The 576716-nt window shown below is 37.3% G+C and overlaps 7 protein-coding genes, 1 long non-coding RNA gene, 1 other non-coding gene and 6 pseudogenes across 22 annotated transcripts; 6 read left to right on the forward strand and 9 right to left on the reverse strand.

Annotated features, from left to right (window-relative positions):
- Positions 1 to 312, reverse strand: part of LOC133084688 (small ribosomal subunit protein eS25-like) — a 366-nt pseudogene extending 54 nt beyond the window's left edge.
- A 61624-nt stretch (positions 313 to 61936) lies between these two features.
- On the forward strand, positions 61937 to 74980 carry COCH (cochlin). The gene is made up of 12 exons (XM_061182422.1): positions 61937 to 62013; positions 62317 to 62373; positions 62468 to 62518; positions 64915 to 65071; positions 65916 to 66049; positions 66567 to 66629; positions 67308 to 67352; positions 67451 to 67598; positions 70173 to 70276; positions 70992 to 71218; positions 71394 to 71910; positions 74805 to 74980. The coding sequence occupies exons 2-12, from the start codon at positions 62340 to 62342 to the stop codon at positions 74978 to 74980; spliced, it is 1656 nt and encodes a 551-aa protein (XP_061038405.1). The 5' UTR covers positions 61937 to 62013; positions 62317 to 62339.
- Positions 74981 to 78127: 3147 nt separating this feature from the next.
- On the reverse strand, positions 78128 to 190960 carry STRN3 (striatin 3). Of its 4 annotated transcripts, XM_061180753.1 has the most exons (18): positions 190104 to 190960; positions 131614 to 131717; positions 131060 to 131133; positions 126189 to 126270; positions 122716 to 122889; positions 115336 to 115465; positions 113959 to 114100; positions 108656 to 108766; positions 99792 to 99929; positions 95489 to 95622; positions 93984 to 94159; positions 93747 to 93794; positions 93330 to 93451; positions 89823 to 89990; positions 88343 to 88483; positions 85120 to 85227; positions 79892 to 79978; positions 78128 to 79809 (listed from the first exon to the last, which is right to left on the reverse strand). In XM_061180753.1, the coding sequence occupies exons 1-18, from the start codon at positions 190383 to 190385 to the stop codon at positions 79640 to 79642; spliced, it is 2391 nt and encodes a 796-aa protein (XP_061036736.1). In that variant the 5' UTR covers positions 190386 to 190960; the 3' UTR covers positions 78128 to 79639. The 4 variants fall into 4 exon arrangements, with proteins under 4 accessions (XP_061036736.1, XP_061036734.1, XP_061036733.1 ...); XM_061180751.1 differs by lacking the exon at positions 99792 to 99929 and having other exon boundaries at positions 78130 to 79809; positions 126189 to 126267; XM_061180750.1 differs by lacking the exon at positions 99792 to 99929 and having other exon boundaries at positions 78131 to 79809.
- Positions 138328 to 138432, forward strand: LOC133086112 (U6 spliceosomal RNA). Its single transcript, XR_009699887.1, has one exon. It is a non-coding gene; the product is annotated as a U6 spliceosomal RNA (small nuclear RNA).
- Positions 171651 to 172715, reverse strand: LOC133085391 (heparan sulfate 2-O-sulfotransferase 1-like; annotated as a pseudogene).
- AP4S1 (adaptor related protein complex 4 subunit sigma 1) lies at positions 189650 to 267521 on the forward strand. 3 transcript variants are annotated; one of them, XR_009699424.1, is made up of 7 exons: positions 189650 to 189977; positions 221323 to 221530; positions 224142 to 224228; positions 225931 to 225999; positions 231147 to 231228; positions 262672 to 262798; positions 266918 to 267521. XR_009699424.1 is itself a non-coding variant. In XM_061180754.1 (6 exons), the coding sequence occupies exons 2-6, from the start codon at positions 221393 to 221395 to the stop codon at positions 240597 to 240599; spliced, it is 435 nt and encodes a 144-aa protein (XP_061036737.1). In that variant the 5' UTR covers positions 189650 to 189977; positions 221323 to 221392; the 3' UTR covers positions 240600 to 241008. The 3 variants fall into 3 exon arrangements, 2 of the variants coding, with proteins under 2 accessions (XP_061036737.1, XP_061036738.1); XM_061180754.1 differs by lacking the exons at positions 262672 to 262798; positions 266918 to 267521 and adding an exon at positions 240471 to 241008 and having other exon boundaries at positions 231147 to 231158; XM_061180755.1 differs by lacking the exons at positions 189650 to 189977; positions 262672 to 262798; positions 266918 to 267521 and adding exons at positions 190766 to 190870; positions 240471 to 241008 and having other exon boundaries at positions 231147 to 231158.
- On the reverse strand, positions 196038 to 196253 carry LOC133085392 (small nuclear ribonucleoprotein G-like; annotated as a pseudogene).
- Positions 243619 to 339297, reverse strand: HECTD1 (HECT domain E3 ubiquitin protein ligase 1). 5 transcript variants are annotated; one of them, XM_061180748.1, is made up of 43 exons: positions 338647 to 339297; positions 337085 to 337345; positions 306993 to 307227; positions 303518 to 303745; positions 302225 to 302506; positions 301858 to 302128; positions 301037 to 301113; positions 300853 to 300951; positions 296862 to 296976; positions 296102 to 296276; positions 288743 to 288881; positions 288384 to 288554; positions 283727 to 283949; positions 282946 to 283209; positions 282763 to 282839; positions 279066 to 279200; positions 278360 to 278506; positions 277182 to 277276; positions 275143 to 275248; positions 273036 to 273170; positions 272336 to 272475; positions 271716 to 272039; positions 270601 to 270767; positions 270335 to 270511; positions 266508 to 267203; positions 265596 to 265817; positions 261793 to 261947; positions 260798 to 260920; positions 258303 to 258459; positions 255174 to 255396; positions 254008 to 254062; positions 253593 to 253775; positions 252987 to 253194; positions 252817 to 252902; positions 252531 to 252658; positions 250786 to 250987; positions 249434 to 249571; positions 248551 to 249158; positions 247474 to 247552; positions 247255 to 247348; positions 246406 to 246556; positions 244779 to 244923; positions 243619 to 244667 (listed from the first exon to the last, which is right to left on the reverse strand). In XM_061180748.1, the coding sequence occupies exons 2-43, from the start codon at positions 337222 to 337224 to the stop codon at positions 244530 to 244532; spliced, it is 7713 nt and encodes a 2570-aa protein (XP_061036731.1). In that variant the 5' UTR covers positions 337225 to 337345; positions 338647 to 339297; the 3' UTR covers positions 243619 to 244529. The 5 variants fall into 5 exon arrangements, with proteins under 5 accessions (XP_061036731.1, XP_061036728.1, XP_061036727.1 ...); XM_061180745.1 differs by having other exon boundaries at positions 261799 to 261947; positions 266508 to 267344; XM_061180744.1 differs by having other exon boundaries at positions 266508 to 267344.
- Positions 303865 to 304122, forward strand: LOC133085773 (translation machinery-associated protein 7-like; annotated as a pseudogene).
- Positions 339298 to 349008: 9711 nt separating the features above from the next.
- Positions 349009 to 349492, reverse strand: LOC133085393 (large ribosomal subunit protein eL21-like; annotated as a pseudogene).
- A 39374-nt stretch (positions 349493 to 388866) lies between these two features.
- On the reverse strand, positions 388867 to 499934 carry HEATR5A (HEAT repeat containing 5A). Of its 3 annotated transcripts, XM_061180758.1 has the most exons (37): positions 499632 to 499934; positions 486667 to 486749; positions 481012 to 481212; positions 479518 to 479729; positions 477857 to 477965; positions 474158 to 474307; positions 473302 to 473476; positions 467551 to 467711; positions 465888 to 466143; positions 465121 to 465276; positions 463442 to 463692; positions 460671 to 460782; positions 455793 to 455945; positions 454676 to 454775; positions 441864 to 441973; positions 436634 to 436797; positions 436236 to 436411; positions 429966 to 430071; positions 429012 to 429202; positions 427540 to 427699; positions 424774 to 424963; positions 423706 to 423875; positions 418925 to 419063; positions 416198 to 416377; positions 414163 to 414402; positions 412558 to 412739; positions 410767 to 410835; positions 409152 to 409331; positions 407201 to 407420; positions 403657 to 403905; positions 402012 to 402139; positions 400406 to 400553; positions 399276 to 399548; positions 397465 to 397689; positions 392003 to 392157; positions 390661 to 390874; positions 388867 to 390371 (listed from the first exon to the last, which is right to left on the reverse strand). In XM_061180758.1, exons 3-37 carry the CDS (start codon positions 481135 to 481137, stop codon positions 390064 to 390066), a joined length of 6138 nt encoding a protein of 2045 aa, XP_061036741.1. In that variant the 5' UTR covers positions 481138 to 481212; positions 486667 to 486749; positions 499632 to 499934; the 3' UTR covers positions 388867 to 390063. The 3 variants fall into 3 exon arrangements, with proteins under 3 accessions (XP_061036741.1, XP_061036742.1, XP_061036740.1); XM_061180759.1 differs by lacking the exon at positions 486667 to 486749 and having other exon boundaries at positions 392003 to 392154; XM_061180757.1 differs by lacking the exon at positions 486667 to 486749.
- LOC133084335 (uncharacterized) lies at positions 407238 to 455927 on the forward strand. Of its 2 annotated transcripts, XR_009699425.1 has the most exons (5): positions 407238 to 407364; positions 410784 to 410872; positions 410984 to 411298; positions 411476 to 411561; positions 455869 to 455927. It is a non-coding gene; the product is annotated as an uncharacterized LOC133084335 (long non-coding RNA). The 2 variants fall into 2 exon arrangements; XR_009699426.1 differs by lacking the exon at positions 410984 to 411298.
- A 3505-nt stretch (positions 499935 to 503439) lies between the features above and the next one.
- Positions 503440 to 531689, reverse strand: DTD2 (D-aminoacyl-tRNA deacylase 2). Of its 2 annotated transcripts, XR_009699553.1 has the most exons (5): positions 531500 to 531689; positions 527822 to 527891; positions 506479 to 506547; positions 503676 to 503761; positions 503440 to 503504 (listed from the first exon to the last, which is right to left on the reverse strand). XR_009699553.1 is itself a non-coding variant. In XM_061182425.1 (3 exons), exons 1-3 carry the CDS (start codon positions 531608 to 531610, stop codon positions 523834 to 523836), a joined length of 507 nt encoding a protein of 168 aa, XP_061038408.1. In that variant the 5' UTR covers positions 531611 to 531689; the 3' UTR covers positions 523593 to 523833. The 2 variants fall into 2 exon arrangements, 1 of the variants encoding a protein (XP_061038408.1); XM_061182425.1 differs by lacking the exons at positions 503440 to 503504; positions 503676 to 503761; positions 506479 to 506547 and adding an exon at positions 523593 to 524159.
- A 2872-nt stretch (positions 531690 to 534561) lies between these two features.
- On the forward strand, positions 534562 to 536699 carry LOC133085394 (ATM interactor-like; annotated as a pseudogene).
- A 27350-nt stretch (positions 536700 to 564049) lies between these two features.
- On the reverse strand, positions 564050 to 565072 carry GPR33 (G protein-coupled receptor 33). Its single transcript, XM_061182424.1, has one exon. It carries the CDS (start codon positions 565070 to 565072, stop codon positions 564050 to 564052), a length of 1023 nt encoding a protein of 340 aa, XP_061038407.1.
- Positions 565073 to 576716: the final 11644 nt, after the last annotated feature.

The following is a 576716-nucleotide window of genomic DNA, read 5'->3' on the forward strand; positions in this document are numbered from 1 at the left end:
AGTTACGTGAGCTCTGTGCTTTGAAACCAGCTTAATAAGTCCTTTACTAAGGAGCTCCTGAAAGGCTGCCCTGGCCAGAGAACTGCTAATCTTCAGTCTCTCAGAGATGACAGTGAGGCTATGAGCTTATAGTTGGAAACTGCCTTACAGAGTTTGTCATATATCTCTTTGTCAAACAAGACGAGGTTATTGAGCTTGTCCCAAACTGTCTTTGGACCACTTCTTCTTTCTGGCCTTGCCCCCAGATTTGTTCACCAAATCTTTGTTTTTCTTGGCCAACTTTCTGGCATCTTTCTTCTTTCTTCTAATCATCCTTGGGCAGCATAGCAAAGTTCAGAGAGCAGCTGCTACCATTTAGCCTCGCTACAATGTTGGACAAAAAGCCCATCACTTCTAACTGTTGACATATTTTTAGCAATCGGAGAAAGAATAATGTAATAATTAAGAGTATGGGCAGTCTTCTTCCTTCTGGTTGCATTATCTTGGACAAGTTAGTTAGCCTCTCTGTACTTCACTTTCTTGTCAGTAAAATAAGATAACAATAATTGTGATAATATTACCAACTGAATATTGAATTCTAATTTTGATAATTCTTGGGGTTGTCATAAAGATCCAATGAGATGATCCAATGAGATGATCCATGCCAAGCTTGGTCTATGTGCTTAATCACCGGTAGCTATTTATTGTCCTTACACTTGACCCATGGTGAGGTATGACTCTTCCTGACACCATTTATGCAGTTCTGGGCCACTCTAATCTTCTCTTGGCATATGTCCTTCTTTTTCGTCTTTTATTCATATCTTTTTAAAATCTGAGTTTAGGACTTCCCTGGTGGCGTAGTGGTTAAGAATCTGCCTGCCAATGCAGGGGACACAAGTTCAATCCCTGGTCCGGGAAGATCCCACACACCACGGAGCAACTAAGCCCACGAGCCACAACTATTGAGCCCACGTGCCACAACTACTGAAGCCCGTGCACCTAGAGCCTGTGCTCTGCAACAAGAGAAGCCACCACAATGAGAAGCCCGCACACGGCAACTAGAGTAGCCCCCACTCACCACAACTAGAGAAAGCCCACGCACAGCAACAAAGACCCAACACAGCCAAAAAATAAAATAAAATAAAATAAAACCTGAGTTTACCAGAGAGCTCTCTAGAAATGATACCTTCTTCTTTTCCTTGTTTTTTATCTGGATCATTTGTGACTACAACGTCAGAATTATATTATGTAAAGAATCCCGTTCCAGGGACTTCTCTGGTGGCTCAGTAGTTAAGAACCCTCCTGCCAATGCAGGGGACATGGTTCGAGCCCTGGTCTGGGAAGATCCCACATGCGCGGAGCAACTAAGCCAGTGCACCACAACTACTGAGCCTGCGCTCTAGAGTCCATGAGCCACAACTACTGAGACCACGTGCCACAACTACTGAAGCCCATGTGCCTAGAGCCCATGCTCTGCAACAAGAGAAGCCACCACAATGAAAAGCCCGTGCACCACAACGAAGAGTAGCCCCCACTCGCCGCAACTAGAGAAAGCCTGTGCACAGCAATGGAGATCCAACGCAGCCAAAAAATTAATTAATTAATGTTAAAAAAAGAAAAAAAAATTTTTTTAAATTGCTTTAAGAATCCTGTCTTGCTTGAACCGTATTTTCTTTGAAGAGTTTCATGTCACAGAATCATGCCCATCTTTTGTATGAACTTTTCCAAACCTGTATTCCTACATGCTCAGGTTCATATGGGATGATTCTGGCCTTCATCCTCTTTGGCTTTCCTTAATTGAGGTGAAACCATGCAGCTTTTTATTCTTCTAAATTAAAAAAAAAAAAAGACACACATGGTATACAAAGGAGTAGAAAAATAAAAAGCAAGTCACTCCCTCTTCTCCCAGAGACAAACATTATTATATGTTTTTTGTATTCTTTGGAAATACTCTATGCATTTTCATGCACATTTATATTTGCATACATATACATATGTGTACATATCACATTTTAAACCCCAACTGGATCAGACCATACACACTGCCCTACAAATCACTTTTTACTCAGCAATATACCTTGGAAATTGTTTCATATCAGCACAAATAACACTTCATTTTTGTTTACAGCTGTGTAATTTCCATTGTATGGATGAATCCTAATTTTTTCACCAGCCCCATATTGATGTTCATTTGGGATATTTCTATTCTTATGTTATTACAAACATTCTGGAATAAATGTCTTTAACCTATTATATACATATTTTATGTAGTATATAAATAACCATACTGCATAAATAATTTTGTGTTCTTCCTTTTCCACATATCATACATTTTGGAAGTTTTAGAAAGTTATTTTCAGTTTTTCTGTTATAGATACAGCAAAATGAATATCATCCTTAATAATTCAGATGTCATGAGAAATGTCATTTTGATTAATTGTGATTCTAACCTTTGAGGATACAGGATATATTAGAATTGTCCAAACAAAGCTTCTGGCAGATTACAGAACTCTGCAAAACCAATGAAATAAGAAAAAAATTGATATAAACATTTCTTCTCCTTAGCAAACTCTTCTATCAGAGACAAATAAGTTCCACACTTAGAGTTGTCAGACAAAGAAGCTTAAGGTCACTATCTCTATTACAGCAAATGTGCAAGTAATATTTGTTAGAGTCCTGGAAATTTAAAAGCTGATTCAAAGAGTACATGCATTCATTGAAAAGTACAGTCAAATTGTGCCCCAAACAGGTTGTACAAAGTACCTGACTCGCTCAAGTTTCTCATTACCCTGTTCATTACCAAAAAATTTTATCTTACAGTCAAAATTTGACCAACAGCATCAAGTTTTCTATTTGTATCCTTAACATTCTGAGAGGTAAGTCAAGAATTGTCCTCTGCACTGCTTTTAGCCAAACAGGTCTTTGGGAAAAGTGCAGTTCCATCAGTATCCTTCTCACCAACATTCTCTAAGAATTGACTGTCAGATCCTGGATGGCCACCAGTGAACAAATGGAAGACCTGGGAATTTAAAATAAGGGTGGCCCTGACTGTGCAGTGTCATTAGTTCATTCTTCTAATGATGAATCAGCTTAACCATTTGGATCTGATTTGTTTACTGTCTCTAGGCTGTAATGTAGTTAATAAAAATGAAAAGTGAATTTCCAGATTTGTTACCAGCTTAGCTACTCTTTAATGCCTTAAGACACAGACAGGGAGCCTCTAGGGCAGAAAATCAAAGACTTCTTTGGCTCTTTCTGGACTCCAGATCTTAAATTCTGTAGCACTTCAGAGATGATTGCTGCTGCCAACAGAACTTATCACAAACCAGAGGAGCATTTCTCAGTGTAAAGAGTCTCACTTTTCCTCTTTAAGTGTACAGTGTCACTGCACTGAATCATCCTGCACACAGAACCCAGTGTGAGAGACTATACAATTCATTCATTAACTCAACAAAAAAGTATAAGTATCCACTCTCTCAGACTCTGTCCCAGGTTCTGAGATAGTGATACGAACAAAACAGACAAAAATTACTACCCTCCTGGAGCTCACATTCTCGTGAGGTGGAGTAAGTCAATAAACAGAATAAGTAGAACATAAAATATACTGGATGGTAAGAAGTGCTACAGAAAATATAAATTATACTTTAAAAATTAAAATGGAAAATCCAAACAAGATCGGTAGATTGTGTCAATGTCAATATCCTGGTTGTGATACTGTACTATAGTTTAGCAAGATGTTACCTTCGGGGGAAACTGGATAAAAGGTATATGGGATCTCCTTGTTTTATTTCTTACCATTGCATGTGAGTCTACAATTGTCTCAGTAAAAATTTCCATTAAAATTTTTAAATGGAATGTACACTTTTAAAGAGCGAGTAGATAAGTGTTTACTGAACAGATAACGGAGAGTAAAGACCTAAAATTGGTGAAAGAGCAAGACATGGCAATATGGTGTAAGAGTGCTCCAAACAGAAGGACCAAAGGAACCAGACAGAGCTGGCTTGCAGGATTCAAGAAACTGCTGTCGATGAGGGGAATGGCTAGAAAGAAGTGAATGGAAAGAGTGGAATGAAGGGACAGGTCACTTTATAGACTGTGGCTTTTACTCTGAATGAGAGGAAAAGCCACTGGATGGTTCTGGGCAGAGGAGCAGCACAACCTCGCTTGGTTTTATTAGTGTCATTCTGGCCTCTGTGTTAATATTATATGTTAGAAACCAAAAGATGAATTACAGTATCAGAACATGCATGGCATCCTGCTAAATCACACAGATGTCAAGGTAAAATGCCTCTGTCCTTGCATTCTGAATTCACTGACTCAGGGAGTTTTCTCAGATTCATAAGAAATATTTTCATAGACATTTCCCCAGCCCAAAAAACTACAAAATAATTCAAAGTACCTGACCTCTGTGCATGAACTCCTTCCATGAAGCTTTGCTTAAAATTTTTATACCATCAATATTCAGATTCTATAAAAAGAGAGTAGCTCCAAGATGTTACAATGGGAAAATGTTCCTTTGAAAAACTAGTATGTTTCTTCTCTTTCCCAAAACACTTTTCATGAAAATTTTTTGTTTTTTGTGTTGTAATAGTACCTCCTGAATTTGACAATTGAAGAATCAGTAAGCATTTGATGGTATAGTGTAAAAAAAGTAATAAAGAGAAAACATAGTCTTTCCCTTTGAGGCTGATAAAAAACGTTTAAAAGAAAGTGGTAATTGATAATTTAGATAAAGATTCTGCAAGAGGTTGGTTTTCACCAGTAGTTGTTCTTCAAGATTGGTAGCATCTTGAAATTATTGAAAACAAAGAATGTAAAGGGTGGGTTATACAAGATTCTAGCAACTAGAAATTTCTATCAACTGGAACGTCTATAAACCCAAAGTACAATGATAATTCATGTCCATGATGGTTCATATGAGGAACTGTAATCCTGCAACATCTTCTGAGTCACCTAACAAAAATTGTGTTCAATATAGTATTTTGAATGTTATTAACTTTGAAGACTTTAGGTTTTCAAATTGTGTGTGGGATGTTTGATGACAAGCCATTAACCAGAATATTTTATTACTGAGAACTACATATTATTTCTCATCTGTGTTGGTTTACTGTATAAAATTTCATAGGTAGAATTTCTAGACTCAAGATGTAAAATCTAGTCATTGACTATTTGTAATGAAAATTTCTTAAGACTGATCATTCTAGAGGCAATCATTGACTCTCTGTAAGGAACTTTAGAGATTATCTAATCTAATTCAACAACCCCACATATCCCATATGAGAAAATTGATATCAAAAAAGGCTAATGCATGTAATTAGTGGTAGATGCCCAAACAGAGCAGTTTTGCCAAGCTGAGGAAAGAGATGGTAGAATTCAAAGCAACTAAGTCTCCTAAAAGCTGCACGGCAGGATCTCAGAGAAAAGGGGCCTGAATAGAGAAGGAACTCAGAAACTTAAATAGAATCCCTTGAGTTTGGGGCCAAATAATAAGCTGTGCATGCACAGGGTGAGACTTCATAAGGCTGGGCTGAGAGGAAACACCAAGAAAAGAACAACTACTGGGAAAAGAACAATTACTGAGAGCTGAACAAATGCTGGAGTTCACACAAGGCTGGGAGAGTCTCTAGATATGATCAGCCAGAGAGCTGAGCCCTCAAGATGGGATTAGTGCCCTTATAAGAAGAGGAAGAGACAGCATAGCTTCCTCTCTCTGCCATGTGAGGATACAGCAAGAAGGTGGTCATCTTCAAGCCAGAAAGAGGGCCCTCACCAAAAACTGAATATGCTGGTATCTTGATTTTGGACTCCTCAGTCTCTAGAACTGAAAATAAATTCTGTTGTTTAAGCCACCCAGTCTGTGGTAGTTTCTTATAGCAGCCCAAGCTGACTAAGATGCCTCTGCCCACTTTTTTCCATCTCCTCTGCAGCCTCAGCCTCCTTGACTTCATATTTAAATGTAGAGCTCCAATCATGATGGCTTTCCTCCTACCCCCTATATTCACCAGGCCCCTTCCATCTAACTCAGAGTCTTTGTACACATTGTTCTCTTTTTTAGGAAAGTTCCTTCCTCCTTCTCACTAGCCTAAATACATATACTTCTTTCACATCTTAGTTTAGTCATCACTTCTTCAGGGATCCCTTCTCCTACTTATCTGACTAGGTCAAATCCCCCTATTATATGCTTTCTTAATACTCTGTTATTCTCATGAGTACTAAACACTGTAGCAATTTATGTCTTAAACTTTTTTTATTTAGTGTTTGTCTTTTATACTAGCCTGTGAGCTCCTGGAGGACACATTGAAAGCCCTGAGTAAATATTTATAAAATGAATGAATGGATGAACACCCTCCAAAAATAATGATTTCATGAAATGTTTGCAACAAATTTTCCTAATGGTCAATAAGTATTTGTTGGAAGAATTAATGAATCTCCCTATTCCCCACTGTTTTACCTATAAAATAGGTGCCTACCCTGCTTACCACATAGGGGTTGTAAACATATAACAAATAATTGAAGTATTTGAGATTAAAATTTTAAATGGCATCTGTATTAGTTTGGGTAGGCTAAATAAACTGCTGAATCAAATAGATGCAAACACGTAGTGGCTTGAATACAACAGAAGTTTATTTCTTGTTTATATAACAGTTCAGAATAGGTGTTCGGGTCAGCAGGCAGCTTTTCTACATGCATTGATTCAGGAATCAAAGTTCCTTCCATCCTGTAGCTTCCCTATGGTCTTGTTATTATCTGCATTCAGCCAGTTGAAAAGAGAATGGAGGAAGAATTCCTACTTTCCAAAAAGCCCCATTCAGAAGTGGCACACATCACTTCTATTCATCAGGTAACTGACTATAATGCCATTACTATGGAAAAAGGAAAGAATGAATTTTGCAGGCAGCCAACAGTCTCTGCCACTACCACCTAAATTCAAGGTCTCTAATTGTTTTAGATTTGCTTTGCTTTTTGAACAGGTGGCGAATACAAGTAGTAACAACACTCTGGGCTAAAATCAGGTCAGACCAGAGGGCAATAAAAACCCTCTCTTATCATTTCCTATTGGCAATGGTACCCCAAGCTTGTTCCACAATAATTTGGTTGTGGAAGTTAAGTCTTTTCTCACTCTCTGTTCTCCAAAGTAAGAAAAGAAAAAGGAAACACTGAGGAAAACATACCTGGGGTACTATTTATTCACAAGTAATTCACATGATCTCTTCCAGTGACAGTTTAAATGTTATTAGGACTAAAAGCTGATTTACTCTTCCAACATAATCAGTTCTTAATTATTTATATGCTGGATATCATCCGTTTGCCCCTCCAGGTCTATCCTGCACCCTTTTCTGTGCCTCACGAAGCTGACTGTATGGACTAAATCAAGTGCCTCTTACCCTCTGGCACCCTTTTGGGTTTAGCCAAAGAAAGTCGTCAACAGGGGATCAAAGAAAGAAGGGTCGGGCTTCCCTGGTGGCGCAGTGGTTGGGAGTCCGCCTGCCAATGCAGGGGACACGGGTTCGAGCCCTGGTCCAGGAAGATCCCACATGCGACGAAGCAACAAAGCCCGTGCGCCACAACTACTGAGCCTGCGCTCTAGAGACTGCAAGCCACAACTACTGAGCCCATGTGCCACAGCTACTGAGGCCTGCACGCCTGGAGCCCATGCTCCGCAACAAGAGAAGCCACCATGGTGAGAGGCCCACACACCACAACAAGGAGTGGCCCCTGCTCGCTGCAACTAGAGAGAACCCGCGCGCAGCAACAAAGACCCAACGCAGCCAAAAATAAATAAATAAATAATAAAAATTTTTTTAAAAAAAGAAAGAAGGGTCACCATGGACTGGCTACATCCGTAGTTCATCCAAAGGCCACAGCCCCTATCAGGAGGTCCTCCCCATGCAGCTCTCCCTCTACAAGTGCTGCTAATCGCTTCCTGACCCTTTAGAACCAGAGGTGGTGTCTCCTTGTTGGTCAGTCCCAAGGTATTCCAATATTTCCTGTGATTTCTCTAGATTCTACCCACACTTTGTAAATCATTTCTTCATTAAAATCTCCTCAAGTTCCTCATCTGTGTTCTGCTGGGACCATGATTTCTCAAAGTGGTTCCACAGAATCCTAACTCTAATGTTAAAATATACATTAGGTAAAATAAATTTTTAATGCACCTATCAAAAAAACTTCGTAAACAGTAAATGAAACAAAAAATAGGCTATTTATATATTATATGCTGCATTTCTCAGACTTTTTAATATTTATTTTATTTATTTATTTAATTTATTTTTTTGGCTGCATCCCGTTTTGGTTGTGGCACGCGGGATCTTTGTTGAGGCACGCGGGATCTTTCATTGCGGTGCACAGTCTTCTCTCTAGCTGTGGCATGCGGGCTCCAGGGCATGTGGGCTCTGTAGCTGTGGTGTGCGGGCTCCAGAGCGCTTGGGCTCTGTAGTTTGCTGGCACGTGGGCTCTCTCGTTGAGGCGCGCAAGCTCAGTAGTTGTGGCGCGCAGGTTTAGCTGCCCCGCAGCATGTGGGATCTTAGTTCCCTGACCAGGGATCGAACCCACGTCCCCTGCATTTGAAGGTGGATTCTTTACCACTGGACCACCAGGGAAGTCCCCTCTCAGACCTTTTTGATCATGGAACTTCTCACTTATTTTGAGAGCATCTGAGGAAACTGGTATTCTAAAGAATACATCTAGACAATTCTGATTTATACCAATAGAAATGAGAGAAGAAACACACATATAACTCTATACAATTACTAAGAATGCTCAAATTGTTTACATTTTTGCTTTAAAATATGGTCAGTCACTCGCTGATGATGGCATGGCACACACACACACCCCCCCACAAACACACACACGCACACTCCCTGTGCACCTGGCCTGAGTCCACTGCTAAGACCCCAGGACCCACCTGTCTGACTTCAGAGTCATAATGCAGGTCACAGGAGAAAACCCACCAAGGAAGTTTGTCCTCAGAAATATGCAGTCTTGAACCACTACGACTTATGAGAGCCCCATTGGATTAGGGAAAAACAAACTGTAGACAAATTTTATCACAGAGGAAGAGCATGCAAGCTACAGAATTGTTGGAATCATTTCATTTCATGAACTGTACATGTGATACCTTTATAAAGAAATTACTAATTTTCAAATTGAGGATTTCAGAAACACTGACCTTGGAAAAACCCTGCAAGATAAGCTTTCTCACCTTCAGGACTACACTTGAGTCATCCCAGATCGTCAGTAATCTAATTTTTAAAACATATAAATCTCCAAGCAGATAGCGTTGCCCTTTGCTTTCTTTGTTCTCCCTGATTACATCCTTGATAGCACCTACTACCCTACATGATAATTGTTAGTTTAATCCTTTGTCTCTTGAAGCAATGTAGGCTCTCTGAGGGAAGAAAATGAGCCTTGTTGTTTTTAAAGCCTTCACATTTGACACAGTTTGTGCTTAATAAACATTTTTGAGCAGACGGAAAAATATTGGCTGAATGAATAAATGTTTCCTTGGTAACCTATTTCACTATCAACCCTGTCATAAAGTTTTGCTTAATACCAACTTAAATGCCATCTTGTGATTAGAAGAATTCCTAAAAGATACTAGAGGCTACCCACTCTGGACAGAAGTGCAATAAAAAAAAATAATAAGATTTTCTTGGCTTTTGTTCATTGTATTTCTTTTTAATCTTCAGAGAAGAAAACTACACAACCATTCTTGCCAATGTATTTCAATTTAAAAAACTATTAGAGTTAGAAAAATTCCTCCTCCTAGATACAGGACTGGACAAGCCAAGTAAACGAGTGAAGCATGGTATTTTGGTGTAAGGCCTAAAACTAAGGCCCAGCATTATGTGCCACCTTGATATCAGGTGAAATCAAGAGGGCCTCAAATGGCCTAACCAAAAGTTCTCCTCCCCACTCTGCCCCATGGATAAGGTCTCCTAGCCAAGCAACCTTCCTTATCAAGGCCACCTGGCAAAGGTCCTGCTCATCCCTGAGCAGCAAGATTCAGCTTCCCGCCAGCCTGTACGATTATTCAAACTAGTCAACCACACCTTCCCACAGGAACCAGGGGTTGCCTCACCCTTTTGACGTTTAAAAGCCTGCTTGTTCACTCTGTTCCTGAATGCATCCCTCATGTTACCTTGCATGGAGTGTGGGCTGACAGTATATGTGATTAATAAACTGCTGTAATCTCATCTGTCCAGTGTTGGGTGTTGCGTGTTCAGCCATCCCCATAACCCTAGGGCGAGAATCCCTTCCTCACCAGTGGCGTGAATAGGAGGCCATTAAAACAGATTATGGACCTGGTATGGGAAAAACAGCTGCCAGGGGAAGAAGTGTAACAATACCCTTAGTGCCTTAGAGCTAGGGAGTGGGGGAATGTGAAGGACAGTATGGGATATGCCCCAACTTAAATAGGCAGCTGCTAGTCAGCACTAGTCTACTGTTGACAGGCAGGAATGAGGACTCAGAATTGCCAGATTTTCCAGTTTTCAAGAGACACTGGAAATCTAGATTTTCATGTCCACATCTCCCACTTTTTAAAGGTCTTTCTTTCTTTCACTCAAACAAAACCTACCTAGAGGGGTTTTGTGATTTTGTGGGGCGCCAGTTTGTAACTTCTGCCCTAGAATTTAACTCCAGCCCCTAGCACACTACTCTGATCCCAACACTTACATAACATTCCGCCATTATGCCTTTTAGTATCCTGTGGTTTTCCTACTAACACATCCTACTAACATTGCTGATTCAAGTTAGGTTTACCACACCCTTAAAATTCAAAATTTTAGCCATATTTGTCTATAAGTCCCCGTTATATATTAGAGTATTCTGTTTTTCCTCCCAGCAATAATTAACTGCACTGAATTTTATTCTGGACGTATTTCACACTCCTTCAATACAAGGTCCATGTTGGATTCTAATAATTTCTTCCAGGTACTTCCCAACTGACTCAGCTTATGCTGTTCTCTCCATTATATCATTCCAAACATTAATAAAAGGATCCAGGATCAAAACTGTAAAATAAGACCCCTAAAACATTTGCTGTTATGTTCCTCCCAGATTGACATAACACAAATAATAACTTTCTTAATTACTTCCAGGAAATGTAATAGAGCATTTTTTTCCCAGGATATCACTTTTCAAAGACTGGTAAATAGTAGTTTAGAAGAATAAATAGAGTTACTGTGAGGAAAATGAACAGTACTCTTTACCGTGCCACAACATTTTAATGTGTTTGATGAATTTAAACACATATTTTAAAGAAACACTTTTGAAGCACAGTCATCCATTTATTCATTCAACAAATTTTTATTGTGCACCTACTATGTGCCAGTCACTATTTGAGACTCTAGGAACATATTAGTGAACAAAACAGAATAAAATTTCTCCTCCCATTGAGTTCACATTTCATAATATTAGGTAGAATATGAACTTAACTATACCTGTTAATTATAGTTAGGTAAAAATATGTAAGCCAATGGACAGAATCAGAAGAGAATATGCAAAAATTAAAATAATAGGTGGATACGTTAGAGAAGGTACAGACTATTTCTTTCTCTGTTCAACATAAAATCCATGAATTCATAATAAAACAAAATAAAAATTAAAAATAAACAACTCATTGGTCACTTACGAAGGTTGCTAGCATACCAACTCATTCTGAAAATTGATAAATAAGTAGAATGATCATTGTCTTAGTCTGTTCTGGCTGCTATAACAAAGTACCACAGACTGGGTAGCTTGTAAACAAGAGAAATTTATTTCTTATAATTCTGGAGGCTGGAAAACCAACAAGGAGTATAAATAAAACCAAATGAGACACATGCCTTCAACATCACTATGAAACAGAGAATACCATTAACTGCAAATCACCTGAAAGTAGAGAAATACAACAAATTCCACCATAGCTCCCACCACCAATGCAAGCCTATGGATGTAGAGAGCAGTGACACAGGATCCTTAAGACACTCCATAAAAAAGAGAAGACAGTGGAGAACTTAAGCAAAACACAAACAAAATTAGTCCCAGAAAGAGGAAGTCCAACGTAAGTGTCAAAATACTAAACACAGGTCTAAGACTTGGTTGTACAAAGCACCTGATAGAAGAAAGGGGCTTGAAAATGAATAGAACCAGAAGAGACAGAAGAGGAAATAATACTTCTGGGAGAAAAAGAGATAAATAAAGAAGAGGTGGGGACCATTGGAAGGTGACAGTAAAGGGAAATAGAAAGTAAAAGGTAAAAATTAAGGATTCTTCAGAAATAAAAGAAAAATAAAACATGCCAACCTCCCTTCCACCCACTACCAACACCAATACCATCATCTACTAGGGAAAAAAATGCATTTCACTAAAACAAGAGAAGAGGATGCTCATGAACCAGAAATTGTCTAGGAAATGTCTTGGAATATAAAACAAAATCAAACAAATTCCATACAAAGCTATTGTAAGGGAAAAAAATAGAACATATAAATCAAAACATTTCAACTGGTGAAGATTTTCCTTAAAATGCCAACCACAAAATGTAATGGACTCATTTTTACATTTTAAAATGTAAAACAAACATCTGGAAATATTAAAAAGTCTAGAAGCAGATATCTAAAACTAAATAATAGAAATAGACCCAGGATGACATATGCAAAAGAAGAAACGCAATGAGAGTAGATAGGACTGGAAAAAAAAAAAGACAAAATTATCTCAGAAATAAAGAATAAAGTACAAGATGTCCAAGGGAGAACATTGATAATGGAAATGTAATTTGAATGGAAATCTAATAAGAAACCATAAACATGAAAATAAGATGAAGAGGGACTTCCCTGGTGGTGCAGTGGTTAAAAATCCGCTTGCCAATGCAGGGGACACGGGTTCGAGCCCTGGTCCGGGAAGATCCCACATGCCGTGAAGCAACTAAGCCCGTGTGCCACAACTACTGAGCCTGTGCTCTAGAGCCCATAAGCCACAACTACTGAGCCCTTGTGCCACAACTACTGAAGCCTGCACGCCTAGAGCCCATGCTCCGCAACAAGAGAAGCCACTGCAAGGAGAAGCCTGTGCACTGCAACGAAGAGTAGCCCCTGCTTGCCACAACTAGAGAAAGCCCGCATGCAGCAATGAAGACCCAATGCAGCCAAAAATAAATAAATGTTTTAAAAAAAGAAGATGAAGAAAGAAACAGCATCAGAGAAAGTGGAAAGTGGTTGAAATGGAAGGCATGCAAAGAAGGTCTAACACATGTGTAATCAGAATTATACATAATTTGTGTCAGTTCCCTGACAGAGAAAAACAGTGAAGTATAACTAATATTTAATACTATAATTCAATAAAACTTTCTGGAAGTAAGAGAAAACTTAAGCATATTGACAGGGCCCTTCATTTACCTGAGCATATTGGCCTAGAATAAACTCTAAGATATATTCTAATAAAACTATTAAATTTTAAAGGCTAAGAATACTCCTCAAAGTTTCCAGGCCAAAAAAAGATCAAATTACTTATAGGAGTAAGAAACTTACACTGGCATTAGGCTTCACAAGAGCAACATACAAAGCAAGGGGCCAGGATTTTCAAGAAATTCAAGGAAAGAAATTATAAACCAAGAGTTTTATAGCATGATGTCCTTCAAGCATCAAATCTATTAAAAAACAGTTATGAATGTGCAAGAACTCAAGAAATACAATACTCAAAAGTCCTTTCTAAAGAGCCTACTAAAGCAGAAGTTGGGAGGTACAGACCATGGGCCAAATCAGGCCTGTGACCTATTTTTGTGTGGCCTATGAGCTAAGAATGTTTTATATTTTAAAGGGTTGTAGGAGATGGAGAAGGAAGAGAAGGAAGAGGAGGAGGAAAAGGAAGAGGAGGAGGGGAAGGGAGAGGGAGAAGGCAAATAGCAGCAGTAAAGAGTGTACATGCTATAAAAATACTGAATCACTGCGTTGTACACCTGAAACTAATATAATATTGTAAATCAACTATACTTCAATGTCTTAAAAGAGTGTATGTGGACCAAAGCCTAAAATATGTACTTTCTGGTCCTTTACAGAAAAAGTTTGTTTGACCCCTGACCTAGAGGGTAAGCTTTATCCAAGCAAAAGAGTAGTGGAGAAACAGCAGTAAACAGACATGGTGAGCATTTCTTGTAACTAATGGTAGAACTAAGAATAAAACAAAGGTAGGGACAGGGTCATAAGAACAGTATGTGAACATTATATGTTCTGACAAAGTAGAAAGAATGCAACTTCCAAAAAAGGGAAGTAGACAAGAGAAATGGGAATAGTAAAATAAGATCATTGAGTATTATAGAGGGACTAGGTAGGAGTCAAGGGACATCATTTAAAAGTGACAGACCAGCTAGTAAAAAGTAAGAAAAGGAGGATTAAGGGCACTCTTAAAGGGATAAATACAAAGATAACCACAAGAATAACAATACAAATCTTCCTAAATACCAAAAGAAAAATATATAAAAGCAAAGAAGACACACTACATAGTGAAACACAATGAATATAATTGTATCCAGTAATTATAACACAAAATAATATGACAAAGTTGAGACAAAACATACATAAGATACAGATATCAATTATGATATATCAGATATACATTTCAATATTAATAAACCATATCAATAAATTTTAATGGGCTTAGCTTGCCCATTAAAAGAAAAAGAATTTTAAATTGGCTCATAAATCAAAACTCACCTCTGTGCTGTATACAAGAGACACTACTAAAACACGATCATTCAAAAAGGCTAAAACAAAGGAATAGGCAAAAATATATTAGGCAAATGGAAACCGTAAGAAAGCGGGCATTGCCACCTTGATATCAAAGTAAAATTCAGGCTAATAGGCATTAAGTAAGACAAATGATGACACTTTATGATGTTAAAAGCCACAGTTCACAAAGAGATATAATAGTTACGAATACCCTTACCACCCCACTTACATCTAACATCCCGCAGGTCTCATGAGCACAGAATTCCAGGGGACTCCATGTGTGGGAGTTTGGTGAGACTCAGAACGAGGACAAGGTAAGCATGTTTTGTCCACAACTAAGTGGGGGCACTGATAGCCCTAAAAGGCCATGCTTTCTGTTTGAACCAGAACTTACTTCAAACACAGAAAGAAGGAAATGGCATTCAAAGAAACAAGAAGGACCTAGCAAATCTATCACATCCTTTTTTATTTGTGTTACTTCCTTGCGTTAGCCAACCACTTAAACTGAAAGTGGCGACAGAGAAGGAAAGGGAAAATAGAGCAATCCATGTTTTTGCTTTTGCTTTCAGTCTTACTCATCAGTAAGCCAAAAGTAAAGACTGTTGGTAGGGACCTCCCTGGTGGCGCAGTGGTTAAGAATCCGCCTGCCAATGCAGGGGACACTCGTTCGAGCCCTGGTCCAGGACTATCCCACATGCCTTGGAGCAACTAAGCCCGTGCTCCACAACTACTGAAGCCCGCGTGCCTAGAACCCATGCTCCGCAACAAGAGAAGCCACCGCAATGAGAAGCCCGCACACCGCAACAAAGAGTAGCCCCTGCTCACCGCAACTAGAGAAAGCCCGCGTGCAGCAACGAAGACCGAACGCGGCCAAAAATAAATAAAAATTTAAAAGGAAAAAAAGAGTGTTGGTAAAATGTGAGCATATTGAGAAGCAAAATAAAAATAGTTGTGTTCATTGTGTGCAATGTTTCCCATATTCTGTAAGAATGAAACATATATCCATATGAGCTATAAAGTACGAATTGTGTAATGTCAGGTGATTCCACATATGTGTTATATGCTCTTATATTTGTATTTTAAACTGACATTGCACTATATAAAGATGAACAGGAAATTTTATGCTAATAAAATTAAATTAAAATTTTTTCTTTAGAATGGTATTAAATAGTAAATAAAAATTAACAAGAAAGGAAGAGCTTTAGTAACTATACAGTGGCGAAACCACAGAATGCCCTAACCAGGTGATCAAAATTAACATCACCAATTAGAGGCAGGCAAATGTGATACCATGAGGAGGATGCTGCATTACTTATGTAGCATTCCAACTGGAAATAAGTAAACTGAGTCTAATCATGAGGAAAAAACAGACAAACCTAAGTGAAGAACATTTGTTAAAATAATTTGCCTGTTTTCTTCAAAACTGTCAATGTCATGAAAGACAAAGAAAGGCTGAGGAACCGTGCCATGAAGGAGATTAAAAAGACGTGACAAAAAAAAAAAGACATGACAACTAAATGCATTATGTCATCCTAGACTGGATTCTGTACCTAAGGGGGTGGGGTGGGGTGAGGTGGGGTGGAAATTTGCTATATAAAGGACACTATGGAACAACTGATAAAATTGGGATACAGACTGATAAAAAATATTGTATCAATGCTAAATTTCCTGAATTTGGTAACTGTACTGTAGCTATACAGTAGCTACACACTGGTATGTTAAGATTGGCATACATATTTATTTCATCTGCTATATATATATAGAGAGAGAGAGAGAGATTAAGAGAGAGAATGAGCCTGCAAATGTGGCAAAAGGTAAAAAATTGGTAAATGTGGATAAAGGTCTCAGGTACTTCTCTGTACTATTCTTGAAACTTTGAACTATTTCAAAATAAAAGCTTGAAAGTATATATCAAATCATACCTGCTCCCCTCTCATACCCTTCTAATGGTTTTCTACCACATTTTAAGGTGAATGCATAACCCTTACCCTGATCCTTGTGATCTAATTGCCCTGCCTCTATTTTCCACCATCTCCTCCAGGTCACTGGGATTCAGTTCCACTAGCCTTCCTGCTATTCTTCACCTACACAAGTTCCAACTTAGGGTCTTCGTAGCAGCTGCTCCTTCCCTATAACGCCTTGCCCTGATCTTCACAAGGCTGACTCCTTTGTCTTATTCAAGCATCAGTTCACCCATGTCCTTTTCTAAACAAATATAAAGTGCCTGACCCCCAACCCAACCACTTTCCATCGCTTCCCTCTATTTTATTTTTATTATGATATTTATCACTACCCCGTGTCTCATGTTTTTGTTTGATCATTGTCTGTTCTGCTAACATGTAAACTCCATGAGACCTTATTTGTCTATTCTTCACTGTATTTCCAGCGCCTGGAACAGTGGAACACAGCGGACACATTATAAAGTGTTTGCTGAATGAACAGATGTTGCAATAAACATCCTTGTGTATATGTATTTGTGTACGCTCTAGTGTAAATTTTGAGAAGTGAGATTCTTGGATCAAGGCACGTGTGTGAATTTTAAATTGCCGACGTCCCTCCAAAATTACCGCACCAATTTATCTTACCCCAACAACCCCTGAGAGGGTCTAATATTATTCACATTTTTTTAACAGATTATTTTTTATATTCATATTTTTATATTTTCAATATGGTTACAAGGGTATTCAGCTAATAATAATTCATTATGTTATATATTTGTTTCATGCAATTTTCTGTATCTGTATTATATATTACAATAAAAAAAGCTTTAAAATATTTCAATATTATAGTAATAGAGAATTTGCTTGTAGAAATTCAGCAAATAAAAGCCAGAGTGATTATTGGATACAAAAGGTATCCAGTGTTATTCTTACATAAGTGAATTATTTTTGCAATTTTTTTGATCATGTCAAGGAAAGGGTTGGATGGTTGAGGACCAGAAAATACATGAGGTAACCTAAAATTGCTTATATTTAATCCTAAACCAGCAAGATCTTAATGTACACTTTCTAACAAAAGCTTTAAAGGAAACTCTTTCAAAAATTTTTGTTTTAGTGTATCTTTCTCATGGATCTTAGGACTTTGTAATAACTCCTTCTGAAATAAAAAAAGTAAGAGTATATTTATTGGCAAATTAAAAATGCTTAATTTCTAAGGACTAAAGCACTATAACTTTGTTACAATGCCTTCAATAATATTAACAACTCAACAATATTACAACATAATTTTAAGAACCCTAAATATCAGTGAGGCTAAAACTCAGAAGAAGATACACTGACTTCAAGTGAAGGACAAAATGAGAATCTCAATACTTTGGGGTCTAATTACTCTTCAACGAGACAAAGAACATCTGTTTTCTTCCACAAGCGTAGTGAAGCTTGCCCTTCTTTTTGTTTTGTTTGTTTTAGGTTCTGTATTTGATTAATTTCATGGCCACAAATGATATATTTGCAAAAAAATTACAGTGGATATTTGAACTCAGCAAGCTCTCTTTAATTTTTTGCAGTTCTTATAAAATCTTCAAAAAGAAAGCAATAACCTGCTGCATAAAAAAATAAATAAAATTAAATTAAAAAATTTTATTAAAAAAAAAGAAAGCAATAATTAGACTGGCACCCCTATGAATGCTCAGTGAAATGAAAACTAAAACTTTTGCTAGAGGGAGACCCATGAGGGAAGCAAATTCAACTCAACCAAGACTTAGGCTGCAGGATTCAGTTCTAAAAGTCAGTCAGATCTGAGCCACAGAACCCACTGGTTCCATTCCGGAAGCACAAATCAGGAATTCAAGGATCATTTATCAGCACCATTTCTCAGTTTGCTGGCAGTACCAGAATTCTAATAAATTAGTTCAAAAGTTCTTTGAACATGTTCTTCAGGTAATGTATCTGAATGGTTCCCTCCCACAGCTGCTAACAATTGCTGATCATGCAAAACAACCCAAGTCCATTGAAAAAATATTTTTCCTTTATATATTTATATGTACCCAAACACATAAACATGTCATGTATAATGATTTAGGAAAGTTGTGCTTCTCTTGTTATAAACTATCAATTTTATTTATTGAGGGTTTACTATGTACCATGTTCTATATTGAGGTCTTTACATACTTCCTACTTAATCCACAGAAACTCTGCTAAGTAAGAATTATTTTCCCCCATTTTACAGTCAAGATATTGATGCTAAGAGAAAAATATGACTTGCTCAAGGTCACATGGATAGTAATCAGTGGCTCTAGATTCCTTACCCACTACTCTAGGTTAGCTGTTCCCCCCTCATTGAAGTAAACCTGAACAAATATAAAGAAGCTGTCAGGTCAGCAGAAAATGGCAGGGAAGTACTGCATACTTTCCCTTACAGCCATACTCTCATGGCCTAAAAAGGCCACATTCAGGTTTGTAATAGGGAGAGGTACTTCCACCATGATACTCTCTCCCATAAACCACCCATGCTCAACCTTGACCAGTGTGAACTAGGGCTGTGAGTCTCATAGAAAAGAGCAGATATCAAAAACCAATGAAGATACCTGTCTATTTTGGAAAAGTGCTCCAAGAGATTCTGATACCCTGGGGCCCTGACCTAAAGTTGAGAATTGTTGCACAAGGAATGTTAGAAGAGTTTAGAGAATTTCTTCCACCTATTTTCCGCATTTATCTCCTAAATAGGCAGTTCAGTATTGGCTCATGTGCTGCAAACGCTTGGGTCCAAACTCTATTTTATCTGGCTGAAATTCCCAAAACTGCTATGCTTAGCATTATTTCTTAGTTTCAGAGCCAATTCAGTTTTGTTCTTTTAACTTCTTTTTGACCATTTGTTCCATAATAAGCTTATTTTTAATGCCATCACTTTTCCATTGAAATATATATGCACATATATACATACACATCTATACATAATTCTTGACATATTCAAAAGAATATAAATAATGTGTATGTAAACTTTAAGCAAAATAAGATAAAGGTCACCCTGTATGACTGACAATCTAAAAAAACAGAACATTGTCAAAAACTTGTACCTACTTATGTGCCCTCCCCTTATGGTGGAGTGTGCCCTCGCCTTATAAGCAGAGGCTCACAGAATATACCTGGCAGTGTTTTCTGATTTCCATGCTAGTGAGTTCTGTTCCTTGTTTTTACTTCCTTTAGCCATTTCATTCAGCTTTGGGTCCTTTGGGTATTCATTATTGACTGATGGATTCAGTCTGTAAATATGTTAGTAAGTAAGATTGACCTGTAACTTCCTCTGTCATATTGAAATTTGGCTGAATTTGGTATCAAGGGAATAGGGGCCTCATAGAATAAGTTTTCTATTCTCTGAAATAAGTTGTGCAAGTTTACTCCTTGAAAATTTGGTAGAACTCACCTATAAAACAATCTGGGTCTGGAGTTTTCTTCATGGGAAAATATTAACTGCTAGTTGAATTTTTTAATAGTTTTAGAACTATTTGGGCTTTCTAATCTTTTTGAAACAGTTTGTTTCTAGGATCCGTGGAAGAGGTTAATTCTGGGAAACTTAAAGCCTACATCTCTTTAAATATTACCTAACCACTCTCAGTCTAATTGGGACTCCAATTAGATATATATTAGATTTCCTCATACATCTACTTATTTTCATATTTTCCAGTTCCTTTTCTCCCTCTGTTGTGGTGATTATGGCTGTACCAAATCTGCTGTTAAATCCACTTATTGAGTTTTAAAATTTTAAACAATTGTATTTTCCATTTCCAGAAATTCCCTTTTATTTTCAAGTCTACATATTCATTCCTGACAGTCTTTTGTTACTTACTTATTTTTTCAACTGCTTACATTATTTCTTTAAACATTTTTAACACAGCTGCCCTATATTCTATAACTGACAATTCTGACAACTTAAGTCTTTTTGGGGGGGGAGGTCTAAATCTGTTCATTTTTTCTGCCGATTCTCATTCATAATGGCTTACCTTCCAATGTGCAGAGTGACCTTTGATTGCGAATGATTGCTTAACCTGCAAACTGAATTGCTGAAGATTTCCTCCAGAGACAATTGCTTCCGCTTCTGCAGTTGCTCATGTTGGATATCCCAGGCTCAAATTCCTCACCTGCTCACCAGGCCAAGGCCCAATATCTTGGTAGCACTGTGGCTATTGACATCTGCCTCATGCTTTCATTGTCCCCTGATCTACTGGTTGCTGTATTTGTGGAAAGAGGGTCCTTGGAGACTTCTACTACTTCTTATGAGACCAGAGATGCCTCAAAGAGTGTGTCCTTGAGAGCCACACTACCAGAAGCAGAAATCTGACTGTGATGGTTTACACGATGTTGACTCAGTTAAGCTGGAACTGTTACCCCCAAATCGTCTCCTTCTGTGGTTGTGGGTTTGAGTTCACCAAGAGGAATTTATATGAGATTTACAAAGCAGAGTGAAGCAATGGCCATTACTCTCTGAAAGTTGTTGTAGTCAGACATGCTGACAGAAATACGCAAATGTGCCCTGCAGGATGGAGTTTTTCTTCCCATTACTCACCCTGTTGACTCACAGCAGCCCCACACCTATGACCAGATACATAAGTAGTATCAAACAGCTTCCCACAGACCTGCCCATGAGGCCCCCCATCACTGGACGTGCTTGGCTCCTCTGGTGCCTGACTGGTGACCCCTTCTCCAACCGTCACTCCCCTCCCAGACCTACACTTCCCCAGCCCCTTGTCAACTGTACAAGATCTAATTCTGATAAAAATCCTTTAACCCATAACACGCATAATGTCTCTTCTCTTCAGACTGAATGCTGCCTAATATACCCCCATGGCTTTTAAATTTAGCTTAATTGATTATTTGGGGGGGAAAAAAAGGCCAGAATGTCTATTTGAAGCTCTCATTCAACCAAAAAACCTTTACTGTGCCCCAGCTATATGCCAGGCACTGTCCCAGTCTCTGAAGACATTAAAAACTTGCTTTCAGAGAAAGACAGATACATAAGAAACACTATGTTCTGAAGTAAAGTAAATGATAGAACTCTGCACAGACTCAGAAGAGGGGCAGCCAATCCAGCTGGGTTTGTCAGAGAAGACTTTCAAATGAAGTAACCCTTGAATGGAGTCTTAAAATAAGTTCCTCAAGCTTGAGAAACATAAGGCCTCTTCTTTAAGAGTGTTTGGTCGGGGCTTCCCTGGTGGCGCAGCGGTTGAGAATCTGCCTGCCAATGCAGGGGACACGGGTTCGAGCCTTGGTCTGGGAAGATCCCACATGCCGCGGAGCAACTGGGCCCATGAGCCACAACTACTGAGCCTGTGCGTCTGGAGCCTATGCTCCGCAACAAGAGAGGCCGCGACAGTGAGAGGCCCGCGCACCGCGATGAAGAGTGGCCCCCGCTTGCCGCAACTGGAGAAAGCCCTCGCACAGAAACGAAGACCCAACACAGCCAAAAATAAAAATAAATAAATTAAAGAGTGTTTGCTCTGTTTGTGAGCTGTGTATTGACAATTCTTCACCACTTTTCCCTATCCTAACTCAAAATATCCTGTGCAGCAGCAGTCTGTGCTATATTTAGTTTGTGAGTAGTGATTTAGTTTTTTCAAAACAATATCATTTGTCATATAAAATTAAAGTTGTTAATTTTAAATTAACTGGTTTTATAGACCTTTATATTTAATTTGTAAATGTGTTTTGCTTTTATAAGACTAATGAAAGAAATTTATACCTAATTTATGTATATACATATTTAAGTAACATAATCATATAATTAATTCAAGTCAGCACTAGATGCTGTAAGAATTTTATTTTCTTTAGGACAAATCTCTATGTTGCTCAGGCTTAAGAAACATGAGGAATCATCCTTAAGTACTTCCTCCCCCTCACCATCCTAACCTTCCTCCCCCAAGAGACAAACAGTCGCCAAGTCATGATGATTTAACATCATGAACCTTTCTTCTTCCCCTCTCCATCTTCACTACCTCTACATTTTCTGAGTCCCTGTAGTGGTTTATCATCACAAGATCTACAGCATCAGATGCAAGCTCCTGCACATGGGGTCGCTGCACTGTGTTCTGATCTTCACTTGGTACAAGTGTCTCATTATATATCAACCTGCCACTGTTTTTTCTCATATATGTATGACAGTTTATCATAAATGCATGACCCCAACACAACCATCATAAGTACAGATGCATATGTGAGCACTGAAATATGACAGCAGAACTTAATTATAAGGTGATCAGCCTGATGACCTAGAATACATTTATATAACATTTAAAAAAATTATCATCAAAATAAAAAACAAAAAGCTTTTAAATTCTCACAGATAACTCATGAACAATACCCTCTGTCCTATTAAGTAAGGCCCGTGTAATACATGGCACAGTACCTCTCAACTCAGGCTATACCCATGAATAAGGAATCCTCAGTTAAAAGTTTAAAAGTTTTGATAGCCAATAATAGTGCCTACTGAGGCAATTATTAGACATGATTTAACCCCAAAATAAGAGAATTAACTCAAGAAACTGTATAGGGAAAAAATAATTATTTAAACAGGGTGAGATGTTGCATTAATTTTACAGAGTCTTGACAATAATTATAAGGGGTTCCAATAACTCAGACAAAGCATTCAAATGTTCTGCTTTTCCCCACTCTCTTCCAGAGCTCAAATGACCAGAGCACATGAGCTTCTGCATACCTACCTCTCCCAGCTAATCCCCCTCCCTCCTCACTCATGTACTCCAGCTGGACAAGTTCTCCGCTTCATTATGACGACTAACCTGCCTGTTCTTTTGCTTAGAAAACTCTTATTCCCACACTACCTTGATAGCTCTTACTCATCATCCAACCACCTGTTATTTAAAGAGAAGGAAACTCAAGGACACTTCTGTTTTATTCATTACTGAAAAGCATCTCATTATATCAGGCCTGTTATGCCGAGCAAATAAAACACGGTCTCACCTCTGGGACAACATTAAATGCACCAACATTTGAATTATAGGGGTCCCAGAAGAAGAAGAGAAAAAGAAAGGGACTGAGAAAATATTTGAAGAGATTATAGTTGAAAACTTCCCTAATATGGGAAAGGAAATAGTTAATCAAGTCCAGGAAGCACAGAGCCTCATACAGGATAAATCCAAGGAGAAACATGCCAAGACACATATTAATCAAACTATCAAAAATTAAATACAAAGAAAAAATATTAAAAGCAGCAAGGGAAAAACAACAAATGACACACAAGGGAATCCCCATAAGCTTAACAGCTGATCTTTCAGCAGAAACTCTGCAAGCCAGAAGGAAGTGGCAGGACATATTTAAAGTGATGAAGGAGAAAAACCTACAACCAAGATTACTCTACCCAGCAAGGATCTCATTCAGATTTGATGGAGCAATTAAAACCTTTACAGACAAGCAAAAGCTGAGAGAATTCACCACCACGAAACCAGCTTTACAACAAATGCTAAAGGAACTTCGCTAGGCAGGAAACACAAGAGAAGGAAAAGACCTACAATAACAAACCCCAAACAATTAAGAAAATGGTCATAGGAACATACATATCAATAATTACCTTAAATGTAAATGGATTAAATGCTCCAACCAGAAGACATAGAGTGGATGAATGGATACAAAAACAAGACCCATATATATGCTGTCTACAAGAGACCCACTTCAGACCTAGGGACACATACAGACTGAAAGTGAGGGGATGGAAAAAGATATTCCATGCAAATGGAAATCAAAAGATAGCTGGAGTAGCAATTCTCATATCAGACAAAATAGATTTTAAAATAAAGACTATTACAAGAGACAAAGAAGGACACTACATAATGATCAAGGGATCGATCCAAGAAGAAGACATAACAACTGTAAATATTTATGCAGCCAACATAGGAGCACCTCAATACATAAGGCAAATACTAACAGCCATAAAAGGGGAAATCGACAGTAACACAATCATAGTAGGGGACTTTAACACCCCACTTTCACCAATGGACAGATCATCCAAAATGAAAATAAATAAGGAAACACAAGCTTTAAATGATACATTAAACAAGATGGACTTAATTGATATTTATAGGACATTCCATCCCAAAACAACAGAATACACATTCTTCTCAAGTGCTCATGGAACATTCTCCAGGATAGATCATATCTTGGGTCACAAATCAAGCCTTGTTAAATTTAAGAAAATTGAAATCATATCAAGTAACTTTTCTGAACCACAACGCTATGAGACTAGATATCAATTACAGGAAAAAAATCTGTAAAAAACACAAACACATGGAGGCTAAACAATACACTACTTAATAACCAAGAGATCACTGAAGAAATCAAAGAGGAAATCAAAAAATACTTAGAAACAAATGACAATGAAAACACGATGACCCAAAACCTATGGGATGCAGCAAAAGCAGTTCTAAGAGGGAAGTTTATAGCAATACAAGCCTACCTTAAGAAACAAGAAACATCTCAAATAAACAACCTAACCTTACACCTAAAGCAATTAGAGAAAGAAGAACAAAAAACCCCAAAGTTAGCAGAAGGAAAGAAATCATAAAGATCAGATCAGAAATAAATGAAAAAGAAATGAAGGAAACGATAGCAAAGACCAATAAAACTAAAAGCTGGTTCTTTGGGAAGATAAACAAAATTGATAAACCATTAGCCAGACTCATCAAGAAAAAAAGGGAGAAGACTCAAATCAATAGAATTAGAAATGAAAAAGGAGAAGTAACAACTGACACTACAGAAATACAAAGGATCATGAGAGGTCACTACAAGCAACTCTATGCCAATAAAATGGACAACCTGGAAGAAATGGACAAATTCTTAGAAATGCACAACCTTCCGAGACTGAACCAGGAAGAAATAGAAAATATGAACAGACCAATCACAAGCATTGAAACTGAAACTGTGATTAAAAATCTTCCAACACACAAAATCCCAGGACCAGATGGCTTCACAGGTGAATTCTATCAAACATTTAGAGAAGAGCTAACACCTATCCTTCTCAAACTCTTCCAAAATATAGCAGAGGGAGGAACACTCCCAAACTCATTCTACGAGGCCACCATCACCCTGATACCAAAACCAGACAAAGATGTCACAAAGAAAGAAAACTACAGGCCAATATCACTGATGAACATAGATGCAAAAATCCTCAACAAAATACTAGCAAACAGAATCCATCAGCACATTAAAAGGATCATACACCATGATCGAGCGGGGTTTATCCCAGGTATGCAAGGATTCTTCAATATACACAAATCAATGTGATACACCATATTAACAAATTGAAGGAGAAAAACCATATGATCATCTCAATCGATGCAGAGAAAGCTTTTGGCAAAATTCAACACCCATTTATGATAAAAACCCTGCAGAAGGTAGGCATAGAGGGAACTTTCCTCAACACAATAAAGGCCATATATAACAAACCCACAGCCAACATCATCCTCAATGGTGAAAAACTGAAACCATTTCCACTAAGATCAGGAACAAGACAAGGTTGTCCACTCTCACCACAATTATTCAACATAGTTTTGGAAATTTTAGCCAAAGCAATCAGAGAAGAAAAAGAAATAAAAGGAATCCAAATTGGAAAAGAAGAAGTAAAGCTGTCACTGTTTGCAGATGACATGATACTATACGTAGAAAATCCTAAAGATGTTACCAGAAAACTACTAGAGCTAATCAATGAATTCGGTAAAGTAGCAGGATACAAAATTAATGCACAGAAATCTCTAGCATTCCTATACACTAATGATGAAAAATCTGAAAGTGAAATTAAGAAAACACTCCCATTTACCATTGCAACAAAAGAAGAAAATATCCAGGAATAAACCTACCTAAGGAGACAAAAGACCTGCATGCAGAAAACTATAAGACACTGATGAAAGAAATTAAAGATGATACAAACAGATGGAGAGATATACCATGTTCTTGGATTGGAAGAATCAACATTGTGAAAATGACTCTACTCCCTAAAGCAATCTACAGATTCAGTGCAATCCCTATCAAACTACCACTGGCATTTTTCACAGAACTAGAACAAAAAATTTCACAATTTGTATGGAAACACAAAAGACCCCGAATAGCCAAAGCAATCTTGAGAAAGAAAAACGGAGCTGGAGGAATCAGACTCCCTGACTTCACACTATACTACAAAGCTACAGTAATCAACACAGTATGGTACTGGCACAAAAACAGATATATAGATCAATGGAACAGGATAGAGAGCACAGAGATAAACCCACGCACATATGGTCACCTTATCTTTGATAAAGGAGGCAAGCATATACAGTGGAGAAAAGACAGCCTCTTCAATAAGTGGTGATGGGAAAATTGGACCGGTACATGTAAAAGTATGAAATTAGAACACTCCCTAACACCATACACAAAAATAAACTCAAAATGGATTAAAACCTAAATGTAAGGCCAAACACTAACAAACTCTTAGAGGAAAACATAGGCAGAACACTCTATGACATAAATCACAGCAAGATCCTTTCTGACCCACCTCCTAGAGAAATGGAAATCAAAACAAAAATAAACAAATTGGACCTAATGAAACTTAAAATCTTTTGCACAGCAAAGGAAACCATAAACAAGACGAAAAGACAACCCTCAGAATGGGAGAAAATATTTGCAAATAAAGCAACTGACAAAGGATTAATCTCCAAAATTTATAAGCAGCTCAATATCAAAAAAACAAACAACCCAATCCAAAAATGGGCAGAAGACCTAAATAGACATTTCTCCAAAGAACATATACAGATTGCCCACAAACACATGAAAGAATGCTCAACATCATTAATCATTAGATAAATGCAAATCAAAACTACAATGAGATATCATCTCACACCGGTCAGAATGGCCATCATCAAAAAATCTACAAACAATAAATGCTGGAGAGGGTGTGGAGAAAAGGGAAACCTCTTGCACTGTTGGTGGGAATGTAAATTGATACAGCCACTATGGAGAACAGTATGGAGGTTCCTTAAAAAACTAAAAATAGAACTACCCTATGACCCAGCAATCCCACTACTGGGCATATACCCTGAGAAAACCATAATTCAGAAAGAGTCATGTACCAAAATGTTCATTGCAGCTCTATTACAATAGCCAGGACATGGAAGCAACCTGAGTGTCCATCAACAGATGAATGCATAAAGAAGATGTGGCACATATATACAATGGAATATTACTCAGCCATAAGAAGAAATGAAATTGAGTTATTTGTAGTGAGGTGGATGGACCTAGAGTCTGTCATACAGAGTGACGTAAGTCAGAAAGAGAAAAACAAATACCGTATGCTAACACATATATATGGAATCTAAGAAAAAAAAAAAAGGTCGTGAAGAAACTAGGGGCAAGACGGGAATAAAAACACAGACCTACTAGAGAATGGACTTGAGGATATGGGGCAGGGGAAGGGTAAGCTGTGACAAAGTGAGAGAGTGGCATGGACATATATACACTACCAAATGTAAAATAGATAGCTAGTGGGAAGCAGCCACATAGCACAGGGAGATCAGCTCGGTGCTTTGTGACCACTTAGAGGGGTGGGATAGGGAGGGTGGGAGGGAGAGGCAAGAGGGAAGAGATGTGGAGATATATGTATATGTATAACTGATTCACTTTGTTATAAAGCAGAAACTAACACACCATTGTAAAGCAATTATACTCCAATAAAGATGTTAAATTAATTAATTAAAAAATTTTTTTAAAATAAACAAATTAATTAATTAAAATATGGTTTCAAATATTATTCAGCCATAAAAATTGAAATCTTGCCATTTGCAGCAACATGGATGGACCTTGAGGGCATTATGCTAAGTGAAATAAGGCAGAGAAAAATATCATTTGATCTCACTTGTATGTGGAATCTAAAAAACAAAAAAATCAAAAAACCGAAGTCATAGGTACAGAGGTGGGAGGTTGGGGGTAGAGAAAATGGGTGAAGGGGGTCAAAAGGCACAAACTTCCAGTTATAAACTAAATAAATTGTTATTGTTACAACTATATTCAATATCCTGTGATAAACCATAATGAGAAAGAATGTGAAAAAGAATATATATATGTAAAACTGAATCACTTTGCTGTATAGCAGAAATTAACACAACATTGTAAATCAACTATATTTCAATAAAATTTAAAAAAATTTTAATGGTATATATTGTCTTTTTAGACATAATTCTATTGCATACTTAATGGACTACAGTATAAACATAACTTTTATACGCACTAGGAAACCAAAAAATTGGCGTGACTTGCTTTATTGTGATATTCACTTTACTTGAGGGGCGTGGAACTGAACAAGCAATATCTCTGGCTATGCCTGTATGAGGTCTCACCTCACCAGTTTTAACAGTGGTTGAGATTTGGGGATCCAGTCTGTAGGATTAGTCAAAAGTTGTCTGGGTGTGATGATATATTCAAGTCTAACATCTCTGACCCTGGCAACTCCAGGTGTTTCTGGGACACTGACAAATTCCAAGGTATAGTAGATATCACATGGTCAACATAGGCTCCTAAAATTCTTCCATTGGAATGTTCCTAGGTTCTGGCAGCTTATGAACTGATAAGAGTTCCTCTAACTTTCAGTATTGTAAAGACTAGGGGCTAATCTCAGGGACCAATTAAGAAATCCAATTAGAAGACTGGGACTGATACCTATGAAACTTATATCTAAAGCAGTGTTTCTCAAAATGTGATCCCCAGTGGCATCAGCATCATCTGAGAACTTGTTAGAAATGTAAATTACAGGGTCCTGCCCTCCACACGATGAATCAGAAATTACAGGGGTGAGGCCCCAAAATCTGTATTTAACAAGACTTCCAGGTAATTCAGATGCACAATAAGGTTTAAGAACCACTGATCAAAGGCATCCTAAAAAGACATTGTCTTTTATGAAGAAGCAGCATAGTAGTAAACAACCTGATAGACCGCACATCTAAAAATTCCAAGAATATGGCATACTGATGGAAAAAGTAATCATTAGACCCTTCTTTGTTTGTTTCCTAAGAATTGGGTGCCAGGAACACACGGAACCACTTAGTTCTCTGGTCTAAGTAGCTGGCCAGAATCTGGGTCCAGAGCTGGACAGAAGACAGGGGTATTAAGAAGGTCAGAGAAGCGACTGCCAAAAAAAGTTCCAGAACGCCATCAGATTTTAATATTTTATGGTAGAATTGGCCAATCTCATGCTCCATCCCATACCGTGGCACATTGAAAACATATCCGTCTGCTTTAAGCACATTCCTATCCTGCCTGTAAAATTTTTTTTTTGCCCCCCAAATAAGGTACACATTTAAAAAGACGTCATTGAAGTTTATGGATCTGTGTATTCTGCAAATGCACGGCCATGAACTGCATTCACAGCTGTGGCCTTCCCCCTGATAGAACATATTAAGCTGCCAGTAATGCATTCTCTGTGAGAGCCAAGGGGAAAAGCCTCCTTTTGTCCCTCTTTATGTAGTGACTTCCATAAGTTCTGACTCCAGCAGCACAGGAAATCTGTTCCCTTGGAATTTTGTCAATAAAAATAGGAAACAGAAAACTACAAACAAAAATCAAGAAATTACATCCTCCAAGATAATCGTCATTACTAATCAAAAGAGAATGGATGATGCACACGGCAGAGAAATACAGAACTTACAGTCAAACACACCTGAGGCCCCCATTTCAGAACCCTTGGACTTAGCTACAAGAAAAGTCCCTTTCTAGGCTAATTCCAAAGAATCATGAAGAACTGGATTCTACAGCTTCGGGCAGCTGTGTACTTAACTGACGGGGAAAAATCAAAAAGGCAGTGAAATTCACCACTTCTTTCTATAACCCTCTTCCACCTCCACGTAAACCTTCTTCGCCACCCACATTCAGTCAGTCAAATAACTACTTTTGCAATGTCTCACCCATCACCTTGACCCAAATGTCTAAGGCTGTGTAAAAATAGCATCGTCAGATTTCATAAATGTGCAATGATGACTCACACTGAAGAGAGACATTCTATCACAAGGGAAACAGAGCTTGTCAAAGGAACTCATATTAAAATTGGGTAGAAAAAAAAAAATTGGGTAGGTCTCAAATTATAGGTTAGAGTGCTTTATTTTTAGAGATAAGTTTTATATTTTGTACTGTTTCTCAAAAACTAAATTTTAATAAATGGTGCTTCGTTTTTAAAACCAGGACTAGTATTTTACTATTATGAACCATTTGAATTTTATATTTGTCAATAATTAAGACAGTTTCTATTTTTAAAGAATTTTAGTATTTAGACTCTATTCAGCTTACTCTTGAAATTAAATAGCAGTTAATTTTTGGCCCCATAAAACCCTGCATTCTTTTGCCATGTGTGAAGTACACCAATTTATATGTCTTTTACCTTCAAATACCAGTCACTTAACAGTTGGTAAAACATACTGCCTTCAGTAAAGTCATCCTCAACATTGTTTAAGTATATATCTTTGAATCATCTACTTCTAGGAGTCAAGTTCCCAAGTTTTCTTTGAACGTTCATCTTCCTACATCTTTTCTCTTTTTTCTCCTTCTGTTTCTCCCTGACAATAAAAGATCTAAGGAAAATAACCTAAGGGTGCAAATGTTTACAGGGTGTGATTCAAAGACTCTCCATCCGGGACTCGTACTTGAAGACAAGTGTGAGACTTGGGACTTTCATTCACTAATTTCGTTTTCTCCCTTGCCGGGTGTGGAAGTCCCCTTGGCGCTCTCCTCTTTATCATCTTGGTGGTGGTGGCCACAGTGCTGTGTGGCAACCTCTGGGCTGCCCCAGGAGGAGAATGCTCAGCTCCTGAGAGCAGGCAGGAGCAGCATGGCCTCACAGTCCTGCCAGGAAAGGCAGACAGCAACCCAGGCCGCCTTAGCTCTCTCCTGTCCCTCCAAATTATACCCTCAGATAACGTTAAGAGGGAAGGAGTAAAGCCCCTTGGGTAGAAGTTTTTCCACTAAGACCTAATAAGGGGAAGGCCTCTCAGCAGTGAGGTACCCTAGCCTAGAGAGGGGTTAGGCCGGGTAGGCAGGGGGAACTGCCAGCCTCCAGCATTTTAAGTAACTGGTAGTTTTCCATCAGATAACATGAGGCCCTTCCCAAAGCGACCTAGCAGTTTTAGCCCGTTTTGCCAGAAAAGTAACAGATTACAATTCCTTGGTATAAAAGGAAATCAGCACAACCTTCTGGGAAGGAAAGACTCCTTTATAGAGAAAAGAGAGGAAGCTACAAAGACAATAAGAAAGAAAACAGACCTAGGAGGAAAAGTTCAGGAGGCTTGGAAGGAAACTATAAAACTTAGAACTTCAGAAGAATAGAAAACTGTATGCAAGGTGTAACTGTGACTAAAAAGAGAAGGCTAAAAAAAATGAATGACTGTGTTTAAGTCTTTGAAAACTATTTTACGATTCACTCAAAAAAGTAAGAAGGCATAGGGTAAAGAATGAAAGTCTTCGAGGGTTATACAGGGAAAAGAAGCTTCTGACAGTACAGGTTGATAAACGTCAAAATGAGTTATTGAGCAGTTGTGGATTTTAATTACTTAGAGAAGTATAAAAAGTGAATTTTAAAAATCTTTATCATATAGCACCTACTACTTGTCTAACCATAACTTTATGGTTATCTTTCCTGACTACTTTATAAGACTGTTGCAGGTACCAAATAAGATAGTAACACCTGGACCAGACTGGGAAAGAGCTCTCCAGTTCTTTCCATTCAGTCAGACTTGTTGAATGACTATTGCCCACTCTCACCTATATTATAAATGGCATCTAGTTTAACCCTCACAATACTCCTGTGAGGTTAGCAGGAAACATAACGGTGTTCTATTTTACCCTAAGGCCCGTGAAAGCCAGGGATGTAGTTCTAGGTCACAGAGGTAGCCACTAAGATGGTGTGAAGAATAAACTGCCTGTAACAGCATTTTCAAAAGATATTAGTGCTGGTTCCCACTTCAGAAAATTCATTCACAATATGCTTTGTTACAACAAGGGTGGGGAAGGAAAGAAACAGAAGAACTCTTTAATCTAGTTCGTTTACTCGGAAGAACAAGTATATCCTGTGACATCTTCCTAACGTTTGCGAATCTGGGGCATCTGTTTGGGAACAGCTTGCCCAAGTGTTTTCATATAACCACTCTGAACCAACAGTGCTGATAAACTAAGGCATACAGTGTTGTATTGATTTACACTGAAACAAAAAGCTGCCTTTTCACCATGACAGATAACTGAAATGAAATATTTTTTGAATAAATATTTTTGGTTTGTTAAGTCACAGTCAGCTTTCATATTATGCATCAAAACAGATAGTCTTTCCTGAGTTTAAAAAAAATCACAGATATTTTGTAATAAAACATTAAGCAAACATGAACCTGTACCTCTGAAGGGCCAACTTAAGACCAAGTTTTGACGACTGACTCTAAATTCGTCTGTTATCATCAATAAAGGTAATGCCAACGAGGCAACTGAAATTTCTTACATAAGAGTTAACTCTAGATTATTCAGCTTTTGATTATCCAGGTTGTAAGAAACTTCCACCTAAGATAATGGGAGAGGACAAAGAAAACCAATGTTAAATACCTGTTCAGGGTACTTCCCTGGTGGTCCAGTGGGTAAGACTCCATGCTCCCAATGCAGGGGGTCCGGGTTCGATCCCTGGTCGGGGAACTAGATCCCACACGCATGCCGCAACTAAGAGTTCACATGCCGCAACTAAGTCTGCATGCCACAACTAAAAATCCTGCGTGCTACAACTAAGAGCCAGTGCAGCCAAATAAATTAATTAATAATAAATAAATAAATATATTAAAAATAATACCCATTCAGGTAGACAGTATCAATAGCTCTGAATAAAAATGCCAGAAGAGAATAGAAAGCAGATAGTGGAGAGAAAGGAACAGACACTGCTGTGGGCCAGACAGATTCGCTTAATCTGCTTTAGTTTACACGATAGATAATTTTACCCTTACTTTAGTGCAATGGAAATGGATTCACAATGAAATGAAGTGACATATCCAAAATCATAACTAAGAGTAGAAGCCAAGATTTGAATCCAGATATCTCAAGATTCCAGAGCTCAAATGACCAGAGCACATGAGCTTGTGCCTACCTACCTCTCCCAGCTAATCCCCTTCCCTCCTCGCTCACGTACTCCAGCCTCAGTTACTCCAGCTGGACAAGTTCTTCCCTTCATCATGACAACTAACCTGCCTGTTCTTTTGCTTAGAACACTCTTATTCCCACTCTACCTCGCTGGCTCTTTCTCATCTTTCAGTTCTCATCTATTACTTTCTCAGAAAGTGGTGTCCTAACCCAAAATATGATCCCCTGATATATGTCTTCAGAGCTCCCAAGTCTTTTCCATTTCCTCCGTCATGATCTGTAATTACACATTTAATTGTGTTTCCTCTTTCCCCACTAAACTACAAGCGTCAGCAGTGCAGAGATCATATCTGTTTGCTCTTTACTCTCTATCCAGTGCCCAACACACAGAATGTATATAACAAATATTTTTGAATGAATGAGAAAGTGAGATACAGGAATTTTCTAAAGTTAGCCATTATCTAAGATGCCCCTAATTCTAGTCTATCTAATAAGGTTAAGTTAGCCAAGAGCATTTAGAATTTATGGTGGTAGAGGACTTCTCAGCCCATTACTGGTGTGCCACAATGGGATATTAGCAATGAGAAAAGAGACTATTATCCACTTCATCAAAAGCTCACTGATCAAAATACACATGAGAAAGCCATGGAAAATACCTCCTGGCCCTGCAGCCCTCACCATGCTGGGAAATCAGCATTGTCCTGGGAATTGATGGTCACTTCCTTGACCAAGAGGCCATGTTTCCCTCATTAGTAACACAGTCATCATAGCGTGGTTGATCTGGGTTCCCAAAAGACAGTCTGATTAAACCATGTGCCTAGTCTCATTACCAACTCTTCAACATTAATTACAGAAAACTAATCCACGCTTAGGCCTTTCATGTTTTATACTTAAAGGCACAAGTCTGGTCTTCCAATGACTTTCCTGATTTTTGTTCTAGGCTTCAGTTACAACAAAATTTGCTAAGGTAACTTCCTGTGATTGAAAAGCTAATGCATTCTAGTTAAGCAAAGACTGAACAGCAAAGCAAAATACTTCAGTTTTCATTCAGTTCTGTTACTACCTATGTGCACTTGGAGGCCAAATAGTTTTAACCCCTGTAATTTAACTATCTTAATTTTCCTATCTGTAAAATTATAATCATCACTCTGACAGACCTATAGCTAGTCTGAGTACTTGTAAGATTCTCAGAGACATCTGGGTGACTGAACTTTGCTCTAATTCTGCAGCTCCTCTAAGATCAGAAAAGATCCTAGACCAGACTGTGCTAGCCTGGGGAGAATGAACATGTAAAAGAGGGTGTGGTGCTCACTCCAGCAGCACATATATAATACTAAAATTGGAAATATACAGAGGACTTCCCTGGTGGCGCAGTGGTTGAGAATCTGCCTGCCAATGCAGGGAACACGGGTTCAATCCCTGGTCCAGGAAGATCCCACATGCCATGGAGCAACTAAGCCCGTGAGCCACAACTACTGAGCCTGTGCTCTAGAGCCCGCAAGTCACAACTACTGAGCCCACATGCCACAATTACTGAAGCCCGCGCGCCTACAGCCCATGCTCCACAACAAGAGAAGCCACCGCAATGAGAAGCCCGCACACTGCAACGAAGAGTAGCCCCTGCTCGTTGCAGCTAGAGAAAGCCTGTGCACAGCAATGAAGACCCAATGCACCCAACAAATAAATTTTAAAAAAAAAAAGGAAATATACAGAGAAGATTAGAAGATTCTTATCAAAGGAATGAGCATATGAAGCCTTCACCCTGATGGTTACCTAGACCACAATTATTTGGATTTGGGGGAAAAATCAATTTTTAAACTTTGAATTTCTTAAGCAAACTTCTTTTGTACCTTTCTTACTTATAATATCCATCCCTGGACATTCTGTATTCCAAATATTTGTGATGCTAAGAAGCGAAGCTCATTTTATGTGATCATCATGCATTGTAATCTACTTTTGGTAGATATTTAAGAATATTAAACCCTCATTTAAATGTCACGCGCACACACACACACACATCCTTGTGTGTCATTCTTGGTCCCTGAGCAAGGATGACCCACAAATTTGTGAAGCATTTCGTATTTTTAAAACTAGGGAAAAAAAGAGTGTGTGTTGATGCTCGTGTATGCTATATTATACCAGTCTCTATGGCCATATTGTATAACACCAAGGTGGATGATCTGATCATAAAGATCCAGCTAGGCTTGGGGTAGGGGAGGGTGGGTCTGTCCATTGCTCACATTACACTTCCCAGTGTAATCCTCACTCAGATTGAATCATATACAATGATGTTGAAGCCCTCTTTGGGAGACCCAGAGGCTTATACATTGTGTCTGTCATTGGAGAACATTGTTGACATCTCTACTGTGTATCCTGATAGCACTTTCTTCCATCAGTATCCTTTTTGTTTTGTTTTGTTTTGTTTTGTTTGTTTGTTTGTTTATACTGCAGGTTCTTATTAGTCATCAATTTTATACACATCAGTGTATACATGTCAATCCCAATCACCCAATTCAGCACACCACCATCCCCACCCCACCGCAGTTTTCCCCCCTTGGTGTCCATATGTCTGTTCTCTACATCTGTGCCTCAACTTCTGCCCTGCAAACCGGCTCATCCGTACCATTTTTCTAGGTTCCACATACATGCGTTAATATACGATATTTGTTTTTCTCTTTCTGACTTACTTCACTCTGTATGACAGTCTCTAGATCCATCCACATCTCAACAAATGACTCAATTTCGTTCCTTTTTATGGCTGAGTAATATTCCATTGTATATATGTACCACATCTTCTTTATCCATTCGTCTGTTGATGGGCATTTAGGTTGCTTCCATGAATTGGCTATTGTAAATAGTGCTGCAATGAACATTCGGGTGCATGTGTCTTTTTGAATTACGGTTTTCTCTGGGTGTATGCCCAGTAGTGGGATTGCTGGGTCATATGGTAATTCTATTTTTAGTTTTTTAAGGAACCTCCATATTGTTCTCCATAGTGGCTGTATCAATTTACATTCCCACTAACAGTGCAAGAGGGTTCCCTTTTCTCCACACCCTCTCCAGCATTTGTTGTTTGTAGATTTTCTGATGATGCCCATTCTAACTGGTGTGAGGTGATACCTCATTGTAGTTTTGATTTGCATTTCTCTAATAATTAGTGATGTTGAGCATCTTTTCATGTGCTTCGTGGCCGTCTGTATGTCTTCTTTGGAGAAATGTCTATTTAGGTCTTCTGCCCATTTTTGGATTGGGGTGTTTGTTTCTTTAATATTGAGCTGAATGAGCTGTTTATATATTTTGGAGATTAATCCTTTGTCCGTTGATTCGTTTGCAAATATTTTCTCCCATTCTGAGGGTTGTCTTTTCGTCTTGTTTATGGTTTCCTTTGCTGTGCAAAAGCTTTGAAGTTTCATTAGGTCCCATTTGTTTATTTTTGTTTTTATTTCCATTACTCTAGGAGGTGGATCAAAAAAGATCTTGCTGTGATTTATGTCAAAGAGTGTTCTTCCTATGTTTTCCTCTAAGAGTTTTATAGTGTCCAGTCTTACATTTAGGTCTCTAATCCATTTTGAGTTTATTTTTGTGTATGGTGTTAGGGAGTATTCTAATTTCATTCTTTTACATGTAGCTGTCCAGTTTTCCCAGCACCACTTATTGAAGAGACTGTCTTTTCTCCATTGTATATCTTTGCCTCCTTTGTCATAGATTAGTTGACCATAGGTGCGTGGGTTTATCTCTGGGCTTTCTATCTTGTTCCATTGATCTATGTTTCTGCTTTTGTGCCAGTACCATATTGTCTTGATTACTGTAGCTTTGTAGTATAGTCTGAAGTCAGGGAGTCTGATTCCTCCAGCTCCGTTTTTTTCCCTCAAGACTGCTTTGGCTATTCGGGGTCTTTTGTGTCTCCATACAAATTTTAAGATAATTTGTTCTAGCTCCGTAAAAAATGCCATTGGTAATTTGATAGGGATTGCATTGTATCTGTAGATTGCTTTGGGTAGCATAGTCATTTTCACAATGTTGATTCTTCCAATCCAAGAACATGGTATATCTCTCCATCTGTTGGTATCATCTTTAATTTCTTTCATCAGTGTCTTATAGTTTTCTGCATACAGGTCTTTTGTCTCCCTAGGTAGGTTTATTCCTAGGTATTTTATTCTTTTTGTTGCAATGGTAAATGGGAGTGTTTCCATAATTTCTCTTTCAGATTTTTCATCATTAGTGTATAGGAATGCAAGAGATTTCTGTGCATTAATTTTGTATCCTGCAACTTTACCATATTCATTAATTAGCTCTAGCAGTTTTCTGGTGGCAGTTTTAGGATTCTCTATGTATAGTATCATGTCATCTGCAAACAGTGACAGTTTTACTTCTTCTTTTCCAATTTGTATTCCTTTTATTTCTTTTTCTTCTCTGGTTGCTGTGGCTAGGACTTCCAGAACTATGTTGAATAATAGTGGTGAGAGTGGACATCCTTGTCTCGTTCCTGATCTTAGAGGAAATGCTTTCAGTTTTTCACCATTGAGAATGATGTTTGCTGTGGGTTTGTCATATATGGCCTTTATTATGTTGAGGTAGGTTCCCTCTATGCCCACTTTCTGGAGAGTTTTTATCGTAAATGGGTGTTGAATTTTGTCAAAAGCCTTTTCTGCATCTATTGAGATGATCATATGGTTTTTATTCTTCAATTTGTTAATATGGTGTATCACATTGATTGATTTGCGTATATTGAAGAATCCTTGCATCCCTGGGATAAATCCCACTTGATCGTGGTGTATGATCCTTTTAATGTGTTGTTGGATTCTGTTTGCTAGTATTTTGTTGAGGATTTTTGCATCTATATTCATCAGTGATATTGGTCTGTAATTTTCTTTTTTTGTAGTGTCTTTGTCTGGTTTTGGTATCAGGGTGATGGTGGCCTCATAGAATGAGTTTGGGAGTGTTCCTTCCTCTGCAATTTTTTGGAAGAGTTTGAGAAGGATAGGTGTTAGCTCTTCTCTAAATGTTTGGTAGAATTCACCTGTGAAGCCATCTGGTCCTGGACTTTTGTTTGTTGGAAGATTTTTAATCACAGTTTCAATTTCATTACTTGTGATTGGTCTGTTCATATTTTCTGCTTCTTCCTGGTTCAGTCTTGGAAGGTTATACCTTTCTAAGAATTTGTCCATTTCTTCCAGGTTGTCCATTTTATTGGCATAAAGTTGCTTGTAGTAGTCTCTTAGGATGCTTTGTATTTCTGCGGTGTCTGTTGTAACGTCTCCTTTTTCATTTCTGATTTTATTGATTTGAGTCCTCTCCCTCTTTTTCTTGATGAGTCTGGCTAATGGCTTATCAATTTTGTTTATCTTCTCAAAGAACCAGCTTTTAGTTTTATTGATCTTTGCTATTGTTTTCTTTGTTTCTATTTCATTTATTTCCACTCTGATCTTTATGATTTCTTTCCTTCTGCTAACTTTGGGTTTTGTTTGTTCTTCTTTCTCTAGTTTCTTTAGGTGTAAGGTTAGATTGTTTACTTGAGATTTTTCTTGTTTCTTTAGGTAGGCTTGTATAGCTATAAACTTCCCTCTTAGAACTGCTTTTGCTGCATCCCATAGGTTTTGGGTCGTTGTGTTTTCATTGTCATTTGTCTCTAGGTATTTTTTGATTTCCTCTTTGATTTCTTCAGTGATCTCTTGGTTATTTAGTAACGTATTGTTTAGCCTCCATGTGTTTGTGTTTTTTACGTTTTTTCCCCTGTAATTCATTTCTAATCTCATAGCGTTGTGGTCAGAAAAGATGCTTGATATGATTTCAATTTTCTTAAATTTACTGAGGCTTGATTTGTGACCCAAGATGTGATCTATCCTGGAGAATGTTCCATGCGCACTTGAGAAGAACGTGTAATCTGCTGTTTTTGGATGGAATGTCCTATAAATATCAATTAAATCTATCTGGTCTATTGTGTCATTTAAAGCTTCTGTTTCCTTGGGCTTCCCTGGTGGCGCAGTGGTTGAGAATCTGCCTGCCAATGCAGGGGACATGGGTTCGAGCCCTGGTCTGGGAAGATCCCACATGCCGCGGAGCGACTAGGCCCGTGAGCCACAACTACTGAGCCTGCGCGTCTGGAGCCTGTGCTCCGCAACAAGAGAGGCCACGATAGTGAGAGGCCCGCGCACCGCGATGAAGAGTGGTCCCCGCTCACCGCAACTAGAGAAAGCCCATGCACAGAAACAAAGACCCAACACAGCCAAAAATAAATAAATAAATAAAATAAATAAAGCTTCTGTTTCCTTATTTATTTTCATTTTAGATGATCTGTCCATTGGTGTGAGGTGTTAAAGTCCCCCACTATTATTGTGTTACTGTCGATTTCCTCTTTTATAGCTGTTAGCAGTTGCCTTATGTATTGAGGTGCTCCTATGTTGGGTGCATATATATTTATAATTGTTATATCTTCTTCTTGGATTGATCCCTTGATCATTATGTAGTGTCCTTCCTTGTCTCTTGTAACATTCTTTATTTTAAAGTCTATTTTATCTGATATGAGTATAGCTACTCCAGCTTTCTTTTGATTTACATGTGCATGGAATATCTTTTTCCATCCCCTAACTTTCAGTCTGTATGTGTCCCTAGGTCTAAAGTGGGTCTCTTGTAGACAGCATATATATGGGTCTTGTTTTTGTATCCATTCAGCAAGCCTGTGTGTTTTGGCTGGAGCATTTAATCCATTCACGTTTAAGGTAATTATCGATATGTATGTTCCTATTACCATTTTCTTAATTGTTTTGGGTTTGTTTTTGTAGGTCCTTTTCTTCTCTTGTGTTTCCCACTTAGAGAAGTTCCTTTAACATTTGTTGTAGAGCTGGTTTGGTGGTGCTGAATTCTCTTAGCTTTTGCTTGTCTGTAAAGCTTTTGATTTCTCCATCGAATCTAAATGAGATCCTTGCTGGGTAGAGTAATCTTGGTTGTACGTTCTTCCCTTTCATCACTTTAAGTATATCATGCCACTCCCTTCTGGCTTGTAGAGTTTCTGCTGAGAAATCAGTTGTTAATCTTATGGGAGTTCCCTTGTATGTTATTTGTCGTTTTTCCCTTGCTGCTTTCAATAATTTTTCTTTGTCTTTAATTTTTGCCACTTTGATTACTATGTGTCTCAGCGTGCTTCTCCTTGGGTTTATCCTGTATGGGACTCTCTGCGCTTCCTGGACTTGGGTGGCTATTTCCTTTCCCATGTTAGGGAAGTTTTCGACTATAATCTCTTCAAATGTTTTCTCTGGTCCTTTCTCTCTCTCTTCTCCTTCTGGGACCCCTATAATGCGAATGTTGTTGCGTTTAATGTTGTCCCAGAGGCCTCTTAGGCTGTCTTCATTTCTTTTCATTCTTTTTTCTTTAGTCTGTTCCGCAGCAGTGAATTCCACCATTCTGTCTTCCAGGTCACTTACCCGTTCTTCTGCCTCAGTTATTCTACTATTGATTCCTTCTAGTGTAGTTTTCATTTCAGTTATTGTATTGGTCATCTCTGTTTGTTTGTTCTTTAATTCTTCTAGGTCTTTGTTAATCATTTCTTGCATCTTCTCAATCTTTGCCTCCATTCTTATTCCAAGGTCCTGGATCATCTTCACTATCATTATTCTGAATTCTTTTTCTGGAAGGTTGCCTATCTCCACTTCATTTAGTTGTTTTTCTGGGGTTTTTTCTTGTTCCTTCATCTGGTATATAGCCCTCTGCCTTTTCATCTTGTCTATCTTTCTGTAAATGTGGTTTCTGTTCCACAGGCTGCAGGACTGTAGTTTTTCTTGCTTCTGCTGTCTGCCCTCTGGTGGTTGAGGCTATCTAAGAGGCTTGATGGGAGGCTCTGGAGGTGGGTAGAGCTGCCATCAGTATCCTTTAGATAAAAACACCTTGACTCATTTCTCAGGTAGTATTTGTTTCTGGCCTCTACCTCATTCAGAACCTACTGTTGATACTTGTCAACGTGGTGGTAGCATAGGTTCAAATGTGCTTTAGAAAAATAAAAAGTATTTCATAAATATGGGTGATTATTGCCAGCTGCCTACAAAGCTGCATTTTTTGAGCTCTAATTTCTTTTCTATAAGAAATAGATGCAATATGGTATTTGCAATAGGCTCCAATTCAGATTCTACTGCTGTTTATAGGCTTTGTATCTTTAGAGAAATCACAGGTTCTCCCAGAACCTATCTTCACCTGAAAAGTGGAAATTCCATAATAGCAGTCTCATAAGGTTGTTGTGAGTGCAAATGTTAATATGGGAAGTACCTAGTGTTATGTCAGCACATTGAAGGTGCTAATATTTGAATCTGAAATCAGAAATCCAAAATTTGAAAGAAGTAAATGAATTTAAAAGCTCTGTATCTATCAGAATATTTTTTGATGGAAATAACAGAAAATTGAACTCAAACTGGTTAAATAATAATGGGGATTTACTGGCACCTGTAACTGGAAGGTCTATAGGAAATGTCAGCAACAGGCATTGTTCACGTAAGGTCCGGCTCAGCTTCTCTGCAGTTCTCCTGGCTCTGCCGTACTCTATGAGTTGCCTCTCCCACAGGCCGGCTTCCCCCACTGTTGCAAGATGCCTGCTAACAGTTACCAGGGCAACACACTTTCTCCTTCACATCCAAGGAAGAGAGAACGTGACTTCTTACAATGAACAACAGTCCTCAGCTTTGGAGACCCTTGAACTAGCCCTGTGACCAGGTCAGTGCCATGCCCTGGTGTGTAGGACTGAGGAGGTTGAGTGGAGAGGTGTTACACAATGGGGAAAGGTGAAATGAATGCCACAGAGACAACCAGAATGTAGACTACAGTAGCACAATAAATGCTTAGTGGTTGACAATGTATTCCAAAGTGTTTTGTTTTTAAGGAAATAAAGTACCTATGAAGAAATGTTGAATTCTGAGCTTTCTAGGATCCTAATAAGCCCAGATGGCAGGCAGTAGGAGTGGGCAAGGCGCTGGCAGGGCCTCTGAAATGGCCAACAGAAATCCCAGGATGTAACCCTCCAATTCCTACAAATCTGAAATCAACTGGAGAAACAGAAGAAAAACTTCCCAATGCTGGGAAAGTTTTAAACAATGAAAGTTCCTCTCCGTGCTTTCCCACAGGAAATCCGCAAACACTCCATCAGTACCACTGGAAAGGCAGAAACCCTGACACAAATGTGGTCTCTACTTAGAAAGAAAGTTAAAGCCCCAGAACCAACCTCTTAAGATGATTTCCTTTTGCCTAAATAAAGCATTTGATTGGGTCTTGGGGTTCATTTGACTGTAGGTATTGAAATCCACTCAAGGTATTTAAGCAAAAAGGGAATTTATTGGATGAAAACCAAGTATTTCCCAGACAGGAATTAAAGCTGGCCTCAGAAGGGACTGGATTCACTCGGCCAGGAAGTGAACGTCCAATTGCTTTAGTCTTCTCGCTGTCACAGCCAGCTTTCCTGGGTCAACCTGTCCGTGGGTCAGCCCTGGTTTTATGTAGTCCTTGTTCAAGAGCCTCTACTACAATGCTGAGTAGTTCCTATAAGCCACTGTCAAATTTCTGGGAGAAAGCCCACAGTACACCTAGGATCAGATGTCTGTCCTTGGCCTATCAGCTATGGCTGGGGAGGGCATGGTCACCAGGTTAGGTCTGCTGTACACACGGGAGAGGCTGTATCAGCAGACTCTGAGAAGGGGAGTGAGCCGGAGAGTCAAAAATGACTGATATGCCCATGTTCGACATGTCAGCCCTTTCCTCCTCTATCACAGCACAGTCAGCATTACATGATTTCATAAAAACATCAGAGAAATAGAAACCAGTAGAGGAACATGGACAAAGTCTAGGTAACTAATCTCTCAGCATGGCCCCATTCTACCTTTTTATGTATCTTTCATATAGCACAATTTCTTAGTGCTGCATTTTTCTTACCTGCCAAGTACAGATACTCATACTTGTCCTTGTAATTCATAGGACTGGAGAAAGGATAAAGAAATAATAGATGTGAAAGTACTTTAAAACATTAAAATGATGTTATTTACACTCTGCACACTATAAAGCATCTCCTCCGAATTCTAACTCAAACCCCACTGTTTCCATGGAAATACTTATGAGTTCAAGGATCATTCGTCAAAACAGCCATTTTGGGTTAGTTCTCCTAGGTGGACACAGATCTTACGTCTACCACATAACTGTACAGCACAGTGTTTTACAAGTTACCCAGCACACACACAGCATGCAGTATACGCACAGCAGACATGAAAGAGGAGAGCTACAAAGATTACAGAAAGGCAGGAAAGTAAAAACAAACAACCCCCCCCCAAATAATAACAAAGTAAAAACAAGAAAGAAAACGTCACCCCTGAGAACACAAAAATAGATAAATTAATAACAGTCTGCAAAGATATGTATTCCCAGTCCACTAAGGACAAAAAGAATAGAAATAGGCTGCACTTGAGCAGATATAAGTGAGAAAGCCCTGGGAATGAGGGCTGCTAAGCATTCCCTACTAACAGAAGTATCCGGTTATTCCTTCCTTTGCAGTGGATGATGCATTCTTTGACGGCAGGATTTTGTTGCATTCCTCTTTGTTTCCCCAGCATCCAGCACGGCACCTGCCCCTGAAGGCACTCAGTTAACGTTGTTGACGACATGAGTGTTCAGAGACTGAGAAGGCAGCAACAGACAGTAGCCATTCTTGTCCCTGTGAGAAAGAAACCAGTTCCTTGGCACCATGCAGGAGAAGGGAGACATTTCATGTACTTTCTCTCTCCCAATACAAAATATACCAATCGTGAACATGTTCTTACTTTTGTGGACTGAGAGGTGGTCCCCAAGTAGCAAATGTCCCATTATGTTGTCATCTTTTTAGAGTACTATGGCACAAAAAATTCATCATCTACCAAAAGCCCCCTGCTTTATATTTTATGTCTCTTGATCTGCCCACAAAGCTTGCGCTCAGGTTTGTCAATCATCAGCAGTCTTTGGTGCTGTGTTCAGGACAGTGATGGAGCTTTAAGTTCTGTGGAAGGCAGTGTGGCACCCTGGAAAGTGCCCAGGAGACTTGGGATAGTTCTGATTTTACCAGTAACTGGTTATCTGGTCTTAGGCACCTCATTCAGCTTCTCCTGATCTGTTTCCTAATTTGTAAAATGAGGGAATTAAACTAGGTACTCTCTAATGCCTCAGTTCCATCAATCTATGCTTCCAAATGGGGCACCAGAGTCTTAAAGAGCTACTGTACCTAGAAAAACAGTTATTCCTCAAAGGGAAGATGACAGTAAGCACAATATTTCTCACATTTTTCACTTCCGTATTATCAGCATTCTGAGCACATTTAAAGTCTGAGTCTTATTTAATATCTGAGGCAACATGTTTTCCTCTCTGAGGGGATTGGGTCCATCTTCTTCATGCCCACTACAATGAGGGAGGCAAAAGTGGCAACACCAAAACAAATTTTAAAAATAAAAATAAAGCCAACTTTACTACCAAAATGACTGAAAGAAAGAAGTCAATGAAAAAAATTAAAACACAAACAAGCAAATGCCAAACAGAAAAATTCCAGCCTGTCAAATGTAGTAATGTGTGATCAACACACCACAGTTGAATTATTTAAATTCAGTCACTATCAAGTCCAAGCAAACAAACATCACTGAGTACAGAAATCATCATCCCAAGTATGCCACAATCCAAAACAAATTTTTAAACAGAAGGAAAAACTCGTTGCTCCAAAGAGCAAATAGGAACAGTAGAGAAATTTCTTTAGCCTTTGTAGGAATAAGTTGGGCTAACAAATGTCCCTTTAATCTTAAACAGCTTCTGCAAAAGGGATTCAAATTTTCTAGAATAATCTAAAGCAGCCCTTCCCAATCCATTCCCAAGCCCTAATTAACCTAAAGCATCCACTATGTAATGAACTGATTTCTCTCCTTTGCATCTAGACAGGAACTTGCTATATACCATCCTCGAGAGAACTGAGAAAACAGTCAAATCATTTTCTGAAACCCCAATTCAGAGAGCTGATTTAACAGACTTAATACTCAGCACTCCTTACACTTCACCTTTTTACAGTAGTTTGTGGTTCTCATAAGCCACAGAAATATGCCATGCTAGCATAAATGGAGTAGGTATCTGCTTCTATCAATTTATTAAAGTCTTATTGATCTCCTTTAAGCTTAACATTACACACAGATATACAGCTTTATTTGTCATATAGTTTTTTCTGGGTTTTTGTTTATCTGTTCACAACTTGTTCAAAACTAGTTGACTTCCATCATGCCTGAGATAATGATTGCACCAATCAAAAAAAAATCATAAATTGTATATTTAAAGTATAATTATTCTGAAATTGCTTTCAGGTACTGTGAGATAAATCAAATTAGTAATTCAAGTAGTGTCACTGAGAACTGAGATTTTAAATTGAAGTATAGTTGATTTACAATATTAGTTTCAGGTGTACAGCATAGTGATTCAGTATTTTTACAGATTATACTCCATTAAAAGTTATTACAAGATAATGGCTATAATTCCCTGTGCTATACAATATATCCTTGTTGCTTATCTTTTTTTTTTTTTCAATTTTTAAAATTTTTATTACATTTTGGCCGTGCCACGTGGCATGTGGGATCTTAGTTCCCTGACCAGGGATCAAACCCGTGCACCCTGTGGTGGAAGGGTGAAGTCTTAACCACTAGACTGCCAGGGAAGTCCCTGCTTATCTATTTTATACAGTAGCTGAAATAAAAACACGCTAGAAAGAATGAATAGCAGACAAAGTGATACAGAAGAACACATAAGTGATCTGGAAGATAGAATAATGGAAATCACCCAATCAGAACAGCAAAAAGAAAAACAAATTTTTAAAAATGAAAGCAATTAAGAGATCTCTGGAATAACATTAAGTTGTTCCAACATTCGCATTATAGGGGTTCCAGAAGGAGAAGAAAGAGAGAAAGGGATTGAAACTGTATTTGAAGAAATTATGGCTGAAAACTTCCAAACCTGAACAAGGGAACAGATATTCAGGTACAGGAAGCACAGAGGGTCCCAAACAAGATGAACCCAAACAGACCCACACCCAGACATATCATAATTAAAATGGCAAAATTTAAAGATAAAGAGAGATTTCTAAAGGCAGCAAGAGAAGAACAAAGACTCTTATATAAGGGAATCCTCATAACGCTATAGGCTGATTTCTCTGGAGAACTGAGATTTTTAAGTATGTTTGAAAAATAACAAAGAAGTAAAAATGAATGAGTTTAAGTAAACACCCTATGGTCCTGAGTTGGAATTGGAAGTACCCACGTGAAACCATGGGTACTTGGTTTACCAAGTAGTTTAGAAAGAAAATAATAATTATCCCTATCTCTGTCCACTAAAAAAGGCCTAGAAACAAGGACCAACTCAGTATCAATGAGCATGCTTAGCACCTAGATTATAATCTCTAAATACCATTTCCCATTAAAATGAACCAGAGTTCCTTGGTGAACTAGCTAATTCCTCGTCTTGGGCAGGAAATTTTCATGATGAGCCTGGAACATATTGTCATACAAGAGAGGAAGGAAGCTATCAAAGACTACTAGAGTCAATGTCAAAGGACACAGAAGCAAACTAGAAAAGGTGTCACAGATCAAAATGGACCAATTTGAGCATGAATGAGGATAATAACTATAATACAACAGACTGAAACACATTAAATATGCTAAAATCCATGAGTTCTTAATAACACTTAAAACAAAAAAGACAAGAGCAAACAAACTCAGTCACCTTTAGAAGGTGTACGGAAACCAAACAATGTTTAAAAAAAAATTATTACAGGGACTTCCCTGGTGTCATAGTGGATAAGATTCTGTGTTCCCAATGCAGGGGGCCCGGGTTTCATCCCTGGTCAGGTAACTAGATCCTACAGGCATGCCACAACTAAGAGTTCGCATGCCACAACCTAGGTGCTCAGGTGCCAAAATGAAGGAGCCAGTGAGACACAACTAAGGAGCCTGCCTTCTGCAACTAACGAGCAAGCGGGCCTCAACTAAAGAGCCCGCCTCTGGGGGGAGAGCTGGCAGCCCCCACTAGTTTGTCAGCCTGACAGGAACTGGAACAGCCCCCAATTTCATTTAAAACTTAAGCAAATAGTCCAGTTTGCGCATGTGGCTTTCAACCCAACTTATGTAACTTCTGAGTTATTTGTTGTTGTTGACACTATTATTTGGTTCTTTCAACATTCCCCCAAACCTGCTTCTGTTTCCTTGATACATGATAATTATATGATTGTAACATAGATGATCAGGTCTTTGTTATTATTAAAAATATTTTTCATCAGTGAAAAAAGAAAAAAAAAAGAGCCTGCCTGCCACAACTAAGACCAAGTGCAACCAAATAAATAAATAAATAAATATTAAAAAAAAATTTATTAAAATAGGGCTTCCCTGGTGACGCAGTGGTTAAGAATCCATCTGCCAATGCAGGAGACACGTGTTCGAGCCCTGGTCCGGGAAGATCCCACATGCCGCGGAGCAGCAAAGCCCATGTGCCACAACTACTGAGCCTGTGCTCTATAGCCCACGTGCCACAACTACTGAGCCCGTGTGCCACAACTACTGAAGCCCGCATGCCTAGAGCCCACGCACCACAACAAAGAGTCGCCCCTGCTCGCTACAACTACAGAAAGCCCACATGCAGCAATGAAGACCCAACACAGCCAAAAAGAAATATATAAACAAATAAATTTTTTAAAAAAATTATTAAAGTAAGACACACACAACATAAAATGCTCCCATTTTACCCATGGCATTAAGTACATTAACATTATTGAGCAACCATCACCACCATCGATTTCCAGAACTTTCTCATCTTCCCAAATTGAAACTCTATACCCATTAAACACTAACTCCCCTTTCCTCCTTCTCCCCAGTCTCTGTCAGTCTATTATTTTGAACTGGCAAATAAAGGTTAAAAATGAAGCATTTAGTGCAGAGAGTCCCATACAGGATAAATCCAAGGAGAAACATGCCAAGACACATATTAATCAAAATATCAAAAATTAAATACAAAGAAAACATATTAAAAGCAGCAAGGGAAAAACAACAAATAACACACAAGGGAATCCCCATAAGCTTAACAGCTGAACTTTCAGCAGAAATGCTGCAAACCAGAAGGGAGCGGCAGGACATATTTAAAGTGATGAAGGAGAAAAACCTACAACCAAGATTACTCTACCCAGCAAGGATCTCATTCAGATTTGATGGAGAAATTAAAACCTTTACAGACAAGCAAAAGCTAAGAGAATTCAGCACCACCAAACCAGCTTTACAACAAATACTAAAGGAACTTCTCTAGGCAGGAAACACAAGAGAAGGGAAAGACCTACAATAACAAACCCAAAACAATTAAGAAAATGGTAATAGGACCATACATATCCATAATTACCTTAAATGTAAATGGATTAAATGCTCCAACCAAAAGACATAGAGTGGATGAATAGATACAAAAACAAGACCCATATATATGCTGTCTACAAGAGACCCACTTCAGACCTAGGGACACATACAGACTGAAAGTGAGGGGATGGAAAAAGATATTCCATGCAAATGGAAATCAAAGGAAAGCTGGAGTAGCAATACTCATATCAGACAAAATAGACGTTAAAATAAAGACTATTACAAGAGACAAAGAAGGACACTACATAATGATCAAGGGATCAATCCAAGAAGAAGATATAACAATTGTAAATATTTATGCACCCAACACAGGAGCACCTCAGTACATAAGGCAAATGCTAACAGCCATAAAAGGGAAAATCGACAGTAACACAATCATAGTAGGGGACTTTAACACCCCACTTTCACCAATGGACAGATCATCCAAAATGAAAATAAATAAGGAAACACAAGCTTTAAATGATACATTAAACAAAATGGAATTCATTGTTATTTATAGGACATTCCATCCAAAAACAACAGAATACACTTTCTTCTCAAGTGCTCATGGAACATTCTCCAGGATAGATCATATCTTGGGTCACAAATCATAAATTTAAGAAAATTGAAATCATATCAAGTATCTTTTCCAACCACAATTCTATGAGACTAGATACCAATTACAGGAAAAAAATCTGTAAAAAATACAAACACATGGAGGCTAAACAATACACTACTTAATAACCATGAGATCACTGAAGAAACCAAAGAGGAAATCAAAAAATACTTAGAAACAAATGACAATGAAAACACGATGATCCAAAACCTATGGGATGCAGCAAAAGCAGTTCTAAGAGGGAAGTTTATGGCAATACAATCCTACCTCAAGAAACAAGAAAAATCTCAAATAAACAACCTAACCTTAAACCTAAAGCAATTAGAGAAAGAAGAAGAAATAAACCCCAAAGTTAGCATAAGGAAAGAAATCATAAAGATCAAATCAGAAATAAATGAAAAAGAAATGAAGGAAACGATAGCAAAGATCAATAAAACTAAAAGCTGGTTCTTTGAGAAGATAAACAAAATTGATAAACCATTAGCCAAACTCATCAAGAAAAAAAGGGAGAAGACTCAAATCAATAGAATTAGAAATGAAAAAGGAGAAGTAATAAATGACACTGCAGAAATACAAAGGATCATGAGAGACTACTACAATCAACTCTATGCCCATAAAATGGACAACCTGGAAGAAATGGACAAATTCTTAGAAAAGCACAACCTTCTGAGACTGAACCAGGAAGAAATAGAAAATATAAACAGACCAATCACAAGCACTGAAATTGAGACTGTGATTAAAACTCTTCCAACAAACAAAAGCCCAGGACCAGACGGCTTCACAGGTGAATTCTATCAAATATTTAGAGACGAGCTAACACCTATCCTTCTCAAACTCTTCCAAAACATAGCAGAGGGAGGAACACTCCCAAACTCATTCTACGAGGCCACCATCACCCTGATACCAAAACCAGACAAAGATGACACAAAGAAAGAAAACTACAGGCCAATATCACTGATGAACATAGATGCAAAAATCCTCAATAAAATACTAGCAAACAGAATCCAAGAGCACATTACAAGGATCATACACCATGATCAAGTGGGGTTTATCCCAGGAATGCAAAGGATTATTCAATATACACAAATCAATCAATGTGATACACCATATTAACAAACTGAAGGAGAAAAACCATATGATCATCTCAATAGATGCAGGAAAAGCTTTTGACAAAATTCAACACCCATTTATGATAAAACCCCCCAGAAAGTAGGCATAGAGGGAACTTACCTCAACATAATAAAGGCCATATATGACAAACCCACAGCCAACATCATTCTCAATGGTGACAAAGTGAAACCATTTCCACTAAGATCAGGAACAAGACAAGGTTGTCCACTCTCACCACCATTATTCAACATAGTTTTGGAAATTTTAGCCACAGCAATCAGAGAAGAAAAAGAAAGAGAAGGAATACAAATTGGAAAAGAAGAAGTAAAGCTGTCACTGTTTGCAGATGACATGATACTGTACATAGAGAATCCTAAAGATGCCACGAGAAAACTACTAGAGCTAATCAATGAATTTGGTAAAGTAGCAGGATACAAAATTAATGCACAGAAATCTCTTGCATTCCTATACACGAATGATGCAAAATCTGAAAGAGAAATTAAGGAAACACTCTCATTTACCATTGCAACAAAAAGAATAAAATACCTAGGAATAAACCTACCTAAGGAGACAAAAGACCTGCATGCAGAAAACTATAAGACACTGATGAAAGAAATTAAAGATGATACAAACAGAGGGAGAGATATGCCATGTTCTTGGATTGGAAGAATCAACATTGTGAAAATGACTATACTACCCAAAGCAATCTACAGATTCAATGCAATCCCTATCAAACTACCAATGGCATTTTTCACAGAACTAGAACAAATAATTTCACAGTTTATATGGAAGCACAAAAGACCGTGAATAGCCAAAGCAATCTTGAGAAAAAAAAATGGAGCTGGAGGAATCAGGCTCCCTGACTTCAGACTATACTACAAAGCTACAGTAATCAAGACAGTATGGTACGGGAACAAAAACAGAAATATAGATCAATGGAACAGGATAGAAAGCCCAGAGATAAACCCACGCACATATGGTCACCTTGTCTTTGATAAAGGATGCAAGAATATACAATGGAGAAAAGACAGCCTCTTCAATAAGTGATGCTGGGAAAACTGGACAGCTACATGTAAAAGAGGAAATTAGAACACTCCCTAACACCACACACAATAATAAAATCAAAATGGATTGAAGACCTAAATGTAAGGCCAGACACTATAAAATTCTTAGAGGAGAACATAGGCAGAACACTCTATGACATAAATCACAGCAAGATCCTTTTTGATCCACCTCCTAGAGAAATGGAAATAAAAACAAAAATAAACAAATGGGACTTAATGAAACTTAAAAGCTTTTGCACAGCAAAGGAAAACATAAGACGAAAAGACAACCCTCAGAATGGGAGAAAATATTTGCAGATGAAGCAACTGACAGAGGATTAATCTTCAAAATTTACAAGCAGCTCATGCAGCTCAATATCAAAAAAACAAACACCCCAATCCAAAAATGGGCAGAAGACCTAAATAGACATTTCTCCAAAGAACATATACAGATTGCCAACAAACTCATGAAAGGATGCTCAACATCACTAATCATTAGAGAAATGCAAATCAAAACTACAATGAGGTATCACCGCACAGCAGTCAAAATGGTCATCATCAAAAAATCTACAAACAATAAATGCTGAAGAGGGTGTGGAGAAAAGGGAACCCTCTTGCACTGTTGGTGGGAATGTCAATTGATACAGCCACTACGGAGAACAGTATGGAGGTTCCTTAAAAAAGTAAAAATAGAACTACCATACGACCCAGCAATCCCACTACTGGGCATATACCCTAAGAAAACCATAATTCAAAAAGAGTCATGTACCACAATGTTCAATGCAGTACTATTTACAATAGCCAGAACATGGAAGCAACCTAAGTGTCCATTGACAGATGAATGGATAAAGAAGATGTGGCATATATATGCAATGGAATATTACTCAGCCATAAAAAGAAACAAAATTGAGTTATTTGTAGCGAGGTGGTTGGACCTAGAGTCTGTCATATAGAGTGAAGTAAGTCAGAAAGAGAAAAACAAATATCGTATGCTATATGGAATCTAAAAAAAAAAAAGAAATGGTTCTGAAGAACCTAGGGGCAGGACAGGAATAAAGACACAGACATAGAGAATGGACTTGAGGACATGGGGAGGGGGAAGGGTAAGCTGGGACGAAGTGAGAGAGTGGCATGGACTTATATATACTACCAAATGTAAAATAGAATGCTAGTGGGAAGCAGCTGCATAGCACAGGGAGATCAGCTCGGTGCTTTGTGACCACCTAGAGGGGTGGGATAGGGAGGGTGGGAGGGAGATGCAAGAGGGAGGAGATATGGGGATATATGTATATGTATAGCTGATTCACTCTGTTATAAAGGAGAAACTAACACACCATTGTAAAGCAATTTTACTCCAATAAAGATGTTAAAAAAAAAAAATGAAGCATTCATCTTGCCTTTCCCATAAGATCTGTATCTCAGGATAAAAAAAAAAAAGAGAGGAGTCTCGTTTTAGAAGTACTCCACATTATAAATGAAGAAGGAATGCTAAAATTAAGAATATCACCACTTTGTAAGGTCCAATAAATTAATGGATCAAGACAATGCTTACTAATGGCTGATAACATCACAAAAGGAAATATTTTACCTCTGATGCTTTAAAGTACAAACTGCCTGTCCTACAGAATATAAATGATACTCTTACCCACTTGACGACTGTTTATTAAATATGATTAATGAAGTCCCAAGAGATTTTGTTATTTTTTAAAGAGTCCTATGGTTGGATAAGTTTGGCAGTTAAATAAATTTATTTATTATTTATAAATAATATTTATAAATTTATTATTATTATTATTATAAATTATTATTATAAATTATTATTTATTAAATAAATTTAATCTGATTTAATAAAATTTAATAAAATTTATTTATTATTTATAAATAATATTTATAAATTTATTATTATTATTATAAATATAATTATTATTATAAATTATTATTATAAATTATTATTTATTAAATAAATTTAATCTGATTCCCTTGGAGGGGAAAAAAAGTACAAAGTGCCATCTATAAAGTATTACACATACATACAGCAACAAGAACAACAACAAAATTACCTGATTTGATCAAGCCTCTATAGCTAATTCCCAAATTTATAAGAAATACAGGGGAGAGCAGAACATGTTTAATGACACCATGGAGATACAATCAGCAAAATACAAACCATGAGGAAAGCTACAGAAAATGATCTGGATTTTTCAATAAAAAGCAAACAGATAAAGAAAGAAAATTTTATAAGAAAGATGGAGAACCTAAATATCAAAAGAGACTTAAGAGACGCATCAAATAATTATAATGTATAAACCTTATTTTTATCTTCATTCAGCAAATGATCCATTTAAATATAAAATTTGTAAGGAAACTGAAGCAATATAAACCGTAAGTGGCTAATTATTAAAGAATTATTAATTTTTTAGGTATGATAATACTAATATTGTTATATTTAAAAAGAGAGTTCTTACAGAAAGATCTTTAGAAATTCAAGATCATAATGTCTGAGATTTCTTCAAAATAATCAGGGGTAAGGACATGGAAGAAACAAAACAGGGTCATAAATTGATCATTGTTCAAACTGGTTACTAGATGGATTCACTGAAATATTTTATCTACTTTTTGCATATGTTTGAAAATTTTCATAACAATTTTTTTTAAGGAAGAAAACTAAAACCTCAAATGCAACTCTTGGGCCTAATGCATAATAATTTAGCTTTAGTCATGTAACAGCTTTTATTACAATTAAAAAACTATTGATCTTAAATAACTCAATCTAAAAACAGCTGAAGGGACTTCTGTGGTGGTGCAGTGGTTAAGAATCTGCCTGCCAATGCAGGGGACACGGGTTCAATCCCTGGTCCGGGAAGATCCCATATGACACGGAGCAACTAAGCCGTGTGCCACAACTACTGAAGCTGGCACGCCTAGAGCCCGTGCTCCACAACAAGAGAAGCCACTGCAATGAGAAGCCCGCGCACCGCATCGAAGAGTAGCCCTCACTCGCCGCAACTAGAGAAGGCCCGCGCGCAGCAACGAAGCCCCAACGCAGCCAAAAGTAAATAAATAAATAAACAAATTTATTAAAAAAAGAAATTATTATTTGACTTGAATGTTAATAGTATGAGCAGAACCTGTTGTGTTGTGTTTGGAATGCATAATAATATTTTCTAATTATTTTGTTATGCTAACCTACCAATTATGCATTTCTCTGAGGATGTACTAATTTTAGAGCAGATTTCAAGGGCCACACATTCCTGGAAGATGTTACCAGGCACTTCCACTAAAGGATTTGTTTCTTCCTTTTCCATATTCTTATAGTCCTTGGCATTTCCCTCACTTTCTGGCATTTATTCAAACATTTCCATGTGGCTTTATTTGGCTATTATGAGGGAAAAGACGGTATAATCTGGTGGTTAAAGGTATGGGCTTTAGAGACCCCGATTTGGCTCTGCTTTCTACCTGTGTGACTTGGGACATGTCTTCTAATAAATCTGGGCATTAGTATCTTCATTTATGAAATTAGGATGATATCCACCTCCCAGGTGTGTTACAAAGATTCTATGATAACACGTATAAAGAGCTTGTTACAGTGTCAGGATCACCATTATTTTAGCATTTTGATTATACCTTTGCTGAGAACCAAATATGCAACTTTCTGGCCCAAATCTCACAGTGAGAAAGAAGGATAAGCCATCAGCAGAAAATTCCCAGGACTGGAAGCTATGGCCCATCCTTTACACTGTTGACTGAGCAGCTAGTCTGTACTCCAAAGCATCGTGCAAGTCGTTGGGAACATAGAGGAGCACATGGAATGGTCTCTGCCTTCAAGGAGCTTACAGCCTTTTGGAGAAGAAGTGCCATATATATAAAAAAAAAAAAGTATAGAAATAAACAGGAGAGAAGAGACAAATCTTCCTTGCAGGAGAATTCCCAATAATTTATGTAAGTTACTCTGGCCTCAAGGAGGTTGAATTTAACTCCCTACTGCTTAAGTGTGGGCTACACATAGTGACATCCTTCCAAAGAGGACAACATGGAAAGGGGGAACAAAAGAGCAACTTTACAGTAGAGAAACCTGACAAACACTCCTCAGCCAGGTGAGCAAGGTCAACATCAACAGTGATAAGTCATGTTGATAGTAGGTGCCCTTGATGTGATGTGTTACATTACCTCTGTGGCCCTCCTTCCCAAAACACATAACCCCAGTCTAATGATGAGAAAAACATCAGACAAATCCCAACTGGGGGACACTGTACAAAATACCTGACCAGTACTCTTCAAAACTGTCAAGGTGGGTTTCCCTGGTGGTGCAGTGGTTAAGAATCCGCCTGCCAACGCAGGGGACACGGGTTTGAGCTCTGGTCTGGGAAGATGCCACATGCCGTGGAGCAACTAAGCCCGTGTGCCACAACTACTGAGCCTATGCTCTAGAGCCTGCATGCCACAACTACTGAGCCCACGTGCCACAACTACTGAAGCCTGCATGCCTAGAGCCTGTGCTCTGCAACAAGAGAAGACACTGCAATGAGAGGCCCGCGCACCGCAATGAAGAGTAGTAGCCCCTGCTTGCCGCAACTAGAGAAAGCCCTTGCGCAGCAACCAAGACCCAATGCAGCCAAAAATAAATAAATAAAATAAATAAATTTTGTAAAAAACTGTCAAGGTCATCAAAATAAGGAACATTTGAGAAAGTGTCACAGTGCAAAGGAGTCTAAGAAAACACGCTGACTAAACGTAATGCGGTATCCTGGATAGGATCCTGGAAGAGAAAAAGGGTATTAGGTAAACACTAAGGAAATCTGCGGAAAATACGGACTTTAGTTAATGTGTCAGTATTGGGACTTCCCTGGTGGTGCAGTGGTTAAGAATCCGCCTGCCAGTGCAGGGGACACAGGTTCGATCCCTGGTCTGCGAAGATCCCACATGCCATGGAGCAACTAAGCCTGTGCGTCACAACTACTGAACTCACATGCCACAACTACTGAAGCCTGCATGTCTAGAGCCCGTGCTCCGCAACGAGAGAAGCCACCGCAATGAGAAGCCCGCGCACTGCAACAAAGACGCAATGCAGCCAAAAGTAAATAAATAAATTTATTTTAAAAAATGTGTCAGTATTGGTTCATGGATTGTGACAACTGTGCCATACTAACGTAAGATGTTAACAGGGAAAATTGGGTGTGGGGTATATGGGAACTCTACTATCTTATCGATGTTTCTATAAACCTAAAACTGTTCAAAAGTTAACTTTTTAGGGGGCTTCCCTGGTGGCGCAGTGGTTGGGAGTCTGCCTGCCAATGCAGGGGACACGGGTTCGAGCCCTGGTCTGGGAGGATCCCACATGCCGCGGAGCGACTGGGCCCGTGAGCCACGGTTACTGAGCCTGCGCGTCTGGAGCCTGTGCTCCACAACAAGAGAGGCCGCAATGGTGAGAGGCCCGCGCACCGCGATGAAGAGTGGCCCGCACTTGCCGCAACTGGAGAAAGCCCTCGCACAGAAACGAAGACCCAACACAGCCATAAATAAATAATTTTTTTTTAAAAGTTAACTTTTTAAAAAACAATATAGCAAATGACAAGACAGAATGGGATTGACTCATTCATTTAACAAATATTTCTTGAGTACCTATTATGTGCTAGACACTTCACTGGGGACTAGAGGTGCAGTGATGAACAAGAGAGAAAGATCCTTCACCTTCACGAGCTTGCATGGGATGTGTGCTGGGCCCATACAATGAATTTATGCTCCCTGTCACTGCTTTCCTCGCGTAGGAGGGCATTCCGGTGGCATTCTGGTGGCAATGTGATCTCCATTACTTCTTGGTAAGTAAGGGGCAAACATGATCCAGGCCACGGTTTAGCAGTGAGAGTTGAATAGCAAGAGACCTTCCATAAGAAGGGATGAGTGCTGGGAGGTAGTTGGCACAGTCAGTGTTTCCTAAGGTTTCCAAACCCCAGAAACAGCACAGCTCTTGAAGGCTATATGTGCCCAGGGAGCATCTGCCCAGCCACAGAATTCAGCCAGTCAGAGGTCCCTTCCAATCGCTTGGTCTAATCTCCTTCACTTTATAGGAAAGGCAACTAAGGCCCAGAAAAAGAAAGTGATTGCTCGTGGTCATAAGGCTATCTCTGAGTCAACTTTTTAATATTCACTCCTCAGAGGCTGTGAACATTTATTCTATTGCTAGAAATCATCAAAAACTGAAAGGCTAGATGTACATACTTGCTTAGTATCACATGTGAACAATGGAAAGGAATCAAGCAGTAAAAATGGATACAAAATAAACATCAATGTGGGTCAAATAACATAGGTGATAGGAGTTTCCAAACTGATTATGCTCTATAACTAATCATAGAGACTTATGGGATACTGCAGGATAAACATACACTTCCTAAAAGGGAACAAACTCACTTTAAGATCACCATAACCAAAATAAAATCAAATCACTATGCATTGCAATAGCTAAGTAACAGTCTGCAGGGGAGGTTAAAGGTATAGGGCGTGGGACAGCACTGATATTCCTTTAAAAAATAAAAACAAAATACCAACAACAAAAACATAAAAACTTCAGGGTAACACCAGATTCATACTTAGATAAAAACAGAAGAGAGGGGACCCATAAACTAGAGGTTATCTACATATAACCAATGAGCCAAGTCCACTCAGAGAACCCAGCTATACTTGAGAAACTCTTTTCAGCCTCATCCTAAAGCCTGAAGATGCCACCTAAGGTATCAGTTTGAGAGTCAGCCCACTCCATACCCAATGCCAGCCCATTCTGCACAAAGTTAGAAATGTGATCAGACACTACACTCAGGGAAAATTGCTTTTGAAAATGAGTTTCCAACCTTTCTGTTAAGGATCGTTTTCAAAGAACCATCAGGCCAGAAGATGCTTCCATGTTTTAACAGGGGAACGCAGTAGGCACATTTAAGGTGGAATTTTAATGAAAAGATAATGAAAGAAGAATGAAAAATTAGAATTATTCATTTAACCTCTAACATTGACCTAAGTATTAGGCCCTCTGGGCAGTACATTAGAATCACCTGGAGAGCTTTAAAAAATCCTAATGCCCTGGCCCTGACCCAGACCAATTACATTAGAATCTCTGGGGTGGGACTCAGGCTTCAGTACTTTTTAAAGCTCCCCAGGTGATTCCATTGTGCAGCCCAGTTAGGAATCCAACGCTCTACAGAGAGTTAGTCTAAAATTTGAATATCAAATACTCTTAATTAAAGCAGGATAAACTAACTAGGCATCCTAGAAGTACAATACCCTGAAATGTTATCCAATTGAATACAAAACTATAATTTTAACAATTTGTCTTTTTAAGTCAATCGTACCCAGATTTATTTGACTTCCCGTTCTCTTCTTCAGATGTTTCCACAGCAGAAGCAACTACCTCTTAAGTTCAGATATTTTTTTACTCAATATACTTATGGTGAGCCTGAGGTACAAACTAAGTGAGAATGAGAAATCTCATCCCCACTCTCCATGGTTGGCCTTTCAAAATAGAAAAATAAAGACTAACTTCTCTTAAATGTTTCAAAACAAAATAATTAAACTGCATCTTTGGGTAAACAACCAATGAAACTCAGTGAGGTATTTCCTTTATTTTTTAATAGTCACAGACTCAGGGTTGATGATGGAAATAGCTGCATAGTTCTGACTCTGCTAAAATGGCTCGGTGAAATTACATCACAGGAGGGCTGAGCCTTGCGGGAGTTCTGCAGAGCAGCACCTTTTAGCCATTTGGGTTGAGCTGTGGAGTGCTAGCCTTTTTCCAGGAGGTGAACTCTCCCTAATTAGATAGCATCACTACAATTTGCCCAGCCTAAATGGAGGAGGTTATCCAAACCTGACTGAGGACACGCAGCAAACAATAATGATAAAGACAGCTTTAATGGTCCTGAAGGCTTAACATTTCTCCCAAGGAAAATATCAGGGGTGGTGGCTAGATTGCTGGGTTTCTAAGAAAAGGGCAACTCTCTCTACCATGAGAGGGATTAAATCTTTAAGGCAGCCATGAAAATAAGAATCAAAAACCTCCTGGTCGGGCTTCCCTGGTGGCGCAGTGGTTAAGAAGCTGCCTGCCAATGCAGGGGACACGGGTTCGAGCCCTGGTCTGGGAAGATCCCACATGCCACGGAGCAACTAAGCCCGTGAGCCACAACTACTGAGCCTGCGCGTCTGGAGCTTGTGCTACCGCAACGGGAGAGGCCGCGACAGTAAGAGGCCCGCGCACCGCGATGAAGAGTGGCCCCCGCTTGCCGCAACTGGAGAAAGCCCTCGCACAGAAACGAAGACCCCCACACAGCCAAAAGTAAATAAATAAATAAATAAATTAATTAATTAAAAAAAAAAAAACTTCCTGGTCCACAAATGTTATTCAGTCTCTTTCTCTCCAAAACACATTCAGATAGTAAAGGGAATGAAATCAACACCGCCGCCCCCCCCCCCCCCTTCCCAGCTGCCTGGTGCAATACTGACTCATTCCAGATTGAAAGGATAGTTGTAAAACCACTACCATATTTGGCTTCCAGGTGGTGGTGGTGTGTTTCCTTCCTAACATAAAACGTATAGGAATACTATTCAGCAATAAAAAGGAAGGAAGAACTCATTCATGTTACAACATGAATGAAACTTAAAAACATTATGCTCAGTAAAAGAAGCCACATATTGTATCATTCCATTTATATGAAATATCCATAAAAAACAAATCTTTAGAGACGGGAAGTACATTGGTGTTGCCTAGGGCTGAGGGCGGGAAAAGGGATTGGCTGCCAATGGCCAGAAGGGATCCTTTTAGGGGTGCTGGAAGTGTCCTAAAATTGGATTGTGGTGATGGCTGCGTAACTCTGTATACTTACTAAAAATTGTGGAAATCACTGAAAAGGGATGGATTTTATGGTATATAAATTATTGGTTATTCTTTAGACCTAACTAAAATCCTATTCTTTGGACTAAATAAAACTTTTAAAAAACGAAATCGTGCCCCCTCTCCTGCGTCTGGGGGTGGTTCCTCAGCTGCCTTGCAGGTCCTGTGTCACTTTACACTCCCCGTGAATTCTGCTTTCTCTCGTTTCCTCATGTGAAAAGTTACCAGGATGAGAGAGAAAGAGAGGGGTGGAAGAGCACATTACCAAATCTGAGATCTGTGCAATCCCAACAGACACCAGGTCTGGGAGTTTGGAAAGGCAGACATAAATCCTTCCTGATCTAGAAAAGAAGAAAAGGCAAATGTAAGGAAGGGTCCGGGCCACCTCCCAAGCGTGGCCCTACCCAGGACAGTAAATGGAGCCCCCGGGGAAAATCCGACCGTGGCAGAAACAAAGTCGGAAGGCTGGATCCCTAAAATCCGAAGAAAAACCAGTCCGTTGATGGGGTTTCTAACAAATACAGGGCATGCGTTTATCCCAGGTTAAACGTGACTTCAGAAGTACGAACTTTGTTTCAACGAGAGCACAGATTTGGGAAGTTTGTTCTGAGGCCGCGTGTACCTGGTAGCTCTCCGGGGCCCCGCGTTCCCGGCGCCGCGGGGACTGTGCGCGGGGAACCACCACTCCCCAGCCCGGGTGAGGCCAGCTCCCTCAGGCAGCCCCGCCCGGTCGCCGCACGTCGGGCAACCTCCCCGCGCGCTCCCGCCGCCGCCCCACGCTCGTCCCTGCTCCCCCTGACGCCGGGGCCGGCGAGGTCCCCGGCCCTCCCCCGGGCCTTCGCGCCTCCCCCGGGGACGGACGCGGCATCCAGGTGGCCGAGTCCCGCGCCGCGGGGTGGCGCCTCGGCGCGGCCTCACCCCGGGACGGAGAGGGGGTGAGGGCGGAGCTGGACGGCCGCCGCCCGGTCCCGGGGGACCAGCTCCCAGACCCCTCTCCGCGCGCCCCCTCCCCGCGCGCCCCCTCCCCGCGCGCCCCCTCCCCGCGCGCCCCCTCCCCGCGCGCCCCCTCCCCGCGCGCCGCCTCCCCGCGCGCCCCCCGCACAGTGCTCATGCGCGCGGCCCAGCCTTTATAGCGGCCGTGGGAGCCGCGCCTTCAGCACTCGGGCGCAGCCGGGCGGATTCGACTCACGTGCAGAGCCCCAGGCGCCCGGCGCGGGCGTGCGGGTCCCTGACGCCTGCCTGTTCGTGTCTCCCCTTTGTCGCTCCCAGCTTGTCTGTCTGTCTTCAGAGTGCACCCTCCTCCTGGTCCGGGGTTGCACCTCGACTCTGGGTTTGGCTCGATTTGCAGCCGGAGCGTCGCCTCCAGATTGAGAGTGGCACGAGCTCCCGGGCAGCGGCCTCTTCGGTCTCCTCCTCTCCTCGGCCTCCCCTGGGTTTCCGAGGGGTGCGGGATCCCTGAGGGGGCGGGAGGCGGGCGCGGTGTGGTGAGGACGTAGGGGTCTCCGTTCTCGGGGAGCCTCCCTTGCATTCTCCCTCTCTCCCAGGTCTGAGCAGCCCCTAGACTACCATGTCTGCAGCCTGGATCCCGGTTCTCTGCCTTGGTGGGTACGCGGCCCTCACCGCCCTCTTCCCCTCGCACCAAGCAAGGTGGAGGTGGAGGCTGGAACCAGCCCTCGCGCTGTCCTCTCTTCGCAGGTGTCTGTCTGCTGCTGCTGCTGCCAGAGCCTGCGGGCAGCGAGGGAGCCGGTGAGTTGCGAGTTCCCGGGTCCGGGAGCGGGGCTCTCTCCGGGGGGTGCGAGGGGCTGCGGGCCAGCGCGTAGGAACGCACTCAGATGGAGCCCCTGGGCCTTGGCCGGGGGCCGGAGCTAGAAGGGTGCGAAGGTTGGAACTGCTGCCTGGCGCACCCCATTCATACCTACAGCCCATCTACTCCGGCTTACCCATTTCTCCCTCGGGAAGGGACTCCTGGGGTCCGATGGGGACGTTCTTCACAAGGTGCGGAGAAGGAAGCCTCCCCCCATCCACACCCACAACCCCGGAGCTTCCTCTCCCCCCAGCAAGCCGAAGCAGCGGCAGCAGAAGGTCAAGGCTGGGGGTGTTCGTTGAGCCCCACCGAGGAGCGCCGTAGTCCCGGGTGTTCCGCGGAGTTTGGGGTCAGGGAGAGGCCTTCAGACTGTCAGAGAGACAGAGAGAGGTTTCGGGAGTGAAAGAGGCTTACGTCGTTGTCCCATCTTGTTTGACCCCTATAAAAAAAAAAAAAAAAAGCAGCATTTACGGGCTCATTTCATATTCGAGAGAGTCTAAAAAAGAGTGTGTTCCACACGTAGAAGTCCGAGTCAGGGTGTGTGGTTCGGTGTGTTTTATACAACATAAAAAGCAAACTCTTTTTCAAAATCTATCCTTTATTTTTCTTGAAAGGAGAAAGGAAGGTAAGTATTGCAGAGGGCTGTATTCAGTGCCCCTTCACACAAACACTAAAGTCAGTGTTGGCAGCTAAAGGCAGAGCCTCTGGTGCCTCGAAAATGGGAGGAAAATTAAGGCTGTTTGCTAACAGGTATGAAACTCCTAGGTATGAGGTTACTGTTCTTGGTAAGGATTTTAACTTGCCCAGCAATCTAGAGTGTTTCAGAGCTAAGGAATCAGCACTGTACCTTCCATGGCGTCCTGCCTTCCTTTCCATGGAGGTGTACAGTCCAGGGCACAGCTGGGCACAGAGTGCTCTTAGAAGAGGGTCCTTGCTAGAGGCAGGCTTCTCAGTGGGGCAGTATGACCAGACAGCACTACTGTCTTGGAAAAAGAAAAAAAAATTTTTTTAATGATTAACATCTGTTTCAAAAACGTTTGGATAACATCTGTTTCAAAAAGGTTTGGATAACCATAATTTCCAGTGTTTGGAAAATAGTATTTAATAACATTATCCTCAATTTAATAGTCACAGTAAATTGATGAATTAATATGTTGTATTAAGTTATCTTGTTACATGTTGCCAAGGGCTTGTCTCTAACATCTTTTGTAGTAAAAACTATGATTATTAGTCGGGTTGACCATGTAAAACTTGAGAGTATTAACAGTGCTTTCTAAAACTGCATTCACTGCCTGATATATCTCTCTGGACAGATCTGGAGCAGAAATAAGCAGGTTCAATTCAGATTAAAATGATCCATTCTGAACGGACTAACTTCTCTGTTTCCTGTCCTGCAGGAGTTGCAGAATTTTCCTTGGGCTGTGTGACCTTGGGCAAAATAACCCCATGGCTTTAATTACTTCAGCTGAAAAATGAATGATTGAGCTAAATGACGTTCTGTAAAGTGAAGCATCTTTTTACTGGTTTGCTTAAATTAAAATATAATTTTTATGCACTGCATTTGAAGAAAACTGATATAAATGGCCCTCAGAAGCAACGGATGACTTAGATTTGTGCATGTGTCTATAAAATTGTTCCTCAGAGGTTCAACCCAGATTTAATATCTTCACCTCAGGCAACTATGTACACAGTTGTAATCAGAGTTGAGGTTCTTATATTTCTAGAATGAATTAATAAATGGTCAATGACTAATGTTATTTTCTAATTCTGATATATTTCCAATTATGTATCTCCAAACTGATAAGAACTAAAATTCTCCCATTAGACTTTACAGTGTCTGAGAACTAGATTAAATTGGAAAACTGATTTTTGGCTTGCTAAAATCTGGAATGGTGTGGAACAGTACCTACATCAATATTCTTAAAAAGAAGTGTAGAAATTAGGGAAGTAGGGCTTCCCTGGTGGCGCAGTGGTTGAGAATCTGCCTGCCAATGCAGGGGACACGGGTTCGAGCCCTGGTCTGGGAAGATCCCACATGCCGCGGAGCAACTGGGCCCGTGAGCCACAATTACTGAGCCTGCGCGTCTGGAGCCTGTGCTCCGCAACAAGAGAGGCCGCGATAGTGAGAGGCCCGTGCATTGCGATGAAGAGTGGCCCCCACTTGCCGCAACTAGAGAAACCCCTCACACAGAAACGAAGACCCAACACAGCCATAAATAAATAAATAAATAAATAAATAAATTAGGGAAGTAAAATTTCAATCTCATATTCTAGTTCCCCCACCACCACTTCCCTAAATGTCCTAAGAATGGTTTTTACTTCTCTCCTTTCTCTTCAGTTCCCATTGCTATCACATGCTTTACCAGAGGCCTGGACATCAGGAAAGAAAAAGCAGATGTGCTCTGTCCAGGGGGTTGCCCTCTGGAGGAATTCTCCGTGTTTGGGAACATAGTATATGCTTCTGTATCAAGCATCTGTGGTGCCGCCGTCCACAGGTAAGCTCCAACATGCCAAGGGGAGAGAAATGCAAGTGTGATTATTTCCCTTTCTCTTTAGCCATCTGGACACCCCCTCCCACCTTTTCTTTCTTTTGGTACCAATTTTGGCCATAGAAGATGGACACATTTTTAAGGTTTTCCTGGATATCCTTGAGTCACCAACTACATAGGGGAAGCTTTCTGACTAAAGGCAAATTGCATTATTTCTGGATAGCTAGAGTCCTGTGATTCTAAAAACATTCCTAATCATGTACTATATTACTGAGTTTTTACTGTATGACAGCCATTATTTTAACTTCCATGACAACTCTACAGCTGTACAAGGTAGGTACAATTTTACCCCATTTTACAGATGAGGAAACTGAATTCAGAGAGTTGTCAAGTATCTTGCCCAAGGCCACAACTGTTAGCAAGTGCCAGAGCTGGGACTGAAAGCCCAGGTCTGCCTCCAGAGCCCATATTCATCACCACTCTGCTGTCCTGTGAGAGAATGGCCAGTATGACACTTTTTTAAAAAAAATGAAGTTCAAGGACATGTAGTTAAGGTATTTTAGAAAACTGGCGCTCTTAACTCTGATCCTCTGAGCTGTAGGGAACAGGAAACTGCAAGTGTGTCCTTATTAACATTTAAGAAGTTTCACAGCACAAAACCATTTCCCTGGGCAGATTTTGTACCTATGTAAGCAAGTTTTTAAAAAGGTTGACAGCATCCTTAGATGGCTTCCCTGATGAACTATTTTCTTGATTAATCAGAATAATAGATGCAGTATGGCAATATAAGTCAGTCAAATGCCCCTGAAAAAGTGTGGATAGAGTCTCAGCTGTTATCCTTGTGTTGCAGGGGGGTAATCAGCAACTCAGGGGGACCCGTACGAATCTATAGCCTACCAGGTCGAGAAAACTATTCCTCAGTAGTTGCCAATGGCATCCAGTCTCAGACGCTTTCCAGATGGTCTGCTTCTTTCACAGTGACAAGTGGGTACAATTAAAGTGTTCTTAGTTTTGTGTAAATATTGTCTCCCCAACCCCCAAAAAAGTTTTCTGCTTTTCTCAGCTCAACCTCTTTGACTCTGATGGAAAAACTTGTGATCAAGACTGGAAGGGTCAACTGTGGGTTAGAGTCAGGGGATCCAAAGGGTTAAGGACACACTCAAGCCAAACTTGGGTAAATGGGGGAAAAATTATCTTGCTGTCAGAAGATGGCAATAGAAAACTGAATTGCCTGCAGTCAGAATGCCCTGACATTTACCAAATAACCCTAACTCAAAAAACCGGGTGAATGAATGTGAATTCATTTTATGGTGATCTTTTAAAAATACGATACAATACATGAGAATCCATTTTGGTTCTTTGAAACTAGCATGCAGCAATTACCCTTGCAATTGCCATCACTCTATTACATTTATCATCCTATAGAACCCTAAATTAGATTCATTATGCTTTGATGGTAAGGAAGGAAGAGGAAAAAATAGTCTTCTCTTTATTTTAACAGAAGGCAAAAGTGGTGCCCAGGAAGCCACAGGACAAGCAGTGTCCACAGCACGTCCAGCAATAGGTATGAAATATGGAACCTATCTCCTAGTTGCCTGGCACAGCATTAGGAAGTTATAAATAAGTGTTATTGATAAAAGCTTTCCTTTATTAAAATATTGAAACACAAAGCAAATATCTTTACTGGTATATTGTGTAGGGAAACTTTCAATTTTATATTTCAAATTCCTTATCCTTCTTTTATTTTCATTTATAAATTCTGCTACTAGACATTCTCTTGAAGTCCTACCATTTCTCCCTGATTTGATAAGCTATGCCTAGAAACTGGTCTAAGTACAAGTACCATGAACTTCTAGTTCCATTTGTCATATGAATAAAAGAAATGAGTGCGTGTCTATTTGAGAAATAGCCAGGGATCTCCCTTTCTAAAACTGTGGCAATTTTAAAGTCAAAGAAATTAAGAACATTAGCATCTAACTCTGAGTTTCCAATCCTACCTCAACTGTGGGTTTGGGATGTCAAAGTCCTGGATTGGAGGCCTATTAAATATGTAGGTCTACTACAGTCCTGACTTGTTTCTTTGTTGGGGTATTGCTTCCCTAGTCCAGAAAATCATGAGGAAATTAATTTTTTTAAAAAGTATTTTCAAGAATGACACTCCTTATCATGAGCTTTTCCCTTGTGGTCTCTTTCTATGGAACTGTCTTCCTTTTGCTAATGCCAGGTGCTTTTTTTGTTTCAGGTAAACGACTAAAGAAAACACCGGAGAAGAAAACTGGCAATAAGGGTAAGAGTTCGAATATCCATTTGGGAATATAACATTTTCTCTCTCTCCCTCCCTTCTCTTGAAACTGCTAATGGAAAGACTTGTTTGGGTGTTCACAGACTGTAAAGCAGACATTGCATTTCTGATTGATGGAAGTTTTAATATCGGGCAACGCCGATTTAATCTACAGAAGAATTTTGTTGGGAAAGTGGCTCTAATGTTGGGAATTGGAACAGAAGGACCGCACGTGGGCCTTGTTCAAGCCAGGTACCAACCTTGTTAAAATGGGAGGAGACTTGAATGATGTCTTGAATGATGACAAATGATCAATCCTTTTAGTAGGTACATTCATTTCAGTTCAATATAAACAAATTGAGGTGTGGACCGTCTGGATTCCCAAATTATAAAGTCAGAATTTAAGACTGCCTGAGCAGACTGGGCAGTATAAGTGCTTCCTTTTTGGAATAAAAGGATTTAGAGAATTATGTGCTATCTATTTGAGGACCAGAAGGTAGGCTAAAAGGCTTGTTGCTCGTACAGATTACTTCTGCACATCTGCTCTGCTCAATTCCTAATTTCTCTTCGCTGAAGGAGGAAGCAGTGATGTTTATTTCTCCTCCGTATTCGGTCGTTATTCTTTTTAGCTCTTTCCATATTCCCTTGATCGGAAATCTGAAGCTTAACCTTTTATTTATTGTATAGTAGTATTTATTGATGTCTTTTAGGATTATAACATGCTCATTAGAGAAAGCTTGAAAAACATATAGAACACAAAGAAAACAAATTTCCCAAATATACCCCTCTGAGATAATCAATGTAAAGTGTTGTATTTCCTTTCAGTATTTTAAGAAAATATTTGATGGTACATATGTGTGTATTTCTTTTTCAAAAGCTCAGATTATAAAAATGTCCTATAGCCTGCTTTCTTTTTTAATCCCTCATTATTTTGAGCATCAAAATACCGATGCTCACAATACTGAGCATTGTGAGCTCAGTATCACAAATATTCTTCAAAAAATGATGTTTCATAATGTTCCTTAGCATGATTTATTTAACTATTCTATTGTTTTTTCACAATTACACTGTGCTGAACATCCTTATGTCATTCTTGTGCCGTCACTGATAAATTCATTTGGCTAGATTCCCAGAAGTGAGATTGGGTCAAAGGGTTCTGACATTTTTAAGGCTTCTGAAATAAACAGTTAAATTGCTTTCTAGAAAGTTGATTCAGTTTAAACTACTATCAGCTGTGTGTAAGGGTGTCACAAGTAGTATTACAAATATTTATATTTCATTTGTTCTTATCTTGTTTTTTACAATTGGTTCTTAGAATTTTTTTTGGTGTAAGAATCTTTTTGTTGTTTTATACATAATTTAACCATTGTCCCATATCTTAAAAAAAATGAGCTTCTTATTCCATTCATTTGTGATATCAATTTATAACTTTAGACAAATATTTCTTTGATCCATATGCTAATTCTAACATCTTTTCTACAGTGCTTTGATTATTGAAGCTTTATTGTATATTTTAACATCTCATAGGGCAAATTCCCCTCAATATTTTTCTTCTAATATTTTTTCTTTGCTGTTTTTACCTAACTCTTTTTCAAGAGGAAAGCTACACTACTTTGTAGATGCATACAAAGACTAGCTTCTTTATAAACTTCCTGATTTATGATTTTTCTATTTTAGGAAGAACATTAGAATAGATAAACTATGTCAAGGGTTTATATTTAAGTAGAATAAGAGAATGTCTCATTAAGGATGCAAAGATAAGACTAAATCTCATAAATAATAATTTGGATAGTTGAAAAGTGACCATAAAAATGAAAAGGTTATCAACTCATGAAAACGGATTTTGTGACCCAACCATTACACCAAGTATACAGAAATCATGCCACCAGGTATGCAGAAATACAATGAGTGCTATTTCCTTCAGAAATCTTGACTTAATGGCAATTGATAATGCTAAGATCTTAAAATGTTGCACTGATGAAATTTTGACTTATCTAAAAATTTTAAACACAACAAATTGTGCTTTAACTAATTGTTTCCACTCAACATGGTCTCTAATGAACACAAAGTTATAAAAGCTGAAATTCTTTTACTATTAAATATGAAAAATCCCAAATCTATTAAAATACACATAATTGTAAGACTAGCAAATATCAATATCATTTATCATAAGAAAAATTCAATATTATACTACTTTATAATTTGTTTGCTTGTAAGTTTTCTCATTTTAAAAATGTTGGCCTTAGTGTCACTGAAATTGCCTCTTCTGACCATAGACCTGGGTTATTACACCCAGACTATTCAGGGCTTCCAAGGTCCCCCACTGGAGCAGACCTAGACTCACACCCAGCTATGTTCCAACTATCTGGTGCCCAACTCTGCAGATTTCCATTAAGCCCAGTGCCCTGAGCCACCTGGTTTCAGGTGCTTCATATAGTTTAGGAGCCAGACAAACCTGAGTTTAAAATGTGGTTATGTTTTGTTGGGTAAATTACCTAAGTGTTCTGGGCCTCCATTTATGTAATAGGGATAATAATTCCTACCTTGTACAGTTATGATGAAATGAGATTATACATGTAGTATGTATTTAGCATATTACCCAGAATACAATAAACCCTCAAGGTAGCAATTGTTTTTGTTACATTTTTTGAAAGAACCCTAAAAATTCAAGTAAGGATGCAATATACCCTAGTTGGCTGTATGCTGTGGAATTAAGAAACTTAGGCATTGTCCAATTTAAAGACTTTTTTTAACGTATATAATGTTGCTTGTTTGTTTTACATTTCCAATTCTCCCTGGATAACATTTTTTCCCTTTTTTGCCTAGTGAACATCCCCAAATAGAATTTTACTTGAAAAACTTTACATCAGCCAAAGATGTTTTGTTTGCCATAAAGGAAGTAGGTTTCAGAGGGGGTAATTCCAATACAGGTAAGTAGACTTTGGCATCTGGGATGTAACACAGAGAGGGTTATGAATGATCAGACATGTAAGACAGTATTATGCTATTTTATATAAGCAGAAGTGAAACTCTTCTTCCTGGTACTGATCTTGGTTAGGTCTGCACTTGATATCTGAGATATTTAATTTATAATGGAAAATGTACCAAAGGGTTTATTGGTATTGCTCATTTAAAAAAAATATAAGACATTGTGACTTATAATCCTCAGGTAGGGCAGATGTCACTTTAGAGAAGTACCTGTTTAGAATATTTAAAAGAAGCAGAGATCAACAGACTCATCTAATGAATGCAGATGTGACAGAAAGAACTAGAATAGAATGCTGGACCTTCTGAGGGGAGACTTCTTTTTCTGAGTCCGTAGAGGTACTCATCAGTCACTAAGGAGCTAGATAGAGAGCACAAGTACAGAAGTGGGAGTCAGGTTTCTGTTTCTGACTGGTGATTGATGTAAGGAAAGGAAATGTAACGCTCTGGGAGGTAGGTGATGGGGGAAGAAATGTGGGTTGTGAAAACAAAAAATAGGCATGATGGATAATTAAACTTTCCCATCTGATGCATATGTTAAAGAACTGAGTTCTATATAAGTTAAATTCTTAAACTTGGAGGCATCAAGTTCGTACAGGGAAATAGAAGTGTCATTTTGAGCAGTGGTGCCGTTCCAGTTTGCTTCTTTTTCAAACCTAGGAAAAGCCCTGAAGCACACCGCCCAGAAATTCTTCACAGAAGACACCGGAGTGAGAAAAGGGATTCCCAAAGTGGTGGTGGTATTTATTGATGGCTGGCCTTCTGATGACATCGAGGAAGCAGGCATTGTGGCCAGAGAGTTTGGTGTCAATGTATTTATAGTTTCTGTGGCTAAGCCTATCCCTGAGGAACTGGGAATGGTTCAGGATGTTGCATTTGTTGACAAGGTAAGGAGTTGAGAGGTGTCTTGTTATAGTAGTGATTCAGTTTTGGACCTCTAGGCGTAGTGCTGACTGGCCCATATCTGGATTAACTTTGAAGATTCAAGATTTAATGTTTTCTTAATTTTAAAGAAACAACTTTTGATTCCTTTGGTTATCTTTTATGTGTCTCTCCCATTAGGCTGTCTGTCGGAATAATGGCTTCTTCTCTTACCACATGCCCAATTGGTTTGGCACCACAAAATACGTAAAACCTCTGGTACAGAAGCTCTGCACTCATGAGCAAATGATGTGCAGCAAGACCTGTTATAACTCAGTGAACATCGCCTTTCTAGTTGATGGCTCCAGTAGTATTGGAGAAAGTAATTTCCGCCTCATGCTTGAATTTGTTTCCAACATAGCTAAGACTTTTGAAATCTCAGACATTGGTGCCAAGATAGCTGCCGTACAGTTCACCTATGATCAGCGAACAGAATTCAGTTTCACTGACTATAGCACCAAAGAGAATGTCCTAGCCGTTATCAGAAACATCCGCTATATGAGTGGTGGGACAGCTACTGGTGATGCCATTTCCTTCACTGTTAGAAATGTGTTTGGTCCCATGAGGGACAGTCCCAACAAGAACTTCCTGGTAGTTGTCACAGATGGGCAGTCCTATGATGATGTTCGAGGGCCTGCTGCTGCTGCACACGATGCAGGTAAGGTCCTTGTCCTTTGTCTGGGAAGGGAACTGGGGAGAGGTTCAGTGAATTTTAGGAGTAAATATAAACTTAAGTGTTTGATTGAACAAACATCTACAGGATGGCAGTCATTGTTCTAAGAGTTTTACCCAATATTAACTGATTTAATTGTCAAAGCAGCCCTACTAAATCTCATTCTACAGATAAGGAAACAAACTTCCCCAAATCACACACCTAGTAAGTGGTGAGGGGCCAGTATTAAAATCCAGGCAGGGACTTCCCTGGTAGGCCAGTGGTTAAGGCTCTGCGCTTCCACTGCAGGGGGAGTGGGTTCGATCCCTGGTCGGGGAGCTAAGATCCCCCATGCTGTGTGATGTGGCCAAAAAAGTAAAAAAATAAAGATTTTGTAATCCTCTAAAAAAACCCAAAACAAAACCCAGGCAAGTCTGGCTGAATCCTTACCTAACCACTGCATTTTGGGGAGAATTGCCATGAGAACTATGTCATAGGTCAAGGAAATATGTTACAGGTGTTCATGTTTGGCTCAAACTTGGAATATATAACCCCACAATTACAGTTTATCGTAACTTACTATGAATCTGCTATTTGATAATTTATACTTTTTTTTAGTAGTTTTCAGTCTGGCATGAGTTTTCTAAGATCACCAATTAAGACTTTAACCCTATTCCACTTAGATTTCCTTTTCAGTGTCTTTTTTCCCCCTTGAGATAATGAAACACTTATAAAAGGGTATAAAAAGGTTCTTTCTCTTACCCCAACCTTAATATTACCTTTGGCAAAGGCCACTAGTTCCTGAAGACATTAGCATGTGTGTTGCTGAGAGCAACAGGCCAAGAAAAAGCTGAGGTTCCCTTTCCTGGGATAAAAACGGAGTGATTGGGAGTCCAATAATATTTAAAAAACAAAAATGCTAACTTGGGAGGGGGGAATGAACAGCCTTACATTTTTCTATACTCCTCTGTACTTTCTTTTCCCTATTTAATTCCTAATGACTTTTCCTTTTATACATTTATTAGCACCTCTGCTAATGCACTTGTGTACTTTTATAGGTATTGATGGAATACTGTTTTTATTAAGTAGAATAGAGAATGGATACATGCAATTTAAGCTATATATACAATGGCTTATTTTTATACATCTGTCTTAATGTATTCTTCAACTAAGTTATGTTGAAGACCTTTTTGCTATCATACTCCTTAAAAGTGTAGCTTACTGCATTTATGGTTAACAGGATTGGATTCAGGCTACATAAGGTGAACTAAATAAATTCAAATATATTCTCCCTATGTGATTAATTGAACTTCAGGAGGTTGGGCCGCACTATTTTCATGAAAGTTATCCTTTAGTGATAGCAAAGTGAAAGTTAACAAAAGCCAGAAGATGGACAGGTGTTCAGGGCTAGGGCACAGCTGTTTTGGTTTTTTAACTGTAATTATATACTGGGCCTGAGCTAGACAATCTGAGCTTGAATGTAGAATTAAAAGTGAAGAAAACTGAAGGGGAGAAATTTTTTTGACTTCTTTCGCCAGGGAGAGGGGAGGATTAGCTGGTGATGATAAATCAGTAATTGTTTCAAGTAGCTTTTACATCATTGAAACCTGCTTTATGTCTTAAGTATTCACAGCTCTGATCACTGTATACCACTAGAAGGGTGATGAAGCTGTGGATAGAAGGGAGTAACTATTTCAGAAACTCTCAAAATTTTATGGGGGATTTCCTCCAGTAGATAGATGGTAGTCTACACTTCATAGACATTTCTTTTTGGCTATTTTTGTTACTTTATTTTGGCTGTGCTGTGCAGCATGCAGGATCTTAGTTCCCCAACCAGAAATCAAACCCGAGCCCCCTGCAGTGGAAGCATGGAGTCTTAACCACTAGACTGCCAGGAAAGTCCCTGGCTGTTTTCATCATCAGAAAACTTTTGCTTTGGGATTAAAGACTGTCAATTTTTTTATTTTTTAATAACTATTTTTGGCCACATTGGGTCTTCACTGCTGTGTGTGGGCTTTCTCTAGTTGCTGCGAGCAGGGGCTACTCTATGCTGCAGAGTGCGTGGGCTTCTCACTGCAGTGGCTTCTCTTGTTGCACAGCATGGGCTCTAGGCATGTGGGCCTCAGCAGTTGTGGCTCACGGGTTCTAGAGCACAGGCTCAGTAGTTGTGGCACACAGGCTTAGTTGCTCCGCAGCATGTGGGGTCTTCCCGGACCAGGGCTTGAACCCGTGTCCCTGCATTGGCAGGCAGATTCTTAACTACTGCGCCACCAGAGAAGTCCCTGTCAATTTCTTACTATTGGCCAATTTGCTAATGCAACACATATTGAAATGGGAGAAAGTTATCATTCACAGAGGACTCGTCACCATTCCCCAGACAAGGCAAGAACCTTAGAAAACTTTTATCATTTATATATCCCATCTTCTGTGTCATTCTTTCTTGCTTTATTATACTGGCTATGACTCCAGTATAACAATTAGTTGTGATGAGAACAGGCGGTCCTTTCTCATGCCAAACTCGGAGTTTTCACCATTTCACTAAGCATGTTTGCTGTAGGGTTTGTTCTTATTTGTCTTTAGATATTATCAGATTAAGAAAGCTTCCTTCTCTTTCTAGCTTACTGTGTACTATCATGAATGGATGTTGAACTTCATCAAATGTTAAGGTGGTAAATTGCAGTGATGGCAAAACCTGTGGTTTTGACCAAACTGTTTAGCCATTCTCATCACGATTACTGCTAAAACCTGCCCAACAATTTGGTACAGGGGATTTAGTTCTTCAGGCATTACAAGGCAGTTTTGTCTGCAACTATGTACTAATATGTGAAAAATATATACATGTAATTTTATACATAAGCTGGAACTTGGTTTTAATTGACTTAAAAATACTTCCATTGTAGGTATCACCATCTTCTCTGTTGGTGTGGCTTGGGCACCTCTGGATGACCTGAAAGATATGGCCTCTAAACCAAAGGAGTCGCATGCTTTCTTCACAAGAGAGTTCACAGGATTAGAACCAATTGTTTCTGATGTCATCAGAGGCATCTGTAGAGATTTCTTAGAATCCCAGCAATAATGGTGACATTTTGACAACTGAAAGAAAAAGTGCAAGGGGATATAATGTATAAGTTGTTTCTAGTAATACTGAAATAATACTATATAGCATACTAAGATCAGGCACAAAACTATTATACTAAAGATGGCAAAAATGTAAGCAAATAAGCATTCATTTAAAGCTACCTTCTAAATACAGTTCAGACTCGATAGTTCAAAACACTCTGCTGAGACTTCATAATCACGAACCTTAGAAACTCAGGAAAGAGGAGATATCGCAGATTAAAATTTTAAGAGTTCTATTTTAACATGCATATTAAATGTATACAATTGCAAATTCTATAGCTCAATAAAAGCAGCTGATATTTAGACCAAAAGCAACATTCCTTCTCTAATTCTGTATTACACATATAAGGAAAATGAAAGAGAAACACATATAAGGAAAATGAGAAATAGAAAACAGCTCAACTTAGTTCAAATATATATTGACCCAAGTAGCTGTTGTCTTAAAACCAGTCAACAATCTGGTTTTAAGATGTTACTTAACATACTAAAAGTTACTTAACATACTAAAAGTTGTAATTACAGATGAAATGGAAGCGATTTAGGTTATCAAGCCTCTTTTGTAGTGTACTTTCATGGTAACATAACAAATATCACACTGAACAAGACAGAAGAATTGCCTGGTATTTTTCTATTTATAGCCTTAATTTTATATGTGTATTGATGTATTTGGCTTATACTCTAAAAGTCAACCATGTATTGAAAAAAATATTAAGTTGGTAAATTTTTACTTACCACTTATAAACACTTAGCTTTAAAGAAAAGCACACCTTTCAAAGAGAACTGCAGGAAAGAATATTTTACTTTGATTATTTAAGCAATAGAACTGCTAGTGACTTATTCTAAGGTGCCTTACTTCTTATTATTCCAAGTGTCTCCCCCTAGGGCATGGTAAAAATTCTACTGATACATTAACCACTTCGTGTGGAAAGACCGAGTTTTTTTCTTAAAATCATGCAATAAGACTAAGTATATTTATTTTCTGTTCCAATTACTTATTGAATGCCTACTGTTCTAGGCATTATGCACAGCCAGTACCAGGTTAAACAGTTGATTACTTGGTTCAACAAAGTTGTTTTGTAATTAATAGTATTTTTACTTAAACATCCTTGTGAAGTTGGCTCCTAAGAAAAGTGATCAAAACTCCCTTTATGTAACTATCATTACCTCACCAAGAACTCTGCTCTCCGACGGAAGTGCTGTCATATCTTATCCTGCCTGTCTTCTCTAAGGACAGGATCTATCTTCTCTCTCATTCATCTGCACACTCTATTTCCCATCACACATACACTGATCCTATCTGAAATGGTTTACAACCAGTTGACCTGAAAAAGGTGTTAACTGGTTGGAAAATTTATACTCCAACAAATCTTTTAACAATTTTATAGCTTGTGTAAAAGCTTATGTATCAGAGAACAGAACTGAAATTGCCTTTGATACTACATAAAAATTTGACCAAAGAGAATATGGGAAGTCATGACTCCCCTGACCGCCACTGCCCCCACCCTTTATAAAGCTACAAATATGACCGATTCATGTAACGAAGAGAATTTTCATTTAACAACAAAAATGGGTTTACCATGTTGTTTTCCCAATAGACAACTTTCAGCTGAGAATACCACTCCTTTAAAAATTAAATGAAAACCCAGCCTCTAGTCATCAGCTCTTTTAAAAATTTTATAAAGAACAAAGTTTTGAGGTAACCAGGGAAGCTAATATTTTGACTTAAAGAGCAGCAAGAGAGTAGAAGTGAACACTTTATATTTAAGTTACTGTTAATTATTTTTTAGAACTAAACATAATCAAGATAAAGGGTTAACAACTAAAAATAGAGTAAAAGAGGATTTTTTAAAAGATATAATTCAGCTTTGCAAGCATGCCTAAATTTGTTACGCTAGCCTATTTATAAACCTTAATGCATTAAATGAGATGTTGGTCTTCAGTGGATAACTTGTACATGAATAAATATGAAAAGAGCAGAATATGATTAAATATTGGGAAAGTCGACATATTAAAGTTTGTATATAAAAATACTCTTAAACTTTACGTATAAAGCACCATTTAATAGTCAAATGAATCTACATAATTTCCCATTAAGTCACAAATGGAAGCACACAAATGATATTCTTTTTGCATCCTTTTAGTCTCTTCCAAATGTTTAATATTGTAGAGAAAATACAACCAAAGTAGATAAAAATAAACATATATACTATTTTTATTCATTTCAGTTTTAATACATTTCAAAAAAGATGAATGTTTATGCATTGCAATGATGATAATCACATTTCAGTTAAACAGTAATGCACTGGCTTGGAACAGCTGCCAGAAACAATACTAGCTTTGGAAAGCTCGTTCCTAAATTATTAAAAAAAAAAAGGAGAAGGAAGAGAAATGCCTCTTTAATTTGTTCATTAAGTTGAATGTTCAATTCAGAAAACCAAAAAACCAATATTTTAAGAAAATTTCTGAAAACTTTTAGTTTCACCAGCAATGACTAAAATTGACATTTCGATTTTTATGGTAGGTGACAAAATTTCTCAATGTACAATGTAATTTTTTTTTTTGAAGTAGGCATTCAAATAGAATTTTGCCACGTTAAGTTTTCTAATGTTACCTTCTAATTGCATTTGCAATTCCCTTCAAAGAAAAAGGATTATTACCTTGTTGAAGGAAAAGTTTGAAGATATTAACACTTAACATTTATGAGGATAACTTTTAATTAATGAACAATGCAGTTTATTCTCTGCTGAACCTTTCTGTGGGAAACAGGTTTGGCTAGATAGGCAAGACAACACTATTAATTGAAATTCAGATTTAATAAAGTAATAGGGTATCTTAAGGAAATGATTTAAAACTGCTTATGTTTTTTTTTTTTTTTTGGTTATTTTGAATTATCTAACTTACTTCAATAGAAGATTTTTAAATCCCCAAATGGGGTGAAATACTTAGAAAGGCATTCTTAACAGTATTAACTGATCTAATCTTATTAGAGTATCAATAAACAGTACAAAGTTTAAAAGAACAGCATAAAAATGAAGGACTCACTGAGAAATCATCTCCATTTCCTACTTTAATGGAGAGTAAAGTATTGCACTTTATTATTCAACACAAAATAATGTAGCCAACAGTAACATACAGGTACACAATTTAATATTTATTATATGCATTTTATATACATTATTTTTCAACAGCTGTACGTTCGCTATGTGGTACAATCTTAAAAATTTGCTGATTCATAGTTTGTAAAACAAAAACCTTACAAAACTCATCAAAACTCGCAAACTGATCAGAAAAGTTTTTTGGAAGACTAGAAAAAATACTTTATTGTCTTAATCATGCATTACACAAACAAAATCTTTAGTTACACCATAAAATTAAGCACATCTGAAAAAATGAAACAGGGATAACTAGTCCAAACACAGCAGATTTCTGTATCCTGATTCAACTATTTTTGTATCCTATTTGTAATGCAAATAAAATTTTACTCCAAATATTTTAAAACAAGATAGTTTTCTCTGGAATCATGGTAAACCAAGATATGTATCTGGGGGGGAGTCACCTTGGTTTGTAACTTAAACTATAAAATACTCCATTTTTAGTCTATTTTAGACTATTCAAAGAGTTCCAAAATAGATATACAGGTTCCTTTAGCACATTAATAAAAGGATATAAAGACCAACAAAAAGTGAAATAAATAATAGGCTATTAGCAAGATGGATAATCCTTGATAAATAAACTTGTAAATACAGTAAGATGTACAAAATATCACATAGTGATAGGATGCCAAGATTAGTTTTTTTTTTTTCTTTTTTAAGAGTTCATCTGGAGTACTAAACCCCACCGTTTCATTTTAATACACTTAATAGTCCTTGGTTTAAGAAGACAGTTATGTGATGTTGAAGGTGATTTAGCATCTTTATGGAAAGACTTAGCTGAGCTGTATTACGCAAAAGAAGGAAAGAGTGTGCTTACACGGCAGCGGGTCAGTGAGATCTCTGTGTTTCAGGGTTGTATAATGCAGAAAAACTTCAATACAATCTTGAGCACTGTTGTGACAGGCTAAATATATAAAAAGACTTATAAAAACTAGAATTTTATCCAAACATTTTGTGCAACTAATGCTAAAATATTTTAAGTTAAATTTTCTTTTTTATTTTTTTTAAAGCAAAATAAGTTTAAAAGGGAATCTGTGGCATTCAACTGATAAACAGAAGATCACTAAGAGATGAAAAAAAGCTACTCTTGGAGCTCACTTCCCCCCAACAAGAGCACCACATTCCTAACCCTAAGGCAGCACACAGAGTCCAAAATAAAAGTCTTTTTGTAAGATCAGACTCCACACTGGCTTAAAGATACCTAAAAGACAGACATACGCTCAGTTCATATCCAGTACAGGCCACAAACAATGGAGTCCTTTTTTGTCCCACGAAATACAGTAATTACAATTAAATTAATGAGCCTGATGTTAAGATGTGATTTCCACCAATTTATGCCTGCCCCAAATAGCCTTCATCAGGCAGATCACATGTAGTGTCATATCAGTAACATTTTTGATGGCAGTGATGCAGACCCTCTGTGTCCAAGCGAATCTGTTGTTATGATGAGAGTTTTTGTTGATTCACACAAATACTTTGGCAAGGGCATCAGCCCCTGCACTAGCAATATATGCTTTTGATGGATGGAAAGCAACATCATAAATTGATTCATCTAATTTTTTCCTATGTGCTGTTATTTCTTGCACACATGTCTTGCTGTCCAAATTCCACAATCTAATAGAACAGTCATGGCCTGTAAAAGAATAAATGAAAAATGTTACTGAGTAACAGTTCTATTATAAAATTTGTGGGCAGTACAGGTAGTTCAGACTTACTTCCAGACATCAAGTAGATTCCATTAGGATCTACTGCTAGACTTGTAACAGCATCCAAATGAGCTACCATAGAATGGATCATTTTACCTAAATGAAACATAACAGAGAAGATTAAGTTTTTAAATAGTTACTAACTTGAGCGATCAGAAACCAAAATACAATATCGACATAAAATAATATCACCACAGCAATATTTTTTTATTGTGATAAAATACACATAACACAAAATTTACCATTTTAAACATTTAAGAGGGTACAATTCAGTGGCTTTTAGAACATTCATAATGATGTGCAACCATCACCATTATCTAGTTCAGAACATTTTCATCTCTGCAAAAGGAAACCCTGTACCCACTAAGCAGTCAATCCCCATTCCTTCCCTCCAAGTCCCTGGTAACCACTAATCTGCTTTCTCTATGGACTGGCCTATTCTGAATGCTTCATACAAATGAAATCATACAATAACACGTGGCTTTTTGTGTCTGCCTTCTGTCACTTAGTATAATGTCTTCAAGGTTCATCCACTATAATAATATTCTAAAAACAATTTTAATTCTAATGCAGAAGTTTCCCAGTAACTCCTAAAGACATCTGTGTGACATCAATCTGACAGTATATGATAGTGGAAAACATAATGACTACAGGGTTGCATCAAAAGCTTAAGATCATGTAAAGGGGAATTAAAATGAAAATAGAATCCTTCTCATTCAGAGATGTAAAGATTATTTTATATACAGGGTTAATGATAAATCACCAGAGAATATATTTCTCTCTAAAGATTCTAGTAGCATCATTTATCTTCTGAAATGTCAATCATTTTATACATTAGAAACAAGAAAGGGGAGAAGGGTGGGAGTACATCACAGAAATTACTCTGGATTTCCCCAGATAGTAACAAAAGCACTATTCTGGAAAACATAATTTAGTGAATATCTTCATTAAGATTTGGCAAGCAAATGGATTCAATAGTGAGTTGAAATTAAAAAACAAGTTGTGAATACAAAGTTGCGTTGCACAAATACAAGGGCATCAGCCTCTGCATTGGCAATACATGTTCTGATGGTTGGAAAGCAAAATCATAAATTGCTTCATCCAAGAAAGGAATAAAACAGCAAGTACCGCTAAATTAAAAGATTTCCTCCCCTTTCATTCAGCAATGAATCTTTATTACTCAAATGCCTGGGCTGCTCCTAATGAGAGATGGAGGTCTTTCTCCAGAATTTTGTTTACAGTCATTTGCCATGCTCCTTGTCCCCTGATGACATTCCACACTGAGACTTGAAATAGACCTACTTTTGTTATTTGCCATGGGGCTATAGCCCTTGACCTGAATACAAAACCACAACATAATCAAATGTGCAAAAAGTTACTCTGAAAAACATAAGTCTGCCATTTTCTGACAATACTAAAGAATTATCAATTAAGGACAAAATTAGTGTCTTGTCATTTCAACCACATTTGTCTGTTTTTCATCAACACTAAGATTAACAGAGTAATTTTAACGATTTTTCTCTACTATCCTGAGAAACAGAAAAATCATTCAACATACTATTAGTCCAACATAATTCATCTATCAGTTCTAGAATCCATTCCTCTCAATATTCCTATTAAAAAAAAAATCCAGAGTATGAAATGGCTGGCCTCTAGCACAATAACCTCAAAACATTAGGGGGTTAACTACTAAGCATCATTAGCTTCCCTTAAAAATGTCAGCTCTGTGATGGTGACTCTTAATTCACAGATCTAGTTCTGACTTCTCTCCTGAGAATGATCCTACATCTCCTATATTTAACATGTCTTAAACCAAAGAATTCTTTCAACCAAATAGCAGATCTACCCATTTCTTTAAGGGTGCTATAATTTTCCAAGTTTAACTTCAGCTTTCCTGCCTGTGCACTAAACTAACCCTCACTATGATATGTAAAGTCAGTTTAGAATCAACCTTCCTCTACATAGTCACGAAGTCACTTCAGAATGTGAGTGACCTTCAGATTGGACCATTTACAGAGAGGTGCAATGCTGAACCAAGCTGGATGCTGGGTTTCTACTAGTGACCACAGAAGTCACAAAGCTTCTGAGCCCTCCCAACAACTAGGACCCCTCCTTCAGCAGCATATACATGCAGCTTCTCACATTTAACCAAATTTACCTTTGCCCCATGGCTCTGCTACCACCCTTCTTCCCCCACCAAGATTAATTCTTTCTTCCTATAACTGAGGAAACAGAGGACACATGCAGTCACCAGTTCTCTCTTCCCCGGCACCTTAAGCTCTTTGACTTGGATCATCTATGAAATGAAGAAGAAACAGACTAAAAAAAAAAGTGGACTCTGGAAGCAAACTGCATGGGTTTGAATCTCAAACCTGTAATTTTCTCTGTTTTGTAACACTGAACGAATAACTTCTTTTAAGTCCTTTATTTCAACTATAAAATGAAGATAATAGTGCTATATCTACCTTACAGAGCTATTAGAAGAGCAAACATGTTAGTATATGTAAATCAAATAGAACAGTGTTTCACTTACAGAAAGCAATATACCACTTGTCTATAAGATTCAAGAGGACAAGATATTTTATTTTTGTTCACCAAGCATGGAGAAGTGTGCTGAGGATATGGCAGATACTCATAAGCTTTGCTGAATGAATGAGTCCATAACCAATTCAGACCCTCTTCCTCCAACTCCTCCACATCCCTCACTTGTACTACACCTTCTCCCAGATTCACCCACTAGCTAAGTCTCTTGAGCACAGCACATATGCAATTCATATTTGTCCCTATACCAAAATTTTAAAAATCATGAGCCCTGAAGATCTCTCTGGAACAATTAGTACAAATTGAAAGTTTTAAATTCTCTAAAGTCAAGGGTCTACCATATAGTGTGACTTGAATACTCTTTCTAAACCAATATTGCAAACCCCTGCTCAAATATTCAAGTGGTTTTCATAGTGCATAGTGTAAACAAAGATCCATTATTCTTAGCCTGGCTCTGAAAAGTTCACCTCAATAGTTTCTGCTGTCCTTTTCCAAACTTACCTCTCTGGCTTTGCCTATAAGAAACTTCTGTTCCAGCCCAAGTTCCCACTGCTGTGCCTCTACTCAAAATATGCCCTTATCTGGAATTTCCTATTTTCTTCACTTAAGAACAATCAAACAAACAAACACCTTACCATTCTTTCAAGGAAACACTCAAACCTTCACTCTATGAAGACTCCTTTATCCTACTGCATTATGCATAAGTGTGTGCATGTATGAGCGTGTGCACACCCACACACACTATTTTCCCCAGACAATAAGCCCTCAGAAAGCAGAAACATGTTATACATGATAGTAGCCAGTGCAGTGCAAAATACTAAATATACTTTTATTGTTAAAATCTAAATACTTATTGAGTCCATTCATACTATCAATTTCTATGTTTCAGATAAAAAAAAATTCAAGGGCTTCCCTGGTGGTGCAGTGGTTAAGAATCCGCCTGCCAATGCAGGGGACACGGGTTCGAGCCCTGGTCCGGGAAGATCCCACATGCCGCGGAGCAACTAAGCCCGTGGCCACAACTACTGAGCCTGCACTCTAGAGTCCATGAGCCACAACTGCTGAGCCTGCATGCCACAACTACTGAAGCCCATGCGCTCTAGAGCCTGTGCTCTGCACAACAGAAGCCACCGCGATGAGAAGCCCATGCACCGCAACGAAGAGTAGCCGCCGCTCGCTGCAACTAGAAAAAGTCCGTGCAGCAACAAAGACCCAACACAGCCAAAAATAAATAAATAAATAAATAAATAAATTTATTAAAAAAAAAAAAAAATTCAAGAAACTTACTATTAATTTGATAGAATAATACCCTATTATTAACAACTTAGCTAACCATCAACACCAGTTATTGGGATATTCTAGTTTATCACATTTAAATAAATTACCACTTTTCAAAGAAGACTTTTTTAAAAAACAATACATCTCAACTCAATTTACAGTTTAATTTAACTCAAGTGTTGTATGTGTGTGTATCTGTGTGTATGAGAGAGAGAAAATGAGAGAGAGAAATTTTCCATTGTTTAGAGCCTGTTGCTTCAATTATCTTCACATTACAAATAAGGTACTAGCTGGTTAACACCAAGAATTAATTGGTAGAATTTGTAAACAATTTAAAAGGCTACAGGCTCCTTATTTCTGATTTCTGCCAGTAAAACAGCTCTAGAGACTCACTTTTTGCTTTTACTATAACTACTAAAATTCCTGAACCTCCCCTTACAAATGTAAATCTTCAATAATTAATGAAAGGAATCTTTTTAGAAATATAGTAAAGGAAATTATCTCTTTGCTCTTGCAGCAGTGGAAGATGTTTAGGCTTCATAAAAATGTTTAAAGAATTGATTTGATAAGGTGTTAACTGAGAACATTCACATGAATATGAATCTTCTTTCCTGTGCAATATATAGACCTGTAAATATCCATTCTCTTCTCAACTTGTTCTACTGAGTTAAAAGGAACCTCTGTTCATGAAAAGTGTTATTTGAACAAAGATATTTATGTAAGACTCTAAAGACTAAAAATTATGACCATGTCCTATACAACCTTCAAAGAGAAATCTGTAGTTCTAATTTGCTGTCTTGCTTGATAATTTGTTGCCCTGAAAAAATGTTGCAATTAACATTTAAGTTTCTTATTTGGAAGTCCTTCAATACCCCTCTAATCATTTTAGCTCCTCAAAGAAGCCTCTCTTAGCTATCAGACTTTTCCTGAAAGAGAGCAAACAGTACTTTATGTAGTATTCTAGGTAATGACAGATGATACAGAGGTCCTTAAACAAACAATTCTATGGCCAAATTAAAATTTGATTTGACTTCTATATAATTCGTATGTTTTCCTTACAACAAGAAATAGAGGAAAGATGACAACAAACAATTGTCACTGTATCATTTCATCCACTGTGAAATAATTTTAAGGACATATTTGAAATGCCAAATATTAGAAAGAGATCTTTTCTGCTATACTAATTCACAACAGAATATAAAGAAAAAATTTCAAATGAAAGGGTTTATAACTGTCATGAAATGAAGAAATCATAAGAGGTAATAAGCAAGGTATTATATATACTTAAGGATAAAAATTAACATATTATAAGTGTGCTACATTAAGTAAAGCAAAAATTTGAGTTAAATCAGTTTAACTTGGCAATTTTGAAGCCAAGAAGTCAATATCTTATATAGAAAATAAGATAACCTACTTACCCGTTTTATTGTCAAAAAATTTGATGTGTCTATCTTCATGAGCAGTTATTGTAACAGGAAGTGTGGGATGACTTACTACTCTGTTAATGTGATTACTGGATTGTAAACCTGAAAAATAAAGGAGAATAATACACCAAAATTCAAACTGTCAATGTAATGTGAAATCTAAAAAAAGTACAAACAAGACAAAATAAAATAAAAACAGATTCACAGACACAGAAAAGAAATAGGTGGTTACCAGAGGGGAGGGGAGGGAGTGGCAGGGGAAGAGGTGAAGGGGATTATGAGGTACAAACCTCCAGTTATAAAATAAATAAGCCATGGTGATGTAATATACAGCATAAGGAATATGGTCAGTAATATTTCAATACATTTGTACGAGGACAGATGGTTATTAGATTTATTGTGGTGATCATTTCATAATGTATGCAAATGTCAAATAATATGTAGTACACCTGACTTAATATTGTCCGTCAACCATATTTCAATTAAAAAAAAAACAAATACTTCAATCAGAAGTTAAATGATGGCCTTTTTAGTCTTACCAAAAAATAAGAATCACTAACAACTAAAGCTTTTATACATAAAACAAAAAATGTAAGAAATAAAACTAGAGCTCTAGAGAGATACAATTTCTTACAATATGTGTAAGCTAGCATGCCCTATAATATAAATGGATAGTACTAGGCTCAAGTTTAGAAAAAAGTTAGAAGTATTTTAATGCAGACTGTCAATATAGGTGGTTTAGAATTTTTAAAAGACTCACAAACCATTGCTTTTAATAAATAGCCCATAAAAGAATTAGAGGCAATTAATAAAGAAAAAATTCATAAGTGATAATTAGATGTTTGCAAGAACCACCCACATGCCACCCACAATGACAATAAAACAGAGAACTGGAATTAATGTTCTTAGGAATGAGACCTTTTCTTCACTATCAAGTTCTTAATTTTTGATTAGATTAGTGATGAGGGAGAAAAGAGAGAGATCAAAACAAATGGGAAGGGACTTCCCTGATGGTCCAGTGGTTAAGAATCCGCCTCCCAATGCAGGGGACATGGGTTCGATCCCTGGTCAGGGAACTAAGATCCCACATGCTGCGAGGCAACTAAGCCCGCGCGCTGCAAGGTAGAGCCTGTGTGCTGCAACGAAAGATCCCACGTGCCGCAACTAAGACCCGAGGCAGCCAAATAGATAAATTATTTTTTTAAAAAAAAGGGAAAATATTGTCAACATTTATTAGACTAAGTAAATCAATCATTCTACATGTATACAAGAACTCTTAACTGAACTTAAACACACTGAAAAAAATAATCTATGTAAGAGGAAGAAAGGGACTTGGGTTGAAAAGACACTTTGGGTATAATGTGGTTTGAGATTTGACCATGGAACCATTTAAATGTTTTCTATAATTATAAAATGACTTTTAAAAGAGTAGTCATGAAAAATCAAACAAATGAAACTTAACCATAAAATTAAACAAATGAACTTAACCATATATCCAATCGGCAGTATAAGCACAAAGAAATGAACTACTTCAAGTGACTTTTAAAAGCACAGTAATTAGACGGTCCAACACTAGTAGAATATACCCTATTATCAGTAATGATACTGTTGGTGGTGGTGTTGCTATTATTATTCTGAGATGACTGTATCTGTACTGTGAGATAAATCAAACAAGAAATTATGATGATTTTGCTGAGAACCAAGAGTTTCAACATTGTTAAAATGAGATAAAGATATAAAATCAATGAGATAAAGATATGAAATCAATGAGATAAATGTGAATTAGAATTGGAAGTATTTGTATAAATTTATCAGTCTTTTTCTGTATTAAAAATGTACTTCTAGCTCTGTCCACTGAAAAAGTCTAAACCAATGACCAACTCAAGAGACACGAAAGCCATGGGGACTGACTCAATAGCATAGCACCTATCTTGTAGTCTTTAAATGCCATTTTCCACTAAAAGAAACCATGGCTCCTTAGAGAAATGGCTGATTTCAGATCTGGGGTGCAAAGTGAACAAGATGAACCTAGAACACCTTGTCATCTCAGAAAGTAAGAAAACCATCAACAACTAACAGGGTCATGTCAAAAGGAGGACTCAGGAGCCAAGCTGAATAAGCTCCCACTGGCCAAAGATGAAATAATCTGAGTAGCAAATAAAGATAATACCTGCAACAGACTGAAATACATAAAATGCATTTATATCCAAGAAAGATTATAATGATAATAAAAGCAAACAATACCCAAAAGACTCACTGGTCACCTTTGGAGGATGCTAGGGAACTACCTCATCATTTTAAAGCAATCATTTATCTTGCTTTTCCTTTATAACTACTAACTCCAGGTAACCAAATTACTGATGAGAGGTGTTCCTTTTTATAGAAGCATTCTAGCTAATAATGGAGAAGAAGTGATAGAATTAGAAAATAATTTTTCAACAGTTAATGAATTAATGGACCCAAGCAATGACTGGAAACATAAAAGATAAACCAGACAATATTTACTTCTGAAAAAAATTCACAGATTACTATGAAATAATCTTGCCAAAAACACTTAAAAACTTTAAAATGAAGACAAATAAAAACATCAAACCTGAATTTGAATAAGCCTCCAGATCCACAAACAATTTACAGGAAATAAAATGAATAGAGGAGCGCATTAAATGATACCACAAGGACGTAACTGGCAAAATCCAAACTATGGGAAACTCTATACGACAAACTACCCTATTTCTTCAATTAAAAAATGCAAGGGAAATAAAAGAGATGGAGGGGGAACCTACAGATGAAAAGAGACCTGAGAGACTTACCAACCAATCACAATGCACGGGCCTTATTTGGATCCCTATTTGAATAAACTGTAAAATACATACCACATCCTATACTTACAACCTTGGCCATTTACACGTAATTATTGGAACTGGATGATGAGTTCATTTGGTTCATTATATTTTCTCTACTTTCACATGTATTTTCATTAAAAACTTTTAATTATTTCACTTGCTTTCTTTTACCTTTACATTGCTCTACTCACTTCTCTGTCCCCACATACTCACTCAAGCTTTTAAGCATAATTTGAGGAAACAGCAGAAATAATAAGTACACAGTGAAAGTAATTATTTTTCCATCCTAAACACAGTCAAAATATAAAAATTAAAAGGTTACCTCTATTGTGAAATAATCCTTTTTAAGGTTCCAACCTTACCAGAAAACTTACCAGAATCTATCTGTGATGAAAGCATCACCAATGACTGTGATGTTTCTAAATCATAAATTACTGTACTACCAGTGTTGAAAGAGGTCACCATATGAGCTGGATCACAGCCTATAAAGTCAACCGATGTAGGTATTCCATGCTCTGAAAGGAGCACAAAGAGACACAGTGTAAACACAGTAATTTAGAAATCTCTGATTTTCTAGTAAGAAAAAGGAATTTGAATATTCTTGAAATAATGTTAATAATGAAAAAGAAAGCAATTGTGTTAGGATGGTAAGATATAATAGGTAACTTTTCCTCAATTATTAGGAGTTTTTATAACATTGTAAGAAAAATATAGCTAGAAGGCTCTTAAAGTAAGAGTAGATATATACAAAAGTTATTGTTCTCCTATGCATTTTCTTCTAAGAGAGAAAAAAAACCCCTAGGTTAGTTTACTGGCCCACTTGCAATTTTATTTCTTACTGTAAAATGATAAAATAGCATTCTCACATCATTGTCTTGGGAGACTGTTCACCTGTCTGAGACTGGTAAGCCTTATCAAATAGCTAATACAAGTCAAATTTTTGGATCTGTGAAAATGAAGGTTTGGACTCTGGAATCCACTGATGCAGTACTATCCTAAAGTGGCCCAAGCAGCAATTTCACTCTTTAACATATTAAATTCAACTGTCCAGATCAATGCACAACTATGTGAAATCTGGAGTAAGCAATTAATTACCTAGATGAAGCAAGAAACAAATTATCTTAATGAATTTTCACCTCAAAAGCTTATTTAGGCAATTCAAAAATTAGTAGAATCACTAAGGTATCTAGAGACCCAACAAAATTAAGCATAAATGTTCATCTAAAATGTTTTAAAACAAAAAATTATTTTTAGTAAAAATAAAAGGTATGATTTTAAAAAATTACTTGAAAAATAATACCAACACAAATAATATAAACAGATGCACATAAATAAATACAGTCACAAGGTATATTAAAGCCTTCTTTGACAGGAAAAGACTTGAAATCATGTGTGTAACTCAATTTGCACTTCCCAGTTAAGGGTGCTATTTCAATGATTATGGCTAGATTTCTCAATCAGTGTGCTCATATGTGGTTTATAGGTATGCTTGAGACTGTGATCCCTTCAATCTTTGTAAGCAGCCACTTGGATGGAGCTGGTGGAGGGCCTCCTGCTGTTCCTATAAGTAGCCTTGTTTGTCTACTCTACTGTTACATACAAATAATTCTATTCTTCACATAGGACATGTCCTGAAAAAGGTCAAAAAAAGCATGGAGCTACAGGATATACTTGCAAAGCACCTTTCTTACTTATAAAAAAAATGACTAGGAATAAAAAGATTATCACAGCTTTATAAAATTCTTTCAATTATCTCTTTAAGCAGTCAGGAAATAATAAATCAACTACTTTGTCTTTTTTATCTTCCAAATTTTTAAAAAATTAGCTTTTTTCAAAGAGGCAAAATTTATTCACCCTTGTCTCCATTGTAAGTGCAAATACATGGCAATTTTTCTTGTGGATTCCATAATCTAACAGTGCCATCTGCTGAACATGACAGTAATTGATTTTTTATGCCACTATAAGCAAGACCCCAGACAGCATCTGTATGAGCAACTAAAGTGCCAGCTAGAACATTTGGCTCTGTAACAAAAGAAACAAACAAAAGTTAGCTGAAAGAAGTTTTAAAAAAATGCTTTTGTATATAAAGATAACTTATTAAGTATAAAGACTACACATACAGTCATAATAAGATAAACCAAAGTGCACATAGCCATCTCTATGTTGTGGAGTTATGGGTTATTTTTATTCCCCTTTCCAATACTTTCCTATATTTTTGCAATTTTCTAAAAGGAACGAACACACACTTAAAATAACCAAAAAAACAAAAACAGCTTTATGGAGATGTAATTCCCATGCCATAAACCCCACCAATTTAAAGTGTCAATTAAACGGTTTTTAGTATATTCAACAAGTTGTGCAATCATCACCACATCAACTTTAGGACACCTTCATTGCTTGTTAGCTATTTCCCCCCAATCTTCCTCTCTGCCTTTCTGCAGCCCTAGGCAACCATTATTCTACTTTGTTTCTATAAATTTGCCTATTCTGGACATTTTACACAAATAGCTTTTTGTGACTTCTTTCACTTAGCGTAATGTTTTCAAGGTTCATCCACATTGTAGCATGTATCAGTGCTTCATTTCCTTTTATTGCCAAATAATATTCCAGTGTATGGATATACTACATTTTATTTATCCATTCATTTGATGGACAATGGAGGCTAATAACATTGAACATCATTTGTCCTACAGTCCTGTTTCTCTACTAAATTCCCACTTCCCACAGATATTTCTCATCATCTCTGTAATACTCACAGTTCGTAACCTCCCTTACTCATGAATGATTCTCTCTCATACTTCACTGGGGAAATAGAGCGTTGAAATAGAAACTTTTCCCCTACCTTTCTGTCACCCAACCTATAAATCTACTAGTATCTAAAACCATCTTCTCCGTGTTTCCAGATACAACTAAGGAATTATCCTCCCTCCCTCAAAAGGCTAATTCCACCAGGTATTCTGGATTCCATTCAACACACTAACTTGCTTTCATGTTTAGTTTTTCTACTACACAGATTATCCTCCTCCCTGGGATCATTACCACAGCAAACGAATATGCTCCAAAATCTCTCAACCTAATAAACAAACCTTACACCACCCTCCCACCAAATAATAGAAAATCATCTTGAGTAAATGTGCTTTCTTACCTCCCATTTACTCTCTAAATTACTCCAATACCATCACCACACCAAAACAACCCTTGCTAAAATCACCAATGACGAAGTCTATTCTATCAAATTTAATAACATTTCCCTTCCTTCCTTCCTCCTTTCCCTCCTTCCCTTCTTCTCATCACAGTGCTTTTCATCCATAGAGTGTACCTTGAAAGGTCATCCAGAGGTCCCTTTACCTTCTGGTCTTAGCCCCAACATCCAACCTCTGTCTGGCCAAAACCTGGATGATCTACTTGTTACTTATAAAAAAGAACCTTCCTATCCTTATATTATTAGACCTCTAAGCAACATTTGAAAGTGCATACCATTTCTTCTCAAAATGGTATGCTTGCATGATTCCACATTTTCCTGGACATCCTCCTACCTCACAGGCCATGCCTTCTTAGTTTTTTTGGTTGGCTCTCTTGCTCTAGCCACCCCACCCACCATGTCAGAGTTCCTCAGGATTTTGCCTTCTCTTCCTACCCTATACAACACATTCTCCCTATGTAATACCACCCATTCTCACATCTTGACACTGATGGTACCTACTTGATATTCCCATCTCTTAACATGCATAAAAACCCAAACTCAGCATCCTTTATCTTCTCACACCTGTTCTGTTTCCATTCAATATGCTACCATCATATACTCAGTTGCTCATGTCAAAAATGCAGGTGTGGTAATGAAAAAGTTCTGAATTAGATCGTGGTAATGATTGCACAACCCTGTGAATATGGTAAAAACTACTGAACTGTATACTTCAAAAGGGTGAATCTTATCATATGTGAATTATACCTCAATAAAGCTGTTAAAAAATAAACAAGAGTCACTCATCCATCACTATATCCACTCAACCCAATTTATCAATAGATTCTGTCTGTTCTACCCTATCTCCCCAGTATGTCTTAAATCTATTTCTCTCCAACTGCTCTACTGTCCACTCTAATCTTGGCAACATCATCTCTCACCTAGTCTACCAGATCACTATGTTACAACTTTACAACTTCACACTGGTATTCCTTTCTCCACTCTTCCCACCCCCAATCTATTCTCCTTGCAACAGCCAGAGTTATCTTTTTAAACCTTACATTTCCACGTTGCTTCCTGGCTTAAAACTCTTTACTAAAAGTTAACTTTTGTTCTTTAGATTTTGGCTTGAATGTGATTATTTTAGACTATATCTAAAGAAGACTTTGGCTGCTACTCTCTCTCATAGTACTGTATCTTCATACCATTTACCACAATTTGTAACTATCCATCCCCTTGTTTGTGTTTAAAGTCTGTTTTTTCTATTAGACTAATTATTATTTCTTGATGTATGCTTGACATCTGGCAAATTCAGGCACCAAGTGTGTGTTAAATAAAAAGACCAAAGAGCTCTTAAATTCTTTTTTTTTAAATATTTACTTATTTATTTGGCTGTGCTGGTTGCGGCACATGGGATCTTCGCTGCAGCGAGTGGGATCTTTAGTTGTGGCATGTGAACTCTTAGTTGTGGCATGTGGGCTCTTAGTTGCGGCATGTGGGATCTAGTTCCCTGACCAGGGATCAAACCCGGGCCCCCAGCATTGGGAGTACAGAGTCTTAGACACTGGACCACCAGGGAAGTTCCTTAAATTCTTTTTAAATGAACCAACCATTAAGTAGACAACTATTTAACCATTCTCATACTTATAAACATTCATTTTAACTTAATTTTTTATGATTACAAACAATGCCCTTGTAAATATATTTGCATACATGTGCAGGTATTTGTTAGCCAGATTCTAAAAGTGACATTTGGGAATGAAAGTTTTTTTTTTAAGTTAAGGAATTTTTTGTCCCTCAAGTTGACTGATTTATACTCTTATGTCCCTAATTTGTTTCTATCGTCTCCCACTAAATATTTTTTGAACTACATAAAGTATTTAAGTTTTAAAAATTATTCCCTATATTAAAATTTATTCTTTCTGTAACTAGTACTGAAATTAATGTTTTAATTAATACAGTTTTTAATTTTTGAACACCATAGAGGAAGTACCAACTTGCAGGCTAAAACATTCATGACATGATATTTCTTAATTTTTCTCTTTAATAAAGCACATTACTAGTAAATGGAAGGACTAAATGAAGAGACTAATACATATTTAAATAATCTTATAATATTTGAGGTGATTATTTTTGCAGCCCCATTCACTTTAAAAAAACATCTTGAGCCTTTTACTTACCATATGTATCATATGGATCCACATTAGGACTAGGCATATTCCACCACTGGATAGTTGCATCAATACCACCACTAAAACACTGTTCTCCATTAGAACTAATAGCTAATGATAGAACAGGACCACTATTATAGGAAAAGAGGAAAGAAATTACTTATAAAGCCTAAGAAGAAACTCATATCTGCACCCCCCAACCTCTCTCTAAATTTATGTGGTATCTAAAACTGTTTAGGTAAACATGTACATTTGAACAGTACTGATTATATTCTAATACAATTATTAATCAAATGAAATATTGTTCAGTATGTCTTTCCTAATATAAAACAAATATTATGAGAAAATTATAAGGTTTTACAATTGATAAATAATGGTTAACAATAACTATGGTTGTTAATTAAGTCCTAATTCAATAAAACTTACATGTGGGCCCTAAATGTGTAGATAGGCTCTACATCTAAAGAGGCACTCCTAAAAGAGGGGGAAAAAAAGGGTGGGGGGGGGGAGAAGATAAATAATGGTAAATCATTGGTTGATATACAAGAGTCATTAGGAAAGATCAAATGAGTACATAAAAGATATGGGACCATAAAGAATAATAATTATTTACAATTAGCAAATTTGGAAGGAAAAAAAATAGGCTAACATTAAAATACTTGCTTTTTGGCAGGAACTGTTTTTTGCAAGTTCCAAAGTTTCAGAGTATGGTCCTCAGAGGCAGTAACCAGCACAGGTTCTACAGGATGAAAAGCTAATGCCCGTACTCCATCAAAATGGCTACGTAGTGTATACTTGGGATTCCATGTCTTTCGAAAGGCATCTTTATTGGCAGGCAACTAAAAAGAAAGAGTGCAATATTTAGTGGTAAAAGTAGTTAATTGATAGGCATGTGGAATTTTTGTTTGTTTTGGCGTGTTTAAAATATATATTCAAAACTGCTTTGCTAAAATAAAATGTCCAGTGGAAATTTAGTATACCTTAAAAACTTTATAACAAATCTTTATCATTTAATAAGAACTAAGAAGAATAATTTCATTAGCTTTCAAATACTTAGATCAAATGAGTCCCTTAATCTGTTTTACCTAATCATCAGGGTAAACCCAAAGTCCTATTAAACATCAAATGAGAACAAAAACAAAACAAAACAAAAAAACTACCATGCTGCAATACTTTACATGAAAACAATAAAAATTATATAAATTACTACTAAAAATCCAAGGGTACAACATTAACAATACAGCTGTCATTTAGAAAATCAGCATGTGATATTTTTCAAGGCAGCAAGTTAAAGTACTTTCCAAAAGTCTGAACTAAAGACACTTTATTGATATTGATAAGAGGTTAATCTTTTTACCTTCATTTCTCCATCTGTAAAGATAGGCTGTGAAACCACTTCTAAAGTAGTCAAAAGTTTATTGGAATTTAGTTGCTTATATACTTTAAAAGTATTAATGAGAATAATCCAGCCCACCAAGGCTGATGTCTCTAAAAAAGCATGCTAACATAAGTATAAAATGTGGAAAAAAGGACTTTGTTATAAAAGGAAAAAAATTAATTTGCTGAAAAACTGCAAATTCACTAATACAAAATCTAAACAAGTATAGTTAACTCTCAATTGAGTGTTTGTCTATAAAAAATTTAATCCAAGACTAGTTTCACCTCTAACACTGTCCTTCCCACGTCCTCTCCATCCTCTCCCCATCCCTCAAATGAAGGACTAAATGTTCAGGAAATGACAAACTAACTCTAACATTATCCTTTAAAAAAAAAGTTCAACAATAAAACGTGTTTTTTAAGAATTATCCTGAAGGCAAATAAGTGATTCGGGTTACCTATTTTTCTCTTGTTAACAGCAAAATATGGCTTAATTTAAGTAGGTAATTGAGAGTTGACTACTCAGGTAGATATTTATCAACCAATATTTTAAGGTAATCAATCACCCCAAACTCCTAACTAATCCACCACAATACCTAAGAAAAAATTTAAACACCACAAAGAAAGTAGTTATAAGAAAAAAACTACATGTCACTTCAAATAAACACAATGTCACACTTAAACTTATCTTTTCCATGCACCTTGACATTAATTCTGTTTTATAAGTGTTTCCAAAAAATAAGGAGCCTTCTATTAAATCATTAAAAAATTAAAAATAAAACTGCACTTACATCATAACTATAGTCTGCATCATTTGTTACCGTCAAGTCTGCAAGGTCTCCAAGGCCCAGTACACTTAACAAAACATCATCAGAACCCATAATAAATGACTTGCCTCCTCCAGATGGAAACGTTATTGGTTCAGCTATAAAGAACAAAACCGCTTCTTAAATGCTGAAAAATCATACAGTACAAGACAATATTGTGGGGGAAATGTAAGCACTTAACAGTTACAATATTCAGTAATATAATTAATTTTTTTCCCACTTCCCTCATTTCTTCCACTCAAAAAATCCTATTACTGTGTAGTAATAAACAAGTGTTTATTTTGGAACTGAGCATAATTTCCCACAAATCAAATGTGCACTAGATATATTATTTCAGGGTGGGAGGTGGGGCACAAAAGCTTTGTCTATTTACATCACGTATCACTTTGGTACAACTATAATTACAGTATTTTTAAAACATAATAGGTTGTTGCTAAGTCCTTTTGCTTTCTATCATATTTGCTTGAAAGTGCTAGGTATTCTAGTCCCTGGTAAAAATTAATATAAGTATTCACATGTAAATGGTTTCCAGTCTGCAATACAGTGTATCAGTTTACTGAAGTGAAGCCTTAAATTGCTCAGATTTCTTCAGTAACAGCAATGGTCTAGGAAAAGGGCAGTTCTATCATCACTGTCCGTTTCCTTTCCCTAGAAGGTTAATGTATGTGATCTTCAGAATGGCTTCCAGCTTTCAAACTTCGACTATGTTTTTTTATATTAACTTCCCTTTTATTTACCATTATACTTCTAAAATAAAATAACTAATCTATCCTGACTATGGATAGCACTTTAAACTTCTGATACTTGGACCAATTAAAATCAAACACTGCCATAATTAGAATAACTACACTACTATATATTTTGCTATTACAGTTATAGTATAAGCAATAATTCTCCGTATCATTTCAAACATGCTTTGAAAGCAAAATTTTAATCTTAAAATACAAGGGGAAAGTACATAAATCATTGTAATACAAAACAACTCAACATATCAATACATATTAAAATCCATGAGCAAATTTAAAAGGGAAACATAAAAATTCAAGCTATTTATCAATTTTGAAAAATTCCTATAAAAGATGATATAAATTTAATACACTATAGGAAACATAACAGATGTCATAAAATTTGTCAGTCATCACTAATACTACTGAAAATATTCTGAGAAGATACAAGTCAACTTCTCCTAGATAGATATATACCATGGCAAAAGTAAAATTCATCCTTATTTAGAATATCTTATTATTTATTAAAGTAATCTGTAATATCAAAGTAAGCTATATAATTTGATTCAAATAGGGTCCTGAATGACATTTCTAAAATGAAGCTGTGTGTCAGCAACTGATATAGGGTAAATCGGATAGAAAATACACACAGGGATAGTAGTATTTAATTAATTTTATAATTACTATACCTACTGAATCTAAATAACCTATAGCATTGATCCTTCCTACCAGTATCTAGTATGCAGTTATTGGTAATACCAGAAGCAGCTGAGAATTATAAAATCAATAGTTTAAAATTATGTTTAAGAACAATTATATAAAATTCATTAGGTATTACTTTCTCAAAGCATTTTTAGCCAGTACAAGGACATGTTTTTCTTTTAAGCTCAGAATTTGTTTCTAAGACAAGTTAGAACAAAATGCCACAATTCCTCCCACTCACAATTATACAAACACTCAATAACAGAACTTTTGATAAAAGCCCAATAAAGTATTGGTAACTTTAACATGGTAACTAATTATTCTGCATTATTACATATTCTTTTTGCAGAGATATTTCTTATCAGTTACTGACCAATTTAAGAGCATGTGAAGGGAAGTGTCTAAGCAATATTAGCTAGTTTTATTAGAGTTTTAGATTAATTGTATTAAATAAAAAGTATACCAATTTCTAATTAATCACATAACTACAATTCTCTATCTCTAGACACATATATCCATTTATATATAGCAAGCTATCCTGCTCACTCAGCATTTACTACATATACATCTTGGTGAAAAAAATCTTTTAAGCTGTATTTCTCCTTTCCACAATCACCCATTACTGTGGCATATAGCAATCATAATAAATACTCAATTTATCCGCCCTTGTTTCTTTGCAGAGGGAATTAATTTCTATTCTATAAATTCATTTTATTAATGTTAACATAATTACCTACAGCACATGATTACATAAGCATAAAAATGTTATTAGCAATTCAAAGAAAAATTATTAAAAGGAGCAGTTTTTAATGATATAAATTATGATACCTTTTATTAGATAGCCTAAAAGATTTCATCAAGCAATTTAAGAAAACTATTATCATATTACCATTTCCCTTTACAGAAATCTTAGGGTCTACAAAATGAGGTCTTACAACGAGGTCCTTTGTGTACTTTTAAAATTAATCCTCCTTTTTATGGACACTAATGACCAAGGAAACCTGTAGCTCACATATCAAACTCTTCCTATCTCCTTCAATTTTATCAAATCTAAAGAACACAGCTCAGTAACTGATTCCATCCATGCCAGTGGCAACATGGTATACTTAAGTCTTAACTAAAAATAGTCTGAAATGTTGTAATGTGTAAGTTTCTCTCCTTGAAAACAGACATTTTTTTCTTTATAAAATGAGGCATGGCACGGCCTTCAATAGGAATGCATAAAGTTGGAGATGGCCACTGAAAATAAGAGATTATGAACTCTAATGTTCCCTTCTTAGCTCTAAGTCAAAGCTGAACTTAAATCTTTTTTAGTAACAAATTCTAATAATATTTACCCTTTAAAAAGTGTAATAAGGTTATGCTTATCTTCCCACCTCCTAGACCTTCCACTATTAATAGTCAGATCACTGACTTACATTTTTTTCCTTAAAAAGCACAATTAGACACAAACACACATACAAGTTCTAAATTGGTTTTTGTGCAGCATGAGTCTTGACTGGTGTTTTTCTATAGGTCATTGGTTTGAAACATTTAAAAGGGTCCCTAATTCCTGCTAATATGGCCTTGCCTTAAGCTGTAAAATCTGCAGTTTATGTACAGTGTTAACTACAAAAATTTTAGCAAGTTTTCCTATGCACTGTTTGGTAAACCATTACTAAATGCATAAAATGAAGAATAATGGAGCTGGTATATGCATTTTAGAAAATACTTCCTAAAGTAAAACAGGAAAATAGCTTAACAGTGAGAAAGAGATCTAGGAAAAATCAATAGACTTCTACTTTTCCTGTTGCTTTTCATGCTTTAATATGTTTTGTTTTGGTTTTATTATTTTAGTGATTTTCTTTATCCTTCCTCAAATATTCCTAGATTATGGCGAGTGGTAAATGCATGTAGAGATAATTGACTGTAAAGGAAAAATGCAAAATTATTTAACTTTAAGGAAAATGTACTAGTAGAGAACCCTTAGAAGAGAATAAGATGTATTCAAAATTTTTTGACTGGGGTATCAAATTACCTTACAGAGCAAAAGCAGAAATACCAATGAAATTCAATCTATATGCCGAATTATTAGATAATGGATTATCCTTTATATATGTATTATATATCACAATAAACCTTTGGTAAGAATTCAGTCTCATTACTTAGAATTATAACTATCTAGACCTAATTTATAAATTACTCAAGTACATCTACGTATCTTCAGCTAAAATCAATTATGGAAAAAAATGCCTAAATAGTATTTTCATTTCCTGCACATTTCTAGTTTAGGCAAACTTTAGAAAATTCATTACAAGTAGTATATACTTGGTACCAGGTTAAAGAATAATGATGTTGCCTTATTCTAAAATGATTAAATTAGGCAATTGTTTTATATATATATATATATATATATATTTAGAAATAATACATGTAAAGTTCCAAGCACAATGTCTGTCACTTAGTTGTCTCCTAATCGGTGACAGTTATTATTAGTTACTAAATGTAAGCAATATGACAAAATAACTAAATAGTTCTTTTCCATATGTACTATTTCAAGTCTACTATTTCTCTGCTACTAGATCTGTAAGCTAAAGTCACAGTTCAGAAAGGTACTTGGAAATGATATATGAAACAACTCCACCTAACATCAAAAACAAACAAAAAAATCATAAAGACACAGAAGCCAAAAATTTCAAAATCTCTTAGGACAATTACACCAAGAGCTTGCCCAACACCTTCTCTGAAGGTCATATAAACTGATCATTTTAAAACAGCAGCAAGTTTATAATATTAAGGAGATGTGATTTGGAATTAATGTCTTCTGCAATGTAAATAAACATGATAGCTAAATTTTGTACCTTCCTCTGCTCTTGCACCTTCATGATCAGTTCTAGTAGAGGCTGACCTAGACTGATTTATGATTCCTGAAGGGATGAGGGGCAGCTCATCATCTCCCAGATCAGCTATCATGTCGTAGAGTTTTGTCCTGTTGACCCCTGTAAATTAATGTCAGCAGTAGAGGTTCATGTAACAGCTACCGCTTGACTTGCTAGCAGCCTTAAAAACCTACTTACTAACAAAACAGGCTATTTTTAAGAAGTTCCAGTTATAAAAATCTCCAATAATCAAAGATGTCTTCAATTTTCCATACCAACCCCCCCAAATAAATAATTTAAATATTTAAGATATTCACTATTTCTGTGGAGATACATATATACATAAAATTGAGTCTTCTGTCACACAACCAAAGTTCTAAGCTCACAGACACAGAAGGTACCATTAAAACAAAAAATTTTGGTGTTTAAGTTACCATTTAACAGTGTAAAGAATAAAACATGAGTTTTTCCAACTTAATCCATTATTTTAAAACATTAACAAAGAAATTAGTACAAATGATTTTTATGAGGGTGCAACAGTTAACTTTCCCTGTGTTTATGTGGCTATTTTCCTGCCATATTCACACAAACATGTCATTAACAAATCAACTCCAATTTTCCTCAAAATGTTTTTTCACTTTTCCCAAATTTGAAAAACCTGATTTACTCATGAGCTCTCTTAGTTTCTCATCACAGTATAAAAAGTCAACATTGTCATAGGCCATAACTTTAAGGAGAGAATTTCAGCTGTTGCATGGATAATTCAGGCCCAAATATGCAAAACTCAGTAGCATCTACAGTACTGTGGGATCTCTTTAACTGTGAAATTCAGAAATGACAGGAGAATCATTTCTCTTATGTATTTTGAAAGAAAACAGTTTTAAGAATGTCAGAAAAAATAATTTGAAAAGACAAAAGAAAATGCTTTATAGTCAATATAAAGTAAAAACAATTAAAATAGGCAAATCCAAGGCCACACTTTATGACCTTATTTACTAATGTCAACATTAATGGACTAATTAGACTACATAATTATTAAATTTCACTATGGCTATGAGAATATTAGTAATTCTATAGGAACTATCATTCATTTATGTATCCCTAACAGAATGCCAGATAGTGAGATTATAAGGCTTAATGGAAATAGGTGGAATCTTATACATTTATTAACTCTGTTTCACAGTAATCCCTAACTTCTTAGAAATGCTTAAGCAACTCTACTGTATGCAAAATGTCAAGTAGTCTGAATTTCCTAAAGTAATTATAATGGAGAAACTCATTTATTATCTGAGGATTTTCCCCCTGACAATGAAGTGACTGTAAACAAATTCTCTAATAAATGAAAAACTACCAACCGGAAGTCTAACCATCAGTGAAATTCAACATGAAAGAAGATGAATGCTATCCTTTCTCACAAAATAGCTCTCCTTTATAACTTTCCCACTTATGAGTACCAACATCATTGACTTGATTTCTGTTCTTAAAATTCTGCAACCACATCTTTTTTTTTTTTTTTTAATTTATATTTTTGGCTGTGTTGGGTCTTCATTGCTGCTCACGGGCTTTCTCTAGTTGCAGCGAGCAGGGCCTACTCTTTGTTGCAGTGTGCGAGCTTCTCATTGTGGTGGCTTCTCTTGTTGCAGAGCATGGGCTCTAGGCAAGTGGGCTTCAGTAGTTGTGGCACGCGGGCTTCGGTAGTTGTGACACGCAGGCTCAGTAATTGTGGCTCGCGGGCTCTATAGTGCAGGGAAGCCCTGCAACCACATCTTAAGAATTCCTTTTCAACTTATAAATGAGGAGAGGGGGGGAGATTTGTTTTTAAATAGAATCCTCCTTTAAAGTATTCTTCAGGGACTTCCCTGGTGGCACAGTGGTTAAGAATCCGCCTGCCAATGCAGGGGACACGGGTTCGATCCCTGGTCCGGGAAGATCCCACATGCTGCAGAGCAACTAAGCCTGCACGTCACAACTACTGAAGCCTGCGCACCCTAGAGCCCGCAAGCCACAACTACTGAGCCCACGCGTCGCAACTACTAAAGCCCGTGCGCTCTAGGACCCGTGTGCCACAACTACTGAGCCTGTGCTCTGCAGCAAGAGAAGCCACCGCAACGAGAAGCCCGTGCACTGCAACAAAGAGTAGCCCCTGCTCGCCGCAACTAGAGAAAGCCCGTGCACTGCAACAAAGAGTAGCCCCTGCTCGCCGCAACTAGAGAAAGCCCGCGCACAGCAACGAAGACCCAATGCCGCCAAAAGTAAATTTAAAAAATTAAAAATAAATAAAACATATTATAAAAAAAAGTATTCTTCAGATTAATCTCTTTCTTGCTATTGACTTTATTCTAGTCAAAGCTTTCATTCTTATGAATTACTGCAGAAGGTTCCTAATTGGTTTTCCTCTCTCCCAGCTCCATTTGTCTTTAATCAAATTTGAATACTACAGCTAGATTAGTTTTCCAAAATTATCACATTTATCATATCACTCCTTACTCTGAAACCACAAACAGCACTTCAACACTCTTTCAATCAAAGCTAACTAAAATCTTGTACTTAACCCTGTATGTGCTTCATATGTGCTGATCCTATTTTCCTACCCAATCTCATCTTTTAGTGCTCCACAATACAAATCTCCCTAATTTTCAAATCAGAGCAGTTTCCCTATAGTATCAATATTCACCAAGGTTCTTTCTACCATATTTTGTCATATCTGTCCTTACCTATCCCTTAGAAAGGTGAGAATACTTCCTGCACATACTTCCATCTCCTCTGTGAGCCTTTGGCAATCTTTCTCTGCTCACTCTTATCATACTTATGTATACCATAAATTTGACTTTATTAGATACTACTTATAAATAATTTCATCACATGATAGCTAAATATAATAAAGACAAGAAAAAGTTTTATCATTACAGGTAAGTCATATCTTCCTGAACACATGGACTGGGAAATATGGAAGAAAAGGAAAGCAGGAGACAACATGAAAGTTAATTAATGTTCAAACTGAGGATCCCAAATTATATAATTATTACTTTTTTTGGCTTGCATACTATAGCCAAACATTAGTTTCTGTTTGGCACAGTGGCAAGTTTAGGAAAGATGGAATGTCCCTGCTTTAATTCTAGTTTCTCAAAAACTGCTAAAAGATGAAGGCAGATTTCTTAACCAGATGTAACAGTCCTATCCAGCACCTACTTTGTAGAACATCTTTCAACTAACTACATTTAATGCTCCTTCATTCTCTTTCTAAATCTATCCTGTATTCTAAATACAGTAATTGTAATGAAATGCAATTTCAAATAAAAAATTTGAAATCTGATTAGCAATAATGAGAAAACTGTAATCATATTAGTGTAATAGAATGTTATACATAATATTATAAAAATATTCAAGGGCATAATTGAAGACTCATTAAGTATTAATTAAACAAAAGTTGATTCTCAATTATTACTCTAATCTATAGAAGAAATACTCTTTCTAATTATAACACCAAGAAAAACTGTTCTTTTACCACTATGAATAATAAAACAACCCATCTACCTCTTAACCACGGCCATCAAGTCTATACAAATGCACAATCATCTAAACAGAATCTAGGAAAACAAAAAACAGTATGCCATGTATACGCCAAACTATGGACTGACAACTGCTGTGTTAAGTGTTTTTAAATTCACACTCACAAACATACACACTCATGACATGAAATCTATCTTTCCATTACTCTATTATTGTAAGTAAAACAGTAATTTTTTTTTTTTAACTGAATCTACTGTTTTCCCTTTCTCAATCTACTGTTCTCCCTTTGTTAATCAGCCTTATATTCTAAAGTGAAACCAAATGTTTAGCAGGCAATCTGGAAAAGATAAGTTTATTTTAGAATAAGGTTTAGTTATGTCATGTTTGCTTGATCTGTTGTATTTTCTGACTATCATCTTAATTAAAAGAAAGCTCTGACATGACAAATGTCATCTTAAAAAAAAATGACATCACAATATTAAGGAAAAAATAGTTTAGCTGCAAAGTGATTCTGCAGTTTAAAAATGTGTCCTGAAAGAGCATCAAAATACTTTCTCCCCTTTGTCAAAATACCTAAATTATTTTTTGGGGGGAGAAAAAAGAGAAAGAAACCTGAGTTGAAGAGTAGTCTGTTTTAGAAGTGTGAAATTGAAGCCAGAAATATAAAACAACTGCATTTCTTAGCTGAAAATAATATCCCTTAACTATGAAACAACTGTTCGTCTTTGATTTGATGCAAGAAAGAGAATAGTGAACAGTTTTATGGACTCTCTCCAAAACAGAAGCAGGTTAATCATCACAGTCATTTTATAGTATGTGCCAAGGTGCTTTTATAGGCTTACTGAAAGTTATTGCTACAAAATAATAATTTCACCTTAAATGTTCTAAAATGCCTAATATATAGATGATTGGACTTAAATCACAATTTACAAAAATATTGCATTCCCTCTTGACAGTTTGTCATCCTGAATCTGGAATAGCAAACGACAAACACTAATATGAAACTTTTTTTAAAAAAGGAAAACTAGAAAATGATCCAGGGATGCTCATTTATATGTGAATCTTTGAAACAGAAATCTTTTGAAGAAAGGACATGAAATAATCTAATCTTCTTTATAAGCCTCAATTTTATAAGTATAAAATAGCATAGGAATAACAATAAGCAAGAATAAGACTATCTATTAAAGGAAAACATATTACAATCCACAATTTAAACTTTCCACGTTGAAAAACCGAAACAAATACCAAAGTCTTAAAAGATTTTTACCCTCCTCCTTCATACTCTAAATAAAGGTTCCAAATTTCAGATGCTTTACCCTTACTTCAGTTGCTATACACAGTGTGATTTTTGTTATTGATTTACATGTTTTTACTGAGACATAAAATACTGCAAAAAAGGAGACCATAGAAAGCTAGAAAAATCCTATCAGACCAAGATATTAACAAAAGATTAATTCAGAACCCTCCCACTCCCTTTCCCAATTACAGAAAGCTTAGAAATTATTTAAAGATTACAGAAAACAAGAGTTTTAGATTAGATAATAGTATTATATCACTCAAGTCCCCGATTTTCATCATTGTACTGTGGTCATATAGGAGAATGTGTATGCACTAAGGTATCTAAGGAGCAACATGTCTACGACTTACTCAGTTTTCTGAACTGTTCAAAATAATAAAGGTACATATTTAAAGAGAGAAGGGATAAAGCAAATGTAGTAAAATGTTAACATTTAAAGAAACTGTGAAAGTGCATGGAATTCTTTACACTATTTTCTTGCAACTTTTCCTTAAGTTTGAAGTTATGTCAAAATAAAAAGTTACAAGGAAAAGGAAGCTTAACCCTTCTGAAGCTTGAGACCAAAATAACTGTATCAAGTCTCTTTAGTTTCATGGTGTTGACTCTTAGAAATGCTAACAGAAAAAGTAAGAAAAAGAAAAAGAAAATTAATACTGAATTGTATCTACAGTCCAAGGCAAGGATGTCACTTTTATTTTCTTTTGCCTTAGGTGGGAAAAAAGAAGGGTGAAATGGAGTGAACAAACTGGAAGACAGATAAACATTAGCTTCCTGGCTCTTGATTTTAGAAGTCTTTCCATTTTTAAGAGTCAAATCATGGTTGAGTCTTTACAAAGTTAAAAAGTTGGCATTCTCACCACTTTTTTTCCCATTAAAAAAGAAAAAGGCATTTAGATTGGATTATATCTGATTTCATATGGTAAAGTTAGCAAATAATTTTCTTCCCTTTAAGAAGCTGGAAAAAACTCTGTAGAAACTTAGTGCTATGGTCCAACAGGTGTGATTCATTCACATTTTGGAATAAAGAAAAAAAAGAAAAGGCTAAAGTTTATGAATTATTCTAACTTATACAAAGCCACATCTGCGAAAATATCAGAAGAAAACCCAACAAAAATAGATAATAAGAATGCTAAGGAAATTCATGAATTATCTTTTCATGTAAAATTGTATCTTAGCATTAACATGATGTTCTACCTGGATTAAGACCTAAGTTTATTATCCATCAATTAAAAAAAAATTTATTTCCATGGCAGGGATTCAGAGCCAACATTTTCAAAGTGAACTCTATATTCAAGAGCAAAAAAGTTTTTATTTAACTAATTCACAAAGGAAGTGTAAAGAGAAACATAATTTATTATTTCCTAATTATTCACTCCTGAGACACTGTTGGAAACCTCATCTTTATATCTACATACATGGGTAAACTTAAAAGCACTGGTGTTTATAAAAACAGTAAAAATGAGAAACAATCTGAAGGATTAACTATTGGAGGCTAGGTTAAATCCACAAAATGCAATACTATGTAACCACTAAAATTATATTTTATTTAGATGACTATGAAAATTAAGAAAAAATGAGTTAAAAACAATATGATATTCTTGTTGGAAATTGTTAAAGGAGGTTTATGTATAAAGACATTTAGAAAAAGTTGGAAGAATATATGCCAAATATTAATCTCTGAGTTGTAGGACTGAAGGTGATTTTTACTTTTTTGTGTCTCTACATACTACTTGTATTGCTTGAATCATAAGCATGTGCTATTTTTATGGCTATATAAAGTTAGTTCTTTTTTTTTTTTTTTGAGAAAACAGATACAAAATCAAAATTAAAGGGGACTGGTTGAATAACACAGTACACATTTTGGTAATAAAATCGTATTGAGACATGAGAACCTCAGGGCATGGCTCTGAGGTCTCCAGCTCCTGATTTAATCAGAGTAGTTCTCTTTCACCCATTTCACATATTAGGTTCTGCAATATTCTGCTTGACAACAGGGTAGCTTGGTATAAAGAAATTGGAAAACGTTATACAGTGGAATATTTATTGACATGAAATGGTATTTTCTGTGAACTGTTAGCTAAGTAGGCAAATAACAAAACTGTGCATATTATGATCCTACTAAAGAAAATTAATTAAATTAAAATTTTATGGGGATTTTAGACTTTAGTTTTAGTTCATCTGTTTCTAATAGTTCTTAATTAAACAGGTATTTTTTTCAATAAAAAACATTTTTTAGAAAAATGTAAAACCTACAAATAAAAAACCTTAAGTTGACTTATATCTTCTTTCTAAACCTCAAAAAGGTACAGGCATATCTTGGATATATTGAGGGTTCAGTTCCAGACCATTGCAATAAAGCAAATATCACAATAAAGCGAGTCACATGAATATTCTGGTTTCCTGGTGCATATAAAAGCTATGTGTACACTATACTGTACTGTATTAAGTGTGCAACAGAATTATGTCTCTAAAAAATGTACATACTTTAATTTAAAATACTCTATTGCTAAAAAAAATGCAGGGTTGCCACAAATCTTCAATTTGCAAAAAAAAAAAAAAAAAAAATGTGTATAGATCTAAACACATTCTATCAGGAAAAAAATGGGGTATCTATATTTTAAATTAAAAGCAACACTACCTAGCATTTTCTTAAGAAATCTTCAGCAGGTAAGTCAGTTTATGAATAACATACAGAAAATAAGTGATGTAATATTCAAATAAACTACTTTATTTCTTTAAAAAAAGATCTAAACCCTAAAATTCTAATGTCATCGTGTCTATATTAAAATGGTCAATCATGCAAAAGTACTTTTATACTCAACATGCAATAATTATATAGGTAAGTGATGTTAGAGTTGAACACAGTCCCTGCCCAGCATTAAACATTTTTAAATACTGTAAGCAGTTCAACATAAAATATGAAACTTCTTAGAGAACAGTTTGTCTTTTTATTCACATGCAATAACATAAATAAGCATAAGGTTATAAAAGTGCACAACACGTAAAATCCCCCAAATTCCTTATTTACCTCCACAATAAATTAAACCATTCAAAAACTGCTTCACTGAAGGAAACTTACACCCTTTTCCACTGCAACTGCCATTTCATAAATTAATATATTTGTCACCAGAGAAAGGAATATGAAAGAATGCCTATATGGGTTTTTGCCATTGAAATCTACTGTTTTCTCCTACACACAGTCAAAAAATTTAGACTGGCAGGATTCAATGGCCAGTTCAAAATAAAGTTCCCCAAAAATAAACTTCAGTTTCTCCATTTAATACTCATAGGTCTGAAGATGATTTTCATACGGCTGTTCTTAAGCTTGATTCACAAAATGGAAATGAATTACTTCTTTGAGATGTGCTGTAGCCAAATTTATACTTTTACAATATATTGGTCAGGATATTAACAATGAAAAATACACTGAGGCACCCAAAGACACTCAGCTATTGACCAAACAAACCCTACTGCTACCACTACCCTCTCCCTCTGGCCTTACTCCATCAGAGTAGCCAAGAAAATACTACCTAGGAGAGCTTTTTTTTTTGCTACTGTTGTTGTTTGTGGTTGGATTAAGGCCAGAAAGCACAAACTATGGAAAGGGCTTTCCTATTCACTGTATTTTGGAATTCTCAAACTAAGAAATGTAACCTGGACATGAGCTGGTTATAGCAGTAATATCCTATGTATCAACAATACAGAAATTTATACTTTCTTCCTTTTGAACAGATTTCTATTATTTTTCATCCCAAGGCCAATATTCCTTACAGTTTGGTAAACTTTTTAAAGCTTAAAATACAGACAAAAACCTTGAAATCTTTCCTTCATCCTTACCCACATATTTAAAATGATTTCCCACTTGATCAATAACACAACCTAAATTATATTCAAATAAATTTCAATTATACAACAGACAAAGTTTAAAGTTAGTTGTCCCCTTTATGAAACAAAAAGAAGTAGACAAAAAATCAGAACTGAAGAATTTTTTTTTTCTCAAAGATTGGTATACAAAAATTATAATAGAATCTGCACTTACTCTTTACCCCTTTCTTCCCCTTTCGTTCCTTCTTGTACTGTTCCTTCAGTTTACTTATTAGTCCCTGGTCTACATCCCAAACCTCAGTAGTTGGGGAGAGGTCATCTTTATCTACATGCAGCATATTATTAAAAGAAAAAAAATCAGCAGTTGGCAATGCAAGCTGTTGGCAGTAAACTGTTATAGCTTTATAAAATAATAAAAATGTACTAATAGCATATATTCAAAGTACTTTAAAGGTGCAGTCTCAGTTTTGGTATTCACAACTCAAACTCTAAAAACTCACCTAATATGTTTCTAAACATTTAATACCACTAACAAAAGTTAAATGGTGCTTCATTTCTATGAATCACAAATTTGAAGGTTATTATTCTTTCAATAACTGATATTCTTACAATGGACTGACATTAGAAATCTAATGTTATACAAAAATAGATCACTGCATATTTATAAAAATGTTAATAAAAAATTATTCAGCCAGCATCATAAAAGCAAATGAATGAATTACATGCGAACTACTCATAAAAGTGCAAGCTAGAAAGGTCAGTGCCGTTTTATTGATGAAAATATTCATGCACCTTCTGTCACATTGATTCTGCATGCACAAAATAACTGTACTAATGGAGAGGCATTCTAGTCCAATATAATACATACATATATTCCAAACTACGATGTCTCGAATAATCCATACAAAGCATTCAGAGAATCCCACCTCTGCCCCCACCCCACCCAAACAGTTCAACATCTCATTACCTTCTTCCATTGGTCTACAACTAAGATTAGCAAAAAAACCCAAAAAAACAAAACTCAAATTCCACTGAAGAACTTTTTAAGAGTTGATATTTCTAGGGTAAGATAAAAGCAGTGACAAGTATGGAGAAGTGAAAACATACATTGCTGTTCATCTGCTAAGGATGATACTTCAGCTATTTTAGGTGAATAAACAAATCCGTATTTGTTTCAAGTAAATACTTGTGCCTAGAATAAATTTACCCTATAGTAAACTAAAGGAAAAACAGCATTAAAAAGAAGTAGAATAAAAATATGTCTATTCGAATTATTTTAGGCATTAAAGGCTTTTCCATCCTTTAAGTTTTAAACTTACTGTTTAAGTTGAAAGCTGTTATTAGGCAGTTTAACATTTTGTTACAGAACAACTAAGAGTTTATTTAACCCTACTATTAAATAAAAATTATACCAAAACACATAGGCTAAGTCAATCAAGAAGACTGACATAAGAGGAAGATTTTAGAGAAAACATACTTTAAAAATTTTTGTTAACTCATTATATTCTGGCTTACAAGCCTTATAAACTCCCTAGGACTCACTGATTGCATCTATACAGTGGACATAAAAAAAGCCTTTTTTCTTTATAGATAGTTGTATGTAGTAAACATAAAAAATTCTCATATTTAAATGGTACACAGGGAAATTCCCTGGCAGTCCACTGGTTAGGACTCGGTGCTTTCACTGCCGGGGCCCGGGTTCGATCCCTGGTTGAAGAACCACGATCCCGCAAGCCAAAGGTACATAGAAATTCAATTTACTGTACCTTGAGCTTTTCCTACTATAATTGTCATCACTTCCTCCCTTATGGTACTATGATCTTAGGTAGTCGATATGTAAAAAGCTAAATCCAAAAATTTGCTAACTTGAATTACCTGAAACTAGGTTGATCAAGCCTGAAATTTACACATGATTGTCAAATCTGCAAACTGTAATACTGTTTGTAATACAGTTGTAATAATGATTTAAAGAGAAAATCCACTTTTCATGTACTCTAATCATGAAAACAATGCTATATCAGGAATCCATTCTGTCACTTTATCAAATACTCTAAGAAAAAATGTGATCTAAAGAATTAATCACTTGTACTCATCTTAATAAAACTAACAATTCTTATTTTTAAAAGTGACAAATGGACACATTTTGAGCAAACTTTGTTAAACCTCATAGAAACAACAACAAAAAATTTAAGTGGTATATACTTTACACAGGAAGTTAGATAAAACAGTAAAGTTTAATAAGTTTTTTAAAAGACCTCTGTAGAAAAATAAAGCTGTGAATAGCTCTAACTGGAGTAGCAACGGGTAGTGAAGTGAAAAAGCAAAGGGAACAAAAAAGGGTAAGCTTAAGAAAAATACAAATACTACTTGCAAGGTAACCTCAAATCTAGAAAACAAAGGTAAACTTAAGGCAGTGCAAAGAAAAGGTTGGTGAATGTATATGTGCACAAACATCCTGAAACTTGCCTGGTAGGTAACAGCTGATTTGATATTACTTATAAGAAATAGTTAAGAGCTAAAGGGAAGAAGCAGCGTAATCTTCTACATATTAATTCTGTTTTTAAAAAATCTAGGGGAAAAAAAAAACACCAAGAAATGAGGTTGAATTTTGTTTAAAAGAAAACACAAATATGCACCAAAAAAATGACCCTTGACAACTCAAAACCACAAAGGCCTAAAATTTTGTCATGGTGATTCTAACTACCAAAGCAAAGGAATTATACAAATCTACTTAATATAGCATAAATTGGTAACTAACTTTATGCAAATATTCAGTACTTTATTCATTATATTTAAATACAAACATTTGGTATTTTGTAGTCCTATATATTCTACAGACCACAGTTTCAAAGTGTACGAGACAATAACTAAATAACCTTAAAATGCCTAGTCTCCATGAGAGAAATACCGAAATTAGAAATGCTCACTAATATTTCTGATTATGCCAAGAAGTAAAAACTACTAAAATTAAACCCAGACTACCTAATGTAGATGACAGAAGAAAAAGATTTAAAAGCTTTCTAAAAGCAGTGGTTTCATAGGATAAAAGGATTCAAAATTAGGTACCCGAGTAGACTGCTAGTATACAAAATAAAAAATAACATAGATTATCCAATGTGGGTGAATATTGGGATGTTTCATTATGACAAACTATTTACTTTAAAAAACAACAACTGTGTCCTTTACCCAGTAATTTAAATCTGAAAAGCATCACCTTCCCATTTGTAAGTAAATTCAAATTTTAAGTAAATGAATTAAATAAATATAAAGGGGTATTTGTATATCCAGCCCCTTTGTTTTGAAAAAAACTGAGTATGACACCTGTTGAGTAAAAATGATAAATTCAAAATCAATGCATAGATCCTTTGATAGTTTTCATTTCTTAAGGAAAGAAACTACTTGAACCATTTTGTTCTTAACAGAGTCCTTTCCTTCTCAAGAACTTAAAATGCTTTAAAGGTGTTTTAGACTTGTCCGGAAGGAAGAGACTTTGTCGGTTACTTCCAATTACACAAGAAGATTCAGGTCACTCTCAAATATTAACAGTAAAAGTAAATAAAGTATCGACACTTGTCATTCACACTAATTAGGTCCTCTCTTGAAACTCTGCTCTATAGTCAGAAGTCTCTGGACAGAAGGACCAATCAACTGCACATAATACAGTACTTTTATTATAGAAATAATGCCATTTTATACAAATTACATTCCTGAGATTTTTATATATTCCTCTGATGGACAGTTAAACTTCCAGCAATTTTAGGTGAAGAAAATAAGAAAATAAGAATGGATATGTGCCAAGATTTAGCTATACAGAAAACTGCTTTTGATCTCTTTTTTCTTTAATAAAAATAATCTAAATGTGCAACAGCACAGCAGAGTTAAAGAAATAGTGGAACATATTCCATCAAGAATACTATGCAGTTATTGAAAATGATGTTGCAGAAGAATAATATATTAAGTGGAAACTGTGGGTTATAAATCATCATGCAGCAAAATCCTTGTTAAATAAAGATAGATATAAATATTAACCATGATTCTCTCTATATAGCAGTGTTACAGGTGATTTTTAATTTTCTTCTTTACATGTATCTGCGGGTTCTAAACCTCCTAAAAAACACTTACGTATTTATACAATTTAAATATATTTATATAATTATTTTAAAATCCAGAAAAAAATAAACAGTATTTTAGAAATTTTGGAAAAAAAATAAGGTATTTCCAACTTTGAATGGGCTGCACAGAGAAGTTAGAAGAAAACATACTTTTACTTTTCTGGAGCAAGGTTAATTCTTGCTCTTGAGCAAGGCTAATTCTTAAGAAGGGAAAATTTCTATAACATAGCTATTTTCAAATAGTTAAGTACAAAAATGTATATTCAAAGTCTAGAAAGTAATTGTGGAATTTTTAAATATTTTCAATTAGTATGTCTCCTCTTTCCCCTTAGAAGACAGAAGTAAAGATCTGAAAACAATGCTTGAGAATCATAAACAATGAGAAAGCTGATAACAAAATTCAGATCTTTTAAGTACTCAATTTGTATCAGGATAGTCAATAAACATTATCTCTTAGGTCTTGTCTCTCCTGCTGTTAGCAATATTCAGCTCCAATACATAAATGAGGCATTTTAAAAAAAATCCAAGTGTGTTTCCTTATTACCAAAGTAGTTTTTAAAAATCTAGTGATAATTCCCCTTGCTAGTAACTAAGCAACTTTGGTATTCATGTGAAATATGCATTAAGGTACTTAGTAACCTTCTCCAATAAAGCTCTGTAAACACAATTTGAGTTCTCCCTACCAGGTAACATGTTGATGTTAAATGATGATTGAATGAACATTTTTAACAGGAATAACATACTGGACCTCAGCTATTATCTTAAAATACTTTGTACACTTCTATTTTACTTTCTAATGGGGTTTTTAAACCCTGTATAAATAGAACTGTTTTATCCCTTTTAGTTATGGCTGGATTATTAGCAGTAGGTATCACTTCCAAAGGCTAGGCTCTAATGCATTTGTACACTGAATATTACATGTAATGAAGTTTAATACTTTCAATAAATCTTGCTCAATATAGAGCTATACTTCAAGATTAGTAGCTTTATTACTTCCTAGCAATAAATCAGATAATACCATACAGGCATACTGAAAAGAGTTATCTTCTTGAAACCCAGATTCATTACCAAATTAAATCATAGGAATGTTTAAAACTGTATACATGCTTTTAAAAAAAATCTGCTAAGAAGAAAGGAATTGGATCTCTAAATTGACTAAATATTTCAACTTTAAATCAAGACAAATTTCAAAAACCAAAATCCACCAAAAGCCATATATTAAAGTTTAGTCACCAAATCTAAATAAATTGGTGCAAAATACTCTGAAATTATTCAATACCACTCTTCTTGCTCTCAGTTTAACTACCACCATACATTCAGATATACACATTCCACATATTATATTTAATAAAATACAACTTTAAGGGCTAGATGATTTTCCACCCCCATTTCTTTATCACCTTACCCCATTCTGTGCCATCCCCTGAACTCCGTGCTTCTCCAGCTCCTTCACCGTCTTCAGCAGTCACTAAAAAATCAAATTCTTTCAGTGCTTCCTCAGTATCAGGATCATCGGTTAGGTCAGCAGCTAAACCTTCATTACCTATCTGTAAATGGAACATAAGCCAAGAATTACCTTTATGCTAAATTGTAAAGGAGTCCTTTATGTTTTCACACAATTATCTTTACATTTGCACTCCCATTTTTAGATTACTTAGATACAAAATTTTAGATTTTCCACATAGTTCACCAATCCCAAATTATACCCTAGATAAATGGTTGTCAACAGTGCTGTGTGAACACTGTTATAAAATGTGATGCAAGCAATGTGGTAATAAGAATGGTTAAAATCTTAATCTTCAAGTATGATGATTCTTACAAAGAACTTCTCTAATTACAATAGATTCACAGGTACCAAAAGACCCATGCACTAACTTACATTCTAATATGTTGTGTTGAATTGACCTCATTCACTGAGAACTGCACAGGTAGTCCGTAACGTATAAGGATATGTCATAGTTAATAAGGACATTAATGCAAGTCAACAGCTGTGGTATTTATAGTAGTGCTTCCCAGAACAAAAAAATAGGGAAGGATCAAAATCTCTATTCACCTATGCTCCACATATGAGTGTGTTACACACATGAAATTTGGCAGAAAGGTTGAAAATTGCTTTTATAGACTGGAAGCTTCTGAGAAACACTGGCATTTTCCCCATATTACTGTAAAATCCCAAAGAACCACAACAGAACCCATCCACTTTTTTTTTTAAAAAACATACTTGAAATACTGTACACTACTATGACAATTCACACATGGATCATTTAATCTACTTTTGCTCTTATAGCTAACCCGCATCAACACTAAAATACATAAACCTGTTTCTTAGGTTATGAGCAAAAGCAAATTTTTATTAATCCTTAACAAACAATGAGAGTGTTGACACATACATTTACAATTCTTAGTTTACTCCCTCACCCAGGGTGGGGGTACCACCCCACTTCAGTTACAATTTATCACTTGTTTACTGTACAGGAAGAGAGAGACTTCAGCAGTGATTCTTAATTGTGACAGGAGTGGAAAGGATGTAACTTTTTAAAAAAGTTTCAAATCACTGGACTAGCCCTATAAAAACAGACCCTTTCTTGCCATTTATAATACAGCAAATAATTTCTACTATGTGTAGGTAATTCAATAAGAACTGACTATATAAAACTTTCAAGTGACATAATAAAAAATGATCAATCACTCCCAATGTAACAAAAGACATCTTGAAATTTTCTATTCCAAATACATGACTACATATATTTTAGCTAATAAGAATAGAAAATTGAATTCTTACTTTGTGTTTATTTATCCGATGTTTATCTTTTCCTTCTGGGATGCCTTCAATCATGTCATTTTCCTCTTCTTCATCGCTGTCATCAGCATTTTCTAAGAAATTGAATGTCTCAAGAACATCACCAGAAGGCCTGTAAGAGAGGAAAAATGATGAACCAAAATATTCCAATAATTCTAATATTTCTTTCTGTCTCCTATTTTAAAATATTACTTGAAGGTAGTAGAGAGATTCAAATGAAAACTTACTTATAATGTATTATCTAAATATTCTACACAAAAATGTTTGAAAGATCATTTACGTTCTACAGTTAATATATCAATAAAAGTAGTTAAGTTTCTACAATGAAAATACTTTAAGTAATTACTGCATCAAAATAAAAACCCTATAGTATTAGGCACTCAAATGTGCTATTATTTCTCAAAATAAAGCCATCATGAGCAAGCAACTTAAACTCAGCATTTCTTATAGCTCTACAACCTCTTACAGCTTGGTGCAAATGTTTAAGGACTAAAACTGAACTTTAATTTATCGGGCTGCTCAGATTTAAAGTTATGGTAAATCAGATATAGAACATTCCAATCCATTTTACAGATTTCCTTACCTAGAAAACAGGATTATTAATATACTAAAGAAATACTTCCAGGACTTACCTGGTGGTCCAGCGGTTAAGACTCGGTGGTCCCAATGCAGGGGGCCCGGGTTCGATCCCTGGCCAGGGAACTATTAGATCCCACATGCCACAACTAACAGCTTGCGTGCCACAAGTGAAAGATTCCACATGCCACAACTAAGACCCGGCACAGCCAAATAAATAAATAAATAAATACTTAAGGGGGAAAAAAAAAACTACTTTAAAAAAAAAAACTTTGAAGTGTTTCAGAACCACTCATATTAAAAGGTAACAGTGATAATCTATTTTTATCTACTTATGAAGTCATTTTAAAACTATAATCTGAATTCCTCCTCTATGTACAAAAAAGGTTTTCAAATAGTTGTTTAAATGTCTAAAAACAGAGGCTGCAACAGAATGGTGAAAGCTTCAGCTGAACACAGACTCTCACAATGAAAGTCTCAACTCTTCCACTGACTTAGCTGCCTGAATTTGGCCAAGTCACTTAAACCTTTTGGCCTCGACTTCTTTACCTGTAAACAGGGGGGGGTTAAACTAGATGATCTCAAATATCCTTACCAATACGAACAGTACATGGTAACAAAAAGAATAATAGTCTAAAAGTTAGGGTTTTTTCCCTCCCTGATTGGTTCTTAGTCCAAATTAAGGATATAATACAATTCAGACTATTTTTTTAAAAAACATCTTTATTGGAGTATAATTGCTTTACAATGGTGTGTTAGTTTCTGCTTTATAACAAAGTGAATCAGCTATACATATACACATACTCCCATGTCTCCTCCCTTTTGTGTCTCCCTCCCACCCACCCTCCCTATCCCACCCCTCTAGGTGGTCACAAAGCACCGAGCTGATCTCCCTTTGCTATGCAGCTGCTTCCCACTATCTATTTTACATTTGGTAGTGTATATATGTCCATGCCACTCTCTCACTTCATCCCAGACATAGGGTTTTAATAGGTCTATTATACTCTGCCTAATCCAGCACATTGTTCAAGGACCTGTATCAACACTGAATGTAGAAAGAGATGTGTTTTTCAAGTGCAAATTAGTAAGAACAAACAAAAAACTACCACAATAACAAAACACATACTTTTCCATTCAACATTAGTAATACGTCTCGATATCTGGGGATTAAATGAAAGGCAAAGAAAATATTTGACAAAATTGGCACATCAATGACAGAAAAATAAAAAATAGAAAATTTAAGACATGAGTTTTGTTTTGAACTTTGATAAATAAAGTATTATTGTTCCTTGGATAGAAGTTCCTGTCTCTAAAGTGAGAACTCACGTTTCAGGTTTTAAAAATTGTATTTGATCACAACAATACACGTACAAGGTTTTAAAAGTCAAACAGCACAATCAATAAAAGAAAGAACTGATGAATCAGACTTCCCAAAATTAAAAACTTTTGCTCTTTGAAAGACACTATAGAGAATTTTTTAAAAAGTCTACAGATTGGGACAAAATATTTGCAAGTCACACATTTAATGAAGGACTATATAAAGAACACTTAAATCTCAACAATAACAAATAAAACAATGAAAAAATGGGGAAATTATTCAAACAGATCCTGTATCAAAAGATATGTGGATGGCATACACAGATGCTCAACATCATTAGTCTTTAGGAAAATGGAAATTAAAGCAACCATGGACTGTGAAGGGTCTGAGACTTCGCCCTACTTGCAAGCTACCATGCTGTTTCTCTTGAGATGTTTTCTTTTTAGCATTCATGATGATGGCCTTTGTATGGATTTTTAAAAAATTAACTTTATAGTGTAACTGGGAGAAATCCTTTCAATGTGGAAACAAACATCCTTGGAAACACATTCTATAAATATATTCCAGAATTTTTTAAAAATTACTCTTTAAAAAATTTTTTCAACACCAGTTTACCTGTTCTTTCTGAAACTCCTATTCAGATGTTGTCCCTCTTGGACTGATCTTTAGATTTTCCTCTCTTTTCAGTCTTACTTTTTTTCCCCTTTTCTCTTTTCTGGGAGAGTCTTTTATCTCCCAAGTCTTACATGAAAATTATTTAAATCACACTTTTAAATTTCTATTACCTCTTTTCTGATCTCTTACTGAACCTTATACAATAACATCTTACTGTTTTATAGATGTATTATCTTCTCTCAGTCCTCTCAGAAGAGTAATTATAGTTTTGAAAGTCTTCTGCTCCCTCTTTTCTCTGAGTTCCTTTTTTATGTTTGGTTCCTTTGGTCTCCAATTTTCATATTAAAGTTAAAGTCTTTCCTTAACTGTTAATATTTAACAGTGAGGCACAGAAAAACTAATTGGATATATTGTGTACATGGGTGAGGCTTGTCAAAGTAGCTAGCTAGCTTCACTTCTGTATAACAACAGGGCAGAGTCCTACCCATTTCACTGGCAGATCCCAACTGTCGGATCATAAGGTCTTCTCTATTAATGTGATCATATTCCTGCCTGAAAGGGATTTAAGACCAGCTGCCAACATACCAGAAGCCAAGTAGAAGGAAACAGGGAATCTCACCGCTCAGCTAGAGATTTTCAGATAATCCTGTTTTCAGTATAGTAGCCCACCCTACAGTTGCTTGTTTTCTTAAGAAATGAGAAATCACTGGAATTCACCAGAAAATATACCACCATTCTTTGGGATAGGGGAGGGGTGTTCAAGCAGCTACACAGGATAAAAGAGGGGGTTTGAGATTCTAACTGCCTCTTACATAAACTTGAAACTAATTCTCTATTAATAGCCCCCTCTAAACCTGACTCCAGATGTACCTGATACCTCTAACTCCTTAGCTTTTGGAACTTTACTGGCATTTTGGGACTTGAATTGGCTTGTTCCTTTCCTTCTTTCCAGCTTCCAAAATTATTAAGTTCTCCCTATCTGATGGACAGTATATCCTCTCATTCTTTCTATATATTCAATTTTTTGTCCTTATGTGTTAATGTGTCTTAAAATGTCTTTAACTGATATTTTAACAGAGGTTCCAGAAGGCACACAAGTAAATCTGCCTTTAATCCACATGCTTAAGTGGACATCTACATCTATGGAATTTTATAATAACTTTTTTCTTTGCCAACTATTTATTTACTATCTTTTCTCGTTCAATAAAAAGCAATCAACAGAATTTTAAAAATTATATATCCAGATGAAGGGAAAATAGAATGAAGCCAAGAGTAAGGTTCGTAAGTAAAAGGGTAAAAAAGAGTCAGTGTGTTTTCTAGAGATAAGGGAAACCCACAAATATGGCAAGATTCCAAACAGTCAGAGTAAAAAGAAAGAGAGCAACTACTGGAGGTTCAAAGGTAAATCAGACCAATCACTAAGAAGCAGCACAGCTTTTCAGTTACAAGACCTATGAGAACTCTCTCCCCCAATGAATCCTTATAAGGTGGAGGTTGTGTGATATGATACACTATACACCCACAACATCCCCCTACAATAAACCAAAGAATAAACCAAGAAAGACAACAGTGACATTTACTCAGCAGAATCTAGTAAATATTACTCTTGATTGGGTCACATTTCAACTGGATAAGCAATATTTCATCATAGCTAACACTTATTATGTACCAAGCATTGTTCCAAATGCCTTACATTAATTCATTTCTTCTTCACATCAACCCTATCATTACCATTTTATAAATGAGGAACCGAGGCACAGGAAGGTAAAGTACCCTGCCCAAAGTCACAGCTAGTAAGCAGCAAACTCAAGATTCAAACCCAGTCAGTCTGTCTTCAGAGTTCCCATTCTAAACCATTAAGCATACTGTCTCTAATAATATGATCTACAATTTACCATTCTTCTACTGTTGAACATGGAGACTGCTTCAAATTTTTTATTGTTGTAAGAATACGATAAACATCTTTTTGTTGACACCTCTATCAACATGTTAGGTCATTTTCATATTTCTTAGGAATTTTCAAAGGCCCTGATCATAGCTGAACCATACACGCCTACATTAGTACAGACTCGCAATATACAGCTATACTCATTAAGAAGGATATCACCTTGATTAAAAACAATTATTACCTAAATGTCTGTGGATGGATAAATGGATAAAGAAAATGTGGTAAATACATTCAATAATTATTCAGCCATAAAAAAGAAGGAAATTTTGTCATATGCTGTGACACTGATGAACCTTGGGACATTATGCTAAGTGAAATAAGCCAGTCACACAAGGACAAATACTGTATTAATTCCACTTATATAAAGTATTTATATATTATATAAATATATATAAAGTATTTAAAGTAGTCACTCGTAGAAACAGAAAGTCAAATGGTGTTTGCCAGGGGCTGGGGGGAGGAGGAAATAGGGAGTTGCTATTCAATGGGTAAGGCGTTTCAGTCATGAAAGATGAAAATGTTCTAGAGAAGTACTCTACAATATTGTGCTTACAGTTAACAACACTGCACCGTACACTTAAAATTTATTAAGATAGATCTCATGTTACGTGTTTTTTACCACAATAGAAAAAAAACTATTAAACTCTTAATCTTGCAAAGGGAAGAAGCTTTACAAGGAGAAGATACAGTCTGTTGTGGATTTTTAATTCAGATTCAGGTGTGATATAGTAAACTGTGTTCCTCTAAAGTATTTATAAATCCTAAGAACTACTTAGCCTGGTTAGCTGACAAGTTTAGTTTAAAATAACATAGTAATATCCTTGCTTTTTCTCTAAAGCTATGAAAGCTCTATGATTCCTGAAATCCAGAGTAAAGAAAACAAGCGCTCTGTTAGATGTCAAATTGTTTTTATTGAAGAGACCTTATTTCTCAGAAATAAAACCCCTAAACTAAAGGCTTATGTTAACTTGAAAGTCATCAACATGTTTTAAATAACTGCATGATGTCATAAAATATATCTAAGGTATGAAACAATGCTAGTTTATAAACTATACATATTATTAACTTCTTAAGCTCTAACCAAACTAATGAACTCGTTTTGGTTTTTTCCACTCTCTTTTTCTTTTCTTTGTCCTTCCAACCTATGCAATTCAAGGTAATATCTAATGGTAAAAAATGAAAAAAAAGTTCCACCTGCTTGACAGCTTGCATTTATCAAATCTGTACTATAATCAAAAGTGTATCTGGTAGACAGAAAACAAGTGTTAATGAGGATGTAGAGAAATCAGAATTTTTATACATTTCTGGTGGTAATGTAAAATAGTCCAGCCACTTTGGAAATGAGTTTGGAAATTCCTCAAAAAGGTAAACACAGTTACTGTATGACATAGCAATTCCACTCCTAGGTATAAACCCAAGAAACTTGAAAACATATGTCCACACCTGCAGACCAATGTTCAATGTAGCATTATTCATTATTCCAAAATGTGGAACCAATCAACATGCCCATCAATTGGACAAGGAATGGATAAACAAAATGTGGTATAGCCATAGAAAAGAATATTATTTGGCAATAAGAAGAAATGAATTACTGACATATGCTATAACATGGATGAATCTTAAAAATATTACACTAAGTAAAAGAAGCTACTCACAAAATAACCATTTACATAAAATATCTAGAATAGGCAAATCTATAGATACAGAAAGTATATTAATGGTTGCCTAGGGTTGGTGAGTGGGAGGAGTATGGGAAAGAATGGGGAGTGGCAGCTAATGAGTACGAGGTTTCTTTATGGAGTAATGAAAATTTTCAAAACTTAGACTGTGGTGACGGCTGAACAACTCTGTGACTATCTTAAAAACTATTAAACTTATATACTTCAAGCGGGTGCACTTTATGGTATGTGAACTCTATCAATAAAGACATTAAAATTTTAAAGTATATCTGGTAGCTTTCTGAGCCCAAGCACAATGCAAAGCCTTGTTTCTTTAACACTAGTGTCTAAACAACCATTACTATTCTAATTATATAATATTATAATTTATTGAAAATATTCTAACAAAAATTTAAAAATCAAGACATTAAAATAACTCTGCACTATATGAAATCACCCTCAAATTTTAATTTTGCACCTATTTCAGAACTACAGTCATTCTCTTGGCATCAAAACTTAAGATAAATGAATCTTAAAAGAAAAATTTATTTATTTATTTGGCTGCACCGGGTCTTAGTTGGCGGCACGCGGGATCTTTGTTGCCGCGTGCGAGATCTTCGTTGTGGCATGTGGGATCTAGTTCCTTGACCAGGGATAGAACCTGGGCCCCCTGCATTGGGAGCGTGGAGTCTTAACCAATGGACCACCAGGGAAGTCCCAAGATAAATAAATTTAATATATATTTTTAATAAATTTATTTATTTTATTTTTGGCTGCGTTGGGTTTTCGTTGCTGTGCACAGGCTTTCTCTAGTTGTGGCGAGCGGGGGCTACTCTTCGTTACGGTGCGCGGGCTTCTCATTGCGGTGCCTTCTCTTGTTGCGGAGCATAGGCTCTAGGCATGCGGGCTTCAGTAGTTGTGGCACAGGGGCTCAGTAGTTGTGGCATACGGGCTTAGTTGCTCTGCGGCATGTGGGATCTTCCCAGAGCAAGGCTCGAACCCGGGTCCCCTGCACTGGGAGGTGGATTCTTAACCACCGTGCCACCAGTGAAGCCCCAAGATAAATAAATTTAAAAAGCACCTAAATAAAAAGTTTCTTTGTCCATGGTACCATTTGGGGGGCGGGGGGGAATCTTTAAATCTGAACTCTACATGCTTCAATAACTGTTAACAGCAATAACAGGAAGCTAAAGAAATTCACAATACCTGTTATATAAACAATGTTAACCTATAAGTATAGGTCATACCTTTTGATTTCTTGTCCTTTTTGCTTAGGAGATTCACCTCCATTCAGGATCTGTTCTAAGTTCTTTGTCTCTACTGATCCATTTCGTTCTGAATTAGATAGCCCAAGTAATGATCTTACCCGCTGAGACCGTACATCTAATATTGTATCTGTGTAACCTACTTCCTGAAGATATCTGTAAGAGAAAATTAAAAATATTAAATCCCACATATTGTTAATACACACAAACTTGTTAAATCAAAATCACGTCAAAGAATTTTACAAAAATCCATAATCCTATAAAATTTACTCTTCCTTTGCCTCAATAACTTTCTTCTCTCTAGACTAGTTCCAGTTCTTAAAAAAAAAAACAACAAAGGCCCATTACAAACCATAGTTTAATTAAAAAAGCATATAGATGGCTAACACTAATTAAGGGCCAATTATCCTGAAGCCTAAAAAGACCTAGAGCGTTAAAAAACTTTTAGGAGTTGATGATATATATTACTTAAAAAAAAAAAATTCCAGAAAGTGGTAAAGGATGAACAGAACTAAACCTCAGAACAATGACATGCTACGTTTAAAACCCCGGCTCTTAGCCAGAGGTTGATGGATAGATTCGTTCTCCTTCTAGGATCTAAGGTCTTATAGCAGTCCTATAGTCCTGTGGTTTTCAAACTTTCCTTGTTATCTAAACCAGGGTACCTAACCGAGGATCTAGGATGAAGACTGAAAAAGAAGAAAGGGACTGAATCATGACGTAAGTATAGATAATGGGTCATGAACGGCTTTGTGTGACAAATTTAAAAATTTCTTCCTAAAGTATCTGACAGGCTAAGATGTTAAAAAGAAGCCTTTTTTGTTTCTTTTTATATGTTGCTGACAAAATAACAAAGGATTTTTAAGTGAAAGCTAAAGACAGGGAGACTGGTTAGGACACTAACACAGCAAGAATTAAAACTAGAGAAGAGGAGAAATGTGAGAAAAATAAAATATCTTAGCAACTTGGTGCACAAGTAAACATGGCAGTAGAATAAAAGAAGATATAAGAATTTTGGGAATTTTTCAGGTTTCTAGCTGGGATGGTTGCATGGTGGTTCTACTGAATAAAATGAAGAATAAAGGGTCAGAATATGGTTTAGAGGGTACCTATCAAATAATCAAGTAGTATCTATGAAAGTGATAACATTTATTAGGCACAGTGGTAAGAAGGTCAAAAGCTCACAAGGGACTGGACTGGGTGTACAGATTTGGGAGTCATTAGTGTTTGGAGATATTTGAAGCCATGGATTTAAATGAAGTTATCCAGAGAAAAAGCGTAAGTAAAAACAAAACCTGGGGACACAAATATCTAAAGGGCTGGAAGAATAAGAAACTCAAAGGAAAATTGAGAAATGAGGGTAAAAAAAGCAGAGAGTAGTTTCATGAAAGTAAGAAAAACCGAGTTTCAAAAAGAAATGAAGAGTTAATGTCAAATATTTCCAAAAGATCAATATGAACAAAAAGGGTCTCATAAATATGTTTGTGATAGAAGCTTCAGGGGAATATCAAAATGGAAAACAAACTAGACAGTTGAGAAATGAATAAGGAAGACTATGGAGATAAACTACTGTTACAGAAAGATGAGAAGAGACACAATATAAAGCCAGGCAATGGGATTAGGCATTTATGAAAGAAATACTGTGCAACTGATTTCTCTATAGCCATCATACTCTTCTAAAAAACGCGATCCTCTTTTGAGGAAAAAACTCCCACCACACTCTAGCCATGTGGTCTAAAAGAACTGTCAAGATCTTAAACAACCCAGGTAAAAATAACTGACTCGTGGGCAGTTAATTGATCAAGTCAAGACAAATCCAATCCTCAGAGATCATTCTGACTAAAATAAGGGATCCCCTGCCACCTGGAGAAAAGTGGTTTTCAGTAGAAAAGAATAAAACTGATACAGAGGAGCAGAACACCAGAGAATAAGAACATATCCTGGATGTTTCCAGTTCCTGAGAAATCTTCAGTGATACACTAGCTCTTAAGTTTCCAACACTCAGTTAATCAGCACTCTCCTCAACTCTGCTAGCTATCCCAGCATCCTTCCAGACAATAATCTGTTTTTGAAATTTGTTTGAGTTTTAGTCACTAACTGTCCAGATTGATAAATACTTCTTTAAATGGAACATTAGAAACTGAGATGATGAATACGAGGTTTAAATACATTTTCAGAAAGGAAAGCAAAAACTGAAGACAGTTCTCGCCTGATAGCTTTCATGCTTTCAGTGAAGTAGAGCTTGAGGTGCTCTAATGAGAGTAAGGGAGAATGGGCTGAGATGTGGTAAAAGTTCAGAATATCCACTGAGGGCAATGGGAGCAGGAGATGACCAGGGATATGGAGAAAGGCTCTATGCAATGTTTGGACAGGAAACCATGAATGTGTAATGGCATTCACACAATTCTGTGATTTTTCTCTAAGAATTAATTAGAAACAAAAGCAATAGACAGTAAGACTGATTAGGGCTGGGATACTGCAGGTAAGTATAGTAAAATGACTGGTGAAGGAGGTAAGGAGTGGGCAGCAGGAAAGTTAAGGGTACCAGCAAAAGGGTAAAGGATCATGGGGTCTAAGTGGGAGCTAGGGAAACAACAAAAAAACCCCATTGCCAAAAAAAAAAAAAATTAAACCAACAATAGGTAAAGGAGGTAAGGAAAATGAAATAGTCAAGGATCTAAAGATCAAAGTAAGGTCAGAGGACAAATAACACGGGAACTGGAGTAAGAGAAGTGGAATATGAGACTGTCAGATCACGGAATATTCCAGAGGTAGGGCAGTTCTAGGTTATAACAAGATCAAGGGTCTGACCACACTTCACTGGGTTACTGAAGTGATGGTAAAGATGTCTAGAGTTGAGAAAGTTGAATTACCTACGATTTCAGTAGTACGCGAGTACCAAAGTTTTCAAAATACAAGGGAAAAGAACAAATAGATAAGACAATAATATTTGCCACATAAGTACTTCTAACATGGCAAAGAATTCAAACATCAAAAAGGTTCCTCAAAAAAAAAGCTTCCTCAAAAATTAAAGTAGAAGCAGGATTTAGCAAGCCACTTCTGAGAAGTTTCTGATAACCAGTTAAATTCCTTCTCTAAACCAGTCACAATCTCACTTAAAACCAAATATGTAAATTTTCCAGTGATGGAAATAAGAATGTCTGTAAGTATGAACTCCCTATTGTTTTTGTTCTGGCCTTCAAGACATCCAGTCTTTATGACATCCTACTCCACAAATAAGAAAACAACATCATTCTGAGAAATGTTTAGAGAAACATTCAGAGGAAACAAAACTTTAAAAAGATCCAAGCATCTAACAAAACAAAAAAAAAGCAATATGAAAACTATACACATTGTCCCATTATCATTAAATAATTTTCACTTGCAAAGTAACTGAATAGAAGCACTTTCATACCTAGAACCTTAAAGAAAGGTGAAAATGAACCATTACTCACTGTCTTAACAGCTGTCTGCCCTGCTTCCACGTTAACTGGCTATTCTGAGGTGCTGTGGGAGCCTCCGTGTCTTTGGTTTCTTCTAAAAATTAACAGTAACAACAACAACAACAACAAAAACAAGACAAGTTTCATACACATTATTTCAACTCCTGATAATACTGCCAAAGTTCTCTTAGGGATAAAGTCCCACAAGAATATACCAAAATATTTTATAAAGGATAGAAGAAAATTAACTTTTATTGAGTGTTTACTGTGGGTCACTCATTTTAAGTGTGTTTATCCTGACAGCCCAAACACTTAGGCACCACCCTCCTTGTTTTAAAATTGGGAAAACCCAAGTGTACATTAACTATTATTACAAGTGATTTAAAAATCAAAAGCCCAGGCTTTGAAATGAAATTTTATTAAAATCAATTTTTTAAACTACCAGAATTCTGCTGAGTTGAATGCTTTTGAAATTAAAAAGTGATATTTACTATTTATATAAACTTTTCAAAATCAACATTGTTTAGAAATTAGATATATATTTATAAAACTAGTGAATAACTTAGAGTCTGTGTCAGTAGACTCTCAGTCTACATACAAGACTCTATACAGTCAATTTCATTTTTAGAACTAAAAGTTAGACCAGAAAACAGTTTTTACTATATGTAAAAAGTCATATTTTACTCTCCGGTAACAAAGTATACGCATTAAAAAAGAGTTTAATAAACAGTATAACTTCAGATGAGTTAAGCTCTCAACAAGTATAGCCACAGTGATATTTAAAACTATTCATTGGCACTAATGATACAGAAATATTTTCCTATAATTTCCCATTATAAAAATTATGATAAAGCAAAGAATATAGGGCCATAGAAGATAAGCCCTCACATTGAATGTTGAGAACTCTTACCATGGCTTACAGTCATTAGGCTCCTAGACTCCTCAGAGTCACATGAACAAACAGTTATTGGTAGCAATTCAAATATTCTCTGCAGGCATTACTTCTCTAACCTTAACAATCCGTTATTAATATCTTCTCATTCTTCCCCTGCACGTAGAAACATCTATAATTTCCAGAAATAATTATCTCATTCTAATAGCCCCCATTTTTTATTTATAACTTTTTCTATTTATACCATTTTGCTTATTTTTAAATCACATATAACACATAATTAACCCGCCAAAAAAATATTTAAAGAAAAGAAGAAATACAAATTGCCCAAAATCCTATCACCAACAGTGTTAGTACTTGAGATTTTATCATTCCATATTTTCCATCTGAAAATAACATACATCAGCTTCTCCCCTCCTTAAATTAATAAAAAAAAAAAAAAAAAGGCCAAAGTGTGTGTACTGTACTATAAGCTGCTTTCAATACTTAATGTATCTTGAACATTCTATGACAATAAATATAGATTAACATCATATAAAATAATTATATAATCTACAGAAAGTATATACCTATTTAACCAGTTCCCTAATGTTGAAATTTGTTTCCATTCTTCACTATTATAAATAATGTTGCTAAGGATATTCTTGAAGTACATCCTAAGCATACAGCTCAATGAATTTTTTAACACACCCATGTAACCAGTACCTAGATGAAGAAATAAAATGTCATCAGCACCCCCAAAAACTTTCATCGTGCCCTTTCCCAAGTCTAACTAGATACTCCTAAAAGGATATTAACACTACCCTGATGTCTAAACACTAGGTTAATTTTTGAATTTGATATGTATGAAATCATTTCTATCAATTTTCAATTGTATGTGATCCACATAAAATTTAGTTATAGTTTATTCAATTTTAGTTATAGCTTAGTCTAGTTATATTCACTTTTCTTGCTAAACAGCATTTCCTTACACTAAAATATCACAATATATTTATCTATTCTATTGGTGAAGAACATGTGAATTGTTTCCAGTTTTTTGCTATTAAAAGTAATGACACTATGAACATTCTTATACAAGCCTTGTGATGAACACTTTAAGGAGTGGAATTACTGGGCCGCGGGGCATGCTATGTTCCCTTTAGCAATACAGTTATCCCCCGCTTTTCGAAAGCTCTCTTTAGGCCACCTCGCTTTTATGAAAGACCTACATTTAGTACCTGTTTTCGCTAGCCTAACTGAAAAAATTCAGAGAGAATTTTCACTCTTTATGAAAAAAGGCGAAAAGAAAAAATAGCCTTCAGCATTTGTTTTGCAGTGAACCGTTACAGTGGCAGCACGCACCCCCAAGCAGCGAGAGAGGCACCACCAAGCTCCGTAACAAGCCCATAGCTTTGAACTGTGTCTATTATCATCTGTGCTTTATCTTGATTTATCTTGTGCATCATTAGCAAGATGTGTCCAAAGGTAAATTGCATCTTTGTTTTATGTCATTTTGGCTTATGAACAGGAATGCTCTACTGTGGGATAGTGGGGGAAACTTGTACTGACAAATCACTTTCAGAGCAGTTTTATCAATTTAGAATTCCAACACCAGAAGGTGTGCAAATCTTGGTTGATCCACATCCTCAGCAATACATGATTTTTTCTCTTTTGCATTTTCACATTGTGGTAGGTGTCTAATTGTACTGTGCTGTGGTTTTAAGTTGTATTTCCTCAAATAAGTTGTATAAACTAATACATTTGAGCATCGTTTCATATGTTTATTGGCCATTTGGATATCCTCTTTTATTGGTGGCTTTTCAAGTTTTTTACCCATATGTCTACTGTTGTAGATTTTTTCCCCTAAATGTAGGGAAATAGGAGCTGTTTACAGATTTGGATACACCCCCTTTTATAGAGTTAAGTTTAGGATATATATACTGGTATTACTAGGACAAGGGTATAAAAACACACATACCTTGTACTTCTTTCCTAACAGTATTTCGTATGTTTTCTCTTTTTTAAATTTTGATTTATTTTAAGTATATAAAAGACAACACTGATTCATTTAGTGTTTATTTCTGTCTATACTTTGATGTAAATAATTTTATCCCATTGTTTGCATGGTGTATTTTTGCCCATTCCTTTGTTTGTTTTCCACTAAACATCCTGAGTAGTTTTTCTACATCAGTAAAAATAATCTACTTTATTATTATTGTTTCCTATAAATAAAATACTTGGTTGTTATTTTATTCTTCAATTTAAGGAAGTTTTAATAGTTAAGTTTATACAGATAAAAACAGACTTGTTTTTATCTCATTTCAGCTGTGGGCAGGAGAATTACGTGCTAATGATTTTCCTTTATACCAACTTGTACCAAGACCAGTTAGCCAATTCCGACTCTAGTTCCAGGAACAGTGGGGCTGTTCCTCACATTTATACAGACCAAGTTAGGGGGACAGCCCTCAAGTTATAGAAAGTGGGGAATTCCCTGGTGGTCCAGTGGTTAGGACTCAGCACTTCCACTGACGTAGCCCGGGTTCAATACCTGGTCTGGGAACTAAGATCCTGCAAGCCATGTGGAGCGGCCAAAAAAAAAAAAAAAGTGATTGATTATTTTCTGAATATTCTAGCCATATTAGAAAAAAATGAGTTAAAGAAAAGCTATGAAGCCATCAGGTTTTCTCTACGGTGAAACCACTGTACTCCCTCTAACTATAATGGGACTGCTGCAGTAAACATGACCCAAAATATACAGGCCTTCCACCTTTTTATCATTTATTGTAGCTTTTCCAAGGAGGAGACCATAATATTGTCCCCTGGCATCTGAGTCTTCGTAACCACTTAAAAGCTAGATCAAAGGAAACCTATACCACTCCTATCTTGGTCTCTTAATTTGATATATGACAACTAGGAAGATATGGTTGTGGTGCTAAAATTGGTAAGTGGAGAAGACCTAAGAATAAATCAACTGCAGGTTGTACATATAGGGTGTTTCTGCCAAGTTTTAAGTACTTGATATTAAACCAAAACCAATTAGCTAAATTCTAAAAATTTACTGTAACATTTAACTTAAAAAAAAAATCCCTATTTGTTTTATTTTCCCTACCATGTATGCTTTGACTTTATTAGGAATGGAAACAACTATACAAGGAGAAGAAAAACTGTATATCCAAATAAAGACACATTTTTTTCCTTATCTTAGTAACCAGCAGCCAAGAACAGTATAGAATTCAATTTGCCTGCACCATCAAACTGTGTATATAAGTGGGTTCTACATATACCTCAGAAATAGAAAATTGCAGTAATATTCCCAAATATTATATAATATAAATCAAAATATTCTTTCCTTATTAAACTTTTAGACTACTCAAATTGTAATCATATGGAACCCTAATATTAACACTAAACTGTTATAGCCCTTTCCTATATCCAGCCCTCTCTTCCTGCATAATTGTTCATCAGATACTACTCTCACACTCACTATTTTAGTAAAGAGCAAGGCCAACTGGAGATAATGTTTTCCTTCTCTTATCCTTATCTGGCTGCCTCTGTAGTTTCCAAATTCAAATTTGCAATTTCTTTAGGACTAAACTGAGTTAATCACAGCTTCTCTAGAAAAAAATAACTTTTTAATAATACAAAATTAAGCTTATATAGACTTGGATAAGAATTGCCTACAGGTGGTACAAAGAGTTACTCATTACCTTCCGCTTCTAATTACGACCAAAAATACACCCAGTTTTACATAGATTTCAAAACAAGAAAAATAAGACAACCTCGGGATTATGTAGATGAAACTACTGATACTTACTTTTATTCATTTATTATTTTCCCCCAAATTCTAGACAGTATTACAATAGGCAACCATCTAACTAACTGATGCTATCAAAGCAAAATGGGGGTATAAAGAGAACATGTTTGTTACATAAAAATGAGCTTAAACCAGTTTTTCTTGCATGGGGTGTGTGTGGGTGTGGGGCGGGGAGATTAACAGAAGAATCAAGTTTACCTGATTCAAAGGTTGGCATTTTCAAATCACCTTGGTTCAGTTCTGTGCCGTATTTTAATTTGTGATATTTTGCCCTGAAAATTTAATAATAAATTGTTGAAAGAAAAACAATTTTTGTTTCCTTTTCTACATAGGTAAGTAACTAACTACTGGTATATATTTCTCCAATGACAAATAAAGCATAATATGAATGTCTGTTTCTTTAAACTTTACTTGCAAAAGAAGTTGGGAGAAAAAAAAATATACTGGACGTAAAAGAAAAAAAATAAGATAAATTACCCAACTAAAATATACACCGAAGCAAAGATAAATTTTTCCTAATCTGTAAAAAAGAAAAAACTTGGACTCTATAATAAAAGATATTATTTCAATTTAAAGATTTTAATCTCTTTTTTTTCTTTCCCCATATAAGAATCAAATCAAAATATCATCCTGTATTTTGGGCAAACCTTTGTATCTTTCAAAAGGCTTTAAATACACTGTATAATAATACATAAAGAGAATAATATTGTTCTACTTTATTTTATTCATATAAGAAAATGAGGGACACATACCTTTCTTGTTTTAATGCATATTCTAACATCTTTATTCTTCTTACTAAATCCTTCTTCAAGTTTTCTTGACCTTTTCTTTCTCCTTGCAAAAATGCTATCCGGGCCTAAAAATACAAAAAGTTCATTTATTTTCATTTTTTTCTTAACTATACATAGGAAATTGAAAAAAGGAAAACAGTAAATGTAAAATTCTGCACTTTTATTCATGACAGCAAGATTTAAAATTCATAGAAGCAGTTGATCAAACTTTCTTTGTTAGATAATACAATCACTTTAAAATAAAGATAACTATAAATTAGCTATTTGCTTATAATCCTTTTGGTCTCTAATATTAAGTTTTACATACTTTTGAAAGGAAATTTTATATGTAAAAATTGCACCTAATTCCTAACAAACAAGTCACAAAGAACTAAAAAATATTATATTCACAAGTAGATAAATATTTTTCCTCAAATTAGATATTGCTTGTTTAAAAAACAGTAATACCACCTCAAAAGCATTTTTCATGAAATACTTAAAAACTTATAATCTTTTCCGTTCTACCCACCACACTCCAAATTGTTTTATCTCTTAAAACAATTATCCAGAGTATTGCAAACAGTTTAAGTTAAGCCACTTTATGTTCAATGACCTCATTACTTTCTGTTGTCATTTTCTACAGTGAGAGAATTTTTTTTCCTTTTAATTGCCTTATTTTCTCAGAGAGACAATTCTCCATCTTTTTCTGGCCCTTCCCAGCATGTCAGCCTCCTTTATACACCCCACACTAAAGAGTAATGTTTAAGGAGGCTGGCATCTACATGGCGATATTTGCTGTTATGAACATATTTACAATAAAATTAACTTTCATGCTCTTGCCGAGATGACCAATAGGTGTATTTGCCCATTAAGAGAAAGTAAGCTACTTTGTAAGCTAAATTATGGTTAATTTTTAAAATTTTAAAAAAATTTCAGTGAACATGGAATCAGAACAAATGAATTCATCTGAATAATTTAACACATTAAGTTCGGAAAAATTAAATGAAATCATTCACAACTCCGTAAGACCTGAGAAATTATACACAGCTATATAACACTTAGTCTACATACAAATTTCAAAACAAAAATAAAGATCTAGGAGCAATGGTAAAGATTCAGAACCTAATAATAGTCTAGATCCTAAAGAGAAAAGTAGCACTTCTGACTCTCTTAAGCTATGGAGCAAAGGTAGAATATATCAGTTTCATTACACAGCTTCAAGAAATTCTGATTGAGGGTTCTCTCCTGTATTGGCTTTAAAAAAAAACAAACATGAATCACATACTGTAGAACCCTTATGTGACTCTAACGTCCAGATCTCATAAGTATTTTACAATTAGCAACAGAAAAAAATGAAAGAAGCTCATTTTATTTTGCTTCTTAAGAAGTAGTGGACTTCCCAGGTGGTCTAGTGGTTAAGACTCTGCGCTCCCAATGCAGGGGGCCCGGGTTCCATCCCTGGTCAGGGAACTAGATCCCGCATGCATGCCACAACTAAAAAAAAAAATAGATCCCACATGCCGCAACTAAAAAGACCTGCGTGCCGCAACTAAAAAGATCTTCCATGCCACAGCGAGATCTTGTACGCAACAACGAAGATCCCACATGCCGCAACTAAGACCCAGCACAGCCAAATAAATAAATAATTAATTTTTAAAAAAGTAGTAGTAGTAGTAGTAGTAATTGGTGATTTTCTGGTTGAGAAAGGCACTGCAAACTAAGTGCAAGTCATACTGTCCTCTAAGGAATTTAAAAAAAAAAAAAAGACTACAATCCTTCCTATTAGAATCTTATACCGTTGTGAGAATTCATTTTCACTTCTTTCTTTGGCGTTTTGGTATTAAAAGTCATCCATACCTAGAGAATCCAGTAAATTAAACAAAGAAGCACAAATCCTGTAAAATAGCAAGAACCCCAAAGCAACTTCTGAACAGGAGCTGAAGGGAGATAACTCACAAAGACACAAGACAAGGAAATGGTAAGAATTCATTAAAATGAAACCTTAAAAGGACACAGTCTAACATAAAATACTGGAGAGGGGAGTAAAAAGCAGATAACAACAGAAAAGTCATGACTACTGGAACTGATCTTATGACCTGTACAGACTAAAAAGGTAAAGATTATGTCTGATAGTGATAATAAGGACCAATTAAATAACAGATTTGGCATTTAGTAAAGGCTCATGGACAGTGGACTTTTAGATTGCTTTTACACGTCATAATGCACCATTAACAGTATCATCTTTGCAAATAAACACTTTAAAAAGTAACTGCAAAAACCATATTTACAAAGACACTAACAATAAAGAAAAGGATGGATAAATCCACTATAATTAAAAAGCTTCTGTTCAAGATAAAGTGGGGATTGGCAACCTACCTGTTTTTGGACAGCCACAGAGTGAAAAATGGTTTTAAAAAAAACAATAAACAAAATTAGAATAGGCAACACAGACCCAATGTGACCTGCAAAGCTTAGTATATACTATTAAGGTTTGCAAACCTTCTATATTAATATTAGACAAAATAGACTTTATATGAAAAAAAGGTCATAAGAGACAAAGAACATTATATACTAATAAAAGGTTTAATACAGCAAAAAACAAAAAACAATTATAAATATTTACATACCTAATGAGACCATCAAAATATATGACACAAAAATTGACAGAATTAAAGGGAGAAATAGTTCAATAATAATAGCTGGAGACTTCGATATCCCACTCTCAATAACACATAGAAGAACCAGACCGAAAATAAGGAAACAGAGAACTTGAACAACTCAATAAACCAGCTAGATCTAACAGACATATATGGAACACTCTACCCAACAACAACAGAATACACATTCTTCTCAAATACACAAGAGATATTCTCAAAGACAGACCACATGTTAGGACACAAATCAACTCTAATCAATTTTAAAACATAAATATCATTTAAAATAATCTCCTGTGATCACAATGGATGAAGTTAGAAATCAGTAACAAAAAAACTTGAAAAAGCCACAAATTTGTGGATATTAAACAACATCCTCTTAAACAACTAATAAAACAAAAAAATCATAAGGAAAATTAAAAACTACTTAGAGAGGAATGAAAATGAAAACGCAGCTTACCAAAACTTATGGGACACAGCAAAAGCAGTGCTAAATGAATAATTTATAGCTATAAAGGCTTACATTAAAAAGCAAGAAAGAACTCAAATCAACAACCTAACTTTACAACTTAACGAATTTCAGAAAAAGAAGAACAAACTAAACCCAAAGCTAGCAGAAGGAAAGAAATAATAAAGATTAAAGCATAGAAATAAAATAGAGAAGAGAAAAACAATAGAAAAAAAATCAACAAAATCAAAACTTGGTTCTTCAAAAATATCAACAAAATTGACAAACCATTACCTGGATTGACTAAGAAAAAAAAAAAAAAAAGACACAAATAACTAAACTCAGAAATGAAAGTGGGGACGTTGCAACCAATTCTACAGAAATAAAAAGGATTATAAGAGTACTACAAACAATTGTACACCAACAAATTGGATAACCTAGAAACACAAAATCCACCAAGACTGAATAATGAAAAAAACAGAAAATCTGAAAAGGTCTATAACTAGTAAAGAGATTGAATTAGTAATCAAGAATCTCCCAACAAAGAAAACCTTTAGACTGATTGCTTTATTAGTGAATTCTACCAAACATTTAAAGAATTAACACCAATCTTTCTAAAACATTTCCAAAAATTTAAGAGGGACATTCCTTAACTCAATGAGTCCAGCACTGTGCCAAGAGCCAAAGCTAGATAAAGATACTCCAAGAAAACCAGTATCTCTTATAAACACTGATGCAAAAACTCTCAACAAAATACTAGTAAATCAAATTCAGTAGCATATTACAAAGATTACAAATCATGACCAAGTGAGATTTATTCCTGCAATGCAAGGATGGCTCAACATAAGAAAACCAATTAATATAATATGCTACATTAACAGAATAAAAAACACATGACCATTTCAACTGATGCAGAAAAAGAATTTGACAAAACTGAACACCCTTTTCTTGATTAAAAAACCTCAACAAACTAAGAATAAAAGGAAACTCTCATGACATAATAAAAGCCATTTATGAGAAAAAACAACAAACGTCGTACTCAATGGTGAAAGACTGAAAGCCTTCTCTCAAAAATCAGAACAAGGACGCCTGCTTCTAACACTCATGTTCAGCATAGTACTAGAAGTCATAGGCAGAGCAATGAGGCAAGAAAAATGAAAGCAATCTAAGTTAGAAAGGAAGAAGTAAAATTATCTCTTCACAGATGATATGTTATATGCAGTAAACCCAAACAATTCCACAAAAGTCTGTTACAACTACAAATTCAGCAAAATACCAGGACACAGTCAACACACAAAAATCAATAGCATTTCCATACACTATCAGTGAACAATCATGAAAGGAAATTATGAAAACAATTCCATTTACAAAAGCATCAAAAAGAACAAAATACTTAGTTAACATAATATTTAAATAAGGAGGTGAAAGACTGGTACAATGAAAACCAAAAAATATTGCTGAATGAAATTAAAGACAGAGGGACTTCCCTCGTGGTCCAGTCGTTAAAACTCCGGGCTCCCAATGCAGGGGGCCTGGGTTCGATCCCTGGTCAGGGAACTAGATCCTGCATGCCGCAACTAAAGATCCCACATGCCCCAACTAAAGATCCCACATGCTGCAACTGAACATCTCAGATGCTGTAACTAAAGATCCTGCACACGGCAAGGAAGAGTCCGTATGCGGCAACTAAGACCTGGCACAGCCAAATAAATAAAATAAATAAATAAATATTAAAAAAAAAAGAAAGAAAAGAAATTAAAGACAGAAATAAGTGTAAACACATTCCATGTTCATGGACTGGAAGACTTACTATTATTAAAATATCAATACTACCCAACTGATCTACAGATTCAGTGCAATCCCTATCAAAACCCCAGTGACATTTTTTCTTCCCTTTCTTTCTTTCTTTTTTTTTTGGCCACGTTGTGCCCCTGGCAGTGGAAGCATGGAGTCCTAACCACTGTACCACCAGGGAATTCCCCCCAGTGACATTTCTTAGAGAAATAGAAATACACACTCTTCTCAAGGTCACATGGAACATTCACCAAGACAGGCCACATTATGGACCAGAAAACATACTTTCAGCAAATATAAAGAATTAGAAATCATACAAACATGCTCTCCACTCTGACAGCTTTTTAAATTGGCTTTAAATTCACATTTAAAGTGATTATTAATATAGTAGGATTAATATCTACCATGTTTGTAACTGTTTTCTATTTGCTGCACTTGTTCTTTGTTTATCAGCCTCTCTTTTTCTGCCTTTTGTAATTTTATATTATTCCATTTGTATGTGCTCTTGGACCACAATGGAAATAAACTACTAATCAATAAAAGAAAGTTGCAAAATCTCAAAATTCATGGATATTAAACAACACACTGTTAATTAATACATGAATCATCAAACCATCAGGAGCAATTTGTAAGTATTTTTAACTAAATGAAAACAAAAATAAAACATCAAAATTTGTGGAATGTAGGAAAAGTAGTGCTTATGCGGAAATTTACACCAGTCAATGTATATATTAGAAAAGATCTAAAATCAACAATTTAGCTTCCATCTTAGGCAAATAGAGAAAGAATAGCATTGTAAACCTACAGGCAAGCAGAATAATAAAATTAGAGCAGAAACCAATAAAGCTGAAAATATACCAATAATCAATGAAATAAGATTCTTTGAAAAGACCGATAAAATTGATTAACTTCTTAGCCAAGCTAACCAAGAAAAGAGAGAAAAAACAAATTAATACCAGAAATGAAAGAAGGATCATCACTACTGATCCCAAGGACACTGAACAGATAATAAAGGAATATTATGAACTCTATGCCCACAAACTTGATAATTTACATGAAATGGAACAATTTCTTGAAAGACAATCTACCAAAACCACACAGGCGAAATAGATCATCTGAAGAGGACTGTATCTATTGATATTAAAGAAATTAAACCAATAGTTAATAACTTTCTATATCAGAAGGAACCAGGCCCAGGTGGGTTCAATGGTGAATTCTACCGAACACTTAGGGAAGAAATGATACCAATTCTCTATAATTATTCTAAGCAATAGAAGCAGAGGGTACACTTGCTAACTCATTCAATAAAGCCAGCATTACCCTACTATCAAAACCAGACAGATGTCACAAGAAAGGAAAACTACTGATCAATTATCTCTCATGAACACAGATGCAAAAACCCTCAACAAAATATTAGCAAATTGAATCCAACAATATATACAAAGAATTACGTAACAAGTGGGATTTATTTCAGGTATGTAAGGCTGGTTTAACATTTGAAAATCTATTTATGTAATCTATCATTAACTGGCTAAACAGGTTAAAGAAAAAAACCATATGACCATACTAATAGATGCAGAAAAAGCATCCAATAAAAATCAACACTGACTCATGACAAAAACTCTCAGAAAGCCACGAATAGAGGGGAACTTCTGCAGTTGGTAAGATCATCTACCAAAAACCTACAGCTCAATATCCTATTTAATGGTGAGAAACTAGATGCTTTGCCTCCTAAGACAGGGAACAAGGAAAGGCTATCCCCTTTCACCACTCTTATTCAACGTCATACTCAAAGTCCTAGCCAATGCAGTAGACAAGAACATTTTAATTGGAACCATACAAAGAAGATTAGCGTGGCCCCTGAGCAAGAAGGATATGCAAATTCATGAAATATTCCATGTTTTTAAAAAAGAAAATTTTAAAGTACACACATTGAGAAGACTCTGCAGATGACACGACTGTCTACGAAGAAAATTCTAAAGAATTAACAAAAAACTCCTGGATCCAATAAGCGATTATACGAAGGTTAGAGGATACAAAGGTAAGACAAAAATTAACTGCCTTCCTATATACTAGCAATGAATAATTGGAATTTGAAAACTGAAACTGAAAACACATGCTCCTCGGTATCTATCTAAATTAGCTGAAAACCTGTGTCTACACAAAAATATGAACATGAACGTCTGTAGCTGCTTTATTCATAATTGCCAAAACTTGGAATCAACCAAGATACCCCTCAATGGGTGAATGGATAAACACTCTGGTACATCCATACAGGGAATATTATTCATCAGTAAAGAGAAATGAGCTATCAAGCCAAGAAAAGACATGGAGGAACCTTAAATGCATATTCCTAAGTGAAAGAAGCCAGTCTAAAAGCCGACACACTGTATAATTCCAACTATATGACATTCCACAAAAGGCAAAACTAGAGAGACAGCAAAAAGAGCAGTAGTTGCCAAGCATTTGGGGGTAAGGAGAAAGATGAACAGGTGAAGCACAGGAAACTTTTAGGAATGGTGAAACTGTTCTACGTGGTACTATAATGGTAGATCCAGGACATTATGCAACTGTCAACACCCATAAACCAGTACAACACAGAATGAACTTTAATCTATGGACAAACATTAATAATAATAATGTATCAGAACTGGTTAATTGTAGCAAATGTGCCACACTATTGCCAAGATGTTAATAACAAAGGGAAACTGGAGGGGAGGCAGGCAGCAGTGCCACAGCACATATGGGAGCTCTGTCCTATCTGCTCAATTTTTCTGTGAATCTAAAATTGTTCAAAATAAAGTGTTCGTTAACAAGCATTGGTGAGGATGTGGAGAAACTGGGACTCTTGTTCACATTTGGTGGAATTATAATAAGATGCAACCATAATGTAAAACAGTATGGAAGTTGCTCTAAAAATTAAAAATGGAACTAACATATAATCTAGCAATTCCACTTCTAGGTATATATCCAAAAAAATTGAGAGCATGGTCTCAAAAAGATATTGCACACCCATATTCACAGCCAGCCTATTCACTACAGCCAAGAGGTGAAAGCAACACCACTGTCCATCAACTGATGAACAGACAAACAAAATGTGGTATATACAAAGAAATATTATTCAGCCTTAAAAAGGTAGGAAAACCTGTCACATGCTACATGAATGAACCTTCAGGACATGTATGTCAAATGAGGAAGTCACAAAAAGACTATATAATTCCACTTTTATGAGGTATCTAAAGTAGTCAAGTTGAACGAAACAGAGTGTAGAGGGGAATTCCCTGGCGGTCCAGTGGTTAGGACCCTGTGCTTTCACTGCCAAGAGCACTGGTTCGATCCCTGGTCGTGGAAGTAAGATCCCGGAAGCTACGCGGCAGGAAAAAAAAAAAAAAAGTAGAATGCTAGTTACAAGGTGGGGAGGAAGGGGAAAAGAGAAATTGTTGTTTAATGGGTTTAATGTTTCAGATTTGCAAGATGAAAAAATTCTGGAGATCTGTTTCACAACAGTGTGAATACACTTGACTAAACTGTACACTTAAAAACAGATAAGATGATAAATATTTTATTTTTAGCACAAATTTTAAAAAGTATTTTTTGAAAGTCTTTCTTTAAAAAGGCAAACCAGATAGAAGAAATTTGCAAAACATATACCTGAGAATAGGCTCATATATATAATTCCTATCTGCTCCCCCAAAAGGTATACAACTTAAAAAAAAACAAACAAAAAACAGCCTGATAGAAATATTGTAAAAAGACTGACAATACCAGGTCACAAGATACCAAAATGGCCAATCAAGATATGAAATAGTTCTCAACCTCATTAGTATTCAGAGAAATACAAATTAAAAATACAATAAACACAACACCAGGTTGGCTAAAAATTTTTTAATCTGACAATACTATTTGTTGAGGAAGATGTGAATCAAAAGAAACTCTCATAAATGACTAATGGGACCATAAAATGGTATAGCCTCTTTGGAAAGTTTTGTATTATCTATTAAAGTTGAAGATATAAATACATTAAAACCATATATTCCTAGCTACATACCCAACAGAAATGCATGTATGTATGTGCCTAATAGGAGACATGTAAAGTATTCCCACAACCATTTTTTACAACAGCCAAAAACTGCAAACAATCTAAATAACCATCAGATCAGAAAACAGACAAATTGTCGTATGTTAGTACAATGAAATACTACCAAGTAAAGTAAATGAACAAACTAAGGTTCCGAACAACAAAGATGAACCAATATAACACTGAGGAAAAGAGCAAGACACAAGAGACAACATCTTATACGATCCACTGATATATATAAACTTCACTTATCAGGCAAAACTAAACTAATACATGTAAGCAATGAACACTTAGATAGTAACATACTAAAAAAAAAGCAAGGAAATGATTACACAAAAAGTCAGGATAGTGGTTACCCCTATGAGGGAAGGAAGCAGTGGTGATTTGAAAGGGGCAAGTTTTAAGGCTTCTAGGGTGCTGGCAGTACTCTATTTTTTGACCCCTCCAAGAGTGATATCATGGTTGTCCTCTTTATAATAAACTGCTAACCTGTGCAATTATATTTTACACACTTCTGTAAGTTATATTTCACAATTTTTAAAAATTTAAAAAATTAATCTCACTCTTAAGAGTTAGATTTAAGAAGTATATTTTTATTATAAAGATGATGTCAAAGACCTAGGTCCTTTAGTTAAGAAGAGAAAAAGGTTCAAGAATGGAATATGTAGTAACTTCAATAAAGGATAAACTTTTTAAAGAACCATAAATTTTCATTTTTTTATCTGCCAGAATCAACTAATTTTAATGTTTTTAATTATTTGACTTCAAAAGTATAAAACTGAGTAGATAATTAACTTGAAATTCATTACTACATACACAGTGTAAGGCAGAAATGAGCTTTTTTATAAATTTGTTTCCATATCCAATCTCAGTTAATTCAGAGTAACAAAACTTTATTGTTAAGACAATTTTTCTTCCTCTGAATATAGATAAAGGTACCCATTAGGGCTATATTTTATCATCTGAGTTATTCAACAATCAGTAGGTGATTATCACATGAAAATCTAAAAAAAATTACTTGACACTGACAGCAGAACAACTTTTTTAACTGCAAGACCACTAGAGGTCACCAGTGCAAAACATCCAACATTGATTCAGCTAATACTATCAACCTAAAGTATTTTACCGGAGGGTGGGAGGGAGGGAGATGCAAGAGGGAAGAGATATGGGAACATATGTATATGTATAACTGATTCACTTTGTTATAAAGCAGAAGCTAACACACCATTGTAAAGCAATTATACTTCAATAAAGATGTTTAAAAAAAAAAAAGTATTTCACAATTACTGTAGTTTCCAATATTTCTAAATAAGAACATTTTGCTTAAAACAAATAAATTACTTAACAAAATATGTTTTATTGTAAGATTCTTCTTAAACAAAATTTAAACTGAATGCAAACACTGGATATAGGTGATTTTTTATCTAATTATTTTAAAACAGTCCTCAGAGCTTATTTTAAAAACAGAAATATTCAGAAACTACAACATCATTAAGGAGCAAACTAATATGCAAGGAAATTTAAAAAGGCAGTGTTAAACACTTCAGATTCGAAAGCAAATTAAAGACAAAATCAGGTTATAGCAACTACTAATAAATTCATATTATTACTATTTAAAATAGTAGGCTCTCAACAAATGTTAGGAACCTCTCCCCTTAGGATAAACTCAAATTATACAGGTGATTCTATTCTAAGCACTTAAATATTTTGGGCTAAGCAAGGTTCAGCTGTAAATAATTTAAGGTATAAATATAGACTCAGCTGACCCATGGAATTTTATTTGAAATGTAAAATACAAGAAAAATTCATAACATATAGAGGTTTCAAAAGCTGGTTAATTATCAGAAATACCAAGGAGGTTAGATTTTACACACACAAACACACTTAGCTTCATAATTCAGTGTGTTGAGGAACTGGAACTGCACAGAAATTTATGTATAACCATCTGGTAACACAAGCAGTCAGTTCCCCACTTAAGGTACACTCAAAAAGTATACTGCTGGGACTTCCCTGGTGGCGCAGTGGTTAAGAATCCGCCTGCCAATGCAGGGGACACGGGTTCAATCCCTGGTCCAGGAAGATCTCACATGCTGCAGAGCAACTAAGCCCGTGTGCCACAACTACTGAGCTTGTGCTCTAGAGCCCGTGCTCCACAAGAGAAGCCACTGCAATGAGAAGCCTGCACCACAACGAAGAGTAGCCCCCGCTCGCCACAACTAGAGAAAGCCCACGCACAGCAATGAAGACCCAACGTAGCCATAAATAAATAAATAAATAAATTTATTTAAATAAAAAAGTATACGGCTTTTCAAGAAGAATAAACAAAAAAGCATGCTTGCAATAGCCTGTAACATTTTTCATAAAAATAACATTTTCCAATTTTATATATCACTAACAATTACAGGGAAAAGAGAAACAAAAAATACTAAGATTTCCAGAGGCAAATAAAACCTTTATTTATTTTTATTTCTGCTCTTTATAATAGAGTCTAAAACAAAATTTAATAGAAATACCACAACCATCCTCTAAAATCTCAATGTAATTTTAGATGGTAGTAGTTGGCTTAAAGCATAAAAGATTTTCAATTTTTAACTATAAAACCTGTATTTCAGTAAGTTCTCATTTACCTGGCATTTGAAAGCATAAAGCTCCAGGTATAAGCCCATTTTATATAAATAGAAGAATTTACCCCTTCAAGGTATAAAACTATAAACCATTTTAATGGACTTTCTAAAAACATGTTTAGGGAATTCCCTGGCAGTCCAATGGTTAGGACTCGACATTTTCACTGCTGTGGCCTGGGTTCAATCCCTGGTCGGGGAACTAAGATCCTACAAGCCACACAGAGGCAAAAAAAAAAAAATTTTTTTTAACAGTAAAAAAAATTTTTTTAAATAGAAACACGTTTAGTGACATCTTGACCAATTTTAAAATTGGTTATAAATAACATCAATACAAATTAATAAAAATACTAAAATATTGCAAAAGCCAGTAACATGGTATTAGTAGCACTGATTTAGAACCTGCAGAGTAATAATAAATTGACACATCCCCTTAGCTGCACAGAACCACTTCTTACCAATATACTTAAAACTTCTACCAAAAAGAGTCTTTCCACTCACTCTCTTGGTCAAGCTTGTTTTCTATACTACTGAGGTACTGGCAACAAGCTTCCCTCTTTCCTCAATCATTCTATTTTGCACCAGGCTAGGAAGCCATAAGAATAAATGGACTCTACTCCTCTAACGTATTTTATTGCTATTTATGTATCTTTGAAAAGAGAATGAAATTCTTTTAAGAATATGGCTGGGTATAAACTTTTTAAAAACTAAGTGGGAAAAACTTCTATATAAGTGACTTTCACCTTTTATTATTTGCTTCATGGTTTTCTGCTGACAAGATTGATTCTTTGGGGAAGGCAGTAACAAAAGAACATTGACTTAAATGAAAGATTACAGTTCTATCATAAAATAGCAAAATGGCTTTCACATGACTACAATTAGAGGGAAAAAAACATTTTTTCTTGTTATTATTGGAGAGCAAACTTTTGTTCTCAAGACTGGTATGTTTCTTGAAACCATTTTTTTAAACCAAGAGATATTTCTAATTTTATAATGAAAATAAGTAATTACAAATAATAAAAAACAATTTTACAAGCAAGTTTTTAAGAACAGCTTAATTTATTATTCTTCCTCTTAAAATACTTTTAGTAATCAATTAAGGCAATACTGATCAGGTAAGTTATTTAAAATCATTACAAATCTTGAGATTGCTAATGTGAGAAAAAGAGAGATTTAGTTGTGTAGTATGATTTTCATTAGTAGGGGTCCACATTCCTTTACTAAAACCCTTTAGGCCAGATGTGTTCCGGAAATTATTACTAAAATGTATGTACCACAAATTACTTAACACCTTATCCAATGCAACTTGCAGCAATAACAAAATCAAACAAATACAACAAAGTATATGAGTGTTCAGTATGTGGGATAAAGACTATAAATAGCTGTTACCAAAACAAACTTGGGTCCACTTGCCCAACACACAGCAAAGCCAATTTACTGACAGTAGGTCGTGGTGAAGAAAAGTACAGAGTTTACTGCAGGGCACCAAACAAGGAGAACAGGCCAGCTCATGCTCAAAAGACCTGAACTCCCCAGTGGCTTTCAGGGAAGGGTTTTTAAAGGCAACATTAGAGGTGAGTGTTGCAGGTTGACAAGTTTGTAGACACTCTTCTAATTGGTTGGTGGTGAGGTAACAGGGTGATGTTTCAGGAATCTCAATCCTCAACCTTCTGGTTCCAACTAATCTGGGGTCTACTGCTTGAGTCCAGCATATAATCACCCCTCTCCACCAATGGATGCAGAACAACTCAAAGATATGCATCAGATTGTTATCTATATCCCTTCAGGAGGAACTAGGAGACTTGTGACTCTAATAACAGAGTCATATACTAGTCAGTCATTAACTACTTGAGTCTGCTCTTTAGAACTTGGGTAAGGCTAGGAGACTAAGGCCTTTTTTTTCTATAAACAAGGAACAAGGGACACAGAGGTGCTTTTGAATCTAGGAAGGCCCTGAAGGGTACTGCTCAGTTTCAACACCCCCCCCCCCTTTTCTTTGATTCTCCTCAATCCTGAGGGAAACAAGGGCAGGACAAGAAAGGAAATAAAGTTTTGGATACAAACGTTAATCATAAATTTTGGCAGGGGGACTCAGTTTCAATTCCCTACTCCTGTTTTAACTTTCCCCCAATCTTTAAGGGAATGGGGCAACAACCACTCTGGCTACTTCCTGCTGAAATGGGGGCATAGTCCTGCTTCAATTTGGGGAATGGACCATGAGTTAGAGATATTCCCGAGTTCCAAGTCTTGGATCTGAATCTTGCATGATTAAGATCTTAGTCCCTTGATCCATCATTGTGGTGCAACAGACCCAATTAGAATTAAGAGGAAGAGTGAAAACCCAAACTTTAAATAAATCTCGGAAAATACATCTCATTCCCTGAGGAATTCAGAAGAATAAGCCTGAAAATCAGTCTGGACCTGGCACTTCTGGGGAGAATTGTTGCCAGGTAGCCAGCTGCCTAATTTTATCTAAGTAGGTTTAACTTCTGATGTGGTATTAACATATACATAACAGGAGCTACTGGCCACTACACACACATCTCTTTTTCCTGCTAAAAATCTAAATCTAATAGAATCTAACAATTCTATTGTCATGTAATACTCTGGCTAAAGAACCTAGCGCCTCCTGCTAGGAAGCTAGGGCTTGAGCTGTCTCATCTGTTACTATTATAAAAGAAAAAATTTAATAATTACAAGAGTTCTTGAGACTATAAGGTTGCAGCTGGCAGGTGCCAGCAGACACTGCTTTGAGAACAGCTGGTGCCATCCCTGAGTCCAACACAGTTCAGAAAATGCAAGTTCCCAGCTAAACAGAAATGTGTCTAAAATCATGTCCACAATGGCCACCAAGTTCCACCTTGGATGCCTGAACCACAGTTACTCAGTTTTGATTTCTAAATGCATTTTTTTCCCCCTTAATGGTTAACGGAGATGTACAACATATGTCTGACAGGCCACAAAACAGGCTATTCTACTTTAAGTTAAATCATGATGTGTAAGGCAGAAAGATTTCCCCATACCTCAATGTGGGAATATTTCTTCTATCATTTCCCCTTTTGTTTGCAAATCTTTCCATAGATCAAAATATTTGTTCCTAGATGCTAGGATGGTTGTTGCTTCCTCTGGGTCCATCACGTCCTTTGGTGCTAGGCCTAATTCTGTGTGTGAGTGTGTGTGTATGTATGTATGTATTTACCTAGTTATCCACATTGGATGAAAACTAATCAGACAGAGTGAACAAGCTCAGAGCTATGATAATAGAGAAGCATTTTGTAGTCTATACATTTTATCAATTATACCAAATTGTAACACAAATGCTGTACATGTGCTTTTAGCAGTGGACTTAAAGCAAGCAGCAGTACATGTTATGAGTAGTTATACTCTGCGACAACTTCACTAGAGAATTTTCTTTTCATCCTAAACACTGGGACCACCAGTATGGTGTGAAGTAAAACAATAACTTTCAGTGTTGACAGGGAGACAAATATTTGGTAATCAATTCAATTGAATTAGTAGGATAGGTCTTACAGGCCTGGTCTGGATTCCTGGATCAGCTGCCTACCACTGCTGTCATCTTCTTCTCATCCTGGTGTGGGTGTCACTTGGGGTCAACAGTCCTTTCTATAGCCCAGCCCACTGCAGAAGCCTAATTTCTTAAGTGGGAAGTATGAATTAAAGAGTCAATGTCCTTCAGTTTCGTTCTGCATTAGCCAATTAAGAGTAATTAATAAGGATCCTTTTATCTAGATTGGAGACAGTCCTTTAAATTATGCCTTTCCCAGTATGCATAATCTCCTGGTTGCAGATCACGGGGTATTTGATCTTCATCCAATGATAGCTTGTTGTGATAAGCTTCAGAAACAAAGTTAAGAGTGTCCTTTTAATAATTCAACTAAACTTTACAATTACGTGACTTAACAAAGAGCTAACTGGGAAGTGGGTCTAAGGCAGTAAAAACAGACCTCAATTAACAAAACTAGAATATCCACTGAAACAATCTTTTTCTCCCTAAAATTGCCTTCATTTCTACCAAATATAGCCAAATTAAGACTAATTTAATCACAAAATAAGTCTGATTAATTGGTCACAGAGGCACTAACAGGCCATCCAGGAACTTTTCATAAGGAATCTCAGACTGAATTCTTTAAAAGCCTCTCACGGCCAGGAAAGCCACACCAAAGGCTTGCCACAGATTCTGCCTGTGATATCTATAGATCTGAGTGAATTCCTCTCTTCCAGAGGTCTCCAAAATATCTTGAGATTCCTGCACCTGCCAGGAGGTGTTCTTCCTTATTCACCTGTTAAGGCTGCTGGGAACCTAAGAGGTTTCAACTTCTGGAGGAATCAGATATAGGGAAAAGATAAATGTTTCAATTCTGCTTACAAAGGTATAATTTACCAAATTTTTCTAAGTTATAGCTGAAGGAGACAGGTTTCCTTATATGTGGAGAACACAAATTAAAAGTCAGTAACATTTCAGAAAAAACCCATAAAAATTATATAACTATACTAACCAATTCACTCAGTCCTGTGTAACTAATATTTTATCTTAGTCTTTTGTTAATGGTTTTATGAAGCCATCAGGTTTTCCATTAGAATTCTTTAATTTTTTTTTACCCAGTTCAGCAGTATGATTTTAAATTTATCAGAAACCTATACTTGTCAAAAAGTTCTTTCTATGAAACTTCTTGAAGGTGAAGCATTTGTGCAGAAGCATCAGGGTAAAACGTTACGAATGCAAAAGACTTTAAAAGGTATGGTTAAAGATCTGATTACAATGCAATTCACAAAGAAACCTGGTTATTGTTGTGACCTGCAACATTTTAAGATAATAACTAGAATTATGACTGATAATATTATACCAAGACACATCCAAATTTTAGAAGTTTTACATTATTTCTGGAACACTTACATTAATGACATTTACCCATAATAACCTAAGGTTTATCACCACTCATTTGACAACGTTTCCCATGTAACTTAACATATCAAGTAATCCTAATTAGTCTAATATCTCTCTGAGGTGCTTCAGGGGCCCTGTGGAGCATCCCAAAGTTAGCAAGAAATCAGGAGAGCATCAATCAAAATTTGATCTTTGGGAAGTTTGCTAAAAACATCAATAAGGCTTCAAAAAACACTCAGTCAAATAAGATTAAAGGTCACTATGAAATAATACTTAAGCAGAAGGGAAAATCCAATTAAAGTGGCATTCCACTCAAAACCAGATTACCAAGTCCTATGCCTTCCCCCTCCCCACAGAAGGAAATTTCCAATCAAGGCAACCCAGTAGGAAAGAATACCCTGGTGTCATCACACGGAGGTTCTGTCAATTACCAGAGATGACTTACAGACCAGGACCAAAGCCTTGTTTCCTTCACCACAGAAGCACCATGGACAGTGACGCCTGGTCGGCAGCAAGAGGCTGTCCTTAAGACAAAGGTGCTCAGGAAGCTGCTGGACAGGATCTGAGAGCTGCCACCAGCCAGGGGCTGATGTGCCACGGGCAAGATGCCCACTCTGGATGACAGTCCCTTTGTGGTTTCCAAAACTGTTACTGAACCAAACTTGGGTCCAGTCACCCAACACACAGCAAAGCCAATCTACTGACACTGGGTTGTGGTGAAGTAAAGCACAGCATTTATTGCAGGGCACCAAGCAAAGAGAAGGGGCATCTTGTCATCAAAAGACCCAAACTCCTTTATGGCTTTCATCAGAGGCAACATTAGAGGTAAGGGTTCCAGGGGGCCTGATCAGCTCATGAACATTCTTCTGACTGGCCAAACCCAAAGCCACACATCAATAACTTTGCCTTAGAAAAGAATTCTAAACATAACTTAGGCTCCAGGTGGCATAAGAAAACTATGAATTGGCAAGCAGGATGAAAACTATTTGTCAGCCCAAACAAACTTCATACTAAGAAAACTGGATTACTAAACCAAATCAACTGTCTTTGTTTTACCACCAATTAGACAAATACCACTAGAATATAAGCTCTATTAAAGTATGAATATTTGTCTTTTGTTCACTGATATATTCCTATTATCAAGAACATTATCTGGAATATGTAAAAACCCAATAAATATTTGTTGCTAAATAAATGAATAAAGTCATAATTACAGTTTCTCAGTTTACTCAACTGTAAAATATGGGAATGACCATATATATACAATCTCTTCCTGAATCTCAAATCTCAAGGTACGTAATTCATCTATGGTAGGTGATATTTCTTTAAAGAAAATGTAAAGTTTTTCACATGCATAAAGGAAAAATTTACTTTGGTTAAGTAACTGTGTTTGTGATTTGGTAATTTTAAAATCTAGTCTATGTTAATTCAGTATATTAATGATAAAAAATTAAGAAAATATTTAAGACATTTAAGAAACTAAGCATGAATAAGCTGAAATAATCCTAAATTTAGGAGTCTTATGTATCTATGCCCACATTTGTTGCTACAGTACTAAATCCAATCAACGTACAGTTTTTTAACCTAAAATTTTACATTTTCAAGGAGAAAAGCCCTGAACACAATCCCTAATATATACTTAACTAACCTTAAGAATGTCAACAAAGAAAACAATTTTTTTTTGGAAATCCCCTTTAACAGCTCAAGTAAGACACTATTACTTAATAAAAGTTTCCACAAAATAGGATGTCTCTGATGTGGCCCACAGCTACCACAGTTGTTGGTCTAAGAAGATACTTTGGGCTTTAGTTCTCTGGAATTCTGTGGAATACCCTGGGTTAAATTTAGTTCATCTTCCCACAAGGAAAGCTTATAAAAGGGTTAAATTTACTCTTCTTCCTGAAAAATCCTTGATAAGAATTAAAACTTAGTTGTTAGTAAGTCAGCTACCTTTTAAAAAGAAAGGTGCCTTTTAAATATCTAGGGGAAAAATTATTCATGTAACTTACTAGCTCATTAAAACCACTCATATAGTTAACAAAACGTAGTGCACTGCTCATGCAATTTTGGCACTAGGAATTCTAATAGCTTAATTTGCTGCACATCTTTAAAACTAATGGAAAAGTAATGATATGAATATATGACAGGTATATAGAAAGTCCTAGAATGTGCATGGCTTGCCATGGTTACATACCTCAAAGTGCAATTCTCTTCTGATCCCAAATAAACCCATCTTCGCTAAAGAAGTAACTGTCAATCTATTTGTTTTTTTAAACAAACTCAGGTTCTGCTGCTCACCGCTCAAAAAGCCAATACTCAACAGGGTGTTGGTTGGAAAGGAAAAGTTCCTTTATTCAGTAGGCCGGCAACCTGGGGAGAAGGTGGACTCGTGTCCAAAAACCAACTCTGAAGATTCTGCTTGACCATGAAAGTTTTTAAAAGGAGAACCATTTTGAGAGGGGGTCAGAGTCTTTGCTGTCTTCCACTGTGTGCAGACTTTCTTCTGATTGGTTGGTGGTGAGGTAATAGGGCAGTGTTCCAGGAATCTTGTGCTCAGCCTGAAGTTACCATCCTCCACCTGGGTGGGGGCCTTAGTTCCTACAGAAGAACTCAAAGGTATTGTTATATATATTCCTTGAGGAAGAACCAGGACCCTGCACTATTGTTCTTGACTGTTGCTCCTTTGTTTCTGCATTCCCTCCCTTCTCTGATAAGCAACTGCTTGAATCTGCCCTTTGGATGGAATTCAGGGAAGGTCAAGGAGGCTGAGCACAGTATAATCAGCTGCTTCAGGGTCAAGTTAGCAATACATAGTCCTAGGCTCTATTTTCATCAGCCTTTGACCAGATACGATCACATCATTTAGCCCTATTAAATTAAACAAGGAAGCCATTAGACTGAGTTGGTTTTAATGCCTTAGGAGCCTACATAGCCAAACCAAAACCTAAGCCTGTAATGCCTAAAGGTTAATAAATCAAACCTAGGACTTCTCTGGTGGTCCAGTGGTTAAGATTCCGTGCTTCTGGGACTTCCCTGGTGGCGCAGTGGTTAAGAATCCACCTGCCATTGCAGGGGACACAGGTTCGAGCCCTGGCCTGGGAAGATCCCACATGCCACGGAGCAACTAAGCCTGTGTACCAGAACTACTGAGCCTGCGCTCGAGAGTCCGCGAGCCACAACTACTGAGACTGCGTGCCACAACTACTGAAGCCCGCGCTCTGCAACAAGAGAAGTCACTGCAATGAGAGGCCCGCGCACCACAACAAAGAGTAGACCCCGCTCACTGCAACTAGAGAAAGCCCGTGTGGAGCAACAAAGACCCAATACAGCCAAAAATCAATCAATCAATCAATTTACATATAAAAAAAAGATTCCGGGCTTCCACTGCTGGGGGCGAGGGTTCCATCCCTGGTCGGGAAGTTCCACATGCCACACAGTACAGCCCAATAATAATAATAATATTAGTAGTAACAATAGTAATAATAATAAATCAAACCTAAGGACAACCAATCACGAACAGTCAACTAGGCTTTCCCAAATAAAGGAACTACTTAAGCTAATAACTTATTTGCTTTACTTTCACCTCCTCTCTATAAGTCTTCCCCTGGCTCCTGTCCAGAGTGCTCCTATGACTTCTGGTTTGTTTCTGTTCAATTTGAATAGACATTTGCTCAAATAAACTCTTAAAATTTTTAATGTGCTACAGTTTATCTTTTACCAGGCTGTAGTTCTCACTACTAAAAGGTGATGTAGAGTAGGACAAAGCAAGAGGAAACCTCACTCTCCTCCATTAGATTTTAAGCTGCCTGAACAAAAGAACTTGTGTTCTACTTTGTATTATTACCCAGCGTGCCCTACACATATTAGAAATCTATCGAAGTAATACTGGTACTGGTGTTCACTGCCACAATTGTTTACTGAGTGCCCCCTATGGCTCTAGGGATACAATGATGCACTACACCAATACAATTCCTACTCTCAGAGCTTATAGTGTACCGTGAAAGAGACAGTACAGTCGTTCCTTCAGTATCCCTCAGGGGATTGGTTCCAGGTCCCTTATATAAAATAACATAGTATTTGCATATAACCTACACACACTGTCCTTTATACTCTAAATCATCTGTAGATTACTTATAATACCTAATACCATGAAAATGCTATGTAAATAGTTGCAAATACAATGTAAATACTATATAAATAGTTTCCAGCATGTGCAAATTCAAGTTTTGCTTTTTGGAACTAACTGGAAACTTTTTTTCTGAACATTTTCCATCTGCAGTTGGTTGAATGCATGGATACAGAACCTGAGGACGTGGAGGGCCGACATTAAATAGACTAGGCATGTGCAATGCAGCTTAATGAACATTATGATAATGGAAATTCACCACATAGGAGGCCTTTGTACTTGCAAGCTCAAAGATAATTTCCCAGAGCAAATGACAGCTAAACTTTAGACTAAAAAGGAGAAGAGAGTTCAAACAGGAGAGGAAGTATTCCACATAGAACTGCATGTGTGAAGGCCTGGAGGGGAAAGAGGATACACTAACTTTACAAGTTTAGAGAAACAAAATATAACTGGAACATGTATGTCTGGGAGAACTGGGAGGTGGGGGGGAGGAGAAGAGGAAGGAGGAGAGATACAAGGGAGATAAAGCTGAAAGGTTAGCAGAAGCCATACTGTGAAAGGCCATATTAGAAAATACCACTAAAAAGCTGTATTTGAATATATCAATACATATAACATAATGTATAGACACTAAAAAAGTTTATGAAGACCTCTTCTGGATACTCCCCGACAAAACAGTGGAGACAATACATAGTACAGGGAAAGCTCAATAACAACAAATAACCCAATTAAAAAATGAGCAAAGGATGTGAATAGATACTTCTCCAAAGGCGATACAAAAAGGCCAATAAGGCCATGAAAAGATGATCAACACCACTAATCACTAAGGAAATGGAAATCAAAACCACAGTGAGATATCACCTCACATACATTAGGATGATGGCTATCAAAAAAACAGAAAATAACAAGTGGTGACAATGACACAGAGAAACTGAAACCCTTGTGTACTGTTGGTGGGACTGTAAAAGGGTGCAGGTGTGGGAAACAGTACACCAGTTCCTTAAAAAATTAAAAACAGAATTATCATGATCCAGCAATTTCACTTCTAGGTATACATCCAAAAGAATTGAAAGAAGGTTCTCATAGAGAGATTTGTGCACCCATATTCATAGCAGCACTATTCACAATAGCCGAAGAGGGGAAGCAACCCAAGTGTCCATTACAGACGGATGGATAAACAAACTGTGGTACATAAATACAATGGAATATTATTCATCTTTAAAAAGGAAGGAAATTCTGATGCTTGGATATACCTTGAGGACATTATAGTATATGAAATAAGCCAGTCACAAAGAGACAAGTAATGTATGATTCCACCTACAGGAGGTATCTAGAGTAGTCAAATTCACAGAAAAAGAAAGTAGAATAGTGGTGGCCAGGGGCTTGAGGAAGGGTAACTGGGTTGTTGTTTAATGGGTACAGAGTTTCAGTTTTACAACATGAAACAGTTCTGGAGATTGGCTCAACAACAACGTGAATACACTTAACACCACTGAACCGTATACTTAGAAAAATGATAAATTTTATGTTATAGGCTTCTAATACACACACACACACACACGTTGCTTGTATCCAATACCTACCTTTCCAAAGAGTATCAATGCATGATTGTCTTGTTTCACCTCCTCACCTGAAGTACAGTTGATTTACAATGTTTCAGGTATACAGCAAAGTGATTCACTTTATTTATGTGTATATATATATATATGCATATATATATTCATACACTTTTCAGATTCTTTTCCATTATAGGTTATAAGAAGATACTGAACACAGTTCCCTGTGCTACACAGTTGGCCCTTATTGTTTATTTTATATATATATTTATATTATATATATACATACATATGGGTGTGTGTGTGTGTGTGTGTGTGTGTGTGTGTGTGTGTGTGTACCTTAATCCCAAATTCCCAAGTTATCCCTTCGCCCTCCACCTTTCCCCTTTGGTAACCACAAGTTTGTTTTCTATGTCCGTGACCCCACTGGTATGTTTTAAAGCAATTCTCAGATACCTTATTTCACCCAAAAATACTTCACTATATTTTGCTAACAAATAAGAATATTTAGTTTACATGGAAAAAATGCCATTACCACACCTAACAAAATTAAATAATATTTTTATTGTATTTGTGGTGATCTGTAATCAATGATCTTTGATGTTACTACTACCACTGTTGAAGGCTCAGATGATGGTTAGCATTTTTTTAGCAGTGAAGTATTTTTAAAATAAAAAAAAGTCTACAGATAATAAATGCTGGAGAGGGTGTGGAGAAAAGGGAACCCTCACACACTGTTGGTGGGAATGTAAATTGGTGCAGCCACTATGGAGAACAGTATGGAGGTTCCTTAAAAACTAAAAAGAGTTACCATATGATCCAGCAATCCCACTCCCGGTAATATACCTGGAAAAGACGAAAACTCTGATACATGCACCCCAATGTTTACAGCAGCATTATTAACAATAACCAAGTGCTCATCACCACAAAACTGGTTTAAGAAGATGTGGGGGGTGTGTGTGTGTGTACACACACAATGGAATATTACACATATACGTATATATTCTATTTGTAGCAACATAGATGAACCTAGAGAATATCATACTAAGTGAAGTTAGAGAAAGACATATGACATCACTTATATGTGGAATCTAAAAAATGATACAAATGAACTTATTTACAAAATAGAAACAGACTCACAGACATGGAAAACAAACTTATGGTTATCAAAGGGGAAGGGGGGGGTATAAATTAGGAGTTTGGGATTAACAGATACACACTACTATATATAAAACAAATAAACAACAAGGACCCACTGTATAGCACAGGGAACTATATTCAATGTCTTGTAATACCCTATAATGGAAAAGAATTTGAAAAAGAATATACATGTATGTGTGTGTGTATATAGATTCAAAACAATCTTTTTGCTGTAACCTGACATTAACAACATTGTAAATCAACTATACCTCAAAAAAATATATACACATGTTTTTATAGGTTTTTTGGGTCAAATCAGGTCCACATGCTGCATTTGGTTATGTCTCTTAAGGGTGAGGAATCTTAATACCATGGAAAATTGTTTTTAAGTGAAAAAAGGAACACAGGAATAGAAAATACAATGTTGACATTGGTTCAAGGTGGCAAAGTAGAAGGACGTGCACTCACTCCCTCTTGCGAGAGCACCGGAATCACAACTAACTGCTGAACAATCATGGACAGGAAGACACTGGAACTCACCAAAAAAGATACCCCACATCCAAAGACAAAGGAGAAGCCGCAATGAGACGGTAGGAGGGGGGCAATCACAATAAAATCACATCCCATAACCGGCGGGTGACTCACAAACCCGAAAACAATTATACCACAGACGTCCACACACTGGAGTGAAGGTTCTGAGCACCACGTCAGGCTTCCCAACCTGTGGGTCCCGCAACGGGAGGAGGAATTCCTAGAGAATCAGACTTTGAAGGCTAGTGGGATTTGATTGCAGGACTTCGACAGGACTGGGGGAAACAGAGACTCCACTCCTGGAGGGCACACACAAAGTAGTGTACGCATCGGGACCCAGGGGAGATTGAACCACACCTACCTGCTAGTGTTGGAGGGTCTCCTGCAGAGGCAGGGGGTGGCTGTGGCTCACCGTGGGGACAAGGACACTGGCAGCAGAAGTTCTGGGAAGTACTCCTTGGCATGAGCCCTCCCAGAGTCTGCCATTAGCCCCAACAGAGCCCAGGTAGGCTCCAGTGTTGGGTTGCCTTAGGCCAAACAACCAACAGGGAGGGAACCCAGCCCCACCCATCTGCAGTCAAGCGGATTAAACTTTTACTGAGCTCTACCCACCAGAGCAACAGTCAGCTCTACCAACCACCAGTCCCTCCCATCAGAAGACTTACACAAGCCTCTTAGATAGCCTCATCCACCGGAAGGCAGACAGCAGAAGCAAAAAGAACTACAATCCTGCAGCCTGTGGAACAAAAACCACATTCACAGAAAGATGGACAAGATGAAAAGGCAGAGGGCTATGTACCAGATGAAGGAACAAGATAAAACCCCAGAAAAACAACTAAATGAAGTGGAGATAGGCAACCTTCCAGAAAAAGAATTCAGAATAATGACAGTGAAGATGATCCAGGACCTCGGAAAAAGAATGGAGGCAAAGATCGAGAAGATGCAAGAAATGTTTTACAAAGACCTAGACGAATTAAAGAACAAACAAACAGAGATGAACAATACAATAACTGAAATAAAAACTACACGAAAAGGAATCAATAGCAGAAAAACTGAGGCAGAAGAACGGATAAGTGACCTGGAAGACAGAATGGTGGGATTCACTGCTGCGGAACAGAATAAAGAAAAAAGAATGAAAAGAAATGAAGACAGCCTAAGAGGCCTCTGGGACAACATTAAATGCAACAACATTCGCATTATATGGGTCCCAGATGGAGAAGAGAGAGAGAAAGGACCAGAGAAAATATTTGAAGAGATTATAGTCGAAAACTTCCCTAACATGGGAAAGGAAATAGCCACCCAAGTCCAGGAAGTGCAGAGAGTCCCATACAGGATAAACCCAAGGAGAAGCACGCCGAGACACATAGTAATCAAAGTGGCAAAAATTAAACACAAAGAAAAACTATTGAAAGCAGAAAGGAAAAAACGACAAATAACATACAAGGGAACTCCCATAAGGTTAACAGCTGATTTCTCAGCAGAAACTCTATAAGTCAGAAGGGAGTGGCACGATATACTTAAAGTGATGAAAGGGAAGGACCTACAACCAAGACTGTGCTACCCGGCAAGGATCTCATTCAGATTCGATGCAGAAATCAAAAGCTTTACAGACAAGCAAAAGCTAAGAGAATTCAGCACCACCAAACCAGCTCTACAACAAATGCTAAAGGAACTTCTCTAAGTGGGAAACACAAGAGAAGAAAAGGACCTACAAAAACAAACCCAAAACAATTAAGGAAATGGTCATAGGAACATACATATTGATAATTACCTTAAACGTGAATGGATTAAATGCTCCAACCAAAAGACACAGGCTTGCTGAATGAATACAAAAACAAGACCCATCTATATGCTGTCTACAAGAGACCCACTCCAGACCTAGGGACACATACAGACTGAAAGTGAGGGGATGGAAAAAGATATTCCATGCAAATGGAAATGAAAAGAAAGCTGGAGTAGCAATACTCATATCAGATAAAATAGACTTTAAAATAAAGAATGTTACAAGAGACAAGGAAGGACACTACATAATGATCAAGGGGTCAATCCAAGAACATATAACAATTATAAATATATATGCACCCCACATAGGAGCACCTCAATACATAAAGCAACTACTAACGGCTCTAAAAGAGGAAATCGACAGTAACACAACAAATAGTGCGGGACTTTAACACCTCACTTACACCAATGGACAGATCACCCAAAATGAAAATAAATAAGAAACCACAAGCTTTAAATGACACAATAGACCAGATAGATTTCATTGATATTTATAGGACATTCCATCCAAAAACAGCAGATTACACTTTCTTCTCAAGTGCGCACAGAACATTCTCCAGGATAGATCACACCCTGGGTCACAAATCAAGCCTCAGTAAATTTAAGAAAATTGAAATGACATCAAGCATCTTTTCTGACCACAACGCTATGAGATTAGAAATCAATTACAGGGAAAAAAACGTAAAAAACACAAAACACATGGAGGCTAAACGTTACTAAATAACCAAGAGATCACTGAAGAAATCAAAGAGAAAATCAAAAAATACCTAGAGACAAATGACAGTGAAAACACGACGATCCAAAATCTATGGGATGCAGCAAAAGCAGTTCTAAGAGGGAAGTTTATAGCTATACAAGCTTACCTCAAGAAACAAGAAAAATCTCTAGTAAAAAATCTAACCTTACACCTAAAGGAACCAGAGAAAGAAGAACAAACAAAACCCAAAGTTAGCAGAATGAAAGAAATCATAAAGATCAGAGCAGAAATAAATGAAATAGAAACAAAGAAAACAATAGCAAAGATCAATAAAACTAAAAGCTGGTTCTCTGAGAAGATAAACAAAATTGATAAACCTTTAGCCAGACTCATCAAGAAAAAGAGGGAGGACTCAAATCAATAAAATTAAAAATGAAAAAAGAGAAGTTACAACAGACACTGCAGAAATACAAAGCATCCTAAAAGACTACTACAAGCAACTCTATGCCATTAAAACGGACAACCTGGAAGACATGGACAAATTCTTAGAAAGGTATAACCTCCCAAGACTGAACCAGGAAGAAATAGAAAATATGAGCAGACCGATCACAAGTAATGAAACTGAGACTGTGATTAAAAATCTTCCAACAAACAGAAGTCCAGGACCAGATGGCTTCACAGGTGAATTCTACCAAACATTTAGAGAAGAGCTAACACCTATCCTTCTCAAACTCTTCCAAAAAATTGCAGAGGAAGGAACACTCCCAAACTCATTCTATGAGGCCACCATCAACCTGATACCAAAACCAGACAAAGATACTACAAAAAAAGAAAATTACAGACCAATATCACTGATGAATATACATGCAGAAATCCTCAACAAAATACTACCAAACAGAATCCAACAACACATTAAAAGGATCATACACCATGATCACGTGGGATTTATCCCAGGGATGCAAGGATTCTTCAGTATACGCAAATCAATCAATGTGATACACCATATTAACAAATTGAAGGAGAAAAACCATATGATCATCTCAATAGATGCAGAAAGTTTTTGGCAAAATTCAACAACCATTTATGATAAAAAACTCTCCAGAAAGTAGGCACAGAGGGAACCTACCTCAACATAATAAAGGCCATATACAACAAACCCACAGCAAACACCATTCTCAATGGTGAAAAACTGAAAGCATTTCCTCTAAGATCAGGAACAAGACAAGGATGTCCACTCTCACCACTATTATTCAACATAGTTTTGGAAGTCCTAGCCATGGCAATCAGAGAAGAAAAAGAAATAAAAGAAATACAAATTGGAAAAGAAGTAGTAAAACTGTCACTGTTTGCAGATGACATGATACTATACATAGAGAATCCTAAAGATGCCACCAGAAAACTACTAGAGCTGATCAATGAATTTGGTAAAGTTGCAGGACACAAAATTAATGCACAGAAATCTCTTGCATTCCTATGCACTAATAACGAAAGATCAGAAAGAGAAATTAAGGAAACAATCTCATTTACCACTGCAACAAAAAGAATAAAATACCTAGGAATAAACCTACCTAAGGAGGTAAAAGACCTGTACTCAGAAAACCATAAGACACTGATGAGAGAAATCAAAGACGACACAAATAGATAGAGAGATATACCATGTTCTTGGATTGGAAGAATCAATACTGTGAGAATGACTATACTACCCAAAGCAATCTACAGATTCAATGCAATCCCTATCAAATTACCAGTGGCATTTCTTACAGAACTAGAAAAAAAAATCTTAAAATTTGTATGGAGACACAGAAGACCCCAAATAGACAAAGCAGTCTTGAGGGAAAAAAATGGAGCTGGAGAAATCAGACTCCCTGACTTCAGACTATACTACAAAGCTACAGTAATCAAGACAATATGGTACTGGCACAAAAACAGAAATATAGATCAATGGAACAGGATAGAAAGCCCAAAGATAAACCCACACACCTATGGTCAACTAATCTATGACAAAGGAGGCAAGGATATACAATGGAGAAAAGACAGTCTCTTCAATAAGCAGTGCTGGGAAAACTAGACAGCTACATGTAAAAGAATGAAATTAGAACACTCCATAACACCATACACAAAAATAAACTCAAAATGGATTAGAGACCTAAATGTAAGACCGGACACTATAAAACTCTTACAGGAAAACATAGGAAAAACACTCTTTGACATAATCACAGCAAGATCTTTTTTGATCCACCTCCTAGCTTAATAGAAATAAAAACAAAAATAAACAAATGGGATCTAATGAAACTTAAAAGTTTTTGCATAGCAAAGGAAACTACAAACAAGACGAAAAGACAACCCTCAGAATGGGAAAAAATATTTGCAAATGAATCAACGGACAAAGGATTAATCTCCAAAATATATAAACAGCTCATGCAGCTCCATATTAAAAAAAAAAAAAACCCAATCCAAAAATGGGCAGAAGATCTAAACAGACATTTCTCCAAAGAAGACATACAGATGGCCAAGAAGCACATGAAAAGCTGCTCAACATCACTAATTATTAGATAAATGCAAATCAAAACTACAATTAGGTATCAACCTCACACCAGTTAGAATGGGCATCATCAGAAAATCTACAAACAACAAGTGCTGGAGAGGGTGTGGAGAAAAGGGAACCCTCTTGCACTGTTGGTGGCAATGTAAATTGATACAGCCACTATAGAGAACAGTATGGAGGTTCCCTAAAAAACTAAAAATAGAATTACCATATGACCCAGCAATCCCACTACTGGGCACATACCCAGAGAAAACCATAATTCAAAAAGACACATGCACCCCAATGTTCACTGCAGCACTATTTACAATAGCCAGGTCATGGAAGCAACCTAAATGCCCATCGACAGATGAATGGATAAAGAAGATGTGGTACATATATAGAATGGAATATTACTCAGCCATGAAAAGGAATGAAATTGGATCATTTGTAGATACGTAGGTGGATCTAGAGACTGTCATACAGAGAGAAGTCAGAAAGAGAAAAACAAATATCGTATATTAACGCATATATGTAGAATCTAGAAAAATGGTACAGATGAACTGGTTTGCAGGGTAGAAATAGAGATACAGATGTCAAGAACAAACGTATGGACACCAAGGGGGGAAAGTGGTGGGGTGTTGGGGGGGTGGGGGTGGGATGAATTGGGAAATTGGGATTGACATATATACACTAATATGTATAAAACAGATAACTAATAAGAACCTGCTGTATAAAAAAATAAAATAAAACTCAAAAATTAAAAAAAATAAGTAAAAATAAAACCATTGCTTAAAAAAAAGAGAAAATACAATGTTGAGTGGAAAAGAAAATCTAGACATTTAGTGTAAAATTAGTGTTAAAATGTAAAAACAGACGAAATAATCTGTGATGTAGAAGTCAGAATAGTAGTTACTTCTAAGGGTTGGCGGGGGAGACTAAGTGAAAACGAGGTAGACACATATAGGGCACTGGCAATATTATCTTGATTTGAGTGGTATTTACATTGGTGTATAATCTGTAAAAATTCATCAAGTTGTATATTTAAAATTGGAGTACTTTACTAAATGGATGTTATACTTCAATTTACAAGTTCAGGCAAAAATACATTAAAAGTATCACTCACACATACATACCTGAATGCCAAAATATTAATAATGGTTATCTCTGGGTAGTGAGATAAGCAATTTTCGTTTTGTTTTCTAGGCTTTTCTATAGTCCTCCCAATTAAAAGAAAAATATTTTAAAATCAAGAATGTTGCTACTGAAAATTCCCTGGCCGTCCAGTGGTTAGGACTCGGCGCTTTCACTGCAGTGGCCTGGGTTCAATCCCTTTCCGAGAATTAAGATCCTGTAAGCCGCAGCATGGCCAAAAAACAAAAAAAAAGAATGTTGCTATCAATTTTAACATTCCCTCTAAACATTCATTAATCTTCCCTCTTCTCACACTGATAAAAATATGCATAATTTTTTTCTTCCACACAATTTGTCCTCCTGCTGGATTTCAGGTTTTGAACAGCCCTGTTACTAGTTAAATGAGTATTAAAATCCAACTTTTGATCCCTGGCTAAAGAAATATAGACCTTATATTTACACTCTGCATAATATATAGTTGTCTAAGTGCAATGCACTTGTGTAAGCATGGGAGATACATGCGTACACACACACACACCCACACACACACCTTATTCTCAACTCAGCAGCCAGTGCACTCCTCCCCCAAAAAAGCCAGACACATCACTTCTGCTCAAAACTCTGCAATGGCTACCCATCTTACCCAGAATAAAAGCCTAAGTCCTTATGATGGCCAACAAAGTCCTAATTGTCTGGTCCTTTTTACATCTCAGGTATCCTTTCCCACCACTCTTCCCCCCTGGACTTCACTCCACCTTAACCACATGGGTCATCTTGCTAGTTTCTGAACCCATCAAGCACGCACCTATTTGCCTCGGGGCCTTTTCCACTAACAGCAATGCCAGTGAGTTCTTCCTTCACACAAATAACTCCATTACCAAAACTTTGCTCAAATGTCCTCTTCTCAGTGAGACCTATCCTAACTATCCTTTTAAAAATTACAAACTGTTTCACATCTCCATATACTCTTGTTTAAAAAATAAATTTATTTATTTATTTTTGGCTGCATTGGGTCTTCGTTGCTGCGCATGGGCTTTCTCTAGTTGCAGTGAGTGGGGGCTATTCTTCGTTGCGGTGCAGAGGCTTCTCATTGCGGTGGCTTCTCTTGCTGTGGAGCACGGGCTCCAGGCACGCGGGCTTCAGTAGTTGTGGCACACGGGCTTAGCTGCTCCGCGGCTTGTGGGATCTTCCCGGACCAGGGCTCGAACCCGTGTTCCTTGCATTGGCAGGCGGATCCTTAACCACTGCACCACCAGGGAAGCCCTCCCCATATACTCTTAATTGCCCTAACCCTCCTCTACTTTTTTCTCTTACCACAACACTTAATCACTTTCTAACAAAAATTTCTTATTTATCTATTCATACAGTTTTTCAATAATTTATTTACATGTTACTGCTTGTTTCCTCCCACCCTCAAACCCCACAAGAATCTGTTTCATGAGAGCAGGAATATTTGATTGTTTAGTTCATGGTTATATCCCAAGCATTTAGAACAGTGTGTGGCAACTAGCAGGCCAGGAAGAAACCGGGGCGGGGGGGGGGGGGGGAGGAAGGAAGGAAAGGAGAAAAAGGCCTGTGGAAAGTTTAATGACATACATATAGATGAAAATTAGAAGGAAAATGGTGGTGACAAACGATATCTTATTAAGATTATAAATTAAAATTAGTGAAATATCTCAAGTACTCACTCAATAAAACTTCTATACTCAGCTGAATTCATCACAATTATTTTCATACACATTTATATTCCCTTATTATATAATAATGTGAGTAAACTACAAGTTGTGCCTGACCCCAAAACAGGTATTTATCTACAATTAGATTTATCGAGTATCTTACCAGGCAGATCATGATTAGTCCATCATAAATACTTAAACTCTACTAAATAGCAATCTGCCAAAATTTCAACTTACAAAACAAATTAGTAGGTTTTTCATTACAAGATTCACTACAGAATTTTTTTCAAGACTTAGAACATTCAAAAACTTCAATATAGCATGAGAAGTAGAGTGAATCTTTGAAGACTGAAATTATCATAACTTCCTCCCAGGAGTCAATGGCATCAAACCCTTTATTCAGAAGAAACCTAATTCCTATTATGATAATTTATAATATTTTTCTTCTACACAAGAAAATCTCCCCTTTCCTCCTTCCTTGCCTACACACACACATATATTAATATGACTGCACATTCATTAAAACTTTCATAAAGTTTAAGTATGTACTTTTAGGTAACCCAACATCAACTTAGAACTCTGAAGAAAGACATTCTCAAACTTCAATAACATACAGACCCCTTAAAAAGGAGAAACATTCCTGCAGTTTCCAGTTATTTACAAAAGTTGTATTCCTAACGTTATTTAAACCTATGCAAACATAAACCTTTTTTAAAAATTAATTTTTATCACAGTATAGTTGATAAACATAAACCTTTAAGTAAACTCTTTATGCATACAGATCTTACATAAATACAGAAAAGTCAGATAAACCAAAAACCAAACACAAAACTTATAAATAAAATTCAATTTAACACAAACACTTAAAAAAATAAATGGCATGGTTTTGCTGAATAAATCTCTGCTCACAACACAAAAATGGCACTAACTGAACCACCATAAGCTTCCTTTAAGATTGGAATGCCTGTACTACTAAATGGTAATAAGGCAGGTAAATTTTTCTCAGTTTCACATTATTATGAAACATTAATTCCTGATGCTAAAAAAGCACTTGGTCTTCACTTAACTCCAAAGCATCTTATTCATTGACTAGTACTTCTATTCTTTTCCTTAATATTAATCCCTAACAATCAAAACAGTAACACTTGGCACCACGAAAAACTAACACATATTCTAACCCCAGCATCAAGTGAAAGTATTCAATTATGACTCAGGTGATCCAGAACACATTTAAGATAATCTACCATTGAAAATAAAATACTAAATTTTAAAATTGTAGAGCACTTTCAGACCTCATTTGATAATCATATGTTCACTGTATGATCCTGCCAGCAAATAGTGAAGAGCTTCCATTATCTGATAACCCATAGTCATCAGGAAGACGTTTCCAAAGATAACTGTGGAATCATCTTCCAGAAAGGTTAAAAATAAATCAGATTCATCTGTCCGAAATGATTTCAGGACTGATGAAAATGATATACTCCAAAAGTTGGCTTTATTATTATTGCTGTTGTCATCACTGAAGCATTTGCATACTGTTTACCATGGTTCCCAGGAGCAACAAAATGACTTTAAAGGCCATAAAAAACTCTTGCTCAGTTTCAGAACCCTAATACTCTTTTCTTAGAAATTATTGTAAGAAACTAAGATAAGGAATACTGATAAAAGGATACTAGTCGGGAGTTTGGAGACCTACATTCTAAGCCTTACTTGTCACTAACTAGCTTTATATCCCCTTAGCTCACTCATTCTCAGCTTACTCATTTGTCAAATGAGAGGGCTGAATTAGATGTCTTAAGATCTGCTAGTTGTAAATTTCAACCACTAAGATTAGCATTTCAGAATTCTATGATGACACTTCTGATATTAAAATGACACAAATCAAAACTAAAATAGCTCAGTTTTTCAAAAATGCCTTAGGAAAAAATTGTCTATCTTATTATGAGTAAAAATGTATATAGTTCTTAAAAGAATTCTATTTTACAGCTTTCTCATGAGAAAAAACTTATTCATTAAAGTTACAATTTAAAAAAGTTTTAGAAGAAAATTATAATTAGAACTCACATAAAGCTATGTAGCAGACACTGATGTGCTATCCAGACCTCCCTTCAGAAATGAAGGATTTATTGTCCAGCTGCTGTCAAACAGCCTTCACCTGTCAGGCCTTTTCAGGAATTGCCTCAGCTAAAGACAGCTGCATGCCCTAGCAGCCTTCATGGAGGGACTGATCAAAACAGGCGTATAAGGGCCCAGCACCCTGTCACAATTTTGGACAACTCCACAGGTTATCCCAGCTTCAGAGTTTCTCAAGGGGGCAACAGTGGCTTTTGTTGATAATACATTACAGCCCAATTTACCCCTTCTGCTTCCTTTCCATTCCTTCTACAGATGTTGATCCTAAGAACATTTCTGCATGTTAATCATAGTCAGCCTACCCAGGGACCCAACTTGCAGCCACTGGTGTTGAGAATGGTCCAAGAAAATAAGCTCTAAAATGAAGTTTTGGAGTTGGATCACCATCCACGTAGCCACCCAGCTGGCAAAGGACACTATCACTGGTGATGACAGAACAGAAACCGAGCACAAACTGGCAGTGCAATGGCTAAAAGTTCCATTGTTGGCAAACTGGGTAGTTATCCAGTGGAAGAGAATGCAGGTGTTGGCAAACTTTTTTTTTTTTTTTTTTTTTACAGGACCAGATAGTATTTCATATTCTGCTTTGTTGTTTTTGTTTTACAATTCTTTAAAAATAGGGCATGACAAAAACAGGCAGACCCAAGAATGGGTTTGGCCAGCAAGCCATTGTTTGCCAAACCCTGCACTTAAAAGGTGCAGTGTGTCAGATATTTGAGAAATATAAGGAAAACAGTGATTATAAAGACCATGAAACTGGGTTGCTGTTGCTAAAGGCAATTGACTCTTTAGAAAAATATAACAAAAGATTAAAATGAGTGATAAGGAATTAAAAACTAAATGTGAAAAAGCCAGAAGTTTCTTTGGTAGCATAAAATCTTTAAAAGCAGGAGGCCACAAAAGGCTAAGGGCCAAGACTTAATTGTAAGAGTGGTAGGGCTCCAAAGAAAGTTAAAGTCTCAATCTGGATAAGTCTGCTATGCCAAGGTTAAGGCCTGCATAGGAAAAGAGAACACATTGGAACCCTGAAAAAATGGGATAGAGAGATGGGTTGATTAACCTGAAAATTCTCAAACCCCAGGCTCCTTGAGTCCTCTGAGCTTGGAGAAGGAATCCACACATCCTTATTAAGTGCAACTGTTATTCTCATCGGCAAGAATTACCAAGTAAAGACCTCTGAAATTCTCTCCTTCATAAAAGCAATGAGAACACTCGCAAAAGCTGGGAGAATCAACTTTTTCAGAACTCTGAAAATTACAAAGAATTGAAGCAATCTGGGGAATGTTTATTCACCAAATAATGGCTGAATCTTGGTAAGAACAGCAAGCTTTGTGGTGTTTAATTTACCCTATTTCCATTCTACCCCTTCCTCGTTCTGTGAAAACCAACAGCCTGCAGTCATAGTGAATGTCAACAGCCACTAGGGGGGGCAGAACAGGATTGGATCTTCTTAAAAGTCCCACTCCCAGAGAACTGTCATTATTTGACATGTCTGGTGGTTCCTTGGAAGACTCTACTACTACCAAAGTTGTCTTTATGTGGCCTGACTCTGAGCTCATCCAGAGCAAACAGCCTTCTTTCTGGTCAAAAACAGTCAGAGGCAACTGTCAAACACTGCAGCTGCCTGAGTTTATGGACAATATTTGGGGCAAACAATAGCATAATCGAAAAGCTTAAAAAGAAAAGTTGGGGAATGGGATGTCCATGGGGGCTTTGGAAAGCTCCAACATATTCCTGGGAATCCACACTCACACATAACCTGTGTACATTCTCAGGAAAGACCTGAGAAAGCCCTAAACTCTCACCTCTGGCTAACCTTCAGGCTCTGCACAAGCAAGAAAAGAAAGCTAAGACAGAGTTGTAAATTGCCTAGCTGAGTGTTGAAGGCATGTCTCAACATACACATAGAGCCCCTTAGCAAAGACTGGAAGATTTACATGTTTCAGGCATCCAAGGAAACCTATGTCTATTCATTACTTTAACCACTAAGCTAACTGAGCAGAGACTTTAGTGACCACATGAAACAACAGAAAAATAGAGTTTATAGTATTAGTACCAAAAAAGTCACATAAATAAATAAATAATCAATCAATCTTGGGAAGAGGAGAGAATCCGATTTGTACAGTTGCTACATTATTTAAAAATGTCCAGTTGGCAAAAAATTAAAAGCATGCAAAGAAAAAGAAAGTACAGTCTAAACACACACACACACACACACACACACAGAGGTGGTGGGCTCATGCAGCAATATCCCTGAGGAAGCCCAGACATTGAACTTACTAGACCAAGACTTTAAATCAGTTAATTTAAGTTTGTTAAAACAACTAAAGCAGGATATGAGAACAATGTCTCACCCAAATTGACAATCTCAATAAACAAAAATTATTTTCTAAAAAAGATCAAATACAAATTATAGATTTGAATAATATAGTAATAAAATAAAAAATTCAATAGAGGGGCTCAATAGTAGATACGAGCAGGCAGAAGAAAGAATCAGCAAACTTGAAAATAGGTCAACTGAGATCAGCCAGTCTCAGGAAAAGGCAGAATAAAGAATGAAAAAAAAAATGATCAGAGACTCAGAAATCTGTGGGATACCATTAAGCACACCAACATACACATAATTAAGAGGAGACAGAGAAAAGGATAGAATATTTGAAGAAATTAAGGCCAAAAATTTCCTAAATTTGAAGAACACATTAATCTACACATCCAAGAGGCTCAAAAAACTTCAGGAGGATAAACTCAAAGGCATCCACACCGACACACATTAACTGTTGAAAGCCAACTAAAAAGAGAAAAAAGCGACTCATCACAAAGGATCCTTTCAAGATCAACAGCTGATTTCTCATCAGAAACCACAGAGGCAATGGGATGATGTGTTCAAAGTGGTGTGGGAAAAAAAAGACCATCAACCAGTAATTCCATATCCAACAAGACTATCCTTCAGAATTGCAGGAGACATTCCTGATCAATAAAACTGAGTAAGCTGTTACTAGTAGACTTGCCCTAAATGAAATACTAAGAGGAGCACTTCAGCTGAAATGAAATAACACTAAACAGTACTTCAAATCCATATGAAAAATACAGAGCACCAGTACAAGTAACTTCATAGGTAACTATAAAAAACAGTATACATGTATTTTTTTCTTTTTTTTCCTATCTTATTTAAAACACAAAAACATCAAGCAATAATTAGAAAGATGGTTGATAAGTATACAATGGATAAAGATGTAACTTGCAGGATAACAACACAAAGGAGGGGGAAGGGAATGGAGCTTTATAGAAAGAAATTTTTATATACTATTGTAATTGAATTGGTATTCAAACTAGATAAAATGGTAATGACGACCCCCAGAACCATGACTAAGAAAATAACAACAACAAAAACACAGTAAAAGGGGACTTCCCTGGTGGTCCAGTGGTAAAGAATGTGCCTTGCAATGGCAGGGGATGTGGGCTGGATCCCTGGTCAGGGAACCAAGATCCCACATTCCAGGGGGCAACTAAGCCCATGAGCCACAACTACTGAGCTTGCGCACCTCAACTAGAGCCCAAGTGCCGCAAACCACAGAACCCACATGCTCTGGAACCCGTGTGCCACAACTACAGAGCCCACATGCCCTGGAGCCTGCAAGCCACAACTAGAGAAGAGAAAACCCGCACGCCACAATGAGAGAAGCCCGCGCACCACAACGAAAGATCCTGCGTGCCTCAACGAAGATCCCATGTGCCACAAGTAAGACCCAACGCAGCCAAAAATTTTAAAAAATAATAAATCTTTTTAAAAAATACAGTAAAAGAACAACAAGGAAGTTAAAATGGTTCGTTAAAAGATATCTGTTTAATACAAAAGAAGGCAGTTAAGAAGGAAGGGAGAAACAAAGGTATCTAATCTCAGCAGTGATGTCTTTCCCAAGGAACCCTTGAAATAGTAATCTCTTACACACAGATCCACTCCTTATCACTCTTCTCTTTTACTTTCCTCTATAGCACTTAACCCTACCTAACAAACTTTTCTTTCACTTATCTCCTTTCCTCTATAGCACTTATCCCTATCTGACAAACAAAATTTTCTTTCTCGACCCACTAGAATTTAACCTTAACGAGGGCAGGAGTTTTACTTTGTTTATAGCTTTATCCTCAGTGCCTCACACATACCTACTGAGTGTTCAATAAACACCCAATAAATGAACAACCAGTAGAGATAAGCCTTATATGAAATGTCTCCCATTTTAAGAGTGGCCCAAGAAAAACAATATATGTCTACATGTACAATTTGTAGATTTAGTAGCAGGAATATAAGGAACTCCCCATCTGATGGGTTTGCTATTTTCTCTGTTAAGTAGGAGGTAAAGACATCTGCTGAGTCAGAGGGGGAGGTGATAGTGTTGAAGATTTACAGAGTACCTAGCCTTGCACATTTCTGTTGAAATTAGTATCTAAATCAAATTCTGATAGGTATTATTGGACACTGTTGCCTTAAATCAGCAGTCATGTGATTTCATGTAAAACTGTACACCAAAATTTCATGTTCTTATAACTTAAAACAAAAAGTGCTCACACTTTAGAAGGATCAGTAAAAAGAAATGAATATGTAGAGCTCAGAGTTTGAAAAGAGTGCCATACCAGATGAAGAGTCTATAAAATGTATCAATTTTTTTTCCACTGAGAAGATATTTATTAAACACAAATTTATATCAAGATTAACTTTTTTCAACCAGCTTTTAAGTGGACCTTTTCTTTGTTAAAAAAACGAATGGTATGAAACTATATGTTAAAGATGTTTCCATAATACCTTACATTTATATAGCACATTAGTTTTCAAAGTGCTTTCACATGCCATCTCATTTAATCCTCACAACACCCCTGTGAGGTAGGTACAGCAGGTACTATCATCCTCATATCAGGATGAGGAAACTGAGGCAGAGAGAGGTTAAGTGACTTGCCCAAGATCACACAGCTGATAAGTGGCAGAGCCAGGACAAGAAATCAAGTTTTCTGACTCCTCATCCAGTACTCTTTCCACTATAACTACTGCCCCCAATTATGAATAATGTACTGCGTATCAAAATTGAAAGGTTATTGAAGTTCATTTCAGTGATATCTTAACAGTAAAGTTAAATGAGAAATAACGAGAACAGTAGGTCTGATGGTTTTACTTGACATAATAAAACTGGTGCAAAACCACTTTTGTCTAATTACTTATAACCTTTTGGTCCAAATACATAAAATATGCAATATTTATAGCATTTTCCTTCTTTTTTTTTTGTAAATGCAATGCTTTAAAACACATTATAAAGCACCTTAGTTAAAAGAGTCTACAAGTAAAAGTACAGAAGAAGTAGGAAAATCCTACCCATACCACAGCTCACTAACGGAGTTATAATATGGACTCACCAATACCTCAGTTTACACCTTTACAAATAACCCATTGAGAAACAAATACTAAACTTATTTTTTTGATATTCATGTGTGGAAGCCTTAACCAAAACTTCAGGCAATGTCAACATTCTTTGAAGTGTTTCCCCAATCTTAGATATTGGGGAGACAGGAAAGAGAAATACTGCTTTGATTCTTTTTACAGTATTAATAATGGTTTAAATTGATTTTTAACACTAATAATCATTTTTTTAAGAAAATTAAAATGACCTACATAAATAAGGGCAGTTCCAACTACAGCAGAAACATTCTTAGCAAACGGGATCAAACATTTCAATAAATTTCATGGGACGTGATTCACAAAAACAAAGTACACAATGCCAAACAGTTAATAACACTATCCAGTAGTGGTGTATAATGCAAACCTCCAGGTGAAGGTGGAAGTAGCAAATGGATTCATCTTCATTCATGGTTAGTTGAAAAAAATGCTTTATCAAAAACAGTATCAGAACTTTTTCTGAAACTGTATTTCAGTATTTAGCCTTCAATTAGACCTGCTATGTGTTTATTTTAGGTGATGTGTAGGTTTTGTCCAGGCAGGAGGTTGTAACTCCCACCAAAATTTAACCAAGAAAAAAAAAAAAAGGCTGAAACTTAAACTTCCTACACCACTGACATATCAGCCAGAATCTACTTCCTTGACATCACTGTCTGTATCCTAACTCGGTTCAATACAAACTGTCTTATATACCCATCAGCAATCCAAGTTGTGGAGCTGAGAACTAAGGTGAAGACAGGGTCAAAGTTGTAGTTCAAGAATCTAACGGCCACACCTTGTACTCAGTCCGATTTAGGGTAAATCTTTTCATAGAAAAAATTCTGTGCAAGGATGTAGAGGTCTCCATCTTTTTTTGGTACAGCATGGGCTCTGATGAATTGGAACTGCTCTAGTGCCAACTCATAGAACTCATTCTCCATTTTCCAAATGTCAGACTGCCGTAGCTTTGCAACGGTTTGTTTAGTAGGGAGTTTCTTCTCTGTGGTTTTCCTAAGGTGAAATTTCTTTCCTGTACAATAGCGTTCTGTAGCACCCCTGAAGAACCAGGGCGAAGCTGCCTCCAATAACGATAAAATCTTCAAGCTCTTCAGTAACTCCCACCAGAAACTATTCATTAACTAGGTTATATTTGGCTTGATCCATAGCCCACCTGCTTCCTACATTCCAAAATTCTGAGCTGTGGCCACAGAAGAATGGGATTTGAAGCCAGAGCTTCTCTGGAGCACAGTCTGAGCCGCCCTCAGCTACACATTCATCAAAGGTCTTTTTGTCCCCTTGTTTTTGTCTTCTTAACCCCGGTCTATAATCATCTCCAAATCTCAGAGAGAGTAAGAAACTAGCCTCTCAATAGGATCCCTTATGACATTAATGTAAATTGGCTTCTTCTTCACACCAAATTTTGCAAAATCCAAATAAGAAATGTGCCCATGATAAAACCCTGGTTTCACCTCTTTCCAGGAAGTTATATTCTTTACAAAGCACACCTGATCTTGCAGTGACATTACTGGATTATTTTTGGTAGTGTTGATGTGAAGAACATGGTATTTATTCTTTGCACATAGATCATAAGCAATATTGGTAAAAGAGGTGCTTGCAGTTCTGGGGACTCTGTTATAAATGACCACCATGTCCTCTTCCTCATCTAAAGCTGCATCTTGCCAAGGGCTATCCATCGTACGTTGCTGCTCAATCTCTCGAACTTCATGTCTTGCAATAGCCCTTTCTAGCTTCAACTGGGACTCCTCCAGTTTCTGGATCCGGTTCTCCAAGAAGAGCATCGCCACTGCGAAGGCCACCACCATCAGCAGCTGCAACTTGGGCGGCATCATCATCCTGAGGAGCCCCATGAAACCTGCTGCTCGCAATCACGACATACCGCAGGGGGCGGGGATAGGGGCCCAGGAGGCAGGAAGACGCCGGGAGGAGCCCACCGAGCCAGGAGAAAGGCAAGGAGAGCACGAGAGCAAGAGAACCACCGCAGCGACCCCTCTTCTCGCCTCCCCAGTGCCCCGCCCCCAGGCGCCAGCACCAAAGCCGCTGGTGCCGCTTCTCCTCGGCCGACTCCACGGCAGCCCCCACAAAATCCCACGCAGCAAATAGCGCGAAGCGGCTGCCCGGCTCTCGCCTCCCTCTACCGCCTCAGTCCCCGACCCCCGCGCCCGCCTGCCTGCCCGCCTGCCTGCCTCTCTTCCTTCCTTCCCTCCCTCCCTCCTTTGCTCGCGGCCGCGCGCTCCTCCGCCAGCGCTGCGGCTGCAGCTGCAGCTGCACCGCCCTCGGCCCCTAAATATATCAATTTTATTAACAAGTAAAAATCACTTATATCAATAGAAATGAAAGCAGAGTCTTGAAGAGATATCTGTACACCCATGTTTTAGCAGTATTATTCACAATAGCTAAAAAGTGGAAGCAACCCAAGTGTCCATCAGCTGACAAACGGCTAAGCAAACGGTGGTAATGCATATAATGGAATATTATTCACCCTTAAAAAGGGAGGAAATTTTGACACATGCTGCAACATGGATGAACTTTGAGGACATAATGGTAAGTAAAATAAACCAGTCGCAAAAAGACAAATACTGAATTATTTCACTTACATGAGGTACCCAGAGTAATCAAATTCACAGAGACATAAAGTAGAACGATGCTTACCAGGGACTAATGGGACAGGGGATAGTTATTGTTTAATATGTATAGAATTTCAGTTTTATAGCATGAAAAGAGTTTTGGAGATGGATTGTGGTGATGGTTGCACAATATGAATGTACTTAATACCACTAAAGTGTATACTTAAAAATAATTAAGATGGTAAATTTTGTCGTGTATTTTACCACAATAAAAAACTGGGGCGGGGTGGTGGGGGGGAGGGACTTCCCTGGTGGCACAATGGTTAAGTCTCTGAGCTCCCAATGCAGGGGGCCCGGGTTCAATCCCTGGTCAGGGAACTAGATCCCACATGCATGCCACAACTAAGAGTTCACATGCCACAACCAAGAAGCCGGCGAGCCACAACTAAGGAGCCTGTGAGCCACGACTAAGACCTGGCACAACCAAATAAATAAAAATTAAAAAAAAAATAACTGGGGGGAAAAGTCAGTTATTTTAATATGTATTAAAGGGCAGCATAAATGACATACTGTTACTTTAAAAGAAAAAAAAAACTTTTTTCTTTAGAGACTGAATTTAAATAAAAAGAAATTTATACCAGATGCCATATATTTGTTTATACCAGACAACACAACAGAAGCTAAAGGTTTGACATATCATTGGCTTAGAGAAGGGGACTTTAAAAAAAAACTGAACCTGGTTTACAAAAACTAGTTTTTAAGGACACCAGAAACAGTGAAAACAGCAGCACAGAACTAAAGGACACTACGAACCAGAAAGATACAGTATGGCTACAGGAATAACTAAAGAAAAGTCAAGGACCTAAAATTTATGTAAGGCTGGTAAACTGGAAATAAGAATCTAGGGAGAAAGTGACCACAATGGAAGACATAAGAAATAAGAAAGAAATTCTGGAAAGAACTAACAAGACTTGAAGAAAACTAGAATCCAAAAAGTTCAGCAGAGACAATATTATCCTGCAGGTAGGCTCTAAACAAAATGCAACACAAGAATAGTAAATTATTTCTATATAGATATAATTTGAAAAAATGACAATGATGGACATTTGAGACTGAAAGAAGTCTATTCAAGAACTCAGAGAATAATAACTTAGAGAACCAATTACAGTTAAAGATTTAAGAAAACAAGCCTGTAGAAAGGCTAAAGATTAAAATTCCAGTCAATGACTTTTAAAAACTAATATTAGGAAGAAGGCCATTCTGGAAAAAATGAAAATGAGTTTTAAGAAAAGCGGCAAAAAGGGTCACAGCTACCATCCAGCCTTACAGTACTTTACTTTTAAATACAAACAGTCAATGGTCACCAATATGTGAGGACAGCATGAGGTAAGAAAGAAGGGAAGCAAAAGAAAAACAAGAAATTCAGAGAAAACTGACAATTAAGGGAAAGAAAACTTCAACAACAAATATATATATATTAAATAAAAACAGAATACCATTCTTTTTAAAAATTCAAATAATACCTTTACAAATACAAGATAACAGGATTGAAAAATATAGTTGAAGAAAGTATCTCAGAAAACAGACCAAAAAGAGAAAATCAGGAAACAGAAGAAAAATTTTAAATCAGTAGGTCCATCATCAACTGAACAAAAAAGTGCCCTAAGGACTCGGGATGACAATAACCCTTCTCAAAAAAGATTAGTACTGCCTCTCCCAAGGGGATGTTTGGAAATGTCTGGGGACATTTTTAGTTGTCCCCAAAACTAATGGGTTATTCTGGCATTTAGCGCTGGGAGCCAGGGTGCTCAAAGCCCCATAAGCACAATACAGCCAAACACAAAAATGGTACTACCTAAATGCCCACAGTGCCCTCTATTGAGAAATACTGGATTACAGAGAAAAAGAATTCTCTCAATGCCTGATACGATATGCATTTTCATAAAATTTAACAACACCAGTATAAACAAAAGATACCTAGAAAAAAATTCAAATCACATACAAAAAAAAAAAAGGATCAAGAAACTGAATAGCGGGCTTCCCTGGTGGCGCAGTGGTTAAGAATCCGCCTGCCAATGCAGGGGACATGGGTTAGAGCCCTGGTCCGGGAAGATCCCACATGCTGCGGAGCAACTAAGCCCGTGTGCCACAGCTACTGAGCCTGCGCTCTAGAGCCCATGTGCCACAACTACTGAGCCTGCGCTCTAGAGCCTACGTGCCACAACTACTGAAGCCTGCGCGCCTAGAGCCCATGCTCGGCAACAAGAGAAACCACCTCAATGAGAAGCACATGCTGCGGAGCAACTAAGCCCATGTGCCACAGTTACTGAGCCTGCGCTCTAGAGCCCGCAGCCCACAACTACTGAGCCTGTGCTCTAGAGCCCACGTGCCACAACTACTGAAGCCTGGGCGCCTAGAGCCCGTGCTGCGCAACAAGAGAAACCACTGCAATGAGAAACCTGTGCACCACGACGAAGAGTAGCCCCTGCTTGCCACAACTAGAGAAAGCCCACGCACAGCAACGAAAACCCAATGCAGCTAAAAATAAATAAAATAAATAAGTTTATATATATATATAAAAAACTGAACAGCATCAAACTCTTCAAAAGCAACACTGAAAGTTCAAAGACAAATGTCTTTGAAATGCTGATGGAAACTTATTTCCAGCCAAACTACCAATCAAGTGTGAAAATAAAATACAGATTTTTTAAAAAAGATACAAGTCCCTAAAATTTACCTCCTATGCAACTTTTCTCAAGAAACAACCAGATAACATATTTCAGCCAAACGAAGGACTAAATAAGCCAAGACAGGAGGCAGAAAGGGAGCCAGTGGGAAAAGAAAGGGGGTTGGGTGGGGGTGCAGGGGATTCCCTTTTTGAAAAGAGTACAGAAGTTACAGAATAATAACTCTACAAGTCTTAACAAGTCTAGATCAGAGCAAGGAGAATGACAGTTCTGAAGTCAAGTTCTCCCCACTCCAATCCCTCCATACAAGAGGCAGAACTAACAACAGATAATGTGATGTGCTTCAGAGTTTGAAAACCCCGACAGATTTTTAACACCTTTTGGAAAAACAGCAATAGATACATAGAAAACTAAACAAATAAAAAATGGAGGCAAGTAACTCCAAGAAAAACAAAAAGTTGTGCAGAAAAGGAACAGTATTCACAGTATATTTTTTGACTCACAAATTATACTATACATAAATTATTATACTTGACTCAAAAAAATATTATTTACATGGTCACAATAACGTAAAAGCTAATGATTTAACTAACTTTATTACCTATACTGAAATATGGTATGGAGATGTAAGAGGTGTGATATACCGTCACACCATATATAGGGTAAGGTACTATCCGTGGTTTCAGGCATCCACTGGGGGGTCTGGAATGTATCCCCTGCAGATAAAGGGAGACTACTGTACAGAAAAAGTTCTGAAAAGATATACACCCAAAATGCAGTGTTGTTCCTAGAAGATTAAGATTACCAAAAAGGCACTACTTTATTTTTGACATTTCTGTAGCTTAATTTTCATATATTACTTTAACAACAACTAAGAATTAAAAAGTAATGTAAAGGGCTTCACTGGTGGCACAGTGGTTAAGAATCTGCCTGCCAATGCAGGTGACATGGGTTCGAGCCCTCGTCTGGGACGATCCCACATGCCGCAGAACTAAGCCGGTGTGCCACAACTACTGAGCTTGTGCTCTAGAGCCCGCGAGCCGCAACTACTGAGCCCATGTGCCACAACTACTGAAGACCATGTGCCTAGAGCCCGTGCTCCGCAACGAGAAGCCTCCGCAACGAGAAGCTCGCTCACTGCAACTAGAGAAAGCCTGCTCGCAGCAATGAAGACCCAACACTGCAGAAAATTTAAAAAATTTAAAAAAAACCCTAATGTAAAAACTTACAAAATAAATAAAAGCAACTAAATCCAACCACAAAAAAATTTAAAACATCAAAAAATCTTCATGAGTAAAACATGGTATTTGTAAGTTTTTAAAGAAATCAATTAAAAAAGAAAATGGGGAAAAGATAAACTAGTATATAAACTCATTAAAAACACTAAGTTCAACTTGCTGTTTTATGATAAAAGTATTTTTCAGCGGTGTCTGTTCATCTGTGTCTCCCTCTCTCTCTCTTTATATATATGTGCATAAAGAAACACTCCAGGGGGCTTCCCTGGTGGCGCAGTGGTTAAGAATCTGCCTGCCAATGCAGGGGACACGGATTCTAGCCCTGGTCCAGGAAGATCCCACATGGCGTGGAGCAACTAAGCCCGTGCACCACAACTACTGAGCTTGTGCTCTAGAGCCCGCAAGCCACAACTACTGAAGCCCGCAGGCCTAGAGCCCGTGCTCTGCAACAAGAGAAGCCACCGCAATGAGAAGCCCGTGCACTGCAACGAAGGGTAGCCCCCACTCGCCGCAACTAGAGAAAGCCCGCGCGCAGCAACAAAGACCCAATGCAGCCATAAATAAAACAATAAAACAAAAAAAAACACTCCATTTCTAAAATATCCATTTCAATAAAAGAAAATACCTACTTTATGTTTGCTGGGCCTTTTATTTTTTTTAAATAGGGAAAATAGAAAGGTTGCCAATAATCCCATCACACAAAAATCACAAAGGTATTTTAAAACATTTGTACTGGGTTGTTCAATATAATTTTTAACATAGCTGATTTAGCACATAATATGGAACTCTGCTTTTTAGTTTATCATAAGCATTGCCTAGTCATCAAATATTCTTCATAAAAATCATTCATTACTATTTGAGGGGAAAAAGTAACCCCCACCCCCATGCATTAATCCCAAGCACAGATTCATTTTAACTGCAGTTGTGATCTCTCTTATACTCTATTTCCCACAAGGGGGAGACAGGACTAAGGTATTTTGAATACCTTATAATAAAAAACAGAAAGCTTGGTTTCATTCCAATATCAAATGAGGGGATGAGGGAAGAGTAGTCATTTACTGCTGGTGTTATCACTATCTTGTGGGCTTTTTTCCGTATGGTACTACAAAAATTACAAGTTTCTCATATCTAACAGCTTAATCGAACATCCTCAGCAACTTCACTCATTTAATAAATATTTAGCAAACACCTATTATGTGTCAGACCCTTTACAGTCACACTGAGTATACATTAATTTTTTTAAAAAGACAGGTCCCTCCTCTCAAAGAGCTCACAATCAATCTTAAAAGTGTGCATGGGGGGCGGGGGAGACAATTTTTAAAATTACAAGTTACATTAAATATTAAGAAGAAAATGACCAGGGTGCAGTGATATACGCAAAGTATAAAGATTCATAATTATATACTTTCTAGAGTCTCGACCCCACCCCCACCCTCTCTTATGAAATACAAGCTTATGGAAGTCTGGTCCCCCCCCCCCCTTTTTTTTTTTTTTTTTGGCCGCTCCGGGTAGCATGTGGGATCTTAGCTCCCCAATCAGGGATCGAACCCGCGTCCCCTGCATTGGAAGCGTGGAGTCCTAACCACTGGACTGCCAGGGAAGTCCCTGGTCCACTTTTTAAAGGTCTGGGAAAAAGCAAAAACACAAATGTTAGTTTAGGCCACCCTGAAATAGTTTTATTATCTGAGACGACTGTTGGTGGCGTATTATCACACCCATCCACTGTTTCTCTATCATTGCCTTTATTCCTCTTCCCAACCACCCCACCCCCTTTTTTTTCTATTTCATCTTTTTCTTTGTTTTGTCTTTCTCACTCCTTTGTTCCTCAGGATTTCAGTAACAGACTTACAGCTTAAATGAAACTGGTTAACTAATGGCTTTCACAGCTAAAACATTTGTGACCCCTAATTCAGACTTGAGTGCAAGCCATGAAATTAAAAAAATTACGAATTTGTATAATGCTTTGTTAACTGCTAATATTATAATCCTACAAAACAAAAAAGCAATATAATAGAGTTTATTTTTGGCAGAAGGCTGGTTGGTTGCTCACACATTTAAGAACACAGTTACAAATGTTTTCTGAAACTTTAACACAACCAGTCAGCAATAGTGGAGTAATTAAATCAACTACGGCATGTACACAAAGTAGAATACTACTACTATGCAGCTGTTATAAAAAGTGAGAATGTTCTCTACTAACAGACTCAGAATAATCTCCAAAACATGTTAAATAAAAGAGCAAAGTGAAAAACAGGTATATAGTTTACAAACTGTTGTATCAGAAAGGAAAGAAAATCGATATACATATTTGCTTACATCTATTTGCATAAAGAAACACTGGAGGGATACATATAGTACTACTAATAAAAGTGGTTACTAATGTAGGACACTAAGGGTGGACAGGCTCATGGTTAGTACAAGATTTAATTTTGAACCATGCATTAACTATTCAAAAAATAAAATTAAGAGTCTGAAAATGTTTTAATTAGAATTTTTAAAACTTTTTTACAAAATCTATCTAAACATGATCCAAAATTTCACTACACATTTGTAATTACTTCACTTATATATAGCCTTTTAAATCTTGTGACACTGACCCTATTCATTAGTCATTTGTTTACAATTCTTTACCACCGAGGTGGTCCCAATGAGCACCAGGTACCAGTATTACCTTAAGATGGCATAACGTATCAGTCAAAAGCAACTCGGCAGCACCCGGCTTCATTACTTATTTACTATTTTATGTTGAACAAGTTATTTAAACTCTTGCCCATGTTTCCTTCTCTCTAAAATGGAAATACTTGTTATCTATGATTTAGGGACGGTATACAAATTAGAATGATTCCAAACATACAGAAAGCACTCATTAAATGTTAACAACTACTATTATTAATAGTTCTTTCTATGGACATGTAATGGTTTCATCTATGTAATCAAACACCACAGGGTGTTTCAACTGAATCCAACAAAACTTCGCAGCATATTCAAAACCAGCAAGTTCCTGTTAACAAGTAGCTTCAATTTACTGGAAAGCAGAAAGTGAAAATAAAAAAGAAAAGTGCAACGATGTAATCATACACAGGGCAAGCCACTGTGAGTGCAGAGAAGGGGTGATATATGGCTCAAGTTTAACATGTCAATAGGAGGAATGACAATGTTAAAGGGAAAGAGGATGGAGAGCTGGATTACACCAAATCGTTAAGAGACTTTGACCATGCAGGTTCCCAAACCTGGTTGATTATCAGAATCACCAGCCATACATTTTAAAAACACAGATCCTACCTCAAACTACTGAATCACAATGACCAGGGATAGAATGTGGGAATCTGTATTATTAAAGATCCCAGGTGATTATGATTATTTACTAGGTTTTGTAACCACCACAGATCTCACTCTCTTACAATTAGAGACTTTACAAGTATCTCCAGATAAAATAAATTTAATCATTGCCTTTGGTAGCTTCACTGGAAGGACAGCTAAAGGCAAGTTGATATTATAATTACTCATTCCTTTAAGTCATTAAAGTACTTCTTAAGGTAAATATACGTGTTTTAAGTAGTAATTTGACTGCCATTTACCGAACAATTACTCATAAATGACTGGAAACAAGGCCCAACACCATTCCATCCCAAAACAAAGTAAATATCAAGAGGGAGGAGATACAGAGAATTTAATTTTAAAAAGGGCAAAAGCTCTGAACAGAACCTCACCAAAGAAGACATACAGATGGCAAATAAGGTGCTCAACACTGTTATGTCATTAGGGAATAGCAAATTAAAATGATATATCACTACACACTAAAATCCAAAACACTGACATCAAATGCTGACAAAATGTAGAGCAACAAGAACTGTCAATCACCGCTGGTGGGAATGCAAAAAAGGTACACAGCCACTCTGGAAAACTGTTTGGCAGTTTCTTAAAAAACTAAACATTCTCTCATCATACAATCCAGCATTCAAGCTCCTTGGTATATACCTAAATTACTTGAAAACGTACATCCACACAAAAACCTGCACATCTATATTTACTCATAACTGCCAAAACTTGGAAGCACTGAAGATGTCCTTCAACAGGTGAGCGGACAAATAAACTGTGGTACATATGTACAATGGAATATTATTCAGCACTAAAAAGATCAATCAAGCCACAAAAAGACATTTAAGGAGGAACCTTAAATGAACACTACCAAGTCAAAGAAGCCCTCTGAAAAAGCTATGCACGGTATGATTCCAATTACATGACATTTTGGAAAAAGCAAAACTATGGAAGACAGTAAAAAGAGCACTAGGTGGGACTTCCCTGGTGGTCCAGCGGCTGAGATTCCGTGCTTCCACTGCAGGGGGCACGGGTTCAATCCCTGGTCGGGGAACTGGGATTCCACATGCCATGCAGTGCAGCCAAAAACAAACAAAAAAGCAAAAACAAAACAAAAAAACAAAACAACAACAACAAAAAGAGCAGTAGCTGCCATTGGTTTGGGTGAGGGAGGAAGGAATAGGTGGAACATACGGGATTTTTAGGGCCGTAAAAGCATTGTTTACTACAAAGGTGGATGCATGTCATTATATATTTGCCAAATCCCAAAGAATATACAAGACAGAGAGTGAACCCTAATGTAAACCACGGACTTTGGTTGATAATAATGGGTCAGTGTTGGGTCATCAATTGTAACAAATGTGCCACAGTAGTGGAGCTATTGATGTTGGGGGAGGAGCTATGTGGGAACTGTCTGTACTTTAAGCTAAATTTTGCTATAAACCTAAACCTGCTCTAAAAAATAAAGTCTGTGAGAGAGAAAACACAACTTGAAAAAAAAAAATCAAAGGAAAGGTATTTTGTAAAAAAAAGATTTTTAGTAATAAAAATATATTTCAAAGTTGACAAAAAAGTAACGGTGGCCCTGGAACCCTCCTGCATTGCTGGTGGGAAAGTAAAATGGTGTAGTCACTTTGGAAAACACTTCAGCAGGTTCCTCAAAAAGTTGAACATGACCTGGCAATTCCATTCCTATGTATATACCTAAGAGAATTGAAAACATATGTTCACACAAAAACTTGTGCAGAAATGTTAATAACAGCATTTTTCATAATAGCCAAAAAGGAGAAACACCCAAACATCCACCAACTGATGGACAAAATGTAGTATATCCATACAACAGAATATTATTTGGCCATAATAAGGAATAAAGTACCGTTACATGCTACACATGGATGGACCTTGAAAACATCACCTTAAGTGAAAGAAGCCATTCACAAAAAGCCACATATTGTATGATTCCGTTTATATGAAATGTTCAGAATATTCTTGATATTCTATGATAGAAAGACTATTCTTTCTATCATAGAGACAGAAATTAGTGATTGCCAAGGAAAAGGGGGAATTGGGACTAACTACTAACAGGTTAAACCGGGTTCATTTGTAGGTGATGAAAATGTTTCCAGATTAGACAGTGATGATGATGATACAACACAGTAATACACTAAAAACCAGAGAAATGTACAGTCAACTTTCTGTATCCACAAGGTTCTGCATCCATAGATTTAACCAACTGTGCATCAAATACAGTCAGAAAAAAAATTCCAGAAAGTTCCAAAAAGCAAAACTTAAATTTGCAACTGCAGGCAACTATTTACATTGTATTTACAACTATTTACGTTGTATTAGGTATTGTAAGTAATCTAGAGAAGATTTAAAGTATACAGAATAATATGCATGGTTTATACGCAAATACTAAACCATTTTATAATAGGGACTTCAGCATCCAGGGATAGAGGGGAGGGGGGGTGGGGGAGTCCTGGAACCAATCACTCCACAGATACTGAGGGATGACTGTACACTTTACAGGGGTGAATTTGATGTTATGTGAATTATATCTCAATTTCTGAAGTTTTTTAAAAACTAAGGGTGGGGGCTTCCCTGGTGGCGCAGTGGTTGAGAATCTGCCTGCCAATGCAGGGAACACGGGTTCGAGCCCTGGTCCGGGAGGATCCCACATGCCGCGGAGCAACTGGGCCCGTGAGCCACAACTACTGAGCTTGCGCGTCTGGAGCCTGTGCCCCGCAACGAGAGAGGCCGCGACGGTGAAAGGCCCGCGCACCGCGATGAAGAGTGGCCCCCGCTCGCCGCAACTAGAGAAAGCTCTCGCAGAGAAACTAACACCCAACACAGCCAAAAATAAATAAATTAATTAATTAAAAAACAAAAAAAAACTAAGGGTGGCCCTAATGGATGAGTGTTCCTAAACACTAACATCAACAGCTGGTAACATCAGGAAGGACAACGAACTGTTTTGTGCCTTCTGATGGAAGACCTCATCACCACCTGTGAAGTAGTCTTGTCCCCCCACTACCACCCCCAAAAAGAAAATAAACCAGTCTGTATCAAGACCCTGTATCCAACTAACCAAGTTACAGGGAAAACAAACAGGACAACAGAACATGTTAAACTGTTATCAGAGATGCACTCAGCAAAACACAGACTCTGGGAACCTTTATAGGACCAAAGATCTGATTTCTTCAACAAAAAATGGCAAAGAAAAGGAAAGAAAGATGGAGGGGGTTCCAACAGCAATGTGTTATTTGGATCCTGATTCAAACAAACTCTTCAAAGATAACTGAGAAAACTGGAAATTCAAACAGCGTATATTTGATAATATCAATAATATTAAGGAATTGTTCATTTTTCTTAATTTGGTATGCAACTACAACAGTTGTCTTTTTAAAGTCCTTATCTTTTAGATATATACTGAAATATTCATGGATGAAATTGTATGTTTCTGGGATTTGCTTCAAAATAATTCGGGACAGGGGAGGAGTGGACAGAAGTATAAGTAAAATAAGACTGGTCAAGAGTTGTTACTGAGTGATGAGTGACAAGTTTATGGGAGGTCACAGACTGCTATATTGTTTTTTAATATGTTTAAAACTCTCCACAATAAAAATTAAAGGGTATATGTAATACAATCATACGATACATCTTTTTACAATATAAAGGATAAACTCTTAAGAGAGGAGCATGTATGGAGGGAAAACGTTAAGATTCCTCCAGAGAAATCAGGCAGGAGGAACACCCTGAACTAAAACAGTTGTAGTAAAGAAATTTAAAGCACAGATTAAATCAGTGTTACTTCCTTAGGTCAGTAGTTAGGCTTCAAGTATATTCGAAGCCAAAAAATTGTTTTTTAACTAGAAAAGGCTCCAAAGTTTTTATGCAAAGGAGACTATATTTCCAAAAAATTAATAATCACTGAATTAAAATATATTTTAGGATACTGAGGCTATCTATATTAGATAGCCCACTGAATTACTAAAATCCAGCTCACACTTCCAACAAAGTTCTTTCCTGCTTTAGAACTTATTTTAACGCTATTCCTTTCCACTGAAAAACCTATGGTTAGGTAGTCACACTTAAGATCTAAAAGTATACTTATCCTCCTAGGGGCTTCACAAAAATTAAATGCATTAAGATATGTATTAACAACTTAAAATAATTCTTGGCATATAGGAACTGCTCAATAATTGCTTAGCTATTTACCTGAAAGCTCACAATCTACACAGGTTTCCCATCACCATTTATTTTCTCAGCATCCTGTTAATTTCTGATTTATCACATTTTATTATTTCCCAAGTATAAGCTCCACCAGCAGCAAGGTCCTTGCTTCATATATCATTATATACCCAGTACGTAGCACAAAATAACACTGAAATATATTCACTGAATAATCATACTAGAATCAATAAGACCCAAAGACTCAACATTTTTAGAAGGACCCACTGATCTCTTTAGCATCTGCCAATGGGAAGGATGATAATAAACATTAGCAATAACAGGGGGGCTTCCCTGGTAGCACAGTCGTTAGGAATCCGCCTGCCAACGCAGGGGACATAGGTTAAAGCCCTGGTCTGGGAAGATCCCACGTGCCGCGGAGCAGCTAAGCCCGTGCGCCACAACTACTGAGCCTGTGCTCTAGAGCCCACAAACCACAACTGCCGAGCCCGCGTGCCACAACTACTGAAGCCTGCACGCCTAGAGCCCGTGCTCCGCCACAAGAGAAGCCACCGCAGTGAGAAGCCTGCGCACCGTATCGAAGAGTAGCCCCTGCTCGCCTCAACTAGAGAAAGCCTGCACGCAGCAACGAAGACCCAACACAGCCAAAACTAAATAAATAAAATAAATTTATTTAAAAAAAAAACAATAACAGGGAATAAAGAAGAATAAACAAGTTAAGTGCCTTTTGTGGGGGGAAAGAGGCAGGCATTTGAGATGAACTGAATAATGGATGCATTGAATTTGAAGTAGAAAATTTAAACAGGAAGTTAGAAATACGTCTGAGACATCTGAACGTCAAAAATACAGTAGTGACTAAGAACATGGCCTCTAGAGCCAGCCTGCCTAGGTTTAAATCCCAGCTCTGCTACTCCTAGTTACACGATCTTAGATCTTAGGCAGATTACTTAACCTCTGGGCCCCAATAGTCTAGTGTCCAAAAAAAACAACAACCACCAACAAAAGAAACCAATTGTGCTCACCTCATTGGGTTTTTTTAGGATTAAAGGACTAAATACTGAAGCATCGGAATAACAGCAAAAAACAAAAACAAAAAACACGGTATATTTCGAAATTTACAGTGAAAACAAAAAGAACCAGAACCCCAAGTAACGATAACTGAGACCAAAGGAGAGGAAACATATGAAGAAAAGTGATAAGTGGACCAAAGGGAAAATAAGAAATCACAGAATATAGGCCAAAGAAAAGGATTTTGAGGAAGAAACTGTCAAAAGCAGAAAAGTGTTGGTTAAGTGCATATAATCTGTAAGAAGGCCTCAAGATTTGGCAATTTGAAGGTCAACCACCAACAGAAAGAAGTGTTCTACAAAGTGTTTAGATAGGTATAAGGAGAGCGAGCAAAAAAAGGCTATACAGCAGGATTAAGGGGTAAATGGAGAAAAGAAATCTAGATTAGGGGTCCCTAGACTTTGTTTCCAAGGACTTCAAAAAAGAAACAGGGAGAATATGACACAAGATTGTGGACTCTTAATTCTATCAAATAAAAATTTTTTTACTCTACTGCCACCACCATTTGAAAAAGGAAAACTGCATAACAGCAAGTCTTTATGAAGGCTAAAACTCTCGGAATAAAAGGAACACCTTTATGAAAAATCTCTATATTGTTCTTATTTTTTATAATTTCATAGTAGATTTATAAAAATCTTGTAATAGAAAAGAAACAAGGATTTGCAAATCATTATTCTAGACTACCCTAAGAAAACCCTGGCAATAACAGATTAAAAGGGAAACAATTACCTCCCCCCATTAAAAATGAAGAAATCAAGTTATGTCTGAGAGAAACATCTCCTATTAACTTAAGATCTTTAGGTGGCAATATCTGTCACGTTATGACAAATCTGTATGCCAGAGTATGCAAACACAAACACTAATTAAAAGTTTACATTTGCTGGAGAATTAGTAGTTTTAGAATACAAACTCCAGAACTACATTTTCTATGTATTACCTATGTCATATTTTTATAGTTGGCACACAAGCATTTTGTATATACCATAAGTGCATTTATTACACACTAACTACAGAAAAAAATATAAGGACATATTTGCAATATATATAAACTAGACCTGGCATGCCATGAGGGCTCAATAAAACTTTTTTGAAATGTACTGAAGTGGTGTATGCCACATAATGAGTTACAAGTCAGATTCCATTTCTACAAAAAATACCAAAACAACAATACAACACAATGGTTTCAAGAGTGGTAAAAAGACCAAACAAAGCCTTTGGATTCAGATAAACCTGGGTTCAAATCTCAGCTGCAATACTTTATAGCTGGCAAAGTTATTTAAACTGTTTGTGTTTCCTCATCTGTAAAATAGAAATGATACCTACCTCATAAGGTTGTAGTGCTGATGAAATGGCAGTTATAATTTCTATTTAATGTGACTGCCAAAATCCCACAAGCAGTCCATTTTTTCCCAAGTCCTAGACCAAATCAATCCAAATCTCTGGAGGATGAGACAAAGGCCTGCATACTTTTTACAGTTTTACAAGTGATTACCACTAGCACTCTCTTTTAGAAATCACTGTCCTAGAGCCTTATTAACAAAGCTTTACCTTAGTCCCAGGTAAGGAACCATCACAAAGATGAAAGAGCGTTAAGACATCCTTTGGTTTAGTTCCAATCTTCTAAGAAAGACCTTTACCCAAAATTCCTTTTACAGGGAAGAGAACCATAATGCAAACTTCCAGTTTAAAATCCTTTCCAAAGCCAGGAAATATAATTCCACACTGAAATTTTATATCAAAATGAGGTATACCTTAGCCTTGTTGTATTCATTATTGGATAGTTTTAATACTGAATACTTTCAATAATGTATAGATGAACAGTGTACCCAAAGATGTATACCATAACGATATGCAACTTCTCTTATTTCTGTTATCTTTCTTAAAATTAAGTTTAAGTTTACAATTTAAATCCATTCATACTTCACTTAAACTTTCCCAATAAATTTTTTATTCAACACATACATTTTAAAATGTGCATCTCACAAGCATTCTTACTAAAGACTGAAGACGTGTAAAGCAAATTCAGCATTCCAGAAGCAAACCTGAAATCCTATTAACTAAGTAGCCCAATAAAACATTTTAGAGAAATATACAGAACAAAAACACACAATCATGAACATTTTATTCCAAAAGAATCAGTGTGAAATAATAAAAATTCCTGGAAAAAAAATAAGAGTCTACAAACACTGCAGAACTTCTTCAAAAAAAAAGCAAACAAAAAAAGTTTAGAATGGCTATATCAGAACTAATATGACAACAGTAGATAAACTGAAAGCAAGCAAGCAAAATGAATCTTCCTTAAAAGACTTCGGTCAAGAAGAGAATTCGAAGGGAAAGCAAGGGCTAGGGTAGACAATATAGATAGACCTCACTGTTGTACAGATTTTTTACTAATTTAGACACAAGACATTTTTCAGCTACTTACACCAGTGAAACTTATGAATGACTAATGCAATTGCTAACTTGAAAAGTGTTTAAATTCAAGCTTTTCTATAACAGTACAAAGGTTATACACACTGTATCAGGGACTGGTGAAGTATTATTTAGTGAGCCCAAGCCTCAATGCATTTGTAAATGCAATTTTTAAAAATAAATGCCTCACACCGAATATTAAGTTTGCACATGGTGTAGTAAAAGTTGTACATCAACAGAACTCTATACATCCCAGATATTTTAAAGCAGACTACACACAAAAAAAAACAATTTTGACTTTAGCTTTTTAAATGTTATATTTTTAAGAGCCCAATAGTATATCAAAGCACTAAAACACTGAATTGACTAACAGGTGTTAATTTATAATTAACTTTCTCAAGACTTGGTAAAGTGTCAAAATATCTGTTTCTTACTTTTCAAAAGTTTAACTTTCCCAACTTTGTAGAGACAAATAAAAGTCGACTGGTTCAAAATCAAACTGAAGATATACATATTTGTTTGAGGACACCCTTTTTAAGCTAATCCAATCTTCCTTCTTTCAACACTGCATTTCCCTAACCATTCACCCCAGGCATATATGACATGTATGTCAGCGAACAATACTACTTACATTCTAAATATATACCAGCCTGAAGAACAGGTGCAACACTATTTAGATGCATGCCTTTTTTCTTCTAAGCCTAAATTTGCCTTGGAAAGTGATTTTAAAATAAACACAAACACCCAAAAGAGTTGAACAATCCTTTTTAAAAGATGTAGTCCTTCTGAAATACAACACATAAGTCCTTAAAACACCAACAATCTTCCAAAAGTTAGGTAAACCAACCTATCAAAGTTTCACCTTAAGACTGAGTCCGGCTCAATTATGAAGGATCCTGAGGATATTTAACTTTGCTTCCCCTGCGTGAGTTGGTAACGTGAGACAAGTACGCTTTACTCCAAGTTAATATTAAATGTTCATAAAGACGACACAGATATTCTGGTTTGGCTTTTTATGTGTAAAGAAGGGGATGGAGGGCGGTGAAGGGTATTCTAAAAAGAAAAACTCAGTACAGAGAAGCGCTGATGAGTCAGTCACTAAGAACTCAAAGGGAATCTAAGTGAATAAGGCAGCATCCCAGGTAAGAAGGTACTTAAAGTTGGCGGTAGGAAATGAAAACTTCACAGGTCAACCGCAAGCCATTGTGCTCGGTAGCAGCCCTGGAAAGAAGCGTGGCTGTCAAGGGGTAAGGGTTATCAACTCCGGGGGAGGGGGGCAGACATGCCAAATCGGAAAAGGGGGGTGATCCGGGTAAAGGTGGTAAAATGCCCGTCCCAATCCCTCTCCTCCGATTCTCCATCTCAAGAGGCACGAACAAGAGCAAGCTCAGTGCCCAACAGCCCCTCGCCGGACTCTCTCCCACAGAGAGGAACTCGGCCCCAAGCCCCGGAGACCCGCGCAGGCCGCCTCCGGAGGAGCCCCCGCAGACGCCATACTAAAAGCCAAAATGGCTGCCCCAAGGAAGCCCGCACCGCGCAGCTAGTGAGGGCTGGGTAACAAGCTTCTGCGGGAAGGGGGGAGGGGGGCTAGAGGAAGAGCCGTCGCCAGGACCATAGACCCCCGAGCCGCACAGGTAGGTTTCTCTCGGCCTCCCAAGGCCTCGAGCTCCGACTGAGGGGAGTCCCGGCCCCACCCCCCCACCCCCCGGCCGGGAACCCCGCCGCCGCAGCCGTCCCGCACACCGACCCCAGCGAGGTACCTGCAGTTCGGCCCGCTCCACCTCCCAGTGCGCCCGCTCCATCTCGAACCGAGCCCACTCGTGCTGGATGTAGTGCAGGATCCCTGGGATAGTGTACTGCTGCGGCCGGGACAGCTCTGGGCCTGCCGCGGGACCCGCTCCCTCGGCGGCCGGAGGACCCCCGCCGCCCGCCGCTCCATTCCCCCCGGGCGAAAGGCTCATGTTCCCCCCAGGTCCCTGCTGCTGCCGTGGAGGGGCCGCCATCCCGGGGCCGCCACCACCGCCTCCGGCGAGCTCGTCCATTGTGTGTGGGGCCCCGGCCGGGGCGCAGGGCGAGACGCCGACCGCTGGGGGAAGGGCCGGAGAGGGTGGCCCCGCGCTGGCGGCGGGGCGGAGGCCGGCTGGGAGAGGGGCGGGGAGGGGGTTGTTGCTGAATGCCTGCCGTGGGTCAGAGCAGGGAGCTGCCGGCCGCCGCCATTACAGTCCCTCCTCCATCTGCCAGTTTCACTCACTCACTTTAGGGGAAGGGGGGGCCGCGGCGGGAGGGGGAAGGGGGGGGCAGGGTTGGGAAGGGGAGAGACGTAGGGCCGCCGCTCCCGCGCAGCATGCCGGGTAGAGAACGCCGCTGCCGCCGCTCGCCTACTAGCCAAATAGAGTCCGGCCTCACCCTACGCAGGCGTACTGAGGACGCAGTCGGCTTGCCGTTGGAGGCGGGGAAGGAGATTCGGCCCCGCCCCTAGGCCCGCCCCGCAGGCTCGCTGCGGGAGTCTGGCGGCCGAGTTCGGACGGTGGGTCACCGAATCCAATCTTTGGAAGAGAGTCGGTCTCTGCCTTCCCAGGAATCCGTACCCCTCTCTCAGTCAGTCCCCAGCGCCGTTCCCCACCCAAGGGTCTCAGCAGCGCGCCTGCCTTTGGAGCGGGGTTTTAACCTGGTTGGTTGCTCTGGCCGGCCGAAGCCGGTCCCGGATTCCTGACGTTTCTTTTGCATTCCTTGCGTGTTTTCAGGCAGTCCCAGAGGGTCGGGCCTCTTTCTCTGCCTGTCACTCTCTCTTTCTCTGGTTTCCTAGCACCAGTCAGTTCCCGGGGCTTTGGGGACGTTCTCTTTTGGCAAAGAGCCCAGATCTTCCCGGACGTGGAGACTGATTCTCTGTCTCTGGGCTTTGGTCCCAATTCTGTGCTCCCTGTCGCGCGTCGCAACTTGTACCACTTTGCCTCCCTTCTTTCCTATTCTGGGGTGGGTTGTGTTTGGGGAGTTTGACAGGAGAGCAGTAGCGATTGTTTTCATTTTTCTTTTGGGAGAAGGGAAGGTGAAAATCTTTAGATCTTGATAGTGGGCAGAGGGAGAAAGAAAACTGTGGAGGAGACTGGTTAAACTAACAATTTGATATTTTAGAAGTGAATGAGCTCAGAAATATTGTCATTCATAGCAGAATCTTTTGATGGAAATAGAAAATAAGAGCATTGTGAAGACAATTTAAAACCCTAGATGAACGGCTAAAAATGTTTTCCTGGGTTGTTTTAGTGAATGTAATATACACATAAAAGACAAGGTTAATCTTTTAAGTACCATAGTGTGTGTGTTTATGTGCTTAGGTTGCCCGGAAACATCCTTAATGAACTAGTAAGTTTCTAAAAGTTAATGTAGCTAATAACCATTTGGTTAAAAAATAGGACAAAAATGATATTTAACAACATAATAAGGAAAAAAGATTCATTAATTACAGCTATGCAGGAAAATCGCATATAACATTTATTGCATTCAAATTTTTCGCTTCTCTACTACCAATAAAATTTTCACTATGGAATATACACGACCACTCGGTGTAATTTCCAAGAGATAAAGTAGTACATCTTATTTTATCATGTCTGCTTTACTGTTATTATAGTTTAATGGAGAGCAGATTGGACTTGTTACCCATGCTGCCATGTTTTATTTACATATGAAATGAGGTCTGAGGTCACAGAATTATTAAGAACTATTTCTCCATTTCATAGCAACCAACATACAACCTGCTCATTCAATCTTGTTCATTTGCGAGGGGCCTCAGAGCACATAAAAAGTTCAGAAATACTGTACTGCCTCAATACCCATATACATCAAGAAAAATTTGTGAGAGGGTGTGACTGATCTCCCTTACATTGGTATCAAAAGAAGAAGGGCATACCCACTAATATTTCCTGCTGTTACGTCAAGTTCAAGTAAAGACTGGATTTATAATCCTTTTTCCTCCCCACTCACCTTCAAAAAAAACAAAGTCTGCTCTTCTATTACCTATCATATTAAGTGGCACCACATTCAAACCTGAGGCCTGGCAGTCATTCTAGTACCTTTCCTTCACTTGGCCCCCTCATCCAATCCCTTTCTCAGTAATATCTTTTATCTCTATTCCATATCTTCATACATGTCTTAATTTAAACCTTCCCACCTCTACTGTTCCCCCGCCTTCCACTACCACTGATGCCTGAGTGATCTTCAAAAGGCAGATCTGATCCTATCACTCCCTGCTTAAAATATATTAATGATCACCAGACTTATAATAAAGCCCAAATTTTAGCATAGTATATAAAAGTCCTTATTGCCTAATTTACCATCACACCATCATGGTACCCCATTCTCTCCAGCTAATCTGCACCATTTTGGGTTCCTCAAATGTGTAATGCTGTTTCATTACACAAGAATTTAATACATGCTGTATCCAATTGGCTTTCCTTCCCTTCTTCCTTCAAAACTCATCTCAAGTATTTCTTCCTCCAAGAAGCTTTCCAGATCCATGAACTATTTAGTATAGTATCCTAATAGTATCCCATGCTTAACTCCTAATACTTATTACATTGTATTTAAATTGTCTATATATGTACTCCTCGGTGACATACTAAACACTATGAAAGCAAGACAGTCACATAACAGGTACTGCAAATCTTTGCTTCACTGATTTACTTTCTTTTTTTTTTTTTTAATTTCTGGATTGGCTGCTATTTTTCAGATACTCTGTTAGTCGCTGGTGAACCACTGTGAATCAAACAGACATAATCTCTGCCTTCACAAACTTTCCAATCTAGTTTTAGGCAAATTACTTAGCACCAAGCACCCTTACTTCCTCAAAGTCTTATCCAGATCTGTCTCTTACACTCCCTATTTGAAGAATTCCAGTTGAACATGTCTGGATTCACTTTGTCCATGGTTTTATAAATGTCAACAATGCAATCCTAAACCATATTCTTCCCAGATCATAGTCATTTATCTGCAGGATTGTAGCCTCCTAGAGGGGCAGGACCTATGCCCCTCTTGTTGAAAACTGTACCCCCAGTGCCTGGGACAGTGAAATCCCCAATAAATGTTTGATGAATAACTTAAATTCATACTAGACTAATATGAATATTTTTCCTTCACCTCAATCTTTTTCTTACCAGTTTTTGCTACCATTGTACCAATTATCTCTTGAGGTTCAATGACCAGAACTGTCATGAGCACTAATAGTAAAAGACACCAAAATTTTCTCCTCTATTGGGAGATTATTTTTTACAGTATTGATGTTGTGCTTTGTGTACATGACTCCAAGGACAGTCTGCAGTGAGCTCCTAGAATCTTGTTCTCTGTAGGTAATGAGCTTTCCCAGGCTCACCTACAACTCACCTAACTGGAATTCCCTTCCTAAACTGTGACTGAGTCATTTCCTCTTTTCAGCATCAACCTTTGAAACTTCCTGTTTGTTCTGTCCTTTCATCAGTCTTGTTCATTTCTCCTCCACTCCCATTGATTCAGTTTCAATGCCTGCCTATTTATATCTTTAATCAGTTTAGAATTTTAAGGGTTTTTTTTTCCCCATTAGCTAATCTTAGACACCTGTGTTTTTATTCTACCTGACCAAAAAGAGACTTGTCACATTTCATGTGCATATATTATATCAGCAAAAGTATGTTAAGGAATTCTAGTCTTTTAAATACATCAGAGTGGTTAACACTCAGATGCCTTCTTCCCAGTTATTGCAATACCTGATGTACAAAGTGTTTTGACCCTGACTTTGAGAACTATGTGAATTCCTTCCCAGACATCATATTATTTCATTGGTACATACTTCTCTACGTATCTTTAACAGATTTTTTTTAACATACCACTATACCATTATCACACCTATAAAATTGATGGTAATTCCATTGTACAGTCTAACCCTGGTCCATAGTCAGTTTCCTAAACATCCACTTTCATGCCTTGCTGACTATGTACCTGACATCCTACTAACAAAGCTCAGACTGGTTCACAATCACTGATCTAGTCATCTTTTTCCATCATCTGAAAAGATTGTGACAAGTATTCTTATCTCTATGAGGAGAGAAAGCTGAGATAAGAGTTCTGGGTCACTTCCGCAGCCCTTAGTAGAATAGGAAGTATTCCTACTCTTACATCAGTGAGTATACATGTTTATTTGGAAACAAGAAATAAAGTCTCCCTTTACAGTTCTGCCTCCTTCTGTCCTGTCAATGGATTTAATATTACTACCTCTGGCTCCCAAATCATTTGCACTTTTGAAATCATTTTTTAGGTAGTTTCAGGGTGATTCAGTCACTTGGGGAAATTACATAGTGTTTACATTTATAAATATAGAAAACAAATGAATATTAGAGCCCAGAGAAATATCTTTGAGAAGAGTTGGCATGTGTTCAAAAACCAAACGAGCAAAGTGTATAATGGAGATGGAACAGAAAAGGAGGCAGCTTTGACCTGCACTGTGGTTTAACCAGCATAATAAGATCAGGTATCTACTTCTCATTAAAGCAGTTGCTTGTGGCTAAGAAAAGTGTAGAAATATATGCAGGATACCTGAACTATTCAAATAGTATATTGTGTGGAAAAGAAAAGGAAAAGGACCTTCACAGATGACAGAAAAATAGGCACCAAGACCTTCAGGAAACTCTGCATGCTATATAAAATTCTAGTCCAAGTTCATTCCTGAATTGTCTCCTGGGTAATATGAGTCAGAAAGCAGTAGCCTGTGATAATACTGTATAATAGCTAACTCAGAGAGATGTCAAAATTGAAAGGAAAAAAAGAAAAAAGGATTGCCTGGAGCCAAGTCACTCCTGAACATTGGCTAAAAGTGAACAACCAGGTCTATAAACATGAGAACCAAATGACTGGAAAATGTGACTGAATGGGAAATTGCCAAAACTTTCCTAGGTAATAATTTAACAATCTTGGAAATGTGGTTTGTCTCCTGTTGGAGCAGCAGGGGAGAATGTTCAGAAGAATGGTACCAGACATGGACACCTTGCCTGGGAAATCTCTGCTAAAGATAGTGTTTTCTTTGGAAAATGTTTTAAATTTGGCAAAAATTCACAAAACCTTATTTTTTTATGATAACATTTTTAAAGATGGTAATCTTTAGTTTTGTCTATTAATAGACTAACCTAAAGTACCTGACAATTAATTACCCTACAAAAAAAGATTAAAGAATTCCTTAGAGCATTTTTAAATAACTCCTATTGCTCCTTTTGTATTATAGCTTTCAATATAGTCATCGGATGTTGTAAATCATGTTGTGCGTAAGACTTTTTTTTTGGCCACACAGCATGTGGTATCTCAGTTCCCCGACCAGGGATTGAACCCATGCCCCCGGCAGTAGAAGCTCCAAGTCTTAACCAGTGGACCACCAGGGAAGTCCCTAGACATTTTTATTTAACTTTTTATTTTGGATTTCAGTCATGCAAAAGTAGAAAAAAAAAGTCTAATGAACTGCCATTTTCGACAGTTATCAAGATTTTGCCATTCTTATTTCATCTATTCCCCTTTTTTTCTGTGTGAAGAATTTGTTTTTGACTATTAAAAAAGTTTAACAAGAAAGTTTAATATGAAAATGTACACTGCTCAATTTTTTATATGATAGTAAAACAGGCCCTTTGGAGATGGGACATGAGGAAGCAATTGATTTCTTTGATGAACACAACCTTTGTTTATACTCATTCCAAAGCTTCTAACATGATGATACTATTTTCCCTTATACTGCCATTCCAGTATTGTTCTGTCACCCACCAATTGCTGTCTCTGCACATTCATCTATTGCAAGATTCATAAAGGAATCAAATCCCCAAAGATTCCTTGGACATGTCCACCACCATTTGATTTCAGTGATAACTTCTTGTCCATAAATTTTTCAACTCAGGAGGGTGAGCCTTGCTTATGGCGTCTACTCAACAAGCTCAAAGATACCTTGAAATGGAATTCGTGGCCTCCCTCACACTTCCATGGCCGGCCCTCGGAATAATTTAAAGTAAATCCAAGACATCATATTATTTCATTGGTATATACTTCTCTAGGTATCTTTAACAGATTAGGACCTTTTTATTTTCAACATACCACAATACCATTATCACACCAGTAAAATTAGTGGTAATTCTATTACCCAGTATAATCCCTAGTCCATCGTCAATTTCCCCCAATTATCTAAAAAAAATTTTTTTAAAGAGTTGGTGATTTCAAATCAGGATCCAAACAAAATCTATATATTTCCTTTATTTGCAGTATCTTTAGGTCTTTTTAAATTTGTCTCCCCCCTCACCCCCACATCATCATGCCATTTATTTGTTGAAGAGGTGAGGTTATTTATCCTGCAGAATTTCCCACATTTGGCTGGTTGCATTTTTATTGTATTATTTAGCATATTCCTTTCTCCTCCATATTGTCTGTAAACTAGGAGTTAGATCTAGAGGCTAGGTTTGATTCAGGCTTTAATTTTTTTTGGTAAAAATATTTCTCCATTGGGGATGCAATGTACTTTCTATTGCATCACACCAGGCAGCACATAATGTCTAGTTGTCTCAGTTTTAGTACTGTAATGTACTAAACTTGATCAGCCTGATCTAGCTATTGTCAGCCTTAGCTAGCTAGCTAGCTGTCTTTTAACACATATATCGTGCTCTACTCTCAACAGTTTCTGCTCAGCGCGGGAGTCTTTCTATTAAAGAGCTTCCACTGGATGTTGCCGAGCCTTCGGGGTCCTGGTTGGGACCTTTCTTTGCACTCATTGGCAAAAGAGATCCTGCCAGATCTCCTCCCAGTTCTCAGTGTGATACTTAGATTCCCTCCTGGGGTTCCCATGTCAAGGAGGGGGGGCGCCCTTCCTTTGGATGATGACTTGGTGATTTCTGGGTTCCTTGGCTCTTTTGACCCTTACAGGACCACATTTTCAAACCTCCACTTCTGCTAGCACAGGTGTGGTTCCCGCATTCTAGTTGCTAAGGGTAGTTAGTGTTCTGGAGTTCCAGGGGATGTTTTTCCCTTGGTTTTTGGTAAAGATGTTACTGTATAATTTTTTCTTTTTTTCCATCCTCGTGGCTCTCGCTGTTTTTTGTAAGGGGATCCCGGGAACTTCCAAAACTGCTCTGCTACTAACACCACTCCCTTGCTTCTCTGCACTCTTGGCGTTTTAAAGTTTAAATTGCCTGCTAGTTAACCTAAGTTTATTTATTAGAGCCCTGCTATGGAAATAACTTATTTGATCACTGCTAAAATAATTGTGACATTTTTGCTATTCAGAGATGTGAGATATAAGTGAGTGTAAATTTAAGTATGAATAATATCCTCTGGGAACAGTTGGGCAGGCTCTTGTCTGACAACTTTACTCTCCTATTTACATTTTCAGCCAGGAGCTGTAACATGTTGCTGTACTTTACTGTGAAATTCAGTAAAGCAAAAAGTGCTCCTGGGCAAAGGGCAGCCAAGCAGTACACCTGAAAGGCTCTGTGTTTACCCTGACACCTGATCGGAACAAGAATGATACTAAATTCAGATACGTGTCTGAAAACTTGCCTTGGACAGCATTTGCTGGGTATGTTTTATTTATTGGAAGTAGAAAGGGAGATTAGCTGAACTCACTAAGAGAGCGAGTCAGACGTAAGAATTTTGGAAGTTTAGGTCTGATTACAAATGTTAAACACACTGTAATAAATGCAGTAGTATGAGCTTTTCTGTCCTAAAGTTTCACATTATCTGATTAAGCCACTTCATAGGCTTTAGGCTCCCTGTTGAGATCAACTGAAAGCGAATAGTCTGTTAGAATTCCACCTTTTGTGATACACTCTGGGGTCAAGATTAAACCTGCCAAAATATGCACATGTAGCCATTAGCCAGTGAAAGCCTTTGAATAGAGGGTACAAACTGGGTAGACCTAGATTTACGCTAGTGAATGGAGAGTGAAATTGTACGTCCATGGTCATATTACAGCCGTCACTGAATTACTGGAGTCTTGAGGCAAACCTGGAGGTAAAGAGCAATGGGTGAGAGCACAGACACTGGAGCCTGGCTAACATGATTGGGTCCTTCCTCTGCCGTTTTACTTGGTGACCTTTGGCAAGTGACTAAGTTTTCATATCTGTGAAATGAAGATAAAAACAGTCTCTAACTCATAAAGCTATTATGAGGATTAAATGAGTGTAGGTAAAGCATTCGAAACAGCGCCTGGTTGTTTGGTAAGCACTGTGTGTTTTCTATTGTTATTATCTCTCTTCAAGAGTTGTTTTGTTTGGTTATTAGGACATCTTATCACAAAGGGTGAATGATGCCTCTCAGGTTACAGCAGCGGATTCTTTCATGACCACCATCAAATATCAGGAGCATTAATTACTCATTTGAATTAGAGTTAGTTGTGGCCATGTCACTAACAAAAAAGATATATCCTGTTGGCTGAGTAAACTGATCCTCAAATTAAGGTTTAATACAGTAATTTTTGTGTTTCATTGTTTCTTTTAAAGCAATGATCTGCAAAATGGAGCCATAATTTTCTAAGTGATCTCTTCAGGACTGAAAAATGTTAATGTAGCTTTTAATACTGCTTCATTTTAACTCAAGACACACTTTATTTAATTAAGAAGATCTTAAATAATAATTTCAATATATAATTGTAGTTTTATAGTATTCTTTTCTTTTTTTTTAAACATCTTTATTGGAGTATAATTGCTTTACAGTCTTGTGTTAGTTTCTGCTGTATAACAAAGTGAATCAGCTATATGCATAACGTATATCCCCATATCCCCTCCCTCTTGCATCTCCCTCCCACCTTCCTTATCCCACCCCTCTACGTGGTCGCAAAGCATCAAGCTGATCTCCATGTGCTATGCAGCTGCTTCCCACTAGCTATCTATTTTACATTTGGTAGTGTATATATGTCAGTGCTACTCTCTCGCTTCGTCCCAGCTTACCCTTCCCTCTCCCCGTGTCCTCAAGTCCATTCTCTACGTCTGTGTCTTTATTCCTGTCCTGCCCCTAGGTTCATCAGAACCATTTTTTTCTTAGATTCCATATATATGTGTTAGCATACTGTATTTGTTTTTCTCTTTCTGACTTACTTCACCCTGTATGACAGACTCTAGGTCCATCCACCTCACTACAAATAACTCAATTTCATTTCTTTTTATGGCTGAGTAATATTCCATTGTATATATGTGCTACATCTTCTTTATCCATTCACCTGTCAATGGACACTTAGGTTGCTTCCACGTCCTGGCTATTGTAAATAGTGCTGCAATGAACATTGTGGTACATGACTCTTTTTGAATTATGGTTTGCTCAGGGTATATGCCCAGTAGTGGGATTGCTGGGTCATCTGGTAGTTCTATTTTTAGTTTTTTAAGGAACCTCCATGCTGTTCTCCATAGTGGCTGTATCAATTTACATTCCCACCAACAGTGCAAGAGGGTTCCCTTTTCTCCACACCCTCTCCAGCATTTATCATTTGTAGATTTTTTGATGATGCCCATTCTAACTGGTGTGAGGTTGATACCTCATTGTACTTTTGATTTGCATTTCTGTAATGATTAGTGATGTTGAGCATCCTTTCATGTGTCTGTTGGCAATCTGTATATCTTCTTTGGAGAAATGTCTATTTAGGTCTTCTGCCCATTTTTGGATTGGGTTGTCTGTTTTTTTGATATTGAGCTGCATGAGCTGCTTGTATATTTTGGAGATTAATCCTTTGTAAGTTGCTTCCTTTGCAAATATTTTCTCCCATTCTGAGGGTTGTCTTTTCATCTTGTTTATGTTTTCCTTTGTTGTACAAAAGCTTTTAAGTTTCATTAGGTCCCATTTGTTTATTTTTGTTTTTATTTCCATTTCTCTAGAAGGTGGGTCAAAAAGGATCTTGCTGTGATTTATGTCATAGAGTGTTCTGCCTATGTTTTCCTCTAAGAGTTTTATCGTGTCTGGCCTTACATTTAGGTCTTCGATCCATTTTGAGTTTATTTTTGTGTATGGTGTTAGGGAGTGTTCTAATTTCATTCTTTTACATGTAGCTGTCCAGTTTTCCCAGCACCATTTATTGAAGAGGCTGTCTGTTCTCCATTGTGTACGCTTGCCTCCTTTATCAAAGATAAGGTGATCATATGTGCATGGGTTTATCTCTGGGCTTTCTATCCTGTTCCATTGATCTATATTTCTGATTTTGTGCCAGTACCAAACTGTCTTGATTACTGTAGCTTTATAGTATAGTCTGAAGTCTGGGAGCCTGATTCCTCCAGCTCCGTTTTTCTTTCTCAAGATTGCTTTGGCTATTCGGGGTCTTTTGTGTTTCCATACAAATTGTGAAATTTTTTGTTCTATTTCTGTGAGAAATGCCATTGGCAGTTTGATAAGGATTGCATTGAATCTGTAGATTGCTTTGGGTAGTATATTCATTTTCACAGTGTTGATTCTTCCAATCCAAGAGCATGGTATATCACTCCATCTGTTTGTATCATCTTTAATTTCTTTCATCAGTGTCTTACAGTTTTCTGCATACAGGTCTTTTGTCTCCTTAGGTAGGTTTATTCCTAGGTATTTTATTCTTTTTGTTTCAGTGGTAAATGACAGTGTTTCCTTAATTTCTCTTTCTGATTTTTTGTTGTTAGTGTATAGGAATGCAAGAGATTTCTGTGCATTAATTTTGTATCCTGCTACTCTACCAAATTCATTGATTAGCTCTAGTAGTTTCCTGGTAGCATCTTTAGGATTCTCTATGTATAGTATCATGTCATCTGCAAACAGTGACAGTTTTACTTCTTTTCCGATTTGGATTCCTTTTGTTTCTTTTTCTTCTCTGATTGCTGTGTCTAAAACTTCCAAAACTATGTTGAATAATAGTGGTGACAGTGGGCAACCTTGTCTTGTTCCTGATCTTAGTGGAAATGGTTTCAGTTTTTCACCATTGAGAACGATGTTGGCTGTGGGTTTGTCATATATGACCTTTATTATGTTGAGGCAGGTTCCCTCTATGCCTACTTTCTGGAGAGTTTTTATCATAAATGGGTGTTGAATTTTGTCAAAAGCTTTTTCTGTATCTATTGAGATTATCTTATGGTTTTTATCCTTCAATTTGTTAATATGGTGTATCACATTGATTGATTTGCATATATTGAAGAATCCTTGCATTCCTGTGATAAACCCCACTTGATCATGGTGTATGATCCTTTTAATGTGCTGTTGGATTCTGTTTGCTAGTATTTTGTTGAGGATTTTTGCATCTATGTTCCTCAGTGATATTGGCCTGTGGTTTTCTTTCTTTGTGACATCTTTGTCTGGTTTTGGTATCAGGGTGATGGTGACCTCGTAGAATGAGTTTGGGAGTGTTCCTCCCTCTGCTATATTTTGGAAGAGTTTGAGAAGGATAGGTGTTAGCTCTTCTCTAAATGTGTGATAGAATTCGCCTGTGAAGCCATCTGGTCCTGGGCTTTTGTTTGTTGGAAGATTTTTAATCACGGTTTCAATTTCAGTGCTTGTGATTGGTCTTGTTTATATTTTCTATTTCTTCCTGGTTCAGTCTCGGAAGGTTGTGTTTTTCTAAGAATTTGTTCATTTCTTCCAGGTTGTCCATTTTATTGGCATATAGTTGCTTGTAGTAATCTCTCATGAGCCTTTGTGTTTCTGCAGTGTCAGTTGTTACTTCTCCTTTTTCATTTCTAATTCTGTTGATTTGAGTCTTCTCCGTTTTTTCTTGATGAGTCTGGCTAATGGTTTATCAATTTTGCCTATCTTCTCAAAGAACCAGCTTTTAGTTTTATAGATCTTTGCTATTGTTTCCTGCATTTCTTTTTCATTGATTTCTGATCTGATCCTTATGATTTCTTTCCTTCTGCTAACTTTGGGGTTTTTTTGTTCTCCTTTCTCTAATTGCTCTAGGTGTAAGGTTAGGTTGTTTATTTGAGATGTTTCTTGTTTCTTAAGGTAGGATTGTATTGCTATAAACTTCCCTCTTAGAACTGCTTTTGCTGCATCCCATTGGTTTTGGGTTGTCGTCTTTTCATTGTCATTTGTTTCTAGATATTTTTTGATTTTCTCTTTGATTTCTTCAGTGATCTCTTGGTTATTAAGTAACATATTGTTTAGCCTCCATGTGTTTGTATTTTTTACAGTTCTTTTTCTGTAATTGATATCTAGTCCCATAGCGTTATGGTTGGAAAAGATACTTGATACGATTTCAGTTTTCTTAAATTTACCAAGGCTTGATTTGTGACCCAAGATATGGTGTATCCTGAAGAATGTTCCATTAGCACTTGAGAAGAACGTGTATTCTGTTTTTGGATAGAATGTCCTGTAAATATCAATTAAGTCCATCTGGTTTAATGTATCATTTAAAGCTTTTGTTTTCTTATTTATTTTCATTTTGGATGATCTGTCCACTGGTGAAAGTGGGGTGTTAAAGTCCTCTACTATTATTGTATTACTGTCGATTTCCCCTTTTATGGTTGTTAGTATTTGCCTTATATACTGAGGTGCTCCTATGTTGGGTGCATAAATATTTATGATTGTTATATCTTCTTCTTGGATTGCTCCCTTGATCCTTATTTAGTGTCCTTCTTTGTCTCTTGTAACAGGTTTTATTTTAAAGTCTATTTTGTCTGATATGAGTATTGCTACTCCAGCTTTCTTTTGATTTCCATCTGCATGGAATATCTTTTTCCATCCCCTCATTTTCAGTCTGTATGTGTCCCTAGGTCTGAAGTGGGTCTCTTGTAGACAGCATATATATAGGTCTTGTTTTTGTATCCATTCAGCCAGTCTGTGTCTTTTGGTTGGAGCATTTAATCCATTTACATTTAAGGTAATTATGGATATGTATGGTCCTATTACCATTTTCTTAATTGTTTTGGGTTTGTTATTGTAGGTATTTTCCTTCTCTTGTGTTTCCTGCCAGAGGAGTTCCTTTAGCATTTGTTGTAAAGCTGGTTTGGTGGTGCTGAATTCTCTTAACTTTTGCTTATCTGTAAAGGTTTTAACTTCTCCATCGAATCTGAATGAGATCCTTGCTGGGTAGAGTAATCTTGGTTGTAGGCTTTTCCCTTTCATCACTTTAAATATGTCCTGCCACTCCCTTCTGCCTTGAAGAGTTTCTGCTGAAAGATCAGCTGGTAACCTTATGGAGACTCCCTTGTATGTTATTTGTTGCTTTTCCCTTGTGGCTTTTAATATTTTTTCTTTGTATTTAATTTTTGATAGTTTGATTAATATGTGTCTTGGCATGTTTCTCTTTGGGTTTATCCTGTATGGTACTCTCTGTGCTTCCTGGACTTGATTGACTATTTTCCTTTCCCATGTTAGAGAAGTTTTTGACTCTAATCTTTTCAAATATTTTTTCAGACCCTTTCTTTTTCTCTTCTTCTTCTGGGACTCCTATAATTCGAATGTTGTTGCGTTTAATGTTGTTCCAGAGGTCTCTGAGACTGTCCTCAATTCTTCTCATTCTTTTTTCTTTATTCTGCTCCCTGGCAGTTATTTTCACCATTTTATCTTCCAGCTCACTTATCCATTCTTCTGCCTCAGTTACTCTGTTATTGATTCCTTCTAGGGTATTTTTAATTTCAGTAATTGTGTTGTTCATCACTGTTTGTTTGCTCTGTAGTTCTTCTAGACCCTTGTTAAATGTTTCTTGTATTTTCTCCATTCTGTGTCCAAGATTTTGGATCATCTTTAGTATCATTACTCTGAATTCTTTTTCAGGTAGGTTGCCTATCTCATCTTCATTTATTTGGTCTTGTAGGTTTTTACCTTGCTCCCTTATCTGTAACATTTTTTTTTGTCGTTTCTTTTTTGATGGGTGGTGCTGTTTTCCTGTCTTACTGGTTGTTTGGCCTGAGACGTCCAGTACTGGAGTTTACAGGCAGTTGGATAGAGCCAGGTCTTGGTGCTGAGATGTGGACCTACGGGAGTCGTCACTCCGATTGATATTCCCTGGGGTTTGAGTTTCTCTGTTAGTCCAGCAGTTTGGACTTGGAGCTCCTACCACAGGAGCTCGAGCCTGACCTCCAGCCAGGGAACCAAGATCCCACAAGCCTTGTGGCACGGCAAAAAAAAAAAAAGGAAGACAGAAAGAAAGAAAAAAAGGAGCAGTACAATATCAAAGAATTTAAAACAAAATAAAATTAGAAAGATAAAAATATATTAGGAAAAATAAAACTATAATTGAAACAACTGCAACAAGGTAAAATAAAACCACAACAGAAAAAGAAAAAAAAAAAGGAGGGGGGGAACAAGCCATAAGGAGAGAACAATAACAAAGTATAAAGAATAAAATAAAATTAGAAAAATAAAAGATTTATTATGAAAAGTAAAAATATAAAAGAATCAACAACAATGAATCAGCAAGGTAAAACAGAACCCCAATCTAAAAGAGGAAAAAAGAAAAAAGGAAAAAAAGCCTTGGCTATGGGGGCGGAGTTTAGGCAGGGGTTGGAACTTAGGCAGGGGTGGGGTTTAGGGTGGGGTGGGACCTAGGCATGCGGGGGTGGTGACGTTTGAGCGTGGGGTGTGGCCTAGGCGGGTTACGTTCAAGCGTGGGGCGGAGCCTCTGCTTAGGACCTGCACAGAAGGGGAGAGGCAGATGTCGAAACGAGGGCCTCTGGAGTGTGGAGTTTTGGAGTTTGGAGGCAGTGCCCTGGGTGGGGGTGTAGAGGCGGGGCTTGGGCTCTGCATGGCAGGAGGGAGGCTCCGAGGGCACAGGATTAGGCCTGGGAGCCCAACAGGGTTCCCAGAGCCTAAGTGGACAGGGAAAGCATTGGCAGAGTTCTCTTCCGTTCCTTTTCACCCTTCCCACACTGTCTCCCCCAGGGTCTCCCCGGTCGCTGCTGGACCCCTAACCATGGATGGGTCCCACTGTGTGTAGGAACTCCTCCCCTCCCGCAGCCCCCCCTCAGGGGTGCCGGTCCCATAGGTCCGGACTTTACTTTTGCTCCTCCTTCCCACCCTCCCACTCCCTCAGGACCTGCGCAGCTGGAGGGGGCCTAGGTGGGCAGAGGATCAGGCCTGGGATCTCAGCAGGTTCCTGGGGGCCCAAGTGGGCAGGGAAACCTGGCCACGCTCCCTTTTGATCCTCTGCCCTCCCAGTGGTTTCCCAATTTCCCCTTGGGACGTGGGATCCCTTCCCCTCCCCCAGCTGCCCCTCAGAGGTGCCAGTCCCATCCCACCTCCACTTCTCCTCCCCCTCACTCCCCCCACGGCCCACATCCTACCCAGTTGCTGGGGGTTCCTCCCATCCTCTTAGGTGTCTGTGGTCCCCCACCAGTGCCTGGTAGATGCCCTAGTTGTGAGAAGACACAAATTCCGCATCCTCCTAGTACACCATCTTGATTCCACCCCCCTGTAGTATTATTTTCTTACACATTTTTTAGGAAAAATTCCACATGGTTACTAATTTTTCCCCCCAGGTAATGTGAACATTAAAGTAAAAGACTATATAATGTTGAAACATGTTAATTGCAGGTAAACTATGGAGTGATGGTTTTATAGAAACATTTTCCATAATTTGGGTATTGCATTTTAATTTATAGTCAACTTTTTTATAGACTTTATACTTCTATAGACTTTTTTTTTTTGGCCACGTGGCATGTAGGATCTTAGTTCCCCAACCAGGGATCAAACCCGTGTCGCCTTCAGTGGAAGCGCAGAGTCTTAACCACTGGACCACCAGGGAAGTCTATAGACTTTTGTATAAAGTGAGATACCTCTGAATCCCAGTTGGGTTTTGTTTGTTTGTTTCTTCTTTGTTTGACATAAAACTATAGGAGCCATTAGCAAATCAAATTTTAATTCTCAATTCCTTTAGTTTGATTTGAATTTAAAAATCTGTAACATTGTATTTGACCCTGTAAGAGGGCTTACAGGCTTATCACTTGAGTCCTAGTGCAAAGCTATTAGGAAATCACTACTCTTCGGAAGAGGGAAAAATATATGAGAATAACCTATCTCCGTATGTCTTTCACAGTTTTCACTGGAAATCAGATGTCCAATAAGAATTGACAAAACCTAATTTAAGAAATACAGAGTTGAGACTTCCCTGGTGTTCCAGTGGGTAAGCCTATGCGCTCCCAGTTCAGGGGACCTGGGTTCAATCCCTGGTTGGGGAGCTAGATCCCGCATGCATGCCACAACTAAGAGTTCACATGCCACAACTAAAAGATCCTGTGTGCCACCGCAACTAAGACTCAGCACAGCCAAAATAAATAAATAAATAAATAAATAAAATATTAAAGAAAAAAAGAAATACAGAGTTAAATTTATCAAAATCCAAAACATTTTGTTTGAAGTATTTTCAATTTGAGAGGTAACTTGATGCTCCATTTTATAGGAAAGGGAAGTAATACATAGTAATCCTACTTCTCTGCTGGAGTTCTTCCTTATTGACACGTTGTAACATCACAATAGCAAGTCCTGGGAGGAGCCCATCCATAAGACCCCTAGATCTCTTGGTCCCTGCTTCCTCTTCTCTAAAATTAAGATATTAGATGTCTTTGTTAATCCAAAAATTCGATGAAGAGTTTTAGTCGCTAAGCACAAATATTTAATTTGTATGGCTAATTAACCAAACAATTTGGAATAAGGTTTACCACCAGAAGTGTTTCTTCACTAATGGCCCATGCCCATGTTTTGTCAAAGTAAACATTTAGTTCCCCTTTTTAATGTTATTTTAAATTTCAAAATAAGTTACCCTTGACATTAAAACCAAAAAGAATACAATTTTAGAAGAAAAATTTTTATTTTGATTTTGAAAGATACCTGTCATTATCTCCGTTGTGTGTAGTTAAGGGAAGGTTGAGTCCGGTTACTTACCCGAAAGCAACTTTTCTATTCTAAGAAGAGTGGAAGGTAAGATAACAACAATAAGAACAGACTCTATGAACTCGAGCCTTTAAGATTTTGTAGCTTTAAACTGCACAGCTCCCACCACCACAGCTCCCAAAGCACCTCTTTGGCAAATGACTAATGGACAGTCTATTCTCAATCCCTCCATCCCCCACTCCACACACACATAAATGACTAATGAATAAAAATAAAACAAGTATTTTCGGACAGACAACGTAATGGTCTATTTATAGTATATAAACTCCTCATCCTCAGTTTTTGAAATATGGCTTTTCTCCCCTGCTTCAATCATATTACTGTAAAGACCTTAAAAATTCCTCAGTTCACCCCCCCGCGCCCTATTTAAGATAGAAAGTCTGATACTTGAACATCTCCAAAAATACAACATCCATCTGTTTTGGTAAAACTTCCAGCTTGTCTCTGCTATTATTATGTATGCGTTTTAAATGGGTGTGAAATGGTATCTTGTGGTTTTAATTTGCATTTTCCTAAGGATTAATGATGTTGGTGTACAAATAACCATTCTTATTTGGATTTATATATATATATATATATATATTTTTTTTTTTTTTTTAAAGGTTTAATTTTTATTTTTTTGGCTGCATTGGGTCTTTGTTGCTGCGTGCAGGCTTTCTCTAGTTGTGGCGAGCGGGGCCTACTCTTCGTTGCGGTGCACCGGCTTCTCATTGAAGAAATTCAGAAATAGCTAAATAACTTCAAGGCCTATGGAATGAATCAACGTGCTGTGGCAAATAGAATCTAGCACTTGCTAGTTCCATGTTTCCTGAGTTAGGCCATACTGATTAGATGCTCTCAGCACATCCATTTTTTTTTTTTTAGAAATTTTATTTTATTTTTTATTTTTTTAGGCTGTGAAGGGTCTTCGTTGCTGTGCTCAGGCTTTCTCTAGTTGCTGCGAGGGGTGGCTACTCTTTGTTGCAGTGCACAGGCTTCTCATTGCGGTGGCTTCTCTTGTTGTGGAGCACGGGCTCTAGGCGCGCAGGCTGCAGTAGTTGCGGCACAAGGGTTCAGTAATTTTGGCTCTCGGGCTCTAGAGCACAGGCTCAGTAGTTGTGGCACACAGGCTTAGTTGCTCCACGGCATGTGGGATCTTCCTAGACCAGGGATCGAACCCGTGTCCCCTGAATTGGCAGGCGGATTCTTAACCACTGCACCACCAGGGAAGTCCAGCACATCCATTTAGAAAAAGAGTACATATTTTAAAGAAGTATGGCATTTAGAAATGCCACAATAAATGAAATAATAGCTTCATTATTAAAGTAAACATTTATTTTTCAGTTGGCTAATTTTGTAAAATTATATAATGCAGCTCAACATTTTTTATAAATTTATTTTTATTTATTTTTGGCTGCGTTGGGTCTTTGTTGCTGCATGCGGGCTTTCTCTAGTTGTGGCGAGTAGGGGCTACTCTTAATTGTAGTGTGTGGGCTTCTCATTGCAGTGGCTTCTCTTGTTGAGGAACATGGGCTCTAGAGCGCAGGCTCAGTAGTTGTGGCACACGGGCTTAGTTGCTCCACAGCACATGGGATCTTCCTGGACCAGGGCTCAGACCCATGTCCCCTGCATTGGCAGGCGGACTCTTAACCACTGCGCCACCAGGGTAGCCCAGCTCAACATTTTTTAAACAAACTTTTTTGTGTGTAACACAAAAAGTAAGACATCTCTTAAAACTTGGGAAAGAAAGCAAAGTAAGGATAGAGAATAAAAATTGCCCCTAATCCTACCATCCAGATTTAAGCAAAATACATTTTGGTATAATTCCTTCCTTTTATGCTTATTATAGTAGGTCTGAACTTTGTATAATATACATGTACATGTACTATTTTAGTAACTTTACAAAGTTGTGCAAATATTACCATGCAAATAAATCCAGTGTTTGCAGATTTTCATCATCCTAAAAAGAAACCCATCCCCGTTTTCCCCCAAACCTTTCTCTCCTGGCCCTAGGTAACTACTAATATGCTTTCTATCTCTATAGATTAGCCTTTTCTGGGCATTTCATATTAATAGAATTGTGCAATAGTATTTTGCATCTGGCTTCTTTCACTTAACATAATGTTTTAAAGGTTCATCCATTTTGTAGCATGTGGCAGTATTTTCTTCTCATTTGCTGTTGAATAGTTTTCCTTTGTCGTTAGATACACCCCATTTATTTTAATACATTCATTAGCTGGTGGACATTTGGTTTGTTTCTACTTTTTGTCTATTAAGAGTAATGCTTTTATGAACATTCATGTACAAATTATTTTTGTGGACATATGTTTTCATTTCTCTTGGGTATATATTTAGAAGTAGAATCTCTGGATAATATGGTAAGTTCATCTTTAACTTTTTAAGAAACTGCCAAATTGTTTTCCAAAGTGGCTGTATCATTTATGCATGATACAAAATTAATATACAGAAATCCATTGCATTTCTATAAACTAACAATGAACTATCAGAAGGCGACATTAAGGAAATGATCCCATTTATCATCGCATCAAAATTCCCTGGCAGTCCAGTGGTTAGGACTCCGTGTTTTCACTGAGGGTGCGGGTTCGATCCCTGATCGGGGAACTAAGATCCCACAAGCCATGTGGCATGGCCAAAAAAAAAAAAAGAAGACCCAGTTCTTATCACATCAAAAAGAATAAAATACCTAGGAATAAACCTACCTAAGAGGTAAAAGACCTGTACTTGGAAAACTATCAGACACTGATGAATGAAATTGAAGATGACACAAACAGAAAGATATATTGTATTCTGAGATTGGAAGAATCAATATCGTTAAAATGACCATGCTACCCAAGGCAATCTACAGATTCAGTGCAATCCCTATAAAAATACCAATGGGCTTGCCGCAACTAGAGAAAGCCCGTGCACAGCAACGAAGACCCAACGCAACCAAAAAAAAAAGAAAGAAATTAAAATAATAATAATTTTTTAAAAATACCAATGGTATTTTTCACAGAACTAGAACAAATAATTTTAAAATTTGTATGGAAATACCAAAGACCCTGAATTGCCAAAACAATCTTGTGAAAGAAGAACAGAGCTGGAGGAATTACACTTCCTGACTTCAGACTATATTATAAAACTACAGTAATCAGAACAGTATGGTACTGGCACAAAAACAGACATAGAGATCAATGGACCAAAATATAGATCCCAGAAATAAACCCATGCATTTATGGTCAATTAATCTATGACAAACCAGGCAAGACTGTACAATGGAGAAAAGACAGTCTCCTCAATAAGTGGTGCTGGGAAAACTGGACAACTACATGTAAAAGAATGAATTAGAACAGGGGTCCCCAACCCCCAGGCCATGGACCGGTACCAGTCCACAGCCTGTTAGGAACCAGGCCGCACAGCAGGAGGTGAGCGGTGGGCGAGCGAGCGAAGCTTCATCTGCCACTCCCCATCTCTCGCATGACTGCCTGAACTACCATGTCTCTGCCCCCTGCCCCATCCATGGAAAAATTGACTTCCACGAAACCAGTCCCTGGTGCCAAAAAGGTTGGGGACCGCTGAATTAGAACATTCTCTAACACCATATACAAAAATAAACCCAAAGTGGATTAAAGACCTAAATCTGAGACCAGAAACCATAAAACTCCTGGAGGAAAACATAAGCAGAATACTCTTTGACATAAATTGTAGCAATATTGTTTGGAATCTGTTTTCTAAAACAAAGAAAATAGAAGCAAAAATTAACAAATGAGACCTAATTAGACTTAAAAATTTTGCACAGCAAAGGAAACGAAAAGACAACCCACAGAATGGGAGAAAATATTTGCAAATGATATGACTGATAAGGGGTTAATATCCCAAATATATAAACAGCTCTTACAACTCAATAAAAAAAAATACACAACCCGATTAAAAAATGCACTGAAGACCTGAAAAGACATTTTTCCATGGAAGACATACAGATGGCCAACAGGAACAAGAAAAAGATGCTCAACGTTGCTAATTGTCAGAGACATGCAACTCAAAACCACAATGAGATATCACTTCACACCTGTCAGAATGGCTATCATCAAAAAACACGAATAACAAATGTTGGCAAGGATGTGGAGAAAAGGGAACTCTCTTACACTGTTGGTGAGAATGTAAACTGGTGCAGTCCCTGTGGAAAACAGTATGGAGGGTTCTCAAAAAACTAAAAATCAAACTACCATATGACCCAGCAATTCCACTCCTAGGTGTATATCCGAAAGAAATAAAAACACTAATTAGAAAAGCTACATGCACCCCAATGTTCATAGCAGCATTATTTACGATTGCCAAGATATGGAAGCAACCTAAGTGTCTATCAACAGATGAATGGATAAAGAAGATGTGGTATATGTATATGCAATGGAATATTACTGAACCATTAAAAAAAAAATGAAACTCTGCCATTTGCGACAATGTGGATGGACCTAGAAGTTATTACGCTAAGTGAAATAAGTCAGGCAGAGAAAGACAAATACTCTGTTATCACTTATATGTGGAATCTAAAAAATACAACAAACTAGTGAGTATAACATAAAAGAAACAGACTCACAGATATAGTTACCAGTGGGGAGAGGGAAGTGGGGAGGGGCAATATAAGGGTAGGGGATTCAGAAGTACATACTAGTATGTATAAAATAAGCTACAAGGATATATTGTACAACACAGGAAATATAGCCAATGTTTTATGACTATAAATGGAGTATAACCTTTAAAAATTGTGAATCACTATACTGTACACCTGTAACATATAATATTGTACATCAACTATACTTCAATTAAAAAAAAAAAGTGACTGTAACATTTACATTTCCACCAGTACCATATGAGGGTTCCAGTGTCTTCACATCCTGGCCAGCACGTGTTATTTTCTGCATTTTTTGTTATAGCCATTCAAGTGGGTGTGAAGTGGTATCTTGTTATAGTTTTAATTTGCATTTTCCTAAGGTTTAATGATGTTGAACATCTTTTCACATGCTTATTAGCCATTCATATATCCTGTTTGTTCAAATGTATTTTCAGATCCATTATTCTTTTTTTTATTGAAGTATAGTTGATTTACAGTGTTTCAGGTGTTCAGCGATGTTTCTGGTGTGTGTTTGTGTGTGTATTCTTTTTTTTTTTTTTTTAATTTATTTATTTTTGGCTCAGTTGGGCCTTAGCTGTGGCATGCGGGATCTTTCTTTGCGGTGTGCGGACTTCTGTCTAGTTGTGGCTTGTGGGCTCAGTAGTTGCAGCTCGCGGGCTTAGTTGCCCCGAGGCATCTGGGATCTTAGTTCCCCGACCAGGGATCGAACAGGTGTCCCCTGCATTGCAAGACGGATTCTTAACCACTGGACCACCAGGGAAGTCCATATATATATATATATATATATATATATATATATATATATTCTTTTTCAGATTCTTTTCCATTATAGGTTATTACAAGATATTGAATATAATTCCCTGTGCTATACAGTAGGTTCTCTTTGTTTATTTTTTAATTGTGATGCATGTCTTCCTATTAAAAGTCTTTTATATATTCTAGATACAAGTCCTTTATCAGATATATGATTTGCAAATAATTTCTCCCAGTCTGTGACTTTTCATTTTCTTAATGGTATCTTTTAACGTATAAGTTTTTCAATCTGATAAAATCCAGTTCGTCAAAAATTTTTGTTTCTGTTATGGATTGTGCATTTGCTCTTAAATCTGTTTCTTCTAAAAGTTTTATAGTTTTACCTCTTACAGTTAGGTCTATGATCTATTTTGAGTTAATTTTTGTGTATGGTGTGACATAAGGGTCTAAATGCATTGTTGTAATTTCTTGAGGTGAAATGAAATATTCTCGTCAGCTACTGGTAAATCGTTGGCAAAAGAATGATTCTCTGCTTCTTGGAAACGTCACTGTATTCCAATATATGTACAACTTTGAGAGAGACTACCTGGGGCCATGAGGGATGGGGCTGCCACCCAAGCCAGTCAGATCAACTGGATGAACCTGAGGATCTGTGGGGTGACATGTCAAGCCAGATTGCCCTCTTATCGAGCACAGTATGGATTAAGATCCATGATCAAATGAAAGAAATTACCTGTAATACCTGTGTTTCTGTTTACTCTCTTCCTTTACTGTCTTGTACCTAGTGAGCACTCAGTTGGTGTTATTTGATATGATTTCATAAGCAGAAAGGCAGACTTCATGACCTTGTACGTGTGTACTTTAATGAGTCTTTAAAACTTTGATGCACTGAGTATGGTCCCTGCCCCAGACATACTGAATCAGATTCTGTATTTTAATATGCTCCCCAAATGATTTAGGTGCTCATTAAGTTTGATGAGCACTGGTCTAGAGTAGAGCAAATGACAGCCTGCAGATGAATCCAGTTGCTGACTATTTTTATAAATAAAGTTTTATTGGAAGACAGTTATACCCATTTCTTTACATATTATTTACATCATGTGTGACTACTTTCATCCTGCAGTGGCTGAGTGATTGAGTAGTTGTGAAAGGGACCACATGGCCCTCAAAGCCTAAAATATTACCTGGCCCTTTTCAGAAAAAGTTTGCCAACCCGTGGGGCTAGGGAAAAAGAGGGAAGGTTCCCAAATGATGATATGTGGTAGAAAGATGAATGGGAGATCAAGATGTTATCTAGGTCAGAATAGAGCCTGACAGACTGGCAGACTAAGCCATTTATAGAACATACACATTTATGCACATACACACACCTTATCTATTAAAATTAGCGTGTCTCAGGACTTCCCTGGCGGTCCAGTGGTTAAGACTCCGAGCTCCCAATGCTGAGGGGCACGGGTTCAATCCCTGGTTAGGGAACTTAGATCCCGCATGCTGCACGGCGCAGCGTAAGTAAATAAATAAATAAGTAGATAAATAAATAAAATTAGCATGTCTCTTAGCTAAAAGAAAATAAGAAAGACAAGTATAATCAGTGAGAATGTTAATAAAAATGAACCTCATACCTAAACATCTATATTATGCTGATAAAAATTAAGATATTTAAGCAATAGAACCAAATATAACTAAATATACATACCAGCAAACAAGCCCTCTTCATTTTGATACAAATACTTGTAGGTCCCTTTTTTTAATTTTAATAAACTTTTTATTTGGAATTATTTTATGTTATTTTATTGATTTATTTTTGGCCGCACCACGAGGCTTGCAGGATCTCGGTTCCCCGACCAGGGATTGAACCCAGGCCGTGGCATTGAAAGCCTGGAATCCTAACCACTAGGCCACCAGGGAACTCCCCATATTTGGAATAATTTTAGATTTATAAAAAAGTTGCAAAGATAGTACAGAGAATTTCTGTATACCCTCACCTATCTCCCCTAGTATTATCTTCTCGCATTACCGTGGTACATTTATCAAATCTAAAAAAACAACTTGGGTAGCATTATTATTAACCGAACTTAGACTATTCACCAGTTTTTCATTAATATCCTTTTCTGTTCTGTGAGCCCCTGCAGGATACCACATTGCATGTAGTCATTATTATCTCCTTAGATCTTCTCTGACCTGTGACAGGTTCTCATGCTTTCCTGGTTTTTCACGTTTCAGGGAGTACAGCCCAGATATTTTTTAGAATGTCCTTTAATGTGGGTTTGTCTAATGTATTTTCTCATGATTAGAGTGGGATTATGGGTTTGGGGAAGAATACCGCAGAGGTGAAGTACTCTTCTCATCATGTCATATGGTGGCGGGGGTGGAACATGACATCGTTGATGATTTAGCCTTCATCACTTGGTTAAGGTGGTGTGTGCCAGGTTTTCTACTATAAAGTTACTATTTTCCATTCCCATCTTCTGTTCTTTGGAAGTGAGCCACTAGGTTCAGCTAACTCTCAGATGGATGGGGGGAATTAAGCTCTACCTCCTGGAGGAGAGAGTATCAACATATATGTTTGATACTCTTCTGTCCCATTTATTTATTCAATCATGTATTTAAATCAGTATGTACTCATGTGTACTTATTTTAAAAGGAAAAGGTCTAGAAGGATATGTACTAAACATACTGAAAAACATTGGCTCAGTCTTTGGTAAGATGAACAGGATTTGCAGTAGGAGTTGGGATACCAGGGTATTTTATATGTCTGCTTTGCTTGAATACTTTTGTGATTTTTATTTAAGGAAAATTTATTGCTAAACAAAGAAAGCTTTCATTCATTCAACAATTTTTTTTTTTTTAAATGTATTTTGGCTGCGCTGCACGGCATACAGGATCTTAATTCCCTGCCCAGGGATCGAACCTGTGCCCCCTGCAGTGGAAGTTCAGAGTCTTAACCACTGGACCATCAGCGAAGTCCCTCAACAAACATTTATTGGATGCTTACTGTATACTAGGCACAATGCAAATATCTGAAGTAAGATATAGACCCTACCCACAAGTTCATTGTCTGGTATAGTGTTTTTCAAATTTTGGGTCATAGTCCTTTAGCAGATTCTGAAATTAAAAATCATTGGGTCATATTGGATTATAACTCAAAGTATAAAATAAAATATCCATGGGTCAATACTGATATAAATAAATGGTTGAATAAATAAATAAATAGGTAGAATAGATCTCCTGTGCAGTAGAATTTCAAATAATTTTATGTAGATACTCCCACCTCAAGGAGATCGAACATAAATCCCTACCCCTTAAACGTGGGCTGCACGTAATGAATTCCTTCCAACGAGTACAATATGGAAAGGGCAAGGGATGGGGTTAGGGAATAACTTTACAGTAAAGAAACCTGACAAAAACTACCTCAGCCAGGTGACCAAGGTAACATCAACAGTGATAGGTCATGTTGGTAGTATGTGCCCTTGATAGGGTGTGATGAAAATGGCACTTGACCTCTGTTGTCTTCCTCCCCAAAACCCATAAACCCAGTCTAATCGTGAGAAAAACATCAGACAAATCTCAATAGAGGGACATGTTATAAAATACCTGATCAGTGTTCTTTAAAACTGTTAAGGTCATCAAAAACAAGGAAAGCGTAAGAAACTGTCAAAGCCAAGTGCATTCCAAGGAGATGTGAAGATTAAATATAATATTGGATCCTATAACTGAAAAAGGACATTCAGTAAAATGTAAGGAAATCTGAATAAAGTATAGACTTCAGGTAGTAATAATGTATCAATTCATTAATTGTAACATATGTACCATACTAACTAAGATGTTGATAATAGGGGAGACTGGGTGTGGAGTATATGAGAACACTCTATACTGTCCTTGCAATTTTTTCTGTAAATCTAGAACTATTCTAAAAAATAAAATCTATGGAATTAAAAAAAAAAAATCAGTGGGCCACAACTAGCATTTTTCCTCAATATTTTGTAGTGACGATTTTCAAATATACTACAAAGTTGAAAAGAATTTCACAGTGAATTCCCATATACTCACCACCTAAATTCTACCGTTAATCTTTTACTGTATAGTCATCCATCCCTCAGTATCCATGGGGGATTGGTTCCGGGGTTTCCACACATACCCAAATCAGTGAATGTTCAAGTTCCTTATGTAAAATGGCTTAGTGTTTGCATATAACCTACGCATATCCTTCCATATACTTTAAAATAACTTAATCTAGAAATAACTCTAAATTACTTATAATATCTAATACAATGTAAATGCTATGTAAATAGTCGCCAGTGCACAGCCTATTCAAGTTTTGCTTTTAGGAACATATTGGAATTTTTTTTTTCCCAAATATTTTCAATCCATGGTTGGTTGAATCTGTGGATACGGAACCCACAGATCTAGAGGGCCGACTGTACTTACTTTATCATATATCTAACCATCTATCCATCTGTCTATCCATCCATTAGTTTATCTTAGTTTTTTTGGTGCATTTCAAGGTAAATTTTAGGGAGTTCGCTGGTGGCCTAGTGGTTAGGATTCCGGGCTTTCTCTGCCATGGCCCGGGTTTGATCCCTGGTTGGGGAACTGAGATCCTGCAAGCCATGCAGCACAGCTCGCCCCCACAAAAAACAAAGTAAATTGTAGACATCAGTACATTTCTCCTCAATACTTCAGCATGTATATCATTAACCAGAGTATTAGTTTCTTTTTATGTAAAATTTACATTTGGTGAGTTTTGAAAAATCCATACATCTGTGTAATCCAAACCCCTCACAACTGCATTTTTTACAAAATGAAAGGTCATAGAAGATACTGGAGTACAATACACAAAGTATGGGCGAGTATTGTTTTATGAACTTCCATTCAGATATGTATGTACCTGTATACTGGGTCACAATGTAAAATATATCACAGCATAAAATATTTCACAGTAAAACAGTAAAAATCACTGGTCTGGTAGGGGAGCTCAGAATGTAATCAAATAGTGATTATTTAGGGTGACAGGTTTTGTAAGATACAGTGATGGGTTCAAAGAAAAGATAGCCAACTTTTTGTGGTTAGAAAGAGGGATTGGGATAGGCAGTAAAGGCTTGTCTGAGGAAGAGGTGATGTACTATCGTAATGACATTGGCCAACACTTACATAGCACTCACTTCATGCCAACTGCCAAACACTGTTCTAAGAATGTTACATATACTAACTACTCCTCACAACCTAGAAGGTCAGTACTAATATTATTCCCATTGTACCTCAGACTGAGTACAGAAAGATTAAGTAATTTGCCCTGGATCACAAGGCTAATAAGTAGTAGAGCCGAACAGTCGAGCTCTACCTAGTTCATGCTTTTGACTATTATACCTTACAAGTACTATACATTTTTTGGTGGAAATTGGCTTTGTAACTTGGGGGATTTTATTTCAGTCATTTTCATGGGGCAAAAACAAAGTTTTTGTCTGATATTCCCTGAGTGTGTGTGTGTGTGTGTGTATGTGTGTGTGTGTGTGAGTTTTACAATATTATGGTTCTGGGGTACATAGAAAGCATTTAGAGCTAGAAAGGATGTTAGCCATCATCAAATAACATTTTCATTTCCAAAAACTTCCTACTCTACTGTTTTCGTGCAGTGAATCGTTTGGTATTTTCCATTAATTGTGCAGCAGCATTAGAAAAGATAATGTTGAGTTGATCATTCCCAGAGATACCTGAAGTTGATGCTTATTAAGCTTAAATGGACATTAATGACACTAATACACTGAGTGAGGCAGAGGCAATGTGATAAATTAAAGACAGCATTATGAGTCAAGAGACCAGAATTCATGACTTCACTCTGCATCTCAGATTACCAGTTTTCCCATCTACAAAATAAAGGGAGTGCACATCAGAGATGACAGATACAAGATGCATATGTTGCCACACCCTGCTTCCTAACCCACAACTGACATTACTAATTATTCATGACATCGTCTTGCTCTGAACCTGAAAACAGCTTCGGAATCCTTCCCAACACAGTGCTCAATGCGGTTAGTACAGTTAATCAAAGTTGGCACCCAAGTTGAAATCTATTTGTCATCTTTGGGTATGACAACCTATAAAGATTCTTCCAGTTCTAACTCCCAGAAATACACCATCAGAAGTATGAAAACTGTGCCCAGTTCAATACTTACTTCAGTCTTTCCAGTCTGTCTTTTCTCTAAGCATTAAGTTTACATCATGTAGGGGGCTGGGACGCTGATCTGTTTATATTCTACTGTGAATCTACCAACCTCCCTAGTCTTGGCCTTTAGGCATCCTAGCACCCTTTGTGTAATGTCTTCCCCAGTAAAGTTTCTTTTTTATTCTTCCTTGATTTTTCACACACATTCACACAAGTTCTTGGGTGTGGAATCTCCTACCTTCTTGGCAATCAAGACATCTTTCCCAGCCTGTGTGTTGTTGAATGCAAAGAGTATATTGACAGAGGAAGTTCATATCTGCTCCCTGACCACTCCCAGCACTTGTCTAAGCATATTCCTTCTTATTGCCCTGCCTCAGTTTCATAATTATTTGATCTCCCTCCTCCCTGATAATTAGTAACCAGGGCAGGTGCTTATGTCATTCATCTTCAGTTCTCCAACATGTGCCTGTCTCTGAGTCTCCACATTGTATATTTTGGTGTTGTATATTTTATAATAGAAATACTTTACAGTTTTGCTTGTCTGCTTTATTACCACTGTCTATCCTACAGTTGTAAATCGTGTAATTGTTTATGAGCATGCAAAAAAAAATACTGTATTCAAGTCTTTAGATGCCTTCAGCTACTATTTTCAAGACTTGTGTCCTAATGAGTATCAGTTCAGCACGTCCTTGTTTGTCATCCTTGCTCTTGAAGTCAGTGGGAAGGAATGCTGTGCTTGTAAGGTGGAAACCAATTTGATCCCTTGGTGTAGCATCTCAGTGGGATCATTTTACATCTCATTTTACCACTTAATGCAACCAGGGCATTTAAAGGCAAGGGTTTGGCCATGAGTACCTTTGAGACAATATTTTTTTCTTTTACCTGGCAGTTGGAATCCAAGGTATAGGATTGTCATTTCTAACTTTCATAAAGATGGTTTTAAAATAACTTTGCTGAAAGGGAATAAAAGAAAGGATGGTAATCTTAATTTATTAGTCATCTGCCATAATTTTTACTGGCAGTAATTTGTAAGGAGGATAAAAGCAGGAATTAACACCAAATGATTAAATAACACAGAGTATGTTGCAATGCCACCTACAGTAGTGAGTTTATCTTCCTGGAAAAGGGAGTGAATGACCACAGGCCTCCCCCTGTGGCACAGCTGTCAAATCCCCGGCTGAGCTGGTCTAGATGACATCCTGTTCTGCGCACTGAATGAACACAGCAGCCCCAGGCTTTGCCAGACTGGATCTGCCTCTAACTAGCTCTTAATGTTTGGAATTGTTATGAGATAATCACCTGTCTGATAGGGTTTAGGAAATAAGAGATGAGCTAGGAAGGCAAAAAATAATATAAAAATATTATCTCATCATCTGTTGTAACTATTCTGTAAAATTATTCCAAGTTTTAAAATTTCGCTTAAGAACTATTGTTAACCTTGGTCTCTTGCACTGATTTTCAAAGATATTACAAAATGTGAATATGATATTGTAAGATTGGCCAATGAGACAGCTCTGATGCTCATGATGAAAGAACTGGCCATTGGTCAATATTGTGCGCTTTTGCATTGATTATTTCAAAAACTATATTAAGTGTAAGAATAACAAACATGGGATTCAATACAGCTGAGTTTGAAATAAACCCACAAGCATGAATGAGGAGGAGAGGAGTAGGGGTGTTATGGATCTGTGCGTGCGCTTGGCCTCTGAGCTGCATCTCACCCCTGACACACAGTAATCCAGGTATGCTGGGTGCCTTAACATCCGTAAAATTCAGTTTTCTTGTCCTTAAAATGGGGATAACAGAAGTCCCTGCCGCAGAAAATTGTGAGAACTAAATAATGTGTGTAAATTGCTGAGTACAGAACCTTATAGGACTTGTTACAGGGCCTTGTTCGAGGACTTTGACAAATAGTTGAAGTTACTACTGCTTTCAACACTAAGGAAAGAAGAGCTTCACTACACATCCTGTCTCCATTGTCCATAGAATAAATTTCATATTCCTTAGCATAACTTCTAAAGCCAATTTTATCTTATGTGAGCAGCTCAATTTCCTATGACCATTCTTCTTGCCCCCTGACCTGCAACCAACGTGAACTTCCCAGAGCTTTCATACCCCTATTTTCTGTGCCTCAGAGTCTTTCCCTCTGGGTCATTCTTCAAGATCTTGCTTAAATGCCCCTTGTCTGGGAAGCCATTCCCAACTTTCCCATGATGCTCCTTGTCCCTCCCTATTGTGCACCACAGAAGTATACCCGTCCCAGTTATAACTCATCACCTTGTACTGCTGTTATTTGTTTACCTATCCAGTACCTTTGCTAGGTCATGATCTGAAGATCAGAAATCATTACTTCTTCATCCATATTCTCCTTCTAGTGCTTGACACATAGTTGGCGCCCAACAAGATTGATGAAACAATTGAATGAATATGAGTAGAACTACTGTGGATACTCAAAAATGTTTTGGAGGATAACTAAAGAAAATTTATCTTTAGTTATTTATTAAAGTCTCATTTAGTTCATCGGAGTGAAGACCAATGTTATCAGAAGACGTTTTACTTCTGGTTCATCTATGGAACACATTTAATATGATTCTTGAGAAATTTGATCTTGCCTTTCTGTTGTTCTTTTATTCTTCAGGTTCTGGTTACAGCTACCCCTCGCCATAATTTTTGAACTATATTTGGAAAAATACTGGCCAGAAAAAAAAATGATAAAATTTTTCCTCATGGTGAATAAACAAGGGCAGACCCGACTTTCTAAGTACTATGAACATGTGGAGATTAATAAGCGTACGCTTCTGGAAACAGAAGTCATAAAGAGCTGTCTCTCTCGATCCAATGAACAAGTAAGTTTCTGATTCTCTCTTTGATCTCTGCATTCAACTCAGCAGTGGCAGATTTATTATTACTGAGTCTCGGGGGCCATCGTTTTCTTTGAACTACATTCTTTCAATAGCTATTAGGGAAAATTAACAAATGAAGTGAAATGAAGACTGCCGCATAGCTCTCTTTACATCCCCTTAAGGAAAATAAAAGCAAAGAAAATCAGGAAAAGTCTTGGGTTCATATTTAGGTCAGCATATTTGTCTTATTGCACTATGGAAGTGGCAGCTCAAATTTAAGCCTGCTAATAGACATACCTTTTTTTTTTTGTTCATATGAATTCAGCCCTTGGAACTCTTGGGAGTGCCTGTAGCAGATGGCTTTCTTTAAGCCAAAAGATGAAGGTCAGATGACCAGTATAGAGGGGAACAGTCAAGACCCACTTTGTGCCGGAGGATAATAACATGATTCTCATGTGGAGTGCAGTTTTTTTCTGCTTATCATTTTTATAAATTTACCACCAACATAATACTGGAACAAGTAATTTAAAAACAAAACAAACTTGATTTGAACTTGTCTTATTTTATTATATAGATGGGAGAAATGGAAGTTAAAAAATTCATATGAAACAACGAATCTATCCATTCTGCCAAAATTGAGGTTAAATTAAATCGTTAAAATAATAGTAAACAGGAATTGTAAAAACTGAGTCTACTTTTACAAAGGACTTTAATTGGAGAATTACTTAGTCTAGGCCCTAAACTTGGAATCCTTTGGAAATCACTGAGTAAACTAATGCAAATTCAGAAAGCTTATTTAAATCACCCATTAATTTTGCTAGTTCTCTTTTTCAGTGCATATGTAGAAAGGCTGCTTGTGGGAACCACTGGTAAGTCATAAAATATGAAGCTACATCAGTGCTCACAAGTTACGCATTAGAACGGTGCTTCCCTTGGCTTCTAAATTGATTTTCCAGTCAGAACATCTCCGAGTCCTCTTTGAATGACTACTTTGGCCTGCCGTGGCACACACTGCTTTATGTAGTTGTCAAAAGAAAACAAAAACTATTAAAGAACTGTGTTAATAGCCACATACTTTAAGTAAAGGTAAACAAACTGCAGAAGTATTTCTGTTTGAATCTTTCTACAGAATGCAGGCACTCCACAATTTCATAGTTTTCACTGATAAGTTACCCTCTGAAATATATGCTTTAAAATGAACGTACCATTAGATATTTTTGAAGCATTCTAAATTATCTTAGATTTTAAAGGGAACCCACTGGGCTTTTAGCACAATCAGGTACCAAAGTAACACAATCTCAGCTTCATTTTTATTTTATCCACAAAGGTGCTTGGATACTTTTTTTTGAATGTCAGAAACTCCTGAGAGGCTTTGAAAAATGTTTCTCAGTTCTTTCAAATAGATTGTGTTTCCTTGAAAGATCTGACTGAACAGAAATAATACTGGCTCTACAGTGAACCAAAAGCTGCAGAATGGTCCGGGACTTAATACTTTTATCCTAATGTCAAATAAAAGCCTCAAACGCCTCCATTATATAGATCGTTGAATGGCTTTCCCGTGGAAGAAACGCCATAATCAAAACTTGCAGCTTCGGAAATTCCTTGGCAGTCCAGTGGTTAGGACTCTGCACTTTCACTGCCAGGGATGCGGGTTCGATCCCTGGTTAGGGAGCTAAGATCCCACAAGCTGTGCAGCATGGCCAAGAAAAACCAAACCAAACCGAAACAAAACAAAAAAACCTGCAGCTTCATTCCCAGGTACATCTGAGCACCATAGAGCAACATATCCCAGTGTAAAAAGTCATACCGTTCTTGCTCAATCCCATTTGGTCAAGCGCACCCAAAAATCCAAAGGAAGGGCAACACTGTATCTTCAGCCTGCTACCCAATTCCTGTCCACCCAGTGCCTTCCTCTCCCCCTTTGTACAATGGCTTTAGGAGAGAGATGAATGGGAAGGGAGTTGTTTCTTCCACTAGTCAGTAGTGGTAAGCTAGTTATTAATTCCTATAAAGCAATATTTACAATGGGAGATTTTTGTCTAGTATCTGCCACACAAAAGCCATCTTTAAATAATTTATAAAAAGAGCCTACATTGATTCTTTCCAAAAAGAAATCAAGATTTTTTTCTTTTTTGCATGTGTATATGCTCTGTATATTTGGCTCTTGAATGACTATCAGATAGTACAAACGGAATCTCTAATTGCTTCCAAAAGAGCCCAGGGGAGATGGAAAGAAGAAAATCTTCTTTATCATGTTGGCTTATTTTCACTTTTGGAGGCAGTCTAAAATGCTGATTATTTAGTAGCCTTTTCTTTGCTGGCTGAGTTCCACACAGAGCCAAGCAAAGGAATGAGAAGAAGTACAGGTGGGAACCCATGTGAACACTCAGACATTTTTCCAAGACCACTTCTCCACCTCCCACTAGAGATGCTTCCAAGCATTCCCTTGAGTACTGTGAGGAGGCGGCCAGCAAAGACTGTGTAACATCTTAATGCTGAATATTTCTAGGAATGTGTTGACAGATACTCAAATCAGAACCTAGAAATTATGCATGCCATATTGAAGAAATCCCTGTCAGCCATAGGAATTAATGTCTAATTGTGTTTTGTCTAGTGCTCTTTCATTGAATATAAGGATTTTAAGCTGATATATCGGCAGTATGCAGCTCTCTTCATTGTGGTCGGAGTTAATGACACTGAGGTAAGATAAGAGAAGAGCTTACGGAAAATACAAGAAAATTATGAATAACAGTCTGATTTTTTTTAAAAATAAATTTATTTATTTATTTTTGGCTGCATTGGGTCTTCACTGACACGTGCTGGCTTTTCTCTAGTTGCAGTGAGCGGGGGCTACTCTTTGTTGTGGTGCGTGGGCTTCTCATTGCAATGGCTTCTCTTGTTGTGGAGCATGGGCTCTAGGCACGCGGGCTTCAGTAGTTGTGGCACGTGGGCTCAGTAGTTGTGGCTCGCAGGCCCTAGAGCGCAGGCTCAGTAGTTATGGCTCACGGACTTAGTTGCTCCGTGGCATGTGGGATCTTCCCAGACCAGAGCTCAAACCCGTGTCCCCTGCATCGGCAGACGGATTCTCAACCACTACGCCACCAGGGAAGCCCAGCAGTCTGATTTTTATTCCTCCTTAAATTGACGTTTTCTTCCCCACTTACCTCCATAACAATTATCTTGACTCTTGAAGGATATTGGTTTTTATCAAGGCTGGGGAAACTGTGTGGAAGAGATAAACCTAGGATTTTTTTTTGGATTAGATGAGCAATTTGTGGAGAAGCACAAAACCACAGAATGCCTTCCTCGACCCTAAGCAATACCAGTTTCCTGCCCTCATTCTGTGTGGCACAGTGGGGCAGCTTAGCCAAGGGTAGAGGCCAAACGACTGTGGCATTAAACATAGGCTGACATTTCAGAAGGCAGAGCAAACTGTAAATATGATTGTGTTGTAATTACATCTCATCAGATATAGTTCACCTTTTCAGAAATGGTCAGTCCCAGATCAATAGCACCTTTGGCCATGGAATCCCTGAAAGGGTATTTAAGATCTAAAATACTCTGAAATCTCAGTTGATTGTTTTTTTATCCATGAACCAAACTTTGAGATGGTTTTCCCATCTTCACAGATGGAAAAGTGATGACATGAAGACCCTGGGGGAAAAAAAAACAAAAAAAAAACCCTGGCTTCAGCCAGTTGGTGATGAAGTCAGGGAGTAGACCTTAAAACTCTATAATCACCAGACACAATCTGGTTTCAATTCAGCTAGATTCATCATGGACTTTTCAAAAAATCTTAGAGGTTAAGGTTTTCTACTTTTCCCCTATTGATAAGCTTCTTTTAAACAAATAAGTCCTAGAACTATTCTGAATATTTGTCAATAGAAGGCTGCTTTGCTCACATTATCTGTTTACCAAATGCTCTAAAACCTGGTTGCTGGCTGGGCAGCTCCATGTCTGATTTCCCCAATAGGTCATATTAAAACTAACTGCACCTGGGAATTCCCTGGCGGCACAGTGGTTAAGAATCCACTTGCCAATGCAGGGGACACGGGTTCGAGCCCTGGTCCGGGAAGATCCCACATGCCGCAGAGCAACTAAGCCCGAGTGCCACAACTACTGAGCCTGTGCTTTAGAGCCTATGAGCCACAACTACTGAGCCCGCATGCCACAACTACTGAAGCCCATGCACCTAGAGCCTGTGCTCCGCAACAAGAGAAGCCACCGCAATAAGAAGCCCGTGCACCGCAATGAAGAGTAGCCCCCGTTCGCCGCAACTAGAGAAAGCCCGCGCACAGCAACAAAGACCCAACACAGCCAAAAAATAAATAAATAAATAAAAATTTTAAAATAAATAAATAAATAAAAATAAAACTAACTGCACCCTTCCTTTTTTATTTCAGAATGAGATGGCAATTTATGAATTCATCCATAACTTCGTGGAAGTTTTAGACGACTACTTCAGCCGAGTGGTAAGTCTAATGACTAAAAAATGGTTTTCGTCCTTGGCTCAATTTCCCAGAAATGGGTCTATGTCAAAAATATGTGTTAATATAGAGCTTTAATGTGTAAAAGTTAAAAATCAAATGATGCCGAATTTTCGTTACCTTTCCTTCTGGCTCATCCAAAGTGTTAGAAACCTATGTGTGTCTTAGATCTTTATAAAGAACCAGTTCTATAAGGCTAAGAACCTCTTGTGTCTTTCTCTCAATTAAGATATTTTGCTATCGAACTTCCTCTCTCTTTTCTTCTTTCTTCTGCTTCCCCTCCTAGGATACCAGGACCCTTTTAGTTTAAGAATTATTTCCATCCAAACCCTTGCTTTGAGGATCAAAACCAAGTCCCCTTAAGGAATACATGAGTTCCTTTCCAGCAGTCCTTTATTTTAACAGTTGTATTGAAATGTAATTTAATAACATACAGTTCACCCATTTAAAGTGTATAGTTTTTAGTATGTACCCAGAGTTGTGTAACCATCACCACAATCAAGTTTAAAATATTTCATCACCCCAGAAAGAAACACCATACCATTTAGCATTTCTCTCCCAATTATCCCCTCCACCTGCTCCAAGCCCTAGGTAATCTTCAGTCTACTTTCTGTCTCTATAAGTTTGCCTGTTCTAGACATTTTATATAAATAGAATTATATAAAGTACAATAAAATATGGTCTTTTGTGACTGGCTTTTTTTATTTAGCATAATGTTTTCAACGTTATGCTGATCACGTTGTAACATGTATCAGTATTTCTTTTTTTTATATAAATTTATTTATTTATTTATTTATGGCTGCATTCGGTCTTTGTTGCCTTGCACGGGCTTTCTCTAGTTGTGGCGAGCGGGGGCTACTCTTTGTTGTGGTGTCCAGACTTCTCATTGCGGTGGCTTCTCTTGTTGCGGAGCACGGGCTCTAGGTGCACGGGCTTCAGTAGTTGTGGCGTGTGGGCTCAGTAGTTGTGGCTCACGGGCTTAGTTGCTCCATGACATGTGGGATCTTCCCAGACCAGGGCTCGAACCCGCATCCCCTGCATTGGCAGGTGGATTCTTAACCACTGCGCCACCAGGGAAGCCCCAGTGGTTTTCTTTTCACTTTGTTGATGGTGTCCTTTGAAACACAATAGTTTTTAATCTGGATGAAGTTAAATTATTTTTTTTGTTGTTGCTTATGTTTTAGTGTCATGTCTAAAAAGGCTTTGCCTAACCTAAGGTCATAAAGATTTACTCTTAGGTGTTCTTTTTTTTCCCAACTCAGACTTATTGACTCCAATGTTATATTTGTTTTATATATATAATAGTTTTAGCTCCTACATTTAGATCTTTGATCCATTTTGAGTAATTTTTGTATATGGTTTGAAGTAGGGGTCTAACTTCATTCTTCTGCATGTGAATATCCAATTGTCCTAATGACATTTGTTGAAAAGACTATTCTTTCCCGCCATTGAATTGTCTTGGCATCCTTGTCAAAAATCAATTGACCGTAAATGTAAGGGTTTATTTCTGGACTTTCAGTCCTGTTCTAATGATTTATATGTTTATCCTTCTGCCAGGACCACTATATCTTGATGACTTTAGCTTTGCAGTTAGTTTGAAATCCAACAGTCTTTCAAAAAAGAATCAGTGAAGATGTTTTACTCTGCTACTATAGGCCTTCCTGAGACTTGGTTAGACATTCTTAAGAAGTAGTAGTGGCACAAGCTGATTTTTCAAAATTGTTTTGTTTGTTTCATTTTGCTCTTAAATAAAAGGATTAGGAAGGAACTGTTTCCAAGCTGCTTCCTCCTGAGGCAGTGAGTGGGATCTGCTACGTAATTAGTAATTCTGAGGGCACTAAAGCCTGCTAAGGACGAAACTCATGTTTTGTTTTGTTTTTATAAATTTATTTATTTATTTATTTTTGGCTGCGTTGTGTCTTCGTTGCTGCGCGCGGGCTTTCTCTAGTTGCGGTGAACGGGGGCTGCTCTTCATTGCGGTGTGTGGGCTTCTCGTTGCGGTGGCTTCTCTTGTTGCGGAGCATGGGCTCTAGGCGCGCGGGCTTCAGTAGGTGTGGCCCGCGGGCTCAGTAGTTGTGGCGCGTGGGCTTAGTTTCTCTGCGGCACGTGGGATCTTCCTGGACCAGGGCTCGGACCCGTGTCCCCCTGCATTGGCAGGCGGATTCTTAACCACTGCGCCAGCAGGGAAGTCCAGAAACTCATGTTAAAAATTATATCTTCAGCCGAACTCCTAATGCCAGAAGTAAAGTTTGGCAGACTTCTTCTTTACAGGACAATCGACTAGGCTGTTTTCATTGCCTTAGTGCAGTTTGTTCTCAGAGTGTGGTTCCTGGACCAGCAGCATAATTATTACCTGGGAACTTGTTAGAAATATAAACTCTTGGCCTACCCCAGACTACTGAATCAGAAACTCTGGGTTGAGGCACAGCAAACTGTGTTTTAACAAGCCTTCCAAGTGATTCTGATGCATGCTTAAGTTTGAGAACCACTGCCTTAATGCATGAGGCTTGCTGTCAGCTATTTCCTAATTCAGCGGTTGGAGCTGGGCAGCTGCCTAGTGGCCTGCGACATGGTAGTGCCTCTAGCTAGGAAGGGATTGGTGCCCTCCAAAGCTGAAAGAGCAAGAGGTCTGGCCATTCCAGAGACTGGCCTTGCAGGGACAGGGTCACTGGGGCTGGTTTTAAAATCCATCTTCTTATTGATTGCTTGGCGAGAGCACTATAGACCAGCACTTTCTGTCCAATAGAACTTTCTGCAGTGATAGAAATGTTCTCTATCTGTGCCATCCAATGTGGTAGGTGCTAAGCCACATGTACCTCTTGAATACTTGAAATGTGATTAGTGTAAATGAGGAATTGAAATTATAATTTTATTTAATTTTAATTGATTTAAATCGCCACGTGAGGCAGGTGGTTACCATATGGACAGCATAGCTCTAGTTCCAGCTTATCTCCTGATGACCACTTTCTTAGACAGACTGGTTGCAAGTCAGGGTCTGTGATTCAGAGCTGGCCATGGTTAGTCACTTTAAGGGAACACCTATCAAGAAGAATATAATTTCCCAAGATAGCAATGTTTTAAACCTGGGAGAATAAAGCGTGGGTACAGGCACTATCATTGCTAAGGTTTTTAAAATTATTATATTCGGTAACTAAGAATAAATAGCAGGTTGCTGAATTTTAGCTGTTATTCTGGGGAGAGAGTCAGTGACCACATAAACCACAGAAGTAAAGATAAGAATTTAATTTAAGCCAGGTGATTATACAGGACTTGGACAGTACTAAGGGATGACCCGGTTTAGGATGACAGTAGCAAAAAGAAGAAAAAGAGGAGAGAGAAGAGAACCCTGGGAAAGAAAATAGAATCTGTCCCACTCATGGAGAATGCCTTGTCATGTAAGATTTATTTTTAGGTTTGTGAGTTTTAAACAGTCTTTCTGGGGCTATTTTTAATCTTAGAGTTTCCAAGTCTTAAATTTGGAGATCAATCTCATGCTGTCTGGGCTGAAAGAAGCATCTTAACATCACGTTTCAAAACAGAAAGCCAGGGCTTCCCTGGTGGCGCAGTGGTTGAGAATCTGCCTGCTAATGCAGGGGACACGGGTTCGAGCCCTGGTCTGGGAATATCCCACATGCCGTGGAGCAACTAGGCCCGTGAGCCACAACTACTGAGCCTGCGCGTCTGGAGCCTGTGCTCCGCAACAAGAGAGGCCACGGAAGTGAAGAGGCCCGCGCACCGCAATGAAGAGTGGCCCCCGCTTGCCACAACTAGAGAAAGCCCTCGCACAGAAACGAAGACCCAACACAGCCAAAAATAAATATAATAATAAATAAATAAATAAAAGATTACTATTTAAAAAAAAAAAACAGAAAGCCAGCCCAGTTAGCTTCAAAAGAGGCAGTTTTGCAAGAGATGAAGGCTGTTGCTGTTGAGGAAGTGGGATCAGAGTTGTCAGTGCTGCACTTGACAAACCTTAAGTCCTTTCAAAGATGAATTTAGCTGTTTCATCTTTTCTCCATCTATGACTTTTTCAGGACATAAATTTGTTCATTAAAAAAAATTAAAAATACATATGAGCAAAAAGAAAGGGCAGATCATCAGTGAACATGCCGTTTATTGATACATACTGTTAGGTACATTGCCTTTTAGGCTTTATGTATCTGTCTGTATCTAACTATTTCTATATCTATCTACATATATACAGGGGATAATGCTGTATATACCATTTTATGACTAGCTTTTTTATTTTTTATTTTTATTATTATTTTTATTTATTTATTTATTTATTTTTGGCTGTGTTGGATCTTCGTTGCTGTGCACGGGCTTTCTCTAGTTGCGGTGAGCGAGGGCTACTCTTCGTTGCGGTGCGCGGGCTTCTCATTGCGGTGGCTTATCTTGTTGCGGAGCACGGGCTATGGGTGCGTGGGCTTCAGTAGCTGTGGCTCACGGGCTCTAGAGCGCAGGCTCAGTAGTTGTGGCACACCGGCTTAGTTGCTCCGCGGCATGTGGGATCTTCCCGGACCAGGGATCGAACCCGTGTCCCCTGCATTGGCAGGCAGATTCTTATCCACTGCGCCACCAGGGAAGCCCCAGACCAGCTTTTTTATTTAACAGTATGTCGGGACTTATGTACCTATGTCACCATTTGTGGATTTGCTATAATTTATTTAAGTAGTCCCCCCTTGATAGACACTTAGCTTGTTTTCAGCAATTTGCTACTATAAATAACATTACCCTGAATATGCTGTCACACATCATTGTGCCGTTATTTAATTGTTCCCTTAGGGGAGACTTCTAGAAGTAAAACTGATGGATTCAAACTGTGTGCACATTATTACGATTTTGTATATACCTATCAAATTACCTGTGATCTGTAAAGGTTGCATTAGTTTATTCCCTCTACACTCTAAAGGTGAATTGTTCTAGCCTATAAAAGTCCTCTAAACTGCAGCCTATTTCTTTTTTTTAAATCACTGTCCCAAACTCAGGGCCTTCCCGCACTCAGGCTTCTCTCTACAGAGCAGCCTCTCCCACCTGCTTTCAGGCTGGCAACCAGAGGAGCCGCTGTCTCTGCTAAGTGCATTGTGTCCCAGTGTCCCTTTCTCATCCTTGGACTCTTTTCTCTTTTCCAGAGTGAATTAGATGTATCCTTTTTCAGTGCTGTGAACCAAGTTTTCCATAGTACTTGGCAAAGAACAGGCTAGTCTTGATCAGGTAAGTGCCATGGAGCAGGAAACCAATTCAGCAGAATCCAGAATTCAGAAGGCTAATCATCAACAGCTCTGACAAGACAGCCAGAGGTACAGGTGCTTTGCAGAAACCGTCCACCCTTTTTCGCAAAGACGATTCTTGTATTTTTCAGACAGGGCAATGCTATGGTGGTAGTTAATAATCACTCTTATATATTAATTTAACTTTTGCATATGGAATAGACTTTTGCAGAATTTAAATAACACAGCCAGAAAGTGCTTGGTCCTCCTAGAGAGAATGGATTTCCATAGCTCTAGGTATAAATCTCCAGAAATTCCCCACATGATCAGAAGAAGGCCTTCAGGGATGATAAACTGGAAGGTTAAAGAAATTGCCTGGCTTATATTCGTCTCCTTTTATAGCAGAGGAAGCTCTCCTTTTCTTCTCTTCTCCTTTCTAAATCAAAGTATCCAAGGGCCCCAAGAACAAGCATGATTTACTTAGAATATTGCAGGCCTGCGGATTTTGGCAGGATCCCACTGGGCTTTATGTGAGTGCTCTGGAGGCAAGTTGTCTTTTAAGTTAATTTTTACTTCGGAAATCTGCTTACCACTTGAACGCAATAAATAGGTGTCCTTTGAGAAAACATCAGGCTTGAATCTGAAATAGTAACATTAATTATAACAAATATATATTAATTATAACATGTTTATGTGTGTGTATACACACACACACACATGTATGTATATATATAAACATATATGTGTGTGTGTGTGTGTATATACACACACACACACACACACACATACACATATACACATTAGATACCTATGCCCAGAAACAGTATGTCAGTATATTCTGGGGAAATGGCCATTTACCTTTTACTATTGATAGAAAATGTCATGTTGATAAACTTGATTTGCAGGCTGTATTTGAAGCCTCTTTAAATTAATTGGGGAAATCTGAGTGCCCTCTTGTGGTGAGTGACCTAAATCTGTGGTCCTTTTGACCTAGGAGACCCAAGACCAGACTGTATATTAGGGTGTATTTTTATTCAGCATGTCACATTCCATTTTAACTAAGTCCTTTAAAGCAATTCAAAATAAATCTCTTCCTCCTTGTACAGGGTAATAAGAAAGATGACTTTTGATTTAAGAAGTCATCAGGAAGACAGCAAAAGCTAATAGACACTTTACTGGGACTATAGATACCCAAGTTTTGCTTTCAGTGCTGCTACCAGCTAGCCGTGTGTATCAGACAAGACACATAACCCCCTCATCTCAGAATGATAGAATTAAACTAGAAGAGCCTTAACACCCTCTCAGCCTTAATGTTTGATGTTGCCATGACTAGGTAACTGAGCTGACTTATCTTACCTAGAACAGGATGGGAAAGTCTTGTAAGTCTAGATATTCAGAGAAGTAAAGTGAATCAGATATAGTAGGATGTGTATTATAGTTGGACTCAGTGTGTTGATGTGTCTTATATATTGACTAGGTGTTTATTAAAAGTAGAGATGGGTTTGTCTTTGTATCCCTCTAGTGTATAGCATAGGTCCATGTAATGAACTCCAGCATTCTTGTTTGAATTTAATTTTCACACCAAAGCACACAATTTTCATCCTTACCCTTCATTTTACTTAGTTTCATTTTTGCCTTCTCTTCCTCTCTGACCAACTTATATATTCCTGTTCTTGGGAAATACTTAGGCACATCCACCTGACAGATTAGGAATTTTGCATAATTTAGAGAAGGGAACTAAGTCCCTCCAGACCTGGAAGTGTATGTCTGTGCTCAAGCTGTAAGTTCACATGGCCCTCCCATGGTCTAAAAGTGCAGCAGGGGGCAGGGCAGGCAGGGCATGGGGCACCTCTCTTCTATTGAGATTCTGAAAGAGTTTCTACCCTCAGCCATCTGAAAAAGGTCAAATTACAAACCCAGGACTCTATTCTGCCTCATACATAGTTTTTTTTTTTGGCTGGGCTGCACAGCTTGCAGGATCTTAGTTCCCCGACTAGGGATTGAACCCAGGCCCCGGCAATGGAAGCTCGGAGTCCTAACCACTGGACCGCCAGGGAATTCCCCACAGTTCTGTTTAACTGTCACGTTGAAGAAGTCCAGGGAAAACTTTACACATCAGTTTCTTAACAGTAAGACAAGGGAGCCTTTTAGAGGTGTGGCCTCACAGACAGACCGCATCACCACCCTGGTAGCATGTAACCAGGAACCTGCCAGAGCAGCTAACGTTGTACCAGGGAAGCTTCCTTAGGCCTTGAAAGGTTGAACCAGCAGCTGACATAATTGCATCTTGGAACCGGTTCTCCCAACACTCAGAGCACGTAACCTTTGTGTTTGCTCAGATTAAGGAAGCCTTCCACGTCCGTCTGCTTGGAACAGACACGATTTAAGGCTCAGTCTTGTTGCAGCAACAGGAAGGTGGGAGTCCAAACCTTATGGAACTCCCAAGAAGTCCTTTACTCGCAGTCTTTCTCCAGAGACTTTACCGCCCTGAAGCCTTTTAAGAAGGGAGCAGTTTTCCAGAGCCTGTAGGGTTAGACATTGGGAAATTAAATGCATTGTTTACATTTTTCCCTAGTATGGGCTTGTTCTACTTCTAAGAAGACTAACGTCACAGAGCAAGGCAGATGGGTTATTAAAAAGAAACGACGTAAGCTCAGGAAATCAGGACAGAAATTCTGGTTTGTCGAAAACCCTTCTACTAAGTGGAAACTCTCTGTTGCAGAGTAGTCTCAAGTGGGGCGGCCTGCACCCCGGGGGCTAAGCACATCAGGACCTAAACTGTTCACGTGCGCTGAAGCACCTCTGATACCCTCTTCATATTCCACTCCACCCGCGGGGCTGAAATGTTGCCTGAGGACTTCTGTCGGGAAAGTTTGCCCTTCCTCATACTTTGGTAGACTTATTTAAGACTTCAAATTCTACGAATTAAGATAGTTTTTAGGAACCAACTGATGAGCTTCTCAATATGTGCTCAGCTCCAGAGCCCCAGGTTTGCTGAATTCTCCAGACAATGCATAATTCAAAGGAGCAATCTGATCCCCTTCTGCTAAATAGTCAGAGGATGGCACCCATGAACAGCGCTCTGTAGAAGTCCAATTCCTCCCCAGTTCAGTGCACACCTAATGTGTGTGAAGGTACCAAAACCCTTGACACCCCTTTTGGTATTTGGTGGCCTTAAAGAGGCTTAAAGACTTGGTTTATTTTGGCTAGAATGGAATGCAGCAGTACTGCCTTCAGACCCGGACAACCAGGGTCCCCTTCCTGGGCCCTGTGCTTTAGAGGACCCTACTGTAGCTCTCCTTCAGCAGCACCCCTCTCCATGGGGTAAGAATGCTTACCCAGAGCCGGCAGGGCCCCCCACCCACTCCTTGACCACCCTCCAGCACCTGGGTCCCCAGAATTTAGCGGGTACCTGGTCATGCCAGTGCCTGCTGCCAGGGCCTATGCAGGTCTCTCTACCACCCCAGGACTGGAGGCAGGAATGATAGAGAGGCTGGGATGGTAAGGGAGGTATTCCACATGCATGCATGGGAAGAAAAGCCAGGAACAAGCTGGGGTTCCTATTTATATTCTCGTGCCCCCTCCCCAACAAATATAGGATAGCTCTAGAATCCAGAATGTTTTCTTCATTCAAAAATATCTTTTAAAAAAATCTTTAGAACACTCATGTTTTTACTTTGTAAGTCCTTAAAGTCCAAAAGCTTGAGCAATTAATTCTAGAGCCTAAAAGCTCACATGCGTGATGTGAAACATGCTCTCTTTACTGCAGCTGAGGGTGGGCGAGTAGGAAGGGCCTCCATCCTCTTGCACTCTCTATGACTCAGCTAGTTATCTACCAGGGTGTGCCCTGGAGGACTAAAAGCACCCAGCCAACAGTAAGAGCACCGCTAAGATTTGCAGTCAAGCCCTGATCAGGCCCCAGGCCCTAGTAGAGGGGCGTCTATCTGTCGTTCCTTCATTACTTTCCTAAAATCCCAAACACCTTTAGAGGTCCAGAAACCAGAACAGGGCTTCTCCAAATAGGAGATAATTTCAGCCTGACTTAATGAGAAATCACAAAAGTAACTTGTTCAACTAGGGGCTATGGAAATACTGGCAAGAAGACCAAAGAAATTCTCTAGGGAAATCATCCAACACTGAAGTGGCAGCTTCTAAAGGAACTGAAATTTTCTCGATGGTCTCTCAGAAAGTTAAAATAATTAATTGTTATTACAAAAGGATTTCTTTTGAGGTATGGTGGAGCATGTGACTACATCAGGAATAGCTTGATCATATCAGAAAGGAGTAAACTAGCTTTCCTCTCCCTGAAGGTTACTTTTAGAGTCATAGGGTTTGACTGCTTTGGAATTGGAAGAAAACTACACAATCATCAAGTTAAAATCTCACTTTTTAGACAAAAAGAGGCTGAGGCTCAGAGACCAATACCAGTTCTGTCCCAGAGTAGCTCTATGGATTGATTGTCCCAAACCACAGAGCTACTTTGGCACAGAGCTGGTACTGGTCTCCGGGTTTCCAGAGCCTTTGATTCTAGGGCTACAAATGTGATTTAAGATTAAATTTGACACACTTTTTGAAAATTCATAATCGTCTGGAGTAGATTGTAGCAAATTAGTCTCTAAGAAAACATTTATAAAGTGCCTGGCACCATGCTGTCTTGGTGTTTCCTGAATTAGGGAAGAAGTTTTAGAGAAACCCTGGTCTTTGGTTGGAGGAGTCATAAATAATGAAAAATTTTGAAGCGAATACCTGAATGTCTTGATAAGAGCATGCTTTCCAAAAGTGACGTTCACGTCAGAGATTTCTAAACATCTTCTTTTCCTTTTGAAAATATGTCCATTGAAGCAGGGCTGCAAGAGAAGAGAGCAGGCCCCTGGGCCCAAGGGAATGTGTGCAGCTGGTCCAGTCTTTGGGAAGGGCAGGCACGGAGGGGTAAGGGGGCCACAGCCCGCTCCAGCATGAGAGTTCTAGTCAAGTCATGAGTGATGAGTCTCAGAATTATGAACAGTCTCCAAGGGAGTCAGCCATTCACCTGGGAAAGGGATGTGAAAGTTCCAGATTAAACAGTTCTGCCTTCCGGGCTATTTTGGCCCTCCCTAGCTTTAGCCGTCTCTCTTTGTCCTTTAAGTGTGTTTCTGAGTCCTTTAGGTGCCATATTCATCCCCTACTATTCCTCCTATCCCTCCCTACCGGGTCCCTCTGCCTTACCCCCACTCCTTCTGTTCTATGCTTCTGGGTTCTGTTTTACTCAGAAATAGTGGCAGCAAGCTATGAGAAGCAACAGAGAATTTGGGAGAAAAAACAAGAGAAATGACAGGCTCATTGACTCCAGTGCTGACTTTGATATTTGTGTAATTTTACAAAAGCCTATATAAACTTAAAAAAAAATTACACTGGGATGTCTTTGTTGCTCTCAGAATATGATTGGATCTTTCAGGAAAACCTACGTAACAACAACAATAAAAAAACACTCCTTTTCAGTGACCTAATTAACTAAAGGCCATACTAAGCCTAAAAGTGAACACAAGACTATTACAAGGAGAGTTTATCCAGAACTATGCAGAATCTTCATGATAATCTTCCATACAGTAGCATTTGATTTTCTGTGGGAAATGTGAACACATTGGCCCTTTGCAACTTATCTAATTCCATGGGAAATTGAGTTAAAAGTATAAAAAAAAGAGAACACGTTTTTTCCCCACCCTACTTAAAGAACTTTCCTTAGCTAGGATCTTTATTTATTTTATTTTGGGCTACGTTGGGTCTTCGTTGCTGTGTGCGGGCTTTCTCTAGTTGGGGCGAGCGGGGGCTACTCTTCATTGCAGAGCACGGGTTCTAGGCACGTGGGCTTCAGTAGTTGTGGCTCTCGGGCTCTAGAGTACAGGCTCAGTAGTTGTGGCGCATGGGCTTAGATGCTCCGTGGCATGTGGGATCTTCCCCGGCCAGGGATTGAACCTGTGTCCCCTGCATTGGCAGGTGGATTCTTAACTACTGCACCACCAGGGAAGTCCTAGCTAGGATCTTAAAAAAAAAAAAAAAAAAAGAAAAAGAAATCAAATAAGAAGACAAGGGATCTGAGGCCAAAATCTAGAATTAGAAAGTTTAGTTTCTAGGCTGGGCTCTTCCCTGGAATTGCTTTTGAGGTCCCATTAGAATGTATGCTGCTCAGTTTTCTCTTATTAAAGGAGAACTAGACCACCACAGTGGTGTTAAAATACCATGTTGAAAAAGTGCTTTATGATCCAGAGATCAAAATTCCAATGTATGAACCAGAAACATTTCAATCACTCTAATTAAAAAATTGATTTCAAGTGGCACTAATATTACTGGGGTCCTATTCAACTATTCAACTCCAATCCACATGACATAGAAATTCAGAAAGGCTCTAGGTTTCCGGGTTGGGAGAAAGTGGGGCTTTATGAATCTGCTCTTTAAGAGGCTCTTTCTAGTTCCCATCAGCTCCAACTTTAGGATGCCCATGAAGGTAAACAAGTTTCCTCAAGGATCTTTAAGTCAGTTGAATTCAGTAAAACCTGAAGGTTGGACCCTCTTAAACTAGTCATTCTCAGCTCATCACCTTAATAGACCAACAGCTTGTGCCTTTCTTGCTTTCTCCTATTCCAAATGTCAGGGCTAAAGTGTGTTTGCTTCTGTTTATCGCCACGGGACTTGGCATATAGGGCATTTTTTGGTCCCTGCTCACCTGGCTTGTAACCCAAATGCCATTACTCTTGGCTTTTGCAGTGTGCACAAGTAACTCATAAACCAAATCAAGATGTGAACAACAGCTGGATTCTTATTTTAAAGGAGTCACATGATTCCAAGGGGAAATCAGCTTTCAGGCTTTTGCCTCACATTGGATTTGGTCTGTGGTTTCCCTTTATAGCGCCAGAAAGTTGCATGATTATGAGGGGTTTGAGCCAGATACTCAGGCAGTCACATGCCCACAGTACAGAATGCCCTCACTGAGCAATTCATGTTTCCAGGATGTTGGGAAATTCAGACTTGCTGAAGGATCTTGTCCTTGCATTGTGAGGATGTCAGTGGTTGATATGATTCAGCAGTAAATTCTAATCTGAATTTCAAGACATTGAGCTAGTTGTTCAAGGGGACATCTGAATTGCTGACCATATTCTTGCCAAAGATGGAGCAGTCTTCAGAGCAGCTTGATCCCTGCATCGATTCAAATAGAATAGATTAAAATGAGATCTCCTTCTACCTCAGAATCACCCTCACCCTGGATGGGTTGACATTTTCAAAGGCACTAGGCTTTAAACAACAAGGTCCTGTTGTATAGCACGGAGAACTATATTCAATATCCTATGATAAACCATAATGTAAAAGAATATTTTAAAACTGAATGTATATATGTGTGTATAACTGAATCACTTTGCTGTACAGCACTAATTCACACAACATTGTAAATCAGCTATACTTAAAACAAAAAACCTTGACACCAAAAAAAAAAAGGGCACTAGGTTTTCATTGTCCTTAGTGAATACAACAGGGGGATTCTACAGGGCATTTTTTTCATGCAGTCACCTGTGCTTCCCAGCTCTGCCTTCCTTTATACCTGGCTGTCATTCCTACCTTGTCCTGGCTTCTAAGTTCTGGCTTCTGGGTCTGGTGAAGAGGATTGAGTCAAGCGCCTAATATTCCAGTCCCAATTTGGCCATGGACAAAGCAATCATCCATCTAATTGGAAGGTATTATTAATAGGTATAACAGAGTAAAGCTTTTTTTTTTTCTGGGTCACTTAAGGACAGTTCCCATGGGCTCCTGAAAAAGTTTATTCTGCTGGAGGACTATTTGCACAGAGCTTAATGAGGTATTAACACAGAGCCTAACAGAGACTTAAAAGTCATTCCCAGGATTGTCTCATTCTCTATAGATGTACTTCACTAAACAAATACAATAGACTTGAACATCTGGAATTATTGGGAAGAAAAATCAGGTGGTAACAGCTCATTTTACAAAGATTCACTAATTATGAACTCCCGTAGTGCACTTAATCACTCGCTTGTTGAATGAAGTTTGTCTATTTGAAACAATCCGTCAGCTGTTTTTTGTTTTATTCTGTTTTTTTCTAAACAGACCAGGATTGTGCTCTTTATTGATGGAAACTTAAGATAGTAAGGCATAGAATTTAGAAACGTTCAGCCATTATCATCTTCACTCTCAAGAGTTTAATTCTCTCTTCCAGAACAGGTCAGTTCTCTCTTCCAGTTCAATTTCACAAAAGAAAAGTTAGGTACTCAAATGAAGGGACTCCTGGAGGAAGGACTTGGCTCTTTCTAATTAGCTAGACATCATAGTCTAACAGTGTTTTCTTCTTCTCCCATGCCCTGTACTAACTTTCCAATAAGAACGTCAGTAAGCTAAAGTGGCTCCATCATTCTCAAATGAGTATTTTTAGAATGCTTCATTTATAAGAGGTACTCTCTTGAAAATTGGAATTTTTATCTCCTTGGGAATTAAGTCAGCATTGCCTTTTCTTCATTCATTTCTCCTCATGGTTATTTTTTTCTTTAGCCTGTCTGACACAAAAGATGCTCAAGGTGCAGTATTGTAAAGGCATTTGTTTTGGGGTGGAGGTTTGAGGGCGGAGGGAGGATGTATACTCAGCAGCCTCAGGCCTCTCCTGAGAAGTCTGGAAGCAGAGCAGTTAAGCCCAAACTTTCGGTTTAAATTCCAGCTCTGACAATTACTAGCCATGTGACTGTGGGCAATGGCTTTGAGCCTGTTTGTTCCTGTGTAAAATGAGGATAATGTTAGCATGTACATCACCGAGTCGTAGAGAAGACTGAAATAATACATGTAAAACACTCAACACAATGCCTGGAACATAATGAGTATTCAATAAGTCATGGCTGTTACTGTTGTTATTATTGTCTGGGAAGACATTGTTCTTGAGGTCAGGTCACACTCTTACCAAAATTTATTTGCTTTGTTCTCCAGCTCTTAGTAGAGATTCCGTCTCCCTCTGGCTAAAAGGTATAGCTGTTCCATTTCTATGTCTATTGTCCAGTTAGCCTAACCAAGGTGAAATTAGGTATATATGTGTACATGAAGGTAATAATTTCTAATATAAATACCAATTTTAAATTTAATTTCAGGAATTCTGTTAAAATAAAAAACAAACCTTCATGCTTAGACTAATTTACACTGGAAAAATTCCAGGCAAAGTCATAAGTTATTATTTACTGAATGTTAACATTTTTATAACTAATTTCCTTAATATGACCCTAGATAATGTTTAATTTGGATAAAGTACACATCATTTTGGATGAGATGGTGTTAAATGGCTGCATTGTGGAAACGAATCGGGCAAGAATTCTTGCCCCTCTACTAATTCTTGATAAGATGTCAGACAGCTGAAAACAGAAAGGCTCTGCCAGACAACATCGACTTATAGGAAATGAGGACACCATGGAATACCTCTCAACATCACTAGCCCAAAACAATCTGGAAGACCAAACACTGCAAAATGGGCTGTCCTTCAAAGACATTTTAAATAGGTGTTTTCCACAGTTCCTAAACGGAAAACAAAACTGTATTTTAAAACATGATGCACAAAGAAAATTTTTCTCTAAACGGAGAGACAAGTTTTATTTTCTGACCATAAGCATTTTTTTTCTCACTTGTTTAGATTTTGTGGAGTACTGAGGGAAACTCTTTTGGTCTCTGCTTCCCTTTGCAAAGGGATAAATTCAGGAATAGCATCACGGGGTGGGAAGAAAACGTGGCACCTCTCTATTGGCCAATAAACTTTTAAAATTGACTTGAACACTCATAGCACTTTGAATAATACTGTTTTCTGAATGCTGTCTTTTTCCTTAAAAAGTCAAAATGTGTGTACCTAATGAAAATTGCAGAATCAAATATTCTTTGCCAGTTTCTAAAAGCCTGATATCCATTTTATGGGTACTTGGCAATTACAATGACATCATGTAATTAACTCTATAGAGAATGTTACTACCTAATAATGAATCGCTAAGACAGCCTTTTAGCTATCCTATATGCCGTATTGTAAAGAGTTAGTCTTATTAGTAAACTTATTTGTAAATGAAATTTAGTTCAAAGTTTAAAAACAGAATGCAAGAGAATATCTCTGTTCAGGTTGCCATGAAATGACTCCATCTTCCCCTCCCTTTTATTCCTTCAACCCCTTCTCCTAGAATGTCTTGAAGCAAAGACAACTGCTAAGTCCCTATAGAAGAGCAATGCTCTGATCCTCCCAAACCTTTCTGTATATATGCTTTTGCTTCGTAACAGTAGAAGATACAGAACTGTCTTAGGTAAAAGCATGTTCATGTGCATGTTAGGGTAGGAGGGCGAGTACATTGGAGGACAGAGAAATATAGTCTTGATACATGAAGTTATTGTGCCATCCTATGGAATTCCAAGAGTTCTTTCACCTACAACACTCTATCCTCCAAGAGAGGACGTAAATGGGCATTCTAGGCAGTAATTCATTCAGTACTGTTTGATTTCTCTCCCTCTCTCGTGTATGTGTGCATAGGAGGGATTTTGTTTAAATTCTTTGTTTCTAAAAATTCACTTACATATTTCAAAGTTTGCATCTACCAGGCAACCAGTCAATAATGGACTCCAAAAGCAAACCTTAGCTGTTTTGGACTCATTCAGGAAGGCAGAGGAAAGGCTTCTGACCTGCCAGAACAATGAATGGTATGCATTAAGTAGCCAAGGTCTGGGGAAAGCCCAGTCTAGATGAAAGTGCTTTGGAGGTCTTTCTGAGACATAATTAGTTGGGAAACACTGGCCTAGTTGGTAGGCACTTAATCAGTAGCACATTCGGGTAACTGCTGAAACTGGTACACCAGAAGTAACTAGGGAGTGAATAAAATTAATTTTGGGGTCACACCAAAATAGCATTCAAATAACATCTTGGCACAGATTTTAGTACCTTGAGAGAATAACAATTAAAAAAAAATACTAGGTAGATACCACTGGAAAAAATACTCCAGAGGCTAGTGTATTTGAAGACCCAAGTAGATGTCTCACAATACTTGACTCATACACAAAGTGAACTCTAATGTGACTCTCTGTTGTGTGACAGGCTGTGTCATCATCTCACTTCAGGTTTATTGCTGAACTGTGACTACCAGCTTTAAGTGATTTTCAGAGTCATGAAATTTATGTCTCAGACTGGTCAGCTTTACCTTGTTCTTGGACTTCTGGTTCTACAGGAAGATTCCTGACATTTCAGAGTTAGTCACTGTATAAGACTCATCAACTTTACCTGCTGTAGTAATGTGCTAGACCAGGATTCAGCAAACCTTTTCTGCAAAGGCCAGACAGTAAATAGTCTAGGCTTCGTGGCCCATATGGTCTTTGCTGTAACTACTCAGTTCTGCCACTGTAGTGCAAAAAAAGCCATAGATTATACATAAATAAATCAGCATGGCTGTGTTCTAATAAAACTTTATTTTTGGACACAAATCTGAATTTCATAAAATTTTCACATAAGATATTATTATTCTTTTTTATTTTTTCCAACCACTTACAAATTTTAAAACCATGTTTAGTTCATGGGCCATACAAATGCAAACGGCAGGCCACAGTTTGCTGACCCCTGTGCTAGACTAGTCTTGGTAAAAGCTGGCTATTGACAGACATTTTAGAGACTTAAATAATACACATAAACTGGATTTTAATTCTACTGCTAGTGTAAAGTTCTAGTCATGCATCCACGTATTGAGACAATCACCACCACTGTTTTCTGGATTAAAGCATAGGTCATACGTTTAAATATTGCTATTATGTTTTATTTTAACTTTTATTCTCACAGAGAACTGTGAAGCTAACAATAAGGTAAATTATATAAATGCTGCCTCTGATTACATAGTCACAACATTCTCATGCAGAGAACAGACACACTACTCAAATGATTGACTGCAATGGGAGAAATCTCTTCTAATGTAGAAAGGGAACATACCTTTTAAACAGGTAAATTGTGGGCAATTCCAAAAAATGCTTTTCACGCCTATAAAAGCCATTTGGCTAAATCAGACCTAGTGACATTTCTTTCACCTAGATGCATAGATATGATAAGTCACAGGAAAATGGAAATATAGCCCCTTTTCAAAACCAGGAAATAGCATTATCCCAGTGGTTTCTTTTCACACTAACACAACATTCAAAAATCATTCTTGGATCTTAGACTTACACATCGCTGAAGATACAATGGTAAGTAGCATATTTGGTGTTTAAAAAGTTAACACAAATAACTTGGCTGTTTTTACCTGAAGGATACTTTAAAGACAGAACACTAGAGTTGGATCACAAGCATGTGAACATATATTTCTCCTAGCTTTCCAGTTTCAGTAAGTGTATTTACACAGAAAAATACATTTCTTCATGTAGTAATTTCAAAAAACTATATATCTCAATGATTCAAAATGAAAAGTATACAGTTAAGCTCTTAGGTCTGATGGCTGCAGTGAAACAGTCACATGACACAGTTTTGTATGCTGCAAACATTTTAATGATTATTGTTGAGAATACATTTTGGAAATTTTTTTACTTCAAACTGCAACAAGTTAAATAAATGTTTATAATATACAAAGAAAATACAACCAAGAGTAAAACTTGCTTTAAGTGTGCCTTGCATCTAAACCAGTGTTTTCTCCCCCGCCTTAATATATCTTTATTTTTGAACTGCACAAACACACTTAAGAATTTGATCTTTATAGTATGGCATTTAGGAAATAAAAATATACTCCCACCTCAAAGAAATAAAAAGGCTGTGCATGATTATATGCCAAACAAAAGAGATAACACTAGATATACTCTGATAGTGCAGGCATCATTAAAAAGGAAAAGAAAAAGCTTGAGATGCTCATTAACTCTCTATGTTTTAAGGAAGCAGGATTTTTGACCAAGTAGCTTAAAAGCCAGCAAAACAGGCATCAGTGATGGCAACTGTAGTGTATGAAGTATGAAATGACAAACTTTACACAAATACACTGTTAGAAATTTACCAATGAACACTGAAGATCTGAGAAGCTGCTCTTTGGAACAGTCAAGTAGGACCACCTAATTCCAGTCACATGAGCCCTTGTAGCAACACAAAGTGTTCTGTGCTATATACTTGCTGGCTGGATAGTTAAAGGATTTGTTTTGTCATTAGCAGCTAACGAACTTATTCCATGTGTTCTTAAAGCCTTAATGGTGGAAAAAAGGCAAGTGTCATTAGCATGGAGGATCATATACTTCTCTGCACACAAACACAAGAGGCTTCACTAGAATTTTAAGTCTCTGATGTCTCCCATTGCACTTCAAAGCTCAGTTGAGATGAAAGCCTTTCTCCATTGTGGCAGCTAGCAGGCGCTCTCTCATGATCTCCTCCGAAGAGTATTCCGGCAACTTTAGATAATGTACACATGTATTCACTGATGGGTAGCTTGCATCAGTGGCATCAACCTACGGAAACAGAAGTGAAAGTAACAGAAGACCATGACTTTAAATATGTATTTCTTTCAATCCTTAAGTATCTTAATTCCATTTAGATTCCCCAGTAGCTAGAGTTTGTACCTTGCGTACAACTGTGAGCCTGGGATGCAAGTTAGCCAGTCCACCTGGGGGTAGAGTTGAACAACCAGTGGTAAACTGCAGGAATGCCTTCCTCTCATCTGAAGACATGCCACATAAAACCCTCACAAACCTAAGGAAACCTGGGCTAAAAGAAGAAAAATAAAGTTATATTGATTTGATAGCTGATTTAAATGAAAAATACTACCATTACTGTATAAGCCAGCAATAACCCTAAAAACGAATATCCGCATGTTGGAAGAACAACACTGTCTAGAGACTCCTGGGTAAGTATGAAATAAGCTGATACAAACTACTTGAAAAATATCCTTCAAAGACTGATACAGATAGACTGAAACACTGATGGAGTAAAGGAATCAAATATGCAACAAAGGCAGCAAATCAGAAAAGCTCAAGAAGCACATGCATAATTCACCCAAATATGGCTAAACTAGCAACAGGGATCTGAAATAATACATTTTTGTTACAGTGAAATAAAGTATCACTATATGCTACAACATGGATGAATTTCATAATTATAGTATTAAATAAAAGAAACCAGACCTTAGAGAATACATACTGCATGATTTCATTTATTAAAGTTCAAAAGCAAGCAAAATTAATCAATGGGAATAGTGATTTAATGACTAGAAAAGAATAAGACGGGGATGGGGACTTCTAGAGTTGTTTCTTGTTCTGGGTACCAATTATACAGGTGTGTCCATTTTGTGAAAATTCTCCAGGATGTATGTGCAATTTGTGTACTTCTCTGATATGCTTCAATAAAAACTTTACTTAAAAAAAAAAAAAAGCTATATATACAATGTCATTTAAGTGTAAAATAATAATACTTTCTCATTTACATTACTTTGAAAGCTTTAAAAAAAATACAGGGCTTATAGTCTTAAAAAATGTCAGTGGTATGAAAGAAAAAACATCCGAGGAACTGTTGATTAAAAACATATCACAACTAAATACAATTTCCTGATGGGGGAGAATGGGAGTGAAGTGAGTGCTATTAAAGACATTGCTGGAATAATCAACAAAGCTGGAATGTAGACTATAGATTAGCTAATAGTATGGAATCACAAATTTGCTAACTAGTATGGCTACGTGGGAGTATGGCCATATTCTGAGGAATGTACACTAATGTATTACAGAGTAAAGGTACAAGATATATGCAACATATCCTCAAATGGTTCAGAAAATATATATGTGTGTGTGTGTGTGTATAAAGAGATAATGTAAAAGAAATAGAGCAAAACGTTAAGTACTGGTGATTCTGGAAAAGGATATATAGGAATTCTTAACTATTCTTCAACTTTTCTATAAGATTGAAATTATTTGAAAATAAAGGTTAATATAAAAGCAATAAAGCCTAAGGGTTTACAAATGACCCAATTTTTAAAATGATGAACAGTTAAAACACAGTGAGAAAAGGAATGTTAACATCAGCCAAGATGACTTTTTGTGTGAACTCAGCCTTATCAGTGAATATACATCTTGGTAACGGTGAGACTTAACTGCTTTCTCATTTTATGCATATAATTCACTGAGTCATTTAGAGAACCCGCCATTTGATTTTGGGACATAAACAATTTGTTGATCTTAGAAAATAACCAACACATACCTATCACGTGTATAACCCAACTTAGGTTCAGTATAATTAATAATATCCTCTGCTGCCCAGGATGGTGACTGATTTCCACAAAGAATCATTTGGACTTCTTCATGGCTGAAGGAACTTAATTTCTCCATTGGAAAAACTTTATTAAACCCATCTACATTACACACACAGCAAAAAAACAAAAACAAAACACACAACTCAGTTTCTAAGTTATAATTTCAAAATAAATTTCAAATCAAGATACTCAACTAAATGGATAGAAGATAAATATTAATAAATACTTGAAAAAGCAAATATAAATGAAAATAGCTTGAAATAAAAACTGTGCTAGGCTTTTAAGTACAGAAATTTTTGCTTATTATCACAAATGTAGACAGGGAGAGAATATTCAGACACTATGGTCAGTAGCCAAATTCTAATAATTTCCCAATCAGTTCTTGATGTCATATAAGCCAGCCAAGGCTAAGTTCTCATTTTTAAAACTAGTAAGTGATAAACAGTCCAGTGTATTTTGCGTCAATCTTTACTTGAAGAATTTAGGTTCTAACATAGTTTAACTCATCTTGATCATATAATATTGAAAGTATGCAACATTATATCCACTTAACAAATGAAAAAATAGAAGCCAAAAGTGGGTCCCTCATTACTCAGGAGGACCAAGCTGAGGGTATGCTACAGCTTGAAAATGTTCCAACCTGTTCTGAGTACTCGGCAGGACCTAACTGTTGGGAAGACAAAAAACTAGAGGGCAAATCTAGAGATTACTAGCAATTTTTGAGCATAGCAGTACCTTAATTTCAGCTGTCTCAAAGTAAAAGGAGAGAGATTCAACTAAACAGCCTTAAAAATTACCTCTAAAGGCTTCCATCTGTTTCTGAATACCCATATGCATACAAAAGTCAAACATCAAATCCACATATTCTTCTGCATTATCCATTGTTACCATCTGCAAAGGAAAATTTGTCAACGTAATTGTTAATATCTAGGAATATTTCAGTAGCGCCTAGTACAACTGGCCTCATTAAGAGGATTTTTCTGGACTTACAAATATATCAAAAGCAAAATTTGTACCTCATCTTCACCACTTGGCTTGAGATCCACAGCTGTAAAACCATATATTCTTGAGGAAGGGCAAAACTGGAAATTTAAACTGGGAGGACAGAAAAGGATTAGATTAACATTCAGCTATCATTGGTGTTTAATTTTTAAAACACTGCCGCCAAAACCATGAGCACCTCCCCCAACCCCCAACAATAACAAAATCACTATACCAGCTTAGATGTTAAGTATGGGGCCTTTTAAAATGCAAAACCGTGTGCACAAAAACTATTTGGCCAACTGTTTACCAAACCTGGCTTTGCAAGCATTGCATGAAACATCACCTTTCATGTTTCACTTCCTCCTTAGGCACAAAATTAATAAACTATGGATTTTTGTAATGAATTATGGTAGCAACGTGTTCACAAGATTTTTTTTTTTTTGCAAAAGAAACTATTTTTTTTACTAAAGTTGTTCATGCTCTGTTTTTACCCCCGCCTCAAGTCAAACCCTGAACATATGAACAACTTATCAAACACAACTTCTCAATGTTATCATCAAAGAAAGAAGGAAAGGAAGGAAGGAAGAAAAAGACAGCAAAGCCTTGCAGTCAATCCAAAATCACAGTTTAACATACCAAGGGTATAGTAATTACATGTATATAAATTAATAGAATTTTATCAAAAGATCTACAGCATCTGAGTTAGTTAATGCAGCCACTGGGGATAAGGCTTACATACAAAGCAAACTATTCTGAGGTTTTTCAAGTAGGCTATATATATCAATTAGCTAATGAATTTGTCAAAATATTATTGGCTTTGGACTGTTTACGCAAGATATATATAGTTATCACATTTGATAAATCAGATAATCTTTCAGACATCTGATGATTAATAAACTATATTCTGGTATTCTGAGTGCTCTCTTTATAATATTAACAAATCAAAGAATCAAATCAAAAATCGATATTTCCTAAAGCATCTTATTATTGTTAACAGACTGTATATTCATATATTGCAAATCAGTGAAGACAAAGGAACAAAAGCTTTAGAATTTATTCATCCATTAGGTTGAAGAGTATATATATATATATATATATATAAAGCTTACCCTAAATCCTCAATGCTAAGTGGAGGCCCAGAACCTGATGGATTCTTCAGCACTAGTTCTTGTAATTTTGTGTTCTTCTCATCTTCAGAAAGACCTTTGTTGCTTAAAATCTGGCGCCTCTTGATAGCAAGGTCTTTAATTTCTTTTAAAAATCTGGCTCTGTGTGGGTTTACTAGTTCAAAGTCTTCCCAAGTTAAAATTCCATTAAACCAAGCTGGGGGTTTTGGTTTGGGGGGATCTAGAATAAATTCTGATTTTGAATCCTCTTCAAAGCTTCCTACTGAGAGTGAATCATGACCTTCTTCTGTAGAGGCTTCAGACTGACTTTCAGTACAGTGTAAGTCTCTATCACCTCGTGACTCATAAATCAGTTTACTCATATTGCTTTTAATGTCACCCATACACATAAGTTTAAAGAAAGGTTTAGAAATAGGTAAGTCCACAAGTCTATTGTCTTGAATGCATTTGGCCAAGAAAATTCCAAGGAAATGAAAGAGTTTTGTGATCCTTTCAAGCTCATCACTATCTTGTGGAAATGGAGCTGTAAACAGTCCACATGATCTCTGAACATAGTATCCGGGAGGTTTCAATCCACCTCCAAGATCGACCTAATTTTTTACAGGGAGAAATGCAAAAAAAAGGAAAAGATCCATAAACATTAAACATCTTAATTCCACTATCTATAAGTATCTATAAACACATTTTATTAAATAGGTTTTATAGACTAAATTTTACCCTTTAAAAGCATTTTAATAATATCAGGATTATTCAATAATAAAAGTAGAGTCAGAAAACCTGGCTTACATTCTGGAAGCATAACTGATTTTTAACTTTCTAAAAGCAGAATTGCACATCAAATCACAAAATGGGAAGTAAATCTTACATGACGAGATTCATCATCTGGAAAGTTATCATCACAAAGCCAAGCTCCTAAATCAGTTCTCTGGAATTCTGCTGCCACCAGAGCATAAAATTCTAATGTGGGCCCCAAGCCAGTTCCTTCTTCTCCTAAAAATTCAACCTAAACATGAACAAATAAATTATGGGGGAAAGTAAGCTTAAAAAAAATGTTAATGATCCCATTCTTGCCAAAATCCAGTCCTACTGTAATATACTTTTTTTTAAATAGTAGCAGTATAATATAAGCCACACAGAAGTTTTTATTCCAGTTTTTCTAAAGAGAAATTTGATTTGTTGTATGCTATTCCATATTTAAACACTGGGGTGAGCATTGTTCATACATCAACTTACTTCTCGCAACAAACCTACAAAATAAATTATCATGTCCTTTTCATACCAAAGGAAAACAAATTTCAGATAAAGAGGTTATATATCATTTGCTTGAGGAAATGATGGTATACAGATTTATATGTGTGTGCATGTACACGCGTGTCTACGTGACACCAAAACCTAAGCTCTTCCACTTATTTCTGACTTTAGGCAATCACTTTAAAGGTTTTTTATCCATACTCCATGTATTCCAAAAATTATTTGAGGCAGCTTACAAAAACACACAGTGCATGTTTAAAAAAAACAAAAAAAATAATAATAATTGAGAATTATCTGGGTTAGAGGACTACATGGGTAAGAAGAATAAGATGAAGGCACAGAAAATTCTTTTTTTGGGGGTGGGGGCGTGAGCTGGCGGCATGCGGGATCTTAGTTCCCCGGATAGGGATTGAACCTGTGCTCCCTGAAGTGGAAGCACGGAGTCCTAACCACTGGACTGCCAGGGAAGTCCCAGGCACAGAAATTTTAAAGTGAAAACCATAAGCCTTATAAATTTTCTAGAGATGTATTATATTTATCATAATCAGTCTGTGATCCAAAAATAAACAAACCAGGTGGCTGACATCTGTGACAGGAGAGGTATTTCTTTCCTTGACTCTCATATATAAGGAATAATATGTATATAGGATATAATCAACAATGCCCACAATAACATTTCTGCAGTAAATATATTGAATTTCTTACCGCCATTTGCTACAACATCTCTCAATATCTTCATGAGTGAAGATATTCTTTGCTGCTCATTAAGCCACGAGATCCTGACCCCTGAGGAGGTGAGCTGACATCCTCTTATGAAAGATGCTCTGCCAGAGGAGAAGGCCTTTGCACAGAGGGCAGAGAAATCCAGCTACACTTCTATCTAATGCAGTTTTTTATGTGGTGGAAGACACAGACTGGTTCTCTAATTGTCAGTCCTGCACACTAAAAGAAATTATATAGAGGTACCTCAAGAACTGATTTCCGATCTGCATGTATTTGCATGACATTCTCAGCCCACTCCATCAGTGATTCACCACGTGGAACTTTTACTCTTTCATGCTTGAGACGACCAACACGAAACTCTCCAGGATCATCTCGCCTTACACTACTTGTGGTCCTTGTTCTTTCCACAGTGGCCTCACGTCGGTTTTGTAACCACACTATTGCTCTGAAATAGAAAAATACCTATGTAGCTGTAGCATACAGCAACAGCTGAATATACTACTAAACCAGCAACAAAATTCAAAGATTTAAGAATTTTTAAAAAATAGTATTTTATCAGATGATCAAATATACTAATCTTATTTCCTTAAACAAATTGAGAAAATACTGAGTCTATATTTTCCCTTTTTACTTTAGCAATTAACAGATCAAAATAAAGGTCTGTGGTCCAACCCCACACAACACATAAAAATACAGACAAACTCATAATACATAAAATATAAACATTTCCTAAATCAGAGAATGTAAAAAATGGTTAAGCTATCTTTATTACTGTGATACAAATTGAAAGCCAACACAGAAACAGTGTTGTGATTTTGAAACATTTTCTTTTTAACAATGCAGAGTTAACCCATCTAGGATGGGAGAAAGAATCTTGAATTAAGAATAAGAAGATGAAAGATCTACTCTCATGTGTGCTACAATATTTTTGGTACTCTCAGGCCAATCAGCTATGTACTTTGAGAATCAGTTTCCTCATCTATAAAATAAAAATCAGGGAGTTCCCTAGTGGTCTAGTGGTTAGGATTCAGGGCTTTCACTGCCATGGCCCGCGTGCAATACCTGGTCACGGAACTTGAGATCCTGCAAGCTGTGTGGTGCAGCCAAATTTTTTTTTTTAAATTGAAAAAAAAAACCCCAAAAAAACAAAAAAAAACAAACCCACACATATAAAATAAAAATCATAACCAATGCCATTAATCACAGCGGGCCTATAGTGCTATGTGTGCAAATGCTTGGTAAATGATATGAAATGGTACATACAACAATGTAACTTAGGGCAACAGGCAGCTCCATTTAAATTATAACTTTTCTACATCTACTTTGAAAGTACTCTGGGTATTCAATCACTCAACAAGTATTTACCGAGCACCTACAATGTGCTATACACTGCAGCTAGAGCAGTGAACAAAACTGCCAGAAATTCCTGCCCTCATGAAACTTTCATCTAGTGAAGGAGACAGAAAAACAAAAAGAAGTAAAATGGTATGTTAGATGGTAGTAAGAGAAAAATAATGGCCAGAAGATATATTTTTAATGTTATCAAAGCTATTTGCAAGCATTAAATTTTGTATTCCTGGGAATTTCAGCAACTAATAATTTACGTAAGCCACTTAAATACTGTACAATAAATGCTAGCTAATGGGAAACACAGTACTTCAATCCACACTGCTTCAAGAGAGCTTATATCCAACTGGAAATCATAAAATGTTTAAATGTTGACAACTCTTTTTTTTTTTTGGCCATACCTCACAGCTTGCGGGATCTTCGTTCCCCCACCAGGAATTGAACCCATGCCCTTGGCAATGAAAGTATGGGGTCTAAACCACTGGACCACCAGGGAATTCCCAAATGTCGACAACTCTTTACGAAAAAACAATATATTCCCTTCATCAATCTTGATATAAAGTATATATGTACATTTTGAGCTTATATAAAACATTTAAAAACACATTTATTCTAAAAATGTAAAACGATACACCTCCTACCTTGATGCACCAAATGCTGTACATGTGAAATACAACTGTCTAGTTTCAAATGGTATTAGAAAAGGACACTTGCTGGTTAATTGTTCACACCAGTCTGGCAGAGCCCCACTTGCCAATGCCAATGGTTCCTGCAAATTAACAAATAACAATGTCTTAAAGCAATTATGAAAAAAGACAAAAAGGAGTCAATTCTTAACAGGAGAGATGGCGTGAGGTAGAAAAGGAAGGAGAGGCAATACATTCAAAGTCCAACAGACTGAAGAGTTCAACTATCTGGTTTTATTACCTCAATCTGCTGCAAAATTTTTGTTGTGATTTTTTTGCTAGTGAATTCATCTGGTGGAAAAGTAAACTGAGGCTGCTCATCACCTTCTGTAAAAGTAATAAAATTAATAAAAATATAAACTGACTTGCTTTTAAAAATGCCACAGAAATGAAACAAGGCTTCTTACAGACCTTCTTGGGATATTCTTGAATAAGGGTCACTTGCAACTATATACAGAATACGCAGAAGCTGAAGGACATCTTCTACTCCACAAGAATTCTGTCCATTGCCTGCTTTGGCCTGAGGTTGTTCTTTTGTCAAATTAAGAATATCACTACTTTGAAGAGTAGAAATGGCCCCCTGGTTTAACCCAGACTTTGTTCCATGCTCACAAAAATCCTAAAGAAACAATTAGGAAAACTAGCCATTAATCATTTTCAAGAAAAGCAATAAATATATCATCCTATTAGTATTAATGTGAAAAGGCTGGAATTCTTCAAAGAATTGCCTTCTTTTAAAATAAAAACAGTATCACCCAAGTCAAAGCTTAACCAAGCTTTGTTCTAAACCAAGAAAATTCTCAAAATATAACCACTAAAAGCCACAGTTAAAACTACGTATTTACATCCAATGCCACAAACCATATTTGAAATTTTAGCATTGGCATATTAACAATGTTAATTCAACTTCTTTTTTTTAGTATGTCCCAATGAACTGCTCTTCCTCAAGAACATTTAAAAAGCTGCAAAGCACAAAGCCATTCCCAATCAAAATAGTGTTTTGATGCCAATATATACCTTATATGCAGCTATGAGCTGAGAACAATTTCTGTTTTTCCTAATACTTTTATTAGTGCCAGTTAATTTCCAGTGGCGCAGGAAAGCAGCGTCTGCATTCTTCTGCAGGTAGGTTATCAAGTCATTCTTTGGTAATTCATCAGTGCCAAGATACTGTTCCACATGCTCTATAGACCAACAACCCTACAATAGGAAAAACGAAATGTTGGCCTTTCCTGATTACAAAGTCTATGCTATTTCACATGCATTACATAAGGTAGCTTTAAGATCATGCATTTAACCTAATCTAAAGAATCCCATGTTGCTGATTTCTCCCTTAATTGTTCAATTGAAACACAGCATTAGTTTTTCTTTGCTTTTCTTTTTCTTTTACTAAGTAGCCAAGAGCAAGACTCATTTCCTAAAAATAACTTACCATTTTTCCATTTTCCTTTTCTTTGTCAGAATCCTTCATTTCTCTGTACATAATTCTAAATATGAAAATATTATTCAAGTTAATTCATAAATCAAATGATTTGTGGTTATTTCTAATAAGCCTTCAATTCTTTAAAAACATGTATGAATGAGGACATTCATTAGCTATATGCTTACATGAAATACTGAACTCAGGGAGAATTTATAAGAAAACATATTAATTTGTTAAACATAGGGAATAGCAGAAATCATATTCCTGAAAAAGTTATGGTTTATAAATTGAGCATTATTAAGAAGAAAGCATATATCAAACCTAGAACTTTTAAAGATATAAAGTAATATGCCATATCTTGTATTGTAACTTCCATACATTGTTGTAAAAATAAAATAAGATGTGTTTGCGTCTGTGTCTAGATGGAAAGAAGGATAAGAATAACAAGGACCAAGAGGCGGTTGAGATCAAATTTTATATTCCAATAAAAACTGAAGGATGAGAATGCCATGACGACCTTCTGTTCTATCTCAGAAAGACCTAGATTACTTTATTGGACACTATCTAAGATTATCAGTGATGTTAAGAGAACATCAGAAAAATAAACTAAGAAAAGTGAAGTTACATAGGATGACTATAATTATTTATAATATTAAATTATATTTATTTATATTATTAAATAACAAATATTATTATAGGTAATACTGAGCACCCTCTACAACTCATACAGTACTGAATCTACATATATTAATTCATTGATTCCTCACAACCACTCTCATTTTACAGATTAGAAAACGAGGTACTATAATGTTAAATAAATTTGCCAAAGGTCATTGATAATTATTTACTGAATGAATAAATGAATGAACAAAGAGAGGCAGGTTTAACTCACAGACCCCAAAGCAAATAACAGAAAATATTTACTACTTCATACACAATCCCAGTCAAAGAGTTCAACAATTATTACATAAGGAGCTAGTCTAGATTATTTCGAAAGTTCCTCCCAGTTGTAAGCTTTAACCTTTCTCCATCCATAGTCAGAAATGCTCTCATCTGTTCCTGTAAACCAAGAGAACTAAATCTTTTCTGTTCCTATAATACAAAATATAGAAAATATTTCTTGGCTCATACACTATGAAAATATCTACTTAAAACATTAAGTTAAAATCTCTTACGTGTATGTTGGCTCCCAAATACGCCTAAGTTTATCTGATTTCACATTGCCGTTACACGACAACTGAAGCAATTTCTGCACATAGTAAAAGATGGTTGATCTGAAATTAGTGAGTGGTAATTCAACTTCACGAGTTGTTCCAAGACCTGTTACTTTCAAAGTGAGGGCTAATCGAGGTGACGGAGTACATTCAACTTCTTCCAAGAGCTCTGAATGAGGTGTTCCTAAAAATATGGAAGATATGAAAAACAATTATACTAAAATAAGCAGTCCAGAAAGAGCACTGCACCAAGAGACAGGTTACATGAAATCTAAACGTTTCTGCCATATATCAGCTAAAGATGTCAGCTACTTAAGATTCTCCTGGGGACTTCCCTGGTGGCAGAGTGGTTAAGAATCTGCCTGCCAATGCAGGGGACACGGGTTCGAGCACTGGTCCCTGGTCAGGGAAGATACCACGTGCTGCGGAGCAACTAACCCCGTGCGCCACAACTGCTGAGCCTGAGCTCTAGAGCCCGCAAGCCACAACTACTGAAGCCCACGTGCCTAGAGCCCATGCTCCGCAACAAGAGAAGCCACCGCAACTAGAAGCCCGCGCACCGCGCCCCGGCTCACTACAACTAGAGAAAGCCCCCGCGCAGCAACGAAGACCCAGTGCAGCCCTAAATAAATAAATAAATAAATAAATTTATTTATTTATATATTTTTAAAAAACCTATAGCTAGTGTCAATCTTATTAAAAAAAAAAAAAAAGATTCTCCTGGCCTCAATATTTTTGTTTTTTTAAAATGGGAAGAATACAATTAGGTTAAAGACAGTGTACTAGAGAAGAATTTATACATATGATACGAATCTCTAGTTTTTATTAGGATATACATGATAATTGTATATTTCAGAACATTTTATTTTTATGAATGAGAACACTAAAATTATTAATAATACTACATACAGAGAAAACCACATACTCAGTTAAAGACCTATCAACCTTTTGCTTACATTGAATGAGTCTGTTACGAGGTAAACACACACACACACACACACACAAATACAATTAGTTTCATATGTATTTAGTGATGCACTCTTTTTTTTAATCTCAGGAATCTTTTCCTCATATCATGATATAGTTTTATAAAGTATTGTTTTATACACTGCATGACATCCCATTGTACTTTAACAGAACCATATCTGTTATCAGACATAATGAAGGTCATTTCCAATTTTTAAAAAATACTTCTGTAGTCATCTGAGTGCAGAGCTAATACTTCTATAGTACCAATCTGTAGTAGTAAAAATATGAAATACATTGCTAAAGAACTCTATCGAAAATCTGTACCTATTTATACTCCCTAGAATAGGTTTTCCTTTTTGAAGGGACCTTGGAACATCTTGATTCATACTCATTCTCACCATCATCCTACATCATATACCTCACATTATACTATAAACTGCACTTACGTTCATATTTAACATAGGTATCTTTTTATCAAGTAAAAAGTACATTCCACAGTAACATTTAAGTCTTCTTGAAGGATAATATACTGATTACAATAGCTGACATTTATTGAGACACACATCAGGTACCATGCTAGACACTTTACATATCTCACCTCATTTAAACCTTTTAACTACCTTGTCAAACAAGGACTTTATTTTCCCCATATAAGAGATAAGGAAAGCCAGGCTTACACAGATTAGGGGATTTGCCCAGTGTATTAGTTTCCTATTGCTGCTATAACAAATTACCACAACTGAGTGGTTTAAAACAACACAAATGTATTATCTTGTAATTCTAGAGGCCAGAAATCTAAAATGGGTTGGGCAAGGCTTTGTTCCTTTTGGAGGCTCTACGGAAGAATCCATTTCCTTGCGTTTTCTAGCATCCAGAGTCCTCCCATGTTCCTTGACTCATGGCCCCTCATCACTGTGATTGCTGCTTCCTGTTGTCAAATCTCCTCTGACTCTGACCCTCCTGTTTCTCTCTTATGAGGGCACTGGTGATTACACTGGGCTCACCCAGAAAAACAGGATAATTTCTCCATCTCAAGATTCTTAATCACATCTACAAAGTCTCTTTTCTCATGTTAAGGTGACATATTCACAGATTCTAGAGGTTAGGACCTACATATCTTTGGGAGGGGGCCATTAGTGTGCCTACCACACCCAAAATAGAGTTGTAAGAGATGGAGCTGGCACTCAGGCTGACTGACTCTGGAGGCCATATCTAAAACCACTATATAGCTTTTCAAAGTAAAAGCTGCATGGGAGTAATGCTTAGCAATTTTGATCCAGTAGAAAACAGAATACAAATTATCTACCTTTAAATGAGTCCTTGCTTTAAAATTTATACAAATGTAAAACACGGTGTGTTTTTAAAATACTATAATTTTATAGCCAAGACATGGAAGCAACCTAAATGTCTATGGACAGATGAATGGATAAAGATGTGGTGTGTATATATACACAACAGAATACTACTCAGCCATAAAAAAGAATGAAATAATGCCATTTGCAGCAACATGGACAGACCTAGAGATTATCATACTAAGTGAAGTAAGTCTGACAGAGAAAGACAAATACTGTATGATATCAGTTATAATGTAGAATCTAAAATGTGATACAAATGAACTTATTTATGAAACAGAAACAGACTCACAAATACAGAAAACAAACTTATGGTTACCAAAGAGGAAAGGTGGTGGGGGAGGGATAAATTAGGAGTTTGGGATTAGCAGATACAAACTACTACATATAAAATATATAAACAACAAGGTCCTACTGTATACCACAGGGAACTATATTCAATATCCTGTAATAAACCATAATGGAAAGAATATGGAAAAGAATACATACATGTATAACTGGATCACTGTGCTGTAAACCAGAAACTAACACAACATTGTAAATCAACTATACTTCAATAAAAAATAAAATAAAATAAAATACTGTAATTTGTTCCTTTAAAAAAAAATCTGTATTTTTTTTAAGGATGCATGGCTGATATATAGTTTCTCCTGAAACCTTTTACTTATAACCTGCATATACAAGTAGTACCTTACTTTTTTAAACTATACAGTACTACTTTATTTGGTACCTATTAAAATTAAACCACAAAAACTAAAATATAGTATACCTGGGGGTGGAATTTCTAGATCAGTTGTCTGCTGGACATTAGTACGACCCGGTCTAGGATCAAAAGCAGGAACCAAAGCTGAAAACTGCCGCTTTAGTACATAATCATCATCCCATGTTCTCCGGCGTCCCCCTTTAGTTTCATACTCTTCTTCTTCCTATTAAAATAAAATTCCACGTACAAACATTAAAAGGTAAAACTCTTCATTACTGCTAAAGTGATATGCTATCTATAAAATAAGGTATATGTCAAATACTTCTCTCTAAAGGTATTACATGTCCTTATTCAACCATATTTCTTAAGCACAATATGAGCCAAACGTGTAGATACATAAATTTCTTAATGATTTAAGTTTATAAAAAGTAAGCCGCTGTATGGTTAAAATTTCAAGAGTCACACATCTGGTAATAAAGCTAAATGAAAAGTCAAAAAAAAGATAAGTAGCTTTAGTGATGGTTACACAAATTTACACGTGATAAAATGACAAAGAACCATACACACACATTGGACCAATGCCAGCTTCCTGGTTTTGATACTGTACTCTAATTATGTAAGATGTAACCACTGGAAGAAACTGAACAAAGGGCACACAGGACCCTTGGATCTTTGCAACTTCCTGTGAACGTATAATTATTTTTAAATAGGCTGTTTTTTTAAAAAAAGTGTAAACTGTATTACATACTGAATTACATACAAAACAGATACGGTGCTTGGAAGTTGCTTTAAATTACTATGGGGCAAATAGTTCAAACAAGTTCGACAAAGTGTTGATCTGTCAAATGATTGGTTCTTGGGGATTCATTGCACTATTCTTTCTACTTCTAGCATGTTTGAAAAATTCCATAATAAAAGTTTTTTTAAGGAACATTTTCTCCTCTCCTTCACTTTCTGTATCAACAAAAAAGAGATCAATGAATTGTAAATATTGTAAATGTCTGATGTAATAATTTTAAAATAATAATTATCTATATACTTAAATGTACACATATAGACCCCTCATATTTTGAACACTTAATTGAAATTAACCTTTATAACAAATCAAACTGACATTTGACAGCTCTGGAACCAGAATGTCTGGGTTTTTATCCTGGATCCAAAACTTCTATGTGTGATCTTTAGTAATCATGAGGCAGGAGATACATGGGCTTCAGGCTAGGCATTTAAAACTGGCCTCCTGTTTACATTTCTTGAGGTGAGAAAAAGACGGGCTTCAGGCTGGACACTTACAACTAGCCGCCTGTTTGCACTTCCTGAGACAGGAGATAGGTGGGCTTCAAGGTTAGATATTTAAAACCAGCCTCCTGTTTGTAATTCAAAACAGAAATAACAACAGAAACAGGGTAAATATCCAGGCTTTGTCTCCTGAGGACACTCTAAGATAACAGTCCCGGCAGGGACAGAGAGGGGCTAATCCCTGTTTGAGTAAAGATCAAGAGGTCACATATTTCCCATCCTTGGGGCGAGGGAGACACTGCACATGCGCAGAAAGGCTCCTTGGGGGTCAAAAAGGAGGAGGCACCACCCCATAATATGTGATGCCAAGGCCCCCCATAGGTCTCTGGGCTGGAATCCATCTTGGAAAAAAGTAGCGCAGGCATGTTGGAGAGGGCCCTAGGGCAGGTCAGGTGTGGAAACAGAAACCAGGTAATTGGCTAAGGATAAACAAAGACCCGGAAGAACTGCCCTATATAAATGACTTAACCGCCTCTTCACTACACTCCTCATTAGGGGGGACGCCCACACCCTTTCTCTCCAGGTGTGCATTTCTGCCTTGCTTCTGTCTTAAACAAACTGTTTCTCTGTGTTCTCTCCCACTTGTCGTGCTGTGTCTCTAATAATAAACTTTGTACCTGTTTTTACAGTTTCTGCCTCCTTAAGAAATGCATTTTTCAACGGGGCCAAGAGCCGGGGAAAATTGCTTCTAGCTTCTAGTCCCTGCTGGTCTGGTGGCCAGGATTCCTGGTTTTCATCCAGGCTACCCAGGTTCAATTCCTGGGCAAGGAACTAAGACCTTGCTTCAAGCCACGGCTCACTGCTGCCTCTCCAAGATCAATCACTTCACCTGAAAATTGGGACTAATAATCACCTCAAAGGGTTGTTGAAAGGACCGAATTAGTTACTATACATAAACAGTGCCTAGCACGTAATTAATGATAAATGTTAGTTAATAGACTAATACTTCTATTACTCTACTATGAAAACTTAGAAAATAGCTATTAACCATTTTAGTATATGTTTACTGCCACCCAAAGGCCAAGATGAGCAGGTTTCAAGTAAGAAACTCCTGCATGCGCTATGTATGGTAGAGCAGTCATGGACTCCATCTGGAATACGGGACCCAAGCAGTTGGGCAAGTCTCTTTTTGTTAACTCCATTTAGTAGCTTCCTGCCCTCACCCTGCCCCTGCTGTATATTTTTCTAGGCATTTTAGTTGGTGCTTTACTGTGAAAAGGGAAAAAAATACACTGTAGAGAAGGTAAACATGAAGATATTACCTGCTCCCCAATAGGTCGGCTCCCCGCTCCAGCTGGGACCTGTGGTAGCTGAGAGGTGACAGCATGGTGTGTTACATCAGAGCGGGAGCCAGCTCGACGCTGCAGGGATGGACGTCTCAGAATCTGATACAGAAAATGTAAAGAGACATGTCTAATTATCTGACCCACATATATCCCTATTCAGCCTTGACCTGAACTATAAACCTATATTACCAAAACTGTCATTAGAAAACTTCATATTCATTAGCCATGTACAGAAAAGTTACAAAGTGAATGTTTTAAATTCATCATGCATCATATACTAACCTTCACAAGAAATGTGCTAATATTCTATATGTTTTCTAAGCAAGATATACTAAAAGCATTTTTTGGAGTTCTCCACCCCACTATAACTCAACTTATGAAAAAACATGTTTTAATCTAGAAACATTTTATAAAGGGAAATAAAAATTATACAAGAAGTTAAAATAAAAGGCATTTTCAGGCAACAGTTCAATTTGAAGACAATCATAGTTATCAAACACTAAGAGTTCTGGATCATACTGCCTAAGCTTGGGTCCTACTTTTCTACTTAACTCTAAATAATAAGGGCAAATTATGTTTTCTATGCCTCTGTCTCATAGGTCTGTGTAAGGACTGATGAGATAACATGCAGATACTGCTTACAAAACAGTAGGTACCAAAAATTTCTAAGTATAACTATTGTGGAAGAACCATGAAAATTATATTCTTTAGGATTAGTGCAGTTCTTCACACTTTAAAACCTGTGAAAACATCAGATGTGACATTGTAGTGTTTTTCAACTATAACCAATTTATTTTCTTTCAAAAAATGTCATAAATGCTCAGATTAAAAGTGCTTTTCTTAATTAACCACACTTTTCATACTGGTGCCATATCGCTTGCTTCAAAGTTTAACCAGGACTTTGCTTTTCCTCTCTTCATTTCAATTATTAACATCCTGTCTTAGTTGAGAGAATGGGGGACTCTCTCTACCATAACCTCCTCGTATTCTTGGTCCTCCTGATTGTCATCTTCATTTTCATCATCTTCCTCATCTGGCTCCGGCAAGTCCTCATCATCATCTAGCTCAGCTAGCAGAGTACTGGCACGGCAGCTATCAAGGAAATCTAGAAAACAAAACCAACGATCTTCCTCTTAACAGAATTAACAAAGCATAACAAAGTAACTTTGCGTATTGATTTTATAATACAAAGGTAAAATTCCAAAGGGACAAGTATAAAGGCCACATCTAGTACTGCCACTCTTCTACCACCACACATAAAGGATGAGTAACAATGGTAAATAGTCACAAGCATGGCAGAAAACAACATGGGATAAAGGATGGTCATAAACTAAATCTGTATTTACAAAATCATTTTTAAAAAGGTCAACAATATGGGGTATGTTAAAAAATAAAAACAATCCTATCATTATTCTCTGCACAAGTCACAGGAAACAAAACGGTGGAAAGAGAACACTGGAATCATTCGCTCTGTCAACAATTATCTGTTGAGTACCTACTATGTGCCAAGAATTCCGTTAGCCACCAGGTATATGCAGTTGTAAACAAAATAGACATGGTCTGAGCCCCCATGGAGCTTACAGGGCAGAGAGGCATTTAAAAGTAAACAAATGAATACATAAATATAAACTGTGAAAGATCTTACGAGGGAAAAGAACAGAATTAAATCGATCAGAGAGACCTGAGTTTATCTATGTGACTGGGGAGATTACTTAATGATAATGACTACTTAAAGATAATGCCTATTTACTATGGAATAATGTTAGGTACCATCTTTCATATTATGCAAATTATCTAGCACATAAAAAAGTTCAATAAACTTGAATCCCTTTTGTCTCCCTCCTTCTTAGGATCTCTTCCCTTCACCCTTCAGTAAAGATAAGGTCAAATTTACATTGCCCCACATAATGAAGATGCTGAGAAGCTGTTCCCCACAGGAACTGAAAACAAAAAGAGGAATAATGGGTCTAAAACAAGGTAAGTTTTTACTGGATCTGGAATTAAAAAAACTTCTATGGATAAGAAGACAGTATAGTAGTATATACTCTATATTCCAAAAGAACATCCAGAAAACAATTTATAATTATTTAGTAGAAACTTGCATTTGCAAATTTCTGAACCAAATATAATTTTTTAAGTCTAATAATTATATAGGACTAAAAATTCAATGCCTTTTACTGTGACTTGCCATTGCTTGTAAGACATATTCTGATTTCAGAATATTCACAGCTAAATTGGCAACATGTTTTCCTTAGTGACATAAGATAATCTTATAATTAATGGCATCTTAAATTTGATGAAATATATTACCCCTAACATACGTAAAGTGCCATCCTGCAATTTAGGTAGTGGTTCTCATGAACATGATGTGGTAGTATACAAAATAAATCAATTCCACTTTTTGGTTTATTTTTAAAGGAAAAAAAAATATATGTATATATAAATTCCACCTCCTATATGTTACAATTCACTGAAGTCAGAGGTTTGTTTAACTCATCTTCCCTTTTTTTATCAGAGTATAAGAATATTATATATACATATATTTTCAAAAAGCTCCTTATTTTATACATTTGACCATATTACAGAATCAAATCATGTCCCTCAAAGTTTGCATATATATAAATTATTTTATAAGGCAGATGTTACTCTGATCCTTCATATAGCAGCACTCTCAAAGAGTCCTCCAGTTTTAGAAACGTAGAAAAGGAAATTTTAATCACTAAAGAATAATTTTCAAAAGGCAACCAGTAGCCCTAACTCTTCAATATTCTTTCCCACTAGCATACCCACAACTTTCTTAACCTTCACATGATTTAGAACTAAAGCTTAAAGTTAACATATTAACAGGGAGAAGCAGAAAGCCTCCATGAGAAAAACCAAAGTAGAAAAGTTTATTCAGTGAATATACAATACTTTGGTGTAACAATCATCATCATTTTGCTATATACATATTTAATAGCTAAAGTAGAAACAGAGAAATGTAATGCTTTTCCTAAAACCATAGAACATCAGATGCAATTCTTGGCTTTAAAAACTCATCGAACAATATGAAAATATTTCACAATGTACTGAGTGAAAAGAGCTGTCTGCAAAGGACAGAATCCCTTTTTGTTTAAAAAAACAAAAACCGAAAGTATATATCAAATGATATGTATTAAATGACAACAGTGGTTGTCTCTGGAAGGTACGAACTAGATGATTTTATCTGCTTCTATATTTCCTTTCTATAAAAAGTTTTACTTTTCTAGTAAGATAAAATAAGGTGATCAGAAACATATTTTAATTGAATCAGATGGTTTTATCACTGACTACATACCATGGAAGCTATAATAATGTAACTATAAAACCCCCTAAGCAAAAATTAATTCATCTGAAAAAAATTCAAATGTTACCTAAATAAAGAATAATTTCCAAAAGACTTTGGTAATAGTTGTGATATTGTGATTTACAATAAAATAAATTTGGTCTTCGCCTCTGTTCTAGGCACTGAGTTCCTAAAACTCTTGGAATTTCCTAAGAGATAAGAGCAATAGAGGTGTCTTTTGTTATTCATAACCAGAGTTGTTTTAATGAGACTTTTAAAAAGCCCTTAGGTAATCTAAGGAAGGAGCTGGTTGTTAGTGGAACCAACCACAAGGAGAGGGTTGGAACTTTCATCCCACCCCTTAGACCTCTGAGGAGAGGAGCTGGAGATTGAGTCACCAATGGCCAATAATTTAATTAATGGTGCCTAAATCATGAAGCCTCCAAAAAAAATCTCAAAAGGCTGGGGTTCAGAAAGCTTCCAGGTTGGTGGACATGAACACACCGACAGGTCAGGAGGGTCCCTAAACTCCATGGGGACAGAAGTTCCTATGCTTGGGACCCTTCCAGACTTCACCCCATGCATCTCTTCCACCTGGCTCTTCTGAGTTATATATCTTTTTTTTTTTTTTTTGGCCGAACCACGCGGCTTGTGGGATCTTCTTTCCCCGACCAGGGATCGAACCCCGGGCCTCAGCAGTGGAAGCACGGAGTCCTAACCACTGGACCGCCAGGGAATTCCCTATATATCCTTTTTATAATAAACCAGTAACCCAGTAAATAAAATGTTTTCCTGAGTCCTGTGAGCCACTCTAGCAAATTAATCCAACCCAAGGATGGGATCATGGAAACTTCCAATTTATAGCCAGTCAGTCAGAAGCACAGATGACAACCTGGACTTGTGATTAGTGTTGTGGAACTAAGACTTTAACCTGTGGGATCTGACACTATCGCCAGGTAGGTAGGTAGTGTCAGAATTGAGTTAAATTTTAAGACATTGAGCTGATGTGGGAAAACTTCACACACATCTGGTGCTAACGACATGCCAGAAGTGAAGCATTCTATGAGTAGAGTATTAAAAGTACAGAAGACACACAGGAGTGTTTTTCCTCTTACATTACAATGTACAGGAACTATCAATTTACAAAGCTTATTAATTTATCACACTTCTTTCTTCTCTGATAAAGGTATCAAATATCTCTGTTATTATGGTTCTTCTAATAAAACTTCACTAGTGACAAAAGGCAAAAAAAGGATGACACACAAAAAGTTCCTAGACGTCTATTTACAATCAGATAATTTCTTAACAGTCCTGCATATCACTGTGAGTTTTTTCATCATATATGAAGCTGCCATATTTGTAAGAAGAGAGAATTATCCTTTTCTAATCAAAGGTTAAAAATAACCAAGGAGAAAAATGTAATAAAAGCGTCGCTATACAAATATCTAAATATTGTAAACTATAACTTACCATATAAGGAATATTCTGCTTCCTGACCTGTGTCACTCTCACTGGAGGTTGATGTGAGGCTGGTGGTCAAAGTATTACTTAATGACTGACCAACTGATAAAGCTGTTGTTGCTGTAGCTACATTGCTGCTGCTAGTGACACTGGATGTTGACATAGTCACTGTTGATGTAGTACCAGGTGTGGTCAAATTAGGGAAACTCTGAGCACCCATAAGAGGAGAAGCTAAAGATAAAAATGAAGCAAATTAGTACAAAAAGGGAGGATTATATAAACCTTAGAAAAACTACGCTGTATATTTAGGAAGAAGAATGAGGTCATGAAACACCAATTATTAAAAGGCTGAAAAGCAACAACTTTGGGAACCCAACTGAAATCCAACTAAAAATTCTTATTTTTATAGCATTATTATTTTTCAAAATGTTAAGCCTAGCTTTTTAAATAAGTGAAACAAGCAATGAAATAACTCCCAATGTTATTTTCCAAGGGAATTACTTTGACCCATTGGTAGCTTTAATTAGAATTAAAAACTTTCAGAAGCTAATATCAATTCAGGACCTAAGTAAAAGCTATGCCAGTATTACGCTCTGGTTTCAATTGACTTTGATGATATTTAATAGTCATCTATTTCCTCTTGCAACTGTACTTAACAATTTATCACAGAGGAGTGAAAAACAGAAGTGTGTTATTATTTAGAACAAGAGGTTCTTTATCACACCTGATCAGAATTCTTAAAATATCACAATTCTATAGAACTTAACCTCATATTCCTGAAGTGCTAAATTTGACACAGTTGTATCTAACATGGTTAATGATCTAGTTAAAGACTGAAGCCAGAATCCACTTGAACAGATCCTACTTTGCATCCCTCAGAGTGGAAAAAGCATTGGGTTCCATAAGGAAAAGCTCACTTACTTGCTGTGCTCATCACATTCCTCCCCAAAGTATTAGTGTTGTTATCACTGCTGCTTCGGCTTAGATTCATGTTGTTCGTGGCATTAGTCCGTGCTATGTTTGCCACTCTCCTTACAAAACTCTCCAAGCTAGATGTTTCTCTTGAGGACAGGTTAGGAACACTTGCACTAGAGCTCATAGGGGCCCCAGCAGCTAACAAAGAACTCACTGACAGTCTGTTACTTGCTGAAGAGCTAAGGGGCCGTTGTGAAGCTGCTTCTTTATTAGTTAACTCAGATACTGAACTAACATCAGGAGAACTAACACTAACAATTCCCATGGATATTGCACTAGACTCCCCAGGAGCACGAACAGAACTATCAGGGCCTAACTTTCTTTCAGCATTTTCACTTCCCATTTCCGTTGTTAAGGTGCTGGTACTTGCACTGGAAGATGACCCTACTTCTGTTTGAGGGACGTTTTCAGCAGATGAAAGAACAACAATTGGTTCATGGACATCAGCTCCTGAAACTATACTGTGTTCCATTACAATTTCTGATCTCCGTTCCGTTTTGGTCGAACCCAAGCTGATGTCGCTGCTACTGGCCACGCTACACACAGAACTGCTGCTTCCTTTTCTACTTGAGGAGCCTGCAGCAGCAGATGTCTTGTCTGGACAGTTGTTTTTCACCAAGCTGCTCCATGATTGCGTTGTGCCTGAAACAGTGGATGAAACAGGTTTGGGTGATGCCACTGTATCAGGGTCGTACCCTGGTGCAAGCTTGAGGTCAAATTTTCCTTCTGCGCCCATACGGTAAGAGTTTGAGCCACCAGCATCCCAGGTGACATCAATCCAGCCTGGAAAGGGACAGGAGTTTGTAAGACCCAGCAGAAAGCAGATAGGAGCGTGTCAGACAGTAGCTCCACAATATGGGATCAGCTTTTCATCAGTGCTGCACTTCTCTGAATTTCTAGTCATCTAAGGTCTGCTAACTAAAATTAAATCCTTCCTTCTATTTCTCTTATTTCTGAACTGTTTGTTTTGGTGATACTTAATGTAAGGGTCATGTTTACATCTATTGGGGTATCTTTTAAGGGGAAGAACTGTTAAAAATTGTAAAAAGACTGATAAAAACGGTAAAATATTGCAACTTCAGCAAGTATAGATGAAATCTAAGTAAAAGCTTTTTCAGTTGCTAAATATGATTATGTGGTCAAATGTTATTTATATAAAAAAGTGCTGGCTTAACCATTAATTTCTAAGTTTGGGCTAAATCCTATAATTGACAGACAAAATATTCATATATCACTGTAGAAATTCTAGGTCACTATAGTTCAAATAACACTAAGTTAGCATTTCGGTTGTGTTCTCAAAGTTCAGTGGTTATTTGGTTCTCTTATGATTAAGTTTAATAAATTTGAATAAGCGCAGAAAATTCTAAAACCAAAATTTTAAAAGTATGCTAGGCTCTTTTATTAGATAGAACCTATATGATAAAGCTAATAACGTGAAGAGAACTAATGAGCATAACAATATTAAATCTATGTTTACTTATGCTTGGAAAATGATACTTATTCTTTTTTAAAAATGGTAATTAACTTCCAAAAACAAAACAAATTGCCTATTAGAAAGAAAATTAATAGAAATTTTACAATCCTATTTTAGTGCTATAAGCTAACTACTTCAGAGGAAGAAAAAACACACAAAAATATTTATTTTTGTAAAGTGCTAAGTCTTTATAAAGTTTAAATAAAAGTACTTTACCCATACACACACATACTCCCATGCATGTGCACACACACGCACACACATGCCAAGTTCATATATGTTTACGATGAGGCTCAGAGGGGTTTAAGTAATACTGAATTACCTGTGGGCATTATCTGCATACAAGTTGTTTGAGAGGAAACTGACTGCCCCAAATCTACATAATCTAGTTTAGATGACATTTCAATTGCCTCAATTTATTCTGTATGCTGAAATAACCTCTGAAGAACCAACATTTAACTATCTCTTCTGCAACATGGAAAAGCGTGAGAAAAGGAAAAGTTCAAAAACATATCCCAATCCCAAATAAAAATTACATTTGTATTGTATTAACTGGTCCCAAAATATACTGATAACTTTTTGCATAGTACTTATCAAAATCTGTAACTGTAAATTTATCTGTTTTACCCAGAAAGCATGGGGTCATACTTTTTTGTTGACCATTGTGTATCTGAAGTCTAACAAAGTACCTTTACATAGTAGGCACTCATATTTGTGGAATAAATTAAAAAATGGATATTTAGAAAGGAAAGAGATTTAATTGATATAGCATAGAAAAATAACTCAAAAATGTAAACCATTCATATTATGCTTGAGAATGTGTTTAAACTGATCACTCAGAAAGGGTACATACACACTATCCATAAGTGTAAAGATACAAAACTCTGAACTCCTCGTATACTCAAAAGATAAAAAGATAGAATTAGTAATAACTAGCCATTATTAGAAATGGTTAGCTTAAGTATTTGAAAGCTAAGAACCCTCTATGGCATAAGGGTTTTAAGGTATGACTTCGCTACATTTGTCAAATCAGTAAAATAAGCCTTTCTTACATGCTAAATTCTGAAATTAAAATTCCAGTTGCTTCACTTGACTCCCGCCCAAGAAAAATACACTGTATTCACATATTTCTAACTAGCTCACACACTTAAAAGTCAAATAATTTAGGGGGAATAGACTGTTAACTAAGTATCATTAAGATGCCTAAAAACAAGAACATTGGAAATTTCTGAGTTGAATGGGACTATTATTATTCAGCTATTATTTTTTTTTATGAATTTTGGCAGCTATGTACATGCTCACTCACTATAAACCTGCTATCATGACAGTGATCTGCAATTAGGGTATGACTATACAGAAATGCATTTAGTAATGTAATTTAAGGAACAGAATCTTAAGCGTAATAAAACCAAAAATAGTTTAAGTAAATAAATGCCTTTATCACATAGTTAAGATATCAAATGTTAGTCATTCTCCTAAGCATTGTCACTTTTATTATGTCTCTTTCAATATTTGGTGTAAGTTGAGAATATGAACATTTTACTCTTCTTTTTTTTTTAATGCTAGGCAAAATTCATAAGAACCCACTACTGGTTAGGCAAATTATCCACTAATAAGTGAGTCTTTTAAGTTATAAGAAAAAAACCTAGCCACTATAGTTGCTTCTGGGAGTTAACAGCAATTTAAGTGGGTATGGACTTCCTTAAAATCTACAGAATCAAAAGTTAAAAATGAACTTGATTTTAAACAATAACCCTTACCCCAAAGAAAAACTGGTAGACTGAGAAACATTGTGAAATATCTTATAATTAACTAATAAATGAAAAGGCTACACTTTTTGTTCTATGCTTTACTGAAAAATATTTAACTATAAATGTTAATGCTTTTTCTTCTATGTGACTCATAATTGAACAAAAAATTCTGCCCTGATTCTTGTCAAGCCAACAAGATAAAGAAAAGCATAAGAAATTAAGATAAAAATCAACGGAAACTTATGAATAATAAACTAAAAAAACACAAAAACAGCAGAAAATGTGTCTTTAGGGTATTCACCTTATACTAGCTTATTAATTACTTCAAAATATTAGCAATAAGTTTTGAGTCAAAACCTAAGAATTAAAAATTTTTCCTATTTCTAAATAAATGATTTTTCCCACTTTTAACATAAAACCAATAAATCAGTTCTACTTAGTCCTGGAACATTTATTCAATTTATAAATTACCCCAAAGTAACAAAAGAAAAATATTTTGTTATTTAAATACTCGATTTCTACACTACAAATGCTAAGCACCTACTCACCATTATGCAGTTCTCCTGTGACGGTGCCTTCTCCCTGTGGGCTGCCATCCTGATCCCGCCATTTCCAATCAAGGCCTCTGATCACACGAGCCCCTGGAACCATGTACTTCAGTACCTGGGAGCGTACTAGACGTCTCTGTCTTCTAAGGTTAGCTTCTGCTTCCTTAGCTGCTTTTCCTATAAGGTAGAAATTAGAGAAATATAAACAAAGTCGCTTTTTATAAATATAATTGTTTTAGTAAGTTAGAAAAACCTACTCTCTTTACCTAGCTGATCTTCACATACTCCATTTACAGTGCCATAAAGTTCAAATCCAGATAGTGAGAGATAATGGGTTTGGCCACTTGCATTCTTCCCCATCTGTTTAATTCTCACATGTCGCCACCCTTGTTTCTCATCCTTCGGTGGATCAAGAGGCCAGGTGGCTGTTGACCTGTGAATGTGTTAGGGAAAATATTATGTAATGTTTTAAACATATGAAAAAGATGTTTAAGGTGGTGAAGATTTTGTTACATAATAGAAAACTATATGAAAAGTAAACTAACTTTCATGTACAGTCAACAGTTTGTTGCACAAGAATCAAGAAATCAAAGGAGAAAAATAGCAGTAAATTAAAAATGAAATGTGTAAATGTATATTATTAATTTGACTCATAACACTTAATGACTTATGAATAATAAAATCCAAAGATAAGAAATTTTATGAATAACAATGTTTTTATGATGAAAAACATTTTTAAATTTTTGCAAAATTTTAAATGATATACTAAAATATCAACTTTAAAGCTTGAAAATATTACCTATTAATCCTAATGTTAAGAAGCTCCTTCCATACTACATCACATACAGAAAAGTAATTTAACTCTACACTCCACTCCTCAAAATGTGCCACAATGTACAATTAAACTTTATTAGAACTAAATTTTTTAGAAATATAATGCTGACTTTTTGTCCTTAAAAAATATATCTATGATCAATATATAAAATTTAGGAAAACAGATACATAAAATAAGAAAAATCAATAGTCACTGTTAATTTGTCAAACATTCACATATACTATGTGAATAAATGGAGAGTTTAGTAAAAGTTAACTCCATTTTTTTTTGGTTTTTATCAGTGTGCTATACATACATACATACAGCTATATATCAACTTCTTTTTAAATAAGTAAGCTCAGCTTCTAATGTTTAAAGCATTTGATGGTTTTGATAAAGTCAGTATTTCAAAGTTTTAATACCTAAATTACAGAATCAAGTGATATTTTTAGAAAGAAAATCTTGTTTCAGTATCTTACAAAAAAGAGAGCTCTAGGAGGATACAGTTATAAAAATAAACAAAGCTCTTTACTGAGTTTTCCAATTTACAAAGACTCCTCAACTAACCCTGGTTCATTGAGACTGCAGTCATCAACATGGGTATACAAAGAAGTCCAGTTCTGTCCATCTTTGGATACCTGGAAAACCCAATTTCTCAGTGCAGACCTTCCATAACCACGAGCATGACGAAGTGTATATGCTGATGGTACCACCCAGAGACCCAGATCTATGGCAAACCAGGCATTCTTATCATCATTGCTATGACAATTTAAAGCTGAATTGTCACGACTTAATATGTCTTCTAAGCGGCCATAAGGTAGATTTCTTCCTTCTGATGATGTTACTACTACAAGTCCATAAGCAGCTGGATTAACCCATTCATATGCAGTTCTACACAAAAACAAAGAAAATACTCTTAAGCAGTGTTAACAGTTAACACTATTAAAATAACTGCATTTGCTCAGACTAGCTTTTTTCCACATAAAATTATATTTATTAAGAAAACTTCTACATTTAACAATTTAGGTATTTTTTTCTTCATAAAAAGTAATTTGGATGGTCTTAAATTTAACCTAAAAGACGAAATTCCTAAAACTGCAGGATACTCAGAGTGGTTAATTTTATTCTACTACCTAGAATTCTTTTTCCAGGTGAATGTTTTCAACCTACATTAAATAATGACTTACTTGGCATTTGTCCCAATCCAGTAAATGATTCCATTTTCATCAAAATCATGCTGGTGCCGAAATACAAAATTTTGGCCTTCTCTTAATTTTCGAACAAAAACAAATGAAGATCGGTCAAAATCATACCACTGCTTTGCTACCTAACCAAAGAAAATATGGAAGACACCTTAATTATGATATTTTGAAATGCACTGCCCATTTGGTTCCTATCCCTTTAACGTGAATTATTTTATAATCAATATTCATTTAAGAATATTTGAAAAAGAAAAAAAAAACCAGAAAATTCCATAATCATAGCACCCCACTATTAATATCAGAGAGTATTTCTTTAGTCTATTATTTCAACAGATAGACTAAAACAAAGTCTTGATCAAACTTTACAAAAACATTTTTCTCTTATCAGTCTGTACATATTATGATAGCTATATAATATTCAAATTAATGGAAGTAATTACCAACTCGATATTCCTTTATTGATTAGCATTAAGGTTCTGTTCACTATTTGAGTATTACAAATAACTATAATAGACATCTTTATGAAGAAACCATTTAGAGTGTATAAAGATTATTTTCTAAAATGGAATTACTAGGTCAAACTCTATTACTGTAACTCTGGAAAAATACTTCCCAAACCACTTTTCTAAAGGCCTAAACCACAGCAAAGAATGCTTATTTCACCATGCCCTTGCCAGAAACTCACCATTTTTAAGAGATACTGTTCTAGAGATTCAACTGTAGCTAAGGGTTCCATCTTCAACATCCTGCCGGTCCTGTCTATCAATGCAGTTTCACCAGGTGCACGTTCCAACCGAAATCTTAATCTTCTTGTAAGTATCTACACAGAAATGGTCAAAATGCTTCAGAAAATATTCTGCTTTTTTCTTAGAAGTTTGAAAATGAAAAATGTTACATAACACAGCAATTGAGATTTATAAAGTATAACCATAAAGGAAGGATCAATGTCTGTTTTCTATTAAATGTCTTTTTTTTAAAGAGGTCCACTGAATAATATTTTCAAGAAAGAAACAAAGTTTACTCAGAATTTCTAAACAACTTCAAACATACATGGTTTAAATAAATTATAAAACACTTAACAGAAATATTACAACCCCTAACTGATAACTTGCAATTTTCCAAGTAAGTTATAAAAAGTAGCTAATTAACTTATGCTTTTAAAGCTAGAATATATTTAATAAACTTAAAAAAATACAAGACAGCTTCCAATCCAATATGCTTTAGTAAATAAAACAAGTATGTGCTTCATTTCTGTATAAATCTTAACTAATTCCTATAGACACATAATTAAATATTTACATGTACATTTGGAAAGCATTTCAGACTGCAAAATTACCAGGGGGCACATTCCCAGCCTTCCTATCTTTGTATCTTGCACAGTCTCCTAAAATGAGATACATATAATAAAAGATGTTGGTGCTCCTAGGACTGTAAAAGTATAAGCAGGGCAATTTCCAGTCTTTGAGACCTATTTCTACCTCATTCATCTATCAAGGATAAAGCCTTTAAAAGGATAGACCAAAAAATCCCCTTGTTCCTCTATATTATTCTGTCTGAAGTAAAGCACAAAGTAGACCTCTACATCTTGTTTAATATATACATCATGTCAGATATACTAATCATACTGTAACTCTATGAACAAGCTTTCTAGTCTGGGAGTCTAGTTGGCTTTGGTAACACTACTGGGTTCTTGGAGGTATGGTAAGTTTTTTGCCTTGAGTAGGCACTGTTATTGCAAATAGTTTTAGTCACTTATTAAAGGCCATATTTAAAAGAAACTATTTGATACAGTGGAATGCAGGATAGATCAAATAAAGGCAAGATTCAAGGCCAAAGAACATGCTAGAAAATACTGAAGTAACCTACAGAAGATGTGATAAAGATCTGGTTTGGAATATTAGCAGTAAGAATTATTTGTTTTGTCTGTTAATATCTGGATACTAGCTGCTAACAAAAGAATAATTTAATGAATTAATAAGAATGTCAACCAAGTGACATTCAGGAAGAAAACAGGTTTTTTATAAAACCATGTGACAATGACAGATTTCAAAAATCAATAGAAATAGCTAAGGAAGGCCATCTGGTTCTAAACAATGACATACAGAAAGCAAGAAAAAAAAAACTGTGCCTAAAATATTTTCACATTTTCTCATATGTTGAGATACACACAGAGACGAAGGGACTTAACTCATAATTCTAGAACAGAAGGACTCTCTTTTCCGCTTTCCCACTGATAAAGTGTCTTTCGCCAAATATGACCTACCAAATATGATTTAAAACCTAAAATAAACATTAAAATACCAGTACAGGGCTTCCCTGGTGGCGCAGTGGTTGGGGGTCTGCCTGCCGGTGCAGGGGATGCGGGTTCGAGCCCTGGTCTGGGAGGATCCCACATGCCGCGGAGCAACTGGGCCCGTGGGCCACAACTACTGAGCCTGCGCATCTGGAGCCTGTGCTCCGCAACAAGAGAGGCCGCGACGGTGAGAGGCCCGCGCACCGCGATGAAGAGAGGCCCCCCGCTTGCCACAGCTGGAGAAGGCCCTCTCACGGAGGCGAAGACCCAACACAGCCAAAAATAAATAAATAAATAAATAAATAAAAAACAAACCAGTACATTCAAGAGTCATTAAAAAGAACAATCAAATGTCATTAAAGAAAGTCTTTAATGATTAAGCACAATCGTTCTTTAATAAAATATAAAAGTTTTTTGTTTTTGTTTTTTTAAAGAAAACTATCTAAGCCTGCTCCTAAATGCATTCAGCAATAATAGCAACTGCATTTTCCATGGTTACCTGGAGGTTATAAGTGGATCCTGGTGTATCATACAAATGGAGAGGTAGACGTTCAATAGATTCTAGTACAGCTATTAACTTTCGGATTAATGCAACAGCTGGTCGACTAGGAAAAAAAATAATTGTTAAGAGCTTTTATATAAGTTCATGCTAAAGTTCATAAAGAAACTGTAATAACCAGCCTCATATAGACCCCCTACTTTCTTTATTAATGCAAAGAGAAGTTTAATTTTGTATTAGACTACATATGAGTAAGCAAAAATAATCTTATAACTCAATTTCTTCACTTAATATTTCATTTTTCGTATGAAATGTCCATCAACTGCAAAGTAATGTATAATTTAACATGTAATTTATTTTTTAAAGTTTAAACAATTTTATTATATAATATTTGATACATATAAAAGAATATATAAAGCAGCAGAGTTTTGAAAATGACAGTACTGTTGGCAGGGCAACACTGGTATAATATTTCTGGAAAACAACATGACAATTTACATCAAAAACCTTTAAAACATCATCAATAACTCAGTAATACAATTTAAAGGAATTTATGTAAAAAGATGTTTCCACCAAGACACTTACATTTTAGTATTAGTAATAATTTGCAAATAGCCAATATGTTTAATAGACTGTTTCAATAAATTATTATACATCCATATAATGTAATATGCACTCATTTAAAATATTTAAAATTAATGGAATTAATTGAATTTCGTTTATTATTTTAAAAATTCAATCACATTCAAAAGTAATAAAATAGTAAAATGCACCTTCATCAACTCATGACCCAGCTTCAGCAATTACCTACTAATAGCCAATTGATTTCTATCTATATCCCCACCCATTTCTCTCTTTCCTATATATTTCAAAGAAAATGCCAGGGGACTTCCCTGGTGGTGCAGTGGTTAAGAATCTGCCTGCCAACGCAGGGGACACGGGTTCAAGCCCTGGTCCGGGAAGATCCCACATGCTGCAGAGCAACTAAGCCTATGCTCCACATTTACTGAGCCTGTGCTCTAGAGCCCACGAGCCACAACTACTGAAGCCCACGCACCTAGACCCCACGCTCCGCAACAAGAGAAGCCACTGCAATGAGAAGCCCGTGCACCACAACGAAGAGTAGCCCCCACTCACTGCAACTACAGAAAGCCCACAGGCAGCAACAAAGACCCAACACAGCCAAAAATAAAAATAAATAAATAAATAAATAAATAAAAAATTAAAAAAAAAAGAAAATGCCAAATAACATATCATTTCACCCAGAAATACTCTGGGTATGTACCCCTACAAAAGAATTCTTAAAAAATAAAATCATATCATTGCCACACCTAAAAGGTAATGAACAATTACTACTTAATATCAACAAATATTTAATCAGTGTTCAAATTTCCAGTTGTATCTTAAAGATTATCTAATTTAAAATAAGTGGTCAGGGCTTCCCTGGTGGCGCAGTGGTTAAGAATCTGCCTGCCAATGCAGGGGACACGGGTTCGAGCCCTGGTCCGGGAAGATCCCACACGCTGCGGAGCAACTAAGCCCGTGTGCCACAACTACTGAGCCTGCGCTCTAGAGCCCGCGAGCCAAAACTACTGAGCCCGCGTGCCACAATTACTGAAGCCCGCACACCTAGAGCCCGTGCTTCGCAACAAGAGAAGCCACCACAATGAGAAGCCAGCGCACTGCAATGAGGAGTAGCCCCCGCTCGCCGCAACTGGAGAAAGCCCGCGTGCAGCACCGAAGACCCAACACAGCCAAAAATAAAATAAATAAATTAAAAATAAATAAATAAATAAATAAAATAAAATAAGTGGTCAGTTGCATTCACAGCAGACATGTAATCTTCCTTTTATTCCATTAGATTAAAAAATATTTTAAAAATCTTTCCTTTTTAATCTATTTATAATATAAGCTACTTTTGTACTGAATAAAAAAGTTCCTACTTTGTGTATAAACACTATACTAGGCTCTATTTTAAAGGAAAGCTATCAACTTGCAAACACTGCAAACATCAAATTAAAAGAAATTTGGGGATTTACCTTTCATCATCTTCATTTTCACTAAAGGCTGTTTTAAAAACATTTATTCTTTCTACCAGTTGACTACAATCTTGCTTCACATCTAAATCCATGCTCTAAAAAAAAAAGGAAAAACAAAGTTTTAAGGCTGTTACTGAAATTTATCAAAACACATTCTGCAAGATGAATATTAATATATTACAAAATTATCAATACAATATAAGTGAAATCATTATTTTCTTTCAATTAAAATTCTTTTCATTATATGACTAGTAGATCATGGCTAATATCTTCAGTGTTATAACGGACTGGCAATTATACTCCTTTTCTCAAAGTGTAGTGGTATGAAGGTAATTTCAGATTATTTATGAACATTTTGCATTTTAACAGTACTATTTACATTAATTAGTATTAGAAAAAATATGACTGGTATATCAAAACAATGATTTCATAGATACTACTAAGTGATATAAAGTGATGCTATATCAATATAATTTTAATAAATGAGAATAAATGCAAATGGTAAAAATAATGAAGGAAACACTAGACTGCAGTTAAAGTACAATGATTAAGATCAAGAAATTAAAATGGCAAATAGAACTAAAATGGGGAGAAAACCTTCACTTTTTATAATTCTGTAAGAATTTGTTAAAATAAGTGTGTGTGTGGGTGTATATATATACACACCTTTCATTAAAATAAAGGAAAAAATTTTATCACAATAAAGAGATAGTAATGCAGACTGAATTGAAGAGAAATATAAGGTTATTAGCAAATACTTGTCAAATATTCACATAAACTTCCTAAATTGCCAATGCTCATAAAGTAATTTTATGCAAATATTTTAGGTATTTAAAAAGGCCTGTAGACTAACTCCATTTTATGTTAAGTTACGAGGAAATCACAGCAGTGAATAATGTTAAATCTTAGGCTACTACAAGCAAGTGTTTTGTTCAAACAAATCTTGAACAAATTATAATCAGGTAACCAAAAAAATCTAAATAAACTCAATTATTTAATTCAACTGGCTCAAACTAATGATAAAACTTGAAAGGCTGGAAAAATTATAAATGTTAACATTTACTACTCAGTTTTTAATACATCTTGACAAAAACAAAGTAAATCTCACTCTGTCAAAGTGTAGTTAAAAATATATTTTTTAACTATATACCTCATTCTGTACTACTTCATAAACTTACATTATTTAAAACAGTAAGAAGCGCTTGCACCAAGCCACTACTGCACATTTCATATGGTGAAATTGTGTTTTCATCTTTCAAAAGTACAATTAGATTTTCTAAAGCTGTCTTCATTAAATCTCTCCAAGTGTTCTCACTCTCAATACACTAAAAGAAACAAAAATTTTTTTAATTGAAGACAATCGAAAAAACAAACAGGTCTTAACATACTTAATTTATCAGAGCATCAATTACCATGAAAATAAATTAGATACTAAATTAGATTAAGAAATTCAAATTATTAATGCAAATTATCTCTACCAGGCCTGGTAAACTCTTTTGTAAAGGGCCGACTGTAAATATTTTAGGCTTCACAGGCCACATCACATATCTTGGTCACACCTGTTTAAGTCTGCCATTGTAGCCACTAAAGCAGTCACGGACAATATGTAAATAAATGAGCATGGCTGTGAGCAATAACACTACTATGGACACTGACTTTACACATGCATATAATTTTCAGGTATCATGAAATATTATTCTTACTTTTGATTTGTGTTCAACCATTTAGAAATGTAAAAATCCTTCTTACCTCACAAAACCATACAAAATTTAGCCCATGAGTGATAATTTGCTGACCCCCTAATCAATACCCAGAATATAAAGGATAAAGGGAAAAAACTAAACCAAGATCACTATGTGTCATAAAATCTAGAGGCTAACGTACTTGTCTATTTGTATGAAGTTCCCAAGATGACTCTAACTGAGTTGCTATGTTTCTGAGTGTTACCACTACTCCACGAGGCATGCTTTCAACAGCTTTAAAGTGGTCATCATATAAATCTCGAGCCATAGTTCGTACCTACCAAAATAAAAATAGTAAATGTGAATTTTTATTACAATTAATAATTTTACCAAATCTTGCTTTTAAATATATACATGCAACCTTTAGAATTAAGATGTTTGTGCCAGTATCAAGTTCCAAAAAATGTTACTACTTCTATTCATATACATCAGGAAGTTTGCATGGTTGAAAAACTACTCTAGCAGATTTTAGCAATGTCAAATCAAAGAACTTATAATTTTAATTTTTAAACTTTGTATTCATATACCAAATAGGAGCTTATTTCATTTAAATCAAATTAAACCTATAAAAAGGTAACTTTGCTCTTTTTAATAAAAGTAACCTGTTTTACGGTGAACCAATTAGAAAATACAAATAAGCACAAAAAAAAAGACAGAAAGAAAGAAAGGAAAAAGAAAGAAATAAAGAAAATTAAGCCATTTATAATTCCATCAACTGAAGTTGAACCTTTTAACATTCTGGGGTGTACTTTAAGTTATTATGTCTTTTTTCTATTTATATTATTCACACAAAGTATATAGGATGCTCATGTATTTATATATTTCATCAAGAGAAAGAATGACTGTATTATCAGTTTGGGCACTAATTACCTCTCATTTAAGTTCAATTAATGTTATTTGAGAGAGCAACCCACACATGTCCATGGCTTGGGTCTGATGAAATTTAGTACGTAACATTCTTTAAAATGTATGCTTAAATAATGTAAATTTAAGATTTATGTGATTTCATTTAAATCACAAGCATAGCTCTAATGTAACAGAAAAAATTTCACTCCCTAAATGAATTAATAGTACCTTCCCATTCTATTTTAGTGTGCCTTTCAGAATTAAAAGATAAGTAAGTTCTAGATATCAGACAACACTGAAGAAACTATTCCTTTATAAACAATATTAAGAAATAAAAACAGGTTAAAACTAATAGTTAAAATTATTTTTACCTAAAATTACTATATGTTGATATATACTGCTTTCATACGCAAAAGAATAGCCACATGATCACTGATTTACTACTGATTTCAAGGATCTGAATCAATAATCAAATTTTTTTAAGAAAATGAAACTACAGGACTGAGACTATATCCTCCTTGATTTACTTTTCTTTTGTACTGTAAAAGTTCAGTTCCCTGTGAGTTAATCTAGATTTGTTGGTTAATACAACATCAGTTATTCCAAAAAACTCCTGAGAAAGCTGACCGGTACCTTTATAAAGAATTACAGCTGAGCCTCATTATTTGAGAATTTAATATTTGTGAAATCAACTAGTCACTAAAATTCATTTGTAATCCACAAATCAATACTTGCAGCACTTTTCACAGTCATTTTTCGGCAAGCACAGTGCAGCAAAAACTTTAAAAATGTGACCAGAGCCTCACAGGAACCTAAACCTGTTATTTCTCCAAGAAGCAATGGTTCAGTATTCATGGCAATTTTATAGAACATAACTATCATGAAAATGAAAACTGTATTTAGTTCAAATTCCTTTTACCATCTAATGGCTACCTTCAATTGAGATATTTCTTCCTCAAATGCCCTTAAGATATCCTGAATTGGAAAAAAACCTCTGGCTTCACACTCTTTTTTGAAAAACACAGAAGCAATCATGGAATAATATATAGCTATAGAGGTAATATATATTTTTTTTATTTTTTATTTATTTATTTATTTTTGGCTGTGTTGGGTCTTTGTTTCTGTGCAAGAGCTTTCTCCAGTTGCGGCAAGCAGGGGCCACGCTTCATCGCGGTGCGCGGGCCTCTTACTATCACGGCCTCTCTTGTGCGGCACAAGCTCCAGACGTGCAGGCTCAGTAGTTGTGGCTCACGGGCCTAGTTGCTCCGTGGCATGTGGGATCTTCCCAGACCAGGGCTCGAACCCATGTCCCCTGCATTGGCAGGCAGATTCTCAACCACTGCGCCACCAGGGAAGCCCAATATATATTTAGAAATTAAAGAAAGCAAGAAAGAGAGAGAGAGCAAGAGAAAGCAAGCAAGCAAGCAAGCAATTTTCTTTCCCAGGTCTAGCATGTGGAAATGTGGAATATCTCTGGGATAGCCTAGCAAATTTACAACTGGAAATGAAGACATGAATGAATATATATATTATATAATATAGTGCTCCAAATAAAACCCCTTATGACTATTCCTATGGCCAAAGCCACACAAGTACCCCCCATCCCAATCACCCAAAAGCATTCTTCACATACTATATGAAAAAACTATATCATTATTATAGGTAAAATAAAAATGTGTCATCAGAAGATACTGAATCTAACTATGAGATTTTATTTTCTTTCAAAAATTAAAAAATTCAAGAACAATTGATATAATAAAGATGGAAATATAATGGCTTGGGACTTCCCTGGTGGTCCAGTGGTTAACACTCTGCCCTCCCAATGCAGGGGGCCCGGGTTCGAACCCTGGTCAGGGAACTAGATCCCACATGCTGCGACTAAGAGTTCGCATGCTGCGACTAAGAGTTCGCCTGCCACAACTAACAGTTTGTTTGCCACAACTAAGAGTTCGCATGCCTCATCTAAAGAGCCCACATGTTGCAACTGAGGATCCTGCATGCTGCAACTGAAGATCCAGCATGCCACAACCAAGAACCCGCATACAGCAATGAAGATCCCGAGTGCCACATCTAAGACCTGGCACAGCCGAATGAATGAATGAATGAATAAATAAATAAATAAATATTTTTTAAAGAAAGAAATATAATATAGAGACATGGATGTAGAAAACAAACGTATGGACACCAAGGTGGGGGAAAGCGGGGTGGGGTGGGGTAGGATGAACTGGGAGATTGGGACTGATATATATACACTGATATGTATAAAACATAACTAATAAGAAACTGCTGTATAGCACAGGGAACTCTGCTTCGCTTCACTGTACAGTAGAAACTAACATAACGTTGTAAAACAACTATACCCCAATTTAAAAAAAAAAAAGAAAGAAATATAATGGCTTTATTTTTGAAAAAACCAATGCATAATAAATGGATAGAATTTAAAAATTAGTAATATGAGTCAATAACGTATTTGCTCCTGGAGTCAGTAACATATTTGCTCCTGTATCTTTTTGAAACAGTGATTTCATCTGAGATGGCCATTAAACTAAGTATCAAATTATCTGAATCTAGAACCAGGAATTCAAATTGATTCATCACAAAGTATTAAATCAAGACTGTAAATTATAATAATGCATTTTCAATCTCACTACATCACTAAAAATACTATCATTAATCATAATTAAAGCATGAGTTTAAAGTTTCTGTGACATTAATAACTCAAATAATTTTAAAATAATTTAAATTTTATACTTTGTCTCAATTTTGTTTCTATTTTAATGTTGGTGTTTAGTGTATGTATAAAAACTACAAGTAAATGTATACATATTGTGGAAAATAAGATAATGAGCACAGAAAAAGGAAAACTAAAAATACATTAGATTAGGGTAGCTTATGTTACATGGCTCAATTTTTTAAATGCCTACAATCTACCCCTGAAACCTTGCTACATCAGTTGAAAAGACAAAAAACAAAGCAAATCCCATAAATAATACCTTTTGCTTAGTTTTTTCTAACTTAGATTTTAGTTTTCTGCCTCTTTTGCCAGTCCAGCCAGTCACGAATTCTGAACCTTAAAAAAAAAAAAAAAAAAAAAGGTATTTCACAGAACATATTTTATTGCAATTTAACATATTCATTTATTCTTATCTGTTAAACTGACATACCTACATACTTACCCAGAGAAGTTTCTGCAGTAAATGAATGCTTGGTTCCTCTATTAGATTCAAACACAAAACCAGGTAAATCTTCTTTCAATATCGTTGCTTGCTGGCCATCTGAGTTATGAATAGCAATTTCTCCTTCTTTCAAACATGTTAGTGACCAGTTCCCTACAGTGAGTTTAGTGGGTCCTGGTGCTGAGAGTATAGGTTGACTTGAAGTAGATGGCTTTACTTGGCCTCGAGCTCTTTGTAACTTCTCTAAGAATTCACTTCTGCTTTCTATAAAGACAAAATGTTTGTTTTAAAACTTCATTCCTTTCAAATATTCCATTTTTTTAATGAAACTACCTATTGAAATATCAATTTTATTAAAAAAATTTCATTAAAGTTTTGTTCCTTGATATACTCTCACTGGTTTGATATTATTTAGGTTCAAGCATTAAAACAATCCTGCAGCCATAATTTTTTAAAGTAGAAGGCTTTTGGGAAAAGATATAATTTGAGACAGCATTACACATGTGCAATTCATCATTGCGTGATAAGAGGCACCTTTACCTAAAGGATGGAGACAGTAAAAGTAGATATTGATACAATGCTATTCCTTGTCTCATACAATAAAAAAGTATGAAATGCTTTCATGGTACAATCATTTTTCTCTGTTAATATTAAAGAAATGGCCATATGATCATCAAGGACGTGCTACTGCTATGACAATGGTAGCAAAAATATGAGCAGAAAAACAAATTATCAAAATTACAGAAACTAGTAAAACATTTTAACAGAAACAAAATATTACCTGAACTATCCGATCCACCTTCAGGACTACCACTTGAATACATGGTGGCAAGTTTTCCATCCAAGATAAATCTAAACCATCCATTACTGCCATTAGATAGTTCCAAGGCTGCTGCATCACTCCATATATATAAGCAGTCCCTTCCCCTAATGATGGACCAGTCTCTCCAATGATATGGCTTACCCTGCTGCAATTCTTTAGCATCTTCCTGTGGTTCATCTTCCTAAATGTGTAAAATTATTCAATGAAACATGGGAAATAACTTATATTCCAAATATTCGTAAGTACTTATAAAAACATGACCATGAATCAAATTTAGAATTAAAACATCCTGAATATAATATTCAGCTGCCTGTAGTTTAATACATATTCTGATTCAACTAATTACCTATAATCTTAAAAGTCCATCCTAAAAAAAAGTTAAGAAATTCACATAATAACCTAAGTTATAACATTTCCAGGTATAATGGTAAAGAAGACAAATGGATTAGGTTTACACACTATTAGCTAATTATCTAGAACTTGATAAACTCACCATATCTCTGGGCCTAACAAGATTATTTGTAAAAAATGAATGTTTACACTAGATCAATGGTATCCAAACCTAGGGTGCAAAAGAATCACCAGAAATGTGTTTTAACAATATAATTTATAAGTTCCCACCCTTAGCCAAGTGAATCAAATATACTGGATTATTCCTATAATCATAAAAATGTTAGCTATAGCGTGTTTAAAAGAAAAATAACTTGTAAACACTGTTTGCCTACCCCGGCATCCAAAAAATTTTTATTTTGTTGACAACATTTAATATTAAGAATATTCATCATTAACATATATGATCTTGGCACGTGTGTGCACGCATGCATGTATGGGTAAAGTACTTTTAAACTTTATAAAGACTTATTATACTTAAAATTGTTTTAAATGTATCTTTTACATGCTTCTTCCCTGAAGTAGTACTTAGCTTATAACACTAAAATAAGATTGTAAAATATGGATTATAAATTTCCCTAAACATAAGTACTTGTGCTCCAGGCCATGATCGATTAATAAGGATCAAGACTTGCCTACCCACTGTCAACAACTAAAAAAACCAGACAAAATACATGAAAAAGTGTTTTCAAATACTGGACAACAAGCAACGCAGGACTGCATGACCTCCCAGAAAACAGAAACAAATAAGGTAAGCCCCTTAGGCTCAGACAGAGTTTCTGGCTAAGGTCTTAAGAAGAGGGAACACAGAGTCCAGCGGTGAAAGTTGAGGAAATGGAGATCTGTGTTTGAAGAGATTAAGGCAAATGGAATATGTGGTGGATGAGTTCAGGATCAGGGAGTCAAGCACAAAAGGCCTCTAGAAATGTGCAAAGTGGTCACCAGGACATCTCTACTGAGTACCAGACCATCTGTGTACAGGTGATGTTCCATAAGGCAGGGCAAAACATGACTTGAAAATGGTAAGGTGAACAATTCAGAGGTCACACAGGGTGGTCAGACATTTGCATTCCTAACAGCCAGAGTGGAAAATCATCATACCAACAGTTCAAAATTTTTCCAAATGTGATGTAACTGTAAGCCCACAGACCAAAAAAAATTAAATAATCCTGAGCAGGGGCAGAAAACCCACATGTGCACGCACACACACAAACCAAACAGCTAAGCACATCAAAGTCAAATTGCTAAAAACAAGTTATAAAGTCTTAAAAACAGTCAGAGGAAGAAAACGTCTCAGTAGAGACTATGTACATCAGGTGACAATGAAATATCTCTTCAAGCGCTGGAAAAGGATCAGGCAAGAGTCCCTGCAGGAACTGAAAATGTCCATTGAAAATGAAGGCCAAGGGACTTCCCGGGTGGTGCGGTGGTTAAGAATCCACCTGCCAGTGCAGGGGACACGGGTTCGATCCTTGGTCCAGGAACATCCCACGTGCCATGGAGCAACTAAGCCCGTGCACCACAACTACTGAGCCTGTGCGCCTAGAGCCCGTGCTCCTCAACAAGAGAAGCCACTGCAATGAGAAGCCTGCGCACCACAACAAAGAGTAGCTGCCGCTCACTGCAACTAGAGAAAGCCCGCGCACAGCAACGAAGACCCAACACGGCATAAATAAATAAATAAATAAATAAATAAACGTATTTATTTATTTATTTATAAAATAGAAAAAAAAAAAAAATGAAGGCCAAAATCAGTCCACTGGTTAGGACTTCACGCTTCCACTGCAGGGGGTAGGGGTTCAATCTATGGTCAGGGAACTAAGATCCCACAAGCCAGGCAGCGCAGCCAAAAAACAAACAAAAGAAGGAGATATTTTCAGACAAATAAAATCTCAAAGAATTTTCTGGCTTGTCTTCTCATTTCCAGATAATGTATTTTGGGGACTTCCCTGGTGGCCCAGTGGCTAAGACTGCACTCCCAATGCAGGGGGCCCGGGTTCGATCCCTGATCAGGGAACTAGATCCCACGTGCCGCAACTAAAAGTTTGCATGCTGCAACTAAAAGATCCTGCATGTCTCAACTAAAGATCCTGCATGCTACAATGAAGATCCCCTGTGCTGCAACTAAGACCCCGTGCAGCCAAATAAATAAATAAATATATTAAAAAAAATAATAATGTAGTGTGAAGAACAAAGGTTTAATTTTAATGAAAACTATTTTTTTTGTTCTTTTATAATATAATCTTTTAATGTCCTATCTAAGAAATCTCTGTCAAGCTCAAGGTCACTAAGATTTTCTTCTTTTTCCTCTAGAAGCCTTACAGTTTTAGCCCATCCATTTCAGTTCATGATTTCTTTTTTTTTGTTAAAAGGGGTAAGATTTCATATTTCTGCATTTGTTATCCACTTGTTCAAGCACCATTTTTAAAGAGACCATCCTTTTGTGACTGAATTACCTTAGCACTTTGTTTGAACAATTGACCATATATGTGTGGGGCATTAATCTATTTTTACACCACTACCACACTTTCTTGCTTACTATAGTTTTATAATAAGACTTGAAATCTGCTGGTGTATGTCCTTCAACTTTGTTCATTTTCAAGGATGCTTTGGCTATGCTAGGTTCCTATTATTTTCATATAAATGTTTGCTTGTTAACTTCTACAAAGACCACTGGGATCTGTAACCTATTTCTTGAATGAAAGAATTCCAGGGGGATGAACCCAGATATCACTTCTTGTTTTGTTTTTTGTTAAATCTCCAGTAATTTAGGAAACACACATATACATTCAACCACTCAGGGTTCTGCAATTACAATCCATACTCTACCATTCTCTCAAAACTATTAATACTCAGTCACTAATATGTAGGAAGCATTCACTAAATGGTAGGACTAAATCATTGCTGGCAATTGGTAGAGACAAATAAGGCATATTTTTAAATATGCAATCTAAGGCAAGAATTATCGATAGGTACTGAAACTAGTGGATAAAAGTTTAAAGAGAAACAGCATATTTGCATAGTCTCAAATTATCTCCCCACAAATTACTTATTAATTACAAAAGGGAAAAAGTATCTTTATAATAGAGAAAGCTGGTAGAGACAAACACAACCAACTGATCCACGTTAACGTCAACAGCAAGAGCGCAAACAGACATTATGTGCCTCTAAAAAGGCACATTTTACACATGAGAAGGCCATAACATCACCTCTACAGTCTTTCTGCTTAAAAACACACAACCTGAATCTAATTATGAAGAAACATGGCACAAACACAACGTGAGGGTCATTGTCCAAATTAAGTGGTCTGTCCTCTTCAAAAAAATTCCAAGGCTATGAAAGAAAAAGAAAGGCTGAGAAATGGAACAACATGACAACGAAATGTAATGTGCTCCTGGACTGGATTCTGGGGGGGTGGCGTGGGCCGCAGGCGGGCATTGCTATTAGGGCAATGGCAAATTTGAATACAGTCTCTGGATTAGATAACATTTTCTATAAATATTAAATTTCCTGATTTTAATAACTACACTAGGATTATATAAGACAATGTCCTGGTTTTTTGGTGAAGATTTTAGGTATAAAAAGGGGCACTGACTTCCCTGGCGATCCAATGGTTAAGACTCCGTGCTTCCACTGCAGAGGGCACGCGTTCAATCCCTATTCAGGGAAGTTCCGCATGCCATGAGGTGCGGCCAAAACAAAACAAAAAATAAATAAATAAATTTACAGAAAGGGGCACTATGTATCCAGCTTCTCTCAAATAATATATTTTATTATTATTATTATTATCATCATTATTATTATTATTTTGGCCACACCACGCAGCTTATGGGATCTTAGTTCCCCGACCAGGGATCAAACCCGGGCCCTTGGCAGTGAAAGCTCGGAGTCCCAACCACTGGACCGCCAGGGAATTCCCTCAAATAATATATTTTAAATGTGCGTACACACGTTTATCTTTGTAAGTAATAAAGCAAATGGAGCAAAATGTCAATAATTAGTGATTTTGGATAAGAGGATGTTCTGATATTCTTTATTTGCAACTTTTCTTCAAGTTTTAAATTTTACCAATGATATTTTTTAAAAGAAAAGTGACCAAATTTTTAAAAATTATAATACTACTCCATACTGCCATCATTTTGTCAAAACCCATTGTAATTGGAACTACATTTCCTCAAAAGAAACCCTATTCCTGATAGATACCACTGCAACTAAGACCACTCACTTTTTCTGGTTTTGATTCCTCTTCATTCTCATCATCAGAGGAAGGACCTGCCAAAGTTGACACTTTGCTAATTACACCAAGTCTGGCTAGCTGATCCAAAAAAATATCACCACCTTTATCTACTAAGTCCCTTATGATCTGCAAAGCCAGCAAGTGGCCATCATCGTCGTCCTGGGGGGAAAAAAAGGAAATTAAGGGAAAATGATAAAAATAAGTTTAGCTGCGTGGAGTAGACAAATGCAATCATTTGTACAGACAAAATGATTTAATAAAATTAGGACACAAGTTAAATTATTTTACTGACTACTATCTAATGGGAATTAAAGCTACAGGAGTTTCAATAAAGATAATAAACTGACCTCTTGATCAAGAACTGTTGCAGTGATTTCCACTAGTACTGTAGGCAAATTGTGACCAACATCAGAATCACAAACTTCTTTCAACAGTGCTTCAGAGCAAAAATGAATCATTTTTCGAATCAGAGCAAGACTTGCTTTCCTTGAAAAGTAAAAAAAGAATTTTAGTTAGCCATGGTAAGAAGCTAAAATAAAACAAAATGCAACACTAATGAAAACCAAAATATCCAATTTAAGTTTTAAATACTCTGCTAAAATATACACTTAATAAAAGAATGCAATTAATAAGAACCTACTGAATAGCACAGGGAATTCTATTCAATACTCTGTAATGACCTATATGGGAACAGAATTAAAAAAAATGGATATATGTGTATCTACAACAGACTCACTTTGCTGTACAGCAGAAAGTAACACAACATTGTAAATCAACTATACTCCAATCAAAATTTTTTTTAAAAGAATACAAAAAACTAAGACAATACTAGCACTAGGTTTATGTTCACTTTTTGAGGGAATTTCATTTTTCTACTATTAATATATTGAGCTCATTAAAACAAATTATTTTTGTAATTTTCTTACATGTGCTATTTTATATTAACCAGCATGACTGTTAACATGCCATGATAATTTTAGAAAATCAAAAGTAACACAATTACTAATAAATGGCATCTATAACCCCAAGTATAAAACACTTAACTTAAAACAGCTGATGGTTTATATGGAACTCATATTTCAAATTAAGCATTTTTGTCCTTTGTCAAATTTAAAACATGTTCATTACAATGATATTCTCATATAAATGAGATCCTAGTAATCCCATGCCCTTAAATATTCCCATTGTTAACAACTTGGCATGACTCCTTTCCCTTCTATTATCCACTGCTTTACTTAGAACATAGAAGATACTCAATAATGTCACACAAACTAACCTCAATTTTATAAGCGATTTGTTCTTTTAAAATAAAATACACAAATATCCACACACATTTAAATTATAATACACTGGTCTATTACATAAAAGTCAATAATGCTTTTAACACGTTTTCTGAGCATCTAACAATAGTCTGTGCACCAAGCTGTAGATATCATTGCCCTTGAGGTGACTTCTCCACAGGAAGGATGGAGAGGCAAAAATCACTATTGAAATCCAAGAGAGGTATCTGACAGCTGTATTCCTACAGAATGTGGTCTTGATGTATTTCATAACTCTCTCTAGGTGAATTTCATGTATTCTTTCATTTTAAAACATGTTTTATTACAAATACAAGTACATTAGAGAAAATAGTAGGCAGACGGAGGGCAAACTGCCCTAACAGGATTAGTTCCTTCCAGTGTTTGTTAACGGCAATTTATATTTGGTTGCAAAATCAGTATTTATGTATAATAATAATTTTATATCATGATTTATTTCAATTAAAATAGCATAAGAATGTTTATATGTTGTCTACCTATCTGGCTATCTGTCACTACCATGCTGAGTCATAATGAGCCAGGAACACCTGTATATATTTTAAAAACTTTACACCTCATTTAATCCACCCACCTCATTTAATCCACCCACCATGAAGTAGGTTTTATTAGCTCAGTTTTACAGATGAAAAAAAATGAGACAAAGAAAGGTAATTCTACTAAGGTCACAGGGCTAATAAATTAGAGCCTCAACTCAAACTCATCTCTTAACCAGTACACTATGCATAATATTCATAACATAAAATTTTCCTGCTTAACACTATTATATAAATCATAAGCATTCAGCTTACTGGCTTTTCTATTATAAATAGCATTATTTTTGGTGAACAGTTTTATTTCTTCAGTAGAGGGATTCTTGGATCCAAGAGTCTAAATATTTTCATACGTACTGATGCACATATGTGCATCAATACTGAATCCATACTCAGCAAACTGATTGTTTAAAAAATCTGTTAAGTGACAACATGGATGGACCTCAAGGGCATTATGCTAAGTGAATAAGCCAGAGAAAGACAAATACTGCCTTATATCACTTAAATGAGAATCTAAAAAAAAAAAGAAAAGTCAAACTTATAGAAACAGAAGAAAAGTGGCTGCCAGTGGCTGGGGCTGGGGGAATTAAGGAGAGGTTGGTAAAAGGGTACAAACTTTCAGCTGTAAGATGAATGAGGTTTGAGCATTTAATATAAAAAATGGTGACTATAGTTGATAAAACTGTATTGTATAATTAAAATTTGCTAAGACTAAATGTTCTCTCTCAAACACACATGTATACACATACACAAAGATAAATACGTGAAGTGATGGATATGCTGATTAACTAAATGAGGGGAATCCTTTCACAATGTATACACATATCAAATCACTAAGATGTACATTTTTAAAATCTTACAATTTTATATGTCAATTATGCCTCAATAAAAAGCTAGGGGACAAAAGGACTGTTAACAGCTTAAATTATCAGTAGATATGGATGTACTAATGCACTACAATTTTGTTACTTTTGTAAAAAAAAAAAAAAGTTTCTTAAATGTCTAATGGGTGAAAAGGACATGAAATTTTACTTTTAAATGTTTTGCTTTTTACTAGTAAGGGGATACATTTTTCCCTGTTGTTTTCTTTTTTATCTTGAGCACTGTACCATAATGTCATTGGCTAATTTATTTAAATTGGCATTTATACTTTGACCAAAAAATTGTATGTGCTCTCTGCATAATAAAGTTAGTATCCCTTGGTCATACTTGCTAACAAATACCAATTTGCTGGCAGATTTATCTGGATTACAAGTTTACATTTCTGTCACTTTCATGGTTATGGGTAATACTGTTGCTGATATGCAGTTTTGTTTTTTTACATAGAATAAATTTTACATGACAGATAGGACTAACACAAACAAGTTTTAAAAGTCATTCTTCCTGGGGCTTCCCTGGTGGCGCAGTGGTTGAGAGTCTGCCTGCCAATGCAGGGGACACGGGTTCAAGCCCTGGTCTGGGAGGATCCCGCGTGCCGCAGAGCGGCTGGGCCCGTGAGCCACAACTACTGAGCCTGCACTCCTCAACAAGAGAGGCCGCGATAGTGAGAGGCCCCCGCTTGCCGCAACTAGAGAAAGCCCTCACACAGAAACGAAGACCCAACACAGCCAAAAATAAATAATAAATAAATAATAATAAATAATTTTTAAAAAATCATACAATATGATACGATTTATATAAATCTTTAACTTGTAAAATACTATGCATCATTTACAGATAAATTTATATATTTGCTATATATTCTTGTAATATATTACAAAAATAAAGGAAGCAAGGGAAAATATTAACATATTAATAACAAAAAATATTAACCCCCCCAAAACCCAATTGTTAAGAAAAGAATTTATGAGAAAATTGGGAACAATGAATGCCGATTTGATGTTTGATAATATTTAAGAACTATTATAATTATTTTAGGTGTAATAATGGTATTGCAATTACGTTAAAAAACAGAAAAGAATCCCTTTTTTAAAAGAATCCCTTTTTAATGATGAAAAATTATTTTTTTATTGAAGTACAGTTTATTTACATATAGTATTCCATTAGTTTCAGGTATACAACATAGTGATTCAATATTTTTATAGCTTACTTCATTTAAAGTTACTATAAAATATTGGCTATATTCCCTGTGCTAAACAAAAGAACCCTTATTTTTTATGGATACATATAGAAAAATTATGGATAAAACTATTTGAGTTTTGGATTTCCTCAAAATAGTACAGTTGGGGAGGTATAAATGAAATAAGACTGGGATATTTGTTAAAACTTACTGAAGCTATGTGATGGGGTTCATTATATGATTATCTCGACGTTTGAATACATTTTAACTTATCTATGATAAAACATTTTTTTAATAAACTATCTTTTTACAAATACCTCTAAAATATTAGGCACTATGCTAAATACCACACACACTTAATTTTAATTTTCTTTTAAAGACAATTAAGTATAATTACCCCATCCTAGAGATGAATTAAGATCAAGAGGTTAAGTATCTTGTCCATGGCTATCGGTCTACAAAGTGGCAACACTGACATTTGGACTGACTTTGAGCTGACTCCAGAGTCTGAGCTCTGAACTAAGATATATGCTATCTTATTCACCACAATTAAATTTGTCAGCTAACTATTATCTGGAAAAATTTAGCATCAAATATGCTATAACTAAAATTGTGTTTAGATGATCTTCAAATATTTAAAAGAATGATAAAAAAATAACTATACATTAAGGGAACTCTGTTTTATGGTGACATACTTTATAATTTCCTGATGGCCTTATAATGAAGCAATTCTAACTCCAAATATAACTTAAGGTTTTTTAATTCGCATGACACCTAGTCCTCTAAAATTTTCAGGCCTAATTATCTGTTCAAAATTGAACTTGCTCATTTCTAAAAATGAATCAAATCTTTTGTTAAACAAACAAACAAACAAACAGAAAGTGGCCCCACTAACACCTACCCTTCTGTAGCTATTTGGGGAAGAATAAAAACCAAGTTCCAAAAAAAAAACAAAAAACCAAGTTCCTAGATGTTCACAGTGAATTGACTGGCACTTTCATCCTATTTAAAGTAAACTACCTTCACTTTAATGTCAACTCATAATACTGGTATTTAAGGCACTTGAATCCTACAATACTCCATGTTCTAAAGACCTCCTAAACTTAAAATGACCAAAATCAAATTCTCAATCACTCAGCCAAAATTTTGGCAGTCATTCTTTACCCCTTCCTCTCCTTCATCCCGCAAATCTAATTGGTGGTCATCAACCCTTATACTGGGTTGGCCAAAAAGTTCATTCAGGTTTTTCCATCGTATCTTGTGGAAAAACCCAAACGAACTTTTTGGCCAACCCAATAAAACCCATGTCCCAACCTCTTCAATCTGTTCCCACCAATCCAGTCTTCCAGCAACTGTCTAAAGTTCACATCGACAATTAACCCGTAAGTAGTCTGTTTTCATTCTTGCCCTCCTCCAGTACTTTGCTCCACCAGACTGCCAAAGTGATCTTTATAAATCACAAATCTGACTGTGACAAATTTCCTCACAAGTCTTTAATGATCCTTCTTGAACTGCGGGGTAAAGTCCACACTCGCCATCTAGACCAGAAAGGCCTTCATAGGTCATAAAAAGCTCTTATCTACCTTTTTGACAGTATTCCCTGAGCTATACAAACATATCCCATATCCCACTGATACCAAAATACTTGCAGCTGCAAACAAAACACACTCATTCAATCATTCAGTAAGTATCTATTGAAGATCTACTAAATATCAAGCCCTATTCTATACCTCCTTGTCTTTGTAGGAATAGGGCAGGACATAAGGCCATCTCTCATGGAGCTTTAGAGGGGAGACAGACAATAAAACAAACAAAAACTCAAAGAAGAGCAAGATTTCAGACAGTATAAACTCTGTGAAGACAGTAAAACATCATGATTGACATGAAAAGTATCCTAGGGGTAAATTTAAATTAGGTGGATAAATGTCAATGGACATAAGCATTTGAACTGAGACCTGAATGATATGAAGTAACCAACCATTCAAATGCCCTGGGAATAGAAAGTTTCCAACAAAGTGAAGTAAGTGCAAAAGCCCCATGGTAAGAATGTACATAGAATGTTCCAAAACCAGAAAGAAGGCTAGCATAGTGTAAGTGTAATGGGCTAGGTGTTATATAGTACCAAATGAGGTCAGAGACCTGGGTGGGACTTATACAAGATCTTCCAAGCCTGAGTGTTAAGAAGTTAGGTTTTAGTTAAGGCCAATTAGAAGCTACTGGAGGGTTTAAGTCAGAAGATGATGTGATATAATTATGATTTAAAAACTAATTCAGGGGACTTCCCTAGTGGCAAGTTGCTTAAGAATCTGCCTGCTGATGCAGGGGACACGGGCTCAAGCCCTGGTCCGGGAAGATCCCACATGCCGCGGAGCAATTAAGCCCACGCCACAACTACTGAGCCTGCGCTCTAGAGCCCACAAGCCACAACTACTGAGCCCGCATGCCACAACTACTGAAGCCTGTGCGCCTAGAGCCCGTGCTCCGCAACAAAGGAAGCCACCACAATGAGAAGCCCATGCAGCACAACGAAGAGTAGCCCCCGCTTGCTGCGACTAGAGAAAGCCTGCGTGCAGCAACAAAGACCCAGTGCAGCCAAAGTAAATTAATTAATTAATTAAAAAGAAAAAAAAAAGGGACTTCCCTCGTGGCGCAGTGGTTAAGAATCCACCTGCCAATGCAGGGGACGCAGGTTTGATCCCTGGTCCGGGAAGATCCAACATGCCGTGGAGCAACTAAGCCCATGTGCCACAACTACTGAGCCTGCGCTCTACAGCCTGAGAGCCACAAGTACTGAGCCCGCATGCCACAACTGCCGAGGCCCACGCGCCTAGACCCCGTGCTCCACAACAAGAGAAGCCACCGTAATGAGAAGCCCGCGCACCGCAACGAAGAATAGCCCCCACTCGCCGCAACTAGAGAAAGCCCGCACGCAGCAACAAAGACCCAACGCAGCCAAAAATAAATAAATAAATAAATCTATTAAAAAAAAAAAAAAAACTAATTCAGCATAACGTGTAGGAACAGACTGTAGAGGGACAAGATAGAAGACGAGGAGAAAGACTACTTTAGAGGCAACTATAGTAGCCAAACTACAGACTATTGCACCTTGGACCAGAGTATTAGCAATAGATGGATAGAAATGGCAGACTTTGGACACACTATAGAGGGAGAGCCACCAGGACCTGCACCAGGATGAATTGACTCATACCTCCATGCCTTTGCACACACTGTTGCACACTGATCCTTCTAAATCCATCTGCCTAGAAAACTTCCAAGTATCCTTTAAACCCCAATTTAAATCTCATTTCTGCATAAAATCTCCAATTTGCCCAGCCAATTAGTTGTTAAACCATCTATACCCCTAGGGAATATATGTCTAAGCTACTACTTAACCACTCTGTATTGTTACTCACTTCTTCCTCACCAGCTTGCAAGGGCACATAAACAGGACCAAGTCTTAATTCTTTGGGAACTCCTCCAGTGGGCAGCTTACACTGACTCTATCAAAAAGGCCTCCATAAAGCTCAATAAATGTTTGTTGTACTTATAAAAATTCCTCTAGAATTGATATTCAGAGAGCTACAAAAACTGTGTTAGTCTAGTTTTCTTAATTTTCTAAACTCCTTCTCTTAAGTCAGATCATCAGAAGGAAAGATTTAACTCTCCAATCTAATTTTTATTCTTACCATACCTTTTCAATATTAAAATAAACCTCACATCCTTCTGGAAAAGTGAGATAAATAAAGGTATATAATTAGCATATTTTAACTAGTAAATACAAATAGTACGGATAACTACCTTATAGAAGGCAGCATAGTCTGCTGAAATGTTTGTGCAAATACTGGCAGTAACCTTTTCAAGTATATGGGTGCCATTTCTGGATCTCCTTTCGGCTCATTACATTCTTCTTCATCTTTGTTTGTATCTTTCTTTTTCTTATCATCTCCTTTATTAACTGGACACATCCAATCACCTACAGACAAATATTGTTCAATAAAATACTTTTCTGGAAAATTTTTCTTTCAATGAAAAAATATTAAAATGTACTATAAAATCAACTATAATTACCCTAATTAACAATAGTCAAACAAATTAGGATGTTGTATCTATCAAAGGCGTTTGTAAAACTACTAAAGAACATTAGTACCTCCAAGAAGCTGAATCACAACTTAAGGAGATAATTTTGGATACTCCACTTGATTCCATAAAATATTTCACAGAGACTCTGCATTCATCTACTCTGAGAAAACTTAAAAATTTGGTCAAAGTACTCTGTCTATGCAATAAGCAACTATTCTTTATGACATTCCCACACCCCTTAAACTTGTGATTTGGCCTTTTTGGAATCATGCAGCCACAGTCTCAAAGAACACAGAATAGTACACTGTTAAATGTTTATCAAATATAAGTGTGTGTGTGTGTGTGTGTATGTAATTATTTGACTTCACAGAAATGATTTCTTTATATAATGTTAACATGTCTACAGAAAGCTACTTCTATGGAAGTGAAGCTGAAAAGTAATAGCAGATGGCTTAAAAGGAAAGATATTACCACTCACCTGGAGACTGAAGAATAGCTACTACTTCACTATGGCCCCTTTCCCGAGCTTTATCTAGTGGAGTTTTCCCATCTTCATCTCTCAGATCTGGATTTGCACCATGCCGTAAGAGAGTCTAGAAAAGAAAAGCATTTAATGTGGATATAATAATTAACACCTTATTTCTTCAATATCCAATTCTGCAACCTTTAGATTGCACTGACATACTTCAGACTGCAGACTTACAGAATTAATCAAGCAGGTACCAATTCAAATCTCTGCCTTTGCATACAACACCTTAAAAGTGGTTTAGTTATATCTTGAAAAAACTTATAGATTAATGTCACTTGGTTATTTATTAACATCTCAAATTAAGTACGTTCACATCTGAACCTGTCATCTTCTGCATCAAACTGCTCCAGTCAATTTCCTTACTTTAACAGAGGTACTAATATTCAGTTTGTGGTGTGGTAATCATCTTCATCATTTCGTGTATACTGCCAATTACCAAGTTAAATTGATTCTTCTAGAATGAACTACCAAATTTAGGTCTTAAATACTAATTCGCACTGTTCACCTTTTTTTTTTTTTTTTTTGGCCACACCTCGCGGCATGTGGGATCTTAGTTCCCCAACCAGGGATCAAACCTGCGCTCCCTGCAATGGAAGCCTGGAGTCTTAACCACTGGACTGCCAGGGAAATTCACCAATTTTTAATGGACACTGGACTCTCTCCCCAGCAGACTGTAAGCTCTTTTGAACAGAGAACACATCTCACATTTTTCCTATCAGCCTCAGAGCTGCAGCTTTTTGAACTTTGTTGTAACACAATATATCTGACAAATAAGTGAGTACATACATTCATCAGAAAAGTATGCAGTACTGGCTAAAAATTCCAAACTGTTGGAGTTTGAATCAGAATAACTCAGTATTTCATCAAATCTAGGATGCCACAGATACTTATAATCTGATTTTATAATCTGATATTATAATTGACAGAGATTATAATTAAGTACTACTAAGAAAGAAAAAACAATGCCAATTAATTTTGCAACAATGCTTTTCTATTGCTTGGATTTTTTTTTTAACTTATTGAAAGAACTTTTATAAACTTAGATTTTTTTTTCATGTATTACTTGGACAAACATAAATTTAAAAAATAAATGAAATATAATAAGGGCTTCCCTGGTGGCGCAGTGGTTGAGGGTCTGCCTGCCAATGCAGGGGACACGGGTTCGAGCCCTGGTCTGAGAGGATCCCACATGCCGTGGAGCAACTAGGCCCGTGCGCCACAACTATGGAGCCTGCGCATCTGGAGCCTGTGCTCCGCAACAAGAGAGGCCGCAACAGTGAGAGGCCTGCGCACCGCGATGAAGAGTGGCCCCCGCTTGCCGCAACTAGAGAAAGCCCTCGCAAAGAAACGAAGACCCAACACAGCCAAAAATAAATAAATAAATAAATTTTTTAAAAAAGTTTTTTTTTTTAAAAAAAAGAAAGAAATATAATAAGATATTTCTGTAACTTCACATTCTGAGCACAATTGTTCATAATTTCTTTTTGATCCGAAGTCACCAATATTTGTGTTTCTACACACAATGCTGTCATCTGTGCCATAAAGAGTTTAGTGACACAGCATTACTGAGCGTGCTCTTCTATCAGAAAGGATTTTTCACTCAAGTTACTAAAATCCATTTCACAATTTGTATTGAATTGACAGGTAATAACAACTATGCTGCAATTTCTATCTGGCCAATAGCAATTATAAGACTTTCCTTAGTTAAAAGATGTTAAAATGTCTATGGGGGGGGTGGGTAATATCTTAGAATCAATTAAAAAACAGAAGAACCTGTGAAGAATGATAAAACATGTTAAATGCTTCAGACCCTGGCTGGCACAAAATAAGTGCTTGGTGAGCACTATTATATCATTATTAGTAATGGCAGCTATAGCTCATTGCAGGCTGATGTATAATCAAGATAGGTTAAGGTTAGATACAATTCATTTGGCTCCTTCTCCCACTCAGCTACCCATAACTGCAAAACAGTAAGGGTTCAGAAAAAAAATTGGCTTAATAAAAATTTTTACCACCCTTAGGAACATCATTCTCTAAAAATTAACCAATTCAAACTGACAGAATTCGAGCTTGAAGAGACCACCTAGAAAGCTAAGTTGTTAACAAAAATCTTCTTACAGTGTAAAGACAATACTAGCAATACTGTGACAATAGTAGCAGCTACCATTTAAGCATCTACATACAATGTGCCAGCTACTATACTAAGTGTTTTTCATGTATTTTTTCCTAATTATCACAATAAGCAGGCTAGCAGGGACTTCCCTGGTAGTCCAATGGTTTAGACTCTGCGCTTCCACTGCAGGAGGCACAGGTTCGTTCCCTGTGGGAACTAAGATCCCAAATGCTGCGCAGTGCAGTCAACAATAAATAAATAAATAAGTAAATAAATAAATAAATAAAATACTAGGAGTGTATATACATTTTATTAATAAAACTATAAGTCAAACTTAAGAAACTGGTCCAAGGCCAGACAGCCTTTTTTGTTAATGAGTTGAGACTGGAATCCAGGTGTGCCTGACTTCTTAGCAAATATATTATGACAAATTCCTTCACAATATGAAGATTCTTGAGACCTAGATCATACATTTGGTTCAACCCTTATCATTTGACCTTTCTGGACCTCAATTTCTCCTAACTGTACAAAAAAAAATCTACAGTAAGGATGTATGGAGATTCCTCAAAAAATTAAAAATAGAACTACCAGGGAGTTCCCTGGTGGTCCACTGGTTATGAATCTGCCTTCCAATGCAGGGGACGCGGGTTTGATTCCTGGTTGGGGAACTAAGATCCCACATGCCGCGGGACAACTAAGCCCGTGTGCCACAACTACTGAGCCCGCGTGCTGCAAGTACAGATCCCATGCATTCTGGAGCCCACACTCCACAGTAGAAAGAATCTGCACCCCGTGGTGAAAGACCCTACATGCCACAACTAAGACCCAATGCAGCCAAATAAATAAATACCTAAAAAAAAAAAAAAAAAAAGAACTACCATATGACCCAGTAATTCCACTCCTGGATATTTATCCAAAGAAAATGAAAACACTAATTGGAAAAGATATGTGTACTCCTATGTTCATTGCAGCATTACTTACAACAGCCAAGATATGAAAGCAACCTAAATGCCCAACGATAGAGGAATGGATAAAGAACATGTGGTGTATATATATACACAATGAAATATTACTCAGCCATAAAAGAGAATGAAATCTTGCCATTTGCGACAACACGCATGGACCTAGAGGGTATAATGCTAAATGAAATAAGTCGAACAGAGAAAGACAAATACTGTATGATTTCATTTACATAAAGAATCTAAAAGAGAAAACAAAGGAACAAACATAACAAAACGGAAATAGGAAAAAGAAAAAGAACTCTCCAAAGTCCTTTGCTAATCTAAGAGTCAAAGATATTATGTTCTTCAGCAAATAAAATATTTGCTATATTGATAAACAGAAATAAGAGAAACATGTATAAAGTTATTCATTACCAAGAGTAAGAAATCGGGAAAAAAACAAGTTTTCAGCAATAGATGACTGGTTGAATAAATCTGCAGTACATTCACACATGGTAAGTATACAGATGTACAAAAACTCTCTATATACTAATAGGGAGAAGTCTCATTGTGTATTACTAAATGAAAAATGTGTATTATTAGATGAAAAAAGCAAAGTATAAATCAGTGTATATGTTACATTTCGTATAAGGAGAAAATAAGCATACATATTTATTCTTGCTTGCATCTGTATTAAGAAACAATGAAAAGATAAACAAAAAAAAACCAATCAAAAACGCCTACCTGTAGTGGGGATAGGGAAATGGAGCAAACGGAGATAGCATGGAAGCACGGCTTATCAGAATAAAAGTTTTCATTTCATTCTAATTTCAGAACCATGTAAATGTTAAATATTAAATTAATAATTTAAAAACCTGGATTTTACCTTTGCTACTTGAGGTCTTCCAAAACATGCAGCATAATGTAATGATGATGACCTTTGACCTCTATTAACATCAGCACCTCTTTCACAAAGAAATTCTACCTGTAAAATGATGGAGAATCATAAAGTTGCCTTATTAATATTGCTATCTTTGATTTAAAACATTAGCTTTTATTTATTAGCTTACCATTTCCTGAGTTCCAAAAGCAGAGGCCCAGTTTAATAGAGTCTGACCTACATCATCCATAAAATTTACTTCAAAGGCTGGAAATTTGAAGGAAAAAAATAAATCTTTTTAAAAGTCAACAAATAATAATGAACTTTTCTAAAGTGGGAACCATTTAAAGATTGTTATTAATAATCACTAAATACACAGCCAATTTTAAACATTCAGGTCAACTATAAAGTAGTAAATAATCAGCAAATGTAAATTCTGCTAAGAAAAAGTATTCTAAAATTTTTATTAAAAATAAACATAAAATAAGAAACAAAAAAACAAACATACAATAAAACTCAGAGTATTAGTTGCCTCACACCATAACTGAGGAAAAGAAACTAAACCACATCTATAATCAAAAGAAAACAAAAGTCTGATGACACAGAAGCATTTTTCACCAACTTATATTTGCAGATCACCTCATGAAGCAGTCTAAAAAAAATTTACTATATATAATGATAATTCACTTGTGTCAGTTTCCATTAATCTTGAGAAAACAACAGCCCTAAATTCAATCTCCACTTAACCTTAGAATTGGTATGATCTCCTGGCGATAGACAGGTTAACTTCATTTACTTATAACAAGCATTTACTCAGATCTTACCATGCACCAGGCTGATAATTTATATACATGGGGAGAGGAGAGGATATAGAATACGTTGGCCATTCTATTTTCTGGCACAACTGCTAAAAATTAAAAAAAAAAAATTAAAAATCTAGAAACTAGAAGTTGCCTATATAATTCCTTATCTCACAGTTTTCTTTTTATATTTTAAAAAATATTTTCCAACCTCCTGTGTCAATTGCATCTATGAGTGCATCGGTATCTTTACTTCGAATACAGTCTATAAGCTGCCGATGTGAGCGCTCCCCAGAACTATCCAATCTCCGGAGTCCTGGGATTCTGCCTGTGGATCCAGCACTAGACTTTGGCAAAGCTTTTCGTCCTTCAAATAATAGCACCAAGAGAAGGTCAACCAAACGCATGGTATCAAGGACACATCTTTCATCACCCTGCAATGCACTTTCAATTGAATCTGGAAGCTCTGACCTCAGGAGATCCTAAAAAGAGAATGGGAGAAAAAAAGTTTTAGCATACTTGCACTACACCAAAATACTTCTTCTGAAAGATTAAATAAGATTCAAAAACACTCTTACGTGCGTTACTACTGGAGAGCCTCTGCAAAGTGTTGAGAGCAGACTTACAATTGTTGACACCTGGTTACTCAATTTGGAATCTGCAGCTGTGGAAGGCGCTCCTGTGGTGCTGCGACCTGGTTTGCAAGCTGATGATGGCCCTGATACAGTACCACCAGCAGCAGCCATTCTAGACAATAGCTCCTCAGTTAATCCGTGCTTGGCTAATGGAGCTGGGTCAACACCACGACGGGTAAATCGGTCAGCTAGTGATGCAAAACATCGCAGAGCTCCATCTGAAACCTAATGATGTAAAGAATATACATATGGATAAAATTCACCTAAAAATGACCAGTACTGTTTATTTCAATACTGAGACTATTAAGAAAGGCAATTGTAGCAAAGCATACAATCTGTCTAGGTTTGAATCCTGGCTCCACATTCTGATAACTGTATAACCTAAAAATGTTACTTAACTGTTCAAGGCGTCAGTTCCCTTATCTGTAAAATGGGAATAGTAACAGTAACTTATAATTCATTGTCTGAGCTCAAATGAAATGATATATGTAAAGAACCTAGAGGAACAGTAAAAGCTCAACAAATATTTACTATTATTATGTACAACTTTGCCAAGATAATCGATGGACAGCAACTGAAAATAATTAACATCTAAATGGTAAAAAAGCATTAAAAGTTAAGTTTTATTTTCTAAAGATGCTAATATAACAAAAGTTTACACATATAAAATTTTAAATACTGTTATTTTACTCCAATGAAAACTACCCTCTTAAGCCAACAAAATTGTGCTGAGCCAACAAATTACACTGGGTATAAGTGCAGCTTTAAAAATTATATACTTCTAAAATGTTTAAATTTTAAGAATAAACACATACCACTTTTATAATTTAAAACGTATCATTGCCAAAACAGAAAGAGATTACCATAGAGATATAAGATGAGAGAAAGAGAAGATGAAATTATCTCTAGCTCATCAAGCAAAAAATTCAAATTGCACTAAGGTTGAACCTTAAACAACACAGGTTTGAACTGCATGGGCCCACCTACATGTGGATTTTTTTCCCCACTAAATTCACACTACAGAACTACACGATCCACAGTTGGTTGAATCCACAGCTGCAGAACCCCAGATAGGGACGGCCGACTGTAAAGTTATGTGCAGATTTCCAACCGTGCGGAGGGTCGGCACCCCTAACCCCCACCCTGTTCAAGAGTCCACTGGATATCGTGGTTATAACTAGTGGACGCTATAAAATCACATTTTGAAAACAAAGTACACAAGAGCGATGTAGTTACCTGATGATCTTCATGTTTTAATAAACTAGACAGAGATTCTACACAAATTTCTAAAGAAGAATCTTGAGGTTCCATTTTGCCACAGAGTCTTGATACCACAGCCATGGCAGAGTGCAAGGTATCTTTATGAACCAGGTGTCCACTGTCACGAATGAAGGTAAGCACACAATTCAAACCACCAGCCTCGAAGACTGCTCCTGACTCACGAGTGCATATCAGTTCTAACACCTACAACAGTAAAACAAAATTCACAAAAGAATACATTAAGTCCAATTTTAATTTTCTAGAATGACAGAAAACATAATACACCCTCCAAATTGGTTAGGAGCCACATTTCAAAAAGGGCAGGGTCTGAGAAAGGGGGCGCAGAAGCTGTGTCCGGCTGTGAAGATGGCAAGAAGTAGGCCCTAAAGCAGCCCAAGAAGGTGGCCAAGGAAGATAAGGCATTCAAGCAGAAACAGAAAGAGCTGCAGAAGAAACTCAAGAAGCTAAAAGCAAAGGCCATGGGGAAAGGCCCCCTGGCCACAGGTGGAATTAAGAAATCTGGCACAAAACTGTTCCTTGTGCCTGAGGCAATGGTGATCCTTAATTCCATTCTCGTTTAAACATCTGGATTCCCTGCCATAACATGCTGCTACCTACAGCTAGAATGAAGTGTTGACTTGGAGCCTGTTGTACCTTTAAGAATAAACTTTTCAGGACTTCCCTGGTGGTGCGGTGGTTAAGACTCCGCACTCCCAATGCAGGGGGCCCGGGTTCGATCCCTGGTCAGGGAACTAGATCCCACATGCATGCTGCAACTAAGAGTTCGCGTGCCACAACTAAGGAGCCAGTGAGCCACAATTAAGCAGCCCGCCTGCTGAAACTAAGACCTGGCGCAACCAAATAAAAATAAATAAATAAATATTAAAAAACAAAAAAAGAATAACCTTTTGTTAAAAAAAAGTGAAGCAAAACAGAAGAAATTAATTTTAACATATTTTATTTAGCCCAATATATCCAAGGTATCATTATTTCAACATGTAATCAATATAAAAATTATTGGTATCTTTTATGTAATATGTCTTCAAAATCCCATGTATATTTTATACTTATAACACACCTTAATTTGGGGTAGCCACATCTGAAGTGTTCAGTAGTCACATATAGCTACCATATTGGACAGCATAGGTTTAGGCGGTGAAACCTGCATGGCAAGCTAAGAACTACAAGTAATTTAGCAAAAGTTTATAAAGGTCCTAGACATTAAAAATTCAATAAACGCCAGCTATTACATTATTCATCATCCTCACACTGACTCTATGAATATTAAGACATTAAAAATCACTTTTATTTTCTAAATTATATTGATGTTTAATGCATTCAGGTAGAACTAAAGAGTTAACAGGGTCCACAGGTCTTACAGGCATACCAGAAATTTAGACTTTATTCTGTAAGCAAGAAAAATGTTTTAAGCAGGACATAATATGATCAGATTTCCAGTTAATATCTGTGGGAAGCAGGGTACAGGGAGAGTGTAGAGGCAAATGCAAAAATTCAAGCAATAATATTCATGAAAGGATGAGGGCTTAACTAAGACAATAACAGCAGGGACAAACAGGAGGAAATAAACCAGAAAGGCACTTGATCATTAATTACACGTGTGGAGTGGAAAAAAGGAAATAAAAGATAAAGCACAGGTTTCTGTCTTAAGCGACTGGCTACAAGTTGATGTCACTTATCAAGAGAGGAGTTTATCTGTAATCAAAGACAATGAATTCAAACATCCAGTTGAATATGTCCAACAGGCCTTTGAATATGGAGTCCAGAACTCAAGAGAGAGGTCAGTTCTAGAGATAAAGATGTGAAGGGCATATATTCATATATGAATGGTATTGATGCTCACAGATGAGATTGTCTAGGCAAAGTTTATACAGATTTAAGAAGCTAAAAACAGGACCTTAGGAAATACTACCATTGAAGAATGAATTAAATAAGAATAATCTGCAAAGGAAACAGAGAAAGGGAGAGCAGGGTGTTAACAGACAAGAAAGAGTTTGAAAATATAGGTCAGTGAATAAATGCAGTGGCGTAAAACCCCAGTCCTGGAAGAAAAATGAAGTGATGTGATCAAGAGAATAAGAGGGGGGAAAGCTCTGAACAGAAAAACGAATACCTCTTCCTCTGAGGCCATAGACAGAAATAAATCTATAAACACAGAGGCAGAAAGTCAAGATATTAACACCTACAAAAACAACTCTCAAAGCATGGGGAAGACATTCCCAGGGGTCCTTGAAGTTATAACTTTTTTTATAATAATACTATAACAGTTAATTGTCTTTTTCTTTCCTATTCTCTCAGGAACGTAAGGCAGCATTTTCTAAAAGTTATATGAAGTGTGATATTGCAACAGGCTGAATGCAGAAGCAGGTATTAGGACCTAGCTGTCTTCTATTAAACCACACATTTCAAACGAGACTTAACAATGTTACTCTTCTCACTAATTTTCTCTTTGTTCAGGATATAGTGATTTTCATTAAAAATGTAATGTATGTTAACACATAATGAGTTTGTTATTTTATGATAAATGAATAAATATTTTTAAATTCTGTTTTAATATCTAATATGGTAAATATAAATAGAACCTTCATAAACAAAGGCTCTTTGCGGGTCCTCAATAATTTAAGACTTGTAAAGGCATCCTGAGACAAAAAGTTTGAAAATTGCTGACCAAGAGCAGCAAGAATCATAAAAAGAATGAAACAGGAATCAAAAAAGAGAATCACATAAAATCTAAATGTGTTCACCAAGTACTTCCAATAAACTACTCACCAGTACTGATGCTTTTAGAGTAACATAAAGTTTATAATTAGTCCCATCAGGAATAAAACAAAACCGCTAACTCTAACAGGAGTATAGCAAAACAATTAAATTCATGGGCCCTAGAACCAGACTTCCTGATCTTCAAATTCCTAATCTTTGAATCTTGGCTCTCTGCCACTATCTACTTGCATCATCCCAAGCAAGTTACTTAATCTTGGTATGCTTAAATTTTTTTCACCTATAAAACAGAAGTGATGATATTAGCAGCACATACCTCATACAGAGTTGTCATGAACATTAAATGAGAGTTAATATATGTAAGTGTTTAGAATAATGCCTGGCACTGGTGGCCAGTGTTAGTTGTCATGGTTCCTGTTGTTACTGCATGCATACAAAATCATTTTGGTTAAGAACAGAAATAATCTATCTCAAAGTGTTAGTGGCTACCACAAACCAAAGAGCACTGAGGCAACACAGAAAAGCATTATCAGTGACCTACAATTTTCCTTCAAAGATAAGATTTCTTTTCCCAAGCCATATGGGATCTCCTTTGGTACATAAGGACTGTGACTTCCATTGTTTTCAACCACGGAAAGAATTTTTTTTTTTTTCAAAATATATTTTTTACTCTCTAAGTGATCTTCAAATGGGCCAATAAATAATTAAGACTTACCTTTACACATTGTTCAGCTAAGTCTCTGCTTGTCCTGTTGTTAAGTTCGACTACAACCAAACGATTGCAAAGTGCTTTTATAGCTCCATCTACCCCAACAATCCTTCGAGTGCATTCTGCAGATACGTCCAGGTAGTATGTTATGGCACGGGCTGTCACCTCTAGCACATTGTCTGGAGCACTTTCGTCAAGAAAAATTTTGCAGAGGGCTGGTAAGAAAGTGCGAGGAGGACATCTGTAGTGAAAGAAATCATATTTCACCTAGGATTACTAAATTCTTAACATCAAAAAGTCACCAAAGTAACAGATAATAAAAACTATATCATAATACATCATGCTCAATACTGCTTCTGCATATATATTAGGTAATATTTCTCATATTGCTTTTGCTTCCATAATAATACTCACAGGCTAATTTCATCATTGCTGAAAATATAAAGTTGTAAACAGTTTAAAGTAGCAGAATTAACATGAAACCATGTTCAAAAAAAATTCCTATTCAATATTCAGCTCAAACATCAACTCTGTAAAACCTTCCCTAACCTCCCCAAATAGTCAGGTGGTACTTTCATGTTCCTAAAGCCTCATAAAAACAGTTCCCACAGTTTAATGTATCATTTTATTTCCTTATTTACATTAAGAGTTCCTGAATGCCAGGGACATTGTTCAATTCATGTTGTATGGGAACAAATGCTGATTTGGGGTTTAACAGACCAGAGTAATACATATAGAACAACAGCTATGTAGCATTTCTGGTCCTGATTTGTAAAGCAAAGATAGTATCTAAACAATATCTACTTTATATGGATGTTATGAAGATTAAATGAAATTATATACATTAAACACTTAGCTCAGTACCTTGGCACCATATTAAACTAATTAACGTTAGCTCCCCTCCCCTCCTATGAATAGCTAATACCTGCTATATAAACCTGCATGACAGTTTTATCAAAAGAACATTTTGCATTTTTTAATCAATATTTTATCAACACTTAAATTATAAAAGACCATAATTTAATTTAGTAGAGATCTCAGTTACATGCCATCAAATACTTTAACTTACCTGCACAGACTAAACTTTAAATGAGCTACAGATAACACAAAAGGCACTATAGTCATCCCTCGGTGTTCAAGGAGGAAAGATTTCAGGGCCCCCTGTGGATACCAAAATCTGTAGATGCTCAAGTTCCTTATACTAAATGGTACAGATACAGAGGATACGTGGAGGGATACAGAGGGCTTGCTGGACTCTCAACGTTTCGGTGGAATTATTTTTCCTCCAATTTTTAGTGTGCACATATCTTTAGTAGCTTTTAAAAAATATCTGTAATGTATGAACATCAAAGTAACTCTAACTTTTATTATCTGCTTGAATGATGTTCACTTACGGGGTCCAGCAGCAGGAATATTATCAAAGATTTTAGAAGACCTCTTGCATTCAGTGACTGACCAGTCACTGATTAAACACAGGTGGTTTTTATTAGCCAGCATCACTGGCAACCTAGGTCACATAGTCACTAGTAATTTTTCTGAGGAGGAAATGCTTTAAGATTAGGTTATGGAGATAGTCTGATAGTTCTCAGGTAAGATCAGAAGACTGACTAGCATATCAGAATCTTAAAGCATTTTTGCTGCTCTCTACATTGGCATATGTAGTAAACCAAAGAGACAAGATTGTAAAAGTGTTAATACTACTGAGGAACAACACACTCTTAAATATAATGTTTTTTGCCTTAGAAAACAGTAGCTTTTGAAAAAAGAATAAAATTTTTAAGTTGACAGTCCTCACATCAAATGACAAGAATGGATCTACCATATGATTTATATTAAAAATAAGAAAATATCCATCTATCTTATACAGTACAAAAACTGGACATCAAAACACAAAATTTAAGAGAAATGTTCAGTATAACTATCTATAATTCATGGGGAAATGTGGTATCTGCTTATTTGGGGAATAACTATGATCCCTGCTGTGTTCCCTAAAATGTGACAAATCTCCTGAACAAGTATGGCTCAGGGGCCAATTAAAAAAAAAAACCACACAGAAAGTTCTAAACATAGGTTCTCAGCTGTTAACTGTGATCAATTTTATTTCTAAGAGAAAAATAAAAATATCCTGCATACATATTTTAAAAGAGCTTATTTTATGTCAGGTATAATGAAAACCTGCTTTGTGAACTTTTTAAAGGTATGGTACAAAACATCTGTTGTAACTTTTGGCTATTAGACAGGAAAAAATTTTTGTTTTTCTAGCTCTTGAGTTACTTTTTAAACCATGAGAAGGTATTTTAGGCATATTCACTAATTTTTCAATTTAGAACCAAAGCAATTTACAAACACCTCAACAATACAAATTAACTATAAATTGAGCAAAAAATGTAGAGAAAAACATGTCAATAGTAATTAATGAATTCTGAAAAGTACAGAATAATTGAAAGAACTACAGTTATATTACTTGGAAGTTCATATTGCAACTAAAACAAATTACTAACAAGTGTTGTTGCTTAACATACTCTGCTGGGTAACCTGCTTTAAAGACAGTCACTGTGATATAAACATTTATAAGACCTTAAAACTGTCTTTTCACTTGTTGGTTAGTAACAATTTCCTAGAATCATTTCCAAAGAAACCCTGTGTTGATAGATACTTCAACTGGGCCTTTAAATTCAACTTGAGCTTCATGGCTATTCAGGAAGCACTTGCCTATCTTCTAGGAACAAGACCCTCGCATTCCTTGCCCTTCGTCCTGGGCTACAACCACAGCCACAACTTTCCCAGGTCTGTATCCATGTCAACAGAGATTAACTAAAAAACTAATTTACATAATCAAGAAAACTCATTACAAATCTGTGATCACCAATATTAAATAAACACAATGCCCAATAATTCTGCTACATTTCTTCCAGTGTCTGCAACGAGTATCTCACACCTTTTCTTCAATTTTCTCTTGGCTTAGTGACTCCCTTAGTTTTCCATTCTAGCCTCAGTCCTAAACTCCCTTCTCTTCTCTAGCTCATCTCATCTATTCCCTTTGTTCATACACCATAGCTATAAATCTCATCCACATACCATGAAAACTCCCAAAATGTTATCTCCACCCCAGACCAACTAAATCACTATCACTATCTCCATTTAGAATTATCACAGGCATCGTAAAATGAGCATATTCAAAACAAATGTGCCTCCACCTCCAAACCACTGCCTTTGTAAATATCACAACCATCCAGAAACCCAGAAACCTGAGAATCATCCTCAGTTTCCCCCCACATTTTCCTCACATTACACATCCAATCCATTAGTTAAATCCCACCAATTTTCCCTCTAAAATATATCGTAAATCTGTCCACTTCTCTCCACATCTTCTTTTACAAACGTAATCTAAGCTAACTTCAAACTCTTGTCTGAACTACTGAAATAGCCACTTAGACATCCACATAAGAGACAGGTTTAGCACTAGTGTTGAGGAAAGTATTTCTAGAGGGAGAAGGAGATCAGTCTGGACTAAGGTGTAAGAGCATGAGCAACATAAAGAGGGCATCTATGCAGGGGAACGCCTCAGTGATGGGCAACTGACATAGACAAGGGAAGTGATCAAATTAATAAATATACTGAGGATAATGGGAGCCAGATATCTTACTGGACTGGAGTTGGAAACATAGAAAAGAGAAAACTAGAATGAACCCTGTGGTGTTAGACTGGAACTGGGGGTATTGGTATGAACTCATGGTTTTCAACAGACTGATAGAAAGATAAAGACACATAAAGATGCTAATGTGTGTGCTGACCCCTCTGCCTAAAATGCTTTTCCAACTCTTCCCATGGCCGGTTCTTTGCCATCCTTCTGTCAGCCTAAATGTTACCTCCTCAGCTTCAGGCTTACCTTTCCTAACTACTCAAAACAGGACTCCTGTTTTTTGTCTTAATTTACTTTGACAATTTATATTTATATTTCATTTTTTTGTTGTCCACTGTAACTCTCTCCTAAAAATCTGTAAGCTCCTCAGGAACAGAGATGTATTTCACACAGCACCCAACAGGGTTCTCTGCATATGGGAAGATACTCAAGTTTTATTTGTTGAATGAATGATACCAAGAAAAAGTAAGAACTTTTTTGCTTATGGAAAGAGAAACCAAACAAAAAAGAATTCCATCAGCTCCCCAACTGATCTGCTTCTTCACCCCCATGCCCAACCCCTCACTAATATGTCTCCACCCCTCCACACACATGCCTTCATCCTAGCCCAACCCCCATCAGGTCTCCTTCCCCTGCCCCACACCTTCCCACAACACAAAAAAGTGAATCCACTTTTCTCTCTCATTTCCCATAGAAAGCAAAACACCAAATCTAGACTCTAGTCTAAACTGCTCTCTTGAAGCCCAGAATTACAGACCCAACTGCCTCCTTCACTCACCTGTCATACCTAGAGATGTTTCAGGAACGATCAAACACAACCTGCCAAAACTAAACAAAGTTTCCCTACCAAAAACCATACTATTTATTCTCTAACCTGCCATCCAACCAGTCACTCAAGTAAAAATCATAAAATTCTTCCAAACTCCTGTTTCCAAAATACAAAAATCAACACCTAATCTTGATGGTTCTACCTCCTAAATCTGTTTACTATCTTAATTGAATTCCAACTAGAATCTCTCACTAGACTTTCCAGATCCTCGTGGCCTTGAACAGGTCCCCTCTGCAAGAAACATTTATCCCCTTCTTCTCTGTTTCACTTGTATTACTTTTTCAAGGAAACCTTTAAAATTAAATTTAAAAAATGTTAGGGGGGGTCTGGGCAAGATGGTGGAAGAGTAAGACGCGGAGATCACCTTCCTTCCCACAGATACATTAGAAATACATCTACACGTGGAACTGCTCCTACAGAACACCCACTGAACGCTGGCAGAAGACGTCAGACCTCCCAAAAGGCAAGAAAATCCCCACGTACTTGGGTAAGGCAAAAGAAAAAAGAAATAACAGAGACAAAAGAATAGGGACGGGACCTGCACCAGTGGGAGGGAGCTGTGAAGGAGAAAAGGTTTCCACACACTAGGAAGCCCCTTCGCGGGCGGAGGCTGCGGGTGGCAGAGGGGGGAAGCTTCAGAGCCACGGAGGAGAGCGCAGCCACAGGGGTGCGGAGGGCAAAGTGGAGAGATTCCCGCACAGAGGATCGGTGCCGACCAGCACTCACCAGCCCGAGAGTCTTGTCTGCTCAGCCGCCGGGGCGGGCGGGGGCTGGGAGCTGAGGCTCGGGCTTCGGCTTCGGTGCTAGCCGGGAGGGAGTCCGGGAAAAAGTCTGCAGCTGCCGAAGAGGCAAGAGACTTTTTCTTGCCTCTTTGTTTCGCGGCGCGCAAGGAGAGGGGATTCAGAGCGTCGCTTAAACGAACTCCAGAGGCGGGTGCGAGCCGCGGCTATCAGCGCGGACCCCAGAGACGGGCGTGAGCTGCGGTTATCAGCGCGGACCCCAGAGACGGGCATGAGACGCTAAGGCTGCTGCTGCCGCCACCAAAAAGCCTGTGTGCGAGCACAGGTCACTCTCCACACCGCCCCTACCAGGAGCCAGTGCAGCCCGCCACGGCTAAGCTCCCGTGATCCGGGGACAACTTCCCCGGGAGAACGCACGGCGCTCCTCAGGCTGCTGCAACGTCACGCCGGCTTCTGCCGCTGCAGGCTCGCCCCGCCTCCTCCGTACCGCTCCCTTCCCCCGGCCTGACTGAGCCAGAGCCCCCGAATCAGCTGCTCCTTTAACCCCGTTCTGTCTGGGCGGGGGAACAGAAGCCCTCAGGCGACCTACATGCAGAGGCGGGTCCAAATCCAAAGCTGACCCCTGGGAGCTGTACGAACAAAGAAGAGAAAGGGAAATCTCTCTCAGCAGCCTCAGAAGCAGCGGATTAAAGCTCCACAAACAACTTGATGTGCCCGCATCTGTTGAATACCTGAATAGACAACGAATCATCCCAAATTTAGGAGGTGGACTTTGGGAGCAGGATATATTAATTTTTCCCCTTTTCCTTTTTTTGTGAGTGTATACGTGTATGCTTCTGGGTGAGATTTTCTCTGTATAGCTTTGCTCTCACCGTTAGTCCTAGGGTTAGGTCCGTCCGTTTTTTTTTTACTTAAAAAATTTTTTTTCCCTAATAAATGTTTTCTTAATAATTTTTTCCTTATTTTCTATTTTTAAAAAATTAAAAAAAATTTTTAGTAAGTTTTTTCATATTTTTTATTTTAAAAATTAAAAAAAATTTTTTTCTTAATAAATTTTTTTCTTAATAATTTTTTTCTTATAAAAAATTAATAAATCTATTTTTAAAAATTAAAAAAATTTTTTTCTTAATAAATTTATTCTTAATAATTTTTTTCTTATTTTTTATTATAATAGCTTTATTTTATTTTATTTTATCCTCTTTCTTTCTTTCTTTCTATTTTTTCTGCTTTTATTCTGAGCCGTGTGGATGAAAGGCTCTTGGTGCTCCAGCCAGGCATCAGGGCTGTGCCTCTGAGGTGGGAGAGCCAACTTCAGGACACTGGTCCACAAAAGACCTCCCAGCTCCACGTAATACCAAACGGCGAAAATCTCTCAGAGATCTCCATCTCAACATCAAGACCCAGCTTCACTCAACGACCAGCAAGCTACAGTGCTGGACACCCTATGCCAAACAACTAGCAAGACAGGAACACAGCCCCATCCATTAACAGAGAGGCTGCCTAAAATCATAATAAGGCCACAGACACCCCAAAACACACCACCAGACGTGGACGTGCCCACCAGAAAGACAAGATCCAGCCTCATCCACCAGAACACAGGCACTAGTCCCCTCCACCAGGAAGCCTACACAACCCACTGAACCAACCTTACCCACTGGGGGCAGACACCAAAAACAACAGGAACTACGAACCTGCAGCCTGTGAAAAGGAGACCCCAAACACAGTAAGATAAGCAAAATGAGAAGACAAAAAAACACACAGCAGATGAAGGAGCAGGGCCAAAACACACCAGACCTAACAAATGAAGAGGAAATAGGCAGTCTACCTGAAAAAGAATTCAGAATAAGGATAGTAAAGATGATCCAAAATCTTGGAAATAGAATAGACAAAATGCAAGAAACATTTAACAAGGACGTAGAAGAACTAAAGAGGAACCAAGCAACGATGAAAAACACAATAAATGAAATTAAAAATACTCTAGACGGGATCAATAGCAGAATAACTGAGGCAGAAGAACGGATAAGTGACCTCGAAGATAAAATAGTGGAAGTAACTACTGCAGACCAGAATAAAGAAAAAAGAATGAAAAGAACTGAGGACAGTCTCAGAGACCTCTGGAACAACATTAAACGCACCAACATTCGAATCATAGGGGTCCCAGAAGAAGAAGAGAAAAAGAAAGGGACTGAGAAAATATTTGAAGAGGTTATAGTTGAAAACTTCCCTAATATGGGAAAGGAAATAGTTAATCAAGTTCTGGAAGCACAGAGAGTCCCATACAGGATAAATCCAAGGAGAAACAAACCAAGACACATATTAATCAAACTATCAAAAATTAAATATAAAGAAAACATATTAAAAGCAGCAAGGGAAAAACAACAAATAACACACAAGGGAATCCCCATAAGGTTAACAGCTGATCTTTCAGCAGAAACTCTGCAAGCCAGAAGGGAGTGGCAGGATATACTTAAAGTGATGAAGGAGAAAAACCTACAACCAAGGTTACTCTACCCAGCAAGGATCTCATTCAGATTTGATGGAGAAATTAAAACCTTTACAGACAAGCAAAAGCTGAGAGAGTTCAGCACCACCAAACCAGCTTTACAACAAATGCTAAAGGAACTTCTCTAGGCAAGAAACACAAGAGAAGGAAAACACCTACAATAACAAACCCAAAACATTTAAGAAAATGGGAATAGGAAAATACATATCGATAATTACCTTAAATGTAAATGGATTAAATGCTCCCACCAAAAGACACAGACTGGCTGAATGGATACAAAAACAAGACCCATATATATGCTGTCTATAAGAGACCCACTTCAGACCTAGAGACACATACAGACTGAAAGTGAGGGGATGGAAAAAGATATTCCATGCAAATGGAAATCAAAAGAAAGCTGGAGTAGCAATTCTCATATCAGACAAAATAGACTTTAAAATAAAGACTATTACAAGAGACAAAGAAGGACACTATATAATGATCAAGGGATCGATCCAAGAGGAAGGTATAACAATTGTAAATATTTATGCACCCAACATAGAAGCACTTCAATACATAAGGCAAATACTAACAGCCATAAAAGGGGAAATCGACAGCAAGACAATCATAGTAGGGGACTTTAACACCCCACTTTCACCAATGGACAGATCATCCAAAATGAAAATAAATAAGGAAACACAAGCTTTAAATGATACATTAAACAAGATGGACTTAATTGATATTTATAGGACATTCCACCCAAAAACAACAGAATACACATTTTTCTCAAGTGCTCATGGAACATTCTCCAGCATAGATCATATCATGGGTCACAAATCAAGCCTTGGTAAATTTAAGAAAATTGAAATCGTATCAAGTATCTTTTCCGACCACAACGCTATGAGACTAGATATCAATTACAGGAAAAGATCTGTAAAACATACAAACACATGGAGGTTAAACAATACACTACTTAATAACCACGTGATCACTGAAGAAATCAAAGAGGAAATCAAAAAATACCTAGAAACAAATGACAATGGAGACACGACGACCCAAAACCTATGGGATGCAGCAAAAGCAGTTCTAAGAGGGAAGTTTATAGCAATACAAGCCTACATCAAGAAACAGGAAACATCTCGAATAAACAACCTAACCTTGCACCTAAAGCAATTAGAGAAAGAAGAACAAAAAAACCCCAAAGCTAGCAGAAGGAAAGAAATCATAAAGATCAGATCAGAAATAAATGAAAAAGAAATGAAGGAAACAATAGCAAAAATCAATGAAACTAAAAGCTGGTTCTTTGAGAAGATAAACAAAATTGATAAACCATTAGCCAGACTCATCAAGAGAAAAAGGGAGAAGACTCAAATCAATAGAATTAGAAATGAAAAAGGAGAAGTAACCACTGACACTGCAGAAATACAAACGATCATGAGAGATTACTACAAGCAACTCTATGCCAATAAAATGGACAACCTGGAAGAAATGGACAGATTCTTAGAAATGCACAACCTGCCGAGACTGAACCAGGAAAAAATAGAAAATATGAACAGACCAATCACAAGCACTGAAATTGAAACTGTGATTAAAAATCTTCCAACAAACAAAAGCCCAGGACCAGATGGCTTCACAGGCGAATTCTATCAAGCATTTAGAGAAGAGCTAACACCTATCCTTCTCAAACTCTTCCAAAATATTGCAGAGGGAGGAACACTCCCAAACTCATTCTACGAGGCCACCATCACCCTGATACCAAAACCAGACAAAGATGTCACAAAGAAAGAAAACTACAGGCCAATATCACTGATGAACATAGATGCAAAAATCCTCAACAAAATACTAGCAAACAGAATCCAACAGCACATTAAAAGGATTATACACCATGATCAAGTGGGGTTTATTCCAGGAATGCAAGGATTCTTCAATATATGTAAATCAATCAACGTGATACATCATATTAACAAATTGAAGGAGAAAAACCATATGATCATCTCAATAGATGCAGAGAAAGCTTTCGACAAAATTCAACACCCATTTATGATAAAAGCCCTGCAGAAAGTAGGCACAGAGGGAACTTTCCTCAACATAATAAAGGCCATATATGACAAACCCACAGCCAACATTGTCCTCAAGGGTGAAAAACTGAAACCATTTCCACTAAGATCAGGAACAAGACAAGGTTACCCACTCTCACCACTATTATTCAACATAGTTTTGGAAGTGTTAGCCACAGCAATCAGAGAAGAAAAAGAAATAAAAGGAATCCAAATCGGAAAAGAAGAAGTAAAGCTGTCACTGTTTGCAGATGACATGATACTATACATAGAGAATCCTAAAGATGCTACCAGAAAACTACTAGAGCTAATCAATGAATGTGGTAAAGTAGCAGGATACAAAATTAATGCACAGAAATCTCTTGCATTCCTATATACTAATGATGAAAAATCTGAAAGTGAAATTAAGAAAACACTGCCGTTTACCATTGCAACAAAAAGAATAAAATATCTAGAAATAAACCTACCTAAGGAGACAAAAGACCTGTATGCAGAAAATTATAGGACACTGATGAAAGAAATTAAAGATGATACAAATAGATGGAGAGATATACCATGTTCTTGGATTGGAAGAATCAACATTGTGAAAATGACTCTGCTACCCAAAGCAATCTACAGATTCAATGCAATCCCTATCAAACTACCACTGGCATTTTTCACAGAACTAGAACAAAAAATTTCACAATTTGTATGGAAACACAAAAGACCCCGAATAGCCAAAGCAATCTTGAGAACGAAAAATGGAGCTGGAGGAATCAGGCTCCCTGACTTCAGACTATATTACCAAGCTACAGTAATCAAGACAGTTTGGTACTGGCACAAAAACAGAAATATAGATCAATGGAACAGGATAGAAAGCCCAGAGATAAGCCCACGCACATATGGTCACCTTATCTTTGATAAAGGAGGCAAGCATATACAGTGGAGAAAAGACAGCCTCTTCAATAAGTGGTGCTGGGAAAATTGGACAGGTACATGTAAAAGTATGAAATTAGAACACTCCCTGACACCATACACAAAAATAAACTCAAAATGGATTAAAGACCTAAGTGTAAGGCCAGACACTATCAAACTCTTAGAGGAAAACATAGGCAGAACACTCTATGACATAAATCACAGCAAGATCCTTTTTGACCCAGCTCCTAGAGAAATGGAAATAAAAACACAAATAAACAAATGGGACCTAATGAAACTTAAAAGCTTTTGCACAGCAAAGGAAACCATAAACAAGACCAAAAGACAACCCTCAGAATGTGAGAAAATATTTGCAAATGAAGCAACTGACAAAGGATTAATCTCCAAGATTTACAAGCAGCTCATGCAGCTCAATAACAAAAAAACAAACAACCCAATCCAAAAATGGGCAGAAGACCTAAATAGACATTTCTCCAAAGAAGATATACAGATTGCCAACAGACACATGAAAGAATGCTCAACATCATTAATCATTAGAGAAATGCAAATCAAAACTACAATGAGGTATCATCTCATACCGGTCAGAATGGCCATCATCAAAAAATCTAGAAACAATAAACGCTGGAGAGGGTGTGGAGAAAAGGGAACCCTCTTGCACTGTTGGTGGGAATGTAAATTGATACAGCCACTATGGAGAACAGTATGGAGGTTCCTTAAAAAACTAAAAATAGAACTACCATATGACCCAGCAATCCCACTACTGGGCATATACCCTGAGAAAACCATAATTCAGAAAGAGTCATGTACCAAAATATTCATTGCAGCTCTGTTTACAATAGCCAGGACATGGAAGCAACCTAGGTGTCCATCATCGGATGAATGGATAAAGAAGATGTGGCACATATATACAATGGAATATTACTCAGCCATAAAAAGAAATGAAATGGAGGTGTTTGTAATGAGGTGGATGGAGTTAGAGTCTGTCATACAGAGTGAAGTAAGTCAGAAAGAGAAAAAGAAATACAGTATGCTAACACATATATATGGAATCTAAGGAAAAAAAAAAAAGGTCATGAAGAACCTAGTGGCAAGATGGGAATAAAGACACAGACCTACTAGAGAATGGACTTGAGGATATGGGGAGGGGGAGGGGTGAGATGTGACAGGGTGAGAGAGTGTCATGGACATATATACACTACCAAATGTACAATAGATAGCTAGTGGGAAGCAGCCGCATAGCACAGGGAGATCAGCTCGGTGCTTTGTGACCACCTAGAAGGGTGGGATAGGGAGGGTGGGAGGGAGGGAGATGCAAGAGGGAAGAGATATGGGAACATATGTATATGTATAACTGATTCACTTTATTATAAAGCAGAAACTAACACACCATTGTAAAGCAATTATACTTCAATAAAGATGTTTAAAAAAAAAAAATGTTAGGAACACTCAGGTCAGAGAGTACCTCCTCTAGGAAGCCTGCCTTAGACAAACCTCACCACGCATTCTCAGTTATGTTCCTCTTGGGTGGTTTCAGAACATTCAGTGAAACCCATCTATCAGAAGCATCTGTCAAACTATATTTTCCCATTTATCTGTCTCATCCATGAAAACATGAGCTACCTGATAGCAAGGTCTGTACCTTATCTATCTCTGTTCTCCTACAACCAAGTACAGTACTTGTTATCTAGTGGACACTCAAATATTTGATAAATGAATACATGAAAATAAACCCAGTTTCAAAAAATTCAGTTTAATAGAGAGAAATATAATTTAAGTAAGTAAAAATAAATATAACAAGTGCTGTAATAAAAACCTGAAAGAAGTAGTTTCATTAAAAGTTTGGGGGAGGGGGAGTTTAATATCCAAAATCTATAAACAGCTCATACAACTCAACATCCAAATAAAAACCAACCTGATTGGGACTTCCCTGGTGGCACAGTGGTTAAGAATCCGCCTGCTAATGCAGGGGACATGGATTCGACCCTGGTCGGGGAAGATCCCACATGCCTCGGAGCAACTAAGCCCGAGTGCCACAACTAATGAAGCCTGCATGCTGCAACTACTGAAGACTGCACGCCTAGAGCACGTGCTCCACAGCAAGAGAAGCCCCCGCTCGCCGCAACTAGAGAAAGCCCACGGGCAGCAATGGAGACCCAACGCAGCCAAAAATAATTAAATAAAATATTTTAAAAAAACAAACAAAAAAACCCAACCTGATTAAAAATATGGGCAGAAGACATGAACAGACATTTTTCCAAAGAGGACATGTAGATGGTCAACAAGCACATGACAAGATGCTCAACATCATTAATCACCAGAGAAATGCTAATCAACCACAATGAGATATCACCTCACACCTGTCAGAATGGCTATCATCAAAAAGAACACAAATAACAAATGTTGGTGAGGATGTGGAGAAAAGGGGACACTTGAACATTGTTGGTAGGAATGTAAATTGGTGCAGTCACTGTGGAAAACAGTATAAAGGTTTCTCAAAAATCTAAAAATAGAACTACCATGTAACCCAGCAATTTCCACACCTGGGTATATATGCAACAAACACAAAAACAAAAAAAGTAATTTGAAGAGATACATGTGCCCCAATGTTCACAGCAGCATTATTTACAAGTGCCAAGATATGGAAGCAACTGGAGTGTCCATCAACAGAAAAAAGGATAAAGAACATATAATACACACACACACACACACACACACACACACACACACAACGGAATACTACTCACCATAAAAAAAGAATGAAATTTTGCCATTTGCAATAACATGGATGGACTTGCAGGGTATTATGCTAAGTGAAATAAGCCAGAGAAACACAAATACTGTATTATACCACTTATACGTGGGATCTAAAAAATAAAACAAACTAGTAAATCTAACAAAAAAGAAAGAGACTCACAGATATAGAGAACAAATTAGTAGTTACCAGTTGGGAGAAGGAAGGGGGAAGGGGCAAGATAGGGATAGGGGATTAAGAGGTACAAACTACAATGTGTAACATAAATAAGCTACAAGGCTGTATTGTACAGCACAGGGAACATAGCCAATATTTTACATTAACTATAAATTGAGTATAACCTTTAATATTGTGAATCCCTATGTTGTACACTTATAAATTATGTAATATTGCACATCAACTATACTTCAATTAAAAAAAAAAGGTCTGAGAGGGAAAGCTCAGCTCAGGGGATTTGGGGAAAGAAAGACCTCACAAAAAAAGGAAGAAGTTTGAGTTAAATCAAGGTATTCTCTGCCTTGAAGAGTTACTGCAAGAACTTGGTATAAAGTATATAAAATATAGTGTTTAGCACATAAAAGATGCTCCATAAACCATAGGGTAGAAGTTTACCAAGCAGACAAGCTCCTGTCTTCTAAGTAAGGAGAATAGTATATGCAAAGGATGGAGGCTTGAAGAATTATATACTGTGGCAGATTGTATTTTCCAACGATATCCACATTATTTCCCATCCCACATATCCATAAATTCTTTTTTACAAGGTGACTTTGATACTCTTTCTACTGAGAAGGTCTATGTTCCCAGGAAGGTTTATGATTACAGTGAAAGTTATCACTTTGTGACTTCTAACACTAAGTCAATTCTACTGGATTCTCTTAGGACTCTTGCTCTTAGAACACAACCACCATGCTGTAAGGAAGCCCAATTAGCCATATTGCAAAGCCAGTAGATGTTCTAACAAATGCAACTAAAAGCCAGTATTCAAGTGCATGTGAGAGAACAAGTCATCAGATGATTCCAGTGCCTGGTCATCAAGCTTTTGTTATTTACAAGTAGGATCACACTACAAATACCATCCTATAACTTGCTCATTTCTTTAATCAATATGTTGTGACCACCTACCTTCCCACATTAATATGACTAGGTCTAGTTCAATCTTTCTAATGTCTACATAATAGCCAATATAATGAATAGCCATACACTGTTAACCATTTAGATGGTTTCCAGTTTTTTTACTACTTGAAGCAGTCCTGCAGTGAACAATATTGGAAGTATATCTTTGCACACCTGTACCAGTATTTATGAAGGAAAGATTTTGAGTATTTCTTTAATTTATTTATTTATTTATTTTAATTTTATTTTATTTTTTTGGTTGTATTGGGTCTTCATTGCTGTGTGCGGGCTTTCTCTAGTTGCGGCGAGCGGGGCCTACTCTTCGTTGCGGTGCGCGGGCTTCCCATTGTGGTGGCTTCTCTTTGTTGCGGAGCATGGGCTCTAGGCGCACGGGCTTCAGTAGTTGTGGCATGCGGGCTCAACAGTTGTGGCTCGCGGGCTCTAGAGCACAAGCTCAGTAGTTGTGGCGCACAGGCTTAGTTGCTCTGCAGCATGTGGGATCTTCCCGGACCAGGGCTTGAACCCATGTCCCCTGCATTGGCAGGTGGATTCTTAACCACTGCGCCACCAGGGAAGTCCCTTCAGAAGTATTTCTGTGAGTACATTTTTTGGTTTGACAGATATTATCAAACTGACTTCTAAAGAGGCTATACCACTGTATACTCCCATCAGAAGCATTTTAGAGTACCTATTACCCCACTCCTAGGCCACTAAAAATGATATTACCTTTACATTTGTGCTAAATTGATAAATATTAAAAAAAACTTTATTTCATAAAATTTGGCTGGCTCTGACAGAATTTAATAAACTTTAAAAATGAAACACAGAATATTCAAACCTCCACCAAGAAAACAAAAATAATCTAAAGATGTATACATATACATATACACAGACAAATACTTCAGGATATACAAAATCTCTAATTAGAACAGCAAAAGTCATAAATAAGCCCCCCCCAAAATTCAACACTCACATTTTATTTCTGTATTTCCAATAGAGACTTTATTTCTGTATGAACATGTACTTAAGGCAGATACAAAATAAATAAATAAATTAAACTACCAAACTGGGTATATATTAACATTATTTTAAAATTTCCATTCCGGGGGACTTCCCTGGTGGAACAGTGGTTGAGAGTCTGCCTGCCAATGCAGGGGACACGTGTTTGAGCCCTGGTCCAGGAAGATCCCACACGCTGCGGAGCAGATAAGCCCGTGCACCACAACTACTGAGCCTGCGCTCAGAGCCCGCGAGCCACAACTACTGAAGCCCGCGTGCCTAGAGCCCGTGCTCCACAACAAGAGAAGCCACTGCAATGAGAAGCCCGCGCACTACAACAAAGAGTAGCCCCCACTCGCCGCAACTAGAGAAAGCTCGCATGCAGCAACGAAGACCCAATGCAGCCAAAAATAAAATAAATAAATTTATAAAATTTCCATTCTGATTTCTCTTAAAAGATAAAAATCAGGGGCTTCCCTGGTGGTGCAGTGGTTAAGAACCCTCCTGCCAATGCAGGGGACATGGGTTCGAGCCCTGGTCTGGGAAGATCCCACATGCTGCAGAGCAACTAAGCCCGTGCGCCACAACTACTGAGCCTGTGCTCTAGAGCCCATGAGCCACAACCACTGAAGCCCGCGCACCTAGAGCCCGTGCTCCGCAACAAGAGAAGCCACCGCCATGTGAAGCCCGCACACCAAAACGAAGAGCAGCCCCCGCTCGACGCAACTAAAGAAAGCCCACGTGCAGCAATAAAGACCCAACGCAGCCAAAAATAAATACATACATACATAAATAAATTCATAAAAAAGAAATCAAAATTCACTAACCTACTCATTCATTCCTCCAGGGAATAAAAACTTGTAACATTATGTTCAATTAGATTCTCCTGCAATCAACTGTAAAGTTCAAAACAATCAAAAACCACAAGGTCCACTACCAATAGCAGTTCCAGTTTGAAATTACTCATGAGAAGGTAATTATATATGAACATATTTTGTCAGACTTCTAAAAACAATTAAATATTAATTCAAACAGATAAGGAAACTGGTTTCCTCTTACATGTAATTTTGAAGTCAGCAGTTCAAAAAAACATACCATCAGGCAAAAATGTATGTACAAAGATGCTCATTGTTGCATAACCTATATATCTAATAACAAGGGTATAATTAAGCATATGACACATCCGTATGGCAGATTATGCAGATTTTTTAAAGCTGTTTACTAAGAACTAATGATACAAATACATAAAGAAAAGGGGGACTTCCCTGCTGGTGCAGTAGCTAAGAATCGCCTGCCAATGCTGGGGACACAGGTTTGAGCCCTGGTCCAGGAAGATTCCACATGCCGCGGAGCAACTAAGCCCATGTGCCACAACTACTGAGCCCGCATGCCACAACTACTGAAGCCCACACACCTAGAGCCCGTGCTCTGCAACAAGAGAAGCCACTGCAATGAGAAGCCCATGCACCACAGCGAAGAGTAGTCCTGCTTGCCACAACTAGAGAAAGCCTGCACACAGCAACGAAGACCCAACACAGCCGAAAATAAATGAATTAATTAATTAATTAAAGAAAGAAAAAGGGAAAAATATATCCATTATGGTGTTTATCATATAAAACTATGCAAAGAAACTAGAGCAAAAAGTTAAAATGGCTTATTTCTAGATGGTGCAATTATAATTTTCATTCTCTAGATTTCTGACTTTTCTAAATTTCTGAAACAAACCTATTTCATAACTCCCAAAAATAAACTTAAAATCTGTTAACCGAAGTAAGCTAGACAACAGCAGATGGATTGGGGAAGGAAGTCAAAACGTAATGACCCATGATGGAAGTGAGTTTCAAGGGCTTTTTTCCTGTCCTCCTTTCTTTTCCAGCTTTGATCCCTGGACAGGCCAACTCCCGAAACCATGTAGCAGGGGGGTACAAAAGAACTCTGAGAGGACCAAGAAAAGGGGCCTCTGTGAGCCAGAGGGTATGAAGAGAAATTCCTGGGGTATCTTCCTCCCAGTCTGGCCTCAAGGCCAGACCCAGGTGAAAGCCCCAAACAAAACTCTGAGTGATACATGCACAGTGCAGTAGAGGTAGCACAAGCATCTAAGGCCCTGGGAGAACTGGGAACTAAGAAAAGGAGCCCCTATAGCCAAAAGAGCATGAAAGGAATCATGCTATTTTTTTTTTGTCTTTTCTCTTACTACCTTCACACTGAGGGCAGTCCCAGTCCCAGAAAGTATATGACAGCCCAAGGGGGTTGAAGGATGGGTGGGGAGTGGGGGAAATGTGATTAAAACTTCAAGAGATCCCCAGTTTTCTAGCTAGAACACTAGTAAAAAGGGTTCCTGGTAGCTGAAAGATGTGGGGGAAATCTCAGAGAAAAAGGAGCTAGAAAAATCATCCCTGACACAAGTTCTGAGCTCACCTCTGAATTGTATATATGGAAGACAAAGATAAAAAACAATAGCAAAAAAAAAAAAAACAATAGCAAACACTTTGACAACTGCACTATGACATAATCCACCACCCAAGTCCCAGACTAAACTCTGAGTGACACATGCACAAAGTAGACCCAAACACCATAACAAAGGCTTTGAAACCACTGACATTGGAACCACCACCCACAGAGAGCAAGACAGAGCTTGCAGTCTAAATTTAACCAGGTTGACTGCATGCAAAAGAAAACAACAAAATCAACATTCTCCAGAGGATTTTTATAAAACCCAGAGTCTCACAATATAATATTCCAAACGTCTAGGATAAAATCCAAAACAACCTGAAACACACAAAAAATCAATACAATATGATCTATCCAATTCAAGAAAGAAGACAGTCAACACATATAAGCCTGAGACAACCTAGTTGTTAAAATTATCAGAGACGACTCTAAATCAGCTATTATAACTATACTCCATGAACATTCCTGAATGTGAACATTCTTGAAATGATTGGAAACAGAAGTCTTCAACAGAAAAATACAAAGTATGAAAGGAATCAAATGAAAATTTTAGAAATGAAAAAACAGTTTGTGGGGAAAAGAATACTTCACTGGATGGGCTCAAGAGCAGAATGAAGATGACAGATAAAGAGTCTGTGAATCTGAAAACAGATCGACAAAAATTATCCAGTCTGAAGAACACAGGGAAAAAACTGGGGGGAAAAAGGGGAACAGAGTCTTAGGGATCTGAGGGAGCATATCAAAAAGTAACATTTGTGCCACTGCAGTCCCAGAATGAGAAAAAAATTGGTACAGAATACAGATTTGAAGAAACTTTCCGTATTTGGTGAAAGACATACAGATTCAAGAAGCTCATTAAACCTGAAATAAGACAAATTCAAAGACAACCATGTACAGACAAATCATAATCAAACTGCAAAAAATCAAAGGTAGAGAAAAAAAGATCTTGAAAGCAGAAAGAAGAAAAACACAAAGAAACAAAGATTAGAATGAATGCAGATTTCTCATCAGAAACCATAAAAGCCAGAAGATAGTGGAACAACATATTTAAAATGCTGAAAAGAACTGGCACCACACAATTCTATATCCAGCAAAAATATCTTCACAGCATGAAAGTAAAATAAAGACATTCTCAGATGAAGGAAAACTAAGAGAACTCACCACCAAAAGACTTCTCCTAAAAGAAATGCTAAAGAAAGTTCTTCAAGATGAAAGGAAATGACACCAGAGAGATACATGGAACTTCAGGAATGAAGGAAGAACAACAGAAATGATAAATATCTGGGTAAATATAATAGATTATTCTTCCCCTATTAAACTGCTGAAAGCAAAAATTACAACGTTGTATCTTGAGATTTTCAACATATGTAGACAATACATATGACAACTATAACACAGGGATAAAGGAATCTACATAATTGTAAGGCTTCATCATTTCACTTTAAATGGTTAAACGTTAACTCTGAGTTAACTGCAATCCTTAGAGCAACCACTAAAAAATACAAAGAGACAGAGTCAAAAAAACTATAGGTAAATTAAAATAGAATGCTACAAAAATATTCAAGTAATTCAAAAGGCAGGAAAGAAAAAACAAAGACACACAAAAAGAAACAGAACAACAAAAAAGCCAAATAAAATGTTAGACACGTATGTAAACATACCAAAAACTACATTAAATGTAAGTGGTCTAAACTCACCAATTAGAAACAAAGATTGTCAGGCTGGATTAAAAAACACAAGCCAACTGCACACTGTCTACAAGAAACTCACGCTACAGACTGGTTAAAACAAAACAGTGGAAAAAGATATAGCAAACAAACACTATCAAAAGAAAAGCTGGGGCTTCCCTGGTGGAGCAGTGGTTAGGAACCCGCCTGCCAATGCAGGGGACATGGGTTCGAGCCCTGGTCCGGGAGGATCCCACATGCCACGGAGCAACTAAGCCCGTGCGCCACAACTACTGAGCCTGCGCTCTAGAGCCCGCGAGCCACAACTACTGAGCCTGTGCACCATAACTACTGAAGCCTATGTGCTTGGAGCCCATGCTCTGCCACAAGAGAAGCCACCATGATGAGAGGCCTGTGCACTGCAACGAAGAGTAGCCCCCGCTCGCCACAACTAGAGAAAGCCCGTGTGCAGCAATGAAGACCCAACACAGCCAAAAATAAATAAAACAATTAAAAAAAAAAAAAAAGAAAAGAAAAGAAAAGCTGGGGTAGCTATATTTATGTCAAAGTACACTTCAGAACAAGGAAAACTACCAGAGATAAATAGGGACATTACATAACGATAGAAGGGTTGCTTTATCAAGAAAACTTAACAATCTTAAAGACATCTAACAGGGCTTCAAAATACATGAAGCAAAAATGGAGAGAACTGAAGCTAAATAGATAAATCTATAACTATACTTGGAGACTTCAACACGCCTCTCTCAGTAACCTATAAAACAGACGGAAAATCAACAAGGATATAGACTGAACAACACTGTCAATCAACTTGACCTAATTTGACACTTGTAGAACATTCTACCCAACACCAGAAGAATATATATTCTTCTCAAGTGCATATGGACCATTTACCAAAAATAGACCATACTGTGGGCCATAAAGCAAACCTTAATAAATCTAAAATAACTGAAATAATATTAAGTGTGTCCTCTGACCACAATAATACCACAAAAATATGTGGGAAATCCCCAAATATTTGAAAATTAAGCAACATACTTCTATATAACCCAAGGGTAAAAAAGAAAGTTTCAAAGAAAATTTTAAAATATTTTGAACCAAGTGAAAATGAATATACAACATCAATGAAAACATAAAAGAAAAATTTATAGTATTAAATTCTTATATTAGAAAGGGTCTCAAATCTCAGCTTCTACCTAAGAAACTAGAAAAAAAGAGCAAATTAAACCCCAAATCAACCCAGAAGGAAATAATAAAGAGCAGAAATCAATGAAACTTAAAACAGAAAAATAGAAAAAAGGAATGAAACCAAAAGCCGATTCTTCGAAAAAATAAAATTGATAAATCTCTAGTCAGATTGACCAAAATATAAAAATTACCAATATCAGGATGAAAAAGAGAATTATCATTTACAGACAGTTCTGGGTGTACTCTGATGCTTTTGCAAAAATGTTCCTATAAAAGGGTTTCATCTTCAAGGAATTCATGGAAAAGATTCTGAAGAGTACAGGTTTCTGGTAACTGACTATACTGCTGAACTGAATGAATAAGCATTTTCAGAACTCTAATGGAAAACTGATGAATTCATAAAAGTGCTAAGAAAAGATCAAGATGAAAAAAAAATTAATTACATGGGACTGAGTGAACTGATGAGGATGATTATAATTTTTGTGACTTTCTGTTTGAATAAAAAAAAAAAAAATCCCACAAGGACTCAGAGGCAAAAAATATACAAATCAATTTTCACTGCAAAGTAAAGGAGCTGTTACAGTGGAGGATTACTGGACTGAATGTCAATATTATGACATATAATGAGTGTGTTTCGTGTTTGGTAATTGCAATCACTGTTGCTTTTGTAGTGGTCATCCATTTACAATGCTTGTTGCCAGTTTATTTATCTCTTGTAAAAATAAAATACAGTGTGTGTGTGTGAAAAAGAAAAAGAGAATTATCACTGCAGACCATATAAACATTCAAAGGATAAAAAAGCATACTACAAACAACACTATGCCCATAAATTTTCATTTATATTAAACAGACCAATTCCTTGAAAGACATACTACAATTCACTCAAGAAAAATTAAGTAACCTGAGCAGTCCTCTATTACATAAATTGAATTTAGTAAAAACCTTCAAACACGGACTTCCCTGGTAGCACAGTGGTTAAGAATCCACCTGTCAATGCAGGGGACACAGGTTCGATCCCTGGTCCTGGAAGATCCCACATGCTGCGGAGCAACTAAGCCCGTGTGCCACAACTACTGAGCCTGCGCTCTAGAGCCTGCGAGCCACAACTACTGAGCGCACATGCCACAACTACTGAAGCCCACGCGCCTAGAGCCCATGCTCTGCAACAGGAGAAGCCACCGCAGTGAGAAGCCCGTGTACCGCCACAAACAGTGGCCCCCACTCACTGCAACTAGAGAAAGCCCACACGTGGCAATGAAGACCAAATGCAGCCAAAAATAAATAAATTTTTTAAATAAATTAATTAATTAATTTTAAAAAAACCTTCAAACATATCAATTTATTCTCTTATGGATTGTGCTTTCGGTGTTTATTTAAGAATATTTGCTTAAGGCTTCCCTGGTGGCGCAGTGGTTGAGAGTCTACCTGCCAATGCAGAGGACAAGGGTTCGAGCCCTGGTCTGGGAGGATCCCACATGCCGCGGAGCAACTGGGCCCGTGAGCCACAACTACTGAGCCTGCGCGTCTGGAGCCTGTGCTCCGCAACGAGAGGCCGCGGCAGTGAGAGGCCCGCGCACCGCGATGAAGAGTGGCCCCTGCTCGCCGCAACTGGAGAAAGCCCTCGCACAGAAACGAAGACCCAACACAGCCAAAAATAAATAAATAAATAATTAAAAAACAAAAAAAAAGAATATTTGCTTAACCTAGGGTCACAAAGGATTTCTCTTATGTTTTCTTCTAGAGGTTTTATAGTTTTAGGTTTTATGTTCAGGTCTGTGATTCCTTTTGAACTTATTTTTGTATATGGTGTGGGGTATAGGTAAAGGTTAATTTTTTTCTTTTTTGCATATAGATACCCAGTTGTTCCAGCAGCATAAAAAAATATCCTTTTTCCACTGAACTGTCTTTGCACCTTTGTTGAAATAAGTTGTCTAGGTATGTGTGAGTCTATTTCTGAACTCTCTATTTCATTGATCCATTTACCTTTATACCAATACTACATTGTTTTGACTACTGCAGTTGCATAATAAGAACTGAAATACAGTAGTATTAGTCCTCCAACCTTATACTTTATGTTTTGGCTAGCTAGGTCCTTTGCATTTTCAAATGAATTTTGAAATCAGTTCATCAGTTTCTACATCTTGTCAGATTTATCTGTAAGAACTGAAGAAGAAATAAAAACTCAAATTTACACAGAAATCTGTATGTTAATGTTTATAGCAACTTTGGTTATAATCACCAAAACTAGAAAAACCCAAGTGTCTTTCAAGAGGTGAATGGATAAACCATCTGCGGTACATCCATAAAATGAAATACTACTTAGCAATTAAAGGGACAGCACTGTTATACACACATAGATGACTCTCAAATGTAATATACTACAAGAAAACTCAAAAGGCTACACACTGTATATATGATTCCATTTACATGACATTCTGGAAAAGTTAAAACTATAGCAACAGAGAAAAGACCACTGGTTGCCAGGCACTGGGGTTGGGGGAGGGTTTAACTTCAAAGGGAGAACTCTAAAGAATTTTGGGGAATGATGGAACTGTTCTGAATTTCAGTTGTGGCGGTAGTTACACAACTGTATGCGTTTGCCAAAATCCATATGTAATTTAAATAAATTTAAGACAAAATTAAATAACACACATACAATAATCACAGTCCTCCCTGAATAGCGCTAAAAGAACACATCTATGGCACAAATAGATGCATCACAATTAAAGGGTTATTAAAACTTGTAAACTTGCTAAATATTTACCTCTTACATCATAGGTAGAAATTATTTTTACATATTAAATCCAGTACTATACTATAATACCAATTTATAGACCCAAAGGTGTCCTAATTAGGAAACTTTAAGATCACTCAATCTCTACAGAACTACTGTCAGATCAGTTAACCACACAAATGAGATTAAGTAGAATGTTCAGATGACTCCAATTTAAGCAATAGTTTCCAAAATGCTACCTGCAATGATGAAAGAATCTTTCCCTAATGGAAGCAGAGATAAGTAACTTAAAACAAGAGCAAAAAAAGTTTCATGAGGTTACAAAGAGAAAGAATTTCCCTTAGGAACTGTAATCGTTTCTATACTATTACTACCATATGCTTTTTCCAGACTATATGTCTTGGACCAAGATTTCAGAAGATTTACAATATAAAGAAATTTAACTTTTTTTAGACAAAGGAAGTTATCTATAGTGGTGATATTTTACTGAATATAGTCCCTAAATTGACCACTTCATTTACTAAAAAAAAATAAAAATAAAAATTTTAACTGTAAAAATTAATAAATTTTGTTTCTTGAAGATAATAAGTAACATCTTTTGATCCATTTTATTTTTTATTCATTCTTGCCCCTGCCCCCAGCCTTGACTCTGTATTGCTTAACTTACAATAACTCTTGGCATACAGTTAAAAATTACAGCCTTCCCTCTCAAAGAAAAAGGAGTAAGTCAAATTCCAATATGTAGACTTGTTTTTCTCCAATTAAAATACACACACAAAACTGACTACAATTCGTTCAACAAATATTTATTGAATGCCTTTTGTTTTGTTTGTTTGTTTTTGGTTTTTTTTGGACGCACTCTGCGGCATGTGGGATCTTAGTTCTCCAACCAGGGATCGAACCTATCGTGTCCCCTGCAGTGGAAGCGTGGAGTCTTAACTACTGGACCGCCAGGGAAGTCCCTTACTGAATGCCTTTTGGTGCCAAACACTGTGCTAAGTGTTGGGGGTAGGATACAAAGATGAGAATGACAGTGCTGGGCTCTGAGGCATTCAAAGATCTAATGACACGGTCAACAAGTACTATGCAAAGTATACATATATATTGCTGTAAACTAGAAGAGTGTTTTGTTTTTTACATTTTTAAGGTGACAGACACTTTGAAAACAAAATGAAAGCTCACTGAAGCTCATTATCTATGAGCCCCCTAGAGCACAAGGTTAAGAACCCTGACAGAGCATGCTTCTCATCTTCCAGCACTTCTCTCTGCTGTCCACTGAAAAGCACATATACAGCTGCTCTGTTTACAGAAATTCACTTATCTAACTTTTCAGGATTATATGTGTTTGATACAATGAACATTCTCTGTGCAGGGAAGGCTCGGCTGCAGGACTGATAAAAAAAAGTAATTTCACTTCCCTATTACTCTGACACTGGGTAGAAAAAAATACGGAAAAGGCAGGTACATTAATGGAAGTGGGTAGAGAAAACATCAATACATATTGATGCGATCACTGTTTCTCCTATAGAGAAGAACACGATGCTCTTCCTCCAGCAGACTCCTCAACCAGTTTGACTCCAAAAGTACTTTCTATAAGCATTTTAAGGACGACGGAAAACAGGCACAATATAAAGAATTTCTTCAATCTGTTCAATATCTGGATATTAGCTACTGTACACCAGCACTATACTTAGCAATGGAAAAACAAAAGTAATAATAGTATGCATGCGTGAGATGCAGCAGAGGTCTTTGAAGGCATTTAAATTTTATTCACTAGGTGAAGAACACAAAAGATTTTGTAAAGAGGAATAATACAGTCAAATCAGTATTTTTAGACTATAGTCAATTATACCTCAATAAAGCTGGGAAAAAAAAGACCATAAAAATATTTTAAGACTGTAACTCTGCATATAGTTAGCTTATAGGTGGTGATATCTGCTATGAAGCCACTAGCACTGCATGAACATAATCATCTCCCCATACCAATCCTAGATATTACCATTCTTTTCAATCTCCGACTTCAGGGAGAAAACAGACGTCATCAGACAGAAATTCCTTCAACTTTTTACCATCAAACCTAAAACATCTCCCTCTTTGCTGTGTTACAACAAGGAACACACTACCTTAAATCTATCTCTCCACCAGTGGACCAGAGCTTTGATACTCAAGGTGGGATTTTCCAACCAACAACTTCAGCATTATCTGAGAGCATATTAGGAATGCAGAATATCAGGCACCACACCACACCAACTGAATCAGAATTTGCAATGTTAACAAGATCCCCAGGTGATTCACATTATGCACATTACTCCCAGTTTCTCAGAATCCTTATACTATGAATTATCCATTCTCTCTCCTAACTCTTTGACCTCTAAAAGAAAAAGCCCCACACTCCCATTCCAATACAACTTCTCAAAAATTTTTCCACACTTGCTGTCTCCATTTCTTTCCTCAACTCATTCAAATCTGGCCCTCAGGCCACTCCACTCAGCTCTCATTAAGATCAATGATCTTGGGACTTCCCTGGTGGCACAGTGGTTAAGAATCCACCTGCCGATGCAGGGGACACGGGTTCAAGCCCTGGTCCGGGAAGATCCCACACGCCGCGGAGCAACTAAGCCCGTACACCACAACTACTGAACCTGCACTCTAGAGCCTGTGCTCCGCAACAAGAGACGCCACCGCAATGAGAAGCCCGCACACTGCAACAAAGAGTGGCCCCCGCTCACCACAACTAGAGAAAGCCTGCGCACAGCAATGAAGACCCAACGCAGCCAAAAATAAATAAATAAAACAAATAAATTTATTAAAAAAAAAAAAAGATCAATGATCTTGAGAATGTTGCTAAATCCAAAGGACACCTTTTAGTCTTCACCCTACTTGACCTCTCACCAGTATTCAACATAAATGTTCTTTCTCTTCTTTAATCACTCTCTTCCCTGTGTTGACGTGCACTAATGATGCAAAAGCAATGGTGGATAAAACTGCTGGTGCTTTAGCATGAATCAAGGCAGCGGCACTAAACTGTACCACTAGTAATGGTATGGTATTCTTCACTGCCAAGCTCTAGCATGCAGGGAAAAATTATTTATTTTACTGAACCTCAACCCTTGAATACATACCTTTTTAATATCCTACTTAAGGAAATGGAAAGTAAGCATAAAGCACTCCTGCATAGGAAGAGTACTTGTACTACTGTTGGAGAGCTGAACTAGCCACTTTTTTTCATGCAACATCATTTTTACTTGAAAGAACTTCAGGCAAATTGTGGTTATTCAGACTTGGATATCTGGCAAACATTTTCTCAAAAATTAACCAAGTAAGCTTTTCACTTCAAGGAAAAACAACTGACAGTATTTGTTGCCAATGATAACATTCAAGCTTTCAAGCAAAAATCACAACTTGTACCTGCCACCAGGAGCTTGACAGAACGTCCCAATATTTAAAGACCTTTCTGATGAGATTAGTAGTCATAATAACAAATGTGAGTTTGTGATACTGTAGAATGACATATGGCAACATTAGGAATATCTGTATAACTCAGTAGACCAATACTTTTCACATGCCCAGTGCATGATCTTTCAAACTTAAACATGGGTTTAAAAAAACCCACTCAGGAACTTCCCTGGTAGTCCAGTGGCTAAGGCTCCGTGCTCCCAATGCAGGGGGCCTGGGTTCGATCCCTGGTCAGGGAACTAGATCCCACATGCCGCAACTAAAGATCCTGCGTGCCACAACTAAGACCCGGCACAGCCAAAAGAATAAATAAATAAATATTAAAAAAAAAAAAAAAACCCACTCAAAGCACCAGAGAGACCAACAGATTTTAATGTACAAGAGTATGACAAGTTCACTGATATGATTTCAGAACCCGCATTATAACTAACCCTTCAGAAACTATCACTTACCTATACACTACTATGCATAAAATAGATAACTAATGAGAAACTACTGTATAGCACAGGGAACTCTACTCAATGCTCTGTGGTGACCCAAATGGGAAGGAAATCCAAAAAGGAGGGGACGTATAGCTGACTCACTCTGCTGTACAGCAGAAACTAACACAACATTGTAAAGCAACTATACTCCAATAAAAATTAATTAAAAAAAAAAAAAGGGCTTCCCTGGTGGCGCAGTGGTTGAGAGTCTGCCTGCCAATGCAGGGGACACGGGTTCGAGCCCTGGTCTGAGAAGATCCCACATGCCGCGGAGCAACTGGGCCACAGTTGTGAGCCACACCTACTGAGCCTGCGCATCTGGAGCTTGTGCTCCACAACAAGAGAGGCCGCGACAGTGAGAGGCCCGTGCACCGCGATGAAGAGTGGCCCCCGCTCACCGCAACTAGAGAAAGCCCTCCCACAGAAACGAAGACCGAACACAGCCAAAAATTTAAAAATAAATAATTAATTAAAATCTAAAAAAAAAAAAAAAAAAGAAACTATCACTTCCCACCCCCCAGTTTAGGTATGATATCAAAGAAGAATATCCATAATTACACACAAAAAATCATTACAACATTCCTCCCTTTTCCAGCTACATCTATGGGGGGATGGGTTTTTTTTCATATATTTCAGTCAAAACGACATAATGCAACACAATAAATGCAAAGCAGATATGAGAATCTAGCCACATCCACACTCATGATCTCAGCCCCTCAAAACATGGGATTTCCTTGGCAGTCCAGTGGTTAGGACTTGGTGTTTTCACTTCAGGGGCCCAGGTTCAATCCCTGGTTGGGGAACTCAGATCCCACAAGCCATGAGGCGTGGCCAAAAAAAACCAAAAACCAAAAACAAAAACATGGTCCTCTTCCAGTGTTCTCTCTCACTGAACGGCATCATCATCCATTGTAACCTGAATCATCCATGGTACCTCCATGCAACGAAGAGTAGCCCCCACTCGCCGCAACCAGAGAAAGCCCATGCACAGCAACGAAGACCCAACGCAGCCAAAAATAAAATAAATAAATAAAATTATAAAGTAAAAAATTTTAAAAATAAATTAAAATTTCCTTTAAAATTGTTTCAATATAATAACACTTCTAAAAAATGCCATTACAAACATCTCTACTATATGTTACTACTTAATGGAAGACATGATGGTTGATTTGACTGGTAGGTATGACTTACTTTTTAAAATACCAAAAGTAATTCTCAGGTCAATGAAAACCCTCTAATGAAATCTATGAATGTTCAAAAACCTATTTCACTTTTCTATGAATCTGACCAAAACAAATGTTAACAGAGCAGCAAAATTATTATGTTCTCAAAGTTTGCCAATAACAATAACTACTTGAAATAAAGGAGTCACTAACAGACTGTGATTTGGGAACTTTGTTCATAAGGATTTTTATCATAATAGTACTGTCTCAATGGGATTTACAACTAAGAATTATTAACTATTCATTTATTAATTCATCTTCATTAATCATTCAAAAATGAAGACGATTAAAAATGCTTTGTCAATTTAGTAATTCAGCCTTTATTCTCACCGCAAAGAAATTAAGATAATTATACCAAATTTTATGTCAACATCTCAAACATTTTCTACTAATTACTTCAAAACGGCATTAGAACAAATATAGAAGCATCTGAGCTTTCATTTACTTATCACCGGAATTCAAAATTGTAAATATAAATGTAAAATAAACAATGAAAACCAAACGTGTTCAGCATTCAGAAGAACAGTTAATGTAACTGGGCAAGTATCACATAAGAGGAAAAACATGGCATTAATGGCCAGTCTAGTACTGATTCCTTTACATTTTTGCACAAATTCTACACAACCTCTGAATAAAACTGCTTAAACTCTCCAAACATCAAAGTCTGTTTCTATTATTCCGAAAAGTATGCTATATGGTTAACATCCAATTTATACCCTCTCCAAACTGAAATTTACAAAGCAATGATTTGCTTAACAAAGTACAGGGAATTCCCTGAAGGTCCAGTGGTTAGGACTCAGCACTTTCACTGCAGTAGCCTGGGTTCAGTCCCTGGTGGGGGAACTAAGATCCTGCAAGCCATGTGTCACTGCCCCACCGCCCCCCCCCCAAAAAAAAGGTACAGTGTCCTAAGACTTAATACCAATGAAAAAAGGGCAGTTGGGAACATATGTTCATTATCATCTGCATTTTCATGTCAATTTCAAGCCAATTACTTGATACAGAAATAGCCACCTTTAAAGAAGTATTTGTATTCTCCCAGCTCATAACATGTTTTGAAATTGAATCAATCAAGCTATGGGTTAAAATTAGTATTCCCTACTAGTTCCTATTCATTCAATAAACATGCATTTGTGTCATCACAATTATCATTACTGGAGTTAGTTCACCTACCAATTTTTATTTCTCAGAAAAGTGTAAATGCAAAACTGCAAGAACTTTTTAAAAGATAGTTTTAAAACTCACTAAACAAAATTCTACACAAACTGAAATCAGCAAATGGTTGAAAACATGTTATGTAGATGTCCCTACAGCAACCCCAAAGGAAGATGATGAAGGGATGTACTTACGTTTCAAAACAACGATCCACGTTGTCAGACATCAAAAGCAGCATGCATAGCTGTTCAAGGGCTATTAGTTGCATGTCCCTTTCATCTCCCTGTCCCATCTGTAGCCATTCCAGCAATGTATCTGGATCCACGTCTGCCATGGTTTTTTAAAAGCTCCTTTGCTCAAATTTTAAAAGGCAAAAAGTCCTCTAAATGTCCAGGACTGATCAGCGTGGGTTTAAAATTTTACATCGGCTAGAGCCAAATTCTCGTGGTGTCCTCCTAGGAATTAGAAAAGACTCATAAGTATGTTTCGATAGAGCGCTTAATGCAGTTTTTCAACTTTCCTTATTCCTCGGGTTTAACTTCATACATTGTACTAAATAAAAACCAGTTTTGCACAAGAGTATAAGCTGATTAGGTTGCTGCTTAACTGGAAACCAGAGCCGTCTTTGTCAAAGACAATCAAACAAGCTTCGGATCCCACTACTGCTTATCACTAACGTCTGCGCCAAAAAGCAAACAACACCTTACTAAAAAGGTTCTTTTTTTTTTTTCCAGCAAACTTCTTTCCCCTTCCTCCACCCCAAACCGATCTTCTGATAAGGGTTAGATTCAGTATTTTAAGGAGACTAAGCACTTTGATCCAATTCCCCCCCAAATTAAGTTTCTACTCTAAAATTACCTCCAATTTCATAAATTCTGCTGACTTCTCAATTTATTTACTGCTCTTCTTAAGACGTCCAAATATAAATGATAATTAGATACAAGATCTACCTATGAATAAAGACTTGATTAGGAATTTTGGCAGTCTTGACAACTGTTCTTAAAAGTTTAAAAAGAAATGCTAAAAGTAAGTGCAATGGACTAACACGTTACGGATCAGAACATAGGCCAATCTACGGTCCTCCTTCCCCAACCCCACAGAATGGGGCAGTTAGTTAAAAACAACAACAACGACAGCAGCAACAACCTCGAAGAAGCAGCCCCAATAAGCATTACAAAAGCTCGTAAGCGCCCTGACGGAAGGACAGCTTTGGGTCCCACGTAACCCAGCTACAGGTGTATAAATCCAGCGGCAGGTCCCGGTGGGCACCCAACACTCCGGGCCCAGCCGACTCCGCGCCGGGAGAGGCAGGCACCGCGCTCTGGTTTTCCGGCACCAAACCCAGCTAAGTTAGCTACCTGTGTCGAGGAGGAGGGTAAGTTTTGGGGGAGGAGCAGCAAGCCTCTCTGCCTGAGAGGAGGCCGCCGGGGCGGGCAGGGCGATGGGTCTCCCGGGAGCGGCGCCCGGAACTCCGAGGCCCGGCGGTTCGTCCCTGGCCCCGCCGGGCGGCGAACCCTTCTCAAGGACAAGGGGGGCCAGCCATGGGCTCCGGCTCGGAGAAGCCGGGTCCCGCCGCGGGCAGGGCCGGGGGAGGGGAACAAAGGGGCTAAGCGGGTGAGTCGGCGGCAGCCCCGCCGACCTCACCAAGGGCCGGGGTCTCGCTCCCGGCCCGCCGCCGTGCATCCCTGATGCCGGCACCACGCCTGGCCTTTCCGACCGCCCAAGGCGCTCCCGCCTCCCCTTCCCTCAAGCTTACCCGGGCCTGTCGTCCCAAACCGCCCCGGTCCAGCTCCAAGCAGGCCGCGGGCAGAGCAAGGCCCGGCCGCGGCCCTCGAGTTCCCAGGAAGCTGCAGGCCGCGCAGGTCGAGCCGGGCAGGCGGCACAGGAAAAGCCGCGTCTCGTCCCTCCCCTTCCTCCGCCGGGACCTAGTGACAGGGAAGCGAGAGGTTCCCCAGACCGGCGGCCGCCAGCTCACGTCCCGTCTACGGCACGCGTCTCCTCAGGCCCTGCAGCTCAGAGCTCCGTACGGTGCTGCCGGCGGCGGCGGCTGGGGGATGCAGCGTCCATCGCGATCCGGGAGGGGGATGGGTGGAGGGTCGGGTGAGAGCCGGGCGGGGAAACTGCGGAGGGCAACCGTGCGCCGCGAAGGCGGAGCAAATATGCTCTCCCCGCTCGACCCTGCCGGCCGCCACGTGGGGCGCTGCGGAGACCGGTCGGCTCACAGCGCTGGGGCGCCTAGCCGGGGCGCCGGGCGACCGGACGCGTCGTCGCCGCTACCCGGGCCTCGGACTCCTTCGGCCTCGTCGGCTGTCGCTTTTCTGTCGTACGCCCTGCGCCTTCACGCTTCGCTGTCAATCCGAGCGCACTCCCAGCACCCCGCGCACACGGGTGCACGCACGCTCAGCGTGTTTTGCACGGTGTGTACACACTTGACGTGCTCCTGCTGAAGGCCCCGACGCTGCCCGTCAAAGCTGCGGCCCAGGCGACCTCAGCCACGAGCTTCCCCTCCTCTCGGCTGGTCATCCCTCCTCGCGCACGGAAGTGCGTCGGGGGAAGAAAAGCGCCTCCTCTCGGTAGGCAAACCGCCCGGCAGTTCACCAGAAAGAAAAACTTTCACCACCACCCTGGGAGGTAAATATTGTCGAGTATCCTCTCCATTGTAGAGATGAGAGCACTGCGGCTCCCAAAAGCGTGAATCAGGCCCAGTGGCGTCCCCAGTAGAAGCAGCTCCTCGAGTGTGCTTTTGAGTTCTTCCTCTGCGTTGTAGTCTCCAATATGTCCATTATTATTCCCTTCAAACATTTTATTTCACACGCGTTGAAAACGAAATATGCCTGCTTATGGGACGGGCTTGGAGACATTTAGGATGTAATTAATTGGAAATGTGAATATAGCTTTTTTTTTAATCAAGAAATGAATCCATTGGTTTGTGAGATAAGTAAACCCATGCCCCGTACACCCACTGTACTATCACTTTTTCATCTTTTAAACAAAAATGAGTATTACATGATAGTATTTGAGTCGTGTTCCTTTAAGCAATCAGAGAAGCTGCTACATATGCTTGAAGAACTAGTATTTTGGAAATTACAGATTTGCACCTCAGATATCTATAGGTACATGTCCCATTGTGGCAGGTAAGGGTTTCCAGGTCTCCTGTTAGTAGGTCAAATTAAGAGAAAAGAGTGGAGGATTCCACTATCTTGTCCCAAGTTTAGCACATGAGAATAATTATTTGCAAGCTATGAATGTGACTTGGAGCTGCCAGGAAAATCTTCAAGGAGGAAGTGGCATTCCTTTTGGACTTGAAGAATGTGAACACTTCAAGGGAGGAGTAAGAATACAAGCAAAGCCTGATCTGTTCTGAAACAAAGGAAAGAGCACCTGTGCCCCAAGCAAAAACCAGCATTAAGCAATGATATAGAAGATAGGAGCTAAAGTAAGCAGGGACTTAAATGTGTGGGATGCAGAATTTAGGCTGAGGAAAGTAACAAGTTCTGTACTAGAACATTGACTGGAAAAATTATAAAAGTCTTACAAAGATGTATAGGGCAAGAGTGTCCAGAATGGCTAAAAGGAGCTACCTAGACAAGGAGATTAACTGGGAGATTGCTAAAATCCTCCAGTAGTGGAGAGAGACAGGGCCTAGTTTTTGGCAATAAGAATGGAGAAGAAATCTTTAAAATACTTGTTTTAAAGATAGATCAGAATTTAAATAATTATATAAAGGTATAGTTTCCTTTATTCCCTCACCATCTCTATGTATACCACCCATTTCCTACCTGGAAAATTAATGGCTGTAGCATACTTTAAAGAAGCCTTATCCAAAAATGCTGACCTTTTTTGTGATTTTATTATTGTATCATTTTTTAATTGAAATGAGATCCCGGAATAAGAGCATTAAAGGAAAGGAATAAAGCCCTGCAGAAAACAGGAGACCCAGATGAAGGCAACTGACCGTACTTGAATATATGTCCCAAGAAACCAGGATATATTTACACGTTAATATTTCACCTTGATGTCAAAATCTAAGAATAATGAACTTTGAGAATTGCTATGTGCCAGGCAGTGTAAGGTACAGTGAGTAAGTCACAGACCTCATCTTCAATAAACTATAAAAGTCTAGAGGAAGGTAGATGTATTCACATCCACTGTGTCTGGCTCCATGATCATACTTACCACATAATATTGTCAGGTACACTGGGACCATCAAGGAGGTAATGATATCTTGGAAGGCTTCAAAAATAATGTGTGAACTATGTTTGGAGCTGGCCAAACATTAAGAAGACCACATGGAGAGGCATAGAGATGTGGAGAGGACTCCTCTTGGGGGAGGAGACGGAACAGGCTGCCTTTTGGTATAGGCCCCACTTTCATGAAGGATCTTCAGTATATACACAGTCACTCGGAACCATTCAACAAGATCAAAAAGGAAGACGTTCATTCAAATTTAAACTCTTATCCCGCTGATTGACATTACAATGAAGTAATTTTTAAAGTAAATCTTATGAATAACACAATTATATGACACTAAGTTTTTTATGTATCGAAAGCATTGTTAGCTGTAAACATTTCAAATAAGCTACAAAAAAATGGGCATTTCTTCAACTTTTAACTGGAAATGGGGATGTCTATGGCTTTCCTCAATTTCTGAGAGGCTCTGAATATGAAAGAATGTAATCAGTCATTTTGGAAGAGTAGGAAATTAAATTTGGCTGGAACCTAGGGTGGAGGTAGTGGCTGGAAGAGAACATTGAGGTTAATTGGAATCAATTAGCTAAGGGTCTTGTGCTAAGGAGTCTGAACTTTGGGTGAACAATGTTATTCTTTGGGTGATGGGGAGCTCTTGGACATTTTAAACAAAGGAGTGCTGTAATGCAAACCAGGTTTTAGGATGATTAAACACCTTAAAGTTAAAATTGATTTCTATGAAGCTTTACAGTTAGCAAGAGACTTTAACATATATTATTTAATCCTCATATATAATTTTATTATATATAAAAAATGATCTAACAGCGTAGGTATTATCTTTATATAAGAGGAAAAACTCAGAGAAGTTAGGTGACTTGCTCAGGGTCTCATAGCTCCTCAGGGACCCGTCTCGTTCTCAAACCCAGGCCTTCAACTCTTCGGGCTCTTAGAGTCTGAAGGAATGTTAAAGATAACCTACTCTGTCTTCCCTCATACTGAAAAAAAACAATGTAGTAATTTGTCTGTGCCATCCCTGACTTGTTATCCAACCTTTTCTATGATATTTCCAGTGTTGGGAAATGATTATTTCATGAGGCAATGCATTTTACCCCGATCTATTAGCTCCAATTATTAAAAAGTGGTGTGGTAGAAGCTGGCCGACCAGTATGTGAAACCCTGTTCCCATTTTACTACCTGAGTGAACTTGGATAAATTATTTGATCCCTCCAAACCTCAGTTTCCTCATATGTAAAAAAGGATGACAACAGCTACATAATTAGATGAGCGTTAGAAGAGTTGAAGGAGATTGCGTATGCAAAGAACCTAGACCAGTAATTTTCAACCTTAGCTGCACATTAGAGTCACTTGGGGAACTTTTTTTTTTAATAGACTATTTTTTAGAGCAGTTTAGGTTCGCAGTAAAGTTGAGCAGAAAATACAGAGAATTCCCATGCACCTCCTGCCCCTATACATGCACAACTGTCAAAATCCCCCACAGGATAGTACATTTGTTACAATTAACGAACCTATGTTGACACATCATTATCACTCAAAGTCCATAGTTCACATTAGAGTTCACTCTTGGTGTTGTATAGTCTATGGATTTTGACAAATATATCATCACACATATCCATCATTACAGAATAGTTGCACAGCCCTAAAAATCACTTGTGCTCTATGTATTCATCCCATTCACCCCTAGCCCCTAGCAACCACTAATCTTTTTACCTTGTCTGTTGTTTTACCTTATCCAGAATGTTATATAGTTGAAATCATACAGTATATAGCCTTTTCATGTCGGTTTCTTTCACTTAGTAATATGCATTTAATGTTCTTTCATGTCATTTCATGGCTTAATAGCTCATTTCTTTTTAGGGCTGAATAATATTCTGTTGTCCGGATGTACCAAAGTTTATTTATCCATCCACCTACTGAAGGACTTCTTGGATGCTTCCAAGTTTTGGCAATAAAAATAAGCTTCTGTAAACATCGAGGTGCAAATTTTTACATGGACATAAGTTTTCAACTCATTTGGATGAATACTAAGGACCATAATTTCTGGATTGTATGGTAAGAATATGTTTGTTTGGTTTTTTCCTTCCGGTTTTACTGAGATATAATTGACATACCGCACTGTATAAGCTTAAGATGTACAACATAATTATTTGACTTACATATGTCATGAAATGATGACCACAGTAGGTTTAGTGAACATCTGTCATCTCATATAGATACCACATTAAAGAAATAGATTAAAAAATTACTTTTTCCTTGTGATGAGAACTCTTAGGATTTACTCTGTTAACAACTTTCATTTATAACATTCAGCAGTGTTAATTATTATCATGTCATAAATGACATCCCTAGTACATATTTTTCTTGTAACTGGAAGTTTGTACCTTTTGACTACCTTCATCTAATTCTCCCTCCCTCCCACAAGAATATGTTTACTATTGTAAGAAACTGCCAAACTGTCTTCCAAAGTAGCTGTACCATTTTGCATTTCTTTTTTTTTTTTTTTTTTTTTTTTTTGCTGAGCTGCATAGCTTGTGGGATCTTAGTTCCCTGACCAGGGATCGAGAGCGCCAAGTCCTAACCACTGGACCTCCAGGGAATTCCCCCCGTTTTGCATTTCCATAAGCAGTGAATGAGAGTTCCTGTTGCTCCACATTCTTGTCAGCATTTGCTGTTGTCAGTGTTTTGGATTTTGCCCATTCTAATAGGTGTGTAGTGGTATCATATTATTGTTTTAATTTTCAATTCCCTAATGGCATGTGATGTGGAGCATCTTTTCATATACTTATTTGCTACCTGTACATCTTCTTTGGTGAGGTGTCTGTTCAGATCTGTTGCCCATTTTTTAAGCAGATTGTTCATTTTCTTGTTGAATTGTAAGTGTTCTTTGTATATTCTGATAGTAGTCTTTATCAGATGTGTCTTTGTGAATGTTTTCTTCACCTGGGGAACTTTTAAAATGTCAGACGATCAGGCCATATCTCAGACCCCTTCAGTCAGGGTCTCTGAAGGTAGGATCCGGACATCAGTATTTTTTTTTTAATATTTATTTATTTGTTTATTTTGGCTGCACTGGGTCTTAGTTGCGTCTTGTGGGATCTTTGTTGTGGCATGCAGACATCTTAGTTACAGCATGTATGCGGGATCTAGTTCCCCGACCAGGAATCAAACCCCGGCCCCCTGCATTGGGAGCGCGGAGTCTTACCCACTGTACCACCAAGGAAGTCCTCGGACATCAGTATTTTTTAAAGTCATTCTAATGTGTAGCCAAGGCTGAGAACCACTGACCTAAGTCAATACAATAATAATAATATTTAAATATAATTATAATGATACTATTATTATTATTGCCGCTAAGTTTTATTAGGCACTTATCATGTCCTAACACTCTTCTAAATGTATTACAAGTATTAATTCATTATGGACATTAGCTACTTGATGTACTATCTATGTTGCCTTGGCCTCTCTGAGTTTTGTTTTCCTAATCTATAAGACTAAGATAATAATAGAAACTAACCCCTCATAGAATAAATATATTAAACAAGATAATGCATGTAAATTCCTACCACATATTAAACACTCAAAAGTGCCAGCTGTTAATATTAATTACATTATTAGTTCTGCTCTCTGGTATGGCATGCTAGGTCTGCTTCCTCTTCCATGGGACAGGTCACCACAATTAATGACAGCAGTCATTCCACGCCCTTTTTTCTCCAGGCAAAGTAAGTCTAGTTCCTTCAACAGCTTTACCCTCTTTGGTCATGGTCCAGTTTCTCCTGAAATTCTTTAACTGATTCCTAAGTCTAAAACTGTGCTTTAAAGGTGGTCAGACAAGACAGAGGAGTATAGTCTTCCGTTGCATTGAGTTGGGAGGGTGGTAGTCACATCACTCTTTTGGCTCATACAGAGTTTGCAGTAAACTAAAGCCCTTACTTCGTGCTCCCTGAACTGCCAAGCCAGCTTTTCTTCAGTCTTTTAATATAGCGGTTAATATTTTTGTCCTTAATGTTTAGACTTATTAAATTTCATCTTGATTCTGCGTCAGTGCCGCATCCTGTGGCAATCTCTTTGAATCCCAATTGGGTAGTGAAATGTATCAGCCATCCTTCCAAATTCTTTGTTAGTAGTTAATTAGATAAAGGTGTTCCACAGAACTTGGCCAAAACAAAGGCACTGGTGTGTCACGAACCTTTCACCAAGCAGTTTTTCATGCATTAAGTAACATTCTCTTGATGTAGTTGTTCAGGTAACTATGACTTTACCTAACAGTATTTATCACCTGACCCACTTACATCCTTCTTAGCAATAAGAATTTTAACATACTTTTTTAAAAAAGTGACAATACTAAGAAAATGAAAACCAAAATTGAGTCTTGTAGTACAGAATGAACATATTTGTATCCAAGATTTTAAAGGAAATGTCAATTGCCTTCTTGAAATCCACTTATTTCAACTATGGCATCCCAATAATAACATTTGGGGAAGCTGGGTAAAGGATATATATAGGAAGTCTTTTTATTTGTTTTGCAATTTTTTTGTGTTTAAACTTATTTCAAAATTGAAAGTTAAAAAAATAAGATAGTAAGTTTAGCTTGAGATGACTAAGAATTAGTATTGCTGTCTTCTAGGAATCATTCTTCTTTTCTAAAGATTTCAAAAATGATGTATTTATAAATCTATTCTAGAATTTTGACAATTTTTTACAAGATTCACTCTATCCATCATATGTCCCTTGGTAGTGAAGACAGAAAACAAATAATAGTTGTAAAAGTTGCGTGTTTTATGTTCCTAGTTAGTTGTTCTCTCTCCAAGGCTAAAAAAAAAAGTTGTTACTCTTCATTAGCATGCTCAGGTGGATAATAAGTACTTTATAGCTTAGTTAAAGGAAAAAGTAGGATCTGATTTATGAAAATTCATTCAATGGAAGACTTTCAAGAACCTAAGTTCTGTAAAGAAGTCTATTTTCTGGGACTTCCCTGGTGGCGCAGTGGTTAAGAATCCGCCTGCCAATGCATGGAACGTGGGTTCGATCCCTGGTCCAGGAAGATCCCATATGCCTCAGAGTGACTAAGCCCTTGAGCCACAACTACTGAGCCTGCACTCTAGAGCCCACATACCACAACTACTGAGCCTGCGCGCCACAACTACTGAAGCCCACGCGCCTAGAGCCTGTGCTCTGCAACAAGAGAAGCCACTGCAATAAGAAGCCTGCGCACTGCAACGAAGAGTAGCCCCCGCTCGCCACAACTAGAGAAAGCCCACACACAGCAATGAATACACAAAGCAGCCAAAAAAATAAATTAATAAATTAATTTTTAAAAAAGAATTCCATTTTCTTATTACATATTTTAAAAAGTGTATTGGGGAAAGACATATAATAATTGTATAAATTTGAAGTTTCTCCTGGATATTTGCTATTAAGAGGTTATTGTTAATTGTTTTTAATGTATGATAATGATATAATGGTTATATTACAAAAAAAAAAAAGAAGGGTCCTTATTGCTTAGAGAAGCATACTAAAATATTTACAGATGAAATGATATGATAACTAGGATTTGCTACAAAATAGTTTGAGGGGATAGTGGGTAGAGTACAGATGAAACATAATTGGCCATGCACTGAGGATAACTATTGAATCTGGGTAATAAGTACATGGGGGTTCATTATACTAGTGTCTGTAGTTTTGTGTGTATTTGAAAATCTCGTAATAAAAATGATTTTTTAAAAATATACGGGAGGTCTAAGAGGATAAAGGAAGCAATACTGACATTTTGAGATAATCTTATGGAAATGTTTCTTAATTTTAAGTTACGGCATCATTTAACCTTTTATCTATGGAGAGATCGCTATAGTTATTAAGCTTTTCAAAACTCAAAATAGTTCAAGTAAGTTTATTCTTATGATTTTGTTATATAATAAATTAAAGAGGTAACATTATAGGGGATAATGAAAGGAACAGATATTTTTAAAATTAACTTACAAACACTTATACAGAGCTTACTATGTGTAGGCACCCTTTTAAGTGCTTTGTAATTACTAACTCATTTAATCCTCCTCACAGCCCTACAAGGGAGATAATGTTATTGTCTCCATTTTGCAGATGGGGAAATGAAGGCCTATAAAAGTTAAGTAATCTATAAGATCACACAGCTGGTAAACAACAAAGGTGGATTTTGAATCCAGAAAGCCTGGCTGCAGAAGCTCTCTCTCTCTCACTGGGCTAAATGAACCCCCCCCAACACACACACACCATGATAAAAAGAAATACACCTTGAGGAATTAAGCATATAGAAATTATAGCGTGAGTGCAGAAAAATAAATATACCAGGATATTTACTGCAGCATTTTTATACTTACTGAATATTGGAAACTGCCTACATGTCCCATCAATAGCAAAGTGAACAAATCTGCACAGATTCATTTAACCTGTGCAGATGTTTAAAAGGAGATTGACTTAGAAAAATGAAAAATATTTAAAATTAGAATAGAAAGTTGCAGAATCATAAACATTAAGATCCCATTTTAAAATTCTATATATAATATGAATAAAGATAATGGAAGAGGGACTTCTCTGGTGGTCCACTGGTTAAGAATCTGAGCTTCTGCTGCAGGGGGCGAAGGTTTGATTCCTGGTGGGGGAACTAAGATCTGGCATGCTGCGCAGTGTGACCTAAATAAATAAATAAATAAATAAATAAATAAATAAAGGGGGAATTTAAAAGAAGATACATAAAACTATTAAATGATTTCCTCTGAAAAGTGAATCAGAAAAAAGGGAATAAGGGAGAGCACTTCGATTTTTATTTTATATTTCTTTTTAGTGTTTGAATTTCTTTTACAATCACTTTTGCAATTAAAAACATTTTTTTAATGTAATACATATATACAGTGTAAAACTTGGGAAGTCCAATAGAATAAAAAGAAAAAACAATAATCACCTACCACCTTGAGGTCATTATTATTAACATTTTGATAACATTTCCATGACCTTTTTTTCTAAATAGAAATATATACATACACAAAATCATATACATGACATATTGTGATCATATTAAATAATATGAAATTAATGACAGTAAACAAGTCTTAAGCCCTTTTCTTGGACTTCTTACATCACCAGAGTCCAAAATTCATCTACCCAGCACCATCACAACTCATGTATTATTCAAGGAGTCCTTTTTATCCTTTTTATCAGCTAACTAAAGAAGCCTGAGGGCCAGCCTTAAGGATTAAACTTATACTTTCAGAGATCAGTGTGTCTGCCATAGCAGAGTTAAAAAGGTGAGCAGTTATTCAAGTAAAGCTCCTTAGCAGAAAAATCCATCTAGGTCATACAAAACCAAAATTACTTCCCTCGAGGTCATTTGCCAAAGCTTATCTGAATCCTTGTCTAAAACACCTTGGAAGGTAAATCAAAATTTAATATAAACTTGGAGCCCAGGAAATAATGTTTGATTTACTAGGTAAATGCCAATGGCTTGATAATACCTGCAGACCGTATATATGTATTATTAATGTAAGAATGTGCATATGCTGAGGTAATCTAGAGATTAAGGCAGGCAGCTTCTTGACCAAGGAAATTAACCACCAAGCTTTCAAGGAAATGATATCTGTACTAGTTTTTCTTTGAAAATCATCATTAGATGATTTCAAGATTTTTTTATTATTCACTTTCTTTAGTTTTATATTCAATTTTCTGATGTGTGCATCATATATATCATATATACACATATGTATATATTTAAATATATAAACTGTATATACACATATGTGTGTACATTATATATATGTGTATATATATACTTTTAATAGTAGCTTTATTGAAATATAATTCATATACAATTAATGCTTTTAAAGTATGCAGTTCAGTGGTTTTTATAACAGTCCCAAGGCCTTTTATTTTTTTTTTATACCTTTCATGCTGTGAATTCATAGGGAATGGGTTTCAGCAGTTCAGGCTCTTTTCCATTGGTTTTTACAAAGTTTGCTTCTCTGGGTGAAACAGGCTGGTGCTTTAGTTGAATCCAAGTACCATTGTCTTTGGCTTCCTTCTTTTTCTGATTATTTTCCTTCACATGTTTCAGGAAGCTATCTTGGCTCTTAAGAATGTTTAATACATTCAGTATATATGTTAATTCTCTTGGCAAGATTCTTGCCCTTAACTCGTTTGTTTACAACAATGCCAACAGCATGCTGGGTAATATAATAGACTCTTCCAGTTTTGCCTTGGTAACATTTGTGGGGCATTCCTCTTTGAATAGTGCCCATTCCCTTGAGGTTTACAATATCTCCTCCTTTGTAGGTTTGCATGTATGTGGCCAAAGGAACAACAACATGTTTTCTAAAAGGCCTAGAGAACATATAGCAGATGCTTCTCTTCTTTCCATTTGTGTCCATCATTTTGGTGAATGACTGGAAGATGGCAGTTCCAGCCAAAAGTGTCTTTTTTAATAATAGCCATCCTAGTGAGTGTGAAGTAGTATCTCATTGTGATTTTTATTTGCATTTTCCTAATGAGTAATGATGTTGAGCATTTTTTATGTGCTTATTGGCTCTTCATATACCTTCTTTGGAAAAAAATCTGTTCAAATTCTTCATGCATTTTAAGATTGGGTTATTCGTTTTTTCATTGTTGAGTTATGAGTTCTTTAAATATTCTGGATATAAGTCCCTTGTCAGAGATATAATTTGCAAATATAGTCTCCAATCCTGTGTGTTGCCTTTTCAGTTTCTTTTATTTTTTTGGCTGCCTTGGGTCTTCATTGCTGCGTGTGGGCTTTCTCTAGTTGCGGTGAGCAGGGGCTACTCTTCGTTGTGGTGTGCGGGCTTCTCATTGCGGTGGCTTCTCCTGTCGCGGAGCATGGGGTCTAGGCGCATGGGCTTCAGTAGTTGTGGCGCTTGGGCTCAGTAGTTGTACTGAACCCGTGTCCCCTGCATTGGCAGGCAGATTCTTAACCACTGCGCCACCAGGGAAGTCCCACCTTTTCAGTTTCTTTTTTTTTTTTTAATTTATTTATTTATTTTTGGTTGCGTTGGGTCTTCGTTGCTGCGCGCGGGCTTTCTCTAGTTGCGTCGAGTGGGGGCTACTCTTCATTGCGGTGCACAGGCTGCTCATTGCAGTGGCTTCTCTTGTTGCGGAGCACGGGCTCTAGGCACGTGGGCTTAAGTAGTTGTGGTGCGTGGGCTCAGTAGTTGTGGCTCTCAGGCTCCAGAGCACGGGCTCAGTAGTTGTGGTGCACGGGCTGAGTTGCTCTGCGGCATATGGGATCTTCCTGGACCAGGGCTCGAACCCATGTCCCCTGCATTGGCAGGCAGATTCTTAACCAGTACCCCACCAGGGAAGTCCCTCAGTTTCTGGATGGTGTTTTTTGAAGCACAAAAGTTTACAATTTTTATGAAGTCCAATTTATCTAGTTTTTCTTTTGTCACGTGGGCTTTCAGAATCTAAGAAACCATTGCTTAATTCAAGATTGTGGATATTTACATTTATGTTTTCTTCTAAGAGTTTTATAATTTAAGCTCTTACATTTAGATTTATGATCTATTCTAAATTAATTTTTGAATATGTTGTGAGGTAGGAGTCCAACTTTATTCTTATTTGCACATGAATATCCAATTGTTTCAGCACTATTTGTTGAAAAGACTATTATTTCCCCATGACTTGCCTTGGCACCTTTGTTGAAAATCAACTTACCATGAGTGTAAAGGTTTATCTGGACTCTCAATTATGTTTCATTGATCTGAATTTCTGTCCTTATTCCAGTACCACCCTGAGTTGATTACTGTAGCTTTGTAGTTTTGAAATCATGAAGTGTGAAGTCTCCAATGTTGTTCTTCTTTTTCAAGATCATTTTGGCTATTCTGGGTTGTTTGCATTTCCATATGAATTTTAAGGTCAGCTTGTCAATTGTAAAAAAAAAAAAAAAAAGCTCTGAATATTTTTTTGAGATTGGTGTCTGACTTTTATTATTTTTTAAATTTTTATTGGAGTATAGTTGATTTACAATGTTGTATTAGTTTCTCCTGTACAGCAAAGTAAATCATTTATACATATACATATATCCACTCTTTTTTATGTTTTTTTAGATATTTATTTATCTTTATTATTTTTTTAATTTTTAATTTTTAATTTTATTTTTGGCTGCATTGGGTGTTTGTTGCTGTGCGTGGGCTTTCTCTAGTTGCAGCGAGCGGGGGCTGCTCTGCGTTGCAGTGCGCGGGCCTGTCATTGCGGTGGCTTCTCTTGTTGCGGAGCACGGGCTCTAGGTGCGCGGGCTTCAGTAGTTGGGGCACGCTGTGGCACGCAGGCTCAGTAGTTGTGGCTTGCGGGCTCTACAGCGCAGGCTCAGTAGTTGTGGCGCACGGGCTTAGTTGCTCCACGGCATGTGGGATCTTCCCGGACCAGAGATCAAACCCGTGTCACCTGCATTGGTAGGTGGATTCTTAACCACTGCACCACCAGGGAAGTCCCTTATGTTTATTTTTTAAAATATTTATTTATTTGGCTGCTCTGGGACTTAGTTGTGGCATGCAGGATCATTTACTTGCAGCATGTGGACTCTTAGTTGTGGCATGTGGGATCTAGTTCCCTGACCAGGAATCAAACCCAGGCCCCCTGCATTGGGAGCTCAAAGTCTTAACCACTGGACCACCAGGGAAGTCCCTATCCACTCTTTTTTAGATTCTTTTCCCATATAGATCATTACAGAGTGTTGAGTAGAGTTCCCTGTGCTATACAGTAGGTCCTTATTAGTTATCTATTTTATATATAGTAGTGTGTATATGTCAATCCCAATCCCCCAATTTATCCCTCCCTGCTTTTCTCCCCTGGTAACCATAAGTTTGTCTTCTACATCTGTGACTCTATTTCTGTTTTATAAATAAGTTTGTTTGTATCATTTTTTTAGATTCCACATGTAAGCGATATCATATGATATTTGTCTTTCTGTCTGACTTACTTCACTTAGCATGATAATCTCTAGGTCCATCCATGTTGCTTCAAATGGCATTTTTTTTTTTTATGTCTAAGTAATATTCCATTGTGTATATGTACCACATCTTCTTTATCCATTCATCTGTCGATGGACATTTAGGTTGCTTCCATGTCTAAACAAGCTGTGATGGTCCAGTGATTAGGGCTTGGAGCTTCCACTGCAAGGGGGGCCTGGGTTCGATCCCTGGTTGGGGAACTAAGATCCCACAAGAAGCGTGGTGCAGCCAAAAAAATATAAAATTTAAAAATAAACAAGCTCTGATTTTGATAGAGATTACATTGAGTATGTACATCAGTTTAGGAAGTATTGCCATTTTAATAATGTTTCCCAATTTATAAACATGAGCTATCTTTCCATTTGTTTAGTTCATCTTTAATCTTTCAGTAATATTTTATAGTTTTCAGTGTACATGTTTTGTACTTATTTTAAGTCATGGAGATGTTTCCATGTATACTTGAGAAGAATGTGCATTCTGTTTCAGTTGGGTGAATGTCCCTTAGGTCTAGTTGGTTTATAATATTGTTCAAGTCTTCTCTTTCCTTACTGATCATCTGGTTGTTCTAGTCATCATTGAAAGTGGAGTAGTGAAGTCACCAGTTATTATTGTTGAATTGTCTATGTCTCACTTCAGTTTTATTAGTTTTTACTTCATGTATTTTGGGACTTTGTTGTTAGGTGCATATATATTTATAGTTATGTCTTCCCAACAGACTGATCCTTTTATCATTATAATATATCCTTCTTTGCCTCTAGTAACAATTTTTGTCTTAAAATCTACTTTTTCTGGGCTTCCCTGGTGGCGCAGTGGTTGAGAATCTGCCTGCCAATGCAGGGGACATGGGTTCGAGCCCTGGTCTGGGAAGATCCCACACGCCACGGAGCAACTGGGCCCGTGAGCCACAATTACTGAGCCTGCACGTCTGGAGCCTGTGCTCCGCAACAAGAGAGGCCATGATAGTGAGAGGCCCGCACACCGCGATGAAGAGTGGCCCCCACTTGCCGCAACTAGAGAAAGCCCTCACACAGAAACGAAGACCCAACACAGCCATAAATAAATAAATTAATTAATTAAAAAAAAAAAAAGGTAAAGACTTAAAAACTGGAATATAACACAATTAAAAAAAAAAAATCTACTTTTTCTTGGGCCATGTGGCTTGTGGGATCTTAGTTCCCCAATCAGGGATTGAAGCCGAGCCCTCGGCAATGAAAGTGCAGAGTCCTAACCACTAGACTGTCAGGGAATTCCCTTAAAATCTATTTTGTCTGGTATTAGTATAGCCACTCTAGCTCTCTTTTGAGTACTGTTTTGTATGGTGTATATTTTTCCATTCTTTTCCTTTCAACTTATTTGTGTTTTTAAATCCAGTTTGTCTTTTATAAACAGCATATAGTTGAAACATTTTTTTTATCCATTCTGCAAATTTATGCCTTTTGATTGAAGTGTTTAGTCTGTTTACAATTAAGGTAATTATTGATAACATAGTTCTTACATCTGCCATTTTGTTATTTGTTTTCTGTGTGTTTTATGTCTATTTTATTCCTCCATTACTGCTTTCTTTTTTGTTAAATAGTTATTTTTTGATATATCATTTCAATTCCTTTGTTGTTTCTTTTACTATGTTTCTGAGTTCTTAGTGGTTATGCTAAGGATTAGAGTTAACATCTTTTTTTAAAAAAAGATTTGTTTATTATTATTATTATTTTTTTTGGCTGCATCAGGTCTTAGTTGTGACATGCAGGATCTTCATTGAGGCATGCAGGATCTTCATTGAGGCACATGGGCTTCTCTCTATTTGTGGTACGCAGGCTCCAGGGCGTGTGGGCTCTGTAGTTGTGGCGTGCCGGTTCCAGAGCGCATGGGCTCTGTAGTTTGAGGCACACGGGCTCCCTAATTGAGGCACACGAGCTCAGTAGTTGTGGTGCGTGGGCTTATTTGCCCTGCGGCATGTGGGATCTTAGTTGCCTGACCAGGGATCGAACCCACGTCCCTTGCATTGTAAGGCAGATTCTTTACCACTGGGCCACCAGGGAAGTCCCTAGAGTTAACATATTAATTTTAAAATTACCAAGTTTGGATTAATACCAACTGAATTTCAATAGTATACAAAAATTTTATTCCGTATAGCTTTATTTCCTCCCTTCTCCAAGTGCTATTATTGACATACAGTTACAACTTTATACATCATATACCCATCAACTCAGTTTTATAATCATTGCTTTATGCAGTTGTTTCTTAAATCAGATGCAAGAATAAAAGAGTTACAAACAAAAACACATTCATACTATCATTTATGTTTACCTATGTATTTACCTTTACCATTGCTTTGTACATCATATATTGGCTTATTTTAGGCTCTTATTAAAATTTTTCAAAATATTCAGTTACATCTGCTGTTTCCCTCAGTTGTTTTCCCCTCTCAATAGTTTTTACACTGTAATTATCTAAAGTAAGGTGGTTTAGTGGAAAGACTGAGTTTTGAATCAAGAGTCTTGGCACCTACTAATGGCTTTCAGTCCATTGACTGATTTTGTAATCCAGATTAAGCCATTTAATCACTATCCGGGCTTCGATTTCCTTAACTCAGAAGTGGAAAGAGTAGCATTTGGCCGTATTTGACTGCTGACTTTAAATGTACCACTCTACCAAGTATAGGTCCTACCACAGATGAGAGAAGTTCTCCTGTAATTCTAGTCTAGCAGCTAATGTACAGAAAGAAGGTCAAAACCTTTATAATATTATAGGCTAGTATTCCAACGAGAGAGAGAAAATGACTGAGAATAAATAAAAAATTATGAAAACTGCTTCAGATGATCTGTTGCTGTTTGCAATATGCTTTGTAAAAACAAAAATCCTTCAACTTGTAAATTGCTTGCAAATTGCTTATACTTCTATGAAGAAAATATAAATAAAATAATAATCTTATGAATACTCCCCAATATTGTAAATACCTATTCCTTAGCTAAATTCATTTAAAAAATCCAGTCATAGCCCAGCATAGGGATCAGGAAAACTTGAGTCAGCCAGCTATTTGAAGTGAGTTTGGGGGGAAAAGAAAAGTATATCTGAATCTTAAGAGTATATTTAATATGTTTTCTTAGTCTCCTGTTTCCTGAGGTCTACTCTTCCTATCAGTTTTTTGTTTTGTTTGTTTTTAGGGAAGAAAATAATCATATTCACCTTGGAAGTAAACCAGGGCCAGAATCACCATCATTTAGAGTATAACCCATAAAATCTATTATGGCCATTTTCTTTGCCCCCACTCAAAAAATAGTAAAAATGAGGTTGAAAATAATTCCTTAGGGGCCACAGGTGAAATTCTTCCTCATAAACATTTAATTTGGGATTGAATTTTTAGCAGGGATACCAATTACACCTAGAACAATAAGGTAGTTGTTGGTGATTCATCAAGCAGAAGGTGTTTTGGCCTTTTGCTCCTGTTGGAAACAAGTCCAAGTTGGAAACACCTTCTACACTCAGGTTTTGTCGATGAGGTTCTGACCATGGTAATTTCTGAATATTAATGAAAGAACAAGTCAAAGTAGATGATCTGGTTAGTGTTTCCTGGTATGATTCAGACCTGTTATACAAAGATACTTATTCTAAGGAACTTCCTTTGTCCTTCTCAGTCTTGAGGAAATGTGACTAGATTGACTGGAGTGTAATGTTGCTAACCATTGCATAACTTTCCATATGACTCTACGTTATCAAAGGGAAGCTAGCCTTTGCCTTACTCTATTACACTATTTAAAAGCATACTCTTTGTAACCAAATAAAAAAGAAATATATTTTGCTATTCTTTCACACTCAAAAGAAGCTGTAGGTGGATATCCGTGTTTTTTTAGCTAAAGAACCCCATGTCCTTTCATTAGTGGTCTGGAATCTTGTTAGCAAACAAAATTTGCACGTGGCCTTTGTATTAGCGTTACTGTCACACTGTGTACATATGGGAGATAGAAGACTCTAAAAATAACTAATCTAGCTTCAGTAAATGGACCGAACTGTGTGTGCTGCATATTCCCACAGACTTAACGATCTGGGTAAGATAATATTTATTCTCAGAACAAATCACAATTGAAACCCTTATTCTCCTCTCATTTGGGTTTTTTTTTCCCCTCTCTTTCCCCCTAACCTGAGAATGACTGCAGGGTTTTTTTAAGAGGAGCTTGCAGTCTCAAGAAAAAAAGCACAGAAACGTCTCTTCATAGTGGCTTCTTCAGTCAAATACATTCTGTATTGTAACATTGATAAAATTATGACAGAATTTTAAATAATACGGCAATTGCTTTTCCCCATTTGACTTATTTTAGTCACTGATATAATGTTCCTGCCTCAGAGATTTACTTCTTATCGATGGATTAATAGAAACATATGAAACGTATTGATTTGTTTACCTGTTCAGGTTCTTAAATTCTAAATCTTAAAAATAAGTTTATTTGTAGCTACAACTCATAAGTGTCCAGCTTTTCATTTCTTTCAGAAATAAGGCAGAAGGTGGTTAATATCCTCATCTGCTTCTCATTCGTCCTCATAGGTTCACCCCTGCTCCCCTCTCTCATGTTACACAACATTAGGGAGCCCGGAACATAATGTCAGCATCTTTCTAAAGGCAGTGGGTGATATTTACACACTTAAGCTGCTGGCACTGACAGGGTGACTGGAGTCAAATGTAAACCATGGCATTTATCGTTCCCAGTCAAATATATTGTGTAATGAGTAGCAATGGGCACTGTGTGAAAGGTTGCCTAATAAGCCGCCCTAGTCTTAGGATTAGTCAGCATCTTGCTGTGAGGTGTGTGTGACCAAGATACTGGAGGCTGTTGGAGATGGAAAGGCAGGCTGGCCAATGATAGGAAAAAGGAGGGGCAGCTCAACTCTTGGCAAACAATTGAATCTTAGCACAGTGCATTTGTTTTCTGAGGTGCAGAGGCTGAGAGGCTGCTGAGAAACATCTGAGGGAAAGATGTCGTTTTCTGACTTTTTATTGTTTTTCATGAAAACTTTCCCCTGTATAAAATCTTAGAAGCCAGTGTAATTTCTGGTCATGTTAATTTATAGTGGAACCAAAAAATGCTTTTTGGGGAAATCTTTTTTTTTTTTGTAATAGAAAGTTTAATTATTAAAAACAACATGATCACACTAAAGATAATTAGAAAAAGCAAGGGGGAAAACACTCATAATCCCTTTTACTAAAAATAATCGTGATATCATAGTAGCATACATTTTTATTCTTTGAACTGTTTTACAGAGTTGTAATCATCCAGTTAAAAGATTTTGTCACATAATTTTTGGTAACTTATCATAAGCTTTTTTTTCCCCCATAGTGCTACATAACCATATTTAAAATAACTGAATAATATTCCATTCAGCGTATGGATGAACCAATGTTCACTTTAACCATTCCAATAGGCTGCTTCCATTTTATGCTGTTGTTACTGATATTATAAATAACACTGAAATGACTATAATTTAAAATACAGCTTTTTTTAGTATATTTTTTTAATTTAAGGTGATTTATATCAAATACAAAATTTATATAAAGCATATATGAACCACTTAAAGGTTAATAATAAAATGAACCGCTGAGTATCCACTTCCAACTTAAGAAATAAAACATTGCCTGTAACTTAGAAGCCTACCTGTATGCTTCTCTTTGGTTGCATCCTGTTCTCTTTCTCTCCTACAAAAATAACCACTAGCCCAAGTGTTTTGTTTATGACATTTTTTTTTATATTTTAGATTTTTCCTTAGATTATTTCTAAGAGAATTTAATAATTAATGTAAATGGGGTTACATGTTTATCAGGGCTAGTTTCTGATGTTGGTAGAGCATTGGCTTACATTTCTCCTTCAGAAATTGTCAGGCTTGACACACCCCGGTAGGCAAGGCAGGCCCACAGACCAAAGAAAAATTTGCCTCCTAAGGAGGTGCACCCTGTGACAGCTCCCTGCAGTATGAAGATATTATGGATTAGGACTGAGAACCTTTATCGTAGAGAGAGATGATTCTGGTTTACCCACATAAAGGTTACCCTCCCTCCTCCTAGTCCTTTCTCCATTCCCAGTTATTTTGGTTTTAATTTATTATTTGTATGTTGTTATTTTAATCACTCATTCATTTAAAGCAGTCAGTTCTTTTTGTTCAACATATTGGTGTCTGTCTTCTGGAATAAATGCCAACATGTTTATGTTCAACTTTACCTAACCCCAAGGAATCAGATTGGTCAGATTGATCTTCTCAGTTTTGAAAATGGAGAAACTAAAAAATTTGAAAATAATTGGCCAATAATAGAACCAATAAGGATGATTCGCTTTTAGGTCAATAGGAAAAATCCCAGACCAGTGTTTCTGATCACCTGCATCAGAATCAGTTAAGATATTTAGTAAATTCAGAGATTCCTGGATTCCACTTGAGACCTACCAAATCATAATCTCTAGATTTAGAGGCCAGGAATCTATAGTTTATTAAGCACCCCAGATGACTTTTCAGTACCCCAAAATTGAGAAGTACTACCCTAGATCAGGAGCTGCAACCAAAGAAAAGTGCTTTAGTAAATATTCCCGTATTCTCTAGTGTGTTTCTATTTGTTTAGCACTGAGATGTGGGGTTGGGTGACCACATAGCAGTCCTTTCTGTGGGAACCCATTGTGATGTATTTTGCTGGATGAGAGTGGAAAAACCCAGTTCTTTATTCCACTACTATTAGAAATTTTAATATGAGAGAAAGAAGTCTCGGAATCACCTTAATTATTTATAGCAAATTAGCAGTAGATTTTCATTGACCATGGCCAAGAACAAGAATGAGATACAGGAGGGAAGCAAGTGAAGGCATTTTGCCTGAAGCAAAGACAAGGGTTCAGTTATAGTTTGTGCAAAGCACACCTTGTTTTCTTCTCAGTATTGAGTACCGCTCCTGTCTGTGACCTTGATACTCAAAACTGTTTTGCATGTAACCATTGTCCTGCATAGCACTGGTTCTACAATCATCTTTGAAGCAGAAATCTTTATGGTTTCACCAAGTCTGGAGGCACTTATAAAGAAGAGAAGTGGGGGAAAATAAGTTGTTGAAAGGAAAAACTAAAAGACAAGAGTTGGAGAAATGATATAAAGGTAGATAGAGAAAGTTAAGCGGAGTCAGGAAAGAAGTATCACAAGGAATATGGGAGACACTGCCATTCTTCAAATTCATCCTCAATTAATGTAGCTTGAGATATTGCTAAGCAAAACCCTTCTGAGAATTAAACCTGAGAACCTAGTTAATAAACATTTGCTGTCTGGAACAGTGAAGGAATTCCCTTTAGCTGAAAATCAATTGCTCTATGAAAATGATCATTACTAAAATAGTTACTGCTGGAACTACATGATATTTGACAGAGTTTCTCTGCCTTCTTTCATCTCATTTTTCTATCTATGCTGTCAGAAATTTGCCATATTTAAGAACCCAGCAATGATAATAGGAATATTACACATTTCAATATTTAATATGTTCAGACTCTCTTAAAATTTGAACATAATATTTAACCCAGAGAAAATGAAGTAGAGATGAGCTAATTGGTGCAATGTATGTATGTATGTATGTAAGAATGTCCAATTGTAGAAATAAGAATAATAGTAACAATATGAATAAGGGGGAAGAACCAAACAGTAAACTATATGCATATCTTGCATTTTATGAGGGTTATTAAAATAACACCTTAAATCAGAACATCATATTCAAGATATCTTTTTAATGTTTATTTGGGTGCTTGATGATCTGCACTTTGGTTTAAGTTCTGTCTCTAGAATACAGAAATGTAACAGATTGATCTCAGTAATATTTATGGAGAGTAACTATGAAGACATGATAATATAATGATAAGTAGTAATTTAGGAGTTAAGGAATTTCAGACCAATAACCAGAACATCATTCTAATCTATGAAACACCAGTTAAATTTGGGATAAAGCAAGATTTCCCACTTTATTTAACCTTATAATGGGAATTCTAGACGTGGTTCAAAAACAGAAATCATATGTATACTTAGAAGGGATGATAGATGAATATGAATCTGTTGCCAGGTTGGAGTTATCCTAAACAAAACAAAGAAACAAAAAGCCGACAAAGAACAATAATGGCAAATGAATGAAAATAATAACTTTGACTACATAAAAACGTAAACAAAATATTGAAGAATAACAAAATAAGAAATCAAAGTGAACTACAAATGTGAAAAAAATGTTTAAATCCACTAGTAATTAAAGAAATTCAAATAAAAACAATGAGATATTATTGTTCTACCATCAAATTGCTTGAGGTTTAGAATGATAAAAATATTCAGCACTGGATAAGCACAATGAAATGCGAACTTTTTTCTTCCTTTTGGCCGCACCACATGCGGAATCTTAGTTCCCCCGCCAGGGATCGAACCCACGTCCCCTTTAGTGAAAGCGTGGAGTCTTAACCACTGAACTGCCAGGGCAGTCCCGAAATGCAAACTTTTGAACATCATTTGTGGGAATGCCCTCTTTGATGAGCAATTTGTTTCAAAACCCTTACAAATATACATACCCTTTGATTCAGTCATCCTTCCACTGGCATTTATTCTAAGGAAAAAAAATAAGGGCATCAATAAAGATGAACAGGAATGTTCAGAACAGCTTTTTATACAATATTGAAAAATTGAAACAACCAAAATCAAGAGAATGACTAAGTATGTTATAGTTAATTCATAGGATACAATAATACTAAATGAGCATCAAAGATTATGTTTTGCTCTCTAATGATATAAGTGAAAGCACTAAAAATGGTAGATAAATTCTGATTCCAATTTTTAAAAGTTTATACATATTTGTAGAAAAAGAATGGAAGATATATACTAAAATATTCATGATTGTTTTCTCCATGTGTTGAGATTCTGAGTTATTTTTACTTTATTTTATGCTTTTCTAAATTTCCTACAATAAACACATATAATTGTTTTTTTTTTCTTCTCTCTCTCTCTCTTTTTTTTTTTTTTTTAAAGATTTATTGATTGATTGATTGACTGATTGCTATGTTGGGTCTTCGTTTCTGTGCGAGGGCTTTCTCCAGTTGCGGCAAGCGGGGGCCACTCTTCATCGCGGTGCGCGGGCCTCTCACTATCGTGGCCTCTCTTGTTGCGGAGCACAGGCTCCAGACACGCAGGCTCAGTAGTTGTGGCTCACGGGCCTAGTTGCTCCGCGGCATGTGGGATCTTCCCAGACCAGGGCTCGAACCCGTGTCCCCTGCATTAGCAGGCAGATTCTCAACCACTGCGCCACCAGGGAAGCCCACACATATAATTTTAAAAGCAAAAAATTTTTAGTTAAAGAACAATAAGGGTTAACCCTCCTCATGAAGAGAATGGCATTCAAATCATTTCCTAAATCTTTTGCCTCTGACTCACAAGGAAATCTTGCTTCTAAGCAGATCCTGATCTATATGAAAATAGGAACTGTTTTAGATATTTAAAGTTTTCCTGAGAGAAGAAGCAGAAGATAATACAATGAGTAGCTTCTTCACCTGAAAGAAATTTTATTCCATGCTAGACTACACACAGATACGCACACACACTCCTATGCCTAGATCCTTCTGAACTCCAGATAGCATTTGAACCACAGAGAATAGTAGAGGTTGTGGAATACACAAACCGTAAACTTCCTTAAGGATCTTCCTAATACTAATTCTAATTCTGAAGCTGGCACCTCTCCTCAACACTTGAATTTTGGTGAAATGCTATGGACAAAGCAAACTTCTCTGTTAATGATAAACTCATGGAATTATTATTTTTTTATAGAAGTATAGTTGACATACAGTATTAGTTTCATGTATACAGTATAGTGGTTTGACATTTATATACATTACAAAATGATCTCCACAATAACTTGTAGGGGAGCAAAATTTGCCACCCCAGATTGTGTTTCTTTGGCATGAGGATTCATATAGGCTGATTTTTTTTTTAATTTTTAAAAAAAATTTATTTATTTTATTTTATTTATTTAATTTTTGGCTGCACTGGGTCTTTGTTGCTGCACGCGGGCTTTTCTCTAGTTGTGGCAGCAGGGGCTACTTCTTCATTGCGATGCACGGGCTTCTCATTGCGGAGCATGGGTTCTAGGAGCGTGGGCTTCAGTATTTGTGGCACGCAGGCTCAGTAGTTGTGGCATGCGGGCTCTAGAGCGCAGGCTCTAGAGCGCAGGCTCAGTAGTTGTGGCACATGGGCTTAGTTGCTCTGTGGCATGTGGGATCTTCCCAGAACAGGGCTCGAACCCGTGTCCCCTGCATTGGCAGGTGGATTCTTAACCACTGCACCACCAGGGAAGCCCTAGGCTGTTTATTTTTAAGGCTGAAAAGTCTCAAGAAGAACCTTTGACCTTCCCCCTAACTGCCTAAAAGAATGCGGATAGAGGGAGGACCTGTTGCAGGAAGCGAGCTATTACCTAAGACAGCTACAGTATGAGCTAGGTGTGTGGACAGGGAGAATCCTAACAAAGTCTGTTTGTTAAAACTCCTCTCTGTCCTATTGTCTCAGCATGGCCTAGCAAACATTTGTTTACCAAACACTTCCTTTTCCATCTCCATGTCAATTGTCTTCCTCCCCTTTGAGGTCCCAAATCACTGCCCCCAGCATCCTCTTTTGTCTTTAGCTGAGGTTGGTATTTAAGGTGAGGGATTTGGCCATTTTGGTGAGTTACTCAGTTCCCCTAGGTCTCTCCCATTTATACATTGTATTAAACTTTTGCTTGATTTTCTCCTGCTAATCTATCTCAGGTCAATTTAATTCTTTGACCAGCCAGAAGAACCTAGAAGGATAGAGGAAAATTTTTTCCTCCCAGACAAAGTTTAGTACCACCTGACACCATATAAAGTTATGGAATTATTATCAAAGATCTAACCAGGATGTATTAGACTCTTAATGATAAAGGAATAGGAAGTGTAGAGGAGGAAAAACTTTTCTTGACCCTCATAAGGTCCCTGGCTGGGCCTGAGTATTAAACTGACAAAGACAGATTAGCAGGAGAAAAGCATACACATTTATTTAATGTAAGTTTTCATCGCATGGGAGCCTTCATAAGAAAGTGAAGACCTGAAGAAACAGTTAAGCCTGAGAGTTTTTATACTAGGTTTGATAAAGCGAGGAAAGTCATGGAAAACTATGATAGGATAAAAGGATATGAGCTCAGGGTAGTGAACTAGAGAAAGCCTAGCAAGGCCTATTCATCTGGATTCTTCTTGGTGTCCCTCCGTCTTCAGAGATAGGGATGCTTCTTTCCTCTGAGTATAGGGAGGGCTTCTTTCACATGAGGGTCTTATGACCTGCTTCAGGGGTAAGGGGGGAGGTCAGATAGTCCTTCCTGCACTTGCCATTTCTAAAATTCCTTCTTAAAATATTCAATATGCCAAAAAACTGTATTTTGAGGTAGTGTGTTCTGAACCCTGTGAGAGGAATGTAGAAGGCCCTGTGGTGTCTTGATTTTCACCTGTGCCAGTACATATCCAAGTTTTCTCTGGTCTCTAGTGAGAATGTCTGAGTAAGATTCACAACTATCATTTTTGAGGGGAAATCTCTTCTGAGATTATATCCAACCTACTATATTTTAGTTTTACCATATCTCTTCTTTTATGAAAGTATGGTGATATAGTAAGTGATATGTTGGCTTTTTTTAAAGCTTTTATATGTCAAAATAAAAAGTTGGCAACCCTGTGCCTATTTTCTCCTGCCACCTCCAATTTTTCTTTGGAAATCTGAAACCAGATTCAGTAAGTTCCTTGTAAGCCTCTTTGGGTCAACTTCTACTTTTCAACTTACCATAGGAAAACAGCAGCTGGGCTTTTCAGCCTTAATTGATCATTGAGTCCACCACTATAATAAAAGAGAAAATCAGAAATCACTATCACTTCTGGATGTCTTGTTAAAAGAAACCAGACCCAGAGAGTGGTTCAATCATTATAAACAGATTTTATTCAAGAACTATTGCAATAGGGGAAGAGAGACTTCGGTATAGAACTGGGCTCAGTTCCAAATACAGTGTGATCAAGTGAGGATTTATAGCCAAGGAAGAGTGTGAGAGTCAGTGGATGGCAAATCACTAAGAGGAAACATCAGGGGTAAGGAGGGATTCTGGCTAAACTGACTTAATAGGATTCTTGCTGAAGGTAAGCCAGGGTGATCAGATATCAAGGGTGTGGGATACTCTCTAAAGTGACTTAACAGGATTCTTGCTAAAAGTGGGTGATGCAAAGACAGACATGGAAATCCAAAGGTTAAGGCCTAGTCGAGAAGAGTATTCAGAGGACCCTGACTAAAGTTTGGTCAAGGAGAGAGTCTTTGTCAGTCTCTCATTAAGAAGAACGAAGATGCTACAAGGGAATGAAGGCCTGGTAATAAGCAGTTACTTCAGAACAATATCTGTCCACCTTTCCACTGGCACCCCTCCATACAAAAGTAAATTAATTTCAAAATATACTCAACACAAGGATAGAAATGCCTCCAGATTAGCATAAAATAGCTAACCTCTTATAAAAAATTGTTATGTGTATGTATATCATTATTTCTAATTTGTCTATGTGGTTCTCTAGGCATGGGTTCAATTCCTCATTCTGCCACTTAAAACCTGCACGGTCAATTAATCTCTCTGAGCCTATTTCCTCATATATAAAATGGGAATAATTAGTTTGGCGTTTTTTATCTCACACTATACTTGTGAATGTAAGATAAGAAAGAGTAGATAGAAACTCTTTGTAAATTGTAAAGTGCAATGTGAATGTGTTATAATTTTAAAAACGTAGAGAAAATGCATTTTTTTCTCACAGCAAACCATCTTTTATAATTAGAATACTTATTAAAATTTCAGTGAAATCTTAAACCATCTTTGAGCTCAGTGGTAAAATTAGGTAATAACCTTCTAGGACCAATGGCCACTCCAACAGATTTGGAAAATAATGTGATTATCTTCAGAAATATCCTCCTTTAAAGTGTTCTGCATCACATAGCCTTGTTTAGGCCAACCATGGGAAATTGCCCTTTTTAGTAAGTCAAAATGGTAGAAAATCACCGATTCCATATGAATCAACCTGTACTAATATATCAATGTATACAGGCAAAATTCAAAAAGAATCCAAGACCCGCTCGAAATCTCAGGGGCTTCTCATAAAGATCTCAAGTGTCCCTCCATGACTGCACAATGCTCAGATTTCTAAGAGCTGGATAAATGTTGTCATTTTTATCTTACAAATGAAAAAAAACAAGATACAGATTTGTATTTCTGTCACATAATCAAGTTAGCACAAGACTCATTTTGATAACTTCTGCATCCTGTTCGGGCCTTCTTGCACAGCATGGTTGGTCAGTAAAAGTTTGTTGAATGGACTTAACCACTCTTCTCAGAGTTGCAGAACTGCATGTCCAATTGCATGCTATTGTGAAGGTTCTACTGGTTCTTTAAACTTATTATCATATGTCCAACCAGTTCCTTCTCCAGTCTTTTCTCAAACCAGGATATAAACCTGAAATTCAGCTCTCTATATTTTTCAAGTTTCCACCTCAAATCATCAGTCAAGTTCAATCCATTCTACCAACTCAGTGTCTTTCCCATTCATTGGGTCTCTCATTGCTTAGTTCAAGTCCTTTGCAAGTTTGCTTGAGCAATTGCAGGCTTCAAACTGCTCTTTCTGTCTCCAGGATTGATTTCTAATGTTCCGCCTAAAGGATCATGCTTTCTTTGTTACCGAGTCCAAGCTCCCTCTGCTTGCTGCACGACAGGCCAATAAATCGGGAGATGAGTGTTGAGGCAAGGAATAGCGACTTTATTCGGAAAGTCGGCAGACCAAGAAGATGGCAGACTAGTGTCCCCAAAAAAACATCTTATCGGGGTCTGGATGCCAGTTTCTTTTATAGAACAGAGAGGGGGAGGAGGTGAGGAAGTAAAGTAAAAAGGCCATTAGTTTCGCCTGGCTTGGCCAGCATCAGGGAAGGGATGTGTTAATTTCTTCTTTTCTGCAGCCATTCACAGGTAGGCAGGGTCAGATTGTCTCCCTGTGAGCTGAACAAAGGCACTTTAGTTTAACATTCAGGCAGAGGGGCAGGGTTCCCTGAGGCAGGCCATTATGTATGATTATAATGACAAAAGCAACAAAAAGCAAAGGTTAAAGTCAAAGAAACAGATCCAACATGGAGTCAGATTTTGCCCTTCACTGTTACATGTTCACTTTATATCTCCTGTAGCATCCAAAATAGGATTTCAATAAATGTTTGTTGAATGAATGTCTGGGATTAAGAATCAGGAGATGCAGAAAGGGTCATATATGTCTGGAAGTTCTTTTATATGTATGGTACTATATATCAGTTCATTTAATCTTTACAACAACTCTTGATGCAGACACAAGATTTACTTTCTATTTAAAAAATTTTTATTGCACTAACATTGCTTTATAACAACACGATTTATTAATCTTGTGTGTGCGTTCTTCCCTCTTTGATCTTTAGAGAGAATTTTGTCCTTCCCACTTTAGTTTCTTCCCTCTCCTCCACTTCTAGGAAGAATTTTCTCCCTTCTACTCTGGTTCTTCGGCCTTTTTTTGTTTTTTGGGTTTTTTTTGACAACCTAATCATTTAAAAATATATATTACTTAAAAGAGTGAAGATTGGGAATTACCTGGCAGTCCAGTGGTTAGGATTCTGCACTCTCACTGCCGAGGGCTGGGGTTCAATCCCTGTTCGGAGAACCAAGATCCCACAAGCCATGTGGCACAGCCAAGAAAAAAAAAAGAGTGAAGATTGAGAGGGATTCTAATTTAATTTATTCTGGAAAAAAATCTAAAGGGGAAAAATATCAAGTTGCTGGTAATCCTTTTCTTGAGTCACTGAGCATTCAAGTTAAACTGACATGACTTTGGCTCCAGATCTATGGGGGTTGAGGCATTTTTAAGATCCATCTTTGGAGAAAAATTAACTTTACAAAGGCTCTGCCGAATTTCAGATGATGTGACGGTCCTTAGGTTTTTGTGATTCAGGTTTAAGAGAATGGAGAGGGGGAGTCTGCATAGGTCCAGGCTGGGGGGAAGCAGGGTAGGATGTTGGCTTGGGGCAGGGTGGGGGGGCGGGGTTCCTTTGTTATGGAGAATGCAGTCCAAGGGCAAATTGGAGAGAATTTGAAATTGAAAATAATATTCATAATAAAGAACTAAGGGGGTGGGGGAGGGAGAAAGAAGGTACAAATAAAACACTAGCCAAGCTGACTAGGGATGAGGAGGGATTTGTGGAGGTTTAGAGAATGGGCTTTGGAGCAGCTTTGGGAGAATGAGAAAGGAGAAAAAGGAGGGTTTTAAGTATTGCTGTGGGTGACAAATTGGATCTTTTAAAAAGGATGTTCTTTGAGAAAAGCAAGTAAAAAGATGGGAATTCCTCTTGAAAGAGTTTTGGCTACTGGGCCTTGTTTCTTTCAGTATGAAATTGAGCCATGTGGAATCCACATTGAACAGAAAACTAGGGCTTGGAGAGCCAACCTTTTACTAACATCACACAAACAGTAAAGGGCTAAGTCAGAATTTGAACTTTTATTTTTTTAAATTAATTAATTTACTTATTTAAATTTATTTATGTATTTATTTTTTGCTGAGTTGGGTCTTCGTTGCTGCACGTCAGCTTTGTCTAGCTGTGGCGAGCGCAGGCTACTCTTCATTGCGGTGTGCGGGCTTCTCATTGTGGTGGCTTCCCTTGTTGTGGAGCACGGGCTCTAGGTGCGTGGGCTTCAGTAGTTGTGGCATGTGGGCTCAGTAGTTGTGGCTCTTGGGCTCTAGAGCGCAGGCTCAGTAGTTGTGGCACACGGGCTTACTTTCTCCGCAGCATGTAGGATCTTCCCGGACCAGGGCTCGAACCCGTGTCCCCTGCCTTGACAGGTGGATTCTTAACCACTGCGCCACCAGGGAAGTCCCTAAGTCAGAATTTGAACCCAGGCCTCTCCAGTTTCAAAGTCTGTCAGTTTTTCATTCCCACATGCTACCTGTTGTTCAGAAATCTGTTGAATCACATTTCTACAAATTCCATTGAAATTGTGATAGGAAGCCATGTTCCTAGTAGTTGTTCCTCAGTTATGAGCTTTCTACCTGAGAATCTTTTTGTTTCAGGGATGGTGGGAGGTCAATTAGTGAATCCTTTCCTTGCCCTGCTACTTTCTGGTTTTCGTTTATAATTTCTAGTTCAGTCTTTCTACTTAAGAACATCCCCTGATTTAAAAGACCTTCAGAGATACACCAGAAAGTAACACAACATTGTAAGTTAACTATACTTCAATAAAGTAAAAATTAAAAAATATATATATATATGTATATATGTAAAAGACTTTCAGAGAAATAATAATTTCAAAACCTAAACTCTCCCCAGGGATAAAAGAGGAAACATCTCTGCAAGTGTGACCTATTTACAAGCATCACAGGCTCCCACTCTGTCTGGGGAGGTGACAGTATTTTGAATCATAAGGAAATGGAAATATCTGAATTTAAAAGACTCTAGGATACATTGTCTCAAGAGTTTGGAAATATAAGAGTCATTGGCATATAAATACCATTAGAAACATGGACAAGATGAAATAATCATAACTGTGATAAAGATGAAGAAGATGATGATGGTGATACCAGCCATTATTGAGTGCTACTTAGAGCAGGCACTATGCAAATTGCTTTACATGTGTGCTAGATAATATTTTGAGATATTAACTTTTCTTTCTCTTTTCCCCCATCCTAATCAGGCAGTTAGTTCTTTTCCTCAGAGGAGGTATCAACACAGATAATAAAAGTGGCCTAGAAGTTTCTCTGTCTTTTGCTTACCTTGAGCCTTTAGAAGAACTTGGAGAGTTTATGAAGGTAAAAGGGAGAAGTAGATTTGTAAGAATAGCTAGAACAGTGGTTCTCAAACTTCTTGATCTCAGGACCTCTTTATGTTCTTAAATATTATTGAAAACCAAAAAGTGCTTTTGTTTACATGTTACTTTCAGATAATTTGTGGATATTCTTTTAGGGTATGTTAAAGAGAAAACCACAGGCCCCAAATGGTGTCACTTATGCTGAAGCTTATGATACCAAACCTAGATTAAATACCTGATGTAATTGTCGTTTTGACCTTACCCAGGAATGTAATCTTTTTTTTTTTTTTTTTAAATAAATTTATTTATTTATTTTTGGCTGCGTTGGGTCTTCGTTGCTGTGCACAGGCTTCTCATTGCAGTGGCCTCTCCTGCTGCGGAGCACGGGCTCTAGAGCGCAGACTCAGCAGTTGTGGCACACGGGCCCAGCCGCTCCGCGGCATGTGGGATCCTCCCGGACCAGGGCTCGAACCCGTGTCCCCTGCACCGGCAGGTGGATTCTCAACCACTGCACCATCAGGGAAGTCCCCAGGAATGTAATCTTAATCTGCCAGTCTGGAATTTTCTAGTCAGTACCAGTGAGGTAATCAGTCACATGGGTCCTCTCTATATCCCCCTCCTCCCCTGAGAAAGGAAGAACAGGTAATCTGCATGATAGACCCTCATCCTTCCCCTGAAAGAAGGTGACCTGGCCTGAAACAATCCTTTCTTTTCTTTTGTTAATAGCTTCCTTGCCCCACCCTCCTTCTGCTTTTAAAAACCTTCCATTTTGTTCAACCCATCAGAGTGCCCTTCTGCTTTCTAGGTGAGATGCCCTCCAATTCATGAATTGTTGAGTAAAGCCAATTAGATCTTCAAATTTACACAGCTGCATTTTTATTTTAAAACAGGTACTATACTAAAACTCAACAAGTGGTAATTTCTTTATAATCTAGTTTCAGTGTGGAATCTGAAACCAGATAAATGAACTTTTTGTCTACCATTACATTAAAATCCATTCATCTGTGTTGTACTTAGAATGGATCCTCTACCCTTGCATGAATCTGCTGGCCATTCAGAAAAATATTGGCTCACTGAGTGAGTTATACAGATCTTCCAAATGTTAACATCTTTCACTATATAATATTAAAAGATGACATTGGTTTGTCACCATTGATCTCATCAGAAAAGTTGTTAACACATCAGGAAGCTGTACAGGTTTTCCAAAAATTCTATATTTTATCATTGGCAACAAATGTCCACTTGCTTATTTCTTTATTTTTAACTAGCAGGCTCACTTTGTTCCTTTGGTAGAAAATACCAGCTTAAAGCCCAGGGGCAAATAAGATGGCTGTCTGTTAGTAGTTCTTTTAATTAAAATGAAAAAAGGCGGCTAGTTTAGCTCACAGCTCAATTGCTCTAGTCCTTTGTGGCAGAAGTGCAATGTAGCAGAAGGACATTCTGTGTATTTCCCATTTCACCACACAGTCATATTAAAAACGTGTATACAAGGGTCAAGATTTAATAAAAATAATACTTTTTACTGCTTCATCAAGTCATTCTTAAGTGAAACTGTTTTGTTCTTTACTGCAAGTGTGTGGTAGAAGAGAATACAACTGTTAGTATACTAACAGTTTGGTACTGCTGGGGAGGAAAAACTTTTCCTGTACCCTTTTAGATTCTGTGCTTGAGAGTCTTCAGAGTAAACTGACAAACAACAAGTTAGCAAAAGAAAAGACAGATTTTTATTCAAGTAAGGATACACTGGAGTTCACAGAAAACGTGACTCAAAGAGGTGGAATTTGGATGGAATTAGAATTTGGGACATATATAACACCTTGTTAAGGGAAAGAGAGAGAAACGCACTTAAAGGAAAACAGTTGACTTCTTAATAAGAGTCTGGGGAGAAAGGGCACTGAGGGGAAAACAAATGATCTTTTGGAAAGATGAACGGGCTCTTAGGAGAAAGTCTGTGTAGGGGTGGGTATGGCGACTTCTCATCTACAGGGATAATAGTTGATCCAGGGCAAGGGATTTATGACAATTGAGTTCTTTTCTTTTTTTCTTTTTTTTTTAATAAATTTATTTATTTATTTGTTTTTATTTTTGGCTGTGTTGGGTCTTCATTGCTGTGCACGGGCTTTTCTGTAGTTGCCGCGAGCGGGGACTACTCTTCGTTGTGGTGCGTGGGCTTGTCATTGCGGTGTCTTCTCTTGTTATGGAGCACAGGCTCTAGGTGCTTGGGCTTCAGTATTTGTGGCATGCGGGCTCAGTAGTTGTGGCTCGGGGGCTTAATTACTCCGTGGCATGTGGGACCTTCCCGGCCAGGGCTCGCACCGTATCTCCTGCATTGGCAGGCAGATTATTAACCACTGCGCCACCAGGGAAGTCCCAATTCATCAGTATTTTAAATGATAAACTTTGTGTTCGTGCAAGAAAATTCAGCAGTAAAGAATGGTATAACGTGATTTCCTGGTCCCAGTCCTTACTCACCATTAATAGTTTCTTATATATCCTTCTGGAAAATGTCCATGCTTATAAAACCAAATACATGCACACACACATACATGCTTCAACAAATAAAAAAACTTGTATACAAATAAATATATATGATCTATTAATAAAATCATAAATAAGAGCATAATATGCATTCTATTCTGCAACTTTTTTTTTAACAATTAAGTGTTTGTTGGGCATTTTCACACAACAGTACAATTGATTCGCTACCTTTAAAAAATTAATTTCATATTATTGCAATATTTATATTACTATGCTTTAATCATAGCCTTAGCAATGGACATTTATGTTGCTCATATATATTTTTAAAAATAGGTATTACTTAAAAAAAATAGGTATCACTTAATTGGCCTCCAATATGTTGCACCAGTTTACACTCCTGCCAATGGCCTATGTGCGTGCCTGTTTCTCAGCACCCCTGTTGTCACTGAGGATTATCAAAACTTTAAAAAATAGATTTAAAAATTTATCTAAGTCTGTCTTTTGCAGTAGAAATGTATATGCATTGGAAATGCATGAAGTCAGCACATTTACCTGAGTAAACAAATTGTAGAGTCCCACATCAGTGTAAGAATAAGGTAGTGGGGAGTCATTAATTTGTTTCTCTGGTTTATTTTCCTAAGATTTGGGACTTAGAAAGCATTTTCTCATACACTGCTCCAAATGGTGAGTGAGTTCACAGGCTAGATGGGGATGTTATACTGTAGACGGTACTAGGCCTCTAATTCCAGCTTCCAGGGTACTTGTAGTTAATATCCCCAAAGTATAAGGCTGTGCTGGTAGTTTGAGACTCTAATCACTGTTTAACCATGTTTTGTTTTGTTTTATTTGAAATACATTCAGACATCCAATTTGAGAGGTCAAAAACGCACTTCCCCTCTATTGTAGTTATATGGGGCATACCCACCACCTTACCTCTCCTACCTTCCTCATACTGGGAGACAAGTCTTCCCCAGAGTTTTGGATCTCGGCAAGGGGACGTGCCATCTTACACACTACCCTTAACTGAAGGTGAAACAACCTGAGAAACACAGACTATTCAATGGGAGAAGGGAGAAGAGGAGTGAAGGAGGTAGATAAAAATCCCCCTTGGCTATGGAGAAAAGGCAGAGGGTTTCAGTTCCCTTGTTTGAGGCAAAGATGGCACAGAGCCCCAGGAATAGGCTTAAAATAGTGATCCTGGCAGGGCATACAAGACTTCTGAGACTGATCAGAAAAGCTTCCAGCTTATGAGGTCTCCAGTGTCTTTTTTCAGCCAGCAACTGGAATAGCAAGGTAAGTCATTTTTCCAATTTCTTGATATACTTCCTATCAACAAATAGTTTTTTCAGACTTCTTGGGTGAGAAAGCAGAGTTCTTTCCTACGTTGAGGGGAAGGAACCTGTTTCCTGGAAATAGCTCTGCTGCCATATTTCACCAGAAATACCTCATAGCCTCATTGGTTGTATTTCTTAAGGCTCTGATGAAGTTCTATGTTCTCAGAAAGAGGGGACAAGTCCGCTTCGACGTTCTGAATTCCTGGGTGCGGAAAATATAGTATGTAAACTCTCATCTCTATACGCACCACAGTATTTGTTTCTGGCACTGAGAAACAGCATTCAGTGAGCCCAGAAACACTTGGATTTTGTACAACTTTTTTTTTTTTTTAACGAATCCTTATCTTAAAATGTCTATCAACTTTTTTTTCACTTTTTACATTTTTATTGTCTCTTTTAATCCTTTAAAAATTGAGGAATAATTGACTATCAACTAGTTTTTTTTAATAAATTTATTTTATTTATTTATTTGTTTTTGGCTGCATTGGGTCTTTGTAGCTGCATGGTCTTTCTCTAGTTGCAGCGAGGGAGGGCTACTCTTTGTTGCCGTGCGCGGTCTTCTCATTACGGTGGCTTCTCTTGTTGCAGAGCATGTGCTCTAGGCACGCGGGCTTCAGTAGTTGTGGCACGCGGGCTCAGTAGTTGTGTCCCACAGGCTCTAGAGCGCAGGCTTAGTAGTTGTGGCACACGGGCTTAGTTGCTCCACGGCATGTGGGATCTTCCCGAGCCAGGGATAGAACCCATGTCCCCTGCATTGGCAGACAGATTCTTAACCACTTTGCCACCAGGGAAGCCCTCAACTAGTTTTTAAAATTTAAAATCACAACTTTCGGTAGCAGGTTTAAAAAAACTAATTAAAGCTAAGTATTAAAGAAATTCAGGTGGCCATCAAATATTTGCCCTCCAAAAAGAATGCCAGGCCTAACTGATTTCATTAATGAGTTCTACCAAACCTTCAAAGCATACTTACTCTCTATCTTATGCAAACTGTTCTAGAAAATAGAAAAGTTCAGAAATGGCCAGTTCATTTTGAAGGCCAAAGTCTTTTTTTCATTTGTTCATTCATTCATTTATTTACATATTTTTAACATTGAGGTATAATTGATATACAACATTGTATAGTTTTATATAATAGGTGTTGTACACCTGTTAGTTTCAGGTGTAGAACATAGTGATTTGATACTTGTATATATTGTGGAATGATCACCACAATAATTCTAGCTAACATCTGTCACCCTATATAGTTGCAAAAAAATATTTCTTTTCTTGTGATAAGGACTTTTCCAGAGGCCAAAAGTCTTGATTCAAAAACCAGATAATGGACTACCCTGGTGGCGCAGTGGTTAAGAATCCGCCTACCAATGCAGGGGACACGGGTTCTATCCCTGGTCCGGGAAGATACCACATGCCTTGGAGCAACTAAGCCTGTGCACCACAACTACTGAGTCTGAGCTCTAGAGCCCGTGGGCCACAACTACTGAGCCCACGTGTCACAACTACTGAGCCTGCGTGTCACAACTACTGAAGTCCGCGCACCTAGAGCCCATGCTCCGCAACAAGAGAAGCCACCGCAGTGAGAAGCCCATGCACCGCAATGAAGAGTATCCCCTGCTCGCCACAACTAGAGAAAGCCCACACGCAGCAACAAAGACCCAACGCAGCCAAAAATAAATAAAAAATAAATAAATTTATTTAAAAAAAGATAAGGACAATACATGAAAAGAAAATTATTGACCCCAAACACTTATGAATGTAAGTGCAGAAAAAAAAAAATCTAAATAAAGTATTAGCTAAACAAATCCAAAAACAGTATTTAAAAAATCATACATCAAAATCTAGTAGTTTATTCTAGTAAAGCCATACTGGTTCAAAAGTGGAAAATCTACCAGTGTAATTTACCACATTAAGAAACTAAAGTAGAAAAATCATTATCTAAATTGAGAAAAAAACACTGGATAAGTCTTAGTGCCTATTTATGATTTTTTTAAAAAGCAAGAACTCTGAGACTTCCCTGGTGGCGCAGTGGTTAAGAATCTGCCTGCCAATGCAGGGGACACGGGTGCGAGCCCTGGTCCAGGAAGATCCCACATGCCGCAGAGCAACTAAGCCCGTGCGCCACAACTATGGAGCCCGCGTGCCACAACTACTGAAGCCCGTGCGCCTAGAGCCCGTGCTCCGCAAAAAGAGAAGCCACCCCAATGAGAAGCCCCGCGCACCGCAATGAAGAGTAGTCCCCGCTCGCTGCAACTAGAGAAAGCCTGCAGGCAGCAACGAAGACCCAAGGTAGCCAAAACAAATTAATTAATTAATTAATTAATTTTTTTAAAAAGCAAGAACTCTTAGCAAAGTTGGAGTATAGAGCTTTCCTAATTTGATAAAGATTTTATACCAATTTCAGACACGTCTTAAAGATTGAAAACAAATCCTTGTTAATTTACCATAGTGCTTGTAGGGGAGGAAAAATAATTTTTCCTCTACCCTTCTGAGTTCTTAGCTGAGACCCCTGAAATAAAAGGCAGATTAACAAAACAAAAGAAAAACAGAAGTTTATCAACACGTGTACCTCATGGATACATGGAAGATACCCAGGGAAAAATAAGTAATCACTGAGGTGTCTTAGAATTCAGGATTAAATACCAGTTTAATAGGGAAAGAGGATGGGAGATACAGGCATTTTAGGGATGGGTAAATGATTTTTAGGAAAGATGAATGGGCCTTTAGAAAAATAAATGTGAGTGACAGTGTGTCTGGGTGTGGTTTCAATTTCTAGTCTCCTGTCCTGTGATAAGAGCCAATCTTCCCTGGTTGATTAAATTCACAGTGTGGGGATTTATGACAACCGAGTTTCTTTTTGGAGGATCTGTCTTTAGGCAGATAAGGAGAGTTCAATGAAAGCCTCCCCCTGCATTTGCTGCTTTTCAAATGCTAACAGCTCAAAATAGCCAATATACCAAAATGGCACATTTTGGAGTGGCATGTTCTGAACTCCTACAGTCATATTTTGGGGTGGCATTATTCTGCTACCCATCATGCTATAAGGAAGAGAAAAGTTATAGTAGTTTATTTTATCAGATTTCACATACAGTTTCTGTGAAGATGATTTGTAGAGTGTTGAAAACAGAAAAACAGAAAAAATTGTTGTGGACTTTTGTGATTTTTTTTGGTTGTCCAGTTTCCAACTCTTCTTCCTTTATGGGAGAAATCCTTTATTGTTTATAATCATGTAGATGAGATGCAATGCTCTGCTTCCCACAGTGGAACCTTATGTGGGAACATCTTCCTTTTTCTTGAACTGTAGCCCTTCTGCAGCCAGAGTGAGATATGATCTTGGCTTAGCCAATGAGATGCTCCTGCCTGGACCCTACTCTAGCCAGATGGCCCATGATGGTTCGATTGTGCTAGCTGTGGCAGTGATCAATGGGGGCAATGTCCAGCAGCTTCCTACTTCTTGGTCTTCCAGAGCTGTCTTGACTCCTGCATGTCTTCTAAGTTTGGTGTTCCTTTCCCATTGACTCATTGAACCCATGAGAGCCTTCAGTAAATTCTCATTTTTCTTTTCATTTAAAGTTTTATGTATATGCAACTAAGAACCTTGACTGATATACCTTTCTTTCTACCACCTAGAAGCAATTCAGTTAATGTTTTATTCTATTTCTTTCCATATTTTTGCTTTGCATTTTTTTATATAATTAAGATCAAGCTCTCTACTTTTTTTTTTTTTTTAAGAACAATAAACACCTTTATTACATGGGCTAAGATAGGAAGGAGGAGGACTCATTTGCCTTTCTGGGCCTTGATTTTCCTTAGATAGAACTCCAGCTTCTTGCCCTCCAGCACATAGCCATCTGCTTGGCCACACTGGCCTGGTCTAAAAGTGATGCAAGAAGCTTGCCCTGCTGGAACTGCTCCTCTAGAAGACTGCTGATTTGAGCATTCTTTTTCCTTTCATCATATTTCTTCTGAATTTTCTTTGATTGTTTTTTGTTTAAAATTTCTTCTTCTTAGACATACAAATGGCCAACAAACACATGAAAAGATGCTCAGCATCACTAATTGTTAGAGAAATGCAAATCAAAACTACAGTGAGGTATCCCCTCACACCCATCAGAATGGCATCGTTAAAAAATCTACAAACAGTAAATGCTGGAGAGGGTGTGGAGAAAAGGAACACTCTTGTACTGCTGGTGAGAATGTAAATTGATACAGCCACTGTGGGGAACAGTATGGAGGTTCCTTAAAAAACTAAAAATAGAACTACCATATGACCCAGCAATACCACTACTGGGCATATACCCAGAGAAAACAGTAATTCAAACAATGCACACACCCCAATGTTCATAGCAGCACTATTTACAATAGCCAGGACATGGAAGCAACCTAAATGTCCATCAGCAGTGGACATATATACAGTGGACATATATACAATGGAATATTACTCAGCCATAAAAAGGAATGAAATTGGGTCATTTGTAGAGATGTGGATGAATCTAGGGACTGTCATACAGAGTGAAGTAAGTCAGAAAGAGACAAACAAATATCGTATATTAATGCGTATATGTGGAACCTAGAAAAAAGGTACAGATGAACCGGTTTGCAGGGCAGAAATTGAGACACAGATGTAGAGAACAAACGTATGGACACCAAGGGGGGAAAGCGGTGGGGGGGTGGTGGTGTGATGAATTGAGAGATTGGGATTGACATATATACACTAATATGTATAAAATGGATAACTAATAAGAACCTGCTGTATAAAAAAATAAATAAAATAAAATTCAAAAATTCAAAAAAAGAAATTTCTTCCCAGGTAGGATTTAAAGAAGTTAAAAAACTCTCCTCAGCTCCATAGATGAGAGGTTAACAAACCCAAAGGCCAGGGGACAGGGCAGGTGGCCCAATCTCGCCAATTATGAGAACTTTGGCCACCTGCCAGGGTGGACAAAGCAAACCAGCACATATCTTTTAATTTCCTCACAGTCTATTAGGTAACATATAATAGATACTCTTCAACTGAAAGACTTTAAAGTCACATGCCTAGAGCCTTCTGATTTAGCCAGTCTCTTCCATGTTGACCTCGTATCACCAAAAATATCTCCTGTAGCTATTCATGCTATTAGATCCCTTTACTGCTGTTGTGGATATGTGTAAACAGGAATTTTCATTTGAGTCATGATTAGTCTCCAGATAATTAACTCATGAACTTGTGGCTAAAAGTTTCCTTTGTTAATAGCCTTAGATTCTACTAAAGTAGAGCTAACAGAAAGGGGAGAGAAGTAAATTTGGTTGGGGGAAATACTACTATTTGGCACATACTTCTTAAACCAGTTTAACTTCATTTTACCGTATTTTTGATTGGCCAAGGGTGGGTAAGAGACTTCACATAACTGCTATCTTAATTTGTTGAGTTAGAGAAGTTCCTTGATTTCTTTCTTTCTTTTTTTTTTTTATTAATTAATTAATTAATTTATTTTTGGCTGTGTTGGGTCTTCGTTTCTGTGCGAGGGCTTTCTCTAGTTGTGGCAAGTGGGGGTCACTCTTCATCGCGGTGCGCGGGCCTCTCACTATCGCGGCCTCTCTTGTTGCAGAGCACAGGCTCCAGATGCGCAGGCTCAGTAGTTGTGGCTCACGGGCCTAGTTGCTCCGTGGCATGTGGGATCTTCCCAGACCAGGGCTCGAACCCGTGTCCCCTGCATTAGCAGGCAGACTCTCAACCACTGCGCCACCAGGGAAGCCCTCTTTCTTTTTTAAATAGCTTGTATTAATCTAGCTCTTTTGACTTTCTCCATATACATTCATCGTATCCCCACTCAATAAGTATTTGGGGCTTGTGTTTTGGATCCAGCTGTTTAAGAAGAACGACTGAGAAGGAAATTAGGCCACAATTCTAGAAGGTGAGATTGAAATAGGAGTTAATCTTAAGCATAAAGACAAAATGAAATCAGGCACACAGAAAAAATGAGCAAGGTGATTATGAAATTTGCTTCTAAATTAAATATTAATCTACAGCAAGCTGCATCTCTTTTCAGAGTCAACTCAGGGCCAGCTGGCAACCTCTGTAGTCCTTGCAGTGTGGTAAATCCACTCAAGACCTTGAGTTCAGCTGTCTTCCCTACTGATTCAAGTTAAGCTAGGATCCTTTTTTTGTTTTTTGTTTTGGCCGTGCCACCTGGCATGCGGGTTCTTAGTTCCCCGACCAGGGATCAAACCCGTGCCCTCTGCAGTGGAAGTACAGAGTCTTAACCATTGAACCACCAGGGAAGACCCTAGGATCCTTTTCTTGAAACTCATGAAAATAGGACAACAGATTCAGTTGTCGACATTAGCAGTGGCAGTCACTCACTCTGTTGCTGTTGGGTTTTTTTGGTTTGTTTGTTTTTTGTGTTAAAAAAATTTTTTTAAGCTTTTATTAGAAAGTTGATTTCATATGCTCTCCTGCTGGAATTAAGTCTATATCTGAGGATGCTAAAAGCCTTGCTGCCAAGCCAGTTTTGAATATAGTTTAAACTGGGAAAGGAACCTTCATTGGGATGGTGGCCAAGAAGCTAGTCAGTTGTAGATATAGCTTAAAAGGTCATTGGCTCTCTTGCAAGAATGCTGGCAGCCTCAACATTTGCTACAAATTCCTCTCATTAATCCATTGTTTTTGAATTTCTTTCCCACTGAGAAACCCAAGAATGTCTCTTGCCTGAGTGTACCATTCTCAGCTGATCTGCTCCCCTGAGATGTTAGGAATGATGCCCTGCAGCATCCCCCATGAGTCACAGCTCAGGAGGCAGGAAGCCTTACAAGTTCTTTGCATATAGCCACTACCCTGTCTCTCTGTGACTCAGTCCACACTCTCAAAAAGTCATAGACAACATGCCTTGAGAAGCACCTGAGGCTTAAACCCAGAACTGTCAGAACCAGAAAGGGTCTCAGATAGCCTGTCCAAGAGGGGAACTAACCGTCCTGGCTCACCTGGTACTGAGTTTCCTGGGACACAGAACTTTCAGTGCTGAACCTGGGAATCCTAGACAAATTGGGATAGTTGGTCACACTATGCTCAACTATTTAGCAGAGAAGAAACTGAGGCCAGGAGGCTGACCTGCCCACACTAACAAAATTAGAATCCAGATCCATTGGTGCTAAGAGTTCAGTGCTCTTTCTATACTGGTACTTCCTTATATGCGCGTAGTGCATTGCACACTATAGGTACTTAAGTTTCTATTGTGGTTGTTTTATGAGTTCAAGGGAAGTGCTTTTCACAGATATGATCATTCCTAATTAGCAGTGATCTCAGTCAAGGTCATCATGAATCAACGGTCTCTACTTCTGGACTCTGAACAGAATAGAGTGAATGAAGGGGAGGGAAATGTAATGAACAATAATAGAAGTGGTTAAGAAAACAGAAGGACTGGGCTTCCCTGGTGGCGCAGTGGTTAAGAATCCGCCTGCAAATACAGCCCTGGTCCGGGAAGATCCCACCTGCTGCAGGTCAGCTAAGCCCGTGCGCCACAACTACTGAGCCTGCGCTCTAGAGCCCGAGAGCCACAACTACTGAAGCCCGCGTGCCTAGAGCCCATGCTCTACAACAAAGAGAAGCCACTGCAACGAGAAGCCCGTGCACCACAATGAAGAGCAGTCCCCGCTCGCCGCAACTAGAGAAAGCCCACGCGCAGCAACAAAGACCCAATGCAGCCAAAAATAAATAAATGAAAGAAAGAAAGAAAGAAAACAGAAGGACTGTGCAAAGATGGAGAGACCTATGTGTACAGGTTGGCTGAGCAACACTGCAGCAGGGGACACGTAGAAATACAATATGGGGTATAAACACCAAAGAGAAGGGTACTTCATTTCCCTGTCCTCAAAGAGTGTGGTAATGACCATGTAATGAAAATTGTATCACCTGATGTTCATGGTTGTATGCTTTCCAAGGACTTCAAAAGAACCTAACTCCCAGCAGTATTTGTCCTTCTAGGTCTGAGATCTGCCCTGTTTTTCTTACCAGTTTTCTCCCCTGGATACTGAATTTTCAATAAAGTAGCATAAATTACTAGGGATCATTAGTCTGTTATACCTAGATCTTTATGATCTCTTATCTAAATGAACACTGCTGTATCCCATTCAATGCTATAGTCTTCTCACCTGCAAGAGGCACTGGTGGTATCTGTATGAGGGAACAGAAAAAGCATTAGGAATGTGACTGGCTGATGATTAAGTCTAGAGAAATGACTGTTGGAAACAAGGGTCCAGGAACGTTATTTATTGCGGCCATCTTCAGCAATTCATTTTGTGGGGTAGTGCTAGGCACTTGAATTCTTTTATCTGGGATGGAACTCAAGGAAGTGGCACATGGAAAGGGAGCAGCATAGACGAAATGGAAGTGACTGAGGTGTTTTGACACCCATTAAGATGGGTGTTAACTCTCAAAATGGAAGCCAGATACCTACTTTTCTATTCCACCACACCTTTTCCTGCTGGTGACCAGAGACAGAGTTACCTTTTCTTCTGACTAATCCCTAAAAACACAGGTGAACAGAGGCCTAGCTGACCTACGTTGTAAATACTTATTATAGTGTTAATCAGCAAATTCACTGCAGGCAGAGGTTAAGTGACCTCACAGCCATTCTGCTTTAGGCTGAAAGCCACAAAGGGAGCTGACCTTAGTTAGGGTAGTGCTGCTCAAAAAATGTACTTGTGACCACCCATCAGAAGCAAGAAGCAAGATGAGAAACAAGCGTTGTTTAAAAATGCAAATTATTGGACCATACCCCAGACATTCTGAATCTGATTTTCTTTTTCTCTTTAAATAAACTTTACAATTTAGCATAGTTTTTATTTTTAAATTTTTTTTAAATTTAACTTATTTTATTTTTGGCTGCCTTGGGTCTTTGTTGCTGCGTGTGGGCTTTCTCTAGTTGCAGCGAGCGGGGGCTGCTCTTCATTGTGGTGCATGGGCTTCTCATTGCAGTGGCTTCTCTTGTTGCGGAGCACAGGTTCTAGGCACACAGGCTTCAGTAGTTTTGGCACGTGGGCCCAGTAGTTATGGCTAATGGGCTGTAGAGCGCAGGCTTAGTAGTTGTGGCGCACGGGCTTAGCTGCCCCGCGGCATGTGGGATCTTCCCAGACCAGGGTTTGAACCCGTGTCCCCAGCATTGGCGGGCGGATTCTTAAGCACTCTGCCACCAGGGAAGCCCCAGAATAGTTTTAGATTTACAGAAAAGTTGTGAAGGTAGTACAGAGTTGCCATATACCAAACACTCGGTTTTGCCTGTTATTAACATATTACGTTAGTATGGTACATTTCAACTAGTGAACCAGTATTGATGCTTTATTATTAACTAAAGTTCATACTGTATTCAGATAGCCTTAGTTTTTACCTAACGTCCCATTTCTGTTCCAGGATCCCATCCAGAATATGATACATTTTCGTCTCCTTACGCCCTCCTTGGTTGTGATAGTTTTTCAGACTTTCCTTGTTTTTGATGACCTTGATGGTTTTGGAAAGTACTGGCCAAGTGTTTCATAGAATACTCTTCAATTTGGATTTGTCTGATGTTTTTCTCATAATTAGACTGGGGTTATGGGTTTTTGGAAAGAAGACCACAGAGGTAAAGTGCCATTCTCATCATATCATATCAAGGGGACATACTATCAACATGACTTATCATTGTTGATGTTAATCTTGATCACCTGGCTGAGGTAGTGTTTTAAGATTTCTCCAATGTAAAGTTATTCTTTTTTCCTCCCCCCCTTTTTTAAAATATTCTAAATTTATTTATTTTATTATTTGAATTATTATTACTATTTTTTGTCTGTGCTGGGTCTTCATTGCTGCATGTGGGCTTTTCGCTAGTTGTGGCGAGCGGGGCTACTCTTCGTTGTGGTGCATGGGCTTCTCATTGCGGTGGCTTCTCTTGTTGTGGAGCACGGGCTCTAGGTGCGCGGGCTCAGTAGTTGTGGTGCACGGGCTTCTCGTTGCAGTGGCTTCTCTTGTTGCAGAGCATGGGCTCTAGGCGTGCGGGCTTCAGTAGTCCTGGCTCGCGGGCTCTAGAGCACAGGCTCAGTAGTTGTGGCGCACGGGCTTAGCTGCCCCGTGGCATGTGGAATCTTCCCGGACCAGGGCTCAAACCCTTGTCCCCTGCATTGGCAGGTGGATTCTTAACCACTGAACCACCAGGGAAATCCTCCCCCTTTTTTTGAAAGGAAATTACTATGTGCAACCCACACTTGAGGGGTGGGGAGTTAGGTTTCACATAAATTATTCGGAATTCTTCTACATGGGAGATTTGTCTATTTTCCACCATTTATTTATTCAATAATTTATATTAGGATAGACTCATGGACATTTATTTTATACTTTTACATGTCCCCATTGTTGATTTTTTTTATTTTTAATTTTGTTATTAAAACCACTGCGCCACCAGGGAAGCCCACTAACTCCTTTTTTAAAACTTGAGATATAAATCGGTGTGAGTTCTCTAGGGCTGCCATTACAAAGTACCACAATCTCGTTTTAAACAACAGAAGCTTATTCTCTCATAGTTCTGAAAGCTAAAACCCCAAATCAAGGTGTTGACAGGTCATGTTCCCTCCAAAGCCTCTAGGGAGGATTTGCTCCTCCAGCTTCTGGTAGGCCGAGGCATTTCTCGGCTGTGGCAGCATAATTTCAGTCTCTGCCTCCATCTTCACATGTCTGTCTTCTCTCTGTGTCTGTGTGTCTCCTTGTCTTCCAATGGCATTCTCCTCTTCTTAACAAGGACACTAGTCAAATTGGATTAAGGTCCCACCCTACTCCAATATGACTTCATTGTAACTGTTTACATTTGTAATGACCCTATTTTCAAATAAGGTCACATTCTGAGGTACTAGGGCTTAAGACATCTATTTGGGAGACATAATTCAACCCATAACAAATTCACATACCACAGAATTCATCCTTTTAAAGTGTACTATTCTGTGGTTTTTAGTATATTCACATGGTTATGCAACCAACACCACTAATTCCATAACCTTTTCCACATTCCAAAAAGAAACCCCATACACATTAGCAGTCACCTTCCCCTCCAATCTTCCCCAGCTCCTGACAACCGGTAATCTGCTTTGTTTATATGGATTTGCCTATTCATAAATATTTCATATCAATGGGCATTTCATAAAATGGAACCATATAACAAGAACCATTTTATGTCTAGCTTATTTCACTTAGCATACTGTCTTTAAGGTTCATCCACATTGTATCATGTATCAGTACTTCATTCCTTTTATGGCTGAAGAATATTCCATTGAGTGGATATACGAATTTTGTTTATATATTCATGAGTTGATGGACACTTGGGTTGTTCCCACTTTTTGGCTATTATCAATAATTCTGCTGTGAATATTCATGTACAAGTTTTTGCATGACTGTTTTTAATTCTTTCATACCTTTGAGTGGAATTGCTGGATCATATTGTTAATTATGTTTAATTTTTTGAGAAACTGTCAAACTGTTTCCAAAGCAACTGCACTAAATTCTCAGCAGCAATGTAAGAAAGTTCTAATTTCTACACGTCCTCCCCAACACTTTTTTTCTTTTTTTAAATTATTTATTTATTTATTTATTTTTGGCCGAGTTGGGTCTTTGTTGCTGGGCGCGGGCTTTCTCTAGTTGCGGTGAGCAGGGTCTACTCTTCATTGCGGTGTGTGGGCTTCTCATTGCGGTGGCTTCTCTTGTTGCGGAGCACCAGCTCTAGGCGTGCAGGCTTCAGTCGTTGTGGCTCGCAGGCTCTAGAGCACAGGCTCAGTAGTTGTGGCGCACGGGCTCTAGAGCTCAGACTCAGTAGTTGTGGTGCACGGGCTTAGTTGCTTTGCGGCATGTGGGATCTTCCCGGACCAGGGCTTAAACCCGTGTCCCCTGCATTGGCAGGCGGACTCTTAACCACTACGCCACCAGGGAAGCCCCCAACACTTGTTATTGTCTTTTTGATCACAGCCATCCTAGTGGAAATGAGGTGGTATCTCATTGTGGTTTTGCATTTCCCTCATGAATGAGGATACTGAGCATCTTTTCATGTGTATTAGCCATTTGTATATCTTCTTTGGAGAAATGTCTGTTTTAACGCTTTGCCCATTTTAAAATTGAGTTGTCTTTTCATTGTTGAGTTTTGAGAGTTCTTTATATATGCTGGATATTCTCTCTCTCTATATATATATATTTAGATATGATTTGCAAATTTTTTCTCCCATTCTTTGGGTTCTCTTTTCACTTTCTTATAATGTTGTTGTTTTAATATTTATTTATTTATTTTGGCTGCGTCGGGTCTTAGTTGCGGCACGCAGGATCTTCATTGCAGCATGCAGACTTCTTAGTTGTGGCATGCATGCGGGATCTAGTTCCCCGACCAGGGATCGAACCCAGGCCCCCTGCATTGGGAACGCAGAGTCTTACCCACTGGACCACCAGGGAAGTCCTGTCTTTTCACTTTCTTGATGGTGTCCTTTGAAGCACAAAAGTTCTTAATTTTGATGAAGTCCAATTTATCTTTGGACTTCAAAGATAAAGCCACTTGTGCTTTAGGTGTCATACGTAAGAAACCACTGACAAGTAGGCACTTTAAAATTATAGAAAAGATGATTTTGAAACTCACATAATGAGACATGCTAGACAGGTTTTCAAGGAAAAGCATGGAAACCCCAACCTTTTAAAACAGAATGAACTGTTCTAAATGGTTTAGGCATGTGTTTGCCCAGAGACAGACAGTAGGTGACTTCTGGAAGTTCCAGTACTATGTTAAGAATATAAATCAAACAACTAAAGAAACATTTTCATATTGTAGAAAATTCTACAGAAATTTTTATACAACATTGAGAAATCAGAATGGTCACATTATTACTGAAAAGAGAAAGCATTTGCAATTAAAACTATAGCAAATGGCAGAGTCACAATACAGCTGACTGGGGAATAGGAAGTACATGTTCTAACCATTTCTCATCTGATATTGACTCACAAGAGTGTGTTGACTGCTGAAACAGAAGTATTTCCATAATTTAGCAAATCTGTTTTTAAGCTTTTGTGTTTAAACGAAGGCCTAGATGATGTGTTTCTAGTACCTGACACTACTAGGGAGGAAAAGGTAGGAGAAAACGAGTTACCCTGGCAATCCAGGGAGCAGTGAGCACTCTTCCAGCATTTGATTGCAAACTACAAGGCCCAAATCTTTGTTAAGATTAGAAACAAGTAACTAACAGAGAAATATTGGGACTTACAGGCTTGTTGTTCACCAGAGAGCATCAGTTTTGGTTGCATATGAATGTTTTTTTTTTTTCCTGAGGACACTTGTACTACCTCCAATAACAACACTAACAAAACTGCTTTTGCTGTGTCATTGGCATACTTTAAATTGCTTTAAAAAATATCTCACTTGTTTTGTTCTTTCTTGGAATGTTTTATTTTATAAAGCAGTCCACTACTGCTGATAGGTGTGTGTATATGCATATATATGTGTGTGTGTGTGTATATATATATATATTTTTTTTTTTTTGGCGTATGAAGTTTTTTTGCATCTAGATTTTTTTTCAGAGAAAAGTATTAAATTTTGATCCCATTAAGCGAAACATTGTCAACATTAGTTTTTCATTGGTAGCAATGACCTCTTAAATTTTCTTAAAAAAATAGTTAGAATCCTTTAAAAAAATAAGTACTTTCTGAAATACTTTGTCAGAGAACGATATGTAGACATGTGCTAAGAATGCCTATCAAGTAATTAGAATTTTCTCCAAGTAGTCAGTGGAATCATCATTTTATAATGTCCTAAGTAGAACAGCACAGGAGTCCTGGGCAAACAGAAAGGCAATTAAAGGAAGCTAGCTCCTTTGAATTTACAGAACCTAGGATTGTATCTGTGGTCTGTACTGGACACATTCCAGCTCTATATCACAACACAAAGTTTCCCATTTCCTCAAAGCTAAAAGCCGAGGCATCAGTTAAATAGATTGATAAACAGAAAAGTCAAGATAGGCACAGTTCATTAACTGGCTGATGACTGTCAGCCAGCAGTTGAATAACCATATTTCTGATAAATTGAGGTTTTGCAAGGGTTAACAAGTTATTTGTAAAGAGGAAAGTACATTCAATTGATGGAGAAAATGCAATATATGTTAATTACCTTGATTCTACAATTATGTTAACAGGACTCTGGAAAGATACATATAGGCAGACTGCTGAAGCTTTAGGACTGTTAGCATAATATAATCATTAAACGGCCAGAAATGATTCAACATTTTAACTATAGTTTTTGGGTAGTATAGACTTTATTTCATATATTGTTAGTTTTGTATTAACATCATCATAGTTTATTAGCTTGAGGGTTGAATTTCTTCCCTCAAAATGCAAACTAATATTGTAATAAAAAGACAAAGCGAATTCTTCTCTTCAAAATTGTTACAAAAGACTCTTGGGTTATACATTTATTCCGTCAAGTACTCTAAGCCTGTACCATATGATATTCCTTCCACGAAGTCCATCTCAGAAGTGTCAGTTTTCTTCCCTGGGTTCCCATAGCACTATCCTTGTATCTCTTTTATAGCACTTATTTGTATCTTTTAAAGTGCCTTAATGTTCCTTTTAGGTGGATGGTGAAGTTTGATTTATAGAAGTAGAAATTTTGCTTCGGATGCTCTATTTATAGAAATCTGGTCTTTCCGATGTTACTTTATAAGTCTTTCCATGATAAGCTTTTAAACAGTGGGTTAAATAAAATGAGACTCAACTAGTAGTTTGGGCTGTATTTCTTCCCTTAGAAAAACATAAAGCTCAAGCAAATACTATACCACTTTGTTTCATCCAAGTTGCTCATCAACACATTTACTTTGTAAAGAATTACCAAGTTAAAGTGCAACTGCTTTATAACAACTGGAGACTTGTTAAAATAAAACAGATGTAAAGAATTTTTGATGTGTTTTTCGGTCTTAACTATTCACCTTTAAACAAATCAGAACTTATATGAACTAATCATGTAATCATTATTCCCATTGAAATTGTAGACGTCACAAATTTTCCCCACTTTTTCCTGTTGTATTAGCCAGAAAACTTTTGGTGGCAATTTGGAGAAATATTAAATGAAAATATCTTCAAATAGGAGTGAAGAAAGCTCTGGAGGGAATGTGGAACAGTGAAAGAAGAGAAAAGCTTTACCTTGATAGAATCAGGACCACCAACGCACCTTTTCTGTCTCTAGCTTGGAACCTGGGATCAGAAAGGTGGGTTCAAGTCTCAGCCGTTAAGCCTTAATTTCTGTATCAGTAAGAAAATCTTTACTAATTCAATATTGTATTAAACAAGATGATACATTTTAAAAAGCCTATAGAATTGTACCCAACTCAAAGTTTCTAATTCCATGACACTGGACATATTTTTTCATAACTATTGATATTCATATAGCACCTTTAATCCAGACAATTCAGGATACCAGGTCACTAAATGACGAGCAGAAATTTTAATGTTTAAGAACAAACTAAATGAAACAAAACACAAAACAATACAAAAGAAACACAAAAATCAAAAAACTATATCCTGAGACTATCCCAGTCCAGCATTTGCCTTGGCAAAGGAATAAATTTCTGAGCTCAAATTCATCCTACACCAGTGCAGTTCAACAGTTTTTTAAGTGTCTAGTTGATGCCACACAGGCAGTTACAGAAGACAAAATTTCTCCCTTTGAGACACAGTCTAAAAGGAGATATTAAAATGCAATGTGATGTTCAATGCATAGAAGAATATATAAAGTACTGCAGGAACACAGATGAAGAAGCAGTTACATTTGCTTGGTTTGAGAGGAGGGTAAGAAGCGTTAAGGAGTTATCAAGGGGAAGTGACATTTAAACCAGGCCTAAAAGGACTGGGAGTCAGCCAGATAGAACAAGGGAGAGAAGGGCATTCAGGTGAAGGAAACAATAATGAGTATACAGTCAAATTCACAGAGATAATTAGGAAGACAAAGAATGCAAACCATTGCAAAGAATGTTCCAAAGAAAGGGCTCCTCTCAGAAAAAAGGCTAAGTTTCAGAGAAAATATTATTTGCTCCACAGAAATGATTTTCTGGACTCTGTGAGACTAACCAGCCATCTTTTGTGAGTAAAATAATTTCAAACACAAGAATGATAAAGAAAATTAGCTTTATTTATGTAAATTAGAAAAATTGATTGTAGTGTTAGAATTTGTCAAATGTTTTCATTCTGAACGATTTACAAGTGTATTTATATACAAACATAATAAAATAGAGTACCATCACATTGCTTTCGCTTGACTCCAAGTGTCTCTCCATTCTGAACATGCCCCTCTCACTTCGGGTTTTAATTTTTAACAGGGAAATGCTTTGTTTTGACACAGTGCTTGATTCACATAGTATAACACTGAAGTGGAAGGAGAGTCAATGACCATCAACAATTAAAAATAATTATCCTTCAACCAATATGACTTTATCGTTAGATTTCTTCTATATTAAAATGTTTCATGTTAAAAAAACATACTTGTATTCATTGAGGATCTAAATTTGTTGTACTAAATTTGACATTTATATAAACCCATAGTTAATTTAAATATAGATATGAATCTATATTAAACTCATTGGTATGAATGTTTGCCATAAATGAAAATAAAGAAAATTATTAGGAACAGAGGTAAAAGAAAATCCATGTGAGAAATTGAAGTGGAAATGCCCTATTCTATTTAAAATGACTAAAATTTCAATTTTCTGAACTCAATACAAATAAAACCAATAGATGGTAAAAAGCCATGATATTTATAGACACCAAATCTTAAGTCACACTGTAGGGCCGTAATTAATTTGTACTATTACATATTTTAGATAATTCTAAACCAAGTTTCCTAAATAGCTTTCCAATCATTTATGTTGTTTGAGAAATCCAAGAAAGTCTAATACAATTATTGAATAAGGCCGAATTTTAAACTGGCAATCGAGATACAATATAAATGCAGATAATTTATATTAGAGTCAAATTTATATCTGTCATAGTACTATGTGTGTATGGACTATTAGAAGAAATAAATTTTGTTTTTAAAGCAGTGGTTAGTTTTCTAAGTTTAGTTCTTTAGCACTTTATTGAAATTCCTGGCAAGAATTCTGACAGAGCTCTGTGATTTTATTATATGAAAGAAAGAAAAAAAAAAACCCACAAAAAATGTTAAGTTTGCTGTGACTTTTCAAAGCTATTTAAGTTAAAACAAACAGCCTCCAAGTGCACTTGTGTCTAAAATGCCACTTTTGCCCCCAGAGTGAAAGAAATGATCAAGTATTGTGTTAAGGTGCTTACTATTCAAAAAAAAAGAAAGAAATCAGAGGAAGTTGGTCTTTAATTGGATGCTTGAATTCTTTCCAGAGTTCTTAGTATGTTTAGATGTTGGTATCTTGAGTTTGACACTTTCTTGATTGCCCTTTATAGCAGCTTCAAGGCGGGCTTTCAAGGCTGGAGAAGAAGCCATTACACTTTTAAAAACTGATGAATACTGAGGCCCAATCTGCATGAGATTTTGCAAAGCAAAGTCATGCAGATTTCTCATTATGGAAGTTGCTGATCCCAGAGCATTCTCATCCAAAAGGAAGGAAATGAGGATGGGCAGAAGACAGGCCACCAGCTGAGAGCCTGGAAAGTAAACAAATGATGTAAGCCCCAGGTTCAGGGATGTAAATGTTTCTTATACACTTGATCTGGACATACTTCCCCCACTTGAAGGGAAGCAGTTCTTCCAATCTCTTCTCCCAAATTAATACAAAACAATATCAATACTTGGGATTAACATAAACACCTGCCTTTCCACGAGTGTGAAAATATAATGTTAAGTGACTAATGGGATGTTTTACATTTTAAATAATGTTAAATTTCTGATTTTGGACAGATTCTGATTTAGTATGCATTTAGTGCTAGCACTTACGATGCTGTTCCTCAGCAACGGCTACCAGTGCTTCCAAGACCTTTATGCCTTCCTGAAAGATCTGAAGCTCAGTAGTGTCTTCAGGTTTTCTTTTGTCTATTTCCTGCAGTTTTTCCACGATAGAGGATACTAAAGAGTAAATGTACGGGTAGGAAACAGCTGGATTTGGATACTGAAAAATGGAAAGTAGGAGCTGATAGGTCTTGATTTGTACCTAATCAGAAAAAAGACAAAAATAGTATAAACTATAAATTTACATTTATATTAAAATGTAAGTTTTAATGTAAATTTTTAAAGTAAATTAAAAAATGTAAATGAAAAAAAATTTAAAGCCTCCCCTCCCACACTTAAATTTATTTTATTTCTAATTTATCTTTCATTTTGGAAGTCCAAGCACTAACAGGTATTCAAACTTGCATGCTAACAGTGGTTGTGACAGCATGGAATGGGAATAAAGTGGTTAATTTTTCTCCTTTTGACTAGTTCCCATTTTCCCCCTCATTTGTCTTTCTATAATGTAAAAAATCAAACAAACACACAAACTTGAAAAATATTTTGGAGATATTGGAAAATGTTTTAGATGAAAATCACATATATTTGATGCTATGAAGGTTTTAAGGAACCATGTCTGGACCATATTAATTATGTGTTATCACATACTGGAGGCACCACTTTGAGACTGCTACATAAAGCTCCTGTTAGGCTAGAGGAAACAAACAGGACAGAAGAACAAAAGGAGATGACTATACAGCAAATATATAAACCATCCTTTATTCAATTCATTGTGATATTTGAATGATTATTTTTTTCTGAGAGAAAATCTGGTTCCTAAATTTTAGGAGTCTATTTGTGATCACGTGCTACAAACTTATTTTGTACCACATAACAGCATAGGAAATCAATTTAGCAAATAAAAGGGCCAGAAAGGAATGGGATTAATTTGTATGTGCTGTTTTTGAAATAGGTCTCATTATTTTACAGTCATATACTGAAGGCACATGCTAGAGTCTTCCTTTCCTTTTTTTTTGAAAGGAAATCCACTGAAGTTCTAGGGATATATCAATTTTAAGATGCCCCTATTTCAAATTTAGGTTTTTTTTTAAATTTTTTAAAAAACATTTTCTTTATCTTTCTCCAACTAACTACATTCCATCCTCAGGGCCAAAAAACAAGACCATTATTATTTGACTTTGTCAACCCAAGAACATGAATTAATCCAAACCTAAAAATAAAAAATTTCAGTCTGGTACTTTCTGTTGGAATCAACAAAATCATAAGGAAAAGTTTTGCAAAAGCCTAAACATGTTCCTATTACAAACATGTATCTTCTAAAGACACTTACCATAGGATCTTTTATCTCAAGAGTAGCCTTAAATTTCTCAATACAGCGCTTCTGAAGGCATGGGATCGTAGTTACTTCTGGACTGGTAGACAAAGTAAATACTGTGATAGCAGTAAGCAGACTGACTTCATCAAGTTCTTGGTGTGTTCCAGCTACTAAAAAGAAATAATCTATGAGAAACAGATCCCAACACTGTCATATTTACTGTTTTATACAGCTGTGAAGCTGTCTCTAGTTTGGTAGTAATTTCTTTTGTGTACCTAAGGATTACAGACAGTAATACTGACTGACTGACTAAGAATCCTGGCAAATGCTGTAGCTTTAAAATATGCATTTTAAGTAATTCTAGAGTCAATAATTACCAAAGAAATTATAATCTTCACAAGTAAAGACATCAGTAAATACTTATATACATTTACTAGGAATATGCATTAACTAGTTGTGTGACCTTGGATATTTAACCCCGTCTTCAGTTTTCTCATCTGTAAAATGAAAGTAGCAGTACTTAAATTTATAAGGTTATGAGGATTAAATGAGTTAATCCTCGCAAAGCATTCAGAATAGCATGTTGCACATAATGCTCAATATAAATTAGCTATTATATTATTATTTTTATTGTGGAGAAATACAGAAATGCTTGGACAGTTGTTTTTTCTTTGTGAAGTTTAAAGTATTCATATTTTGATAATACACGTGTCAAGCGAAAATAACTTAACACTTTGTTTGCTACATATACCATTTCTTAACAGTACAGAAAAATTTGAAAATATCTGTGTGCGCCACAATCATTTAAAGGAATTTTCTACTGGATGTAATTTACTTCATTTCCCAAAGTCATACTCTCATTAAATAATTTTAATGAACCTGTTGTGGAAAATCAATGTTATTTGAAAAGGAAAAGGTGTGGCAAATTCAACTCATTAAATTGTGTAAGAATGGATTGCTACTTATGAAAAAAATTACATATATATGTAGAAGGTTTGGTAACATTCACTCATCAAATACTTAAGAAACATTTTCTATGTGCCAGCACTCTTTTTGGCACTGAGAATACGATTTACAGAGAAGATACAGAATATACCAAGAAGTAAATAAAGGATTTCAGTTAGTCACAAGGTCTATGAATATAAAAAATATATTAAGAGATAATAGAAAGCAACCCAGGAATTGCTACATTGGGCGGTCAGAGAAAGGTTTGAGGAAATTAGTGTTTGAGCTTACACCTGAGACACAGCAGCAATGACAGCAAAATACTACGGATGGGTAGGATTTATTCTATAAAAATAATTTGAATAATTTTGAGGTAAAATAGGTGCATGGTTAACATTTAAAATTATGACAGGGCTTCCCTGGTGGCACAGTGGTTGAGAATCTGCCTGCCAATGCAGGGGACACGGGTTCGAGCCCTGGGCTGGGAAGATCCCACATGCCGCGGAGCAACTAAGCCCGTGAGCCACAGCTGCTGAGCCTGCGCGTCTGGAGCCCGTGCTCTGCAACAAGAGAGGCCGCGACAGTGAAAGGCCCGCACACCGCGATGAAGAGTGGCCCCCGCTCGCCGCAACTAGAGAAAGCCCTCGCACAGAAACGAAGACCCAAGACAGCTAAAAATAAATAAATAAATAAAAATTTTTAAATTATGACAGTATTATTATAAGCACTTTATATGTAATCCTCATTAGCATCATGAGGTAGGTACACTTATTTCCCCCATTTTATGGATGAGAAACTGAGGAACGGAAATTCAGTCATTTGTCCAAATCACACAGTTAGTAAGGCATTCAGTTTGATTCCAGAAAGCATACTGTTAACCATGATGCCATAGTGCTTCACATATAGCCAAGTTATTCTTAGTCATTTATAGCAACTTGAAACTACAACAGCTAGTCTGTTTAGTAAAAATGTCTTTTTATTCTCCGTAAGATAAAGCTCTCCTGAGTTCCTCTTCCCATTTCTTCTAAAATTCCCTTATTCTCCCAGCCCTGCCCAAATTCCCTTATACCCATTCTCTTTTACCTACAATAGATGCAAGGTTCCCTTAGCATTAAGCCCATGGAGAGGCCTATGTGGTAAGGAACTGAGGCCTCCTGCTAACTAACAGCCAGTGAGAGACTGAGGCCTCTTACCAACAGCCATGAGCGAGTCCCCTTGGAAATGGGGTCTTTAGCTGTGACCCTGGCCAACATCTTAACAGTAACTTCAAGAGAGACCCCAAGACAGAACCACCCAGCTATGCTGCTCCCCAATTCCTGACCCTCAAAAACTGTCAGGTAACAAATGTTTGTTGTTTGAAGTCACTAAGTTTTGGAGCAATCTGTTATGTAGCAAATGTTTTCCCTGTCATGATCAGCTCCTTCCTTAATTCTTCTCAGTAGCTAGTCCAAATCCTCAATGTCCTAACCTCATTCTCTGACAGACAACAGAAAACCATGTGTGTGTGTGTGTGTGTGTGTGTGTGTGTGTGTGTGAAAAAGGCAAGCTCATCATAACTCAACCTCACAACTTACTTTCCATCCTTACCTCCTTTTCCTCCCTCACACTGGCAGAGGTTCATCCTTCTAAATGTGCTGTGAATTTTTTTCCTTTCTGCCTAGAAAAGGGATGCTGCTTCCCTCCCTAATAGTTCCAACTCCAACCCCATTTCCACCTTTTTTTTCCCCCATAAGCATGAACTCATACTAGAGCCTCATCTAAAAAAAAAGAAAATAAAATTCCTTGACCCTGTATCTTCCTTCAGCTTTCTCGTCTCCCTGTCGAGTGGAGCCTGTACTTGATCCTTCCCCTCCCTTACTCCTTTCTCGTACCTCAACGCTGTGAGCGTGAACTCCACAGTGTATTTTACACTGCTGACCACTCTCGAGTCATTAAAACTCTCTTTTCTTTAGCTTCTGTTTCTGAATTACATTCGGAATCTCCTCCCATCTTGTTGCATAAACCCAAGTTAGGTGATTTCAACCATCTCACTGACAACTCCCAAACACATGCAGTCTAAAACCATCTCTAGCCAGACTTCCTTGAAGCCCAGACCGCTTCATGTTTCTTCCCACTTGATTATCCTGTAGGCATTTCAAAATAAACTCACTATCTTCCCCTGAAAACCCTCACTTTGGTATTTCTGTTAAGGGCACCATGAACGCTCAACTCACCTTACCCTTTCAACTCCTAAACCAAACTATCAGTAAATTCTGTTAATACTTGCTTAACATTTTGGTTTTCATTATTTCATTCCTTGTTATCGTTACTGCTACTATCTTGTCTCCAACAGTCTTGCTTTTTTCTCTATACTGCTGCCAGAGTGAGTCTTTAGAAATGCAAATCCCATCACTTTACTCCTGTTTTAAGAACACATGCCTATTAAAGGCAGCCCAAATTACCAATCATGCCAAACCTTCCATCATCTGGCCCCACTTACCATCCAACTTCCATCTCTTTACTAATCACCGTTCACCACCCTCTTACTCTTTCCCCTCAAACCCACATTCTCTTGTTGCTCTACTTGCCGTCCCCAAATGTACCATGCTATATAGGTCTCCTGGTCTTAGATCAAAATGTTGCGTGAGAATCCTTTTCTATGATGTCCATGTGGAGAATGGAGAATGCTTTCTAATCCTTTAAGAAACAGACTGTTTTGAGAAGACTCTTGGGGTAGCTACAGAGGTGTACCATCGAGCTCCCCTTCGTGAGGGCAGGTGCTGCCCAGCTGTGAGGCATGTGGTCAGCTGTTAGCTCCTCAGGGTTGGCCTCAGTCCCCAAGTTTGCTTGACTGAGATCACAGTCTTCAGGGGGCAGCCACATCTGAGGGTGTGTAGACACTGTTGTCCTATGGGAGGCACTGACAGGCAATATTCAGAGCCGCCCAGCAGGCGTGCTGAGCTTTGCTGGATGCTCGTATTGCAGCTTGGCTTCTTTTGCCCAAGATTGCTTTCCCCATTCCCTTCACAGATATCGTTCCTTAATAAGCCTCTTGCTCCCCAAACTCCATCTCAGCATGAGCTTCCAGAGAACCCTACTGTGACACTCTGCCTGATTCACTCAAACAGAGCTGACTACTCTAACTTTTTGCCAGTTGTCTTTTCTTTTTAAGGTTTTTTTTGATGTAGACCAATTTTAAAGTCTTTATTGAATTTGTTACAATATTGCTTCTGTTTTATGTTTTGGTTTTTTGGCCACGAGGCATGTGGGATCTTAGCTTCCCGACCAGGGATCCAACCCATACCCCCTGCACTGGAAAGCGAAGTCTTAACCACTGGACCGCCAGGGAAGTCCCTATCTCCTTTCTTTAATACTAGAAAGGCAGTGATAAATAAGACATTACTGTTGCCTTCAAGGAGCTCCTATGGTATTAATCATACCTTATGGCACTAGCCTCCCCTAGACTCCCAACTCTGGGCACAAAGAGGGTGGTCAATAAATGCTGAATTCAACTGAAACCTTTTTACCATACAAAATAGAATATGGTGAATTGTGACACTGATAAACAGAACAAAGAAGGCAGGGATAGGGACTTCCCTGGTGGTCCAGTGGTTAAGAATCCACCTCCCATGCAGGGGATGTGGGTTCGATCCCTGGTCGGGGAACTAAGATCCCACATACCACGGAGCAACTAAGCCTGCGCGCTGTAGAGCCCGTGAGCCACGACTAGAGAGCCCTGCACGCTGCAACTACTGAGCCCACGCGCTCTGGAGCCTGTGCACCACAATTAGAGGGAAACCCACACGCCGCAACAAAAGATCCCGTGTGCCACAACTAAGACCTGACGCAGCCAAATAAATAAATAAATATATTTTTTTAAAAAGGCGATAATTTATAAATATGTCTAAACACTTTTTACAATTACCATGACATAATGTTGAAAATAAGACCTACTCAACAATAACAAAGGGGAAAACTAAGTTTAATGGATATTGAACATAATACTAGCTATCATTTATAGATATATGCCAGGTAAAAAGCGAGATGCTTTTCACATATTATGTTATTGCTCTAACAGTCTCCTGCAACACAATCTCCTCATTTTGTTAATGAGAAAACTAAGGCTCAGAGAAGTTGGATAACTTGTCTAGTCACTTAGCTAGTAGGTGCTGGAGGGACAGATCAGTCTTGTATTATATTTATAATGTATACCTTATGCAGTTTTCAGTACATTGTGCATATTAAAAAAGTTCTGTCAGCTAGACATGGATGATACTGTATTTTAAAATTAACATACTATTACATCTGAAGGTCTCTCACTGTCAACATACAGGCTGCCAGTAATTTAATTGCATTAACGTTAAAGATACTAAAATGAGACCATAGATATTTTCTATCTACGATACATATCCTCTAAACAAGTATGTAGTGAATTGTGGTCTCCTTTAGGCGAGACTGCCAAACATGATCAAGTAAATAGCTTATTCTCAAAAAACTGTCCCTCTTGCTTTTTAAAACAAACTGAACAACTGCTTCTAAAGAGCCTAAATTACCTGGATCCCAACAGTCAAGAACTGTTGTTAAAGCACTTCGGAGAAGGTCAGTCCAAGCAGTATGGCTCTTTTCTGCTCGGGCCATGGGAGAAGATAATATTCCTTTCAGAGCCTGCAGGGAAGCTGCAACTGTTGAAGATAGCTGGCCCCCAGGTAACTTCACAGCAGTTTCTCTGAGGACTCCAATTGTGAGGTACAGTATAGTAGGGAGGATTGAGATGCTTCCTGTAATGTTTTTAAAAAACACTATTTCAGTCTATATACAGTTCCTCAAAGGAAATCACCAAATGAGTTAGATAATGTCAAAGATTTCTAGCTTTTAAGATTATTCTCCATTAGGGATTATAACTGTTAAGATAATTTAAATAACTTTAAGATTTTAAAGGTTGGATTAAATTTTGGTTATAATTGGAGATGTTATTTAGAGTATATCACAGTACCATTATCCATTGCTGTGTTATTTTGTTTTATTTGGTAGTTGACAAACATTGAATTTATTTTTACTTTTTAGTGTGGTAAAATATATGTAACAAAAAATTTACCATTTTAATCATTTTTAATAGTTCAGTGGCATTAAGTACATTCACAATGTTGTGCAACCACTATCACTATCCATTTGGCTTTTATATTAAACCCTTTCGAAGCAATTTGTAGTGAATCACTCAGTACAAAATATTAAAGTTTCCATGGCCACTAAGTAGTTAAAAAGTCACTTTGTTTAAAGTGAAAGGGAAGAGACTAAAGCTAAAATAGTCAATCAATTTTCCCAGAGGCTATCAATAAAACTCATATCGTATATTTTTGCCCCCAATTCTCTGCTAGTCACTTTTTCTGCTACTATTGGTATAAGACAGTGTGTGAGAACAAGGAATACAGGTTTAAAAGTCAAACTGAAGCTTAAAGTCATGTTAAAAATAAGACAGCATGTAAGTTGGTCAAGACACATTTAAGCAGAAATATGCTTACCAATTAAGAAGTATCTATTAAATACTGAGTCCCTATTATGTACTAGAGGGTACAAAATTTCACTGGAAACAAGACATATGTCTGTATATATATTTATCTTCTCTTTCTATAATAATCAATTACATATACCTCTAGATGACACATAAAAACTACATATCTACATATGGAAGCTACACACACACACACAAAACAAACAAAAAAAAAAAGAAAAAGAAAAACAAAACAAAACTCAATATGAGCCAGAGTTTTTAGGGAAGCCTTCACAGATGAGGACAGGGCTGGAGTTGAACTTGAAAGGAAGGCAAAATTTTACAAAGGAGAGAAGGGGTGGGGTCATTTCAGATCAAGTAACACCACTGACAATAGTACAGAACAGGGATATGCATGAAGCCTCCTGGGTTTAAGGTTCACACAGAAGGAACCAGGAGGCAGATGTACTCTGCAGAGCCTTACACACTATATTAAAAGCATGGAGTTGATTCAAAACAGAACTGGATGTGACGAGAAGCTTCTGCTGTCACTGAGGCAGGGGAAGTCCATTAGATACTGTATACCAAAAAATGCCCAAGAGCTAGTAATTGCCATCGATGGGTTTACAATATTCTCAACCATGGAAGAGACCATCTATGTAGAGTACATGCTGTCTCTATATTTACTTTCACCCTTTTAGTAAAACAGATTACTAGAATGTAATGTTAACCGTAGAGGATTAAAGACCATACGCAAAGCTTTGGGGGTCAGCATTTGTGTAATGAGGAAAAGATAAGCAACCATTACCTCCATTATCTATCAGAACCATTTCTCTCCTTCCAAGTCAAGTAAAGCAATCAAACACCACAACATACCTTCAGGAGAGCACACTGCAGGAAGTTCAGAGAGGATAACTAATGCAGCGGAAACCAACCTACTTCCATCTTCTGACAGCATCTGTGGCTTTGTAGCTTTTACTCCTGGGCTACCTGTCAATTTAGGATTTAGCTCTGGGAGCTGTCTAACTAGAATGCATACACACAATTCCAGTGTTGCAAAGACCAAAGATTTCCCAGGCACAAGTCCTCCTGTGTCCTTTCCCTCTCCAAATTCTGGCAAGGTTTCCTTTTCAGCAGCCCCATCATCAACTAAAAGACAAAAAGAACAATGTTGAATAAATGCTTCAGGTTTGTTTTGCTTCTGGTAGATGGCAATTTAGTTCATTTCTGTTGTAGGTAACAGATTTAAATGGGTGAAGTCTTGGGTCTTAAAGAATGAAAGAGAAAGTTATGGAGGTAAAAGTAGTTGTCTTTATTTGGACTTCTTATTGCAATGGATCAAAAGAAATCCTCGGTGACCTTCTCAGCCTTAAAATATTGTCTGGTTAACTCCTTGCTGTTAAGGTGTGAACCTGATAGCTAGAGCTCCAGCACTGACCTTACCACCTTAATACTGGTAGTGGCTGGACAGAAAGATAGGAACTGAGGTCCCTGATGTCTTTAAGAAGCTGCCATCTCAGCCCAGGACTGCCAACTTCTGGACTTCTTTTAGATAAGAGAATAAGTCCTTGTGTTTAAAATCTACTGTTATATTGGATTTTCTGTTATATGTAGTCAAATGTAATCTTAAGTGATAAACTCACCAATACCAAATTTGACTTGTAAATGAACAATTTAATCACTTTGCAAAACTTAAGTTATTAAATAATTATCAGTAGTTCTTTCCATGTACATTGGTAAACACTTAAACGTAGGTACTCAATCAGTATAAAGATTTTTTTTCCTTCCAGGGCTGTTAAAATTCTAATTTTCCCAAGGAATAGTAGTTTAGCTACTGACAACGTCCAAGCTAACATGTAGAGGCGCATGAGAAGATTTGAAGCCATACCTAGAGATGTTTCATTTGTACTATACACAATAGATTCTCAGAACAACACAGACACATAAGCAGTACTTTAAAAAATAATGATGCCATGTGATTAATTTGGCATTATAGGAACATTCACCTTCTGCACTTCGTCTTTTCTCCTTCACATGTTCTTGAGCTGCACAGATAATCTGCCTTACCACTTCAAGAGAAGCCAGCTGAATGGAAGGTGATTCTCGGGTCAAAATTACTCGATGTAGTACATTCAACAACTCGATACCCAAGTCCTATCACAGAAAACAGGTGAGACTATATGGAAAATTACATACTTAAAAAAAAAATACCAATGTTAAATGCCATGACAAAATTCAGAGAAAGAGAATATAACAATGGTCTACAAAAAATAAAGGTGTTAGGGCAGTAAAGTTATGTAACACTTGCTCCACTTTAAACCAACTCCAGGTTGGTTTTTGTCCAATCTTGTGGGAGATGGCACTATGACAAAAGATCATTTTCACACAGGTCCTAAAGTGGGAAAACAAACAAGGAGATCTCTAAAACAAGATGAAAAATGTGGCTAAAAGTATATAAGGACTGCCATGTAGATTCCTAGATTTAGAAAACTAAGGTTTTCTAGTACTAATAAAGAATGATGGCGAAGTATGACATTAAAAGTGGATAAGTTATTAAGCTCAGAATGAATATCTCTCTGAAGAATAAAATACATCGGACAAATACTATTTCATTTTCCCCTTTTCTTTTCTATTGGTTACTCTGGTGGCTTTCTTTCATCTTTGAAAATAATAGTAAAACTGTCATTACGATACTTGTTTTAACATACAGAATAAACAAGCAGAAAAAGTTTAAAATTTATTCAAGTACAATCCAAGTCAGGCAGGAGCCTGATTAATACTTTAAACCTAATAAACGATAGTAGTAATAAGTTAACTGTCTGTATAGAAAAGAAATCATACCATCCATTTTTCTTAACATCCAAGAGTCAATTTAATATACAATTCAATATACTGGTAGTACCTGATGCTAAGGGTGCCTGCCCAATACAGAGTTGCTCTTGGGAAAGCAGTTGAAGGAAGTGCCATTCTTTGTACAGTGATCTTTTTTTTTTTTTTAACATCTCTATTGGAGTATAATTGCTTTACAATGGTGTGTTAGTTTCTGCTGTATCACAAAGTGAATCAGCTGTGTACAGTGATCTTTTAACCATGGTCACAACTGGGTCTGATATTAGTGTCTGACTCCACCTACAGACTAGCCAGTCGTCTCTTAAAAAGACTTGGATAGAGAACTCAGCCAAGAGGAATACTACGTAACTGACAATAACTACGTGAACCAAGAAGAAACTCTCTCAGGGAAATGGGGTATAAGATACAGGTATATACGAAGAGCAGGGTGCACTGAAGTGGAAAGAGACAAAGACAGTATGATATAGAACCTTCCCATCATTGCAGAAAATTCACACGAAGAGCTGCTACACGGAATGGTTGGCTGGTGGCAGCAGAAATAAGTGCGGCAGAAGCAGAGACAGAAAGTGGCAGAAAGAGGCATGACTGCTCCTGGGTCAGCACAGTTGCTGATGCCATTTCAGTTCTGAGGCCTAGCTCTGCAGTTTTTTAGTTTCCTTTTTACTTTTCCGTGTTTACTCCCTATTCACTGTAGTAACCTGGACATGTTTCTGTTCCTGTTCCTTGAAATGTACAGAAGCCAAACAAAAAACGAGAAATCACCTGATCACTGCCAATTTTAGATCTGGGCCAAGGAACATCTAGAAGGGCCTGTAACGCATGTAAACAAGCAGTAATGCTTTCCATGGTTGCATCTGAACGTAAGGAACACAGAAATTCCACACTGATTCCTGTAGAAAGCAGAAAAAGAGAACGAGGCTTCTTTGAGATTCTTAGTTTATGAAGTTAAATAATTTTCTATTTTGATAAGATATACAAATAAACCTAGCAAAAAGGTAATGCAAATAAACCACAATGAATTTAAGACTAAACAATTAAGTGATAAGGCAATCTCTTAATAGTTTGTTTTTATCAACATGTACACAAATAATAATCTCAATTAGGCTTGCACACTACTGCAAAAACTACAATAAAATTGCACCAGAGAATTTAACATGTAGAGTTTCATAACTTTATTTTGACTAAAATTTATTGAGTGATTACCACGTATCAGGCATTGCACTTTAAGTATATCATTTCACTCTCGCACTATCTGAGGAAGTAGGTACTATTATTACCACTCCTTTTAAGCACATAGAGCTTAAGTAGTTTGCTAAAGGTCCATTACAATGGGGCACACCAAGAATTTGAACTGAGGTAATTGTACTGCACAGCTTATGCCCTGCCAATCTTCATTATATAAAAGTTCATTTTTATCTTTTAAAATTTTTTTATCTTAAAAAAATTATTTATTTATTTATTTGGCTGCGCTGGGTCTTCATTGTCTCATGCGGGATCTTCGTTGCAGCATGCAAACTCTTAGTTGCGGCACGTGGGAACCTAGTTCCCTGACCGAACTAGGGACCGGACCCAGGCCCCCTGCATTGGGAGCGCCGAGTCTTAGCCACTGGACCACCAGGGAAGTCCTAAAAGTCTGTTTTAAAAAGCTCTCATCTCAAGGCAAGCGAAAACAAAATTTTAACATACCCAAGGATATAAGAAATCCGGTCATGTTTGGCCTGGTAAGGAATAACAGAAGCTCTATGAACCATAAACCTTACTTAATTTAATCACTTGCCTTTATAACTCTCACATGTCATTTAAATCAATAACTTATTTATAGGTAATGATCTAATAAGTTGTTTCCTCAGAACAAGGTAAGTATGAAAAACATTTATTCTAGAAACTCACTGTATCTAGAAAGATACTTCACTTTAAAAATGAAGTTCCAGGAAAGCCAAAAAATGGGTTAAAGTTCATAAATGTAAAAATCTCACTTATCTTTGACCTTAAATATTTGCTTGCAATTGTGTACCTGTGAGTATACTTTCTTGAACCTTGCAATCCTTGAGAATGGGGAGGGGGACACAACTCAGTATATTGTTATTTTTTATATACTGAGAAATTCAGAACATTTGTAGACCCTACACGGGTCTTTTAAAAAGCATGTGGAAAGAACTAGGCTTCTTTTTCAAATTTTACATACATTCAACTCGATGCTAAAGCCAGCCTGTAATGGCATTCTAGACTTAATATAATGAAATTTGCAATTTTATAAGATGTATACAAGCTTACTCACTTGTATACATCAAGGCTATCACTAATGCCTAATAAAGAATGAAGTAATAGCCACCAAGAGCTGATAGGCAGGGGGCACAATTCAAGAAAAACTCTGTAGTGTCAGAAGCTAGTAAGGTCTTTTACTGACCTAAAATAAGATGGAATCTCTCAGTGTAGACATCCTCAGGGGACTTTACTGGAGCCCCAGATGATGACCCCTGACACATGGAAGTTGGTGTTACAGGCCTTGAGAGATTAGGTGCTCCCTCATCTGGGTCAGCAACAACAAAGCCTGTGCTTGTAAGCCACAGTGCTGTAGCATGGAGGATAAACGCCCAGGAGTTGTAATAATGCGATTTTGCGTTTTCACTAGTCTCTGCTGTGTAGAAAGCACCACCTACAAAAAAGGGAAAGCAAACAGTTTCAGGAGGAATAAACGAAGAGATTAGCTCACACTACATTTTCCGTTTTATCTGTTACAAGATATAGACCATTTCCATCATCCCAAAAGTTCCTTTGTCACCCTTTCCAGTCAGTCCCCTACACCTCAAGGCAACTACTTTTTTTTTTTTTAATTTATTTATTTATTTATTATTATTATTATTTTTTGGCTGCGTTGGGTCTTCATTGCTGCGCGCGGGGTTTCTCTAATTGCAGCAAGCGGGGGCTACTCTTCATTGCGGTGTGTGGGCTTCTCATTGCCGTGGATTCTCTTGCTGCAGAGCACGGGCTCTAGGCACACGGGTTTCAGTAGTTGTGGCACGAGGGCTCAGCAGTTGTGGCTCACGGGCTCTAGAGCGCAGGCTCAGTAGTTGTGGCGCACAGGCTTATTAGTTGCTCCTTGGCATGTGGGATCTTCCTGGACGAGGGCTCAAACCCGTGTCCCCTGCACTGGCAGGCAGATTCTTAACCACTGTGCCACCAGGGAAGCCCGGCAACTACTTTTTGACTTTTATCACCACAGATGTTTTGCCTGTGCTTGGACTTCACAGAAATGGAAAAATATCCAGTATGCACTTGTTTGTGACTGAGTTTTTTTCTTTTAATAAATTTATTTATTTTATTTATTTATTTTTGGCTGCATTGGGTCTTCATTGCTGTGCGCGGGCTTTCTCTAGTTGCGGTGAGTGGGGGCTACTCTTCGTTGCGGTGCGTGGACTTCTCACTGCGGTGGCTTCTCTTGCTGTGGAGAACGGGCTCTAGGCACGCGGGCTCAGTAGTTGTGGCTCGCGGGCTCTAGAATGCAGGCTCAGTAGCTGTGGCGCACGGGCTTAGTCGCTCTGCGGCATGTGGGATCTTCCCGGACCGGGGCTCGAACCTGTGTCCCCTGCATTGGCAGGCGGATTCTTAACCACTGTGCCGCCAGGGAAGCCCCTTTTTTTTTATGTTGGCCATTTTTAAAGTTTTTATTCGGGACTTCCCTGGTGGCGTGGTGGTTAAGAATCCGCCTGCCAATGCAGGGGACACAGGTTCGAGCCCCAGTCCGGGAAGATCCCACATGCCGCGGAGCAACTAAGCCCGTGAGCCACAACTACTGAGCCTGTTTGCCACAACTACTGAAGCCCGCGTGCCTAGAGCCCGTGCTCCGAAACAAGAGAAGCCACTGCAATGAGAAGCCCACACACCGCAAGGAAGAGTAGCCCTCGCTTGCCGCAACTAGAGAAAGCCCGCACGCAGCAACCAAGACGCAACACAGCCAAATAAATAAATAAAAATAAATAAATAATTAAAAAAAAGGTTTTTATTGAATTTGTTACAATACTGCTTCTGTGTCATGTTTCGGTTTTTTCTGGCTACTAGGCACGTGGGATCTTAGCTCCCCAACCAGGGATCAAACCTGCACCCCCTGCATTGGAAGGCGAAGTCTTAACCACTGGATCACCAGGGAAGTCCCTGTGACTAAGTTTTTGCTTAACAATGTTTCCAGAGATTCATCTATGCTGCTATGTTATCAATATTTTGTTATCAGTGATTTTATTTCTCCTGAGCATACAACTGTTGGGTCACAGGGCTGATGTATCCGTACAACTTTATAAGAAATTTACAGGCTAATTCTTAACTTTTTATTTTTAATCACAAAATATTTAAAAACAAATATGTGATGTGTATATGCGTGTTTAGAAGGTGAAAGATTTATAGGATATGAAGAGAAACCAGAGTATGTGTATGCATGTATAAAACAGATACCTATTTACCTATCTCCAAGATTAACATTTTGCCTTTCTTAAATCTTTCTTAAAAAACAAACAAACAAAAAACCCCTAAAACTTCGTACACCACTAACTCTTGCCCCTCCTTTTGTAACCACTTTCCTCAAGTCACTGTGAATCACTCTCATTATGGTCTTACACTTTCACTCTAGACGTTTGTATTCATAAATAATAGATGCTGTTATTTCGTGTGTGAGTTTACTTAAAAGGCCTCATACTGTGTGTATCCTTTTTAAACTTGCTTTCCCCCCAACACTGTGTTTTAATGATTTATGTGTCATTAACATTTGCTGATAAATTATGTCAATAAATCAGTTTATTTCCATTTTGTTTCCATTTTTAATGCTATTGAAAGGTACAAAGTACAATAAACACTCCACATATCTTTGTGTATAATTCCAACTAAAATTCTAACAGAACTTGATAGGCTGACCCTAAAATTCATAGCAAAGAGTAAAAAAAATAATAGCCATTTTGAAATAACATGAAGATTAAAAGCAGCTACCAAATATCTAATCCATAAAATGCAATATTAATAACCAACTATAAAATTAGATCCCTAAGGGAATCTAAAAAAGAGTAGATATATGTATATGTATAACTGATTCACTTTGCTGTACAGCAGAAACTAACACAACATTGTAAAGCAACTATACTCCAATAAAAATTAATTAAAAAAATTTTTTAAATTAAAAAATAAAATTTGATCCTTATCCTCATTCCACACACACAATATAAATTCTAGCTGGACTAAAGTCCAAAATGTAAAAAAGCAAAACTGTAAAGCTTATATTTCTTTATGACCTTAAGATACAAAGACGTATCAGGCACTATACAAAAACCATAAACAACTGATTATATTACTTTTAAAAAGGTAAAAGAAAGAGCAAACTACAGGCTGAGAGAAGATACCTGCAAGATATGGAATCACAAAGGAATAGTATTAAACATATGTAAAGGATTAATAAGTCAGTAAGAAAATGTCAAATACTCAGTAGAAAATGGGCAAAGATTATGACTAGGTGATTTATGGAAAAAGAAACTTAAACGTCCCATAAACCGATGAAAAAAGATTCCCAATCAAGGAAATAAACCAATGAAACTCTTTCATACTCATCAGATTGGCAAAAATTATTAACAATGATAACATATAATGATGGGAAGATGTAGAAAAACAGAAGCACGTTGCTGTTTGTATGTAATGTATGTTGTTTGTATACAATGTATGTTGCACATACATTGTTGTAACCACTTTGGAGAGTGATTTGGCAGTGTCTTGTGAGGTAAGACGAGCATGCCTTATGACTTAGAGATTCAACTTCAGGGCCTCCATCCTGAAGCAACTCTCCCGTGCTTATTCTATGAATGAAAATTATTCTGGGAAAATGTTTCAGATAAACATTACCTGCTAACAGAGAAATTTTGAAAATACATGTTATTGACTGTCATTCTAGGGATTATGTAAATATTTTCCCCCCTTACCTTCAACAGGAAGCTGGGAGGCAAATTCTGAAGGCAAAGTTAGGAGAGCAAAATCCTGAAGCGCAGCAAGCCAGAGCCTACTTAATGTGCCAAGATCTGCGTGGACTAAGTCAAGCAGCCCGTCTGATGAAATCGACCCGTCTCCAACACTATCTTCTGCACAGGTAGTCTTCAAAGCTTGTTTGTGGTTTTTATGTCTTTCTACAGCAATTATGTAGACCTGTATAAAGGTTACTTTATAAATAGGAAAATCTCGTACCCACTGAAAAGGTGTTACAATATTTTTATCTTGCTGAAGAGGCAGACTTAGCTTGAGCCTGCCTCCTGGACCTAAAATGCATTGTGATATAAGAAGGTATACATGTGTAACCACACACACAAAACTAGGGTAGAAAGATCTAAAAGCATTATCTTCAGTGAGATATATTAGGGATAATAAACATTTGACAAATATGCTGCCACCTTGCAGTTTACAACCATGACAGCTATAATTAAATGATCACGGCACTCTTTTTCACTAAGCCTAGACATGACCTTGTAATCTATTTCAACATATGGCTACAGGCAGCCATCTCTGAATTGAAATAAGCTGAATATCTTCTTTCAATGTTACCACTAAATCACTATAAAAAGTTTAACTATATAGATTTAACATGGACTATAGAATGTTAAAGTATTCAACATAGTACATAATGTGTACTATCTCTTTATCCATAAGTCCAAAATCCAAAAAGCTCTGAAAAAATCTAAGTTTGTGGGCAAATCAATCTGGTGGCAAAACACAAAAAAATTTATGTGAAGCTATTTATACAGTGTGAATATTCAAACATTTCACACAGATATATGAAAGTGTTTGATTATAGATTCTATGGTATTGTCCTAGACATCCTAGATGGATACATGAAATATGCATCCAAATTTTAAATCCCAAATATATCTGGCTCCAAGGATTTCAGATAATTATGGACCTCAATTACATGGAACTTGTTGGCTAGTCATTACTTTCACTAAGGAGAGAATAGGAGAAAGTAATGGCTTAAGCAAGAGTATAGAGATTCAAATTAGTACAAAGAACACTATATAAGCACACAGTAATTTATAAAATAAGTTACAGAAATTACAGAATCTCTGTTTGCTCTACTAAAAGCATATGTTTAAAGCATTTAGAGTTGACTGTTAAAGATCATTAGATCCAACTTATTAAATCTAGGCAGAACTACTTCCTGAGATTTGTCAACACTAAATAATGACAAAAATAGACACTTTACAATCTTCTGATTTTAATTAGCCCTACTGAAGGAAACCCTTTCTTATATGTTGGTTAATTCTCTCAGTTGCAATCTGAGACTATACACTTCATTAAAGTGATATATGAACCAAGACTGGCCAAGTCTGGTAACTGCTGAAGCTGGATGACGGGTATATGTCAGTTCATTGTACTATTCTATTCACTTTTGTATATGTGTAAACATTTCCATCATAAATTTAAAAATTATATAGCTTTCTTCCTGATTAGAAAAGTAAATAAAGAACAGTTAAGCACTTCCAAGATTTCTCTAATCTTAGGAAATAAAACAACTTACTTAATATTCAAGTCACTTTATGAAAGAGCACTAAAAAATATTAACATATGTGTTATAGAGTTGACAGAATATATGAGCAAACCCACATTTCCAATAATTCAGGTTTCAATAAAAGTTGATTTCCATTGGCTATTATTAAAGTCTCTCATGACTGCCCCTGCTTAAAGCAGCAGATAACAGACAACAGAGGGCACTCTAGAATCCTTGGCCAAAATATCAATTAGCATATAAATACATCTCATGTTGAAAGTCTTCTGTTAACCTTAAACATAGACTTATTTGTGTTTTAAATAGCTAACTTCAGTTTATGGCCTAAGATGTTTATTAACAACTTCCAAAATTCTAGTCATAAATTGAGAAGTACTAACCTCTGCCCAGGCTTTTAGCACAGCTAAGATCTCCATGGTAGAAGCACTTTCATTATATAAGTGACTTAGAGCTTCTTTTCCAACCTGAATTTTTGTTAATGATGCAACAAGCAACTGATGAACTCTTCGGAGATCATTAAGGTCACTTACAACTCCACTTGCTATCCAGGCACTGCAAACCTAGTTTTTTAAGAAAATCAAAGGTTATATTTAAAAATTATAAACACCCCCTTTGTGAGTTCAGCAAAGCTCACCCATATCTCAGGAATCTGGTCATTGAAATCATCTTGCTATCAAGAAACCCCAAGGGATACTGGTGATAATGATAGTCAAAGCCAGCATTTCAAAAGGGAATGAAGTCTTAAGGTTGAAGAAAGGAAACTGTGCTAATAAGTATATAAATCAGAGTTTCAGATGTTATTAACACAGTGAAATTAAGCCATGAAAGGCATCACTTTCATAAATGTTTGGATTAACATTTGAATTATATCTCCAATCTTGACTATTTCATCTTATTATTATTTAAAATCAGCGATTAATTGCATAGTTAATTATTTTATCTTTCTTGAAAGATAAATTACCTACCATTTAAACCTCAATGAAGATTTTGATTCTTTTGAAGATATTTTTAATTTTTAAAACAAAACATCATTAATAATTCTCCAATTCAAAAAGTTTACTCAATTATCAGAGGTTATCTATAAAGGTTTTCCTAGGTGTCACCATATTTCTCTTTTACTACAGAAAATTTATTTTTCTTTTATCATATATTTATTTAGTTTGCATCTCATTTCACAAAAGATTTCAAGTGGCTTACAGCGAGAACACATATAATAAAACGATGATAAATTAGACTCAGGACAACAGTTCACACACTTCTATGAATATTTGAAGGCACTCAAACATTTCCTAAATACAAATGAATTTAGAAATTTGAAAAAACTGAGTAAAATTATAATTAATTTAATTCACATCAGTTCTGCTTTTAATTATTTCAGGCCATTCAGGTCTGGATATTGAATGTCTGACAACCACACCAAGAAAAGCAACTATTTAAAACTGTATATTATATGGCTCTCAGCTATATGAAAAAAAGCTCAACCTCACTTGAAATACAAATCTAAACTATCCTGAGATACCCTTTTTACTCCATCATATACACAAAAATCTAAGTTTGACAACTCACAATGCTGCTGAGACTTTGGGGAAATAGGCAGTTGCATACAGTGCTGGTAGGAGTTTAAATTGGTAAACTCCTGTAATATACTCTTTAACCCAGCAATTCAATTTTAGGGAATTTATCTCACAGATATGCTTAGACCCAGTGAAATGACCTATGCAGAAAGAAGGTCATTCACTGCAGCAGTATCCATAATAGCAAAAGACAAAAAAACCCATATTTCCATCACTAGGGAGCTGGTGACATACCCATATATTGGATTACCATGCAGTTATGAGAAAGAAAAAGTTCTCTAAACTTAAAAAGCAAAGTAAAAGGGGCAACTGAGATTAATGGTTAGACAACTATAATGTAGAACCTTGGTATCGAATACTAACTGGAGAGCTGCTTCCTAAGAGAGGGTTTTTCTTAAAATTTATCTTTTTAACCATTTACCTGACATGCTTTGGCAGTGACATCAGGTGGCGTCTCTGAGGTGAAGGCTGGTCTAAGTGCCGCTCCTACCTGGCAAGAAATTACAGGCTCATTCAAGCATCAAAAAGTAAGATAGCACAAACTTTTTCTCTTTTTAATGTTATTTTAAAATTAGTTTTTTTAAAAATTAGTTATTTATAATAGGTATTATGAACACCTTTTGTTTTTGCCTGCCCAGCATATCTTCCCGTTTTTAGCTAAGTGCATCCGAGTTTTCCTTTGGGGAACCTTCTCTCTCCACAACTCTCAGCCCATGTTGTTGCTATGGAGTTGTGAGCACTCTCTGGCTCCAGGGACCCACACTGGGATAATGAAAGCTCTCCTGAGGACATCTGCTAGGAGTACTAGGAAAGAAGCGCTCTCTTTAAAAGACTCTGGATGCTAAGAGAGCCACCTTGATACCACTTGGAGAGGGCAAACTTGAGAATAAAGCCAGTGCAGAAGAAAGCAGAGCCAACTAAGTTCCTGAAAACAATTTTCCTTTTCTGCTTAAGTGAGTGGTAATTTTATTTCTATCATTTGCAATTTTAAGAGGATTAAAAATATAACAGAGCTCCCCTTAAGTAAGCTAAATTATAATATTTTAGTCTAATGTGATTAGTTGTATCTAACTCCTGTCCCTTCCTTTTGCTCTTTCCCTAAACACACATTGGCATTACCTGCTGGGAAGATGTGATGGAGCCTGCTGACCAACTGGTGAACTGCTCTGGATTCCCTAACTGCCAGCCATCAGAAGCTGCCTTTGAATCATGAGAGGTATCCTTGGATGAATGCTACTGAAGGATTACATGTGATGTGTGTGATATAATATGTGATGATTTTGTTATCTTCCTTGTTTCTCCTAGGCTGCTCAATGCACCAGTCAAAAAAACACCAGTTAAAAAGCTTACAGAACCAGTAATAGAAACCTGTATTCTTTTCCAAGTCTAGGGGAAAAAAAGGAGGTTATATCTAGACTAGGAGTAATAATTTGAAGATGAAACTGGCATGTAGCCTAAATGGAATGTTTATTAATGATTTGGTGTTATCTTAGCTTATTTGGATATTTTGTAAAGAATTTCATTATCAAAGCCCTTTGGACTTCCCTGGTGGCGCAGTGGTTAAGAATCCGCCTGCCAATGCAGGGGACACGGGTTCGAGCCCTGGTCCGGGAAGATCCCACATGCCACGGAGCAACTAAGCCTGTGCGCCACAACTACTGAGCCTGCGCTCTAGAGCCCACGTGCCACAACTACTGAAGCCCGCGCGCTCTAGGGCCAGCGTGCTGCAACTACTGAAGCCCGCGTGCCTAGAGCCCGTGCTCCGCAACAAGAGAAGCCACCGCAATGAGAAGCCTGTGCACTGCAACAAAGAGTAGCCCCCGCTCGCAACAACTAGAGAAAGCCCACGCACAGCAATGAAGACCCTACACAGTCAAAAATAAAAAAAATTTTTTAAAAAAAGAACAATACCTATCCCACGGGGTTATTGTTAAAGATTAACTTAGTAAATGAATATTAAAAAAAAAAAAGCCCTTTATTCCCCCAAAATTACCAAAAAGGTTTTAATTATGAAAATTAACCTTTAGCATTATAAAAAACCTGTTTTATGTATTATTTTGCTTTTACATGAAGATTCTTCTTTAAACATATACTGATTATACTGGTGATATATTAGCAGAGATACATACTCATTTACGTATTAAAAGGTGACATGCCAATTAGTTTCACAGACTTTTAATAATAATAAAGTTCTCTAGTAGAAAGAGCTTACATTGGCTTGATACTGTTCCAGAATCACATGACCTGGAAACTCTGGTTCTGGAATAGCTGCAAATCGCCGAATAACAACTAACAGTGTTTCAAGGCCAGAAAGACGGAGCTGATCACTGTGATCTGTGGCAGCCATGAAAGCCATGCGAATTAAGTCAGCAAGATGTAGCACCAAAAAGTCATCTGCAATATTAAAAAAAATATATCTTATTAAGAAAAAGAATACGCTGGAACTAAGATTTATGTTAAGTGATAATTTTTCCTCCTTTTAATTTCATAACCTAGACTTTCTTTTAAGTACTTTTGATTTGATTTACATTTTACTGTTTGTTAAATACAGACTTTAAAGCTGGCTTTACTGCACCAGTGCAAATACTCACATACAAACAACTATCCCAAAGCAAGTAATTATACAGCTATTCAAAAACAAAGGCAGAATTAGCATCCTTTAAAAGAGTACTAATAGTACCTTCAATAAAAATTTTGTTCAGACTTTCTGATAAAAGTACATTAGAAGGTACTTAGGAGACTTTGGGTTTTGATGAATTAGGCAGTAATTTAATCATCCTCTTTACATCAAGTTGAGGCTAAAAGACTAAATGTCCCTTTAAAAAAAGTTTTATGTGGTTCTTTATATGGACTACATTACCTTACTTTTTTGCATGTCCCGCCACACACACAAATGATGGGAGCATAAAAATATTTCTAGCTGTGAAATTATAAATAATTCCTTTCACGCCTACAACATATTCTTTGGTATAATAATTCTACTGGGGAGAGACATAAGACAATCATTTAACACTGTTCCAACAATAAAATGTTTACAGGTACAACTAACCTTTACCTAAAAAATATGTGAGACTAAATTCAAAGAAGTATACTAGTTATAGGTCACACTGAAGAAACCAACTCATCTTAGTAAGTGCCAATTACAGTTTTAACTGGGAGCACAGGAGTCAGTAAGCACCTATAACACACTGATTTTATACCTATCAGAATAGTGCTCATCACAAATAAGAGACTCAATAAATGCTTGCTTGAAAAACAATTAAAATAGAAATACCTAATTCACACTCTCAGACTGACAATAACAACATCTTGCCTTATGATTCTTTTGTCAGGTAAAGAATATTTCCAAGGCACTGAGATATGAGCATTGAGTCTTTGAACATATGTGCTTAAGTGATTTTAAAAAATTAGACATTAAACCATAACCCACAGGCATTTAGGTAAAAATAATAAAACTGAACACTAAAAGGTCAAAATGGTCTTACAACTCGGTTTACTTTACATTGAGACAGACTTAAATGTTTTCTAGGTAATATCCGTGAAACCAAAATAATCTATGAGCAAAACTGCTCTAAGTTACCATTCAGAAAATAAAATTTAGAAAATAAAATTTGGGAACTAGCTAATGTACATACTACTTTCCAAGAACATGACTATTCTCTATAAACTTAATATATCACATATGTCCACTAAACAAAAGTGAATGCGAATTTAAGAAGTTTAATCATTAAAAATGTATTTGAACATTAAAAATATACTATAGGCAGACAGCATTTCAATGTATATCATTTGGTCTTTTCATTATTATGCCACTTACTTCTTGAATCCCTTTTTTTCATTTCTTGTGCTAAAGCGATGTCAAAATGTGCACTGTGTGCATTCTCACACTGGTTAATTATCCTGCAGACACATTCAGCAGCAAAGACTCTTGTACCCCATCGCGGATTGGTAAAAGGATGAGGTCTGCCATCATTTCTGATGGTCAGAACTGAGGCATCATCCCCTTTATCTCCTTCCTCTTCTTGCATTGTATCCACACAAGTTACAGTTGTAAAATCTTTTATCAAGGGAGAATACACATAATTACAATCAGTTGGAAGATATATTTATAAAGGGACACAATGACTTCAATTACGGACTAGAATTACTGTTGATCAAAATGACTACTAATAGCAGTGGTACCTAAAGAAATGCTAAAAAAACTATTCTTAAAAAATGACAAAGTTGTTAAATTATATTTAAAGTGAAAACTGAACATGATACTAGAATAATTATCAATCCCCTGTATGTAGATGGATATACTTAAGGAAGCTCAGAATTCCCTAGTAGGGAGTGTGGTGGATAGAACTAGAGATGTTGTTTTAACACTGGGGCCTTGAATGAATTTAAGAAGGTTCCTGAACCCACTAAAAATGTCCAAAAATATTTTTCTCAGGACAGACCCATTGCTGTAATTACAGTCTCAAATTGTCCTGATGGCCAGAGCCATTAAGTAGTAAATTACTTCCCCTTAATATTATACTAACTGCTAACTTATTAACTCTGTTTAACTCGACTTAAATTGGAACTTATGCTTTAAAACAAACCAACTTGTTTTTCTTAAATTATCTTGTCTGTCAACATTTTTTGAGTGTGATACAATAGATAGCAATGATGTTACAAATAAAGTTAAGGCAAACTCCTGCCTTAAAACTGAGAAGTAAACAGAGACTGAAATGTGTGTTTTCCTAATAAGAAGGGATAGAGGCAAACTACAAAGGATAAAGAATAAATGGTGAAATAAAATTGAGCTATTAAAAATTTTTAAAAAGATAGGTAAGATACCAGAAAAGTATAATCAACCTATCTATGCACATATATTTTTTTCTTTTAAAGAAGTCCTTCTAAGTTCTTCAGTAGTGGGGATAGAGGAGAACATTAAAGAAGGAAAACATGTAGAGCATAATGGTTGAAAGAGCAGGTATAAATCACTGGAAGAGTACCAACAAGAACAGAGGTAGACAGAGAAGAATATTAAAAAAAATGCCAGAAATTTTATGGTACCTTTCTTCCTTTCACATAACTTAACTCAGAGACCAAAGCTACATTAAATTATAAGGCTTAAGTAACTGAGTTGAGAGCTACTGAAATATTATGAAAAGTTAGATTTTAAAGTCATGTAGGCTAAGGTTTGAATACATCTGTGTGTGTCTTTGGGAAAATTACTTAACCTTTCCAAGTCTTGTTTTGTCTCGTGTAAAATGGAATAATACTGCCTACTCCTAGGATGGTTAAAGGATTAAATCATATAAAATATGTACAATACCTGGAACAGAATTGGTTTCTATCCTCTTTCTTCCTCATTTATTTTCTTAGTCCAGGATATAAATTTTAAAGACTCTAACACACTTTCTCACTAATAATTATCTTGTACTAACAAAAACATTAGAGAAATAACACTATATTTTAAATGAACATTATTAAGAGTATAGAAACTGGCTTGCTCAAAATGTCATAACTTTTGGTGAGTTTTCTATTAAGTTGATTTGAGGCAACACCTCAAATATTTCTCATATGTATGAAAATAAATGATGGGGCTGCTGTAAGTTAGGTCATCCCTTTTATAGCATAAATAACAATTCTAATTTTTAGTTTGTTTTTCACAGGAAAGTCATATAAGACAATTATAAGAGAAAAAAAAAGTAGGCTTTTAAGCGTTGGACTTCAACACTAGCATTAGAATCTCCATTAAAGAAAACAACAAGCAATTATAACCCAAATATCCAGACTGATAAATTGTCACTAGCAAACAATTTTATATAATGCTTTTACTTTTACTTTTATTATGTTGGCTGGTAATCACCAATACTTACCAGCTGATGCAGCAAGTACATCTTTACAAAGCTTTAACCAAAAGGAGAGTTTATCCACTGCCATAGATGTGAGCATATGGTTTAATGTCTCTTTGATATCATGGCATAATCTCCCATCTGTCTCTTGGTCAAGTAAGGTCAATAAGGCCCCTTCAAGGCCCACTTCTCTGATGTTAGCATCTGACAAGAAGAAAATCGATGATCTAAGTAATACAGAAAACAAAACTGCCATATGAGAAGCACACACATTCAGTAGTTATTAAAATATTACATGCAAATATATTCTAAAGAACTAGTCCAAATATTGCACCTCAACCTACTGAGGTCTATTTTAGTTCACAATTCAAGTTTGGTAATTATTCACAACACTGCAAAGTTATTTTTTATGCAATGTCATTGAAAGATAAATCTTTATTAAGAGTTAACTAATATGTTTTCCTTACATTAGGTAAACATTTAAACCCAATTAGCATTCAATACTTATAAAAATTTATACAATGTTTCTTGGTATGATTATTTTATCTTCTCTTTAAAGTTAATTCAAATAAATAATCATAATTAAGTTTTACTTATTCTGGTACAAAAGCTTTACATTTATTAACATGAGAGTAAAACTCAGACAGAAAACAACTATTGTATGGAGAACAGTGTTTAATTACTGCAACTAAGCTACAGTGGATCTAAAGAAGACTACTGAATTAATATAAATTACTACACAGTATTCTCACTGCAAAGTAATAAATCATCTCAAAAAAGAAATATAAACCTTGATCTAGTGTCTATTTCCTCTAATTCTGAAAATGTCAAAAGAACATATACATTTTCTCTTGAAGATTTAACTCATTTGGCAATCATGAAAGCATTTAGTTCTAAAGACTATTTTAAAAGAGGAGTTATCTTTTAGAGATCAGAAGGAGGAGGTAGAAATGTTTCTGATTAGGAGTCCATAAGTCACAACAGCCCAATGTAATGTGTGAGTCATGACCGGATCATAAATTTGGATGGGGGTGAGAGGGGTAGGAAAGAGTTTATAAAGGACTTTTTTTTTTTTTATAATGGGAAATTTGTGTGAGGACTGTACATTCTATGAAGCTACTAAATTAATGTTGATTTTACTAGGTATGGAAATAACATGTGGTCATGTAGGAGAATATCCTTGAAAAATGCAAATAAGTATTTAGGGGTGAACCATCATGATGCCTGCAACCTGCTTTCAGATGGTTTGGCACGAGGTTTGTGTATGTGTGTATATATACTGAGAGATATATAAAATGGGTGTCATAAAGATAGTAGGTGAACCTATGTGTTTGCTGCACATTTCTTTCAACTTTTCCATGGGTTTGAAAAATTACAAAACTTTTAAAAAGGAATTATATAATGAGTTCTTTACTATAATTTTTTTTTATAATTTTATTAATTTTATTTTTGGCTGTGTTGGGTCTTCATTGCTGAGCATGGGCTTTCTCTAGTTGCGGTGGCTTCTCTTGCTGTGGAGCATGGGCTCTCTGCCCGCGGGCCTCAGTAGTTGTGGCACACGGGCTCAGTACTTGTGGCTCTCAGGCTCTAGAGCACAGGCTCAGTAGTTGTGGCGCATGGGCTTAGCTGCTCCGCAGCATGTGGGATCTTCCCGGACCAGGGCTCAAACCTGTGTCCCCTGCATTGGCAGGCGGGTTCTTAACCACTACGCCACCAGGGAAGCCCCTTTACTATAATTTTAATCATATAGCTAATTCAATAATTATGTACCAGTATAGTTACATAATAAAATCCTAAAGCAACAAATAAAGATAATTCCAGTGATGAATGTAAGTTAAAGGTCACTTTGGGGAGAATACCACACATTAACCATGTTCTGCAACCTGTCTGATGACTACTATACCAGTTCAGCAATGCTGATAAACTCAAGTCAGAGCAAAGATTTTAATATAATAATAAAACTAATTTAAAGAGCACAGCATGACAGTAAAATACACTATAGATCTGAGAGCTTTAGATATTGGAAAGCTTTATGAAGTCTGAGACCTTCTAAAAGTGTGATAGCACTTGGGAAACTATATACTTTTAAAGTGTGAGATATTATCATTACTATTTTTATAGGCTGTTTGAATTTATATGCATGTTTGAGTTATTCACATAATTTTAAAATGAAGAGACACACTTAAAACAAATTTTACTTGCCAAGAAATCCTTTAATTCAGCTCTAAAATATAGAAAGGGTATAAAAATCCTTTAACTTGAAGCAGATTCATCTATGAGAAATTTTACTGAATGAGATTTAGGGGGAAGAAAGGCATATATGATGAAATGACTTCAGCGCTAAATCCAATTTCAATCCATTATTGTGAAAAAACTCGTTTGAAACCAATGGCTCTCAAACTTCAGTACCATTATCATTATTGCAGAAAAATAAGTAAGAGATTGCTGGGCTCTACTCCCAGATTTCTGGCCTAGCAGATTTGGGATGGGGCCCAATAATCTGCATTTTTAACAAGTTCCAAGGTGAGGTGGATGTCGCTGGTGTAGGGGGCCTAAGATTGAGAACCATTACTCTAAACCAGTAACATCACTGGGTGGAATGATAATCACTGTTAGCAATTATCACTTGTAGCAGGTTTAAGGCATTATATACTAACTTTTAAATTTCGTTTTAAAAACTCATGTTTATATGGAAGATGTAAGATTAAAACAATCATCTGAACTGGAGATAATACTGATAAAAAGAATTACCTGGAGTCAACTCTTCTCTGCTATCCTTAGCAAGCATAACAGCGTGTTCTGAAACTTCAGCTGCTTCTCTCTGAACAAGCTGACGTAAACAAGCCAGTACTGCTCGTCTCAGTAACAAATAGGGACTACAAAGATTCACCTGAAAAACACCATTTGGGAAGTAAAAGAGCTGAAATTCTTGGTGGCACTCAATACATCTAACAGATATTCACTGGACCCCTCCTGATTGTGTCCAGCCCATCAGTGGGCTGGACACAATTTATTAAATACACAGAAACTTCAACTATCCTAGCACATATTTTTTATTATACAACTTAGAAATAGCTTAAGGAGTAATACATGTACTTATTAGGCAATATTCATAAACAAATCCAAGCAAAAGCCTCCTGACAATGTTAGAAGACATAAAATTTATATGAGTAAAACAGTTCTGAGAGACAAAAGAGATACAATTGAGAAAGAATTTATTTGCAGCTTATATATATGTGCTCATAGAACTATATTATAATGTTTTATGAATCTCTAAGTAGAAGTTTATAAAAATCCATATAAGCACTGTAGCATACTGGTTAAAATGGAGGCTCTGGAGTCAAACTGTCTCAGTTTGAGTCCTAGATCCATGACTTACTAGCTGTGTGACCTTGGGCAAGTTATTTAACCTCTCTGTGTCTCAGTTTCCTCATTTGTTATATGGAGATAACACTACCCCCATCTCACAGGGCTGTTGTGAAGTCAACACAAAGAAACATGCAAAAGTGCTTAGCACAGTACCTGGCAAATAGTAAGCACTCAATAAATGTTAGTTATTATTAATGCAGCCTCTATCAGTAGTAGTTTATTCAGATGCCATACATAGTAAGTAAATGCATTTTCAAATAAAGGCAGAAAGAGTCTTACTCAGAAAACATATTCACCGAAAATGCTCTCTAGAAACAACATTATAGATAGCAAATTTTATACATGTATATCTACTTATATATGAATATACATATATGTACATAGATATGTAAATGTCTTAGCAACAGAGAATATTTCTGCTCAGAATGATAGGCTCAATACATATTCTTTTTACTGAGAAGTATTTAAACCATGTAAATCTCAATAGGTTGTGTCTACCTAGGGTAAATGATACGATTGGTGATATACCTTAAATGAGCAATTAAAACAAGTCAAAGGTTTCTGGATACCAATTCTTAATGATTTCATAAGTAGAATAAAGCCTAGAGATTTTGAAATTTATTTTGTCCTAACTATGATAATAAAGACCAGTTTGGTGTGGCTTATGATAATAAATATGTCTTATAATAGTGATTTTTCTGAGCAAAATTTTAGAAATAATGGCATAATTCATATATGTGCCTTTAGATCTGGTTTATGTGTGAAAGACAGGACTGAAGTAGGTGAGTTTGTTGAAAAGAGCAGAGGCAAAATTCTGAGGAAAACAGTAGGTAGTGGCAGCTGGTTTGTGATATATGATACATGCAAAGAGAGCTAAATCCTTAATTTTATCAGAAGATAAAAGGCAAGAAAAGTTTGTGAATATGTTAGCAGTGAAACATACAGATGAGAACTGCTTTATAAATATGTTCTATTACACCCTCAAGCTATATCATGAATTCAAAAGTGGAAAGACAGGAATGCCATTCACAAAGTCTCAAGGTCATGTCATTCTAGTCATGTTTAAGAACTCTGCTGTTAGAAACTAGTACACAGGATAATAGAGAAGTTAAAATGTAAACGATTAGGTTTATTCATGCCCAAGATTACGGCTATATTTAACAACAATGACAAAAAAGCACTCTATTAAGACAATTTTAAAGAAAAGTTAATAAATCTACTAGTTACTTTAACTGGAGTTTTACAAGCATATAATACAAGGCAGGTGCAGCGTTTATTCAGGCTGGTCAAACAATCTTTTAGAAAAAGCATGCTCAAAAGTACTCTTTACTTGTTTGGTAGAAAAAACATTAAAGGCCGTCACACAAAGCAAAATGGGACACTTAATATTTCCATGTCATTCTCCAGCGTTTATATTGGGAAGAGGGATAGAGTGGATTAAGGCAAACAAATCAAGCAAGCAAAATACAGAAATTAAATCAAACTGTAATTACAATTCCTTTCTGAAATGAATATATTAAATCAAAATGATGCAAAATTAAGTGCAAGGAGAGAGTGCACCAGCTGGAGAAGGTTAGGGAGGATTTGTTTACATTGGTATTAAATAAACACCATGTAACATGCTATACACACTGGACTTTGCATTAATGGTTAGCTTAAACAAAGAGATGCAGTGGAAAACAAGAACATCTACAACCAAAAAAAAACAACACAAAGAAACAGCACTGCAAACCTCAAAAAAAGTTAGGAATCGAGGGTCAGGGACCTACCAACACAGAATTATCCAACAAGATCTCCTGCACAAAAACAAATGACAGACTGGTCATGACAAAACCAAATACTAGGATGACTTTGACAACAGTCAGCTAAGCATTAAAATGTAAATGTTAATAGAGCTATCATTCAAACTGGCTTAGCTTCAGCTTTAAAAAATATGCCATAAATACTTCATTTTCCAACTTAAAATATGAGTTGAGGTAAGATTTTAAAAACAGTCAACTCAAGATGTAAAGATATAAAAAATACAATAATTTCAAAATGCACAGTTGTGTAATTAGGTTTTCCTTTGGAATCTTTCATTAAGCCTCAGTAACAAAACCAGAACAAGTAGACATGAGTGTGAAAGGAGTGATCTGGATTACATTCGCATGAACAGGTGTCCAGCAAGGGACCAAGTTAATGGTTTACCTCATCACAAGTTAATTATAGATTTCTTACTCTTGGAAGCCAAGTTTTAAAACTGTGAGTAGTCAGAATTGCGAGTGTAGCTAACGCCAAGTTCAGAATGGAAGTTAAATAGCATGCAGTTAGAAGAAAACCCTTTGCAGTAAGATTCTTTCCTAATGATTAAATGTATTCTGAATACTCAGGGAGTTTCAGTTAATATGAAAACACTTCATGCTAAATAATTAAGTTCTATGTAGAAAAGAAACCTGATCATAAAGTTGTTAATAGGAAAGCAAAAGCAATTTTTAATAAATTTATTTATTTTATTTATTTATTTTTGGCTGCGTTGGGTCTTTGTTGCTGCCCGCGGGCTTTCTCTAGTTGTGGCAAGCGGGGTCTACTCTTCCCTGCGGTGCGTGGGCTTCTCACTGTGATGGCTTCTCTTGTTGCGGAGCACGGGCTCTAGGCGTGCGGGCTTCAGTAGTTGTGGCACGAGGGCTCAGTAGTTGTGGCTCGCAGGCTCTAGAGCACAGGCTCAGTAGTTGTAGCACACGGGCCTAGCTGCTCCGCGGCATGTGGGATCTTCCAGGACCAAGGCTCAAACGCATGTCCCCTGCATTGGCAGGTGGATTCTCAACCACTGTGCCACCAGGGAAGCCCCAATTTTCTTACTACAGGGCATACTTTAAAATACAATAATAAATTTAGGATAAAAGCTTTACTAATCAAAATACTAAGATACAAAATTAACACAAGTTTTGCTAACACAAAATTGCTAGTGATAGCAATTTTTGAATTTAATTTCTGTATAAGAAAAATCATTTTATAGCTTAAGTATTATGAGTAACATGAATAAGACTTGTAATTGTTACTTCTGATTTTCTCAGTTGCTCTGAATGTACTTAAAAGAAAGATCTGAGAACAGTCTCTATTCTTCTTTGTATGTAACCTTCTCAGTCTGGTAAAAGAAAAGAGTAACGAATTTGATCAGATCTAATTCACCATGAATTAGTAGTTAGACTTGCTCTTTATTTCTCAATAAACTTTACTTAATAAATGAATTCATGTATCAGTGAAAGAAGAAATTTTAAAAGGGTATTAATGGAAATTTTCTACTATGATTCAAGAAGAAAAAAATGGCAGTATTGTTTTTATTTATTTATTTAGGCTGTGTTGTGTCTTCGTTGCTATGCACGGCTTTCTCTCTAGTTGTGGCGAGCGGGGGCTACTCTTCGTCGCGGTACGTGAGCTTCTCTTGTTGCAGAGCACGGGCTCTAGGCGTGTGGGCTTCAGTAGTTGTGGCACACGGGCTCAGTAGTTGTGACGCACGGGCTTAGCTGCTCCGCAGCATGTGGGATCTTCCCGGACCAGGGCTCAAACCCGTGTCCCCTGCATTGGCAGGCGGATTCTTAACCACTGCGCCACCAGGGAAGTCCCCGGTGTCAAGTTTTAACTCCAAGTGTAACTCAACTTTTTCAGGCAAGTCCAGATAGAAACTGGTGATGCTCAAGGTAAATCTTAAAACCACCGATGATTACGAACCATCTCATCAGAACTTTTTATTGATCACCTTCACCTTTCTATATTCATTAGACACACTATTAGAACCCAGATATTGATGCATATGCTGCCCATCTGGGATGAAAAGAACTTTATATGTAATAATTTGGGAAAGAGGAAGAAGAAGAAGTAGGAAAAAATAGATGTTACCACATAAATATTTCCATGTCCTATAGCATTTATATTACTACCTGCGATATTAGCACTCAGTATGTCTTTACTGATTAATGAATTAATATTCCAAATACTAAGTTCAACATTAATGGAAGAAAAATGAATCAATATATGAGAGGTTTAAGATATGATTATATGAAGTTGCCCCCCACCACCCAAAAAAGACCAGAACTGAGGGAAAATAGCTATTGTACAGTCTAGAGAATAATTAAATTTAAATTTCCAGTAATAGAAACTAAGGACATATACAATTTTATACTCACACAGAGGCAGCTGACCAGGCTAGACAAGTTGACATGTCGTGGAGCAAACATGTGAAGCTGCTGAAGGCATGAGATGGCCTGAGCTTGGACAAGGCAGTCTGGGTTATCTTGCATCACTGCACAACCCAACAGACAGGAAGTCCTTAGGGTAGAAACGGAAGTACTGTTACCTAAAATGAAAGCAGAAAGCTTTTAATAATTGGCCTATAAAATCATTACCCTTTAAACATATATTACTGGGCTTAAAATTTCTTTTTTCCCCCCAATCTTAAACTTAAGGTTCTGTGAAGTAAATTTCTTCTACAAAAGCAGGGATAATCCAGGTTATAGATTTTTAGATTATGTTATTTTTAGTCTGAAAGATTTATGGTAACACAAATCATTAGGCAAAGAAGAACCTAAGACTATCTGCAGTTTACATCAAATTTTCATGAAAAGTAGAATTAGAAAGTGCTAATACATTTCACCCTGCTTGTATTAGTTGAGAGTTGCTTTCATATATTAAAATCATGTACTTTGCATTTGAATAGATCAGAATAACTGAGTTTTGGGGCTTTGTCATTTATATCTTAAAAGAGATAAAGAGTTCTTTAAACTATTCCATTTCATGTCTGTCATTTTACTTGTTAAGGGAAGCATTTTTAGGACATATCTAATCTTTCTAAATATGGTACTCCTTATCTTTTCAAGGTAAGAAAAATCAGACTGGCATTTATTTTAACAAAATATACTGAGCACCTACTATGTGCCAATCACAAGGGTTTTTCAGATTTTCTCTTATTTGATAGAAGAGGAAACTGAAGCTTAGAGACATGAGGATTTCCTCAAAGTCACCCAATTAAGTAATAGTTGGTGAAGCTTAGATTAAGTTTCTATGTTTTTTCTATCATGTCGTCATCCAGGAGTCAAAGTCTTCCCAAGACTGTTCTCAACATTTTGCCCATATATTTGAAAAGAGCATTCTGCTAAACTTCAATTTATTGAGAAATGTTTGAGTCAATAATAGGAACCGAATTCATTTTTACGTAATATTTTTATGTAAAACATCACAAGAGCAGCTATGCATACCTTGTAGCTCTGGACCCAGTGTAGTAATAAGGGCATTCAAACAGCGACCAAGGCTTTGGTGAACTTCAGCATGAGTAGGAGGCACATTTAACAACAACATAATAATAAGAGAAAGGGTTGGTTCTGCATGCGTATAATAGAGTGGGCCAGCAGAATCAATTATCAATGAGAGAGAATGCAGTGCCCAGGTCTGTGAAGACAGAGAAAAACAATTTAAAATGTTATAGCAGCATTAAGAAACATAAAACACAATGGGTTGTTCTTTTGTTGAAGCAAGTGATAACGTAATAGCACAGTAAAGTATTTGTGTGTTATTACTAACTTGGAGAGAAATGGAGAACTTCAGGAGTTTTAAGAAAATTTTTCTCTTTAAATATCCAGTAAAAAACAATCGAGAGACAAATGCCTAATTTAGAATGGCATACGTGCGTATATCTCAGCACTAAGAATTCCATACAGTGTTTGGTTCTTTAGCTAACAGCCTGAACTAAATCTGGTTTGTTGAAAACTGTTTAATGTTTAATCTATATAGAGAATGAAAATTCAAGTTTTTAAAAGATTCAACAATATCTACAACTACATGCAATAATTACAGACAAATCTCTTGAACACAGTGTTGAAGAAAGCCAGACATAAAAAAGTACATACCATATGATTCCATTGATATAAAGTATAAAAGCAGGCAAAACTAATATATGCTGTTGCAAATTAGGATAGTGGTTATCCTTGGTGGGACAGGTAGTAACTAGAAGAGAACATGAGGAGAGTGTTTGGGGTATTGATACTGTTCTGTTTCTTGATCCAGGTGCTGGTTACATGGTGTATTCAGTTTCTATACTTTATTCACAGAGATGCACACTTCTAACAGGTGCAGTGTTATAAATATATAAAAATAAATATATTTATAAAAATAAATATAATAAATATTTATATTTATAAAATAAATATACATGTTATATATAAATATGTATTTCTATATTAAACAAACAAAATACCTTTGAGCCGAATCTTGCCTGCCACCTATTTTTAGAAATAAAGTTCTGTCGAAACACAGTCATGCTCATCTGTTGACATATTATTTATGGCTGCTTTCCTGCTATAATTGCAGAATTGAGCAGTTGACAGAGACTGTATAACATGTAAAGCCTAAATAATTTACTACCTGGCCCTTTATAAAATAAGTTTGGCAACTCTGGTTCAAACAAGACTGGCCATACACTGATAACCACTGAAGCTGGATGATGGGTGTTAAGAGGTTCCTTATAGCATGTTCTCTACTTTAATGTATGCTTGAACTTTTTATAACAAGAAGTATCTAAAGAGTCCTCCTTTTAGGAAATCAACTGAGAAACTTTTACCCCTCTTATCAATAGATGTACATGAAAAGCTTACAGTACTTTAAATGCTACAAAAATGGACTCCCATTAGGTGAGAGATTGCAGCAATCAAGAAGAGTCAGATCTGATGATACTGGATGCCACGGAAAGAACAATTTAAATTAATCAACAAAAGATAGTCAATATAAAAGGATGTGTGTTCAGAACAGACTTCTTGAAGGGGAAAAGGAGAAATATAATAAACAGAAGCAAAAAGTACTGTACTAAAGGAATGAAGAAAGAAAGAATTGAACACCTTATAAATCAACTTAAGTAACATGATGTGAAAAAAAGAAAACTATTAGTAATATGGTAACTCAAGAATGAAAGCTATGTTGGAGGTTGATGTTTAACAGGAAGGTGGTTAAACTGGATGTTAGAATACTAAAAAATGTGGATTATCAGAAAGGAATAGAAAGAGAGAAGAGCAATAGGAAAAACATTAAGTGCAGATATGAGAATGACATGTGTGGGAGGAAAGTAGGAAGATCAGCTTAGGAGAAGACCAGTACTTTGGGTTAGTAACAGAGAAAGTTTCTGGGTCAGTTGATGGGACTTCAATGAGAAGTTGATTTAAGAAGCAATAAGCAGTTTCCCCAGCTTTTCGGTAAGGAAGTGGCAAGATGAAAATCTTTCAGGAAAACATTTTTGGCTTCATATCTAGGGAGAGTTGAAAAGAAAAGAACTTAAACATAAAGTGACCAGGTAGGAGGCTACTGTAGTAATTAGGGACACACAGGGGGGACAGAGATACTATAAGGGGATTAAAAAAGCAAGAAGAGTAACAATCATTCAAGATGTGATTAAGATATCAGGAGAATGATGATTGACAGAAATGGGTAAGATATGTATAATAATATGGTAAAGTGGTTAAGAACATGAGTTCAGAGTCCATGACTTATGTTCTTCACCTGACTCCACGATATATTAGTTTTTTAGCTGTGAGCAAGTTACTTAGCTTCTGTAAGCCAGTTTTCTTTCTGTATAATGGGAATATACATATTTAATGGAAATATACATATTTATATGGGAATATACATATTTAATCCTCACAGTAATCCTAGATTACTGTGAGGATTAAATATGTTCATATGTTTAGAAGAATGTAATACAATGCATGGTACCTGTTAAGCTCTACAAAATAGTAGACGTTGTTTTAAGATGGAAGGGAGATCCATTCTCAGAAAATGATATTGAATTTGACTTTAGACACTGAGTATGAAGTAAAGAGAATGAGATTTGAATTTTAAAAATCCATCAAGGTTAACAATGGCTTTGATTTTATTATGGAGCAAGAATTATTTTATAAATTAGTAATGGTCAATAAAAACATAATCTGCATTATCTACAAATCAAGAATTTCAAGGAAGGTATCACATGAAGTACTTACCTGCACATCGGGAGAAGTGCTGTCCTGAGATAAAGTATAAAGGATTCCAACACAAGAATTCAAATGTTGAGAAGAACTTATTCCTCCCAAGTACCTATACAGGGATCCCAAAGCCAATGAGTGTCCTGTTCTGGTAACTGCGTCCCTTGCTGATTTCAGTCTGTGATTATGGAAACAAAAATAAATGACAATTACTGAAACAAAACCAATGCATGCACACTGTCACTTAGGCAAACTTTCTGTATGAAGAGTTGCAAAATTCAGAAATATATTTACCGTTAACTGATAAAAAAAATTCTGAAATAACCTGAAAGGTATCTTGAAAAGAAAAACATTTTAAATAAAAAAATGTCTTTACCATTATTAATAATTATTTAAATATAAGCAATTTCAATGTCTCTCAGAAATACACACACACTAAATTCATATGGCAGGCATTATTACTTTATCATTAAGTTATACTTTAAAAACTCTCATTGCTGAGATACTCTAATTCCATATAAAGAGAGTTCCAACTCAAGAACTTTGATTTAAAAATTAAATATAGTAAGAGAACTCATTATTTATTAGGAGTTTTCTTATGAATTGTATACTAGTTTAAGCGCTTTATATTTGGTCCTTTAATCCGCTCAACAATCTTGAGATTCACACTACTGATATTATCAGCTCCTTTTAACAGATGAGGAAATCAAAATGACTTAGTCATTTTAGCCAAAGTGACTCTTACAAAGTAACCAACTATTAAATGGAAGAGTTGGGAGTTGAACCGAGTTAGTAATCTGACATCAGACGTTGAGCTGATAACCAAATCAAGATACACAGATTCAATAGACTAGAAGGTGAAAGTGCTGCCTGCATTACTACCACCACTAATAATATAGCTTTATACATGTATAACTAATATAACCATGAACTTTATTTGCAGTTGTTTTATTTTTTCATACTACTTTCATATTTATTATCTCATTTACCTTAACATTCTTAGTAGGCAGGGCAGTATTAATAACCTTCTATTTGAAATAGAGGAAAACTGACTGAGAGGATTAAGTAACCTGCTCACGGTTACAAAGCTGGTAGAAATGAAAATATAGTTTATGTTTCCTGACCTGCAGCCTTCTCTCTTTCCATTAGGTTGTTCTTACTACCTATCATCTATATTTTACATGATAAAACTCCTTAAGCTTCTTACTCCCAGAGTCCACTGATGGCCTATTACATCACTCACATAGATAGTGATCTTTCTCATATAAAAACTAAAGCCAGAGAACTAGTAATAGTTTTATGTTCCAAAACAAGCAGGCCAAGGCGGGCGGCGGCAGGGGGGGGAAGTTCTCCTTTATTTTAAAGTATACACATTTCTCAATTTTTTAAAGTTAATTATCAGAATGAAGTTTCATACGTTCCAACAAACCAACAAGCTACACCCAGTTTTGACACATAGCCCATGAGTATTAAATAAGAAATTCACTTACTTGTCAAAGCTAACTTGAGCTAATGCAGCAGTAAAAGCTCCATCATCAACCACTTGGGCTAATCTAGCCCATGCCTCTGCAGCTGCACATCTCAAGAGTGGGCTGGGACTTTCTAAGGCTCCCATCACCAATGCGAGGACAGGTCTTCTCATTTCTTCTGGACCAAAATGTCCTTTAGAGCCAGCCACATACTGAAATATGTAAAAAAACAATCCAAACTTGCAACTCTAGTAAATTCTCTTATCCAGTTTGGAATGTATATTCCGGTTAACCAAATATGTTCGTATTTGGTGATTACTCCTTTAAAAAAAAAATCAGAATACCAAAATCCACACTAAACATACATAATTTTTCGCATGAAGTACTTTAGAATTTTAAACCTCCAGGCAAAGAATATGGTGATCAATTTTCACTGTAGTATATATGTGTTCAGAAGAACATTAATAGGGATTTCCATAAAATAAATGATCAATGAAGCCTATTATATTTTACTTAGAAACAATAAGCCATAAATGCAACAATGAGCCAGATTTGGTCCATAGGCCATAGTCTGCCAATCCCAGGTCTGGGATATTAGGGTTGGTAGGTTAAAGCATGGTTCTAAGCCAAGATTGTAAGTTTGATTTCTGACTAACAAGTTTTATATGGAGAAAAAGTAAAAGGGGAGGGACTTCCCTGGCGGTCCAGTAGTTAAGACTCTGTGCTTCCAATGCAGGGAGTGCGGGTTCGATCCCTGGTCAGGGAACTGAGATCCCACATGCCATGCAGTGTGGCCAAAAAAAAGAAAAAAAAAAAAAAACGGTAAAAGGGGAATTACAAATCCTGAAACATTAAGAAAAATCGGGGGGGAAAAACCAGCCCTTTAAAAACACCTTCCCCAACCTACTTAGTTGGCCATACATTAGGGAAAAAAAAAAAATCAAGCAAACGTGAATTTTTAAAACACAGAATTACCTTCAAGAAACTAGAAACTGAAGAAACAACATGTAACTGAACTACTTGTTGACGAGCTCCTTTTGTATGCTTTATACTGTCCAAAAGCTGTTCCAGTATGAGAAGCCTAAAATCAGAAACAAGATTTAAAGATAAAGTAAGTCAAAGGGCAGTACTGAGTATCCACTACAAATTTGTTTTGTTGCATTTTGTTGGAACTACTAAAATGAGATAAACTGTTGTCAAACACACTGAAGCATTTTAGGAAATGAAAATATATCACAACCAATGCAAAAATATTTTGATTATGTGTCATTATGACAGTGGGGGAGAAGCATTATTTTGTGAAAAAATAGCAACAAATGTATCACTTAATATAGATTTACCTGGGCAAATTCAGCTATTTCAGCAACTATTTTCTAAACAAATATTTTCAAAGTCACTTGCGTCAACATTTTTGCTCTTAATAACAGGACTTACTGGATTCAAATACATTCCTTCATTTTAAAGGTAGCACTGACTTCAGTTAATGAGAAGCAGCACAGCCTTTTGAACCCCAACCATATCTTAAACATGTACTTGGGATCATACTATATATAACACAGTTTTTACATTTGCTTTTCTTACTTAACATTACCTCTTTAGCACTTTTCAAATCATTTTTATTCTTTGATAATTTTCAGGAAGCCAAATTTTACTACACACATACTACAATTTATTCAACCATTCTCCTACTGGTGGAGAGCAAATTTCTTATTTTCACAATTCTAACTATGATGACTATATGCACATTACTTTTGGTGTGGGGTTGAATGTGTCCATGGGTTTTAATGTAGCTTCCATAAATTGTTTTTCATGTCCTTTTTTAAAATCCATTTGTTGAGATTAAAGATACGTAACCATGAAATAAATCACCCCATTTTTTCCCACCAATTTCTCCAATGTTTAGAAACATCGCTTCAGAGCTCTGAACTTCCTTTCCCCCCTTCTCTCCCTTTAAATCAGGAAAACTGAAATAATGTTTAAGAATACTTCTTCCGTTGTGAACTATCTTGATGGTAGGCATAGACCTTATAGTTTATGTTCATCTCTCTAGTATCTGGGTTTGGCATGTAGTCAGCAGTCAAATGTGCTTGTTGAACAATATAGAGGACAGTTGCACCCAGTGAGTAAAAACAGGGCATGACTGGCTAAAGATGGCACCTGGGTATACTTTTACTCAACTCTAACGTACTTGCAATAGTATCTCTGAGCCTGTAACTAAATCTCTATCATTCTGGTGAGGCCACAAGACCCAAATACAGTTTTGTTCCAAATGACAATTCCGTTATCAAAACAGAATAGATATGGGTATTGTGCTTTAAAAAACCCAGCTGTGGAAGAAGTTAAGTCAGAAAAAAGGGAAGGTGTGAAGTTACATGTGTATGACTTGAGGAAAGCAATATACATAAAATCAACTCAGAGAATATAATAAACATGGTGGATCACTAAAAATTTGGGGAAAAACCACGGTAACTCTAAGTAGTCTATTTAGTTAAATATTTATTTCCTTATTTCAAGGTTAATTCTGTTCATCATAATAAACCTGAAAAACTCAGAAAAGCACAGGAAAGAAAAATAAAATTCACCCATAATCCCACCATCTGGAAAGAGCCACTATTAACATTTGGCATCTTTGTTTTAGTCTCTCCCTGGTCCCATCCCCACCCCAGGTATATGGATATCATTTTTAGAAAACTAGGATCACAGTGTATACACTTTGTTAGTAACTCTTTTTCATTTCCCTAAACATTAATCCCATCTTACTAATTACTGCACTGAAATAATTTTTTTTCTCTTTTTTATCTTGGCCTCCTGTGATATTTCTTTTTTATTTTAATTGAAGTATAGTTGATGTACAATATTATATAAGTTACAGGTGTACAATATAGTGATTCACAATTTTTAAAGGTTATACTTCATTTATAGTTATTTTAAAATATTGGCTATATTCCCTGAGTTGTACAATATATCCTTGTAGCTTATTTTTTACGTAATAGTTGGTAACTTTAATTCCCTACCCCTATATTGCCCCTCCCCCTTCCCCCTCCCCACAGGTAACTGCTAGTTTGTTCTCTGTATCTGTGAGTCTGCTTTTTTGTTATATTCACTAGTTCATTGTATTTTTAGATTCCACATGTACTGAAATAATTTTAAATAGCTATTAGTATTATATAGTCTGGCAATACAATACCTTATTTACCCAGTTTCCTAGTTTGGGACATTTAGGCCATTTCTAATTTTTATTATAAATAACATGATTAATGTATCATATAAAAGTTTTTTCTGCCTGTTTTCCAAGATCATATTTAAGTCATTATGTTTCAAGAATATATTTATGCCCAAATTGCCCTGCAGGAAGAAAAATTAAGGATAACCATATGGTCAGCCTTATGAAATTAAAACCTAAAACATCATTATTAGATCACATCCTAGTCACCTGCTATAATGGAACTGTGTCATGTTGAAAGTAGTAAAAATACTTAAGGTTAGAGCTTGAGAATTTTGTTACATTATAATAAAACCTGACCTGTACTATTTTCTTGCCCACATTCATGGGCCAAAGACTGTAAATGAGACTACCAGAGCCCAAAATATTTTTCTCCATCCTTTACCCCCAAATTCTGACAGAGATCACAACAAAACATTCTGAATCTTCAGGAAGATGGAGATGACCAGTTTTCAGTAATACTGAATTGGTATTCCTAAGTAGTATCAATTATAACATATAATTATTAATTCAGAATGAAATTAGATATTAAAAGTTTTGAGTCTGGATGAAATAAAAACACATAGGTAACTGAGTAAACAGTAAAGACATAAAATTTGAAAATGCTGATTTACCTTACTTATACTTTCAGAGAGGGTGTATAATGGTGAAAATTTTCACTACTGAGAACTATAACTATCCTTTTCCTCTCTCTCCATCAACTCACAATCTACATTATTTTATAGCATTTTTAGCAGTGGTTCTCAAACCTGGCTGTACACCAGAATCACCTTAGGAGTTTTTAAAAATTTCAGTGCCCAATGTAGTAATGCATACCATTACTATTAAGTCAGAATCGACGTTTTAAAAAGTTGTCCCAATGATTGCAGTGTACAGTCAAGGGTGAAACAATCTTCAGGTGAATTAAGTAATTCATTCTTTGCAATTAGGTGCAAAATATATTGAAAAGTAACCATAAACAACACATACACAAGATCAGTAATAACTTCTTCTCTGTGTAAAATATCTTGATATTCCAGAACTTTAAACATTTTAGTGCTTTAAAATTATCGATGCAAAGTTCTCTTATTTTTAGAATCCTATAGTCAAAATAAAGATAATTAGGGACTTCCCTGGTGGCACAGTGGTTAAGAATCCGCCTGCCAATGCAGGGGACACGGGTCTGAACCCTGGTCCGGGAAGATCCCACGTGCTGCGGAGCAACTAAGCCCGTGCGCCACAACTACCGAGCCTGCGCTCTAGAGCCTGAAAGCCACAACTACCAAGCCTGCACTCTAGAGCCTGCGAGCCACACCTACTGAGCCTGTGTGCCACAACTACTGAGCCTATGTGCTGCAACTACTGAAGCCGGCATGCCTAGAGCCTGTGCTCCGCAACAAGAGGAGCCACCACAATGAGAAGCCCGCGCACCACAACGAAAGGTAGGCCCTGCTCGTCGCAACTAGAGAAAGCCCACGTGCAGAACGAAGACCCAATGCAGCCAAAAACAAACAAACAAATAAATAAATTTAATAAAAAATAAAGATAATCAACGGATTTAAAGACAATTTAATTTCTAAGTATATAAATAAAATATGAAAAACCTATTTCTAATCTTAGGACAACGTCATGTTAACAAGAGTTTCTTTTAAACTGTTTAATAAACACGAAGATAACCATGATAACAAAATGCTTTAAAATATTCACTTGTTGTTGAATACAGGTACCTTGATTAAGATATTTCTTCTCTAGAAATGCAAATCTATGGCCCAAAGAAGAAAGGTCTGCCATTTTAAACAAGTATCATACCTAGGATAACAGGAAATTAGAAACTTAACTTTCCTATCTATGTTTCTCTGTGGTGCTCTAAGGGCACCCACTGGAGACTGCTGATAGTTGCTGAATCTGGGATCCTGCCAGACAACTTCCTTTAAAATTCTCCAAACCACTGCCTACTATTTTTATTCAGTTAGAATCCAAACAGAATGTTTTGCTTTTACCAGGTCTCAACTTTTTTATTAAAACAAACAAAACCTCTCCTCCCTTGAATATTCATTCTATATATTATTTTCATCCAGGTGGGATAAAAAGAAATTTGGCACGTTTTAAAGTTTATTAAACTTTAAACAACAGAAATAAGAAACTATTTCCTTGAGACTGTAATTAGGCAATAAATCTGGGAGGAATAAAAAAAAAGAAAACCAAAAAAACGCCCCACCTTCTTTAGGAGAGTAATACAATCAATTTTTTAAAAGGAAAGCTTCTAAGAAGTATACTTTTCTTTTTCACTTCTTATCTGAGACCTATCAAAAAGAGTTTAGTGGAGTCATTTAAAAACACGCTTAATTTAAATCTTTTGCCCACAAGGCTACCCCTGTTCCATCTACTGTAGTTACTGCTGTATTAATCCAAATTAATTACTTTAAACTAACTGTATGTACTAGATAATAGTACAGTTACAGACTACTACAAATCTCATCCTCTCCATCAATTCTTCTTTGAAAATTCCAGTCCACTGTGATTCTCCTCTCATCTTTTAGTGCTATAGCATTCATTTATAATTTAGTCATATATTGTCTTAAAATACAACCAAAACTTTATAGTTACAGTATACACAGTGAACTATAGGCTACAAATTTCAAATCATCTTTTGAAATTAATCTCAAAATATACATGTAACATATAATACTGAGTAAATACTATCAATACTATCATTTTAAATAAAGACATGAAGCTATTAAAAATCAACATAAATGTTACTCATTTTTCTATCCACTGAAAGTAAACTATCCAAAAGCCTGTTTCAGAAATGTGTTGCTGACAAGACTCAAATATTTTTTGTGAGTCTTCATCAAAGAGACCAAGGTAAATTTCTTACCTAATTGGTATTCTCTGGAAGACAACAGATAAAATGATGTAAAAGCTATGATCTAGTCAAATGCGTGTTGCTTGTCTAGCATGAAAGAGACAGAGAATGAATGGGAATGAATGAGGATAGTTAATAATTTACAAACTGTTAACCAGCACAGCCCATGGGAGAGATTCACTTCCCACATAGTGTCTCAGATAGAAACATAATTTCCTGGATACTAGCTATCAGAAGTGTTTTTTGATCCCCAAGAAAGTTATTATCCTGTTATTAAGAAACTCATTCTCAATAAGAAATCATTAGAAGCCTTTGATTTTTTTTTTTTAATTTTATTTATTTTTGGCTGTGTTGGGTCTTCGTTGCTGCACGCGGGCTTTCTCTAGTTGTGGCGAGCAGGGGCTACTCTTCATTGCGGTGAGTGGGCTTCTCATTGTGGTGGCTTCTCTTGCTGCAGAGCACGGGCTCTCGGCATGCGGTCTTCAGTAGTTGCAGCACAAAGGCTCAGTAGTTGTGGTGCACAGGCTTAGTTGCTCCGTGGCATGTGGGATCTTCCCGGACCAGGGATTGAACCCATGTCCCCTGCATTGGCAGGCAGATTCTTAACCACTGAGCCACCAGGGAAGTCCAAGAAGCCTTTGATTTTTAAAAACCAAAGTTCATTTTGAGTGAAGTGAATCCACCAAATTGAAGACTAATCTGTTTTAATCTAATTTTTTAAATCTACTAAAATGAAGACTAATCCCCGGATCTATGATGGCTTGATAAAGCCTCCAAGGTAAGAAAGCCTATGAGACCTTGTGTAGGCAGAAAACCAGTGTTTTACTTTGTAACAATAGCTCATAAATCACTGTTCTTGTGTCACTGAGTTTTTCATTTGTATTTTCAGCTAGATGAGAAGCTAATGTGGGAAAAGCATTGCATCCACAATAGTGCCTAGCAGTTTTCAGTTTAATCTCATCATTGACTTAATTACTTCTTATTAAATATTAGCCAGGTGAATGAACAAGAGCCTTTAATCTTACCTTCACCTGTCATCTATAAGAAATCTTTGATATTAATGAGAACTTCTGACAACATCATTCTTACCCACCGGTTCTCTATTATGCATTCATTGAACCAATTACCAATCCTGAAATGTTTTTTCAGGATAAGTGAACTACTGAAGATGGTTTACCTTTGAGCTTCTCCCACATGAGCACATACAACTCCAAAGAGCTTGACTGCAGAGCTAATAACTGATAGTGTTGGAGGTAAGGGCTTAGGCACCGAATCTCCCTCTACATCTTTCTCGTAAATAGAATAAGGGTCATACTCGAGACTTCCACAAGCAATACCATTACCAAGCAGGAGCTAAAAGAAAAAAAAATTACATATAAGGTTTTAAAACCACTGTTCAGGACTTCCCTGGAGGTCCAGTGGTTGGGACTCTATACTCCCACTGCAGGGGGCACGGGTCTGATCCCTGGTCGGGGAACTAGGATCCCACATGCCACAAGGCGTGCCCCAAAATAAAAATAAAACCACTGTTTACAGATTGAATCAACCCAAAGAGTTACTGAAAAATGACCATACCTGTTCTTCAATAAATCTATGGTCAGTATCTTGTAGCAAAGGACTTAATATTAGAAGATCATCCTGATGACAGAGGCGTGGAAGTAAAAATGTGGATGCTGCCACCTGTATATCAGGGGCAGTCAAGTCAGCAGCCAGCTCTCTGAGGACAGCACAAAGGTATCCTGTTGAATCAGAGAAAAAGGGCAATTAGCAATTTAGTAATAGCAGTTAACTGGTCCAAGAATGGGGTTAAAAAAGCTCAGGTTGAACTTTAATCTACATATCAGCTAACTTTAATCTATCACAGCCGAAGCTAATATATCTCCTCCTTGAGAAGGTCCTACCAATGAATGGCTCAACTACGTGTTGCTGGTCACAAGGATAAGAACAGACATCTCAAAGTATGTGTGGATGTATACTTTGTGATACTGAATAAATACTACAACCATTTTATTTAAATGACGTAAAGCATAAAAACAATGAAAAAAGAGGAATAGATACAAAGGCAGACAAAGAAGGCATAATAGTATGACACCCTAACACACCACCACCCCAGCGTACGACTGTCACTCATCCTAATCAGCTGGATTAACCTCATTCACCTATATTCCCAAACTACTATCTCACCATTCCCCATATTATTTTGAAGCAATCCCTGGAAAGCGTATCATTTTCATCTATAAATATTTCATTGTGTATCACTAGAGTTAAGGACATTTTAAACAATCTCATTATCACAATTTCGTGTTTTAAAAATCACTAAACAGGGACTTCCCTAGGGGTCCAGTGCTTAAGACTCCGCACTCCCAATGCAGGGGGTCTGGGTTCGATCCCTGGTCAGGAAACTAGATCCCACATCCCACAACTAAGAGCCCACATGCTGCGACGAAGATCCCACATGCCGCAGTGAAGACCCGGTGCAGCCAAATAAATACAATGAATTAATTAATTAAATAAATAAAAATCACTAAACATCAAATACACGTTCAGTGCTCAAATTGTCAATTGCTTCATTAATGCCTGTTTTTGTTTGCTTTTATGTTTGAATCCAGACCTAAGTGCAGTCTACATGTTGTAGCTACCTGATATATCTTAAGTCTCTTTCAATCTAAAGTTCTTCCCTCTACTTTTATTCCCTGTAATTTATTTGAAGAAATGAGATTATTTGTTCTATAGAAGTTTTTACAGATTATAGCCCCCAAGGTAATTTAATTTGTTCCTTTAATGTCTGCATTTTTTTGTAAATTGGAACCTGGATCTAGGGAGGATTCATCTTTTTTTTTGGTTGGTTTGTATTTTGGGCGCCAACCTAGTTCATAGGCGGCATTGAGATTTTCCATAAGACATGAGACAACGTATGGCTGTCTCTTTTATATATACATTTGGAAAAACTGGTCCATTTATCACATTGACCTAAGTTACCATTTCAAAGATATTTATCCTACTTTCTGATGGATTAGCAATAGAAAATTTTATCCACCTAGAGCATAAATGACTTTTGCTAGCTTGTAACTTAAGTACTTTAGGAACGAGTAAAAATCATCTTGGAGAAACATTCACTTTTGGTTTTAAGCAACACCATCAGAACGAAATGAAGACTTGACTGAGTCTACTTATTAGAAGTGATAGGATGAGTTAGGAAGGGCTCACCTCCCATTATTTTCTGTATTATTAGTAGTGGTAAGAGTAGTAACAACAAATATTTATTGAGGATGTAATATGTGTCAGTAAATGTCCCAAAAGCTTTACATGTAGTTTTCATAACCACCTCAGGAGGTCCAGTTAGTACTGTTATTTTATTAGATAAGGAAACAGGAACAGAGAATTTGTTAATTGCCCAAGGTCACACAGCAGTTACATGGCAGAGTTTGACTGAAACACGGGCAGTCCAGGTTTCAGAACTTGAGCTTTTAACTATCATGCTCAATCATTCATTCATTCAAACTGTGTTTAGGATGCTGTGTTTAATATAATATACAAAGATGTTATTATATATAATCCTCCCTTGAAGAAGATAGAAGGGCTTCCCTGGTGGCGCAGTGGTTAAGAATCCACCTGCCAATGCAGGGGACATGGGTTCGATCCCTGGCCCGGGAAGATCCCACATGCCACGGAGCAACTAAGCCCGTGTGCCACAACTACTGAGCCTGCGCTCTAGAGCCCACGTGCCACAACTACTGAAGCCTGTGCACCTAGAGCCTGTGCTCCGCAACAAGAGAAGCCACCACAATGAGAAGCCTGCGCACCGCAACGAAGAGTAGCCCCTGCTCGCCGCAACTAGAGAAAGCCCGTGCGCAGCAACAAAGACCCAGTGCAGCCAAAAATAAAAACAAATAAATAAATAAATTCATATATATAAAAAAAGAAGATATAAGATACTGGACACACACATGTTAACTATAAAATGAAGGTAGGAAGTACTAAGTTTCATAGAGGATGAAAAGAGAACTGCTGAGGTTAGAGAAAGGAGAGGTTACACAGAAATTGGGGACAGCAGACAGGGATAATAAAAACTTAATGAAGCAAAGGAGAGTTGCTTAAAGGAATGTCTGTTAGTTTAATTACCAGTATATGATACTCAGAAAAATAATTTTGTTGGTAGTACAATACGCGAGGTATGTTTGGTACTACAGCTAAACGTGACAACAGTGGTAAATCTCCATTTCTCATTTAAAGTGACTGCTGGCCTAACTGTCCCTGAACAAAGTACTCAAAGATGATTCAATTTTAAAATACAAATATGCTTTTGTTGTAGAAATACATCACTTTCTGATGCTAATGAGGAGCAATTTTCAGTGTAGAGAAAATTAAAATACTTGAAAGGAGATCCATAACAAAACTAAGATAGGAAATAAAAATTAAGAACCCAATTTTTACTCCATAAGCTTCAGAAAATTAAGCAACTATTATGACAGAAGTCTGCTTTTGTTGGACAACCATGATGAAAAGTTATATAACTTCTTCTTTTTTTTTCTTCTGGCCGTGCCAGGTGTCTGGCAGGATCTCAGTTCCCTGAGCAGAAATCAAACCTGGGCCACTGCAGTGAAAGCCCAGAATCCTAACCACCAAGCCACCAGGGAACTCCCCAAAAGTTGCTGCGGCGAGCAGGGGCTACTCTTCATGGCGGTGTGTGGGCTTCTTATTGCCGTGGCTTCTCTTGTTGCGGAGCACGGGCTCTAGGCATGCAGTCTTCAGTTGTGGCACACTGGCTCAGTAGTTGTGGCGCATGGGTTTAGTTGCTCCAAGGCATGTGGGATCTTCCCGGACCAGGGCTCGAACCCATGTACCCTGCATTGGCAGGCGGACTCTTAACCACTGCACCACCAGGGAAGTCCTGAGCTAAGTTATTTAAAATATCAGTTGATATTTTAAAGTTCTGATTGTTATACACCCATACCCATTATATGAATCTATTAAATAGAATAGCATTAAAAAAAAATCAGAAGTCCTTAAGGAAAAAAATTGCTTAATTCTATTTCCATAGTTGTACATATGGAAAAAAGAGAGACGTAAAATGGCAAATTATTATTTTTGGTTGAAAGATAAAAATATTAATATTAAAAATATTAATATATCCATATTTTCATTTTTCTATAAACTAGTTTCTTCTTTAATTCATGTTAGAAAAATAGATACACTTGAAAAAGACAAAGAGGGTAAATGTAGATTTTCTCTTTTCAACAAGTTAGTTCATAGTAATTCCTGACTTCATCTTTCAGTGAACACTCTGGAACTGATTTAAAATCTATACACTAGTATATTCATTATTCCTTAAAGACTTCTGATTGCATTCCCAAACTCAAATTCTGAGAAAATAGTACAAGACTTTGTTCTTCTCTTTAAGTCCTTCAAGGGCAGACTTATATTATCATTTATCAGAAGATACACTGTGGATTTTAAGTTGATATCCTAATATTCCTGTATGTTTAATGAAGACTTCAAAAAATCAATTTTTTCATCTGTAGTTTGAGACAGACCTATCACTAAGCTTTGTCTATTTATTAAGTCTCTACTAGGTTACTTATAAATGGATTGGCAGCACAGCATGAAACAGACCTATGTTATCTTGATTCCACTATTTACTGGATACATAAACTTGAGTTGGTTTTTGTAGCCTCTTTGTGCCTTTATCTGTCAAATGAGGAAAATGTAACTAACTCACTGTATTATCCTAAGATAAATGGGGTAATATATACAATTTCTAGTACAGCACCTGGCATACAGAAATGACTCTTGATACAGTTTCTGAGAAAGGGCAATGTATCCACTCTTTTTCCAGAGAAGTAAATACAAAATTCTTATTTTATCTCAAACATTTTGCTAGGTACATTTGTGAACCAGGAAGAGAGGTGGTAGGAACAATATCACTCACATAATGATAAAGGCCAAGACAGAAGTTATAAGTTAGTATCAATATTTTGAACTACTGTGGTATATATTATATTGCATTTATTTGCAGAATAAAGATATAAAACAATAAAAGCAGTATTTTTACAAGAAACAGATGTGAAGAAACAATCGACTTAATATGGTTGGTTGAAAATTATAAAAATTAAAAAAAAATAGATGCTCCCATTAGAGACAACTTTCAGCTTTCACCTCTTAAAACAAGCATCTTAAGTTATTCAGTAGTAGTAGCAATATATTTTCTTAAAACTGTATTTTAAATTTACAAGAAAAGTTTTAGAGCTAATTGTAAAATAGGGGCAAGTTTATTTTACCAAATGCAGTATTCTAGTATTCCAAAGCCATCCTGGGCCTAATAAAAGCAAAACCTACATTATAAACTTTATAAAATCAATTATACCTTGTTATACTGTTCAAAATTAAACTTCTATCTGGGCAGAGTTAAGAATGGAATAGTGGAAGGAAATGTATACAACAGATAACCACTCTAGAAGGAAACTAGGAGTGGCCAAATTTCTAATAGATTTGCATCATATATTCTGTAGAAAACCCTGGAGTAGAATCAAGACCAATCTTTGTGACTCATTCTCTCCCACACAGTGAAACTAGGGACTTTTTCTCAGAAGAGAGAACACAGCAAGAAATGAAGAAGTAGTTGTTTTTTTTTTTTAATGTATTTTATTTACTATAAAATCGTGAACACATGGGTTAAGACTGAACTCCCTAAACCTCCTAGAAACAAAGCACTAAATAACTGCCATATAATTCATTTGTTCAGGTATTACTTTCCAGGCACTGTATTAGCCACAAACAGTAAAACATTTTGTTGTAAGGCACATACCTTCATAGGTTTCAGGAGGTAATAAAATCAACAATTCATAAAGCCTTTGTCTATAAACTACTGATGGTGTTTTCAAAGGACTTCCATATGTTTTTAGTATTGAAGAAAGCCTTAAAGTAAAAGAAAAAATACATCTTAAGTATGTAAATTATACAACAACGTATAAATATTCAACATGTTGACATATAAAGTAGCTATATATAATTAGTGAACATTAGCGCTGCTTTTATTATATTTTATAATGTGTGACTTTAAGTTAAAAGAGGAATTATAAGCGTCACACATGAAAACTATTTTGCTATCTTTTCTACACACTTCATAAAACTATATATTCAGCTAAGATTTCTAAGGCTGTATCTTGTCTAGAAGCTGCAACTCTTACTAAACTCCAAAATTTACATTGCATTTGTGAAAAATAAAGTCTATTACATAGAAAAGGAACAGGCCAAAGAAACAAACAAATTGAAGACACAAATACCTAGAGAAAAATCCAAGTGTCTGTTAGAAACTTGGTCTGGAATGTGATCACCAAATAAAAATGAATCATCAAAATACACAAAACCATAAAACAAATTCTCTTTTAATAAAGCACAAGCTAAGCCAATGTTTCCCTAAAAGTTCCAGTCATAAAATCTCTTAACACTTCCTGTTTTCACTCTCTTCTTTCACGTTCATGTACTTTTTTTAATCTTCTATTCATTCTCACTACTGGTATTAAGACATCATTTTACTGATATTCATTCATCTAACAAATATTTATTAAAGGATTACTACTCTTTGCCAAGGTACCATGTTATCAATTGGAGTACAGTTTTCATCTCCTGTAGCAATACAGAAATTCAGTGGAATTACTTTTGTTATGCCACTGGAATAAATCCACTATGCTGTCACAGAATGAGATTTTCCAGGTACTCTTAAGAAATTCTGGCAATGTTTATTCATTTGTATTTTCTAGAAAAATACCGCTTGCTTTTACTCGTTTCTAGATGAAAAGAGGGTTATCTTTAACTTGTCATTTTATTAAAAAAGAAAAAGTTGGTTCCATTTTTTATCTTTCAGGTTAGTAAACAACATTTATAAAACCTGGGTAGAAGTTTTTTAGTTATGAAAGTTAAGAATAAATCCACTGTAATTTCTATTTCTCTAAAACAAAACTGGAAGAATTACAGCTGACATATGAAAACTATTTAAATCATATTGACAAGACATTAAGAAATTACCAGTTATATTCTTAAAAATCCTGCAACATTCATTTAGTTTAAATACAACAGAATTTAGTTCAGAGGGTTCTTTGCATGTGTGTGTTTAAAGAAAATAAGATGGATACAACAAAATAAGAACTTAGGAAAGCATTCCTAGGGGTTTCTGCTTCTATAAGTAGGGTAGATTAGAGTCTCTGAAGGGCCTTCCTCTATAAATACACTTAGATCCTGGATAAAAGATAATTAGCATTGCTAGACTTGAAGAAAGGGACTTTTCCAAGGCTAACCCCCACCCCCCCCAAACAAACAAACATAAAATGCATGAAACAAAACATGAGCTGAAATCAGAGTGGGAACACCAATACCAATACCAACAAAAGAACTTCAATTGAGCTTGTGCCCCTGGCAAGGTAGTGCTGATAAATGGGATCTCCTGAAGGTAGTTTAAATGGTCCCAGGTCCTGGCAGAGGCAAAGGCCTATTGAATTAAACCCAGCTGAAGAGAAAATTAGTGAACTGGAACAGACAGCAGAATAAATCACCCAGAAAACAGCAGAAAGAAAAGAAAAAATATATATATTAGAAAAAGATTAAGAGACATGGAAGACAATACAAAAAGACTGAAAATTTGTTTAATCACAGCTCCAGAAGGAAAGTTTAACAAGAACGGAAAACAGGCAATATTTGAAAAGATAACAGCCACTTTTCCAGAACTCCTGAAAGACATGAATCCAACAAAATATACAGCAAATCGGATAAAGAAATTCACAAATTGCCAGTTTAAAGCAGAAATTGTGAGATTCAATTTTTAAGAACTCCAATTATATGCAGTTTATGATACACCTAAAAACACAGTGACATGGAAAAAGACATACCACACATATAATACTGTAAACATTAGACTTTAATCAAAAAGTATTACTAAGGACGAAGAGAGTTATTGTATAATGATAAAAGATTCAACTCATCGGGAAGATATAATTACTTTCTCAAAATATGAAACAGGAAAAATAAAACTTTGGAGAAAAACTGATAAACCCAATATCACAGTGGAGGAGTTTAACACTTCACTCTCAATTATTGATAGGTTAAACAGAGAAAAGATTAGTGAAAATAGATGGAACAATGTGACTAAAAGAACAACATTTGTCACAGAGCAAGTCTCAACAAATTTAAAAGGACAAGTAACATACAGATCATATTCACTAAGTACAATGCAATTACGTTAATAATCAGTAACAAAACTGCCAGCTAAAAACTGTTCCATACATTCAGACACTTAAAAACATACTTCTAAACAACTTCAAAGAAATTATAATGAAATCTTAAAACACATAAAACTGAAAAAATAGAAATAATACATTTCAATACTTGTAGGATTCAGCAACTGGACCCTTACAGGGAAAATTATGGCCTTAGCTTATATTAAAAGAATTAAAAGAAATTCAATGAGCTAAGCATTCAAATTAAGGTGTCAGAAGAAGAACAAGATTTAAGAAAATGGGAATAATAACAAGCAATAATTAATGAAATAGAAAACAAGTTCAAGTTTCGTTCACGATGGCGGAGTAGAAGGACGTGCGCTCACTCCCTCTTGTGAGAGCACCGGAATCACAACTAACTGCTGAACAATCATTGACAGGAAGTTACTGGAACTCACAGTAAAAAGATACCCCACATCCAAAGACAAAGGAGAAGCCGCAATGAGATGGTAGGAGGGCGCACTCACAATAAAATCAAATCCCATAACCGCTGGGTGGATGACTCACAAACTGGAGAACAATTATACCACAGAAGTCCACCCACTGGAGTGAAGGTTCTGAGCCCCACGTCAGGCTTCCCAACCTGGGGGTCTGGCAACAGGAGGAGGAATTCCCAGAGAATCAGACTTTGAAGGCTAGCGGGATTTGATTGCAGGACTTCAACAGGACTGGGGGAAACAGAGACTCCACTCTTGGAGGGCACACACAAAGTAGTGTGCACATCAGGACCCAGGGGGAAGGAGCAGTGATCCCACAGGAGACTGAACCAGACCTACCTGCTAGTGTTGGAGGGTCTCCTGCAGAGGCAGTGGGTGGCTGTGGCTCACTGAGGGGACAAGGACACTGGCAGCAGAAGTTCTGGGAAGTACTCCTTGGCATGAGTCCTCCCAGAGTCCGCCATTTGCCCTAGCAAAGAGCCTGTAGCCTCCAATGCTGGGTCACCTCAGGCCAAACAACCAACAGGGAGGGAATGCAGTCTCACCCATCAGCAGACAAGCGGATAAAAGTTTTACTGAGCTCTACCCACCACCAGTCCCTCCCATCAGGAAGCTTGCATAAGCCTCTGAGATAGCCTCATCCACCGGAGGGCAGACAGCAGAAGCAAGAAGAACTACAATCCTGCAGCCTGTGGAACAAAAACCACATTCACAGAAAGATAGACAAGATGAAAAGGCAGAGGGTTATGTACCAGATGAGGAACAAGATAAAACCCCAGAAAAACAACTAAATGAAGTGGAGATAGGCAACCTTCCAGAAAAAGAATTCAGAATAATGATAGTGAAGATGATCCAGGACCTCAGAAAAAGAATGGAGGCAAAGATCGAGAAGATGCAAGAAATGTTTAACAAAGACCTAGAAGAATTAAAGAACAAACAAACAGAGATGAACAATACAATAAATGAAATGAAAAATACATGAGAAGGAATCAATAGCAGAATAACTGAGGCAGAAGAATGGATAAGTGACCTGGAAGACAGAATGGTGGAATTCACTGCCATGGAACAGAATAAAGAAAAAAGAATGACAAGAAATGAAGACAGGCTAAGAGACCTCTGGGACAAGATTAAAAACACCAACATTAACCTTATAGGGGTCCCAGAAGAAGAAGACAGAGAGAAAGGACCTGAGAAAATATTTTAAGAGATTAAACTTCCCCATGGGAAAGGAAATAGCCACCCAAAGCCAGGAAGCACAGAGAGTCCCATACAGGATAAACCCAAGGAGAAACACGCCGAAAGACGTAGTAATCAAATTGACAAAAATTAAAGACAAAGAAAAATTACTGAAAGCAACAAGGGAAAAATGACAAATAACATACAAGGGAACTCCCATAAGGTTAACAGCTGATTTCTCAGCAGAAACTCTACAAGCCAGAAGGGAGTGGCACGGTATATTAAAAGTGATGAGGGGCTTCCCTGGTGGCGCAGTGGTTGAGAATCTGCCTGCCAATGCAGGGGACACGGGTTCGAGCCCTGGTCTGGGAAGATCCCACATGCCGCGGAGCAACAAAGCCCGTGAGCCACAACTACTGAGCCTGCGCTCCGCAACGGGAGAGGCCGCGACAGTGAGGCCCGCGCACCGCGATGAGGAGTGGCCCCCGCTCGCCGCAACTGGAGAAAGCCCTCGCACTGAAACGAAGACCCAACACAGCCAAAAATAAATAAATAAATAAATTTAAAATTGTGCTTTAAAAAAAAAGTGATGAAAGGAAAAAACCTACAACCAAGATTACTCTATCCGGCAAGGATCTCATTCTGATTAAACGGAGAAATCAAAAGCTTTACAGACAAGCAAAAGCTAAGAGAATTCAGCACCACCAACCCAGCTCTACAACAAATGCTAAAGGAACTTCTCTAAGTGGGAAACACAAGAGAAGAAAAGGACCTACAAAAACAAACCCAAAACAATTAAGAAAACAGTAATAGGAACATACATATCAATAATTACCTTAAATATGAATGGATTAAATGCCCCAACCAAAAGACATAGGCTTGCTGAATGGATACAAAAACAAGAGCCATATATATGCTGTCTACAAGAGACCCACTTCAGACCTAGGGACACATACAAACTGAAAGTGAGAGGATTGAAAAAGATATTCCATGCAAATGGAAATCAAAAGAAAGCTGGAGTAGCAATATTCTTATCAGATAAAACAGACTTTAAAATAATGTTACAAGAGACAAGGAAGGACACTACATAATGATCAAGCGATCAATTTAAGAAGAAGACATAACAATTATAAATATATCTGCACGCAGGGGCTTCCCTGGTGGTGCAGTGGTTAAGAATCTTCCTGCCAATGCAGGGGACACGAATTCGAGCCCTGGTCTGGGAAGATCCCACATGCCACGGAGCAACTAAGCCAGTGCACCACAACTACTGAGCCTGTGCTCTAGAGCCCGTGAGCCACAACTACTGAAGCCCACATGCTTAGAGCCCATGCTCTGCAACAAGAGAAGCCACTGTAATGAGAAGTCCACACACCACAATGAAGAGTAGCCCCTGCTCACCGCAACTAGAGAAAGCCTGTGTGCAGCAACGAAGACCCAATGCAGCCAAAAATAAAATTAATTAAAAATAAATAAATAAATAAATAAATAAACATGCACCCAACATAGGAGCACATCAATACATAAGGCAAATGGTAACAGCTATAAAACAGGAAATCAACAGTATCACAATAATAGTGGGGGATGTTAACACCTCACTTACACCAATGGACAGATCATCCAGACATAAAATTAATAAGAAACACAACCTTTAAATGACACAACAGACCAGACAGATTTAACTGATATTTATAGGACATTCCATCTGAAAATAGCAGATTACACTTTCTTCTCAAGTGCAAATGGAACATTCTTCAGGATAGATCACATGTTGGGTCACAAATCAAGCCTCAGTAAATTTAAGAAAATTGAAATCATATCAAGCATCCTTTCCAACCACAACACTATGAGATTAGAAATAAATTACAGGGAAAAAAACGTATAAAACACAAACACATGAAGGCTAAACAATATGTTACTAAATAACCAAGAGATCACTGAAGAAATCAAAGAGGAAATCAAAAAATACCTAGAGACAAAAGACAATGAAAACATGATGATCTAAAACTTACGGGATGTAGCAAAAGCAGTTCTAAGAGGGAAGTTTATAGCAATACAATCCTACCTCAAGCAACAAGAAAAATCTCAAATAAACAATCTAACCTTACACCTAAAGGAACTAGAGAAAGAAGAACAAACAAAACCCAAAGTTAGTAGAAGGAAAGAAATCATAAAGATCAGAGCAGAAATAAATGAAATAGAAACAAAGAAAACAATAGCAAAGATCAATAAAACTAAAAGTCGGTTTTTTGAGACGATAAAATTGATAAACCTTTAGCCAGACTCATCAAGAAAAAGAAGGAGAAGACTCAAATCAACAGAATTAGAAATGAAAAAGAAGTTACAACGGACACTGCAGAAATACAAAGCATCCTAAGAGACTACTACAAGGAACTCTTTGCCAATAACATGGACAACCTGGAAGAAATGGATAAATCCACAGAAAGGTATAACCTTCCAAGACTGAACCAGGAAGAAATAGAAAATATGAACAGACCAATCACAAGCAATGAAGTTGAAACTGTGATTAAAAATCATCCAACAAACAAAAGTGCAGGACCAGATGGCTTCACAGGTGAATTCTATCAAACATTTAGAGAAAAGCTCACACCCATCCTTCTCAAACTCTTCCAAAAAATTGTAGAGGAGGGAACACTCCTAAAGTCATTCTACGAGGCCACCATCACCCTGATACCAAAACCAGACAGAGATACTATAAAAAAAGAAAATTACAGACCAATATCACTGATGAATATTGATGCAAAAATTCTCAACAAAATACTAGCAAACAGAATCCAACAACACATTAAAAGGATCATACACCATGATCAAGTGGGATTTATCCCAGGGATGCAAGGATTCTTCAATATACGAAAATCAATCAATGTGATACACCATATTAACAAATTGAAGAATAAAAACCATATGATCATCTCAATAGATGCAGAAAAAGCTTTTGACAAAATTCAACACCCATTTATGATAAAAAACTCTCCAGAAGGTGGGCATAGAGGGAACCTACCTCAACACAATAAAGGCCTTATATGACAAACCCACAGCAAACATTGTTCTCAATGGTGAAAAAATGAAAGCATTTCCTCTAAGATCAGGAACAAGACAAAGATGGCCACTCTCACCACTGTTATTCAACATAGCCTTGGAAGTCCTAGCCACAGCAATCAGAGAAGAAAAAGAAATAAAAGGAATCCAAATTGGAAAAGAAGAAGTAAAACTGTCACTGTTTGCAGATGACATGATACTATACAGAGAAAATCCTAAAGATGCCACCAGAAAACTACTAGAGCTAATCAATTAATTTGGTAACGTAGCAGGATGCAAAACTGATGCACAGAAATCTCTTGCATTCCTATACACTAATAACAAAAAATCAGAAAGGGAAATCGAGGAAACACTCCCATTTACCACTGCAACAAAAAGAATAAAATACCTAGGAATAAACCTACCTAAAGAGGCAAAAGACCTGTATGCGGAAAACTGTAAGACACTGATGAAAGAAATCGAAGATGACAAAAACAGATGGAGAGATATACCATGTTTGTGGATTGGAAGAATCAATATTGTGAAAATGACTATACTACCCAAAGCAATCTACAGATTCAATGCAATCCCTATCATATTACCAATGGCATTTTTTACAGAAGTAGAACATAAAATCTTAAAATATGTATGGAGACACAAAATATCCCAACTAGCCAAAGCAATTTTGAGGGAAAAAAACAGAGTTGGAGGAATCAGACTCACTGACTTCACACTATACTACAAAGCTACAGAAATCAAGACAATGTGGTACTGGCACAGAAACAGAAATATAGATCATCGGAACAGGACAGAAAGCCCAGAGATAAACCGACGCACCTATGGTCGACTTATCTATGACAAAGGAGGCAAGGATATACAAGGGAGAAAAGACAGTCTCTTCAATAAGTGGTGCTGGGAAAACTGGACAGCTACATGTAAAAGAATGAAATTAGAACATTCCCTAACACCATACACAAAAATACACTCAAAATGGATTGAAGACCTAAATGTAAGACCGGACACTATAAAACTCTTAGAGGAAAACAGGAAGAATACTCTTTGACATAAATCACAGCAAGATCTTTTTTGACCCACCTTCTAGAGTAATGGAAATAAAAACAAAAATAAACAAATGGGACCTAATGAAATTTAAAAGCTTTTGCACAGCAAAGGAAACTATAAACAAGACGAAAAGACAACCCTCAGAATGGGAGAAAATATTTGCAAACGAAACAACGGACAAAGGATTAATCTCTAAAATATATAAAAGCTCATGCAGCTCAATATGAAAAAAACAAACAACCCAATCAAAAAATGGGCAGAAAACCGAAGTGGACATTTCTCCAAAGAAGACATACAGATGGCCAAGAGGCACATCACGAATTATTAGAGAAATGCAAATCAAAACTACAATGAGCTGTCACCTCACACCGGTCAGAATGGCCATCATCAAAAAACCTACAAACAATAAATGCTGGAGACGGTGTGGAAAAAAGGGAACCCTCTTGTACTGTTGGTGGGAATGTAAATTGATACAGCCATTATGGAGAACAGTACGGAGATTCCTTAAAAAACTAAAAATAGAATTACCATATGACCCAGCAATCCCCCTACTGGGCATATACCCAGAGAAAACCATAATTCAAAGAGACACACGCAGCCCAGTGTTCACTGCAGCACTATTTACAATAGCCAGGTCATGCAGCAATCTAAATGCCCGTCGACAGATGAATGGACAAAGAAGATGTGGTACATATATACAAAGGAATATTAGCCATAAAAAGGAATGAAATTGGGTCATTTATAGACGTGGATGGACCTAGAGACTGTCATGAAGAGTGAAGTAAGTCAAAAAGAGAAAAACAAATATCGTACATTAACGCATATATGTGGAATCTAGAAAAATGGTACAGATGAACCGGTTTGCAAGGCAGAAATAGAGACACAGATGTAGAGAACAAACGTATGGACACCAAGGGGGGAAAGCGAGGGGCAGGGGTGGTGGTGTGATGAATTGGGAGATTGGGATTGACATGTATACACTGATATGTATAAAATGGATGACTAATAAGAACCTGCAGTATAAAAAAAAATAAAATAAAATTCAAAAATAAAACCAAGTTCAACATAAGCAAAGTTATTCTTTGTACAGGTTAATAATACAGATAAACCTCTCATGAGATGGATCAGGAAAAACAAAAGAGAAGGCATATTGAAAACTAATCAGGAATGGATGAAGGGACATTATAGATATAGCAGAGATTAAGACAATAAGAGAACATTAAGAAAAATTTCATGCCAAAAAATGTGAAGATGAAGATGCAATGGCAAAATTCCTGGAAAAAATCTAACAAACAAGCAAAACAAACCCCCAAACCAGACCTCAAACAGTTAAAGCAATTAAGGAAATGAAATACGTAGCTTAAAAGAAATTTTCCACAAAGAAAACAGCCGGTCCAGACTGTTTTACAGACAGGTGGTTTCATGTGACATATTATTCCAATCTCCTAAAAGCTCCTCCATAGAACTTGATGAAACATTCACCTACCTCATTCCATGAGGCTAGTATAACTGATGAAAACCTGAGGAGGGCATCCAAGAAACAAAATTATAGGGCAGTCTCACTGATGAGTATATGTGGAGAAATCCAAACATAAGCAAACCAAATCCAGAAGTTTACAAAAAAAGATAATTATTTCCAAGCTCAGTTTATCCCAAGAATGCAACCAAGTAAAAAATTAGTCAATAAAATTTTTTACATTAAAGTTATCAGATTAAACCACTTTATAAAACATCAAAACTCATTCACGATAAAAAACCAAACCAAACAAACAAAAAACCAAACCAAAACAAAATGTGGATAACTAAGAAGGGGATACTTTCTTAATCTGATAAAGAGCATCTATTAAAAGGCCTGTATCAAGCATCATTCTTATTTGTGAAACATGAGAAACATTCCCTTTAACAAGCCACTTCTCTTCAGTTTTAAGTGGTAGTCATCTAGTTAGCACGTTAAGGGGAGAGAAAGAATACAAATGAATAGATGAGTAAATATCATAAAGGGAGAAATCCTAAAGAATCTACAAACAAATGCTTGATATAGGAAAATTTAGCAAGGTGGCTGGATATAAGGTCAACTACATTTTTTAATACAATAGCAATAAAGAGATTATACACACACACACACACACACTCCCACATACTTATTTAATAACTGCAAAGAAAAATATGAAGTATTGGGGGCTTCCCTGGTGGCGCAGTGGTTGACAATCTGCCTGCTAATGCAGGGGACACGGGTTCGAGCCCTGGTCTGGGAAGATCCCACATGCCACGGAGCAGCTGGGCCCATGAGCCACAACTACTGAGCCTGCGTGTCTGGAGCCTGTGCTCCGCAACAAGAGAGGCCCGTGCACCGCGATGAAGAGTGGCCCCCGCTTGCCACAACTAGAGAAAGCCCTCGCACAGAAACGAAGACCCAACACAGCCAAAAAATAAATAAATAATTAAATAAATTTATTAAAAAAAAAAAAATTAAGTATCTACCTAAGAATAGATTTTTTAAAAGACATATAAGACTTTTACATAGAAAAAATTTTATACTTTGTAAACAAACTCAACAGCAGGAGAGGTATCATGTTTATGGGTATTATAGAAATACCAATTACCTTCAAGTTTATCTATAGATTCAATTTAACTCCAATTAAAATTTCAACAAGAGACAATCAATTGCCAAAAAGGGCCAAATTATGCCTAAAGATGAATAAGGCCAAAAACCTTGCTCTAACGGACACTAAAATTTATTATAAAGACAATGTGGTATGGGCACAGAAATGGGCAAACACACAAATGGAATACAATAGAGAGCACAGAAGCAGACCATGTCTATATGGCAATATAATACACAACAAAAGTGAATGGCAGTCACCGGAGAGATTTCATGGATTTCTTTAGTAAAGTATGGGACAATTTGTTATCCATATTAAAAAAGAAAATGAAATTGGAACCCTACCTCACTACAAACATAAAAATAAATTCCAGATAGATTAATGACTTAAATGTGAAGGACAAAAACCTTAAACATTTTAGAGAGAAATAAAAGAAAGTATCTTTATAACCCTGAAGAAAGATTTTTTAAATCAAAAGACAGAAAGTACTAACCAAGAAGTAAAAGATTGATAAATGTGACATTGAAATTAAGAATGTCTGTGGGGCCTGGGTTCAGTCCCTGGTTGGGGTACTAAGATCCTGCAAGGGGTGTGGCACAGCCAAAAAAAAAAAAAAAAAAAAAAAGCATGTCTATTAATCAAAACACAATGTTACCTAAAAATACGTACAGATATGCATGAATTTGGATTTCACAGAAGGGGAAATAGGAACAATAAACATAGAATGGCACTTAAAGCATCAGGAACCAGATATATAAGGTAAGATCATAACAAGATACCAATTTACACCTACTGCATTAACCAGAGTTGATGTCTGAGTAAGTGTTGGTGAAGAAGTGGACTGAAGGGTATTCCCATATACTATTGATACATATGCAAAAATTTTGGAAAATAGTTTGGATATTTCATTGACAGGAGGGTAAATTGCTGTACATTCACACAATTAAATATTATACAGCAACCAAAAAGAATGAACAAGCTGACACATAGAAGAAGTGTAGAAATATCATGTTGAGTAAAACAAGCAAGTCTCAGAAACAGTATGATACCATTTGCCTGATCAAAACCAAGCAAAACTAAACAAGGTACTGTTTAGGGAAACATGTATATGTGATACACTTTTTAAAAATGCAAGAGAATGACAACTCTAAAATTCAGGATAGTGATTACCTCTAAACTAAGGCAGAAAGAATGGTATTAGAGAGGAGCACACATATAACTTCAATAGTATCAGTGTTCTTATCCAGGGATAGCTAAATCCGGCCTATTGCCTGTTTCTGTAAATAAAGTTTTACTGGAACAGATTCATTCATTTACAGATTAGCTATGATTGCTTTTAAGCTACAACAGAATTGAGTAGGTACAAAAGAGACTGTCTGGGCCAAAAAGCCTAAAATATTTACTCTCTGGCCCTTTACAGCAAACCTTCATTAACCTCTGTGCTAGTTGTGAATTCACAGGTTTTCACTTTATTATGATACTTCATAAGCCATAATCTTAACTGTATTTTTCTGTATACATAAAATGTTATATCATTAAATACTTTTTGGAAAGACTTTCTCTAAACTGTACATTTTATTAACTGGGAAATTTTAAGTGCCCAGGACATAAATTGGATTTTTAAAAAATGTAAGTCAAATGTATGAAAATATAAACAACAAAAACCTGAAACTGTTAACAAGTATCTGGTTCTTAAGAACACAGAATAGCACTAACAAACCAATAAAACGCATACCTGAAAAGGTTAACAGGCTTAATATTTAATTTCTTGGTTAAATCTGACTGTATGGAAGATACATTATCCACCAAATAACTTTCCTTCCTTTTTAATATGTACTTTTCTTTCAAGATCCTAGCCTAAAAAAAAAAAAAAATCACATAACTAAATGTTTGCCTTCCTCTGCAAATGGAAAATCATTCACCAACCACAGAAACTTGGCATTATTAAGGTACTTAATAAGATATTACATAACTAGAGGGTAACTGATTGCTATTAAAAATTTTTATCAAGTCTAAATAGTGGATCCTTACAGAGTTAGCAAATCCACAGCACAAGGAAGTGGTGGAAGAAGATGCTGAATTACTTCCTCAGTAAGGAGATCACCACAGTGGGAAACAAAGCTCTTGATAGCTGAAAAACAGAACAGACTTTTACTTAGCAGAGTGTAATGAACCATGAAGAAAGCATTCAATTATGGTACAGCATTTGTATTTTTGTTAGAGGAATAAAGAAATGTGCTAAAACCAAAAAAATTCTTGAAACTCTAGTAAAATAAAAGGAAGCTAGTGTCTTCTACCTCCAACCAAACTAAAAAAAACAAAACAAAACAACAACAAAAAAACCCCCAAACTTTCTAGAATTACTAAAAGAGACCAACAACCAAATTAACAAAATGTTGCTTTCCTGGGATTTTACTCAGCCCTTGAGCTCAGAAGTAGCAGCTTAGACCCTCAAGTTTGCCAGTTCTACACTAGTTCTAAGGAACCAGGCTGACTTTTAAGTCAGCATGTTAGGTTTTATAGATGTTACCTGAAACACACAAGTTTTTATAAGGAGTTATTTCATATGTAGAATAAAGTGAATATTTAAAAGTTAGATTCAGTTTCAAGGAAGCACTGATTTTGGTTTTGTTTGTTTATTCATGGCATTTTTACTCTTAAAAAAGATGGTTTTTAAGAAAATGTGCTTCAAAAAAAATCAGTGCTTCCACATCTTTTCAGGGAACCCACGGCTCCTTAAGCTCAAATTTTCATGGTGGATGCTATTTTTTAATGGTCTATGTGTTGTAGAAGGGTATAACTTTCACATATAAAAAACTAAATGGAAACCATACTTAGTCAATGCTAATTAAATTCAACCCTAGTTTTTCTGAAAAGAGGAATGAATGCCTACTTAACACAAAGCAATCTTAACATTTCTCAACTGATCGCTTTATAATAAAACATGCATCCTAAGGATAAGGACATGTAAATTTGGTTTATTACATCATACTTCTGTTATAATCACCAACTAATCAATTATGTTCAATAAAAAAAAACCCAGAAGCAGATTTTTCCCCCAAACTTAAATAAAACATACAAGTATATGTAAAGTTAAAGGATGGAAAAAGCCAGAGGAAAAGGAGAGAAAAGACTAAACTCAACCTACCACAGAGAGCACCAGCTCGTCCTTCCAAGGTTACCTGCCATGTAAATGAATCTCCTCGGCTCTTTTCTGTTTCTAGATCTTTCGGAGACACTGGAAAGACACACTTCCACAACAGCAGAACTCGAGCAAGGTGATGATTGACAAACGCAGGACCTGTAATTTATTCAACTCGTCACTTGTCAAAGAACCCAAAGTGGTTACTCTTTAAAACCCTTCCCTCTTAAAGTAAACATATTTTACTCTACTACTGCTGGATTACTTTGTCCCTCTGGTTCCAATGAATGTACTACTGATCAATGACTATCTGAAGGCACTAGAGTACAGAGAGGAAAAACAAGGAACTAACAGTCAAGTCTGGGCTCTGGTGTCCTCTCTCCTGCTACTGCTGTGACCTCTTTGAGCCTCAATTTCTTTTAACCGTAAAATGAAGCCAGAACTACCTGCACTGCTTATCTCCAAAGGTTTGTCCAGATCCAAACAACAGAGTGTACTTTAAAGTAGCCTGAAAAACTAATGTACTACATAAATGCAAGGTACTATTGTTCGTAACAAATAACATTGTATTCTGAAAGTAATTCTAACTTTTGATAGCAACTTTGTTCCAGGCCAAAAATCAGATATGATACGTCTAAATGGAACTTTTTTTTTTAATATTTCAAAGCAACATTTAGAACTGAATACACAAACCCAGTAATGAAAGGCAATGTACTGTACAATGATAGCTTTTTATAGTTGTCCTTTGGTACCTGTGGGGGATTGGTTCTAGGACCCCCCCCCACCAGATACCAAAATCCAAGGATACTTAAGTCCCTTATATAAAGTGGCATAGTACAATCTGTCCTCTATATCCGTGGATTTGGAACCCACGGATACAGAGAGCTAACTTAAGTATTTGATAGCATGCAGCATTATCAGTTAAGAAAACAGAACTAAGACATATAAAAACCCAAATGCACAGCTTCTCTCCCCAAGTAATATTCTTTAAAATTCTGGGGTTATCTTAAAATTCTCCTGTAAGTACTCCCTACTTCTTATTCCCATGTTCTGCTGACTGCATGCTTTTCTTCTGCAGTATGGCAGCACAGCATAGAACTGTACTGGGCTCTGAAGGAGACCACCTAGGTTAACATCCTGGCTCCATCCACTTACTAGCTGTTTAAACTTGGATAAGTCACTTAATCTTTTTGTGCCACAATTTCCTACCTATAAATGGGGATAACAACAGTATTTACCTCATGTGACAGTTTCTGAGGCTTATATGAGTTTATATAAAACAGTGCTCCATCCATGATAAGCATTTATATATCTGACATTATGTAGTTATCATTCAAAACTTGTCTTATTTGCATATGAAGAGGTGAGAGCATAATGGCAAAATGAAAGGGCAATAGCAAGCCAATCATTTTTTTTAAGCATGCAATTTAGTACATTAACAAAATAATTTCTTCATTTTTCTCCTGACTTGCTTTTTAGGAAGAGGCCCTAGGCTAATCCCTACAGCAAAATAAACCTAATTCACTCCTTGCTCACTACTTTCTTTGATGAAGTAGTACTAAAAACATCCTAGAATTGGGATAAAATAAGGAAACTGGAGTAAGGCAATTAAGAATAAGTGACTAAGAGGTTTCACATGCACACACAGGCATACTCATATAATGGGCTGTGGGAATAGAGAAAATTCTGAATGCAAAATTTAGTCAGATACCAAAAAACAAAGTAAGTATGAAGTCACTGGGAATACCCACAGTTGACAAAAGTTCCATAAATATTTGCCATCGTACCCTTAAGATACCTCTCTAACTCAGGAGTGAACAGTGTAGCATCACTTCCCAGAGAGGAAACAAGATAATTTATTTCAGAAATATATGTAAACTAAGTTACTAAAAATGTTTGTAGTAATTACAAAGTTAAAAAAATAAACAAGAGTAAGTTCATTAACACCAAGAATAATGTTGGATCTAACAAAAACCAAACACACATTGTAGATACCTGCAAGTGAATCAAAGGTGTTGTATGTGGCATCAGATAAATTGGGAAGTATAGCAAAAAAGGGTTAAAAATGTTGGAGTTCACATTTGAGGAATGGACTTAAATGTGGTCTATATGAGTTTACAGTAGTTCAGAACAGTGAATTTGTTAAAAATAATAATGAAAATTGTAAATGGTGAAGGAAATGCTGAAAATGCAAAACAGGTGTTAAAACTGCCAGGCAAAAATTAATAAAGCACTCAGACCGTCATCTAAATTCCATTTCCCACAAAATATAATCAGAGCTCCTTGGAGAAATGACTGGTTGCAAGCTGAGGCAGGAATTATTATTTTTTTAAAAATACATATACATAACTTTAATCACAGTTAAATATATACAACTATGCCAATCTCCTAGGTGCCTTCTGACCTGGGTCCTCTCTGATCCCCTCTCCCTAACATCCCACTCCTTGGAAGTAAGTCATTTCTAGAATTTTGTATCTAACTGCCCCTCATTCTAAGGCAGAAATTATGATGTAAAAGCTGGGACATCCTGTCATGCCAAAAATAAAGACGTTATCAAAGAACACTAGGTTCATATGAACCAACTACTAGGGGCTCCCAATGACTAAAGATGAAACAATTTGAAGATCAAAGAATAATGACTGCAATGTTGTTGGTGGGAATGTAAATTGATACAGCCACTATGGAGAACAGTATGGAGGGTCCTTAAAAAACTAAAGATAGAACTACCATACGACCCAGCAATCCCACTACTGGGCATATACCCTGAGAAAACCATAATTCAAAGAGACACATGCAGCCCAGTGTTCATTGCAGCACTATTTACAATAGCCAGGACATGGAAACAACCTAAGTGTCCATCGACAGATGAATGGATAAAGAAGATGTGGCACATATACAAAATGGAGTATTACTCAGCCATAAAAAGAAACGAAATTGAGTTATTTGTTGTGAGGTGGATGGACCTAGGGTCTGTCATACAGAGTGAGGTAAGTCAGAAAGAGAAAGTATGCTAACACAGGGGCAGGACAGGAATAAAGATGCGACATAGAGAATGGACTTGAGGACACAGGGAGGGGGAAGGGAAAGCTGGGACGAAATGAGAGAGTAGCACTGACATATATACACCACAAAATGTAAAATAGATAGCTAGTGGGAAGCAGCCGGATAGCACAGGGAGATCAGCTCCACGCTCTGTGACCACCTAGAGGGGTGGGATAGGGAGGGTGGGAGGGAGACGCAAGAGGGAAGGGATATGGGGATATATGTATACGTATAGCTGATTCACTTTGTTATACAGCAGAAACTAACATAACATTGTAAAGCAATTATACTCCAATAAAGATGTTAAAAAAATGCATTCAATTGAAACATATAAACATATAAAAATCTATGAGTTTATAAAGATATCTAAAAGCAAAACCTCACTGATACCCTTTGAAAATTACTAGCAACCAGTAACACATTCTAAAAATTGATAATAAAGTGAAAGAATAATGCATTAAGAAAAAAAGCCCAAGAAAACAGCAATTAAATAAAACATCAACTTAATTTTTATTCCTTTTTGGTATGTTGAATATGAGTGTGCATTAAAACATGATATACTAATCTCTTTTATAAAGGAGAAAGGATCTTTTGTAGTCTTCTTCCAATGGGATTACCCTGTTTTGAAAGCTTTTGTTCATTAAAATATTGCCATTTATTAAGTAGTTTATCTTCCCCTTTAATTAACCAAGAATATCAATACAGCAGGCATGAAACACCTAGCCAAAAGCAAATAAAATCTTGACCACATTATTTCCATCACATTGTGAAATCATGATCTATGCCAGGGGCCAACGAACATTTTCTATTAAGGCCCAGGCAGTAAACATTTTTGGCTTTCAAAGCCATACTGTCTCTACTGCAATTACTCAATTCTGCCACTGCAGTGCCTAAAGGCTACAGACAATATGTAAACAAATGATTATAGTGTGCTCTAATAAAAAGTTTATTTATGCACACTGAAAACTGACTTTCATATATTTCTCATATATCACAAAATATCCTTTTTGTTTTTAAACCATTAAAAACATAAAAACCATTCTTAGCTCACAGGCTGTATAAAACAGGTGGCAAGCCAGATATGGCCCATAGGTTGAACTCGGATCTAGTCCAATAAATCTCTTTAATCATCTCAAAAACATTACTTAAAGTGGCTCTTCATTTATGATTGTTTATTTTAATTAAGCTCCTTTTAGATCAAATTACTTCAGAGGTATCAAAATGATTTATTGGTCAAATCCATCTAGTTTTATATCCTAGCAGTAAACCACACAACTATACAAAGAGACTTAAAGTAGAGCTTTAATAAAGTAATAAAACAGAGGTTTAAAGTTACAGGATGTAAATATAATAGTCATGATCATAAAATAATTACTGATTTTTAATAAATATAATTTAAACGTGCCTTATCCCCATCAATGTAACTACCTTATTAGTGTCACCAGTTCTCAGAACAATTACAGAATTGGATTCATGGGCTATCACATGTTCTCTTGCCTATCCTTATATTGTAGAAAATTTTTTTTCTGAAGATAGATGTGAATGATTTTGGGAAAAGCCAGACTCATTCAGAGTTAAGCGTGAAAGTTGATCAAATTGGCTTATCCTACTTAAGGCTCATAAATTGGTCTTGAAGAGAATTTCAAATAAGGACATCTGAAAACATTCTGAGGACTGGAGTAAATAAGTATATGGCTTCCTAAGGTGACTGCTAGGAGAAAAACGTTTATGTGGATATTTAAATTCTGGTATATATTAAGTTAGTCTTGTCAAATCATAGAGTATTTATGCTCAGAAAACACCAAGCAGTCTGTAGTTACGTAAACCCTCCACAAGACTTACCTAAGGTCATCAGGGCAGCAATCAACAACCATCCAGCTTGTGTGCGCTGAGCTGAAAGGCGACTGTTTTGAGCAGCAGAACATAGCAAATCCTCTGCTAATGTCATAATAATCTATTGACATATAGAAGAACAAGGTAAAAGAAAAAAAAAGTATAGCAGTTTATAGGTTACTGGACAAATGACAGCAACTAATTATAACAATCTCTTGAAAAATTAACTCTTACACATAATAAATGTCCATGATAAAAGATTGTCATTCACGTAGACTATAGCATAGGACAATGTCGTACATGAAACTAAAAAAAGTAACTTTTCAAGGATAAATTATAGGTTGTATAATAGATATACAATAGGTATATTAGGTTGTACACAGCAACCCTATAATTCTTTGTGGAGTATATGTGACAACATTGTACAACCGTTCAAGTTTCACTGTATAAAATTTGAACTTACTTTTAGTTTTAAGCCACCATCTTCATAGATCTGTAATTACCAGAGGACGTTTCATTACAGGACTCTCTCCTTTTAAAATTTTGCATACTGCTTTGATACCTGAGTGGCTGATAATAGTCTTTCTGGAGGCAATATACTATATAACCACAGTTAAAAGTACTCAATAATCACACAATGAAGTAGCTTCACAGTAAAGGGAGATTAATTAAAATGTTATATTTTAAAAGTCTAAGAAATAGACAGTTCTAAAACAACACAGAGGAAAAACCAGATATTTCACCTTTATGGATAATGCATGCTTATAGAGTACAAATGCCGAAAGGCATCTAACATGTCTAAGAAAACATCTCTGTAACCAATCACCTCTAGAAGAGGAGCAAATATTGTGAGTTGGCACATACCTTTTCTAAAGAGGAAGGCTAGCATATTTTTAAACAACCAACCAACTTACTACTAACTTAGGACTACTTGCAGTCTCTACTTGACAAAACAAACCAAGCCTGTCTGCCTAAATTAATAAGATCTGAGGACATTAAATTTAATTAATACACGCAATGGCAATTCTTTGATTAGCAAGATGTGATGTGTTAGTTTAGAATATAACTAAAATAATAAATTTAACTGAATAACATCACCTCCCGAAGTTGCCTATCACCTTATTCCAAAGGAATTGGCAATATTCAAGATAATTTAAGAATTTTTGAAGTAACGGTGTATTTGTCTGCAAAGCCTAAACTGCAGAGAATATACCATAATATTCATTAATAATGACGTGGGGGGACAAGAAAAAAGAAAGGAACAATGGTGATTTTTTAAAAAATTCTTATGTGTGTGAGGCCCAGATTATGAGGGCTTTTCACTGTCAAACAATATTCTCTGACAACTGACAATTCCTATTCAAAAAGAAACAAAATTCCCACACCACACTTTGCCTATTTTGTGTTTTATATTTGATTAACAAAATTTCTTTAGTTCTCTTTACAATTCTTTGTACATTAAAACTGGGTTATTTACTTTCTAGGTTCTATATCGTTTATCTTTCTGAAAGTGCTACATTCAAAAGCTATTATTTTTCAGTAGCAAAGCAATTTGTCATCATTATGAGCTTGTCACGTTTTATATATTTACTATGTTTCTATCCATTGTTATCATTATTTTTTTGGATGCACACATTATCCCATCTTTGGTCGGGGGAGAGTCTTAAGTTACCTCCTGCATCCTTTTAAAATGAACACAGTCTCTGATGACTTCCTTGCTTTCCGGCATGACAAGATATTCCAGGCTTACACTGTGCATTTCCTGCCCCGGATCTAGAACCAGCCATTCCTCCAAGGGGCCCTAATTCCTTTTTGGTTGGAAATGGTATTTAGGGCCATAATCTGGGCACTAGGGGTGTTCCCTGCTACTGGGTTGTCATTGCTTTTATGTCTGGACAGAGTGAAAGGAAATTAAAAGCTCATACTAATATTTTCAATTTAAATTTAACGTATGGGCCTTTTACTTAATTTTCTTGATTCTACAACGGTAGCTTTTTTTTTTTATATGGAAAATCCTGGTTCCTAAGAACATTCATTATCTACTTCATCTTACTAGGTATGTAAACTAATTCCAGAATAATACCACCAAGAATACCACTAACTATAAAATTATTAAATGAAGTTTAAGATGTCTTTTTTTTTATTTTAAACATCTTTATTGAAGTATAATTGCTTTACAATGGTGTGTTAGTTTCTGCTTTATAACAAAGGGAATCAGTTATACATATACATATGTTCCCATATCTCTTCCCTCTTGCATCTCCCTCCCTCCCACCCTCCCCATCCCACCCCTCTAGGTGGTCACAAAGCACCGAGCTGATCTCCCTGTGCTATGCGGCTGCTTCCCACTAGCTATCTATTTTACATTTGGTAGTGTATATATGTCCATGACACTCTCTCACCCTGTCACATAAGATGTCTTTTGAAGCTCTCTTTGTCCTTTACAATGCAATTTTAAAATGTACTTCTATGGCAGAGCTGAATATATGGAAGAAAAAAAAAAAAAGCCTTCAGGAACAAAATCTGTTACTAACCGCAGATATTTCTAACAAAAAGCAGAGAAAGCAACTCCTCTTTAAGTGTAGATACGAAATTTTTAACCATCCCTTCGTTTTTCACAGTAATTACGTTGATGATACTTAGCACTTAAGTAGTAGTATAGCTGACAGCTCAGAAATTTGTCCTGCATGGTTCTTTACTGGGTGACACACAAGAAGACAATGATGTTTTTAAGAAAAACTTGAAATGTCACTCTCATATGCAAAGAATGAAATCATTACCTTGCCCTTTCCGTGAGGAATTCCTAAAGGACAATGTTTCACTGCTCCCAGCAGAGCTGCCACTGCAAAACTAAAGCCAGTCACTGCTTCAGGTGAAGACTTAAGCACAGTAAGCCTTTCAAGGCAACGGTCTAAGAGAGGCGTTAGGTAGGCAGGTAGTGCCACAGCAATGCAGTGTAGACACCAGGCAGCTGCTAGTCGAACAGAAACGGTAGGATGAAGAGTAGCTGAAGTGACATTGTCAAGGATGCCTAGAAGGACAGAATAAACAAATGACGACTCAGCTACACAGATGAAACTCAGTCATCAGTCAACAGAGTAAGCAACCACATGGATATGAAATACATTATCTTTATCAAAAGCCAAATCAGAATTTAAAAAATTAAGTGATACACAATTACAAATAATTTTTTTGTACCCAAGAGTTACTTCTACCAATATATCTCATGAAAATTGGCTTAAATTAAGTCAGGAGACAAAGGAAATTTTTATTTCCTAAATAAGCCAATGTTCTGCTTACTTTATCTTGAGATCATTAATTTGGTACTAGGAATTAAAAATTATCAATAAATAACAAAAACATCTTGAGAAGAAATGTCACATCTTGATTCATCCTCCTTTTCTTTTAAATCCTTTCTGGCACATTTCTCTACATAATCAGTATTCTCCCTATGTACCATATTTCTCTTAACCTGAGAACAAAATGTTGAAGAAAATCAAGGCTTCACTAGGTCCCCAGTGGGCTACTAAGCCACTATGCAGACAGTGAAGTGCCACTACCAGTAAGAAAAAAAAGTCTACATTTGCTATAATTCAACATATACCTTCATCAAAACATGTTAACAGTTCATGTCGACTGCTACTTAAACAATATATGCCCTAGGATAAATAGCTTACAAACCAAATATAATGTAAGCTTCAGTCAGCAGGAATTGTGTAGCACAAAGGACAAAAGCCATTAAAGATGATTTTAAAAAGTAATTAAATAAGCCAGTCACAAAAGGCCACATGCTGTATGGATTCCATTTATATTAAATCTTGTCCAGAATAGGCAAATTCATAGAGACAGATAATAGATTAGTGGTTATCAGGGCTGGGGGGAGGGGAAATGGGAAATGACTGCTAATGGGTGTAGGACTTCTTGGGGTGATGAAAACATTCTGCAATCAGATAGTGGTAGAGTTTGCACAACTCTGTGAGTATACCAAAACCACTGAATTGTATACTTTAAAAGGGTGAACTTTATGGTATGTGAATTATCTCTCAAAGTGATTAAATAATTTTCAAAGAGAGAAAGAAAAGAGAATGCCTGAAAAGACCTTTAAGGAAGTAAATTACTTGTACCATACAGAAACTAATACTTTCACTGCAGATGAGAGATACGAGTTCAGGTTTACTTCTCCATTTTTCTGTGTTATCTTAAATATCTCCAGAAAGGGGGTTGGAGATAGAGACCTAGAGAACAATCTTTAGTTACAAAAGCAAAAGAAAAAAAACAAAAACAAAAAAACATACTTTTAAAAATCTTGATTATATATATTTCATAAAACAACTCTAATAAATCTATAGTGGAATCTATAATAAATGAGCTATTTGAGGGAGCTTTTCTTCCTTGGAGAAAAGTTGTCTAAAGTAAAAGTGAAAACAAAGTATTCAGACTAGTCACAGACAACAGATACCTGCACTTGAATCCTGTAGCAAAGGTGCAGCTGTGGTGCCGAGACTGTGTATGAGATTTCCAAGTTCTTGTAAAGCACATACCAACATATGCTGGCTGGCTGCTACATCTGCGGAGCCAAGCCGGGTTTCCAAATTACCGTCACTCATTACAGCATCTGATAGAAGTATAAGAATTAACTAGGCATCACTGTTTTATTAAAATTTATTACAGAGGGTAGGTATTAGGAGCAGAAACATATGAAGGTAAAAATTAATACCTCCACTTGATATATGTGAAACCCTTGAGGCAGTAACTAAAATACTAAAATGGGGACTTGCATCTATAGAGAAAGAATTAAACTAACAACCAATTTAGTTCAAGCAACCTGATCACAGATGCCTTATTACTCTTTTAGCAAGTGGCACTGAAAGGGAGAACTCCAATTTTATCATTACTCAAGATAAGCAGAGTAGACTTAGGACAGTACAAGAACTGAGATGAACTAATTGTTTCAAAGACAATGTATCTTAACTTCTATAGGAAGATTATGAATTCTGAGGAACTACTATCCACCAGCCTTTAAGATCAGTACATATATATATAATAGTTCTTATCAAGTTAGATAATTTATGTATCATCTATATATAGACTGCTTTACTCTGAAACAACTGACCTGTATTATAAAAGTGTTTTTTGGGTATTAATATAATTATATACCAGTCCAGCTTTTCCAAAAGGACAATCCCTTTAGCACTGTTAAAACAGACTGTCTTAGAAGATCCATACCCATAACTTTCTTTAACTTCCAGATAGCCTGGCAAATATCCTTGGCAGCAGCAATTTGAGCCTTTTCCCCAAGAAGGCCTCCAACAGTAGCTCGAAGGATAAATGAAACACAACGGCGACTGCAGACAGCGTCAATCTGAGTTTGGGTGGCCTTAGGGTGTGACTGTGAAACCAGGCTTAGGGTATGAGAAAGAAAGGCAGCAAAATTTTTCTCTAGCCATGCTCCTCCTAGTGTTGAAACAAACACCACGTAAGCCTAAAAAAGAAAGGAGTTTTATCTTCAAAATGAAATAATTTCAATTCTATATTAATGTTTTCTCTTCCATGAAATATGCAGAATTTATTAACATTTCTTTTTAGTCTTTCCTCATTTATATAGCCACTTTAGCTATATAAATGTAGTACTATTCTTTTGTTTGTTAAGCCAAAATTGAAGTACGCAGTCTTTCAACTGAGATTTCACTTATGGTGCCTGTTTTATTTTGGTCAGACTACAAAGTTTCAGGATAGCCAGCATAGCTAATAAGTAAAATGTGCCTGTGACTTCTCCAAACAAAGCATTCAAACTCCTTAACATTCTGTGGTTTTTTTTTTTTCTTCAATTTTTTGGCCACACGCTGAGCAGCATGTGGGATCTTAGTTCCCCAAACAGGGATCAAACCCATGCCCCCTACAGTGGAAGCCCAGAGTCTTAACCACTGGACCACCAGGGAAGTCCCTAAGGTCTTTAACATGCTGAACAAGAAAACCCAAATCAAACATATGAACACAGTGTAAGAATGAACTATGGTCTAATACCATAATTAGACCATAACTCCCATAATTCTAAGGGAATTCAGTTCTAGAAACCAGAAAAGAAAGTTTATGGTGACGAATCACTGCTCTTTATTTTCATGAATGTTAACGGTTTGGCTTGCTCCAGCGATAGAGACAGTAGTTTTCTTATGTAATCTGTTTTTGAAAAATACACAGTTTACAATTATACTGGGATGTCTTATATTTTCATGAAATCTAATATCATACAGTATAAAATAATGAGGATAGATATGTGAATTTAAAAAAATACATGTTTGCTTTGAACCATAATGGCATTTAGAAAACAAGATAGTTCAAGGAAAGAATGCAAAGACCTCTATATTGCCTTATTCTAAGATCCTCTTCCCAGGGTTTAGCTTTTTAAGTTTTGTTTAGGACCAAGAATTTAAGCACTTAAGTAGATTACATGCTGTAATCTTTATTTTGAAGTAGAAACCATATAAAACAGAAATATAATACTGCCCATGCCAAATATTATGTACCTAAAAGCTTAAATCTGAACTGTATAAGCACACATAAACACAATGGAAAACATGTTAAACCACAAGACACATGGAAGCCCAAGGCCTAGAAACAAACAAAAAAATGTTTATGTTTCAAAGGAAATAATAGTCTCCCATCATTACGAACTGAAAACACATTGTGGGTAATAGCCTATTTAGTTGGCTTTGTACAAATAAGGTTCTCTTACTTGTAATCTAGTTTCTTATAAAGCGTCTTGGCCTTTATAAACATGAGAGCATAAGTGATGACCTTGCACAGTATCACTTCCACCTGGAGTCAGATACTAAAACTTTCACTACAGGCCAGTGAGAATTACATTTAGATACTGATTTGTGATTCTAACCTGAGTAACTCCAACTCGGACATCCCTACTGACTGAACTGGTTCCTTTCAGCATATCTCCACTGGCTCGAAGAAATCCTGAACTCCCACGTAGAAACCCTGTTCCTAGTAATTCCAGAACTTCCTCCAGAGATACTCTGCGAACGCTTTGACGTGAGGCTGCTATAACAAAGAACAAAACAAAACATGTGATTCTATTTTACAGACTAAATTTTAATGCATGATCTTGGTTTGCACGATCTTGAACAGTATGTTAACAGAAACAAAAATAAACTAAAAATCCAAACAAAAGGCAAAATTTACAGGACATTACACACACTAAAATGTAAAGTCACACAAGGGTTCAGAGGTCAAATCACAATGGACTCTGATGTATCATGTCAATGACATCTTAAAGTCTATGCCACTTTGAGATTATGACCTACTGCTTTCTTGTCCTCAAGTTAAACAAGGGAAAACATAAATAAACGGCCCTAGTTCTCCATGAGTGAAAATGCTATACAACACTTTGAAAATTCTTTCAAAATACTAAAAAGGCCAAAATCATAATTTTATCTTTCTAAATGCTCTACAACTCTTAATGAAACTTACATAAAGTAACCACAATGGCCTGTTTTTTAAAAATTCTCAACTGCAAGTACAACTTTTGTTATATCCTCAGTCTCTGAAGAAACCAAAGCTAAATATTACTAAAACTGCCCGGTCAACCCTTAGGCTGCAATAATTAAGAGCTTAGTTAGGCAGAATGTTTTAAATTTGTCTTCAGTTTGACACAGTTGAGTTTCTCCCTGTGAATATCTAGGGAATACTATCTCCTTTAAAAAAAGAACCCATTTTCGCCCTTTCATTCTTCTGAAAAATGATGGTCACAAGCTCTGATCCTCATTATTGACTTAAGTCATAAATAGTGGAAAAATAAACTTCTGTTAATCCAAGTCATGAACAAAAAATATACTCCTCAGCCTGAAGATGAAACAGATGAAAATCTATATTGGCACGTGGAAGAGAAACATAGTGAATAGTACAAAATCCATGCTCTTGCGGATCATAAATTCTAAAAAGGAGAGACAACAATAAACATAACAAAGGACTAAGTATATAGTATGTTAGACAGTGATTAAAAGCCATGCAAAAAATAAAGCAGGTATCTTTTATGTGTAGTGAGTTCAGTGGAGGGCTCTGGTAGGAGACGGACCACAGTGTAAGGATGGCGCAAGAGCAGAAGATATAGGACCTTGTCAATCATTATAATAAGGAGGTGAGTAAAGTGAGGTGCCAGTGGAGAACCTTGAGCAAAGGAGTGATATAATTTGTCACTGTGCTTCTGTGCTGAGAGAAGACTGTAGAGGGGCAAAGGTAGAAGTAGAGAAAACCATTAGGAGCAATTTAGTAATTCAAGCAAGAGGTGATGGTGGCTTAGATCAAGGTAGATAACGCTAGGAATCGAGGTATACATACTTACATATTTTTTAAATTTTGTACTAGAAAAAATTTCAAAATTACAGAAAAGCTGCAAGAATAGTAAAATAAACTCCCATGTACCCTTCACCTAGACTCCATATCTTCCTTATCACTTTCTCATTTTTGAAGAGTACATATATGCCTAGTTGTAGCTATAGAAAAGCCCTCTATTTGAGTTTTTCCTCAAGAGAACTACATTAAGTAATGTTGTAAGCCTTCTCAATGCATAACGTCAAAAAGAAATGTCAGGCTTGGTGTCAATCTGTCCCTACATTGGCGATATTATCTTTGAACACGTGAATAAGGTGTCTGCGAGTCTTGTCCACTGTAAAATACCATTTTTCCATTTGTAATCACTATGCCACCTCTGTGGTGATACTTTTTTTTAAAAAATAAATTTATTTATTTATTTATTTTGGCTGCGTTGGGTCTTCATTGCTGCGCGCGGGTTTTCTCTAGTTGCAGCGAGCGGGGGCTACTCTTCCTTGTGGTGCGTGGGCTTCTCATTGCGGTGGCTTCTCCTGTTGTGGAGCACGGGCTCTAGGTGCGCGGGCTTCAGTAGTTGTGGCACGCGGGCTCAGTAGTTGTGGCTCGCGGACTCTAGAGCACAGGCTCAGTAGTTGTGGCGCACGGGCTTAGTTGCTCCGCGGCATGTGGGATCTTCCTGGACCAGGGCTCGAACCCATGTCCCCTGCATTGGCAGGCGGATTCTTAACCACTGCACCACCAGGGAAGCCCTCCTTTTTTATTTAACAGGTTATAATCCATTTCTATCATTATTAATTCTAATACTGTCCTGGATTTGACCAGCTTTTCTTCAGAAAGCTGGCCAGTGGAAGCTCCTCACTTTCTGGCACAACAAGACGCTCCAGGTTCATCCTCAGACTTTCCTTGCCCCGACCCCATAAGCCACTTCTCCAAGGAGTCCCAACTGTAGATATGTTTTAATGTTGTTAGGTAGAATAGTTACTGAGTGTGAGAGAGAAGATTCAAGGGTGACTTTACAAACTGCGGTTTCAACAACTGCAGGGACAGAGCTGTCATCAACTTAGATTAGCAAGACTGCGACTGCAAGGAGAGCAGGTATGTGTACATGGGGGGAGGGGATATCAAGCATTCACTTAGGACAAGTTAATTTGAAACATCAAATAGACATCCAAACAGAGATGTCAAATGGGCAGCTAGATATGAGAGTTCAGTGTCCAGGAGAGAAGTGTGGGCTAAAGACATAAATCCAGGAATCCCTGATATATAGATGGTGTTTAAGCCATGAGATTGGGTAAGATCATCTAGAGTGAGCCTATGTAAAGAGCAGAAGACCAAGGACTAGGTGATGGGTGTCTCCTATGAGAAGACAAGAAATCATGAAAGACTGAACAGAAACTTCTAGAGAGAAAGAAAGAAAACCAAGGGAGCGTGAGGTCCTAAAAGGCAAGTGAAAAAAGGATGAGGAGGAAGATCAACTGAGTTAAATGTTGCTGAAAGGTTAAGTAAGACAACTGAGAACTGCCCACTGGCTTAGCATGGCTAAATATTAGGACGGAAGTGCCAAAGGGCAAGGGCTTTTAATCTGTTTTGTTCAATAACACATCCTACACACTCAGAACAGATCGTGGCCCGTATAAACCCCCAATAAACGCTTGTTTATTTATCGAATAACTGATGAACGTGGAGGTCATTGATGCCCTTAACAAAAATAGTTTTCAAGAGTTAACTGGGGCTTCCCTGGTAGTGAGGTGCTTAAGAATCCGCCTGCCAATGCAGGGGACACGGGTTCAAGCCCTGGTCCGGGAAGATCCCACATGCCATGGAGCAACTAAGCCCGTGTGCCACAACTACTGACCCAGCGCTCTAGAGCCCACGAGCCACAACTACTGAGCCCACCTGCCACAACTACTGAAGCCCGCGTGCCTAGAGCCCATGCTCCACAACAAGAGAAGCCACTGCAATGAGAAGCCCGTGCACCGCAACGAAGAGTAGCCCCCGCTCGCCGCAACTAGAGAAAGCCCACGCACAGCAACAAAGACCCAACGCAGCCAAAAATAAATAAATAAAATAAGTAAATTTATATATAAAAAAAGAGTTAACTGGGGGAAAATCCTAACTGAAGTGTGTTTGAAAGAAGAGAGAGACTAAAAACAGAGTATCAAGAACTCCTCTGAGGAACTCTGCTGCAAAGGGAAGAGAAATGGGGCCCCAGCTGGCTGGGGAAGTAAAATGCAAGAAAAAAAATTTTTTTTTAAGATGAGAGGGGAAAAAGCACATGTTTTTATAAGGAATAATCCAATAGAGAAGGAAAAGTTGATGTAGGAGAGGGGAGACTTCCTAGAGCTATGTCCTCGAGCAGGTGAGAGGATGAGCTCTAATACATATTGAACGTATGGCTTTAATAGAAGACGAGATAATTCATCTTAGTAACAGTGGAGAAGTCGGAGTATATGGGTATAGATGCTGGAAGGTGGTAGATTTAGTAGGGGAGCCTATGGAAGATAGGCCGTCAAATGAAAGTAACATAGGAGAAGATAAAGGTATAAAATAGTCAATCAGGAAAGTGGGACAGTGAATGGAGGAGGGAAATATAGTACGACTTGAGGTTCATGGTTAAGAAGTAACTTTAAAAGATTCCATAAATCCCTGGCAACTTATGCCAATGTTAGGAAAATGACATACTCAATCCCTGCTTTTTAAATGCCTTGGTAAAATATACCATTTATTAGAAGTCTGCTGATTTTACTAGGAAAATCATTCAGTTCTGTACCTCATAATCTTCGAATACTGTGGTTGAGTGTACAAACCTCCACTGTATTTCTTTTCCAAATTATTAAGCATTACGTTGCTATTAGTCTCCTACTTAAAAAAAATCTATTATGACATCTAGATCACTTTTTAGTTGTATGAAAATAACTTAATTATAACACACGCCTAGAACTTACAGATGCAAGATGACAGAATTCCTAACAAAAGATTAGGCCAAAGATTTTTTAGTGTGGGCGAAGCTGGTTCTTCACTTTGCTTAGTCTGATTGCAAAAATGCTGTTATTAGTTTAGTGCTACTCTAGGAGGATATACGTTTAAATATTATTCACATTTGTTAGGCAATTCTGTATTTTGCTTGTTTTTACTGCAACTGTGTACTAGTTCTAATGATACATTTATGGAAACAAGCAATTCACATTTTCAAGAGGGTTTGATTAAACATGTCTTCTTCTAATTTCAATCTCTTAGATGGCTTAAGATTTAACCTCTTAAATGCCCTGAACAACTCTGAATTACAAGATTAGAAGAACCAACACCTAAAAAAAAATTTATTATAAATTTTAAACTTGTGGGTCTCAACTGGAGAATGAAGGGACTATACAGTTGTTAATGCTTCCTAGGTGATTCTGATATGCTGTACTCACTGTCCTCTCTCAGCTCTGGTTGAGAAATACTGGCTTAGAAGAAACCAGAACACTTCTTAATGTCACAATAAACAATTTCTAGAGCAATGATTCTAAAACTTTAATGTGCATACAAATTATCTGGGGATCTTGTTAAAATGAAAATTTGATTTAGTAAGTTGGGTGGCGTCTGGGTTTCTGCATTTCTTACGAGCTCCCAGGTGATGCTAGTACTCTCGGTTTGCAGATATTGAGGAAGCAAGGTTCTACAGAACAATCACATTTTCATTAGTGTGAGACTGTTATTCTTTGGAGACAGAATAATAAAGCAAGTTTTTAATTATTCACCAATGTTTTATATACACTGTAGATTAAACCCAGGCAAACCCTTTTGTTTTAAAAAATACTCTATCCTTGCTCACTGCCTAGGAGTGTATAAATAGGGAATAAGCACAAAACAAATTGTCCAAATACAGTAAATTTCAAGTATCTGCTGTTTGGAATTATTTACATCATTGCTCCCTTATACCAATCTAGAAGATGGCAAGCCAAATGTATGTAATCAGATGCATGCTGCTTAAAAAAAAAATTCTCGAGAATTAGATCATATCTCCTATTGGATAACACTCCACAATTCACTTTAAAAAAAAAAAAAGCCATGGTGTAGAGGAAGACAATGACTGAATAAAGCATATTTATTTAAGAGTTCTTTTAATTTTTTCCTCAAACTTTCATGAATTGTTTTAAAATGGAATCTTAGGACTTATAGAAATGTTTCCAAACTAAAATTTATATGATATTCTGCCTCTTTTCAAAAGTAATAATGGGTAGCAGTAATTCTACATATGTTTGTTTAAGTCAACTGGGAAAAAATTATAGAAGACATTATGAAAATAATTACATGAATTTACCTGCTCCTGGATGTTTAGAAATTATAGCTTTGGCCAACACTGTGCCTAGTAGCTTTGAAACTGAAATCCGCACATCATAATTGGAGCCTTCAAAGGATTTAAAACATAGTGTGGCCACACTGTCCAGGTCTGTACTCCACATAAAGATGGCCTCATTCTGAAGTTCAAGGAGACACTATTCAAGCAGGAAAAAAAGAAATTAATGAAAAACAAAATATAAATGTCAGGTTCAGATCTATATAAGTTGCAGACCCTATCAAGATCTAGCAAAAATAATACACAAATCCAAAGTCTCTAAATAATGATTGTAGGGACAAGTGAATACTTACTAAAAAGTCATAAAAATTATACTATACAAAGCAACGTGTCCACAAAGGGTAGGAGAAAGACCCATTTCTAATTCAGTGGGCTATGAAAAATGTCTGTAGAACCTATCTGTTGGCTATGAGCAATTGTGAGAATAACTCCAACATAAACACTTTACTATCTAACCAACTATGTTAAGAAAGCATGATAAAAAACAAAACCAAATCATTTTCAAACAACATAAACCGTACATGGAAATTTTACACAATTATAGAGAGGAAGCACAGTGGAATGGAAGGAATACTTCGAGTCTGGTAACTTGAACTCCCCATTTCCAACAATGTGCTGCTAACCACTTTAAGAACCCTGGGAAATTCATGTAACTCTCAGGGCCTCAGTTTCCTCATATGTTAAAATGAGATAGTCCTATCTGAATACCAAGGTTGCAGCTCTAAGATCATGTAGCTGTTACTAGTGTTTTCACTGGGATAAACTGATTTAGTTGTCTTCATATTAATTTTTAGAAATTCTACATATTAGACTCTTTTACCTCTGCAGCAGCACAACGAACGGCCATGGATCTATCTGTCAAGCAGGATCTAGCAGCTTTATAAACATCCCTGTGGCAAGGGGTAGCAGCAGCTCCCAGTCCACTCAATATGTTTTGCAGACTCAGCATGATCTCATATCGACCTTGTGACTACCAAAGAGGAAAAAAATTTAAAGAACAGGAAAAAAAAAATTCGCTGTGAAAAACAGTATTAAGCATTGAAATTTATCTCACATTAGAGAAATACTCAGATTTTTGTACACACTAACCAACCTATTCTGACATCAAGACACATGAATAATTGCTATTTCATGCAGTGTTTACTATTTTAAAAGTGTTACTTGTATATATTACACTTCAACATAATACACGTTTCATAGGGGTGATGTGAAGATTAAATGAAATTATATGGGAAGTGCCAGGCATAAGGCTTGCATGTTGTCAAGCATTCAATAAATGGTTGCTATAAATGAGGTAACATGGTTAAGAGTGCATGGTCTGCCACCTACTAGCTATATGTCTCTGGGCAAATCTGTTTCTTTATCTGTTAAATGGTTGTTGTGAGGATCAAACGAGTTACTATATGTGAAGTGCTTAGAACAGTGCCTGACACACAGTAAATGCTCAGTTGAGTTCATAGCTATTGATATTTTATCATTTATTGGTTCGAGTATTTTAACTCAGAGGTTAAAAGTCTGGGTTTAGATTTTAAAAGACCTGGGTTTGAATCTTGGCTCTGAACCTTAGTAGCTGTGTGACTTTAAGTTGTTCTTACTTATTTCTTCATCTATAAAATGAGGATAAGGGACCTCCCCAGCAGTCCAGTGGTTAAGACTCTGCACTTCCACTGAAGGGGGCATGGGTTCAATGCCTGGTCGGGGAACCAAGATCCCACATACCGCACAGCGTGGCCAAAAAAAAAGAAATGAAAAAATGAAACGAGGATAAGATGAACCCCACTGAGCCAGTGTGAGAAGTAAACAAGCCCCTGTGGGGAAATCATTCACCACAGTGCCTGGACTTAGTAAACACTCAAGAAATAGTAGCTGCTTGTATTATGATGTTTTACTAAATGTTCCAAATGCTTTCTATGTCTCAGGAAGTTAAGGCCACTATAGGTAAGTTAAAGTTGGAGAAAGATCAAGTATCATTTTCATAGTAATGTTATTAATTTATTTTTGTTCAAAGGAGCACGATAGTGAGTAATTATAGGTGGACATTAACAAAATGAGTCCTAACAGGAAACTTCTTAACTTTTACGCCAATTTCAAATGCTATTTATCAAAGGTGGAAATCCCTTTTGACATCTCCAAAACGTTGTGGTACTGAATCAACTAAATCATAAAGGTAAAAAGTGGAGGAGCAGTAAAATATTTAGCAATAACTCTAAATTTTCTTTTTTTAAATATTAATTTATTTATTCGGTTGCACCAGGTCTTAGTTGTGGCAGGCAGGCTCCTTAGCTGTGACCTGCGAACTCTTAGTTGCGGCATGCATGTGGGATCTAGTTCCCGGACCATGGATTGAACCCAGGCCCCTTGCATTGGGAGCATGGAATCTTATCCACTGTGCCACCAGGGAAGTCCCTAACTTAAAATTTTCTGAAACCTATAGAGTAATCCTCTGTTAACCATGAGGCCTAAAAAGTATAGCTTAATCAATGGAGTTAAGAGAAAAAAGAAGTTTAAAGTGGCCATACCTCAGTGAATAAAAGTTCTTACAGACACATCCTTTTAAATAAAACCAGATTTATGGATGTTAACAATCTCTCCTCCTGGTTTGTTGCTAATCTCCACATAACTGAGAATTTTCCAGCCTTCCTGCTGTTATTGGCGCCTAGTTTCATATCATTGCGGGTGGGAAAGATACTTCATGCGATTTCAGTCTTCTTAAACTTGCCCAGACTTGTTTGGGACCTAATATGTGATCTACCCTGGTGAATGCTCTGTGCCCTAGAAAAGAGGTATGTTTTGCTGCTGTTGGGTGGAATGATCAGGTTACGTCCATTAGGTCCAACTGGTCTAATGTGTAGTTCACTCCAAGGTTTCCATGTTGATTTCTGTCTGGGTGATCTGTCCATTGATAAAGGGGGGGGAAACTGCAGTCCCCATTATGATTGTATTGCTGTGTATTTCTATCTTTAGGTCTGTCAATATTTGCTTTATAATTTAGATGCTCTGAGGGGTGTATAAATATTTACATTGTTATAACTATTTTAAATAGTGATTATTGTAGCCATCATGCTACACATCCCTAATAGGTTACATTCTAATTAAACCTACTATTTACCACTTCATAGTGGCAAGACCCTTAAAACAGTATAATTCCATGTACCCTCTCATATGCTTTATGTTGCTGTTTTTATATATTCTAATTCTATATATGTTAAAACCCACAATGCCTTCCATTTCTTTGTCTTCATCATGAGCTTTCTCTTACATAAATTAAGAATTAAAGCATAGCCTATACCTGTGTCCACATGTTACCATTTATGGTGCTCAGTATCATTTTGTAAATCTGTTCACCTCCAGCATCGGTGCCTTCAGAGCAGAAAGATTTCCTTTTCCTTTCACCACCAAAGACCTGCCACTGATAAACTATCTCAACTTCTATCCATCTTAAAATATCTGAATTTTCTCAGATTTTTCAAACATATTGGGCAAAGTTTTTTATTTTATAAAATGGTAATAAACTCTTCTAAAAACTACAAAAAAAAATATCTCTCCTCCTGAATTACCTTCTTCAATCTTTGCGTAAACTATTGCTGCTCAGAAGTGATCTGCTGAGTTGATTCTCTCACCAGTTTTATGTTATGGACTTCACTTCTCCTTAAAATTCTTGAATCAGTTACATTCTTCTTGAAATTTGGCAGATTTTACATTTGAATTTTCCCATGTTTTATCTTGATACAGTTAAAAAGAAATGTGTGTGACAGGCCAGCATTTTTATAAATTGTTTCAGGGCTGTTTTCTAGACTTTTTCCAAGCAAGGTTAAGAACAGGAACTGGTGTGATTTTTTTATATTTAAAGGTGCTGAGTTATCCTTAAATATAAGGGACCACAGACTTAAAATTTTTGATATACAAACATACAAATGCTTTAATTTCAAAATTTGTTAAAACTATAATTGGCAAGAAATTACAGTATATCTTGGAAGTCCAATAAAGAGACAGTTACAAAAACAAAGGGTGTTTCACAATGGTAAATGATGCCAACAAATCAATGGGGCTAAGGCTGACAACATATACCCTGGCGATTGAAAGGTCATCCTGACCCTAGTCATGCTTATGTCCTCCACACTCTTTCCTACCTTGATTTTATTCCTTACACTCTTCTGATGCTGGTACAATACTAATCCATCCATCAGGTATATGGTAGTTACCAACTACGTATCTGGATCCTTGGTGACAAGCACTTGCTCTGGCACTAGTAAGTAGTATCAGATGGAAAAGGTGATGTAAGAAGAGGGAGCAGGGATGGGTCTGCCAGAGAAACACCTTAGTTTGTGCCCATTTGAATTTATCTGAATACACAAAATTTTATTGCACTATTGCTTTTCTAATAAAGATTCAACATACAAAGTACATATGTACACTACCTAGAAATGTCATTTATGGATATATTTACATACATACTATGTGTGCTTGTCATAGGTAAAGCTCTTTTATTGACTCAAGAAACCATAACGTTTGTATTTACCTCTGCACTCTTCATAGCTTTAAGAATATTCCCCACTGTATCAGTAAAGGTGTTACCCAGTATTCTACCCAACTTCTTATACAAGGAACCCAAACACACCACAGCGGCGCTGGAACGACATTTAAATTAGAAATTAGTCATGAATGAAAAAACAGGCATAAAAGGATCTTAGCACATGTAAAGATGACTACTTAATTTTACTTTTAAAGGATAAAATTTCCCAGAATCTATTCCACTGTTAAGTCCTAAGGAATGACACTTAGGGGAGTATCAAATAATTACATTTTCAATACAAGAATTTTAAAAAGATATATCTTCAACTAATTTAAATCTCAGCCCAAAGATTCCATCCCCTCAAATTTTTACAAAACAATTTTTAATAGAACTGAGCTTCATATATCAGATAATCAAAGATGGTCTTAAAGATAAAAGAAAAAGAACAATGTTCTCATCAAGTCTGAAAACTTTATGGGAAAATACATTCTACTATAAGCTAAAAATTAAAAAAACAAAAATTTCTATAACATTAGTACTATGCAACCATACATGGCAAATTGCCTTCTCTAAAAAACAGGTGATAAAATGAACTGAGTCCTACGGAGAAAGAAACTAAGTTGTTCTTTTAGGATCTTAGAAGAGTATTTTTCTATATATTTAGTATTAATTTTCACTACTAAGAACTAATAAACTAAAAGAACATACAAAACGTGAAGAATTTAAAATACTTGTTCCTTAAACACTCAACTGCTAAAATTTTTTAAAAATAAATTTTATTTATTTTTTATATATTTATTTATGTATTTGGCTGCACCTGGTCTTAGTTTTGGCACGTGGGATCTTCGTTGCAGTGTGAGGGATCTAGTTCCCTGACCAGGGATCGAACCCGGGCCGCCTGCATTGGGAGCACGGAGTCTTAACCACTGGACCACCAGGGAAGTCCCTCAACTGCTAAAATTTTTATCAGACAGTTTTGATCCCCAAATCTAAGCTTCAAATGTCTAAAGCATTTTTTAAAAGAACTGTTTCTCAGTCCATGGGAAAATGTTAGATCTTTCTGAAAGTTAGATTCTTTAAAAAATGAGTAAAACAATTTGTATTCAGTTTCATAATAATTATCACGTAGTTTGGGTTCTTTTTTTTTTTTTAATATATATATTTTTATTTTTGACTGCATTGGGTCTTTGTTGCTGCACGTGGGCTTTCTCTAGTTGCGGCGAGCAGGGGCTACCCTGTTTGCAGTCCGTGGGCTTCTCATTGAGGTGGCTTCTCTTGTTGTAGAGCACAGGCTCTAGGTGTGCAGGCTTCAGTAGTTGCAGCATGCAGGCTCAGTACTTGTGGCACGGGGGCCCTAGAGCACGCAGGCTTCACTAGTTGTGGTGTGTGGGCTCAGTAGTTGTGGTGCACGGGCTTAGTTGCTCTGCGGCATGTGGGATCTTCCAGGACCAGGGATTGAACCCGTGTCCCCTGCATTGGCAGGTGGATCCTTAACCACTGCGTCAACAGGGAAGTCCAGGGGTTCTGTTTTTTTAAAGACTAATGTTACTGAAGTATAGATGATGAACAATGTTGTGTTAATTTCTACTGTACAGCAAAGTTTGGGTTCTTTATAAAAATGATACAACAAAGAACTCTTTCATGTTCAGTTTTAACATTTAACTTACAGTTTAGTGGGAAGATAACTTGGAGAATCATCTTTGCTTCGAATAAGATCATTACATTTATCGATTGTCTCATAAACAGAGAATGTGTCTCCAATACTATAAAGAATAGCTAGATTCTTAGCAAGGAGTTTGCGAGTAGGAGGCCCTGGGGAGCTGTTCAACAAAGATAGGAGCTGTTCCACAAGAGTTTTCTGTTTCTCCCTTACATCACTCTAGAAAGGAAGGTAACAAAGATAATTCAAGTCAACATAATTACACATAATCCTCTAATATGATTTTTCTTTCATATAATTAAGAACTAAAAGCCTCTAGAAAAATGCAAAATTATTTTGATTAAATAGTACAAATAAGTTGGTGGCATGGCTATTACACCTCATGAACAGGTAGTTTGTTGCCCTGCTGATATCTCCAAAAAATACGTTCTGGACTACAATATACTGGAGTCTTTGTGAACAAAGACAAGGGCTCTATTTTTTCTATGTCTTTCTTCCTAGGTTTGAAAGGTAGAGCAAATTTATATCTTAACTAGAGCTTCTTAGTTCTTAAGCCTCTGCCCAATGTATGTCTGCATCAATAAGCAGCAACCTAAAATCTATCACCAGAGCTGATCTTGTAATGGTTACCTGTTTTACTCAGATCATTTTCTAAGTTTAGTGCAATTTTCTTTTTGCAAGCTTATGCATCTAAATGCCGATAGTGTGACTCCATTTTACTTGTCTACGCTCTGAAAAAGGAGTACAGAATATCATCACAGTGGTAATGGTATTCAGGTGCTCCCTGAGGCCTAAACTTCCACAATAAAATATTTGTTAATTTAGTGTATGGATTTTTGCCATTTGTTAAATTCTAAATGTCTCCATGAGTAGTGTCTTTGCACCATTTCTGCATTACATAGGGTGCTGTCATTCTGTAGAATACCCTTATTTTTAGGAGATGTATGCAAAAGTATTAGAAGTAAAGTAGCAACTCACATGGCTCTGTAAATCAGTTAAACATGGCAAAATATTAACAGCTGCTGAATGTCGGTAAAGGGTATGAGTGATTAGTCTTCATTTTCTGGTAGCCATTTCATAAACTTTTAAAAGGGAATATGTTTACTCAAAGACTCCTCAATTCTTACTCCCCTTAAAGAGTTCACATTTTTTTTTAAGTGAAACTCCCATCACATTATTTAGCGCTATACTGTACCAGGATGTCATGCATGTGCAGTGACACAAGGTACAGAAGATAATCATAATGAAATCTAACACAATGTGCTCTGTAGTTAGTTTTTAATATATTTGAAAGTAATACTACAAATACTGGCTAATTTCTTCCTGCTCTTTTGAACAGAAGAAACTTCCTGTTTCAATATAAAGTCTTACTAAGGTCTAACCTTCGAAAGCTAATTTAGGTTATACTGGACAGAACTAGAAAAGCAAATCAAAGGAACTTAAACATTATCTGGCACGTAAAAAAAAAAACTCAAAAAACAGTTTTTGCAATTTTACTCACCCTGCTGGTTGCTAGCAAGAGCTTCTCCAAATATCTCAACCAATCAAAAATAAACTCTGCCTTCTGAACTTCACCCAGTTGATTGTATGCTTCTTCATTCAGCAGTAAGCTATGAGCTAATTCCATTCCTTGCAGAAAATTCTCCTAGCTGGTCACGATTCTTCTCATTAAACTTCAGTCAATATACCTAAGGAAAAAAACCTATAATAGAGGAAAATAATATTTTAAAAGGAGGGTGAAAAGGAACACAATCACAATACTGGAAATCTTCCACAGAAAAGCACAAAGCATAAATAAATGGAGACATCTTTTATAACAGCTCTAGGGTGAAACTGGGAAAATCCCAATAGTAAACCCTGGTTAACACTGACACAAAACCCCTTTTTTAGAGAGCAGACAGGAAAATAGAGTAGGATTATTGACATTCACATGCAAAAAGTTGCTAAACAGAAGAGACGTTCCATTAAAATTTTGATAATTTTAAGGTTAGACTACTCAAGATTTTCAGTTTTCTCTGTAGCATAAGCACCTTTTGACTAAAATGGGGCATGGGTACATATTAACAAATGACCAAATATCCAGACCTCCTGCTAAAATTCTATAGTAAAGCTTGATGTCTCCCTGGATCTTTGCCTCCATAAATAACCTGTCATTTACCTGGAGATTCAAGCCAGGAGAAGAGGGACTTATTCCCATTAAAATCTGTTCTCCCAATCTAACAAAGACACTGCCTGAGGCTAGGAGTTTTAGGAAAGAGTCCCATCCCAACCAGTATTGATAGTCTCCTTATCTCTGGGAGCCTTGTTGTGAAAGCAAACTCATGTTTCTGAAGGCACTTGGATGGATGTTGTCCAGGGATTATAGCAATAAAGATCATGTCTGCTCTGACCCAGATCCAATGTAGCCTTCACTTCTGTTGCAGGAAATAATCAACGTAAGACAGAGGAGGTTTGGTTTTGTTTCAGATTCATGATCTTCTCCTGGGTACACTCTAGTTCCTGTGTTGCTTATATACAACATATAAGCATGTGTGCACAATACATACACACTCATACACAAATCTATAAGATGGCATTTGTGGTTATGGAATTTTTAATTTCTAGGTGCATGCTCAAGTATATGGCAGTAAAACAGCATGATGTCTGTAACTCATTTTCAAATGGTTAAGTACATCAATCAATTAGCCATAAAATATGGCAAAGTGTTAACAGTTGAATGTTGGTAGTGGGTATGTGAGTAATCATTTTACTGTTCTTCAATTTTTCTGTATTTTTTAAAAGATCACAATAAAAAGTTGGAAAAATTATTTAAGAAGAGAAATTTTTTAGAAAACATAAGCTGGCTTTAAAAAAAAATCATTACTACTACTTACAGGAGTAACAGCTATCATCAAGAACATTAAATGACAGAGAAGGTACCATATACATATAAGATGGATACTCCTATTCACTGATGTATCAAAAATAAATTTGACACCTTATAAATAAAACTCCAAGCTAAACAGAAACAGGTAATTGGAACTGCACAGAAATACAGACAGAATGCTACAGGTAATTAAACTAAACCATATAAAATACATAGCTCATATTCCCCTAAATAAATTTCAATCTTTTGTAGAGAAGCCAGCAAGATGTATTAGAAAATCAGATGGGAGAGACATGGGAAGGCTTTTCTTTCCTTCATTTTTTTCTCCAAGAAAGTTTATGGGTATAAAATTACCTAGAGTATCACATCATCATTATTGTTAAATAACTAAAAGAGCCCCTTTAAAAGACAGTAGTTGCAAACTGGTACACTGTTGGCTAAATTTGGCCTGAAATGTACGTACTGGGGAAAAAAATTAGTTACTAACATTTAAACACAAGATTTTACACAAAATTCGGGGTCCATATCCCATACAGCAATGAATGATGAAATCTAAGAGGGGCAGGGACTCTCCATCAGGCACAGTCAACAGCTGGACTGCCTCATTCATTTACATTATTTGCCAACTGCTATGGGTATTCAAGTTTTCAACCCCTACTCTTTACCTTACTTTCGTCCTCTGGCTTGGGTTAATATCCTATATTCTCACTATGACGCTGCCCCAGCGGCCAAAAGACAGCTTTGATCCACCACTGTCTTCTCAAACCTATGTGCTGCTTTTAGCCATCTGGGTTGTCCCTCCCTAATTAGTCCTGCCCGCACGCCCAGTGCCACCCATGACCTGGCACCAACTGCCCTCAAAAGAAAACAGAAGTGCACATTAGATTATTTTCATAAACGTCAATTCTGAGGAACAAGAACAATATAAACAACCATGCTAACAAATTTACTTTTATAAAGATAACATGAATTTTAGCTTCTTGTTTAAAAAACCCTCCTTTCCTTTCTTAAATTATCGAAGTGAACTGACCAAAATACATACAATTAAGGATAAAGTTAATAAATGCTACAGAAATAATTTCCAGAAGAAAGCTACTAAGTATACCGAAGGTGAAAAGCAAGTTTGCACTCAGTATCTACAATTGTGAGAGGAAAAAAAAACCTGAGTATCATAGAGAAAACTTCTTATAACCACCAGGGCAACTCAAAATCTCAAGAATCAAATTACCCTTTTTAGAGGTCATTAGGACTACTCTAGAGACATTTTTTTCCTTAGGCAGCAGCAATATTGTGGTGTAAAATGATCTATCAAGAAGCAAAATAGCTAACACAATGCAATAATAAATAATTCAGTAAAAGGTTGAGATCATAAGCAGGGCATAAAGTTATCTACAATGCCCTCAATACATTCCTCATATAAATCACTCCTAAAAAGAAGTAGACAATTCACACTGGTAATCCCACATCTAAACCCCCAAATCTAAAATGGACCTGCGATCTCCACATACCTACCATCAATGAGACAAGCAAATGCATTTTGCAAATAACAGATGCTCCTGCTCTAACCTATAGTTTCACTTTAGGATGATAAATACAAATGTAGTCAATCTACTGTTATGTTTTAATCTGACCACAACCCTATGGTTATATATACCTGAAGGATGCTTATTTTTCTAGTTTTTCTCTTATTTTCCATTTTTATGTTTGTTGAGATTACAAAGTGATTAGTTTATTAAAAGTGAACATATATATCAATATATTTTTCAAGGTGCAGTTATGCTACTTGAAAAAAAGATTCCATCAAACTGTTGTGTGCCAACTGTAATGCCAGCCATTATTTTTGACAGAAACTAATTATTTATTGATCACTTATTATAGTCCAGGCACTACTCCAAGCGCTTTACATTTTCTTGAATAATTAATTCGCAAAACTGTCCTTGGGTAGCTATTTTTATTAGCACTATTTTAAGATGAGCACATTGAGGCACAAAGAAGTTGAGTAGCTTTCCTAAGGTCACACAGAACCTGGTCATACACTTCATCAATCTGACTCTAGATATATGTGCTTTAACCACTAGATACTATGCTGCCACCCTTTTATCCAATCAAGCCTGTCAAACACCTTGAAGCCAGGCATCTTATTTATTCATTCATTCATTTTTATTGAAATATAATTGATGTGCAATATTATGTTAGTTTCAAGTGTACTACATAATGATTTGACATTTGCAAACATTATGAAATGATCAGCATATCTATATAGGGTTTATAGAACTATTTTGGGAACATATGCTGAAGTTTATGCAGGGGGAAATAAGTCTCCCTAATCTTTTTGGTCATTTTAGTTTTTTTAAAGTGATTTATTATATCATTTTGAAGAGAGAAAAGAGAAAAAAAATCACAAACAATCAAAGAAAACATCAAACACAAAATAAGATAGGTTTGTCGAATTGGTTTGTTGTTTTTTTCTTTCCAGAGCATTAAAAGACCAATCTACAAAATGAATAAGCCACTCAGCAGTAAATGGAACTAATTCCAGAATGTATCAAGCAGTTAAAGTTACGGAATCTGTCTCATACTTAAATTTAAATTACTTTTCTTTGACTCTCAACTCACATCTCTAAAAGACATCACAACAGCTTCAACTCACCCTCCAGTCTTTAGCTTCTCAGTTTTGTTCAAGAAGCATATAGTAAAACAAACAAAGAAACACAAAACCTCTCAAGAATCTCCCATACTTCAGGTACATACATAAATCTTAAAATCTATACCTTTCAAAAAACAAAACAAAACAAAAACCCAAAACAGTAATTAGCTTGTTGGGGAAGAAGGAAACTTTCCTCTATCCTTTTAGGTTTTTCTGGATGGTCTAAGATTAAATTGACATGAGACAGATTAACAGGAGAAAATTTTAATTCTGGACATACAGGAACCCCATACACAAGAGGGTCAAAGACCCCAGATACATGAAATGTTGAAAGACAGAAAGGTAAAATAAGGTATTATGCCATTCTAAGCTAAGGAATGGGACAGTGGCCTGGGGCTTTGAAGGGCAGGAAGAGTCATTCACAGGACGATTAAGAAGAGTAGATTTTTGGTAACTAGATGTTTGCTCTGACATAGAGATGGGGCTAATCAGATAAAAATTACCTCCAGTAATAACTCTTTTCTGGGAAAAATCCCAAATTTAAATTCCTCTAAGAAGTTAAGGTAGGGGCAATATTTTCTCTTGAATCCACAGCGACTCGACTGCCTTTAGTTCAAAACAATCCTCATGGAAAAGTGACACACTTTGGGCAGCTCGTTCTGAATCCCAAGATTTAATCTAGAAAGAAGATGGGTCATTCTTTACTGACCTATTATTCCCTATGACCTGTGATTCAGGCTTTGCAAAATTATAGGTTACAAAATAGGAACTCACAAGTTACACAGAGCATGAGGTCATAATTAAGATGTTGCCTGAGGAAGGCTGCCCTTGGTAGAAAGAAAATGAGGTCTTTCTGTTACTGTACTTTAAATATCCCTAGGCACAGTCTTAAAGTTGGTTTGCTGACACACTGTATTTCACTGGTTGTAGGGTAAAATGAATATTGAAGCAAATCACTTATAATTCTAGAGTTAATAGTTTCATCTTAATGATTTTACAATCCTGTCTGTATTCCATTTTTGAATCTGAAATACCTTGCTTCTTCCTACAATAAACTTACTATCTCAAAATTCACCTTAAAAAAAAAAGCCTTCCTTCAGGAAGCCTTTCATGATTATACTGTCTTCTCTTGGTATAGCACTTTTTCCTTTATTATAGTTATGCTTCATAAAATGTTTGGCTTCTCTAGCCATCATTTAAATTGTGAGATGCTCCTGGTATTTTTCCAAATTATGACTCAAAAATGTTAACAATGGTTATTAGAGTAGTAGCATTATGGGTAATGCTATCTTCTCTAGTCTCCAAATTTTAAATGATTTAAAAACTTTTAAAATGAAACCCTTAAAAACCAATAAATAAACTAAACTTCCGTTAGATTCCTAACTTTTATAATCCATAATACCATTTGTTAGCATCATCTTGGTAACATCACAAGTGGGAAGGACACATGTATTGCCTGCTGTAGTTCACAGCAATGCCTTTCACTTTCCAAACAGATTCCCAAATCACAAATTGACAACAGTAGCTATTACTCACTGAGCCAGGAACTTTTTAGGTGCTTAATTTATATCACCTCTAATCATCACAAGGAAGAAAGCAAGAAAGGCATTACTTGTCCCCATTTTATGGAAGAAAAAACTTACATGCCAATAAACAGTAGAGCTGAAAATGAACCCAGGTCTCTTTGGCAACAAAGCTCATTCTCCTTCCTCAATGCTAGGAAGCCCTTCCACAGGGGGAAAAAAGGAAAAACATCATTTTTGACATTAAGATGTAAGAGACAAAAAGTGTGGAATAAACAGGGCATGGCGGTGGGGTGGAGGCATTACTTTATATTTGGGCTCGTCCTCTCCCTATTTCCCCCTACACCTTTTAGTAAATCACAAAATAGGTTTCACCTCCGAAGTCCTCCAAGGATAAGGGTCAAACAATTAAAAAGGCAGCGTTGGGAACACAGCAAAAGGAACAATACAGATGAGGTTGGTAAACTTAAAATTAAAAGCTAAGCATGGCAAGACAGTAGATCTATAACAATGTAGACTAGTGGTTCTCAACTCTGGCTGCTTTTTTTTTTTTTTTAATTAAAATAATTTTTTTAACATCTTTATTGGAGTATAATTGCTTTACAATGGTGTGTTAGTTTCTGCTTTATAACAAAGTGAATCAGCTATATATATACATATATCCCCTTATCTCCTCCCTCTTGCATCTCCCTCCCACCCTCCCTATCCCACCCCTCTAGGTGGTCACAAAGCACCGAGCTGATCTCCCTGTGCTATGCAGCTGCTTCCCAATAGCTATCTATTTTACATTTGGTAGTGTATATATGTCCATGCCACTCTCTCACTTCGTCCTAGCTTACCCTTCCCCATCCCCGTGTCCTCAAGTCCATTCTCTACATCTGCGTCTTTATTCCTGTCCTGCTCCTAGGTTCTTCAGAACCTTTTTTTTTTTTTTTAAGATTCCATATATGTGTGTTAGCATATGGTATTTGTTTTTCTCTTTCTGACTTACTTCACTCTGCATGACAGACTCTAGGCTCATCCACCTCACTACAAATAACTCAATTTCGTTTCTTTTTATGGCTGAGTAATATTCCATTGTGTATATGTGCCACACCTTTATCCATTCATCTGTCAATGGATACTTAGGTTGCTTCCATGTCCTGACTATTATAAATAGAGCTGCAATGAAATTTTGGTACATGTCTCTTCTTGAATTGTGGTTTTCTCAGGGTATATGCCCAGTAGTGGGATTGCTGGGTCATATGGTAGTTCTATTTTTAGTTTTTTAAGGAACCTCCATACTGTTCTCCATAGTGGCTGTATCAATTTACAGTCCCACTAACAGTGCAAGAGGGTTCCCTTTTCTCCACACCCTCTCCAGCATTTATTGTTTGTAGATTTTTTCATGATGGCCTCTGGCTGCTTTTAAAAAAAGCTGAAGTTGAGCCTAAACCAACTTAATCAGAATCTCTGGAGGCTGGGGTGCTGTGACAAATAGATTTTTCATTTAATCCTCACATCACCATTATAAAATGGTGACCAGGGGTAGGCTGCAGCTCCACTCACCACCAAAGTCATCCCTCTGCTGGCCAGTCAGCCCTGATTTTCCAGGAGGAAAATCACGTCCAAGTTTTGGAGCAATGGCTTGTAAGAAGCCCACACCCTGTTTCCTTCTGACTTTGAGTTCATTTTGTTGTCCTTGGAAAAGGCTGTTTTTCTTTAACTAAAAATAACCAAAATGCTTAAAAAAAACCCCAGAAAACTAGCACTATTAATTTATAAGTAAAGAATGCTGAGACTAGATAATATAGATAATTTTAATAACTGATTAGTGTCCCCTACTCTCCTATAATTCATCTATTAAATTGGGTAAGAAAGATTTAACTTGATTATTATTTTTAGATAAGCCCATAGCAACTGAAACTGCTTTAGAAAATAGCAGGAATATGACAATGAAATTCAAATCTATGATATTAGTATTTGACATGAATTTAGTCTTTCTAGTTTTCTATAATAACCCTAAAAATAAATTAGTTATCCATTAGTTAATACTTTAAAATGTTAAGTGTATAATACTGATTTAAGCTCAGTAAGAATTTGATTTAGCTGAGTGATTCAAAATTATATGTACTTTAAATCTAAATATTATAAATATAAAAATTTCATAGCCAATACTGAGATTTTAGAAAATCTGATAGATTCATAGTGACAGTACAAACAGATTCCACTCTTTTGGAAAATATAAAGAAGCTACAGAAATATCAAAACCATTTGACAAAAGCAACAGCTTTTGAAAATTCATGCCAGAGAAAGAAAAAGGAAAATATCAGAAGCATAAGTGTTGATTACAGCACTATGAAAAGTGAAAACTGGAAGCCTGAAAGTCCAACATTAGAGAAATGGTTAACTTAAGTTTGACATTTTCAAAAAGTATTAGGCTCTTATCAACAATTATAATTATGGAAACCATAAGTACATAAATCTTAAATGTTGAGAGTGTGCCATAGGTAAAGCAGTGTTTCCTAAAGAGTGTTTTGTAGAACAATAGTGCCAAAGAACGAGGAAATGAGGATAAGTGTTGTGTGTGAGGGAGCGGAATCCAAATCCAAATCATTTTGGGAAATGCCAAGTTGGCAGTTTTCCTTCCTACAGAGGGTCCCCACACATGTAATATGGTAATGTGCACTATGTATTGCCAGGACGGCGTGTGTGTGTGTGTGTGTGTGTGTGTGTATACACACACATACAATATATACTGGGTGGGCCAAAAAGTGCCTTCAGTTTTTTAAGTAAAAATAAAAGACACACTTTTCATTTTCACCAAGAACTTCATTGAAAAACGTATTCACCCTTTTGTTCCACTACCTTCTGCCATTTTTCAGGCAACTTCATAATTCCATCTTCTCAAAACTTTTTATCTTTTTGAGAAAAGAACTGTTCCAGGTGCATTTTACAGTCTTCCAGGGAACTGAAATTTTTTCCAATAAGAGAATTTTGCAAAGACCGAAATCAATGGAAATCCGAAAGTGCAGTATCTGGTGAATACGGCGTATGAATCAGAACTTCCCAGCCAAGCTGTAACAGTTTTTGCCTGGTCATCAAAGAAACATGCGGTCTTGCGTTATCCTAATGGAAGATGATGCATTTTCTGTTGACTAATTCCGAATGCTTTTTGTTGAGTGTCGCTTTCAGTTGGTCTAACTGGGAGCAGTACTTGTTAGAATTAATCGTTTAGTTTTACAGAAGGAGCTCATAATAGAGGACTCCCTTCCAATCCCACCATATACACATCACCTTCTTTGGATGAAGACTGGCCTTTGGTGTGGTTGGTAGTGGTTCACTTCGCTTGCCCCACGATCTCTTCTGTTCCACTTTATTGTACAGTATCCACTTTTCATCTCCCATCACAATTTGTTTTAAAAACGGAACGTTTACATTACATTTCAGCAGAGAATCACATGTGGAAATATGGTCAAGAAGGTTTTTTTGGCTTAAATTATGTGGAACCCAAACATCAAAGTGATTCACATAACCAAGATGGTGCAAATGATTTTCAACACTTGATTTGGATATTTTGAGTATGTTGGCTATCTCCCGCGTGGTATAAGGTTGATGGTTCTCAATTAATGTCTCGATTTGATCGCTAGCAACTTCAACTGGTCTACCCGACTGTGGAGCATCATCCAGCCAGAAATCTCCAGCACAAAACTTCGCAAACCACTTTTGACATGTTTGATCAGTCACAGCACCTTCTCCATACACTGCACAAATCTTTGTGTTTCAGTTGTGTTTTTACCTTTCTTGAAATAATAAAGCATAATATGCCAAAAACGTTGTTGCTGTTTTTCTTCCATCTTCAATATTAAAATGGCTACACAAAAATTCACCAATTTTGATAAGTCTTTTATTATTTTTTTATTTTTTATTTTTTAATGGATCTTTATTGGAGTATAATTGCTTCACAATACCGTGTTAGTTTCTGTTGTACAACAAAGTGAATCAGCCATAGGCACACATACGTCCCCATATCCCCTCCCTCTTGAGCCTCCCTCTGATCCTCCGTATCCCACCCCTCTAGGTCATCGGAAAGCACCCAGCTAATCTCCCTGTGCTATGCTGCTGCTTCCCACTAGCTATTTTACATTCGGTGGTGTATATATGTCGATGCTACTCTCACTTTGCCCCAGCTTCTCCCTCCCACCCCGTGTCCTCAAGTCTGTTCTCTATGTCTACGTCTTTATTCCTGGCCTGCAACTAGGTTCATCAGTACCATTTTTTTAAGATTCCACATATATGCGTTAGCATACGGTATTTGCTTTTCTCTGACTTACTTCACTCTGTACGACAGACTCTAGGTCCATCCACCTCACTACAAATAACTCAATTGCGTTTCTTTTTATGGCAAGTAATATTCCATTGTATATATGTGCCACATCTTCTTTATCCATTCATCTGTCAGTGGACATTTAGGTTGCTTCCATGTCCTGCCTATTGCAAATAGTGCTGCAATGAACATTGCGGTACATGACTCTTTTTGAATTACGGTTTTCTCAGGATATATGCCCAGTAGTGGGATTGCTGGGTCATGTGGTAGTTCTATTTTTAGTTTTTTAAAGACCCTCCATACTGTTTTCCATAGTGGTTATATCAATTTACATTCCTACCAACAGTGCAGGAGGGTTCCCTTTTCACCACACCCTTTCCAGCGTTTACTGTTTCTAGATTTTTTGATAATAGCCATTTTGACCAGCGTGAGGTGATACCTCATTGTAGTTTTGATTTGCATTTCTCTATTAGTGATGTTGAGCATCTTTTCATGTGCCTCTTGGCCGTCTGTATGTCTTCCTTGGTGAAATGTCTATTTAGGTCTTCCACCCATTTTTTAACTGGATTGTTTGTTTTTTTGATATTGAGCTCCATAAACTGTTTGTATATTTTGGAGATTAATCCTTTGTTGTTTCATTTGCAAATATTTTCTCCCATTCTGAGAGTTGTCTTTTTGTCTTATGGTTTCCTTTGCTGTGCAGAAGGTTTTAAGTTTAATTAAGTCCCATTTGTTTTTGTTTTTATTTCCGTTACCCTAGGAGGTGGGTCAAGAAAGATCTTGCTGTGGTTTATGTCAAAGAGTGTTTTTCCTATGTTTTCCTCTAAGAGTTTTATAGTGTCTGGTCTTACATTTAAGTCTTTAATCCATCTGGAGTTTACTTTTGTGTATGGTGTTAGGGAGTGTTCTAATTTCATTCTTTTACATGTAGCTGTCCGGTTTTCCCAGCACCACTTATTGAAGAGGCTGTCTTTTCTCCATTGTATGTTCTTGCCTCCTTTGTCGTAAATTAGGTACCCATATGTGCGTGGGTTTATCCCTGGGTATTATAGAATACCTGTACCACTGATCTATATTTCTGTTTCTGTGCCAGTACCATACTGTCTTGATTACTGTAGCTTTTTGGTATAGTTTGAAGTCACGGAGCCTGATTCCTCCAACTCCATTTTTCTTTCTCAAGATTGCTTTGGCTATTTGGGGTCTTTTGTGTTTCCATACGAATTGTAAAATTTTTTGTTCTAATTCTGTGAAGAATGCCATTGGTAGTTTGATGTGGATTGCACTGAATCTGCAGATTGCTTTGGGCAGTATAGTCATCTTCACAATATTGATTCTTCCAATCCAAGAACGTGGTCTATTTCTCCATTTATGTCACCTTTGATTCCTTTCATCAGTGTTTTATAGTTTTCTGAGTACAAGTCTTTTGCCTCCTTAGGCAAGTTTACTCCTCGGTGTTTTATTCTTTTTGTTGCAATGGTAAATGGGAGTGTTTCCTTAATTTCTCTTTTTGATTTTTCTTTGTTGGTGTATAGGAATGCCAGAGATTTCTGTGCATTAATTTTGCATCCTGCAACCTTACCAAATTCATTGGTTAGTTCTAGTAGTTTTCTGGTGGTATCTTTAGGATTTTCTATGTATAGTATCATGTCATCTGCACAGTGACTTCTTCTTTTCCAATCTGGATTCCTGATAAGTCTTTTTTTAAATGCATGCAGATATGATAGCTGTCACATATAATCTAACAAAATTGTTTCGAATGAAGTTAAAGACAACTAAGTGCTACTAGAGCCATCTTACAGAAAAAACTGAACGAACCTTTTGGCCCACCCAATATATATACGGCACTTGATGTTTCTCAACATCTTTTAAGTATGAACCTTTGCCCCACCTTTACCTTTTTCTTTTTTTTCCCAGCTGGGAATCCTGTGAACTCAGTGTTCTATAGTACACAATCTTTAAATACTAATCATTAAAGACTACTGTAAGTCAAAAAATTTAAAATTCCCTTTCACTTATACTGTGACAGGATTTTTTAAGAAGTAGAATATGTAACAAGTCAATGTCACACTTCTACTTAAAAGTAGCCATTTCTGGGACTTCCCTGGTGGTGCAGCGGTGAAGAATCCACCTGCCAACGCAGCGGACACGGGTTTGAGCCCTGGCCCGGGAAGATCCCACATGCCATAGAGCAACTAAGCCCGTGCGCCACAACTACTGAGCCTGCGCTCTAGAGCCCACGCGCCAAAACTACTGAAGCCCGTGTGCCTAGAGCCCATGCTCTGCAACAAGAGAAGCCACCGCAATGAGAAGCCCGTGCACCACAACGAAGAGTAGTCCCCACTCGCTGCAACTAGAGAAAGCCCACACACAGCAACGAAGACCCAACGCAGCCAAAAATAAATAAATAAATAAAATTTAAAAAAATAATAAATTTATTTAAAAAGTAGCCATTTCTGATTAATGTTTTGGATCAAATTATCTAACATTCAGAATTCTAAATATAAACAGAATCTTTTCTTTACTACTCCTGGAATATAAGTAAAGAAAAAAATAGTTTTAATTAACCTAGTATACTTAAGATTTATCAGTTCACATAAAAATCTGTGTTATTCATACTTTTAACAAGCTAAAAATGGCTTGTTGTACCATAAATTTTAAAATTTGATTTTTGGATTCTGAATACAATTCCCATAAAATCAACTTAATCCATGTTTCTTAAGTCATATGACAAAAGTCTAACTTGCACCATGCCCCAGGCACAGCACTAATACCTTGTTTTACTATATAATGAAAATACATTCATTGTACCAAGATTCAAACAATATTTCCTGCAAACTTGGTAGAAATGGCAAGAAAGCGGCTTCTCACCACTGCATAATACAGGTCAATAGGAAAGGCAGATACGCTCAACTCCAAAAACTGATGGGGAGCACATCCTATAGGACAGAGAAGCTAGGATGGAATAGGAAAGAAACAGGAGTTATACAGAAATTTATAAGTTGGGGTAAGAAAGGGCCAGAAGTAGGGATGCAATTTCCTTTGCCTTCCTCTCTTGTTTTTCCAAAGTGCTGCAGATTACCATTAGGGACGAGAAGAATGGCAGAAGCTGGATTCGATGAAGGAGATTGCCAATAGGGGCCCCATTTGAAGTCCAGCCCTGGGAATTCTCTTTGCAGATTACAAAAGACAAAACCTTGAAGGGTAAAAGGAAGTATGGGTGGAGGGGGAGAGGAACTGAGCAGCAGGAACCAACTCTAGTAAGGCAATCATAGGAAAAGGAACTAACATTTCTTGAGGATTTACTTACTAGAAACTTTTCATTCACTCTCTCATTTAATCTTCATAACACTGAAACTCAGATATTATCATCCTCATTTTACAGATGAGGATAATGAGTTAAGCAATTTGTCCAAGATGAAGATGCTATTTAAGTGGAAGAAAGATTAATGCCTATATCTATCTAGTTTCAATGTCCATGTTCCTTCAACTACTTTCTACATTCTCTTCATATAGTCTCTAATCACTGTTATTACTGACAGTTACTGCCATGCCCACTGAAGCATCTAATCTTTATAACTTCGTTCTTTTTTTTTTTGAAAGGAACTTGATGAGATACCAAGGGTGGGGAAATTCTTTCTTTTTTTTTTTAGACACCAATTGTACTTGAACATTTGTTATTTTATTTTATTTTATTTTTAATTAATTAATTTATTTTTGGCTGTGTTGGGTCTTCGTTTCTGTGTGAGGGCTTTCTCTAGTTGTGGCAAGCGGGGGCCACTCTTCATCGCGGTGAGCGGGCCTCTCACTATCGCGGCCTCTCTTTTTGCGGAGCACAGGCTCCAGACGCGCAGGCTCAGTAGTTGTGGCTCACGGGCCTAGTTGCTCCGCGGCATGTGGGATCTTCCCAGACCAGGGCTCGAACCCGTGTCCCCTGCATTAGCAGGCAGATTCTCAACCACTGCGCCACCAGGGAAGCCCCTTCGTTCTTTCTTATCACTTCACTCTCCTCTTAGGTCTCCAATACTTTGAGGCTTTTTGATAAAGTGTGAGGTCTACTAGAGACATCAACTTCCAGAGGGCCCTTTCCATCTAGACAGTAAATCAATAAGTACTAACAGTGTTAGGTTAGTCTTTGGCTATTCTTGACAATTTTTATCACTCTTCATTCCACAAACCAACTCTTCCACCTCCCCCTGGGAAGAAAGATTTCACTCTGGACACTTTGGAATTCCAGAAGGCAAATTTTAAAAGAGAAATTTTACTCTAATATCTCCTACCACACTCAATTTGAAAGTCACTATCTAAGCAATCTCACTAATTGGTACCTAATTAAGAATCCAGTAACAAGAAGTACAATAAAAAACAAAAAAATTTAAAAAAAAAGAAGATATACAGCAATTAATTGTTTCAAAGATCATGAACTTTACTGACGTAAGTTTCTTGTCTCTCAAGGCCTGTTCATTCTTAGTTTAGTTTAGACATGACTAATAATCCAGTTATCTGGATTCTAGTTAGGGTGGAGTAGAGCACCATATTAAAAGTGAAGAAGCAAACTCACTGAGAGCAGGAAGAAGTCAGAGCAGGCAGGTAACAGTTATGGAAGTGACCAAAACACTATTTAATACAGATATTTTAAAAAGCAGGCAATATGGGGATACTTAGTTCAAGAGCGAAGTGCACAAGATGCCATTATTCCCCCAGCTCAGCAGAGGCCAGGAATCCTTGCTCAATTTGCCAAAATATCAGTGTATTTGCTGCTCATGAAATCTGCCATCTAGGACTTCCTAGTTAGCCATTAGAGTCCACCTGCTATAGAATCCCCTCCTTTTTCCCCTTCTAACTATTCATGGCTCTTGCACCCTGGTTAGCATTCACAGATTCACCCTTAATGCACACTATGGTCTGACATCTTGGCTTTTCCTCACGGTTCCCACTTCTAATTTACAACATATCTTATGAAATGCCTAGTCTGTAATTTAGCTACAGTTCTGACCTTCCTGGAGCCCTACCTGAGGGTTCTTGTTTTTTAGCAGACACTGCTTCCTACTCCCTGCCAGATGCCTAAGTAGGCTCTTGACACTGCAAGTGCAGCTCCCTGGAACAACTCCATTATTCCTCTGCTTTCTGGCTGCCACCATCATAGCCCACCCAAGTAATACACTGAACATACCATCTATTACCTCTAACCCCTAGTTGCTCTGGGGCAGCACTCCATAATCAAACTCACTGATATTTCTGCAGCAAAAGATAAACACTCACATAAAGGTGGGATAAATAATGACTACAAATAGCTTCATATCAGCTCAGGTGATGTTTTGCTGCCAAATGAGTTAAGAAAAAAGCCTTTTGGACTCTGTAAGTTTAAGGGATTTTGTACCTGTATATACTTTTCTTTTCTTTTTTTTTTTGCTTTGCAGATTTCCTCCCAAAATATCTTTAAAAATTTTTCGTGCATTTCAATGGCTAATTTCAATTTTCTGATAATTTTACTTACATAAAAAATGTATTGAACAAGTGAGGTATTATTTTGAATATATATACAAAAACATGCATATAGTCAACATACAGAAATCTACAAGCACAAGAGAAAAGGATATAGACAGATGCTGTTGTATATCCATAGAGAATCATCATCTAGAAAATAAGTACAAAGAAGTACATATATAAAATATTTTATTTAGTGAAGTTAGAACCATACCACAGTTTTAAGATTAGCAAAAGTATACACTCTGCTTTAAATATTTAAATATCACCTCATACAAGTTTTCCTTCTTTCCTGTCACATAATTAGCTCTAATTTCTTAGGCAGGTAACACTAACATAATACTTTAATATGGCTATATTATGCTTCTTTTCTAGAAATAATTATCTTTTAAGTTGTTACTACTAAAAGAAAATCCCTAACATGATTCAGGATACATGCTCCAGTTTCAATCTGTTGGGTATCTGTTTAGAGGGTTCCAATTTCCAATTTGGGTCTTACTGTATATATACGTTTGACTTCATGCTCACAGTTACACTGTCAAAAATTTTCTGTCTGATCTTTTAATCAATGTCACTAGATTCATGGTAAAAAAAAAAAAGTCTGAGTAAAAGTAACTTACTGTTACTTGTGAAAAACACAAGTATTAAAAAGAGACTTTACTAAATGAAAAAAAATTTCCACATCAGACCTAAATTAAAACTGAAATTAGGGCTTCCCTGGTGGCGCAGTGGTTGAGAATCTGCCTGCCAATGCAGGGAACACGGGTTCGTGCCCTGGTCTGGGAAGATCCCACATGCCGCAGAGCAACTAGGCCCGTGAGCCACAATTACTGAGCCTGCGCCTCTGGAGCCTGTGCTCCGCAACAAGAGAGGCCGCGATAGTGAGAGGCCTGCTCACCGCGATGAAGAGTGGCCCCCGCTTGCCACAACTAGAGAGAGCCCTCGCACAGAAACGAAGACCCAACACAGCCATAAATAAATTTTAAAAAATTTAAAAAAAAAACTGAATTTATAAAGTTGTTAGAAAACATGTAAAAATCCTTCCCGTTCTCTAGCCTTCCAAAAGTCTAGAATTGCTGAAATTAAAAATTATTAGGTAAATATAACAGAAAAGGCATGAGCTTTTTCCATCATTACACATCTAGGATGTGGAAGCATTTATGGGATCCAGTAGTTCACCTAACATAATGAAAAAGATGAACAATTAAAACTGAACTTAACCTACTTCCTCCCACAAAAGATAGAGTGATTAAGAGTTTACAGAGTTCTAGTGCAGGGTCAGCAATTTTTTCCTGTGAAGGACCAGAGAGTAAATACTTTAGGCTGTGTGGACCACACAGGCTCTACCACAACTACTCATAAACAATACATAAACGGCCATAAATAGATGAGTGTGGTTATGTTCCAGTACAACATTATCTGTAAAAACTGGCAGCAGGCTGGATTTGACCCACAGCCTGTCAACTGCTGACCCCTAGTGTAATCCAAAGAATTTAACACTACAACTAGACAAAGGATTCAATTAAATGATATAAACAAGTCTCTACTAATTCCTTAGGCCTCAGTCAATTCATTTCTTAAATGAAGTTTAATAACAGTTTCTGCAGTCTCCTTAAAATGCAGAAATGCTTTTATGTGAGAGGACTAAGGTCCCACGAAGGGGCTGTTCAAACCCATCAACTATACTGTGGATAATTAATGAAACACAAGAGTCAATAAACCCTTTTTTAAAAAATGCCCGATGTCATTAAACTGGTTAATCAGGATTTAGAATAAAAGAATTTTAGAATATGAAGGGACCTAAACAAATCCAGAGTTTAATCTTTTATTTTATTCAAAAGATAATTAAGAAAAGCTCATAAAGGTTATCAACTCTCTCAATCCCCTTTTTGAAATAAAGCCGAATGGCAAAAGGAAGATAGGTGTATTGCTTAAAGACGAAAAGTTCTTAAATTTTTCCTTAGAGAACGTATTATTAGTGCAATTTTAAAAAATTTTAAGGTACTTTGGATTACGTATTTTCTGTTCTAAAGTCAGATACAATGATAAAAAGAAAAGAAGAGAAAAGTTAACAGATCCGTAAACAGTAGTGGAGGAGCTTAAGCTAAAATTCAGGTCTCCCGTCAGTTTAGGAGTCTTCCAATACTATAACTATCTATATAAAATAGCTGTACTTTTTCCAACTGTCACTATTCTTGTTATAAACCCTGCCTGCTTACCCATTTCATTAAAGGGGAAAAAATCTATGGTATTAAAATGTAAGACAAATCTCGGCTTCAATGCTGATCTAAAACCACTTTCTCAAAGACATACTTTCTAAAATGTTTGGAAAACGAAACAGGGCAATTCTCCTTTCCCCATCCACCTAATGCCCAGCTCCAAGCACACTTTTTCCTTACACTATAATCTCGCCAGAGTATTTTCTCTGACAAAGTTCTGAACCGTACTTACGGGCCCCTTTTTTCCCTTTTAACGTCTTCTCTAGGTTGTTAAGTTCCTTAAGGGCGCTGAGCCTACACATAAAAGATGCTGAATATTTGTTGAATAAATGACTGCACATAAAAACAATGCATAACTATGACCTTTAATAAACGAGCGCAAATCATTTGACACCTATTATCTGACTTGACAGTTAACAAAAATCATCTTAACTTGTTGGAGGTATACATTACTGTGACTAGTAAATACCATAAAGCGCTTCATAAAGTTTCCAAAGACTTTATAATCCCTTGAAATGACACTGCGCTCGCCGAAAGTAGGGTAAGAAGAAATGCTTCCTCTTACTAAGCAAATGCTACCCCGGCAAAGGCTTGCTTTCCTTGTGAGAAGGCACTATCCATATCCACTCTCCACTGCTCCCGGAAACGCGCCTCCAGGGTTGCGCGCGGGCGTTCGGAGAACCTCTCCCGAAGCTCGGGTTGGGGCCCCGCTCCCGGCCAACCCCCGGCGCGGCGGGCGCCGCCAGGGCGGGTCCGGGGAGCGGCGCGCCGGCGAAGCGGGCTCAGACCTTCCGACCTTCCACGCAAGCCTGGGGGCTCCCGCCGGCGACCAGAGTCCACGCCTACCTGTTGTGCACGGGGGAAACCAGACTTTCCCGGAGCCCAAGAGGAAGGACGGAGGGCACGGCTACTCTGCCGTCCCCGCGCCGCAGTTCAGCTCCTCCTCGGTGGGTTCCGGCCCCTTCGGCCAGATCGCCTAATCCCTCGTCCCGTTCCTGCTCCCGGGGTCCCAGCTTCCTCCACCGCTTCGCTGCCGCGACCACCCCGGGGACCCTCCTGTAAGCCGCTCAACTTACAGTGCAGGCCCCGGTGTGTGGTTCCTCCCAGCCGGCAGGCAGCACGGACACCGCCCCCTCGCGCCGGGAGCCGCCTCCACTGCGGGGATTCCCGACTGCTCGCACCCGGGGTCCGCCACGACCACGACTCAGCGACCGTCCCAGCTTCGCCACGTTATCGGATCCACAGCGCTGGGACTCGCAGGCGGTAGCGACCGCGAGGCAGCGGGGCGGGAGGGGCGCGCGCGGGGCAGGACGGAAAGCTCGGAGCCTGGAGTGCGGCGGGAGCCAGCGATTGGGAACGCGCTCCGCACCGCGCCGAGACCCCGCCAGCCGGCCGCCGAGCTATCGAGCGCCCACACTGGCAGGCGTGACTGCTCCACCTCCGAAAGAGCGATGGCGGAGACTGCGGCCTAGATTGAGGCCAGGGCAGCGTCTTTGCAGTCTGGAGAGCTTGGCCACACCCATTTTTGTTTGTTTTCGACTCTACCCAGAATCCTTGGGGCATCTGAAGTCTAAGGCACAACTGGAGCCTGGAGAAATTCAGGCAGGGAGTGCCGTGGGTGTAGGTGGTGGAATGCTAGACTGGGAAGGGGCCTTAGAGAACCTTGTGTCCTACAGCCCGAAACTCTGGGGCCTGACGTAAAGCAGCTTGCTCAAGGTCACACACCCAGTCACTGGAGGAACTGGGATTAACAACCTCTTGGTCCCAAGTCAAGTGCTTTTTTCTAGTATACTCAGCATTTTGAACGTAATTTTTCAATTTCTATTTTGAAACAAGCACAAGCTTACAGAAATGTTGCAAGTATAGAGAACAGAGAGAGAACAGAGAACACTTTTCTTTCCTGAACCATTTGTGATCTAAGTTGCTGACACAATGCCACATTGGCCCTAAATACTTTAGTGTGTAGTCCTACTAATAAGCACCTCTATTACATAATCACAATATAACTATCAAAATCAAAATATGTGATACATTACATTTTGCCAGTTGTCCCAATAATGCTCTTTATGATGAAAGGATTCAGTTCAGGATCAAGCACTGTACTTACTTGTTATGTATCTTTAGTCACCTTCAATCTGGAACACTTCCTTGGTCTTTCTTTGACTTTCATATCCTTGATACTTGTGAAGATTCCTGGCCAATTATTCTACAGAATGGCCTTCACTTTGCATCTGTCTGATGCTTACTCATGATTAGATTCAGGGTAGATGTCTTTGACAGGACTCTCAGAGAAGTGATGCTCTGTTCTTCTCATTGCATCCTATGAGGTGGCACATGATTTTAATGTCTCATTACGGGTGTTTATTTCAATAAGGTAGTGTCTGCCAGGCTTCTCCAGTAGTTACTTTTTTCCTCTTTGTAATTAGGAAGTATTTTGTGGGGGAAAGTCTTTGAAACTATGTACTTTTTTTTGTTTCTCATCAAACTTTCAATTAATTTATTTCTATTAGCATGAATTCAGAGTTTTCTATTTTATTAAATGGGTTATAATTTATCATTGTTTATTTTGGAGTTCAAATTGTCCCAAGTTTGGTCAGTGAGATTCACCCATTCATGCTGGCTTCTGTGTCTTTGTGTGTTTTACATCCTTTCACAATGTATTATTGTAAAACATTTTTTAAATACAGAAAATTTGAAAGAGTTTTATATAACATATATCCCACCATCCATATTATTCATTAACATTTTACTATTCTGTCCCCTTTTGACACAGCTCCGTCATTCTTTGAGTACTCCCTTAATTTCTGGCACCTGGATGCAGCCATTTATCCAGGAGCCCTGGTTCCTTTTAGTGGAGAATGATATTTAGTTTATTTATTTATTTATGTTTGGCTGCGTTGGGTCTTCGTTGCTGCACGCGGGCTTTCTCTAGTTGTGGCGAGTGGGGGCTACTCTTCATTGCGGTGCGCGGGCTTCTCATTGCGGTGGCTTCTCTTGTTGCAGAACACAGGCTCTAGGCGCGCAGGCTTCAGTAGTTGTGGCACATGGGGTCAGTAGTTGTGGCTCACAGGCTCTAGAGCGCAGGCTCAGTAATTGTGGTGCATGGGCTTTGTTGCTCTGCAGCCGTGAGATCTTCCCAGACCAGGGCTTGAACCCATGTCCCCTGCATTGGCAGGCTAATTCTTAACCACTGAGCCACCAGGGAAGTCCCCAAGAATGGTATTTAGAAGCACGAGGCATGCTCACTGCTATTGAGGTATCACTGCTCAGGCTGTCTTAGGGTTTGTAGCTAAGGAATATTTGTACATTCATACACATATACAGTGCATCTATATATGTATACTCACATATACACACATTTATAGCTAGATTTCTTTATTTAACTATGTATGTTGAAAAACCACATGTTCACAGTAATACCTCCAATCCAGCATCACACAGTTTATTCTAGTTTCCTCCCTTCCACATTTGTAACTCCTTTCTCCTACAGAGAGAATGCTGGATCCTATTATCTTTGAGATATTTACTTGTTTGAACACCTCTCCTATATTTAAGCAATCACCCATTGCTGCTATCTCTCCCTTTGGAGGATGCTGCCCTTATCCCACTAAGGTTCTGAAACCCCAAAATTAGCCACCACAAGCCCCTCCTTCTCTTTCCTTATCCCTGCTCCCAAACCCTGTGCCCATGCCCAGTCTGTAAGCCCTCTCCACCCTGCTCAGGCTCCATCCCTTGCCAAGCATCCCTCTAGGCACCCTCCTTATCCCACAAGAGTGTGTGTGTGTGTGTGTGTGTGTGTGTGTGTGTGTGTGTAGGGTACTGTAAACTATGCTGAGAAAGATACAAAGACATTCTAGATCCTGAAGGAGAGAGCAAATGCTGTGAAGTCCAGTTGGGAGGCTCATGAAAGGTTTAAAGAAAGAGATGGCATTTAATATGGGCTTTGAAGAATGCATAAGAATGGATGAGTAGGATATACTCTGTAAGATACTGAAATAACTCTGGAAAATAATTTGAGTGCAAAATTATTTATTCTTGGCCAAAGCAGAGAAGGTGATTCATTTTGACTGAGTATGTGGTACAAGAATAACAACACTAGAATTTTAGAGCTGGAAGGGATATTATGAATCATTGAGTCCAACCACTAATTTTACCAGGGATTCAAAGATGGCTCCAAACTTTGAGCCCAAGTGACTAAGAGAATTAAATTAGGAGGAGGAAATAATAAGTTTAATTGTAAACACATCACATTTGAAGTGACAGTAGAGCATCCAAGGAGAAATGGAGGACTACAGCTTAGAAGAGGGTTCAGAACGAGAGCTCTAGATTCAAAACGTTTCTACATGGAGTGGACAGCTAATACAATGGAAGACAAAAAATAAAGAGAGAAAACAACAAGGACAGAACTCTGACGAACAACCAGTTTAATTTTAACCAGGTGGAAATGTTTCACCTCTCAACTACTATTATACTTTGTTCAATCTCAAATTGAGATTTTAAGTCACAATAAAGAAGAAGCTGTATTATAATTAATGGAAAGAACACAGCTTTCATATCTGGAGACTTGTGTTCAAATCCTAATTCCACCACTTAGTAGGCTTGACCTAGAGAAAACTGCTTCATATCTCAGTTTCCTCACTTTATTTTTTTTTTTAATTTATTTTATTAGTATTTTATTTATTTTTATTTTTGGCTGTGTTGGGTCTTCGTTGCTGTGCACAGGCTTTCTCTAGTTTCAGCGAGCAGGGGCTACTCTTCGTTGTGGTGCGTGGGCTTCTCACTGTGGTGGCTTCTCTCGTTGCGCAGCATGGGCTCTAGGCGCGCGGGCTTCAGTAGTTGCGGCTCGCGTGCTCTAGAGTGCAGGCTCAGTAGTTGTGGCGCATGGGCTTAGCTGCTCCGTGGCATGTGGGATCTTAGTTGCTCCGGAGCAGGGCTCGAACCTGTGTCCCCTGCATTGGCAGGCGGATTCAACCACTGGGCCCCCAGGGAAGCCCAGTTTCCCCACTTTAAAATGAGAATAATATCTCCCTCTCTGAGGTGTGCTGAAGATTCAAAATATAATCAAAATAACTGGCATGTTGCCCATTGTGAAATGATAGCCAGCATTATTAGGCACTTACCTTATATCTCTACTCCCAACTTACTTCAGCTTTTGTCAACACACTTGGTGTCACTGTTGGGCACACAGAAGGCACTCATCAGATATCTGTTGAAGGAATGGAGAATTTTACATACTTTCTCTTTATATTTATCCTATAATGCATCATACTACATCTTCTTGGCTTTCTATAAAGGAATAATTTTCCCCACCAATAAATGAAGCAATCTTAGAATTAGAATTGTTGGTAATTAATGGTGTATGTAAAACTGATGAAGTAAACCAGTAGTTACCCATTTGACTGGCTATGTGATATCTCACTTTAATTTACTGTTCAAACCCATCTGATACAACTCTAGGTTCCAACCACTATACATTTGGGAAACTGAAAATGATAGATTCCCTTTAAGATTCCTTTTACCCCTGAGATTATAAAATTCAATGATAGTAGAACAGTATTACCCAAACAATGGGACTCTCATATACCCATGTATCTCTATGGTCTTGCTCTAGATTGTACTCCTCAAGATGTTAACAGTTGTTCCTTTAAAAAGGCATTCTTAAATAAATTTGAGAAACACTATATGTTAACATTTTATAGCCATTTCTTAAAGAGTCATTAGGCATATTAGTAGGCTGCATTTCAAGCGGTGTTTCCCAAGCTTATTTGACAATGGAATATAATATCTTAAAAAAAAAAAAAAAAGGAATGCACACTAATATCTTTTAGAACTAGTGTTCCTGGGAGCAGACTTTGCTCAATGTTGATGAAGCCATCGAGGAGACTGGAGTGTACACGTGGAAAGCTCATGTCACAAAACTCATGGGTTGGGCACAGCTTCCACTCTGTCGATTTCAGTGTGATCTTAAGCCTGAAATGACACTGATAGCCCTCACTCCAACAAAAGATCTGCTGGCCTTTTCTGATACAGCTTGCTACTTTTTGGTCTATCAAGCATTATTTGTCAATGTACTGCCGAGCTTGCTGTAGTGTATGACAGCTTTTAGCACTAAATTTCCATTAAGAACTTTTGGCCACGGGCAGGATTTTCTTCCATAGGCAAACTACCACTATAAAAATTCAGCCAAGAAGTACTTAAAACATAGCACAGACCTTGATGCATAAGGGTAAGTAAGTAATAGTAGACAATCTAACCTGGAAAGAAGCAGTTAAATTCAGGGCTGGTGCTTCTAAGCAGGAACACTGAGCAAAGGTAGATCTGTAACTACATATTTGATAATACTTTACACAAGAATCGACTGCAATTATGTTCATACTTGACTAGGACCCCTAACATCCCTTCCAACTTCTCATTCTCTGATCAGATTAAGAAATACAGTGTTTTACATGTGCATAAACTTTATGATTTTGTTCCAAAGTTGCTATCATGTATTTTATAAGCAAATCAATTAACGTCTTTGGGCCACAATTTCCTCCTCTGGAACATGAGCATGTTGTACTAGAGGATCTCTAAGATCTCAGTTTTAAAATTCAAATATTCTATTGTTATTCTTACAAAAGTCCCTTCAGGGTAAATAGAGTAGTTATTATTTGAAAGAAATAGAAACCAAATCCCAGAATAGGTAAGTAGTTTGTCCATGTTTGGAACAAAATTCCAGAAGTAAGATTTTAAAACCAGGCCTTCTGAACCCTTGTCTGATATCTTTTCCATATTATCATAGTACCACATATATTAAAAACTGTATAAAATATGTTAAACACCTTTAAAAGTCTTTCTTTTATAGGTATGTGGTCACATATTTATTTTAAAATATTATTATTAACATCAACTTGAAAACACAATTTTTTTTTAAATTCAGGGAAACAAAGACATAATCCTACTACCTCCATGAAATTATTTTCATTTATTTGGTTTTCTTTTAACTGTTACTCATATGTCAAGCAGAGTCATATGCATATGGCACACCAAATTTGTATTCATAGTAATTTTATTACCATTAGCCATATAAACATCAGTTCCTGGGTACGACATTGCTAACACTCAATCACATGGACCTAAGGGATGGGGGAAAAACTGCTATCTCCTGCCTGTAGGGACGAGTAATTGGCAAGGAGTGAAGAGGACCTAAAATGGTTCTGTAGTTTGCTATGATACTGCTCTTCCTTCATATCTGCCTTTAAAATCTCATGGCTAGGCACTTACCTGGTGGCCCAGTGGTTAGAACTCTGTGTTTTTGTTTGTTTCTTTCTTTTTTAAATATTTATTTATTTATTTATTTGGTTGCACTGGGTCTTCATTGCAGCAGGCAGGCTCCTTAGTTGGGGCTCCCAGGCTCCTTAGTTGCAGCATGTGGGCTCCTTAGTTGTGACATGCGAACTCTTAGTTGTGGCATGCATGTGGGATCTAGTTCCCTGACCAGGGATCAAACCCAGGTCCCCTGCATTGGGAGCACGGAGTCTTAACCACTGCGCCACCAGGGAAGTCCCTGGACTCTGCGCTTTCACTGCTGAGGGCGCAGGTTCAATCCCTGGTTGGGGAAGTGAGATCCCACAAGCTGCAAGGGCGTGGCCATAAATAAATAAATAAACAAACAAACAAACAAATAAATAAATGAATAAAATCTCATGGTTAGAATCATTCCTCTGGCTTTCATGAAAGAAAGACAAGGAAAGAGACTTTAGGAAGTCAATGTTGAATGCTATAACCAGAGATGGGAGAAAAAATCCTCGAGATATCTTCTGACTCCTTCTTTAATACAGTTTTCACCTTGGAAGACAGGGCAAATTGTGACCCTGAAGAAGTGAACAACAGGACAGGAAGGTTTCGGTGGTAAGGGGGAGGAATGGGCAGCAACAAACTTACCGTGGCCAGGGAGAGAAGGCTCTGGATGATGGGATCCGAAGCTGACTCCAGGAAGGGGGAAGGAGGTGTCTGTGGGGAATCAATAAAAGTGGGGCTGAGAGGAATGAGAAGACTCCTTGGTCAGCTTGTCAATTTTTCCCTGCCAGGAAGTTCCTGATGGGAACCACAGGAAACACCATCATAAGCCAAATTAATCATGGAGTTTATCAAGGTGAAGGAGCAAAATTCAATGACATTAGTGGCTCAGTTCTAAACATGAGCCAAAACCTAAGGAATGGGATAGGTCAAGCCAGAGCTAGGATTGAAGAAGCATATTACACAAACCCTTAATTTCAGCTGCAAGCTCTTTAGGCAAGTACACTGTTTACCTGTAGACAGGTAATTTAAGAGAATAATTTAGTGCTTTAATTTAGGAATGTTTCATCCTTTATAAGTAGCATATAAGACATCCCACCAAAACCTTATTCACCAGTTGCAGACATTTGAATGTAAAAACTTATGATGGATGATCGTCCACTTAAAAATTAAATGCCTTTGAATAATAACCACACAAGATAATGTGATGATTCAAATAATTTGTTGTAAAATTAATAATAAGATTATTTGTCTAGCTCAAGAAATTGAATTTACCCAGTAAAAGGGCAGAACTCTAACTGGTTGATAAATAGTATTCTTGCTGAATTATCATACGTGAGAAAAAACCATATACAATATTATAAAAAATACTTATGGAAATTCTTATCAGTTACTGTGTTTATGAAGACATGTCTATTATAACTTCTTTGGGACACATTATTCTTGAAGGAAATTCTAATAAAAATTAATCTATATGGCAACTTCTTGTTTAGCTATAAACTTAGAATAGAGAACCTTATCTAGATGCAAATATTTAACTGACCACTATGAACAATAGCTAGAAATTAAATTAACCATATAATATAGTTAAGATAATCAGTGGAGCCAGAGTCATAGATCAGAAAGAAAAAGAAAAATGTTAATAATATGGAATAGAATTACATACTCTCGAACTCAATTTGTTAACTTACAGGCGTTCACAGACCAGAGCACAAATTCATTTATAGACCATACTTGCTCATCTTAATAATATTTTATTGACTTACACCTTTTCTCCTTTTGTCTGCTTCCTCTCCGTTATACTCCCTGAGATCAAAATTTAAAAAAAAAAAACTTTTTCTTAAGTATTATGATAAAATATTGTTTCTAAAAAGCCAAATATAAAATCCCTTTATAACTGAACAATGCTAAAATACCAGTGTTTTATAAACAAAGATTATAAGGGAATAAATAAAAATGAAATAATGATATTTGAGCAATGAGCATACAGGCTTTTTAATCTTTTCATTATCTGTAATTGTGTATATTACTTTTACCAAAAAAAAAAAAGAAAGCATTTTTTTAAAGATTTCTTTTTGCGATTTCCAGGTGTAATTTTCCCCCTTTGGAAAGGTACTTGATACATAGTAGTTGCTCAATGTAAATTTGATGAATAACTATGCAAAATGGCAACTACAACTGCTGGCAGATCTTCTTTAGAGAAGCCAAATGATAACACTGGCTATGGTGAAGTAAGGGTAAAATAAGTGAGTATTTACTCATCCACCTGCTCAGGGGCTTCTAATTAAATATCCCTGAGACTGTTATTAGTAGGGTGTCCATATAGTTTATTGTCTACTGGGACACTTTTGAGAGTCAAAGGGGAGCTATTTATGAATATGCCAGGTTCTTAGATACGACACCTAAAGCACAAGCAACCAAATAAATAAATAGATTGGACTTCATCAAAATTTAAACCTTTTGTTATTCAAAGGATATTATCAAGAAAATAAAAAGACGGTTCATAAAATGGGAGGAAATATTTGCAATCATTTACTGATAAGGGTCAAGTATCTAGAACATATAAAGAACTTTTATAATTAACAATAAAAAGACAAATAACCCAATTAAAAAATGGGCAAATAATTTGAATGGACATCTCTCCAAAGAAGATACACAAAAGGAGAATGAGCACATGAAAATATGTTCAACATTGGTCATTAGGGAAATGCAAATCAAAACTATGACATACCACTTCACAGGCACTAGGATGGCTAAAATTTTAAAAAATGGAAAATAACAGGTGTTGGTGATAAAGTGGAAGAATTGGAACCCCCATACACTACCAGTAGGAACGTAAAATGATGCAGCTGCTTTGGAAAACAGTTTGGCAGTTTTTCAAAAAGTTAAACATAGAGTCACCATATGATCCAGCAATTCCACTCCTAGGTATATATTCAAGACAACTGAAAACATACATCCACACAAAAAAATTGTACTCGAATGTTTACAGCAGCATTATTCATAATTCATAAAAGCCAAAAAAGGAAACAATGCAAATGTCTACCGATTAGATAAATGTATAAACAAAAATGTGGTATATCTATGCAATGGAATATTATTTAGTCATAAAAAGGAATGAGGTTTTGATACATGCTACAAACGACATGGGATGAACCTTGAAAACATTATGCTGAATGAAAGAAGGTGTACGCAAAAGGCCAAATATTGCATGATTCCATTTACATGTACTGTCCAGAATAGGCAAATCCATAGAGATCAAAGGTCAATTAGTGGTTCATAGAATCTGGGGGTAAAGTGGAAATGGGGAGTGACTTTAATGAGTATAAAATTTCTTTTTAGAGTGAGGAAAGTGTTCTGGAATTAGATAATGGTGATGTACAACCTTATTGCAATATTGTACAATATAACAATATTGCACCGCCATGTGAATATACTAAAAACCATTCAATTAGACACTTTAAAGTGGTAAACTTTATGGCATGTGAATTATATATCAATAAATAAACAAACAATAAGCAAACAAGTAAGAAAGCTGGACCAATGGGGGGAAGTGGAACTGAATTATGGTGATTGTAGATCAGGCACTTAATGTATTTCCAGTCCTGAAAGATAAATAGGTGGAGAAAGTCGGGGTGGGAGAAGGTGCCTAGATGCTTTTCCTCAGAACAAAATGTTTAAACCTGAAATCTAAAACTTAAAGCAGAGCCTGCACTAATATTAGATATTACTTCCATATAATCTCCATTTCTCTTCATCTCTCCTAAACAATATGAAGCCAAAATTTAGTGTTTTCATTTCCTTTATGTCACCATCTTTTACTTTATCTCTTCTAAACAATGTATAGGCATACTTAGTGTTTTGGTTGTATTAACATCCCTTCTCTCTCTCTCTCAACTTCTTTTGCTTCATCTCTGACAAACAATAGTCAGCCAAAAATTAACATTATAATTCCATTCACATTTCTTCTCTCACCTCCCTGCAATCTTCAGTATTTCTGTGTCCTGTCTCCCTCATATAAGTCTCTAGTCACTTTTCTTTTCTCTGCTCTCTCTTTCCTACACAACTCAGCTTGCTCTTTCTCCTACTAATCTCACTTTATCGTCTAAAATACCATCTGGAAAAATAAATAAATAAATAAAATACCATCCTGTTGCTAATAAACTTTCCTATATTGTTAACCTTTCCCTAACAATCTTTTGATCTTTTTGCTATGATGGAAACCCGACTTCCTCCTGACCATGAAGGTCACTTTAAGGGAAGATTATTCCTATTTCGAGACCAGGAAATGGAGCTGACATTCCTCTGGCTCTCTCGTGGTTTTCAGAATATAGTTCTCCTTTGTTCCTCTTCTGACATCCCCTTGATACATCACTCTTTCCCCATCCACATCTCTGCCTTTTGCTGACCTTCATATCACACTTCCACAGTGATTAAAAAATTTGGGCTCAGGGTCACGGGTATTTCCTGCTGTTCTGAGTCATACCATTCTGGGTTACCCTTCTTGTCCAAATGAAGTACTAGCTTTTAAATTCCTCGACATCCTCCACTGCAGCTACACGTTCCCATGGCCTCATTCTAGATTTTGTTGTCACTCATAATAGCTCTACCTCAGAGATCTCATACTACGACCAGTCTCTAATCTTTCCACATCCCCTACTCTCTCTTAGAAATTCTCCTTCTAACTTCTGAAAAGCACTAGTCTTCTTGACCTCTTCCCTCATCTAGTCTGTAAACTCCTAGTTGATTTTACTCTTTTTTTTCCCTTTCCTTATCCAGTTTGGTTTATGAGGTCAGTTGTTTCAACCATTTTCTTACTAACATTCCCAATTCCTTCTACTCCATGACCTTAACACACTGCATCTCCTCTGCTAATCCCTGAATGTGAATCAACCCAACCATCTGCTTTTTCCGATCTGCTCTTGGACTGCCAAGAAAAGTGTGTAACTGTGCTTTCTAATTTGTTGCATTATTTATGATTTCTAGCCTCAGCTAGTTGGCTCACTTACCCATTTCCTAAAGTGGCTACGTCAGACATTCACTACTGTCCTCCAGCCACTACGCCAAGCCATCTTCCTCTCTCCCAGATGATCGCATCTTATGTTTTACAGCTAAAGTAGAGGTCATGATGTCTGAATTCCACTAGAGCTCTCCTTCTCATCCCATACTCAGCAGTCTTTTCCTCTTATCTCAGAGATACCCAAAGTTTTCCAGTTTTCCGAAAGCACTCCTCCGTCTACGCTTTCTGTATGATATTTTGTTCCATAATTTTGCTCCATAAACCTCTCTGCTTCTTTCTTCAATTTCTCTCTCTACTTCCTCTTCCTCTAAAAACATGCTCAGATTTTTTGCATCTTAAAAAAAAAAACCTTAATACTGCCTTCCCACAGAACTACAACTCTTCAATTTCCTTCATACTCAACTTCCTGAAAGAGTCATCTACATTTACTACATTTTCTTAGTCCCATTCAATCCTCAAGACATTTGGCTTACATAATTCCAGGGAACCTGTTCATAGTGACTTCCTAATTGTCAATCCAAATGGCTTATCAAAAGTTCTATCTTATTTGACTTCTCTACTCAATTGGCTATTGTTCACCACGACCTACTTAAATAGAAATTCTTCCTTCTCTTGGATTTCATGTCAGCATTCTCTTAGACTTTTTCTGCTTCTTCTCGTCCCACTCTTTGTTAGCTAGCCTCTTGATGGCATCTCTTAATCTGCCTGTTTCTTAAATAATTAGCTTCTTACTGTTTCTGTCTTGACATCTTTTCTACACACTCTCTTAGACAACGGCATCCACTTTGGTGACTTTTTAAAAAGCGTATAGTTCAATAGTTTAAGTATACTCACATTGCTGTATCTCTACATACATTGTTGTATCTCTAGAACTTTTTCATTTTGCACGACTGAAACTCTATGCCATTAAACAACAACTCTCCTTATGCAACAACAACTTACCCTGCCCCCAGCCCCTGGCACCCACCATCCTACTTTCTGTTTCTATGACTCTGACTACTTTATATACCTCATATAAGTGGAATCATACAGAAGTTTTCTTTTCGTGCCTGGCTTGTTTCACTTAGCATAATGTCCTCAAGGTTTATCCATTTTGCAGCATGTAATAGAATTTCCTTTCTTTTTTTTAAAATAAATTTCTTTTATTTATTTTTAGTTTTGGCTGCGTTAGCTCTTTGTTGCTGCAAGCGGGCTCTCTCTAGTTGTGGTGAGCGGGGGCTACTCTTCGCTGTGGTGCACGGGCTTCTCATTGCAGTGGCTTCTCTTGCTGCGGAGCACGGGCTCTAGGCACGTGGGCTTCAGTAGTTGTGGCTCACGGGCTCTAGAGCGCAGGCTCAGGAGTTGTGGCGCACGGGTTTGGTTGCTCCGTGGCATGTGGGATCTTCCCAGACCAGGGCTCGAACCTGTGTCCCCTGCATCGGCAGGTGGATTCCTAACCACTGTGCCACCAGGGAAGTCCAAGAATTTCCTTTCTTTTTAAGGCTGAATAATATTTCACTGTGTGTGTATACCACATTTTGTTTATTCATTCATTCTTCAATGGATGTTTAGGCTGCTTCCACCTCTGGCTACTGTGAATAATGCTGCTATGAACAAGGGTGTGCAATTCTCTCTTGGAGACCCTGCTTTCAGTTCTTTTGGATATATACCTAGAAGCGGGATTGCTAGATCATATGGTAGTAGTATTTTTAATTTTTGAGGAACCACAACTATTAACCTTGGTGACTTTAACTACCATGTATGTGTAGCTAACTTCCAAATCTACATTGGATGCCCCAATCTCTCTGTCTCCTGAAATATATAAAGATATGAACCTACAAAGGAGGGAAACATGTTTATCTTTTTATCCACTATGTATCCCAGTACTGGGTATACAATTGCTTCTAAATAGGTTCTTATTTAAAAGACTATGCCTTTTGGGGGTTTCCCTGGTGGCGCAGTGGTTAAGAATCCTCCTGCCAATGCAGGGGACACAGGTTCAAGCCCTGGCCGGGAAGATCCTACATGCCACGGAGCAACTAAGCCTGTGCACCACAACTACTGAGTCTGAGCTCTAGAGCCCGCGTGCCACAACTACTGAAGCCCATGCGCCTAGAACCCGTGCTCCGCAACAAGAGAAGCCACCAGAATGAGAAGACCGTGCACCACAATGAAGAGTAGCCCCCACTCACCGCAACTAGAGAAAGCCCGCGTGCAGCAACAAAGACCCAAAAGCAGCCAAAAATAAATAAATTAAATAAATAAATTAAAAAAAAAAAAGACTATGCCTTTTGAATTCTGAGTGTGTCTAACAAAGAAATTCTAGGAGGGCTAAAGTCCAATATTTTTCCTACTGATTATTGTGTAATTCAGGATGAATTACTATTGTAAGCTTAATGGTAGGCACCTTGCAATGTACTTATCTGCTTCTTATAATGCTTACTACTGCTTTGCACATACTGGGTCATAAGTACCTGGTTAATTAAATAATCTCAAAAACAAATCAAACTGAGAGTAGCAGTGGCCCACTATTGAAATACTTGCATAATTTCTTTTCCCTATTTCTAAATGAAAATATCAAGGAAAAAGAGAGGAGAGAATACAGGAATTATGTCATTACTCTACTCCTACACATATTTTAGGATAAACACAAATATGTGAGCTATGTACTAGATAAACTTTATTCTGATCTTATGACCTCAGTAAATAAGAATTTATCTATCAACAAAATGTTTGGAAAAGTTTAGCACATAGCAAATTTACAACACCACCGAAAAGGAAAAGATTAAAGAAAAACCATTTTGGAGCATACGGACACTCATCATTATCACTTATGAGATAACAGCAAGAACACTGAGTAACATTTAAAATAGTATTCTGAAATCATCTTGAAATTAAAATTAGGCCCAGATTTATAATGGAAAAAAAAAATCCACAAAAAACGCTACCCAACACCAAGGTGACTGAGGGCACAAAATTTAATCATTGCTTAAGACAATCAGACACTTTTCTCTTTCACTGGTAAATATAGCTTTAAAACTTGCAGTAACTTCTGCTAACTCAGAACCCTGAGAAAATAAGTCACTTTTTTTATAAGGAGGAGAAGAAGAAAAGGATATTACCAACAATGTAAAAGGAATGCAGAGTGGTAACGGCTATGAACACTGGAATCACCACGGAAGCACAGAACTATGAAATGGCAAAGGGCTGAGTGAAATGCCTGAAGCCCATTTTATGGTCCAGCTTTTAAAAACCAAATGAAAACTCATGAGATGCAAGAAGAATTTAGTTATTTTGATGAGTAACACACATACTACTTGAATGAAAAGAAACAACTATAGCTCAAATGAACACAAACTGAAACTTCTTTTTTTTTCAGTTCATCGGATTAAAGTTTAACCAACTCCTGATTTACAAGATTCAGTTTTCAGAGTTCCACAAAATGGTAGAGCTGAGCAGAATTTCAGAATTTGTCAAGTGCAATTCCCTCCCTTATGATGAGTCGTGATGGGATTGAGTTACCCTAGGCTAGTGTAACACACACAGTCCATGGGAAAGCCAAGACTTCAACAGAAGCCTCTTGACTCTTAGTTCAGAGATATCACCACAAAGATTATACAATTAGTTCTCAGATGCTAGTCTGTATAAGAGTCACAGGTGGGGAAAAGTGACTTAAAATGCAGTTTCCAGGCCTTTTCTCAGAAATTCTGATTCAGTAAGTCCAAGGTGAGACACAGGAATTTGCATTTTTAACAAGTTTTCCTAGTAATTCTGATTAGGGTGATTCTCAGACCATACTTCGGTAAACTACTAGAAAGTTCAGCAAATCATGGGTCATTTAGAAATAGGCTCTTTTCTAGTCTCAGGTGCAGACTTCCAGGGATAGTTAACTAACCTAACTGGAAAGGTGGAAAAGTTATTTCTCCCATGGGTCACCATTTGGGACCTTTAAAGACAAAGGCACACAGAGTAGAGAAGCTTTCCTATAATGTAAGTATAGTAAATCTGGGCATATCAGTGAAATGCAGCAGGCTCACACACAACCTTGGCCTCGGACTTCCCTGGTGGCACAGTGGCTAAGAATCCACCTGCCAATGCAGGGGACACGGGTTCAAGCCCTGGTCCGGGAAGATCCCACATGCTGCGGAGCAACTAAGCCCATGCGCCACAACTACTGAGCCTGTGCTCCACAACAAGAGAAGCCACCACAGTGAGAAGCCTGCACACCACAACGAAGAGTAGGCCCTGCTCGCCACAACCAGAGAAAGTCTGCATGGAGGAACGAAGACCCAGCGCAGCCAAAAATAAATAAATTAATTAATTAAAAAAAACAAAAACAGGGGGCTTCCCTGGTGGCGCAGTGGTTGAGAATCTGCTTGCCAATGCAGGGAACACGGGTTCGAGCCCTGGTCTGGGAAGATCCCACATGCCGCGGAGCAACTGGGCCCGTGAGCCACAATTACTGAGCCTGCGTGTCTGGAGCCTGTGCTCCGCAACAAGAGAGGCCGCGATAGTGAGAGGCCCGCGCACCGCGATGAAGAGTGGCCCCCGCTTGCCACAACTGGAGAAAGCCCTCGCACAGAAACGAAGACCCAACACAGCCAAAAATAAATAAATAAATTAATTAATTAAAAAAACAAAAACAAAAACAAAAACAAAAACCTGGGCCTCTGAGAGGAGAAGCTAACCAGCAGAGGCAAAAGGGGAGAAAAGAAGAGGAATAAATTAAAAACCTTTGGCAAACAAAATAACCTCTTCTTGGAATGGACAGATGGATAGATAGGTAGTAAAGCAAATATAGCAAGATGCCTATTGTAGAATCTAGGTGGTGGATATGTGGGTGTTAACTATGCAATAATTTCCACTTCTCTATATGTTTGGACCCACTTCCCCAATTCTTGAAACCTTAACTCCAAGACACTGATGTTTCCACTTCTCCCACTTTTTCCACCCACCTATCTGTCTGACCTTTCTCTCCTTTGTCAATTTTCCTCTTCCTTCTGTTACTATAAATTTGGTTGGACCTCAAATCCTTTGTTGTTCTCTATATCGCCTCTCATAGATCTCATCTTCAAAATTATACTGAAATGCCAGTGCTCCCCTAACTAGATGAAATCTCTTCCGTCTCCGAATTTCCACGGTACTGTTTTTACCTCTCTTTTGGCACCTCTAGTTTCTCTGTGTTCCAGTTAACTATCTTAACACACCAGTTATTTTGTAATCTCCTGAGGAAACTGCCTTTTCATTTTTAGTGTGCCTCTTATACTTACCTGAGTAGGCTCTCAGTAATATTGGATGATTAAATCTCATCTATTTCTAGGGTTTCAACTATCACTGTTATAAATAAGACTCTCAAATCTATACTCTCTCTGCCCTGAGTAACAAATCTGGTAGACATTTCTACTTTATGTGCCTCAAACTCAATGTATTAAAATCTGAATTCATCTTCCTCAGTAACCCATACATGAAATCTTAGAGTGATTTTTGATTCCTCCCTTTAGCTCCACCACAGCTAATCAGCTGTCCTGAAGTGTATTTTTCTTCAAAACACCTTTCAATATCTCCAATTACGTTTATTTCCATGTTCACAGCCACTACTATAAGTGAGACCAAATCCCTTTATGTCTGCACTACTCAAAAAAATAAAAATAAAAACAAAAATCTGTCTTCCTGTCACAAAATTTCCTTCTCTCCGTAATCCTTATGTACCACTGTCAGGTCTCTCCTCTTAAAAACGGTCTTCATTATGTCATTATTCTCTCTAAAAGCCTTCAATGGCACCTTATTATCTATCAGTCCAGACAGAGTTTGAAGTGCCCTCCCCCACACCTCATGCCTATAGACGTGCTACGCATTCTACAAGGGATGGCTCAAGTTGCCATGCCTGTTTTAACACAGGGATTCACCACTCTAGCCAGAAGCATCTTCTCCCTCTGCTGCTATTCTATAGCTCAGAGATAGCATTGTCCAGATAACACTGATCACACAGTACCTAGTTCATTTCTGTGTCTATCATGTCCCCTACTAGATGGAAATTCCTTGGGGTTAAGGGTCATATCTTGAACAATTTGTATTTCATACAGCTCCCAGCTCCACTGCTGACCTGCAGATTCTGAGGATTATAACTTTCAAGTGGAGAGCAACTATCCATGACGCAATATTAAGAAAATGTTAGAACATTTTCAACACCTGGCTTAAAAAAGGCAAGTATGCATATGATGAAAAGAAATCAAAGCCATGAAGACTACCTGAATGTAATCAGGATATAAAAGAATTCAGGCACTGAGAAAATGAAACTGTGATGATCATATCTACTCATTAAAGAAACTTATCTTGGGGCCGCAAAGTAAATTAAAAGAATGCCTGGAGTAGAAAGTGTGTCTTAGTTTATCTATGTTAGTATAAAGCTAAGTAAACAATATCTCAAAGTTGGAGTCAAGGATGGCATTTTTGCTAGTCTAGTCAGACGTGCCTTAAAAAGACTCCATATCTCCCCCTCAAAAAAAAAATGTCCACAATTACTTTCCCAACCCCAACTGTTTATAATAGTATTAGCTAATGGTTCTCAGGTACTGTTTACATAGGGTGTGGTGCATTCTCTACATAAATTTTTCTTTTCACATTCAGAAAAAAAGCTGATGTAATAGGTCAAATTTTATTAAGCTTCTTAAGAGAAAAATGCTAGCTAACACAGTGCAAAAAATTCATTCATATGGAAAAGTCCAGTAAAAAGGAGTAGGATAATATTTATCATGAAGTTGGCTATTTGTGATGCATTCCACAGAACTGCTTTATTTTGTAATTAAATACAGAAGGGTCTTAAAGCTTGTATCAAAATTAATATTTATGAATAAAATAAAGACTTTTATATTTGATTCACAAAAAGTTTATTTTAAAAAGGACTCAAATACAGGTTTTCTTAAATGAAATTTGTTTTTTTTCCTTGTGTGTTTTAAGAATGGCTTGCTTCTTGTAATCTTTCTTAGGTACATAAATACAGTTATACTATATTAGAAAGATAATATAGAGTAAGCCTTAAGAAAATGTAAAGTGATCACCCTTGTTAAAATGAACAAAATCCAACTGAGTAAATTGAAGATATAATTGACTCTATTAGGAAATTCATGAATCAGGCAGCATCCCATCTAGCAACTTTTCAGGCGCTGTGAGGGGTTGTACAAAATGGAAGGATTTTACAGGAAGAAGGGTGGGGCAAAGTAGCTATTAGCAAAAGAAAAGAAAGGACTATTTTTAGGCCAGAACATCTTTCGGGGGGGAAAGGGTGAAGGGAAAGGCAAGGGTTTTATTATATAGATGGCTTCTTCTTCTGGAGGCTGGAGAGAGCCCACATGGCAGATTACCTAACTGGTGCTGACCAAATAATTCCAGACTGGTTAAGACTACATTTCTGAGGGAACCCTCCTACACTGTTGGTAGGAATGTAAGTTGGTATAGCCACTATGGAAAACAGTACGGAGGTTACTCAGAAAACTAAAAATAGAATTACCAAATGATTCAGCAATTCCACTCCTGGGCATATATCCAGACAAAACTCTAATCCAAAAAGATACACGCACCCCTATGTTCATAGCAGCACTATTCACAATAGCCAAGACATGGAAAAAACCTAAATGTCCATTGACAGATGAATGGATAAAGAAGATGTGGTACATTTATACAATGGAATACTACTCAGCCATAAAAAAAGAATGAAATAATACCATTTATAGCAACATGGATGCAACTAGAGATTATTATACTAAGTGAAGTAAGTCAGAAAGAGAAAGACAAATACCATATGACATCACTTACATGTGGAATCTAAAATATGACACAAATGAACCTATCTATGAAACAAGAACAGACTCATGGACATAGAGAACAGTCTTGTAGTTGCCAAGGGGGAGGGGGTTGGGGGAGGGATGGAGTAGGAGGTCGGGATTAGCAGATGTAAGCTATTATATACAGAATGGATAAACAACAAGGTCCTACTGTATAGCACAGAGAATTATACTCAATATCCTATGATAAACCATAATGGAAAAAAATATAAATATATATAACTGCATCACTTTGCTGTACAGTAGAAATTAACTGCTACAATTGTGCTACAATTTCACAACATTGTAAGTCAACTATACTTCAGTAAAAAAAAAACCACTACATTTCTGGTGAAGGTTGAAACTGCAATTAGGTTAGATCTTAAATCTAGGTTTGGTATCATGGGCTTTAGCACAAGTGACACCATTTTGGGCCTGTGGCTTTTCTCTTTAACACACTGATGTAATAAACTAACAAAGTAGAAATAGCAATGCCCACATTTGTGTTGAATCTCAAAAATCTGTTTTAGTTTGTCTTTTAACTTTTCTGGTGTTATCTATTGTATTCAAGAAAGGGGTAGTAGTATTAAACTTGCTTCCTGCACATTCCAACCTCTTTATTCCTTAATGACAAAGAAATCTATGTGTGAAATACTGGTAAAACCGAACCAAAATCAAGAGTATTCTAGCCACTGACGAATCTCCATGTTAATTCAGGTAACATTTACTGTGAATTATTGAGCATGGACAACACGGTGCTATGGAAGTACTGTGGAGATTTAAAGAAAAATTATATTATACTATGTGTGCTCACTGTCATATTGTCTCTGCCCAATATTTATATTCTTGTAGTTAGGACATATAAGCATTAAAAAAAAAAGGTTAAGTACTCAATCTCATAAGACACATTACAAGTGTCAAGAGTGGGACAACCATAATGCCCAGGGAGGTGGAGGTAGGAGAAATTACTGTGGGGTCAGAAGAGATTGACTTGAGCTAGATATTGAATGATGGATTTAGAGGAGAGCAGAAGACAACTCTGCTTGTCTTCTGAAGAAGAGTGAGCATGATCTAAGAAGGGTATAAAAAGAGCTATCCTGGAGAATTTCTATTGGGGAGTAGAGGGAGAAAGGGTTAGAAAGTCAAGCTGGAGCCAGATTATGAAACTGTAAATCAGCTTTAGAAGTCTGGGCTTCATTCAAATAACAGTGGTTCTGAGATTCCAGTATATACAAGAATCACCTGGGGGAGATAGGTGACTAGATAGATTTTAACTCCTGAGATTCTAATTCAATAAATTTGGGATGGTCCCAGAAAATTGCATTTGGTAAAAAGTTAGTCTCCCCAGGTGATTCCTGTACAGGTGGTCCAGTGGCATACTTTGAGACACTCTACGTGAAGACCAAAGATTAAGAATCTTTTCCTAATTGTAGTAACTCTTGCAAATTTTATGTCAATTTTCCATAAGCTTGAAAACACCTAACTGCTAGGCCCAGAGGTCTCTCCTCAGTCTTTGTGTTGTCCCATTTTTCTTCAGTATTTGGCACTGACTGTTTACACCTTGAAAACTATCGTGTTAACAATACATTTTCTGGTTCTCTCTGGCTCTTTGATCTCTATACTATCCTCTGGCCTCTCATATGTTGCCTCTTCTTTATGTTTTCTCAGGATTCTGACTTTGGTCCTCTACATTTCTCCCTTTATTTCATTCACTCCTAATGAGTAAGGAGAACCTTCATGCCAACCTCAGAAGTTTAGACTTTGTCCTGTAGATAAAAAATAGTTATAAAAGTTTCTAAACAGTGGAATATCATACAGAAAGGAATTTTCTAGAAACATTACCTTGGAGATGGTCTGCAAAAAAGGATTAGAGGTAGGAGAAATAGGAGGAAGGGAGAATAATTAGACTATCAAGATAAACAGACATTTAAAGTCATCATCAAAGTGTGGCTTCAGAATGAAAATGTTAGTTTTCTAATAGTTCTTCCCTTTCAGAAAGTAGTCTTACTTCAATAAATTAATAGATAAAACACTTCTAGAAATACTAGTTTCACTATCATGTGAGCTTTTAAGAAATAACTATAATGTAACAAATCAGGTCCTCTGCAATGTTAATCATAGATAATAAAAGTTTGACATGTCATCATTCTAACACCAATGTGAGTTATCCTCCAAAACAAGTGGCATAGGATTCTATAGTATTTGATCCTTATATCTGATAAACTTAGGTCTTTCATTATGGAGTCAATAAATCATTAATACAGATATTATTAATAAATGTCAATGCCTTCTTTTGACTTGAACAAATGAAGAAATGTAAAAGTGTTTGATTTACCTAGTATGAGTATATTCAAGATAAATTCATACTCATTGGTAGACCATGTCTTATACACAGTATTTTATATAATTGAATCCATGAAGTTTGCCAAATGGACAGATAAAATAGCATTTAGGAATGATATTCTAAGTGCAGTAATTCAGACAGAGAAAGACAAATATCATATATCATTTATGTTATCTAAAAAAATGATACAAATTAACTTATTTACAAAACAGAAACAGACTCACAGACATAGAAAACAAATTTATGGTTACCAAAGGGGAAAGGGGAGGGAGGGACAAATTAGGAATTTGGGATTAATAGATACACACTACTATATATAAAATACACAAACAAGGTCCTACTGTATAGCACAGGAAACTATACTCAATATTTTGTAATAACCTATAAAGGGAAAAGAATCTGAAAAAGTATATATATATATACTGAATCACTTTGCTGTACACCTGAAACTAACACAACATTGTAAATCAACTATACTTCGATTAAAAGAAAGAAATGATACTCTAATTTAAACATTCTAGAATCTTTGAAAAACAGAGGCAGAAGGCACCAAAATGAGGTGTAACCCTACCGCCACCTAATTTAGTACATAAAACCATTTATTGGCTGTTCTTTCTGAAGTGATCCACACTGGGAGATGCTAAGCCTTTATGAAGATCAATTTTAACTCTCACTACAAGAAAAGTCAGGGGGATAGAAATTATCGCTCCCTAATGTGTGATCTTGGGAAAATTATTTAAGCATTTTCTTACTTTCCACAGCATTATCGTCATTATATACTGTGAAGATAAAATTAGGTATCTGTTGAAGGTTCTTTGAGCACCTTGGGCCAGGAGAGCTACAGAAAGCCAAGGTGTAGTTATTTTCATATCTACTATTTCTCTTGCCTTTTCCCTAGTTCTAGCCTCCTTGGAAATGAAACAAACTTGCCTGTCATCTTCTGTTTAATAACTCTTCATGTAGTTGAAATTGCTATTCTCCACAAGTACCTCAAGCAAATTTCTTCTTAAGGAGAATTGCCTGAACTATAAAATAGCAATCTAGGGCTGTGAGTCAGCATTTCACCCACACACATCAAAATGATTTAAAATAGGTAACACATAATCTTTTTGAAAGACATATAAACCTCCTTGGAGAAGCTTTGAGAAAATTGGAGTTTGAAAGTTTATGAATAGTTTATTACATTTCAATAAGTGTATTGCGAATCAATAAAGCAAAAGTTAAGGACAAATGAGCTCACTACCAAGTCAGTTATTGATCCTTAAGTTCCAAAATAGAATAGTACAGGAAGGATATAGAGAAAATAGGACTTTTTGTGATAACAGAAACTTTAAGTATCTTAGGAACATAAACCTAAAGAAATTATAAGACACAAAGAATTTTCAACAGCTACTTAAGATGTTTCTTCAAGTCAATTTTTTCATCTTTTTGATAATTAGAAATACTATTTCATTTTCACTCTTTAAAATATTAAATCAAGTCAAAGGAGTTTGTAAAAAATGAATACTACCTTTTATTGATTCATTTATTCTTTCAATTTCTTGTATATCTTCCTCTCTTGGCTTTGAAAAGTCTACCTTATTAGATGTTTATCTTATATGACTGTCTTAGCTTGGGCTGTTAGAACAAAATACCATAGACTTATGATGGCTCAAACAACAGAAATTAATTTTCTTATAGCTCTGGAGGCTAGAAGTTCAAGATCAGCGTGCCAGCATGGTTTCTGGTAAGGGTTCTCTTCCTGGCTTGTAAATGGCCCCCTTCTCACTGCATCCTCACATGGTGGGCAGAGAAAGGGTGAACAAGCTCTCTGGTGTTTCTTCTTATGAGGACACTAATCCCATCATAAGGGCCCCACTCTCATGCTCTATCAACCCTGATTACCTTCCAAAGGCCCCATCTGCAAATACCATCACATTGGGGGACTTCAACATATGAATTTTGGGGTGGGGTGAGGACACAAAAATACACTAATAGAAAAAATGATACTGGCTCCAAATCATTAAGTCGATAAAATGGAAATGAACAAGTCAACCTGTTTTCAAATAATTCCAGTAGAAAGCTTTCTTTTTTATTCCTTTTATAGCAATCTAAACCAACAAGAAAGGAACTTCCTAAAAAAATTTATGAACATTAATTTAATGAAACAGTAACTTTTAAAAACCAAAGACAGAAAATGCAACACACATTGTTTTGGTAAAAAACTGAGAAACGGAATAATAAGCCATTAGTATATTAAATAAAAACAACTTTTAGTCCCCCATACCTTATTGCTATATCAACTAAAGATTCTTAAAATAATTTAAAGCACTTGGATGTCCTTGGAAAATAATATTAAAATGCACAATAACATTTCTGTATTACATTTTCATAGATATTATTAGAAGGAATAGTAAATTGCATATTCTTTCATTCAAAATATGGAAATCTGAAATACTAAAACAAAATTGACAAAATTATAATCATAACACAAATAGTGATTTTTACTACATACTACATACATTTGAGGGTACAAGAAACATATTTTTCTTGATTGCACAAAATGCTTAATTGCAAAATGCTTAAATACAGCTCTCTAAGAACATTTCCATGTTCTTATCAATGACCATAAAGCGAATACAAGGCATTTTTCAAAATTTTGAGTGTGAGTTTAGGGGAAAGCAGGATGGAAGGTGACTGAGATCCAGAGTTTAGGTGACGTGGCAAGGTCGTCCAATTAGCAGGCTGCAGAGTTATGGATGGGACCCAGGATTTTCTTGTCTAAAAATGCTGCAGATTAGTGTACTCAAGCAGAAGGGGAGGAGAATCTAATTACAACTGTAGAAACTTTTAATTTTTCAAAACTCAATTAGGTGTGTGTATGGTCCATTGGTGTCGAGCTTTAACACCTGCCTGTTGCCGTAAGTGCCATGTTCCACCACAACCCCAGCTTCGGCACACTTGCTGTTAGCAGCTAATTCTTTTTTACAGAGAGTCACAAATTGGGAATAAAGTTCTAACCCCTCTTCTTTTCCAGAGTTAGAGTGATACTGCATGCTTCTTCCTTTTACTCTCCCCCCAAGGGTGGCTTGAGGGATGATAAGAATGTTGCCAGGTAGATCCAATACAGAGACATGCTTGCCATTTTCTGTTTCACTTAATTTCACATTTAACAGTGTATTAACTGGGTAGGGAAGAAAGGAGAACATTTTGAGGTAGAAAACAAACATGAAGAAAACCAACAATCTTCTAGTCAGCAAACCTCATGTTTAAAATCCAGTTTGTCAGCTCATGCTTTTAACCCAAAGTTTCTATTTAGATTTTAAAAACTGCTTCAGTAAGCTAAATGATCTAAGCATGAAAAACAAGGAAAATTTCATGCAGAAAATGGCATGATGTTTTAAATCTGACTTGGCAGTTAGGATCTCCTAACAATAAGATCATCCAGAAAGGACTAAAGAATTAACTGTATACTGGAACTTCAAGATATTGTTGCCCTGAGGGATACATGAAAAGATTTTGCCTTTTTGTTCCTTTTTATATTTCAAAACAAATCCCACTGGAAAAAAAACATGACAGATGCTCCAAACACCTATTCTACTTTATAACAAAGAACATTAAATAAAAACCTTAGTGCATTTATTATTTTAAACTTAGTTGCCTAGAGTTCTAAGCTGAGACAAAGGTTCCAGGTTCAATCCTGTTATAAACTAGCTGATTTTGCAGTTTTATAACCTCGAAGACATTATTAACATAGACTAATCATTTTACAAACATCACCAGTCCGAGAAGGATAAAGGTGAAAGCAAGAATCATCAGAAATTCATTGTCAACTGGGAAAGTAAATCCAAAGGTATAGTTACTGGCATTATCTTCATATATACACAGGAAAATATTGTATTATTATTTTTATGGCATTTATGCAAGTATACTCATAGCTAATAAGAAGTGTCAAAATAACCATAAATATCCATGTGTAGCTAAAAAACCTAAACTTAGAAAACCTTTACATTTCAACATTAGCCATTTTCAAAACAATAAGCAAAAGAAATGCCTAATATAAACACCCTTAGGGTCTTCCTACCTCTATAAAGGGTATAAATAACTTCTGCTTGTAAAGAATAGTCCTGAGAGGACACAAACGGTAAAAGAACTATTGAAACCTCACACTCCTGTGTGAATAATCAGGCTTGAAAAGGTATGCTTTCTGGTGGGGTAGTCAATGGTTTCAACTATTAGAGAGCCTGTAGTAAATATTAGCAAGGATTCAGTACAGTGACCCCACTCTACAAATCAAGGAACTAACCTGGTGAAAACCTGCCAAGGTGAACACCCAAATGAATTCCTAAGCTCTGCATTAAGCACTATCAGTTTTCATTTAACTAATGCCTATTTTAAAATACCTCTAGGGACTTCCCTGGTGGCGCAGTGGTTAAGAATCCGCCTGCCAATGCAAGGGACATGGGTTCGATCCCTGGTCTGGGAAGATCCCACATGCCGCAGAGCAACTAAGCCCGAGCGCCACAACTACTGAGCCTCTGCTCTAGAGCCCATGAGTCACAACTACTGAGCCCACGTGCCGCAACTACTGAAGCCCGCACACCTAGAACATCTGCAACAGGAGAAGCCACCGCAGTGAGAAGCCTGCGCACCGCAACGAAGAGTAGCCCCTGCTTGCCCCAATTAGAGAAAGCCCGTGCGTAGAAATGAAGACCCAACACAACCAAAAATAAATAAATAAATAAATAAAATACCTCTAATTTTCTCTATTATAAATAGGACTTTGCTATATAGCCTGCAGTCCTATTGATTGCTTCTAAGAAAACTATAATTCTCCGGAGCATTTCATTCCACGGAAATCACTATCCAGCTATCCAGGCCTCAGGCTAGCGACAGACTAAGGAGGCAGTTTTGAAATAACAGGCCAGAGAGGTAAGTATAATTTATTATACTTCCAAACACTTCCCTCTACTGGATCTAACTGAGAATTCAATTAATGCTGCTGGTATACAGTTATCAGTATGTAGAAGTAAATATAATACAAATACAAATGTCAGTAAGTAGAATTAAAATGAGACAATGAATTAATGGCATCTTGGAAACTCAAAAATCCTAAGACAGGTTATCGATCAAATATCTCTAATGATGTATATGGGAAGTTAAGCTTTGACAGGGCCCTGGATCTCTGTCCAATTATACTGAAGATGAATTGAGGAAGATTCTGCACATCTATACATTAGCCATGCTATTTCAGACTTTATGGATATAACTGGCTGTTATGTTCCCAAGGGCTACATGATTTGATTGGAAAGATCTGAATCCATGTAATAAGTATGAGGTCAGGTTTAAGAGAATCCCATCACACTGGCTTACTCTGCCTCCTGGAACAGAGGGAAGTACAAGCTACTACTATCAATAATAGATGGACTTATTTTGCTTATAACTCACACCAGTAGAATGTGATTCTTAGAGTCACAGTTCTTTACTGAGAATCATGATATATAAAAGCTTTGTGTTAGACTATCCACTAGAAGAGTTAAGGTGGACTTCCTCAGTGTTTTTATTTGGCCACAATTTGGCCAAAAATGCTCTTCCTGTTTTTGAAGATTTCTACTATATACTTTTCATGGTCAAGAAAGCTTTAATTCAAGGCAAAAAAATGAAAGAATGTCCAATATCCAAGCATTAAGTCCTGGAAATAACCCTCTGTAACAGGAGACCTCATTTCATTTTCTCTTTAAACCCTTTAAAGCTCCCTATTATCCTTCAGATTCAAATTTTTATTGGCTTTCCATCCTCACCTACTGCAGTCCCTTCTCAAGTCTAGTTTTCATCCTCTGACAAAGTTGTTAAACATGTTTGATGTCTCAGCATAAAATCCCCTCTAGAAGTTTTAGCCCTTTGTCCAAGCTGTTCCTCACTGGGCTATTTACGCTTGAGTTCCACTACTTAAAGCTCTTCTAGGTTAACTTCCGCCTGCTTCAACTACCCATCTGTATAATTTATATTTATTAATCCAACTAATGGGTACTGCCTTTACTAATGAAGAGAATATAACCTGTCCCCAACCTTAGGGACAGCTTGACTATTTCAGGCTTCTTTTTTTGTACATAATTATTCTATCAAATACTGTCTTGAGATAGTATATGATTTGATTTGATATATCTGAACCTATGTAATTATCACAAGGAATGTGCAGTGATATAGACTATCGAGGACACTGGAAAGCTGCAGGCAGGTAAATTATTGTTCAGAGATGCCTGAACACTGACTCTTTCTCTGCCCACAGAGGAGGTGTGGCTGTGATGACACTGAGCTTGGTTTAATAATCATATTTATACACATTTCCTACAAAGAGGTGCATAAATGGTTAATGTAAAGTCTTCTGTAATAATGATATAAGCCTGATCTGCACAGATTTGATGGGAACCACATCTTGTACATACAGTGTCACCTCTATGCCCCCGTTAGGGACTCTGAGAGATAAGGAAACTATATTAAGAAATGCAGCATCTATTTCTCCCTATGTGGCCACCCTGCTTCCAACAAGTTTCTGTATCCTCGGCTGAATCTCAGTGTGTTGTCTGTGTGTGTGTGTGTGTACACTCTTCTAAACCAATCTATGAACGATCTGAAATGCTGCAGATATTTTAAAAGAATTCTACCACACTTGCTTACATTAAGCTTTGGAAAAGGCAAATAGCTAAAGTCAACAACAGTACACAGAGTTAAGTCATTTATAACTTACATACCAGTACAATTTAAGATTGTGCTTTTTGCCCCTTCTGATTCATCTATCTATTGCTAGTCACTCTCACTCTTAAAAAAGAAACATCAAACACATACCCATTTTGGGAAGAAGCTCTTTATCAGCTCCCTTGAAAAAGCACACATAGATCACTAATCCTCTCTGGACCTATGAGAAACCACAATAAATTCAGATTAGAAAGAAGCGTCTATACACAGAGGTAAATGAATAAAATTTCACAACTTTTATAGATAAAAGGTTAAATGCAAAAGAAGAGGAATAACTTTTTATAATAGACTTAATATCTTAAATATGTGAGAAAATAAAATCTTTTTCAATATTCAGTCACCTCAGTAATCATTTCTTTCAAAAATTAAGTTCAAAATACAGCCAAGATTAGTAAAGACCCCAAGTTATACCTTCAAACATTTACTTCTTTTTTTAAAAAATTTATTTATTTATTTTTGGTTGCGTTGGGTCTTCGTTGCTGCACGTGGGCTTTCTCTAGTTGCAGTGAGCGGGAGCTACTCTTCGTTGCGGTGCGCGGGTTTCTCATTGCGGTGGTTTCTCCTGTTGTGAAGCATAGGCTCTAGGCGTGTGGGCTGCAGCAGTTGTGGCACGTGGGCTCAATAGTTGTGGCTTGCAGGGTCTAGAGCGCAGGATCAGTAGTTGTGGCGCATGGGCTTAGTTGCTCCGTGGCATGTGGGATCTTCCCGGACCGGGGCTCAAACCCGTGTCCCCTGTATTGGCATGCGGATTCTTAACCACTGCGTCACCAGGGAAGTCCCCAAACATGTACTTCTGATCAAAATCATTAGGACTATGAACTAGCCTCTTCCTAAGTATGGCTGACAGACTTATAAATATTTAGTTTGCAGGGGCCCATTTATTCAACAGCAAATGAATTCACATTATATCAGATATGGCTGATGTATAAACAACACTGTAACTGATATGTCTTTTGACATCATCATTCTTTGTCCCTCCTAATCCGTTTACTTATAGATAATGAAAATAAGGGTCTGATTCTATTTCAATAAACTCCAAGAAACTGCTGTCCAATTATTTTTTGTTATTTTTGTTAATACATTAAATACACAGTGATTAAACCTTGGAAACTGCATTCATATTAAGTTCTACATCAAGAGGTTGTCTGTTATCAGGAATATAAGCTTATTTATTTTATATAATGACTTGGATAGTTCTTTATTAGCTCTTGTAGGATAGAGACTATATGGAAAAGAGACACTTGACAAATGACTTTGATTTTGCTGCAGAGTGAATCATTAAATTTTTTATTTTGTAGATTAACCTTCTGAGTCCAACAGCTATTACAAAGATTGAGTTAATATCTGTAAAGTGCTTAGAACAGTGCCTGGTTCATAGTAAGAGCGATACAAGTGCATATTAAGTGACTATATAAAAAGAAATTTAAGGACTGAAACACAATTTATTTTACATCTTAACTGCCAAAGCACTTTACAGACTGTTTTGTACATGATAGGGACTCTGTTGACTGCATTTAAGTTCTACTGTATATTACAGGCTCTATGTGTTATCTAAATACTCTTCTAAATAAATATAAATGCAGCTCTGCACTCACACCTGATTTACCTGGGTAAGACGTAACCTTTTATAAGTGTAATTGTGCTCTTGAACAAACAAGTGCCTCCAGGGCACACCCATCAGTAAGGAGGTGGCAGGTTGAATAATACAGATATCTGCACCACTGTCACAGCTCTCTACACTGGGATTGTTTCAGCACAGGCCAAAATTTCTCAAGCATATTCATATTTGGACACATGCAATGTCAGAATTAAGTTATTGCAGGAATGAACACCTGTTGGGACTTCCATGGTGGCCCACTGGTTAAGACTCCAACCTTCCATTGCAGGGGTTAGATCCCTGGTCAGGGAACTAAGATCCCACATGCAGCATGGCTTGGCCAAAAACAAACAAACAAAAAACACTAGTTCTTTCCTTCTACTCACCACACTACCCCTTCATTAAGGTATTTTCTTTTAGTTTATTCCATCAATAGCTCTTAAGTTGTGACCTACAAATTCCCCTCCTCAAGTCAGAATCACCTTCCTTGTAGCTTCTTTTGGTATAAATAGAACATTTCAAATATATAGGATAGTACACATAATTCTCACTGTAGGTTAAAAATGTTCACCTCCCAGGAAGAAAAACATTAGCCTGTGACAGCAAAGGTCTAAATGAATGAAACCAAGAACACGCAAAGTAACCTTCAAATCAAAAAGTAACCTTCAAAACAATTAAAAATGTTTTTTTTAAAAAATTAGAACTTTTAGTAATAGAATAGCGGATGCTTGAGAAAGAGGAAAGAATCTACTCTCTCACTATCTAATTACTCATCAGCTCTTTATACTAATTTAGCCATGTGTGGGAGTGGAAGAGAAAGCTTTAAAATAGCTTTTAAAGTTAATAAACACACTGATAGTTTGGAAGGCTGCAATAAACTATCCGTGATTTTGCACAAGGAGATGTGACATGAATATAAAAATATAAAGAAGCATGGAAGAAATCTAAATGATTAATAGTTTGGGATTTATAGTCCCATGAAGCAAGTATAAAAATAGGCAATTCTTTGGACAGTATGGCAAAAATAATAAAATCTCAAAATAGGGAAGAGAAATTTTTAACAGACCATAACAAAAGTAAGAAATAAGAAATGAATTTTTGAGAAGGAAAAAGGGAGGGCAAAAATATAGGACTGTTTATGCTTATAAATATTTCCAAATTACCAGGGAGTAACAGATAGTGATTTAAGAATAGTCACCCACATATAGTTCATGGGTAGTATTTAAAATAATAACTAGGATTGTGTTAAGGAGTGCTAGATTTGGGACGGAATTCAGCAGATGAATGAATGAAATGCTCCTACATTAAAGTTTCTGAGTACCTCCACCAGTTTTATTTATTACTATTACACATTTTTTTCCTTCATTTCAACTTACTCCAAAAAATAAGTCAGGGGCCTTAAAGAAAATTTTGTTTTTGCATGGAATTTTGCACATGGGCAGGCTCTTTTAAAAACGCAAATATTCAAGCAGAAGGACATCATATTGGTGTAAATGTTTTAAATTCTTTGGAGGAAATGTGTTTGATAACAATGCAACATTATTATAAAAGTAGTCATCTTTGTTCCTAGTAGGAAATAAGTCAAGTTTTTTAAAGTTTCTTAAAAAAAGAACTGCTTCATGGGCAATCTCACGTCTGTGCTAACACCTAGCTGCAGTCAACCTAAGAGGGAATTCGACGGGATCCGGAGCACAAGTCTAAACAGATCTTGAACGCTTGCAACAAATCTAACCTAGAAGCTCGAACCAGATCAGGACAAGTCACCAGCAGCCCGAGCATCGCGCAGGGCGTGGCAAGGCTTTTTGCTCTTTTGAAGCAAGAGGTCTGACCTACTAGGTCTAAAGTCCACCGAGCTCAGGTAGGCAAACGGTGAGAGGAAGCTCCCAATTCCCGGGGTGCCAAGCAGGGTACACCCTCTTCCTCTCGGAAAATAAGTCCGAGGGAGAAAGGGCCGGGGCCGGTGGTGCAGGACTGAGGAGAGAGGCGACGCCAGGCAGGAACTGAGGGCAGCGTTGGGCGGACCAGCCGTGAGTCCCGCCCCGCCCACAACACGTGCCAGGCGCCAAGCGACCAGCTCGGAGGGAGACGCGGGAGCACAAATCACCGAGACAGCGCGGTAAGAACCGCCCCTGCGCGCCACAGGATAACCGGAGCTGCGGGGCCGACGTTACCTCCACCCACTGGGCCGCGGCGTCCCCTTCGGCGGGGCGTACTTGCAGCCGGGCGTGCAAGCACTGCTGCAGGAGGGCCCGGGCCTGAGGTGGCCGGCCACTTTCAGCCATGGCTCAAGCCCGCGTGGATATCCCCCAGGTTCCGGCCACGCGCCACACAGGTCCGCCCCCGGCGCTTAGGGAGCATTGGGCGGGGCGCGACGTGGCGGAGGGACGTGCTGGTCGCCCGTGGCCCCGCCTCCAGAAGGGCGGGGCCTCTGGCTGGCTCTCCGGTGGCCCGGATGTGCGGTCTTCAAAGACGTGTAGGTACTAATCCTCACCCCAACCTACATACAACTCGGTAGAAGGCGCTCAGTGTATGCTTTTAAGGGAGTGAAAAGACCCAGTGGTTCTCTTCCCTGCATACCTTTTAAAGAGACATTTTTCAGCTCAGAAAGCTTAAGTTTACAGACGCTGAAAAATTTTAAATCTGCGTAAGTCCATATTATGCCCATTATGAAGATAGGTAAATAGAATGAGTCAATTGAATCACAAAACAAGCGGAGGTGGAACTGAAAGCTATAAATCTTTCAAAAAAATCTCCTTACCCCAAACAATAAAACAACGCTGCCTCCTCTATCAGGAATGCTATAAATCATTCTGTTCTCGCAGTTGTGGAACGGTATTGGTAGGCTATGTGAATACATATTTGGAGATCAATCTTTTAGAGAATATCCTTGCTAAAAATATTCTTATCCAAGAAAGCGTTTGATTTTAATAAATTTTTAAACATGCTACTAATTCAAAAATAAAATGACATAGTCTGATGCACATAATGATAACTGAATTCTGTGGTGTTTCCTGTAAGTACATATTAGAATGTAAATAAAATTAAACAAGGGCTTGAGTTTCTTTCCCACGTAACGTATTCCTTGAACCTGCATCAGATTAGCATTATTTTTCTGTGGGCTTGGAGGGTTTAGATGAAGAATAATAGTGTTACCCTGACTGCATTACCCAGGTCATTGATTTGGGCTCGGTTGGCACAATATGCCTATACATCCTGGTCTCTGTTTCAGAAGATGACATCACTGACAGTGTTGCTATCCATACAAAGTAGTGTAACTGAAGAAAATAATCCATGTGTAATGAACGGTCCTTTCTACACAGAATTGAAGCTGTTTGCTGGTTATCTTGCAGGCTGCCTTTCACTTTTTGTAAAAACAGAAAGCAAAATCTCACATCTCTGACTGAGGCATTGTAGCAGTTCCTACATTTGTTGACATTTGTCTGCAAAGCACAGACAAATTGCATTGTCTGCACCGTTATGTCTCTTTTCTCTTTCACTTCCAGACTCAAGTTTTACAGGCTTGAAGGAACTTTGACATAGAGGGCCCTTAGCCTTCACCCAGAATAAGAGAGGACTTCATGTCCGTTTGTACATGGGTGTAGGAGATAGGGAGCTCTCTTGAAAATAGTCTGTGGTTCCCAGAAATTTTTCCACAGTGAAGGGACTTTAGCAAATTGAGAAATCCTTCCTGTGAATAGATAGAGTCTGGTTGGTAATGGTTAGCCTCTCAAAAAACACCAATTACTTTAAATCTTCCTGTTAAGTGAGGATCTTATTCTTTCTTTCTACCTGCAGAGGGCAGTAGAGAGTAGGCACCAAAGAGAAAGTATTTACTTTCTGTATTTATTTTTTTGAACATCTAGTTTCATTCCACAAAGAATTTAAGAAGGTCAGCCATACCTGCAATAAAATAGTGAAATGTGAATAAAAATAAAGCATAAGGAGTGAAGAAAATGGAATTATGTCAGTCGGAATGTGGGAAATTGAAAACAAATAGACAAGACAGTGGTTCTTGACTGGAGTGCTGAGATAACGTAGCAAAGTTTTCACAGATACATAACTTCAATTTTTGTTATAAAACAGTTATGTTCATCACATGTAATGTTGAGGTGGAGCATGTTGTACAATTTCCTTCAAGTTAGATGTAAGAGGCAAAGCACAACATTAAGTTGGCTCTAGAGGAAGAAGATTCACTGGAACATAAGAGAGCTTTGCCTTGTGAGTATACAAGAAATCACTGTCTGGGCAAGAATAGTTATCAAACAGCTACAGTGCTGAAAGGGGACCATGCAGCTAGTGCATTAGTTGTGAATACATTCTAGGCCCTCTGAGATGGTATAATAATTTAGAGTTATTTTAAGTTGTTTAATTCATTCAAGTTGGCTGCCCCAAATTTTAACACTGAGAACCACTTCTGAAAGATCCTTTGCAGCTGATAGTAAGCTTCCTGATTGTAAAGAGGAAAAGAAAGAAAAATGAACTGTTTTGTAATCTGTTTCATAGTTCTTGGACTAAGCAGAGCTTTTCCTAAGACTTAGCTCTAGAATGAACCTCTTGCCCGAGGCTTTACTTGGAGGTATGTTAGTCAGTAGAAATGCAACAGGAAGAGATAGAGGTTTCATTTTAGGGGAGGCTTGGAAGAAATCTGGCCCCCTACTTCAAAGCTTAGAGAGGTTTTTTTGTTGTTGTTTTTTCCTCAGTGCCTAGGGAGGTGATCAGTTTCTGAGAAATTAGTTCATACTAACTAAATTGCCCATGAATTGGGATAGAACCAGAATACTAATTTATTCATTTGTAGTAAGAAATATTGCTGTGACATGGAGTGGAAATTCTCACATAAGGCATGATCAACACGTTTTCCCCTGTGGTCAAGCAGGGTATACTAGATTATATTCAGAAGTCTCTTTACCAATTTACTATGAGGGATAGTCACTCTTCTACCAGGGTATCTGAAACTGAGGTGTGAAAGACCGAGGTGAATTCGGGCTTCAAGACACTTGGCGCACCTGGCGGCCTCTGAGACGGTGGCGGCAGGGCCCGCGGCTCTGGCCTGGGGCGCCCGGGCTGCGAGGGGAGCTGCCGCCGCCTCGGGCCCGTGGGGTCCCCCTCCCCCGAGGCTGCTGAGGGGCAGCTGGCCAGGGAGCTCGTCCCTCCGTGGGTGAGCGAGCTGTCCCGGGCCGTGTGGACCAACAGCCTGTGCCCGGCGCACGGCGGCGGCAAGATCCTGTCCAGTAGCCCGGTGCTCAACATGCACCCGGTCAAGAGCCACCACCTGCAGGATGGCATAGAGAATCCAACAATAGGAAAAGATTTGAAAACTGTCCCGAAATTCTACTGTTGTCCGATTGAAGGATGCCCGAGAGGCCCTGACAGACCATGTTCTCAATTTTCTCTCAGAAAACAGCACTTTATGAAAATGCATGCAGAAAAGCAGCACAAACGTAGTTAAGTGCAGCAATTCGTATGGCACTGAGTGGGACTTGAAAAGACATCCAGAGGATTGTGGCAAGACCTTCCAGTGCACGTGTGGCTGTCCCTATGCCAGAAGGACTGCATTACAGTCCCACATCTACCGAACTGGCCATGCGATCCCTGCAGAACACAGGGATCCACCTAGTAAGAAAAGGAAAATGGAAAAGTGCCTGCACAACCAGAAGTTGTCCAGTAAGACCACTGAATCACTGAGCAACCAATCAACCCCAAGACCAGATGCTCAAGAACTGGAAACTTCAGAAATAAAGCTAGTGGCTTCTTTTGAAGACTCTTGCAGCTCTAATGCCAGAAAGCAGACTCTTCCAACACGTCCAAGGTATCCTCAGAAGTTGCTTTTACCAAAGCCTGAAGTGCCTACAGCAGACTCCTCAGCCCAGCCTGTGGTGTTGGGTGTCAGTCATCAGGGCTCTGTCCCCCCGGTTCTGTGCCCTTACTGCCCTTGTCCATAGGAACCCTGATCCTCGGCCTAGATTCAGAGGCTTGCTCTCTCAAGGAGAGCCTCCCTCTTTCAAAAATTGTAAATCCTGTTGCTGTGGAACCAATTAGCACAGGTGTTCAAGTGAACTTGGGTAAAAGTCCATCTAACTCTTTACAAGAACTAGGGAACACATGTCAAGAAAACAGCATTTCTTCAATCAATGTACAGGCAGACCTGTCTTACACCACACAACACTTTTTACTGTCTGCACAGTGGGCTAGCCCTGATTCCTCTGTATCACCTTGTTCTTAAACTGATTTGACATTTGGTTCTCAAGTTTCCCTTCCCATTAGTGTTCATACTCAAACTTTTTTGCCCAATTCTAAGGTAATCTCATCTATAGCTGCTCAGACTGATGTATTTATAGATCCCAGTTTCCCGTCAGGTGGGATCTCTTTTGAGAGAAACTCAAACCAGTGGAATGCGAAGTCCAACAGATGATCGAGTACAGATAGACCAAGCTGTAATGTGTAGAGACATTTTTGAGAGTGTCCATTCATCATATGATGTTTCTACAGACAAATTATAAGCAGCAGCTTAGTAGCAGAGACTGTAACTCATGGTTTGTTACCTCAGAACCACCCTAGAACTTTAAATCAAGATATTGAGAAATCTGAACCACTCATGAACTTCATTCAGCACACAGAATAGTACACTTTCTTCACAGAACATGACAGATAATTGGACCTGAAACAGGGATTTATTAAGTGATCTAGAAAACATCTTGTCAAGTAATCTGCCTGGTCAGACACTGGACAATTGTAGTCTTCGTCTGACACAAATACTGGACCTGACACCCAGCTCCCATCTGGCCCAACCCAGAATCCTGCAGTTGATTTTGATATTGAGTTCTTTTTGGCCTCAAATATCCAGACTCAAACTGAAAAGAGTGAACTTAGCCCCATAACCACTGAGCCAGTCTTGGAATCGCTGGACATAGAGACCCAAACTGACTTCTTACTTGCAGACACCTCTGCCCAGTCCTACAGTTGTAGAGGAAATTCTAACTTCTTAGGCCTTGAAATGTTTGACACGCAGACACAGAGGGACTTGAACTTCTTTTTAGACAGTAGCCCTGATCTGCCTCTGGGAAGTATTCTGAAACACTCCAGCTTTTCCATGAGTATTGATTCATCTGACACAGAGACCCAAACTGAAAGAATCTCCGCGCTAAACACCTACCTGCTCTAGAAAGCAAAGTTCAGTTAAGCAGTGCAGAAACACAGACCATGAATTCTGGCTTTGAAACTTTGGGGAGCTTATTCTTCAACAGCAATGAAACTCAGACAGCAATGGATGACTTTCTTCTGGTGGATTTGGCCTGGAACACAATGGAAACTCAATTCAGCTCTGTTGGAACCCAGTTGTGTGCAGAACTACACCCAGTCTCCAACTTCTGAAAGTGGAGTTCACATGGGGGATGGCATTTACGGTTCCTTTCTGGATTTAGAAGATGGAGAATGGGGACAACAATATTAACTCTATTGAATGTAGTTGATGACACAGTTACTTCGATTCTTTGAGGTTCTTTGCCTTTTGCACTTATAAACATGAAATTTGTGTAAAAATTTATGACTGTATTATAAAGTGTAAGATGTTGATCTAAAAAAATGATTGTTTTTTGTGTTGCCTACATTTGCCCTTTCAGTGTAGACTTCCCTTCTTTAAAAAAAAAAAAATGTATTTCACACCTTTAAAACCCATCTAGGGCTTCCCTGGTGGCGCAGTGGTTGAGAATCTGCCTGCCAATGCAGGGGACACGGGTTCGAGCCCTGGTCTGGGAAGATTCCACATGCCGCGGAGCAACTGGGCCCGTGAGCCACAATTGCTGAGCCTGCGCGTCTGGAGCCTGTGCTCCGCAACAAGAGAGGCCGCGATAGTGAGAGGCCCGCGCACCGCGATGAAGAGTGGCCCCCACTTGCTGCAACTAGAGAAAACCCTCGCGCAGAAACGAAGACCCAACACAGCCATAAATAAATAAATAAATAAATAAATAAATAAATAAATAAAAATAACGACATTTCCATTAAAACAAAAAACAAAAAACCATCTAGCCATTTAGCTGAAGCAAGCTCACCAGGACTAGTGTACAAACTTTTCAAATATTTGAAACATTTTAATTGACATATGACTTACTTAAATTGCACCTAAAATACTTTTGCCAGTGATTGTTAGAAATTCCTGTTTCCTAATAACGTCTAAAGAAGTCTGATGCTGCACCATCAGATTTAAACACCATCAGCTTCATCTGCTTTGACATCTTACTCTTTCCTTATTTGAAGACACAAAGGAAAACTACAGCTGTCTTTAGCTTTTGAGACAGTTTTCATATACTCAATGCCATCCCTCCTCTACGTGAACTCTTACTGATACCAGCGTAAGTGTATAGTACTTTCCTCACAAGACGTGTTGCTGTAAAATTCTTGCTTAAAGAAGTAGCAGCAAGCACTTAGTGTAAATAGCGATCGTTTCAGTCTAAGTGACAGTAAGTCTCCCCAACTATGGAAACGCTGGGCTGTGGAATCATGCCTATTAGCTCATACTGGAGTGTGTCCTATGAGCATCCCCCCTACTCCCTACAAAAGGCCAGGGCGGTGCTCCAGAGCTGCTCCTCAAAGCGCACCCACCAGCTGAGTCCAAGTTTTGTCACTCTAATTGTTAAAAAAAATAAAGTAAGGAGAAAAGGAAATTCCCCACTAAATTTCAATACCTTGCATAAGCTTGATAGGGCAAGAGTGCAATCAACAACTATTTTAAAGTGAATCTTCTTTTCATCCACCTCTCATTTTTTCCTTGAATGAGGAAACACATTGGTCCAGCAAGGATAGTATCTGTGCCTTGAGGATAGCAATTATAGGATAGATCATTCTAAGATATGGTATTCTGCATTTTGTTGCTTTGTTTAGAGAGGATAGTACCAGTCTTCAAAGGAAGTAAGGTGATGACTGATTGCTTCAATAGTCAAGAACATCTGTGTTTTGAGATGGGTCTGTGGTCAAGTATGCTTTTGAGGTTTTCTGTATTTAGGAGATCCTGAGTTCTTGATTGCTGGCCAAATTTCAAGCAAGTAAAAATCAGTGCAGTCTGTAAATTTTTCTAAGTTTACCCAAAAAAATACTCTGTTCCTTCTGTGGCACATGCTTATGCTGCTGAAGGCTAAATCCTCAAAATAAAACCTAAGGAGGGGGCTAATAATTCATTAAAGTATAATAAATCAGTGGTTTGCTACTAATTGCTATCCCGTAGAAGAATTGTTGGTAACGGATAAATAATATATCCTAGGCAGATGAACTCAACCTAGTAGATAAAAGTTTGCTTTGGTTACAGTTGCCTATGAATATGGGTTTCAAAACAAACATAAAGCCTTAACTTAGAATTTCATTATGTTTTAGAGTCATCACTGCCTTAATGTTCAAACATCTATTTAAGTTCTCCTAGTAAGGAGAAATGCATGTTTGATTATGGCTTTTTGTAAATATATATGCAGTGATCTATGGCTTTAAAACATTTTTGTGTTTCTGTGACAATGTTTGTTAGTCCAGCCAATTGAGTTATTTACAGAAAATTGAGGATGCAGTAGTTCTTCATGTACAAGTAAGAACTGTTTCCCCCCAAAAAGCTGAACCTCAGTGATTGAAGAGAAGTGAGAATTCTCAAAAAAAAAAAAAAAAAAAAAAAGACACTTGGGGCTTCCCTGGTGGTCCAGTGGTTAAGACTCCACCTTCCACTGCAAGGGGTGTGGGTTCGATCCTTGGTCAGGGAAGTTCCACATGCTGGAAGGTGTGGCCAAAAAAAAAAAAGACACTTGGCACATGCATTAAGACTGTGAGGAAAAAGGAAACATACATATTTAAATAAGAGTCTGAAATAAAAACTCCAAGGGCAAATGCTCCAACCATAATCATATATTGATATTTTGTCATGGAGCTTCTTCTTACGTAGGCAGAAACTGATGCTATGGTGTTAATCCTGTTGAAGCCCCTCCAATACAAAAATATGAGGCCTGGGAAAATGATGGTTCCCACCTAAGAGCTGAGTCCCTTCTTAACACAAATAGTTTGTACAACCAGGTAGGAAATGGAATTGAGTTTGGAACTTGATATTGACTGTTCTTCTGTTCAACTTGCTTTTTTAAATTCTTATTTTATTACTGTACCATTTGCTGGTGTGTTGCCTAGGTAACGTAACAAAGCAAGTGCTTTTAACTGTAAGGCAATGATGCATATCTTTGGCAGTCTGTAGGGTTTCCCCAGGGCAGGCTGATAAATTATCTTGATCTTTGGGTTATTTTTCAGTTCATAGTGTTGTGATAACTTGGCAAAGCATTGCATAACCTTTTGAATATTTGTATACTTCTGTTAGCTGTTTTGTCAAGTCAGGCCAGCCTGTTGTAAGGGCTTTTTAAAATAATTTTGACACCTGCATCCTTTGTAGAAAAAAATTGTGAAAGATTTTGAAATGGGCAAAAGAGATTTCTAGATATCTTTTTAACAGAATGCTGAAACCTGTGGGATTTACCTGGTCCTATAGGGCTATACAGGGTTTGTCTTTGACTAGACTATCTTACAACTCTGTAGAGATAAAAATTAACTCTTTGAACACTGATACTGTCTATAAAAATGTAAAATTTGATTATTACTCTGTGGGTATTGACCAGTTTTGCCAGTTTTGCATCCATTTGTGAATTCATTTCAGAATTCCTTACCTGACTAAAAGTATATAGCACCTTGAGTAGTTCTCTCTCTCTCTCTAATAAACTTTAAATTTTAGAATAGATGTAGATTTACAGAAAAGCTGCAAAGATACCAGAGAGTTCCCATATACCCCTCACCCACTTTCTTCTGTTATTAACATCTCAAATTACTGTGGTATGTTTGTCACAACTAAGAAACCAGCACTGATATATTAATTAAACTCCATACTTTATTCAAATTTATTAGGTTTTCTCTAAATCCTTTTTCTGTATCCCATCCAGGATACCACATTACATTTAGCTGACAAGATTCCTTAGTTCATGACAATTTCTCACACTTTCCTTGTTTTCGATGACCTTGACAGTTTTGGGTAGTACTGGTCAGGTATATTGTAGGATGCCCCTCTATTGGAATTTGATGTTTTTCTCATGATTAGAGCAGGGTTATGGGTTTTTGAGGATGACCATAGAGATGAAGTGCCCTTCTGATTACATCATATCAATGGTACATTCTGTCAACAGGTCTTATTGATGATGATGTTGACCTTAATTACCTGACTAGGGTAGCGTGTTTGCCAAGTTTCTCCACTGTAAACTTACACACAGACCCACTTCCATGATTTAGTCTTTGGAAGCAAATCACTAAACACAGCCCATACTCAAGGGGTAGGGAGTTACGATCTACCTCCTTGGCTAGGGAGTATCTGCATAAATTATTTGGAATTCTTTATTTGAGGAGATTTGAGTTCTTTTTTGAACTGGCTGTAATATATTACTGGTTTCTTCCTTGCTGAGTTAAGTATGAATGAAATAAAAATCTTTGACACATGTTGATTTTATGTTTGTATGAGAATTATGATTTTATTCTTTTTAAAAAATTATTCTCATATCGTTCTACCAAGAAATGTGGGAATTATTTTTTATATAGTTCTTTGAAATCCATGGATAAGTGCCATAAACAAATACATTATTTGGAAAAGAAGATATTGAAGATTATTTATAGTCAGAGAAAAAATAAGTTATTTTATCACACTGACTGTATCAGTCAGGGTCCTATCAGCAATCAAATAACACACTCTAAATAGGATAACCTGGGAAAGTTTTATTGACAAAGGCACTATTTACAAAGGTGTGGTTGTAGGGGCACCACAGCGGGTAGTGTAGTAACAGCTGAGATGTTACCATTCCCTTGGCCTGAAGAGAGAAAAGGAGGGAGTCTGGAATCCAGAGGTAGAGACTTACATAGACCCTTAAGAGAAGGAATGAACCTTCTGCTAAGACGCATAGCCAATTTTAGGTGACCCTTTAGGAAGAGAGCTAGGGAAATAAATACCTGACTGCATTTTCTACCTTCCTTCCATTTCCTGCCAGAGCTCCCCATTGCAAAAAACAGCCAATAGCTAGGAAGCCTGGGGACCTGTTGATGTCCCAGCCTCCAGGGCAGAAAGCAGGGTGGAGAATGCTTGAGTGTAGATCAGGATGGCCAGAAAAAGATATCTGGCACACTGACTGAAGAGGTTGTAAAGGCCACATTGAGGTCTCTTTTGTCATCTTTTTGTGGGAAGGTAACAGCTGAGAAGACAAAGAGAGACATAGCTGCTGTTAACATTTTTAGCAGAAATATTTAATTTCTCCAAGAGTTTACAGAGGTGAAGTTTGACTTAGTGAGTTATCAGTGTAACATGAGTCAAGGTCCTTGACCCCTCCCCACCTTTTTTTCCAGCCATTGGGAATATGGCAAGACATCAGAGGAGAATGGTTGCTGCGATCCTAGCCTTGGTGAAAATGTCTCTTATACAGCCCAGCTTGCATGGCAGGAAGGTGTCTACGAAAAATTAATCAGTCGATCTAAGACAGAAATTGAAAATTTTATTTGAGCCAAATTCAAGGATTGTAACCCAGGAAGAACATCTCAGAAAGCTCTGAGAACTGTTCCACCCATTAGAAGTCAAGGCACAGTTATATAAGTTTTTCAAAACAGAAAGCTGTACATTAAATGACACATTATTGACAGTTTATACAATCCAGATGTAAGCATCATCTTGTGGCCCCTTACAAGACGGAGAAAGAACGTCACCTTTTAAGGAGTTGTCTTGTTGATGCTAGGAGAGTGTTGCTTTTTATGGCTGAGCAGGTATTTCTGCAGGTGGGGGAGGTTTGGTTGATGCATAATGCAGATACACAATGGACAGTAGCGGAGGAGAGATGAGGTCAAAGGGCAAAGAAAAATTCTTATGTTTAGATTTTTATTATCTTGTCATAAAATATGAATTTTATTTCACAAAGGGTTGGAGCCACTGCCTTCAAGGGCTCTTGCAGACTTAACTAAGAGGCATGTTAGAGGGAGCCACTATGGCCCTAAGCCCTTAGAGCTCTCTTTGTACTGTGGGGGAAGAAAATTGGAATCAGATTTGACTTGATACAGAAAAAATAATGAACGATTTTTATTGTTTTTGAGTGTTGTAACTAAGTAAAGCTCATATTGACTCCAGCAGGAAGTAAATAAATAATAGAATTTCAATAATGAATTGTTCATATACATCTAAATCTTCAGTTGCATTTGCTTGAGATAAAAAAGGGAAAGCAGTATTATCAGATGGCAGCTCCCTGATTGTTTGCTCCTTTTGGCAAGTGAAGCAAAAGAAATACTGTAGATTCTCAGCATGCGTGAGGAAGGACAATCTAAAGACCCCCACAAATAGAGAAAATTCCAACTTCAGAATTAATTAATAACTGCATTCACATATTTATCCAATTGTTTATTAATGTTTATTTATCATGCCAGACACCAAGCTCGGTGTTGGAAATATATGAGGAATAAGATGCTGTTCTTATTCTCAGGGGGCTCAGAATTTAGGGAACAGACAAGGAAAACAATAGCGAGCATTAGAAAACGATTTCTCTTTCCACCATTGTGTTCTTTCCCTCCCAATGTTGTTGAACAAACCCAAGTCCATGTGCCTGATGCACAGTGAGGCCAAACAAATGGAAACTTCAGAGTGTGGAGCAGAGAAAGATTTATTTCAAGGCCAAGCAAGGAGAACAGGAAGCTCACGCTAAAAAACCCCAAAACTGCCAGATGGTTTTCAGGGAAGAGTTTTTAAAGGCAACACTGGGGGGAGTGGGGGGAGAGGCTACAGGGTGTGTGACTTTCTTCTGATTGGTTGGTGGTGAGGTGATAGGGTGGTGCTCCAGGAATCTCAATCATCAATCTTCTTGTTCTAACCAGTCTGCAGTCTCAGCATGTAGTCACCATCCTCCACCGGGTGGGAGTCTTAGTTCCTGCAGGACAACTCAAAGATATGCATCAGATTCTTATACATATCCCTTGAGGAGTAACTAGGACTCTGTTATGTGGCTGAACTATTGTTTCTTGACTACTTTCCTGCATTCACTCACTTCCCTAATTAGTAACTGTTTGAATCTGCTCTTTGGAACTCAGGGAAAGCCTAGGAGACTAAAATTTTTTCTACAAAAAAAGAAATAGGGGTGTGGGTGCTGAGGGGATTTTGTATCTGGGAGGACCTTGCAGGGTCCTGCTGGGTTTCACCAGTAAAAGAAGGACAGGACTTGGAAGGGGAGCCACCTGCTGGAAAGCCTGAACTAAACTGGGGTGACTGGGCTTAACTGCAGGGAAGATAAGGTCTGCAGTTTAAACAAGTTGGCATAAACCGGATTTTCAGGGCCATATCACATCTAGGCAAATTTTTTCTTAGTCACCAACTCTCTCTTCGGAATAACTCTCCGTCTCCTTTCTCTTTTATAGCAATTCCCTATACGTATTATGCTGCCTTTAGCATCTCCAAAATTTGCTCCAGGCTTGACCTACAACTCAGAAGATTCCCTTCCTCTAGGCCACAGTCAAAAATCTAATATTCTAAGTACTGTGTTTAGTTGCACTCAGCTGGCGTGAAGCTGATTAAAGTAATTCCCATTAATTTGTGAATGAAATATAACCTTCTTAAAAGGTATATTTGCATTTTAATAGCAGTCCCTTAACACAAATTCATCTCTAATTGGTGGAATGTGTGAGAGTTCCTTTCTGTGGGAAGAAGAAGGAGGGGGAATAACGCCTTAATTTTCTAAGTTTAAGAGAGTTGCTACCCTTAAAGCCTCTGGATTCTCGCCTCCCTGTCACGTCTCAGCACAATGCAGTTTAGCTTCTCTTTCTGAAGCTAATCACTCTGAAAAGCTTTTTAGGTTAAAGTGAATGGACCCTGTCATCTTTTGAATAACTTTTCTATTTGGGGAAATTCCTACATTATGAGTAAGTATCCTTTTCCCTTCCATGTAGAAATCGGAATGCAGCTCCCTAGCCTCCTTTGCAGCTAGGATGCAGGCATGCCAATTAGATAGTTGCATGCAAGATTAAGCTGGGGAGTGAGCAATGTGAATAAACAGGCTCTGCATGGGACTTCCATTTTCCTGACATCGGAGTTGGTAGGGCTTTCAGGCACAGGAGGTTCAAGATCGGTTGCAGAAGTGGCATTGGTGGCAGTAGCAGTTGCAGTAAAGCAAAGTTGCTGGTATTTTGGGCCCAATGACAGCAGCAGCAGTAATTGCTACCATTGACTGAAATAGACAGATTCCTGACCTGGATAGTTTTATGGCCTGCGTCAGGCGTCAGGCACTGTCCCTGGAAGCTTAGCCTTGAATGTTTCTCCAGACATCCCAATAATTTTGTGAACTACTTAATATCCTCTTATAAACCAGTTTTGGGTTAAACCAGCCAGAATGAAATCTACTGTTTGCATTCAAGAACACTAACTGATACAAGTCATCCTCAATTTCCCCCTCTCCCTTGAACCCTCAACCAACAGAATTTATAGGACAAGACTTTCCACTTTTCTCCATTCCCCTCTTCTACTTTATTTATTCAGGCCCCATCATCTGTTACCCAGATTACTGCAACTTTGTCCCATTTGATCACTCACCTCTAGTTTGACGTGTCAGAGTGGTCTTTCTCAAATGCAAATCTAGGGATTTCCTGGTGGCGTAGTGGCTAAGAATCCGCCTGCCAATGCAAGGGACACGGGTTCGAGCCCTGGTCAGGGAAGATCCCACATGCCACGGAGCATCTATGCCCATGTGCCACAACTACTGAGCCTTGCTCTAGAGCCTGCGTGCCACAACTACTGAGCCCACATGCCACAACTACTGAAGCCCGTGCACCTAGAGTCCATGCTCCACAGCAAGAGAAGCCACTGCAGTGAGAAGCCCACGCACCGCAACAAAGAGTAGCCCTCGCTCACTGCAACTAGAGAAAAGCCCTTGTGCAGCAACAAAGACCCAATGCAGCCAAAAATCAATCAATCAATCAATAAATTTATTAAAAAAAATAAAATGCAAACCTAATTCTATCACTCTTTGGCTAAAGACCCTTCAGTGGCTCCCTATTGCCCTTGTGATAAAGTCTAGGATCAAGTCCAAACTCCTTAGCAGGGGCTTTTGGGATCTAGGCCTGGTTGACCTTTCCAGCTCATCTTGGCCGTGCCTGCTTCTCACATCTATTCTCCAATCATACTCTTGCTCTGGGTCAGCAGCAATGGATCCCCTAGGATCCTATTGGAAATGTGGAATCTCAGCCTCCTGCAGATTTCCTGCATTAGAATCAGCATTTCAGCAAGATCACTAGGTGATGCTCATGAGTATTCAAGTTTGGGTAGTGCTGCTTTATAGCACTGTGCTCATTTCCTCTGGGGCTTTTACACATTCTGCTTCCTCTGTCTTATTGTCCTTCTCCTGCTTTAGATGTTTAACACTGTTCTGCAGCACTCAACAGGGAAAACTTCTCTGTCTGGTGAAACCTGGGTTGGAGGCTTTTGTCTGTTACTCCAAACATGGCACTTACTCCTTTGTACTGTAATGACTGTTTACTCCTTTTTCTTTCCCATTAAACAGTGGTTGTCTATTCTGGTTGTATTTTACAGTCAAACTGAGAACTTAAAAAAAAAAAAAAAAACAGATTCCTGGGTCCTGCTCCTAGAGATTTTGGTTTTAACTGGTTTGAGTAAGGCCTAGACACTGGTAATTTTTAAAAGTGTCCCAGATAATTATAATGTGGAGCCAATTCAGAACCACCACACTAGGCTTTAAGCTCCGTGAAGACAGGGATTGTGTCTTATTCACTGTTCTTTTCTCAGAGCCTACCACAGTGCCAGGTACATAAACCATACTTGTGAATAATTGTTGCCCCTAGTTTCTCAGGATATATGGAATCAGCTTTGTGTTGCAAATACCATCCTACTTTATACCAAACCCCTCTCAGATATGTTAGCAGCTGGGCAACCCATTCATCTCACTAAACCAAGGAGCCATTTTTCTTTCTTTCCTTCTTTCTTCCTTCCTTCCTTCCTTCCTTTCTTTCTTTATTTCTTTCTTTCTTCCTTCCTTCTTTCCTTTCGTTCATTCTTTTAAAATTTTAATAGTTTCTTATTTATTTCTTTATTTGAAGTATAGTTAATTAACAATGTTGTGTAAGTTTAAACTGTACTGCAAAGTGATTCAGTTTTATATATATATCAAGGAGCCATTTCTTTTTTTTTTTAACATCTTTATTGGAGTGTAATTGCTTTACAATTCTGTGTTAGTTTCTGCTTTATAACAAAGTGAATCAGCTATCCATATACATATATCCCCATATCTCTTCCCTCTTGAATCTCCCTCCCTCCCACCCTCCCTATCCCACCCCTCTAGGTGGTCACAAAGCACCCAGCTGATCTCCCTGTGCTATGTGGCTGCTTCCCACTAGCTATCGGTTTTACATTTGGTAGCGTATACATGTCCATGCCACACTCTCACTTTATCCCAGCTTACCCTTCCCCCTCCATGTGTCCTCAAGTGCATTCTCTACATCTGTGTCTTTATTCCTGTCCTGCCCCTAGGTTCGTCAGAACCTTTTTTTTTTTTTTAGATTCCATATATATGTGTTAGCATACGATATTTGTTTTTCTCTTTCTAACCTACTTCACTTTATATGACAGACTCTAGGTCCATCCACCTCACTACAAATACCTCCATTTCATTTCTTTTTATGGCTGAGTAATATTCCATTGTATATATGTGCCACATCTTCTTTATCCATTCATCCGATGATGGACACTTAGGTTGCTTCCATGTCCTGGCTATTGTAAATAGAGCTGCAATGAACATTTTGGTACATGACTCTTTTTGAATTATGGTTTTCTCAGGGTATATGCCCAGTAGTGGGATTGCTGGGTCATAGGGTAGTTCTATTTTTAGTTTTTAAGGAACCTCCATACTGTTCTCCATAGTGGTTGTATCAATTTACATTCCCACCAACAGTGCAAGAGGGTTCCCTTTTCTCCACACCCTCTCCAGCATTTGTTGTTTGTAGATTTTTTGATGATGGCCATTCTGACTGGTGTGAGATGATATCTCATTGTAGTTTTGATTTGCATTTCTCTAATGATTAATGATGTTGAGCATTCGTTCATATGTCTGTTGGTAATCTGTATATATTCTTTGGAAAAATGTCTATTTAGGTCTTCTGCCCATTTTTGGATTGGATTGTTTGTTTTTTTGATATTGAGCTGCATATGCTGCTTGTAAATTTTGGAGATTAGTCCTTTGTCAGTTGCTTCATTTGCAAATATTTTCTCCCATTCTGAGGGTTGTCTTTTCTTCTTGTTTAAGGTTTCCTTTGCTGTGCAAAAGATTTTAAGTTTCATTAGGTCCCATTTGTTTATTTGTGTTTTTATTTCCATTTCTCTAGGAGGTGAGTCAAAAAGGATCTTGCTGTGATTTATGTCATAGAGTGTTCTGCCTATGTTTTCCTCTAAGAGTTTGATAGTGTCTGGCCTTACCTTAGGTCTTAAATCCAATTTGAGTTTACTTTTGTGTATGGTGTTAGGGAGTGTTCTAATTTCATTCTTTTACATGTAGCTGTCCAGTTTTCCCAGCACCACTTATTGAAGAGGCTGTCTTTTCTCCATTGTATATTCTTGCCTCCTTTATCAAAAATAAGGTGACCATATGTGTGTGGGTTTATCTTGGGCTTTCTATCCTGTTCCATTGATCTATATTTCCGTTTTTGTGCCAGTACCATATTGTCTTGATTACTGTAGCTTTGTAGTATAGTCTGAAGTCAGGGAGCCTGATTCCTCCAGCTCCGTTTTTCTTTCTAAAGATTGCTTTGGCTATTCGGGGTCTTTTGTGTTTCCATACAAATTGTGAACTTTTTTGTTCTGGTTCTGTGAAAAATGCCAGTGGTAGTTTGATAGGGATTGCAGTGAATCTGTACATTGCTTTGGGTAGTATAGTCATTTTCACAATGTTGATTCTTCCAATCCAAGAACATGGTATATCTCACCATCTATTTGTATTATCTTTAATTTCTTTCATCAGTGTCATAGTTTTTGGCATACAGGTCTTTTCTCTCCTTAGGTAGGTTTATTCCTAGGTATTTTATTCTTTTTGTTGCAGTGGTAAGTGGGAGTGTTTCCTTAATTTCACTTTCAGATTTTTCATCATTAGTGTATAGGAATGCAAGAGATTTCTGTGCATTAATTTTGTATCCTGCTACTTTACCAAATTCATTGATTAGCTCCAGTAGTTTTCTGGTAGCATCTTTAGGATTCTCTATATATAGTATCATGTCATCTGCAGACAGTTACAATTTTACTTCTTCTTTTCCAATTTGGATTCCTTTTATTTCTTTTTCATCTCTGACTGCTGTGGCTAAAACTTCCAAAACTGTGTTGAATAATAGTGGTGAGAGTGGGCAACTTTGTCTCATTCCTGATCTTAGTGGAAATGGTTTCAGTTTTTCACCACTGAGGACGATGTTGGCTGTGGGTTTGTCATATATGGCCTTTATTATGTTGAGGTAAGTTCCCTCTATGCCTACTTTCTGGAGGGTTTTTAGCATAAATGGGTGTTGAATTTTGTCGAAAGCTTTTTCTGCATCTATTGAGATGATCATGTGGTTTTTATTCTTCAATTTGTTAATCTGGTGTATCACATTGATTTGCATATATTGAAGAATCCTTGCATTCCTGGGATAAACCCCACTTGATCATGGTGTATGATTCTTTTAATATGTTGTTGGATTCTGTTTGCTAGTATTTTGTTGAGGATTTTTCACCTATGCTCATCAGTGTTATTGGCCTGTAGTATTCTTTCTTTGTGACATCTTTGTCTGGTTTTGGTATCAGGATGATGGTGGCCTGGTAGAATGAGTTTGGGAGTGTTCCTCCCTCTGCTACATTTTGGAAGAGTTTGAGAAGGATAGACGTTAGCTCTTCTCTAAATGTTTGATAGAATTCGCCTGTGAAGCCATCTGGTCCTGGGCTTTGTATGTTGGAAGGTTTTTAATCACAGTCTCAATTTCAGTGCTTGTGATTGGTCTGTTTATATTTTCTATTTCTTCCTGGTTCACTCTCGGAAGGTTGTGCTTTTCTAAGAATTTGTCCATTTCTTCCAGGTTGTCCATTTTATTGGCATATAGTTGCTTGTAGTAATCTCTCATGATCCTTTGTATTTCTGCAGTGTCAGTTGTTACATCTCCTTTTTCATTTCTAATTCTATTGATTGGGGTCTTCTCCCTTTTTTTCTTGATGAGTTTGGCTAATGGTTTATCAATTTTGTTTATCTTCTCAGAGAACCAACTTTTAGTTTTATTGATCTTTGCTGTTTTTTCCTTCATTTCTTTTTCATTTATTTCTGATCTGATCTTTATGATTTCTTTCCTTCTGCTAACTTTGGGGGTTTTTTGTTCTTCTTTCTCTAATTGCGTTAGGTGTAAGGTTAGGTTGTTTATTTGAGATGTTTCTTGTTTCTTAAGGTAGGATTCTATTGCTATAAACTTCCCTCTTAGAACTGCTTTTGCTGCATCCCATAGGTTTTGGGTCGTCGTGTTTTCATTGTCATTTGTTTTTAGGTATTTTTTGATTTCTTCAGTGATCTCTTGGTTATTAAATAGTGTATTGTTTAGCCTCCATGTGTTTGTATTTTTTACAGATTTTTTTCTGTAATTGATATCTAGTCTCATAGCATTGTGGTGGGAAAAGATACTTGATATGATTTCAATTTTTAAATTTACCAAGGCTTGATTTGTGACCCAAGATATGATCTATCCTGGAGAATGTTCCGTGAGCACTTGAGAAGAAAGTGTATTCTGTTGTTTTTGGATGGAATGTCCTATAAATATCAATTAAGTCCATCTTGTTTAATGTATCATTTAAACCTTGTGTTTCCTTATTTATTTTCATTTTGGATGATCTGTCCATTGGTGAAAGTGGGGTGTTAAAGTCCCCTACTATGATTGTGTTACTGTCGATTTCCCCTTTTATGGCTGTTAGTATTTGCCTTATGTATTGAGGTGCTCCTATGTTGGGTGCATAAATATTTACAATTGTTATATCTCTTTCTTGGATTGATCCATGATCATTATGTAGTGTCCTTCTTTGTCTCTTGTAATAGTCTTTGTTTTAAAGTCTATTTTGTCTAATATGAGAATTGCTACTCCAGCTTTCTTTTGATTTCCATTTGCATGGAATATCTTTTTCCATCCCCTCACTTTCAGTCTGTATGTGTCCCTAGGTCTGAAGTGGGTCTCCTGTAGACAGCATATATACGGGTCTTGTTTTTGTATCCATTCAGCCAGTCTGTGTCTTTTGGTGGGAGCATTTAATCCATTTACATTTAAGGTAATTATTGATATGTATGTTCCTGTGACTATTTTCTTAATTGTTTGGGGTTTGTTATTGTAGGTCTTTTCCTTCTCTTGTGTTTCCTGCCTAGAGAAGTTCCTTTAGCATTTGTTGTAAAGCTGGTTTGGTGGTGCTGAATTCTCTTAGCTTTTGCTTGTCTGTAAAGGTTTTAATTTCTCCATCGAATTTGAATGAGATCCTTGCTGGGTAGAGTAATCTTGTTTGTAGATTTTTCCCTTTCATCACTTTAAATATGTCCTGCCACTCTCTTCTGGCTTGCAGAGTTTCTGCTGAAAGGTCAGCTGTTAACCTTATGGGGATTCCCTTGTATGAGATTTGTTGTTTTTCCCTTGCTGCTTTTAATATTTTTTCTTTGTATTTAATTTTTGATAATTTGATTAATACGTGTCTTGGCGTGTTTCTCCATGGATTTATCCTGTATGGGACTCTCTGCGCTTCCTGGACTTGATTAACTATTTCCTTTCCCATATTAGGGAATTTTTCAACTATAATGTCTTCAAATATTTTCTCAGTCCCTTTCTTTTTCTCTTCTTCTTCTGTGACCCCTGTAATTCGAATGTTGGTGTGTTTAATGTTGTCCCAGAGGTCTCTGAGACTGTCCTCAATTCTTTTCATTCTTTTTTCTTTATTCTTCTCTGCAGTAGTTATTTCCACTATTTTATCTTCCAGGTCACTTATCTGTTCTTCTGCCTCAGTTATTTTGCTATTGATTCCTTCTGGAGAATTTTAAATTTCATTTATTGTGTTGTTCATCATTGTTTGTTTGCTCTTTAGTTCTTCTAGGTCCTTGTTAAATGTTTCTTGTATTTTCTGCATTCTATTTCCAAGATTTTGGATCATCTTTACTATCATTATTCTGAATTCTTTTTCAGGTAGACTGCCTATTTCCTCTTCATTTGTTTGGTTTGGTGGGTTTTTACCTTGCTCTTTCATCTGCTGTGTGTTTCTCTGTCTTCTTATTTTGCTTAACTTACTGTGTTTGATGTCTCCTTTTCGCAGGCTGCAGGTTCATAGTTCCTGTTGTTTTTGGTGTCTGCCCCCAGTGGGTAAGGTTGGTTCAGTGGGTTGTGTAGGCTTCCTGATGGAGGGGACTAGTGCCTGTGTTCTGGTGGATGAGGCTGGATCTTTTCTTTCTGGTGGGCAGGTCCGCGTCTGGTGGTGTGTTTTGGGGTGTCTGTGACCTTATTATAATCTTAGGCAGCCTCTCTGCTAATGGGTGGGGCTGTGTTCCTGTCTTGCTAGTGGTTTGGCATAGGGTGTCCAGCACTGGAGCTTGCTGGTCATTGAGTGGAGCTGGGTCTTGGTGTTGAGATGGAGATCTCTGGGAGATTTTCGCTGTTTGACATTATGTGGAGCTGGGAGGTCTCTTGTGGACCAGTGTCCTGAACTTGGCTCTCCCACCTCAGAGGCACAGGCCTGATGCCCGGTCAGAGCACCAAGACCCTGTCATCCACACAGAAAAAGAGAAAAAGGGGGAAAAATATACTTATCGTTGATCCTGAAGTCCACCGCCTCAATTTGGGATGATTTGTTGTCTATTCAGGTACTCCACAGATGCAGGTTACATCAAGTAGATTGTGGAGATTTAATCCGCTGCTCCTGAGGCTGCTGGGAGAGATTTCCCTTTCTCTTCTTTGTTCGCACAGCTCCTGGGGTTTAGCTTTCGATTGGCCCCACCTCTGCATGTAGGTCACCTGAGGGCATCTGTTCTTCGCTCAGACAGGACGGGTTAAAGTAGCAGCTGATTTGGGGGCTCTGACTCACTCAGGCCGGGGGGAGGGAGGGGTACGGAGTGCTGGGCGAGCCTGTGGCGGCAGAGGCTGTCCTGATGTTGCACCAGCCTGAGGCGCTCCGTGTGTTCTCCTGGGGAAGTTGTCCCTGCATCACAGGACCCTGGCAGTGGCTGGCTGCACAGGCTCCCGGGAGGGGAGGTGTGGATAGTGACCTGTGCTTGCACACGGGATTCTTGGTGGCTGCAGCAGCAGTCTTAGCATTTCATGCCCGTCTCTGGTGGCGGCGCTGATAGCCGCGGCTCGCGCCCGTCTCTGGAGCGCGTTTAGGCGGTGCTCTTAATCCCATCTCCTCGCGCACCCCGAAACAATGGTCTCTGGCCTCTTAGGCAGGTCCAGACATTTTCCCGGACTCCTTCCCGGCTAGCCGTGGCGCACTAGCCCCTTCAGGCTGTGTTCACGCAGCCAACCCCAGTCCTCTCCCTGGGATCCAATCTACGAAGCCCGAGCCCCAGCTCCCAGCCCCCGCCCGCCCCGGCGGGGGAGCAGACAAGCCTCTCGGGCTGGTGAGTGCTGCTCGGCACCGCTCCTCTGTGCGGGAATCTCTCCGCTTTGCCCTCCACAACCACTGTTGCTTCGCTCTCCTCCGTGGCTCCGAAGCTTCCCCCCTCTGCCACCCGCAGTCTCTGCCCGCGAAGGGGCTCCTAGTGTGTGGAAACCTTTCCTCCTTCACAGCTCCCTCCCACTGGTGCAGGTCCCATCCCTATTCTTTTGTCTCTGTTTTTTCTTTTTTCTTTTGCCCTACCCAAGTGTGTGGGGAGTTTCTTGCCTTTCGGGAGGTCTGAGGTCTTCTGCCAGCGTTCAGTAGGTGTTCTGTAGGAGATGTTCCACATGTAGCTGTATTTCTGATGTATTTGTGGGGAGGAATGTGATCTCCGCATCTTACTCTTCCGCCATCTTGAAGCTCCTCCAGGAGCCATTTCTTGAGGAAAGAACATAAGCTGGCATTTGAAACCTATCTCTAATCATCCCTATATTCTGTTCTTGAGCCAGTTTGAGGCTAATATACTGAAGCAGGTTCATATAATTTGATGCTAATAGGCACACTGTTTTAATACACTGTCTCCACACACCATTTCCACAAAGGAAAGCCACTAATTCTTTGTTTATAAACCTCTTGGGTCTGGAGAATTCACAGTAGTGAGGATGTTGATGAGATCAACACAACCATAACAAGCAGGTTTTCTAAAAGTTAACCATAGTTTTAAGGGAAATTAAAAAATACATTTGGGGAGAATTTTCTCAAGTTTACACCCTACTTTTTAAAATTGAAGTGACTTCTTAAAAAACCGTCCTAATAATATCTTATACTTATGTAGTGTTTTATATTTTAGAAGTAATTTCATATACATAATCTCATTCAGAGATGTCCCATATTATAGATGAGGAAGGTAAGGCTCAGGAAATGTGGGTAACCTGCCCCAAATAAAACACCAAGCTAGAGGCAAAGCCAGACCACCACCCAAATATCCTGATTACAAGTTCAATGCTTTTTCTTTTTTTACATTGTATGTGGATCCTGACATTTTCTAGGCACTTCTGTTTGATTTTTGTAGTCAATATAGTGAATTCTGATGAAATAAACGGACTATGTATATCTGGGCTGGAAACCCTGCCTCACAGCCTCCTAACAGTGAGGTCAGGCAGTGGGTAGGGTGATTAAGAGCATGGATTGATTCTAGCACCAGACTGCCTGGACTTGCAATAGTGGCTCTTCCAGTTGCTTACTGTGTGGCCTTGGGCAAGTGCTTCAGTTTCACAGCCTGTAAAATAGTGATAACAGTGTGACCTACTTCATAGAATTGCTGTGGGATTAAGTGAGTTACTATTTGTAAAGCATTTTGAACCATGCCTGGGCACAAGGTAAGTGTGATGTAAATCTTTTTTAAATAAAAATCTGGTTCAATCCTATTATTTTATACCCAAAGTCCTTTTTCAAATCACATATTGTGATGACCCATATTCAATTTTCATTAAGTATCTTTTACTGGATATCACTTACATATAGTACTATAGAAAAGAAATAGTGTGATTGATAGGCTTCTCTCTGTCCTTGAGGAGTTTACAATCTATAGAGAGATGGAACAAAGTACATAAAAGAGCCCGGAAAGACCACTTCCTTGTTTGTTACTGTAGCAAATATGAGGAGGGAGACCAAAGGCTCTGTGGCTGTTAGGTTTCCAAAGTAGGATTCTTGTTTCAAAGAATCATTATGTTCCATCCAATAACTTGCTTTCTTAAGTCCTGCATCATAAACTCCAGTGGGCTTGTCAGGCCCTGGGAGAGTGTGTGGAGGGATGGAGCAACAGCCCCTTCTTGCTGAAGGGCCACTCAGAGCCACAGCCTGGTCTTCCATCCTACTTCTCCATCTCTGGGACACTATTCAAGGCTCCAAAATCTTGAAATAGGGGCCAACAATGAAATTGTTCACCTACCCCAAATTTTTTGTCCCTTATATTCAAAGTGAGAGAGGCCAAGCCTCTAGTTGCCCAAGAAAGCAGTGATGCCAAGTCAATTAGCAGAATTTCTAGGGCATAGAACTACTATCACTTTCCCACTATGAAAAGTTAGTAATGAAAGTTAATTTCCCTTCCTCTCTGTAACACTTTGTAATTAATATCATCCTTTTGGGGGATTTCTGAGGAGGATGTACGCCTGTGGCTTGGAATTGTTTGTGCAAAGCTAGCTGAAATATTTAGGGACTGAGTTTGCATTGTGGCCTAAATATCTGGCTTCTGTATTAGTTGAACTAGATAGAACTATCTATTGATTGATATGTATTGACCGACAGATAGAACTAACTAAATATATAAAAGGTAATAGGTCACTGATACTATATGGTCCTATATAACTTAGGTGCTGTAATATTTTTCAAAAACTTGATGCAGGGGGTCTGGGCAAGATGGCGGAAGAGTAAGACGCGGAGATCACCTTCCTTCCCACAGATACATTAGAAATACATCTACACGTGGAACTGCTCCTACAGAACACCCACTGAACGCTGGCAGAAGACGTCAGACCTCCCAAAAGGCAAGAAACTCCCCACGTACTTGGGTAGGGCAAAAGAAAAAAGAAATAACAGAGACAAAAGAATAGGGACGGGACCTGCACCAGTGGGAGGGAGCTGTGAAGGAGGAAAGGTTTCCACACACTAGGAAGCCCCTTCGCGGGCGGAGGCTGCGGGTGGCGGAGGGGGGAAGCTTCGGAGCCACGGAGGAGAGCGAAGCAACAGGGGTTGTGGAGGGCAAAGCGGAGAGATTCCCGCACAGAGGCTCGGCGCCGAGCAGCACTCACCAGCCCGAGAGGCTTGTCTGCTCACCCGCCGGGAAGGGCGGGGGCTGGGAGCTGAGGCTCAGGCTTCGGTCGGATCACAGGGAGAGGACTGGGGTTGGCGGCGTGAACACAGCCTGAAGGGGTTAGCGCACCACAGCTAGCCGGGAGGGAGTCCGGGAAAAAGTCTGCAGCTGCTGAAGAGGCAAGAGACTTTTTCTTGCCTCTTTGTTTCGTGGTGTGGTAGGAGAAGGGATTCAGAGCGCCGCCTAAACGAGCTCCAGAGACGGGCGCGAGCCACGGCTATCAGCACGGACCCCAGAGACGGGCATGAGACGCTAAGGCTGCTGCTGCCGCCACCAAACAGCCTGTATGCGAGCACAGGTCATTCTCCACACCGCCCCTCCCGGGAGCCAGTGCAGCCCGCCACAGCCAGGCTCCCGTGATCCGGGGACAACTTCCCCGGGAGAACGCACGGCGCGCCTCAGGCTGCTGCAACGTCACACCGGCCTCTGCCGCCTCAGGCTCGCCCCGCCTCCGTACCCCTCCCTCCCCCCGGCCTGACTGAGCCAGAGCCCCCGAAGCAGCTGCTCCTTTAACCCCGTCCTGCCTGACCGGGAACAGACGCCCTCAGGCGACCTACACGTAGAGGGGGTCCAAATCCAAAGCTGAACCCCAGGAGCTGTGCTAACAAAGAAGAGAAAGGGAAATCTCTCCCAGCAGCCTCAGAAGCAGCGGATTAAAGCTCCACAAACAACTTGATGTACGTGCATCTGTTGAATACCTGAATAGACAACGAATCATCCCAAATTCAGGACGTGGACTTTGGGAGCAGGATATATTAATTTTTCCCCTTTTCCTTTTTTTGTGAGTGTATATGTGTATGCTTCTGGGTGAGATTTTGTCTGTATAGCTTTGCTTTCACCATTTGTCCTAGGGTTCGGTCTGTCCGTTTTTTTGTTGTTTTTTTTTTTTTTTACTTAAAAAATTTTTTTTCTTAATAAATGTTTTCTTAATAATTTTTTCCTTATTTTCTATTTTTAAAAATTAAAAAATTTTTTTTCTTAATAAGTTTTTTCATATTTTTTTATTTTAAAAAATTAAAAAATTTTTTTCTTAATAAATTTTTTCTTAATTTTTTCCTTATTTTTTATTTTAAAAAAATTAATAAATTTATTTTAAAAAATTAAAAAAAAATTTTTTTCCTTAATTTTTTCTTAATAATTTTTTTCTTATTTTTTATTATAATAGCTTTATTTTATTTTATTTTATTTTATTTTATCCTCTTCCTTTCTTTCTTTCTATTTTTTCTCCCTTTTATTCGGAGCCGTGTGGATGAAAGGCTCTTGGTGCTCCAGCCAGGCATCAGGGCTGTGCCTCTGAGGTGGGAGAGCCAACTTCAGGACACTGGTCCACAAGAGACCTCCCAGCTCCACGTAATACCAAATGGCGAAAATCTCTCAGAGATCTCCATCTCAACATCAAGACCCAGCTTCACTCAACGACCAGCAAGCTACAGTGCTGGACACCCTATGCCAAACAACTAGCAAGACAGGAACACAGCCCCATCCATTAGCAGAGAGGCTGCCTAAAATCATAATAAGGCCACAGACACCCCAAAACACACCACCAGACGTGGACGTGCCCACCAGAAAGAAAAGATCCAGCCTCATCCACCAGAACACAGGCACTAGTCCCCTCCACCAGGAAGCCTACACAACCCACTGAACCAACCTTATCCACTGGGGGCAGACACCAAAAACAACAGGAACTACGAACCTGCAGCCTGTGAAAAGGAGACCCCAAACACAGTAAGATAAGCAAAATGAGAAGACAGAAAAACACACAGCAGATGAAGGAGCAGGGTCAAAACACACCAGACCTAACAAATGAAGAGGAAATAGGCAGTCTACCTGAAAAAGAATTCAGAATAATGATAGTAAAGATGATCCAAAATCTTGGAAATAGAATAGACAAAATGCAAGAAACATTTAACAAGGACGTAGAAGAACTAAAGAGGAACCAAGCAACGATGAAAAACACAATAAATGAAATTAAAAATACTCTAGACAGGATCAATAGTAGAATAACTGAGGCAAAAGAACGGATAAGTGACCTGGAAGATAAAATAGTGGAAATAACTACTGCAGACCAGAATAAAGAAAAAAGAATGAAAAGAACTGAGGACAGTCTCAGAGACCTCTGGGACAACATTAAACGCACCAACATTCGAATTATAGGGGTCCCAGAAGAAGAAGAGAAAAAGAAAGGGACTGAGGAAATATTTGAAGACATTATAGTTGAAAACTTCCCTAATATGGGAAAGGAAATAGTTAATCAAGTCCTGGTATCACAGAGAGTCCCATACAGGATAAATCCAAGGAGAAACATGCCAAGACACATATTAATCAAACTATCAAAAATTAAATATAAAGAAAACATATTAAAAGCAGCAAGGGAAAAACAACAAATAACACACAAGGGAATCCCCATAAGCTTAACAGCTGATCTTTCAGCAGAAACTCTGCAAGCCAGAAGGGAGTGGCAGGATATACTTGAAGTGATGAAGGAGAAAAACCTACAACCAAGATTACTCTACCCAGCAAGGATCTCATTCAGATTTGATGGAGAAATTAAAACCTTTACAGACAAGCAAAAGCTGAGAGAGTTCAGCACCACCAAACCAGCTTTACAACAAATGCTAAAGGAACTTCTCTAGGCAAGAAACACAAGAGAAGGAAAACACCTACAATAACAAACCCAAAACATTTAAGAAAATGGGAATAGGAACATACATATCGATAATTACCTTAAATGTAAATGGATTAAATGCTCCCACCAAAAGACACAGACTGGCTGAATGGGTACAAAAACAAGACCCATATATATGCTGTCTACAAGAGACCCACTTCAGACCTAGGGACACATACAGACTGAAAGTGAGGGGATGGAAAAAGATATTCCATGCAAATGGAAATCAAAAGAAAGCTGGAGTAGCAATTCTCACATCAGACAAAATAGACTTTAAAATAAAGACTATTACAAGAGACAAAGAAGGGCACTATATAATGATCAAGGGATTGATCCAAGAGAAAGGTATAACAATTGTAAATATTTATGCACCTGACATAGGATCACCTCAATACATAAGGCAAATACTAACAGCCATAAAAGGGGAAATCGACAGTAACACAATCATAGTAGGGGACTTTAACACCCCACTTTCACCAATGGACAGATCATCCAAAATGAAAATAAATAAGGAAACACAAGGTTTAAATGATACATTAAACAAGATGGACTTAATTGATATTTATAGGACATTCCACCCAAAAACAACAGAATACACATTTTTCTCAAGTGCTCATGGAACATTCTCCAGGATCATATCTTGGGTCACAAATCAAGCCTTGGTAAATTTAAGAAAATTGAAATCGTATCAAGTATCTTTTCCTACCACAACGCTATGAGACTAGATATCAATTACAGGAAAAGATCTGTAAAAAATACAAACACCTGGAGGCTACACAATACACTACTTAATAACGAAGTGATCACTGAAGAGATCAAAGGGGAAATCAAAAAATACCTAGAAACAAATGACAATGGAGACATGATGACCCAAAACCTATGGAATGCAGCAAAAGCAGTTCTAAGAGGGAATTTTATAGCAATACAAGCCTACATCAAGAAATAGGAAACATCTCAAATAAACAACCTAACCTTGCACCTAAAACAATTAGAGAAAGAAGAACAAAAAAGCCCCAAAGCTAGCAGAAGGAAAGAAATCATAAAGATCAGATCAGAAATAAATGAAAAAGAAATGCAGGAGACAATAGCAAAGATCAATAAAACTAAAAGCTGGTTCTTTGAGAAGATAAACAAAATTGATAAACCATTAGCCATACTCATCAAGAGAAAAAAGGAGAAGACTCAAATCAATACAATTAGAAATGAAAAAGGAGAAGTAACCACTGACACTGCAGAAATACAAAAATCATGAGAGATTACTACAAGCAACTCTATGCCAATAAAATGGACAACCTGAAAGAAATGGACAGATTCTTAGAAATGCACAACCTGCCGAGACTGAACCAGGAAGAAATAGAAAATATGAACAGACCAATCACAAGCACTGAAATTGAAACTGTGATTAAAAATCTTCCAACAAACAAAAGCCCAGGACCAGATGGCTTCACAGGCGAATTCTATCAAGCATTTAGAGAAGAGCTAACACCTATCCTTCTCAAACTCTTCCAAAATATTGCAGAGGGAGGAACACTCCCCAACTCATTCTACGAGGCCACCATCACCCTGATACCAAAACCAGGCAAAGATGTCACAAAGAAAGAAAACTACGGCCAATATCACTGATGAACATAGATGCAAAAATCCTCAACAAAATACTAGCAAACAGAATCCAACAGCACATTAAAAGGATCATACACCATGATCAACTGGGGTTTATTCCAGGAATGCAAGGATTCTTCAATATACGCAAATCAATCAACGTGATACATCATATTAACAAATTGAAGGAGAAAAACCATATGATCATCTCAATAGATGCAGAGAAAGCTTTCAACAAAATTCAACACCCATTTATGATAAAAGCCCTGCAGAAAGTAGGCATAGAGGGAACTTTCCTCAACATAATAAAGGCCATATATGACAAACCCACAGCCAACATTGTCCTCAATGGTGAAAAACTGAAACCATTTCCACTAAGATCAGGAACAAGACAATGTTACCCACTCTCACCACTATTATTCAACATAGTTTTGGAAGTGTTAGCCACAGCAATCAGAGAAGAAAAAGAAATAAAAGGAATCCAAATCGGAAAAGAAGAAGTAAAGCTGTCACTGTTTGCAGATGACATGATACTATACATAGAGAATCCTAAAGATGCTACCAGAAAACTACTAGAGCTAATCAATGAATTTGGTAAAGTAGCAGGATACAAAATTAATGCACAGAAATCTCTTGCATTCCTATACACTAATGATGAAAAATCTGAAAGTGAAATTATGAAAACACTCCCATTTACCATTGCAACAAAAATAATAAAATATCTAGGAATAAACCTACCTAAGGAGACAAAAGACCTGTATGCAGAAAATTATAAGACACTGATGAAAGAAATTAAAGATGATACAAATAGATGGAGAGATATACCATGTTCTTGGATTGGAAGAATCAACATTGTGAAAATGACTCTGCTACCCAAAGCAATCTACAGATTCAATGCAATCCCTATCAAACTACCACTGGCATTTTTCACAGAACTAGAACAAAAAATTTCACAATTTGTATGGAAACACAAAAGACCCCGAATAGCCAAAGCAATCTTGAGAACGAAAAATGGAGCTGGAGGAATCAGGCTCCCTGACTTCAGACTATATTACAAAGCTACAGTAATCAAGACAGTTTGGTACTGGCACAAAAACAGAAACATAGATCAATGGAACAGGATAGAAAGCCTAGAGATAAACCCACACACATATGGTCACCTTATCTTTGATAAAGGAGGCAAGCATATACAGTGGAGAAAAGACAGCCTCTTCAATAAGTGGTGCTGGGAAAACTGGACAGGTACATGTAAAAGTATGAAATTAGAACACTCCGTGACACCATACACAAAAATAAACTCAAAATGGATTAAAGACCTAAGTGTAAGGCCAGACACTATCAAACTCTTAGAGGAAAACATAGGCAGAACACTCTATGACATAAATCACAGCAAGATCCTTTTTGACCCAGGTCCTAGAGAAATGGAAATAAAAACACAAATAAACAAATGGGACCTAATGAAACTTAAAAGCTTTTGCACAGCAAAGGAAACTATAAACAAGACGAAAAGACAACCCTCAGAATGGGAGAAAATATTTGCAAATGAAGCAACTGACAAAGGATTAATCTCCAAGATTTACAAGCAGCTCATGCAGCTCAATAACAAAAAAAAACAAACAACCCAATCCAAAAATGGGCAGAAGACCTAAATAGACATTTCTCCGAAGAAGATACACAGATTGCCAACAGACACATGAAAGAATGCTCAACATCATTAATCATTAGAGAAATGCAAATCAAAACCACAATGAGATATCATCTCACACCGGTCAGAATGGCCATCATCAAAAAATCTAGAAACAATAAATGCTGGAGAGGGTGTGGAGAAAAGGGAACACTCTTGCACTGTTGGTGGGAATGTCAATTGATACAGCCACTATGGAGACCAGTATGGAGGTTCCTTAAAAAAGTAAAATAGAACTACCTTATGACCCAGCAATCCCACTACTGGGCATATACCCTGAGAAAACCATAATTCAAAAAGAGTCATGTACCAAAATGTTCATTGCAGCTCTATTTACAATAGCCAGGACATGGAAGCAACCTAAGTGTCCATCATCGGATGAATGGATAAAGAAGATGTGGCACATATATACAATGGAATATTACTCAGCCATAAAAAGAAATGAAATGGAGGTATTTGTAGTGAGGTGGATGGAGTTAGAGTCTGTCATACAGAGTGAAGTAAGTCAGAAAGAGAAAAACAAATACAGTATGCTAACGCATATATATGGAATCTAAGGAAAACAAAACAAAAAAAGGTCATGAAGAACCTAGTGGCAAGACGGGAATAAAGACAGAGACCTACTAGAGAATGGACTTGAGGGTATGGAGAGGGGGAGGGGTAAGATGTGACAGGGTGAGAGAGTGTCATGGACATATATACACTACCAAATGTAAAATAGATAGCTAGTGGGAAGCAGCCGCATAGCACAGGGAGATCAGCTCGGTGCTTTGTGACCACCTAGAGGGGTGGGATAGGGAGGGTGGGAGGGAGGGAGACGCAACAGGGAAGAGATATGGGAACATATGTATATGTATAACTGATTCACTTTGTTATAAAGCAGAAGCTAACACACCATTGTAAAGCAATTATACTCCAATAAAGATGTTTAAAAAAAAAAAAAAACTTGATGCAAAACTTGAAAACCAGGGAAACAAAGTTAATTTTGTTATTGCTATTTTAGAATTAAATGTTCTGTGACGTTACCCAGGCAGGCTCACAAACATTTATAATTGTGTTAGTCCCATATTTCTGTGACAGCTTAATCCATAAATATTAAAAAGACATTTAAAGTCTTTATACTTAAAACATTAAAGTATAAATTCTTTATTCTTTAACATGGAGATGACAAGATGAGTACCTTGTTGTCTCCACTTTAAATTTTGTTCATAACAATTAAATAATTTACGTGCTATCTGAATAAAGACCTCGGTCTAAATGTCTATTTGGTAGAAAATTCCGTGACAGAAAATTCAGATTGATGGGTGCTATTGGTATTCAGAAAATGATATTCCTATAGCCTCAAAAATCAAAGGTTAAGAATCACATTTGCATCAGTTCACACCAACTAGGATGGCTATAATTGAAAAAAAGGAAAATAATAGGTGTTGGTGAGAGTGTGGAGAAACTAGAACTTTTGTACATTGCTGATGAGAATGCAACATGGTACAGCTGTTATGGAAAAAAGTGGCAATTCCTCAAAAACTTAAGCATAGAATTGCCACATGACCCAGCAATTCAAAATAATTGAAAACAAAGACTCAAACAGACACGTGTACACCAGTGTTCATGGTAGCATTATTCACAATAGCCAAAAGGTGGAAACAACCCAAATGTCTCTCAACAGAAGAATGGATAAACAAAATGTGGTATATACATATAACAGAATATTATTTAGCCATAAAAAGAATGAAGTTCTGATACATGTTACAACATGGATGAACCTTGAAAACATTATGCTAAGTTAAATAAGCCAGACACAAAAGGAGAAATATTGTATGATTCCACTTATATGGAATATCTAGAATAGCAAATTCATAGAGATAGAAAGCAGATTGGAGGATATGAGGAGCTAGGGGAAAGGGTGGGGGTGTGTGTGAAAGAGGAGTTATTGCTTAATGGGTAGAGTTTCTCTTTTGGGTGATAAAAAATTTTGGAAATGGATAGTGGTGATGGTTGCAAAATATTGTGAATTTAGGTCATGCCACTAAAATGTACAATGAAAAATGGTGTTATATGTTACATATATTTTACCACAACAAAAGTAAAAAAAAAATCACATTTGTAACATCACCCATCACATTTTACAGCCCTTCTAATATTCATAGATCTAACTATAGTACAGCCCAGGTGTCTCTCTAATATAGGGACTATATTATACAAAAGTTGAGGGTCTGTCTCTGGTGATATCATTGACTAAGAATCCATTCTTTGCTCCGGGATCCAGAATTTAAATATCGGCTTCTGAATTTAGGTTTTGTGTCCTTTCTCCCGAAGAATCTTCACTGAATGTTGACTCAAAAAGAGCAAGAACAGACTTCTTGAAAACCTTTTTGAAGTTCTCCCCAGTAAATAGGTAGAGTGTGGGAGAAAAGACAGTATTGAAAGAAGTAGTTATCACTGTGAGTACCAGAGTCAACTGGAAAAGTAGTGATCTGTTCTTAGTGAGAATTAAGCCTTGGTATACATGGTAGGGCATCCAACACACAAAGAAAGAGATAACGGCAGTCATCATGACTTTGAAGGGCTTGCTGGATTTGAAGAGACTCCTCTCTTTCATCTTTTTGGCTACTCTTTCATAACAAAAGGTGATGATGAGGAAAGGCAGAAGGAAGCCCAGCAAGAAGCGGCTGCTGAAACAGGCTACATGAATCCATTTTCTTAATGTTTGCATCTTTTTGCCTTCCCAGTTAGTAGACACAGCATAGTTATTCTGGCAGGTCACTCTTCCTTTATGGTCATCATGTGCCTCTCTGAAAACCACATAGGGCATGCTGAGGGCAGTGGCAAATATCCAGACTCCCAAGATGATGCTGGAAACCCAGCGTGGGGTTCGGTGCAGCTGTGACCACACCGGGTGAAGAGTGAGAAGATAACGATCAATGCTGATGGCTGAGAGGAAGAAAACAGAGGCAAACATCCCTGCAGACAAAATGCTATTGAAGACCTTGCACGTGACCATTCCAAAGCTCCAGTGATTGTCCTGAAGGTAGGAGATGGCCAGAAATGGCAAAAATAATGTTGAAATAAAATAAGAGAGAATGAGATGAAAATATAAGAGAGTGTTAACAGTCTTTTTCATTTTGAATTTTAACACCCATAGGTAGAGACCATTGGTGATAGTGCCAATTGTAAATGACGTGAACAAAAGAAGTGCAACAATCACTTTTGAGGCAGGTGTTGGAATGTGAACGCTGTTTCTTATTAAAGTAGAGACATTGAGCAGGTAATCATTAGAGTTGATCAGATCCATAATTGGAATGAGAAACTGAAAATAACAACAAAAAAGAAACAAAAGAAATTGTTAAATATAGAAATTAAAATAGTAATTTTTGCATATGCATAGTCAAAATGACAATATTTTTAAAATGACAAACAATATTTTTACAATAATACAAATCAGATATTTTTTTTTTATTTTGTGTGAGGAATTTTGGGCATCAAAAATAGAAATACTACAGATGCAATGAAGTTAATGTGAAATAGAAATAAGTTTGGAATATTCTGACTTCGTTAATTAATTAATTTAGGCAGCTAAAAATATCCTATTTAGGGAATTATCTGGCAATCCAGTGGTTAGGACTATACGCTTCCACTGCAGGGGGCACGAGTTTTATCCCAGGTCGGGTAATTAAGATCCCGTGTGCCACCTTGGCTCAGCCAAAAAAATAAATTCTATTTAGACATTAACCAGAAGTCTGACCCTTCTTGATGGGCACAGATTCTTGAATAAGGCAGTGTAGAATCAGTTTTACTTGACTAAGACTTGGTCAGGGCAATGTTACTAACGAAATTGAATAACAAAAATGACAACAATGGCTGCAAGTTAGTAATCATAGGGAGCTATAATTAGATTTCTCCCATGAGCTAATTATATATAGTAAATGCTATTACCTAGTATTCTAACACTCAGCACGTAACATTAAGAACTGATATTCATATGGGAGACCTTCGGCACCGTAAGATTGTGAAGTACCTTCAAAATCATTAATGAAAGAGGAAAGTGTATGGTAGAATATAGCAGTAGTTCTTTTTTACTTGGGGAGGGGAAAGACAGAGAGAAGTCAAGGAACTGATATTTATCCAGTACTTGGTGTATGCCAGAAACTTTATATAAAAATAATTTATTTTTTTCCATACAAAGGCAAATGTTTAAACAGAGGAGAAAGTGAGGCTTACAGGGGTTAAATTTCATATTCATCAACATCTCCCACCATACCTCCACTGTGGCAGGTGGGGAACCCTATAAATGTTTTATGTTACTTCTTTGAAAACTGGTAATTCATGTGTAGTGTATTTTGATAACGCTCCATGAAATGGAGTATTTGATTATCCAAAATATCCCATTTCTTGAATAACTGCTCCTATAGTATTGAAAATATAAATGTGAGAATATTTTGGAAAATAGCTATTATAACAGAGTCACATCAACAAATTGGTTTTTGATAAATTGGATAAAGCAGTGGAAATTACTAATGATTTTTTTCACTAATCAAAAACATCCTAAGAATATACAGAGAGAAGAAATAAAATAATTGCTGTTAAAACCATAACTACGTTAATTCTGCCAGCTAAGGGAGTTGCAAAAATTTCCCCCAAAGTAGAAAAATGGTTCTCTTCAGGAAGATACCTTAGTAGTCTGTTTGGGAATAAAAAGTGAAGTTTTGGGACATGGAATGGATAGGCAATGATGAGTGAAAGAGTGGGAGCCCAAGGAAGAGGCTGGGTGAAGGTCCTGGGACCATGAGAAGAGGGGGAGGAGGGAGGATGGTCTTCAGAGAGGGGCCCCAGGAAAACACAACAGGAGGCTAGGAGGCTTGCAGAGGAGGAAGGGTCAATGAGCTATTGAGAAGCAGAGATGACACAGGGGATTTAAAATGAGGAATGTCTAATATTTAATTTTAATCCATTTGTTGTGGTTTGACATGATGTAATGTCTCCCTTAACCTCATTAACCACAACTTCTTGTGTTGGTGGTTGCTCTGGGGAATGGAAAGAAAAGAGGTTGTGTTCCCTATCTGGGAAGGAGTAGGATGGAGAGAAGAGGCCAGTAGCGGGAGGTGAGATGTTAATGAGATGGTGAACATGGTGGAAACTGGATAGACATTGGGGCTTGAGTAGACAAGGAGAAACAAAATCCCATGGAGGATTTCTGATACTGTGTGTGTATGGCCTGTGTGTGTCTATTTGTGTGTGTATATGTGTGTGTGTGTCTGTAGTCTGTCTATATATCTGTGGTGCATTTGTGTGTATGTATGTGCATATATGGTGTGTGTCTCTGTGGCGTGTGTGTATCTATAGTGTGTGTATCTCTAGTGTGTGTATAAATTCATGGGGTGTGTGTGGAGCAGTGTGTGTGTGTGTGTGTGTGTGGAGCTGTGATCTGTGCATGTGTGGTGTATTTGTGTGTGGTCTCTGTGGTATCTGCGGTCTGTGTGTATTTATCTGTGTAGTGTGTATACATGTAGTGTTTGTATGTCTGGGTGTGTGTGTGTATGTGTGTGGTCTCTCTGTGTATGTGCATACGAGAAACTGAATTATAGGGAAGATTTTATTAAAAATTGTGTGGCTGAGCTCTGTATAGAAGGGCATCTGAAAGTAATGCAGGACTTGAGCAAAAGCCAACACTGGTAGTCGTTCTGAAGAGCATATAAAGTTTCCTAAGAACTTTGATTTATTGCACATGACCAGGAGATTTCTTCATCCTTAAACATCTTTTAAAACGGTTTTGAAGTACTTGCTTATAAATTAGTGGGGCAGAACTGGGGCTCTGGCATCCCACAGAAGTGGGTTTCAATCCTACCTCTACCACTTAAACAGCTCTGTGATTTTGGACTCTTAACTCTGAGCCCCTTTCACCTTGTAAACCCCGGTGACTTTTTATGAGGACTAAGTGAGATAATGTATATGAACCACTTAGCTCCCTTCATGGCACATATTAAGCATTCAAGAACTTTTTACCCCTTAGTTTGCTCAACTTGTTTTGTTTTTTTTGGCCTCATTGGGTGGCATGCGGGATCTTAGTTTCCCCGACCAGGGATCGAACCCTCGAACCCGCACCCCCTGCGGTGAAATCGTGGATTCTTAACCATTGGACCACCAGGGAAGTCCCCTCAATTTGTTATATTAAGGCTAGCAAGAGCCTCATTTTGCCCTTTTAATGTCATATTTCTTTCCTTCCCAAAGCCCCCTACTGAATTCTAGAGTACCACCACACCAGGGATTTCTGAAAAAATATCAATGTTCATCTAGAGGGGCAGAGGCTGTCAAATTTAGAGTTATTTTGAAGCCTTGCTATAGTGACAGCTTTGGCACAAGTGGCTTTCAGGAAGACCCCGCCTCGGCTTGGGGACATCGAGCTGCTGTGGGGGAGGGAACCACAGAACCTCGGGAAACTGATCTGGAGTAAGCCTAGAGAATCTATTCAGATGATAGTTCTAGGATAAAGCTGCTTGCTCAAGAATCTTACCTTGGAGTTATATCTTCATGCCAGACGGTCTTGGGAAGGCCAGAAGGACTCTATATCAGCAATCTCCTCTCCAGGGAAAGAGGCAAAAGTCAGTGACACTTTGCCTTCATCTCATCTGCCTTTCTTCTTGCTGACGCTACTCCCCAGCCTTGAACCTTGAATATTTAAATATTCAGTGACTTCTTAATGTTTCCCTGTTCCTTTTTCTGCGGAATGTGTGCTATAGAGGCGTAGGTAGAGAGATGAGTACTTCTTCAAATCATTTCTCCATTTCAAGGAAAGATTACAAAAATTCTATAAACAAAGTTATTCTATTTAAGTTATTCTGTTTAAGTGTTGTTATTCCATAACAAAGCTTTTTTCCAGTGTTAAAACACTGATTAAAAATTATCTTCTCATATTTGGTCATCCCACCATGCACCCACTTTGCCTCGATTCTAGCATGTTTGTTAGCATATGGATGTATGGTGTTGGGTACGTAGGGAGGTGGTAAATATCAAGCATGGAAAAAATAAAATTTGGAAATGAGCTACCTAATCCTGCTGGAGAGAAAATGATCAGAAAGGAAAACTCAAATATCGAGTTTCACAGTGAAATGGAATGTATGATAACAGGCCAAAAATTAATATTATTTAGTCTGGGAAGATGAAGACTGACGGGCAGAATGATCTGCATTTGTGCAGTTGTTGAGAATGGCTGGAAAGAACACAGAATTGGTTACCATATCCTAGAAGACAATCGCATTATAAGAAAATCCTACAACACAGGTAATACATTTATGAACTGACTGAACCCTACATTTTCTATTTTCCTCTCTCTAATCCACCTCTGAAATTTTTAGGATCAGCCTCTGTGCTGACCTCAGTGTCCTGATTTCTTTCCTGCTTGCTTTCCTCTTCATCTCTGCACCACCAGTGGAGAAAATACGTCAAAACTGCTGTGTGGCTCAGCAGTGAAGCTCAGGAATCTGTTATTTAGGTTAGACTTAGAATTTTAAAGCTTTCATTGCTACTGTAGCCTTATAAAAAAATAGGCTTAAATTTTAGTTCTTAATTCATTTGGGGCTATGACCTTCAACCTAAGAACTGATCTTTGCTTCAAGTTAAGGATAAGTTTTCAAACTTGCTACTGCCTTTTAAAAGCAATTTCTTGCCAGGTTTTCATACCCTTTGAGCTAATTCACAGATTTGGAACAACCTGAGATCTTATTTGATCCAAACCCACTAATTTTGAAGATGAGCAGGCTGACACTTAGAGAGGTTAAGTGATTCACAATAGGTTTTCACCAAGAAAAGAACCAAGGGCTCCTTCAGCCGCCCTGTACTATTTCATCAGTGCAAAAAGGGATTTGGATCAGGTTCTTCTTCCTCCCTCCTCCCCCTTATATTTCCAAACTCTACAACTAGTAAATTTTATAAATAAAAAATATATTTTGGACTAGTGTTTAATTCCCTACCCCCACCCTCCACCAAAATATGCACAAGGGCTAGTACCACCATTAGATAGCCTAAAATTTTGTTTTTCCATTACTCCCCTCAGAAATACTCTCACTAGTGAGTATTTTTATCTAATAGGTAATTAAACCAATGATATTAACTCTGTTGAGAAAGACGCAGACTGTTTGAGGAAGGAGCTTCTCTTCTGTGGCTTTGGTGATATGACTCCATTCATTGCACTTTTCATATTTCAAAATAAGTCCAGTGGTTTCAAGAGAAGAATTCATGGAAATGGAAACTGTTTTATGTGGTTTGGATGTGATCACAGTATGAAACAGATAGAAATGCAGAAGCAAATAGAGTTGCAAAATCAAATGCTTGAAAGTCTAGTAACTCACAGATGCATATAATTTTAGAGCTAGAGGGGACCGAGGAGTCAACTTCATCTAATTCCTGGTGCTATAGGTGAAGAGATTAAGACCCATCGAGATATTTGAGAACTTGTCCTAGATTCCATTATTAGTTAATAAAAGATTTGGGGCAGAAATAATGTACACTAAAAATACTAATGAACTGCTTATAGGCACTATATTGATTGCACAAAACCTTATAGGATAGAAAACAAAACTATAGATATAAATTCTACCTCTTTTACTTACCATATATATAACCTCTCTAAGTCTCAGTTTCCTCATTTGTAAATGTAAAAAAAAGAAAGAAAACACCGCTCCTGAAGTATTCTTTTGAGGATTAATAATTATTACTAAATATTATTAAGAATTATTAATAATTATTTGATACTATAAGTAAGGACTTAGTGCCTGGCACATGGTAGGTATTAAATGCATGGTAGTTAGTATTAATATGTAAGCTGTATCAGAGAACACTAGCAAGCCCAGTGGGCTGGAGCAAATCTCCAGGCAGTGCAATTCAAGAAACATTTATTATTTATTTATTTATTTATTTTTAATTTTAAAAAATATCTTTATTGGAGTATAATTGCTTTACAATGTTGCATTAGTTTCTGTTGTACAACAAAGTGAATGAGCTATAAGTATACATATATCCCCATATTCCCTCCCTCTTGAGCCTCCCTCCCATCCTCCCTATCCCACCCGTCTAGGTCATGACAAAGCATTGAGCTGATCTCCCTGTACCATGCAGCACCTTCCCACTAACCATCCATTTCACATTTGGTAGTATATATATGTCAGTGCTACTCTCTCACTTCATCCCAGCTTCCCCATCCCCCAAGTGTCCTCAAGTCTGTTCTCTACATGTGCGTCTTTATTCCTCCCCAGCCACTAGGTTCATCAGTACTGTTTTTTTAGATTCCATATATGTGCGTTAGCATATGGTATTTACTTTTCTCTTTCTGACTTACTTCACTCGGTATGACAGTCTCTAGGTCCATCCACCTCACTACAAATACCTCAATTTCATTTCTTTTTATGGCTGAGTAATATTCTATTGTATATATGTGCCACATCTTCTTTATCCATTCATCTGTCAGTGGACATTTAGGTTGCTTCCATGTCCTGGCAATTGTAAATAGTGCTGCAATGAACATTGGTATATGAGTCTTTTTGAATTCTATTTTTCTCAGGGTATATGCCCAGTAGTGGGATTGCTGGGTCATATGGTAGTTCTGTTTTTAGTTTTTTAAGGCACATGCATACTATTCTCCATAGTGGCTGTATCAATTTACATTCCCACCAACAGTGCAAGAGGGTTCCCTTTTCTCCACACCCTCTCCAGCATTTATTGTTTCTAGATTTTTTGATGATGGCCACTCTGACCGGCGTGAGGTGATACCTCATTGTGGTTTTGATTTGTATTTCTCTAATGATTAGTGATGTTGAGCATCTTTTCATGTGTTTGTTGGATATCTGTATGTCTTCTTTGGAGAAATGTCTATTTAGGTCTTCTGCCTATTTTTGGATTGGGTTGTTTGTTTTTTTTTGATATTGAGCTGCATGAGCTGCTTGTATATTTTGGAGATTAATCCTTTGTCAGTTGCTTCGTTTGCAAATATTTTCTCCCATTTTGAGTGTTGTCTTTTCATCTTGTTTATGGTTTCCTTTACTATGCAAAAGCTTTTAAGTTTCATTAGGTCCCATTTGTTTATTTTTGTTTTTATTTCCATTTCTCTAGGAGGTGGGTCAAAAAGGACCTTGCTGTGATTTATGTCAAAGAGTGTTCTTCCTATGTTTTCCTCTAAGAATTTTATACTGTCTGGCCTTACATTTAGGTCTTTAATCCATTTTGAGTTTATTTTTGTGTATGGTGTTAGGGAGTGTTCTAATTTCATTCTTTTAAATGTAGCTGTCCAGTTTTCCCAGCACCACTTATTGAAGAGGCTGCCTTTTCTCCATTGTATATTCTTGCCTCCTTTATCAAAGATAAGGTGACCATATGTGTGTGGGTTTATCTCTGGGCTTTCTATCCTGTTCCATTGATCTATATTTGTGTTTTTGTGCCAGTACCATATTGTCTTGATTACTGTAGCTTTGTAATATATTCTGAAGTCAGGGAGCCTGACTCCTCCAGCTTCGTTTTTCTTTCTCAAGATTGCTTTGGCTATTTGGGGTCTTTTGTGTTTCCATACAAATTGTGAAATTTTGTGTTCTAATTCTGTGAAAAATGCCATTGGTATTTTGATAGGGATTGCATTGAATCTGTAGACTGCTTTGGGTAGTAGAGTCATTTTCACAATGTTGATTCTTCCAATCCAAGAACATGGTATATCTTTCCATGTTTGTATCATCTTTGATTTCTTTCATCAGTGTCTTAAGTTTTCTGCATACAGATCTTTTGTCTCCTAGGTATTTTATGCTTTTTGTTGCAATGGTAAATGGGAATGTTTCCTTAATTTCTCTTTCAGAGTTTTCATCGTTAGTGTACAGGAATGCAAGAGATTTCTGTGCATCAATTTTGCATCCTGCTACTTTACCAAATTAATTGATTAGCTCTAGTAGTTTTCTGGTGGCATCTTCAGGATTTTCTATGTATAGTATCATGTCATCTGCAAACAGTGACAGTTTTAATTCTTTTCCAATTTGGATTCCTTTTATTTCTTTTTCTTCTCTGATTGCTGTGGCTAGGACTTCCAAAACTATGTTGAATAATAGTGGTGAGAGTGGGCACCCTTGTCTTGTTCCTGATCTTAGAGGAAATGCTTTCAGTTTTTCACCATTGAGAATGATGTTGGCTGTGGGTTTGTCATATATGGCTTTTATTATGTTGAGGTAGGTTCCCTCTATGCCCACTTTCTGGAGAGTTTTTATCATAAATCAGTGTTGAATTTTGTCGAAAGCTTTTTCTGCATCTATTGAGATGATCATATGGTTTTTATCCTTCAATTTGTTAATATGGTGTATCACATTGATTGATTTGCGTATAGTGAAGAATCCTTGCATCTCTGGGATAAATCCCACTTGATCATGGTGTATGATCCTTTTAATGTGCTGTTGGATTCTGTTTGCTAGTATTTTGTTAAGGATTTTTGCATCTATGTTCATAAATGATATTGGCCTGTAGTTTTCTTTCTTTGTGACATCTTTGTCTGGTTTTGGTATCAGGGTGATGGTGGCCTCGTAGAATGAGTTTGGGAGTGTTCCTCCCTCTGCTACATTTTGGAAGAGTTTGAGAAGGATAGACGTTAGCTCTTCTCTAAATGTTTGATAGAATTCATCTGTGAAGCCATTTGGTCCTGGGCTTTTGTTTGTTGGAAGAGTTTTAATCACAGTTTCAGTTTCAGAGCTTGTGATTGGTCTGTTCATAATTTGTATTTCTTCCTAGTGCAGTCTTGGAAGGTTGTGCTTTTTCTAAGAATTTGTCCATTTCTTCCAGGTTGTCTATTTTATTGGCATAGAGTTGCTTGTAGTAGTCTCTCATGATCATTTGTATTTCTGCAGTGTCAGTTGTTACTTCTCCTTTTTCATTTCTAATTCTGTTGATCTGAGTCTTCTCCCTTTTTTTCTTGGTGAGTCTGGCTAATGGTTTATTAATTTTGTTTATCTTCTCAAAGAACCAGCTTTTAGTTTTATTATCTTTGCTATTGTTCTATTGTTTCCTTCATTTCTTTTTCATTTATTTCTGATCTAATCTTTATGATTTCTTTCCTTCTGCTAACTTTGGGTTTCTTTTTTTGTTGTTGTTCTTCTTTCTCTAATTGCTTTAGGTTTAAGGTTAGGTTGTTTATTTGAGATTTTTCTTGTTTCTTGAGGTAGGATTGTATTGCTATAAACTTCCCTCTTAGAACTGTTTTTGCTGCGTCCCATAGGTTTTGGGTCATCGTGTTTTCATTGTCATTTTCTTCTAGATATTTTTTGGTTTCCAGTTTGATTTGTTCAGTGATCTATTGGTTATTTAGTAGCATATTGTTTAGCTTCCATGTGTTTGTATTTTTTCCAGTTTTTTTCCTGTAATTGATATCTAGTCTCATAGCATTGTGGTTGGAAAAAATACTAGATATGATTTCAATTTTCTTAAATTTGCTGAGGCTTGATATTTGACCCAAGACATGATCTATCCTGGTGAATGTTCTGGGTGCACGTGAGAAGAAAGTGTATTCTGTTGTTTTTGGATGGAATGTCCTATAAATATCAGTTAAGTTCATCTGGTCTAATGTGTTATTTAAAGCTTGTGTTTCCTTATTTATTTTCTGTTTGGATGATCGGTCCATCGGTGAAAGTGGGGTGTTAAAGTCACCAACTATTATTGTGTTACTGTCGGTTTCCCCTTTTATGGCTGTTAGCGTTTGCCTTATCTATTGAGGTGCTCCTATGTTGGATGCATAGATATTTACAATTGTTATAGCTTCTTGGATTGATCCTTTGATCATTTTATAGTGCCCTTTCTTGTTTCTTGTAATAGTCTTTATTTTAAAGTCTATTTTGTCTGATATGAGTATTGCTCCTCCAGCTTTCTTTTGATTTCCATTTGCATGGAATATCTTTTTCCATCTCCTCACTTTCAGTCTGGATGTGTCCCTAGGTTGGAAGTGGGTCTCTTGTAGACAGCATATATACGGGTCTTGTTTTTGTATCCATTCAGCCAGTCTATGTCTTTTGGTTGGAACATTTAATCCATTTACATTTAAGGTAATTATCAATATGTATGTTCCTATTACCATTTTCTTAACTGTTTTTGGTTTGTTTTTGTAAGCCTTTTCCTCTTCTTCTGTTTCCTGCCTAGAGAAGTTCCTTTAGCATTTGTTGTAGAGCTGGTTTGGTGGTGCTGAATTCTCTTAACTTTTGCTTGTCTGTAAAGGTTTTAATTTCTATGTCGAATCTGAATGTGATCCTTGCTGGGTAGAGTAATCTTGGTTGTATTTTTTTCCCTTTCATCACTTTATCTTGCCACTCCCTTCTGGCCTGTAGAGTTTCTGCTGAAAGATCAGCTGTTAACCTTATGGGGATTCCCTTGTATGTGATTTGTTGCTTTTCCCATGCTGCTTTTAATATATTTTCTTTGTATTTAATTTTTGTTAGTTTGATTAATATGTGTCTCACGTGTTTCTCCTTGGGTTTATCCTGTATGGGACTCTCTGTGCTTCCTGGAGTTGATTGACTATTTCCTTTCCTATGTTGGGGAAGTTTTTAACTATAATATCTTCAAATATTTTCTCAGACCCTTTTGTTTTTTCTTCTTCTTCTGGGATGCCTATAATTCTAATGTTGGTGTGCTTAATGTTGTCCCAGGGGTCTCTGAGACTGTCCTCCATTTTTTTCATTCTTTTTTCTTTATTCTGCTCTGCGGCAGTTATTTCCACCATTCTATTTTCCAGCTCACTTATCCGTTTTTCTGCCTCAATTATTCTGCTATCGATTCCTTCAAGAGTATTTTTAATTTCAGTTATTGTGTTGTTCATTACAGTTTATTTGCTCTTTAGTTCTTCTAGGTCTTTGTTAAACGTTTCTTGTATTTTCTCCATTCTATTTCCAAGATATTGGATCATCTTCAGTATCATTACTCTGAATTCTTTTTCAGGTAGACTGCCTATTTCCTCTTCATTTTTTGGTCTTGTGGGTTTTCATCTTGCCCCTTTGTCTGTAAGATATTTCTCTGTCTGCTCATTTTGTCTAATTTACAGCATTTGAGGTCTTCTTTCCCTAGGCTGCAGGGTCATACTTCCTCTTGCTTCTCTTCTCTGCCCCTGGTGGTCTGGTTGGTCCTGTGTCTTGTGTAGGCTTCCTGGTATGAGGGACTAGTGCCTGCATTCCTGTGGGTGGAGCTGAGTCTTTTCCCTGTGATGAGCAGGGCCGTGTCAGGTGGTGTGTTTTGGGGTATCTGTGAACTTAGTATGAGTTTAGGTAGTCTGTGTGCTGATGGGTGGGTTTGTGTTCCTGTGTTTTTTGTTGTTTGTTGTGAGGCATCCAGCACTGGAAGCTGCTGGCAGTTGGGTGGAGCTATGTCTTGGATTCAGATAGAGGCCTCCGTGAGTGCTCTTGGCAATTAATCTTCCCTGGGGCTGGAAATTCTCCAGTGGTCCAGCATCCTGGACTCAGTGCTCCCATTCCAGAGCCTCAGGCCCGACTTTTGGTCAAGGTACTAAGACCCTGCAAGTTGCTCATCCCGGCAATAAAGGGGATTAAAAAAAAAAAAAAAAAAGACTAACAAAACCCCAGACAATGGTAAAAAGTAAAATCAAACAGAAACAGAAAAAAGGAAACACGCACACACACAAAAGAAGCAAAGACAGAACCAAATAAATCAAATAGCAAGAGAACAATCAGAAAAACGAAAGAACCGAAGAATGAAATCAGACAGTTAAGAAGAAAGCTGACAAAAACCCAGAACCAAGAAACAAAACCAAAGCTGAGTTCCAACGGAAGATTGAAGCAAAGAGACAAAACAAACTGACAAAAATGATATAAAAAAAAAAGAAGAGAAAGGGGAAAGAAGACAGAACAACAGAAAAGCAATGTAGATACAGAAAAAGAAAAAGAAATATATTAGAAAAAAAAGACAAAACCCCTGAGAAATGG

This window comes from Eubalaena glacialis, chromosome 2, assembly GCF_028564815.1.
Source record: "Eubalaena glacialis isolate mEubGla1 chromosome 2, mEubGla1.1.hap2.+ XY, whole genome shotgun sequence".
Taxonomy (NCBI): Eukaryota; Metazoa; Chordata; class Mammalia; order Artiodactyla; family Balaenidae; genus Eubalaena; species Eubalaena glacialis.

What these genes read in the sequence shown, in the direction of transcription:
- COCH (XM_061182422.1), top strand. Translation starts at nt 62,340, where the DNA reads ATGTCTGCAGCCTGGATCCCGGTTCTCTGCCTTG. An exon ending in TGTGGTGCCGCCGTCCACAG is followed by an intron (nt 65,072 to 65,915) that starts GTAAGCTCCAAC and finishes CTTGTGTTGCAG; the next exon opens with GGGGGTAATCAGCAACTCAG. An exon ending in TGCTGCTGCACACGATGCAG is followed by an intron (nt 71,911 to 74,804) that starts GTAAGGTCCTTG and finishes CTTCCATTGTAG; the next exon opens with GTATCACCATCTTCTCTGTT.
- STRN3 (XM_061180753.1), bottom strand. Translation starts at nt 190,385, where the DNA reads ATGGACGAGCTCGCCGGAGGCGGTGGTGGCGGCCCCGGGATGGCGGCC. An exon ending in GGGGAAGAAAGGGGTAAAGA is followed by an intron (nt 99,930 to 108,655) that starts GTAAGTGCAGAT and finishes ATTAATTTACAG; the next exon opens with GGGTCAACAGGACAAAACTC. An exon ending in TTCATCACAGATAGATTCTG is followed by an intron (nt 85,228 to 88,342) that starts GTAAGTTTTCTG and finishes TTTATTTTTCAG; the next exon opens with GTTTACAATCCAGTAATCAC.
- AP4S1 (XM_061180754.1), top strand. Translation starts at nt 221,393, where the DNA reads ATGATAAAATTTTTCCTCATGGTGAATAAACAAGGGCAGACCCGACTT. An exon ending in TCTCTCGATCCAATGAACAA is followed by an intron (nt 221,531 to 224,141) that starts GTAAGTTTCTGA and finishes TGTTTTGTCTAG; the next exon opens with TGCTCTTTCATTGAATATAA. An exon ending in TCGGAGTTAATGACACTGAG is followed by an intron (nt 224,229 to 225,930) that starts GTAAGATAAGAG and finishes TTTTTATTTCAG; the next exon opens with AATGAGATGGCAATTTATGA.
- HECTD1 (XM_061180744.1), bottom strand. Translation starts at nt 337,224, where the DNA reads ATGGCAGACGTGGATCCAGATACATTGCTGGAATGGCTACAGATGGGA. An exon ending in GCTCTCCAGTAGTAACGCAC is followed by an intron (nt 302,129 to 302,224) that starts GTAAGAGTGTTT and finishes TTCTCTTTTTAG; the next exon opens with GATCTCCTGAGGTCAGAGCT. An exon ending in TTCTTACTGTTTTAAATAAT is followed by an intron (nt 277,277 to 278,359) that starts GTAAGTTTATGA and finishes TTTTTTTTTTAG; the next exon opens with AGCATGGATTTAGATGTGAA.
- HEATR5A (XM_061180757.1), bottom strand. Translation starts at nt 481,137, where the DNA reads ATGGAATTAGCTCATAGCTTACTGCTGAATGAAGAAGCATACAATCAA. An exon ending in GAAAAAAAGGGATTCAAGAA is followed by an intron (nt 412,740 to 414,162) that starts GTAAGTGGCATA and finishes TTAATATTGCAG; the next exon opens with ATGACTTTTTGGTGCTACAT. An exon ending in TGCTAAAAGCCTGGGCAGAG is followed by an intron (nt 407,421 to 409,151) that starts GTTAGTACTTCT and finishes ACCTTTATACAG; the next exon opens with GTCTACATAATTGCTGTAGA.
- DTD2 (XM_061182425.1), bottom strand. Translation starts at nt 531,610, where the DNA reads ATGGCTGAAAGTGGCCGGCCACCTCAGGCCCGGGCCCTCCTGCAGCAG. An exon ending in CCGCGGCCCAGTGGGTGGAG is followed by an intron (nt 527,892 to 531,499) that starts GTAACGTCGGCC and finishes GGTTTCTCATAG; the next exon opens with GTCCAGAGAGGATTAGTGAT. An exon ending in AGAGCTTCTTCCCAAAATGG is followed by an intron (nt 524,160 to 527,821) that starts GTATGTGTTTGA and finishes TTCCCTACCCAG; the next exon opens with TTAATACACTGTTAAATGTG.
- GPR33 (XM_061182424.1), bottom strand. Translation starts at nt 565,072, where the DNA reads ATGGATCTGATCAACTCTAATGATTACCTGCTCAATGTCTCTACTTTA.